This window comes from Scyliorhinus torazame, chromosome 5, assembly GCF_047496885.1.
Source record: "Scyliorhinus torazame isolate Kashiwa2021f chromosome 5, sScyTor2.1, whole genome shotgun sequence".
NCBI lineage: Eukaryota > Metazoa > Chordata > Chondrichthyes > Carcharhiniformes > Scyliorhinidae > Scyliorhinus > Scyliorhinus torazame.
Window position 1 is genome coordinate 99,621,624 of NC_092711.1, and position 552,839 is coordinate 100,174,462.

The window sequence follows — 552,839 nt, forward strand, 5'->3', positions numbered from 1 at the left end:
AAATAGGTTAAGTGAGTGGGCAAATGACAAATGGAGCATAACTTTGGAAAATGTGAATTGTCCACCTTGTCAGGAAGTGTTAAATAAAACTATTATTTAAATGGAGGGAGATTGCAGAACTCTGAGGTACAGAGGGATCCCGGTGCCCGATCCCAAGTTAGTCTGCAGGTACAGCAAGTGATTCGGAAGGTCAGTGGAATATTGTTTATTGCAAAGAAAATCTAATATAAATGTAGGGATGTTTTGCTGCAGTTGTATAGAGTCAGAGAGGTTTACAGCATGAAAACTGGCCCTTCGGCCCAACTTGTACATGCCGCCCAGTTTTTACCACTGAGCTCGTCCAAATTGCCCGCATTTGGCCCATAACCCTCTATACCGAGCTTTCCCATAGAACTGTCTGATACTCGCAAGCCTCTGTGTGAAAAGAATTCCCCTCTGTACTCTTTTGTATCTCTCCCCTCTCACCTTAAACCTATGCCCTCTAGTTCTAGACGCCTCTACCTTTGGGAAAAGATGTTGACTATCTACCTTATCTATGCCCCTCATTATTTTACAGACCTCTGTAAGATCACCCTTAAGCCTTCTATTCTCCAGGGAAAAAATTCCTAGTCTATCCAGCCTCTCCTAACTCAAACCATCAAGTCCTGGTCGCATCCGAGTAAATCTTTTCCACGCTCTTTCTAGTTTAATAATATCCTTTCTATAATAGGACCAGAAATGTACACAGTGCTCTAAATGTGGCCATACCAATGTCTTGTACAAGTTCAGCCAGACATCCCAACTCCTATATTCAATGTTCTCACCAATGAAACCAAGTATGCCGAATGCCTTCTTCATCACCCTGTCCACGTCTGACTCCACTTTCAAGGAGCTATGAACCTGTACTCCTCGATCTCTTTGTTCTTTCACACTCTCCAACTCCCTCCCATTAACTGAGTAGGTCCTGCCCCGATTCGATCAACCAAAATGTATCACCTCACATTTATCTAAATTTAATTCCCATCTGCCATTCATCGGCCCACTGGCCCAATTGATCAAGTTCTGATGCAATCCTAAATAACATTCTTCACTGAATCTTGGTGTCATTTGCAAACTTACTAACCATGCCTCCTACATTCTCCTCCAAATCATTAATTTCAATAACAAATAACAGTGGACCCAGCACTGATCCCTGAGGCACACCGCTGGTCACAGGCCTCCAGTTGGAAAAACAACCTTCTACAACTACCCTTTGGCTTCTGTCGCCAAGCCAATTTTGTATCCAATTGGCTACCTCATCCTGGATCCCGTGAGATTTAACCTTGTGCAACAACCTACCAAGCAGTACCTTGTCAAAGGCCTTGCTAAGGTCCATGTAGACAAGGTCAACTGCACTGCTCTCATCTACCTTGTTGTATACCCCTTTAAAAAACTCAACCAAATTTGTGAGGCATGATTTTCCACTCACAAAGCCATGCTGGCTGTCCCTAATCAGTCCTTGCCTCTCTAAATGCCGGTTGATCCTGTCTCTCAGAATACCTTCCAACAACTTACCCACCACAGACGTGAGGCTCACCAGTCTGTAGTTCCCAGGCTTTTCCCTCTGGCCTTTCTTAAACAAAGGCACAACATTTGCTACCCTCCAATCTTCAGGCACCTCACCTGTGGCTGTCGACGATTCAAATATCTCTGCTAGGGGACCCGCAATTCCCCCCCCCCCCCCCCCTAGCCTTCCACAACGTCCTGGGATACATTTCATCAGTTTCCAGGGATTTACCTACCTGGATGTGCTTTAAGCTTGATCTAACCCCATTCCCCCACTCCACTTTGTGGGTAATCTGCGATCCCAAAACCAAATTTTAACAGTCCCAGCTCGCCATACCTTCCATACTGTCTCTCCTATACTTGGCATCCAGGAATGGTTTTGAAAATGAAATGAAAATGAAAATCGCTTATTGTCACGAGTAGGCTTCAATGAAGTTACTGTGAAAAGCCCCGAGTCGCCACATTCCGGCGCCTGTTCGGGGAGGCTGGTACGGTAATTGAGCCTTGCTGCTGGCCCGCCTTGGTCTGCTTTAAAAGCCAGCGATTTAGCCCAGCGTGCTAAACCAGCCCCTTGGTTTTGCTAACCTGCCTGTGTATCTGCACCTGGCAGTGTTTGAGGATAGAGGGGAACTGGAGCTTTACTCCGTATCTAACCCCGTGTTGTACCTGTCCTGGGAGTGGTTGATGGGGGTCAGTGGAGAGGCAGCTTTACTCTGTATCTAACTCTTGTGTTGTACCTATGCTGGGAGTGTTTGATGGGGTCAGTCTATAAGGAGATTTTTTCTGAATCTAACCTCGTGCTGCACCTGGCCTGGGAGTGTTTGATGATAGAGTGTAACTGGAGCTTGACTCTGTATCAAACTCTGTGTTGTACCTGTCCTGGAAGTGTTTGGTGGGGACAGTGCAGAGGAGGATATACATTGTATCTAACCTTGTGTTATACCTATTGTGGGAGTGTTTGATGGGCACAGCATCGAGGGAGATTTACTCTGTATCTAACACCATTTTGTGTCTGCCTTGGGAGTGTTTCATGGGGCAATGTAGAGGGAGCTGCGCTGTAACTGATTGGAGAATGGTTCAAGCTGGCACTTGGTACTCAGCTTTTCCAGTACAGACACCCTTCACTTTAAAAATAACATTTCATTCAGAGCTAAGAGAGACCATCACCGGTGCGTCCACTGTCGTCGTCCCCCCGCCCCGTCCGTCCGTCCCGTCCCCCGTCCCCCCCTTCCCACAAACACACACACCCCGCAGGCCCAGAGGGACAGTGAGGGTCTTGAACATTGTTGTACAGTCTGATTGATATTTCATATGAGACTTTTTCAGTTCCATAGAATCACTATGGTGCAGAAGGAGGCCATTTGGCCCATCAAGTCTGCACCAACCCTCCAATGCGGCACCCCACTCGGGACCACTCCTCCACCCTATCCCCAGAACCTCACCTAACCTTTGGCCACTCAGGGGAAATCTTTTAGAATGGCCAATCCACCTAACCTGTGCATCGTTGGACTGTGGGAGGAAACTGGAGCACCCGGAAAGAACCCACGCAGACAAGGGAGGAAGTGCAAACTTTACACAGTCACCCAAGGCTGGAATCGAACCCCCCACCCTCTGATCTACAGTCAGCCTTCGTTCGAATGAAAAGAGCCCCAGTTTCTCTAATCTCTCCTGGTAACTAAAGCCTCTCTTCCCTGGGATCTTAGAGTCTTAGAAAATACAGCACAGAACAGGCCCTTCGGCCCACGATGTTGTGCCGAACCTTTGTCCTAGATTAATCATAGATTATCATTGAATTTACAGTGCAGGAGGAGGCCATTCGGCCCTTTGAGTCTGCACCGGCTCCTGGAAAGAGCACCCTACCCAAACTCAACACCTCCACCCAACAACAAGGGCAATTTTGGACATTAAGGGCAATTTATCATTGGCCAATTCACCTAACCTGCACATCTTTGGACTGTGGAAGGAAACCGGAGCACCCGGAGGAAACCCACGCAGACACGGGGAGGACGTGCAGCCTCCGCACAGACAGTGACCCAAGCCGGAATCGAACCTGGGACCCTGGAGCTGTGAACCATTGTGCTATCCACAATGCTACCGTGCTGCCCTTGAGAACAAATAAATCTACACTATATCATTTTACTGTAATCCATGTACCTATCCAATAGCTGCTTGAAGGTCCCTAATGTTTCCGACTCAACTACTTCCGCAGGCAGTGCATTCCATGCCCCCACTACTCTCTGGGTAAAGAACCTACCTCTGATATCCCTCCTATATCTTCCACCTTTCACCTTAAATTTATGTCCCCTTGTAATGGTTTGTTCCACCCGGGGAAAAAGTCTCTGACTGTCTATCTGTTCCCCTGATCATCTTATAAACCTCTATCAAGTCGCCCCTCATCCTTCTCCGTTCTAATGAGAAAAGGCCTAGCACCCTCAACCTTTCCTCGTAAGACCTACTCTCCATTCCAGGCAACATCCTGGTAAATCTTCTTTGCACCTTTTCCAAAGCTTCCACATCCTTCCTAAAATGAGGCGACCAGAACTGTACACAGTACTCCAAATGTGGCCTTACCAAAGTTTTGTACAGCTGCATCATCACCTCACGGCTCTTAAATTCAATCCCTCTGTTAATGAACGCGAGCACACCATAGGCCTTCTTCACAGCTCTATCCACTTGAGTGGCAACTTTCAAAGATGTATGAACATAGACCCCAAGATCTCTCTGCTCCTCCACATTGCCAAGAACTCTACCGTTAACCCTGTATCCCGCATTCATATTTGTCCTTCCAAAATGGACAACCTCACACTTTTCAGGGTTAAACTCCATCTGCCACTTCTCAGCCCAGCTCTGCATCCTATCTATGTCTCTTTGCAGCCGACAACAGCCCTCCTCACCATCCACAACTCCACCAATCTTCGTATCGTCTGCAAATTTACTGACCCACCCTTCAACTCCCTCATCCAAGTCATTAATGAAACTCACAAACAGCAGAGGACCCAGAACTGATCCCTGCGGTACGCCACTGGTAACTGGGATCCAGGCTGAATATTTACCATCCACCACCACTCTCTGACTTCTATCGCTTAGCCAGTTCGTTATCCAACTGGCCAAACTTCCCACTATCCCATGCCTCCTTACTTTCTGCATAAGCCTACCATGGGGAACCTTATCAAATGCCTTACTAAAATCCATGTACACTACATCCACTGCTTTACCTTCATCCACATGCTTGGTCACCTCCTCAAAGAATTCAATAAGACTTGTAAGGCAAGACCTACCCCTCACAAATCCGTGCTGACTATCCCTAATCAAGCAGTGTCTTTCCAGATGCTCAGAAATCCTATCCTTCAGTACCCTTTCCATTACTTTGCCTACCACCGAAGTAAGACTAACTGGCCTGTAATTCCCAGGGTTATCCCTAGTCCCTTTTTTGAACAGGAGCACGACATTCGCCACTCTCCAATCCCCTGGTACCACCCCTGTTGACAGTGAGGACGAAAAGATCATTGCCAACGGCCCTGCAATTTCATCTCTTGCTTCCCATAGAATCCTTGGATATATCCCGTCAGGCCCGGGGGACTTGTCTATCCTCAAGTTTTTCAAAATGCCCAACACATCTTCCTTCCGAACAAGTATTTCCTAGAGCTTACCAATCTGTTTCACACTGTCCTCTCCAACAATATCGCCCCTCTCATTTGTAAATACAGAAGAAAAATACTCGTTCAAGACCTCTCCTATCTCTTCAGACTCAATACACAATCTCCCGCTACTGTCCTTGATCGGACCTACCCTCGCTCTAATCATGCTCATATTTCTCACATATGTGTAAAAGGCCTTGGGGTTTTACTTGATCCTACCCGCCAAAGATTGTTCATGCCATCTCTTAGCTCTCCTAATCCCTTTCTTCAGTTCCCTCCTGGCTATCTTGTATCCCTCCAATGCCCTGACTGAACCTTGTTTCCTCAGCCTTACATAAGTCTCCTTTTTCCTCTTAACAAGACATTCAACCTCTCTTGTCAACCATGGTTCCCTCACTCGACCATCTCTTCCCTGCCTGACAGGGACATACATATCAAGGACACGTAGCACCTGTTCCTTGAACAAGTTCCACATTTCACTTGTGTCCTTCCCTGACAGCCTATGTTCCCAACTTATGCACTTCAATTTTTGTCTGACAACATCGTATTTACCCTTCCCCCAATTGTAAACCTTGCCCTGTTGCACGTACCTATCCCTCTCCATTACTAAAGTGAAAGTCACAGAATTGTGGTCACTATCTCCAAAATGCTCCCCCACTACCAAATCTATCACTTGCCCTGGTTCATTACCCAGTACTAAATCCAATATTGCCTCTCCTCTGGTCGGACAATGTACATACTGTGTTTGAAAAGCTTCCTGGACAAACTGCACAAACACCACCCCATCCAAACTATTTGATCTAAAGAGTTTCCACTCAATATTTGGGAAGTTAAAGTCGCCCATGACTACTACCCTATGACTTCTGCACCTTTCCAAAATCTGTTTCCCAATCTGTTCCTCCACATCTCTGCTACTATTGGGGGGCCTATAGAAAACTCCTAACAAGGTGACTGCTCCTTTCCTATTTCTGACTTCAACCCATACTACCTCAATAGGGTGATACTCCTCGAACTGCCTTTCTGCAGCTGTTATACTATCTCTAATTAATAATGCCACCCCCCCCCCCCCCACCTCTTTTACCACCCTCCCTAATCTTATTGAAACATCTATAACCAGGGACCTCCAACAACTATTTCTGCCCCTCTTCTATCCAAGTTTCCGTGATGGCCACCACATCGTAGTCCCAAGTACCGATCCATGCCTTAGGTTCACCCACCTTATTCCTGATGTTTCTTGCGTTGAAGTATACACACTTCAACCCATCTGCGTGCCTGCAAGTACTCTCCTTTGTCAGTGTTCCCTTCCCCACTGCCTCATTACATGCTTTGGCGTCCTGAATATCGGCTATCTTAGTTGCTGGACTACAAATCCGGTTCCCATTCCCCTGCCAAATTAGTTTAAACCCTCCCGAAGAGTACTAGAAAACCTCCCTCCCAGGATATTGGTGCCCCTCTGGTTCAGGTGCAACCCGTCCTGCTTGTACAGGTCCCACCTTCCCCAGAATGCGCTCCAATTATCCAAATACCTGAAGCCCTCCCTCCTACACCATTCCTGCAGCCACGTGTTCAACAGCACTCTCTCCCTATTCCTAGCCTCGCTATCACGTGGCACCGGCAACAAACCAGAGATGACAACTCTGTCTGTCCTGGCTTTTAACTTCCAGCCTAACTCCCTAAACTTGTTTATTACCTCCACACCCCTTTTCCTACCTATGTCGTTGGTACCAATGTGCACCACGACTTCTGGCTGCTCACCCTCCCCCTTAAGGATCCTGAAGTCACGATCCGAGACATCCCTAGCCCTGGCACCCGGGAGGCAACATACCTTCCGGGAGTCTCGCTCGCGACCACAGAATCTCCTATCTATTCCCCTAACCATTGAATCTCCTACAACTATTGCTTTTCTATTCTCCCCCCCCCTTCCCTTCTGAGCCCCAGAGCCAGACTCAGTGCCAGAGACCTGGCCGCTAGGGCCTTCCCCCGGTAGGTCATCCCCCCCAACAGCATCCAAAACGGTATACTTGTTTTGAAGGGGAACGGCCACGAGGGATCCCTGCACTGTCTGCCTGTTTGTTTTTTTCCCCCTGACTGTAACCCAGCTATTCTTGTCCTGTACCTTGGGTGTGGTTACCTCCTTGTAACTCTTCTCAATCACCCCCTCTGCCTTCCGGATGATCCGAAGTTCATCCAGCTTCAGCTCCAGTTCCCTAACACGGTCTTTGAGGAGCTGAAGTTGGGTGCACTTCCCGCAGGTATAGACAGCGGGGACACCGGTGGTATCCCTCACCACCCACATCCTACAGGAGGAGCATGCAACTGGCCTAGCCTCCATCCCTTCTTACCTGACAGAATATAGCTGCCCTGTGGACTAACTAGATCTCCGCCCTCCGACTCTGCTCCCAGTCAGCTACACTTTCTGTAAACTCCTGGCTCTCTTCGCACTCTTGGCGGAAATGTCGGAAACAAAATGAAAGGAGCACCTTACTCCCTCCTCACCTAACTCCCTCGGTCACCAAACTCTTACTATAGCACTCAAAAAGCACCAAATTCAGCACTCAGTGCAAACCTATCATCTCAGTGAATCTCTTCTACACCCTCTCCATGGCCTTGACATCCTTCCTTGTGTAAGATCCCCAAAACCTGATCTAATATTCCAACTGCAGCCGAACCAATGATTTGTCCAGGTTTACATGACCTCTGTCCTTTTGAACCCCACACCCAGAATTATAAAACCTTGGATCCCATGTGTTTTTTAAACATTTTATCAACTTGTCCTCCCACATTTAAACGTTTGTGTATCTGAAACTCCTTTTAGGGTTTGGGAGATATTAACATAACATGGCTGAAATACATTGACATCCAGTTTCTGATATAATGTGTGTTCTGGGAGAGAGAAGTTTAGTCTGAATTATAAACTCAAGCAGGCGCTTCACTGCAGAAAGGTCACCGTGGAAACGCTGATGAGACATTCCATTCCACAGAATCGACTCATTGGAAACTAATTGGATCGGGGAGAGGACAGAGTTTGTCTGTTATCAAGTCAAAAGGTAACAGGGGCATGGATGAGGTTTCAGCAGCAGTTAGGGTGGGGATGGACACAGGTGACATTATGGAGATTGAAATATCTGGTATTAGTCATGGTGTGGATATGGGGTCAGAATCTCAACTTGGGGTCAGATCTGACCCGGAGATTGTGCAGAGTGTGGTTCAGCCTCAGACAGTTCCCAGGGAGAGGGATGGACTCGGGAGTTAGGAAACGGAATTTGTAATGGTGACTGAAGACAATGGCTTTGATCTTCCCAATTTGTAATTGGAGGAAATTTCTGCTCATCCAGTACTGGATGTGGGACAAGCAGTTTGATAATTGAGTGACAGTGGAGGAATGGATAGGGATGGGGGTGAGGTAGAGCTGGGTCTCGTCAGTGTACATGTGAAAACTAACACGGTGCTTTTGGATGATGTCACCTACTGGAAGCGTGTTGATGAGAAAATGGAGGGGCCGAGGATAGATCCTTGGGGGACACCGAGTACAAGGAGTTGGAGAGGAAAGGGAGGTTTTGATGTGGTAGTTGCAATGATGGTGGGGTTAAATATTGTTTTAGGATGGGTGATGATGGTGCATTTAAAGATGAGCGACAGGACGAAGAGAGAGAACTATGAACAATATCACACAACATGGAGAAGGTGAATGGTCAGCAGTTTTGTGAGAATGTGGTGAAATAGTAATAATCAAACACCTTTATTAGTGTCACAAGTAGGCTCACATTAACACTGCAATGAAGTTACTGTGAAAAGCCCATAGTCACCACACTCCGGTGCCTGTTCGGGTACACAGAGGGAGAATTCAGAATGTCCAATTCACCTAACAAACACGTCTTTCGGGACTTGTGGGAGGAAACAGGAACACCCTGGGAGCAGACACGGGGAGAACGTGCAGACTCCGTACCGACAATGACCCAAGCCGGGAATCGAACCCAGGACCCTGGCGCAGGAGGCAGGTCTAATGGAGAAGATGAGCTCTGATGAAGATAGGGGGTAGGAGAGAAACTGGAGAAAGAGGAGTTCAGAGCTCAGACAAGGTGGAATTTTTGAGACAATTTGGCCCATTGGTAGAGAGGAAAGCAGCAGAGGCAGCTCATCAGATTGTCTCAATCTCAGTGAGAAAGAAGCTTCATGAACTCCACACACTTGAGGTGAGGATGGAGGAGACAGGGGCGAGGGAGACCTTCAAACAGAACTAACTTGTGATGGGATGTTAAAAGATTCGACACACTTGTGTTAAATAATTGACTTTTATCCAGAATATTATCCCTTATAACTGGATTAGCGTTTATAAATATGAGTTCAACCCGAGTCCAATGAACATGCTTCAGTCCTGGATGTGATTAACAGCAAAATCCAATCACATCAGTTACTTGTGAACCCACTGGTGTCTCAGCAGGTTGCCTGAGTGAATGAATCCCTTTCCACGCTGGGAGCAGGTGAATGGCCTGTCCCCAGTGTGAATCCGCTGGTGTAGAGTGAGTTGAGATAATCGTCTGAACCCAGTCCCAGTCAGAGCACCTGAATAGTTTCTCGTCAGTGTGAACATGCTGATGGGACACCAGTTCCCGAGAACTTTTAAAGCACTTCCCGCATTTTCTGCATTTAAAAGGTCTCTCATCATTGTGAATCGGCTGGTGTGTCAGCAGTTGGGATGACTGAGTGAATCCATGCCCACACTCTGGACAAGTGAAAGGCCTTTCCCCAGTTTGAACTCACTGGTGCATCAACAGGCTGTATGACTGAGTGAATCCACGCCCACACTCGGGGCAGGTGAAAGGCTTCTCCCCAGTGTGAATGTGTCGATGGGTTGCCAGGTCAGATGGGTAATTGAACGCTTTGCCACAGTCCCCACATTTCCATGGTTTCTCCCTGCTGTGACTGCGCTTGTGTTTTGACAGACCAGATGATTGGCTGAAGCTTTGTCCACACACAAAACATGTGTACGGTTTCTCCCCACTGTGAACTGTGCTATTTCCTTCCATGTTCAAAATCTGATGATATTCAGGTTCCGATCAGTTATACAACAGTCAGATTTTGATGTGGTGTTTGGTTGGAGTTTCCCAATTGCACATCCTTCCCTGCTGATACCCTGTGAAATTGAGTTAAAACAAACAAAAGGGAGAGAGAGATCCCACAAAAACACAAAGGCAGGTTGTGAAATTGTGCTGAATCAATCTGGTAACTTGTGGGGCCGGCACTGGGAAAGTGACTATGAAAACTGTTGAACCTTTTGTGAAAAGTGAACTAGTTTGTTAATGTCCTTCAGGGAAGGGAACCTGCCACCCGGTCTGAGCCCACACAAGATTTGGGCCTCTGCAAGAACACAAGAAATAGGAGCAGAAGTAGACCATTTGGCCCTTCGAACCTGCTCTGCCATTGAACACATTTGTGGCTGATCTCAGTCTTCAATTCCACTTTCCCGTTAGCTCCCTTTGTCCTTTGACTTCCTGAGACTAAAAATCTCACCATCTCAGCCTTATATATATTCACTGATGGTCACAGTAACTTCATTGCAATGTTAATGTAAGCTTACTTGGGACAATAATGATTATTATTAACATCCACAACCCTCTGGGCTAGAGAATTTAATATGAGAAACAGAGTGAGAGAAAGAGAGCGAGTAGTGGGGGAGAGAGAAAATCAAAAAGATTGATGGAAAGGGAGAGAGTGAGAAAGGAGTGAGGGTAACAGCAAGCAATGGACCAACAACTGAATCACAATTTGACAGAATCTCCTGAACCCTTAACCACCACCACCTGGATGGAGCAGGACAGCAGATGTGTGTGAACATCACCACCTGCAAGTTCCTTTCCAAGACACACACTGTTGAACTTGTGTGACATCTAGTGCCGGATGAGCAGAACTTTCCTCCATTTAAATATTGACAAGGCTGAACCTATTCCCTTTCATCCCCGCTACAAACTCCAGTCCCTTGCCACCAATTTCATCCCTGTCCAATGTCTGAGGCTGAAGCGGACTGTTCACAACCATGGTGAAATATTTCACCCCTCGATGAGCTCTTGACCACATATCCACACTGTCACCAAGAGTGCCAATTTCCACCTCAGGAACACAGCTCGACTCCACCTTTGTCTCTGTTCATCTGCTGCAGAAACCATCATCCATTCTTCTGATACCTCTCAAACAAATTATCCCAACGCACTCGCAGCCGGACTGCAACATTAAACAACCCCCTCCATCCCATCCCAAACTCTGCTACCCATGTGCTTACTCACACCAGCCCCTGTGCCCACTGATCTGCAAATGCTTCCTTTTAAAAGGCACACAGAAGTTTAAATTTCTCATTCTTTTCCTCCATGATAATGATCATCCTGATCACTGTAATCTCCTCCACACACACCCCTTTGAGATCGCTGCACTCATTTAATTCCAGCCACTTCAGAATTCCTGATTTTAATCTCTCCACCATTACTGAGTTGCCAAGGCCTCAATTTCAGGAATTTCCTCCTTAAAACTCTCCGACTCTCTGACTCAATTTCCTCCATTAAGATTCTCCTTAAAATCTAATATCTCCTCATGTGGCTCAGTGTCAATTGTTATTTTGTAACGTTTCTCTGAGTCTTAAAAGTTATATTCTGTTCAAGTCACAATATAAATTCGAATTATTGTCACTGCCCTCGGCATATATTCTGCCCCATAAATAAGAATTTGTAACTCAGAGTGAAAGTCTGTCATGAAGACAAATTACAAAAATGTTGCCCCCAACAATGATGGCGATTGAGCCTGCGCTCTGCTGCTCGTGCCCCAATAAAGATGGTGGGTGCGGGTGCGCGTGCGCACTACTGCCAGTGAGCCAAATAACAAAGGCGCATGCGCACCGCTCCCAGTACCAAATAAAGATGGCGGGTGCACAGGCTCGTCTGTAACAAAGCTGCAGCCTCCGCTCAGATCCCCAGGTACCGGTGGTTTATTTTGTCAGATGTTCAGTTTATGTAACATGTTTACGAAGCGTGCCTAACAACCCGCATGATCCAGCTCTCCCTCCGTCCCGCTATTCCCACCTTCACGGATTCTGGATCCGAGAAAGAAACTTTTCTGCGTCGCCATTAATCACACTGCGCATGCTTCACTCGGCCCAGTCCCGCCCCTGATTCACTCCTATTGGCTGGAGGACCAGTCACTTCCAACCCCCCCCCCCCCCCCAAGCCGGACCCGTCCACCCTTCTCCTATTGGTCGCGTGATGCCGTCAATCATTGTCCGGGAATTATGAGGTGTCAGGTGAGAGGTCAGTGTTGGGGGGCGGGGTTTTCAAATCCCGAGTGCGGCCCCAGAGCTGAACAATGAACATTCTCCACTCTCACTGTCCACCGCTTCCGGCTTCTCTCCACAAACAACCTCACAGAGACCAGGGGGGGGAAGACACTGACCCAGTGACAATGTCACTGCATTAGTCACCCAGAGAGACAGGAGAATGTTCTGGGGACATTACATTAATAAAATCTGTAATTTAAAGTTCGTTTCAGTGATGGTGACTGAGGGTCACTGAGAAAATCTCCAATGTCACTGGATTAGGTCAAAAAGGCAGAAAGTAGGAAACTAGTTAGTTTAAAGTCTGTTGTTGGAAAACTGTTAGAATCTATTATTGAGGAAGCAGTATCTGGACATTTGGAAAGTCAAACTGCAATCCATCAGAGTCAGCGTGGTTTTGTGAAGGGTATATCGCGTTTGACTCATTTCTTGCAGTTCTTGGAAGATGTAACAAGTCAAGTGGATAATGGGGTCCTGTAGATGTATTTGGACTCCCAGAATTCATTTGATAAGGTGTCACACAAAGGGTAATAAGGTACAATCCCACGGGGTTGAGAGATAATATATTAGCTTGTATAGAGGATTGGCTAACCAACAGACAACAGAGAGTGGGGTTAGATTTATTGACACATGTACTGAAGAAAAATGTTTTTACGCAGAGGGTGGTGAGGGTCTGGAATGCACTGCCTCGGAGGGTGGTAGAGACGGTTGTCTCACATCCTCTAAAAAAGTACCTGGATGAAGACTGGCACGTCATAACATTGAAGGCTATGAGCCAAGTGCTGGTAAATGGGATTAGGTAGGTGGGTCAGGTATATCATGTGTTAGTGCAAACTCGATGGACCGAAGGGCCTCTTCTGCACTGTGAAATAAATGAAATGAAAATTGCTTGTCACAAGTAGGCTTCAAATGAAGTTATTGTGAAAAGCCCCTAGTCGCCACATTCTGGCTCTTGTTCGGGGAGGCTGGTACGGGAATTGAACCGTGCTGCTGGCCTGCCCAGTGTGCTAAACCAGCCCCTCTGTGTTGCTGATGATACAAAGTTCGGTGGCATCATAGAGTAACTCCCACTTAACTCTTGCATTAAATTGCAAGAAGATACTGACAGACAAGGTCAATGGGCAAGATTGTGGCAATGTAAACAAGTGTGAGGTTATCTGTTTGGAACCAAAAAAGGTTAGAACTGAGTACTTTCTAAATGGAAAGAGGTTAAGTACAGTGGGTGTCCAAAGAGATTTGGGGTTCATAGAATCTACAGCACGGAGACTGGCCCTTCAGCCCAAACTGGTCCATGCCAATCAAAAAGCTCATCTAAGCCAATCCCATTTGCCTGTATTTGGCCCACATCCCTCCGAACCTTGCCTATCCATGTATCTGTCCAAATGCCTTTTCAATGTTGTCAATGTCCCTGCCTCAACTACTTCCTCCGGCAGCTCATTCCGTACTATCCTCTGTGTAAAACCATTGCTCCTTAGGTTCCCATTAATTCTTTCCCCTCTGAACTTAAACCAAAGCCCTCTAGTTCTCGATTCCCCAACCCTGAGAAAAAGATTGAGTGTATTCACCCTGTCCATGCCTCTCATGATCTTATACATCTCGATAAGACCACCCCTCAGTCTCCTACGCTCCAAAGATAAAGGTCCTGGCCTGTCCCATCTCTCCCTTTCACTCAGTCTCTTGAGTCCTGGCAATATCCTTGTAAATCTCTTCTTCACTCTCTCCAGTTTAATAACATCTTTCCCACAGCAAGGCGACCAAAACTGAACACAATACTCCAGGTGCGACCTCACCCACGTCCTGTACAACTGCAACATAACTTCCCAACTTGTATACTCAGTGCCCTGACTGATGAAGGTCAGCACGCCAAAAGCCTTCTTCAGAGAATTTATAGTGCAGGAGGAGGCTATTCGGCCCATCGAGTCTGCACCGACCCTTACAAAAAGCACCCTACTCAAGCCCGCTTATCTACCCTATCCCCGTAACCCAGTAACTCCCACTTAACCTTTTTTTTGGACACTAAGGGCAATTTAGCAAGGCCAGTCCACCGAACCCGCACATCTTTAGACTGTGGGAGGAAACTAGAGAACACACGCAGACACGGGGAGAACGTGCATACTCTGCACAGACAGTGACCCAGCTGGGAATCGAACTGGGGATCCTGGAGCTGTGAAGCAACTGTGATAACCACTGTGCTACCGTGCTGCCCTATCTACCTGTGACTCCACCTTTAGAGAACCGTGCACCTGAACTCCAAGATCCTTCTGTTCCATGATACACCCTCAGGCCTTACCATTCACTGTGAAAGTCCTACCTTGATTTCTGAAATGTAATTCCTCACACTTATCTGTATTGAATTCCATTTGCCATTTCTCGGCCCACTTTCCCAGCTGATCAAGAGCCTGCTGCAATTTTTGATAACCTTCCTCACTGCCGACAATACCACCTATTTTAGTGTCATCTGCAAACTTACTGATCATGTCATAGATGTCATAGAATTTACCATGCAGAAGGAGGCCATTCGGCCCATCGAGTCTGCACCGGCTCTTGGAAAGAGCACCCCGCCCAAGGTCAACACCCCCACCCTATCCCCATAATCCAGTAACCCCACCCATCACGACGGGCAATTTTGGACACTAAGGGCAATTTATCATGGCCAATCCACCTAACCTAACATCTTTGGACTGTGGGAGGAAACCGGAGCACCCGGAGGAAACCCACGCACACACGGGGAGGATGTGCAGACTCCGCACAGACAGTGACCCAAGCCCCAACAGCACGGTAGCATTGTGGACAGCACAATTGCTTCACAGCTCCAGGGTCCCAGGTTCGATTCCGGCTTGGGTCACTGTCTGTGCGGAGTCTGCACATCCTCCCCGTGTGTGCGTGGGTTTCCTCCCACAGTCCAAAGATGTGCAGGTTAGGTGGATTGGCCATGATAAATTGCCCTTAGTGTTGGGTGGGGTTACTGGGTTATGGGGATAGGGTGGAGGTGTTGACCTTGGGTAGGGTGCTCTTTCCAAGAGCTGGTGCAGACTCGATGGGCCAAATGGCCTCCTTCTGCACTGTAAATTCTATGAATGTCTTGTACATTCTCATCCAAATCGTTGATTATAGACATAAACAGCAATCTCCTAGTTACTGATCTCCGAGTTACTCCCTACTTAGTTAATTACTCCAGTTTCTCAAATTTAGAACAGATTCCCAACAAGCCAATCAGCTTTACTCTGAGGTAAGTTATTTATATTTACCGTTCAAAGCTCCTCCTCCCCGGATTCGGGCCAAATCCGCTCCCTGCCGAATAGGCCGTGAATCCCTGAGGTAAGTTATTTATATTTACTGTTCCGAAGCTGCTCCAGCCTGAGTTTGCACCAACTCCACTCCCTGCGTTCGTGAGATTCATACCTGGGTGTCTGGAAAATCGTTAGGACAGTAACTGTCCTGTAAGGTAATGAGTCATTTTGCTTCCCAATTGGCCGAGGAAGGCAGTGTGTCACAAGGATGGATGTGTTGACCGATTAATGGCTGGGGGATGGGGGCAGATCATGTGATCAAACCTCCAGGAATACGTTTAATCAAAGTTGGCGAGGAGAGAATGTTGTGAATTTCTATCCTAAACTGACTGTGAGGTTTCTGTAAATTTACAAGATACTGGAAGTAGAGGTTTAACAGACGGGAAAAGCAAACCAAACATCACATCGCGATCTGACAGAGTCACTCGATTCATTAGAAACTGAATTTCAGCAGCATCTGGGTGTGGAAGGTAAAAGGTTTGACTGTTCTGTCTGTGAGGGAAGATTTCAGGTCTCAGTGTGACTGGAAAAGCCCCGAGATTCACAAACCCTGGTTTCACCAAACCTGGTGAACTGTGTTCAGTTCTGGGCAACAAACCTGAGGAAGGATAGAATGGCCTCGGAGGGAGTGTAGCACAGATTTACCTGAGTGATATCTGAACCCCCTGGGGTTAAATTACAAAACTAGATTACACAAAGGAGTCAGAGGCATGATGGCACAGAGAAGGGCATTCGGCCCATTGAGTCTGCACTGCTTCTCTGAAAGGGCACCCTGCCTCGGCCCACACTGCTACCCTGTCCCTGTAACCCCATAGCCCTACCTAACCTGCACATCCCTGGACACTAAGGGGCAATTTATCAAGGCCAATCCACCTAACTTTCCCTTCATTGGACTGTTAGAGGAAACCTGAGCACCGGGTGGAAACCCACGCAGACACTGGGAGGAAGTGCAGACCCCACACAGACAGTCACCAAGGCCGGAATTGAACCTGGGTCCCTGGTGCTGAGAGGCAGCAGTGCTAATCACCATGCCACCGGAAGCATAGTTTTGGTGTCAATATTACTGTTTATGAAGCTCAAGGTCGAATTTGCGTTGCCAACTATTCTCTTTAGTATGACTTGTAGATATACAAAATCCCTCTTCACCTCTTTCTCTCTCCTCCCAAAGAGGCCAGTTAGGTTTTTATGACAATCCAGCAGTTTTCATGGTCACTTTTTCCCAGTGCCGGCCCCACAAATGACCAGATTCATTCTGCTCAATTTCACAACCTGCCTTTGTGTTTTTGTGGGTTCTCTCACTCCCTATTTTCTGTTTTAAATCAGTTTCACAGGGTGTTCGAAGGGGAGGCTTCAAAGTCCGGAAACTCAAACCAAGCATCACATCAGGATCTGACAGAATCCTCAATTTATCATATTCTGAATATCATCGTACTTTGAACATGGAAGGAAAAAGCATCGTTCACAGTGCGGGGGAACCGTACACGTGTTATGTGTGTGGACGGGGATTCAGTCGATCATCAGACCTCACAAGCCACAAATGCAGTCACACAGAGGAGAAACCGTGGAAATGTGCGGACTGTGGGAAAGGATTCACTTACCCATCCCAGCTGGAAACTCATCGACGCAGTCACACTGGGGAGAGACCATTCACCTGCTCCAAGTGTGGGAAGGGATTCACTCGGTCATCCGCTCTGTCCAGACACCAGCAAATTCACACTGGGGAGAGACCATTCACCTGCCCCAAGTGTGGGAAGGGATTCACTCAGTCATCCGCTCTGTCCAGACACCAGCAAATTCACACTGGGGAGAGACCATTCACCTGCTCAGAGTGTGAGAAGGGATTCAGTGATTCATCCAACCTGCAGAATCACCAGCGAATTCACACTGGGAAGAGGCCGTTCACCTGCTCAGAGTGTGGGAAGGGATTTGCTATTTTAGCCCACTTGCTGAGACACCAGAAAGTTCACACTGATGAGAGACCGTTTAAATGTCCAGACTGCGGGACGTGCTATAAAAGTTCTGGGGATCTGATGAGCCATCAACGTGTTCACACTGACGAGAGACCGTTCAGGTGCTCTCACTGCGGGACTGGGTTCAGACGATCATATCACCTCACTGTACATCAGCGAATTCACACTGAGGAGAGGCCATTCACCTGCGCCGAGTGTGGGAAGGGATTCACTCAGTCATCCGCTCTGTCCACACACCAGCGAGTTCACACTGGGGAGAGACCATTCACCTGCTCAGAGTGTGGGAAGGGATTCACTACTTCACCCAACCTGCTGAGACACCAACGAGGCCACAAGTAACCACAGTGATTGGATTTTGCTGTTCCTCACATTCAGGACTGAACCATATTCATTTGGGTCTCTTTCTGCTGATAACAAACTCCAGCCCATTTATAGGGGCTAATATTCTGGCTGAAAGTCAAGTAAATTGACTGAAGACCATAAGTCATAGGAGCGGAAGTAAGGCCATTCGGCCCATCGAGTCCACTCCACCATCAATCATGGCTGATTTCAACTCCATTTACCTGCTCTCTCTCCATAGCCCTTAATTCCTTGAGAAATCAAGAATTTATCAACTTCTGTCTTAAAGACACTCAACGTCCCGGCCTCCACCGCCCTCTGTGGAAATGAATTCCACAGACCCACCACTCTCTGGCTGAAGAAATTTCTCCTCATCTCTGTTCTAAAGTGACTCCCTTTTATTCTAAGGCTGTGCCCCCGGGTCCTAGTCTCCCCTGCTAATGGAAACAACTTCCCTACGTCCACCCTATCTAAGCCATTCATTATCTTGTAAGTTTCTATTAGATCTCCCCTCAACCTCTTAAACTCCAATGAATATAATCCCAGGATCCTCAGACGTTCATCGTATGTTAGGCCTACCATTCCTGGGATCATCCGTGTGAATCTCCGCTGGACCCGCTCCAGTGCCAGTATGTCCTTCCTGAGGTGTGGGGCCCAAAATTGCTCACAGTATTCTAAATGGGGCCTAACTAATGCTTTATAAAGCTTCAGAAGTACATCCCTGCCTTTATATTCCAAGCCTCTTGAGATAAATGACAACATTCCTTGCCCAGTGAAGCAGTAGAGGCTCCTTCATTAAATGTTTTTAAGATAAAGATAGATAGTTTTTTGAAGAATAAAGGGATTAAGGGTTATGGTGTTCGGGCCGGAAAGTGGAGCTGAGTCCACAAAAGATCAGCCATGATCTCATTGAATGGTGGAGCAGGCTCGAGGGGCCAGATGGCCTACTCCTGCTCCTAGTTCTTATGTTCTTAAAACCCTGCTGATATTAGATCCGAGGGTGTCCAACAACCCAAATGGGTAAATTGGAACTCCGGGTAACTTGAAAGTGCCTTGGGAATGTATGCTGGCACAGTCTACAGCCGCGTAACTCTGTATTTAAACCCATGCTGTGCCTGCACCGTAAGCGTTTGACTGCGACAGTGTACAGGCAGTTTCAATTTTCCAATTTCCGTTCTGTATAGGGCTGCAATGGATCAGTGTGTTGCTCTTTACAAGAACCTGCCATGTGAATTTGACGAATAATCATATGAGAGAGTTCAGAGAGGTTCTTCTGGCTGTGTGGTCATTCTGCCTCTGCATTTTCTGATAAAATCATGTGAAAGTGATGGGCCGCCATGATCCAGCAGTGTGTGTGTGCGCGAGGGAGGGAGGCGGGGCGGGGGGGGGGGGGAACTAGAGAGCTGGGGAGGAACCGTAGGAAAAGAAATACAAAGAATTTGAAGTTAATTAATGTAACACTTTATTGCCAAATTCATACAGAGTATGTTCGGGAGAACGTCTGTTTCAAACTTTCACAAAGAGGATACAACAGCTTAGAAAGTAATTGAGAAATGAACACATGGGCTCTGAGCGGCCAGCACTATCTACACCTGTAACATACCAGGGAGCACATATAACTGCGACATAAAAGGAAGAAACATCTGAGCACAGGAGTGAGAACAGCTATTTATTAGCACATTAACTGAAACTAAAGTGAAAATCTAAGTTACGTTAACGGTATAACGATAACTCCCTCCCCAATACCAAAGTGGGTGAATCTGCTCCCCATGGACTGTTAACGGATCAAGAAGATGGTTCACCACCACCTTCTCAAGGGCAATTATGGTTGGGCAACAAATGGTGGCCTTGCCAGCAAAACCGACATGCCGTAAAAATGAACAACAAAACAAAATCACGCAAGATGTCCAATTCATGATTCTTTTCAACTACAGATTACGAATCCAAACAGTCGCTTGGTCACACCGGACTTGAATATTGCTGAAAACACAGGTATGATTCCGAAGATTCTGGATGTGCAAAATGGAAAACTTCAGCAGGATGTTTCTCTCTTCACAAAAAGACCTGGCATCATCAAATAAAAACCGCTTTCTTTAAGAGTGATCAAGAGAATATGTTTATTATTGTAATCCAGAGGTGCCTATAAACACTGAGGAAAATGAACGGCGGCCGAACATCAACTGATCACTCGATCTGTATGAAAAATAATAGAATGAAGCTGATATTTAGTGATCCGTTGCAGTTATCTAATTTCTTTTTAAATGAAACTTGTAGAATGTGGACAGATGGTAGAGTGAATGGATTGAATCTTCTCACCTTCACCAGAGTGACTGCTGTGCTATAGAATATGCTGAAGACAAACAGGGTGATGAATGTGGAAGCGGTTGTCCCAATATTACCATTATCATCCCCGTCGTCTTCAATCCAGATGTGGCCTGTAATGTCTACGGAGATGGGAAAGTGGAAATGTATTTCAGTCGGTTATAATCCAAATGTTGTTCTACTTCCTCTTTTAGTTTCCTTAAGATGCAATTTGTTCTATAATTAAACTTTCAAACGGTATCAACATGCTAAGTTAATCTCTCTTATCAATACATACCTAATACTTAATACCACCGCTGTATTCTATAAATATGTTCTGTTATGATCCTAGATCAGACCACCAGGGTTTTGGTATGATTCGGTTTAAAGTTTGCAAAGTTTCTTATCCCATGTACACCCCAAGCCATAAAAACCCACAGTCTTTGCACAAACAAATTAAGCATCACTCCACAAAGTCAAAGAAGTGTGGTTATTTGTAATACCTATCTTAATCAAAAACATTCAGAATCAACACATGGCACATTTGAATTAACAGGTAATCTGCAGTCGAACACATAAAATTGCACAATGCATGGTCGATGCGACGAACATAGATTCCACAGAACCCTGCACAACACAGCCAGGCGGCCTTATTAATTATGTGTTACACAATACTGGTTCACACTATCTCCCCTCAAGAGGGAAATCGAGCACTCTCTTCCAAATATCGAACCTCTGAATTGCCTTTAAAATTCGCTCCTTCTAATAATAGTAATCTTTATTATTGGCACAAGTAGGCTCGCATTAACACTGCAATGAAGTTACTGTGTAAATCCCTCGGACTGCTTCCACGACTTCTCGCCTGCCAAGTTTTCAATCGCACTTCTTGCGACAACGTTCCCCTGGATTCCTGAGGCTAAACTCCAGCACCAACTCTCAGCCAGATATAGAAGATCGCCATGTTTCCAAAGGGTAACCGTTGGCTTCTCGACGCGCATCAGGAAGCCACCACACATCTGCTGCCTTTTCAGCTCTCCAGGTCTTCTCCCGAGCTATGCATCCTGGGAACTGGCGGAGGTCCCTCAACCCCGACCACCTGCTCGGCCATTAAATGAGATCATGGTCGATCTGACTCTATCCTCACCCCCATATTCCTGCCTCATCCAATAAACGTATTACTCCTTGCTTCTCAAGAATCTATCTATCTTTGTAGCAAAGACATTCAAAGACTACGTTTCTATCGGCTTTTGAGGCAGTGAGTACCAAAGACTCACGACTTTCTGAGAGACAAAACAATCCCCCTCACCTCTACCTGAAATTGGCGACCTCTTATATCTGAACAGTGACCTTCATTCCCGATTGTCCCAGAAGAGTAAATATCCTTTCCACATCGACCATGTCAAGCCACCTTAGGATTATATGTGTTTCAATTAACTTGTTTCTTATGCTTTTAATCTCCAGTGCATATAACATTAGCGTATATAAACTTTCATCATAAAATAACCGGTGGTATTCATGGTAGTCTCTGGCAAACATTGCTTCTATAGAACTTACATCCTTTCTTCAGCAAGGAACGGGGGTGGCGTAGTCGTATTGTCACTGGGCTAGGAAACCAGGAATGTAATCTGCGGTCCCGGGTTCGAATCCCACCATGACAGGTGGTGAAATTTGAATTGAATAAAAATATGAAATTAAAAGTCTAGTTATGACCATGAACCGATTCTAGGGAAGGATAACTCCCGTCCTTATACAAAGGATTGTGCGCAATTGATCTCACAAATGCTCTGTAAAACTGATGCTTTACCTCGCTACTTTTCTATTCAATTACCCACATGATAACATTATATTCGTTTTTTTCCGATTCCTCGCTGTAACTGCATACTAACAGTTTGCATTTCATACTCGAAGAAAAACAGTTCTCTCTAAATCGCAGTGCTCTGCAATCTCTCACACTTTCGATAATATGCTTATTTTTAATTTGTTCCTCAAACATTTGACAATTTCCCAATTACCATTATATTCTCTGGTCGTAACGACAGTCACTTAACCTATCTATAGCCACCTGTTCCTCTGTATATCCTACTCAACTTATATTCCGACTTACAATCCAAAGATGTGGAGGTTCGGCGCGTGCTCTAACATATATTAAGTCCACTTGCCTGTGGTTCTGCCTTCCTAGTTTTGAGCCTGTCAACTCACCTTCTCGTGATTGACAGCAGCAGTTTATGTGCATGGAACCTATTATCCTGTTGCAGATTTTCTGGATTCGTTCGTGGGATGTAGGTGTCGCTGGCTGGGTCAGCATTTGTTGCCCATCCCAGAGGGAGTTTAAGAGTCAACCACATTTCGGTGGGTCTGGAGTCATATGTAGACCCACGTAAGGATGATAGATTTCCTTCCCTGAAGGACAATAGTGAACCAGGTGGGGTTTTTTCAACAATCAACAATTGTTTCATGGTCGTTATTAGTATTTTAATTTCAGATTATTATTCAATTCATTTTCCACCATGTGCTCTGGTGGCATTCCAACCCACGTCCCCAGAGCATTACCCTGGGTTTCTGGATTGCTAGTCCAGTGACAATACCGCTACGCCTCTGCCTCCCTTGCACGGATCTTCACTGACCCTTGAACTGATCTGGGTGACCCATCAAAACGCTGCAATGAGTCCCGCTCTTGTTGCTGCTGGATCAAATGTAGCACATATAGGAACATCCTGTAACCTTGCATCTTCCAATATCTACAGGCGCTGGCTCACAAAACAAGCAGTAACAGCAAACAATGATATATCTGTGTTCCAACATGTATTTTTTCTTCACCTTCAGGTGCAACTTCATTGTGAATCAATTGTTAAATGGTCTATCATCAGGGAATATTATGGTGAGATACAGAAGAAGGTTTACACATTGATAATGGTCACCGTAATGATAGTTTCGGATCACTACTTAAGACAAGACAGTGAATAGAGCTATTCGAACAGAGTTCACGCATGCTTTTTTGTGTGATGGAAATGGTTGGTATATCATTAAATAAAATCAGTTGTTATCTGTTATCTGGGTGTTGCGCATCAGTGTCATTTAACGACAATTGTTGTCGAATGTTGCTGTGAAAAATGTCCGTCAGAATTCTGATATTGCTCTTCGTCTTTCTCTCTTTCTTTCTCTCACTCTCGCTCTCTCTCTCTCTAATATGCATCAGTATCGTTTCATTTGCATTATTCTGCACTTGTGTTTGTATGAGTTCTAATGAGTGTCGGAAACATTCTAATGAGGATTGATGGATATATTCATGCATCTGTGTGTGCGCATTGTGGTAGCCTATCAATGAACATGTATGATCTGAATTATGTGTTTCTCGTTACTGTGTTTCTGTGCTGATATATGTTTACAAATTGATCTTTGCATTTACCTCTGTTTATGTGTCTGGATTTGCAATAATGACTTTTTGTACGCATTCGAGCTTCCATTTGTGTGTATGTTAATATTGTTGACCGTATGATCCTGTTAAATTGTTTATTCATAGAAGGCCGAAAGGGCTGAAGGAGGCCATTCGGTCCATAAGTCTGCGCCGAACATCCGAAAGACCACCCGACCTAAGCCGATTAACCTGTCCTATCCCTGTAACCCCACCTAACCTGCACATCTTTGGACACTAATGGGCAAAGTAAGCATAGTCAATCCACCCAATCGGCGCATCTATGGGCTGTGGGAGGAAACCGGAGAACACGGAGGAAACTCACACAGACAAGGAGAGAATGTGCAAATTCCCACAGACAGTCATGCAAGGCCATAGCCCTGGCGCTGTGAGGCAGCAATGCTAACCACTGTGGCAATTTGTGCCGCCCCTTGGACTTATGTGGTAACGTCTGTTTTTGCCATATATATTTGTGTGCTTCTGCATGTCTGTTAACATCTGCGCCTATGTGTGTCACTGTGAATTTGTTAATGTTAGTTTATCGATTAAATGCATGTCGCTGTGTGTGCCTCTTCGTGTCCATGCATATATGTGTTCATTTCCCAAGATAGTATTTGTCTTCATGTCTACATTATTGTGTTCGTTCGGGTTTGCAAGTGCATTTGTTAATGTTTACCTTTGTGGGTCCCTGCATGTGTGCATGCTTGTGATGGCATATTATCTGCGGTTGTGTTTGTGCGTGTGTTTGCATGTGCGTGTTTTTGATTTTTTGCTACAAGTTTCACCAATAGCAATGCCTGGTCCTGGTGGCGTGCATTGTAGGGAATAGTATTCACAGCTCTGTGCAAAAGTGCGTTATTTGAGAGATGCAATATGACATCTGCTGAAATATCCCAAAATAATCACAGGACTAGCTTTGGAAACATAAATCACAGAACTGTGAAAAGGCCCTGGAGGATAGACTATTGGAATTCAACCGGTTGGAATATGATTATCTGTGATAAGATTTTGCAAAATTTCTGGAATGTTTAAATATGAACATCTCCAACACAAGTGGAAAGGTTGGGATCGTCGGCCGCATAGTGAGCTAGAAGCCGATTATGTATCGAGGGAGTGTTTGTCTCCTTCAGTAATAATTGTCCTTTCCCCTCCCTCTGGTGCAGAATGCGAGTTAAATGATTAACTCCTTCGTAGGGAATTCGAAAAACATTGTGTAAACATTTGCCCTTCTTCGTTACTCTGATGGAGAAATGTGATTACAATGGGTTGATAATTGCTGTCAACGCCCCCGACCCCGATCAAGGAAGTGTTAATGCACTGGGTTAATTTTCATAGAATTTACAGTGCAGAAGGAGACCATTCGGCCCATCGAGTCTGCACCGGCTCTTAGAAAGAGCACCCCACCCAAGGTCCACACCTCCATCCTAACCCAGTAACTACACCCAACACTAAGGGCAATTTTGGACACTAAGGGCAATTTATCATGGCCAATCCACATAATCTGCACATCTTTGGACTGTGGAAGGAAACCAGAGCACCCGGAGGAAACCCACGCACACACGGGTAGGATGTGCAGACTCCGCACAGACAGTGACCCAAGCCGGAATCGAACCTGGGGACCCTGGAGCTGTGAAGCAATTGTACTATCCACAATGCTACCGTGCTGCCCATTTCCAGCCGGGATGAAGAATTGTATCCTTTATTGCGTTCCTCACATTTCCATGGTTTCTCCATGGTGCCAGTTTCCTTGTATTTCTCCAGTTTGGACAATGAGTTGAAGCTTTGTCCACACACACAGAACACAATTACACTTTTTGCCCTCTGCGAATCGTGTAATGTTTTTTTACAGGCTGTTTAACTGGTTAAAGCTCTTTGTACAGTCCATGTACTGGAAACTCTCACTCCAGTGTGTGTCTTGATGGTTTTCCAGTCACAGATGTTTTAGATGGTGTCGTACAGGCAGAATACACAAACATTTCTCCTTCCAAATTCAATTACTGATGATATTCAGGCTGTGGTGACTTCAGATAATGCTGTGATGTTCAGTTTGAGCTTCCTGTTCGTAAATCCACCATTCTAATGCCCTGGAAAAGGAGTTTACAAAACTTTAAAGAGAGGAGAGAAATTCTGAATGTCCAATTCTATTTTCCATTAAAAATATTTTCCTCATTTGTACCTGTAAAGCAGTAAATCCTAATCCCATACACTCTCTTACCTCCCTGTGCTGGATGCAAATCCCACAGTGACTAACAGTCCCGTATTTTATAGGAATGCATTTGTGTCCACTGTCCCAGGCTGCATGCTGCCTGGATGTTGTCTGTCACATAAATTGGACCTTTCTCAATGCACAGGATCATGTTGCTTACTGTTTCTGTGTTGCAACAGCTCTGGCAGACACTTACCCCAGGCGGCCTGGTCCCAGCTCTGGCAGAATGCCAGCCTTTCAGTGCAGGCTGTGCCATAATTTTCACCATGAGAGTTGGTCAGCCCGGCAAACCCTGCACACCACCTTCACAATTCCTTTCCTTACAGCTCACCCCCTCCCTCCCCTCTGGCTGGGTTCAGTTCTCAAGCCCCTCTGTGCAAAGTGAGAATAAAATCAATTAATCAATCATTTTTTCACCTGGTCACTGGGACCCTGAAGTCTCGCCCACTCTGTTCCTTCACCAAGATGGCCGCACCTGAAGCCAACAATCCCCCCTGAAGCCAACAATCCCCCAAGAGCTGGAAACCCGGGACCTGCAGGTGGGGGTTTGGGGCCTCCAGCGGGTGTTTGAGAATCCTCCCCGCCCACCTGCCAGGGTTTCCTTCCTTGCCAGAGATCAGAGTCCTCATTGATTTGAGAGCAAAGTGAATTCTCTTATTTATCACCCCCCCCGCCATCCTCTGATGTGAACCATCCTCCAATGTCTGAAGCAGGATGGTGCCCGTTAACCTGGGCCTGTTCCCAGGAGGGAGGGAGAAGCCCCGCAGCTGCAAACCAGGGAGCTGACAATGATTGTGAAGGGTTTGCGGATCCACAAAGTGTTTCCAAATCCTCCCACCCACCGCCTGGTGCTGACTCTGCTTCTCCCTGACAAAAGCCTCTCCCCAGGCCAACACTGGATTTGCGCATGCTCCAAACTCCGTCCGTGCGCCTGCGCAGTGGTGTCTAACTACAGTTGCCGCACTGCGCATGCTCTGCATCACGCCCGGCTGACTGACGGAAGGTCAGGACGAATAGGAAGAGGGGGCGGGTCTGGGTGACCGAGCAGGAGCGGCTGGTCCTCCGACCAATCTGAGTGCATGAGGGGCGGGGCTGAGCCCGGATCTCCCTCTTGGCTGAAACTCTGCATCATTTTCAAAACTGATTTGTCTCAAACTCCAGGAGAAAACTGGACCTTTGTGTTTGTGGCTTTAATCAGATGTGGGTGTGGGGCAAACATTTCAACATTTGTTACTGAAATGTAGAAATCTGAAACTATGTTCACACAATTCAGGGGCTGGTTTAGCACACTGGGCTAAATCGCTGGCTTTTAAAACAGACCATGGCAGGCCAGCTGCACGGTTCGATTCCCGTACCAGCCTCCCCAAACAGGCTCCAGAATGTGGCGACGAGGGGCTTTTCACAGTAACTTCATTTGAAGCCTACTTGTGACAATAAGCGATTTTCATTTCACTTTCATTTCAAAAAGGAACAGAGCAGAGAAGAAGTACAACAGTGTCTTGTTTTTGGGTTACTGTGCATCAGATGGCTCTCACTACCTGTTACTTGATTAAAAGTATGTTTTGAATCACTCCTTCCTTCCAATCACCTGAGGAAGGAGCAGTGCTCCGAAAGCTAGTGATTTGAAACAAACCTGTCGGACTTTAACCTGGTGTTGTAAGATTTCTTGCTGTGCTCACCCCAGTCCAACGCCTACATCTCCACATCTTGTTTAAAGGTGTAGAAGGAGCTCGGGAGCTTTTAAAGAATGAGACACAGTGGGCGGGATTGTCTGTTCCTGAGACTAAGTGTTCACTCCGGGGAAGAATTCGTGGACTCCCATGACAGCAAAGCTGGCGCTGAACCTGGACTGACTCAGTGACTTTGGAGGGGCTAGCACCGCCACCACATGAAACACAATCCATTCCAATGAAAAACGGTGTGGGATCCACCGGGTCTGTGATTGACTCTCAGGAGGCTGACAAGCTGCAGCCGCATATGCACATTACACTCCCCACACACATTCATCCCAGTCAACAAGATGGCACTGATTGTGCTGGAGCACTCCCATCCCACTGATGGGTCAGCTGAGGCCAGAGGTCACCTAGCGGAATGCCCGAGGGGACACACATATGATCTGTGGCCCTAATTTCACAGCGGGCAGTCTCCTCCGTGCGCAGCTGCATGGCTGCCTTGCAGTCTGCAGCAATAGTGCTCTGCCCATCCACGCTGACCCCACAGCCCACCTCCTGGCCATACCCCACTACTCCCCCGAACTTGGCAGGATTCCCCCCCGGTCAGCGGCACAACTGTCAGCAAACTATGGCGATGTTGGACACTTTCTGAACCCCTTCTCACTCATCAGCCATGATGCCTGTTTCAAGATTTTTAACAACACAAGCGAACCTCGCCATCAGGATTTTGGCCCATCGAAGGCGGAGAATTGCAGAGGCCCCGGAGAATACCGGGTCGGGCCCGCCAATGATATTCAAATGCCGTTTACTGTATGTGCATTCTAGAACGCCGCTGTCAAGGCAATGGAGAATTGTGATATGGCATGAAATTGGTGCCCATCGCGATTTCGGAGTTGGAACTGATTCGCCACCCAATCGCGTTTCGCGATTCCGGCGTCGGTCGATGGAGAATCCCACCCAGTAACTATCACCCTGTTCAAAATGAAATAAAACTAACTGGTTGTCTTTACCAAGGAGGTAGAACAATAGAACATTTCAGCGCAGTACAGGCCCTTTGGCCCTCGATGTTGCGCCGACCGCTGAAACCACTCTAAAGCCCATCCACATTATTCCCTTATCATCCATATGTTTATCCAATGACTATTTAAATGCCCTTAATGTTGGCGAGTCCACTACTGTTGCAGGCAGGGCATGCCACGCCCTTACTACTCTCTGAGTAAAGAACCTACCTCTGACATCTGTCCTATATCTATCTCCCCTCAATTTAAATGTATGTCCCCTCGTGCTAGACATTACCATCCGAGGAAAAAGGCTCTCACTGTCCACCCTATCTAATCCTCTGATCATCTTGTATGCCTCAATTAAGTCACCTCTTAACCTTCTCTCTAACAACAAAGAACAAAGAAATGTACAGCACAGGAACAGGCCCTTCGGCCCTCCAAGCCCGTGCCGACCATACTGCCCGACAAAACCACAATCTTCTACACTTCCTGGGTCCGTATCCCTCTATTCCCATCCTATTCATATATTTGTCAAGATGCCCCTTAAATGTCCCTATCGTCCCTGCTTCCACTACCTCCTCCGGTAGTGAGTTCCAGGCACCCACTACCCTCTGCGTAAAAAACTTGCCTCGTACATCTACTCTAAACCTTGCCCCTCTCACCTTAAACCTATGCCCCCTAGTAATTGACCCCTCTACCCTGGGGAAAAGCCTCTGACTATCCACTCTGTCTATGCCCCTCATAATTTTGTATACCTCTATCAGGTCGCCCCTCAACCTCCTTCGTTCCAGTGAGAACAAACCGAGTTTATTCAACCTCTCCTCATAGCTAATGCCCTCCATACCAGGCAACATTCTGGTAAATCTCTTCTGCACCCTCTCTAAAGCCTCCACATCCTTCTGGTAGTGTGGCGACCAGAATTGAACACTATACTCCAAGTGTGGCCTAACTAAGGTTCTATACAGCTGCAACATGACTTGCCAATTCTTATACTCAATGCCCCGGCCAATGAAGGCAAGCATGCCGTATGCCTTCTTGACTACCTTCTCCACCTGTGTTGCCCCTTTCAATGACCTGTGGACCTGTACTCCTAGATCTCTTTGACTTTCAATACTCTTGAGGGTTCTACCATTCACTGTATATTCCCTACCTGCATTAGGCCTTCCAAAATGCATTACCTCACATTTGTCCAGATTAAACTCCATCTGCCATCTCTCCGCCCAAGTCTCCAGACAATCTAAGTCCTGCTGTATCCTCAGACAGTCCTCATCGCTATCCACAATTCCACCAACCTTTGTGGCATCTGCAAACTTACTAATCAGACCAGTTACATTTTCCTCCAAATCATTTATATATACTACAAAGAGCAAAGGTCCCAGCACTGATCCCTGTGGAACACCACTGGTCACAGCCCTCCAATTAGAAAAGCATCCCTCCATTGCTACCCTCTGCCTTCTATGGCCTAGCCAGTTCTGTATCCACCTTGCCAGTTCACCCCTGATCCCGTGTGACTTCACCTTTTGTACTAGTCTACCATGAGGGACCTTGTCAAAGGCCTTACTGAAGTCCATATAGACAACATCTACTGCCCTACCTGCATCAATCATCTTAGTGACCTCCTCGAAAAACTCTATCAAGTTAGTGAGACATGACCTCCCCTTCACAAAACCGTGCTGCCTCTCACTAATACGTCCATTTGCTTCCAAATGGGAGTAGATCCTGTCTCGAAGAATTCTCTCCAGTAATTTCCCTACCACTGAAGTAAGGCTCACCGGCCTGTAGTTCCCGGGATTATCCTTGCTACCCTTCTTAAACAGAGGAACAACATTGGCTATTCTCCAGTCCTCCGGGACATCCCCTGAAGACAGCGAGGATCCAAATATTTGTGTCAAGGCCTCAGCAATTTCCTCTCCAGCCTCCTTCGGTATTCTGGGGTAGATCCCATCAGGCCCTGGGGACTTATCTACCTTAATATTTTTTAAGACACCCAACACCTCGTCTTTTTGGACCACAATGTGACCCAGGCTATCTACACCCCCTTCTCCAGACTCAACATCTACCAATTCCTTCTCTTTGGTGAATACTGATGCAAAGTATTCATTTAGTACCTCGCCCATTTCATCTGGCTCAACACATAGATTCCCTTGCCTATCCTTCAGTGGGCCAACCCTTTCCCTGGCTACCCTCTTGCTTTTTATGTACGTGTAAAAAGCCTTGGGATTTTCCTTAACCCTATTTGCCAATGACTTTTCATGACCCCTTCTAGCCCTCCTGACTCCTTGCTTAAGTTCCTTCCTACTTTCCTTATATGCCACACAGGCTTCGTCTGTTCCCAGCCTTTTAGCCCTGACAAATGCCTCCTTTTTCTTTTTGACGAGGCCTACAATATCACTCGTCATCCAAGGTTCCCGAAAATTGCCGTATTTATCTTTCTTCCTCACAGGAACATGCCTGTCCTGTATTCCTTTCAACTGACACTTGAAAGCCTCCCACATGTCAGATGTTGATTTGCCCTCAAACATCCGCCCCCAATCTATGTTCTTCAGTTCCCGCCTAATATTGTTATAATTAGCCTTCCCCCAATTTAGCACATTCATCCTCGGACCACTCTTATCCTTGTCCACCAGTACTTTAAAACTTACTGAATTGTGGTCACTGTTACCGAAATGCTCCCCTACTGAAACATCTACCACCTGGCCGGGCTCATTCCCCAATACCAGGTCCAGTACCGCCCCTTCCCTAGTTGGACTGTTTACATATTGTTTTAAGAAGCCCTCCTGGATGCTCCTTACAAACTCCGCCCCGTCTAAGCCCCTGGCACTAAGTGAGTCCCAGTCAATATTGGGGAAGTTGAAGTCTCCCATCACCACAACCCTGTTGTTTTTACTCTTTTCCAAAATCTGTCTACCTATCTGCTCCTCTATCTCCCGCTGGCTGTTGGGAGGCCTGTAGTATACCCCCAACATTGTGACTGCACCCTTCTTATTCCTGATCTCTACCCATATAGCCTCACTGCCCTCTGAGGTGTCCTCTCGCAGTATAGCTGTGATATTCTCCCGAACAAGTAGCGCAACTCCGCCTCCCCTTTTACATCCCCCTCTATCCCGCCTGAAACATCTAAATCCTGGAACGTTTAGCTGCCAATCCTGCCCTTCCCTCAACCAGGTCTCTGTAATGGCAACAACATCATAGTTCCAAGTAGTAATCCAAGCTCTAAGTTCATCTGCCTTACCCGTAATGCTCCTTGCATTAAAACATATGCACTTCAGGCCACCAGACCCGCTGTGTTCAGCAACTTCTCCCCGTCTGCTCTGCCTCAGAGCCACACTGTCCCTATTCCCTAGTTCTCCCTCAATGCTCTCACCTTCTGACCTAGTGCTCCCGTGCCCACCCCCCTGCCATACTAGTTTAAACCCTCCCGTGTGACACTAGCAAACCTCGCGGCCAGGATATTTATGCCTCTCCGGTTTAGATGCAACCCGTCCATCTTATACAGGTCACACCTGCCCCGGAAGAGCTCCCAGTGGTCCAGATAACGGAAACCCTCCCTCCTCCACCAGCTGTTTAGCCACTTGTTTGTCTGCTCTATCTTCCTATTTCTAGCCTCACTGGCACGTGGCACAGGGAGTAATCCCGAGATTACAACCCTTGAGGTCCTGTCTTTTAACTTTCTTCCTAGCTCCCTGAACTCCTGCTGCAGGACCTCATGCCCCTTCCTGCCTATGTCGTTAGTACCAATATGTACAACGACCTCTTCCTGTTTGCCCTCCCCCTTCAGGATTCCCTCTACCCGTTCGGAGACATCCTGGACCCTGGCACCAGGGAGGCAACATACCATCCTGGAGTCTCTTTCACGTCCACAGAAGCGCCTATCTGTGCCCCTGACTATAGAGTCCCCTATTACTATTACTCTACTGCGCTTTGACCCTCCCTTCTGAACATCAGAGCCAGCCGTGGTGCCACTGCTCTGGCTGCTGCTGTTTTCCCCTGATAGGCTATCCCCCCCGACAGTATCCAAAGGGGTATATCTGTTCGAGAGGGGGACAACCACAGGGGATTCCTGCACTGACTGCCTGCCCTTTCTGGTGGTCACCCATTTCTCTGCCTGCACCTTGGGTGTGATCACATTTACATAACTGCGATCGATGACGCTTTCTGCCACCTGCATGCTCCTAAGTGCATCCAATTGCTGCTCCAACCGAACCATGCGGTCTGTGAGGAGCTGCAGTTGGGTGCACTTTCTGCAGATGAAGCCATCCGGGACGCTGGAAGCCTCCCGGACCTGCCACATCTCACAGTCAGAGCACAGCACCCCTCTAACTGACATTGCGTCAATTAATTAAAATTTGTCTTTTTTTTTAATACATTTTTAAAATTGCAAAGTTACTGTCAACTATCTGTTTCCTAGCACTAGATTTCTAATAGAAATGCGATAGCTAACTATAATACTCTCCGATCTCTGGCTTAGATATCCCTCTAAATTATAATTAAGTTATTATGTTTAATTAGTTCCCAAATACTCAAATTTTTTTAAAATTTAGGTTAGAATCCCAACCAGCCACTCTGGCCACAGCTTTTCTGTGATGTCACTTCAGTTTCCCCCCCGACACACACAATTTGAAAAAAGGTATAAAAGTAAAAATCACTTACTTACCTTCTTACCTTCTGAGTGTCTGAGATGTTCTCAGCTTCTCTCGCTCACAGAGACTGCTCCTCCACCTCCGATCCTTGACCTGCACAATGCTAATAATATAATAATAATATAATATGGCACTTACCTTACACCAATGTGTCTTATTATTAGGTTAGAGGAGGAGGGCGGGTGGGAGACACTACACGTGTAGTGTCTCGGGTTTCCACTCCACCAGAATTTATTGGTTGGGGGGGGGGGGGGGGGGGACTTGCCAGAGGTCGAACTTCCGGTTCCCGCCTTATATAAAAACAAATAAAACAGAACGAAAACAGCCTCAAGTCCCTCAGCCTTCCCTCATAAGATCTTCCCCCCCATACCAGGCAACATTCTGGTAAATCTCCTCTGCACCCTTTCCATTGCTTCCACATCCTTCCTATAATGCGGCAACCAGAATTGCACGCAATACTCCAAATGAGGCCACACCAGAGTTTTGTACAGCTGCAACATGACCTCATGGCTCCGAAACTCAATCTCTCTACCAATAAAAACTAACACACCGTACGCCTTCTTAACAACCCTCTCAACCTGGGTGGCAACTTTCAGGGATCTATGTACATGGACACCGAGATCTCTCTGCTCATACACACTACCAAGAATCTTACCATTAGCCCAGTACTCTGTCTTCCTGTTATTCCTTCCAAAATGAATCACCTCACACTTTTCTGCATTAAACTCCATTTGCCACCTCTCAGCCCAGCTCTGCAGCTTATCCATGTCCCTCTGTAACTTGTAACATCCTTCCGCACTGTTCACAACTCCACCAACTTTAGTGTTATCTGCAAATTTACTCACCCATCCTTCTACGCCCTCCTCCAGGTGATTTATAAAAATGACAAACAGCAGTGGCCCCAAAACAGATCCTTGGGGTACACCACTAGTAACTGGACTCCAGGCTGAACATTTCTCATCAACCACCACCCTTTGTCTTCTTCCAGCTAGCCAATTTCTGATCCAAACTGCTAAATCACCCTGAATCATATGCCTCCGTATTTTCTGCAATAGCAACCGTGGGGAACCTTATCAAACGCTTTACTGAAATCTATGTACACCACATCAGCTGCTTTACCGTCTTCCACCTGTTTGGTCACCTTCTCAAAGAACTCAATAAAGTTTGTAAGGCACGACCTACCCTTCACAAAACCGTGTTGACTTTCTCTAATCAAATTATTCCTTTCCAGATGATTATACATCCTATCTCTTATAAACCTTTCCAAGATTTTGCCCACAACAGAAGTAAGGCTCACTGGTCTATAGTTACCGGGGTTGTCTCTACTCCCCTTTTTGAACAAGGGGACAACATTTGCTATCCTCCAGTCTTCTGGCACTATTCCTGTAGACAAAGATGACTTAAAGATCAAAGCCAAAGGCTCAGCAATCTCCTCCCTAGCTTCCCAGAGAATCCTAGGATAAATCCCATCTGGCCCAGGGGACTTATCTATTTTCACACTTTCCAGAATTGCTAACACCTCCTCCTTATGAACCTCCAGCCCTTCTAGTCTAGTAGCCTGTATCTCTGTAACAGAAAGGATTGATGAGGGTAATGCTGCTAATGCCATGTACATGGACTTTCAGTAGGCATTCAATACAATGCAACACAACAGACTAACAGTCAATGGATATTTTTCAGGCTGGAGGATGGTTTGTAATGGTGTTCCCCAGGGGTCGGTATTTGGACCCCTATTTTTCCTGGTGTATACTAATGATCTAGATCGTGGTCTGTGGGGGACAATTTCAAAGTTTGCAGATGACACAAAACTTGGGAGTATTACAAACTGTGAAGAATACAGTGTAGAGCTTGCAATTGGACATAGGTTGGTGGCGTGGGCAGATGGGTGACAGATTAAATTCAATGTGGAGAAGTGTGAGGTAATACATTTTGGGAGGAAGAGCATGGAGAAACAATATAAAATAATGGGTAAACTTCTTAAGGGAGTGCAGGAGCAGAGGAACCTGCGTGTATAGATGCAGAAGACATTAAAGGTGGCAGGATAGGTGAAGTGAGCAGTTAAAGCATATAATATGAGCTTCATTAATAAGGGCATAGACTACAGGAACAACTGGTTATGCCAAACTTGTACAAGAAAGGGCAGCATGGTGGTGCAGTGGTAGCACTGCAGTCTCCGAGGTCCCACGGTCGATCCCGGCTCTGGGTCACTGTCCGTGTGGAGTTTGCACATTCTCCCAGTGTTTGCGTGGGTTTCGCCCCCACAACCCAAAGATGTGCAGGGTAGGTGGATTGAACACCCTAAATTGCCCCTTAATTGGACAAAAATGAATTGGGTACTCTAAATTTATTTTTAAAAACTTGTACAAGACGCTAGTTAGACCGCAGCTTGGAATATTGTGTACAGTTCTGGGTGCATTACTTCTTCCAACTAACAACAGGAGACCCAGGGACAGGTAATAACAGTTTATTCATGATTCCAGCATGGCGAGAACTATCGCAGAGGAATGTCTTGAGCAGCACCTTCCCCTGATTCTGCTCTTTGTCTTTCCCACCTATATGTTTAATGTCACCTGGCTGGAGCTCAGAAGAGTGGGTGGTGTAGGGGAGGGTGATGGTCATATGAGAAGAACAGAATTTCAACCTGGACACAGTCCACGAGCACAGTGACCATCAAGCATGGTATTTATTCTCAATCTAGTTATCAGACTTATTTTTATTTTGCCCCTCACACACTTATCACCATGGTAACACAGATACTGTACTTCCTTCCCTCATTTGTGAATAGCCAACAAAAGACTTGTTCCTCCCAGTTTATCCAGATCATCATGTGGAACTTCCCAATTCGTCTTCCTGTCGCATGGCCGGATTAGTTTGGACACAGGTTCAAGTGGTGATGAACATCCTGGTGTTTCCTCAGCCACCAGTAGTAATTATGAACATATGGGGACAAGAAAGAGAAACACTCCCCCAATATGATCCCAAAACAAAATTAATTCTTTTGCAAGACAGCAAGATGTAATGCAAGACAAATTAGAGCCATTTTGTGATAGAAAACCTCATCATGTAGGATGGGTGAGACCTTACTTGCTGTGAAGGATGAGAGAAAGTCTTTGCAATGGTGCACCACCTCTTTGACCACACTCACTTCAGGGTCAGGGTCAGGGTCCTGACAAGTTTTTAAATGAGTTTAACTGGAGTCTGACACACCAGTGCCAATGATTGTGCTTTATCTTTTGGGTGGATCGCATGGAGTCTCCTCTAAAGCAGCTTTCCTGGTGAGTCAGCCTGCCTGGTTATTACCATCACCCTCTTCACTTAACTCCTGCTGCTGATGTACCTTCACCTTACAAATAACAATTTGTCCTGGATTTTACAAGCATGGAGAGAGCTATCACAGAGGAACCTCTTGAGTAGCACCTTCCCCTGATTCTGCTCTTTGTCTTTCCCACCTACATGTTTAATATCACCTGGCTGGAGCTCAGAAGAGTGGATGAGGTAGGGAAGGGTGGTGATCATATGAGATTCTAAATTCTCCCTCTGTGTACCTGAACAGGCGCTGGAATGTGGCGACTAGGGGATTTTCACATTAAATTCATTGCAATGTTAATGTAAGCCTACTTGTGGCAATAAAGATTATTATCATCCCAAATCATTCAGAGTTTGGAGTGGAGGGTGAATAGTTTCCTTCCTGCTGTGCAGAGGCTGTATGTGAAATGAAAATGAAAATCGCTTATTGTCACAAGTAGGTTTCAAATGAAGTTACTGTGAAAAGCCCCTAGTCGCCACATTCCGGCGCCTGTTCAGGGAGGCTGGTGCAGGAATTGAACCGTGCTGCTGGCCTGCCTTGGTCTGCTTTCAAAGCCAGCTATTTAGCCATGTGCTAAACCAGCCCTGTGTGTTTTTTTGCCAGAGAAGTATGTTTTCAGCGAGGGTGTTACAACTAATGGAGCTTTCAGAATAGTTGTAATGTTATCAGGAACAATTTCAAAGGCTGTGATTATTATGATGTCCTGAAGTTTCTGGGCTAAATACCATGGTGGGTGTTTAATAAGGACACTACAGCTGTTATTGGGAATCAAAGGCACAGCACCAGACTGATACGGACCTTTTTCATAAAACCCAGATTCATTCACAAATCACAGTACAGTCTAAGAGTGATGTGGGTCTATTAGAATTGGCTTGTTTCGACTTCTGGGTGCGGCGATGACCAGCTAAGTCGCACGTTTCGGCAGCTCCCGGTGGAAAGGACTTTTGGGCTCTTAATAGGAGCCCCAACGGCAATTTTAACGGCTAAAAACACTGTGCGGTAAACCAGAAGGGAATCCTCCCTGGACACGGATGGAAAAAGGAGAGGAAAGTGGCCAGATTGAGCTGGATCCTCTAGAGCAGCGGCCAGGAAGGCAGGCACAAAGCAAGATGGCGTCGGAAGGAGGCAGTTTAATATGGGGCCCTGACCAACAAGAGTTCCTGCGGCGTTGCATGGAAGAACTTAAAAAGGAGATGAAGAAGGAGCTGTTGGCCCCGATATTACAGGCGATTGAAGGGCTAATGGAGGAGCAAAAGACCCAGGAGCAGGAGCTTCGGGTCATGAAGGCAAAGGCTGCTGAGAATGAGGATGACATACAGGGCCTGGTGGTGAAGATAGAGATGCACGAGGCACAACACAAAAGGTGTGAGAAAGACTGGAGGTGCTGGAGAATAATGCGAGGAGGAAGAATTTAAGGATTCTTGGTCTTCCCGAAGGTGCAGAAGGGGCGGACGTCGGGGCACATGTGAGCACGTTGCTGCACTCGTTAATGGGATCGGAGGCCCCGACGGGCCCGCTGGAGGTGGAGGGAGCCTATCGAGTTATGGCGTGAAGACCAAGGGCTGGAGAAATTCCTCGAGCCACAGTGGTGAGACTTCTCCGATATAAGGACAGAGAGATGGTCCTCAGATGGGCAAAGAAAACTCGGAGCAGTAGGTGGGAGAACGCGGTGATCCGCGTATATCAAGATTGGAGTGCGGAGGTGGCGAGAAGGAGGGCAAGCTTTAATCGGGCCAGGGCCGTGCTGCACAAAAGGAAGGTTAAATTTGGAATGCTGCAGCCGGCAAGACTGTGGGTCACACATCAAGGGAAACACCACTACTTTGAAACGGCAGAAGAGGCGTGGACATTTATTGTCGAGGAGAAACTGGAATAAGCGGGCTAGAAAAAGAACGTTTGGGACAAAGTGGTGGGGTGAATATGTGGAGTGAAGGGGGGGAAAAGGGGGAAGAGATGATTTCCCAAGTTGTTAATCCTGCGACCCTGTAACTTTTCTCTCTTCCCCATGTCATGGGGGAGGAGTGGAGGGAGGATGAGGAGCTGGGGGCGCCGGCCATTGGGGGCGGGGCCAAATGGGAAGCGCTGGCTTTGTTCCCGTGCTATGGTAATCATGGCGGGAACAGGGAAGCAGGAAGGAGGGGGCCTCACACAGTGTGAGCCGAGGTCACGGGGAAAGCCGAGGTCGGCCAGAGTTTGCTGACTTCTGGGAGCAACATGGGGGGTGCAATTACGCTAGTGAGGGTTCTAGCGGGGGGGGGGGGGTAACAGGGTTGCTGCTGCTGGGGAGAAGGGGGAGCTGGTATGGGGTGGGGTGGTCGGGGCGGGAAGGCGCCGTTGGGGGGAGATACGGCTACGTGGGAACCGGGTGAGGAGCTGGATTGAAAAAGGAGATGGCTAGTCGACAAGGGGGGTGGCGTAAAGAGCCCCCCAACCCGGCTGATCACGTGGAATGTGAGAGGGCTGAAGGGGCCGATTAAGAGGGCACGGGTACTCGCACACCTAAAGAAACTTAAGGCAGATGTGGTTATGCTCCAGGAGACGCATCTGAAACTGATAGACCAGGTCAGACTACGCAAAGGATGGGTGGGGCAGGTGTTTCATTCGGGGCTAGACGCAAAAAGCAGGGGGGTGGCTATACTAGTGGGGAAGCGGGTAATGTTTGAGGCAAAGACCATAGTGGCGGATAGTGGAGGCAGATACATGATGGTGAGTGGCAAATTGCAAGGGGAGGCGGTGGTCTTAGTGAACGTATATGTCCCGAACTGGGATCATGCCAACTTTATGAGGCGTATGTTAGGACGTATCCCGGGCCTAGAGGTGGGGAGGTTGGTAATGGGTGGAGATTTTAATACGGTGCTGGACCCAGGGCTGGACAGATCGAGGTCCAGGACCGGAAGGAGGCCGGCTGCAGCTAGGGTGCTTAAGGACTTTATGGAGCAGATGAGAGGAGTAGACCCCTGGAGATTTAGTAGACCTGGGAGTAAGGAGTTTTCATTTTTCTCCTTTGTCCACAAAGTTTATTCACGAATAGACTTTTTTGTTTTGGGAAGGGCACTGATCCCGAAGGTGACGGGGAGGGAGTACACGGCTATAGCTATTTCGGATCACGCTCCACATTGGGTGGACCTGGAGATAGGGGAGGAAAAACAACAGCGTCCACACTGGAGAATGGACATGGGATTATTGGCAGATGAGGGGGTGTGTTTAAGGGTGAGGGGGTGTATTGAAAGGTACTTGGAACTCAATGATAATGGGGAGGTTCAGGTGGGAGTGGTCTGGGAGGCACTGAAGGCAGTGGTTAGAGGGGAGCTGATATCTATTAGGGCACATAAAGGAAAGCAGGAGGGTAGGGAAAGGGAGCGGTTGTTGAAAGAACGTCTGAGGGTGGGCAGACAATATGCGGAGGCACCGGAGGAGGGACTGTACAGGGAAGGCAAAGGCTACATGTAGAATTTGACTTCTTGACTACGGGTAATGCAGAGGCACAATGGGGGAAGGCACAGGGTGCACAGTACGAATATGGGGAGAAGGCGAGCAGGTTGCTGGCCCACCAACTGAGGAAAAGGGGAGCAGCGAGGGAGATAGGGGGGGTGAGAGACGAGGAGGGAGAGATGGAGCGGGGAGCGGAGAGAGCGAATGGAGTGTTCAAGGCATTTTATGAAAGATTATATGAAGCTCAGCCCCCGGATGGGAAGGAGAGAATGATGTGCTTTCTGGATCAGCTGGAATTTCCTAAGGTGGAGGAGCAGGAGAGGGCGGGACTGGGACCACAGATTGAGACGGAGGAAGTAGTGAAAGGGATTGGGAGCATGCAGGCGGGGAAGGCCCCGGGACCAGACGGATTCCCAGTTGAATTCTATAGGAAATATGTGGACTTGATGGCCCCGCTACTGATGAGAACCTTCAGTGAGGCGAGGGAAAGGGGGCAGCTGCCCCCGACTATGTCAGAGGCAACGATATCGCTCCTCCTAAAGAAGGAAAAAGACACGCTGCAATGCGGGTCCTACAGGCCCATTTCCCTCCTGAATGTGGACGCTAAGATTCTGGCCAAGGTAATGGCAACGAGGATAGAGAATTGTGTCCCGGGGGTGGTTCATGAGGACCAAACTGGGTTTGTGAAGGAGAGACAGCTGAATACAAATATACGGAGGCTGCTAGGGGTAATGATGATGCCCCCACCAGAGGGGGAAGCGGAGATAGTGGTGGCGATGGATGCCGAGAAAGCATTTGATAGAGTGGAGTGGGATTATTTGTTGGAGGTGCTGAGGAGATTTGGCTTTGGAGATGGGTATATCAGATGGGTACAGTTGCTGTATAGGGCCCCGATGGCGAGCGTGGTCACGAATGGACGGGGGTCTGATTATTTTCGGCTCCATAGAGGGAAGAGGCAGGGATGTCCTCTGTCCCCGTTATTGTTTGCACTGGCGATTGAACCCCTGGTCATAGCATTGAGGGGTTCCAGGAAGTGGAGAAGTGGAGGGGAGTACTCAGGGAAGGAGAAGAACACCGGGTATCTCTGTATGCGGATGATTTGTTGCTATATGTGGCAGACCCGGCGGAGGGGATGCCAGAGATAATGCGGATACTTGGGGAGTTTGGGGATTTTTCAGGGTATAAACTGAACATGGGGAAAAGTGAGTTGTTTGTGGTGCATCCAGGGGAGCAGAGCAGAGAAATAGAGGATTTACCATTGAGGAAGGTAACAAGGGACTTCCAGTACTTGGGGATCCAGATAGCCAAGAATTGGGGTACACCACATAGGCTTAATTTAACGCGGTTGGTGGAACAGATGGAGGAGGACTTTAAGAGATGGGACATGGTGTCCCTGTCACTGGCAGGTAGGGTGCAGGCGGTTAAAATGGTGGTCCTCCCGAGATTCCTTTTTGTGTTTCAGTGCCTCCCGGTGGTGGTCACAAAGGCTTTTTTCAAACGAATCGAGAAGAGTATTATGAGTTTTGTGTGGGCTGGGAAGACCCCGAGAGGAGGGGATTTTTGCAGCGTAGTAGGGACAGAGGGGGGCTGGCACTACCGAGCCTAAGTGAGTACTACTGGGCCGCCAATATTTCAATGGTGTGTAAGTGGATGGGAGAAGGGGAGGGAGCGGCGTGGAAGAGATTGGAGAGGGCGTCCTGCAGGGGGACTAGCCTACAAGCAATGGTGACGGCACTGTTGCCGTTCTCACCGAAGAAATACACCACAAGCCCGGTGGTGGTGGCTACATTGAATATTTGGGAGCAGTGGAGACGGCATAGGCGAAAGACAGGAGCCTCGGTGCGGTCCCCGATAGGAAATAACCATAGGTTTGTTCCGGGGAGAATGGATGGGGGATTTGGAGCATGGCAAAGAGCAGGGGTAGCACAATTGAGAGATCTGTTCATGGATGGGACGTTTGCGAGTCTGGGAGCGCTGACGGAAAAATATAGGTTGCCCCAAGGGAATGCATTTTGGTATATGCAACTGAGGGCTTTTGCGAGTCAACAAGTGAGGGAATTCCCGCAGCTCCCGACGCAGGAGGTGCAGGATAGAGTGATCTCAGAGACTTGGGTGGGGGATGGTAAGGTGTGAACATATATAGGGAAATGAGGGACGAGGGGGTGATCATGGTAGATGAGCTGAAAGGGAAATGGGAAGAAGAGCTGGGGGAGGAGATTGAGGAGGGGCTGTGGGCTGATGCCTTACGTAGGGTAAACTCATCGTCCTCGTGTGCCAGGCTGAGCCTGATACAATTTAAGGTGTTACACAGGGCGCATATGACTGGAGCACGGCTCAGTAAATTTTTTGGGGTAGAGGATAGGTGTGCGAGATGCTCGAGAAGCCCAGCGAATCACACCCACATGTTCTGGTCATGCCCGGCACTACAGGGGTTTTGGGTGGGGGTGGCAAAGGTGCTTTCGAAGGTGGTGGGGGTCCAGGTCGAACCAAGCTGGGGGTTGGCTATATTTGGGGTGGCAGAAGAGCCGGGAGTGCAGGAGGTGAGAGAGGCTGATGTTTTGGCCTTTGCGTTCCAAGTAGCCCGGCGCAGGATATTGTTAATGTGGAAGGAAGCCAAACCCCCGGGTGTGGAGACCTGGATAAACGACATGGCAGGGTTTATAAAGTTAGAACGGATTAAGTTCGTATTAAGGGGTTCGGCTCAAGGGTTCACCAGGCGGTGGCAACCGTTCGTCGACTACCTCACAGAAAGATAGACGGAATGGAAAAGAAGAAGACAATAGCTGCAACCCAGGGGGGAGGAGGGGGAAGTGGGGGGGGGGGGGGAAGGGGGGGGGGAAGGGGGGGGGGAAGGGGGGAAGGAATCGGACGGACTCTCAGGGTTGTTATTGTATATGTATAGGCATTTGTTATAGGTAATTGTATATTGAACTGTTGGATTGTATCTTTGGAGCGTATTTATTTTTGACAAGGCAGTTGCCATTTCGTTTTGTTTTTGTTTCTGTTCATATATTATTTATTTATTTGTTTAAAACTGGCCACTGTTATTTATATTGCTTTATTGTTGTGTAAAAGAAACACTACGTACTGTTATGTTTGGCCAAAAAATCTTGAATAAAATATATTTTAAAAAAAAGAATTGGCTTGTTTCCTCTGACAGGTTTGCGGTGCCCTTTCATACGGCAACATTCCAGCTGAGTGATAATGGGGGGCACGGTAGCACAGTGGTTAGCACTGTTTCTTCACAGCGTTCGGGACTCGGGTTCGATTCCCGGCTTGGGTCACTGTCTGTACGGAGTCTGCACATTCTTCCAGTGTCTGCATGGGTTTCCTCCAGGGTGCTCCGATTTCCTCCCACAAGTCCCAAAAGACATGCTTGTTAGGTGAATTGGACATTCCAAATTTTCCCTTTGTGTACCCGAACAGGCGCTGTGATGTGGTGACTAGGGGATTTTCACAGTAACTTCGATTTTTTTTTTGATTTGATTTGATTTATTGTCACATGTACTGAAGTACAGTGAAAAGTATTTTTCTGCGACCGTGGGAAGGTTCACAGTACATACATAATAGACAAAAAGAATAATCAACAGAGTACATTGACAAATGGTACATCGACAAACAGTGGTTGGTTACAGTGCGGATCAAAGGGCCAAACAGAGCAAATACATGAGCAGGAGCAGCATAGGGCGTTGTGAATAGTGTTCTTACAGGACATCAAACCTGTAAGAAAACATAGAAGAACATTATTAGTAATTATATAAGAAGTGGAAAATACTTTTAGTAGGTCAGAATGGTGATAGGAGATAAAAGAAAAAGGTGTGGGGCGAGAGCTCGCAGAGAGTCGCCATGCTCTGGCGCCATCTTGGATCTTTACAGTGTTCATAGAGTGTCATAGAATTTACAGTGCAGAAGGAGGCCATTCGGCCCATCGAATCTGCACCAGCCCTTGGAAAGAGCATACCTAAGCCCATACCCCCGCCCTAGCCCCATAACGCAGTAACCCCACCCAACACAACCTTTTTGGACACCAAGGGCAATTTAGCATGGCCTGCACCTGACCTGACATTTTTGGACTATGGGACAAAACCGGAGCACAGGGAGGAAAACCATGCAGCCACGGGGAGAACATGCAAACTCCACACAGACAGTGACCCAGCCAGGAATCGAACCTGGACCCTGGAGCTGTGAAGCAACTGTGCTAACCACTGTGCTACCGTGCCCCCCACTGTACTGGGGTTAATGTCAGCCTACTTGTGACATATGATTCTGATATTGATTTTGACATTGCAGGATATTAATGCCTTTAATTTGTAACCCCATAATTCATCTGCTCTATCACACCAGGATACTCCCTTAACTTGACCCTTTATTAATAATGTCATTGTGGTTTGTGCAATCTGTCAATTGTTGAATTAACTCAGTCAGGTGCTTTGTGTGCATAACTAATGGTGAGCACTTAATATCTGCTCAATAAATTGGACAATCAATTTTTCCACCGGGGTGAATGCAACTGTGAACTATCCAACTGAAAACCTTTTCCATTAAACTCTCGATTAAAGCAGATATACGTTGTTCTAACTCTGCCAGCTGGGCTGTGGGATTAATTGGAGAGATCTTCCAAAGAGCCAGGACAGGCATAATGAGCCGAATGACTTCTATTTCCCGTAACAGCCAACCCGAACAGGCGCCGGAATGTGGCGACTAGGGGCTTTTCACAGTAACTTCATTTGAAGCCTACTTGTGACATTAAGCGATTTTCATTTTTAAATTTAATTTGTGCAGTATTATTCTGTAAAATAGTGAATAGTCAGAATTAACGATGGAGAGGGAAACAGAGAGGCACCAGTGACTGTGATTGAACCCAACCAGAGTCAGAAACATCAGATGAGGGATGAGAGAGAGGAAATAGTACAAAACGCTTTAAAAACTCTGCATGGTTGCACAGGAGAACTGCGAAATGAGGCATAGCAGATCACCAATTCACAATTCATCACATTTTTAAATGAATTAATCTCAAATGTTAAGAAAGTTATTTTGTTTTAACAGTTTGATGTTTAAATGGTGCAGGTATTACCCAGCATGCCCCGCGGCAGTGAATGTGCCCTATTCGCTCCACAGGAAGCCAGTGCGCAGGCGCAGTACCACTTTGTTCGGAGCCCTGCGAGTACGGGAGAGGCTTTTTGGGCGGGTGAGTCGGTGGGGCGGAGGGAGGAATGGAGTCGGGATAGGGAGAGAACGGAGGCTTTATAAACACCCGGTGCAGGTCCCCCGATCGGAATAAGATTCTGCAGGACCCGAGTTTGTAGCTGCGGGGCTTTTATCGGGAATCAGGCCCAGTTCCACCGCCGCCACCTTCCAGCAGCGGAGAGCAGAGCGCATGCGCGGCCATTCTGGCTTCTTTGATCCCTGGAGTGTGGAATGAGGCCCATCGAGTCTGCACCAACCCTTTGAAAGAGCACCCTACCTAGGCCCACACTTCACCCTATCCCCACTTGACCTGTGGAAGGAAACCAGAGCAGCCGGAGGAAGCCCATGCAGAAACGGGGAGAATGTGCAAACTCCACAGTCACCCAAGGCCGGAATTCAACCCAGGTCCCTGGCGCTGTGAGACCGCGATGCTAACCACTCTGCCACCATGACGCCCAAGGGGCTTCAGGGTTCCAGTGACCAGGAGAGAAAATGTATGACTCATTGATTGAAAGGTCCAGTTTACTGTTTTGAGGGGGGACTTGCTTCATGGTAGCACAGCGATTAGCACAGTTGCTTCACAGCTTGAGGGTCCCAGGTTCGATTCCCTGTTTGAATCACTGACTGTGCGGAGTCTGCACGTTCTCCCTATGTCTGCGTGGGTTTCCTCTGGATGCTCACGTTCCTCCCACAGTCCAAAGATGTGTGGGTTAGGTGGATTGGCCATGATAAATTGCCCTTGATGTCCCAAAAAAAGGTTAGGTAGGGTTACTGGGTTACGTGGAAAGGGTGCAGGTGTGAGCTTGAGTAGGCTGCTCTTTCCAAAGGTCGATGCAGACTCGATGGGCTGAATGGCCTGCTTATGCACTGTAAATTCTATGCATGTATGTATGTATTGAAAATGAAAATCGCATATTGTCACGAGTAGGCTTCAATGAAGTTACTGTGAAAAGCCCCTAGTCGCCACATTCTGGCGCCTATTCGGGGAGGCTGGTACGGGAATCGAACCGTGCTGCTGGCCTGCCTTGGTCTGCATTAAAAGCCAGTGAATTAGCCCAGTGTGCTAAACCAGCTAAATCAGGGTGCATCTGATGCCATTTTAATAACAGAAGAATAAGATAATCAGAATTAGCAGCAGGAGAAGGCCATTCAAACCATTGAGGCTGCTCTGCCATTTAATAAACCCATGGTTCATCTGATCATTAACTCCATTTTCGTCCTGTCCCTAACAAGTAAAATGTTGTGTAACACAGCCTTGAATATACTCCATGGCCCAGCCTCCACTGTTTACTGGGGGAAAGAATTTCACCAGCTACTGGTTCTCTGAGAGAAGCCATTTATCCTGTTCTCCGTCTTAAGCTCTTATGTTTAAACTGTCCCTGCAGTTTTAGATTCCCTATTGAGGGCAAGCACCTTCCAGCACTTTCCCTGTAAACTGCCCTCAAATACTTATATGCTTCAGTAAGATCGCCTCTCGTTTATCTAAAATCCGTTTCACACTTGGTCAACATTTCCTTATGAAACCAACTCCTTCTAGCCAGGAATCAGCTCAGTGAATGTTGTCGGAACTGCTTCCAATTAAGTAAAACCCATCTTAAGTAATCCTACACCAGGAAACAGAAGGAGAGAATGTTATGAATTTGCATCCCTGACTGACGGACTTTGAAAACTCCTTAAACTCCTTTTACAAGAGGTTAAAATGGGAGTAGTTACACAGCAATCTCAAATCAAGAAAAAATGTTTCTCTCTCAATTTGTAACCACAATTGCCACATGACTCTTGTAATCTCCTTTTCCAGGGAGTTAGAAGATTTGAAGACTGTGATTTTGCTCTGATTCCAGAGAATTCTTTCGAGCTGCTGCTCCAGCAGCAGGGTTTAAATTTGAAACCAGTGAAATTGTTCCAGAGGTGAGTATTGTTGAGCATTAATCTTTAATTTAGAGTTTTTAGTGTTGTGCTTTGTTATCTATGCTCTGGTTCCATGGCTCTGGGGCAGGTTTGGCTCCTTTACTGTGGATCTGAATCCATATTTCACCCATTACTCTGTTATGCCTCTGCCCTCCCTGATCACCTCTCTGCCATTGTTTAACTTCTTCTGCCTCTAATAGTGGATTTATTTTATTTTATTAATTTTTCCATTAAGGGGCAATTTACGTGGCCAATCCACCTACCCTGCACATCTTTGGGTTCTTCGGGTAAGACCCACGCATACACGGGGAGCAGTGACCCAGGGCTGGGTTCGAACCCGGGTCCTTGGCGCTGTGAAGTAGATAGTAGATTTATTTTAACCACGTTTGGTATTTTACCTGTTATTTCTTTCAATTTGTCTGAATGAAGATTTCATTGCTGCCCATCCCTCGGCTATGTGCTGCTGATTTACCATCTTTATCTTCCCAGTTTTTCCTGAACTGGAGACCATTTCTCTTCTGTTCATCAGTTGATATTAACCATCAAATTCTGCACCACAGTCCGGTTGCGGCAATGACCAGCTAAGCCGCACGTTTCGGTGGCTCCAGCTCCAACGGACCTTCGGGCTCTTTTAAGAGCCCCAAGGGGAAATTTTCGCGCGACGAAACCCGGTGTGGGGTGAGTGAGTAGGGAGTCCCCCCCCCAACGAAAGAGGAAAATATCGGCGGCTGCAGCGCGAGGAATCCTCGACGATAGGGACAGAAAGGGAGAAGACACAAGATGGCAGCGGAGAAAGCCCAGGCGACATGGGGGCCCGAGCAAGACGAATTCTTGAGACGGTGTGTGGAGCTACTAAAGAGGGAGGTGCTGACCCCGATGGTACAGGCAATTGAGGGGCTCAAGGAGGCACAAAGGACCCAGGAGACAGAGCTCCGCGTGGTGGAGCAGAAGGTGACGGATAATGAGGACGAGATCCTGGGCCTGGCGGTCAAAACACAGACGCGCGAGGCGCTCCACAAAAAGTGCATTGAAAGGATTGAGGCCCTAGAAAACAGAGCGCGAAGGAAGAACCTTCGGATACTGGGTCTCCCTGAGGGAGTGGAAGGAGCGGATTGCGGGGCTTATGTAAGCGCGATGCTAAGCTCGTTGATGGGAGCTGAGGCCCCTGCGGGCCCCTTAGAGGTGGAGGGGGCCCATCGGATCCCGGCGAGAAGACCAAAAGCGGGAGAACCACCTCGGGCGACAATCGTGCGATTTCACCGCCTTAAAGATAGAGAAGAGGTCCTGAGATGGGCTAAAAAAGTACGGAGTAGCAGATGGGAAAATGCAGTGGTACGGGTGTACCAGGATTGGAGTGCGGAGGTGGCGAGAAGGAGGGCGAGTTTTAACCGAGCCAAGGAGGTGTTACACAAAAAGGTGAAGTTCAGGATGCTGCAGCCGGCACGACTATGGGTCACGTACCAGGAGAGACATCACTATTTCGAAACGGCAGAAGAAGCATGGTCCTTTATTAAAGAGGAGAAATTGGATCGGAACTGAGGGACTGATACTGTAGGGAATGTTATTGTCGATGTAAATAGAGAAGTAAATTGAGAAGGGGGGAGACACTAAGAAATGTGGGCGCCGGTGAGGGGGGAAAGATGGGACATAGGCGGAGAATGAGGAATGGGAGTGGGAGGGGAAAGGGAGCTGCGCCACAAGAGGCGGGTCAGATATAGGGATGTTCCCGCACCAGAAAGATAATGGTGGGAAGACATTCGCAAGGCAGATGGGAGTTCCACACACGATGGGGTCAGGGAGGGAGCAGGAGTAGCCGGGGTCAGTTGAAGTCAGCTGACTTGCGGAAGTAATATGGGGGGAGCAATCACGCTAGAAGGGGATCTAGCGAGGGGAGGGGGTTGGAGAGGGATAACTGGGTTGCTGCTGCGGAAATCAAAGAGGAAATGGCTAAAGAGTGGGTGGATGGGGATGGAATGCGACGCCTGGGAGCGAGTGGGAGCACGGAGGCGGGACACGGGACTGGCCTAGAGAAGGTGATGGCTAGTCGACACGGGAAGGGGGCAGGTAGCCCCCTAGTGAGGCTGATCAAGTGGAACGTGAGAGGCCTGAATGGACCGATTAAAAGGGCCCGAGTGCTCGCGCACTTGAAAGGACTAAGGGCAGACGTGGCTATGCTCCAGGAGACGCACCTGAAGGTGGCGGACCAAGTTAGGTTAAGGAAAGGATGGGTGGGACAGGTGTTCCACTCAGGGCTAGATGCAAAGAATAGAGGGGTGGCCATATTGGTGGGGAAACGGGTAGCATTTGAAGCAAGGAGCATTGTAGCAGATAGCGGAGGAAGATATGTAATGGTGAGTGGCAGGCTGGAGGGAATGGAGGTCGTGCTGGTTAACGTATATGCCCCGAATTGGGACGATGCGGGATTTTTGAGACGGATGTTGGGTCGTATACCGGGCCTGGAGGTAGGAAACTTGATATTGGGAGGGGACTTCAACACCGTGCTGGACCCAGGGTTAGATAGATCCAGATCTAAGACCGGAAGAAGGCCGGCAGCGGCCAAGGTGCTCAAGGGGTTTATGGACCAAATGGGGGGAGTGGATCCATGGCGATTTCTTAGACCGAGGGCCAGGGAGTTCTCCTTCTTCTCCCATGTCCATAAAGTGTACTCCTGGATAGATTTTTTTGTTCTGGGAAGGTCGTTGATCTCGAGGGTGGAAGAAGCTGAGTATTCAGCCATAGCGGTTTCGGACCATGCCCCACACTGGGTGGACCTGGAACTAGGAGAGGAAAGGGAGCAGCGAGCACTCTGGCGATTAGATGTGGGATTGATGGCGGATGAGGGAGTGTGTGGAAGAGTGCGGGGATGTATTGAGAGGTACCTGGAGGCCAATGACGACGGGGAGGTCCGAGTGGGAGTGGTATGGGAAGCACTAAAAGCGGTGGTCAGAGGAGAGCTGATCTCCATTAGGGCCCACAAAGGGAAAACAGAGGCCAAGGAAAGGGAAAGATTACTGGGGGAGATTTTAAGGGTGGACAGGGAATTTGCGGAGACCCCGGAGGAGGGACTGTACAGGGAGAGAAGACGACTCCAGACGGAGTTCGACCTTTTGACCACCAGAAGTGCGGAGGTGCTGTGGAGGAAGGCACAGGGGAGGAGGTATGAATATGGGGAAAAGGCTAGTCGCCTGCTGGCCCATCAGCTGCGAAAGAGGACAGCGGCGAGGGAGATAGGGGGAATTGGAGACGAAAAGGGAGCTACGGTGCGGAGAGCAGGGAAGGTAAACGAGGTGTTTAAGACCTTTTATGAAGGACTGTATAGGTCCCAGCCCCTGGAGGGAGAGGAGGGGATGCGGCAGTTCCTGGATCAATTGAGGTTCCCGAGGGTGGAGGAGCAGGAGGTGGAAGGCCTGGGGGCACCGATTGGGGTGGACGAGGTTGTTAAGGAGCTGGGGAATATGCAAGCAGGGAAAGGCTCCGGGACCAGACGGGTTCCCGGTGGAATTTTATAGAAAATACGTGGACTTGTTGGCCCCGCTGTTGGTGAGGACGTTTAATGAGGCCAGGGAAGGAGGGACTTTACCCCCGACAATGTCGGAGGCGACGATATCGCTAATTCTGAAGCGGGATAAAGATCCGTTGCAGTGCGGGTCCTATAGACCTATTTCATTATTGAATGTGGACGCCAAATTGCTGGCAAAGGTACTGGCATCGAGGATAGAGGACTGTGTCCCGGGGGTGGTGCACGAAGACCAGACAGGGTTCGTAAAGGGGAGACAACTGAATGTCAACGTGCGACGACTATTAGGGGTGATAATGATGCCCCCAGTGGAGGGGGAGGCAGAGATAGTGGCGGCAATGGATGCAGAGAAGGCATTTGATAGGGTGGAGTGGGAGTACTTATGGGAGGTGTTAAGGAGGTTTGGGTTCGGGAACGGGTTTATTAGCCATGTCAAACTCCTTTATGGGGCCCCAACGGCAAGTGTGGTCACGGGTCGGCAAAGATCGGAGTATTTCCGACTATATAGGGGAACAAGACAGGGATGCCCGCTATCTCCATTGTTGTTCGCGTTGGCAATTGCACCTCTGGCCATGGCGTTGAGAGACTCCAGGAAATGGAGAGGGGTGATTAGAGGGGGAGAAGAACACCGAGTGTCGCTATACGCAGATGACCTACTGTTGTATGTGACGGACCCAGTGGGGGGGGATGACAGAGGTCATGCAGATATTGAGGGAGTTCGGAGATTTCTCGGGATATAGGCTTAACATGGGGAAGAGTGAACTATTCGTGATTCACCCTGGGGACCAGAGTAGAGAGATAGAAGGCCTGCCTCTAAGGAAAGTGGAAAGAAACTTCCGATACCTGGGGATTCAGATCGCTAGGAGCTGGGGAACCCTACACAGACTTAATCTGACACGATTGGTAGAACAAATGGAGGAGGACTTCAAGAGGTGGGACATGCAACCTCTGTCGTTGGCGGGCAGAGTGCAGGCAATTAAGATGATGGTCCTCCCGAGGTTCTTATTTGTATTTCAATGTCTCCCTATACTAATCACTAAGACCTTTTTTTTAAAAATAGACAGGAGCATCACGAGCTTCGTGTGGGCAGGGAAAGTCCCGAGGGTAAGGAGGGGGTTCCTACAACATAGCAGAGACAGAGGAGGATTGGCGCTACCGAATTTGGGCGACGACTATTGGGCCGCCAATGTGGCGATGATTCGTAAATGGATGATGGAGGGAGAGGGAGCGGCGTGGAAAAGACAACAGATGAGGGAATTTCCGCTGCTCCCGGCACAGGGGATCCAGGACAGAGTGCTTTCGGGGGTGTGGGTCGGGGAGGGCAAGGCGTCAGAATATACCGAGAGATGAGGGAAGAGGGGGAGGAGCTGGTGGGCGAATTAAAAGGAAAGTGGGAAGAAGAGCTAAGGGAGGAGATAGAGGAGGGTATGCGGGCTGATGCCCTAAGCAGGGTAAATTCCTCTTCCTCGTGCGCCAGGCTTAGCCTGATTCAATTCAAGGTGCTACATAGAGCACACATAACGGGAGCAAGGTTGAGCAGGTTCTTCGGAGTGGAGGACAAGTGTGGGAGGTGTGGCGGAAGCCCGGCAAACCACGCACATATATTTTGGTCGTGCCCGGCACTGGAAGGGTATTGGAAGGGAGTGACGGGAGTGATTTCGAAGGTGGTGAAGGTCCGGGTCAAACCAGGCTGGGGGCTAGCTTTATTTGGAGTTGCGGATGAGCCGGGAGTGCAGGAGGTGAAAGAGGCCGACGTTGTGGCCTTTGCGTCCCTAGTAGCCCGGCGTAGGATTTTACTCATGTGGAAGGAAGCGAAACCCCCTGGACTGGAGGCCTGGATAAATGATATGGCGGGGTTCATAAAACTGGAGCAGATGAAGTTTGCCCTGAGAGGATCGGCTCAAGGGTTCACCAGGCGGTGGCAGCCATTTCTCGACTACCTAGGGGAACGTTAGAGGGAAGACAGATGACCAGCAGCAGCAACCCAGGGGGGAGGGGGGGGGGTGGAAAGTTTTAGTTTATGTTAAATGATTAGTTTACCATGTTGATTAGCCATTTGTTCACTGTTAAATTTTCTTTTTTATGAGTTTGATGTGTAAGGGGAAAAAATTGTGATCGAAATATTTTCAATAAAATATATTTTTTTAAAAAATAAAAAAATTCTGCACCATATTTATTCCCTATAATTGAAGATTTGAGATTACTATCAGACCAGCCATGATCTTATTAAATGGTGGAGCAGGCTTGAGGGGCTGAATGGCTCCTGCTCCTTGTTCGTATTGATGCTGCACACTCTGAGATATTATCTGTTTCTCCTGCCACAATTACTTGCTGACATATTGAGTATTTTCAGCAACAACAGTATTTTGCTATTATTTTGTTGGAGGTGTTTCTCACAGAACCCAAGTTTAGAAGCAGAGATTAAGAACGGATTTGTATTGCGGAGGGTGTTGGTTGTGGAGGTTAGTCTCTGGCCTCCAGTTACAGTCCTTTTTCACAGAATGATTGAATGATTACAATACAGATGGAGGCCATTCAGCTCATCATACCCATGCTGGCTCATCCCATTCCCCTGCCCTTTCTTCTCTTCCTTGCGGCATTTCTTCTTTCCAAGGTCTTATCCAATTCCCTTTGGTTTGTTGTAGCAATTTGGCTGGAGTGGCGATGCAGGAGAAGCTGCTGGGTTTAACCCCAAGGACTTTGTAACCCAGTATTGAGCAATATTTTCAGGCGCAAAGTTGTCAAGGGAGGTACGGGGAATGACACTAAGTCATCATCCTTGTTTGGAGAGTCGGTGCAGACACGATGGGCCTTCTGCACCCGAACAATTCAGTGATTGGGGTGATCTCCGATAGTTTGCTCTCTGGTCAGCTCTAGCATGTGCTGCTCTAAGAAACTGTCCCAAAAAGACTCTGCGAGCTCATCTGCCTGGCTACCTTTACCAATCTGATTCGCCCAATCTATGTGTAGATTTAAATCACCCATGATTATTGCTGTACTTTTCTCACAAGCCATTGTCCCTCCCTGTATTCTCCGTCCGTCCTACAGTGTGGTTACTGTTCAGGGGCCTAGAAACTACTCCCACAAGTGACTTCCTACCTTTATCTTTTCTTATCGATACCCAACCTGATTGTGCATCTTGCTCTCCATAACTAAGGTCATCTCTCTCTATTGTACTAATGCCGTCCTTAATTAACAGAGCTGTCCCTCCGCATATTCCCAGCTTCCTGTCCTTCTGAAAAGTCACGCAGCCTTGAGTATTCAGGTCCCAGCTCTTGTCATCTTGCAGCCATGTCTCTGTCATGACTGTCAGATCACAGTACCTGGAGTACGGTGCACACTTTTAGTCTCCTTAACTGAGGAGGGTGATTCTTGCATTGGGAGCAATTCAGAGAAGGATCACCGGGCTGATTCCTGGGATGAAGGTGTTGTGTTGTGAGGAAATGTTGGGTCTGTACTCATTGGAGTTTAGAGGTGACCATATTGAAACAGATAAGATTCTGAGGGAACATGATAGGGGAGATGAAGAGAGGATGTTTCCCTCCTGGGGGATTCTGGAACAAGTGGGTCCCCATTTCTGATGGAGATGAGGGGAAATGTCTTCCCTCAGAGGGTGGTTAGTCTTTGCAATTCTCTTCCCCAGAGAGCAGTGGAGGCTGCACCATTAAATATATTCAAGGCTCAGTTAGAGTTTTGATCAGAAATGGAGTCGAGGGTTACGGGTGACAGGGAGGAAACAAAGTTAAGGTCACAATCCGATCAGCTGTGATCTTATTAAACAGAAAAACAGGTTTGATGGGCCGAATGGCCAACTGCTGCTCTTATTTCTGAGGATATATGATCTCTTGGTCGAGAACAGGAAACGCTGTGTGTCGATCTGTCGATCAGCATGAATTACCACCTTCTGGAGAATAAGGAGTGTGTATCTTAGATACAGCAGAGTGAGAATGGAGGGAGAGAGAGGGAGAGAGTGTGTGACCGCAACTAGAATTGTCTGTCCTGAATTTGTGAGCTGTATTGACAGTGATGATATTTGTAAACTCCTTTAACAGGATATTCAAAGGGGAGGATTTGCAGCAAGAAATCTCAAACCCAACTTCACATCCCAAGATCTGACGGAGTCGGCCATCAGTCATTTTACCATTAGTGTGACTGGAAAAGCACCGAGACTCCCGCACCAGGGGGGGATCCGTGGAAACGTGGCAATTGTGGGAAGGGAATCACTTCCCCATCTCATTGACACACTCACACCGGGGAGAGACCGTTCACCTGCTCTCAGTGTGGGAAAGGACTTACTGCTTCATCCAACCTGCTGACACACCAGTGAGGTCACAGTGGGGTCACACTGTTCACCTGCTTCGTGGGGGAAGGGAGTTACTACTTCTTCCAGTCTACGCAAACACCAGCAAGTGCACACTGGGGAGAGACCATTTACCTGCTCGCTGTGTGGGAAGGGATTCGTCCATTCATTCAGTCTGCTTACACACTGGCGACTTCACACTGAGATGCCGTTCATCTGCTCCGTGTGTGGGAAGGGATTCGGAGATTCATTCAAACTGCTCACACACTTTCGAATTCACACTGGGGAGAGGCCTTTTATCTGTTCTGTGTGTGGGAAGGGATTTGCTCAGTTATGCAGCCAACTGAGACACCAGCGAATTCACACTGGGGAGATGCCGTTTATCTGCTCCGTGTGTGGGAAGGGATTCGGAGATTCATCCAACCTGCGCGCACACTCCCGAGTTCACACGGGAGAGAGGCCATACACCTGTTCTGACTGTGGGAAGGGATTCACTCAGTTGTCCAGCCTGCTAACACACCAGCAACTTCACTCTGGGGAGAGACCATTCACCTGCTCCGTGTGTCGGAAGGAATTTGGAGATCCATCTAGCCGGAGCAGACACCAGCGAATTCATACTGGGGAGAAGCCGTTTACTTGTTCAGTTTGTGGAAACAGATTTATTGATTCAATCCACCTGCAGAGACACCAGCGAGTTCACACTGGGGAGAAGCCATTCACCTGCTCAGTGTGTGGGAAGGGATTCACTCAGTTATCCAACCTGCAGACACACCAGCGAGTTCACACTGGGGAGAGACCGTTCACCTGCTCAGTGTGTAGGAAGAGATTTGTTAATTCATCCAACTTGCTAACACACCAGCGACTTCACACTGATGAGAAGCCGTTTATCTGTTCCGTGTGTGGGAAAGGATTCAGAAGTACAGCCCACTTGCAGAAACACCAGCGAGTTCACAAGTCATTGCAGGGGTTGGATTCTGCTGTTATTGCTACTATTCGTCACATCCAGGACTGAACCCTGTTCATTTTGACAGTTGATGACGTGGGAGCTTCTGCACTGGCCGGTGTCCCAATTTTCATTTCTGTCGGCTGAATCTCTGAGCAAGGGCACATTTCCACTGAAATGATCCACAGAAGCAGATGTAATACATTAATTTTATCCTGAACAGTTGATGAATGTAGGAATTTATTATATATATTGTATCATATATATCTGTTGCAGTGATATTTTTAAAAATCCATGTTTAACATCTAGGCAGGTGGTGTGTCTGCAAGATATGCAATTAAGATGTTGTAAAAGTTGGATAATCATTGATTAAAAAAAAAATAAATTCAGAGTACCCAATTATTTTTTTTCCCCAACTAAGGGGAAATCCACCTAGCCTGCACAGCTTTTGGGTTGTGGGGGTGAAACCCACGCAGACACGGGGAGAATATGCAAACTCCAGACCGACAGTGACCTAGAGCTGCGATTCGAATCCCTGTCCTCAGCGCCGTAGTCCCAGTGTTAACCACTGCCCCACCTTGCTGCCCAGGGGATAATTATTGATGCTAACCATTTAATTGTTTAAACTATATTGTGCTAATGGAAATTTCTTCATAGAAAAACGGTTCCCTGGGGTTCAGTTAATTGAGGGATTGTGTTTAGTCTTATTAAGATGGACATGAGACTGTTCGTGGAAAGAGATGTATTTAATGGGTGGAGCCAGGTCTGCAGCAAGCAGTTTAACTTTTAGTCTGCCAAAGACAGAACGACTTGCAGGTTGTGCCTGAATGGATGTCTCACATTTGCTGAGAACAACTCTCTACATAGGATAGTAAGTAACGCTGGGTTTGCTAACTTTATTTACAAGTGGCTTTTGACCTATAATAGGCTTTGCTTAATTGGAGATAGAGAAGGTATAAGTTAGTAGTTAAATTGTTTAATTTTATTGTAAAGAATTGTTTAACTGTTAATTGTAAGCTATTTTCTGTGATAACAATGTAGTTGGAACTGTGTTAATAATAAAGTTTGTTTCAAAATAAAAGATCCCTATTGGCCAGTGGAATAATTCCGTGGGTTGGCAGCGCTCCAAAGACTTGGAGACTTGGGCGGAGAGATGGCAGATGGAGTTTAATCTGGACAAATGTGAGGTAATGCATTTTGGAAGGTCTAATGCAGGTAGGGAATATACAGTGAATGATAGAACCCTCAAGAGTATTGAAAGTCAGAGAGATCTAGGTGTACAGGTCCACAGGTCACTGCAAGGGGCAACACCGGTGAAGAAGGTAGTCAAGAAGGCATACGGCATGCCGGGGCATTAAGTATAAGAATTGACAAGTCATGTTGCAGCTGTATAGAACATTAGTGAAATGAAAAAGAAATTGCTTATTGTCACAAGTAGGCTTCAAATGAAGTTACTGTGAAAAGCCCCTAGTCGCCACATTCCGGCGCCTGTTCGGGGAGGCTGGTACAGGAATTGAACCGTGCTGCTGGCCTGTCTTGGCCTGCTTTCAAAACCAGTGATTTAGCCCTGTGCTAAACCAGCCTAAGTAGTTAGGCCACACTTGGAGAAGGTGTTCGATTCTGGTCGCCACACTAGCAGAAGGATGTGGAGGCTTTAGAGAGGGTGCAGAAGAGATTTACCAGGATGTTGCCTGATATGGAGGGCATTAGCTATGAGGAGCGGTTGAATGAACTTGGTTTGTTCTCTCTGGAACAACGGAGGTTGAGGGGCGACCTGATAGAGGTCTACAAAATTATGAGGGGCATAGACAGAGTGGATAGTCAGAGCTTTTCCCCAGCGTAGAGGGATCAATTACTAGGGGGCATAGGTTTAAGGGGCAAGGTTTAGAGGAGATGTACGAGGCAAGTTTTTTACACGGAGGGTAGTGGGTGCCTGGAACTCGCTGCCGGAGGAGGTGGTGGAAGCAGGGACGATAGTGACATTTAAGGGGCATCTTGACAAATACATGAATAGGATGGGAATAGAGGGATACAGACCCAGGCGGTGTAGAAGATTTTAGTTTAGTCGGGCAGCATGGTCGGCACGGGCGTGGAGGGCCGAAGGGCCTGTTCCTGTGCTGTACCTTTCTTTGTTCTTTGAACCTCCACTGATTTAGAATTAATACATTTAATTAAATTAACATATATTTGATTTTGGTGGGTTAGGTTTATGCACGTTAGGGAAAGTTGCGTTGAGGGGTTGACAGGCTCTTTAACAGAAAGTGGGTCCCTCTGAGGTCATTGGCAGAGCTGGAAATGTGATTTTAGTGAGTTTTTCTGATCTGTCTGAAAGCAGATTCAATAGTATTTTCCAAAGGTTAAAATACTTAAAAGGGAAGAATTTGCAGGGCTGTTAAAAAGAGCAGAGCAGTTGGATGAATCAGGGTCTTTCAAACAAATAGCAGAGGAATGTTGGGCTGAATGGACTCCAGCAGTCTGTGAAATTGTGCCTCCTACTTTGTGCAGATTAAAAAGGACAGATTTCATTGCAGCCTCTTCCATGTATATGTATTTAAAGAGAAGGGTTTCCATTCACTCCGAGTGATGACATAACAATGTCTTCGCTCTTCTGTGTATTTTAACCATTGAAGTCTTGCACGGCCGAATATAGTCAACAGCCTTCCTGTAGCTCTCTCTGGACACAGCAAGAAAGCGTTTGACTGCTTAACAAGAGCAGGGTCCACTGAATATGATCTAACCACAACAACAAAAACAACATCCATTTGTATAGCACCTTTAAACTTCCTAGAGATCTTCACAGATGTGAATACCAAACAGAATTTGACACTGAGCCACATAAAGAGATATTGGTTCAGATGACCAGTCCCTCGGTCAAAGAGGAAGGTTTTAAGGACTATCCTAAAGAAACAAAAAGATTGAGGAGCAGAGAGGTTTATGGAGGGAATTCCAAAACCTAGGGCGCAGGCAGCTGAAGACAAGATCCCCAGTGGTTGTACAATTGAAACTGGGGGTATTGAAGAGGGCAGTATTAGTGAAGTACAGATATCTCGGAGGGAGGGCAGCACGATAGCGCAGTGGATAGCACTGCTGCCTCACAGCGTCGAGGTCCCAGGTTTGGCTCTGGGTCACTGTCCGTGTGGAGTTTGCACATTCTCCCCGTGTTTGCGTGAGTTTCGCACCCAGAACCCAAAGATGTGCAGGCTAGGTGGATTGGCCACACTAAATTGCTCCTTAATTGAAAAAAATGAATTGGATACTCTTTTTTTAAAAATAAAATTTAAAAAAAAAAAGATAGCTCCGAGGGTTGTCGAATTGGAGAAGACTACAGGGATGGGAGTGGGGAATTTGTGACCATATGGTGATTTGAAAATAAAAGACGCTGTGGAGGTTTTGAAAAGAATGGACCTGATTTTAACTGACCCAAATTCGCTTCACTTGTACAGAGGTAAAATCAGGCCGAAGGAGAATTTTAAAACTGAGGTGTTAATTGAACGGACAGGCACGGTAGCACAGTTGCTTCACAGCACCAGGGTCCCAGGTTCGATTCCCAGCTTGGGTCACTGTCTGTGCAGAGTCTGCACATTCTCCCCGTGTCTGCGTGGGTTTCCTCCGAGTGCTCCGGTTTCCTCCCACAGTCCAAAGATGTGCAGGTTTGGTGCTATTCTAAATTGCCCCTGGTGTCCAAAAAAGGTTGGGTGGTGTTACGGGTGGGCTTGTGTGGGGTGCTCTTTCCGGGGGCCGGTGAGGACTCGATGGGGCGAGTGGCCTCCTTCTGCACTGTAAATTCTATGATGTAGATCAGGGAGTACAGGGGGTGATCGGTGAATGGGACTCGGTGTGAGTTGGGACAGTGGCAGAAAAGTTTCTCTCTTGAAGAAAACAACTGGGACAGTTCTGTACATTTCCCATCACACTGCTTATGTCTAAAGTCAAGCTGACATCACCGTGTTCCTTTGGGAGTGTGGAATCCACTGATGTCATCACATTCTATTGCGGTGATGTCATAAGATGACAGGGGAGAAAGAGAGAGACCTTCAAAGGGAACTAACTTGTTTGTGAAATGTTAGAAAAGATTTAACTGTGTTCAACACAAAGCTGTTTTATTTAAATTTTATCCAGAATATTAGCCCATGCAACTGGGTTGAAATTTATTAACATCAGCAGAAACATACCCCAATGAAGATGGATCGGTCTTGGATGTGCTTCAAAGAAGAATCCACTCACTGTAACTACTTTTACATTTTTAATATTTAGAATCATAGAATTTACAGTGCAGAAGGAGGCCATTTGGCCCATCAAGTCTGCACCAGCCCTTGGAACGAGCACCCCACCCTAGCCCACACCTCCACCCTATCCCCGTAACCCAGTAACCCAACCTAACTGGACATTAAGGGCAATTTAGCATGGCAAACCCACCTAACCTGCGCATCATTTATTTCCAAAGATGGCATCTGGAGCATGGCGACTCTCTGTGAGCTCTCTCCCCCGTCCCTTTCTTTTATCTCCTATCAGCGTTCTGACCTACTAAAACTATTTTCCTCTTGTATAATTCCGCACTGTAACCAATCACTGTTTTGTCGATGTACCATTTGTCATTGTTCCCTGTTGATTATTCTTGTGTCTACTATGTACGTGCTGTGTACTTTCCTCGGCCGCAGAAAAATACTTTTCACTGTACTTCGGTACAAGTGACAATAAATCATATCAAATCCAAATCATATATCTACGATGGAAATTTCAGGAGGGTCAATAATATGGAATAGATATTCCAGCCATTAAATTGTTTTCCCCACTATCCAGTGTTGCCATTTTGGATGCAGATGGAAAACCAGTTACATAGATGTTTGTCAGCCAAAATTGTAAATGGATAAAGTCTATATCCGGACTAGTTGAGCAAAAATCTGCACTGTACAAGATCAGTATTAGCTGCCTTATATTAGTATGGTATTCAAACATTTGATTAAGTTGTCAACATAACTGCTACTTTGCGACGGTTTCTTTAGTTAATTCTCCGAATGGTTCAAACCACTACTTTATTAACGCTGAAATTATGGCACAAAAGAAAGAGGGTGCAATAGGTCCACATCTACCTTATTTAGAGGCTTGAGATTTTACATATTTAAACAGTAATGGGAATACTTAGATTCTGCTGGCCTGTAAGTTTTAACTAGCGCGGTATCAGTGTCTATCCTATACCCAAACTTCCTCCAGTAACAATATAAAAAGCTGACAAAAACCATCTATGGATGGCACCAAATCAATTAAAGGAGCATTTACGCATCCTGTGTTTGTAAAATTAAAAGAACATTCAGCATGGAATAGTTTTATTTCCATCTACTTGACTTCAATTTTACAAAACCAGAGAAGAACAACAGCTCCAAATGCATCACTTTCATCTTTTATTTAGAAATTGTATGAGCAAATTGTTCATCATGATCAAGGTGAGAAATGGTGGTTTAATTGCTGGCTGTGCACACTTCCATCTTTGGTTTTTGGCATAAACAATCGGCAAACATTCCCAGTCAGGTCGAGCAGATTTGATTCCGAGCACAGTTCCCTGCAATGGCCCATACTTCTCACACCGAGCAACAATCTGTACCTTATAAATAAATGTTTAAGCACATGGTTGCTGCATCACTTGCTGAACCAGGAATGAAGCATAATTTTGGCTTCAAGTTCTGACTTGCTGTTGGGTACATTAAAGTAAACTTTAAAGTCTCCCGGCCAGCCAGCAAATGCTATAATCAAATTCATGACGCATCTATTTATGTTCCAATCACATCCTGTTAAATCACCTAACAAAAACAGCACTGTAATGTAATCGCTGAAAGCTGCATCCTGTTGTGCTATTGACATTACTTTCACTATTTCTGATATCACTCAACCTTATTGCATGCATTAGACAGGTTATTATCAACAATTCGCTTGACTGTCAGCAGACTGGATAACGTGTGAATCTCTTCCCACTCATGGGGCAGGTAAATGGCCTCTCCCCAGTGTGAATTTGCTTGTGTGTCAGCAAGCTGGATGACTGTGTGAATCTCTTCCCACACTGGCAGCAGCTGAACGGCCTCTCCCCAGTATGAACTTGCTTGTGTGTCAGCAGGCTGGATGACTGAGTGAATGTCTTCCCACATTGGGAGCATGTGAACAGCCTCTTCCCAATGTGAGTTCGCTGGTGTACAGTGAGGTCAGATGATGTCTTGAACCCAGTCCCACAGTAAGAGCACCTGCTCATAAAACCATCCCTTGCAGGTTCCACTCCAAGGGACGCACTGTCTGAACTTGTCCGACATCCAGTACTGGAGGAGCAGAAATTTCCTCTTTAAATATTAAGATTCCGTCCCCTCTGCAAATTCCACTCCCTCGCCACTAACTCCATCCTTGTCCCTGCCAAATGTCTGAGGCAGAAGCAGCCTGTTCACAACCCTCATGAAATATTTCACCCCTGTTGAGCTTCCAAACACATATCCACATCATCACCAAGATCACCTATTTCCACCTCAGCAACACTGCCTGACTCCGCCTTAGTGTCTTTTTATCTGCTACAGAAACCATCATTCATTCTTTTACCTCTCGACCAAATTTTTCTAACACACTCCCAGTCAGCCTCCAATGTTAAACAACCCCCTCCATCCCATCCAAAACTCTGCTGCCCATGTGTTAACTCATAAGTCTTGTTTCCCCATCCCCTGTGCTCACTGATCTACAAATGATTCCCTTTCAGAAGCACCGAAAGTTGAAATTTCTCATTCTTCTATTGTAATAGTTGTGATCATCCTGATCTCTGTAATCTCCCCCCCCCCCCCCCCCATTACCACCTCTTGGAGATCTCTGCCCTCATTAATTCCGGCCAGTACAGCATTCCTTATTTTTCTGACGCTGCACCATTTGTCTTTTATCATTTGGCTGGGCCGCATTCTCTGAAATTTCCTCTTTAAAACTCTGCGACTCCGACTCACTTTCCTCTATTAAGATTCTCCTCAAAGCTAATATCTCCTGTGGCTCAGTGTCAATTGTTATTTTGTACCGTTTCTCTGAAAAGTCTGAAAGTTTTATTCTGGTCAAGGCACAATACAAATACGAATTATTGTCATTATATCATTGTTCTGCCTTATAAATACTCAGAGTGAAACAGTTTGATGATCATTCTGACACGAAGAAACATTTTTAAAGATTTGCCCCCATCAATGATGGCGACTGCGCCTGCGCTCTGCTGCTACTGCCCCAATAAAGATGGCGGGTGCGCATGTGCACTGCTGCGAGTACCCACTTTAAAAGGCGAGTGCGCATGCGCATTGCTGCCAGTGCGCAACTAAGATGGCGGCCGCTGAGTCCTGTCAGAAAGCTGCAGCCCCCGCTCAGGTCACCGGGTCCCGGTAGGTTATTTCTCCGGGTTTCGTGATGAATTATAGTTGTGTGGTGCCAGAACCTGCAGAAAAGCAGCTGCTTCCGTGTCACGTGATCTCTCTCCCTTCCCCTCCCCCCCCCCCCCCCCCCGGCCCAATCGATCTCTGATTAATGAGGATGTCCAGGGTTATGGGGAACTGGCAGATAAATGGAGCGAAAGCTGAGATGAGGCGTTTCTGTCCTGTACTGACTGTGATAACATTTGTTCAATGTAATTACAGACAGAAATCTCAAACGTCACGTCTCGCTCTGACAGTCACTGGTTTCCTTGGAACCTGAATATCATCGGCCTTTGAATCGAGAAGGAGAAATATTTGCCTGAACTCTCAGCTTCAAAAGATTTCAAACATCAGAGTGACTGGAGAAGCACCGAGATACACACAACACGCACACCCGAGTGAGAGTGTTCCAGTGAACTGACTGTGGAAACATCAGTGTGACTGGAGAAGCACCGAGATACACACAACACGCACACCCGAGTGAGAATGTTCCAGTGAACTGACTGTGGAAACATCAGTGTGACTGGAAAAACACTGAGACCCACACAACACACCCGAGTGAGAGTGTTCTAGAGTGACTGGAAAGTTCTTTAACCAGTTACACAGCCTGAATAAACACAACATTCACAGCGGGGAGAGACCATACCTGTGTTGTGTCTGTGGACGAGGCTTCAACTGATTGTCCAGCCTGCAGAAACACTGGGAGACCCAAAACATGGAGAAACCGTGGAAATGTGGGGACTGTGGGAAGGGATTCCGAGCCCCATCAGAGCTGGAAACCCATCGACGCAGTCACACTGGGGAGAGGCCGTTCTCCTGCTCCCAGTGTGGGAAAGGATTTACTGAAGGATACAGCCTGCAGTCACACCAGCGAGTTCACACTGGGGAGAGGCCATTCATCTGCTCTCAGTGTGGGAAAGGATTTTGTGATTCATCTAGCCTTTTGAGACACCAGCGAATTCACACTGGGGAGAGGCCATTCACCTGCTCTCAGTGTGGGAAAGGATTCAATCAATTATCCACTCTACAGAAACACCAGCGAGTTCACACCGGGGAGAGGCCGTTCTCCTGCTCCCAGTGTGGGAAAGGATTTACTGAAGTATACAGCTTGCAGTCACACCAGCGAGTTCACACCGGGGAGAGGCCATTCACCTGCTCTCAGTGTGGGAAAGGATTTTGTGACTCATCCCGCCTATTGAGACACCAGCGAATTCACACCGGGGAGAGGCCATTTGCCTGCTATCAGTGTGGGAAAGGATTTACTCAATTATCCCACCTGCAGAAACACCAGCGAGTTCATACCGGGGAGAGGCCATTCACCTGCTCTCAGTGTGGGAAGGGATTCACTCAGTTATCTCACCTGCAGTCACACCAGCGAGTTCACACCGGAGAGAGGCCATTCACCTGCTCCCAGTGTGGAAAAGGATTTTGTGATTCATCTCGTCTATTGAGACACCAGCTAATTCACACCGGGGAGAGGCCGTTCATCTGCTCTCAGTGTGAGAAAGGATTTACTGAACTATGCAGTTTGCAGAAACACCAGCGAGTTCACACTGGCGAGAGGCCATTCACCTGCTCTCAGTGTGGGACGGGATTCACTCAATTATCTCACCTTCAGAGACACCAGCGGGTTCACACTGGGGAGAGGCCATTCCCCTGCTCTCAGTGTGGGAAGGGATTTACTCGGTTATCTCACCTGCGGAGACACCAGCGAGTTCACACTGGGGAGAGGCTGCTCTCAGTGTGGGAAGGGATTCACTCAGTTATCCACCCTGCGGAGACACCAGCGAGTTCACACTGGGGAGATGCCATCCACCTCTCAATGTGAGACGGGATTGCATGATTCATCGCACCTGCTGTGACACCAATAATTTCACAATTGATTACAGGAGTTGGATTCTGCTGTTATTGTTTCTGCTCTACACCCACAACTGCATTTTGTTCATTCTGACAAGTGGTCAGTGGGGATGGTCGGAGAGTTTCTTTCTGCTGGACTGACCGGTCTCACCACTTTGCCTCCAGTGGGCTGATGCACTTTGAGCCTTGTTGCTAATACTTGGCTTCAAATTGCACAAGGATCACAGAGTGAAAGGGTGTTTGGAAGTTTGAAGATATTTAGTTTCCATTTCTGTTTCAAACCCCTCAAAGCATGCCACGTTGCCATGGAGATGGGCCCTGATGGTTACAAAGTTCTTTTGTTTAATTTATCTGGGTGTTCCTCACAGAAGAAACCTATCAGGATATGAGGGGCAAGTTGTCTGAGGTGGACTGGGAAACTGATTGGTCCAGGGAACACCTAATATTTAAGGAATTATTACATATTTACGAGAGGGTCGGTTAGCTCAGTTGGCTGTACGACTGGTTCTTGATGCAGAGCAAGGCCAACAGTGAGGATTCAACTCCCGTACTGGCTGAGGTGATTCATGAAGGCCCCACCTTCTCAAACAGGCCCCTTGCCTGAGGTGTGATGACCCTCGGGTTAAATCGCCTCCAGTCAGCTCTCTCTCTGTCAAAGGGGAGAGCAGCCTATGGTCCTCTGGGATTTTTGCGACTTTTATTTCACATTATTATGGGCCAGGGTTTCGAGAATACCAAAGTTTGTTTTTCCTCTGGAAGGTAACTCAACAATTTATCCCAATTTTTAAGAACATCCTCATTTTACAATTTAATTTGAGGGATGTCAAATTCAAAGTCATCTGGATTTGGTTTGTCACTTTGAGTTTGAATCATTAAAACCTCCTCCAGTTTCTCTCCTTCCGTTTCAAAGTACCTGTTAAGCATATTCACATGACACACTCGGTGAGTTTTCCTTTCTGGCATTTTTACCACATAATTCACCTCACTTAATTTCCTTGCAATCTCATAAGGTCCACAAAACTTTGCTTTTAAAGGTTCACCGACCATTGGTAACAATACTAAAACTTTGTCTCCACTGGCAAAACTACAAACCTTTGCTTTCTTGTCCGCTACCGTTTCATCACATTTTGTGCAACTTTTAAATGTTGGCTCGCCAATTCCCCTGCTCTATTTAATCATTCCCTAAAGTTTGACACGTAATCCAATAATGTAAGTTCCGACTGCTCAATCACCAATTTTTCCTCAATCACTTGAAGTGGTCCTTTTACCTCATGACCAAAAATTAGTTCAAAAGGACTGAATTTGGTTGACTCATTAGGTGCATCCTTAATTGGAAACAGTACGAATGGAATTCCTTTATCCTAATCCTCTGGATAATCGTGACAATAAGGCCTCAACATTGTCTTTAATGTCTGATGCCACCTTTCTAACGCTCCCGTGATTCTGGATGGTATGCAGTTGATTTAAATTGTTTTATTCCTAAGCTATCCATAACTTCTTTGAACAACCTTTAGGTAAAATTTGGTCCTTGATTCGATTGTATTTCTGTGGGTAGTCCATATCTAGTAAAGAATTTAAGTAACTCCTCCACAATCTTTCTAGCTGTAATATTTCTGTTGTAACTCCACCAATTTTCCTGAAATAAAAATATCCGCCTCAACCTCCACCTGTTCTTGTTCTTTTCCAACCATCTGATCAAAAGTCGTTTCTGATAATTGAACTTTGACTTTATCTTCACTCTTTGATGTCTCCCCTTGTCTTAACCTGTGACTTTGCGACCTCGTTACTACACAATCCTGAAAAATTCCAGGATATTCGTCCTTCAATACTTCAGTTGTCTGATTTTCCACTGGCTTATTAACCACAGTGGGCATCACTTCCACATGCGATCCAGCTATATCATTACCCAAGATAAACTGTATTCCTGGACAAGATAGTTTCTCTGTTGCTCTTACTACCACTTCACCACTCTTCACTGGACTTTCCAACCTTACCTTATATAATGGAACACTACTCCTCTCACCCTGAATTCCACATATTACCACCTTTTCTGGCAGTATTCTTCCCAAACTACATAACTCCTCATCTCTTACCATTAAAGATTGACTAGCTCCCGTATCTCTCAAAATTGTGACTTCTTTACCTGCTCCTCCTGATGCACATGAGCAAACTTTACCCATACAAGTAAATTCTTTAAAGAGATCTGGCACCTTCTTATCAATCAACTCTTGATCAGCCTGTACAATCTTTTGCACCTCCTTCGCTTCACTTGGGCTTTCCTTTACCACTTTAAGAAACCCCACTGTCTTATCCTGTTTTACCACATCAGCTTTTCTTCAACCACCAACACTGTGACTTTACATGACCTAGTTTATTACAGTGAAAACATTTGAAACTTTTCATTTCTCTTCCACCCTCTTGGATTTCTTTTTTATTCTGAGGTACACTCTCATTATCTCCAATCAGATCTCCTTTCCCTCTACCACTTGAGTATTTCTTTCCCCCCCAGTTTCTGTCCCTCACAGGCTGAAACTGATGTTGGAAACCAAGCTTTGATTTATGAACTAATTCATAATCATCTGCCATTTCTGCTGCTAACCTCACAGTTTTAACCCTCTGCTCTTCCACATGAGTTCTCACTACATCAGGAATTGGATTTTTAAACTCTTCCAAAACTATAATTTCTCTGAAGCTTCATACGTTTGGTCTATTTTCATCCACCTATCAAAATTACTCTGTTTGATCCTTTCAAACTCCACGTACGTTTGACCAGGTTCTTTCCTTAAATTTCTAATCCTATGTCTGTAGGCTTTAGGCACTAGTTCATATGGACCTAAGATGGATGTTTTCACCTACTCATACGTCCCAGATATCTCCTCTGATAGTGATGCAAACACTTCACTAGCCCAACCTACCAGCTTTGTTTGAATCAGTAATAACCACATCTCCTGAGGCCATTTCATTTGTTTAGCCATGTTCTCAGATGAAATAGGCTTCTACCTCCTTCTCATCAAATATTGGCAATGCTTGGACATATCTAAATAGTTCCCCACCAAGCCTTTGACTACGATGCTCTTTCTCTTTATCCTCATCACTATCCTCCAACTGTATGTTTCCCTTTATATCCGTCAATTTTAACTGACTGTCATGTTTCATGGCCATTTTCTGAAGTCCAAAGTCCCTCTCTTTTTCCCTTTCCTCTCTCTCTTTTTCTTTTTGTTTTTGTTCTGCTGGGGCTATTCTTTCTCTTTTTTTTCTTCTCCTTTTCTTTTTCCTTGATCTGTGTCTCCCTTTCTCTATCTTTTTCTCTCATTTTGTATTCAAGCTGCTTTAATTCTTTTTCATGTTCAAGTTGCTTGATTTGTAACTGAATTTTTTGCCATTTCTACTGAGACTGGATCTCAGGCAATTGTAAATGCTCACCTAGCACCGTAAGTACCTCTTCTTTCCGTGTGCTGTCAGGTAACGCTAACCAATGTTTTTGCCAAATCTAAAAATCTTTTTTTTATTCTCTGTTCGAAACGTATTGTGTGTGACCTTCTCCAGCCCCAACAATGTCCGATCCTCTGAAAGAGTTATTGTCCGCAACACACTCCCTACTTAAACTGGAGTTCCACACCAGAAAAGCAAGCACAAATATGTTCACCCCTCACTATCTTTGAGTTCACTAAGCCAACCCAATCACGAAAGATAGACTTTTATCCCGGACTAACCTCCAATTTATTATGGGCCAGGGTTTAGAGAACACCAAAGTATACCATGGAGTTCACCTGACCCACAACTTTAAATAGATTTTGGTTATGGGGAGCACAAGGGCCCACTTTACAGGTGTGATGCAACAGAGAGCTAAAGTATGTTTGAAACAAAACAATGTTTATTCTATGAATCCAGTTAACATTTTATAAACACACAGTAAACAGTTTATCAACTACCAATCCTGATCCCCCCCAAAAAAAGATACAGTATTCTATAGATAACCCTTGATAACTTTTCAAACAACATCCACAAGTTAAACCCTTTTTAAAATAAAGACAGCAGGTTTAAATTCTCTACAAAAACAGGTATTACTTTGAAATGAGCAAGTGATCTTTAGTTTGCAGAGAGAGATCATAACATCTTGGTGTGAATGCAGCTCTTCACCTCTGAAAACGAAACCAAAAACACACTGCAGCTGCCAGCTCAAAAACAAAAGTGAAAGACAGACAGCCCAGCTCCACCCACTCACTGACATCACTGCAGCTATTTGATAAACACCCATTTCTTAAAGGTACATCTACCTGACAACATGTATACAACAAATATAGATTCCTTTAAGGAACAAAAATCCAACAGGAAAAGTAATGTCACTGTGGAGAACAAGAAAAGTTAATGATTCCATGAGATCCATTAGAATTCAGCAAAGAAGGACCAAGAAACTGATGAGAGCAAACTGGCGAGAGACATAAAAAAACGACTGGGAAAGCTTCTCCAGGAATGTGAAAAGGAAAAGATTAGCAAAGACCAATGTGGGTCCATTCCAGGCAGAGACAGGAGAATTTATAATGGGGAGTAAGGAAATGGCAGAGAAACTAAACAATGTGTGTCTGTCTTCACAGAGGAAGATACAGAAATTGTCCCCAAAACACCAGAGAACCAAGGGACTGGCAGAGATTAGTATTGGTGAAAAAGTCGTACTGGAGAAATTAATGGGGTTGAAAGTTAATAAAACCTCAAAAGCTGATGATCTGCATCCCAGAGTGTTGAACGAGGTGGCTGTAGAGATCTCTATTCCTCATTCTAAATTCTCCTGACTCTATCGGGAATGGACAAACCTTTGTCTGAGCCAAATGTTTACAATCCATTTTTATGTATTTTGCCAGTTCACATTCTACTCTGTGGCCACCTAAAATGGTGTCCAGAAAGGCATGCTGGGAAAGGTTTTATGGACAAGCAGGCTGCAGAACAGATCAAAAACGTTGCAACAATAGGTTTTGCAGACTTCAAAAGATTTTACAGGTTGATGCAAATAACATAAGCAAATGGCCATCTCCAGGCCATCCCAGGAACAATAGAATCGTCCTGTCATTCACGCTTCTTTACCAGACACAGCGGCACCTAAATTCCTTATTTGGAAAGCCTACATGCCCCGAACACTTCCAGGCATGGTCACTGAGTACCCACCCCAAAATTGACACGGCAGCCCCTGATTGGATTTGATCGATCAGGCTGATTGATCCCTGATCAATTGATTGACAAAAGACCAAGGGGTCCACCAACGGGGACGAAATTCAAGCAGCTTTAAAAGGTTCTGCACAACTTTAGAATCTCTCTGCAGCAGTGACCAACAACTGTGATTTCCACTGGTCGACGGAGTAGACCATCACCCGACCATCTGAAGGAAGACCAGAGCCAGGGACAGACCAGACCAAGGACTGAACATTGAGGACTACAAGATTCGAGATACAGATAAAGGTCAATATCTGTCTGAGACTTGCCAGTCACTCTGAATTAAGTTCAGGTCTTGTGCATAATAGCTTTGCAGTTTGAATTAAGTGTGTGTGTGATCGAATAACAATAACAAATATGTGATAGTGAATAAATATTGAATCATTGTATGAAACATAGTCACAGGGGTGCTGGAGGGGAGGCTAGTGGCGCTGGTAAGTGTATATGGTCACATTGGGACGATGTAGGATTCGCAAAGAAGGTGTGTAGAGCCATCCCCAACTTGGATGCACACAAACGGATGGTGGGGGGCGGGGGGGGGAATGTGGACTGGAACCTGTAGCAGGAGCCAAGGTTGGACAGGTCACGCTGCGCTCGCAGGTTCCGTCAGTGGGGGGGGGGGGGGGGAGGTGCTGGCTGGGCTAATGGTGGAAATGGGAGGGGTGGACCCATGGAGGTTTCTGCACCGAGGGAGCGGGAGTACCCGTTTTTCTCAGCAGTTCATAATGTGTACTCGCGGATTACTTTTTCATGGTGGGGAAGGTGCTGCTGGCTGGGGTTAAGGGGTCGGAGTACTCCGCAATTGCAACATCAGATCATGCTCTGCATTGAGTGGATATGGTACTGGAGAAGGGGGTGGTACAGGAACCAGGGTGGAAGTTAGATGTGGGACTGTTGGGGGACCAAGGGGTCTGAAAAATTGAAAAAGTAATTGAGGAATATGTAGGTTTCAGTTGCTTGGGTGAGGTGTCAAAGGTGGTTGTTTGGGAGGCTCTAAAGACGGTGGGAGGGGTGAGGTGATCTCGTTCAAGGCTAGGCAAGACAAAGATGAGAGGTTGGAGCATCAGAGGGTAATAGATATGCTGGAGGTAGATAGGAGGTATGCAAAAGATAGGGACCCAGCGAAGTTGGAAAAGAGAAAGGAACTTCAGTCGAGCTTTGACCAACTAGCTACCAGCAAGGCGGTATGCCAATTGGGGCGAGCAAGGGATGCAGTTTACGAGCATGGAGAGAAGGTGGGGCATGTTGGTGGGTCAGCTCCGGAGGGAGGCTGCAGCAAGGGAAATTGTCCAGGTGTGGGACAGGGCAGGGAAGTTGGTGGTAGCTCCAAATCAGATTAACAAGGTCTCAGGAATTTTCTGAGAGGTTGTACAGGTCTTAGTCACCTGGGGGAGGCCAGGAGATGTAGAAATTTCTAGATGAGCTGGAGTACCCAAGGTTAGGGGAGGGGGAGAGGACGACATTAGAAGGGGTGATAGTGGAGCAGGAGATAAAAGATGCGATTGGGAGGATGCAGTCGGGGAGGTGACAGGGTCGAATTGGTTTCCGGTGGAATATTATTAAAAAATTCAAAGATAAGCTGGTACTACTGATGGTGCGGATGTTTGAGGAGGCGATGGGGAAGGGGGTGTTACCACAAACTTTTGGGCAGGCACTGACTTCCCTGTTGCTTAAAAGAGATAAGGATCCGACGGAGTGTGGGTCGTATAGGCCCATATCACTTTTAAATGTGGCGCAAAGATATTGGCGAAGGTACTGGCAGGTAGGCTGTAGGAGTGCCTCCCGAAGGTGACAGGTGAAGATCAGATGGGGTTTGTGAGAGGGAGGCAGCTCTTTTCGAACATTAGGAGGGTATTGAACGTGGTTATGGCATCAAGGAATCAAAGGTGGTTGTGGCAGTGGATGCCGAGAAAGCGTTTGACCGGGTAGAATGGGTGTACTTGATGCCAGTTCTGGAGTGGTTTGGGTTTGGACCAAGATTTGTGGACTGGGTAAAGCTACTGTATAAGGAGCCAAGGGCGAGTGTCCGCATAAATAACATCAGCTCAGAATACTTTTCTCTCCATCGTGGGACGAGGCAGGGATGTCTATGTCCCCCCTGCTTCTTGCATTCGCGATTGAGTCACTGGCCATCGCGTTAAGAGGTTTGAGGGTATTGACAGGGATAGTGTGGGGGGGGGATATAGCATAGGGTGTTCTTATATGCCGATGACTTATATGTGTCAGAACCGAGTGTGCCAACAGGGGGAATATTGGAGCTGCTTCGGGTGTTTGGGTCTTTCTCGGGATACAAATTAAATCTAGACAGAGTGAGTATTTTGTGGTGTCTCGGCCAGTCGTGGGGGGGGGGGGGGGGGGGCGGGAGGCTGCCATTCCATAAGGCAGGGACTCACTTTAGATACCTGGGGGTGCAGGTTGCTTAGGATTGGGGGGGGGGGGGCGGGGGCACCATAGCTACAACATTTATAGTTTAGTGGGGAGGGTGAAAGCCGATCTGGCAAGGTGGGATGGTCTCCCTTTGTCACTGGCGGGTTGGGTACAGGTGGTTAAAATGAACGTGTTGCCACGATTTTTGTTTGTTTTCCAATGCCTGCCGATTTTACTCCCAAATGCATTTTTTAGAGAGGTTGAAGGGTAGTTTACCTCGTTCATATGGGGACGAAAGGTGGCCAGAATTAGAAAGGTGCTATGACAGAGAGGAAGACAGGCAGGGGGTTTGGGTCTTCCGAACCTGATGAATTATGGAGAATATGGAGAAGGTACAGAGCTGGGTCAGAGGGGTTGACTCCCAGTGGGTCAGAATGGAGGAAAGTTTGTGTCAGGGGTCGAGATTGAAGGCGCTAGCAACATCACCGCTCCCGACGGCCCCGGGGAAATACTCAGGGAGTCCGGTAGTAATAGCTTTGTTGAGAATTTGGAGGCAGTTTCGCCAGCACTTCGGGTTGGGGACAGGGTCAAGTGAAATGCCGATTCGGGGAACCATAGATTTGACCCAGGGAAGTGGGATGTAAATTTTCAGATATCGGAGGTGAAAGGAATGAGGAGACTAAAAGATTTGTTTCTTGGGAATCGGTTTGCAGGATTGAAGGAGTCTGTCTCTGCAAAGATCTGTAGAGGGGGTAGTATTGAGGAAGCAAGGGGGCTGCAGAAGGATTTGGACAAGCTGGGAGAGTGGGCAATGAAGTGGCAAACAAAATACAATGTGGAAAAGTGTGAGGTTATGCACTTTGAAAGGAGGAATTTAGGCATAGACTATTTTCTAAATGGGGAAATGCTTAGGAAATCAGAAGCACAAAGGGACTTGGGACTCCTTGTTCACGATTCTCTTAAGGTTAACATGCAGGTTCAGTCAGCAGTAAAGAAGGCAAATGGAATTTTTATTTTTAACAAACAATTTTATTGAGGTATTTTAGGCATATAGAAAAAGTGACATTGTACAGTACAAAAAAAAAGTCAAGACACAAATTAAACATAGTGCAAACCACGGCTCTGTTCACGCAAGGACCTGCCTCAATATCCCTCTACTCTACTCTATCCTAGCCCCACCCTGCTCCACTGCTGACGCTTACTCCTCTGCGAAGAAGTCAATAAATGGCTGCCACCTTCGGATGAACCCTAATAGCGAACCTCTCACGGCGAACTTGACTTTCTCTAGGCCAAGAAAGCTCGCCATGTCCGATAGCCATACCTCAGCCCTCGGGGGCTTTGAGTCCCTCCATGCTAACAGTATTCGTCGCTGGGCTACCAGGGAAGCAAAGGCCAGAACTTCAGCCTCTCTTTCTTCCTGGACTCCCGGGTCCTCCGAAACCCCAAAGATTGTCACCTTAGGGCTCATTACCACCCCAGTTTTCAATACCCGGGACATGACATCTGCGAATCCCTGCCTATACCCCGAGTTTAGGGCACAACCAGAACATGTGTACATGGTTAGTTGGCCCTCCGGCGCATCTAGCACACTTGCCTCCAGCCCAAAGAATTTGCTCATACGGGCCACTGTCATGTGGGCCCGGTGCATGACCTTAAACTGGATCAGGCTGAGCCTGGCGCATGTTGCGGTCGTGTTTACTCTGCTCAGGGCTTCTGCCCAGATACCGTCCTCCATCTCCTCCCCCCCGAACTCCTCTTCCCACTTAAGCTTCAGGTCCTCGGTCTGCGTATCCTCAGCTCCCATTAGTTCCTTGTAGACGTCTGAGACTCTACCCTCTCCCACCTCTCCCCTAGAAACTACCCTGTCCTGCCTCCCCTTCGGCGAGAGACATGGGAAGCATGACACCAATCTGCGTACAAAATCCCACAACTGTAAGTATCTAAATTCGTTCCCCCTCGCCAGCCGAAACCTCTCCAGCGCCCTCATGCTCGGAAACTGCAGGTCTACCCAGTGCAGAGCATGGTCCGATATGGCAATTATTGAATATTATGCCCTCACCATTCCGGCCAGCAGGTCCCTACTCACAACAAAGTAGTCAATTCTGAAATACACCTTGTGGACGTGGGAGTAGTATGAGAACTCCCTCGCCATCGGCCCGCTAAATCTCCATGGATCTGCTCCCTCCGTTTGCTCCATGAACCCTCTCAGTTCCTTCAGAATATCCAATTCACCTAACAGCACGTCTTTCGGGACATGTGGGAGGAAACCGGAGGAAACCCACGCAGACACGGGGAGAACGTGCAGACTCCACACAGACAGTGACTCAGGCCGGGAATCGAACCTGGGACCCTGGCGCTATGGAGCAACTGTGCTAACCACTGTGCTACCATGAACGTGTCCAGGGAATGATGAAAAAATGAGCTTCACATCGGTAAATAGTCGAATCCTGAGTAAAGGAGAGAATTTTTAAAATCTGGAAACGATAAACATAACAATGAATAGTCAGTATGAATTTAAAATGGTAAAATCTTGTCTGACCAAAGTTATGTGTTTTGCTGCTTGTGCGAGTGCTGCTTATCATTAGGTGTCAGCAACCTTCCTCTTCAAGCAATGTGGTTCCTGACAATTCCATTGAGTGATATGAATGGTACGATTAGAGTCAGACAGTTTTTTCAGGAGTGAAAAATGCGCTTTAACCCATTATAATATAATAATAATCGCTTATTGTCATGAGTAGGCTTCAAAGAAGTTACTGTGAAAAGCCCCTGGTTGCCACATTCCGGTGCCTGTTCGGGAGGCCGGTATGGGCCTCCATGTGTGTCCACATCAAGCACCTATTTACTCTAATCCCATTTTCCAGCACTTAGTCCATAGCCTTCCATGCTACAGCATTTCAAGTGCTCATCTAAATACTTCTTAAAATGTTGTGAAGTTGACATTCTCTACCACACTTTCAGGCAGTGAATTCCAGATTCCCACCGACCTCTGTGTGAAAATGTTTTTCTTTGCATCTCCTGTAAACTTCCTGCCATTACCTGAAATCTATGCCCCTGCTTATTGACCCCTCCGGTAAGGGGAAAGTTTATTTTCCCGGCCCACTGGTTATTGACCCCTCCGCTAAGCTAAGGGGAAAGTTTCCTTTCTAGGCCCACTGGTTATTTACCCCTCCGCTAAGGGGAAAGGTTCCATCCTGTCCACCACATCTATTCACCACTAATTCACTCGATAATTTTATACACATCAATCAGGTCCCTCTCAGCCTTCTCTGCTCCTAGGAAAACTCCAGACTATCCAGTTTCTTTTGTTAGCTGGAATACTCCAGCCCAGGCCATCCTGGTAAATCTCCTCTGCATCCTCTCGAGTGCAATCACTTCCTTCCAGAACTGCACACACTACTCCAACTGTGGTCTAACCAGCATTTTATTCAGCTCCATCAGGGCGGCAAGGTAGCACAGTGATTAGCAGTCGCTTCACAGCTCCAGGGTCCCAGGTTCGATTCCCGCCTTGGGTCACTGTCGGTGTGGAGTCTGCACGTTCTCCCCATGTCTGCGTGGGTTTCCCCCGGGTGCTCTGGTTTCGTCCCACAGTCCAAAGACGTGCAGGTTAGATGGATATTTAAAGATTTAATCACCTGCTAATGCTCGCATTCCAAGCATTGTCTGGCATCTTTGAATTTGTCTATATATATGTTTCTGGAATATACCTCTTCATTCACCTATGGATATGCCCACCAAGGTCCCTCTGATCCTCTGTAGTTCTTCGGGTCCTACCATTAATTGTTTATTCCCTTGCCTTGTTTGCAGATTCTTTATCCAGCGTGAAACCACAGGCTGACCGTGTGCTCTGTAAAACCTGACATTCCACAGGCCCCACTTTCCTGGAACAACATGAAGAATCCCTTCATTTCCTCTCATCTGTTTAAAACCACAGAAAGGTCCAGTTTTCTCCTGGAGTTTGAGACAAATCAGCTTTCAAAAAGATGCAGAGTTTCAGCCAATGAGGGAGATCCGGGCTCAGCCCCGCCCCTCATTCACTCTGATTGGTTGAAGGACCAGCCCTTTCCATTCAGTCCTCCAGCTCCGCCCCTTCTTCCTATTGGTCCGAACCTGCCGTCAATCAGTCCCCGGGCATTGTGAGCTGGAGCAAACCCTTCACAATCATTGTCAGCTCTCTAGTTTGCAGCTGCAGAGCTTCTCCCTCCCTCCCGGGAACAGGCCCAGGTTAACGGGCACCATCCTGCATCAGACACTGGAGGATGGTTCACATCAGAGGATGGGGAGGGGGGGATAATAAATAAGAGCTTACACTTTGCACTCAAATCAATGAGGACTCTTATCTCTGGCAAGGAAGGAAACCCTGGCAGGTGGGTGGGGAGGATTCACAAACACCCGCTGGGGCCCCAAACCCCCAATAAGACCCATTGATTTTATTGTCAGTCTGCAGACAGGAGCTGGAGCACTGAACCCAGGCAGAGGAGAGGGAGGGAGAAAACTGGGAGTGGAGGAAAGAAATGGTGCAGATGGTGAGATGGGTTTGGATTTCAGCCCAGGGAGGGGGGAGAGTGTGTGGGACGGGGATTTACAGCTTTGGGGGAATAAGAGAAGAAAAAATGTTGCAGAGAAACTAGAATTGAGTTTCCTGAATTTCTATCCTGGACTGACAGTGGTGACTTTTGTAAATCCTTTTACAGGGTATTAAAAGGGGAGATTTCAAAGACTGGAAACTCAAACAGTTTTGCATAGATAGAGTGGATATTCAGAGATTTCTTTCCCAGGGTAGAGGGGTCAATTACTAGGGGGCATAGGTTTAAGGTGCGGGGGGCAAGGCTTAGAGGAGATGTACGAGGTACGTTTTTTACACCGGGTCGTGGGTGCCTGGAACTCGCTGCTGGAGGAGGTGGTGGAAGCAGGGACGATAGTGACGTTTGAGGGGCATCTTGACAAATACATGAATAGGATGGGAATAGAGGAATATGGACCCCGGAAGTGTAGAAGATTTTAGTTTAGACAGGCAGCAAGGTCAGCGCAGGCTTGGAGGGCCGAAGGGCTTGTTCCTGTGCTGTACTTTTCTTTGTTCAAACCAAATATTACAACAGCATTTGGCTAAGTTAATGGCTTCATCATTGCCTGGATATTACCAGCCTTTGAATGTGGAAGGAGAAATGTTTGCCTGTTCTACCTGTGGGAGAACATTACAAATAGCAGTGTGATTGGAAAAGGACAGAGGCACAGACACATCTGAGTGACAGTGTTCCAGTTCACTGACTGTGCAAAGTGCTTCAACCAATTACTCAGCCTGCACCATTCACATAGAGGAGGAAACATCCATATATTCTGTGTGGCCAAGGCTTCAACTGGTTGTCCGAACTGGAGAGATACAAGGACACCTGGATCATGGAGACATGGAAATGTGGAGACTGTGGAAAGGAATTCCATTGTCAATACCTGCTGGAAACCCACCGCGTATTCACAGAGGAGAGAGACCATTCACCTGCTCTGAATGTGGGAAAGGATTTACTCAATCAGCTGGCCTCATGTTACACCAGCGATATCATGCAGAAGACAAACCATTCAGCTGCACGTCCTGTGAAAAAAGGTTCAGGCATTCCTCTTCCCTCACTGCACACCAATACACTCACACTGGGGAGCGACCGCTCACCTGCTGCACTTGTGGGAAGGGATTCACTTGTTCTTCCGTCTTTACTGCACACCAGCGGATTCACACTGGGGAGAGGCCATTCACCTGCTACAAGTGTGGGAAGGGATTCACTCAGTTATCCAACCTGCTTACACACCAGCGGATTCACACTGGAGAAAGGCCATTCACCTGCTAAAAGTGTGGAAAGGTATTCGCTCAGTCATCCAATCTGTTTAGACACCAGCAGGTTCATGCTGAGAAGAGGCTGTTCACCTGTTCTGTGTGTGGGAAGGGATTCACTCAGTCAGCTAGACTCATGTTACACCAACGAATTCACTCCGGGGGCAGAGCATTCAGCTGCATGTCCTGTGCAAAGAGGTTCACGTCTTCATCTAATCTCACTATACACAATTGTGTTCACACCGGGGAGAGACCATTTACCTGCTCAGTTGCGGGAAGGGATTCACTCAATCATCCAGTCTGCTCAGACACCAGTGAAGTTACACCATGGAGAAGCTATTCAGCTGTAGTTTCATTGGAAAGACGCTCATAAAGTCATCCACCTTCAGTGCACACCAACAAATTCACAAAGGGCCGAGACCGACCATCGACGCTGTGGGAAGGGATTCACTCAGTCACGATATGAGCTGAGACATCAGCAAGTTGACAAGTGACTGCAGGGATTGGATTTTGCTGTTTATGCTGCTGTTATTCACATCCAGCATTGATGGTCTGACAATATCTGGTTTGATTCTGCTGATGTTAACAAACCCTAGAACTGGCTGCAGTTTAATATTTTCAGATGTCATTGATTCTCGGGGCTGCGATGTCCCATTTTCAAAGCAGCATCTGTGATATTCCCCTTCATTCACGAACTCTTAACAGGATCGTCCTAAATTGATGTTTGATCCAAAATCTACAATTCAGAGTTTAAAAGGTTCCACTGATTAACATCTTCAATTAGAAAGTGCTGATTAATCCTTGCTGACAATTGTTACTCACACATTCCTCACAGTAACATGTCCATTGTGAAATTACATTATCAAGGAGCATTAAACTAAACTGTGAAATATTTCAGAGGCACATCAATAAAAACTTCATCAATCAACATTGATATTGATTAAACTTGGAAGTCACTGTGTTCAATCATTTCTCACACAGCAAGATTGCACGAAACTGCAGAGTGTGGTGAACTCAGCCCAACGCATCACACAAGCTTGCCACCCTCCCATTGATTCTGTCTACACCTCCCGCTGCCTCAGAAAGGCAGACAGCATTGTCAGAGACCCCTCACACCCAGGGTTAGCCCTCTTCCAGACCCTTCCATCAGGCAGAAGGTACAGAAGTCTGAAGACCTGCACATCCAGATATAGGAGAAGCTTCTTCCCCACAGCTACTGACTCCTCAACGACTCTCCCTTGGACTGATCTGTTCCCTGTAAGAACACTATTCACGACGCCCTATGCTGCTCTTGTTTGGCCTTGTTCCGCACTGTAACCAATCACTATTTTGTTGATGCACCACAATGTACTCTGTCGATTATTCTTTTGTCTGCTATGTACGTACTGTGTACGTTCCCTTGGCCGCGGAAAAATACTTTTCACTGTACTTCGGTACATGTGACAATAAATATCAATCAATCAGCGGCAGCAGCCAGGGTTAGGGGATCGGGCGGGGAGTGGGCCGAGATAGAGTGCTCTTTCAGAGGGTCTGTGCAGACTCAATGGGTCAAATGGCCTCCTTCTACACTGTAAAGATCCGACAGGATTCAATGGTAAAAGTGGAACCTACAGCACAGACTGGTTTGAGACACACTCAGCAGAGATGATATCTGTCATTGAAGCAAAAAGCAAAGGCGACTTGATGTACAACATAAACCCAACACCGAGAACACGGCATCATGTGAAAATAACCAAGACACTTGTGTAAAACACGGAGAGATTGTGCAAATAAACACTGAATCAGCCAACGTCAGTAATTCCAAACTGCCTGCGATAACAGAAATCTGTGTGCTGTGTGTGATGGGAAGAGGGCGCTGGGTCTGACCATCACCAAAGACGTTCCCCTGAAATCCCAGATGGTGACATCCTGGCAGATGTAAACAGATGTCCCGCTGGGTTGAACATGACTGTGAGCTGTGGACATCTCCCAGTCTCTGCAATCTCCTGCAGCTTCCTGTCATGGTTCAGTTGGACAAGGAACCCTCATCATTTGAGCTGGAAAAGGCTATTGATTGCTGAGCAAGCAGAAAGGTGCCCGGCAAGGATGGAATTCCAGCTGAACTGCTCACACACAGAAAGTCCCATCGACTGTCACACCTTCACCACCTCCTCCTCTGTTGGGAGGTCGGAACAATTCCATGTGCATGATGCTAAAATCATCATAACCTATAAATGCAGTAGTGGCAGAGGAGATTGCAACAACAACAGGGACATCTCACTCCTTCGCATCACTGGGAAGACCTTCGCTAGGGAGATGTTTAAAAGATCCATCTACTTGCAGACTGAGTGTATCCAGAATCACAGTGCGGTTTCTGTGCTGACAGATCTACAGTGAACATGATCTTCTCCACACACCAGCTACAAGACAAGTGAACAATTGAGATTTGATCTGGAGTCTCTGCTGAGAAAAGTGACATGTTCTAATTACTGAGTAAAAGTAAATCTTTAAGTATGAATTGCAATTTATTTGTACAATTGTAAAAGACAGTGAAAAGTTGGATTCTCTGAAGTTAAACTCCAGCCTTAACGTTGTGAATTGGATTTCAAAAGCTTTTGAAGCTCCACCCTCTTTAACTTCTTTTGGTCTAAGAAGGTTGAAGCTTTCGGTTGCCTGTGAAAGCTGATTGTTTTCCCTTTATTTTTCTTTAGTTTTATTTGAATCAATTGGAAAGGTGCCTGAAGAAAGAGGAAAAAACACATTTGGGCAAAGCTGAGAAAAATGCCTAAAGAATTGAGGAAACAAAGTTTAAAATGGTATTTGGTTCTTTTATCTGAAAATAAAGTTACACAAAGTCAACACAGTTGTGCACATTTGAGAATGTTTGCTCCAATACCTTTGGGAGCAGAGAAGTTGAAGTTAACCCTTTCCACTGACAGCACGGTGACGATTTGAAATAAAGACTTTTAAAGATTTGGCTTCATCCCATTTGTTAACTTTCCAGACAAAGAAAGTGTTTGAGAACAGGAGATATTGGAGTTATTTCCAAACTGATTGCAAGTTCCTGTCCTTCTGTCCCTGATCTACAAATATATTATGTGAACATTAAAATGGACAGTAATGTTACTCCAGCACTCCAGTGGGTAAGACTGCTGCCTCACAGCGACACGGACCTGGGTACGATTCCAGCCTTGGGTGATTGTCTGCGTGGATTTCCTCCGGGTGATTTTGTTTCCTGTCACAGTCCAAAGATGTGTAGACTAGCAGGATTGGCCAAGTTAAATTGCCCCATAGTGTCCAAAGATGTGGTTAGTTGGGGTTGCGGGTTGGGGGAATGGGCTTAGGGATGGTGTTCTTAGGGCAGCACAGTAGCGCAGTGGTTAGCACTGCTGCCTCAGGGCACCGAGGACCCAGGTTCGATCCTGGCCCGGGTCACAGTCTGTGTGCAGTTTGCACATTCTCCCCGTGTCTGCGTGGGTCTCAACCCCACAACCCAAAACGATGTGCAGGGTAGGTGGATTGGCCACGCTAAATTGCCCCTTAATTGGAAAAATTGTTTCAAAAAGGGAGGATGTTCTTTCGGAGGGCCAGAGCAGACTCGATGGGCTGAATGGCCTCCTCCTCTACTGTAGGGATTCTATGGATTCTATATTTCACAATATCCATGATTTCATAATCCTCCAAAATATCTGTGGTCTCCATTTTAAATACTTTCCCCAGTCTCACCAATGCATAGCATGTATATCTTAACAACAGATGTGAACTTATTGAATGGTGGAGCAGGCTCGAAGGGCCAAATGGCCTACTCCTCTTTCTAAGTCCTATGTTTCCCTATGTTTAACTGACTTTGAACCTGAAATACACATAATATCCCTCCAATGTCCATCTCAGGTTCACAAGTCCATCTTGATAACAGCTGAATTCCATGTCCAGGAAACACAGTCCACTGAAGAAGGAATGTTACTGCTGCTGTGTTTTCTGAAAGTTTTCTTCTTCCAATAATTATTGTCCAAAGTTCTTTCTGCGAGAGGCGAGTCCTCACTGCTGCTCAGATGTGAATTTTCAAGTTCAGTTTTTAGAACAGTTCACAGTTCACCTTTTGGTCTTTACTTTCTCCCATGTTTGTAGCTTCTCCATTGTTCCAATCCACAGAGAAGATTCCAGTCATTTCCACAGTTAAACTCGCTTCTTCTTGCTCAGTTGTTGGTGGATCTTCATTTTTTAGTTCATTTCTCAGACTCAAACATTCTGGATTCTCTTTTCGAGACAAAAATGGCTTCTTTTGTGCCACCCTGTTCCTTCATTGGTCAAAATCTTCTTCCACACTTTAGGAAGGATGTGAGGCTCCTTGAGAGGGTGTAGAAGAGATTTGGAGAATGCTTCCAGGAAGGAGGAATTTTATCCACAAGGTTAGGGTGGAGACACTGGGGTTGTTCACCTTGGAACACAGGAGGGTAAGGGGAGATGTGATCGAGGTGGACAAGTTTATGGCAGCTTTAGATGAGGTGAAAAAGGAAAAGCTGTTCCGATTAGCTGATGGTACAAGGATGAGGGTGCACAGATTTGTGTGTTCTGGACTGATGCAGGGGGATGTGAGGGAGAAGTTTAATGCAGTGAGTGGTAATGAGCTGGAACTCGCTGCCTATGAGGGTGGTGGGAGCAGAGACAATGAAAGATTTAACAAGGAAAATGGATGGACACTTGAGGGAAATAAACCTGAAAGGACAAAGGGACAGAACAGGGGAATGGGACACTGGTTTACCCAATGCGAGTAATACCAGAACTGAGAGGAAAGACCAGGGTTGCGTTTTTCTAAAAAGAGAAGACTGAAGGGTGACCTGATGGAAATCTTTAAGATTATGCAGAGGTTCAATAATCCAATAGGAATTTCAGTAGAAACCTCTTTAACCAGCGAGTGGTGAGAATGTGGAACTCACTACCACAGCGAGTGGTTGAGGTGAACAGTATGAATACATTGAAGGGGAAGCTGTATACATACATGAGGGAAAAAGGAATATGATGGAGGAAGGTTGTTGATGAAGCTGTTAAAGACGGTTGGGCCTTGGACAACAACCTGAAGATCTCCTGCAGTGATGTCCTGGAGCTGAGATGACTGACCTCAACAATGACAACCATCTTCCTCTGTGCTCGACATTATTCCATCTTTATCTTCATTGCACATTCTTTACATAAACAGTAACTAACATTTTACAGCAAGTAAAATTCAGTCTTGGTATATAACTACTCATTGATTATTGATTCATTAATTGCATTAGAATTAAGGATCACTACTTATTCAATCTTCTGTTACTGACAGGTAAGTAGTGAATACAGTAATCTTTAATGAATACAGGCATCAGCCCACACTTTTCAGGCTTAAATTCCATTTGCCACAGATCTGACCAGCCCGTCTACATCATCCTGTATCAGAAAAACAGAGAGCATTTAGCCCTTTAAAAAAAGAGAAGACTAAAGTGTGACCTGATGCAAGTATTTAAGATTATGCAGGCAATCAATAATCCAATAGGGATTTCATGAGAAACCTCTTTACCCAGCGAGTGGTGAGAATGTGGAACTCACTCCCACAGCGAGTGGTTGAGGTGAACAGCATGAATTCATTGAAGGGGAAGCTAGATACATACATGAGGGAGAAAGGAATAGAAGGAGATGCTGATGGGGGAGATGAAGAGGGGCGGGTGGAGAATCATGTGGAGCATAAATTCTGACACAGACCAATTGATCCGACCGGCCTGGCCCTGTGCTGTAGACTCAATGCAACAGAGACAAATGTATGTATTTTAGATCTACCTGGAGAGGCAGGAATAACACTATTTGCTGTCCAGGATAAAATAAATGTCCTTCATCAGCTTTTGTGGGTCATTTCCATGGAAATGTGCTCTCCCAGGCTCAATGAACATCAACCCACTGGAAGCAGAGTCGTGAGACCGGCCAGTTCAGCTGAAAGAAACCCTCCGACCCGACCACTCAACTGTCAGAATGAACATGGACTCAACTGTCAGAATGAACATGGTTCAGTTCTGGATGTGATTAACAGCAGCAATAATAGCAGAATCCAACCCCTGCAATTACTGGTGAATTCGCTGATGTGTCTTCAGGATGGATGACCGAGTGAATCCCTTCCCACACACAGAGCAGGTGAATGGTCTCTCCCCAGTGTGAACTCGCTGGTGTGTCAGCAGGGTGGATGAATCAATGAATCCCTTCCCACACTCAGAGCAGGTGAATGGCCTTTCACCGGTGTGAATCCGCTGGTGTGTCTTCAGGATGGATAACCGAGTGAATCCCTTCCCACACTCGGAGCAGGGGAATGGTCTCTCCCCAGTGTGAACGAGCTGGTGGGTCTGCAGGTGGGCTGACCGACTGAAGCCCCTCCAACACTGAGAGCAGGTGAATGGCCTCACCCCAGTGTGAATTCGCTGGTGTATCCGCAGGGAGGCAGAGCGATAAAATTCCTTCCCACAATCCGAACAGACGAACATCTTTTCCCCTGTGTGAACTCGCTGGTGTATCCGCAGGCTGGATGAATGACGGAATCTCTTCTCACACTCTGAGCATTTGAATGGCCTCTCCCCAGTGTGAACTCGCTGGTGTGTCCGCAGATTTGATAAATCAGTGAATCGCTTCTCACACTCAAAGCAGGTGAACGGCCACTCTCCAGTGTGAACTCTCTGGTGTATCCGCAGTTTGGATGAATTAATGAATCCCTTCTCACATTCAAAGCAGGTGAACGGCCTTTCCCCGGTGTGAACTCGCTTGTGTACCAGGAGATGGGAAGACCGAGAGAATCCCTTCCCACACTCAGAGCAGGTGAATGGCTTCTCCCCGGTGTGAACTCGCTGATGTTCCAGCAGGGTGGAGGAACGACAGAATCCCTTCCCACACTCAGAGCAGGTGAATGGCCTCTCTCCTGTGTGAACTCGCTGGTGTGTCAGCAGGTCAGATGAATTAGTAAATCCCCTTCCACACTCGGAGCAGGTAAATGGTTTCTCCCCAGTGTGCCTGCGTCGATGGATCTCCAGCTGAGACGGGGAACTGAATCCATTCCCACAGTCCCCACATTTCCACGGTTTCTCCATGGTGTTGGTGTCCTTGTCTCTTTCGAGGTTCACTGATCAGCAGACACGTCCTCACACACAGCACGCATACGGTCTTTCTCGGCTGTGAATGGTGTGATGGTTCTTCAGGCTGTGGAACTGGTTAAATATCTTTACCACACCGGAACACTCTAATTCACATAGATGTCTTGGTGCTTTTTCAGTCGCACTGATGTTTAAAATCTTCTGAAGTTTACAGAACAGACAAACATTTCTCCTTCTAGATTCAAAAGCCAATGATATTCAGGTCCAGACAATCGAGCGACTGTCAGTTCTCCACTTGACATTTGATTTGAGATTTATGTCTGCAAATCCTCCCCTTCTGATATTCTGGAAAAGGATTTGACAAAAGTCATCAGGATAAACATTTAGTACAGGCAATTCTAGTTTATGACAGTGGGTAGGGGATGTGAGGAAGAAGTTTCTTTAGACAGTGAGTGGGTCATAATCTGGAACTCACTGTCTGAGGATGATAGAAAAGGAGACAAATGGTTTCAAAATGAAACTAGATGGGCACTTGGACGGAAATTAACATTTGGGGCTAAGGGGATATAGAGGGGGAAATGGGACTGAGTGGATTGGAATGCAGAGATTTGATGTCTCAAATTTCCAAATGGATTCCTTTTGAACTATAATGTCAAGAACTGGAAATTATAACATAGCGACAATACTAGATTACAAAAATAGAAATAAATAAATTCTATAACTGAAACATAAATATTATACCTAATATGTTCTATAAAACAACACTGGATATATCTCTGTTGCTGAGTCCCCTGGGAAACCATAACCGTAAAATAAAAAATTCCAAAATTACTCAAAGGAAAAGATGGACGAGGTTTCATGTGTTTAAATTTTTTACAGTAACAATCAAACTAAAATCAACATCACTGAATTATGCATTCAGAGACAAATAGTGTTTGAATAGACAGGATAAATTTGACTTTAAATAGCTGCACAAAATCACAAGCACTTTCCCTCTCAACATACTAGGCACTAGATGTCTTGTGGCGCAGTGACTAGTGCCCTGCCTCTGAGCAGGAAGCTTCGGGTTTGTGTCCCACCCTGAAAATTGATGGTCGAGGGAAGTGGGTACAGGGAGCAGTCAAGCGGATTGAGTGGATCAACATGGAAATCCTTCCAGACTCACCAATGGCTGGCGGTAAGAATGGGAGAGACTCCTGGTCAGCAATGTTGACATACCCTGTGACAGACTCGCAACCTGTTTCAGGAATTACTAGCTTTAGAAAAAGATGGAAATCTGCCTTAATGCATCACTCGGTGTGGGAAGAGAATAAGCAGTAAATGCAATTACAGAGTTTCACAACTCCCTGTATTTCTCAGGGAGAAAGAAAAGGCAGGAGACAGGTACTAAGTCATGATGCTCATTTGGAGAGCCTAGACAGACATAATGGATTGAATGACCCAAATGTATATTTGCATGGGGATTATAGAAGTGTGTAATATGCAGTGCTCTATTACGTGATTAGAGAGATAGGGGTCAGTGAGAAAGAGCTTTATTTTGGCAGTGAGTGGTCAATACCTGGAATTCACTGTCAATGAGGGTGAAGCAGAGATGATCAGTGATTTCAAAATGAAATTGGACAGATGCTTGAAGGAAATAACCTTTCAGCTGGCACAGTGCTTAGCACTGCTGCCTCACAGCACCAGGGACCCAGGTTCAATTCTTCTGATTGTGTGGATTTTGCACTTTCTCCCTTTGTCTGTGTGGGTTTCCTCCGGTGCTTTGGTTTCCTCCCACAGTCCAAAGATGTGCAGTTAGGTAGATTGGCTATGCTAAATTGCTCCTAAATGTCCAAAAGTGTTGGTGCAGATTGATGGGCCGAATGGCCTGTTTCTGCACTGTCGGGATTCTATTCTGTTCTATTCAGCTGGACACGGATATAAAGGGGGAATGGGACTGACTGGATTGCTGTACAGAGTTAGCAGGACTCGAGTTCCTTCTGTACTGTCATGTCTCTAAAACTGGAAATATATAATGCAGCTACACTGCGATATATTACAATAGAAAAAATTATTATAATGAACTTTAGAAATCATAAATAATACATTATGTACCATATAATCATCTGTACTGTATTAATTTACTATTCATTTTAAACTCATTCATCTACTTGGAAAACGATCCCTTTCATTGTGAACATTAGGTAGGACACCATCCTGTCAGCCAGACAAATAATGTGTCAAACTGAGGGAGTTAAAGGACGTTAATGTATTTACGAGATACCTGGGCCTACTCCGCTCGCGCGCACACGCGCGCCCTTTTCTCTCTACGGCGGCTGGCTGGTCCAAAAAGAGATCGGGAGCGACCGCTGGCGGCAGCCGCACTCAGCTTGCTGACACAGCTCGGTTCAGCAGCGCTTTCTGCGCTTGCGCGCTGGGCCTACAGCTGAGGGAGTGGGGGAGGGGGCTTTGCAAAATGTCTTCCCATCATTTTCTTCCCAGTCCTGCAGTTTGATTTGAAACAACCGAGCATTGGATTTTAGCTTCACACACAGACTTCAAAACTTCCTCTTCTATCCAACATCTGTAAGTCAAACACTTTCTTACTCTCCCTGGGAAATACAGTTGTGGGACTCTGGAACTGGAATTAGAGATAAATCTGCTGAGGGGGGAAATGCTGAGATTTTGTGGAACCTGTTTTTATTATGTGAGATATTTAAAGTCAAATTTATCCTGGCTATTCAAATACTATTTGTTAATAAATGATTCATTTATGTTTTTAGTTTGATTGTTACAGTAATTAAAAACCTTCTCCTTTGATTTATTACATTGTCTGGCCATTTAGAATGTTTCTATTCTGTAATATAATACTGGATGAATTGATACATTCAGGAGGGTAATTGGGAGGGTGTATGTTAGGTACAGCAGAGTGAGAGTGGAGGGATGGAGGTTTACAGATTTTGTGGAAGGAGAGGGGAAAGAATGTCCCATAGCAACTACTAAAATTGTCTGTTTTGAATTTCTCTCCCATACTGACAGTGATGACTTGTAAACTCCCTTTAAAGGATATCAGAAGTGGAGGATTTGCAGTCAGAAATCTCCAATGAAACAGCATGTCCAGATCTGACAGAGTCACTCGATTCATCGGGACCTGAATTTCATCAGCTTTTGAATCTAGAAGGAAAATGATTGTTCTGTCTGCTTCAAAGCATTTTAACCATCAATGTGACTGGAAAAGCACCGAGACACACACCCGGGTGAGAGTGTTCCAGTGCACTAACTGTTACACAGCTTGCAAAAACATCACACCATTCACAGCGGATTGAAACCCAACAATTGGGCCCGTCCAACTAACTTGGAGAGACACAAGAAAATCGACACCATGGAGAAACCGTGGAAATGTGGGAAATGTGGGAAGGGATTCCATTTACCATCTGGGCTGGAAGCTCATTTACATATTCACACTGGGGAGAGGCCTTTCACCTGCTCTAAGTGTGGGAAGGGATTCACTCAGTCATCCCATCTGCAAACACACAAACGAGTTCACACTGGGGAGAGACCATTCACCTGCTCTGAGTGTGGAAAGGGATTTGCTCAGTCATCCAACCTGGTAACCCACCAGAAAGTTCACACTGGGGCGAGGCCATTCATCTGCTCCATGTGTGGGAAGGGATACATTGATTCATCTGCCTTGCTGGTACACCAGCGAGTTCACACTGGGGAGAGGCCATTTACCTGCTCTAAGTGTGGCAAGGGATTCAATCAGTCATCCAGCCTTAAGACGCACCAGCGTCTTCACACCAGTGAGAAGCCATTCACATGCTCCACGTGTGAGAAGAGATTCAGTGATTCATCCAGTCTGCTGACTCACCGGCGCATTTACACTGGGGAGAGGCCATTCACCTGCTCCGACTGTGGGAAAAAATTTACTACTTCATCCAACCTGCAGAGACACCGGCGCATTCAGACTGGGGAGAGGCCGTTCACCTACTGGCAGTGTGGGAAAGGATTCACTCAGTTATCCAGCCTCCTGAAACACCAGCATGTTCACAGTGGGGAGAGGCCATTCACCTGCTCCGACTGTGAGAAAGGATTTATTGATTCATCCCACCTGCTGAGACACCAGCATGTTCACAAATGATGACAGGGGTTGGATTCTGATGTTAATGCTGCTGTTACTCACATCCAGGACTGAGCCATGTTCATTCTGACAGTGGGTGAAGTGGGAGGTCAGAGGGTTTCTTTCTGCTGGACTGGCCGGTCCCATGTCTCTGCAGTGGGCTGGTGCTCTTTGAGCCAGAAGGTTCACCTTTCCACTGAAATGATCCACAAAAGCTGATGAAGTCCATTTATTTTATCCTGGATAGTAAATAGTGTTTTCCTTCCACTGCAGTTAAATCTAAAATAAATACTCAGTTCCATTGAGTCTACAGCACAGGGCCAGGCCAGTTAGCTCATGAAATCCCTATTGGATTATTGGACCTTTCATAATTTTCAAGACTTGTCAGTCTCTTCTTATCCAGAGAAAAGCACCCCAGCCTTTATTGAGCAATCAATTATTTCAATTCTGATCTGATCATTTTGAATACGTTTGACAATTGTTCCAGTGCCACCATTTCCTTTTTCGAAATGAAGATCACTAATGTTGACAGTACATCCTGTGTAGTCTGACCATGGTACTAAACAAGTTGAACATAACCTCCCTGCTTTTCAATTCTCTCCCCCCAGAATAGAATCCTACCTATGGGCCCCACACTTTTGGAAAGATGTGACATTCCCCGAGAAGGTGCAGAGAGGATTTCTGAGAATGGTGCCAGGGATGAAGGAGTTCAGTGAGTTGGAGAGACTGGAGCAGCAGAAGCTGTTCTCTTTGGATCAGCCACTAAATCAGAGCTGGAGGCCATTTGGCCCATCATTTCCATGCCTGCTCACTGAGCAAATCAGTCAGTATCATTGCCCTGTTATATTCCCGTGTTTATTTCCCTCACGCCTTCATCCAGTTTCTCTTTGAATTCATTCATCTTCACACCTGCCTCCCTGATTGGTTGGAGGCTCATTTCCCAGTCAGTCCTCTCACACCATACTGTTTCTCTGTCATTGTGAGGCCAATGACAGTTTCCTGAGAGAAAGGCCCCGTTATTCACATCTAAATCCAGCCCTCAGCTCCGTTAGTCCAGCCCTCAGCTCCGTTAGCTGGCTGTCTTTGACACAGATACATGGAAAATAGAAGGTCGAGGCCATTCGGCCCTTCGAGCCTGCGCCACCATTTATCATGATCATGGCTGATCATCCACCTCAGTTGGCTAATCCTACCCCCCCCCCCCCCCATCCCCCCTCATGTCCTTTGATTCCCTTCGCCCTAAGTGCTATATCTAACTGCTTCTTGAAAACATACAATGTTTTAGCCTCAACTGCTTCCTGTGGTAACAAATTCCACTCTCTGGGGAAAAGAGATTTATCTTCATCTCTGTCCTCAATGGTCTACCCTGTATCCTCAGACTATGACTCCTGGTTCTGGACACCCTCACCATCGGGAACATTCTTCTTGCATCTACCCTGTCTAGTCCTGTTAGGTTTTTGTAGGTTTTTATGAGATCCCTCCTCATTCTTCCGAACTCCAGCGAATACAATCCTAACTGACTAACCTCTCCTCATACAGCAGTCCCTCCATCCCAGGAATCAGTATGATAAACCTTTACTGCACTCCCTCCATAGCAAGAACATCCTTCCTCAGATAGGGAGACCAAAACTGCATATAATATTCCATGTATGGCCTCATTCCTGTAATCAAATCCCCTCACAATAAAGGAAATGAATTGGAGCTGCTCTGCTGTCTGTCTTTTGGATGAGATGCTGACTCAACCGCCCCATCAGGCCACAATTTCAAAGAGCAGGGGAGTTCTCCCCAGTGTCCTGGGCAATATTTATCAATCAACATCACTGACAACAGGGAAGGTAAAGTTGCCATAGTCCCAAAAGACCATAGGCTGCTTTCCCCTTTGAGGGGGAGAGCTGACTGGTGGTGATTTAACCTGAGGATCACCACATCCCAGACGAGGGGCAAGGTTGAGAAGGCAGGGCCTTCATGAATAACCTCAGCCAGTACGGGGATTGAACCTGCGCTGCTGGCCTTGTCTCTGCATCGTAAAGCTAGCTAGCCACGTGAGCTAAACCAGCCAGACCGACAAAAAACCATCTGCTCATTATCACATTGCTGTTTGTGGGATCTTGCTGTGTTAAATTGGCTGCTGCATCTCCTCCATTACAACAGTGACTACTCTTCAAAAGTACTTCATTGGCTGTAACACTTTGGGACAACCCGTGGTCATGAAAGGTGCTACAGAAATGCAAGTTTTAAAATTTAAGATTTGTATTTGAACTTATTATCTGTAATTTAATTGGCTAAAGAACTGATTCAACCATTTGATAATTCGCTTTGGTTCGGGCGATACTTTAATTAAAGCAATGTCAGAATTCTCTGTATAGTAAAATTAAAAAGACATTTATTGAAAGAAAAACGTTTACTTAACTTTAAAACATTGACATTTACAACTTCATGCGGGTGATCAGTCTGTCGAAGCATAACCATCTCTGGCTCCTTCTTTGACAGTAATTTCCTTGGAACACGGTCTCGGGAATCTTCAGTACTTGGCCAGCAAAGAAGACCTTTTATCTGCCAAATTGACCATTCCCTCACGTCAGATTGGGGCTTGTTGACAATTGGTCAGTTTGGTTACTGGATTCTCCATTACTTACACCACCATCTGATTATCTTAGACAGAAATGCAATGGAACCGCTTCATACTGTCCCTTTATTGGATTCTATACAATCCCTCATTCACTATTCCGTTATCTGATTCTATACAATCCCTCCTTCACTATTCCTTTATCTGATTCTATACAATCCCTCCTTCACTATTCCTTTATCTGATTCTAAACAATTCCACATTCACTATTCCTTTATCTGATTCTATACAATCCCACATTCACTATTCCGTTATCTGATTCTATACAATCCCTCATTCACTATTCCGTTATCTGATTCTGTACAATCCCTCCTTCACTATTCCTTTATCTGATTCTATACAATCCCTCCTTCACTATTCCTTTATCTGATTCTAAACAATTCCACATTCACTATTCCTTTATCGGATTCTATACAATCCCTCATTCACTATTCCTTTATCTGATTCTATACAATCCTTCATTCACTATTCCGTTATCTGATTCTATACAATCCCACATTCACTATTCCGTTATCTGATTCTATACAATCCCTCATTCATTATTCCGTTATCTGATTCTATACAATCCCTCATTCACTATTCCTTTATCTGATTCTATACAATCCCTCATTCATTATTCCGTTATCTGATTCTATACAATCCCTCATTCACTATTCCTTTATCTGATTCTATACAATCCCTCATTCACTATTCCGTTATCTGAATCTATACAATCCCTTGTACAGTTTCAAACTGAGGCTAATGAGAGGTTAAAGGTAGGTGGCACGTGACACAGTGGTGAGCACTGCTTCCTACGGGGCCGAGGATACGGGTTCATATCCCGGCTCCGGGTCACTTCCGTGTGGAGTTTGCCCATTCTCCCCGTGACTGCGTGGGTTTCACCCCCACAACACAATGATGTGCAAGTTAGGTGGATTTGCTTCGCTAAATTGTCCCTTAATTGGAAAATATAAATAAATAAATAAATAATTGGGTACTCAATGTTTATTTACATAAGAACATAAGAACTAGGAACAGGAGTAGGCCATCTGGCCCCTCGAGCCTGCTCCGCCATTTAATGAGATCATGGCTGATCTTTGTGGACTCAGCTCCACTGTCCGGCCCGTACACCATATCCCCGACTCCCTTTATTCTTTAGAAAGGCATCTATCTTTTTCTTAAAAACGTTTAAAGAAGGAGCCTCAACTGCTTCACTGGGCAAGGAATTCCAGAGATTCACGACCCTTTGGGTGAAGAAGTTCCTCCTACACTCCGTCCTAAATCTACCTCCCCTTATTTTGAGGCTATGCCCCCTAGTTCTGCTTTCCCTGACCACTGGAAACAACCTGCCCGCATCTATCCTATCTATTCCCTTCGTAATTTTATATGTCTCAATAAGATCCCCCCCGCATCCTTCTAAACTCCAATGAGTACAGTCCCAGTCTACTCAACCTCTCGTCATAATCTAATCCCCTCAACTCTGGGATCAACCTAGTGAATCTCCTCTGCACTCCTACTCCTTAAGTCCGAGGTTAAAGGTTTCTCTCGCTATTAATTTTATTTATTTTTCATTCAAGGGATGTGGATTTTGCTGACTGGGCCAACATTTATTGTCCATCCCCAATTGCCCTTGAGAATATGGTGGTGAGCTGCCTTCTTGAACCGCTGCAGTTCCTGTGGTGTAGGTAAGCCCACAGTGCTGATAGGGAGGGAATTTCAGGAGTTTGACCCAGCAATAGTAAAGAATTTGTGATATATTTCCAAGTCTGGATCGTGAGTGACTTGGAGAGAAACTTTCAGATGGTGGCGATCCCTTGTATCTGTTGTCCTTCTAGACGGTAGAGTTTGTGGGTTCAGAAGGTGCTGTCCGAAAAGCTGTGGTTAGTTCCTGCAGTCCATCTTGTGGATGGTACAATCTGCTGCTATTGTGCATCATTGGTGGAGACATTGAATGTTTGTGGCTAGCTTGTTAATAAAGGTGGCTGCTTTATCTTGGATGGCGTTGAACTTCTTGAATGGTGTTGGAGCTACACTCATCCAGGTTGGTGGAGAATATTCCATCAGACTCCTGACTTGTGCCTTGTAGATGGTGGATGGGCTTTGGAGAGTCAGGAGGTGAGTTATTAGCCACAGGATTCCCAGCCTCTGAACTACTCTTGTAGCCACAGTATTCATATGGTTAGTCCAGCTGAGTTTCTGACCAATGGTAAATGCCAGGATGTGGATAGTGGGGGATTCAACAATGCTGTCATTGAAAGTCAAGAAGCGATGATTAGATTCTATTTGGAGAAGGTCTGGCACTTGTGTGGCACGAATGTCAGTTGTCACTTCCCAGCCCTGGCAAGATATTGTCCAGGTCTGACTGCATTTGAACATGGACTGCTTCAGTATCTGAGGAGTGATGAATGTTGCTGAACATCAGTAATCCTGACCTTATAATGGAGGTTGTTGAGGAAGCTGTTAAAGACGGTTGGGCCTAGGACAATAACCTGAAGATTTCCTGCAGTGATGACCTGGAGCTGAGATGACTGACCTCCAACAATGACAACCATCTTCCTCTGTGCTCGATATGATTCCACCTTTATCTTCATTGCACATTCTTTACATAAACAGTAACTAAAGTTTGACATTTTACCGCAAGTAAAATTCAACCTTGTTGTATAACTACTCATTGATTATTGATTCATTAATTTAATTAGAATTAAGGATCACTACTTATTCAATCTTCTATTACTGACAGGTAAGTAGTGAATACAGTAATCTTTAATGAATACAGGCATCAGCCCACACTTTTCAGGCTTAAATTCCATTTGCCACAGATCTGCCCATCTGACCAGCCCGTCTACATCATCCTGTATCAGAAAAACTGAGAGCATTTAGCCCTCAGGAAAGGCGGGGGCTGCTTTTCTTTAAGAAAAGAGAAGACTGAAGTGTGACTTGATGCAAGTCTTTATTATGCAGGTGTTCAATAATCCAATAGGAATTGCATGGGAAAACTCTTTATCCAGCGAGTGGTGAGAATGTGGAACTCACTCCCACAGCGGGTGGTTGAGGCGAACAGCATGAATACATTGAGGGGGAAGCTGGATCCATACATGAGGGAGAAAGGAATAGAAGGCGATACTGATGGGGGGATATGAAGAGGGGTGATGGAGACTCATGTGGAGCATAAATACTTTTTTTTTAAATTAAAAAATTTAGAGTACCCAATTCATTTTTTCCAATTAAGGGGCAATTTAGTGTGTTCAATCCACCTACCTTGCACATCTTTGGGTTGTGGGGGCGAAACCCACACAAACACGGCGAGAATGTGCAAACTCCACACGGACAGTGACCCAGAGCCGGGATTGAACCTGGGACCTCGGCGCCATGAGGCAGCAGTGCTACCACTGCGCCACCGTGCTGCCCGTGGAGCATAAATACTGACACAGACCAATTGACCTGACCGGCCTGGCCCTGGTTTGTAGACTCAATGCAACAGACAAATGTATTTATTTTCTAGCTACCTGCAATGGTTGTTAAAATAAAAACTAAAAATTAATATTACTATCCAGGATAAAATAAATGTCCTTCATTAACATTTGTGGATACTTTCCATGGAAACGTGCTCTATCAGGCTCCACAAACATCAGCCCACTGGAAGCAGAGTAGTGAGACCGGCCAGTCCAGCTGAAAGAAACCCTCTGACCTCACACTCAACTGTCAGAATGAACATGGTTCAGTCCTGGATTAACAGCAGCAAAAATAGTAGAACCCAACCCCTGTAATTACTTGTGAACTCGCTGATGTGTCTTCAGGTGAGATGACTGAATGAATCCCTTCTCACACACAGAGCAGGTGAATGGTCTCTGCCCAGTGTGGACTCGCTGGTGTGTTCGCAAGTTGAATGAATTACTGAATCCCTTCCCACACTGAGAGCAGGTGAACAGCCTCTCCCCAGTGTGAATCTGCTGGTGTGTCAGCAGGTGGGATGATCGAGTGAATCCCTTCCCACACTGAGAGCAGGTGAATGGCCTCTCCCCGGTGTGAACTCGCTGGTGAGTCAACAGGGCGGATGAATCATTAAATCTTTTCCCACACAGAGAGCAGTTGTACGGCCTCTCCCCGGTGTGAATTCGTTGGTGTTTTCGAAGACTGGATGACGTTCTAAATGTTTTTATGCAGTGAGAGCAGCTGAATGGTCTCTCCTCGGTGTGAATGCGCTGGTGGACCCTCAGATCAGCAGCTATTTTGAAGCAACTCTCGCAGTTCGAGCATTTGAAAGGTCTCTCATTGGTGTGAGTGACATGGTGTGCCAGCAGGCTGGCTGACTGAGTGAATCGTTTCCCACACAGAGTGCAAGTGAATGGCCTCTCCCCAGTGTGAACTCGCTGATGCGTCCGTACAGAGGAAGAATGAGTGAATTTCTTCCCACAGACGGTGCAAGTAAACGGCCTCTCCCCAGTGTGAACTCGCTGGTGTATCAGCAAGTTGAATGAATTACTAAATCCCTTCCCACACTCTGAGCAAGTGAACAGACTCTCCCCATTGTGAACTTGCTGGTGAGCCACCAGGTTGGATGATCGAGTGAATCCCTTCCCACATTCAGAGCAGGTGAATGGCCTCTCCCCAGTGTGAACTCGGTGGTGTTTCCGCAGGGTGGATGAATCGCTGAATCCCTTCCCACACACAGAGCAGGAGAATGGCTTCTCCCCAGTGTGAACACGCTTGTGCGTCAGGAGATTGGATGAATGAGCGAATCCCTTACCACACTCGGAGCAGGTAAATGGCCTCTCTCCAGTATGACTGCGTTGATGAATCTCTAGCTCTGATCGAGATTTGAATCCCTTCCCACAGTCAGAACAGGTGAACGGTCTCTCACTGGTGTGAACTCGTTTGTGTTTCAATAAGTTGGATGAATTAGTGAAGCTCTTCCCACACTCGGAGCAGGTGAATGGCCTCTCCCCAGTGTGGCTGCGTCGATGAATCTCTAACTCTGATGGGGATCTGAATCCCTTCTCACAGTCACGGCATTTCCACAGTTTCCCCATGGTGCGGGTGTCCTTGTCTCTCGAGGTTGATCAGTTGAAGCCTCGCCCACACACAAAGCAAATGTATGGTTTCCCCGAGCAAGGCTTATGCAAGCTGTGTTACTGGTTAAAGCTCATTCCACTGTCAGTTCACTGGAACACTCTCACTCAGGCCTGTGTGTGTCTCGTGCTTTTCCGGTCACACTGATGTTTAAAATCCTTTTGAGATTTCTGTCTGCAAATTCTCCCCTTCTAAATCCTGTAAACGGAGAACACAAAAGTCATTGCTACCAGTACAAGATAGAAATAGAAAATCAAAAATTTAGGGCAGCACGGTAGCATAGTGGTTAGCACAAATGCTTTACAGCTCCAGGGTCCCAGTTTCGATTCCCGGCTGGGTCACTGTCTGTGTGGAGTCTGCACGTTCTCCCCGTGTGTGCGTGGGTTTTGTCCGGGTGCACCGGTTTCCTCCCACAGTCCAAAGATGTGCTGGTTAGGTGGATTGGCCATGCTAAATTCCCCTTAATGTCCAAAATTGCCCTTAGTGCTAGTTGAATGAGGTGACTGTGTTATGGGGATAGGGTGGTGTGGGCTTGGGTAGGGTGCTCTTTCCAAGAGCTGGTGCAGACTCGATGGGACGAATGGCCTCCTTCTGCACTGTAAATTCTGTGAAAAATTCTAGTTTCTGCGAATCCTTCTTTCATATATCATTCCTCAAAGATCAACCCAGACACATTCTCTCCATTATCACTGTGCTGTACCTAATATTCACCCAAACAATTCTCATGAACGATTGATTCATACTGCTCAACAGTTTCTACTCTACGCAGTCTCCTGGAATATATGTATTATGTGTTCATGTAACTGTTTAAAAATGTGTAATATGCTAGACTCAATTTCTTAATTATGCTGCGGTGTCAGAGGATATACGAAAGAACACTATTTATACAGTGAGTGGTTTTAATCATCTGTTTCCACATGAAATTTGATGGATACTTGAAGGAAATAAACTTGCACGAGTACAGTAATATAGGGGGAATGCAAGTGACTGGGTGGCTCAGAGTGGAGTTGCTGTTTGATCTCCTCTGTATTGTGAGGATTGTAAAGATATACAGAACTATATTTGAAAAGTGGAAATAAATGATTTTATGACAGAACCATAAATAATATATCAAATATGTACCACATAACAACACCAGGTATATCTCTGTCCAATATTAATTCATTGTCCCCTTAAATGTCAGCCATCTCAAGGGGAAACCACTCTTAATTGTGAACATTAGGAAAGAGACCACATTTTTGGCCAGACAAATAAATATGCCAATGTGAGGGAGAAAATGGAGTTAGTGTTTTGAAAATGAAAATCGCTTATTGTCACAAGTAGGCTTAAAATGAAGTTACTGTGAAAAGCCCCTAGTCGCCACATTCCGGCACCTGTTCGGGGAGACTGGTACGGGAATTGAACCGTGCTGCTGGCCTGCCTTGGTCTGCTTTCAAAGCCAGCGATTTAGCCCTGTGCTAAACAAGCCCCTTAAGAGAGGAAGATACCTGGGCCAACCTTTCTGGAGTCTGCACCCTCCCTGGATTCACTTCCTTTCCCTCCAGTTCCTGCAAGTCAACAATTGAAGCCTAGAATTGGAAAATAAATAAAAATGGGAAGAGAAAGTGTTTTACTCACAAATGTTACATTTGGAGGTTTTAGTCTGTGTGAATCTCAATCTTCATTCAGAGATGGAGCAGCAGCAGCTTTGCTGGGCTGCAATGAGCAGCTTCACAAGCCCCATATTCACACAATCGAGGAAGCTGCTTGCAGTCATTGGCACAAAGCCCGCGGTCTGATTGGCTGGGTGTTCAGAGTGCTTCCGTTCACTCAGCTCCTCCCATTGGTCAATTCCTTGCATGAAGACAATGGGGAAGCAATTCCCGAGCTCACGTGGGGGTGGGGGACACTTTGACCTCCAGACGGGGGTTGAGCTGTTGTCCAATCCGCAGTATTCTGTTTCTGGAACCAATGGATCACGATGTGCTGGGATAACGTCACAAAGGACTCTGCCGGAATCGTCCAATAGGAATCACTCTGCTCCGCGGTGACGTCCACAGGCGCGCGGCCACAGGCTCCCCGTCCCCACCCTTTGTTTCCCCCATTTCCCCAACACCTCCTGGTTTCCGGCCAGAGCGAGCAGCTGCTCACTGACCTCCCCCACCCCCCTTCCCATCTCCACAGCGGCTGGCTGGTCCAATACGACATCGGGAGCACTGCGCCTGCTCCGGACAGCAGCGCGTTCTGCGCTTGCGCGCTGGCCTACAGCTGGGGGAGGGGACTTTGCAAAATGTCTTCCCATCATTTTCTTTGCAGTCCTGCATCTTGATTTGAAACAGCACAGCATTGTTTTTTTAGCTTCACACACAGGCTAAAGCGTCCGCCTCTGTTCAACATCTGTGAGTAAAATACTTTCATTCTCCCTCTGGGAAATACAGAGTTGTGGGACTCTGGAACTGGAATTAGAGACAAATCTGCTGAGGGGAAAATGCTGTGATTTTGTGGAACCTGTTTTTATTGTCTGAGATATTTAAAGTCAAATTTATCCTGTCCATTCATCAGACCATTAGATATAGGAGCAGTATTAGACCATTTGGTCCATCAAGTTGCTCCATCATTCAATAATGGCTGATAAATTTCTCATTCCCATTCTCCTGGCCTCTCCCCATAAGCCCTGATCCCTTTGTATTCAAATATTGTTTGGATTGGATTGGATTGGATTTGTTTGTCACGTGTACCGAGGTACAGTGAAAAGTATTTTTCTGCGAGCAGCTCAACAGATCATTAAGTACATGAGAAGAAAAGGGAATAAAAGAAAATACATAATAGGGCAACACAACATATACAATGTAACTACAAAAGCAATGGCATCGGATGAAGCATACAGGGTGTAGTGTTAATGAAATAAGTCCATAAGAGGGTCATTTAGGAGTCTGGTGACAGTGGGGAAGAAGCTGTTTTTGAGTCTGTTCGTGCGTGTTCTCAGACTTCTGTATCTCCTGCCCGATGGAAGAAGTTGGAAGAGTGGGTAAGCCGGATGGGAGGGATCTTTGATTATACTGCCCGCTTTCTCCAGGCAGCGGGAGGTGTAGATGGAGTCAATGGATGGGAGGCAGGTTCATGTGATGGACTGGGCGGTGTTCACGACTCTCTGAAGTTTCTTGCGGTCCTGGGCTGAGCAGTTGCCATACCAGGCTGTGATGCAGCCTGATAGGATGCTTTCTATGGTGCATCTGTAAAAGTTGGTAAGAGTCAATGTGGACATGCCGAATTTCCTTAGTTTCCTGAGGAAGTATAGGTGCTGTTGTGCTTTCTTGGTGGTAGCGTCGACGTGGGTGGACCAGGACAGATTTTTGGAGATGTGCACCCCTAAGAATTTGAAACTGCTAACCATCTCCACCTCCACCTCCATCTAACCATCTCTGCTAACTTGAAACTGCTAACCATCTCCATCTCCACCTGTTGATGCTGACAGGGGTGTGCAGTACTTTGCTTCCTGAAGTCAATTACCAGCTCTTTAGTTTTGCTGGCATTGAGGGGGAGATTGTTGTCGCTACACCACTCCACTAGGTTCTCTATCTCCTTCCTGTATTCGGACTCATCGTTATTCGAGATCCGGCCCACTATGGTCGTATCGTCAGCAAACTTGTAGATGGAGTTGGAACCAAGTTTTGCCACGCAGTTGTGTGTGTACAGGGAGTAGAGTAGGGGGCTAAGTACGCAGCCATGCGGGGCGCCAGTGTTGAGGACTATTGTGGAGGAGGTGTTGTTGTTCATTCTTACTGATTGTGGTCTGTTGGTCAGAAAATCGAGGATCCAGTTGCAGAGTGGGGAGCCAAGTCCTAGGTTTTGGAGCTTTGATATGAGCTTGGCTGGGATTATGGTGTTGAAGGCGGAGCTGTAGTCAATAAATAGGAGTCTAATGTAAGAGTCCTTGTTTTCGAGATGCTCTAGGGATGAGTGTAGGGCCAGGGAAATGGTTTCTGATGTGGACCGGTTGCAGCGGTATGCGAATTGCAGTGGATCAAGGCGTTCTGGGAGTATGGAAGTGATGCGCTTCATAATCAACCTCTCGAAGCACTTCATTACGACTGAAGTCAGGGCCACTGGTCGGTCGTCATTGAGGCACATTGCCTGGTTCTTCTTTGGTACCGGTATGATTAATACATGATTCATTTATGTTGATTCACATGGGCAGCACGTTAACACTGCTGCTTCACAGCGCCAGGGATCTGGATTCGATTCCCGGCTTGGGTCACTGTCTGTGCAGAGTCAGCACTTTCTCCCCATGTCGGCATAGGTTTCCTCCAGGTCCTCCGGTTTCCTCCCACAAGTCCCAAAAATGTGCTTGTTAGGTGAATTGGACATCCTGAGTTCTCCCTCTGTACCCGAACAGACACTGGAGTGTGGTGACTGGGGAGATTTTCACAGCAACTTCATTGCAGTGTCAGTGTAAGTCTACTTGTGACATTGATAAAGTTTAATAGAATTTATCATAGAATTTACAGCGCAGAAGGAAGCCATTCAGCCCATCGAGTCTGCACTGGCTCTTGGAAAGAGCACCCTACCCAAGGTTAACACCTCCACCCTATCCCCATAACCCAGTAACCCCACCCAACACTAAGGGCAATTTTGGTCACTAAGGGCAATTTATCATGGCCAATCCACCTAACCTGCACATCTTTGGACTGTGGGAGGAAACCGGAGCCCCGGAGGAAACCCACGCACACACGGGGAGGATGTACAGACTCCGCACAGACAGTGACCCAAGCCGGAATCGAACCTGGGACCCTGGAACTGTGAAGCAATTGTGCTATTGTGCTGCCCTTTGCTTATTGTCACAAGTAGGCTTCACTGAAGTTACTGTGAAAAGCCCCTGGTTGCCACATTCCAGCGGCTGTTCGGGGAGGCCAGTTTTATTTATTTGGTTTATTATTTGTTCGATTTTTTTTAAAAAGTGAAACCTTATCCTGCAATTTAATCCATGGAAGTCCAACAGTGGAGATGGAGGCCATTCGACCTATCGAGTCTGCACTCACCCTCTGAAAGAGTACCCTACTTGGGCCTTATCCCTGTAACCTCAGTTAGCCTGCATTAGCACAGTGGGCTAAGTAGCTGGCTTGTAATGCAAAACAATGCCAGCAGCGCAGGTTCAATTCCTGTACTGGCCCCCCCCCGAACAGGTGCAGGAATGTGGCGACTACGGGCTTTTCACAATAACTTCATTGAAGCCTACTTGTGACAAGCTATTATTATTATATCCTTGGACACCAAGGGGTAATTGTAACATGGCCAATCCACCTAACATGCACGTTTTTTCACACCAAGAGGCAATTATAGCATGGCCAATCCACCTAACCTGCAAATCTTTGGACACTGAAGGAGTATTTTTCACACAGCCAATCTACCTAACCTGTGAATCTTTGGACAGTTGGGGTTCTCTGGAAATGTGTTTATTTTCAGGTTATTGGTCCCTATGGAGATTGTAGCAACATTAATATGTCTAGTTCTTGTATGGTACATATTAAATTTATTATTTATGGCTATGCAGTAAAGTTAATTTATAATTATTTCTATTCTGTAAGATAGTACCAAAGCTACATTACATATTTCCAGCCAGTTAGTACAGTAGAGAAGGAGTCCATTCAGCCCCTCAAGTCCATGCTGACTCTGTGCAGAAAATCTCATCAGTCCCATTCCCCCTCTATATCCCCATTCATCTGTAGGTTTATTTCCTTGAATATCCATTTTGGAATTTTTGATCAACTCCTCTTCCACCATCCTTGGAGATGGTGAGTTCCATATAATGATCACTCACTGCCAAAATAAATGATACCTTCAAACCACCTCTGTGTATCTAATGAAGTAATATCTCACACATTCTTGAGCCCACTAAAATGCACTTATAAATTTAGACCAACTACTTGCATGAAGATTTTCAGATCTCTGTGTGCTGAAAAGGAAGTAGTGAGCATGAATCTAGATAAATGGCACCTTGAGAATTGGAAGTGTGTATATCAGGCACAGCAGAGTGAGAATGAACAGAGAGTGTGTGAGACGGTGATTTACAACTTTTGGGGGGAAAGAAAGGAAATAATTTTCCATAGAAACTAAAATTATCTGTTCTGAATTTTTATCCTGGATTTACAGTGATGACTTTTGGAAAAACTATTTTTACAGGATATCAGAAGGGAAGGATTTTCAGACACAAATCTAAAAACAAATGTCATGCTGCGATCTGACACAGCCAATCGATTCATTGAGAGCTGAATATCATCAGATTTTGAATCTAGAGTGCAAAATGTTTCTGTGTCAAAAGATTTTAATCATCAGTGACTGGAAAAGCACCGAGACACACACACGCTCGAACGAGAGTGTTCCAGTGAACTGACTGTGGAAAGAACTTTAACCAGTTACACAGCCTGAAGAAACATCACACCATTCACAGCGAGGAGAAACCATACACATGTTCCATGTGTGGACAATGCTGTAACTGACTGTCAAACCTGGAGAGACACAAGGACACCCACATGATGGAGAAACTGTGGAAATGTAAGGACTGTGGGAAGGGATTTCTGTTCCCGTCTGCTCTTGAAACCCATCGACGCATTCACACTGGAGAGAGACCGTTTACCTGCTCTGCCTGTGGAAAGAGATTCAGTGATTCATCCACCCTGCGAAAACATCAGCATGTGCACACCAAGAAGAGGCCGTTCACCTGCTCTGAGTGTGGGAAGGGATTCAGGGATTCATCACACTTGCTGACACACCAGCCGGTTCACACTGGGGAGAGGCCATTCACCTGCTCTGACTGTGGGAAGGCATTCAGGAATTCAGCACACCTGCAGACACACCAGCGAGTTCACACCGGAGAGAGGCCATTCACCTGCTCTGCATGTGGGAAGGGATTCAGTCAGTCTTGCAACCTGATTGTTCACCAACGCGTTCACACCGGGGAGAGGCCATTCACCTGCCCCGAATGTGGGAAGGGATTCAGCGATCCATCTGCTCTACAGAGACACCAACTTGTTCACACTGGGGAGAAGCCATTCACCTGCTCAGTGTGTGGGAAGGGATTCACTCAATTATCCAACCTGCTGAGACACCGGCGAGTTCACAAGTGATTCCATTGGCTGGATTCTGCTGTTAATCACATTCAGGACTGAACCGTGTTCTTTCTGACAGTTGGTGAAGAGAGAGGATCAGAGAGTTTATTTCTGCTGGACTGGCCGGTTTCATGACTTTGCTTCCAGGGGGCTGATACTATTTGAGCCTGGGAATGCACATTTCCACTCATTCAGCCCATCACGTTCCTGCTGGTTCCGCGAGAACAATTCAGTGAGTCCCATTTCCCTGTATTTTCCACAAGTGTCCTTTCTAAATTATTCCATCATCTCTGTTTCTCCCACACTCATGGGGAGTGTATTCCAGGTCATTACCACTCACTTGAGTGGCAGACAAAACGAAGAGGTTAGGAGGTGGCCACTCTGCCAATCTTGATCATGCTGTCTGTTTGAAAGAGCTACCCAGTTAATCCCTTTTCCCTGCAATTTTCATTTCCTTTCTTTTGGAAAACAGTCTCGCAATGCAGGCAGCGGATTCCAAATCACAAAACTTCACTGTGTTTTCAAACAAATAATTCAGGAGAAAGTGTGTTTGGATTTTCAGAGTATTTAACATGGTGTCAAAGACATGGTCATTTTATAAAATTGAAACATGAATCTTTATTTTTATTTTTTTAAATATATTTTATTGAAATCTTTCGATGACAATTTTTTCCCTTTACAAATCAAACATAAAAAGAAAAAGAAAAATTTAACAGTACATGTAGCATGTTAACCACAGTCTAATAAAAGGTAACTAACCAACATGATAAACTAATCAATTAACATAAACTGAAACTTTCTCATCTTTAATAAAGGTCCATGCTTCTTCCGCCGTTTCGAAGTAGTGATGTCTCTCCTGGTACGTAACCCATAGTCGCGCCGGCTGCAGCATCCCGAACTTCACCTTCTTCTTGTGTAACACCTCCTTGGCTCGATTAAAACTCGCCCTCCTTCTCGCCACCTCCGCACTCCAATCATGGTACACCCGTACCACTGCATTCTCCCATCTACTACACCGTACCTTTTTGGCCCATCTCAGAACTACTTCTCTATCATTGAAGCGGTGAAATCGCACGATTGTCGCCCTAGGTGGTTCTCCCGCCTTTGGTGTCCTCGCCGGGACCCGATGAGCCCCCTCCACTTCTAAGGGGCCCGCAGGGGCCTCAGCTCCCATCAGCGAGCTTAGCATCGTGCTCACGTAAGCCCCGCAGTCCGCTCCTTTCACTCCCTCAGGGAGACCCAGGATCCGAAGGTTCTTCCTTCGTGCTCTGTTTTCTAGGGCCTCAATCCTTTCAATGCACTTTTTGTGGAGCACCTCGTGCGTCTGTGTTTTGATCGCCAGGCCCAGGATCTCGTCCTCATTATCCGTCACCTTCTGCTCCGCCACGCGGAGCTCTGTCTCCTGGGTCCTTTGTGCCTCCTTAAGCCCCTCAATTACCTGTAGCATCGGGGTCAGCACCTCCTTCTTTAGTAGCTCCACACACCGTCTTAAAAATTTGTCTTGATCGGGCCCCCATGTCGCCTGGGCTTTCTCCGCCGCCATCTTGCTTCTTTTTCCTTTCTGTCCCTCTCGTCGAGGATTCCTCGCGATGTAGCCGCCGCCGCCGATATTTTCTTCTTTCGTTGGGGGGGACTCCCTATTAACTCACCCCACACCGGGTTTCGTTGTGCGAAAACTTCCCGTTGGGGCTCTTAAAAGAGCCCAAAGGTCCGTTGGAGCTGGAGCCGCCTAAACGTGCGGCTTAGCTAGTCATCGCCGCAACCGGAAGTCAAAACGTGAATCTTTATTAATGACGAAATGTACCATATACAAATTTGTGGCCAATTGAAAAAAATGCATTTCTTATTACACCTCTCACGACCGCAGGACTTCCCAAAGCATTTTGCAGCCCATGGAGTACTTTTGAAGTGGAGTCACTGTTGCAATGTGGGAAAATGTAGGGAGGCCTGGGGAGTCATTTTTAGTTTTAAAAATCAATCTTGTTCATACTGTATTCATACTGTAATCATTGTTATAAGTAACAAGGTCAAGGAAGCCATTTTATCTCCAATTTCTTTCAGCTGTTTCACATTTAGTAACTCTTCTTTATTTATTTTTTAATAAATATTTTATTGAAAATTTTTGGTCAACCAACACAGTACATTGTGCATCCTTTACACAATATTATAACAACACAAATAACAATGACCTATTTTATAAACAAAAAATGAATAAATAATAAATAACAAAAATGAAAACTAACCCTAATTGGCAACTGCCTTATCGCAAGTAACACTCTCCAAAGATATAATTTAACAGTACAATATATAATTATCTGTCGCAACGACATATACATATTATACAGTATATATTAACAACCCAGAGAGTCCTTCTGGTTCCTCCTCCTCTCTTCCCCCCCCCGGATCCTGGGCTGCTGCTGCTGCCTTCTTTTTTCCATTCCATCTATCTTTCTGCGAGGTATTCGACGAACGGTTGCCACCGCCTGGTGAACCCTTGAGCCGACCCCCTTAGAACGAACTTAATCCGCTCTAGCTTTATAAACCCTACCATACCATTTATCCAGGTCTCCACCCCTGGGGGCTTGGCTTCTTTCCACATTAACAATATCCTGTGCCGGGCTACTAGGGACGCAAATGCCAAAACATCGGCCTCTCTCGCCTCCTGCACTCCCGGCTCTTGTGCAACCCCAAATATAGCCAACCCCCAGCTTGGTTCGACCCGGACCTCCACTACTTTTGAAAGCACCTTTGTCACCCCCATCCAAAACCCCTGTAGTGCCGGGCATGACCAAAACATATGGGTATGATTCGCTGGGCTTCTCGAGCACCTCGCACACCTATCCTCCACCCCAAAAAATTTACTGAGCCGTGCTCCAGTCATATGCGCCCTGTGTAATACCTTAAACTAAATCAGGCTTAGCCTGGCACACGAGGACGACGAGTTTACCCTGCTTAGGGCATCTGCCCACAGCCCCTCCTCGGTCTCCTCCCCCAGCTCTTCTTCCCATTTCCCTTTTAGTTCATCTACCATAGTCTCCCCTTCGTCCCTCATTTCCCTATTTATATCTGACACCTTACCATCCCCCACCCATGTCTTTGAGATCACTCTGTCCTGCACCTCTTGTGTCGGGAGCTGCGGGAATTCCCTCACCTGTTGCCTCGCAAAAGCCCTCAGTTGCATATACCTGAATGCATTCCCTTGGGGCAACCCATATTTCTCGGTCAGCGCTCCCAGACTCGCAAACTTCCCATCCACAAACAGATCTTTCAGTTGCGTTATTCCTGCTCTTTGCCACATTCCATATCCCCATCCATTCCCCCCGGGGCAAACCTATGGTTATTTCTTATCGGGGACCCCCCCAAGGCTCCAGTCTTTCCCCTATGCCGTCTCCACTGTCCCCAAATCTTCAGTGTAGCCACCACCACCGGGCTTGTGGTGTAGTTCCTCGGTGAGAACGGCAATGGGGCTGTCACCATAGCCTGCAGGCTAGTCCCCCTACAGGACGCCCTCTCTAATCTCTTCCACACCGCTCCCTCCTCCTCTCCCATCCACTTACTCACCATTGAAATATTAGCGGCCCAATAATACTCACTTAGGCTCGGTAGTGCCAGCCCCCCCCCTATCCCTGCTACGCTGTAAGAATCCCTTCCTCACTCTCGGGGTCTTCCCGGCCCACACAAAACCCATGATGCTCTTTTCAATCCCTTTAAAAAAAGCCTTCGTGATCACCACCGGGAGGCACTGAAACACAAAGAGGAATCTCGGGAGGACCACCATCTTAACCGCCTGCACCCTCCCTGCCATTGACAGGGATACCATATCCCATCTTTTGAAATCCTGCTCCATTTGTTCCACCAACCGCGTTAAATTTAACCTATGCAATGTGCCCCAATTCTTGGCTATCTGGATCCCCAGGTAACGAAAGTCCCTTGTTACCGTCCTCAACGGTAGGTCCTCTATTTCTCTACTCTGCTCCCCTGGATGCACCACAAACAACTCACTTTTTCCCATGTTCAATTTATACCCTGAAAAATCCCCAAACTCCCCAAGTATCCGCATTATTTCTGGCATCCCCTCCGCCGGGTCGGCCACGTATAGTAGCAAATCGTCCGCATACAAAGATACCCGGTGCTCTTCTCCTCCTCTAAGTACTCCCCTCCACTTCTTGGAACCCCTCAACGCTAGCGCCAGGGGCTCAATCGCCAGTGCAAACAATAATGGGGACAGAGGGCATCCCTGCCTTGTCCCTCTATGGAGCCGAAAATATGCAGATCCCCGTCCATTCGTGACCACGCTCGCCATCGGGGCCCTATACAACAGCTGCACCCATCTAACATACCCCTCTCCAAAACCAAATCTCCTCAACACCTCCCACAAATAATCCCACTCCACTCTATCAAATGCTTTCTCGGCATCCATCGCCACTACTATCTCCGTTTCCCCCTCTGGTGGGGCCATCATCATTACCCCTAACAGCCTCCGTATATTCGTGTTCAGCTGTCTCCCCTTCACAAACCCAGTTTGGTCCTCGTGGACCAATAGAGTGAACACATTCCTCTATTCTCATTGCCATTACCTTGGCCAGGATCTTGGCATCTACATTTAGGAGGGAAATAGGTCTATAGGACCCGCGTTGTAGCGGGTCCTTTTCCTTCTTTAAGAGAAGCGATATCGTTGCTTCAGACATAGTCGGGGGCAGTTGTCCCCTTTCCTTTGCCTCATTAAAGGTCCTCGTCAATACCGGGGCGAGCAAGTCCACATATTTTCTATAGAATTCGACTGGGAATCCATCCGGTCCCGGGGCCTTTCCCGCCTGCATGCTCCTAATTCCTTTCACCACTTCTTCTACCTCGATCTGTGCTCCCAGTCCCACCCTTTCCTGCTCTTCCACCTTGGGAAATTCCAGCCGATCCAAGAAGCCCATCATTCTCTCCCTCCCATCCGGGGGTTGAGCTTCATATATTTTTTTATAAAATGTCTTGAACACTCCATTCACTCTCTCCGCTCCCCGCTCCATCTCTCCTTCCTCATCCCTCACTCCCCCTATTTCCCTCGCTGCTCCCCTTTTCCTCAATTGGTGTGCCAGCAACCTGCTCGCCTTCTCCCCATATTTGTACTGTCCACTCTGTGCCTTCCTCCATTGTGCCTCTGCAGTGCCCGTAGTCAGCAAGTCAAATTCTACATGTAGTCTTTGCCTTTCCCTGTACAGTCCCTCCTCCGGTGCTTCCGCATATTGTCTGTCCACCCTCAAAAGTTCTTGCAGCAACCGCTCCCGTTCCTTACTCTCCTGCTTCCCTTTATGTGCCCTTATTGATATCAGCTCCCCTCTAACCACCGCCTTCAACGCCTCCCAGACCACTCCCACCTGGACCTCCCCATTATCATTGAGTTCCAAGTACTTTTCAATGCACCCCCTCACCCTTAGACACACCCCCTCATCTGCCATTAGTCCCATGTCCATTCTCCAGGGTGGGCGCCCTCCTGTTTCCTCCCCTATCTCCAAGTCTACCCAGTGTGGAGCGTGATCCAAAATGGCTATAGCCGTATACTCCGGTCCCCTCACCTTCGGGATCAACGCCCTTCCCAGCACAAAAAAGTCTATTCGCGAGTAGACTTTATGGACATAGGAGAAAAACGAGAACTCCTTACTCCTAGGTCTGCTAAATCTCCACGGGTCTACACCTCCCATCTGTCCATAAAACCTTTACGTACCTTGGCTGCTGCCGGCCTCCTTCCAGTCCTGGACTTTGACCTATCCAGCCCTGGTTCCAACACCGTATTAAAATCTCCCCCCATCATCAGCTTTCCCATCTCTAGGTCCTGAATGCGTCCTAGCATCCAAAACAAAGAACAAAGAAATGTACAGCACAGGAACAGGCCCTTCGGCCCTCCACGCCCGTGCCGACCATACTGCCCGACTAAACTACAATCTTCTACACTTCCTGGGTCCGTATCCTTCTATTCCCATCCTATTCATATATTTGTCAAGATGCCCCTTAAATGTCCCTATCGTCCCTGCTTCCACTACCTTCTCCGGTAGCGAGTTCCAGGCACCCACTACCCTCTGCGTAAAAAACTTGCCTCATACATCTACTCTAAACCTTGCCCCTCTCACCTTAAACCTATGCCCCCTAGTAATTGACCCCTCTACCCTGGGGAAAAGCCTCTGACTATCCACTCTGTCTATACCCCTCATAATTTTGTATACCTCTATCAGGTCGCCCCTCAACCTCCTTCGTTCCAGTGAGAACAAACCGAGTTTATTCAATCGCTCCTCATAGCTTATGCCCTCCATACCAGGCAACATTCTGGTAAATCTCTTCTGCACCCTCTCTAAAGCCTCCACATCCTTCTGGTAGTGTGGCGACCAGAATTGAACACTATACTCCAAGTGTGGCCTAACTAAGGTTCTATACAGCTGCAACATGACTTGCCAATTCTTATACTCAATGCCCCGGCCAATGAAGGCAAGCATGCCGTATGCCTTCTTGACTACCTTCTCCACCTGTTTTGCCCCTTTCAATGACCTGTGGACCTGTACTCCTAGATCTCTTTGACTTTCAATACTCTTGAGGGTTCTACCATTCACTGTATATTCCCTAACTGCATTAGACCTTCCAAAATGCATTACCTCACATATGTCCGGATTAAACTCCATCTGCCATCTCTCCGCCCAAGTCGCCAGATAATCTAAATCCTGCTGTATCCTCAGACAGTCCTCATCGCTATCCGCAATTCCACCAACCTTTGTGTCGTCTGCAAACTTACGAATCAGACCAGTTACATTTTCCTCCAAATCATTTATATATACTACAAACAGCAAAGGTCCCAACACTGATCCCTGTGGAACACCACTGGTCACAGCCCTCCAATTAGAAAAGCATCCCTCCATTACTACCCTCTGCCTTCTATGGCCTAGCCAGTTCTGTATCCACCTTGCCAGTTCACCCCTGATCCCGTGTGACTTCACCTTTTGTACTAGTCTACCATGAGGGACCTTGTCAAAGGCCTTACTGAAGTCCATATAGACAACATCTACTGCCCTACCTGCATCAATCATCTTAGTGACCTCCTCGAAAAACTCTATCAAGTTAGTGAGACACGACCTCCCCTTCACAAAACCGTGCTGCCTCTCACTAATACGTCCATTTGCTTCCAAATGGGAGTAGATCCTGTCTCGAAGAATTCTCTCCAGTAATTTCCCTACCACTGAAGTAAGGCTCACCGGCCTGTAGTTCCCAGGATTATCCTTGCTACCCTTCTTAAACAGAGGAACAACATTGGCTATTCTCCAGTCCTCCGGGACATCCCCTGAAGACAGCGAGGATCCAAAGATTTCTGTGAAGGCCACAGCAATTTCCTCTCCAGCCTCCTTCAGTATTCTGGGGTAGATCCCATCAGGCCCTGGGGACTTATCTACCTTAATATTTTTTAAGACACCCAACACCTCGTCTTTTTGGATCACAATGTGACCCAGGCTATCTACACCCCCTTCTCCAGACTCAACATCTACCAATTCCTTCTCTTTGGTGAATCCGCCTCATAAAATTGGCATCATCCCAGTTCGGGGCATATACGTTTACCAAAACCACCGTCTCCCCCTGTAGTTTGCCACTCACCATCACGTATCGGCCCCCGTTATCCGCCATTATAGTCTTTGCCTCGAACATTACCCGCTTCCCCACTAATATAGCCACCCCCCTGTTTTAGCCCCGAATGGAACACCTGCCCCACCCATCCTTTGTGTAGCCTAACCTGGTCTATCAGTTTCAGGTGCGTTTCCTGTAACATAACCACATCCGCCTTAAGTTTCTTAAGGTGTGCGAGTACCCGTGCCCTCTTTATCGGCCCGTTCAGCCCTCTCACGTTCCACGTGATCAGCCGGGTTGGGGGGCTTCCTACCCCCCCCATCCTTGTCGATTAGCCATCCCCTTTTTCCAGCTCCTCACCCAGTTCCCACGCAGCTGTATCTTCCCCCAGGCGGTGCCCCCCCCGCCCATCCCCTCCCATACCAGCTTCCCCCTCTCCCCAGCAGCAGCAACCCAGTAATTCCCCCCTCCCCGCTAGATCCCCCGCTAGCGTAATTACTCCCCCCATGTTGCTCCCAGAAGTCAGCGAACTCTGGCCGACCTCGGCTTCCCCCCATGACCTCGGCTCGCACCGTGCGACGCCCCCTCCTTCCTGCTTCTCTATTCCCGCCATGATTATCATAGCGCGGGAACCAAGCCCGTGCTTCTCCCTGGGCCCCGCCCCCAATGGCCAACGCCCCATCTCCTCCACCTCCCCTCCTCCCCCCATCACCACCTGTGGAAGAGAGAAAAGTTACCACATCGCAGGATTAGTACATAAAACTCCTCTTTCCCCCCTTTTTAACCCCCCTCTTTGCCCCCCACATTCGCCCCACCACTTTGTTCAAACGTTCTTTTTAATAACCCGCTCATTCCAGTTTTTCTTCCACAACAAAAGTCCACACTTCATCCGCCGTCTCAAAGTAGTGGTGCCTCCCTCGATATGTGACCCACAGTCTTGCCGGTTGCAGCATTCCAAATTTTATCTTCTTTTTATGAAGCACCGCCTTGGCCCGATTAAAGCTCGCCCTCCTTCTCGCCACCTCCGCACTCCAGTCTTGATAAACGCGGATCACCGCGTTCTCCCATTTACTGCTCCGAGTTTTCTTTGCCCATCTAAGGACCATTTCTCTATCCTTAAAACGGAGGAATCTCACCACTATGGCTCTGGGAATTTCTCCTGGTCTCGGTCCTCGCGCCATCACTCGGTATGCTCCCTCCACCTCCAACGGACCCGCCGGGGCCTCCGCTCCCATTAACGAGTGCAGCATTGTGCTCACATATGCCCCGACGTCCGCTCCCTCCGCACCTTCAGGAAGACCAAGAATCCTCAGGTTGTTCCTCCTTGCGTTGTTCTCCAGTGCCTCCAACCTTTCCACACATCGTTTCTGATGTGCCTCATGCGTCTCCGTCTTCACCACCAGGCCCTGTATGTCGTCCTCATTCTCGGCTGCCTTTGCCTTCACGACCCGAAGCTCCCGCTCCTGGGTCTTTTGTTCCTCCTTTAGCCCTTCGATCGCCTGTAGTATCGGGGCCAACAGCTCTTTCTTCATTTCCTTTTTGAGCTCTTCCACACAGCATTTCAAGAACTCTTGTTGTTCAGGGCCCCATGTTAAACTGCCACCTTCCGACACCATCTTGGTTTTTGCTTGCCTTCCTTGCCGCTGTTCTAAAGGATCCACTGCAATCCGGCCACTTTCTCCTTTTTTCATCCGTATCCAGGGGGGATTCCCTTCTGGTTTACCGCACAGTGTTTTTAGCCGTCAAAATTGCCGTTGGGGCTCCTATCAAGAGCCCAAAAGTCCGTTTCACCGGGAGCTGCCGAAACGTGCGACTCAGCTGGTCATCGCCGCACCCGGAAGTCCCTAACTCTTCTTTATTAACTATAGATTGAACTACATAAAGTCACTGATGATGAAGGTGATAATTACGTTTTCACAGTAACTTCATTGCAGTGTTAAACAGAAATTGAACTGGACCAGCCACATTAATACTGTGGCTACCAGGGCAGGTCAAAGGCGAGGAAAACTATGGCAAGTAACTCACCGCCTGACCCCTCAAAGGCTGTCTACCATCTACAAGGCACAAGTAAGTGTAATGGAATACTCTCCACTTGCCTGGATGAGTGCAGCTCCAACAGCACTCAATAAGCTTGACTCCATCCAGGACAAAGCATTCCGCTTGATTGCTCCATCTTCCTCAAAAATTCAAACCCTGCACCACCGACAGAAAGTAGCAACCTTGTGTACCTTGACAAGATCACTGCAGTAACTCACCAAGGTTCCTTTGGCAGCACCTTCCAAACCCACAACCCCTACCATCTAGAAGTACAAGAGCAGCAGATACCTGGGAACCCCACCACCTGGAGGTTCCCTCCAAGTCACTCACCATCCTAAATTGGAAATATGTCCCCGTTCTTTCACTGTCGCTGAGCAAAATCCTGAAACTCCCTCCCTCACAGCACAGTGGGTGTACCTACACCTGAAGGACTGCAGCGGTTCAAGATGGCAGCTCATTACCACTCTCTGAAGGGCAACTAGGGATGGGTAATAAATGCTGACCTAACCAACGATGCCCACATCCCATAAAAATGAATTTTAAAAATATAAGCCTATTTGTGACAATAAGAAAGATTACTAGATTATTATTAGTAATGAACCTTGATTCGGCGATGCTGAGTGCTGCAAAACCCAAAACCCATTGTGCTACATTAGATGTGATCCGCAATTGGATAATATTTGTTAAGCAATTCTGACTGTTGTAAGAATTACGCTGGCACCCAATTTAAGATTATCATTTGGGCTTTCAGAGTGGTTCTAGAAGCTACATCTGTGTTCCAGAAGCTACATCTGTGACTACACAGAGCCCTGATCAATGCAGACCGAAGAAGCTGGAAACTCATATGCTTGCTTGAACTGAACAAAATAATGACAGGTGTGTTCCATTGGCTGGATTGCGGGTTTGGGATGTGGAGCAAGGCCAGCAGCGCGGGTTCAATCCTGATACCGGCTGAGGTTATTCAGGAAGGCCCCTCCTTCTCAACCTTGCCCCTCGTCTGGGATGTGGTGATCCTCAGGTTAAATCACCACCAGTCATCTCTCCCCCTCAAAGGGGAAAGCAGCCTATGGTCATCTGGGTTGATGGCAATTTTACATGGCTCGTTCCACAGGAAATGCCCTGATACAATCAGAGTCAACCTGCCTGGTTTGAATTTAAACAAAGCTTGTCTCATCAGTTAACTGGTGCACTCTCCATAGCAATGCCTCTCCATGGCAATGTCTCTCCACGGCAATGCCTCCCCATGGCAACACCTCTACCAATCAGAGTCCACTTATCAACAAATCAACACTCTCTTCTCATGAAGTTTAAATTGTTGTTCCCTTTACATTTTCTATTCTTGCGAATGTCCTAATGAGTGGAAGATGAAAAGCTTCAACTCTTTTCTCGATTACTGTTTTCATTACCTACCAGTCTGTAATGCTTGAGTAAGAAGTGAGCCTTCATTGAGTTACAATTAACTAATCAGTAGTTATAGTGAAAGGCTCACTTTTATTTGTTGTAAAAATGTAAAAGCCTAATTGTTGTGTATGTAAAGAATGTGCAATGAGGATAAATGTACTGGCAAGAGAGACCTTCCAACTCTGATTAACCTCAACATTTGAAACGGTATGAATAAGGAATTGTACAGAATCAGATAAAGGGATATTATGAAACAGTTCAATTGTATTCCTGTCCAAGATAATGAGAGATGGTGATTCAAGTAATTACCATCCAGTCATAAATTAATCTAGTGATCAAATTGAACAATTTTCATGTTGCAACAAGCCCAACTCTTGCCTTTGCCAATGTGTCGCATAGGAGACTGTTAAATAAGTTTAAGAGCCCATGGTGTTAAGGGTAAGATCCTGGCATAGATAGGGGATTGGCTGACTGGCAGAAGGCAGAGAGTGGTGATAAAGGGGTCTTTTTCAGGATGGCCACCGGTGACTAGTGGTTAGCCTAGGGTCTGTGCTGGGACCACAAATTTTCACAATGTACATTAATAATCTGGAAGAAGGAACTGAAGGCACTGTTTGCAGATGATAAGATCTGTAGAGGGACAGATTGTATTGAGGGGGGCTGCAGAAGGATTTGGATAGGCTAGGAGAGTGAGCGAAAAGTGGCAGCTGGAATACAATGTGGAAAAGTGTGAGGTTATGCACTTTGGAAGGAGGAATTTAGGAATAGACTATTTTTTAAATGGGAAAATGCTTATGAAATCAGAAGCACAAAGGGACTTGGGAGTCCTTATTCAGGATTCTCTTAAGGTTAATGCGCAGGTTCAGTCGGCAGTTAGAAGGCAAATGCAATGTTAGCATTCATGTCAAGAGGAAAGAATACAAGACCAGGGATGTACTTCTGAGTCTGTATAAAATCTGATCAGACCCCATTTTGAGTATTGTGAGCAGTTTTGGGCCCATGTCTAAGGACGGATGTGCTGGCCTTGGAAAGTGTCCAGAAAAGGTTCACAAGAATGATCCCTGGAATGAAGAGCTTCTTGTATGAGGAATGGTTGAGGACTCTGGGTCTGTACTCGTTGGAGTTTAGAAGGATGAGAGGGGATCTTATTGAAACTTCTAGGGTACTGCGAGGCCTGGATAGAATGGACGTGGTGAGGATGTTTCCACTTGTAGGAAAAACTAGAACCAGTGGACACCATCTCAGACTAAAGGGACGATCCTTTAAAACAAAGATGAAGAGGAATTTCTTCAGCCCGAGGGTGGTGAATCTGTGGAACTCAATGCCGCAGAAAGCTATGGAGGTCAAATCACTGAGTGCATTTAAGACAGCGATAGATAGATTCTTGATTAACAAGGGGATCAGGGGTATGGAGAGAAGGCAGGAGAATGGGGATGAGAAAAATATCAGACATAATTGAATGGTGGAGCAGACTCGATGGGCTGAGTTGCCTAATTCTGCTCCTATGTCTTATGGTGAGCTCATGGTCACTTTGGAGGATAAAATAGAGGTTCCAAAGGTCTTGTTAGCCAAGTGCTAAAGACTACCGAGGCTACGTTCCACAGAAATTGCTGTCAGAGAAGGAGCCTGAGAGGGTTAGGTTTCTACAGATTGGTCACCTGCATGACGTTGTGAAGGTCAATATCTCAAAGTTGTTCAGTAAACCTTTATCTTTGAATAAACTTATTTATCTTGGGGATCACTGCACAATGTTCAGTGCCATTCACACCTCCTCAGATACTCAAGCAGTTCATTTCCAAATGCAACAAGACCTGGACAATATCCAGACTTGGGTTGATAAGTGGAAAGTAACATTCAAGCCAGTCAAGTGCCAGGCAATGGCCATTTCCAACAAGAGAGAATCTAACCAATGCCCCTTGACATTCAATGGCATTACCACCTCTGAACAGTGCTAACCACCATGCTACCCATAAGTGTAATGCAATACTCTGCCTTTGCCTGAGTGGAGCTCCCAACAACAGGCAAGAAGCTTGACACCATCCAGGACAAAGCAGCCCACTTGATTGGTACCCCATCCACAACATTCACTCCTTCCACTACTAACAAACAGTGGCAATGGTGTGTAACATCTACAATATGCACTGGTGAAACTCACCAAAGCTCCTTACACAACACCTTCCAAACCCCCAACCACGACCATCCAGTAGGACAAAGACAACAGATATATGAAAACACCATCACCTGGAAGTTCACCTCCAAATCACTCACCATCCTAACTTGGAAATATATTACCATTCCTTCACTGTCACTGGAACTCCCTCCCTAAGAGTACTGTGTGTGTACCAACACTTCAGGTACTTCAGGGGTTCAAGAAGGAAGCTCACCACCAACTTCTTGAGGTCACGTAGGGATGAGCGATAAATGTTGGCCAAGCCCGTTAATGCACATCCCTTGAATAAATAAAAATTAAATAATAATGAACTTTATTAGTGTCATAAGTAGGCTTACATTACACTGGAATGAAGTTACTGTGAAAATCCCCTAGTTGCCACACTCCGGTGCCAGTTCGGGTACACTGAGGGAGAATTCACCTAACAAGCATCTTTGGGACTTGTGGGAGAAAGCTGGAGCGCCCGGAGGAAATCCACGCAGACACTGGGATAACGTGTAGACTCCGCACAGACAATGACCCAAGCCAGGAATCTAACCTGGGACCCTGGTGCTGTGAAGCAGCAGTGCTAACCACTGTGTTACCATGCCACCACCTTTCACTTAAACTGTCCTGGGTATAGACAAGGCAGCCATCTTGAATCCTACCCCTGCCATTTCACATTATCCAATTCATATCCAGGTGATAAATACCTACGATTACCTTTCTCACAAGTCCCTATTATTTCTGCAGCAATTATAAATCGACCAGGCTGCTTCTGTTAGGTGACATTTAAACTACTAAGTACAACCGTGACTTACTACGCTTATTTTGCTTATCTCCAGACAAGCTAATTCTACATCTGAGACGTAATTCTACATCTAATCAAGGGCTGGTTAGCACAGGGCTAAATCGCTGGCTTTGAAAGCAGACCAATGCAGGCCAGCAGCATGGTTCAGTTCCCGTACCAGCCTCCCCAAACAGGTGCCGGAATGTGGCGACTAGGGGATTTTCACAGTAACTACATTGAAGCCCACTTGTGACAATAAGTGATTTTCATTTCATTTCATTTTCACATCTTCATCTTCTGAGCCAGGATAATTTCTCACGACTGTGTTGATCTCAAATGTGATCAACAGAACATACCCTTTCATCTCGTCCTATCCTCTGTGAAGTCAACTACCCCGCAATATTCAGTTTCCAGCCTCAGCAACTTTGCAAACACATCCCTGTATTGGCTGCGATACCATGCACATTTATTTCTATCTCTGCCATCAGTTCATCTATATTATTACAAATACTGGTGTATTCAGATGGAGAGCATTTAAATCTCTTTCTATCCTGTTTCCCTACTTTGACCCTCTGTTGCATCATTATATTTGTACATATCTGATAACTCTGGTTATCATTGCCTGTATTGCTACTTTGACTATTGCCTTGTCTTTGTTCGTTAAATTTGGAGGGTATTACTTTTTTGTTCGCTATTTAATTCCAATCTAAGATGCTCATGCTCCCAGAGGAGAACCTCTTGCTGTATGCTACCGATGTTGCTGGCAACAACATCTACCACAATAACTACGCCAACCCTCTCCTTCTCTGTATTCTATGGAGCAGATCCCCCACCATTCATAATGCGGACTTAAGCGTTTTACATCTGTGGTTCAAATTATAATCGGACCACGAAAGATGAATTTGTATTCAACAATATCTCGTCGTAATGGCGATTTGATTACCCAGCATGCACTGAGACGGTGAATATGCCCTAACTTCACTACGGGCGTTAATTGCGCAGGCGCACTACCGCTCATGCTGGAGCGTGCGCAGTGCGGGTGTTGGCAGTGGGCGGATGGGGTGATGTTGGAGTCGCAGGAAGAGCAGAAAGTGATTGGAGACAGCAGGTGAGTGAGGTTAAATGGAGGCGGTGGGCGAGAGGGGAGGCTTCATAAACACCTGGGGCAGGAAGGGAAGCTTTAATAAAACCGGATGGAGGCCTTATACCACAAATGAAAAGCTCGAGGTCCCGTGTTTGGACCGATTATGCAGCCGCCATCTTGTTCAATAGACGAAGTTGGGGCCATCTTTATAGGGGGCACTGGGCAGCAGAGCGCATGCACGGCCGCCATCTTTATTGGGGCCAATAGGATCCGCCCATGAGACCAGGGTGGAGTCGGTCAATCTTACTATCGTGGGAATAGGCGGCCCTGTTGGTGATGTGAATGTGTGCTCAGAATCTCGGTTTGGGAATTAGTAAATAGTTTACTTCAGCCTCAGACAATCCCCAGGGAGAGGGCTGGAGTCAGTGGCTAAGGAGTTTGTACTGGGGACTGAAGGCAAAGATCTCGCTCTGCCCCATATTCAAATAGAGGAAATCCAATACAGTCAGGCAAGTCACGAAGATGACCTGGTCCATCTAGAAGGTGCAGTTTTAGGGTTTGGGAAATTGTACTTCAGTTGTAGGTTTATAAAATACTTCTCCATCGCTCTGTGTCTCCCACACCTTTTCCTGTCCCTCTGTTCCCATTCTCGCTCTGTGTCTCTCACTTCCCCTCGCTGCTTCTCTTATCACAAAATTCTCTACCCCATAGGGTTGTGGGTGTACCATCATTGAATATATTTAAGGCTGAGATGGAGGGAATTGAGGGCGGCATGGTAGCACAGTGGTTAGCACTGTTGCTTCACAGCGCCATGGTCCCACGTTCGATTCACGCTTGTTCTCCCTGTGTCGGCGTGGGTTTCCTCCCACAAGTTCCAAATACGTGCTATTCGGGGAACATTGTGAATTCTCCCTCTCTGTACTCCAACAGGCACCGGGCTTTTCACAGTAACTTCATTTGAAGCCTACTTGTGACAATAAGCGATTTTCATTTTCATTCATTTCATGTGGCGACGAGGGACTTTTCACAGTAACGTCATTGCAGTGTTATAATGCGGATTAGCCTACTTGTGACAATAGTACAGATTATTATTGTTTTGGTCTCTTGGGAAGTCAAAAGGATCTGGGGAACTGATGGGAAAGTGGAGTTGAAGATTAAGATCAGCCATGATTGTGCTGGATGGTGGAACAGGCTCGACGGGCCAAATGTTCTACTTCTCCTATTATGTTGTTACAGAGGGCAGAGTCTTGTCTCGGTCCACAACGGTGGCAAGTTCCCTTCACTGAAAGACATGAATGAACCAGTTGGTTTTCTGCAAAAATCCAGCAGCTTTCCTGGTCATTGTTTTCCTAGTGCCGGCCCCACAAATGACCAGATTCATTCAGCTCAATTTCAGAACCTGCCTTTGTGTTTTAGTGGGTTTTTTCTCACTCCCTATTTTCTGTTTCAAATCAATTTCACAGAATACTCGAAAGGGAGGATTTGCAATCAAGAAACACAAAGCAAACCACGTCATAATCGGACGCAGTTCCCCATTTAGTTGTAAACTGAATATCGATGAATTTTTAACATGGAAGAAAACGGCAACATTCACACTGAGGAGAAACCCTGGAAATGTGGAGACAGTGAGGAGGGATTTGGATCCCCATCTGAGTTGGAATCTCATCGACGCAGTCACACTGGGGATAGGCCGTTCACCTGTTTTGCGTGTGGGAAGGGATTCGCTCGATCATCCAACCTGCTGCAACACCAGCGGGTTCACACTGTGGAGAGAACATTCACCTGTCCACAGTGTGGGAAGGGATTCACTCAATCCTCCCAGCTGCTGAGACACCAGCGAGTTCATAGTGGGGAGAAACCATTCATCTGCCCCGAGTGTGGGAAGGGATTCACTCGCACATCAGGGCTGCTGACGCACCAGCGAGTTCACACTGGGGAGAGGCCATTCACCTGCTCCAAGTGTGGAAAGGGATTCACTCAGTCATCCAACCTGCTGAAACACCAGCGAATTCACACCGAGGAGAGACCTTTCAAATGCCCAGACTGTGGGCAGTACTATAAAAGTTCCCTGGACCTAATGCGTCATCAAATTGTTCACACTGATGAGAGACCGTTCAAGTGCTCTCACTGTGGGTCTGGGTTCAGGCGATCAGAAGAACTCACTGTGCACCTACGAATTCACACGGGGGAAAGACCATTCACCTGCTCAGAGTGTTTGAAGCGATTCACTCAGTCATCTGCACTGCTGACGCACCAGCGAGTCCACACTGGGGAGAGACCATTCCCTTGCTCAGAGTGTGGGAAGAGATTCACTGATTTATCCACCCTGCTGAAACACCAGAGTGTTCACACTGATGAGAGACCTTTTAAATGCTCGGACTGTGTAAAGTGCTATAAAAGTCATCGGCAACTGATGTATCATCAACGTGTTCACACCACTGAGAGATCATTTAAATGTCTAGACTGCGAGAAGTGCTACAAAAGTTCTGGGGAACTGATCCGCCATCAACGCGTTCACACTGACGAGAGACCATTCAAGTGCTCTTACTGCGAGACAGGTTTCAGGGGACCAGAACAACTCACTGCGCACCAGAGAATTCACACTGGGGAGAGGCCATTCACCTGCTCCAAATGTGGGAGGGGATTCACTCAGTCATCCACACTGCTGCGACACCAGCGAGTTCACACTGGGGAGAGACCATTCGCCTGCCCAGAGTGTGGGAAGGGATTTACTACCTCATCCACCCTCTGCAAACACCAGCATGTTCACAATGAACAACAGTGATTGGATTTTGTGATTAATCATATCCACACTGAACCATGTTTATTAGGGTCTGTTTCTGCTGATGTTAGTAAACTCCAGCCCATATATCTTCACTAATATTGTAGATAATGGTCAAATAAATCAGTTTTGTGCTAAACACAGTGTGTTGAGTCTCAAACACAACTTAGTTCTTTTTGGAGTGTTCTCCCTCTCCCCCGTCTCCTCCATCCTCACCTCCAACAACAAGTGTGAGGAGCTCATGGAGTTTCTTTGTCACCAAGGTTGAGACAATCTGATCAGCTGCCTCTGCTGCTTCCCTCCCACTAACCCACCAGGCCAAACTATTTCTACATTTCCTCAAAGTCTGAGCCCTGAACTACATCTTTCTCCAGTTTCTCTATCTCCTTCCCTCTCAGAGCTCACCTTGTCCATGAGACCCACCTTCTGCTCCTTTGACCCTATCCTCAGAAAAATGCTGACTATCCAACTTCTCCATGTGACTGATATCCTTAGTGATTCTCTCTTAAATTCACTATCATCAATCATCCTTTTTTTAAAAAAGTGTTCATCCCACCACCTTTGCAAACTAGCACCCCATCTCCAACCTGCCTTTCCAAAATTCTTTTCATCTGTGTCCCCCGAGGATCTGTCCTCGGCCACTCCTATTTCCCATCTCCACGCTGCCACAAGGTGACATCATCCAAAAGCACATTGTTAGTTTTCACATGGACACTGACAACACCCAGCTCTACCTCACTCCCATCCCTCTCCATTCCTCCACTGTTACTAAATTATCAAACTGCTTATCCCACATCCAGTACTGAATGAGCAGAAAATTCTTCCAATTAAATATCGGGAAGATCAAAGCCATTGTCTTCAGTCCCCATTAGAAATGCCGTTCCCTAACTCCCGAGTCCATCCCTCTCCCTGCGAACTGTCTGAGACTGAAGCACACTCTGCGCAATCTCCGTGTCAGATTTGACCCCAAGATGAGTTTCTGACCCCATATCCACACCATCACTAATATCAGATATTTCAATCTCCATAATGTCACCTGTGTCCATCCCCACCCCCAGCTCATCTGCTGCTGAAACCCTCATCCATGCCCCTGTTACCTTTGACTTGATGATTCCAATACATTCCTGTCCAGCCTCTCACATTCACCCCACACGGAAACGTGAGATCATCCAAAACTCTGCTGCCTGAGTGCTTTCTCACACCAAGTCCTGTTCACCATCAGCCCTGTGCTCACTGACTTTGCTCCTGGTCTGGTAATGCCTCAATTTAAAAATTCACATCCTTGTTTCAAATTCCTCCCTGGCCTCGCCCCTCCCTATGTCTGTAATCTCCAGTTGTGCTCTCTCTCGGAGATGTTTGCACTCTTCTCATTCTGGCCTCTTCACATCTCCGATTTTTAAAAAAATGTTTTTTATTGGATTTTTGTACAGAGTATATTTCACCGTTATGTACACAGGATATTTGTATATACATGTAAGTAGGCATCCGTTTGTGCCGGCGAGGCACTTCCGGAGGGCAATCCTCAAGTGGGCCTGGTGCCGGTGATGGCCCTCGCTTCTCCCGGTCGGATTTTGCCGCCGTTGTCTTTCGTGCACGCTGCCGCTGCAGCCGGCCCTCCCGTCCTCCGCCTGTATTCTCCTTTTTCTCTGTTCCTGTGGATGTCAGGTTGGTTAACGTCCCCCCCCCCCCCCCCATACCTCCCTGGCTCGCCTCTATTGTTCCCTATCCCTTCCGTCCTCTCACCCCACCCCCGCGGTTCGCCTTTCGTGCCTCTTAGAATGAGTTGTTCTCCCACCCACCCCCCCAATCTCTCGTTCTATCTCACCCTCTCATGCTTTGGCTGCTTTCCCCTGGTTCCTGGCTATTCTTCTCCTTGTTTGTTGGCCACAAACGAGTCCCGGAACAATCGGGTGAATGGCTCCCACGTTCTGTGGAAGAGGTCGTCTGACACTCGGATGGCGTATTAAATTTTCTCCATTAGGAGAGATTCCGAGAGGTTGGACAGCCAGTCTGCTGCTTGCGGTGGTGCTGCTGACCGCCAGCCGAACAGGATTCTACGGCAGGTGATCAGGGAGGCAAAGGCAAGGGCATCCGCCCTCCTCCCCAGGAATAGATCTGGCCGGTCTAAAACCCTGAAGACCGCCACTTTCGGGCATGGCTCCACCCTCACCCCCACCACTTTGGACATTTCCTCGCAGAAAGCTGTCCAGTACTCCACAAGTCTGGGGCAAGACCAGAACATGTGGGCATGGTTGGCCGGGCCTCCTTGGCACCGTTCACATCTATCGTCCACTTCCGGGAAGAACCTACTCATAAGAATTCTTGTTAAGTGGGCTCCATATACCATTTTTAGTTGCGTCAGGCTGAGCCTTGCGCAGGTGGAGGTGGAGTTGACCCTATGCAGTGCTTCGCTCCAGAGTCCCCATCCTATCTCGATCCCCAGGTCCTCCTCCCATTTCCTTCTTGTTGCGTCCAGTATGGTGTCGGCCCCTTCTACCAGTCGGTTGTACATGTCGCTGCAGTTTCCTCTCTCTAATATGCTTGTGTCCAGTAACTCTTCCAGTAATGTCTGCCGTGGCGGTTGTGGGTAAGTCCTTGTCTCCTTTCGTAGCAAGTTTCTCAGCTGCAGATACCTTAAGCTCGTTCCCCCTGGTCATCTGGAATTTCTCCGTCAGTTCATCCAGTGTCGCAACCCTGCTGTTGGTGTATAGGTCCCTGAGTGTCAGTGTCCCCTCGTCCTGTCTCCACATTTTGAAAGTGGTGTCGGTCAGTGCTGGTGTGAACCTATGGTTGTTACAGATGGGAGCTTTGTCTGGCATTTTGGTCAGGCCAAATTGCTGCCGTAGCTGGTTCCAGGACTGGAGGGTGGCTATCACCACCGGGCTGCTGGAGTGTTTTTTGGGTGGGGATTGGAGTGCCACCGTGGCGAGGGCCCAGAAGGAGGTCCCCTTACAGGAGGCTTCCTCTGCGCGCACCCACTCGGCTGCTGGCTCCTTGATCCATCCCCTTACTCGCTCGGCCGTCGCCGCCCAGTGGTAAAATTGTAGGTTTGGGAGGGCTAGCCCTCCCCTTGATTTTGTTTTTCGTAAGACCTTCTTTGTGATCCTAGCATTCTTTCCCCCCCCCCTCCCCCCCATACGAACGCCATGATTACTTTGTCTACTGCTTGGAAAAAGGCCTTGGGGGTGTAGATCGGGATGGCCCTGAGTAGGAAGAGGTACCTCACATCTCTGATTTTAATAACTCCACCATTCATGGCAAGACTTGGGTATGAAACTCTGAAATTCACTCCCTAGAAGCTCCATCTCTCTCCTGATTAAAGGTGGTTGTTAAATCTGCCTCTCCAATCATGTGTTTGTCCATCTGTTCAAATATCTCCCGATGTGACTCAGTGCCAATGTTTTACTTCATGAGTTTCCCCTGAAACACATTGGGATGTTTTATTACATTAATCATGTTGTATAAATACAAGTTGTTGCTGTTTCATGACAGCCAGTTAAAGCAGAGTAAGATTCCACAAACAGCAGTCAGATGAGTAACTGATGTTTTTTCGTGCTGTCAGTTAAAACAGGAATGTAGGTCCCACTGCAGCAGGAGAACTCCCCGGTGAACAGGATGTGTTGTTGAGCTCTCCTGAGCTGAGAGTGGAGCTGATTGAGCTGTCAGGCATGTTGTGTATCCGGTGTACACAAGTTACAAACCTTATCTCATACTTTTAATGTTCTCAGTAAGTACACAGTCCATGCAAACCAATGGGTGAAATGTGGTCAGACAACCCACACTCTCAAACCAAGTGACCGACACCATCCAATACAACGTCTATGGATTTCTCTTCAATTCCCCAGACCTTTGTCACACTGTGAGCCACTTCAAAGCTCTTGCTCTCCCAATATAACTCTGGTTGCTAAGCAATAGTCTAGATTTTCTAAACCCGTAAATTTGCTTTACTTTCTGTATACTGTCAATGGCAGAACCCTGAGGAACATTAACATACAGAGGGATCTGGGTGTGCAGGTCCACAGTTCCCTAAAAGTGGTAACACAGGTGGCCAAGGTGATTAAGAAGGCTTATGGTCTGCTTGCCTTCATCGGCCGGGGCATTGATGTTTGAAACCTTTTGGAACAGGGAGCAAGGATTCCTATCTTGACTTTGGAATCGCTCATGCTAGTTGTGTCCGAATGAATCGAGATATTTCCGACTGCAAATCCTTCCATTCCAATCCATTGTAAACACATCAATCAAAGCCATCACTGCCAGGACAGGATAGTAATTTGAAACTGATATTCTAGTTATCACACAACATTCTCTCCTTCAATAATCTCTCCCTCAATGTTAACAAAACGAAGGAGATTGTCATCAACTTCAGGAAGCGTAGTGGAGAACATGCCCCTGTCTACATCAATGGGAATGAAGTAGAAAGGGTCGCGAGCTTCAAGTTTTTAGATGTCCAGATTACCAACAACCTGTCCTGCTCTCCCCACCCTCAATGCCGACACTCTAGTTAAGAAAGCCCACCAACGACTACTTTCTCAGAAGACTGAGGAAACTTGGTATGTCAGCTTACGGCTCTCACCAACTTTTAAAAATACACCATAGGAAAGCACTCTTTCGGGTTGTATCTTAGCTTGGTATGGTGTATGGTTCCTGCTCTGCTCAAGACTGCAGGAAAGTACAAACGGTTGTGAATGTAGCCCAATCCATCATGCAAACCAGCCTCCCATCCATTGACTCTGTCTACAATTCACGCTGCCTCGGAAAGGCAGCCAGCATAATTAAGGACCCCACACATCCGGGACATACTCTCTTCCACCATCTTCCATCAGGAAAAAGGATACAAAAGTTTGAGGTCAAGTATCAACCGACTCAAGAACAGCTTCTTCCCTGCTGCCATCAATCAGACTTTTGAATGGACCTACAACGTATTAAGTTGATCTTTTCTCTGCACCCTAGCTATGATTTGACATTACATTTTGTAGTCTCTCCTTCCTTCCCTATGTATGGTATGCATTGTCTGTATAGCAAGAAACAATACTTTTCACTGTATACTAATACATGACAATAATAACCCACATCTAATTCTCCTCTCTCTAAACTATCCACAGACTTCCTCCTATCAATTGTAGCCCTAATTCTTTTGGCCATCCTCCAAATTTTGCCCCGTTCTCCTCCCCAATGCTGCTGACTCTCGGATTCTATTTCACACTCAGCTATTACCTCCCTAATATGTCACTCTGATGTCTAAATCTTAACACCTGAATTTAACAATTTTTGCTGAACGGGAGTCATAATTAATTCCAGTGACGACCCACATGAATTTTCTGTCCGGGTGGGTTCACTGCGCCATCTCCCGACCACCTATCCCCCAGTGCCAGGAGTTCAGACACTGGCTTCCAAACGAGCAATGGCGGCTCCAGCTCCCACAAGCCTGGGAAATCGCCCCATTCACCGCGCGGATGTGCGCATGTTCACCGTAAGAAGGGCTGCGCATGTGCGGAGATTTGTGCTTTCTATTGGTCAACAGTTGGGTGTGATTTGGAGTCAAAGTGGCTCCAAGCGACATAACGTCCGCTTTCCCATTGTCTTTGTGCGGGGCATTGACCAATGGCAATTGTCGGGAGACCGGAAGAACTTTATTCCTCCAGCCAATCAGAGCACGGCTTTGGGTCAATATAGGACACATATGTCCAGTTTTGTAATATGGTACATATTAGATAGAGTATTTATGGTTAAGTAATAAAGTGCTAATTATTTCTAGTCTTGCGATATAATGCTGTAACTAAATTATACATTTCCAATCCTAGTGAGAATGCGGGAAGAATTTGTGGGATGGAGATAACCCGATTCAGGGGAAAGGGAGAGGAATATTTTACAGAAACTAGCATTGTCTGTTCTGAATTTCTGTCCTGTACTTAGTGAAGACTTTTGTAAACTCCTTTTACAGGATGTCAGAAGGGGAGGATTTGCAGCCAGAAATCTCAAAATGCAGCAAGACTTAACAGAGCCACTCGAATGACCAGAACCTGAATGCCATCAATCTTTGAATCTCGAAGGATAAATTGTCTGTTTTGGCCGTCACATCAGTATGACTGGAAAGGCACCAAGAAACACAGATCTGAGTGAGAGTGTCGAGTGCACTGACTGTGGAAAGGGCTTTCACCAATTATACAGACTGCAGAAATATCACACCATTTACAGCAGGGAAGAGACCGTGCACATGCTGTGTGTGTGGACCAGGCTTTAACTGATTGTCAAACTTGGAAAGACACAAGAACACCCGCAGCATGGAGAAACCACAGGAAGGTGAGGACTGTGGGAAGGATAGCCGTATCCCGTCTGCACTGGAAACTCATAAACCTGCTCACACTGGGGAGAGACCATTCGCCTGCTCCAAGTGTGGGGAAGGAGACTGCTCCCCATCTGCCCTCAAGATTCATCACTGCAGTCACACTGTGGAAAGGCCGTTCATCTGCTCAGAGTGTGAGAAGGGATTTCTCCAGTCATCTGACCTGTGGAATCACCAGCAAGTTCACACTAGGGAGAGGCCGTACACCTGCTTTGAGTGTGGGAAGGGATTCACTCAGTCATCCCACCTGCTGATACACCAGCAAGTTCACACCGGGGAGAAGCCGTTCACCTGCTCGAAGTGTGGGAAACAATTCAATCATTCATCTGACCTTCTGAATCACCAACAGGCTCACACAGGGGAGCGACCGTTCACCTGCCCCAAGTGTGGAAAGGGTTTCACTCAGTCATCCCACCTGCTGATACACCAGCGAGTCCACACTCTGGAGAGGCCGTTCCACTGCCCCGAGTGTGGGAAGTGTTTTATTCAATCTTCACACCTAGTGACACATCAGGGCATCCACACCAGGGAGAGGCCATTCACCTGCTCAGAGTGTGGGAAGCGTTTTATTCAATTATCGCACCTAGTGACACACCAGCGAGTCCACACAAGGGAGAGGCCATTCAACTGCCCCGAGTGTGGGAAACGTTTTATTCAATCATCCCACCTAACATCACATCAGGGGGTTCACAGCAGGGAGAGGCCTTTCACCTGCTCCGAGTGTGGGAAGCGTTTTATTCAATCATCTCACCTAGTGTCACACCAGGAGGTTCACATCAGGGAGAGGACATTCACCTGCCCTGAGTGTGGGAGGGGATTCATTCTGTTATCGGACCTGCAGAATCACCAGCAAGTTCACACTGGGGAGAGGCCATTCTCCTGCTCTGAATGTGGGAAGGGATTCACTCGTTCAGCCAACCTGCAGGCACACCAACGCATTCACACCAGGGAGAGACCATTCACCTGCTCTGAGTGTGGGAAGGGATTCGCTCTTTCATCTGATCTGCAGAGTCACCAGCAAGTTCACACTGAGGCAAGGCCATTCACCTGCTCTGAGTGTGGGAAAGGATTCATTCAGTCATCCCATCTGCAAACACACCAGCAAGTTCACAAGGATTCGCAAAGGGATTTACTCAGTCATTCCACTTGCTGAGACACCAGCAAGTCGCTAAGTGGTGACTGGGACTGGATTCTGCTGTTTTTGCTGCTGTGAATCACATCCAGGACTGAACCATGTTCATTCTGACACTTGGTGAAGTAGGAGAGTTGGAGGGTTTCTTTCTGCTGGACTGACTGGTGTCAGACTTTGCTTCCAGTGGGCTGATGCTGAGCCTGGGAGAGCACATTTCCACTGAAATGATCCACAAAAGCTGCTGAAGGACATTTATTTTATCCTGGACAGTAAATAGTGTTTTTAATAACACTACAGGTAGTCCTAAAATAAATACATTTGTCGCTGTTGCATTGAGTCTACAGCACAGGGCCAGGCCAGTCGGCTCACTTGGTCTGTGTCAGTATTTATGTGACACATGAGCCTCCATCCTCCCTCTTCACCTCCACCATCAGCATCTCCTTCTATTCCTTTCTCCCTCATGTATGTATCTAGCTTTACGTTCAATGTATTCATGCTGTTCATCTCAACCTCGTTTAAAAAATGTTTAGAGTAACCAATTCATTTTTCCCAATTAAGGGGTAATATGTGGCCAATCCTCCTACCCTGCACATCTTTGGGTTCTGGGGGTGAAACCCACGTAAACAAGGGGAGAATATGCAAACTCCACATGGATAGTGACCCAGAGCCAGGATCAAACCTGGGACCTCGGTGCCGTGAGGCAACAGTGCTAACCACTGCATCACCGTGCTGCCCGAGGCTAAAGAGGTTTCTACTGAAATTATTGAACGCCTGCATAATCTTAAAGACTCTCATCAGATCACCCGTCAGTCATCTCCTTTCTAGTGAAAGGCAGCCGCAACCTTTCCTGAGGGTTAAATATTATTCTTGTGAACACTTGTTGCACCTTCTCCAGTGTCTATTTCCTTTTTCTAAATAGTGATCACCAATGTTGACAGAGCTCCCAGTGTAGTCTAACCCTGGTTCTAAACCAGTTAAACAAAACCTCCCTGCTTTTCAATTCTATCCCTCTGTAATGGGACCCGATATATGGGCCCCACACTTTCGGAAAGATGTGACTTTCTCAGAGAGATTGCAGAGGAGATTTATGAGGACACCAGGAATGAGCAACTTCAGTTAGTTGGAGTGACTGGAGCAGCTGAAATTCCTCTCTTTCTATCACAGTCAGCAGAGATGGAGGGCACTCAGCCCATCCTGGCACAAAGGAAGATGGTTGTAGTTGTTGAGGTCAATTATCTCACCTCCTGAACATCACTGAAGGAGTTCCTCAGGGTAGTGTCCTTGGTCCCACCATCTTCAGCTACTTGATCAATTACCTTCCTTCCATCATAATGTCAGAAGTGGGGATGTTTGCAGATCACTGCACAATATTCAGCACCATTCACAGCTCCTCAGATACTGGCACAGTCCATGTCCAAATGCAGCAAGACCTGGACAATGTCCAGGCTTGGGCTGATGAGTGGGAAGGAACATGTGGGCCACACAATTGCCAGACAGACAATGACCAGACAAGGCCCAATACCATAAGAAACTACAGAGAATCATGAACACAACCCAGTCCATCTGGCGAAACCTCCTCCCATCCATTGACTCCATCTGCACCCCTGCTGGGAAAGTGGGAAGCATAATCAAAGACCCCTCCCACCCGGGTTATTCTCTCTTCCAACCTCTTCCATCGGCCAGGAGATATGATCGTCTGAGAACACGCACCAACAGGTTCAAAAAAAGCTTCTTCCCTGCTGTTACCAGACTCCTCAATAGCCCTCTTGTGGACTGAACTGATCGCTCCACACATCTTCTCTACTGAGTAGTACTCACTCCATATGCTTCACCTGGTGCCTGTGTCGATGTATTTACATTGTGTATTTATGTATGTCCTATGTTTTTTCCATCTTTTGAACATTCTGTCTGGACTGTACGCAGAACAATACTTTTCACTGTACCTCAGTACACGTGACAATAAATCCAATCCAATCTCCAACAAAAGAGTATCTGACCATTACCCCATGACATTCAATGGCTGAATCCCCACCACACCTTGGAGGTTATCATTGACCACAAGCTGAATTGGACTAGCCACATACATATTATGGCTGCAAGAGCAGGTCACAGGCGAGCAATCCTGTGGTGACTATCTCACCTCCTGACTCCCCATCTCCAAGGACGAAGTCAGGAGTGTGATGGAATACTCTCCCCTTGCCTGGATGAGTGCAGCTCCAACTACACTCAAGAAGCTTGGCACAACGCAGAACAAATCAGCCCACTTGATTGGCATCTTTTCCTCATTCACTGCCCCCACCACTGATGTACAATATTGGCTGCGTGTACCATCTACAAGATGTGCTGCAGAAACCCACCAAGGCTCCTTCAGCAGCAATTTCCAAACTCACAACATCTGCCAATTAATGATAAAAATCTTGAATAGTGTCACAAGTAGGCTTACATTAACACTGCAATGAAGTTACTGTGAAAATCCCCTAGTTGCCACATTCCAGTGCCTGTTTGGGTACACTGAGGGAGAATTCAGAATGTCCAATTCATCTAACAGCACATCTTTCGGGACTTGTGGGAGGAAACCGGAGCACCCGGAGGAAACCCACGCAAACACGGGGAGAACGTGCAGACTCCGCACAGCCAGTGACCCAAACCGGGAATTCAAACAGGGAATTGAACCCGGGTCCCTGGCGCTGTGAAACAATAGTGCTAACCATTGTGCGACAGTATCACCCAATTAGAAGGTAGAAAGACGAGGACAGCAGATACATGAGAACACCTCCACCTAGGAATTCACCTCCAAGTCACTCATGTCAGGAAAACAGAGATAGTTTTAAGTGATCTGTATTTGTGTTGTTAAATATTAAAATCGAGTATAGATTTCAGTAGGTTTGATTCAGTATTTCTGTGCAGGAACAGAACAAAGAAAAATACAGCACAGGAACAGGCCCTTCGGCCCTCCAAGCCTGTGCCGACCATGCTGCCTGTCTAAACTAAAATCTTCAACACTTCCTGGGTCCGTATCCCTCTATTCCCATCCTATTCATGTATTTGTAAAGATGCCCCTTAAATGTCACAATCGTCCCTGCTTCCACCACCTCCTTCGGCAACGAGTTCCAGGCACCCACTACCCTCTTGTGTAAAAAAACTTGCCTCGTACATCCCCTCTAAACCTTGTCCTCGCACCTTAACCCTATGCCCCCTAGTAATTGATCTCTCTACCCTGGGGAAAAGCCTCTGACTATCCACTCTGTCTATGCCTCTCATAATTTTATACACCTCGATCAGGTCGCCCCTCAACCTCCGTCGTTCCAGTGAGAACAACCCGAGTTTATTCAACCGCTCCTCATAGCTAATGCCCTCCATACCAGGCAACATCCTGGTAAATCTCTTCTGCACCCTCTCTAAAGCCTCCACATCCTTCTGGTAGTGTGGCGACCAGAATTGAACACTATACTCCAAGTGTGGCCTAACTAAGGTCCTCTCCAGCTGCAACATGACTTACCAATTCCTATACTCAATGCCCCGGCCAATGAAAGCAAGCATGCCGTATGCCTTCTTGACTACCTTCACCACCTGTGTTGCCCCTTTCAGTGACCTGTGGACCTGTACATCTAGATCTCTCTGACTTTCAATACTCTTGAGGGTTCTACCATTCACTGTATATTTCCTACCTGCATTAGACCTTGCAAAATGCATTACCTCACATTTGTCCGGATTAAACTCCATCTGCCATCTCTCCGCCCAAGTCTCCAAACAATCTAAATCCTGTTGTATCCTCTGAGTCCTCATCACTATCCACAATTTCACCAATCTTTGTGTCATCTGCAAACTTACTAATCAGACCAGTTATATTTTCCTCCAAATCATTTATATAAACTACGAACAGCAAAGGTCCCAGCACTGATCCCTGCGGAACACCACTAGTCACAGCCCTCCAATTAGAAAAGCATCCTTCCATTGCTACTCTTTGCCTTCTATGACCTAGCCAGTTCTGTATCCATCTTGCCAGCTCACCCCTGATCCTGTGTGACATCACCATTGGTATCAGTCTACCATGAGGGACCTTGTCAAAGGCCTTACTGAAGTCCATATAGACAACATCCACTGTCCTACCTGTATCAATCATCTTTGTGACCTCTTCGAAAAACTCTATCAAGTTAGTGAGAACCGGGGCAGCACGGTGGCGCAGTGGTAGCACTGCAGTCTCACAGCGCCGAGGTCCCAGGTTCGATCCCGGCTCTGGGTCACACTCCCTGTGTTTGCATGGGTTCCGCCGCCACAACCCAAAGATGTGCAGGATAGGTGGATTGAACATGCTAAATTTTCCCTTAGTTGGAAAAAATGAATTGGGTACTCTCAAGTTATTTTTTAAAAGTTAGTGAGATCCAACCTCCCCTTCACAAAACCATGCTGTCTCTCGCTAATACGTCCATTTGCTTCCAAATGGGAGTAGATCCTGTCTCGAAGAATTCTCTCCAGTAATTTCCCTACCACTGACATAAGGCTCACCGGTCTGTAGTTCCCTGGATTATCCTTCTTAAACAAAGGAACAACATTGGCTATTCTCCAGTCCTCCGGGACATGACCTGAAGACAGTGAGGATCCAAAGATTTCTGTCAAGGCCTCAGCATTTTCCTCTCTAGACTCCTTCAGTATTCTGGGGTAGATCCCATCAGGCCCTGGGGACTTATCTACCTTACTATCATTCAAGAAGCCTAACACCTCGTCTTTTTGGATCTCAATGTGATCTAGGCTATCTACACACCTTTCTCCAGACTCAACATCCACCAATTCCATCTCTTTGGTGAATACTGATGCAAAGTATTAATTTAATACCTCACCCTTTCCTCTGGCTCCACACATAGATTCCCTTGCCTATCCTTCAGTGGGCCAACCCTTTACCTGGCTACACTCTTGCTTTTTATGTACATGTAGAAAGCCTTGGGATTTTCCTTAACCCTATTTGCCAATTACTTTTCGTGACCCCTTCTAGCCGACCTGACTCCTTGCTTAAGTTCCTTCCTACTTTCCTTATATTCCACACAGGCTTAGTCTTTCCCAGCCTTCTAGCCCTGACAAATGCCTCATTTTTCTATTTGATGAGGCCTACAATATCTCTCATTATCCAAGGTTCCCGAAATTTACCGTATTTATCCTTCCAGACAGGAGCATGCCGGTCCTGAATTCCTTTCAACTGACATTTGAAAGCCTCCCACATGTCAGATGTTGATTTACCCTCAAACATCCGCCCCCAATCTAGGTTCTTCAGTTCCTGCCTAATATTGTTATAATTAGCCTTCCCCCAATTTAGCATATTCACCCTAGGACCACTTTTATCCTTGCCCATCAGCACTTTAGAACTTACTGAATTGTGGTCACTGTTCCCGAAATGCTCTCCTACTGAAACTTCTACCACCTGGCCGGGCTCATTCTCGAATACCAGGTCCAGTATAGCCCCTTCTGTAGTTGGACTATCTACATATTGTTTTAAGAAGCCCTCCTGGATGCTCCTTACAAACTCTGCCCCGTCTAAGCCCCTGGCACTAAGTGAGTCCCAGTCAATATTGGGGAAGTTGAAGTCTCCCATCACACCGACCCTGTTGTTTTTACTTCTTTTTGTTTCCAAAATCTGTCTACCTATCTGCTCCTCTATCTCCTGCTGGCTGTTGGGAGGCCTGCAGTAAACCACCAACATTGTGATTGCATCTCTACCCATATAGCCTCGCTGCCCTCTGAGGTGTCCTCCCGTAGTACAGCTGTGATATTCTCCCTAACCAGTAGCGCAACTCCGCCACCCCTTTTACATCCCCCTCTATCCCGCCTGAAACATCTAAATCCTGGAACGTTTAGCTGCCAATCCTGTCCTTCCCTCAACCGGGTCTCTGTAATGGCAAGAACATTATAGTTCCAAGTACTAATCCAAGCTCTAAGTTCATCTGCCTTACCTGGTATACTTCTTGCATTAAAACATATGCATTTCAGGCCACCAGACCAGCTGTTTTCAGCAACATCTTCCTGTCTGCTCTTCCTCAGAGCCATACTGGCCCTATTCCCTAGTACTCCCTCAATGCTTTCACCTTCTGACCTATTGCTCCCATGCCCACCCCCCTGCCATACTAGTTTAAACCCTCCCGTGTGACACTAGCACAGCGTGGGGGAGCGGTGGTTGTCTGTTCACGGATAACCTGTGCGTTCAAAGGCATGGTGTGTCCACTGAGAACATTATAGTAAAAGATATGTTGTAACCTGTGTTGTCCTTGAAAACTGTGCACGTTTGTGAAGAAAAGGAGGAGTGAAGGAGTATTGTATCATAGTGAGACCTTTCATGTTTAATGAATGTTTTTGTTGGTGAAAGCTATTTGGCAATCCGGTGCTCTGTTTATCCACATTTTCTAAACAAAGTTACAGTCTTTTTAGCCAGGGTTCCATTCTGGGATCTTCCCATCCAGTTATTACATCACTGGGATTGTAACACTCACCATCTTGCAGTGGAAATATATCACTGTTTCTTCACTGCCCCGGGTCAGAATCCTGGTACTTCCTCCCTAACCACACTGTGGATGACACCATAGGGACTGCAGCAGTTCAAGACGTCAGCTCACCACCACCTTCTCAAGGGCAATTAGGGATGGGCAATAAATGGTGACTTAGACAGAGGCACACACCTTTGTTTTATTCATTCAAGGGAATAAATGGGCTTTGCCCTCCATAAAGGAATAGAAAATATTAGGTAAGACCTGTTTTTAGCCCATTTCATTGGTTTTCAATGCCATCATTGCCTTCTCCCTTGTTCTCATGTCCTGCGCCTCTTACAAGGTGATGCCTGATGGAATCGAGTCAGCATGACTCCACTTTGTTACTTCTGACACTGTTATCAATCCCCAGATTGGCACAGAGACCTTTATCACCTCAAAACAAACACATCTTTCTCACAGTTTGGGGCGAGTTCTCCTGCACAATTCAACTCATTTTGCAGCCATTGCTAATTCTGGCAAGGCTGTGACTTGACTAAATTGTCCATCATGCTTTGCATTTTGAGCGCACAATGCAGTGTGGTCTAGTTTTTCAGATATCCGCGGTCTGGGTTTTTCTATCACCTCGATGTTCCATGTTACCACCATGAGACAAACTCCACACACAGGATTACACCACAGCCGGCCTACACTGATTAATATTAAAGAAATAAAGAGAGTTAAAAATTGAGTGCACATTAAAAAGGTGGATATTAATAATAATCTTTAGTGTCACAAGTCGACTTACATTAACACTGCAATGAAGTTACTGTGAAAATCCCCTCGTCGCCACACACCGGTGCCTGTTCGGGTACACTGAGGAAGAATTCAGAATGTCTAATTCACCTAAGAAGCACATCTTTCGGGACTTTGGAAAGAAATCTGAACACGTGGAGGAAATCCACGCAGACACGGATAACATGTAGCCTTCCAATAGAGCCATTGAGTTAAAAGCAGGTAAGGTGGGCAGCACGGTGGCACAGTGGTTAGCACTTCTGCCTCATGGCACCGAGGTCCCAGGTTCGATCCCGGCTCTGGGTCACTGTCCGTGTGGAGTTTGCACATTCTCCCCGTGTCTGCGTGGGTTCGCTCCCACAACTCAAAGATGTGCAGGATAGATGGATTGGCCACCCTAAATTGCCCCATAATTCGAAAAAATGAATTGGGTACTCTAAATTTATTTTTAAAAAGCAGATAAGTTATGCTGAACCTTTATCAATCACTATTAAATCACAATGGTACGCCGCGCCACGTATCGATGGCCTCAGAACTTTGCCTGAGGTCCGCCTCCTGATGCTCCGCCCCCGACCAGCCAAGTTCCTGATGGTGTGGGTCGCGTGTGGTCCCATCCTGTTGAGTACTCGGCATGGCGGCTGCGGACTCAGTCCAGCGCTGGCACAGTCAGGGGAGGGCTGATCCTTGGGCAGGGGGTTCTTTATTTGGGGCTGGGGGCACTATGGGGATGGTCCGGAGCGTGCGGGCCAGCCAAAGGGGGGGCATTATTTCGCAGGCCAGGTCCGCGAGTGGCCTCTGCCATGTAGCACGGCGCGGCCGCCGCTGTGCGCCTATGCGGCCACAGACCTGGCAAATCTCCAGGGCATATTGGCAGCTAGAGCCGGGTGCTCTACGCAGCCGACATGCTAGCCCCCAGCAAAACGGGGAATCGGTAGCCGTTTTACACCACCGTTCCCACGCCGGCGTGGGGATATAACCCCAGAATGGGAGAATCCAGCCCCATATGTTTCAATCAGATCCCCTCTCATTCTTCCAAACTCAAGTGGATACAGGCACAGCGTGTCCAAGTTGTCCTCCTATGATAACCCCCTCATCCAGTCAAGTGAACCTTCTCTGGCCAGTTTCGAATGAAATTATGTCCTTTCTTAAATAAGGAGACCAAAATCGTACAGAGGACTTTGCATGTGGTCTCACCAATACCCTGTACAACTGCAGTACTTTCCCCTTGCAATAAACAGCAACACTCCCTTTACCTTCCCAATCGTGTACTCTATCTGCAGAGTAACTGGTCCTGATTCATGCACCAATACACCTCGATCCCTCTGTACCTCGGAGCTGCAATCTCTGTGCATTTAAACAAGCAATGCAAGATGGTGCCGGAACGGGGCGACTCTCTGCGAGCTCTCTCACACAGATCCTCTTCTTACATCTCCGATAATCAGACTAATCTCTTAAAACTTAATTCTAACACTAACCTTTCTCTTTTACATTCCCTTCACACAGCTTTCTGAATGAGTAGTACTACACTCTGCATGCTTCACCCGATGTCTGTGTGATGATGTATTTACATTGTGTATTTTATGGTTGCCCTATGTATTTTCTTTTCATGTACAGAATGATCTGCCTGAGCTGTGCGCAGAACAATATTTTTCGCTGTATCTCGGTACACATGACAATAAACAAATTCAATCCAATATGTTGCTTTTTTATTCTTCCTGACAAAGTGGACAAGTTCACATTTCCCCACATTATGCTCAATCTGCCAAATTGTTGCTCACTTAATTAGCCTATCTGCACCCTTTACAGACTCCTTATGGTCACTCACAACTTACCTTCCTCCATACCTTTGTAGCAACAGCAAATTCTGCAACCATACTTTTGATCCTGTCAACCAAGTCCTGAAAATAGTTGAGGCCCAGTCCTGACCCCTGTGGCACTCCACAGGTTACATCTTACCAGTCCAAAAATGACAATTTTTAAACTTCTCAATGTTTCCTGTTCGCTAACCAAGCCTCTGTTGATGCTGTTACCAACTACAGAATGAGCTTTTATTTTGTGGAGTGAACTTTTATGTGGCACCTTGTCAAGTGCCTGCTGGAAATCTAAATACACACATCCACAGGTCCCCCTTTATCCACATCGCTTGTTACTTCCTCAAATAACTTTACTAAATTGGTCAAACATGATTTCCCTTGCACAAAATCATGTTGATTCTGCCTGATTGCACTGAGATTATCTAAGTGCCCAATCTAGCCTCTCAATAACAGAATTAACATGGTTCAGTCCTGCATTGTATTAGCAGCAGCAGCAACAGCAGAATCTAACCTCTGCAGTGACTTGTGAACTCGCTGGTGTCTCAGCAGATTGGATGACCGAGCAAATCTCTTCCCACATATGGAGCAGGTGAATGACCTCTCTCCTGTGTGAACCTGCTGGTGTCTAAGCAGGTGGGATGACTGAACAAATCTCTTCCCACACATGGAACAGGTGAATGACCTCTCCCCAGTGTGACCTTGTTGGTGTCTCAGAAGGTCCTTAGTGCTCTTAAAGCTCTTCTCACAGTCAGAACATTTAAAAGGTCTCTGCTCAGTGTGAACAAGTTGATGTACAGTGAGCTGGGATGGCTGAGTGAATCCCTTTCCACACATGGAGCAAGTGAAAGGTCTTTCTCCAGTGTGAATTCGCTCATGTAGCAGAAGGTGGGGTGAATCAGCAAATCCCTTACCACACACAGAGCAAATGAACGGCCTCTCTCCAGTGTGAACGCGCTGGTGTCTCAGACGGTGGGATGAATGGGTGAATCCCTTCCCACACACAGAGCAGGTGAATGGCCTCTCTCCAGTGTGAACTCGCTGGTGCGTCACCAGATCCTGTTTGCTTTTAAAGCTCTTCTCACAATCAGAACATTGAAATGGTCTCTGATCAGAGTGAACTCGCTGGTGTGTCTGTAGCTGGGATAAACGTCCAAATCTCCTCTGACAGAGAGAGCAGGTGAATGGCTTCTCCCCAGTGTGAGTGCGTTGATGGGCTTGTAAATCATTTTTACTTTTAAAACACTTCTCACAGTGCGAGCATTGAAAAGGTCTCTTATCAGAGTGAACAAGTTGGTGTGTTAGAAGATGGGATGACTGAGTGAATCCCTTCCCGCACACTGAGCAGGCGAAAGGCCTCACCTCCATGTGAGTGCGCTGGTGTCTCAGCAGGTCCTTTGTGCTTTTAAAGCTTTTGTCACAATCAGAACATTGAAATGGTCTCTGATCAGAGTGAACTTGCTGGTGAATCAGGAGGCTTGATAAAGCATTACACCCCTTCCCACATTCAAGGCAATTGAATGGCCTCTCGCCAGTATGAACACGCTGATGTGTATACAGGCTGGATGAGTAAGCAAATCCTTTCCCACACACAGTGCAGGTGTAAGGCCTCTCTCCAGTGTGAATGCGTCGATGAATATCCAATCCAGATGGGTAATTATATCCCTTCCCACAGTCCCCACATTTCAATAATTTCTCCATGATGTGAGTGTCCTCGTGCGTCTCCAGGTTGTATAATGTTGAAGCCTCGTTTACACAGAATATGTACAGGGTGACTACTCACTGTGAATGCGGTGGTTTTTCTTTCAGGCTGGTGAAAGCTCTTTCCGTATCCAGCACATTGGAAACTCTCGGGTATTTGCGTATCTCGGTGCTTTCTCAGTCACACTGATGGCTCACATCTTTTTCCACAGACAGAATGGAACAAACGTTTCTCCTTCTGTATACAAAGGCTGATGATATTCTGATGAATCAAATCGCTGAAGCATCTTGATGTGAAGTTTGGTTTGAGTTTCATGTCTGCAAATTCTGCTAATATCCTGTAAAAATAATTTTACAAAATCCATCACTGACAGTCCAGGGGGTTTGGGGCCTCCAGCGGGTGTTTGTGAATCCTCCCCACCCACCTGCCAGTGTTTCCTTCCTTGTCAGAGATCAGAGTCCTCATTGATTTGAGTGCGAAGTGTAAGCTCTTATTTATTATCCCCCCCTCGCCCATACTCTGATGTGAACCAGTGGGCAGCACGGTAGCATTGTGGATAGCACAATTGCTTCACAGCTCCAGGGTACCATGTTCGATTCCGGCTTGGGTCACTGTCTGTGCGGAGTCTGCACGTCCTCCCCATGTGTGCATGGGTTTCCTCCGGGTGCTCCGGTTTCCTCCCACAGTCCAAAGATGTGCGGGTTAGGTGGATTGGCCATGATAAATTGCCTTTAGTGTCCAAAATTGCCCTTAGTGTTGGGTGGGGTTACTGGGTTATGGGGATAGGGTAGAGGTGTTGACCTTGGGTAGGGTGCTCTTTCCAAGAGCCGGTGCAGACTCGATGGGCCGAATGGCCTCCTTCTGCACTGTAAATTCTATGATCTATGAACCATCCTCCAGTGTCTGAAGCAGGATGGTGCCCGTTAACCTGGGCCTGTTCCCGGGAGAGAGAAGCCCCGCAGCTGCAAATTGTGAAGGGTTTGCGGATCCACAAAGTGTTTCCAAATCCTCCCACCCACCGCCTGACGCTGACTCCGCTTCTCCGGGACAAACAAGGGCCGAGGCATCAATCATAATGCGCATGCTCCAAACTCTTTGACACTACGCCTGCGCATTGGTGTCCAGCTCTGTGCATGCTCCGGATCCAATGCCCGGCTGATTGACAACAGTTCAGGACCAATTGGAAGATGTTGTGGGACTGGAGAACTGAGCACGAGCTACTCATTCTCCAACCAATCAGAATGAATGAGGGGCGGGGCTGAGCCCGGATCTCCCTCATTGGCTGAAACTGCATCATTTTGAAAGCTGATTTGTCTCAAACTCCAGGAGAAAACTGGACCTTTCTGTTTGTGGCTTTAAACAGATGAAACTCTGTGGGTGTGGAGCAAACATTTTAAATTTTTTTTTCTGAAATGTGAAACTCTGTTTACATAATTGAAGAGCTGACTTCACAGAAGAACAGGGAAGAGAGGGAATGTCCACAATTTGTATTTGGGTTACTGGGCATCAGTTTGCTCTCACTTACCGTTACTTGTTTAAAGGTGTAGAAGGAGCTTTTAATGAAATGAAATGAAAATTGCTTATTGTCACAATAGGCTTCAAATGAAGTTACTGTGAAAAGCCCTGAGTCGCCACATTCCGGCGCCTGTTCGGGGAGGCTGGTATGGGAATTGAACCGTGCTGCTGGCCTGCCTTGGTCTGCTTTAAAAGCCAGCGATTTAGCCCTGTGCTAAACCCACCCCATTGAGACACAGTGGGTGGGATGCTCCATTCCTGAGACGAAGTATTGATGTAGGGGCAGGATTCATGGACTTCCACGACAGCAAAACTGGCGCCGAGCGTGGACGGATTCAGTGACTTTAGAGGGGCTAGAACCGGCACCACATGGAACATGCAAGCGATGCCATTGAGAAACAGTGTGGGATTTGCCGGGTCCGTGATTGACACTCGGGAGGCTGACAAGCTGCAACCGCATATACACATTACACTCCCCACACACATTCATCCCAGCCAACAAGATGGCACTGGTTGCGCTGGAGCACGCCCATCCTGCTGAGGAGTCAGCTGAGGCCAGAGGGCTCCTCTGGTGGTGCCCCGGGGGGGGGGGTCTCATGTGACCTGTGGCCCTAAGTTCACAATGGACAGTCACCGGTATACACAGCTGTATGGTTACCTTGCAGATTGCGGTAATGACGCTTTCTGCCGGTCCACCCCACAGCTCAAATCCAGGTTATCCCGAGCTACTCCCCCGACCCTGGCAGAAGCCCCGACCCAGCGGCACAACTGTCAGCGAACTATGGCGATGTTGCACACGTTCCGTAACCCCTCTCCCTCATCAGCGACGGGACCTGTTTAATAATTTTTAAAAGCACAAGTGAACCTCGCCATCAGGAATTTGGCCCATCCTAGGCAGAGAATCACAGAGGCCCCGGAGAATACTCGGTCAGGCCCACTAATCATAGAATCCTAGAATTTACAGTGCATAAGGAGGCCATTTGGGCCATCGAGTCTGCAGCAGCCCTTGGAAAGAGCACGCTACCCAAGCCCATACCTCCACCTTATCTCTGTAACCCCAACCAAGATTTTGGATACTAAGGGCAATTTAGCATGGCCAATCCACCTAACCTGCACATTGTTTGACTGTGGGAGGAAACCGGAGCACTCGGAGGAAACAAACGCAGACAAGGGGAGAACATGCAGACTCCGCACAGGCAGTGACCCTCACCAGCAATTGAACCTGGGACACTGGAGCTGTGAAGCAACAACGCTAACCACTGTGCTACGGTGCCACCCTAATGATATGCAAATGGTATCTAACTGTATGTGCATTCTGAAATGCATTGACGCCACTGTCGAGGTCATGGATAATTGTGATTTGGCATGAAATCTGTGCCCCCCATGATTTTAAAGTCAGAATCGATTCTCCACCCAATCGCGTTTGGCGATTCCGGGGTCAGTCGATGGAGAATCTCACACAGGAACTGTCACGTTGCTCATAGTGAAATAAAACTAACTGTTTGTCTTTACAAAGGAGATAAATGCTACCCAAGCCATGCAGACAGACTAGGAAGCCCTGTCCCCAGATAGAATATAGAACATAGAACATTACAGCGCAGTACAGGCCCTTCAGCCCTCGATGTTGCGCCGACCTGTGAAACCACTCTAAAGCCCATCTACACGATTCCCTTATCATCCATATGTCTATCCAATGACCATTTGAATGCCCTTAGTGTTGGCGAGTCCACTACTGTTGCAGGCAGGGCATTGCACGCCCTTACTACTCTCTGAGGCAAGAACCTACCTCTGACATCTGTCTTATATCTATCTCCCCTCAATTTAAAGCTATGTCCCCTCGTGCTAGAAATCACCATCCGAGGAAAAAGGCTTTTACTGTCCACCCTATCCAATCCTCTGATCATCTTGTAACCTAGGTTCAAAATTGATAAGGAGTGAAGTGAAAATGTAAATTTCAGGGGTGCTGATCGCCCAGTCTTTCCTGGAGGTGCCAGACTTGAGAATTACAAATACAAAGAACAAAGAACAAAGAAAAGTACAGCACAGGAACAGGCCCTTCGGCCCTCCAAGCCCGTGCCGACCATGCTGCCCGACTAAACTACAATCTTCTACACTTCCTGGGTCCGTATCCCTCTATTCCCATCCTATTCATGCATTTGTCAAGATGCCCCTTAAATGTCACTATCGTCCCTGCTTCCACCACCTCCTTCGGCAGCGAGCTCCAGGCACCCACTACTCTCTGTGTAAAAAACTTGCCTCATACATCTACTCTAAACCTTGCCCCTCGCACCTTAAACCTATGCCCCCTAGTAATTGACCCCTCTACCCTGGGGAAAAGCCTCTGACTATCCACTCTGTCTATGCCTCTCATAATTTTGTAGCCCTCTATCAGGTCGCCCCTCAACCTCCGTCATTCCAATGAGAACAAACCGAGTTTATTCAACCGCTCCTCATAGCTAATGCCCTCCATTCCAGGCAACATTCTGGTAAATTTCTTCTGCACCCTCTCTAAAGCCTCCACATCCTTCTGGTAGTGTGGCGTCCAGAATTGAACACTATACTCCAAGTGTGGCCTAACTAAGGTTCTATACAGCTGCAACATGACTTGCCAATTCTTATACTTAATGCCCCGACCAATGAAAGCAAGCATGCAGTATGAGTTCTTGACTACCTTCTCCACCTGTGTTGCCTCTTTCAGTGACCTGTGGACCTGTACACCTAGATCTCTCTGACTTTCAATACTCTTGAGGGTTCTACCATTCACTGTATATTCCCTACCTGCATTCGACCTTCCAAAATGCATTACCTCACATTTGTCTAGATTAAACTCCATCTGCCATCTCTCCGCCCAAGTCCCCAAACAATCTAAATCCTGCTGTATCCTCTGACAGTCCTCATCACTATCCGCAATTCCACCAACCTTTGTGTCATCTGCAAACTTACTAATCAGACCAGTTACATTTTCCTCCAAATCATTTATATAAACTACAAACAGCAAAGGTCCCAGCAGTGATCCCTGCAGAACATCACTAGTCACAGCCCTCCAATTAGAAAAGCATCCTTCCATTGCTACTCCCTGCCTTCTATGACCGAGCCAGTTCTGTATCCACCTTGCCAGCTTCCCCCTGATCCCGTGTGAGTTCACCTTTTGTACTAGTCTACTGTGAGGGACCTTGTCAAAGGCCTTAGTGAAGTCACTATAGACAACATCCACTGCCCTACCTACATCAATCATCTTTGTGACCTCTTCGGAAAACTCTATCAAGTTAGTGAGACACGACCTCCCCTTCACAAAACCATGCTGTCTCTCACGAATACGTCCATTTGCTTCCAAATGGGAGTAGATTCTGTCTCGAAGAATTCTCTCCAGTAATTTCACTACCACCGATGTAAGGCTCACCGGCCTGTAGTTCCTGGGTTATCCTTGCTACCCTTCTTAAACAGAGGAACAACATTGGCTATTCTCCAGTCCTCCGGGACATCACCTGAAGACAGTGAGGATCCAAATCTTATGCCTTTATTCAAAAAGTGTTGTAAGGATAGCCCCAGCAATTACAGACCAGATAGTTCAACACCAGTTGTTCGGCATGCTTCAAGAAAGTCATCTTTATTGTCACAAGTAGGCTTACATTCTCACTGCAATGAAGTTACTGTGAAAAGATCCTGTGAAGTTACTGTGAAAAGATAGAATTAATAGCCACATGGAAAAATGTTGGCTTATTTGTAAGGAGCAGCATGGATTTCTAAAGTGGAAATCATGTTTAATTAATTTGCTGCAGTTTTTTTATAGGATCGGTAAAGAGAGCATTTAAAGCATATAATATGAGCTAGCTTAATAAGGGCATAAACTACAGGAACAAGCTGGTTATACTAAACTTGTACAAGGCACTAGTTAGACCTCAGTTGGAATATTGTGTACAGTTCTGAGCGCATGCCTTCTTCCAACTAACCACAGGATACCCAGGAAAGGTAATAACAGTGTATTCATGATTCAGGCATGGAAGGAACTACCCAAGAGAAACCTCTGGCTCTGGGGTAGCACTTTCCCCCGATACAGCTCTTTGTCTTTCCCCCTTAATGTTTAATATCACCTGGCTGGAGCTCAGGAAGGATAATTAGAGGAGTGGGTGGGGCAGGGAGGGTGGTGATCATATGACAAGAACAGAATTTCAGCCTGGATACAGTCCACGAGCACGGTGACCATCCACTTCTTGTCCCTGTTGTTAAAATAAATCAAGCACAGTATTTATTTGCATTCTAGTTATCGGACTTTTTTCATTTGTTACCTGACACACTTATCTCCATGGTAACACAGCTACTATGTTTCCTTCTCTCATTTGTGAATAGCCAATAAAAGACGTGTTCATCATGTGCAACTTCACAATTAGTCTTCCTGTTGCACGGCCTGTTTAGTTTGGACACAGTTTCAGGTGTTGACGAACATCCTGGTGTTTCCTCAGCCACCAGTAGTAATTATGAACATATGGGGACATGAAAGAGAAACGCTCCCTAAATCTGATCCCGAAATAAAATTAATTATTTTGTAAGACATCAAGGTGTGATGCAAGTCAAATTAGAGCCACTTTGTGATAGAAACCCGCATCATGTAGGATGGGTGAGACCTTACTTGCTGAGGGAACACCTTTGCGATGGTGTACCACTGCTTTCCCATACTCACTCCAGGGTCCCGGTCCTGACAAGTTTTAAAATTCAGGTTTAACTGGAGTCTGTCATACCAGTGCCAATGATTGAGTTTTCTATTTTGGGTGGATCCCCTGAATCTCCTCTAGAGCAGCTTTCCGGGTGAGTCAGTCTGCCTGGTTATTACCATTACCCTCTTCACTAACTCCTGCTGCTAATGTACCTTCACCTTATAAATAGCAATTCTCTCTTATCAGCAACATCCCAAATTATTCAGAGTTTGGAGTGGAGGGTGAGTGGTTTCCTTTCTGCTATGGATAAGCTGTGTGTTTTATTTTTTGCCAGAGATGTATGTTTTCAGTAAGGGTCTAACAGTGAATGAAGCTTTCAGAATCGTTGGTAATTTTATCAGGAACGATTTCAAGGGCTGCGATTATGATGATGTCCTGAGATTTATGGGCTAAATACTGTGGTGGGTATTTATTGAGGATACTACAGTTGTTATTGGGAATCAAAGACACAGCAGCAGACTGACACGGACCCAGATTCATTCACAAACCTCAGTACAGTCGAACAGTGATGTGGCTTGAACAGGTCTATTGGACTTGGCCTGTTTCCTCTGACAGCAATGTGGGGCCCTTTCATACTGCAACATTCCAGCCAAGTGAGAGTTGTGAAATTGCAGGATATTAATGCCTTTACTTTGTAACCCCATAATTCATCCACTCTATCATATCAAGATACTCCCTTGACTTGACCATTTATGAATAATGTCACTGTGGTTTGTGCGGACTGTCAATTGTTGAATTAACTCCATTAGATGCTCTGTGTGCATAACTGACAGTGAGGACCTGATATCTGCTCAACAAAATAGGCAATCAATTTTTCCACAGGGGTGAATGTGACTGTGAACTATCCAACTGCAAATTAAGCACTGGATTACATCAGCAGATATACATTGTTCTGACTCTGCCAGCAAGGCAGGGTTTAATTGGACAGATCTTCCAAAGAGCGAGTACAGATAAGGCCAAATAACTTTTATTTGTGCAGTAATATTATGTAAAACAGTGAATATTCAGAATGAACGATGGAGAGGGGAAAACAGAGGAACCAGTGACTGTGATTGAACCCAGCCAGAGTCAGAAACATCAGAGGAGGGATGAGAGAGAGGAAATAACATAAACTCTTTAAAAACTCTGCATGGTCGCACAGGAGAATTTTGAGATATAGAGCTTAGCAGATCACCAATTCACAATTTGAGATTTTAAAAATTAATTTATCTCCAAGGGTAACAAAGTTATTTTGTATGAACTGATTGAGCTTTCAATGGTGTGGTTGTTACCCAACATTCCAAGCGGCTGTGAATGTGCCCTATTCCCGCCACAGGAGCCAGTGCACCGGCGCAGTGTCACTTTGCCCGCAGCCTGACGAATGTGGGAGCCGCTTTTTGGGCGGGTGAGTCGCTGGAGCGGAGAGAGGAATGGAGCCGGGAGTAAAGGTGGGGAGGGAGCAGAGTCTTTATAAACACCCGGTGAAGGCCACAGGGTCTGAATAAGAGCCTGCAGTTCCCGTGTTGGCAGCTGCGGGACTTTTATCCGGGGTCAGGCCCAGTTCCACCGCCGCCATCTTCGTTCAGCGGGCAGACTAGCGCATGCGCGGCCATCACCTTTGTGAGGTGGTGTCTCTGTGGGGGCGGTGTCTGCCTGCGGGGGCGGTAGTGGCACTGCCTGTTTGAGATTCTGGGAAGGTTTGGCCCGAAGTTTGTGCGTTTGTTGTATGTGGCCCCGGTGGCGAGTGGAGAGACAAATGAGATGAGTTCTCAGAGTTTTGGTTTGTACAGGGGAACAAGACGGGTATCCGCTATCACCATATTGGTTGTGCTGGTGATAGAGCCCTTCACGATGGCCCTTAAGGGGTCAGTGCAGTGGCAGAGCATTGTGGGTGGGGGTGTGTGTGGGGGTGGGGAGCAGGGAACACTGGGTGTCACTATATGCGGACAACCTTCTGCTGTTGGTGTCGGACTCATTGGAGAGTATGGGAAGAATTATGGACATATTAGTGAGGTCAGGGCCTTCTCGGGATATAAGTTGAATGTCGGGAGGAGCGAGGTCTTTCCAGTGAATGCGGCGGATCGGGGGCCAATCTGGGGGTGTTGCTATTTAAGGTAGCCAGAGAGAGGTTTGGGTATTTGGGAGTTCAGGTGACAAGGGAGTGGTCAATGATGTACAAGAGGAACCTGACAACGTTGGTGGAGGAGCTTAGGGGATTTTAGGAGATGGGATACACTACACCTGACATTGGTAGGAAGGGTCTAGGCTGTTAAAATGAATATTCTAGCAAGGTTCCTGTTTGTATTCCAGACCCTCCTGACCTTCATCCCGAAGGCCTTTTTTCGGAATTAGATGCAGCAATCTCAAGAGTGTATATGGGCGGGGAAGGTACCGAGGGTGAAGAGGGCCCTGTTGCAGAGGCAGAAAGGGGGGTTGGCACTACCAAACCTGCTGTATTGTGACTGGGTGGTGTATGCGGAAAAGGTGAGATGGTGCTGGGAAGGAGAGGGGTTAGAGTGGGTTAGGATGGAGGAGGAGTCCTGTAGAGGGTCCAGCCTGAAGGCCATGGTGACGGCGTCGCTTCTGCTGGCGCCGGGGTGGTACGTGGTGGGCCTGGTGGTGCAGTCCACGATTAGGGTGTGAAACCAGTTGAGGAGACACTTTAGGATGGAAAGGATGTAGGTGCTGACACCGCTGTGTGAGAACTGTGGGTTTAAGCCAGGTGAGGGCGACGGCCTGTATAGGAAGTGGAGGGAGGTGGGGCTGGTGAGGGATCTATACCTGGAGCAGAGGTTTGCAGGTCTGGCAGAGCTGTGGGAGAGGGTGGAGCCGCCGAAGGGAAGCAAGTTCAGGTATATGCAAGTGATCGGTTTTGCGCGGAACGAATGGAGAAGGTTTCCCAGGCTGCCGGAGAAGTCCCTGTTGGAGCAGCTGCTGCTCCCGGACGTAGAAGGAGATGGCAGAATTGGGAATATATATGCTTGGCTTGGGGAGCACGGGGGAGTGCAGGTGATGAGGATTAACAATAAATGAGAGGAGGAACTGGGAGGATGATAGGATGTGGAGTGAGGTGATGCGCGGAGTAAATTCAACCTCGTGTGGGAGGATAAGTTTGATTCAGTTTAAGGTGGTGCACAGGATGCATGTGACTCGGGCGAGGATGAGTGGGTTCTTCCAGGGGGTGGCAGACAAATGTGAGAGTGTGGGTGAGGACCGGCAAATCCCGCACATATGTTCTGGAGCTGTGAGAGGTTAGTGAGGGGGTATTCGCATGGGTAGAGGTCAGGCCGAACCCAATGGTGGCTATTTTTGAGGTATGGGAAATGCCGGAGCTGATGGAGGGGAGGACGGCCGATGTTGTGGGTCGCCTCTATGATTGCTCGGCAAAGGAACTCTGTTGGATTGCCGATCGGCAACGCCACCAGTGGTAGCGGCCTAGCTGGGGGATCCTGTACCATTTCCTCCGACTGGAAACAATCAAGTTGAAGTTGACAGGATCAGCGGAGGGCTTTGAGACACGGTGGACACTGTTCATGACGATGTTTGAGGAATTATTTGTTGCGGTGGGGAAGGGGGTGAATAGGGGAAAAACCTGCATGAACTGTGGGGTGTTGACAATGGTTTTTTGATTCATGCCGTTGTACTTTTTGAATAAAATACATTAAATATATATACATCCAAGGCTCAGTTAGATTTTTGATCTTCAAGGGAGTTGAGGGTTATGGGTGACAGGAAGAAAATAATCAGCCATGATATTAACTAGAAGAGCAGGCTTGATGGGCCGAATGGCCTGCTCTTATTTCTTATGATCTTATGATCTCTCGGTCGAGAACTGGAAATGCTGTGTGTTGATCTGTCGATCGGGAGAGTAGGGACGGTGTATATTAGATAATGGAGTGAGATTGGAGAGTGTGTGTTTGTACAGATGCGTGCGGTGAAATTTACAGCTTTTGGGGAACTAGGGAGGAAAGCATGTTCCACAGCGATTAGAATTGTCTGTTCTGAATTTCTGAGCTGTACTGACAGTGATGACATTTGTAAACCCCTTTAAACAGGATATTCAAAAGGGAGGATTTGCAGCAAGAAATCTCAAACCAAACTTCACATCCAAGATCTGACAGAGTCACTCGATGCATTAGGACGGGGAAAACCATCGGCTATTTTACCATCAGTGTGACTGGAAAAGCACCGAGTCACGGACACTGGCACCATGGGGAAACCGTGGCAATGTGGGGATTGTGGGAAAGGATTCACTTCCCCATCTGAGCTGGAAACTCATCGACGTACTCACACCGGGGAGAGACTGTTCATTTGCTCTCAGTGTGGAAAAGGATTTACCGCTTCATCCAACCTGCTGACACACCAGCGAGTTGGCACCGGGGAGACGCCATTCACCTGCTCAGTGTGTAGGCAAGGATTCATAAATTCATCCAGCCGACTGACACACCAGCGAATTCACACTGAGGAGAAACTGTTCACCTGCTCAGTGTGTGAGAAGGGTTTTACTAATTCATCCAACCTGCTGACACACCAGCGAGTTCACACCGCAGAGAGGCCATTCACCTGCAATGTGTGTGAGAAAGGATTTATTAATTCATCCAACTTGGTAACACACCAGCGAATTCACACTGGGGAAAGACCATTCACCTGCTCTGTGTGTGGGAAGGGATTTGTTAATTCATCCAACCTGCTGACACACCAGCGAGTTCACACCGCATTGAGGCCATTCACCTGTAAAGTGTGTGGGAAAGGATTCATTAATTCATCCAACTTGGTAACACACCAGCGACTTCACACTGGGGAGAGGCCATTCACCTGCTCTGTGTGTAGGAAGGGATTTATTAATTCATCTAACCTGCTGAGACACCAGCGAGTTCACACTAAGGAGAAGCCGTTTACCTGCTCCACGTGTGGGAAAGGATTCAGCAGTACATCCTACCTGCAGAAACACCAGCGAGTTCACAAGTAATTACAGGGGTTGGATCCTGCTGATATTTGCTGCTCTTGATCACATTCGGGACTGAACCACGGTCATTCTAACAGTGGGTGAAGTGGGCGATCAGAAGGTTTCTCTATGGGCTGGCCAGTCTTCCAATGTTCACTCCAGTGGGCTGATACTCTTTCAGCGAGAGCACTTTTCCACTGAAATGATCCACAGAAGCAGATGTGATACATTAATTTTATCCTGGATAGTACACAGGAACATAAGAATTAGGAGCAGAAGTGGACAATTCGGCCCTTCGAAAAAGATCAATTCTTCAACTGTCTTGAAGAGGCAAATGAATTCATTCAGAATCTCAATTTGAACTCTGTTTGATTCTCTTTCTTATTGGAGTTATTCTGCGTTGTGACGTTCGGGAGTTCTTACTGTGTTTGTCTGGATATATCAGAGTTACTCTGTGTTTGTCTGGATATATCAGAGTTACTCTGTCTGGATATATCAGAGTTATTGTGTTTTGAGGTTCATGAGTTTTATATCGTATAAAATTTAGGATATGAAGCTATTGTTGGGTTTTACACATGTTGTACTTTTTCTTCTTCGCACTCTGGTTGCATTGTGAATTATATCAGTGTAAGAGTTTTTTCTTTGAGCACCGGAAAAAACCCACGCAGACACTGGGAGAACGTGCAGACTCCGCACAGACAGTGACCCAGTGGGGAATCCAACCTAGGACCCTGGAGCTGTGAAGCTACAGTGCTAGCCACTGTGCTGCCCACAATGTATGGGGAACGTCACGTCTCACCAATTTGATTGAGATTTTTTAAAAGGGTGACAAAGAATATTGATGGAATGGCTGTGGATGTAGTTTATATGGACTTTAGTAAGGCGTTTGGCAAGGCCACGTGGCAGACTGGTGCAAAAACTAAAATCACATGGGATTCGGGGTGGGCTAGTTAGATGGACTCAGAACTGGCTTGGTTATAGAAGACAGAGTAGCTGTGGAAGTGTGTTTTACAGAATGGAGCTCTGTAGCTAGTGGTGTTCCGCAGGGATCAGTGCTGGGACCTCTGTTGTTTGTAGTACATATAAATGATCTGGAAGAAAATGTGAGTGGTCTGATTAGTAAGTTTGTGGATGACATGAAGATTGGCGGAGTTGCTGATAGTGCAGAGGATTATCAGAGGATACAACAGGATACAGATAGATTGGAGACTTGGGCACCGAAATGGCAGATGGAGTTTAATCCAGACAAAAGCGAGGTGATGCGTTTTGGAAGATCAAATCTAGGTATGAATTATACTGTAAATGGCAGAACCCTCCGGAACATTAACATACAGAGGGATCTGGGTGTGCAGGTCCACAGTTACCTAAAAGTGGCAACACTAGTGGCCAAGGTGATTAAGAAGGCATTTGGCATTCTTGCCCTCATCAGCCGGGGCATTGAGTACGAGAGTTGGGAAATCATGTTGCAGCTATATAAAACCTTGGTTAGGCTGCATTTGGAGTATTATTATTTTTTCAAAAAATAATTTTTATTCACATTTTCACAAAATATCAACAACAAAATACAGAAAGAAAAGAACAACCGCTCCCGTATACATAAATAATAAATTAACAGCCATCATCAACACAAAAGCAAATATACACGGCCTCTTTCGCCTCCTGCACTCCCGGCTCCTCTGCCACCCCAAATATTGCGAGCCCCCAGCCCGGCTTGACCCTGGATCCTACCACCCTCGACACCGTCCTCGCTACACCCTTCCAAAAGTCCTCCAGCACTGGGCATGCCCAGAACATGTGGGTGTGGTTTGCTGGGCCCCCTGAGCACCTAACACACCTGTCCTCACCCCCCGAAAACCGGCTAATCCTTGCCCCGGTCATGTGAGCCCTATGCAGCACCTTAAATTGTATGAAGCTGAGCCTCGCGCAAGAGGAGGAAGAGTTCACTCTCCCCAGGGCATCCGCCCACATCCCCTCGTCAATCTCCTCACCCAACTCCTCCTCCCACTTACCCTTTAGCTCCTCCACTGAGGCCTCCTCTTCCTCCTGCATCACCTGATACGTTGCCGCGATCCTCCCCTCTACAACGCACCCCCCCCGACAGCACCCTGTCCTGGACCCTGCGTGGCGGCAACAGTGGGAACTCCACCACCTGCCGCCTAACAGACGCCCTAACCTGCATATATCTGACGGTGTTCCCCGGGGGGAGCCCAAAGGTCTCCTCCAGCTCACCCAGGCTCGCGAACTTCCCGTCCACAAACAGGTTCCCCATCCTTCTAATACCTGCCCTGTGCCAACTCAGGAACCCTATGTCCATCCTCCCCGGGACAAACCGGTCGTTCCCCCGTATCGGGGACCACACCGAGCCCCCCACCTCCCCACTCTAGAACATAGAACGATACAGCTCAGTACAGGCCCTTCGGCCCACGATGTTGCACCGAAACAAAAAGCCATCTAATCTACACTATGCCATTATCATCCATATGCTTATCCAATAAACTTTTAAATGCCCTCAATGTTGGCGAGTTCACTACTGTTGCAGGTAGGGCATTCCACGGTCTCACCACTCTTTGCGTAAAGAACCTACCTCTGACCTCTGTCCTATATCTATTACCCCTCAGTTTAAAGCTATGTCCCCTCATGCTAGCCATTTCCATCCGCAGGAGAAGACTCTCACTGTCCACCCGATCTAACCCCCTGATCATTTTGTATGCCTCTATTAAGTCTCCTCTTAACCTTCTTCTCTCCAACGAAAACAACCTCAAGTCCATCAGCCTTTCCTCATAAGATTTTCCCTCCATACCAGGCAACATCCTGGTAAATCTCTGCACCCGCTCCAAAGCTTCCACGTCCTTCCTATAATGCGGTGACCAGAACTGTACACAATACTCCAAATGCAGCCGTACCAGAGCTTTGTACAGCTGCAACATGACCTCATGACTCCGGAACTCAATCCCTCTACCAACAAAGGCCAACACTCCATAGGCCTTCTTCACAACCCTATCAACCTGGGTGGCAACTTTCAGGGATCTAGGTACATGGACACCTAGATCCCTCTGCTCATCCACACTTCCAAGAATTTACCATTAGCCAAATATTCCGCATTCCTGTTATCCCTTCCAAAGTGAATCACCTCACACTTCTCTACATTAAACTCCATTTGCCACCTCTCAGCCCAGCTCTGCAGATGATCTATGTCCCTCTGTAACCTGCTACATCCTTCCGCACTGTCGACAACACCACCGACTTTAGTGTCGTCTGCAAATTTACTCATCCACCCTTCTGCGCCCTCCTCTAGGTCATTGATAAAAATGACAAACAGACGTCTGACGTCTCCATTGCCCCCAAATTTTGAGGGTAGCCGCCACCACTGGGCTCGTGGTATACCTCGTTGGAGGAAGCAGCAGCGGTGCCGTTACTAGCGCCTCCAGGCTCGTGCCCACACAGGACGCCATCTCTAGTCTCTTCCATGCCGCCTCATCCCCCTCCATCACCCACTTACGCACCATCGCCACGTTGGCGGCAAAATAATACCCACAGAGGTTAGGCAGCACCAACCCCCCCCCCCCCCCTTCCCAATCCCTGCACCGCTCCAGGATCACCCTTCTCACCCTCGAGGTCTTCTGCGCCCACACAAACCCCATAATGCTCCTGTTAACCCACCTGAAGAAGGCCCTAGGGATCAGGATGGGCAGGCATTGGAACAGGAACAAAAACCTCGGGAGCACCGTCATTTTAACTGACTGCACCCTACCTGCCAGGGAGAGTGGCAGCACGTCCCACCTCGTTTTTATTTAAAATATATTTATTAAAGTTTTTAACACAATTTTTCTCCCTTACAAACAATAACCCCGCCCCCCCGTAACAAAAAAAAGAAACGAGAAATTGCATGGAGCAAGATATATACATGGCAAAATAGTATATTTACATAACTTTGTACACTGGCTCTCTCCCATACGTGCCAGTTTCCCCGACTCTTCATGTTGTCTCTTGCTCATCCCCCCCCCCAGGTTGCTGCTGACCGACCATCCTCTAACGCCCCGCGAGATAGTCTAGGAACGGTTGCCACCGCCTGTAGAACCCCTGCGCAGACCCTCTCAAGGCGAACTTAATCCTCTCCAACTTTATGAACCCAGCCATATCGTTTCTCCAGGCCTCCACGCTGGGGGGCTTCGCATCCTTCCACATTAGCAAGATCCTTCGCCGGGCTACTAGGGACGCAAAGGCCAGAATGCCGGCCTCTTTCGCCTCCTGCACTCCCGGTTCATCCACTACTCCAAATATTGCTAGCCCCCAGCTTGGCTTGACCCGGACTTTCACCACCTGAGATATTGCTCCCGCCACTCCTCTCCAGAACCCCTCCAGTGCCGGGCATGACCAAAACATATGGACATGGTTCGCCGGGCGCACGTCCCACCTCTTAAACACCTCCTCCATCTGCTCCACAAGCCTCGTGAAGTTAAGCTTATGTAGAGCCCCCCAGCTCCTAGCCACCTGGACCCCCAGGTACCTGAAACTCCTCTCCGCCCTTTTTAGCAGGAGCTCACCAATCCCCCTCTCCTGGTCCCCTGGGTGCACTACAAACAACTCGCTCTTCCCCATGTTGAGCTTGTACCTGGAGAAATCACCAAACTCCCTAAGGATCCTCATCACCTCCGGCATTCCCCCCACCGGGTCCACCACATATAGCAGCAAATCATCCGCATAGAGTGACACCCGATGCTCTTCCCCACCCCGCACCAGCCACCTCCAGTTCCTCGACTCCCTCAACGCCATGGCCAGGGGTTCAATCACCAGTGCAAAGAGCAGGGGGACAGGGGACACCCCTGCCTCGTCCCCCGGTGTAGTCGGAAATACTCTGACCTCCTTCTGTTCGTGGCCACACTCGCCACCGGGGCCTCATATAGCAGCCTCACATACCTGAAGAACCCCTCCCCGAACCTTTTCAACACCTCCCACAGGTACCCCCATTCCACCCTATCAAAGGCCTTCTCCGCATCCATCGCCGCCACTATCTCTGCCTCCCCTTCCATCGCCAGCATCATTATAACATTCAAGAGCCTCCGTACATTAGTATTCAACTGCCTCCCTTTCACGAACCCCATCTGATCCTCGTGTATGACCTGCGGCACACAGTCCTCTATCTTTATGGCCAAAATCTTTGCCAGCAACTTTGCATCCACATTTAAGAGTGAGATCGGCCTATATGGCCCACACTGTAGGGGATTCTTGTCCCGCTTCAGGATCAGGGAAATCAGCGCCCTAGACATCGTCGGGGGCAGAGCCCCCCCTTCCCTTGCCTATTTGAAGGTCCTTACCAACAGCAGGCCCAGCAGGTCTGAATACTTCTTGTAAAATTCAACCGGGAACCCATCCGGCCCCGGTGCCTTTGCCGCCTGCATGTTCCCTACCCCTTTGACCAACTCCTCCAACCCAACCGGCGCCTCCAACCCCGCCACCTGCCCCGCCTCCACCCTCGGAAACCTCAGCCGGTCCAGGAAGCGACCCATCCATCCCTCTTCCAGTGGGAGCTCAGACCGGTACAGTTCCCCGTAGAAGTCCCTGAAGACCCCATTGCTACCCACCGCACTTCGCACCGTGTTCCCCCCTCCATCCCTAACTCCCCCGATCTCCCTAGCTGCCTCTCACTTCCAAAGTTGGTGCGCCAGATTCCAGCTCCCCTTTTCTCCGTATTCATATATCGCCCCCTACGCCTTTCTCCACTGCGCCTCCACCTTCCTGGTGGTCAACAATTCAAACTCAGCCTGGAGGCTGCGCTGCTCCCTAAGCAATCCCTCCTCCGGGGCTTCCGCGTACCTCCTGTCCACCCTCACCATCTCCCCCACCAACCTCTCCCTCTCTCTCCTCTTCCCCCCTCTCCTTATGTGCCCTAATGGAGACCAGCTCTCTGACCACTGCCTTCAGCGTCTCCCAGACCCGACTTGCACCTCCCCATTGTCATTAGCCTCCAGGTATCTCTCTATACACCCCCAGACCTGCCCGCTGGCCTCCTCGTCCACCAGCAACCCAACCTCTAGGCGCCACAGTGGGCGCTGGTCCCTCTCCTCCCTCAACTCGAGGTCCACCCAGTGTGGAGCATGATCAGAAATGGCTATCGCCGAGTACTCCGTATCCTCCACCCTCGGAATCAGCACCCTGCTCATAACAAAAAAGTCAGTCCGGGAGTAGGTCTTGTGGACATGGGAGAAGAATAAGAATTCCCTGGCCCCCGGCCTCGCAAACCGCCATGGGTTCACCCCTCCCATCTGGTCCACGAACCCCCTCAGCACCTTGGCCGCCGCCGGCCTCCTGCCCATCCTCGACCTAGAGCGATCCAGTGCCGGGTCCAGCACCGTGTTCCCACAGCAGCAGACCACCGCCCCAACCTCTTCTACCAACTGAAGCTCCCCCTTGGCCATTCCAGCAGCACCCCCCCCCCCCCCAAACCAGCTAGGTCCCCCCCTAAGCTGCATTGCACTCCTGTAAGTCAGCTGACTCCTGCTGACCCCGGCCACTCTCGCCGCTCCATCGACCCCCCCCCCCGTCCACCAGCAGGCTCTCCTCCTCCCCCTTCCACTCCCAGCATGGGAAAAAGCCCACGCTTCCCAGCTCTGGCCCCGCCCCTTGAACCCTAAGCGCGGGAAAAAGCCCGCGCTTGCCACTCACCCGGCCTCGCCTCCTCTGGCGCAGCTCCCTTTCCAGGCCCAGTCCCACTACCCCCAACTCAGGTGCCTCACCCCCCCCCCCCCCTTGCGGGGACCCATTTCCCCTACCGGCCATCAAACCACCAAGCAGTTTACCTACACCCCCCCCCCCCCCCCCCCCCCCCGCCACGAGCCCACCCAGCGGACCTAATCAAAACAACGCCCAATTAACCCCCGAAAAATAAAGAAGCCCCCCTCGAAACACAACAATCCCCGACCCTTAGTCCGAGTCTAGTTTTTCGGCCTGAACAAAGGCCCACGCCTCCTCCGGGGACTCAAAATAATGGTGTCGGTCCTCATAGGTGACCCACAGACGCGCCGGCTGCAGCATACCGAACTTCACCCCCTTCCTGTGCAGCACTGCCCTCGCTCGGTTGTAACCGGCCCTCTTCTTCGCCACCTCCGCGCTCTAATCCTGGTAGATCCGGACCTCCACGTTCTCCCACCTGCTGCTCCACTCCTTCTTGGCCCACCTTAACACACACTCTCGATCAGCAAACCGGTGGAACCGCATCAGCACCGCGGCGGCTCGCTGGGCCCTCGGTGGCCCCCTCCAGCTCCAAGGGCCCCTGAAAGGCCCCTGCTTCCATCAGCGAATTCAGCATGGTGACCATGTAGGCCCCCACGTCCGATCCCTCCAGCATCTCCGGGAGACCCAGGATCCGCAGGTTCTTCCGCCTCGACCGGTTCTCCATCTCCTTGAACCTCGCCTGCCATTTCTTGTGAAGCACCTCGTGCGCCTCCACCTTCACCGCCAGGCCCAGGATCTCGTCCTCGTTCTCAGAGACCTTCTGCCGGACCTCCCAGATCGCCGCCCCTTGGGCCAGAAGAAGTACGTTTTAAGGAGCATCTTAATAAGGAAAGTGATGTGGAGAGGTTGTTCAGAGGAAATTCCACAGTTTAAGACCAACCTCGACTCTCCCTCACCCCCACCCCCTCCCTCTCTTCACCCATAGAAACCAGTTTCCTGTGTCGGCACAGACCGGGTGGTAGGTTCCCTTTCCTGAAGAACATTAACAAACCAGTTGGGTTTTTATGACAATCCAGCTGTTTTCACGGTCGCTTTTTCCCAGAGCCGGCCCCACAAATGACCAGATTCATTCAGCTCAATTTCACAACCTGCCTTTGTGTTTTTGTGGGTTCTCTCTCACCCCATATTTTCTGTTTTCAATCAGTTTCACAGGGTGTTTGAAGGATCGGATTTTCAGTCAGGAAATTAAAACTTCACATCAGGTACGGACAGAATTTCTCAACCTGCTGTAATGTGAATATCGGATTTTGAAGATGAAAGAGAACAGCCTCCATTCACAGTGGGGAGAAACCGTACACGTGTTCTGTGTGTGGATGAGGCTTCAGCCAATCATCTGGCCTGGCAAGACACAAGTGCAGCCACACCGGGGAGAATCCATGGAAATGAGGGTGGGACAGGATGCAGAACCCCATCGGCACAGTCACACTGGGGACAAACCATTCACCTGCCCAGAGTGTGGGAAAGGGTTCATTAACTCTTCAAACCTGCTGACACACCAGCGAGTTCACACAGGGGAGAGACTGTTTAACTGCTCCGAGTGTGGGAAGCACTTCATTTCTTCATCCTCATCCACATTGCTGACAATCCGGCGGCTTCACAATGGGGAAAGACCTTTTAAATGCTTGGAGTGTGGGAGGTGCTATAAATGTTCCTGGGAACACAGTGACAAGAGACCATTCAGATGCTCTCACTGTGGGTCTGGGTTCAAGACGTTATCTGACCTCACTGTCCACCAGCGAACTCGCACTGCAGACAGACTGTTTGCCTGACCTGACTGTGGGAAGATATTCACCCGTTCATCCAACTTGCTGGAGCACCAACGGGTTCACGCTGGGGAGCGACTGTTCACCTGCTCCGAATGTGGGAAGGGATTCACTCAGTCATCTAGCCTTCTGAAGCACAAGCAAGTTCACACTGGGGAGAAGCCATTCATCTGCTCTAAGTGTGGGAAGGGATTCACTCAATTATGTACCTTGCTGAAACACCAGCAAGTTCACACTAGGGAGAGACCGTTCACTTATTCTGAGCAAGGGGAGGGATTCACTCAGTCCTCCAGCCTAATGATACACCAACAATTCCACACTGGGGAGAAGCCATTTATCTGCTCTGAGTATGGGAAGGGATTTACGCGGTCCTTCCATCTGCAGACACACCAGCGAGTTCACACTGGGGAGAGGCCGTTCAACTGCTCTCAGTGTGGGAAAGGGTTTACTCAGTTATCCAGCTTGCTGAGACACCAGCGAGTTCATCAAGATGAACGACCTTTCAAGTGCCCAGAAACCAATGTCTCATCAGCAAGCTCAAACTGACGAGACCATTCGGGTTGAGAAAACCATCTGAAATCATTGCAGATTTGAACTGGGGAAACGTTATACTGAGTGTGGAAATGGATTTACCCATTCATCTGCCATGCCCTCGCACCAGTGAATATGCACTGGTGAGAGAGGCTTCCATCTACTCTGAATAAGGGGAGGGATTTGCTTAATTATCCAACCTGCTGAGTCACCAGAGAGTTCGCAAGTAACAAATTTGATTAGGATTTTGCTGTTCCTCGCATCCAGCACTGAAGCATATTTATTGGCTGATATTAATCATTCAGCTCCCTTAAAGGTACTAATATTAAAGATAAATGTCAAATAAATCATCCTTGTGTTAAATGCAATGTGATGAGTGTTTTCAAAATCTCTAACACAAATGAGCTCCTGTTGCCAATTTCCTCATCCCTTGTTTCCTTGAGAGCTTCCGTCCAGCTGCCTCTGCTGTTTCCCTAACACTGGCCTACTGTGCCACACTGCTTCTAAAGATCCCCCTTAACAGACATCTGACCCCTCTAGATCTCTCCTATATCCCCGCATGCCATCTCACGTCTCATTATGACCATGAGACCCACCTCCTGTTCTAATCCCAGTAAACCCCTGATCTCCCAACTTCCCCATGTTTGCTGATATTGTTGATGGTTCGATCTCTCTCCCTCTTCATTTATTGTCCCTCTTGACTTTAAATCATCATTATCACCCGTCCTCAAAACGAATTCCTGATTACTACTGCCCTATTTCTAACCGACCTTTCCTCTCCAAAGTTTTGTCATCTCTGAAATCCATGCCCAGGAATTCTATATTTTGAATTCCCCAGTAAAATATCTGCCTATGCCACAGCATTGCAACAGCTCTTTATCAAAGTAACATATTGAATCCAGTGTGAGTTTGACAAGGATTATCTGTTCTTTATTGTTCTTTTTGGCCTGTCTGCACCTTTGACACCATTGACCAAACCATCCTCCTGTAATCTCCTGCTGTCACGCTGGCTGCAATGTTCCTCTCCAATTTCTTTCTTCTCAATACAGTTGTAGCCAGAGACTCACCTGCAGTAGCTATGATTGAGTTACTGTCACAAACTCACTTAGTTTGTGAGGAAACACACATATTCCCGTACCAGCCTCCCCGAACAGGCGCCGGAATGTGGCAACTAGGGGCTTTTCACAGTAACTTCATTGAAGCCTACTTGTGACAATAAGCGATTTTCATTTCATTTCATATTCCATAATCACTCTCACTGTCACCGAATCTCGCAAAGTTCTCTTCACCAAGCAGCCCTGCTTGAGAAGATCAACATGAACAGAGTAGAGTGAAGAAGTTAAAATCCACAACCCAAGCTCACAGTGGTAAAAATATCTGATAATTCCCATTCAGGTACAAAGCATAGCTGAATGGCTAGCTGGGCCAGTTTAGCTCAGTTGGCTGGACAGCTGGTTCATGATGCACAGCAAGGTCAACAGTGTGGATGGTAGCATGGTGGTTAGCACAGTTGCTTCACAGCTCCAGGTTCGATTCCCGGCTTAGGTCACTGTCTGTGTAGAATCTGCAAGTTCTCCTCGTGTCTGGGTGGGTTTCCTCCAGTTTCCTCCCACAGTCCAATGATGTGTAGTAGGTTAGGTGGATTGACCATGCGAAATTGCCCTTGGTGCCCAAAATGGTTGGGTGGGGTTACTGGGTTACAGGGAGAGGGTTGAGGTGTCGGCTTGGGGAGAGTGCTCTTTCCAAGGGTCGTGTTGACTCGATGGGCCGAATGGCCTCCTTCTGCACAGTAAATTCTATGATCTATAATTCGCGTACAGAAGGCCAGCCCTCTCAACCTTGCCCCTCGCCTGAGTTGTGGTGTTGCTCAGGTTACACCAGTCAGCTCGTCCCCTCAAAGTGGAGAGCAGCCGATGGTCATCTGGCACTCTGCTGACTTTATTTATAGCAGAACAACAGTGTATTACTACAGCAGCATTATAAAGTCTGCACTGACACTCTGAAAGAGCAGGTAGGAGATGGATCTTGATGATGCTTATTTTACAATCTCGGTCAGCCAAATCTCATCCTTACTTCTCCAGATTCAAAGATTATTGAGAATTGGGTCTGAATTGGCAGCCAGATTACCCACTGTCCCACATGCCTCAGAAACCGCTGGTTAGCTCTGTTGCTTCACAGTACCAGGGTCCCAGGTTTGATACCCGGCTTGGGTCACTGTCTGCGCGGAGTCTGCACGTTCTCCCCATGACTGCGTGGGTTTCCTCCGGGTGCTCCGGTTTCCTCCCACAAGTTGAAAGACACGTTGTTAGGTAATTTGGAAATTCTGAAATCTCCCTCTGTGTACCCGAACAGGTGCCGGAATGTGGCGACTAGGGGCTTTTCACAGGAACTTCATTGCAGTGTTAATGTAAGCCTACTTGTGACAGGGCCCTGCACAAACTCAATTTGACGCGGTTGGTGGAGCAGATGGATGAAGATTTCAAAAGATGGGATGTGCTGCCACTCTTGCTAGCGGGCAGGGTGCAGTCGGTTAAAATGATGGTCCTCCCGAGGTTTCTCTTTGTGTTCCAGTGCCTTCCCATTATGATTCCCAAGGCCTTTTTCAAACAGGTAGGTAGGAGTATCATGGGTTTCTTGTGGGCAAATAAGACCCCGAGGGTAAAGGGTGTTTCTGGAGCGTAGTAGGGACAGGGAGGGCTGGCTCTGCCGAATTTGTGCGACTATTATTGGGCTGCCAATGTAGCGATGATCCGTAAGTGGGTAATGGAGGGAGAGGGGGCGGCGTGGAAGAGGTTGGAGATGGCGTCCTGCAGGGGCACGAGCCTGAGGGCGCTGGTGACGGCACTGCTGCCGCTCTCGCCGACAAGGTACACCACAAGTCCGGTGGTGGCGGCGACGTTGAAGATCTGGGGGCAGTGGACACGACACAGGGGCAAGGTGGGAGCCTCAGTTTGGACCCTGATTCGGGAGAACCATCGGTTCGTCCCGGGAAGGATGGATGGGGGATTTCGGAGCTGGCATCGGGCAGGGATTAGAAGAATAGGGGACCTGTTTATAGATGGGACGTTTGCGAGCCTAGGGGCGCTGGAGGAGGAGTTTGGGTTACCCCCGGGAAATGTTTTCAGGTATATGCAAGTGAGGGCGTTTGTGAGGTGGCAGGTGAGGGAATTCCAGCTGCTCCCGGCACAGGGGACTCAGGACAGGGTGATTTTGGGTGTACGGGTTATTAAGATGCTCTCTTTCCGGGGGTGAATTCGGGTGGGTGGGGGGGCTTCCCTACGGGTATCTTTGAATGTCATATGGGGGTGTTACTGTATATGGGGAAACCCAATGTAAAAGTTTTGTATAATTTTTGACTGTTGTGTTTGCGTTTCTTTCTTTTTGTTATGGGGGGGGGGGGGGGGGGGGTTGTTAAAAATTTTGTTGGAAAATTTGAATAAACACATTTTTTAAAAAAAGAAATTGAGAGAAAGGAACCTTTCTTTCAGTTGGCACGTGCGCCTGCGCGGTTGCTTCTTCTGTGAAGATCCGGCACCCCGAGAGCCCCGCCCTTCAGTCACTGATTGGTTGGAGGACCACCCACTCCCTTTCGGTCCTCAAACCAATCCCCTCCTTCTATTGTTCGGAGCTGCCGTCAATCATTGCCCGGGCATTGTGAGGTGAGAGGTCAGTGCCGGGGGGGCGGGGTTTACAAATCCCGAGTGCGCTGCGGAGCCCAATGTGAAACAATGTTATTATTGATCAATCAGCCGCTCTCGCCGTCTCCAACTGTCACAATGCCCGGATAATTGGCGGCAGCCCTGGTCCAATAGCAGGGGCGGGGCTGAAGTACCGAATGGGAGCGGCTGGTCTTCCAACCAATCGGAGTGAATGAGGGGCGGGTCCGCTGCGATTGAAGCATGCGCAGTGTGGGTAATGGCGGTGCAGAAGGGCGGCTTTTTCATTTTCGAAATCGGTAATAGGCATTTAAAACGATGGAGGAAGCAAGAAATCGCGGGAGTGGGCGGAAACGTTGTGTAAAGCTGTTGCAATCGTAAACCTCGGAATAGTTTACGGGACCGAGTTTGTACCGAGCGGGGTTGCAGCTCCTCATCTTCGGCTCGAGTTAACGGCCGCCATCTTTATTGGATGTACATCAGGGCGCATGCGCGTGTGTCATCTTTGTCGGGGGCGATGTTTGAATGAGTGGGAGGAGCTTGTTCCCCATTGTTCAGAATGTGGAGATGGCGCGTTGGACGGGGCTGGGCTCCGGAAGTCTGACAACAACAGGTTTATTTGGTATCACGAGTTTTCAGAGGGCAGTTTCTTAATCAGGTGAATGAAGAGGAAGGTTACACACTTCCATCAGAGGTTTTTAGTCTTTGGATTTCTCTTCCACAGGGATCAGTTGTATCTGGGGGTCATTGAATATATTGAAGCACAAGTTTGACAGATATTTTATTGGCAATGGAGTGAAGGGTTATGGGGAAAATAGAGTGAAAGCTGAGATGAGGAGGGATTTCTTCACTCGAGGATGTGGTGAAGCTTTGGAATTCTCTACCCCAGAGGAATGTGCAGCCTCAGTCCCCAAGTATGTTCAAGACAAATATTGATAGGTTTCTAGATATTGAAGATATCGAGGGATAGATAGGCCAAGGATCGCATTGAATGGTTGAGCAGACGCAGTGGGCTGAATAGCCTACTTGTTCCTATTATAATCTCTGTGTCCTGGTCAGGAAGCATTGAGCTGAGCTTGGATCTGTCAGTCAACATGAATCAGCCCTTCAGGAGAATTGGGAGGGTAAATATTAGGTGCAACAGAGTGAGAATGGAGGGTGATTGTGTGGGATGGAAATTTACAGCTTTTGGAGAATGAGAGAGGAAATAATGTTTCATCGGAACTAGAATTGTCTGTTCTGAATTTCTATCCTGTACTAACCGATGACTTTTGTAAATTGTTTTTAAAGGATATCGGAAGAGGAGGAATTATAGACAGAAATCTCAAACATCACGTCTCGATGTGACAAACTCACTCGATTCCTTCTGAACTAGATATCGTCGGGTTCTGAATATCATTGGCGAGAAGGAGAAATGTCCAATCTGTCGGCTTCAAAAGATTATAAACATGATTGTGACTAGAAAAGCACCGAGACCCACACACCACACTCCCGCGTGAGAGTGTTCCAGTGAATGGACTGTGGAAACAACAGTGTGACTGGAAAAGCACCAAGACCCACGCAACACACACCTGCGTGAGAGTGTTCCATTGAACTGACTGTGGAAAGAGCTTTAACCAGTTACACAGCCTGAAAAAACATCATACCACAGTGGGGAGAGACAGTGCACATGTTCTGTGTCTCGACAAGGCTTCCACTGATTGTCCAATCTGGAGGAGACCAACAACATGGAGAAACCGTGGAAATGTGCGGACTGTGGGAAGGGATACAGATGCCCATCTGAGCTGGAGATTCATCGACGCAGTCACACTGGGGAGAGGCCGTTCACCTGCTCTCAGTGTGGGCAGGGATTCACTCGATTAGGCAACCTGCAGAGACACGAGCGAGTTCACACTGGGGAGATGCCTTTCACCTGCTCTCAGTGTGGGAAGGGATTAACTGATTTATCCAGCCTGCAGTCACACCAGCGAGTTCATACTGGGGAGAAGCGATTCACCTGCTCTCAGTGTGGGGAGGGATTCATTGATTCATCCAACCTGCGGAAACATCAGCAAATTCACACTGGGGAGAGGCCGTTCACCTGTTCTCAGTGTGGGAAGGGATTTATTAATTCATCCACTCTGCGGAAACATCAGCGAATTCACACTGGGGAGAGGCCATTCACCTGCTCTCAATGTGGGAAGGGATTCATTGATTCATCTGCCCTGCGGCAACATCAGCGAATTCACACTGGGGAGAGGCCGTTCACCTGCCCTCAGTGTGGGAAGGGATTCATTGATTCATCCGCCGTGCGGCAACACCAGCAAATTCACACTGGGGAGAGGCCGTTCACCTGCCCTCAGTGTGGGAAAGGATTCATTGATTCATCCGTCCTGCGGAAACATCAGCGAGTTCACACTGGGGAGAGGCCATTCACCTGCTCTCAGTGTGGGAAGGGATTCATTGATTCATCCGCCCTGCTGAAGCATCAGAAAATTCACACTGGGGAGAGGCCATTCACCTGCTCTCAGTGTGGGAAGGGATTCACACAGTTATCCCACCTGCAGAGACACCAGCGCGTTCACACTGGGGAGAGGCCATTCACCTGCTCCGTCTGTGGGAAAGGAATCACACAGTTATCTAGTCTGCAGACACACCAGCGAATTCACACTGGGGAGAGGCCATTCATCTGCTCTCAGTGTGGGCAGAGATTCCGTGCTTTATCCAACCTGCGGAAACATCAGCAGGTTCACACTCGGGAGAGGCCATTCACCTGCTCTCAGTGTGGGGAGAGATTCAGTGATTTATCCAGTCTGCAAACACACCAGCGAGTTCACACCGGGGAGACGTCATTCACCTGCTCTCAATGTGGGGAGAGATTCAGTGATTTATCCAGTCTGCAGACACACCAGCGAGTTCACACTGGGCCATTCACCTGCTCTTAGTGTGGGAAGGGATTACATAGAAACATAGAAAATAGGAGCAGGAGGAGACCATTTGGCCCTTCGCACCTGCTCTGCCATTCATTATGATCATGGCTCATCATCCAACTCAATAGCCTAATCCCGCTTTCCCCTCCTTATCCTTTGATTCCCTTCGCTCTAAGTGCTATATCTAACTGCTTCTTGAAAACATACAATGTATTGGCCTCAACTATTTCCTGTGGAACAAATTCCACAGGCTCACCACTCTCTGGTTGAAGAAATTGCTCATCATCTCTGTCTAAATGATCTACCCCATATACTCAGACTGCGACCTCTGGTTCTGTTTACTCCCACCATCGGGGAAATCGATCCTGCATCTCCCCGGTCAAGTCCTTTTAGAATATTACAGGTTTCTCTGAGATCCCTCATTCTTCTGAACTCCAGTGAATACAATCCTAACTGATTCAATCTCTTGTACGTCAATTCCACCATCCCAGGAATCAGTCTGGTAAACCTTCGCTGCGCGGGTCTCACCCCCCAGAACCCAAAGGTGTGCAGGGTAGGTGAATTGGCCACACTAAATTGCCCCTTAATTAGAAAAAAAAATTGGGTACTATAAATTTAAAAAGAAAAATCATTAATATATCTTGTGAATATCTGAGGTCCTAGCACCGACCCCTGCGGTTACCCCAATAGTCACTGCCTGCCAATTTGAAAAAGACCCATTAATTCCTGCTGTTTGTTTCCTGTCTGCCAACCAGTTTTTTATCCATCTCAATACACTACCCCTAATCCCATGTTCTTTAATTTTACACACTAATCTCTTATGCAGGACTTTGTCAAAAGCCACCTGAAAGTCCAAATATACCACATCCACTTGCTCCCCCTCGTCAACTCTACCCCTCGAAGAATTCCAGTCGATTTGTCAAGCATGATTTCCCCTTCATAAATCCATGAATGTTCCCTACTGCCAATGTCAGGCTTACTGGTCTATTATTCCCTGTTTTCTTTCTATCTCCCTTTTTAAATAGTGGGGTTACATAAGCCACCCTCCAATCTGCAGGAACTTCAGAGTCAAAGCCCCCATTTGTGAAGACAGAACCAAATTATGTATTTATTTGCTTACCCATTTCTTTGTTCCCCATTATACATTCCCCTGTTTCTGACTGTAAGGAATGTACATTAGTCTTCACCTATCTTTTCTCTTCACATACCTACAGATACTTTTCCAATCAGCCTAATGTCCTGTTTTGTGCCATTCCCAACATCACCACTGCAGTTTGGGGATCTATATACGATGCCCACTTATTTTTTTATGCCCCTTGGTGTTTCTCAGCTCTACCCATACAGATTGCACGTTGTCAGAGCTAATATCCTTCCTCACTATTGCATTAATTTCCTCTTTAACCAGCACTGCCACTCCACTGCCTTTTCCTTTTTGTCTGTCCTTCCTAAATACTGAATATATTAAATTCCCATCCCTGGTCATCCTGCAGCCATGTCTCCATAATCCCGATTATCTCACACCGGCTTACGTTTATTTGCGCTATCGACTCGGCTGTGCCGTCTGCAGTCACACCAGGGAGTTCATACTGGGGAGAGGCCATTCACCTGCTCTCAACGTGCGATGGGATTTTGTAATTCATCGCACTTTCTGAAACACCAACAGGTTCACAAGTGATTACAGGGATTGGATTCTGCTGTTATTGTTTCTGTTCTCAATTACATCCAGGACTGCATTTTGTTTATTCTGTTGGTAAATGGGGATGGTCAGAGGGTTTCTTTCTGCTGGACTGGCCGGTCTCACGACTTCGCCTCCAGTGGGCTGATTCTCTCTGAGCCTTCAAGCTAATATTTGGTTGCACATTCCATAAGGATCAGAGCGAAAGAGTGTTTGGAGGTTAGAAGATGTTTCATTACCATTTCTGTTTGGAAACCCCCAAAATCATGCCACATTGCCATGAAGATGGGCTGTGGTGGTTACATTGTTCTTTTGTTTAATTTATCTGGGTGCTTCTCACAGAAGCAAACTATCAGGTTATGAGGGGCAAGTTGTCTGAGGTGCACTGGGAAACTACATTAAATAGTATGGTGGGAGACAGGCAATCACTAATATTTATGGAATTATTACAGATTTACATTGGGATCGGTTAGCTCAGTTGGCTGGATGGCTGGTTTGTGCTGAGTGACATCAACAGCACAGGTTAAATTCCCATAACGGCTGAGGGTAGCCATGGTCTGTCAGTGTTTATGCTCCACATGATCCTCCGCCCACCCCTTTACATCTCCCCCATCAGCATCTCCCTCTATTCCTTTCTCCCTCGTGTATGTATCTAGCTTTCTGTTCAATGTATTCATGCTGTTCACCTCAACCACTCGCTGTGGTAGCAAGTTGCACATTCTCACCACTCCTGGGTATAATCTTAAAGATTTCCATCAATCTTCTCTTTCCCAGAAAAAAAGTCTCAGCCTTTCCTGAGTGTTAAATGCTCTCAGTTCTGTATATTATGAATCTTTTTTGCACCTTCTCCAGTGCCTCTTATTTCCTTTATCTAAATGGAGATCGCCAATGTGGACAGTGCTCCCGGTATAGCCTCACCCTGGTTCTAAACAAGTTGAACATTTCCTCCATGCTTTTCAATTCTATCCCTCTAGAATGGAATCCTAGATGGGCCCCACACTAAAGGAAGATGTGAAGTTCTGAGAGGGTGGAGAGGACATTTACAAGAATGGGACCAGGGATAAGGGACTCCAGTTAGTTGGAGAGACTGGAGCAGCTGAATTTCTCTCCTGAGATCACAGCATCTGGAGGGTGGGGAATGGGGCCATTCAGCCCTTTGGGACGGTGTCGGCTCCCTGTGGAGGAAGCCAGTCTGTCCATTGCCCCATTCTATCCCCGAATCCCTGTAGGTTTATTTCTCTCAGTGCCTGTCCAATTGAAATCCTTCCGTCATCTCTGCATCTCCTACCCACATAGGCAGTAGGTTCCAGGTCGTTACCACTCGTTTTACATGTACACAAGGCTCCTGGAGCATAGAGGAGTCTATTTGGCCCACTTTTCCCATGCCAGCTCTTTGTACAGCGACCCATTTAATCACAAAGTTCGACTATTTTGTTTTCTTTTTCAGAATATACCAAATTCCCTTTTGGAAGTTACAGTCCAATGAGATTCCAGCACCATTTATAGACAGTGCATTCCAAATCACAACAACCCGCTGTGTTTTACAACAAATAATTGTGCATATGTGTGTCTGGAGTTTCACAGAGTATTCAAAATGGTGTCAATACCATGATTATTACACAAAATTAAGACTCACTCTTTATCAGTGATTCGGATGAGGACACCGAGTGTAATATATCCCTAGTTTGCGAACAATTAGAACAAGTGTACATTTCTATAAAACCTCACTCCCACTGGACCTCCAAAAGTGTTTTAAAGCCAATGGAGTACTTTTGAATCATAATCACTGTTGTAATGTAGGAAGTTGTAAGTACGCATGTGTAATCACATTTAGTTTTTAAAATGTTATTTTCATAGTATATTCACTGCCATTAGTAACAAGGTCAAGGAAGCCCTTTTATACCTCAAACATGTGACTTCCTGCAACCATTTCACCTTCTGTACCTTTTCTATATCAACTATATATTGATTTCATAGCAAAAAATAATAATTAAATTAATGATTATTCAGTCATGAACATTGATTATCATTGGTGAATTGGTGTATTAGGTAATGATATTATAAAGACTAGATCTTTATTTTTTTTAAAATAACATTATCAACCAAAATGTTTCCAGAAACTGCAGAGCTATCAGAATTTGTTTGAAAAAATAAATTGCTTCATATTTTTGAGAAGTTACAAGACATCATATTCTGCCAAGAATATTTGGGCTAGTAATCCAGAGACCCAGGTTAATGCTCTGGGGATCTGGGATCGAATATGGCTACGACAGATATTGAAATTGAATAAAAGTCTCAAATTAAAAGTCTAATGATGACATTGTGGATTGTTGTAAAAACCCGTCTGGTTCACTAATGTCCTTCAGGAAATCTGCTCTCCTTACGAGGCCTGGCCTACACGTGACTCCAGATCCACAGCAATGTTGTGGTTGATTTGTAAGTGCCCCCTGAAATAGCCTCACAAGACACGCAGTTCAAGGGCAATTGGAATGAGCAGTCAATGCTGGTCCAGCCACTGACCCCCATCTCCCATTTTTAATTTTTTAGAAGGCTCATTGTTCAATCTGAAGACGAGTAAGAAACTGTCTCTTTGATTGGATTTGATTTATTGTCTCGTGTACCGAATACAGTTAAAAGTATTGTTCTGCGTACAGTCTAGACAGATCGTTCCATACACGAAAAAACAAAGTGCAGATCTTGGCAGTTTGCTCAGTTCACAAAAGAAGTTAATGACTTTGTAGACGCAGATTAACATTTTAATCAGCACTCAAAACATATCGAATGGTGATGTGTGCTCATATAGACAGAACTGAATTGAAGGAAATAGCAGAGATTTAACTGAAACACCTTTTTGAAAGATTCGGCCTTAATGATGGAGAAACAGGAAAAGCCACTCAGGGAGATGAGGAAATCCAGGCTCAGTGTGGATTTGCTGTCACCCCTCCTTTCTTATACATGAACGGTATTTAGGCTGCAGAATGTTTCACACCAAAACACAGAGGGGTCAAATATATGCAACAGACAATTCTCAAGTCACTACCATTTAATTATGTTTGACTTTGTTCAAAAGCTGTCTGAGGTCAAACTGAACAAAGATTCATGGGATTTTAATTACCCAGTGACAAGCTTTCTTTTCTTGATCAGTCATGTTTGCAATTCAATGGTGCATATTTCAGAGTTATTCAGAGTGAAGACTTGAGAGCTATTCAATTGAAAATGAAGTCATATATAACAAATAAATATACTGATGTTCAACATTGAATAATGAAACAAATATTGAGTAAAATCGGGGGAAATTTTCTGTAGGAAGATAAGAATGAGGCATTAATGATTGAACAGAGAGCATTATTCCGTTAGATATTTACTGAACAAATGCTGAAGTTCAATGTAAGTTCTATATCTTATGGTCTTACAAGTTGAGTCATCTGTTTTAAAGGAACAGGTGTCTTCATGTAATAAGTGACCTGGCCTCCCAGCCGAACCATTGAAATCTGCAGCAAGACTGTGCAGTTGAACGTTGCACAGGGCCACTGGGTACTGTGCTGCCAGCTGTTTCTGTAGTGTAGCAGTCATCACATTCGCCTAACGTGCAAAATGTTTGAAACTGGCAGAAGCATTAAATGCTTCTCATTTATTTATTTATTTTTAATTTGGGGGGGGGGGGGCAATTTAGCGTGGCCAATCCACCTAACTTGCACATCTTTGGGTTGTGGGGGTGAAACGCACGCAGACACAGGGAGAATGTGCAAACTCCACACGGACAGTGGGCACGGTAAGAAGTCGTACAACGGCAGGTTAAAGTCCAACAGGTTTGTTTCGAATCACTAGCTTTCGGAGCGCAGCTCCTTTCACAGGTGACTGAAGAGGTGGGTTCCACAAACACATATAGAAAAATTCAATGATGCGAGATGGAACTTTGAATGCGAGTCTTTGCAGGTAATTAAGTCTTTACAGGTCCAGGCGGTGCGACTGGAGAGAGGGATAATCACAGGTTAAAGAGGTGTGAATTGTATCAAGCCAGGACAGTTGGTAGGATTTCGTAAGCCCAGGCCAGATGGTGGGGGGTGAATGGAATGTGACATGAATCCAAGGTCCCGGTTGAGGCCGTAGTCGTGTGCGGAACTTGGCTATCAGTTTCTGTTCAGCGATTCTGCATTGACGTGTGTCCTGAAGGCTGCCTTGAAGAATGCTTACCTGAAGATCAGAGGCTGATTGCCTTTGGCTGCAGAAGTGTTCCCCGACTGGAAGGGAACATTCCTACTTGGCGAATGTCACGTAATGGTTTTGCTCAGTGCGCTAGATAGCTAGTTTGTGATGCAGAACAAGGCCAGCAGCGCGGGTTCAATTCCTGTACCCGCTTACACAAACAGGTGCCAGAATGTGGCGACTAGGGGCTTTTCACAGTAATTTCATCCAGTGTCTGCATGGTCTCGCCAATCTGCCACGCCTCGGGACATCCTTACCTGAAGTGTATGAGGTAGACAACGTTCCGAGTCGCACGAGTATGTACCGCGTACCTGATGGGTGGTGTTCCTGTGAGTAATGGTGGTACCCATGTTGATGATCTGGCACATCTTGCAGAGGTTGTTTGCTGCAAACAATGGTCTGTTTGAGGTTGCGCGGTTGTTTGAAAGCAAGTAGTGGGGGGGGGGGGGGGGGGGGGGCCTTGGCAAGATGTTCGTCTTCATTGATAACGTGTTGAAGGCTGCAAAGATGATGTCGCAGTTTTTCCGCTCCAGAGAATTCATCAGACGAATGAGGTTCCGGGAGTTCTTTCACAGACCCCAAGAGGCGTACAGCGAACCCAATGAGACAATCAGTGAACCGGAACAGCAGACTGAGAGATCTGTGGGACTGGAAGATCCAGCCAGCAGGAAGGACTGGAAAACCCCAGCCATTGAAACAATCCGATCAGCTGATTCTGCTGCTCGTCTTCCACGAAACCACTCAGTAAAATTGCCTCGAAAGTCCTTTTTGTCCAAATTTTGAACTCACATCTTTTCCCTCTTTTCCTGCTATCTCCCATCATGCTCTCTCAGAGCTCAACTTGTCTCTGATACTTACCCTTTGCTCCTTTGGCTCGATTCTCATTGAACTGTTGAACATCCAATGTCCACAATCTCTGTTTCCACGGTATCTCCATGGAGTCAGTGTCTTTGTGCATTTCCTCTTTAGACAATCAAATGAAGCTTGGTCCTCACACAGAACACATGTATGGTTTCTCCCCTTAGTGAATGGTGTGTTTTTTCAGGCTGTAACTGGTTAAAACTCTTTCCACAGTCAGTTCACCGGAACACTCACTCAAGTGCGTGTGTGTCTCGGTGCTTTTCCAGTCACACTGATGTTTGAAATATTTTCCCACAAACCGAACAAACATTTTTCATTTCACATTCATAGTCTGAGGATATTCAGGTCCTGATCAATTAAGTGACACTGTTGGATCTTAATGTGATATTTGGTTTGTTTCATGTCTGAAAATCCTCTCCTAATGCCCTGGAAAGGGAGTTTACAAAGGTCACACTATCAGTACAGGATAGAAATTCAGAACAGACAATTCCAGTTTCTGGGGAACATTTTTTTCTCACTTCTTTCCCCAAAGCTGTAAATCCCCGTCCCACACACTCCCTCCTCCCTGGGGCTGAAATCCAAATAAAGTATTAGATCATTATTTCTGCATCCTTTTACCAAAGTTATATAATTAGAGATAAGAATATGCTTCATAAGTCACTTCATTTATGACTTGTGACAGACATTAATCTGAATCACCCTGACTGAGCAGACAGAATAACAGTTGTGAACCTTGTGTCCAGAACTGACTGTGTGGAGATTTGATGAGTAATTGCGAAGCGCGTTTCTCCAAATCTTCCAGGGTTTCCTTCGTTCTTCCTCTCGAACTAAGTTGTACCGGATATCAGACTCAGGGCCCATTCTGGTTCTCTTCCTGTTTACTAAATAACTTCAATCATATATGGAGAAGACTGAATCCACTGTTCGGTCCCTGCTCCAATCTCCATTCCTGACATACCGGCTCTATCCCTCTCCCTGGCAACAGTCTGCGACTTAGCCAGTCTCTTTGTAAACTTGGTTTCACATTTGATCCCAATATGAGCTTCTGACCTCATTGAATTTACAGTACAGAAGGAGGCCATTCGGCCCATTGAGCTGCACCAGCCCTCGGAAAGAGCACCCCACCTAAGCCCACACCTCCACCCTATCCCCGTAACCCCATCTAACCTTTTTGGACACTAAGGCAATTTAGCATGGCCAATCCACCTAACTTGCACATCTCTGGACTCATGTCTGTGCTGTCACTAAGACTGCCTGTTTACAAGACTTCCGGTTGCGGCTATGCCTAGGTAGGTTGCACGGTCGGCAGCTCCCGCCGATAACGGAAGTCTGGGCCCTTTTAAGAAGCTCCAGCGGCATTTGGACGACGATTCCCGGTGTGGGTAGGAAACAGTGAGGGTCCCCCAGCACTGTATGGAGTGGACCAGGAGTGGAGCGGTCAAAAAAGTGGCTTTAGAGAAGAGAGAACGGGCGTGAAAAAACAAGATGGCGGCAGGCGGTGATCAGGCAGTGTGGGCCCAGTGGTCTCGGGAGCAGCCGGAGTTTTTAAGAAGTAGATTTGCTGACTTGAAGGCGGAGATGTTGGCCCCTATGAAGGCGTTGATTGAAAGGCTGGTGGAGACCCAGAAGATGCAGGGGATGGCGATAAAGGAGGTGAAGCAGGAGGCCTCTGATAATGAGGACGAGATTCTGGGCCTGGTGGTCAGAGTGGAAGCTCACGAGGCGCTGCACAAAAAATGCCAGGAGAAGTTCGAGGACCTGGAGAATAGGTCGAGGAGGCAGAACCTGCGGATTCTGGATCTCCCTGAGGACATGGAGGGGTCGGTAGCTGAGGCGTATGTGGCTACGATGCTGAGTACGCTGTTGGGCACGGGAGCCTTACTGAGGCCCCTGGAGCTGGATGGGGCGCACAGGATCCTGGCGAGGAGGCCGAAGGCGGTGGTGGTGAGGTTCCACTGCTTCACCGACAGGGAGTGTGGCCTGCGATGGGCGAAGAAGGAGCGGAGCAACAGGTGGGAGAACACCGAGATCCGGATTTATCAGGACTGGAGTGCAGAGCTGGCCAAGAAGCGTGCAGGATTCAATCGGGCCAAGGCGGTCCTCGACGAGAAGCGGGTGAAGTTCGGGCTGCTACAGCCGGCGAGGCTGTGGGTCACATACCAGGACCGACACCATTATTTTGATGCGCCGGATGAGGCGTGGACTTTCATCAAGAATGAGAAGTTGGACTCGAGTTAATGGATTGCAGTATGTTATGGGGGTTGTTGGTGAGGGGGATGGGGCGGTATTTGGGTGGGGTTTTCCTCACGTTTTCTTGTGTCTTTGTGGCCCCGTGCCCTCGGGGATTTGGGTGAGGTCGCAGTTGAGAGGAGCTGCGTCACAGGGGGTGGGGTCGGCCCAGGCAGGGAGCGCGGTTTTACCCGCAAAATGGTGGGGATGGTACCTGACGCGTGGGACGGTTCTGTGTTCGATGTCCGCATTGGTTCATGCGGGGTGTAGGGACTTTCTCTACCCCACTTAGGTGGAGGGGGCTGGAGATTTGGATGGGGAATCCACTGGAGGATTGGAGGTAGAGGCGGGAGCGGCCGGGGTCAGCATGATTCAGCTGACTTACAGGAGTGTAATGGTGGGGCAGGGGGGTTAAGCTGTTGCTTGGCTGGGGGAGGGGGATTTGGGGGGGCCGGGACTGGGTTGCTGCTGTGCTGACTGAGAGGGAATTGATGGTAATAGGGAGAGTCGGGCGGGGAGCCTCCGCCTAGGGGGCTGGAGGGTGCGGTTGGCGTGGGCATGTGGCTGGCCTAAAAAAGGAGATGGCTAGATGGCGGGGGGGGGGGGGGGGGGGGGGAGGGGGATGGGGGTTGGGTAGCCCCCCGATCCAGCTGATCACGTGGAACATGAGAGGCCTGAATGGGCCTTCAAGAGGTCCCGGGTGTTTTCGCACTTAAAGGGGCTAACGGCAGATGTAGCCATGCTACAGGAAATGCACCTGAAGGTCGCGGATCAAACCAGGCTGAGGAAGGGATGGGTGGGACAGGTTTTTCACGCAGGACTGGATGAAAAAAGAAATGAAATGAAAATCGCTTATTGTCACAAGTAGGCTTCAAATGAAGTTACTGTGAAAAGCCCCTAGTCGCCACATTCCGGCGCCTGTTCGGGGATGTGAAGAACAGGGGGGTCGCAATCTTGGTGAGTGAGCGAGTGGCATTTGAGGCGGTGGGTATTGTGTCAGATAAGGGGGGTTGTTATGTTATGGTGAGTGGCAGGCTGCAGGGGGCCCGGGTGGTGCTAGTGAATGTGTATGCTCCGAACTGGGACGATGCAGGGTTCATGAAGCGGATGCTGAGCCGGATTACGGATCTGGAGTCATGTAGTTTGGTAATGTGGTGGGGGAACTTTAATACGGTCCTGGACACGACGCTGGACCGGTCTAGATTGAGGTTGGGTAAGAGGCCGGCAGCGGCCAATGTCCTGAGGGGGTTCATGGACCAGATGGGGGAAGTGGATCCGTGGAGATTTGCCAGGCCAAGGGCAAAGTAGTTTTCCTTCTTCTCCCATGTACACAACGCTTACTCGCGGGAAGATTTGTTCGTGGTAAGCAGGGCGCTAATTCCGAGAGTGGAGGGGGCGGAGTACTCGGCCATTGCGATCTCGGAACATGCCCTGCCCTGGGTGGAGTTGGGGATGGGGGAGGAGAGAGGCCACCGCCCGCTGTGGAGAATGGATGTGGGACTACTGGGGACGAGGAAGTCTGTGGGCGGGTCCGGAGGTGCATCCAAAGATATGTGGAGGCCAATGATAATGGGGAGGTCTGGGAGGCGCTGAAGGCAGTGGTCAGGGTGGAGCTAATTTCAATCAGGACCCACAGGGAGAAAAGGGAGAGGATGGAGAGGGAGAGGTTGGTGGGGGAGATACTGAGGGTGGATAGGATGTATGCGGAATCCCCCGAGGAGGGGTTGTTGAAGGCGCCGGAGCCTTCAAACGGAGTCTGACTTGTTAACCATGGGGAAGGCTGAGACCCAGTTGAGGAAGGTACAGGGAGTAGTGTATGAGTAGTGTATGAGTATGGGGAGAAGGCAAGTCGGATGCTGGCGCATCAGCTGCGGAAGAGGGAGGCGGCTAGGGAGATTGGGGGAATTAGAGATGGGGGGTGGGCGACATGGTGCTGAGCTCAGCTAAGATAAATGAGGTCTTTAAGGACTTTTATGGTAAATTATACGAGTCAGAACCCCAGGAGGGAGGGGAGGGGATGAGGCAGTTCCTGGACCAACTGAGGTTTCCAAAGGTGGAGGAGGAAGGGCGGGTAGAGGGATTGGGGGCCCTGATTGAGATGGAGGAACTAATTAAGGGGTTGGGGAGTATGCAGGCGGGCAAGGCCCCGGGGCCGGATGGGTTTCCCGTAGAGTTCTATAGGAAATTCTCAGAGCTTTTGGGCCCATTGCTGTTGAGAACTTTTAACGAGGCTAAGGAAAAGGGAATCCTTCCCCCGACGATGTTGCAGGCTCTGATCTCGCTTATCCTCAAGCGTGATAAGGACCTGCTGCAATGTGGCTCCTATAGGCCGATTTCGCTCCTTAATGTGGATGCCAAGCTGTTGGCCAAGATCTTGGCCACTAGGATTGAGGACTGTATCCCGGGAGTGATTCATGAGGATCAGACGGGGTTTGTGAACGGCAGGCAGCTGAATACGAATGTGCGGAGGCTTCCGAATGTGACCATGATGCCCTTGGAGGGTGGGGACGCAGGAGTGGTAGCGGCAATGGACGCGGAGAAAGCTTTTGATAGGGTGGAGTGAGAAGTGTCAGGCAGATTTGGGTTTGGGGAGGAATTCATAGGGTGGGTCAAATTGTTGTATCAGGCCCCGGTGGCGAGTGTTTCGACGAACCGGCGGCGGTCGGGGTACTTTAGACTATATCGTGAACGAGGCCCTTGTCCCCCCTGCTGTTTGCCCTAGCGATTGAGCCGCTGGCTATGGCATTGAGAGAGTCCAGAAACTGGAGGGGTTGGTTCAGGGGTGAGGGAGGAGCACCGTGTTTCACTGTATGCGGATGACCTGCTCCTGTACATTGCAGATCCGGTGGAGGGGATGAGGGAGGTCATGCGGATACTTGGGGATTTTGGAGACTTCTCGGGATACAAGCAAAATGTGGGAAAAAGCGAGCTTTTTGTGGTGCATGCGAGGGACCAGGAGAAGAGGTTGGGAGAGCTACCGCTCAAGATGGTGGAGAGGAGCTTTCGGTACTTGGGCATCCAGGTTGCCAAGAGTTTGGGGGTCCTGCATAAGCTCAACTTAGCGCGGCTGGTGGATCAGATGGAGGAGGACTTTAGGAGGTGGGACATGCTGCCACTCTCCCTGGCGGGCAAGGTGCAGTCCGTAAAGATGATGGCCCTCCCAAGGTTCTTGTTCGTCTTCCAGTGCCTGCCCATTCTCATCCCCAAGTCCTTTTTCAAACGGGTAAATAGGAGTATTAGAGATTTGTGTGGGCAAATAAGACCCCGCGGGTTGAGACTGTTTTTGGAGTGCAGTCGGGTGGGAGGGGATTGGTGCTGCCAAACGTGTGCAGCTATTACCGGGCAGCAAATGTGTCTATGATTCGGGAATAGGTAATGGAGGGAGAGGGGGCGGCGTGGAAGCACCGTCCTGTACAGATACTAGCCTGGGGGCACTGGTGACGGCACCGTTGCCACTTCCGCCGAAACAGTATACCACGAGCCCGGTGGTGGCAGCGACACTGAGGATTTGGGGGCAGTGGAGACGGCATAGGGGGGAGGTAGGGGCCTCAGCCTGGACTCCGATATGGAGCAACCATGTCTAGGATAGACGGAGGGTTCCTAAGCTGGCACAGGGCGGGAATCAAAAGGATGGGTGATTTGTTTATCGATGGGACTTTTGCCAGTCTGAGGGCGCTGGAGGAGAAATTTGGGTTACCCCTGGGGAACACTTTTAGGTACATGCGGGTTCGGGTGTTTGTGAAAAAGCAGGTGGGGGAATTCCCGCTGCTACCTGCCCGGAGGATGCAGGACAGGGTGGTCTCGGGCATGTGGGTGGGGGATGGCAAAGTATCGACATATACCAGGAGCTGCAGGAGGCGGAGGAGGCCTCAGTGGAAGAGCTGAAGGGCAAATGGGAGGAGGAGCTGGATTGGGGCCTGTGGGCTGACGCCCAGGGCAGGGTCAATTCCTCCTCATCTTGCGCCAGGCTAAGCCTGATTCAGTTTAAATTAGTGCACCGGGCGCATATGACAGGGGCGAGAATGAGTAAGTTCTTTGGGGTAGAGGACAAGTGTGTGAGATGTTCAGGGAGCCCAGCGAACCACGCCCATTTGTTTTGGACATGCCCGGCACTTGTGGAATTTTGGAAAGGCTTTGCAAAGGCTATGTCCAAGGTCTTGGACACTCGGGTTAAACCGAGCTGGGGGAATAGTGATATTTGGGGTATCGGATGATCCGGGAGTGCAGGAGTCGAAAGAGGCTGGAGTTCTAGCCTTTGCCTCCTTGGTAGCCCGGAGAAGGCTCCTGTTAATGTGGAGGGACGCGAAGGCCCCAAGCATAGAGGCTTGTGTCAGTGACATGGCGCGGTTTCTCAGGTTGGAGAAGATGAAGTTTGCCTTGCGAGGGTCCTTGCAGGGGTTCTCCAGGCGGTGACGAATGTGATATAAAATAGTTACTTTAAATATTAATGTAGATGTAGGCCGGTCTAATTCATGTTAGTTCACAGACAAAGGATTTCAGAGAGCATGGCAAGGGGAGGGGTTTGGGGTGTTTAGAGTATGAGGAGAAAAGGATGCTGGGTAATAAGAGGCCAGAGGAAGGAATGAGAAGTGAGCCAATTAGGATGTATGGCCAGGTCAGGAGGTGTATAGGATGACCTATGGGAACCGTGTATGTGAAACTTGATGCCATTTGAATGTGTTGGTAGAGGTTTCTTTGTTCTCGAGAAGCACTCGATTCTGGAGACCTAGGAGACTGCTTGTGTTCTGGGTTTTTGTGAAACGAGTCAGACTTGCAAGTCGAATAAAAATAACTAATGCTATGCCTACAAATCCATCTCGAGTTCATTTGAGGCCAGACTGACGGGTAAAGAAAAATATGTTTTATCAGCGGTGGCAACTGTTCCTTGACTTTCTCGCGGAACGTTAGATGGAGGTCAGCAGCAGCAGCAATCCAGGGGGGGGGGGGGGTTGATTTCATTTTATTTGTTTCATTCACCTTGTTTTGTTTGTTAAACTGTTAATTTGTTAGAGGGTTAAATTGTTTTTGTTGGCTTATTGTTTTGTTCTCTTTGCATTATATTTTCTTTTGTAGTGGTTTGTAAAAATTATTGAAAAATTTTGAATAAAAACATTTTTTAAAACAAACTGCCTGTTTCCACATACATTAAATTATCCGGCCTCTCTCCTGTGTCTGTGTGCCTGGGGCTGAAACCTCGGTCATGCCATTGTCACCTCCCGATTGGACAATTCCATCACACACCTGGCTGCTCTCCCACATTCTACCTCTGGAAGCTTAAAGCCATCCAAAAGTCTGCTACCCATGTCTTAATTCACAGCAAGTTCCTTTCCCCTATGATCCCTGTGCTCCGAGACTTGCATTCACTCCCAGTCAATTGAAAATGAAAATCGCTTATTGTCACAAGTAGGCTTCAAATGAAGTTACTGTGAAAAGCCCCTAGTCGCCACATTCCGGCGCCTGTTCGGGGAGGCTGGTACGGGAATTCTCACCCTTGTTTTCAAATCCCTCCATGGCCTCGTCTCTCCCTATCTCTGTCATCTCCTCCAGCCCCACAACCCCCGAGATATCTGCACAGCTCTGATCCTGGACTCTTGCACACGCTTGATTCCAATTACTTCGCCATGGTTTTCAGTTCCCTCGGCCCCAAGCACTGAATTCCCTCCCTAAACCTCCCCGTCTCCACCTCACTCACCTCCTTTCAGACCCTTTAAAACTCACCTCTTGGACCAAGTTTTTGGTCACCTGTCCTAATATCTCCTTTTGTGTCTGGGTGTCTCACTTTGTTTTATAATGTTGCTGTGAAGTTGACTGGGATGATTTCTGATGTTAAAGGTGTTATATAAATAGAAGTTGTTGTTGTTGACTGTAACCCTGACCTCCTGTTTTACAAAATCCCATTGGTTTCACAACAAACTCTATCTCTGATGTTTTGCCCCGTGTGGGTTTGCAGCCTCTATAAAGACGGCGGCCGTTAACTCAGGCCTGTCACCGGGAGCAGGCCGCAGCTGTCCCCCGCTCGATGCAAACACGGGCCCGGAAACTTCTTATTGGGGTTTGGGGTCCACACCGCGTTTCAGTGAAACCGCCCGGCCGAGACCAGCATCGACACTGCGCATGCTCCAGCTCACAATGATCGGGTAATTGACGGCAGCTCGGGACCAATAGAAAGAGAGGGGCGGGGCTGGAGTACCGAGGGAAGCAGCTGATCCTCCAACCAATCGGAGTGAATGGGGGCGGGGCAGAGCCACGATCACCAACGTGACTAAGAGCATGCGCAGTGCCGATGACAGGTTAGGATTCAGGCCGTCGGGTGAAAATCGTTCGCCGGTCAGATCCGCGCGGTGAGTCATGAGGGAGGGATGGAGGCGGCGGATAGGTCGGGAGGCTTTACAAACACTTCGTGTTGGCCACAGGTCTGGATACGAAGCTCGGATACAGCAATTGAACCGGCGAAAGCTGCTCGGGCTTTTCCCTGAGACAGGCCCGAGTGGCCGGGCGCACGCGAAGAGAGCGAGAGCCCCGGGTTTGCTCCACCTCTCGTTCATTCTGATTGGTTGGAGGACCAGCTGCTCTCGTTCCTCCAGATCCGCCCCTTCTTCCTATTGGTCCGAACCCGCCGTCAATCAGTCCCCGGGCATTGTGAGCTGGAGCAAACCCTTCACAATCATTGTCAGCTCCCTGGTTTGCAGCTGCGGAGCTTCTCCCTCCCTCCCGGGAACAGGCCCAGGTTAACGGGCACCATCCTGCTTCAGACACTGGAAGATGGGGGATAATAAATAAGAGCTTACACTTTGCACTCAAATCAATGAGGACTCTGATCTCTGGCAAGAAAGGAAACCCTGGCAGGTGGGCGGGGAGGGTTCACAAACACCCACTGGAGGCCCCAAACTCCCAATAAGACCCATTGATATTATTGTCAGTGCAGACAGGAGCTGTAGAACTGAACCCAGGCAGAGGAGAGGGAGAAAACTGGGAGTGGAGGAAAGAAACGGTGAGATGGGTTTGGATTTCAGCCCAGGGAGGAGCGAGAGTGTGTGGGACGGGGATTTACAGCTTTGGGGGAACAAGAGAGGAAAAAATGTTCCAGAGAAATTAGAATTGCCTGTTCAGAATTTCTATCCTGGACTGACAGTGATGGCTTTTGTAAACTCCTTTTACAGGGGGTTAGAATTGGAGAATTTGCACACAACAAACTGAACCCAACAGAAAGGTTTGTCTCATTGCGAATTCTATCCTGCATTGAAAGTGATGACTTTTGTAACATGAGAGATTACAGCTCTCAGGAAAGATTAAATGGAGAGGGGTGATGTGAGAGAGTGACCATCAATAAACAACAAGTCATAAATACAAGATAGTTATGGATAAATCCAAGGGGACAATACAGACAAATTTATTTCCTCACAGGTTCTGAATGTGCAACCCATTACCATGGAAAGGAGTTGAGGAAAGTGCTGAGATGTTTTCAAAAGGAAACGGGACAAGGACATGAGAGAAAATGGAATCGAAAATCAGCTGAAAGGCTGAGATTTGATAGGTGGGACAGTCGGGAGATGTGTGCCGAGTATGGACAGCAGCAGAATCTGTGACAGAATGGCCTGTTTGTGTTTTATATATTCACAATATTACAATGTAATCTCCTTTCACAGAATATTTGCAGATGCAAACAACATGTTGAGATCTGACCGAGTCACTTGATTCATCAGGACTGGCCTTTCAACGTGGAAGGAGAAATGTTTGTCTGTTTCTTCTTTTGGAAAAAATTTCAAAAATCAGTGATTGGAAAAGCACCGAGACACGGACATCTAAGTAATTTTCCACAGTGAGCTGGAACTGAGCTTTAACCAATCACACAGCATGAAATTAAATTGCAGCATTTACATCAGGGAGACAACGTACTCAGGCTTCAACTGATGATCCAAGCTGGAGAGACATAAGGACATTCGCACCGAAGGAATCAAGAAGCAGAAATTGGACATTCAGCCCCGTGAGCCTGTTCCACCATTTAATAACATCACGGCTGATCTGATAGTGACCTCAAATCTGCATCCCACCTACACCTGATAACTTGTCGATAACCATGGAGAAACCGTGGCAATGTGGGGACTGTGGGATGGGATTCAATTACCCATCTGAATTGGAAACTCATCAACGTATTCACACTGGGGAAAGGCCGTTCACCTGCTCCGTGTGTGGAAAGGGATTCACTCGGTCATCATACCTCCTGACACACCAACTTGTTCATACTGATCAGAGACCATTTAAATGTGCTGACTGTGGAAAGAGCTTTAAGCGCAGAAAGGATTTACTGACACATCAACGCACTCACACTGGGGAGAGGCCATTCACCTGCTCCGTGTGTGGGAAGGGATTCACTCTGTCATCCCACCTCCTGACACACCAACTTGTTCATACTGATCAGAGACCTTTTAAATGTGCTGATTGTGAGAAGAGCTTTAAAAGCAGAAATAGTTTACTGTTACATCAACGCACTCACACTGGGGAGAGGCCATTCACCTGTTTGGAATGTGGGAAGGGATTTACTGATTTGTCAAACCTCCGGGCTCACCGTCAGGTTCACTCTGACCAGAGACCTTTTAAATGTGCTGACTGTGGAAAGAGCTTTAAATCCAGAAAAGATCTACTGACACATCAACGCCATCACACTGGAGAGAAGCCATTCACCTGCTCCGTGTGTGGGAAGGGATTCACTCAGTCATCATTCCTCCTGAGACACCAACTTGTTCATACTGATCAGAGACCTTTTAAATGTGCTGACTGTGAGAAGAGCTTTAAAAGTAAAAAGGATTTACTGAGACACCAAAGCGCTCACACTGGGGAGAGGCCATTCACCTGCTCTGTGTGTGGGAAGGGATTCACTCGGTCATCCCACCTCCTGGAGCACCAACTTGTTCATTCTGATCAGAGACCTTTTAAATGTGCTGACTGTGAGAAGAGCTTTAAAAGTAAAAAGGAATTACTGAGACACCAACGCACTCACACTGGGGAGAGGCCATTCACCTGCTCCTTGTGTGGGACGGGATTCACTCAGTCATCAATCCTACTGAGACACCAACTTGTTCATACTGATCAGAGACGTTTTAAATGTGCTGATTGTGAGAAGAGCTTTAAAAGTAAAATGAATTTACTGAGACACCAACGCAATCACACTGCGGAGAGGCCGTTCTCCTGCTCCGTGTGTGGGAAGAGATTCACATGTTCATCCCAGCTTCTGCAACACCAGCGAGTTCATACTGGGCAGAGACCGTACTCTTGCCCCGTGTGTGACAAGAAATTTACTCAGTCATCCCACCTGATGACACACCAACTTGTTCACATTGATCAGAATCCTTTTAAGTGTTCTGACTGTGAAAAGAGATTTAAAAGTAAACCAAATCTGCGGAAACACCAGCGAGTTCACACAAACAGAATCATAGTATATACAGTGCAAAAGGAGGGCATTTAGCTCATTGAGTGCACCAGCGCTTAGAAAGAGCACCCGACTTAAGCCCGTACCTCTGACCCAACCCGTAACCCCACCTACCCTTTTTGGACACTAAGGGCAATTTAGCATGGCCAGTCCACCTAATCTGCACATTTTTGGGCTGTGGAAACCGGAGTAGCCGGAGGAAACCCACACAGACACTGGGAAAACGCGCAGACTCCGCACAGACAGTGACCCAAGCCGGGAATCAAACCTGGGCCCCTGGAGCTGTGAAGCAACGGTGCTAACCACTGTGTTACCATGTGGCCCACACGTGGGAGCGGTACTGGGAGAGGCTGTTTAACTGCTCCGTGTGTGGGAGGAGATTCACTCAGTCAAACAACCTGCACAGGCATCAGCAAGTTCGCAGGCAACAGCAGGGCTTGGATTCAGCTGTTGTTGCTGCTGTGAGTCACATCCAGGACTGAATGATGCCTGGACGTCCGTTCCAGTGGGGCTCCACAGTTTCCGGTATATATCAATGATTTAGACTGAAATGTATGTACCACGATTATATAAATGTTGCTCATGTGTTTTAGACAATGAGGGAGAAAGCCATGGACTGGGCCAGGTGGACAGAAAAGTGGTGAATGGAAATTTAGATAATGAGAGGTTAGGAAAACACTTCAGTTAACTCCCGATAAAAATAAGGTCACTTCAGGATAATGGAAAAAACTGATTGGTGAATATCTGATGAATCTTTATTTGTTTCATTCTTTTTTTATATAAATTTAGAGTTCCCAATTCATTTTTTCCAATTCAGGGACAATTTAGTGTGGCCAATACACCTAGCCTGCGCATCTTTGGGTTGTGGGGGCGAAACCCACGCAAACACGGGGAGAATGTGCAAACTCCACACGGAGAGTGACCCAGAGCCAGCATCGAACCTGGGACTTCAACGCCGTGAGGCCGTAGTGCTAACTACTGCACCACCATACGGCCCTATTTGTTTTAATCTTAAGTTTATTTACTTAAGTCAGTGAATAATGAAATAAATAATGCACATCCAGTTCCATGTGGGAAAACCAGGGCACTTCCATTACGCTGGAAATGTCATCAGCTGGAGCAGCAGAAAGCAAAGGGGAATGGTCCAGAGGTATTTTTGTGACTGGAAGACTGTTTCCAGCGGAGTTCTGGATTGTTCAGGACACGGTTCCATGTTTTGTGTGGTATATATGAATGATTTAGATTTTTCTTTTATAAAATATTTTATTGAAAATTTTTGGTCAACCAACACAGTACATTGTGCATCCTTTACACAATATTATAACAACACAAATAACAATGACCTATTTTATAAACAGAAAATGAATAAATAATAAATAACAAAATTGAAAACTAACCCTAATTGGCAACTGCCTTATCACAAGTAACACTCTCCAAAAATATAATTTAACAGTCCAATATATAATTATCTGTAGCAACGACCTATACATATTATACAGTATATATTAACAACCCTGAGAGTCCTTCTGGTTCCTCCTCCCCCCCCCCCCCCACCCCTGCCATCCTGGGCTGCTGCTGCTGCCTTCTTTTTTCCATTCCATCTATCTTGCTGCGAGGTATTCGACGAACGGTTGCCACCGCCTGGTGAACCCTTGAGCCGACCCCCTTAGAACGAACTTAATCCGCTCTAACTTTATAAACCCTGCCATGTCATTTATCCAGGTCTCCACCCCCGGGGGCTTGGCTTCTTTCCACATTAGCAATATCCTGCGCCGGGCTACTAGGGATGCAAAGGCCAAAACATCGGCCTCTCTCGCCTCCTGCACTCCCGGCTCTTGTGCAACCCCAAATATAGCCAACCCCCAGCTTGGTTCGACCCGGACCCCCACTACTTTTGAAAGCACCTTTGTCACCCCCATCCAAAACCCCTGTAGTGCCGGGCATGACCAAAACATATGGGTATGATTTGCTGGGCTTCTCGAGCCCCTCGCACACCTATCTTCCACCCCAAAAAATTTACTGAGCCGTGCTCCAGTCATATGCGCCCTGTGTAATACCTTAAACTGAATCAGGCTTAGCCTGGCACACGAGGACAAAGAACAAAGAACAAAGAAATGTACAGCACAGGAACAGGCCCTTCGGCCCTCCAAGCCCGTGCCGACCATACTGCCCGACTAAACTACAATCTTCTACACTTCCTGGGTCCGTATCCTTCTATTCCCATCCTACTCATATATTTGTCAAGATGCCCCTTAAATGTCCCGATCGTCCCTGCTTCCACTACCTCCTCCGGTAGTGAGTTCCAGGCACCCACTACCCTCTGCGTAAAAAACTTGCCTCGTACATCTACTCTAAACCTTGCCCCTCTCACCTTAAACCTATGCCCCCTAGTAATTGACCCCTCTACCCTGGGGAAAAGCCTCTGACTATCCACTCTGTCTATGCCCCTCATAATTTTGTATACCTCTATCAGGTCGCCTCTCAACCTCCTTCGTTCCAGTGAGAACAAACCGAGTTTATTCAATCGCTCCTCATAGCTTATGCCCTCCATACCAGGCAACATTCTGGTAAATCTCTTCTGCACCCTCTCTAAAGCCTCCACATCCTTCTGGTAGTGTGGTGACCAGAATTGAACACTATACTCCAAGTGTGGCCTAACTAAGGTTCTATACAGCTGCAACATGACTTGCCAATTCTTATACTCAATGCCCCGGCCAATGAAGGCAAGCATGCCGTATGCCTTCTTGACTACCTTCTCCACCTGTGTTGCCCCTTTCAATGACCTGTGGACCTGTACTCCTAGATCTCTTTGACTTTCAATACTCTTGAGGGTTCTACCATTCACTGTATATTCCCTACCTGCATTAGCCCTTCCAAAATGCATTACCTCACATTTGTCCGGATTAAACTCCATCTGCCATCTCTCCGCCCAAGTCTCCAGACAATCTAAATCCTGCTGTATCCTCAGACAGTCCTCATCGCTATCCGCAATTCCACCAACCTTTGTGTCGTCTGCAAACTTACTAATCAGACCAGTTACATTTTCCTCCAAATCATTTATATATACTACAAAGAGCAAAGGTCCCAGCACTGATCCCTGTGGAACACCACTGGTCACAGCCCTCCAATTAGAAAAGCATCCCTCCATTGCTACCCTCTGCCTTCTATGGCCTAGCCAGTTCTGTATCCACCTTGCCAGTTCACCCCTGATCCCGTGTGACTTCACCTTTTGTACTAGTCTACCATGAGGGACCTTGTCAAAGGCCTTACTGAAGTCCATATAGACAACATCTACTGCCCTACCTGCATCAATCATCTTAGTGACCTCCTCGAAAAACTCTATCAAGTTAGTGAGACACGACCTCCCCTTCACAAAACCGTGCTGCCTCTCACTAATACGTCCATTTGCTTCCAAATGGGTGTAGATCCTGTCTCGAAGAATTCTCTCCAGTAATTTCCCTACCACTGAAGTAAGGCTCACCGGCCTGTAGTTCCCGGGATTATCCTTGCTACCCTTCTTAAACAGAGGAACAACATTGGCTATTCTCCAGTCCTCCGGGACATCCCCTGAAGACAGCGAGGATCCAAAGATTTCTGTCAAGGCCTCAGCAATTTCCTCTCCAGCCTCCTTCAGTATTCTGGGGTAGATCCCATCAGGCCCTGGGGACTTATCTACCTTAATATTTTTTAAGACACCCAACACCTCGTCTTTTTGGATCACAATGTGACCCAGGCTATCTACACCCCCTTCTCCAGACTCAACATCTACCAATTCCTTCTCTTTGGTGAATACTGATGCAAAGTATTCATTTAGTACCTCGCCCATTTCCTCTGGCTCCACACATAGATTCCCTTGCCTATCCTTCAGTGGGCCAACCCTTTCCCTGGCTACCCTCTTGCTTTTTATGTACGTGTAAAAAGCCTTGGGATTTTACTTAACCCTATTTGCCAATGACTTTTCATGACCCCTTCTAGCCCTCCTGACTCCTTGCTTAAGTTCCTTCCTACTTTCCTTATATGCCACACAGGCTTCGTCTGTTCCCAGCCTTTTAGCCCTGACAAATGCCTCCTTTTTCTTTTTGACGAGGCCTACAATATCACTCGTCATCCAAGGTTCCCGAAAATTGCCATATTTATCTTTCTTCCTCACAGGAACATGCCTGTCCTGTATTCCTTTCAACTGACACTTGAAAGCCTCCCACATGTCAGATGTTGATTTGCCCTCAAACATCCGCCCCCAATCTATGTTCTTCAGTTCCCGCCTAATATTGTTATAATTATCCTTCCCCCAATTTAGCACATTCATCCTCGGACCACTCTTATCCTTGTCCACCAGTACTTTAAAACTTACTGAATTGTGGTCACTGTTACCGAAATGCTCCCCTACTGAAACATCTACCACCTGGCCGGGCTCATTGCCCAATACCAGGTCCAGTACCGCCCCTTCCCTAGTTGGACTGTTTACATATTGTTTTAAGAAGCCCTCCTGGATGCTCCTTACAAACTCCGCCCCGTCTAAGCCCCTGGCACTAAGTGAGTCCCAGTCAATATTGGGGAAGTTGAAGTCTCCCATCACCACAACCCTGTTGTTTTTACTCTTTTCCAAAATCTGTCTACCTATCTGCTCCTCTATCTCCCGCTGGCTGTTGGGAGGCCTGTAGTATACCCCCAACATTGTGACTGCACCCTTCTTATTCCTGATCTCTACCCATATAGCCTCACTGCCCTCTGAGGTGTCCTCTCGCAGTATAGCTGTGATATTCTCCCGAACAAGTAGCGCAACTCCGCCTCCCTTTTTACATCCCCCTCTATCCCGCCTGAAACATCTAAATCCTGGAACGTTTAGCTGCCAATCCTGCCCTTCCCTCAACCAGGTCTCTGTAATGGCAACAACATCATAGTTCCAAGTAGTAATCCAAGCTGTAAGTTCATCTGCCTTACCCGTAATGCTCCTTACATTAAAACATATGCACTTCAGGCCACCAGACCCGCTGTGTTCAGCAACTTCTCCCCGTCTGCTCTGCCTCAGAGCCACACTGTCCCTATTCCCTAGTTCTCCCTCAATGCTCTCACCTTCTGACCTATTGCTCCCGTGCCCACCCCCCTGCCATACTAGTTTAAACCCTCCCGTGTGACACTAGCAAACCTCGCGGCCAGGATATTTATGCCTCTCCGGTTTAGATGCAACCCGTCCATCTTATACAGGTCACACCTGCCCCGGAAGAGCTCCCAGTGGTCCAGATAACGGAAACCCTCCCTCCTACAGCAGCTGTTTAGCCACGTGTTTGTCTGCTCTATCTTCCTATTTCTAGCCTCACTGGCACGTGGCACAGGGAGTAATCCCGAGATTACAACCCTCGAGGTCCTGTCTTTTAACTTTCTGCCTAGCTCCCTGAACTCCTGCTGCAGGACCTCATGCCCCTTCCTGCCTATGTCGTTAGTACCAATATGTACAACGACCTCTGCCTGTTTGCCCTCCCCCTTCAGGATTCCCTCTACCCGTTCGGAGACATCCTGGACCCTGGCACCAGGGAGGCAACATACCATCCTGGAGTCTCTTTCACGTCCACAGAAGCGCCTATCTGTGCCCCTGACTACAGAGTCCCCTATTACTATTACTCTTCTGCGCTTTGACCCTCCCTTCTGAACATCAGAGCCAGCCGTGGTGCCACTGCTCTGGCTGCTGCTGTTTTCCCCTGATAGCCTATCCCCCCCGACAGTATCCAAAGGGGTATATCTGTTCGAGAGGGGGACAACCACAGGGGATTCCTGCACTGACTGCCTGCCCTTTCTGGTGGTCACCCATTTCTCTGCCTGCACCTTGGGTGTGACCACATTTACATAACTGCGATCTATGACGCTTTCCGCCACCTGCATGCTCCTAAGTGCATCCAATTGCTGCTCCAACCGAACCATGCGGTCTGTGAGGAGCTGCAGTTGGGTGCACTTTCTGCAGATGAAGCCATCTGGGACGCTGGAAGCCTCCCGGATCTGCCACATCTCACAGTCAGAGGACGACGAGTTTACCCTGCTTAGGGCATCTGCCCACAGCCCCTCCTCGATCTCCTCCCCCAGCTCTTCTTCCCATTTCCCTTTTAGTTCATCTACCATAGTCTCCCCTTCGTCCGTCATTTCCCTATATATATCTGACACCTTACCATCCCCCACCCATGTCTTTGAGATCACTCTGTCCTGCACCTCTTGTGTCGGGAGCTGCGGGAATTCCCTCACCTGTTGCCTCGCAAAAGCCCTCAGTTGCATATACCTGAATGCATTCCCTTGGGGCAACCCATATTTCTCGGTCAGCGCTCCCAGACTCGCGAACTTCCCATCCACAAACAGATCTTTCAGTTGCGTTATTCCTGCTCTTTGCCACATTCCATATCCCCCATCCATTCCCCCCGGGGCAAACCTATGGTTGTTTCTTATCGGGGACCCCCCCAAGGCTCCAGTCTTTCCCCTATGCCGTCTCCACTGTCCCCAAATCTTCAGTGTAGCCACCACCACCGGGCTTGTGGTGTAGTTCCTCGGTGAGAACGGCAATGGGGCTGTCACCATAGCCTGTAGGCTAGTCCCCCCACAAGACGCCCTCTCTAATCTCTTCCACGCCGCTCCCTCCTCCTCTCCCATCCACTTACTCACCATTGAAATATTAGCGGCCCATAGTACTCACTTAGGCTCGGTAGTGCCAGCCCCCCCCTATCCCTGCTACGCTGTAAGAATCCCTTCCTCACTCTCGGGGTCTTCCCGGCCCACACAAAACCCATGATGCTCTTTTCAATCCTTTTTTAAAAAGCCTTCGTGATCACCACCGGGAGGCACTGAAACACAAAGAGGAATCTCGGGAGGACCACCATCTTAACCGCCTGCACCCTCCCTGCCAGTGACAGGGATACCATATCCCATCTCTTGAAATCCTCCTCCATTTGTTCCACCAACCGCGTTAAATTTAATCTATGCAATGTGCCCCAATTCTTGGCTATCTGGATCCCCAGGTAACGAAAGTCCCTTGTTACCTTCCTCAACGGTAGGTCCTCTATTTCTCTACTCTGCTCCCCTGGATGCACCACAAACAACTCACTTTTCCCCATGTTCAATTTATACCCTGAAAAATCCCCAAACTCCACAAGTATCCGCATTATTTCTGGCATCCCCTCCGCCGGGTCTGCCACATATAGTAACAAATCGTCCGCATACAAAGATACCCGGTGTTCTTCTCCTCCTCTAAGTACTCCCCTCCACTTCTTGGAACCCCTCAACGCTATCGCCAGGGGCTCAATCGCCAGTGCAAACAATAATGGGGACAGAGGGCATCCCTGCCTTGTCCCTCTATGGAGCCGAAAATATGCAGATCCCCGTCCATTCGTGACCACGCTCGCCATCGGGGCCCTATACAACAGCTGCACCCATCTAACATACCCCTCTCCAAAACCAAATCTCCTCAACACCTCCCACAAATAATCCCACTCCACTCTATCAAATGCTTTCTCGGCATCCATCGCCACTACTATCTCCGTTTCCCCCTCTGGTGGGGGCATCATCATTACCCCTAACAGCCTCCGTATATTCGTGTTCAGCTGTCTCCCCTTCACAAACCCAGTTTGGTCCTCGTGGACCACCCCCGGGACACATTCCTCTATTCTCATTGCCATTACCTTGGCCAGGATCTTGGCATCTACATTTAGGAGGGAAATAGGTCTACAGGACCCGCATTGTAGCGGGTCCTTTTCCTTTAAGAGAAGCGATATCGTTGCTTCAGACATAGTCGGGGGCAGTTGTCCCCTTTCCTTTGCCTCATTAAAGGTCCTCGTCAATACCGGGGCGAGCAAGTCCACATATTTTCGATAAAATTCGACTGGGAATCCATCCGGTCCCGGGGCCTTTCCCACCTGCATGCTCCTAATTTCTTTCACCACTTCTTCTACCTCGATCTGTGCTCCCAGTCCCACCCTTTCCTGCTCTTCCACCTTGGGAAATTCCAGCCGATCCAAAAAGCCCATCATTCTCTCCCTCCCATCCGGGGGTTGAGCTTCATATAATTTTTTATAAAATGTCTTGAACACTCCATTCACTCTCTCCGCTCCCCGCTCCATCTCTCCTTCCTCATCCCTCACTCCCCCTATTTCCCTCACTGCTCCCCTTTTCCTCAATTGGTGTGCCAGCAACCTGCTCGCCTTCTCCCCATATTCGTACTGTACACCCTGTGCCTTCCTCCATTGTGCCTCTGCAGTGCCCGTAGTCAGCAAGTCAAATTCTACATGTAGCCTTTGCCTTTCCCTGTACAGTCCCTCCTCCGGTGCTTCCGCATATTGTCTGTCCACCCTCAAAAGTTCTTGCAGCAACCGCTCCCGTTCCTTACTCTCCTGCTTCCCTTTATGTGCCCTTATTGATATCAGCTCCCCTCCAACCACCGCCTTCAGCGCCTCCCAGACCACTCCCACCTGGACCTCCCCATTATCATTGAGTTCCAAGTACTTTTCAATGCACCCCCTCACCCTTAAACACCCCCCCCCTCATCAGCCATTAGTCCCATGTCCATTCTCCAGGGTGGGCGCCCTCCTGTTTCCTCCCCTATCTCCAAGTCTACCCAGTGTGGAGCGTGATCCGAAATGGCTATAGCCGTATACTCCGTTCCCCTCACCTTCGGGATCAACGCCCTTAACAGCACAAAAAAGTCTATTCGCGAGTAGACTTTATGGACATAGGAGAAAAACGAGAACTCCTTACTCCTAGGTCTGCTAAATCTCCACGGGTCTACACCTCCCATCTGCTCCATAAAATCTTTAAGTACCTTGGCTGCTGCCGGCCTCCTTCCAGTCCTGGACTTCGACCTATCCAGCCCTGGTTCCAACACCGTATTAAAATCTCCCCCATTATCAGCTTTCCCATCTCTAGGTCCGGAATGCGTCCTGGCATCCGCCTCATAAAATTGGCATCATCCCAGTTCGGGGCATATACATTTAGCAAAACCACCGTCTCCCCCTGTAGTTTGCCACTCACCATCACGTATCTGCCCCCGTTATCCGCCACTATAGTCTTTGCCTCGAACATGACCCGCTTCCCCACTAATATAGCCACCCCCCTGTTTTTCGCATCTAGCCCCGAATGGAACAGCTGCCCCACCCATCCTTTGCGTAGCCTAACCTGGTCTATCAGTTTCAGGTGCGTTTCCTGTAACATAACCACATCTGCCTTAAGTTTCTTAAGGTGTGCGAGTACCCGTGCCCTCTTTATCGGCCCGTCCAGCCCTCTCACGTTCCACGTGATCAGCCGGGTTGGGGGGCTTCCTACCCCCCCCCCCCCCCCCCCCCCTTGTCGATTAGCCATCCCCTTTTTCCAGCTCCTCACCCGGCTCCCACGCAGCTGTATCTCCCCCCGGGCGGTGCCCCCCCCGCCCATCCCCTCCCATACCAGCTCCCCCCTCTCCCCAGCAGCAGCAACCCAGTAATTCCCCCCTCCCACCCCCCCGCTAGATCCCCCGCTAGCGTAATTACTCCCCCCATGTTGCTCCCAGAAGTCAGCAAACTCTGGCCGACCTCGGCTTCCCCCCGTGACCTCGGCTCGCACCGTGCGACGCCCCCTCCTTCCTGCTTCTCTATTCCCGCCATGATTATCATAGCGCGGGAACCAAGCCCACGCTTCTCCCTTGGCCCCGCCCCCAATGGCCAACGCCCCATCTCCTCCACCTCACCTCCTCCCCCCATCACCACCTGTGGAAGAGAGAAAAGTTACCACATCGCAGGATTAGTACATAAAACTCCTCTTTCCCCCCTTTTTAACCCCCCTCTTCGCCCCCCACATTCGCCCCACCACTTTGTTCAAACGTTCTTTTTAATAACCCGCTCATTCCAGTTTTTCTTCCACAATATAAGTCCACGCTTCATCCGCTGTCTCAAAGTAGTGGTGCCTCCCTCGATATGTGACCCACAGTCTTGCCGGTTGCAGCATTCCAAATTTTATCTTCTTTTTATGAAGCACCGCCTTGGCCCGATTAAAGCTCGTCCTCCTTCTCGCCACCTCCGCACTCCAGTCTTGGTAAACGCGGATCACCGCGTTCTCCCATTTACTGCTCCAAGTTTTCTTTGCCCATCTAAGGACCATTTCTCTATCCTTAAAACGGAGGAATCTCACCACTATGGCTCTGGGAATGTCTCCTGCTCTCGGTCCTCGCGCCATCACTCGGTATGCTCCCTCCACCTCCAACGGACCCGCCGGGACCTCCGCTCCCATTAACGAGTGCAGCATCATGCTCACATATGCCCCGACATCCGCTCCCTCCGCACCTTCAGGAAGACCAAGAATCCTCAAGTTGTTCCTCCTTGCGTTGTTCTCCAGTGCCTCCAACCTTTCCACACATCGTTTCTGATGTGCCTCATGCATCTGCGTCTTCACCACCAGGTCCTGTATGTCGTCCTCATTCTCGGCTGCCTTTGCCTTCACGACCCGAAGCTCCCGCTCCTGGGTCTTTTGTTCCTCCTTTAGCCCTTCGATCGCCTGTAGTATCGGGGCCAACAGCTCTTTCTTCATTTCCTTTTTGAGCTCTTCCACACAGCATTTCAAGAACTCTTGTTGTTCAGGGCCCCATGTTAAACTGCCACCTTCCGACGCCATTTTGGTTTTTGCTTGCCTTCCTTGCCGCTGTTCTAAAGGATCCACTGCAATCCGGCCACTTTCTCCTCCTTTTTTCATCCGTATCCAGGGGGGATTCCCTTCTGGTTTACCGCACAGTGTTTTTAGCCGTCAAAATTGCCGTTGGGGCACCTATCAAGAGCCCAAAAGTCCGTTTCACCGGGAGCTGCCGAAACGTGCGACTCAGCTGGTCATCGCCGCACCCGGAAGTCATGATTTAGATTTTAACACAGGGACATTGTTAAGACATTTGCAGTCTTGTGGTTTACAGTGAGGAATAAAGTTGTAGACTACAGGAAGATATCGGTAGACTGATCAGCTGGGCAGCAACGAAGCAAATGGAGATCAATCTGGAGGAGTGTGAGGTAATAAATACATTTGTGGTTCGTGTACAAGGACACACAGATCTTTCTCTACTCTGGTATTCTGCATTCTCTCTATTTAAATTATTATTCTTCCCAACACAGGACAACTTCACTTTTTTCCCAAATTATACTTTAGCTGCCATATATTTCCCACTGACTTACCCTATGTGTGATCTTTCTGCTGGCTGTGTAACTGGGTGAAGCTCTTTTCACGGTTCATTGGAACTCGCTCACTTGGGGCGGGGGGGGGGGGGCGCTGTTGAGAATCGGCACGTTTCCAGTCACAATAATATTTGAAATCTTTTCCCACGGGCAGAATAGACTCAACATTGCTCCTTCCACATTCAATGGCCTGTGATATTCCAGTCCCAATGAATCGAATAACTGTTACCCTTCAATGTGATGTTTGGTTTGAGTTTCTAATCTGCAAATTTTCCTCTTTAATACCTTGTACAAAATTTGGGACAGACAATTCCACTTTCAATGTTTTCTTTCACTTACCCAAAGCTGTAAATTCTCATCTCACACACTCTCCCTTCATTTCTGTGATAAGAACCAAACCCATCTCACCATCTGCACCATTTCTTTCCTCCACTCCCAGTTTTCTTCCTCTCTCCTCTGTCTGGGTTCAGTTCTCCAGCTCCTGTCTGCAGACTGACAATAAAATCAATGGGTCTTATTGGCAGTTTGGGGCCTCCAGCGGGTGTTTGTGAATCCTGCCGCCCACCTGCCAGGGTTTCCTTCCTTGCCAGAGATCAGAGTCCTCGTTGATTTGAATGCAAAGTGTAAGCTCTTATTTCTTGTCCCCCCTCCCCCATCCTCTGATGTGAACCATCCTCCAGTGTCTCAAGCAGGATGGTGCCCGTTAACCTGGGCCTGTTCCCGGGAGGGAGAAGCTCCGCAGCTGCAAACCAGGGAGCTGTGAACCCTTGTGAAGGGTTTGCTCCAGCTCACAGTGCTTGGGGACTGATTGATGGCAGGTATGGACCAATAGGCAGAGTTGCAGGCTGGAGGACCGAACAAGAACGGCTGGTCCTCCAACCAATCAGTGTGAATGGGAAGCGGGGCTGAGCCGGATGTCCCACATTGGCTGAAAGTCTGCATCATTTTGAAAGCTGATTTTTATAATAATCTTTATTGTCACAAGTAGGCTTACAGAAACACTGCGATGAAGTTACTGTGAAAAGCCCCTAGTCACCACATTCCGGCACCTGTTCGGGTACACAGAGGGAGAATTTAGCATGTCCAATTCACCTCACAAGCATGCCTTTCAGGACTTGTGGGAGAGAACCAGAGTGCCCGGAGGAAACCCACGCAGACACAGGGAGAACGTGCAGACTCCGCACAGACAGTGACCCAATCTGGGAATTGAACCTGGGACCCTGGCACGCAACAGTGCTAACCACTGTGCTACCATGCCACCTTTTGTCTCAAATCACTGCTACCGTGATTTGTCTCAGACCCCAGGAGAAAACGGGACCTTTCTGTGGCTTTAGACAGATGAAACCCTGTGGGTGTGGAGCAAACATTTCAACATTTGTTGCTGAAATGTGGCAACAAGATAGTTCAATCTACAAACAATTCAAAGACTGACTTAAAGGGCTTGTTCAGCTCAGTGGGCTAGACAGCTGATTTGTAATGCAGAATAAGGCCAGCAGTGCGGGTTCAATTTCCATACCAGCTTACCCGAACAGGCGCCGGAATGTGGCGATTAGGAGCTTTTCGCAGTAACTTCATACTTGTGACAATAAAAGATTATTATTATCAAGGAATAACTGGCAGACAGGAAATGTCACCAATAGAACAAGTACTGTTTCTCATTCTAACAACTAGGACAGGATAGGGAGAAGGTTAATACTGTTACCATTCAAAGATGGCACCGTGATGCAGTGGTTAGCACTGCTGCCTCACGGCGTCGAGATCCCAGGTTCGATCCAACTGCAATTATGTAGTTTTCAGGTTTCCCACCACACTTATACACATAAGCACCCACACACACTCACAGACACACAGAAGCACCCACACACTCACAGACACACACGGGGACACTTCCAGTCCAATCAGATGGAAATTTTTCCTCACACTAACCAACTTGACTATTACTGTGGTTATGTCCACAGTTTTGTCGAAATTCAAGTAAACCTATCCCTGTGGGACTGTGAGCAGTTTTAACCATCCAGTGTTTAACCGTCCATTGATCAATGTGAGATTGTTTACAATACAGGGCACCATCCTTGAATAATTGCAACCTGCTATTACAGATGATGCTAATTCCCCTGAGCTTGATGGGGAGATGAAGAGGAATCTAAGACAGGTTACAAAGAGAAAAATGCAATGGGAATGTTTGCACTGAGCAAGAGAAAAGCTTTGAAGCAGCAAAAGGATTAAATATTTTGCGCCCCGAGGTGGTGTGTGTGTGGGGGGAGGGGGTGGGGGGTGTAAATACAGGGAAGCCAGGTGGGGACGGTACAAATGATTATTTATTTGAAAATATTTTATTCCGGCATATATAATTTTAAAGAGGAAAAACAACAAAGTAAATACTCAGCCAAACCCAGCCAACGTGGCTCACATACATAGTGCGGGATTCTCCACTCCCGCGCCGAAGTGCCCACACCGTGGTGAACGCCGTCGAGGTTCACGACGGCGCGAAACGGCCCCTATCCCGACCGATTCAGGGCCCGATAATGGGCTAGGATTGGGGCCGCGTCATCTACATGCGCCAGGCCTTGTCGCCGCGTAAAGGCGGCGCCGCATACATGATGCGGCCGGCGCCGCATAACTGGCGTCACCCGCGCATGCGTGGTTGCCGTCCTCTCCGAGTCCGCCCCGCAAGAAGATGGTGGACGGATCTTGCGGGGCCGCGGAAGGAAGGAAGTCCTCCTTCAGAGAGGACGGCCCAATGGTGGGCACCGACCGCGGGCCATCCCACATTTGAGGTACCCCCTGGTGCAGGATCCCCCCTCCCCACCCCCGCAGGCCGCCCCCCCCCCCCAGCGTTCCTGCACTGTTCCCGATGGCAGCGACCAGGTGTGGACGGCGCCGGGGGGAACCCGCCGTTTTGGCCTGGCCGCTCGGCCCATCCGGGCCTGAGAATAGCGGGGGTGCCGGAGAATCGCCATTTTGGGTGTCTCCGGCGATTCTCCGGCCTGCGGCCCGCGGAACCCGACGGGGCCGTTCCCGCCGCTTGGGAGAATCGCAGGAGGGCGTCGGACCGGCATCCCGGGAAATTTTGGCGGCCCAGGCGATTCTCCCAACCGGCGCAGGAGTGGAGAATCTCGCCCATAATTCCCCACTCCCCCTTTCCTACTAACTATTTCCCACCTCAACCAGCCCCCCACCCTCTTCTAAAAGCTTAATTATCCCCCAAAAAGTCGTTAACCGTTGGCACCTCTGGGCAAACCCTAACATCGATCCCCTCAGGGCGAATTTGATCATTTCAAGCCTGAGAAACTCGATCATGTCACTAAATCATAGCCCCCATTTCAGAGACTCCGAGTCCCTCCACGCCAATAAGATCCATCTCCCAGCTCCCAGGGAGGCAAAGGCCGAAACATCGGCCTCTCTCGCCCCCTGAACTCCCGGGTCTTCCGACACACCAAACATCGCAACCTCTGGTCTCGGAATCACCTGTACCATCAATATCTTCGACATGACATCGGCAAATCCCTGCCAAAATCCCCTAAACCTTGGACATGCCCAAAACATATGGACATGATTTGTGGGCTCACCTGCACCATCCACACCTGAACTCCACCCCTTCAAACTGCAACTAATTCTCAAAACATTATTGAACAGTTCTCAAATGGAAAGGCACTTGACCACATTAAAACTAAGGATCTGCAATAGTCGTTTGTTCTAGCAAGTTATATTTAGGCAAGATTATAAACAGAGGGCATTGATTTAAGATGATTATAAAAAGAAGCAATGCTGATGAGAAGAAAACATTCTGTGCTGCATGTGATAACATGAATGCACTGCTCGGAAATGTGGTGGAGGCAGATTCAATTGACGTTTTGAAAGAGAATTGGACAACTATCTTACTATCAGATCAGCCATGACCTTATTAAATGGTGGAGCAGACTGGGCTGAATAGCTAACTCCAGCTCCTTGCTCATCTGTTCGTATCTTTTGAGGAAAAAAATATCTAGAGTTCAGGGCCAATGACAGGGGATTGTGACTGTTGCAGAAAGTTGGCACAGATACAATTTGTCGAGTGCCTTCATTTTGTGCTGTCACCTTTCTATGACATTGTGAGATTAGAGAAATGCAGTGCACCAATGCAAGAGAGGCAGATTGCTCCCTCCCAATATAATGGAAACCCTGTGCCCCAGTGCAGGAGAGGTTGGTTGTTGGGCAGCGTGAGCTGAACATACATGGCTGGATAAAAACTAAGGCAGATGTCAAGATCCTTGGAGGGAAAACATATCTGGAGGGAGTGGGTCAAAAAACCTGGGGAGTTGCATTTTGCATGAATCGTGAGTGTGACCCAGTCACAATTATGAACAGTAAACAAACCTATCACTGGTAAATACTGTGCATACTGTAGATCAGCCTGCTGGCTGCCCATGTCCAAGTGATATCTTAGCAGAATAATGTGCTGGTCTTAAATAAAGTATCCGAACCTCTCATTTTGTTTCATGCCCAGCAGGTTGCTTATCTGTGGTCTTTTGTTTTGCTAACTGGGAAAAATAATCTTTCTGTTTACTAATTGCTCTCTATGGCGGCTGCTGTACCCGGAATCCCCCGCGCTGCAGAAAGTCCCCGATCAGTGAGTGTAGGAGGCCAGTGCACAGGTGCAGTGTGGGTGTGAGCTCTGAGCATGCTCAGTGTCAGTCATGGTGAGAGACTGAGGAGGAGCGGATGGTTTGGGAGGAGATTGTGAGCACAGGGCAGGAATGGAAGCCGCGGCTGCACTGGAAACGTTATCAACTTCTGGGGTCGGCCTGAGGCCCCAAATAAAAGGCCGCAGGCACCATGTTTACCTCGGCTGGCTGCCTGCGGTGACAGGCCCTGGGGGAGCGGGCTCACTGGCCGCCATCTTGCGAGTGGGAGGCGGGGCTTCCTCCCTGGTGACAGGCCCAGGTTACCCAGGCAACCGGCCACCGCCATCTTGGACAGGGCTCAGGTCTTTCCCCATGAGAGACAGAGTCTGGGATTGACAGATTTGGGGAAAGGATATTCCAGAGAAATTAGAATTGTCTGTTCTGAATTTCTATTGTGTACTCATAGTGAGCACTCTTTTCAAATCACTTTGCAGGAGGTCAGGAGAGGATTTACAGACAGAAAATCGAATCAAAAATCATGTCAAAGTCTTTACAGAGATCCATCAGGAGCTAAATATCATTGCTCTCTGAATGTGGAAGGAGAAATTATTGTCTGCTCTGTCTGGTGGAGAAGATTTAAAACATTAGTGTGACTGGACACACACACGCCTGAGTGAGTGAGTTCCAGTGAACTGACTGTGGAAAGAGCTTTAACCAGTTACACAGTCTGAAAAAACATCACATCATTCACAGTGGGGAGAAACCATACACGTGTTCTGTGGACGAGGCTTCAACTGATTGTCCAACCTGGAGAATCACAAGGACACCAACTCCATGGGGAAACCATGGAAATGTGAGGATTGTGGGAAGAGATTCAATTATCCATCCCGGCTGGAAATTCATCGACGCATTCACACTGGGACCAACACCACAAAACGATTGTGGAAATGTGAGGATTGTGGTAAAGGATTCTATTATCCATGCCTGCTGGAAATCCATCAACGCAGTCACACTGGGGAGAAGCCATTCATCTGCTCCATATGTGGGAAAGGATTCACTCAGTCGTCTGGCCTTTCGTTACATCAGCGAGATCACACTGGGGAGAGGCCATTCAGCTGCTCTGTGGGAAGGGTTTTACTCAGTTGGCCCTGCTGACACACCAGAGAAATCACACTGGGGAGAGTCCATTCAGCTGCACTTCCTGTGGAAAGAGATTCAGGTCTTCATCCAACCTCAACGCCCACAAGCGTGTTCACACTGGGGAGAAAGCATTCACCTGCTCCGAGTGTGGGATGGGATTCACTCAGTCAACCAACCTGGTGGTACACAGGAGAATTCACACTGAGGAGAAACCACTCAGCTGCACTTCCTGTGGAAAGAGCTTCAGGCAGTTATCCACACTCACTGCACACCAACGCACTCACACTGGAGAGAGACCATTAACCTGTTCCTTATGTGGGAAGGGATTCACGCAATCAGCCAGCCTCATGTTACACCAGCGAATTCACACTGAGTAGAGGCCGTTTGCCTGCACTCACTGTGGAAAGAGATTCAGGCAGTCTTCCGACCTCACTGCACTCCATGTTCACACCGGGCAGAGACCGTTCATCTGCTCCGTCTGTGGAAAGGGATTCACTCAGTCATCCGGCCTTTGGTCACACCAGCGAGTTCACACTGAGGTGAAGCCGTTCAGCTGCACAGCCTGTGGAAAGAGTTTCAGATCTTCATCTAATCTCAACGTACACAAGCGCGTTCACACTGGGGAGAGGCCGTTCATCCACTCTGTGTGTGGGAAGGGATTCAGTCGGTCACACAATCTGTGGACACACCAGAGAGTTCACAAGTGACTGCAGGGATTGGATTATGTTGTTATTGTTGCTGTTACACACATCCAGGATTGTTAGTCTGATAATATTTGGTTTGTTTCTGGTGAAATTAACAACCCAATAACAGACGGAACTGTAATGTTCTGGATATCTCCCTGATTTTCGGGGCTGCAATGTCCCTGTTGAAAACACCATCTGGGATCTTTCCCCTTCAGTCAAGAACTCTCAACAGAAGCTACTTTACAATAAAATTATTAACTTCTACTTGAATCCTAAATTGCTCTTTGATGTAAAATCTACAATTCAGTGTCTGAAAGGTTCCACTGATGAACATCTCCAATTGTAACGTGCTGATTAATCCTTGCTGACAATTCTCTCTGACATATACGTTCTTCACATTGGGAGCTCCATTATATTATCACGGCACATTGAACAAAACAGTAAAGTATTTCACAGACACAAATAAAATTTACATTGACATTGATGAACAGTCAACATTGATATTGATGAAGTTTGGAAGTCGCTGAGTTGAATCATTTCTGACACAGTAGCAGCAACATTTGGTAAAGGTGGAACCCACAACAAAGACTGGTTTGAGAGCCACTCAGCAGAGATGACATCTGTCGTTGAAGCAAAAAGAAAAGCCAACCTGATGTACAACATAAATCCAACACCGAGAACACTGCATCATGTGAAAGTAACCCAGAAAGTAGCAAAGGACAGTAGCAAATAAACACGGGATGAGCCGACATCAAGAATTCCAAACTGCCTATGACAATGGAAATCTATCTGTTATGTATTTGATGGGATTAAGAGGACAATTAGTACTGCTTTCATCAAAGTAGGTGTCCTGAAATCATCAGACTCTAAAGTCCTCACTGACAGAAGTAAACAGATGTCCCGTTGGGTTGAACACAACCGTGAGCTGCACTCCTGTGAGACGGACAGCTCCTCGTCTCTGTTTGACTCTCCTGCAGCTTCCTGTCATGGTTGAATTGGACAAGAACACTCATCATTTGAGCTGGAAAAGGCCATTGATTGCTGAGCAAACAGAAAGGTGCCCGGCGAGGATGGAATTCCAGCTGAACTGCTCACACACAGAAAGTCCCATCAACTGTCCCACCTTCATAACCTCCTCTTTTGGGGTGTGAGACTGGTCCACGGAACATGTGAGATGCAATAAAAACAGCAGTGACAGAGGAGATTGCATCAACCACAGGAACATTCCACTCCTTAGAGTCAGGGGGAAGACCTTCACTTGGGTCATGTTTAAAGATTAATCTACTTGCAGACTGAGTGTGTCCAGAAGCACAGTGCGGTTTCTGTGCTGACAGATCTACAGTGAACATGATCTTCTCCACACACCAGCTACAAGAGAAGTGACCAATTGGGATTTAATCTAAAGTGTCAGTGCTGAGAAAGTGAAATGTTCTAATTACTGAGTGAAAGTAAACCTTTCAGTGTGAATCACAATTTACTGGTACAATTGGAAAAGGCACCAAAACGTTTCAAACTCTGAAGATAAACTTCAGCCTTGAAGTTATGTTTCGGAGCTCACAAGCTGTGGAAATCTTTGTGAATGTTTCTTCTTCCCTTTTGTAAACAAGCAGAGAAGTTAACCCTTTCCCCTGACAGCACGGCAATGATTTGAAATAAAGATTTGTCTTTTAAAGATTTGGTTTCATCCAATTTGTTGGGGTCATATTTCCGGTCGTGGGAATCATAGCGGGCGGAATGGAAAATTTAAAGGTCCATTGACCTTGGGAGGGAATTTCAGGGCTCCAGAATAAGATAGAATGATCATGAATGGGAATAAAAGAGAAAGGCCACACCATCAAATGGGAATTGGAATTATTCAGCCTGGGGCAGGCAAATGGTTTCTCCCCAGTGTGAACTCGCTGGTGTAACAGAAAGCTGGATAACTGAGTGAATTCCCACACTCAGAGCAGGGGTACGGCCTCTCCCCGGTGTGAACCCGTTGGTGTGTCAGCAGATTTGCTTTTCTTTTGAAGCTCTTCTCACAGTCGGAACATTTCAAAGGTCTGGTATCAGAGTGAACAAGTTGATGCGTAGTGAGGTGGGTTAGTCGAGTGAACCTCTTCCCACACTTGGAGCAAGTGAATGGTCTTTCGCCGGTGTGACTGCGCCGATGAATATCCAGCACAGACAGAGATATGAATCCCTTACCATGGTCCTCACATTTCCACGGTTTGTCCATGGTGCCAATGTCCTTGTGTCTCTCCAGGTTGGACAATCGGTTGAAAACTGTGAATGGTGTGATTTATTTTCAGGCAGTGTCAAAGCTCTTTCCACAGTCAGTTCACTGGAACACTCTCACTCGGGTGTGTGTGTGTCTCGGTGCTTTCCCAGGCACACCGGTGTTTTGATATATTTTTCCACAGCACAGCCAAGCATGTCTCCATCCACATTTAAAAGCTAATGATATTCAGGTCCTGATGAATTGAATGACTGTCAGATCTTGATCTGATGTGAGTTTCCTTTCTGTCAATCCACTCCTTGTAACCCATTAAAACCAATTTGCACAGGTTAGTCCAGGACAGAAAGGTGGAACAGATAATTCTAGTTCCCGGGGTTTAATTATTGCTCTCTTCTCCCCAAAGCTGCAAATCCCAGTCCCACACACTCTCCCCTTCTCACAAACTCACCACAATGATTTCACGGTCACCAATACCGAGATGAACATTAAATTCCAGATTAATTGAATTTACACTCCACCAATTGCCATGATGGGATTTGAATCCTTGTGCCCAGAACACTAGCCTGTGTCTGTGGATCGCTGGTAGAGTGAACCCCCATGGAGAGTGGTACTGACCTGGAACTCAATGCTTACACTCAAAGACCAATAATATCTCGGTTCTGATTAATAAAGTGACTCTTTCAGGTCTTAATGTCTTGTTTGATTTCACTTTGCTGTGTTTAAATCCTCCCCTTGTAACCCCCTGTAAAAGGAGTTTCCATAATCGATCACTGTCAGTCCTGCTGAGTGCACAGGGCTCACCCTGCTGCACACTGCCCGCTATGAGAATGGTGGTGGTTAACTGGAGAAAGGCATTGCAGGAAAACCTTCTCGCTCGGTGAAAACTCGGGAGCGGTAATTTCTTGTTTCAGCTTTGACGCCTGCACTGGGTGTTTGTGAAGCCTCCCCATCCATCCACCCACCCACTGCCCCTAACGCTGCCTCTGCTTATCCGCCTCCTTCCCGCCTGAAGATGAAACAAACAAGCATCTGTCCCTGGGCACGAGCCGCACTGCGCATGCTCCATATCACAATGCCCGGGGAGTGATTGACGGCAGGTGCAGACCAATAGGAAGAGGGGGCAGGGCTGGAGGACCAAGCGGATGCTGCTGGTCGTCCAAGCAATCGGTTAAATGAGGGGCGGGACTGATCACGGATCTCCCTCATTGGCTGAGACTCTGCATTATTTTGAGTTCTTCCCATTGGCCACGTGGGTGCGGGTATCAAACCTCATTTCTTGCCTTTGACATGTTGACCAATGGGAAGATTTGGAGGACCGGATGAACTCTGGTCCTCCAGGCAATCAGGCTACTGGCTTTGTGTGAATGAAGATTGAGCGTCACACAGACTGAAACGTCTTCCTGTGTCAAACCTGAGTGAAACACTTTATTTCCACTTCTTTTCAAAGCGTTTAATCCATCGATCCTTCTACAGAACTGTTGCAACAAGGAACAACAAAGTTTAACTCTGTTTCTCTCGTCACAGATGTGGCAAGGTGGCACAGTGGTTAGCACTGCTGCATCACAGCGCCAGAAACCCAGGTCAATTCCGGCCTTGGGTGACTGTGGAGTTTGCACATTCTCCCCGTGTCTGTGTAAGTTCGCCCCGGGTGCTCCAGTTTTCTCCCACTGTCCAAAGATGTGCCGGTTTGATGGATTGGCTATGCTAAATTGCCCCTTAGTGTCCAAAGGGGAAGTGGGGTTATGGGGAGAGGGGAGGGGAAGTGCACTTGGGTGGGGTGCTCCTTTGTAGGATTGGTGCAAACACGATGGGTCGAATGCCCTCCTTCTGCAGTATAGGGATTCAATGATGCTGCCAGACCTGTTGGGTTAATCTAGGATTTTCTGTTTTACTCTATATTACAGATATTTTTAATCCACTAATATTTATTGAGCCAACAACTACCAGAAGCATTGTGTTGATGTTTCAGCTATTCCTGCCTTGGGTGACTGTGTGAAGTTTGCACATTCTCCCCGTGTCTGTGTGGGTTCCCTCCGGGTGCACTCGTTTTCTCCCACCATCCAAAGATGGGCAGGTTAGGTGGATTGACTATTCTAAGTGTCCAAACAAAGGTTAGGTGAGGTTACTGGGTTACGGGGATAGGGTGGAGACATGGGCATAAGTGGGGTGCTCTTTCAGAGAGCCAGTGCAGGCTCGATGGACCAAATGGCCTCCTTCTACACTGTAAATTGTTGTATTTTCTCTCCCACAGTCTGACCCGGTGGGCCTGTCTGGTGTTATTTCCCTGGTACTATCCATGTGTTTGGATGTTTGGGTATTTTGGGGAGCAGGTAGAACTTCCTTGGTTCTACCTGTTGTCCACTGTTGTTTTTGGTTAATGTGTCTGGAGTCTTTTGCATTAGACCATAAGATCATAAGACATAGGAGCGGAAGTAATGCCATTCGGCCCATCGAGTCCACTCCATCATTCAATCATGGCTGATTTCAACTCCATTTACCCACTCTCTCTCCGTAGCCCTTAATTCCTCGAGAAATCCAGTCCTTCCAGTCCGTCTCCAATTCTCCTTACTGTCTCAGGATATGGGTCTAGGTAGCTTGGTGTTGTGATTCGTGTTGTTTAGTTGTCTGTCTGTCTGTCTCCAGCAGGTATTGTTGTCTCTCACGAATGACTGTGCTGCGATCCTTGTGTTCTGGTCTTATGAACATATACGTGTTGGATTCAAGCTCCCGGAGTGTCTATCTTTCTCTCCTGGTAAGATTTGGTTTGTCTCTTCTATTTCACTACTGTGACTGGGCAGAGACCTGATTGAAGGATCAAAACATGACAATTCTGGGAAAGATGGTCAAAGATTTGGGAGGTGACAACATGTTCAAAGAGTTTGGAGAGGAGAGGGAGGTTGAAGACGGGGCAGTAATTTGTATGGATGGTAGGGTCAAGGGTTTGTTTTATTTTTTTATAAATTTTGAGTACCCAATTCATTTTTTTCAATTAAGGGGCAATTTAGCATGGCCAATCCACCAACCCTGCACAGCTTTGTGTTGTGGGGGTGAAACCCACACAAACACGGGGACAATGTGCAAACTCCGCACGGCAGTGACCCAGAGCCGGGATCGAACCTGGGACCTCGGCGCCGTGAGACAGCAGTGCTAACCGCTGTTTGTGGTGATTGTTTAACATAAACTGCCTGGAGCTCAGAAAGGACAATCTGGGGGAGGATCATACGGCAGGAATAGAGCTTCAAACAAAGAACAAAGAAATGTACAGCACAGGAACAGGCCCTTCGGCCCTCCAAGCCCATGCCGACCATGCTGCCCGACACAACTACACTCTTCTACACTTCCTGGGTCCGTATCCTTCTATTCCCATCCTATTCATGTATTTGTCAAGATGCCCCTTAAATGTCACTGTCGTCCCTGCTTCCACCACCTCCTCCGGTAGCGAGTTCCAGGCACCCACTATCCTCTGTGTAAAAAAACTTGCCTCGTACATCTACTCTAAACCATGCCCCTCTCACCTTAAACCTATGCCCCCTAGTAATTGACCCCTCTACCCTGGGGAAAAGCCTCTGACTATCCACTCTGTCTATGCCCCTCATAATTTTGTAGACCTCTATCAGGTCTCCCCTCAACCTCCGTCGTTCCAGTGAGAACAAACCGAGTTTATTCAACTGCTCCTCATAGCTAATGCCCTCCATACCAGGCAACATTCTGGTAAATCTCTTCTGCACCCTCTCTAAAGCCTCTACATCCTTCTGGTAGTGTGGCGACCAGAATTGAACATTATACTCCAAGTGCGGCCTAACTAAGGTTCTACACAGCTGCAACATGACTTGCCAATTCTTATACTCAATGCCCCGGCCAATGAAGGGAAGCATGCCGTATGCCTTCTTGACTACCTCCTCCACCTGTGTTGCCCCTTTCAGTGACCTGTAGACCTGTACACCTAGATCTCTCTGACTTTCAATACTCTTGAGGGTTCTACCATTCACTGTATATTCCCTACCTGCATTAGACCTTCCAAAATGCATTACCTCACATTTGTCCGGATTAAACTCCATCTGCCATCTCTCCGCCCATGTCTCCAAACAATCTAAATCCTGCTGTATCCTCTGACAGTCCTCATCGCTATCCGCAATTCCACTAACATTTGTGTCGTCTGCAAACTTACTAATCAGACCAGTTACATTTTCCTCCAAATCATTTATATATACTACAAACAGCAAGGGTCCCAGTACTGATCCCTGCGGAACACCACTGGTCACACCCCTCCAATTAGAAAAGCATCCTTCCATTGTGACTCTCTGCCTTCTATGACCTAGCCAGTTCTGTATCCACCTTGCCAGCTCACCCCTGATCCCGTGTGACTTCACCTTTTGTACTAGTCTACCATGAGGGACCTTGTCAAAGGCCTTACTGAAGTCCATGTAGACAACATCTACTGCCCTACCTGCATCAATCATCTTTGTGACCACCTCGAAAAACTCTATCAAGTTAGTGAGACACGACCTCCCCTTCACAAAACCATGCTGCCTCTCACTAATACGTCCATTTGCTTCCAAATGGGAGTAGATCCTGTCTCGAAGAATTCTCTCCAGTAATTTCCCTACCACTGAAGTAAGGCTCACCGGCCTGTAGTTCCCTGGATTATCCTTGCTACCCTTCTTAAACAGTCGAACAACATTGGCTATTCTCCAGTCCTCCGGATCATCACCTGAAGACAGTGAGGATCCAAAGATTTCTGTCAAGGCCTCAGCAATTTCCTCTCCAGCCTCCTTCAGTATTCTGGGGTAGATCCCATCAGGCCCTGGGGACTTATCTACCTTAATATTTGTTAAGCCGCCCAACACCTCGTCTCTTTGGATCTCAATGTGACCCAGGCTATCTACACCCTTCTCCAGACTCAACATCTACCAATTCCTTCTCTTTGGTGAATACTGATGCAAAGTATTCATTTAGTACCTCACCCATTTCGTCTGGCTCCACACATAGATTCCCTTGCCTATCCTTCCCCTGGGCCAACCCTTTCCCTGGCTACCCTCTTGCTTTTTATGTACGTGTGAAAAGCCTTGGGATTTTCCTTAACCCGATTTGCCAATGACTTTTCGTGACCCCTTCTAGCCCTCCTGACTCCTTGCTTAAGTTCCTTCCTACTTTCCTTATATTCCACACAGGCTTTGTCTGTTCCCAGCCTTTTAGCCCTGACAAATGCCTCCTTTTTCTTTTTGACGAGGCCTACAATATCTCTCGTTATCCAAGGTTCCCGAAAATTGCCTTATTTATCCTTCTTCCTCACAGGAACATGCCGGTCCTGAATTCCTTTCAACTGACACTTGAAAGCCTCTCACATGTGAGATGTTGATTTGCCCTCAAACATCCGCCCCCAATCTAGGTTCTTCAGTTCCCGCCTAATATTGTTATAATTAGCCTTCCCCCAATTTAGCACATTCACCCTAGGACCACTCTTATCCTTGTCCACCAGCACTTTAAAACTGACTGAATTGTTGTCACTGTTCCCGAAATGCTCCCCTACTGAAACTTCTACCACCTGGCCAGGCTCATTCCCCAACACCAGGTCCAGTACCGCCCCTTCCCTAGTTGGACTGTCTACATATTGTTTTAAGAAGCCCTCCTGGATGCTCCTTACAAACTCTGCCCCGTCTAAGCCCCTTGCACTAAGTGAGTCCCAGTCAATATTGGGGAAGTTGAAGTCTCCCATCACCACAACCCTGTTGTTTTTACTCTTTTCCAAAATCTGTCTACCTATCTGCTCCTCTATCTCCCGCTGGCTGTTGGGAGGCCTGTAGTAAACCCTCAACATTGTGACTGCACCCTTCTTATTCCTGATCTCTACTCATATAACCTCACTGCCCTCTGAGCTGTCCTCCCGTAGTACAGCTGTGATATCCTCCCTAACCAGGAGCGCAACTCCGCCACCCCTTTTACATCCCCCTCTATCCCGCCTGAAACATCTAAATCCTGGAACGTTTAGCTGCCAATCCTGCCCTTCCCTCAACCAGGTCTCTGTAATGGCAACAACATCATAGTTCCAAGTACTAATCCAAGCTCTAAGTTCATCTGCCTTACCCGTAATACTTCTTGCATTAAAACATATGCACTTCAGGCCACCAGACCCACTGTGTTCAGCAACCTCTTCCTGTCTGCTCTGCCTCAGAGCCACACTGTCCCTATTCCCTAGTTCTCCCTCAATGCTGTCACCTTCTGACCTATTGCTCCCGTGCCCACCCCCCTGCCATACTAGTTTAAACCCTCCCGTGTGACACTAGCAAACCTCATGGCCAGGATATTTATGCCTCTCCAGTTTAGATGCAACCCGTCCTTCTTATATAGGTCACACCTGCACCGGAAGAGCTCCCAGTGGTCCAGATAACGGAAACCCTCCCTCCTACACCAGCTGTTTAGCCACGTGTTTAGCTGCTCTATCTTCCTATTTCTAGCCTCACTGGCACGTGGCACAGGGAGTAATCCCGAGATGACAACCCTAGAGGTCTTGTCTTTTAACTTTCTGCCTAGCTCCCTGAACTCCTGCTGCAGGACCTCATGCCCCTTCCTGCCTATGTCATTAGTACCAATTTGTACAACAACCTCTGCCTGTTTGCCCTCCACTTTCAGGATGCCCTCTACCCGTTCGGAGACATCCTGGACCCTGGCACCAGGGAGGCAACATTCCATCCTAGAGTCTCTTTCACGTCCACAGAAGCGCCTATCTGTGCCCCTGACTATATTGCTATTGCTCTTCTGCGCTTTGACCCTCCCTTCTGAACATCAGAGCCAGCCGTGGTGCCACTGCTCTGGCTGCTGCTGTTTTCCCCTGATAGGCTATCCCACACAACAGTATCCAAAGGGGTATACCTGTTCGAGAGGGGGACAACCACAGGGGTTTCTGCACTGACTGCCTGCCCTTTCTGGTGGTCACCCATTTCTCTGCCTGCACCTTGGGTATAACCACATTTATATAACTGCTATCTATGACGCTTTCCGCCACCTGCATGCTCCTAAGTGCATCCAATTGCCTCTCCAACCGAACCATGCGGTCTGTGAGGAGCTCCAGTTCGGTGCACTTTCTGCAGATGAAGCCATCCGGGACGCTGGAACCCTCCAGCCTGGACAGTCCTTCAGGGACACACTGAGGGAGTCAAACGGGCACTTTGGTCTTTCTCATCTCCCTTCACTGACACTGTGGGTTAATGTATAAGAAATGTGTCCCAGTTTCTCTCTCTTCCAGGCCTCAGAGTTCCTAATAATAATAATCGCTTATTGTCACAAGTAGGCTTCAATGAAGTTACTGTGAAAAGCCCCTCATCCCCACATTCCACCGCCTGTTCGGGGAGACTGGTACGGGAATTGAACCCGCGCTGCTGGCCCCTAGACATGGAACTGAAGACTCCTTTACATCTGTGCTCAGAGCTAGGAAGAAGAATAGTAAATGCCAGAGACATGCTGTCAAATCAGAGATTGGTGGAAAATGATTTGTTCCAGACTGAAAATAAACAGCAGGTTTAAGTTTGAAAGTTAGATTGATAACCAGGGTTTCACAATGCTTCAACAGATGCCAATCCACCTAACCTGCACATCTTTGGACTGTGGGAGGAAACCGGAGCACCTGGAGTAAACCCACGCAGACACGGGGAGAACGTGCAGACTCTGCACAGACAATGACCCAAGCGGGATTCGAACCCGATCTACAATAATTTGCTTTTATACAGAACTTGCTCCCTTAATTCTCTGACCTCTGAGTTCTCTTCCTGTTGGCTTCCAGGACAATCAATCACCACACGCCAACATTTTTAAAAATACATTTAGAATACCCAATTAGTATATTTCCAATTAAGGGGCAATTTAGCGTGTCCAATCCACCTACCCTGCACATCTTTGGGTTGTGGGGGTGAAACCCACACAGGCACGGGGAGAATGTGCAAATTCCACACGGACAGTGACCCAGGGCCGGGATTCTAACCCGGGTGCTCAGTGTTGCAGTGCTAACCACTGTGCCACCGTGCCCTCTCATACGCCAACATTACACTGTCAGATAAAATTGAAGGTTTGGAGGAAGAAACAAAATGAGGCCATGAATCGAAATTGGGAAATGAATCAGATTAGCATGATTATATTTTGAAACAATGTCATTTAAAATTATGAGATTTAATAAATTAATTTTGCGCTTGATAGGTAAGGAGTGGGACTAGATAATGTTCACTACTTTACAACATTTTATTTTTCAATGACACATGGTGTTTTCCACATGGATGGGATGAATGAGTGAATCCAGCTCATCTTCAATGCGCAGGAAAGCTCAGCCCCCAGAGCCCGCTTCCCGGAGCATGCGCTGCAGAAGCTCAGACGGGGATTAGCGCAACCTCAGCAACAGCGAATGCAAACGAACGGGCGGTAGCGGGGGGGCGGGGGCTCTAATGGCGGAGACGTTACCCAGCCTTCCCCGCGGTGGGGAACACCCTCTGTCCTCAGCTGGAAATCGGAACGCATGCGCAGTTCCCCCAGTATTCCGAGCATGCGCAGGCTGGGTGATGGAGAGACGTCTGTTTGTCGCTCGGCAGCCGGTCAGAGCCCGCAGAGCGGCGGGAGGGGATCCGGCGATTACGTGGGTGGGAAGAAGGTTTATTAATGGCCCGTGTAGGCCCCAAACTCCCAATAACAAACTGCAGCTCCCGTGTTTGCAGCGTCGGTGCTTTCCCCGGGAACAGGCCCAGATTAACGGCCGCCATCTTTTTCCAGCGGGGAGCAGAGCGCAGGTGCGGGTATCGTGGTGACCTCACAATGAAGGGCAGGACGCTGGGAAGTGGAGGGTCAGAGGGAGCTTGTCCACAGTCCCTGAGGCAGCAGCACAGGGACATCATTGGTTTTGATATGTCATTGTTAAGTTATATTGAAGCTTTGTGCCCTGTGGGTCATATTTGTCTGAAACGGCCGTATTGTATCGGGGCCTTGTGTCCCTTCGACTGCTTGTGTTCTGTGTTTAGAGGTTGTTACCTCCAACTGTAATTCTGTTTTGTGTTTTTTTTTCTCCTTGGAACGGTCGTGTTGTATCGAGACCTTGTGCGTCGCGACTGTTTGTATTATGTGGTTGTTAGATCGTTACTTCGAACTGTGTCTAGGCCCCGTGCCTGCTGTTGTTTGTGTTAAGTGACTGTCACAGTGTTACTTTGAAATGTATTAAGGCCTTGTGCCTTGCAGCTGTTTGTGTAAAGTGACTGTTTGATTGTTTATTTGGTTGTTGTAATTGTGACCACAATAAAATATGAGCACAGGGACATCAGCTGCTTCAGAAGGCAGATGGGACATTTGTCTTTATGAGCCGAAGCATAGAATATAAGAGCAGGGATGATCTGCTGGAGCTGTATAAAACACTTGTCAGCTGGATCACTGTGTGCAATTGTGGTCGCCACACTATAGGAAGGGTATTATTGCACCCCAGAGAGTGTGGAGGAGATTCACCAGGATGTTGCCTGAGCTAAACTGTTTCAGTTATGAAGAGAGGCTGGCTAAACGGGTTATTTTCCCCAGAGCAGGGAAAGCCCAGAGGCACATAATCGAGGTGTACAATATTATGAGGGACATAGATAGGGAGGTACTTGTCCCTTTCGTAGAGAGATCAATAGCCAGGGGACATAGATTTAGGGTAGGGGATTTGAGGGAAAGCTTTTTCACACACAGGCTAGTGGGAAGTCACTACCTGAAAGGGTGGTAGAGGCAGGAACGCTCACAACATTTAAGGATCATTTAGATGAGTGCTTGAAATGGAATAGCATGCAAGGCTTTTGACCAAGTTCAGTAAAATGGGTGTAGAATAGATGGGTATCTGATGGCTGGGCCTCTTTTTGTGCTGTAAAACTCCATGATTTTGGCCCAGGAAGGAGCAAAAATGTGCAGGATGGTGATTTACAGCTTTTGTGCAACAAGTGAGGGAGAAATGTTCCATAGAAACTAGAATTGTCCGTTCTGAATTTCTGTCTGTACTGACTGATGACTTTTGTGAAATCCTGATTTGTCTCAGAAATAAAAGGATTTATAACTTCTGTGTGACTGCTTGCTTCTGTGCAGTGACTTTGTCTCGTTCTATTATTTTATAACAGGATCTGGAAGCACTCACTCCGGAGTGATAGAGTCCAGTATACTGACTGGAAAGAGGTTTCTCTGGTTGCAAAGCCTGACAGCGGGGAGAAACCATACATGTGTTGTGTGTGTGAATGAGGCTTCAACTGATCATCCAACCTGGAGAGTCACAAGGACACCGGCACCATGGAGAAACCGTGGAAATGTGAGGACTGTGGGAAAGAATTTAATTATCCAGCCCGACTAGAAATCCATCGACGCAGTCACACTGGGGCTGGCATAATGGAGAAACCATGCAAATGTGAGGACTGTGGGAAGGGATTCAATTATCCATCCTTGCTGGAACTTCACCGATGCAGTCACACGGGAGAGAGACCATGGAAATGTGAGGAATGTGGGAACGGATTCAATTATCCATCCTTGTTGGAAAACCATCGATGCAGTCATACTGGGGAGACAATATGGAAATGTGGGAAAGGATTCAATTATCCATCCCTGCTGGAATACCATCGACGCAGTCACACTGGGGCAGGGACCATGGAGAAACCATGGAAATGTGAGGACTGTGGCAAAGGATTTAATTTCCCATGCCTGTTGGAAATCCATCGACGCAGCCACACTGGGGAGAAGCCGTTCACCTGTTCTGAGTGTGGGAAGGGATTTACTAAGTCAACCAACCTGCTGAGACGCCAGCGAAATCACACCGAAGAAAAGCCCTTCAGCTGTACTGACTGTGGAAAGAATTTCGGGCTGTTATCCAATCTCACTGCACACCAGCGGGTTCACACTGGGGAGGCCATTCAACTGCCTTGTGTGTGGGAAGGGATTCACTCAGTCAGCCAGCCTCATGTTACACCAAAGAATTCACACTGATGAGAGGCCGTTCAGCTGCACTTACTGTGGAAAGAGGTTCAGACAGTCCTCTGACCTCACTGCACACCAACGCACTCACACTGGGGAGAAACCGTTCATCTGCTCTGTGTGTGGGAATGGATTCACTCATTCATCTGGCCTTTGGTCACACCGGCAAATTCACACCGAGGAGAAACCATTCAGTTGCATTGCCTGTGAAAAGAGGTTTAGACATTCTTCTGCCCTCACTGCACACCAACGCAGTCACACTGGGGAGAGACCATTCACCTGCTCCCAGTGTGGGAAGGGATTCACTCAATGCTCTCACCTGCTGACACACCAGAGAGTTCATACTGGGGAACCTGCTCTATGAGTGGGAAGGGATTCACTCAGTCACAACACCCACTGTCACATCAGCAAGTTCACAAGCGACAGCAGTTGTTGAATTCTGCTGTAACTGCTGCTGTTAATTATGTGAAGAATCGATATCTGAATATATTTGTTTTTTTTCTCCTGATATTAAGAATAACTGGCTGAGAGCAGCACGGTGGCGCAGTGGTTATGACAGTCAGGCAGTGACTGTCTGAACCTCTTTCCACAGTAAGTGCAGCTGAGCACCCTCTCATCAGTGTGAATTCTTTGGTGTAACATGAGGCTGGCTGACTGAGTGAATCATGGCACTGAGGTCCCAGGATCGATCCCGGCTCTGGATCACTGTCCGTGTGGAGTTTGCACATTCTCCCCATGTTTGCGTGGGTTTCACCCCCACAACCCAATAATGTGCAGGGTAGGTGGATTGGCCATACTAAATTGCCCCTTAATTGAAAAAATGAATTGGGCACTCTAAATTTATTTTTAATAAAATACATTTGCAGTACCCAATTCTTTAAAACAAACATTTAAAAAAAAAAAATAACTGGCTGGAGTTTAATATTCTGGAGAAATCACTGATTTTGAGGACCACAGTCTCCCTTTTTAAAAGCACCATCTGTGAACTTTCTGCTTATTTCATGAACCCATGATAGTCCAATAAAATTATGAACTTTTACTGCAATCCAAAATTGCTCTTTGGTGCAAAATGCACAATTCTGTATCTGAAAGGTTCCACTGATAACATCTCCAGTTAGAAAGTGCTGATTAATCCTTGCTGACAATTCCCACTGACTTGCACATTCTTCACAGTGACCCCTCCATTATGAATATAAATTATCCAGACGCATCAGCCAAAACAATAAAAAAAAGTGATGTGAATTGGACCATTAAGGGATAGACAGCACAATACCTTAGTTAATGAGGGAGAGATGATTGAAATATTCAAACATTCTTTTGCCTCGCTTTTTCCAAGGGATAGAGAACAGGTAAACATAACGTCATATTATTCAATGTTATGAGATAAATTAATTTAAAAATCAGGAAAGGATGTGTTGACTAAACTCGTATAACTTAGACGATGGACTAAATTCACATATTTTAAAAGAATGTAGAGAAGTGGTAGCACAGGCAGTACGGCTCATAATTCATTCACTAAAGGTGTAGTGTCAGAGGTCTGGTGGATCACTAATGTGATTCCTGTATTTAAGAAGGGGACAGATCATGCCCAGGGATGGTACACCAGTCAGCTTTACATCAGCAAATAATACAATCCTGACTAAAGTAGAGAATATAAGAACATCTAGAAAAAATAAATGTAACAATGAACAGTCACTGTGGATTTCAAAAGGAAAAATGTTGCCTGACTAACCTTATCGACTGTTTTGATGTGATAACAGAGAGCATAGACAATGGTAATGCAGTCAATGTCATTTATCTGGATTTTCAAAAGGCCATTGATAAGATTCCCTGAGGGAGAATAATGGACACGGTCGGAGAATGTGGAGTTGGGACAAATGATAGACTGGATTGTCAGCTGGTTTCAAGACAGAAAGTAGAGAGTGGGAGTTAAGGGGAGTTATTCAGAGTGACAGAAGTTGGGAAGTGATGTTCCACAAGGATCAGTACTGGGACCCCGATTGTTCACAATTTCCATTCACGACGTGGACTTTGGAATCCAATACACAATCTCTAAACTGGGGAGATAGAATTGAGAATTACAACAAATTACAGGAGGACATTTCTAAACTTGCTGAATAGACAAATAATTGACGAATGATGTACAACGGATAACTGTAAAGTAGTACATTTTGATGCAAAGAATGGGGGGGCGGGGGGGGGGTGTCACTTCTTACTTGGAAGTTGTGAGTGTAGATGGTGGAGAGAAATAGAGGTCTCAGAGCAATAGAGAAAATAAACAAAACATGGGGCCAGAGGGGTACAAGTGAGAAGAAGAAAGTCATGATAATCCTTTGGGACTTTGGTTGCACCATACGTAGAGTACAGTATATGGTTCTGTTCAGCTTACATCTTTGACTACCTTCCATCTTGTGAGATGATAGTGTGCACCTTAAGGTTTCAGCTCTGATTTAAACATTGCCTGGGATAGTTCAGCGGCCTTTCTGTGGCAAGACATATCTGACACATTTTCTGCAAATGAAGACATTGGGCTGAGAAGGTGCTGGATTCGCTGTTTTCTCTGGATCCTCTCCTCAGCAAACTGAACTTTCCATTTCTCTGGTCCCCACATTATAAAATGGAGGTGGAGCCACTGGAGAGGGAGCAGAGAAGATTCATAAGGATCAGACCAAAAATGTGCGAGTTTAGGATTGAGAGGCTCTTTACTCTTGGTAAATGAAGGGGGTGACCAAATGGAGATGTTCAAAATGAAGAAAGGTTTTGATAGGGAGGATTCAGAGAGAATGTTTCCTCTTATGCGGAAGAGCAAAACTAGATATAACAATATAAGATAGTCACCAAGAAACCCAATGGGGAATTCAGAAAACACTTTCACCCAGAGAATGGTGAAACTGAGCTCTAACTGGAGGCCTGTGACCAGCGGTGTATCTAGGGATCAGTGCTGGGACCTCTGCTTATTGTAGTATATATAAATGATCTGGAAGAAAATGTGGGTGGTCTGATTAGTAAGTTTGTGGATGACACGAAGATTGGTGGAGTTGCTGATAATGCTGAGGATTGTCAGAGGATACAACAAGATATAGAGAGATTGGAGACTTGAGCACAGGAATGGCAGATAAAGTTTAATCTGGACAAATGCGAGGTGATGCATTGTGGAGGATCAAATCTAGGTGTGAATTATACTGTAAATGACAGACCCACAGAACATTAACATGCACGGGGTCTGGGCGTGCAGGTCCACAGTTTCCTAAAAGTGGCAACACAGGCGTCCAAAGTGATTAAGAAGGCAAATGGCATGCTTGCTTTCATCAGCCGGGGCATTGAGTACAGGAGTTGGGAAATCATGTTGCAGCTATATAAAATCTTGGTTAGCCTACGTATGGAGTATTGCATGCAGTTCTGGTCACCACATTATCAGAAGGACGTGGAACCTTTGGAGAGAGTGCAAAAAAGGTTCACCAGGATGTTGCCTAGTCTCGAAGGTGTTGGCTATGAGGAGAGGTTGAATAAACTAGCATTGTTTTCACTTGAAAAACGGAGGCTGAGGGGAGATCTGATAGAGGTCTACAAAATTATAAGAGGCATTGACAGGGTGGATAGTCAGAGGTTTTTCCAAGGGTGGAAATGTCAATTACAAGTTCAAGGGAGATGTGCGGGATAAGTTTTTCACACAGAGAGTGGTAGGTGCCTGGTACGCACTGCCAGAGGGTGTGGTAGAAGCAGTCACATTAGCAACATTTAAGAGGCATCTGGATGGATACATGAATAGGGAGGAAATAGAGGATACGGACCGAGTAAGGGCAGAAGGTTTATTTTAAGTTTGGGCATCATGATTGGCACAGGCTTAAAGGGCCTGTTCCTGTGCTGCACCTTTCTTTGTTCTTAATGATTTGGATGAGAATTTAGGAGGCATGGTTAGTAAGTTTGCAGATGACACCAAGATCGGCGGCATAGTGGACAGTGAAGAAGGTTATCTAGGATTGCAACGGAATTTTGATCAGTGGGCCGATGAATGGCAGATGGAGTTTAATTTAGATAAATGTGAGGTGATGCATTTTGGTAGATCGAATCGGGGCAGGACCTACTCGAGTGGTAGGGGGTTGGGGAGAGTTATAGAACAAAGAGATCCAAGAGTACAGGTTCATAGCTCCTTGAAAGTGGAGTCATTGGTCGACAGGCTGGCCAAGAATGCTTTTGCCATGCTTGGTTTCATTGGTCAGAACATTGAATATAGGAGTTAGGATGTCTTGTTGAAGTTGTACAAGACATAGGAAGGCCACATTTGGAATACTATGTACAGTTCTGGTCACCCTATTCTAGAAGCAGAAGGATTTATTAGGATGCTACCGGGTATTGATAGTTTGAGTTATAAGGAGAGGCTGGATAGACTGGGCCTTTTTTTCTGGAGCGTCGGAGGCTTAAGGGTGATCTTAGAGAACCATAGATAGGTAGATAGTCAACATCTTTCCCCAAAGGTAAGGGAGTCTAAAACTAGAGGACATAGGTTTACAATGAGAGGGAAGAGATACAAAAGGGTCCAGAGGATGGTGAGTGAGCTGCCAGAGGCAGTAGTAGAGGCAGGTACAATTTTGTCTTTTAAAAAGCATTTAGGCAGTTATATGGGTATAAATGGATATGGGCCAAATGCCGGCGGCATGGACAAGTTGGGCTGAAGGGCCTGTTTCCTTGTTATAACACTCTATGACTCTATCAAAGGCAGTGGGTGAAGTGAATAGTATCAACGTATTTATAGGGAGGCTGAACAAACATATATATGAGAAGCAAAGATGGGAGGAGGCTCAAATAGTACAAACTGGTTGGCCGAATGGCCTGTCTCTGTGCTGTATATCCTGTGTATACCATTCAAGGTTTAAACTGATCATCCATTCTGGAAAGACACAAGGACAGCCACAACAGGGAGAAACATGGAAATGTGGGGACTGTAGGAAGGGAATCAGTTCTCCAACCCAGCTGGGAACTAATTGACACCAGAACACCGGGGCGACCATTCACCAACCCAGTGTGTGTGGGAAGGGATTCACTATATTGTCCAGCTTCCAGGCACACTGGCACATTCACAGTGAGGAAAACCAAAAAACTGACTCCATGTCTGGGAAAAGATTCAATCAGTTATCCAGTCTCCGGATACACCCATGGGTTCACATCAGGGAGATGCTGTTCATCTGTTCTTTCTGTGGGAAAGGATTCACTTGTATTTCCAGCCTTATTGCCCATCAAGTTATTCATTGATAAGAAACCTTTTAAGTGTTTGTACTGTGTGAAAAGTTTTAAAAGTGATAAATATCTGATGAAAAAACAACACACTGACACTGGAGAGAAACCATTCATTGCACTGTGTGGGAAGGGATTCACTCAGACACACCAGTGAGTTCCCATCTGACTGTATTGGGTGGCCACCAGCATCGCTGGTCATCAGCACATTGCTGATGTGGGAGTTCCCATGCCTTCCGCATTGCATCAGTGACTCACCTTCAACAGCATTTCATTTCTAAAGGCTTTGGGACTTCCTGGGGTTGCTATATATATATATATATATATATATAATATATTTTTCAATGTTACCTGACTTACTTCAAGAAAATCACACTGTTCCAGATCTAAAATGTTCAGAGACAGGGAAAGGAGTGTGAGTAGACGCCACTTCCTCCAATAGCAGCAATTAGGCTTTGTTCTTTGTACTGATGCTGAACACTGGAACATTTGTTTTGTGTGTATTTTTGTGGGGTGCGGGGAACCAGGAACTGTCGCCACCTGGGGTAGCAATCGCTATTCCACAATCCCAACACAAGTTGGCCGCAAAAAAATACTTTTCACTGTACTTTGGTACATGTGACAATAAATCAAATCAAATCATTCAGCCCGTTCCATCTTCCAGAACCAACTGTTCCATAGCTCTCTGATTTTCTCTTCATTAACCAGCCGCAATCAATCTGGAACATTGGTGCCTTTTGTTTAATTCTTCCACAGGATGTCAGTGTCACTGGCAAGGCCAGCAATTGTTGCCCATCCTGATTGGAGTGTACAAACATTTCAGGGCAGTTAAGAGTCCCTATGTCTGGAGTCACGTGTAGGCCAGACTAGGGTTTTTACGACAATCAATGTTGTTTTCATGGTCACCATTATTGAGACGAGTTTTCAATTCCAGATTATATTAATGGAATTTAAATTCCACCTTTACATATTGGGATTTGAACCCTTGTCCCAGAATATTTATCTGGGCCTCTGGTTTACTAGTACAGTGACATTATCACGACCCATCTTTCTGTATCCTAACTCACAGTTATTCCCATTCATTGATTACTCCTTACTCACTGATCTACATTGGTTCAGCAGAGTGGGTAGCACTGTTGCTTCACAGCTCCAGGCTCTCCGGTTCGATTCCTGGCTTGGCATCACTGTCTGTTCTCCCTATGTCTGCATGGGTTTCCTCCGGGTGCTCCGGTTTCCTCCCACAAGTCCCGAAAGACGTGCTGTTAGGTAATTTGGATATTCTGAATTCTTCCTCAGTGTACCCGAACATGCGTTGGAGTGTGGCGATTAGGGGATTTTCACAGTAACTTCATTGCAGTGTTAATGTAAGCCGACTTGTGGCAATAAAGGTTATTATTCTTATGTTCCCGGTCTAACAATGCATCGAATTTTTACAATTCTGACTTTATTTCAAATCCCTGCCTGATCCATCCCTTCCCTCTCTCTGTAACCACCTCCAGCCCATCATGCCACCCAGATATTTCTGCTCCTCCAACACTGGACCTCGCACATCCCCGATGTTCATCGCTCTCAAGGTTGAGAAGGTGGGTCTTCATGAATAACCTCAGCAGGCACGGGAATTGAACTCACGCTGTTGACGACGCTCCACAGCACGAACCAGCCAACTGAGCCGTCTGATCCCCAACCCTCAAGTAATCCCAACTGTTTGTTCTGAAGGAATCCATTTCAGTAACAAATGTTGAAATGTTTGCTCCACACCCACAGGGTTTCATCTGTTTAAAGCCACAAACAGAAAGGTCCAGTTTTCTCCTTGGGTCTGACTCAAATCAGCTTTCAAAATGATGGTTCAGCCAATGAGGGAGATCTGGGGGATCAGCCCCGCCCCTCATTCACTCCGATTGGTTGGAGGACCAATCGTCACACTCGGTCCTCCAACCCCCCTATTGGTCTGGAGTCGCCGTCAATCATTCCCCGGGCATTGTGAGCTGTCAGTGGATCAGAGTCCAAGATCACACCGGCCTCTGTCTTTACCCAACTCAGAAATAGTTCAACAATCTATTGTTTCAAGAAACCAACTTGATGGGGTGGAGACACAGGTTAACATTGGTGAGTAAATGTTGCATTTCAAACATTGAAGGAAAAGTGGGAGTGAGAGCAGTTCTTAAAGGGACATATTTCACACATTGAAGGAAACGTGGGCGAGCAGTTCTTAAAGGTACAGACACAATTTCAAATCGTCATGGTTAAAAGGATCTAGTTAGTTTTCTTTACATGGTGTGTTGCATCAGGTGAGGTCAACTTCAGATTCCGATATCAGAGCCCGGGGTCAAGTGGCTGGAGAATTGAGCTTCTGTAATAGTGAGCACTTGGATAAGAGGCTGGAGTAGAACTAGTGACCAGCGAATGTAGAAATGAACGCTGGCAGAGTCGACATTTGATTTATCTGGAAAGAGGTCAGAGGACATTCACCAGGATGTTGCCTGGGCTGGAGTGGTTCAGCTATGAAGAGTGGCTGGATAGGCTGGGATTGTTTTCCGTGGAGCAGAGAAAGCTGAAGGGGAACATGATAGAGGTGTCCACATTTATAAGAGACGTAGATAGGAAGAAATATTTCCCGTTCGTGGATGGATCAATAACCAGGAGGCATAGATTTAAGTATAGGGAGAGGAGATTTAGAAAGGATCTGAGGAAAATTCGAACAAAGTTCTGGAACTCACTGCCTGGAAGTGTGTTAAAGGCAGGAGCCCTCACTAGTTAAGAAGCATTTAGACGATCACTAGAAATGCCACAGCATACAAGACTATGACCAAATGCTGGAAAATGGGACAAGAATAAATTGGTGCTGATGACCGACACAGACAAGATGGGGCAAAGGGCCTCTTCGTTCTGTAAAACTCAATGACAATGACACCGTCAAGAAGGAGAGAAAGGATCCTGGTGAAACAGTTTATGCAGTTTGATTCAGGATAAAAACAGGAACAGTGTTCAAAAACAACTGATAAGGAGGAAATAAGTCAAATCCCACAGGACGGATAAATATAGAACAATGTGTTGTTCAAAAACAAAACTGCATTGATTGAAGCCATTGGAAAAAGAAACAGGACATGTCTGAACAGACAGGAAATTGGTTGAGGGGCTGCAGCTAGTTGAACAATCTCAGGAAGTGGATTGATACACAGAGAAGCCTCTCTGATTGGAAAGAAACTCAGCCTCGGAGTTTGCTCTATTCAGCAAGACCCAAATAAAAAGACAATATTGCAGAATTGTAAGAATCATAGTACAGTACAAAAGTGGTCATTCAGCCCATCGATTCTGTACTATCTATTTTGAAAAACCAATCCAGTTTGTCCAATTTCCCCATTTCCCTACAGTTTGTTGCTGCTTTTAATTTTTTTAATCTCATTCCCTTTTGCGGGTTATTATTGAATCTGTATCCACCACCCGATCCGGCTCTGCATTCGAAATTCTAAAAAAATTCTGCCCTTCTTTGGATTACTTCTCCTCATTCTTCCACCCAGAGTAGATCACCTCCCAATCTGCTGCGTTGAATTTAATCTGTGGTGAGCTCACCCATTCCACCATTCTGCTTCTGTCCTACTCAAATCTCTCACTCTCTTCCTCACTGTTTCCGACACTTTCAACTTTTATGTCAGCATTGTGGATAGCACAATTGCTTCACAGCTCCAGGGTCCCAGGTTCGATTCCGACTTGGGTCATTGTCTGTGCGGAGTCTGCACATCCTCCCCGTGTGTGCGTGGGTTTCCTCCGGGTGCTCCGGTTTCCTCCCACAGTCCAAAGATGTGCAGGTTAGGTGGATTGGCCATGATAAATTGCCCTTAGTGTCCAAAATTGCCCTTAGTGTTGGGTGGGGTTACTGGGTTATGGGGATAGGGTGGAGCTGTTAGCCTTGGGTAGGGTGCTCTTTCCAAGAGCCGGTGCAGACTCGATGGGCCGAATGGCCTCCTTCTGCACTGTAAATTCTATGACAGCGCCAGAGACCCGGCTTCAATTCCGGCTTTGAGTGACTGTCTATGTTTGCACTTTCTCACTGTATCTAAGTTGGTTTCCTCTGGATGCTCCATTTTCAGCCCACGGTCCAAAAATGTGCAGGTTAGGTGGATTGACCATGTTAAATTGCTCCTTAGTGTCCAAAGATGTACAGGTTAGGTGGGGTTCGAGGGATAAGGTGGGGAAGAAGGCTTAGGTAGGGTACTCCTTCAGAGGATCAGTGCAGACTCAATGGGCTGTACCTGCATACTAGTTTTCGGTGATTCATGCACGAGGACACGCAGATCTCTCTGTAATGAAGCACTCTGAAGTTTCTGTCTCAACTTATTCTCTCCAATAAGTTGCCTTTCTATTTTTCACACAAAATGGATAACCTCACACTTACCCATGTTAAACACCATCTGCCACATTTTGGCCCACTCTTCCAATCTATCTATATTAGGGCAGCACAAGTGGATAGCACTGTGACTTCACAGCGCCAGGGTCCCAGGTTCGATTCCCCGCTGCGTCACTGTCTGTGCGGAGTTTGCACGTTCTCCCCGTGTCTGCGCGGGTTTCCTACGGGTGTTCCGGTTTCCTCCCACAGTCCAAAGACGTGCAGGTTAGGTGGATTGGCCATGATAAATTGCCCTTAGTGACCAAAAAGGTTAGGCAGGGTTATTGGGTTACGCGGAAAAGGGTGGAATTGAGGGCTTAAGTGGGTTGGTGCAGACTCGATGGGCCGAATGGCCTCCTTCTGCACTGTATGTTCTATGTTCAATATTCATTTGTAAATGTCCTATTTCTAGAATGCAATTTACTATCCCCCTATTTTAGCGCCATCTGCAAATTTGGCTCTTGTACCTCCTATCCCGCCATCCAAGTCATTGATGTATATTGAAAATAGTTGGGGCCTGAGAACTGAACCCTGTGGCACCCTGCTAGTTACATCTTGCCAACTAGAAAATGACCTATTTAACCCAACTGTCTGCCTTCTGCTGGTTAGCCAGAACACTATACAAGCTAATAAATTACCCCTAATCCCTAGTGATCCTACCTTGTGTATTAACCTTTTATGCTGCACCTTATTAAATGCACTCTGGAAGTCCAGATATACATCTACAGGAACATTATTACCCACATAACTTGTAACACCTTCAAAGAACTCTAACAAATTAGTCAAACACGATTACTCTTCATAAAACCATGCTGACTCACATGGTCCATCTCTGACACTTCACTTCTCTTCCTTGACTTCTCTGAATTCGTTTCCACTCTGACCACCAATAATCATTACAAGCCCACTGACTCCCACAGCTACCTCGGCTACAGCTCCTCATTCCTTTCCTACTGTAAGGACTCTTTCCCATTCTCCCAGAATTTCCACCTCTACTGCATCTGTTCTGATGATGCCTCCTTTGAAAATGGTGCTGCCGACATGTCTGCATTGTCCCTTCGCTAAGGTGTTCCCCCAAACCCATCTAATGTGGTTGACAGGGTACTCAACTGTGTCCGACCCATCTCCCAGATCTGTGCCCTCACCCCTTCCCTTCCCTCCCATAAACATGAGGGTCCCTCTTGTCCTCAATTTCCACCCCACCAGCCTCCCCATTTAAAGGATCATCCTGCACCATTTTCACCATTGCAGCACCAGGCTAACACTAAACACATCTTCCCCTCCCCTCCCCTGTCAGCATTCCACAGGCACCACTCCCTCTGTGACATCAGGCCCGCTCCTCCCATCAGCCCAACTTCCCATCTCCTTCCCATGTCACTTTCCTTTCCAATCCTTCCTCACCTTTCAAGACCCCAAACACTTGCACTTCCTTCACTTTGGTTTATTGTATATGCTGCTCCACATACAGCCTCCTCTACACTGGGGAGACTAAATCCAGAATGGGTGACCATTTTACAGAACATCTTCGCTCAATCTGCAAGCATGACCCCAACCTGCCTCATGCCTGCCATTTGAACTCAGCACCTTGCTCCCGTGCCCACATGTAAGTCCTTGGCCTGCTGCAGTGCTCCATTGAAGGCTAGCACGAGCTTGAGGAGCAGCATCTCATCTTCTGATTAGACGCAGGACTCAACATTAAGTTCAACGACTTTAGACGGTAGCGTTTCTCCTCCATCTGAACCTTTTTTACATCCCATACATTTTGCCTCAATGCAAAAACTCTCCCTCCCCTCACCTGGTCATTTTTCTCTTGGTCTTAAGTTTGCTGTACTTTCATCACAATCTCTTCCAGTTATAATAATAATAATCTTTATTGTCACAAGTTGGTCATTTTTGGAATGAAAAAAAACAATCACAGTAACAGGCGCCCTTCATTAATAATATCCAAACGTTTCTGTGAACTAGCCCCTCTTTTCGTAAAACAGTCGGACAATTGCGAGCTACTGTCGAACCATTTAATTTTTGCTATCTCCCGTCTGTCCAACATCTGCTTCAAACTTGCTATGTCTATTCTTAACCTTTTCTCATTCACACATTTTGTAGAGTGCACATTTTTCCTCAGGGATTTGAAATGAAATGAAAACGCTTATTGACACAAGTAGGCTTCAAATGAACTTACTGTGAAAAGCCCCTAGTCGCCACATTCCAGCGCCTGTTCGGGGAGGCTGGTACGGGAATCGAACCGTGTTGCTGGCCTGCCTAGGTCTGCTTTCAAAGACAGCAATTTAGCCCTGTGCTAAACAGCCCCTCAATGTGATAATGTGGCAATGTTGTCAATGTGAGAGTCAATGGGTATGTTACCCAAATCCCTAATCCCAAAATGTCTGTCAATATCTGGCATATATAGGGAGGCATGTGGCGCAGTGGTTAGCACTGGGACTGCGACGCTGAGAACCTGGGTTTGAATCCCGGATGTGGGTCACTGTCTGTGTGAAGTTTGTACATTCTCCCCATGTCTGCCTGGGTTTCTAAATTTTTTTTTTTAATATCTGGGACACATAAAAGGCCATATCCACCGCCTCTACAAGGCTTAACGTCTCACTGGCCAAAATGCTTTTGACCACTCTCCTTATTTTCTTTGTTTCCCACACAAGAGGGCAACATTTACCATTGTTCCCCAAAAGGAAAATTATAAAACCGCCTGCACTTGAAACCCCATCACATAAATTTGCATAGGACGCATAACTATAAACTATGAGTTTCAACTGCCTAAGATAATCTAAAACCGGGAACCTCAAAACACACTCCTGAATTTTTAATTTGACCAACACTTTATTTGCTCTCATTATGTCTTCCACTTTAGGATCATTCATTTTTGTACTCAATTCAAAGACATCAAAACTAACGTTCGGTCTCGTCTGATACCTAACCAATTCAGTTACCCAATTAAACTTCTCAGCCGGCCCCTCGAGCCTGCTCCTTAAACACAAACTAGAAGTCGGCCCCTCGAGCCTGCTCCTTACACACAAACTAGCAGTCGGCCCCTCGAGCCTGCTCCTTACACACAAACTAGGAGTCGGCCCCTCGAGCCTGCTCCTTACACACAAACTAGGAGTCGGCCCCTCACGTCTGCTCCTTACACACAAACTAGGAGTCGGCTGCTCGAGTCTGCTCCTTACAAACTAAGAGTTGGCCCCTCGAGCCTGCTCCTTACACACCAACTAGGAGTCGGCGTCTCGAGCCTGCTCCTTACACACAAACTAGGAGTCGGCTGCTCGAGTCTGCTCCTTACAAACTAAGAGTTGGCCCCTTGAGCCTGCTCCTAACACACAAACTAGGAGTCAGCCCCTCGAACCTGCTCCTTACACACAAATTAGGAGTCGGCCCCTCGAGCCTGCTCCTTACACACAAACTGGGAGTCGGCCCCTCGAGCCTGCTCCTTACACACAAACTGGGAGTCGGCCCCTCGAGCCTGCTCCTTACACACAAACTAGGAGTCGGCCCCTCGAGCCTGCTCCTTACACACAAACTAGGAGTCAGCCTCTCGAGCCTGCTCCACTATTCAATAAGATTGCGGCTGATCTAATTTTTAAAAAAAAATTTGGAGTACCTAATTATTTTATTTTTCAATTTTGTTCCCTTAAATTTAGAGTACCCAATTCTTTTCTTTTACTAAATAAAAGGCAATTTATTATGGCCAATCCACCTAATCTGTACATCTTTGGGTTGTAAGGGTGAGACCCACGAAGACATGGGGAGAATGTGCAAACTCCACCTGGACAGTGACTGGGGCCGGGATCGAACCCGGGTCCTCGGCGCTGTGAGACAGCAGTGCTAACCACTCTGCCGCCTTGCTGCCCCTTCGGCTGATCTAATTATAACCTCCACTCCACATTCCGGCCAACACCGATAACCTTTCACCCCCTTGCTCATCAAGAATCTATCCAGCTCGGCCTTAAAAAATATCCAAGGACTCTGCTTCCACTGCCTTTTAAGGACGTGAGTTCCAAATTCATTGAATCCCTACAGTGCAGAAGGAGCCCATTCGGCCCATCGGGTCCGCAATGACCCTCCGATAGAGCACCGTACCCAGGCCCACCCCACCCCATCCTCATAACCCCACTCAACATGCACATCCTTGGAGACAAAGGGCAATTTAGCATGGCCAATCCACCTAAACTTCTTGAATGTGGTGTTGAGGTTAAACATTATGAATGTGGAGGAAACTGGAGCACCCGGAGGAAACCCACACAGAAACGGGGAGAATGTGCAAACGCCACACAGTTAGTAAAGTTGGAATTGAACCAAAAGAGAAAATTCTGGAAAATCTCAGCAGGTCTGGCCGGAACTGTGAGGAGAGAAAGGAGCTCACTTTTCGAATCCAGATGACCCTTTGTCAAAGCTAAAAGACAAAAATAGTGGGAGATATTTATACTGTGGGTGAGGGAATGAAAGATGAATCATTGTCTGGGACCCTGATAATGTGATGCAGCAGTGCTAACCACTGTGCCACACCCTGTCCTACAGCCCTCAAGAGAAAAAAATCCTTATCTCCATCTTAAATGGGTGATCCCTTATTTTGCAACAGTGACCCCCTTGTTCCAGATTCTCCCACAAGAGGAAACATCCTCTCCACATCCACCCTGTCAAGACCCCACAGGATCTTATATCGTTCAATCCAGGTTTTACCCAAAACTTTAAATCGTGTCCCGACCGCTTGTACGATCAGTGAATGGAAACAGGGTTTCTTTGTCCACCCGATGGAAATCTGGCATAATCCTGTGTCCCTGAATCAAATCTTCCCTCAACCTCCTTTGCTAGAACCATTCTGGTAAATCTCCTCTGCACCTTCTCCAAGAACCTTCAGATCCTTCCTGAAGAGTGGTGACCAGAGCTTTATAAAGATTCATAGAATAGAATTAGAACCATAGAATTCCTACAGTGCAGAAGAGGGCCACTCGGCCCATCAAGTCTGCACCATCTCTCTGAATGGGCACCATGCCTAGGCCCACACCCATACCCTGTTCCTGTAACCCCATTGCCCCACCTAACCTGCACATCCCTGGACACTAAGTGGCAAGTTATCAAGGCCAATCCACCGAAGTTGTCCTTTTTAGACTATGGGAGGAAACCTGAGGACCGAGTGGAAACCCACGCAGACACAGGGAGAAAGTGCAAGCTCCACACAGACAGACATCAAGGTCGGAATTGAACCCAGGTCCCTGGCGCTGTGAGGTAGCAGTGCTAACCACCGTGCCACCAGAAGCATAGTTTTGGTATCAATATTACTGTTGATGAACACCAAGATCGAATTGGCTTTGCCAACTACTCTCTTAATACGTCTTGTACATATACAAAATCCGTCTTCACCTCTTTCTCTCTCCTCCCAAAGAGGTCAGTTTGGCTTTAATGACAATCCAGCAGTTTTCATGGTCCCGTTTTCCTAGTACTGGTCCCACAAATGACCAGATTCATTCAGCTCAATTTCACAACCTGCCTTTGTGTTTTTGTGGATTCTCTCTCACTTCCTATTTTCTGTTTTAAATCAGTTTCACAGTATGTTCGAAGGGGAGGCTTCAAAGTCCGGAAAATCAAACCAAACATCACATCAGGATCTGACAGAGTCCTCAATTTATCATATCCTGAATATCATCGTACTTTGAACATGGAAGGAAAAAGCATCACTCACAGTGGGGAGAAACCGTACACGTGTTGTGTGTGTGGACGAGGATTCACTCGATCATCCGGCCTCACGAGACACAAATGCAGTCACACTGAGGAGAAACCGTGGAAATGTATGGACTGTGGGAAAGGATTCACTTCCCCATCCAAGCTGGAAACTCATCGACGCAGTCACACTGGGGAAAGACCATTCACCTGTTGCAAGTGTGGGAAGGGATTTACTGAGTCATCGGCCCTGCGGAAACACCAGCAAATTCACACTGGGGAGAGACCATTCACCTGCTCAGAGTGTGGGAAGGGATTCACTCAGTCATCCGACCTGCGGAATCACCAGCGAATTCACACTGGGGAGAGACCATTCACCTGCTCAGAGTGTGGGAAGGGATTTACTATGTCAGCCCACCTGCTGAGACACCAGCGAGTTCACACTGGGGAGAGACCGTATCAATGTCCAGACTGCGGGAAGTGCTATAAAAGTTCTGGGGAATTGATGCGCCATCAACGTGTTCACACTGACGAGAGACCGTTTAGGTGCTCTCAGTGTGGGACTGGGTTCAGACTATCAGCTCAGCTCATTGTACATCAGCGAATTCACACTGGGGAGAGGCCATTCACCTGCGCCAGGTGTGGGAAGGGATTCACTAAGTCATTCAACCTGCAGACACACAAGCGAGTCCACACTGGGGAGAGACCGTTCACCTGCTCCAAGTGTGGGAAGGGATTCACTCAGTCATTCAACTTGCAGACACACCAGCGAGTCCACACTGGGGAGAGGCCATTCACCTGTGCCAAGTGTGGGAAGGGATTCAGTAAGTCATTCAACTTGCAGACACACCAGCGAATTCACACTGGGGAGAGACCGTTCACCTGCTCCGAGTGTGGGAAGGGATTCACCACTTCATCCGCCCTGCTGAGACACCAACGAGGCCACAAGTAACGACAGTGATTGCACTTTGCTGTTTCTCACATTCAGGACTGAACCATGTTCATTTGGGTCTCTTTCTGCTGATAACAAACTCCAGCCCATTTACAGAGGCTAATATTCTGATAAAAGTCAAATACATTAGATTTGTGTTAAATACGCAGTGTGTTGAAACTTTTTAATATCTCTGACACAAGTTAGTTCCTTTTGAAGTACTCTCGCTCTCCCCTGTCTCTTCCATCCTCACCTCCAACAAGAAGTGTGAGGAGTTTGTGGAGCTTCTTTGTGACTGAGATTGAGTAAATCCGATCAGCTCCCTCTGCTGCTTCCTTCCCTTCCACGAGCCCACCGGACCAAACTGTCTCTAAATTTCATCCTTTCCCGAGCCCTGAACCCACATCTTTCTCTAGTTTCTCTCCCATCTCCCCTCATGCCCACTCAGAGCTCATCTTGTCCATGAGACCCAGCTCCTGCTCCTATTCCCACTAAGATACTGATCAGCCAGCTACCCTGTGTCCATGGATATTGCCAACATTTCTCTCTCTTGAGGTACTGCCCGTCTGTCCTTCAAATCTGCCATCATCACCCCTCATTAAAACAAACCCTTGGTCCTGCCATCCTTACAAATTACTGCCCCGTCTTCAATCTCCCTCTCCTCTCCAAACTCTTTGAACATGTTGTCACCTCCCAAATCCTTGCCCATCTTTCCCAGAACTCCCATGTTTTAATCCCTTCAATCAGGTCTCTGCCCTGTCACAGTGAAATACAAGAGACAAACAGAATCTTACCCGGAAAGATAGACAATCCGGGAGCTTGGATCCAACACGGATACGTGCATAAGACCAGAAGACAAGGGTAGCAGCACAGTCATTATCGAGAGACAACAATACCTGCTGGTGACCGACAGACAATACAAATAACAACACCAAGCTACCTAGACCCATATACCCGAGACAGGAAGGAGAATTGGAGACAGACTGGAAGAATTCTAAGACTCCAGACACATTAAACAAAAACAGATGGAATATCTGAGGGGACAACAGATAGAACCAAGGAAGTCCTAGTAGTTGATGGTACAGTGGTTCAATAAATATAATTAAGGGATTAAAAATCTGTGTAATGTAAAACAGAAAATGCTAGATGAACTCAACAGGTCTGGCAGCTTCATCGAATCCCTGCAGTGCAGATGGAGGCCTTCAGCCCATTGGGTTTGCACCAACCCTACAAAAGAGCACCCCACCCAGATGCACTTCCCCTGCCCTCTCCCCGTAACTCCATTTCACCTTTGGACGCTAAGGGCCAATTTAGCATAGTCAATCCACCAAACCTGCACATTGCATTTGGGGCTGGTTTAGCACAGGGCTAAATTGCTGGCTTTGAAAGCAGACCAAGGCAGGCCAGCAGCACGGTTCAATTCCCGTACCAGCCTCCCTGAACAGGAGCCGGAATGGGGCGATTAGGGGCTTTTCACAGTAACTTCTTTTGAAGCCTACTTGTGACAATAAGCGATTTTCATTTTCATCTTTGGACGGTGGGAAAAAACTGGAGCACCCGGAGGGAACCCACACAGGCAGGTCAGAATGTGCAAACTCCACACAGTCACCCAAGGCCGGAATTGAACCCGGGTCACTGACACTGTGAGGCAGCAATGCTAGCCACTGTGCCATCATGCCACATCTGTGGCGAGAGAGTTAACGTTTCTTGTTCCTTGTTATAACAGTTCTGTAGAAGGGTCAATGGACTCTAAAAACGTCCATGGAAGTGGAAAGAAAGTGTTTTACTCAGAGGTTTGACACAGGAAGAAGTTTCAGTCTGTGTGAAGCTCAATCTTCATTCGTACAAAGCCTGCAGACTGATTGGCTGGAGGACCAGAGTCCATCTGGTCCTCCAAATCCTCCCATTGGTCAACACCTCACACGCAGGCAATGAGGTTGTGGAACCTGCGCCCACGTGGCCAATGGGAAGAACTCAAAATGATGCAGAGTCTCAGCCAATGAGGGAGATCCGGGTTCAGACCCTCCCCTCATTTGCTTGATTAGGTGGAGGACCATCCACTCCTGCTCGGTCCTCCATAAGAACTAGGTCATCTGGCCCCTCGAGCCTGCTCCGCCATTCAATGAGATCATGGCTGATCTTTTGTGGACTCAGCTCCACTTTCCGGCCCGAACACCATAACCCTTAATCCCTCTATTCTTCAAAATAGAATGCTGTCACCTATCAAATCCGCCCCCTCTTCCTATTGGTCCGGAGCCTCCATCAATCACTCCCCGGTCATTGTGATCCGAAGCATGCGCAGTGTGGCTCCGGGACATGGATTTCAGGGCTCGTTTGTCTCGGAGAAGCGGAGTCAGCGTCAGGCGGGAGGATTTGGAAACACTTTGTGGATCCGCGAACCCATCAAAATCATTGTCAGCTCCCTGGTTTGCAGCTGCGGGGCTTCTCCCTCCCTCCGGGAACAGGCCCAGGTTAACGGGCACCATCCTGCTTCAGACACTGGAGGATGGTTCACATCAGAGGATGGGGGAGGGGGGATAATAAATAAGAGCTTACACTTTGCACTCAAATCAATGAGGACTCTGATCTGTGGCAAGGAAGGAAACCATGGCAGGTGGGCGGGGAGGATTCACAAACACCCGCTGGAGGTCCCAAATCCCCAATAAGACCCATTGATTTTATTGTCAGTCTGCAGACAGGAGCTGGAGAGCTGAACCCAGGCAGAGGAGAGGGAGGGAGAAAACTGGGAGTGGAGGAAAGAAATGGTGCAGATGGTGAGATGGGTTTGGATTTCAGCCCAGGGAGGAGGGAGAGTGTGTGGAATGGGGATTTACAGCTTTGGGGGAATGGAGAGGAAAAATGGTACAATTAAACTAGAATTGTCTATTCTAAATTTTTATCCTCCACTGACTGTGATGGTTTTTGTAAATTCCTTTTACAGGATATTAGAAAGGAGGATTTACAGATGTGAGACTGAAACCAAACATCATCTGACAGTCACTCAATTCATCAGGACCTGAAAATCCTCAGACTTTGAATGTTGAAGGAGAAATGTTTGTCTCTTCTGTCTGTGAGAAACAATTTTAAACATCAGTGTGACTGGAAAGATATCGAGACAAACACACCCGAGCGAAAGTGTTCCAGTGAATTGACTGAGGAAAGCTCTAACCAGTTACACAGCCTGAAGAAACATCACAACCATTCACAGCGAGGAGAAACTGTACACGTGTCCTGTATGTGGAGAAGACTTCAACCGATCATCCAACTTGGAGAGACACAAGGACACTGGCACCATGGCGAAACCATGCAAATGTGAGGACTGTGGGAAGGGATTCAGTTATCCTTCCCTGCCGGAAAACCATCGGCGCAGTAGAACATAGACCATAGAACATTACAGCGCAGTACAGGCCCTTGGGCCCTCGATGTTGCGCTGACCTGTGAAACCACTCTAAAGCCCATCTACACTATTCCCTTATCGCCCATATGTCTATCCAATGACCATTTGAATGCCCTTGATGTTGGCAAGTCCACTACTGTTTCAGGCAGGGCACTCCACGCCCTTACTACTCTCTGAGTAAAGAACCTACCTCTGACATCTGTCTTATATCTATCACCCCTCAATTTAAAGGTATGCCCCCTCGTGCTAGACATCACCATCTGAGGAAAAAGGCTCTCACTGTCCACCCTATCCAATCCTCTGATCATCTTTTATGCCTCAATTAAGTCACCTCTTAACCTCTTTAATGAAAACAGCCTCAAGTCCATCAACCTTTCCTCATGAGATCTTCCCACCATACCAGGCAACACCCTGGTAAATCTCCTTTAAGGGCAGCACGGTAGCATTGTGGATAGCACAATTGCTTCACAGCTCCAGGGTCCCAGGTTCGATTCCTGTTTGGGTCACTGTCTGTGCGGAGTCTGCACATCCTCCCCGTGTGTGCGTGGGTTTCCTCCGGGTGCTCCGGTTTCCTCCCACAGTCCAAAGATGTGCAGGTTAGGTGGATTGGCCATGATAAATTGCCCTTAGTGTTAGGTGGGGTTACTGGGTTATGGGGATAGGGTGGAGGTGTTGACCTTGGGTAGGGTGCTCTTTCCAAGAGCCGGTGCAGACTTGATGGGCCGAATGGCCTCCTTCTGCACTGTAAATTCTATAATAAATTCTATGATAATCCTCTGCACCCTTTCCAATGCTTCCACATCCTTCCTATAATGCGGCGCCCAGAATTGCACGCAATACTCCAAAATGCGGCTGCACCAGAGTTTTGTGCAGCTGCAACATGACCTCATGGCTCCGAAACTCAATCCCTCTACCAATAAAAGCTAACACACCGTACGCCTTCTTTTTTTTTAAATTTTAAAAATTACTTTAATCAGACAGCACTTTACATGCATCACTGCAAAATATCTCAAATTGGTGAGATTCACAGATATCTGGTAGTCAGAGCTATACGAGAGTTTCAGAAACAGGTCAACAGCCTGGGAGGGGGACACCTACAATTTACACAAGGCTTAGCTTGAACCAGGTCAATTTTAAAGTGACAGGAATCACCGCTGTCCAATTCATGGAGCTCACCTCTGTTGGACAGGACTAAGCAGTCTTTGGATTGTGGGGACAAAACCCACGCAGACACAGGGAGAATGTGCAAACTCCACATGGACAGTGACCCAGAGCTGGGATGGAACCCGGGACCTCAGTGCCGTGAGGCAGCAGTGTTAACCATTGCGCCACCGTGCTGCCCTGGGCAACTCTTATTACCCCTCACCGTACTGAAGTGATGTCACGGGGGGGGGGGGGGGGGGCGGGGGGGGGGGGGGGGAGCTGAGCTCACTTCTGTTTTTGAAGTTTCAGTTTGAAAAAGAGCTTGAGTGTGTGTCTGTGTTTTTCAGTGAGCTGGATCTGCTGTGATCTCTGCCATGAAAGGATCATCTCTGGATCATTTGGGTGATTTAAACTCCTAATAGTAAAGCCTTTAACCTGATGTGTTTCTGTTTAAAGGTGTTGAGTCTCATGGATGTTGAAAGGGATAACTGAAGGATTATTTAATGTTGGAATATTTTCAGGGTTATCCTTGAAGTAAGGGGTGTTAAGAGATCCAATGTTTATTTAAGAGGTTAAGTTGAGTTCATGGAATAAACATTGTTTTGTGTTTAAAAACCCACGTGTCCATAATTGTGATATCACACCTGGAGAACAGGCCGCGTGCTTCAAAAGCAATAATCCATTAAAGGGAGAGGTTGGTTGAACTCCATGATACATTTTGGGGTTTTGAAAACGCTTTGCGTTGGTGGTAGGTAGGTAGCCTGGAATCTTCCACTCCACATGCCATTACAATACATGCAGCACGTGTCAGTGTAGAGGCCTCAAAGAAAACTTGAATTTAAGACATTATGCAACTTTCATCCCCCCCCCCCCCCCCCCCCCCGCCCCCCCACCCCCACACTGCCCAAGAAGCGCACATCCAGTATAGGTAGCATTGATCCGCTTCCATCTGGGAGAACAGGCTCTGCTCAGGTATTCAGGGTTGAAGTCACACAGTTAGTGATTTCCACAGACCCAATATGTGTTTTTCCAACCCCGACGGATAAAGCTGATGTTCCAGAAGATTCAAACACTTTGTGGCCAACTTCCCCTCCCAAACTAAAAGGTGTTTAGGACCCACCCATCCCTAAAAAGGAGAACCCTCACAATGTGGTCCCTTGCTCCCGACCACGTTTCACTCGCTCTAAACAGAGGGGAGCACCTCATGGTTCTCAGTCATCCTCAGCTCTCCCCCCCCTCCCCCTTTATTAGAGGGGGCGACCAATTCACTTCAATTTTAAGTTACCATCCCGGAGCGAGCGGTGCCTTTAAGAGGCCACATTCTAAAATGGAACGTTGCGACACCACCGCCCCATTGTTGCACTTTCAGCCGCCGTGTGTATGGAGCGGCTTCCCCCGGGGAGGGGATTCCTAATCCCCAGACCTCGCTGCAGCCTCCGGACTCCCCCTATTCCCCTCCCCCTATTCCCCTCCCTCTATTACCCACACCTCCATCCTCACCACCTCCCAGGCCGCCAAGAGCACCGTACGCCTTCTGAACAACCCTCTCAAACTGGGTGGCAACTTTCAGGGATCTATGTACATGGACACCAAGATCTCTCTGCTCATCCACACTGCCAAGAATCTTACCATTAGCCCAGTACTCTGTCTTCCTGTTATTCCTTCCAAAAGGAATCACCTCGCACATTTTTGCATTAAACTCCATTTGCCACCTCTCAGCCCAGCTCTGCAGCTTATCTATATCCCTCTGTAACTTGTAACATCCTTCTGCACTGTCCACAACTCCACCGACTTTAGTGTCATCTGCAAATTTACTCACCCATCCATCTACGCACTCCTCCAGGTCATTTATAAAAATGACAAACAGCAGTGGCCCCAAAACAGATCCTTGTGGTACACCACTAGTAACTGGACTCCAGTCTGAACATTTCTCATCAACCACCACCCTTTGTCTTCTTCCAGCTAGCCAATTTCTGATCCAAACTGCTAAATGACCCTGAATCCAATGCCTCCATGTAGCAGTACCCTACCGTGGGGAACCTTATCAAATGCTTTACTGAAATCCATATACACCACATCAACTGCTTTACCCTCATCCACCTGTTTGGTCACCTTCTCAAAGAACTCAATAAGGTTTGTGAGGCATGACCTTCCCTTCACAAAACCGTGTTGACTATTTCTAATCAAATATTCCTTTCCAGATGATTATACATCCTATCTCTTATAAACCTTTCCAAGATTTTGCCCACAACAGAAGTAAGGCTCACTGGTCTGTAGTTACCGGGGTTGTCTCTACTCCCCTTCTTGAACAAGGGGACAACATTTGCTATCCTCCAGTCTTTTGGTACTACTCCTGTAGACAAAGATGACTTAAAGATCAAAGCCAAAGGCTCAGCAATTTCCCTAGGATAAATCCCATCCAGCCCAGGGGACTTATCTATTTTCACACTTTCCAGAATTGCTAACACCTCCTCCTTATGAACCTCAAGCCCTTCTAGTCTGGTAGCCTGAATCTCCGTATTCTCCTCGACAACATTATCCTTTTCCTGTGTGAAAACTGACAAAAAATATTCATTTAGCACCTCTCCTATCTCCTCGGACTCCAAGCACAACTTCCCGCTACTGTCCTTGACTGGCCCTACTCTTACCCTCGTCATTCGTTTATTCCTGACATATCTATAAAAAGTTTTAGGGTTATCCTTGATCCTACCTGCCAAAGACTTCTCATGTCCCCTTCTGGCTCTTCTTAGCTCTCTCTTTAGGTCCTTCCTAGCTAACTTGTAACTCTCGAGCGCCCTAACTGAACCATCATGTCTCATCTTTACATAAGCCTCCTTCTTCCTCTTGACAAGTGTTTTGACTGCTTTATTAAACCACGGTTCCCTTGCTCGACCACTTCCTCCCTGCCTGACAGGTACATACTTATCAAGGACACACAGTCGCTGTTCCTTCAACAAGCTCCACATTTCCATTGTGCCCATTCCCTGCAGTTTTCCTCTCCATCCGATGCCTCATCGCATCATAATTGCCTTTTCCCCAGATATAACTCTTGCCCTGCGGTATATACCTATCCCTTTCCATCACTAAAGTAAACACAATGGAATTGTGGTCACTATCACCAAAGTGCTCACCTACCTCCAAATCTAACACCTGTCCTGGTTCATTTCCCAGTACCAAATCCAATATGGCCGCGCCTCTCGTTGGCCTATCTACAAACTGTGTCAGGAAACCCTCCTCCACACATTGGACAAAAACAGACCCATCTAACGTACTCAATCTATAGCGTTTCCAGTCAATATTTGGAAAGTTAAAGTCCCCCATAACAACTACCTTGTTGCTTTCGCTCCTATCCAGAATCATCTTTGCAATCCTTTCCTCTACATCTCTGGAACTTTTCGGAGGCCCATTGAAAACCCTGAACAGGGTGACCTCTCCTTTCCTGTTTCTAACCTCAGCCCATACTACCTCAGTAGACGAGTTCTCATCAAACGTCCTTTCTGTCACCGTAATACTGTCCTTGACTAACAATGCCACCCCTCCCCCTCTTTTACCACCTTCCCTGAGCTTACTGAAATATCGAAACCACGGCACCTGCAACAACTATTCCTGTCCCTGCTCTATCCATGTCTCCAGAATGGCCACAACATCGAAGTCCCAGGTACCAACCCATGCCGCAAGTTCACCCACCTTATTGCAGATGCTCCTGGCATTGAAGAAGACACACTTTAAACCACCTACAAGCCTGCCAGTGCACTCCAGCAACTTTGAAACCTTACTCATGACCTCACTACTCTCAACCTCCTGTATACTGGAGCTACAATTCCGTTCACACTGGGGAGAGGCCATTCACGTGCTCTGTGTGTGGGGAGGGATTCATTCAGTCATCTGGCATTTGGTCTCACCAGCAGTTTTCACAGCTATTCATCTGCACCTCCTGTGGAAAGAGGTTCAGGCATTCTTCAGCACTCACTGTACATCAACGCACTCACACTGGGGAGAGGCCGTTCGCCTGCTCCGACTGTGGGAAGGGATTCACTCAGTCATTCCACCTGCTGTCACACCAGCGTGTTCATGGAGGTGAGCGGCCGTTCACCTGCTCTGTGTGTGGGAAGGGATTCACCGGATCATCCCACTTGCTGTCACACCAGCGAGTTCACATTAAGGAGAAACCATTCAGCTGCACTTCCTGTGGAAAGAGTTTCAGACAGGCATCCTCCCTCATTGTACACCAGCGGCTCCATACTGGGGAAAGACCGTTTACTTGCTTTGTGTGTGGGAAGGGATTCACAGTTTTACCCACCCTTCTGAGACACCAGCGAATTCACACTGAAGAGAAACCATTCGGCTGCACCTCCTGTGGAAAGAGTTTCAGGCAGTCATCCAACCTCACTGCTCACCAACACACTCACACTGCGGAGAGACCATTCACATGCTCTGTGTGTGGGAAGGGATTCAATCGGTCGTCCAACCTCACTGCTCAGCAACACACTCACACTGGGGAGAGACCATTCACATGCTCCGTGTGTGGGAAGGGATTCAATCGGTCGTCCAACCTCACTGCTCAGCAACACACTCACACTGGGGAGAGACCATTCACATGCTCCGTGTGTGGGAAGGGATTCAATCGGTCGTCCAACCTCACTGCTCAGCAACACACTCACACTGCGGAGAGACCATTCACATGCTCCGTGTGTGGGAAGGGATTCAATCCGTCGTCCAACCTCACTGCTCACCAGCGCACTCACACTGGGGAGAAACCGTTTACCTGCTCAGTGTGTGCGAAGGGATTCGCAAAGTCTTTCAACTTGCTGACACGCCAACGCACTCACACTAAGAAACCATTCAACTGCTGTGTGTGTGGGAAGGGATTCACTCAGTCACGATGCCTCCAGAGACATCAGCAAGTTCATAAATGACTGCAGAGGTTGGATTCTGCTGTTGTTGCTGTTGTTTAGTATTGACAGTCTGACAATATTTGGTTCCTGCTGATGTTAATCCCTATAACTGCTGGAACTCAATATGCTGAAAATGGCATTTATTGTGGGGGCCACAGTGTCTATTTTTAAAAGCACCATCTGTGATCTTTCCCCTTAATCCAGGAACTCTCAGCAGAAACCTGTTTAGAATAAATTTCTGAACTTTTGCTTCAATTCTAAATCAATCTTTGGTGCATAATCAACAATTGAGTGTCTGAAAGATCCAACTGCAGGGCTTAATATATATGTTTTTCAATGGGTCTTCTTGAGATTTTCTCGAGAGATGCTCTTTGATTTTCAGGAGTTAATTTTTGGTTTCCAGGGTCTCCTTTTCCACTCTCACTAACTCCTTTATTAAGTGATGTAGTCACATAATCACATCATCGTCAGTATTTGTGTTGAGTATTTTTTTAGTTTACTTCTTTTCGTAGAGAAGATAGCACAAATACCAAAGACTGCGTACATATTACATGTTTTAAATTGAAATCAATAAATAAGATGTTTTGGTTAATTTATTTAAAAAGCTCCTTACTCCATTTCCAAAATGAGAATTCAAACTATCTGACGCAAGGTAACTGAATAGGTGCCGAGTGTTTATTGGATCAGACGGTGAAGCAGGAAAAAACTCACCCAATTCTGATCTTTATTGTGTGGATTTACATTCAAAACCCATCGATAACCTCACTGCACCCACTGAGATCAGCTCAGACCGGGGGTTTTGTATGTTGTCTGTGAGCGTTCTATTGCAAATAACAGCAGTGAAGAATGAAACCTGGATCTCAACTCCTAATTTGACAGATGTGATTAGTGAGTAAGTTCATAGTGGAGATTACTCCAATTCCTGAGCTGTGCACCCCACCTCCTGGGATGTATAAAAATAATGAAATATTGCTCAGCAGAAGGGAAAGCTCTACGTGTCTGCGTCTCCTTCCAAAGCTCACACTGCTGTGAAACCCTCTAGTTGTGTCCCAGGGAGACACGGTTCCTCCACACAGCACTGACTCAGGCAGTACGTCAGCCAGCTTCTTTCCTCAAAATGGACGACAAAGCTGTTCCTCCAATCACAGATTCTGTCTCTGCAGAAGCAACAACATTGGGAGAGACAGAATCTGTGATTGGAGGAGCTGTTCCTCACAGATTCTATTGCTCCCATATACAGGGGCAGCTATTCTTCCAGTGGATTCTCCCGTGATAGAACTTTTGTGGTCCTTTTGAGGATGAATTCATGCTTCACAACTGGTTCTGAAATACTGTCACTCTGGGTGTAAGGCATCGAGGGATAAAACATGGATCTACATCTTGTCACCTAACACAAATTCATATCGTCACCTGAGCCCCAGATTTAAATGTGATTGTCCAATACAGAAAATATATATAAATTCACCCCGTTAAATCTGATTCACAAGGTACAGGAGATTGGATTGGATTTGTTTATTATCACGTGTACCGAGGTACAGTGAAAAGTATTTTTCTGCGAGCAGCTCAACAGATCATTAAGTACATGAGAAGAAAAGGGAATAAAAGAAAATACATAATAGGACAACACAACATATACAATGTAACTACATAAGCACTGGCATCGGATGAAGCATACAGGGTGTAGTGTTAATGAAGTCAGTCCATAAGAGGGTCATTTAGGAGCCTGGTAACAGTGGGGAAGAAGCTGTTTTTGAGTCTGTTCGTGCGTGGTTGTCAGACTTCTGTATCTCCTTCCCGATGGAAGAAGTTGGAAGAGTGAGTAAGCCGGGTGGGAGGGATCTTTGATTATACTGCCCACTTTCCCCAGGCAGCGGGAGGTGTAGATGGAGTCAATGGATGGGAGGCAGGTTCGTGTGATGGACTGAAATGAAATGAAATGAAAATCGCTTATTGTCACAAGTAGGCTTCAATGAAGTTACTGTGAAAAGCCCCTAGTCGCCACATTCCGGTGCCTGTTCGGGGAGGCTGTTACGGGAAGGCTGTTGTGGGGAGACTGGGCGGTGTTCACGACTCTCTGAAGCTTCTTGCGGTCCTAGGCTGAGCAGTTGCCATACCAGGCTGTGATGCAGCCTGATAGGATGCTTTCTATGGTGCATCTGTAAAAGTTAGTAAGAGTCAATGTGGACATACCGAATTTCCTTAGTTTCCTGAGGAAGTATAGGCGCTGTTGTGCTTTCTTGGTGGTAGCGTCGACGTGGGTGGACCAGGACAGATTTTTGGAGATGTGCACCCCTAGGAATTTGAAACTGCTAACCATCTCCACCTCGGCCCTGTTGATGCTGACAGGGGTGTGTACAGTACTTTGCTTCCTGAAGTCAATTACCAGCTCTTTAGTTTTGCTGGCATTGAAGGAGAGATTGTTGTCGCTACACCACTCCACTAGGTTCTCTATCCTTTGTGTTATTTACAATATATAACACAATACTTTGTGTTGTTCACAATGATGGCAGTATCAACCTTCTCCCTAACCTGGCCTAACACTTCTGCTGACCAGGAAGACTCCTTATTCTAATGGGGACATTTCCCGTCTGCTCAGTTATTCCTTTAGCCCTTGAATTGTTTTAAAAAAATATATATATATTTTATTAAAGTTTTTCGATCAAACAAAAACAAAAATTTCCCATTTTACAACTTTGTAATAATATATACATTGATCGTTTTTTAAATAAATAATATGCTAACTAACGGCAACTGCCAACAACAAAATAAGAAACAACAGAAATAGTAACTAAAACAGTAACTTAGTAAAATCTAATATAAATAACTAATATATAAACACACACATAAAACCCCTGAGGACCCAAATGAGTCCCCCCCCCCCCCCCCCCCGCCCCCCCGCCCTCCCCCCTGGGTTGCTGCTGCTACCTTTCCTATTTTCCCTTATCGCTCTGCGAGATAGTCGAGGAACGGTTGCCACCGCCTGGTGAACCCTTGAGCCAAACCTCTCAGTGCGTACTTTATACGCTCCAATTTTATGAACTCTGCCATGTCGTTTATCCAGGCCTCCACACCCGGGGGTTTAGCTTCTTTCCACATATGTAGAATCCTTCGCCGGGCTACTAGGGATGCAAAGGCCAAAACATCGGCCTCTCTCGCCTCCTGCACTTCCGGCTCATCTGCAACCCCAAATATAGCCAACCCCCAGCCTGGTTCGACCCGGACCCCCACCACCTTTGAATTCACTTTTGCCACACCCACCCAGAACCCATGCAATACCTGACATGACCAGAACATGTGGGTGTGGTTCGCCGGGCTTCCCGCGCATCTCACGCACCTATCCTCCACCCCAAAAAATCTACTCAGCCTTGCTCCAGTCATATGCGCCCTGTGTAGAACCTTGAATTGTATCAGGCTGAGCCTGGCACACGAGGACGAAGAGTTTACCCTACTTAGGGCATCTGCCCACAGCCCCTCCTCTATCTCTTCCCCCAGCTCCTCCTCCCATTTTCCCTTCAGCTCCTCCACCATCGTCTCCCCTTCGTCTCTTATTTCCCTATATATATCTGACACCCTACCATCACCCACCCATGCCCCCGAAATCACTCTGTCCTGGATCTCTTGCGCCGGGAGCTGTGGAAATTCCCTCACCTGTTGCCTCACAAATGTCCTCACTTGCATAAAGCGAAATGCATTCCCAGGTGGCAGCCCATATTTTTCTGTCAGTGCTCCCAGACTCGCGAACGTCCCGTCTAAGAACAAGTCCTCCAATTTCGCAATTCCTGCTCGCTGCCAAGATTTAAATCCCCCATCTATCCTTCCCGGGACAAACCTATGATTGTTCCTTATCGGGGACCACACTGAGGCACCCGTTACTCCCTTATGTCATCTCCACTGCCCCCAAAATTTCAGAGTTGCCCCCACCACTGGGTTTGTGGTGTATTTTTTCGGGCAGAACGGCAACGGCGCCGTCGCCAGTGCTTTTAGGCTAGTTCCCCTACAGGATGCCATCTCCAGTCTTTTCCACGCCACTCCTTCCCCTTCCCTCATCCACTTACATATCATTGACACGTTGGCGGCCCAATAATAATCACTTAGACTTGGCAGTGCCAGTCCCCCTCTGTCCCTACTGCGCTGCAGGAACCCCCTCTTTACTCTTGGGGTCTTTCCAGCCCACACAAAGCTCATAATACTCTTGTCCACCTTTTTAAAAAAGGCCTTTGTAATCAGTACAGGGAGGCACTGGAACACAAAAAGAAACCTTGGAAGAACCACCATTTTAACCGCCTGCACCCTGCCCGCCAATGACAGGGGCACCATGTCCCACCTCCTAAAGTCCTCTTCCATCTGCTCTACCAGTCGTGCCAAGTTAAGCTTATGCAAGGTTCCCCAGTTCCTGGCCACCTGGATCCCCAAATACCGGAAATCCCTTGTTACCCTCCTCAACGGTAAATCGTCTATTCCCCTGCCCTGTTCCCCGGGGTGCATCACAAACAGTTCACTCTTCCCCATATTCAATTTATATCCTGAAAATTCTCCAAACTCCCTGAGTGTCTGCATTATCTCAGGCATCCCCTCCACTGGGTCCGCGACATACAACAACAAATCATCCGCGTATAATGACACCCGATGCTCTTCTCCTCCTCTAAGTACCCCCCTCCACTTCCTGGAGCCCCTCAGCGCTATGGCCAGTGGCTCAATTGCCAATTCAAACAGTAATGGGGACAGGGGACATCCCTGTCTTGTACCCCTATATAGTCGGAAGTGGTCAGATCGTTGCTTATTTGTAATCACACTTGCCACCGGGGCCCTGTACAGGAGCTGAACCCATCTAATGAACCCCTCTCCAAATCCAAATCTCCTCAGTACTTCCCACAGGTAGTCCCACTCCACTCTATCAAATGCTTTCTCTGCATCCATCGCCACCACTATCTCCGCCTCCCCCTCCGGTGGGGGCATCATCATCACCCCCAGCAGCCTCCGTATATTAGCATTCAATTGCCTCCCTTTAACAAACCCCGTTTGATCATCATGCACCACCCTAGGGACACAGTCCTCTATCCTCGTCGCCATCACCTTGGCCAAAAGCTTGGCATCTACGTTCAAGAGGGAAATAGGCCAGTATGACCCGCACTGCAGCGGGTCTTTGTCTCTTTTCAGGATCAGCGATATCGTCGCCTCCGACATCGTCGGGGGTAGTGTCCCCCTTTCCCTAGCCTCATTAAAGGTTCTCGTCAGAAGTGGGGCCAGCAGGTCCACGTATTTCCTATAGAGCTCCACCGGGAACCCATCCGGTCCCGGGGCCTTCCCTGCCTGGATGTTCCCAATTCCTTTTACCACCTCCTCCACCTCAATCTGCGCTCCCAGTCCTGTCATCTCCTGTTCCTCAACCTTCGGGAACTCCAGCTGGTCTAGGAAACGCATCATTCCCTCTTTCCCTTCCGGGGGTTGAGCCTTATATAGCCTCTCGTAAAATACCTTAAACACCCCGTTCACCCTCTCCGCTCCCCGTTCCATCTTTCCCTCCTCGTCTCTAACCCCTCCGATCTCTCTCGCCGCCCCCCTCTTCCTAAGTTGTTGGGCCAGCAGCCGGCTCGCCTTCTCTCCATATTCATACTGCACTCCCTGTGCCTTCCTCCATTGTGCCTCCGCCTTACCCGTGGCCAACAAGTCAAAGTCCGTGTGCAATCTCCGTCTTTCCCTGTATAGCCCTTCATCTGGAGCCTCCGCATATTGCCTATCCACCCTCAAAATCTCCCTCAACAATCTCTCCCTTTCTTTACCCTCTTGTTTCCCCTTATGGGCCCTTATGGAGGTCAGCTCCCCTCTAACCACCGCCTTCAGCGCCTCCCAGACCACTCCCACCTGGACCTCTCCGTCATCATTAATCTCTAGGTACCTTTCAATACATCCCCTCACCCTTACACATACCCCCTCGTCCGCCAACAGTCCCATATCTAATCTCCAGAGTGGGCGCTGTTCCTTTTCCTCTCCTACTTCCAGATCTACCCAATGTGGGGCATGATCTGAAATGGCTATAGCCGAATACTCCGTTCCTGCCACCTTCGGGATCAGCAACCTTCCCAGGACAAAGAAGTCTCTCCGGGAGTACACTTTGTGGACATGGGAGAAGAAGGAAAACTCTTTACTCCTAGGCCTAGTAAATCTCCAGGGATCCACTCCTCCCATCTGCTCCATACAGCCCTTAAGCACCTAGATCTGGACCGGTCCAGCCCTGGGTCCATCACCGTGTTGAAGTCCCCCCCCCCCCCCCCCCCCATTACCAACTTTCCCATCTCCAGGTCCGGGATGCGCCCCAACATACGCTTCATAAAGTTTGCGTCATCCCAGTTCGGGGCATATACATTCACCAGCACCACTGCCTCACCTTGCAGTCTGCCACTCACCATCATGTATCTACCCCCACTGTCCGCCACTATGTTCTTCGCCTCAAACAATACCCGTTTCCCCACCAGTATTGCCACCCCTCTATTTTTCGCATCCAAGCCCGAGTGGAATACCTGTCCCACCCATCCTTTCCTTAATCTGACCTGATCCGCCAGTTTCAGATGCGTCTCCTGCAGCATGACCACGTCTGCCTTTAGCTTCGTTAGGTGCGCAAGTACCCTTGCCCTCTTAATCAGCCCGTTCAACCCTCTCACGTTACACGTGATCAACGGGGTTGGGGGGCTCTTTACCCCCCCCCCCTCGTCGACTAGCCATCCCCTTTTTTAGACCAGCTCCTCACCCGGTTCCCACGCACCCGCTTTTCCCCCCGACGGCGCCCTCCCATCCCGACCATCCCATCCCGTAACAGCTCCCCCTTCCCCTTAGCAGCAGCAACCCAGTTAACCACCCCCTCCCCCCCGCTAGATCCCTCTCTAGCTTAGTTGCTCCCCCCATATTGCTTCCGGATGTCAGCAAACTCTGGCTGACCTCGCCTTCCCCCGTTTATCCTTAGCCTCCCATCATGTGAGGCCCCCTCCTTCCTACGCCCCCTTTTCCCGCCACAATTTCCATAGCGCAGGGACAAAGCCCGCGCTTCCCTCTCGGCCCCGCCCCTGATGGAGCAGCTCCCTCTCTCCTTCCCCACCGGCGCCCACATTTCTTCGTGCCGCCCCCCCTTCGAGGGGAAAGAATTTTTTTCCCCCCCTTCTTCTCCCCCCCCCCCATCTGATTCACAGTTCCTTGCCACCACCTCACTACTTCATTTCAAACACTCTTTCTCCAATCTAGTCCAACTTCTCCTCTTCGATAAATGTCCACACCTCTTCTGCCGTCTCGAAGTAGTGGTGTTTACCCTGGTGTGTAACCCACAGTCTTGCCGGCTGCAACATTCCGAACTTCACTTTCCTCTTGTGGACCACCGCCTTGGCCCGATTGAAACTCGCCCTCCTTCCCGCCACCTCCGCACTCCAATCCTGATACACGCGGATCACCGCGTTCTCCCACCTGCTGCTCCGTGTCTTTTTCGCCCATCTTAGGACCATCTCCCTGTCCTTGTAGTGGTGGAACCTCACCACTATTGCTCGAGGTATTTCTCCTGCCTTTGGTCTTCTCACGAGGACTCAATATGCTCCCTCCACTTCCAGGGGGCCCGTCGGGGCCTCAGCTCCCATTAAGGTATGGAGCATCGTGCTCACATACGCCCCAACGTCCACTCCCTCTGCCCCTTCGGGAAGACCCAAGATTCTTAAGTTCTTCCTCCTCGAGCTATTTTCCAAGGCTTCCAGTCTCTCCATACACCTCTTATGCAGTGCCTCGTGCGTCTCCGTCTTCACCACCAAGCCCTGTATCTCGTCCTCATTTTCGGCAGCCTTTGCCTTCACTCCACGGAGCTCCATCTCTTGGGTCTTCTGTACCTCCTTTAACCCCTCAATCGCCTGCAGCATCGGCGCCAGCACCTCCTTCTTGAGCTCCTCCACACATCGCCGGAGGAACTCCTGCTGTTCCAGGCCCCATACCAACTGGCCTCCCTCCGCCGCCATCTTGCTTCTCACTTCCCTTCTTTGTCGCTGCTCCAGAGGATCCTCCGTAATCTGGCCACTATTATCTCTTCTGTCCATTCACATCCGGGGGGACTCCCTTCTATTTCATAGAATTTACAGTGCAGAAGGAGCACCCTACCCAAGGTCAACACCTCCACCCTATCCCCATAACCCAGTAACCCCACCCAACACTAAGGGCAATTTTGGACACTAAGGGCAATTTAGCATGGCCAATCCACCTAACCTGCACATCTTTGGACTGTGGGAGGAAACCGGAGCACCCGGAGGAAACCCACGCACACACGGGGAGGATGTGCAGACTCCGCACAGACAGTGACCCAAGCCGGAATCGAACCTGGGACCCTGGAGCTGTGAAGCAATTGTGCTATCCACAAGGCTACCGTGCTGCCCTAAATGTCGCCTCACAGTGGGTTTAGCCTTCGAAAATTGCCGTTGGGGCTCCCGATAAGAGCCCAAAAGTCCGTTAAAACGGGAGGTGCCGAAACGTGCGACTTAGCTGGTCATCGCCGCACCCGGAAGTCCCGCCCTTGAATTGTTTATGAATCGTGTCACATGTAGACCTGATTGGGTAAGGATGGCTGATTTCCTTCCCAAAAGGGCATTAAGAGAACCAGATGAGTTTTTATGACAATTGATCCACGCTCACAATATTTTTATTGAATTCAAATTCAGCCGTGGTAGGATTTAAACTCAGGTACCATTATAATAAAAACAGCTGATTTGTGGCATTAACTCAGCGGGTCTGGCAGTATCTGTGGAGAGAGAAAAATAATGAACATTTTGAGTCTCCTTCGGTAATTTCTGATTTTATTAGATTTCCAGCATCTGCAGTATCTTGCTTTTATTATCACAAAATCATTACCCTGGCTGTCTGGATTGCTTGTCCATTGCCTCCCTGGGAAGTCTGCTCCTTAAGAGTCTGCTGCCCTTGTCCTTCCAGGCGAGGGTGACCAGGGTTTGGAAGCTCCTATCTGGTGAGTTCCCACATTTCAGTAACAAATGTTGAAATGTTTGCTCCACACCCACAGGGTTTCCTCTGTTTAAAGCCACAAACAGAAAGGTCCAGTTTTCTCCTGGAGTTTGAGACAAATCAGCTTCCAAAATGATGCAGAGTATCAGCCAATGAGGAAGATCCGGGCTCAGCCCCGCCCCTCGTTCACTTTGATTGGTTGCAGGAGCAGTCGCTCCCGCTCGGACCTCCACCCCGCCCCTCTTCCTATTGGTCGAGAGGTGCCGTCAATCACTCCCCGGTCATTGTGAGCTGGTACGAAGTCTTACAACACCAGGTTAAAGTCCAACAGGTTTGTTTCGATGTCACTAGCTTTAGGAGCGCTGCTCCTTCCTCAGGTGAAATGGTCTGGCGCATGGGCGATGCAGTTGCTGGATTTTGGTGCACAGGTGCAGTTTGGAGCAAGGGTGACCTCGGCCCTTGTTTGTCCCGGGGAAGCGGAGTCAGCGTCAGGCGGTGGGTGGGATGATTTGTAAACACTTTGTGGATTGACGGCAGCTGCGGACCAATAAGAGTAGAGGCTGGTCTGGAGGACCGATCGAGAGCGGCTGATCCTCCAACCAATCGGAGTGAATGAGGGGCGGGATCGGGCTGTGATTGAAGCATGTGCAGTGTGGGTAATGGCGATGGATTGCGGCTCTGTTCAGATCTGAAATCGGTAAGAGGCGATTGACGGTGCGGAGGGAGCAAAGAAGCACGTGGTGGGCGGAAACGCTCCGTAAACATGTTGTGTGAGTCGCAAATCTGGGAAAAGAGCTTACCGGACCTAATTTGTACTGAGCGGGGCTGCAGCTCCTCATGTTCGGCCCAGGTGAATGGCCGCCGTCTTTACCGGGGTAGCGCACCAGGGCGCATGCGGAGTCGCCATCTTTGTCGGGGGCAATAATTTTTAAAAATCTTTCTTGTCACAAGTAAGTTTACATTAACCCTGCAATGAAGCATTGTGAAAATCCCCTTGGCGCCACACTCCGGCGCCTGTTTGGGTACAACAGAGGGAGAATTCAGAATGTCCAATTCACCTAACAAGCACATCTTTTGGGATGTTTTGAAGGGGGAGAATTTTTTGGGAGGAACCAAAAAGAAAATGCTGGAAAATCTCAGCAGGTCTGGCACCATCTGTCGGGAGAGAAAAGAGCTAACGTTTCGAGTGGTCATCTGGACTCAAAACGTTAGCTATTTTGTCTCCCTACAGATGCTGCCAGGCCTGAGATTTACCTGCATTTTCTTTTTGGTTTGAGATTCCAGCATTCACAGTAATTTGCTTTTATTCAATGTTTTGGGAGGAGTTTGTTACCCATTGTTCAGAATGAAGACAACCATCAAACTACATTAGCCTTTGAGTCCCAATGTCTTATTGTTGAGGCAGAGAAGAAAAGGAAGAGAAAGACATTCTGCTTTTTAGTTCTCACTACCTCTTGGAACATCCTCTTCCATGTGTCTAAAGATCTACGACTGTGTCCAGTCATATCAAGAACCATGTCAGAAACTCACAACCTTGAGTAAAGGTCATCCTGAAATTGAGCAATGGCTGATGACGAGGGTAAAGTGTAGCAGGGAGTATGAGCTGTCATCCTGGTCCAGGGAGCAGGAGGGAAGAATGTAGTAAATTTCTATCCTGGGCTGACAGAAATGAATTGTGGAAACTCCTTTTACAGGGCGTTAGAAAGGGAGGATTTACACAAAGTAAACTCAAACCAAGAATAGGTTTATTTTTTTCCTGTATTTTGATTTTGGACTGACAAAGATGGCTTTTGTTACTTTCATTTTCAGGGTATTAGAAAAGGAATTGCAGGCAGGAAACATAAACAAAACCTGACATCAAACTCTGACAGCATCACTCGATTCATCAGTACGGTAGCATTGTGGATAGCACAATTGCTTCACAGCTCCAGGGTCCCAGGTTCAATTCCGGCTTGGGTCACTGTCTGTGCGGAGTCTGCACGTCCTCCCCGTGTCTGCGTGGGTTTCCTCCGGGTGCTCCCGTTTCCTCCCACAGTCCAAAGATGTGCAGGTTAGATGGATTGGCCATGATAAATTGCCTTTCGTGTCCAAAATTGCCCTTAGTGTTGAGTGGGGTTGCTGGGTTATGGGGATAGGGTGGAGGTGTTGACCTTGGATGGGGTGCTCTTTCCAAGAGCCGGTGCAGACTTGATGGGCCGAATGGTCTCCTTCTGCACTGTAAATTCAATGACATCAGGACCTGGATATTATCGCACTTTCAGCGTAAGCATTGAGTTCCAAGTCATTACCACTCACTGTAAAATTTCTTCCTCATTTTGCCCTGTAGTTCTTGCTCCAAATCTTAAATCTGTGTCCTGAAATCCTTTTACAATCAGCTGGTAGGAGCAACGTTTCTTTAGCTACTTTACTGAGACCAACCAGAAACTTGAACACCTATGAATCTCCTTTGCTCCAAGGAGAACAACCGCAGTTTCTCCAACCTAACATTGCAACTAAAATCCCTCATTCCTGGAACTATTCTGGTAAGTCTCCTCTACTCTCTCAAGGACCATCACATCTTCCATAATGTGTGGCGATCACTGGTTCGCACAGATCCAGATGTTCAGTCTTCCTGTCTGTGATGTCATCACGCACCTCCAATTGCGTGGTGACATCATCCCCGTTCTCCTCAACTGGGGGATTTTCCTCCGACTCCAGAGCTTCTGATATCTTTCCAGCTGCAGGCTACAGTGGGAGATGTTAACATGAAAAACTGTGAAACTGCTTCACAGCTAAGTATGTCTGAGCATTTATCAACACCTTTGAGCTTTTAGTGCTCTGCTCTCTTACCTGTGAGGGGTTCCATGTCTCTGGGGCTGGTGTGACCCTTGGAAAACAATGCAAAACGTCCGTGGGGAGAGGGACAACCGCCTGTCAACATATAAAATCCCTTCTCTCGCTTTCTCCCCCTCCCCCACCTCCCTCTGGAATACTAAGATTCACGTTAAAATCTGGCAGTCACTCAGTTCATCAGGACCTGAATGTAAGTATTTGTGTTTGATCTGTGGTTCAAGAATTAAACATCTGTGTAGCTGGAAATAGCAAAGAGCAAAATTTGCAAACAAGGGTGTGAATGTTGCATTGAGATGTTGCTTAGCCGAGTGCCAATGTAGGTCAGTGAGCACAGGGGTGATAAGTGAGTGAGTGGGACTCCAGTTTGGCAGCTTCCCTTCCCTGAAGGACATCAGTGAATCAGTTGGGTTTTTACAACAATCCAGCAGTTTTCATGGTGACTTTTTCCCAGTGCCGGCCCCACAAATGACAAGATTCATTCAGCTCAATTTCACAACCTGCCTTTGTGTTTTTGTGGTTCTCTCTCACTCCCTATTTTCTGTTTTCAATCAATTTCACAGGAGATTCAAAGGATTTGCATATGGGAAACACAAACCAACTTCACATCAAGATCACACGAGCCTCCCAATTTACCATCGTCCGTATATGATCGGAACATCAACAAAGTTTAAAAATGAAAGGAAAAAATATTGTTCACAGTGGGGGAAAACCGTACACGTGTTCTGTATGTGGACGAGGATTCAGCCGATCATCTGACCTGTCAGAACACAAGTGTAGTCAGACTGGGGAGAAACCGTGGAAATGTGGGGACTGTGGGAAGGGATTCAGTTACCCATCTCGCCTGAAACTTCATCGGCGCCATCATACAGGAGAGGCCATTCACCTTCACTGTGTACACAAAGGGATTTGCTGATTCATCCAACTGACGGCAACACAAGCGGGTTCACAATGGGGAGAGACCGTTCACCTGCTCCAAGTGTGGGAAGGAAGTCACACAGTCATCCACCCTGCAGACTCACCAGTGAGTTCACACTGGGGAGATACCATTCACCTGCTCTGTGTGTGGGAGTGGATTTACTAATTCATCAAACCTACAACAACACCAGTGAGTTCACACTGGGGAGAGACCATTCACCTGATCTGTGTGTCGGAGTGGATTTACTAATTCATCAAACCTACAGCAACACCAGCGGGTTCACACTGGGGAGAGACCATTCACCTGCTCGGTGCGTGGGAATGGATTTACTAATTCATCAAACCTACAGCAACACCAGCGGGTTCGAGACCATTCACCTGCACTGTGTGCAAAAAGGGATTTACTAATTCATCAAACCTACACCAGCGAGTTCACACTGGGGCGAGACCATTCACCTGCTCTCAGTGTGGGAAGGGATTCACTCAATCATGCACCCTGCTGACACACCAGCGAGTTCACACTGGGGAGAGACCATTCACCTGCACTGTGTGTAAAAAGGGATTTGTGAATTCATCAAACCTACAGAAACACCAGCGAATTCACACTGGGAAGAAACCGTTCACCTGCACGGTGAGTAAAAAGGGATTTGCTGATCCATCCACCTTGCGGAGACACCAGCGGGTTCACAGGGGGAAGAGACCGTTCACCTACACTGGGTCTAAATAGGGATTTGCTGATTCATTCACACTCCGGAAACAACAGCGGAGTCACACCAGGGCGTCACCGTTTACCTGCTCCAAGTGTGGGAAGGGATTCACTCAGTCATTAAACCTACAGAAACACCAGCAGGTTCACACTGAGAAGAGACCGTTCACCTGCTCTGTGTGTAAAATGGGATTTGCCAATTCATAAACTCCGGAAACACCGGCGTGTTCACACAGGGAAAAAAACGTTTAAATGTCGGGACTGTGGGCAAGGATTCGGTTGACCAACCGAGTTGGAAATTCATCAGCGCATTCAAACAGGGGGAGGCCATTTTTATGTTCTGTGTGTGGGAAGGGATTCCCTAGTTATCCACTCTGCTGACAGACTGGCGAGTTCACTCTTGGGAGAGCCCATTTACCTGCTCCGAATGTGGCCAGGGATTCACTCAATAATCAAACTTGCGGAAACACCAGCGAGTTCACATATAACAATGATTGGTTATGTTAGGAATGACATTCATGTCTAAATCATGTTCATTGGAGTGTGTTTCCGCTGATGTTAATAAACTCCAGCCTACTTATATATTCTGGATAAAAATCAAACATCTGTTTTTGTGTTAAATGCAGTCTGTTGAGTGTTTTTTTATATCTTTGACACGTAAGTTTCTTTGAAGGCCTCCCTCAAGCTCCCTGCAGTCTCCACTTCTCAGCACTGATTAAAGATACTTGTTTAAATCTCCCTCTCCAATCAAGGTTTGTCCATTTACCCTAATATCAGCCGATGTGACTCAATGTCATATTCTTCTTTCTGAAACACCTTGGGATGTTTTATTACATTAACACCATAAGATACAGGAGCAGAATTAGGCCATTCAGCCCATCGAGTCTGCTCTGCCATTTAGTCATCCCCATTCTCCTGCCTTCTCCCCATAACCCCTGATCCCCTTATTAATCAGGAACCTATCCATATCTGTCTTAAACACACTCAGTAACTTGACCTCCACAGCCTTCTGTGGCAATGCGTCCCACGATTCACCACCCTCTGGCTGAAGAGATTCCTCCTCATCTCTGTTTTAAAGGATCGTCCCTTCAGTTTGAAGCTTTGCCATCGGGTTCTATTTTCTCCTAGTCGTGGAAACATCTTCTCCACGTCCACTCTTTCTAGGCCGCACGGTATTATGTAAGACTCAGGAGATCCGTCCTCATCCTTCTAAACCCCATCGAGTACAGACCCAGAATCCTCAACTACTCCTCATATGAGAAGCTCTTCATTCCAGGGATCATTCTTGTGAACCTCCTCTGGATCCTTTCCAAAGCTAGCACATCCTTCCTTAGACACGGGGACCAGAACTGCTCACAATACTTCAAATGGGGTCTGACCAGACTTACACAGCCTCAGAAGTACATCCCTGCTCTTGTATTTGAGCCCTCTCGACATGAATGGTAACATTGCATTTGCCTTCGCAACTGCCAACTGAACCTGCATGTTAACCTAGAGAATCGTGAACAAGGACTCCTAAGTCCCTTTGTGCTTCTGATTTTGAAGCCTTTTCCCATGTAGAAAGTAGTCTCTGCCTCTATTCCTCCTTCCAAAGTGCAGAACCTCTCACTTTTCCATATTGTATTCCATCTGCCACTTACTTGCCCACTCTCCTAGCCTGTCCAAGTTCTTCTGCAGCATCCCTCCTTCCTCAGCACTACCTACCCCTCTCCATGGGTTATGGGGAGAAGACAGGAGAATTGGGATGAGAAACATATCAGACATGATTCAATGGCTGGGTAGACTTGATGGGCCAAATGGGCTAATTCTGCTCCTATATCATATGGTCTTACGATGATCTGGATGGTTTATCTCCCCCAATGTTAGCTTCAGAAACTGCATCTTTGCTTATTTTCAGCTTCTGGATCCAGACTCCTCAACCTGCCTGTACTGCACCACTGAATCCATCATCTGCGACTGAGCTCTGACGGTTCTCTTTGTCCTTTGATACGATTCGACTCAATTTCGGTCTTAGATTCTTTGACAGCTGAGAGTCAGTTTCCTTTCTCAGTTTCCCTTTTCAATGAGCATCTGTCCCTAAAAATACAAGCTTGAACCACAGATTCCATAAGACACCTCTTGGCTTGAACCATCACATCAACACTTGGGAGTAAATGACTGGGCCGTGACCAGTCTTGGATGAAAACACAAGAACCACTTGTCATCACGGAATCCTAAAAGTTAACAGAGGAGGCCATTCAGCACACCATGTTTCTACTGGCTGAGACTGAGCTAGTCCCTATTCTCTGTAATGCAGTGACCAGAACTGTACTTAGTACTCTAGCTGTGATCTAACTGGTGTTTTTTAGTTCCAGAATAACCACTCTCCCACCTCTCACTGACTTCAATGTGATGGAATTCGACAGTTGGAACCTGCCAACATTTGACAGTTATTTACAAATGATTTGCGGGTTCTTACAATCGGGATTTTTCTCTGTTCAATTCCCTCAATGTGTTGGATAACAGACTGACTTTCTCCTGTGAATATCCAGCTGGAGAATTGGGCCCTGATGAACACATCCTTGTTCATCTTGTTGACTCTAAATATTGAACCCTGTGGTTTCAGACACCAGATAATATAGAGCTTGGGGCTAAAGGGATCAAAGGATATGAGGGAAAAGCAGGAATAGGTTACTGACTTGGGAGATCAGCCATGATCATGATGAATGGGGCAACAGGCTCGAAGGGCCAAATGGCCACTCCTTCAATTTTCTACATTTCTATAATCAAGCGCCCAACAACAGACTGTCTTTTACTGACTTCATTAACAGCTCTGCAATAATCAGACAGAGTACAGTGATCCCATCCGGAGAACAGGGATAATGTTGAGGTCAACTCCACATTGTTCAAGTATGTCCAAGCTGTCATTAATTACATTGTTTTCTGTGGGTCCTCTCGTGACTGAGGGTCTGATGTGGGATCGACATGGACGTCCACAGAACTGGCAGTTTATGTTGCTGTTGGTGCTTAGGGGGAACCTCTGTAGCTGCTCCATCTCTGGTCTTTCTCTGGGAATGTCGGGTGTTATGAGCTTGCGGTTGATGGTCCTTGAAACAAACTGAACCAATTTCAGTCTTGCTTCCACATGGACCGGTCGATTGCAGTCTTTTCCCAGAGAGGTGGTCTGCAGTGCAGAGGTTTGTGAGGATCCTATTTTGGATGTCCTTGTATCATTTGTACTGACCACCTTGATGTTGTTTGCCCTGAGACAATCCCCATTGAAGGTCTGCTTGTGGATTGTATAGTCATCCATGTGAGAGATATGGCCTGGCCGCTCAGTTGAATGTTCTGGAGGATGGTCTCCATGCTGTTGAGCCCAGCACGATGGGGAACCAGGTTGTTTTGAGATTTTTGTCCTGCTATTGAATTTTCATGATGGTCCTCAGGTGTCTTTGCCGGAAGAGTTCCAGAGCTTTGATGTCGCTCCTACAGCATCCCCAGGATTCTGCTCCACACAGCAGGGTGGGAAGGACAATAGCCTGGGAGATTTTGATTTTAGTCCTCAGTTTAACGTCATGCTGCTTCCCGACACAAACAGAAATAACACCGTGGATTCAGAGCTCGATTACATAGGATATACAGCACAGCAACAGACCATTCAGCCCAACCAGTCCCTGCTGGGGTTTCTGCTCCACTCAAGCTCCTCCCATCTTTCCACATCTAAATCTCTCATTGTAATCCTCTATTCCCATCTCCCTCTTGTGTTTGTCTAGTTTCCCCTTCAACACATCTGTACTCTTCACTTCACCCACTCCCTGTGGTAGTGAGCTGATTCTCACCATTAGTAGAATTAATCCTGAGAGATAGGATTAACTGTCACATAGAAAGGCATCGACTAGTCTGGGATGGACAGCATGGATTTGTTAAAGGGAGTTCTTGCATCACAAATTCGATCAAATTATTTGAGGAAGTGACAAGAAGTGTTGAAAAAGGTAGTGCAGTAGATGTTGTGCACATAGATTTTAGCAAGGCGTTTGACAAATTCCCACGTGGCAAAAAGTGAAAGCCCATGGAATACAGGGTAATGTGGCAAACTGGATAAAACATTGGCTCAGTAATAGGGTCATTGGCTGCCCTTGCAATTGGAAAAGTTGTTTCAAGTGGTGTGCCACAGGGCTCGGTGTTCGGAACTATGTGGGCTATATAGTAACAATTTGGACGTGAACATAGGGAGCATGATTAGGAAATTTGCAGACGACACAAAGATTGACCAAATTCTGGACATTGTAGCGGATAGCTATCATCTCCAAAACAATAGAGATGGATTGGTGGAGTGGGCAATACAGGGGCAATAGGGAATTTAACACAGAGAAGTGTGAGGTCATGCATTTGGGGAGATCAACCAGTTCTGGGAGTGCACAAAATAATTGGACAGATCTAGATCAAAACTGGGCATCCATGAGGTGCTGTGAGCCACCAGCAGCACAATACTTAAACACAATCTGTAAGCTCATAGGCCAGCATATCCCTCACTCTACCATTACCATCAAGCCAAGGGACCAACCCTGGTTCAACATGGAGTGGAGGGAACATGTCAGGAGCAGCACCAGCTATCCATAAAACAGATTCCATCTGGTGACCCTATAACAGGAGACTATAAACGTGTTAAACAGCGGAAGCAGCATGCTGTAGGCAGGGCTAAGCGATCTCACTCATAGTAGTTCAGATCAAAGCTGCAGTCCTGCAACATCGACATGGTGGTGAACAATTAAACAAATCACAGGAGGAGGAGGCTCCAGAAACATCTCCATCCTCGGTGATTGGGGAGACAAGCACATCAGTACAAACTGAACCAATTTCTGCTGCCTCCACACGGCTGGTCGACTGCAGTATTTTCCCAGAGATATGATATGATTCTAGGTGGTCCACAGTGCAGAAGTTTGTAAGGATCCTTTTTCGGATGTCGTTGTAACATTTGTACTGACCACCTTCATGTTACTCATCCCAGTGTGAGTGCGTTCATGTTCAATGAGATTCTGTGATCGTTTAAACAGCTTCCCACAGTGAGAACAACTGAACTGTCTCTCAGTGCGAACAACCTGGTGCTTGACCAGATCCACAGTACAAATCACTGGCTTTTGTGTTTAGTGATCCTGGGTTTGTTACCAATACCTCCCCTGGATGCCAAAGCTAAGACAGACACACTGGAAGTGATGTGGAGCTGGGACGTGGTTGTGAGAGTAACTGAAGGTGTGAGAACTGAAATAATCTCGAGTTAGAAAGGAGGAAAGGTCACAAAAATGCAGCAGTGAGTAACAGGACATCAATTAATCTCCTCTTATCCTGGAGAAATGAAGGTCTCGATGGTGTCTGAAACAATATTAGTTCACTTGACATATATTCAGAGGATTAAACTCCAGCCCAGTTATAGGGATTATTAACATCAGCAAAAACAAACTCCAACAGTCAGAATGAACATGGTTCAGTGCTGGATGTGATTAACAGCAGCAATAACAGCAGAATCCAAACTCTGCAGACATTTATCAACCTGTTGCTGTGTCAGATGAGCTGTCCGAGTAAATCCCTTCTCACACTCAGAGAAGGTGAACGGTCTCTCCCCGGTGTGCGTGTGCTGATGTGTCAGCAGATGGGATGAGCGCGTGAATCCCTTCCCACAGTCAGAGCAGGTGAACGGCCTCTCCCCAGTGTGAACTCGCTGATGGCTCAGCAGAACACTTGTGGTTTTAAAACACTTCTCACATTCAGAACATTTGAAAGGTTTCTTATCCGAGTGAACAAGTTGGTGTGATCTGAGGCTGATTAAATAAATGAATCCCTTTCCACATAATGAGCAGGTGAATGACCTCTCCCCAGTGTGAACTCGCTGGTGTTTCTGGAGGCCAGATAACTGAGTAAATCCCTTCCCACACACTGTACATCTGAACGGCCTCTCCTCGTTGTGAACCCGCTGGTGTATCAGCAGATCACTTGTGGTTTTATAACTCTTCTCGCATTCAGTACATTTGAAAGGTCTGTTATCACTGTGAACCAGTCTGTGAGTAGCGAGGTGGGATGATCGTGTGAATCCTTTCCCACACACAGAGCAGGTGAATGGTCTCTCCCCAGTATGAGTGCGTTCGTGTTCAATGAGATTCTGTGATCGTTTGAATAGCTTCCCACAGTGAGAGCAGCTGAACTGTCTCTCAGTGCGAACAACCTGGTGCTTCACCAGGTCCTCGGAGCTTTTAGAGTTATCACAGTCTGACTGGTTAAACAGCCTCTCACCAATGTGAACTTGCTGATGTGTCAGCAGGTGGGATGACTGAATGAATCCCTTACCACACACAGAGCAGGTGAATGGCCTCTCTCCAGTGTGACTGCGTCGATGCATTTCCAGCAGGGATGGGTAATTGAATCCCTTCCCACAATCCCCACATTTCCACGGTTTCTCCATTGTGTACGAGTCCTGGTGTCTCTCCAGACTGGATGATCAATTGAAGCCTCGTCCACACACAGAACACGTGTACAGTTTCTCCCCGTTATGAATGATGTGCTGTTTTTTCAGGCTGTGTAACTGGTTAAAGTCTTTCCACAGTCAGTTCACTGGAACACTCTCACTCGGGTGTGTGTTGTGTGGGTCTCGGTGCTTTTCCAGTCACACTGATGTTTGAAATTTTTTCCCACTGACAGAACCAACAAACATTTCTCCTTCCACATTCAAGGACCGATGATATTCAGGTCCTGATGAATTAAGTGACTCTGTCAGATCTTGATGTGATGTTTGGTCTGAGTTCCCCATCTGCAAATCAACGTCCTCTTGTACCTTGTAAAATACATTGACAGTGTCAGTATTACCATTAGTACAGGATAGAAATTCAGAACAGACAATTCCAGTTTCTATGGGGTTTTTCTCTTGTTTCCCCAAACTTGTGGTCCAATCAAAGCTCTTTCTCAACTACACCAGAATGTTGTTTCCAGTGTCTATGGGACATTCTGCACCCTGAGGTGGCCACCAGTGTGGAAGGTCTCAAGTGTTCCGGTAGACACCGCACGCTCCCTCTCCAGGACAACCCAGGGACCGACAAGACCACAGAAGAGGGGCCGACAGCCGGAGTTACCCCCTGCCGATCTACAGGCTGCTGCTTTAACCAGGTCCAGGAGCAGATCCTCTGACTTACCCAGCCCCCTCCACACTGGGCAGTGATTGGGAGTGTGGGGTTAAAGTGCAAACCAAATGGCTAAGCAGTTCCTTCAGGTAACGAGACGGAGACTGCGACCTCTCACTGAATATAAATATATGGCCCAAAGACTCCTCTGGGCGGCGAATAACAGGCGCAGCCCGAGAGCGGGGCATGGATTTTAAAACGTGTTGTCCCGGTCTGGGGGAAACAAAGACGCGGAGCTGGAATCGCAGGACTTGCAGAGTCTGATTCTGGATTTGAGGCCCTCACCAGGTGTTTAGAAACCCTCCCTCTCCAGATCCAGCTCCATCGTTCCGTCAGAGTTTCCGCATCCTTCCCCCTGCAGAGACAAATGAGCGACTCTCCTCGTCGCCATTACTCGCACTGCGCATGCTCCAATACGGGTCACTACTGCGCCTGCGCAGCATATTCCTCTGCTGTGAATGGGGGATATTCACTACTGCGGGAATGCTGGGTAAATACAGCCCCATCGAAAATCTTAATTAGTGACTCGTGATCTTTTTTGCTGTGATGTGGATATTGGGGGAGAATGTGCACAGAACCTTCATTATCCATCAGAAAGATGGATTCTCCACTCAATATCAGGAAAATTAAAGGCTCGTGGGAGAGAGGGAAGCAGCAGAGGCAGCTGATCGGATTTACTCAATCTCAGTCACAAAGAAGCTCCACAAACTCCTTGTTGGAGGTGAGGATGGAAGAGACAGGGAGAGCGAGAGTACTTCAAAAGGAACTAACTTGTGTCAGAGATATTAAAAAGTTTCAACACACTGCATATTTAACACAAATCTAATTTATTTGACTTTTAGCCAGAATATTAGCCCCTGTAAATGGGCTGGAGTTTGTTATCAGCAGAAAGAGACCCAAATGAACATGGTTCAGTCCTGATGTGAGTAACAGCAAAATCCAATAACTGTGGTTACTTGTGGCCTCGTTGGTGTCTCAGCAGGTGGGATGAAGTGGTGAATCCCTTCCCACACTCGGAGCAGGTGAATGGTCTCTCCCCAGTGTGAATTCGCTGATGTACAGTGAGTTGAGATGATCGCACAAACCCAGTCCCACAGTGAGAGCACCGGAATGGTCTCTCCTCAGTGTGAACACGTTGGTGACGGGTCAGTTCCCCAGAACTTTTAAAGCACTTCCCACAGTCTGGACATTTAAAAGGTCTCTCATCAGTATGAACTCGCTGGTGTGCAGTAAGTTGAGATGTTCGCCTGAACCCAGTCCCACAGTGATAGCACCTGAATGGTCTCTCGTCAGTGTGAACACACTGTATCAGTTTCTCAGAAGTTTTGTAGCATTTCCCACAGAGTGGACATTTAAAAGTTTTCCTGTTTGTGTGAACTCGCTGGTGTGCCAGCAAGATGGATGATGTCGTAAATCCCTTCCCACAGATGGAGCAGGTAAACACCCTCTCCCCAGTGTGAATTCGCTGGTGCTTCTGCAGATCGGATGACTGAGTGAATCCCTTCCCACACTTGGCGCAGGTGAATGGCCTCTCCCCTGTGTGAATTCGCTGATGTACAGTGAGGTCAGATGATCGCCTGAACCCAGTCCCGCAGTGAGAGCACCTGAATGGTCTCTCGTCAGTGTGAATACGTTGATGGCGCATCAGTTCCCCAGAACTTTTATAGCACTTCCCGCAGTCTGGACATTGAAACGGTCTCTCATCAGTGTGAACTCGCTGGTGACTCAGCAAGTGGCCTGAAATAGTAAATCCCTTCCCACACTCTGAGCAGGTGAATGGTCTCTCCCTGGAGTGAACTCGCTGGTGTGTGGACAGTGAGGATGACTGAGTGAATCCCTTCCCACACTCTGAGCAGGTGAATGGTCTCTCTCCAGTGTGACTGCGTCGATGAGTTTCCAGCTTAGATGGGGAAATGAATCCTTTCCCACAGTCCGCACATTTCCACGGTTTCTCCTCAGTGTGACTGTATTTGTGGCTTGTGAGGCCTGATGATCGAGTGAATCCTCTGCCACTCACACAACACGTGTACGGTTTCTCCCCACTGTGAACAATGCTTTTGCCTTCCATGTTCAAAATCCCACGATATTCAAGATATGATAAATTGAGGACTCTGTCAGATCCTGATGTGATGCTTGGTTTGGGTTTCCGGACTTTGAAGCCTCCCCTTCGAACACCCTGTGAAACTGATTGAAAACAGAAAATAAGGAGTGAGAGAGAACCCACAAAAACAGGTTGCGAAATTGAGCTGAATCAATCTGATCATTTGTGGGGCCGGAACAAGGGAAAGGGGCCATGAAAACTGCTGAATTATCATAAAAACCTAACTGGCCTCTTTGGTAGGAGAAAGGGGTGAAGAGGGATTTTGTATATCTACAAGACATATTAAGAGAGTAGTTGGCAAAGCAAATGCGATCTTGAGTTTCATAAACAGTAATATTGAGACTAAAAATATGCTCACGCTGGCATAGTGGCTAGCACTGCTGCCTCACAGTGCCAGGGACCCGGATTCAATTCCGGCCTTGGTGACTGTCTATGTGGAGTTTGCACTTTCTCCCCATGTCATAGATTATCATAGAATCATAGATTATCATAGAATTTACAGTGCAGAAGGAGGCCATTTGGCCAATCGAGTCTGCACCTGCTGTTAGAAAGAGCACCGTACCCAAGGTCAAACCTCCACACTATCCCCATAACCCAGTAACCACACTCAACACTAAGGGCAATTTTGGACACCAAGGGCAATTTAGCATGGCCAATCCACCTAACCTGCACATCTTTGAACTGTGGGAGGAAACCGGAGCATCCAAAGGAAACCCACGCACACACGGGGAGGATGTGCAGACTCCGCACAGACAGTGACCCAAGCCGGAATCGAACCTGGGACCCTGGAGCTGTGAAGCAATTGTGCTATCCACAATGCTACCGTGTCTGCGTGGGGTTCCACCCGGTGCTCAGGTTTCCTCCAACAGTCCAAAGAAGAACAAGTTAAGTGAATTGGCCTTGATAAATTGTCATTTAATTGGGAAAAGAAAATGGAAAATAAAAGAAACAGGTAATCAAAATTTTTTTTTTGAAAATTAGATGAGCCGCAATCTTATTGAATCGTGGAGCAGGCCTGAGGGGCTCGATGGGCCGACTCCTAGTTTATATGCAAGGAGCAGGCTCAAGGGGGCGACTCCTAGTTTATCTGCAAGGAGCAGGCTCGATGGGCCGACTCCTAGTTTATATGCAAGGAGCAGGCTCAAGGGGGCGACTCCTAGTTTATCTGCAAGGAGCAGGCTCGATGGGCCGACTCCTAGTTTATCTGCAAGGAGCAGGCTCGAGGGGCCAACTATTTTTTTTCAGCGTCGTAAAAATCGCTTTTACTGTCCAAATCACTTTCCATACACCCAGGCCTCAATCTCACCAAGGCAGAAGGTAAAATTTGAATTCATTGAAAGTTTACTGATGACCATGAAACCATTGTCGATTGTTGCAAAGACCCATCTGGTTCACTCATGTCCTTCAGTGAAGGAAATCTTCTATCCTTACCTGGTCTGGCCTACATGTGATTCCAGATTCACAGTTCACTGGTTGACCCTTAAAATGCTCTCTGAGATGCACTCAGTTCAAGGGCAATTAGGGATGGGCAGTGAATGCTGGCCCAGCCAGCGACACCCACATCCCGTGAATGAACAGAAAAGTAAATCTGCCATCCTTACCTGGCCTGGCCGACACGATTCCAACCCACAGCAATGTGGTTGACTCTTTAAATGCCCTCCGAGATGGCCGAGCAAGTCACTCAGTTCAAGGGAAATTAGGGATGGGCAATAAATGTTGGCCCAGCCAGTGACTCCGAATAAAATAAAATCTTGGAGACTCCAGTCAATCCGGGAGAGTTGGCATCCGGTCCAGTCTGGCAGCGCATGCGCCCTGCGGCACCTTGTCTTCTGTAAAGATGGCGGCCGGTAACCCGGGCCTGTCACCGCTCAGCTCTCACTCTGTTCGGTGCTGTTTAAGTCGGGACCGTTAACATTTTACTCGGGAGTTGAAGCCTCCACGGGGTATTTATGAAGCCTCCCGGCTCACTCTGCAGCTTCTATCGCTCCCCGGGCGCCCACCTGCTCCATTCCTGAAAGGCGCTCGATTGCTTCTTCTCCGCTCCTCGCACCGTCAGCGACAACCTGAACAGCGCATGCTCCAGTCATAGCTTCTTGTGGATAGAGCACATTCTCCGCCGCAATGCATGACGGGTAATAATCCCGCCATTGAAATCGATATTCCTGATAGTAATTATGCTTTGCGAACCTGTTCCGATTGGTACCATTGTGCCAAGGTAACACATGTATTAAATAAATTAATAGGGCACCTAAATAGTACAGGCCCTCCACCATAGTTCTGTCCTGGGTGTGATTGACAACAGACCAAACACGGACAGTGAGATGTTAACGTGTTGGGGTCTGAGCAGGTTCAGGTGAACAGTGAATTTTGTCCTCCTGGACAGAACAGTTAAACTGCCCCTCGCCATTAACAATGTGCAGAAATTGGATCAAATGGTTTGGGGCTTTTAAAGTTGGAGTGTTAACCAGTGGGAAAACTGCAGAAATCCTTTTGGATACATGAAGTGTGTGAGTGATCTCCCTCTGAACTGCTCCTGAACTGCACATTAGATTAATTAATGACTAACTCATATTTATTCTAATCCAGTGGAAACATCCTCCACTTGTCTATCATATCAAACCTTTTCATAATCTTACAGGATCAGGTCATCCTTCATTCCCTTTTCCAGAGAAAAGGTTTACATCCTGTCCAATCTTTCTTGCTGGGTGTAACCTGCCAGTTCAGGCATAATTCAAATATCTTTTCCTGCATCTTCTCCAGTCCTTCTAGATCCATTTTACAATATGGAGACTTTAACTAATCTGAGCAGCAAACTCACCGTTGCACCCAAATGCCTGTTTGTTGCAGTATTTTAGTCATTTTACTGTTAGCTGAATGTAAGATGGGACAGAATAAGATCCAACAAGCAAGTCTGTAACACTGTAGAACATCTACAAACTTACCTCTTCCCCGTACTGCTAAACAGTTATTTTTCACTCTTAACCTGTCAGCTATGTCATTAAGAATAATGTGTCAGAGAAAGACTGGATTTCAGCTTGGTGACACCAGGCCAGACTAAATTTTAGTTCATAAGATAGTTGAGCTAATTTTTCCATATAATAAGAAGCCACTGACGATTCCTGAACTGTCAAACAAACGGAAGGAATTTATATGTACGCTCTGTTCATCTTAAAAGTGTTGATTCTGCTGTTACTGTCACTGTTAATCACACCCAGAACTGAACCATCTTCATTCTGACAATTGGGGTTTATTTTGAATCTCTGTCACTGAGCTGGACTAGAGTTTAATATCTTGTTGTTTGTGAAATAAATCAGCTTTGTCTCAAACACACTGTCCTTGATTTCTCTCGGTAAAAAAGGAAATTAATTGATGGCCACGTGCCACCAGGCCATGCCAGTCAGAGTCTTTTTAAGACAGAGATATAGAGGTTCTTGATTAATAAGGGGCTCAGGTGTTATAGGAGAAGGCAGGAGAATGGGGATGAGAAACATATCAGCCATTATCGAATGGCAGAGCAAACTCGATGGGCTGAATGGCCTAATTCTGCTTCTCTATTTTTTTTTAAATGAGAGGAGCTCATAGAAACGTATAAAATTCTAACAGGACTGGACAGAGTAGACTCATAAAGAATGTTCCCAATGGTGGGAGAGTCCAGAACTAGGGGGTCATAGCTTGAGGATAAGGGGTAAAACTTTTAAGATTGAGGTGACAGTTATGAGCCTGTGGAATTCATTACCATAGAAAGTTGTTGAGGACAAAACATTGTGCAATTTGAAGAAGGAGTTAGATTAAAGCTCTTGGGGCTAAAGGGATTAAAGGATATGTACGGCTCTGTGGTGCAAAGGATAATGTGTTGGACTTCTACTTAATGGGAAGTAAGGAAGTCAAAGGTTGTGGAATCAAATCCCACCAGAGTCGACTGTTAGTGTAGCACAGTGGTTATCACTGCTGTCTCACAGTGCCAGGGACTCAGGTTCAATTTCAACCTTGGGTGGCTGTGGGCGTGGAGTTTGCACCTTCTCCCCGTGTCTGCATGGGTTTCCGCCGGGTGCTCTGGTTTCCTTCCACAGTCCAAAGGTTGGATCAGGGTATTGAACTTGATGATCAGCCATGATCATAATGAATGGCGGAGCAGGCTCGAATGGCCTACTCCTGCTTCTATTTTCTATGTAAGTCACATGTAGGCCAGATAAGGTAAGAGGGCAGATTTCCTTCTCTAAAGGACATTAGTGACCCAGATGGATTTTTACAACAATTGACAACGTTTTCATGGTCACCATTAGACTTCTTTTTTTTTTTTTTTTTTTTTTTATAAATGTTTTATTGAAAATTTTTTCCCAAACAACAATTTTTCCCCTCTTACAAAGCAAACGCAACAATAACAATACAGAAATTTTAAACAATACACAAGTAACAAAACCCCTTTATCTTTGACCTAAACTAAACCCCCCCCCCTCCCCCTGGGTTGCTGCTGCTGGTCATCTGTCTTCCCTCTAACGTTCCCCTAGGTAGTCGAGAAATGGCTGCCACCGCCTGGTGAACCCTTGAGCCGATCCTCTCAGGGCAAACTTTATCTGCTCCAGTTTAATGAACCCCGCCATATCATTTACCCAGGCCTCCAGTCCGGGGGGTTTCGCCTCCTTCCACATGAGTAGGATCCTGCGCCGGGCTACTAGGGACGCAAAGGCCACAACGTCGGCCTCTTTCGCCTCCTGCACTCCCGGCTCTTCCGCAACTCCAAATAGAGCTAACCCCCAGCCTGGTTTGACCCGGGCCTTCACCACCCGCGAAATCACTCCCGTCACTCCCTTCCAATACCCTTCTAGTGCCGGGCATGCCCAAAACATATGTGCGTGGTTTGCCGGGCTCCCGCCACACCTCCCACATTTGTCCTCCACTCCAAAGAACCTGCTCAATCTTGCTCCCGTTATGTGTGCTCTATGTAGCACCTTAAATTGAATCAGGCTAAGCCTGGCGCATGAGGAAGAGGAATTTACCCTGCTTAGGGCATCAGCCCACATACCCTCCTCTATCTCCTCCCCTAGTTCTTCTTCCCACTTTCCTTTTAGTTCGCCCACCGACTCCTCCCCCTCTTCCCTCATCTCTCGGTAAATCTCTGACACCTTGCCCTCTCCGACCCACACCCCTGAAAGCACCCTGTCCTGTATCCCCTGTGTCGGGAGCAATGGAAATTCCCTCACCTGTTGTCTAGTAAATGCCCTCACCTGCATATATCTCAAGAAATTTCCCCGGGGCAACTTATACTTTTCCTCCAATGCTCCCAAGCTCGCAAAAGTCCCATCTATAAATAAATCTCCCACCCTCCTAATTCCCAACTGGAACCAGCTCTGAAATCCTCCATCCATTCTTCCTGGGGCGAACCTATGGTTGTTCCTGATTGGGGACCCCACCAGGGCTCCCCGCACCCCTCTCTGTCGCCTCCACTGTCCCCAGATATTCAATGTTGCCGCCACCACCGGGTTCGTGGTAAACTTTTTAGGTGAGATCGGTAGCGGCGCCGTCACCAGCGCCTCTAAACTCGTCCCTTTACAGGACTTTCTCTCCAGTCTTTCCCACGCCGCTCCCTCACCCTCCATCATCCATTTACGTATCATTGCCACATTGGCGGCCCAATAGTAATCGCCCAAGTTCGGTAGTGCCAATCCTCCTCTGTCCCTACTACGCTGAAGGAACCCCCTCCTTACTCTCGGAACTTTCCCTGCCCACACGAAGCTCGTGATGCTCCTGTCTATTTTATTAAAAAAGGTCTTAGTGATTAGTATAGGGAGACATTGAAATACAAATAAGAACCTCGGGAGGACCATCATCTTAATTGCTTGCACCCTGCCCGCCAGCGATAGAGGCTGCATGTCCCAGCTCTTGAAGTCCTCCTCCATTTGTTCTACCAACCGTGTCAGATTAAGTCTGTGCAAGGTTCCCCAGCTCCTAGCGATCTGAATCCCCAGGTATCGGAAGTTTCTTTCCACTTTCCTTAGAGGCAAGCCTTCTATCTCTCTACTCTGGTCCCCTGGATGTATCACAAATAATTCACTCTTTCCCATGTTTAGCCTATACCCCGAGAAATCCCCGAACCCCCTCAAAATTCGCATAACCTCTATCATTCCCCCCGCTGGGTCCGACACGTATAACAATAGGTCATCCGCATATAACGAGACTCGGTGTTCTTCTCCCCCTCTAATCACCCCTCTCCATTTCCTGGAGTCTCTCAACGCCATGGCCAGAGGTTCAATTGCCAACGCGAACAACAATGGAGACAGCGGGCATCCCTGTCTTGTTCCCCTATATAGTCGGAAATACTCCGATCTATGTCGACCTGTAACTACGCTTGCCGTTGGAGCCCCATAAAGAAGTCTAACCCAGCTAATAAACCCGTTCCCAAACCCAAACCTCCTTAACACTTCCCATAAATACTCCCACTCCACCCTATCAAATGCCTTCTCTGCGTCCATTGCCGCCACTATCTCTGCCTCCCCCTCCACTGGGGGCATCATTATCACCCCTAATAGTCGTCGCACGTTAACATTCAGTTGTCTCCCTTTTACGAACCCTGTCTGATCTTCGTGCACCACCCCCGGGACACAGTCCTCTATCCTCGATGCCAGTACCTTTGCCAACAATTTGGCGTCCACGTTCAACAATGAAATGGGTCTATAGGACCCGCACTGCAACGGATCTTTATCCCTCTTCAAAATTAACGATATCGTCGCCTCCGACATCGTCGGGGGTAGAGTCCCCCCTTTCCTGGCCTCATTGAACGTCCTCACCATCAACGGGGCCAACAAGTCCACATATTTTCTGTAATACTCCACCGGGAACCCGTCTGGTCCTGGGGCCTTCCCTGCTTGCATGCTTCCCAGTCCCTTAATAACCTCGTCCACCCCAATCGGTGCCCCCAGGCCTACCACCCCCCGCTCCTCCACTTTCGGGAACCTCAATTGGTCCAGGAACTGCCGCATCCCCTCCTCTCCCTCTGGGGGTTGAGACCTATACAGTTCCTCATAGAAGGTCTTGAACACCTCATTTATCTTTCCTGCCCTTCGCACCGTGTCTCCCCTTTCGTCTCTAATTCCTCCTATTTCCCTCGCTGCTGCCCTCTTTCGCAATTGATGAGCCAACAGGCGACTCGCCTTTTCCCCATATTCATACCTCCTCCCCTGTGCCTTCCTCCACAGTACCTCCGCCTTTCTGGTGGTCAGAAGGTCAAATTCCGTCTGGAGTCGTCTCCTCTCCCTGTACAATTCCTCCTCCGGGGTCTCTGCAAATTCCCTATCCACCCTTAAAATCTCCCCCAGTAATCTTTCCCTTTCCTTGGCCTCTGTTTTCCTTTTGTGGGCCCCAATGGAGATCAGCTCTCCTCTGACCACCGCTTTTAGTGCTTCCCATACCACTCCCACAGGGACCTCGCCGTCGTCATTGACCTCCAGGTATCTCTCAATACACCCCCGCACTCTTGCACACACTCCCTCATCCGCCATCAGTCCCACATCTAATCGCCAGAGTGTTCTCTGCTCCCTTTCCTCCACTAATTCCAGGTCCACCCAATGTGGGGCATGATCCGAAACCGCTATGGCTGAGTACTCAGCTTCTTCCACCCTAGAGATCAACGACCTTCCCAAAACAAAAAAATCTATCCGGGAGTACACTTTATGGACATGGGAGAAGAAGGAATACTCCCTAGCCCTAGGTCTAAGAAATCGCCATGGATCCACTCCCCCCATTTGGTCCATAAACCCCTTAAGTACCTTGGCCGCTGCCGGCCTTCTTCCGGTCCTTGAGCTGGATCTATCTAGCCCCGGGTCCAGCACCGTATTAAAGTCCCCTCCTAAAATCAAGTTTCCTACCTCCAGGTCCGGTATACGCCCCAGCATCCGTCTCATAAATCCCGCATCGTCCCAGTTTGGGGCATACACGTTAACCAACACGACCTCCATTCCCTCCAGCCTGCCACTCACCATTACATATCTACCTCCGCTATCTGCTACGATGTTCTTTGCTTCAAATGCGACCTGTTTCCCCACCAAAATGGCCACCCCTCTATTCTTTGCGTCCAGTCCTGAGTGGAACACCTGTCCCACCCATCCTTTCCTTAGCCTAACTTGGTCCGCCACCTTTAGGTGCGTCTCTTGGAGCATAACCACGTCTGCCCTTAGTCCTTTCAAATGCGCGAGCACTCGGGCCCTTTTTATCGGTCCGTTCAGGCCTCTCACGTTCCACGTGATCAGCCTCACTAGGGGGCTACCTGCCCCCCTCCCGTGTCGACTAGCCATTACCTTCTCTAGGCCAGTCCCATATCCCGCCTCCGCGCTCCCGCTCGCTCCCCCAGCGTCGCACACCATCCCCGCCCACCCACTCTTTAGCCATTTCCTTTTGGATTTCCGCAGCAGCAACCCAGTTGTCCCCCCCCCCCTTCTCCCTCCCTCCTCCCCTCCCCGCTAGATCTCTTTCTAGCTTGATTGCTCCCCCCATATTACTTCCGTAAGTCAGCTGACTTCAACTGACCCCGGCTACTCCTGCTCACTCCTCGACCTCCCCATGTGGGGAACTCCCATCCGCCTTGCGCCTGTCTTCCCGCCTTATTCTTTCTGGTGCGGGAACATCCCTTTACCTGACCCGCCTCTTATGGCGCAGCTCCCTTTCCCCTCCCCCTCCCCTTCCCCATTCTCCAACTATGTCCCGTCTTTCCCCCCTCACCGGCGCCCACATTTCCCCAATGTCTCCCCCTTCCCTGTTTACTTCTCAATTAACTTCCACCGTAACATTAACAATAACATTTCCTGCAGCATCAGTCCCTCAGTTCCGATCCAATTTCTCTTGTTTGATGAAGGTCCATGCTTCCTCCGCCGTCTCGAAATAATGGTGTCTCTCCTGATACGTGACCCATAGTCTTGCCGGCTGCAGCATCCCGAACTTCACCTTCCTTTTATGCAACACCTCTTTGGCTCGGTTGAAGCTCGCCCTCCTTCTCGCCACCTCCGCACTCCAATCCTGGTATACCCGTACCACTGCATTCTCCCATCTGCTACTCCGCACCTTTTTAGCCCATCTCAGGACCTCTTCTCTATCCTTAAGGCGGTAAAATCGCACGATTATCGCCCTGGGTGGTTCTCCCGCTTTTGGTCTTCTCGCCGGAATCCGATTTGCCCACTCCACCTCCAAGGGGCCCGTAGGGGCCTCAGCACCCATCAGTGAGCTCAGCATCGTACTTGCGTACGCTCCACAGTCCACTCCTTCCACACCCTCAGGGAGACCCAGTATCCGAAGGTTCTTCCTTCGCGCTCCATTTTCTAGGGCTTCGATCCTTTCAGTACACTTTTTATGAAGTGCCTCGTGCGCCTGTGTCTTAACCGCCAGGCCCAGGATCTCGTCCTCAATATCTGTCACCTTCTGCTCCACCACACGGAGCTCTGTCTCCTGGGTCTTTAATGTCTCCTTGAGCCCCTCAATTGCCTGTAGCAACGGGGTCAGCACCTCCCTCTTCAGCAGCTCCACGCACCGTCTCACAATTTCATGCTCAGGCCCCCATGTCGCCTGCGCTTTCTCCGCCGCCATCTTGTACTTCTCTTTCTGACCCTTTGGTCGACGGTTCCTCGCGCTGCAGCCGCCGCCGCCGGTTTTTTCCTCCTTCGTTTGGGGGGGACTCCCTTCTCACACGCCCCACACCGGGTTGCGTCGTCGAAAAATTCCCCGTTGAGGCTCTTAAAAGAGCCCGAAGGTCCGTCGGAGCTGGAGCCGCCGAAGCGTGCGGCTAGCTAGGCATCACCGCAACCGGAAGTGACCATTAGACTTCTAATTCCAGATTTTTATTTAATTCAAATGTCACCATCTGCCATCGTGGGATTCCTCACTAATTCTCACTGTCTTCAGGTGATGTCCCGGAGGACTGGAGAGTAGCCAATGTTGTTCCTCTGTTTAAGAAGCGTAGCAAGGATAATCCAGGGAACTACAGGCTGGTGAGCCTTACTTCAGTGGAAGGGAAATTACTGGAGAGAATTCTTCGAGACAGGATCTACTCCCATTTGGAAGCAAATGGACGTATTAGTGAGAGGCAGCATGGTTTTGTGAAGGGGAGGTCGTGTCTCACTAACTTGATAGAGTTTTTCGAGGAGGTCACAAAGATGATTGATGCAGGTAGGGCAGTGGATGTTGTCTGTATGGACTTCAGTAAGGCCTTTGACAAGGTCCCTCATGGTAGACTAGAACAAAAGGTGAAGTCACACGGGATCAGGGGTGAGCTGGCAAGGTGGATACAGAACTGGCTAGGTCATAGAAGGCAGAGAGTAGCAATGGAAGGATGCTTTTCTAATTGGAGGGCTGTGACCAGTGGTGTTCCGCAGGGATCAGTGCTGGGACCTTTGCTGTTTGTAGTATATATAAATGATTTGGAGGAAAATGTAACTGGTCTGATTAGTAAGTTTGCTGACGACACAAAGGTTGGTGGAATTGCGGATAGCGATGAGGACTGTCAGAGGATACAGCAGGATTTAGATTGTTTGGAGACTTGGGCGGAGAGATGGCAGATGGAGTTTAATCCGGACAAATGTGAGGTAATGCATTTTGGAAGGTCTAATGCAGGTAGGGAATACACAGTGAATGGTAGAACCCTCAAGAGTATTGAAAGTCAGAGAGATCTAGGAGTACAGGTCCACAGGTCACTGAAAGGGGCAACACAGGTGAAGAAGGTAGCCAAGAAGGCATACGGCATGCTTGCCTTTATTGGCCGGGGCTTTGAGTATAAGAATTGGCAAGTCATGTTGCAGCTGTATAGAACCTTAGTTAGGCCACACTTGGAGTATAGTGTTCAATTCTGGTCGCCACACTACCAGAAGGATGTGGAGGCTTTAGAGAGGGTGCAGAAGAGATTTACCAGAATGTTGCCTGGTATGGAGGGCATTAGCTATGAGGAGCGGTTGAATAAACTCGGTTTGTTCTCACTGGAACAACGGAGGTTGAGGGGTGACCTGATAGAGATCTACAAAATTATGAGGGGCATAGACAGAGTGGATAGTCAGAGGCTTTTTCCCAAGGTAGAGGGGTCAATTACTAGGGGGCATAGGTTTAAGGTGAGAGGGGCAAGGTTTAGAGTAGATGTACGAGGCAAGTTTTTTACACAGAGGGTAGTGGGTGCCTGGAACTCGCTACCGGAGGAGGTGGTGGAAGCAGGGACGATAGTGACATTTAAGGGGCATCTTGACAAATAGATGAATATGATGGGAATACAGGGATACGGACCCAGGAAGTGTAGAAGATTGTAGTTTAGTCGGGCAGCATGTTCGGCGCAGGCTTGGAGGGCCGAAGGGCCTGTTCCTGTGCTGTACATTTCTTTGTTCTTTGATTCAAACCCCAGTTCCCAGAGATTTACTCGGGGTTTGGATTACTAGTCATGTGACATTACCAATATGCCATCACCTCACCGAGTGATGCAGTGTATATTACTCACATTTTTAATCCAGTAATATATACGTGTACATGGCTCGCAGCCTATCTGATCCTTTTCAGGTCTCTTTGCCCTGCACAGGAATTAGTGAACATGGATATGTTCATCAGCATGAATTGTCATTCAGAAGAATTGGGAAGGTATGTATTAGGCAAAGCAGAGAGAATGGAGGGAGAGTGTGAGATGCAGATATACAAGTTTTGGGGATGGGAGAGGAAGGAATATTCCATAGAAACGAGCACTATGCGTTGTGAATATCTATCCTATCCTGACAGTGATGATTTTGTAATCTCCCTTTACAGGACAATAGAAGATTTGTATTCGGGAAATTCAGACTAAATATTGCATCAAGATCGGACAGAAATCAGTTGATTCATCAGGACCTGAATATCATCCTTCGAATGTGGAAGGAGAAATGTTTGTCTGCTCTGTCTGTGAGAAAAGATTTCAAACATCAGTGTAACTGGAAAAGCACCGAGACCCACACAACACACACCCGAGTGAGAGTGTTCCAGTGAACTGACTGTGGAAAGAGCTTTAACCAGTTACACAGTGGGGAGGCGGTGATGCAGTGGTATCGTCGCTGGACTCATAACCCAGAGAACCAGGATAATGATCTGGGGACTCGGATTTTAATCCCACCATCTCAGGTGATGGAATAAAATATCTGGAATTAAAAGTCTACGAAACCATCTGGTGCACTAATGTCTTTCAGGGAGGGAAATCTGCCGTCCTTACCCAGTCTGGCCTACACGTGACTCCAGACCCACAGCAATGTGGTTGACTCTTACTAGCCCTCAAGGGCAATTAGATCATAGAATTTACAGTGCAGAAGGCCATTCGGCCCATCGAGTCTGCACTGGCCCTGGGAAAGAGCACCCTACCCAAGCCCACACCTTCACCCTCTCCCTGGAACCCCACCTAACCTTTTTGGACACTAAGGGCAATTTATCATTGCCAATCCACCAAACCTGCACATCTTTGGACCGTGGGAGGAAACCGGAGCACCTGGAGGAAACCCACGCAGACACGGGGAGAACATGCAGGCTCCACACAGGCAGTGACCCAGTGGGGAAGCGAACCTGAGACCCTGGCACTGTGAAGCCACAACGCTATCCACTTGTGCTACCGTGCTGCCTGTTCCTGTAGAATAAAGGAGGCAACAGCTCTGCTTCTCCACAAACACCTTTGTTTCTTTGATCCACGTCACACACAAATCTCCATGGACAAATAGTGCCACCTGTAACCACTTTATGTATCAGTGGCTTCTATTGGATAATTGACATCAAATTAGTATTTAATTGGAAAGTCCATTCCGAACATCTTGTTCTCCAAAGTCTGTAAATCTCCATCCCACACACTCTCCCTCCATTCTCACTCTGCTGTATCTAATATTTACCCTCCCAATTCTCCTGAAGGTGCTGATTCATGTTGATCGACAGATCCAAGCTCAGCTCACTGCTTCCTGACCAGGACACAGAGATTATAATAGGAGCAAGAGTAGGCCATTCGGCCCACCGAGTCTGCTCCACCATTCAACCTTGGCCGATCTACCTCAACACCATTTCCCACACGATCCCCATATCCCTCGATATCTTCAATATCTAGAAACGTATCAATATTTGTCTTAGACATACCTGATGACTGAGGCTCCACATTCCTCTGGGGTAGAGAATTCCAAAGCTTCACCACATCCTCGAATGAAGAGATCCCTCCTCATCTCAGCTTTCTCTCTATTTTCCTACCTGTTCCCCATAACCCTTAACTCCATTGTCAATAAAATATTTGTCCAACTTGTGCTTCAATATATTCAATGACCCCCAGATACAACTGGTCCCTGTGGAAGAGAAATCCAAAGACTAACAACCCTCTGAGGGAAGAGATGACTGGAAATCTATAATGTAGCTACAGTCTTATATTACAAGGCGAGAAATAATAATACATTATTTCCAAAGATGTGCAGGTTAGGTGGATTGGCCATGATAAATTGCCCTTAGTGTCCAAAATTGCCCTTAGTGTTGGGTGGGGTTTCTGGGTTATGGGGATAGGGTGGAGGTGTTGACTTTGGGTAGGGTGCTCTTTCCAAGAGCCGGTGCAGACTCGATGGGCCGAATGGCCTCCTTCTGCACTGTAAATTGTATGATAATCTATGATAATTTACTTTATTACAGAACGGTAAATAATATATCTAATCTGTACCATATAACAACACTAGCCATATCGCTGTCTATTATTAATTTAATTGCCTTGAAATGTCAGCCATCTCCTGGGGAACCCACCCCTTTAATTGTGAACATTAGGAAAGAGACAATCTTTTTTTGAAATAAATTTCGAGTGACCAATTATTTTTTTCCAATTAATGTGCAATTTAGCGTGGCCAATCCACCTACCCTGCACATTTTTGGGTTGTGGATGTGAGACGCACGCAGACACGGGGAGAATGTGAAAACTCCACACGGACAGTGACTCAGGGCCGGGATCGAACACGGGTCCTTGGCGCCGTGAGGCAGCAGTGCCAACCATGGTGCGATCAGAGACCATTCTTTTTGTCAGACAAATAAATGCGTCAACCTGTTAAGGAGATGGGTGGGAGGAGTTGGAAACACTTTGTGGAGCTGCAAACCTACATGAACATATTTTTTCCCCAATTAATGTGGTTCCAGTTTGGGCTCAAATCATCAAGAGGATTCTGATCTCAGGGAAGATAGCCTGGGAGTTGTGCAGGGAGGATTCACAAACACCCACTGGAGGCCCCAAACCCCCAATAAGACCCATTGATTTTACTGTCAGCCTGCAGACAGGAGCTGGAGAACTGAACCCAGGCAGAGGAGAGGGAGGGAGAAAACTGGGAGTGGAGGAAAGAAATGGTGAGATGGGTTTGGATTTCAGCCCAGGGAGGAGGGAGAGTGTGTGGGACGGGGAAAAATGTTCCAGAGAAACTAGAATTGTCTGTTCAGAATCTCTATCCTGGATTGACAGTGATGGCATTTGTTTATTTTTAATTTAAAAAATTTAAGATTACCCAATTTTCTTTCTCCCAATTGAGGCGTAATTTTAGCGAGGCCAATTCACCTACCCTGCACATCTTTTGGATTGTGGGGGTGAGTCCCACACAGACACGGGGAGAATGTGCAAACTCCATTCGGACAGTGACCCGGGGCCGGGATCAAACCCGGATCCTCGGCTAATGACTGAGCCACTGTGCCTGCCCCTAGTGATGACTTTTATAAACTTCTTTGACAGGATATTACAAGGGGAGGATTTACAGATGGAAACACTAATCAAACTTCACATCAAGATTTTAACAGAGTCACTTCATTCATCAGGACCTGAATATCGTTGGCCTGTGAATGTGGAAGAAGAAATGTTTGTCTGTTCTGTCTGTAGGAAAAGATTTTCTTTAGAAAAAAATAAATTTAGAGTACCCAATTATTTTTTTCCAATTAAAGGGCAATTTAGCGTGACCAATCCACCTACCCTGCACATCTTTGGGTTGTGGAGGTGAGACTCATGCACACACGGGAAGAATGTGCAAACTCCACACAGACAGTGACCCGGAGCCGGCATCGATACCACATCCTCAGCGCCATAGGCAACAGTGCTAACTACTGCACCACCCTCCCACCCCTAGTGTTGTGAGTTTCTGACATGGGTCTCCGTGTGACTGAACAGAGCCGCACATGAAGTCAGACATCTGTTGAGTTAGTGGGATCCATGAAGCAGAATTTGCTTGTTTCTTTACTTCTCTGTTGCTACTCTGATCAGCAATTAGATATCAGGGTCTGTGAAAACCGGGGTAGTGGGAGGTCAAGTACCCATTACTTGTAATGGGAGGACAAAGAGTAATGCAGTTTGCTGGCCAAGTTGTCTCCATTCTGAGCAATGTGGAATGAGCTTCTCCCAGTAACTGAAAATGTTGCCCTCAACAAACATGGCGGCCGCACATGTGCTCTACTGCACACTGTCCCGAGTAAAGATGGCGGTCGTTATCCCAAATCGATCACGGGGCCCTCACACCATTCACAGCGAGGAGAAACCGTACACGTGTTGTGTGTGTGGAAGAAGCTTCAACTGATCACCCAAAATGGAGACACAAGGACGCCAGCACCATTGAGAAACGGTGGAAATGTGGGGATTGTGGGAAGGGATTCAGTTACCCTTCTGAGCTGGAAACTCATCACCGCAGTCACACCGGGGAGAGACCATTCACCTGTTCCGAGTGTGTAAAGGGATTCAATCGACTAACACATCTGACTGCACACCAACTTGTTCACTCTGACAAGAGACCTTTTAAATGTTCCGATTGTGAGAAGAGCTTTAAAAACAAATTTAATCTTCTGACACACCAGTGAGTTCACACTGGGGAGAGACCGTTCACTTGCTCCAAGTGTGGGAAGGGATTCACTCAGTTATCCAGCCTTTTGACACACCAGCGAATGCACAGCGGGGAGAAACCATTCACGTGCACTGAGTGCAGGAAGGGATTTGCTCAAGTTATCCAAACTTCTGATGCACCAGCGAGTTCACACTGGAGAGAAACCATTCACCTATCCTGAGTGTGGGGTAACATTCGCTCAGTTATGTAAACTGTTGGATCACAAGCGAGTTCACACTGGGGAGAGACCATTCGCCTGCTGTGTGTGTGGGAAGGGATTCGCTCAGTCATCCACCCTGCTGAGACACCAACGTATTCACATTGGGGTGAGACAGTACACCTGCTCTGAGTGTGGGAAGGGATTCACTCAGTCTGCCCAACTGACCTCACACCAACGTGTTCACTCTGACGCGAGGCCTTTTAAATGTTCCGACTGTTCCGATTGTGAGAAGAACTTCAAAAGCAAAATGGATCTGCTGATTCACCAGCGCAGTCACACTGGAGAGAGCCCGTTCACCTGCTCCGTGTGTGGGAAGGGATTCACTCAGCATTCCCTGCGGCTGAAACATTCGCGCATTCACAGCAGGGAGACATCATTTATCTGCTCTGTGTGTGGGAAAGGATTCACTCATTCATTCACCCTGCAGAAACACCGAGTTCACAAGCGATTACAGGGATTGGAATCTGTTATTGCTGCTGTTAATCACATCCAGGACTGAACCATGTTCATTCTGACAGTTGGAGTTTGTTTCAGTTGTTGTTAATTATTCCTGTGACTCGGCCGGAGTTTAATATTCTGTATATAGATTAAATTAGCTTTGGTGTTAATGACAGTGTTCCAGTCCTTGATTTCTCTAAAATAGGAGGAGGCTGTTGATGTCCTGCTACCGACTGTTCCATTGTTGGGTCTTTTCTGATTTATTTTGGAAGATGTGGTAAAGCAAAGCGTAAGACCAGAGAGAAAGATAAGAATATAGGAAATGATAAACGGAGATTATGTCAGATAAACGCTACAAAAATAATAAAAGGCTCTGTATCAAAACACAAGTAGCATTTGAAACAAAACTGATGAATTTACATCACATATAGAAATAAGTAAGTACGATCTGATGGCCATTGCAGAGACATAGATTGGGACCTGAATTTTTTAATATTCATTCATGGCATGTCGGTGTCGCTGGCCAGTCCAGCATTTATTGCCCATCCCTCATTTCCCTTCAAAAGGTGATGGTGAGCTGAATATTGTAGTGTACGTGAAATTTAGGAAGGTCAGAAATCTTGGAAAAGGTGGAATTGTTGATGGTGTTAGCACATTAGACAGGGATGACCTAATTTCAGGAAACCAGGATGTAGGAGTGGTTTGGTTTGAGATGAAAAATGCTAAAGGAAAGAATTTACTTCTGGGAGTGGTGTGCAGGCCTCTTAATTATAACTACACAGTAGGACAGAGTGTAAAGGAAGAGATAATGGGAGTTCGTCAGAAAAGGTACAGCGATAATCAAAGGGGATTTTAGTCTATATATAAACTGGAAAAATCAGGTGGTTAAAGATAGCATAGGTGAGGAGTTCACAGAATGTTTTTGCGATAGTTTCTACAATCAACACGTTTTGGAGCCAACCAGAGGGCAGGTTATACCAGACTGGGTGTTGTGCAACAAGGATTAATTGATAACCTCATTGTGAAGGCATCCCAGGTAACAGTGATCATAATATTATTGAATTTGACATGCAGTTTGAGAGGAAGAAGATTGAGCACAAAGGCAGATTTCAGGTCAGATTATAAAGAATAGAATATAAACACAAAAATATCAATAAGGAGGGAATAATTGGGCTGAACAGCTGGCTTGTAATGCAGAACAAGAACAGCAGCGCGGGAGCAATTCCAGTACCGGCCTCCCCGAACAGGCGCCGGAATGTGGCGACTGGGGCTTTTCACAGTAACTTTATTGAAGCCTACTTGTGACAATAAGCGATTATTATTATTAGAGTACCAGAGAAAGCTGGCTAGGAATATAAAGACAGAGTTTCTGTAGACATTTGTGTTAGTAAATAATTCAAGTGAGTGTTGATTCTCCAGAAAGCTCGTCTGGGAAATTAACAATGAAAAGTAAGGTTTTGGCAAATGAACTGATCAGGTATGGAGGAATCAAATGACATCCCAGAAATATCCGTAAATCAGGAAGGAATGGAAAGAAAATTACAACCACCAGGGAAGTGGTAATGAGCAATGTTTTGAGTCTGCAGGCTGACAAAATCCCGGGTCCGGGCGGACTTCACCACAAGGTCTTGAAAGAAGCAGCTAAAGAGGGAGTTGATGCACTCGTTTCATTGTCCAAAATTCACTAGATACGAGGAGGATTCCATTACATTGAAAAATAAAAATGTAACTCCTTTATTCACAAAGGGAGGGGGACAGATGGCTGGAAACTACAGGCCAGTTAGCCTAATATTAGTCACAGGGAACATGTTAGAAGCTATTATTAAAAATGCGATGTCAGATCTCTTAGAAAAATTCAAGGCAATCAGGCAGAGTCAACATGGTTTTGTGAAAGGAAAATCACGTTTAACCAAAATCACGTTTAACCAATTTATCAGAGTTATTTGATGGAGTCACATGACTGTGGATAAAGGGTAACGGGTGAATGTACTGTCCTTAGATTTCCAGAAAGCATTTGATAAGTTATATCAAAGGTTATTATAGAAAACAAAAACTCAGGATATAAGGGGTAACATACTGGCTTGGACTGAAGATTGGCTAACCAGTGGGAAACAAAAAGTAGGCATAAATGGGTATTTTTGTGATTGGTAGGATGTGATGAGTGGTGTGCCACAGGGATCAGTACTGGAGACTCAACTTATTATAATTTATATAAATGACTTGGATGAAGTTACTAAAGGTTCTGTTGCTAAATTTGCTGATAACACAAAGAAAGGTGGGAGACTAAATTGTGAGGAATGCAAGACAGCCACATAGGGACATAGATAGGTTAAGTGAGTCAGAAAAGTCCTGGCAAATGGAGTATAATGTGGGAAAATGTGAAAATGCCCATTTTGCCAGGAAGAATAAAACAGGCAGATTATTCAAATGGTGAGAGACTTTTAGAGTTCTGAGACACAGAGGGACTGAGGTGTTATTGTGCATTAATCACAAAAGGCTAGCATGCAGGTACAGCAAGTAGTTAGGAAAGCTAATAGAATGTTAATTGAATATTTATTGTGAGGGGAATTGAATACAAACTGGGGAGGTTATGCTTCAGTTATACAGGGCATTGGTGAGACTGCACGTGGAGCACATGTTGGTCTTATTTTTTTTTAAAATCCAATTGAGGGGCAATTTAGCGTGGCCAATCCATAAATAACATTCTAAAGCTCCTGGAATGATCAGAATCAGCAACACAAATCCTTGAGCTGCCACCGAGAATAAATGTAAAATCTTTTCCAGCAAATTGTGATCATCATTGACTAGATTCATCCTCCCCACCTGCACTCCATCTCTCACAATTCTAAATTTTTGGCATCGTAAACACATCTGGTTCAAACAAAGGTTCAGGCACAAACTTCAAAGATTCTCCAGCTCCCTGTTCACCTGCATCCACCTTGTGGATATTTTCTAAATCCAGATTTGAGATACCTGTTCACTTTAATTTCACTCCCTCTGATAGATTCCTGTGTTTAATTCTGTCCTGATTGTTTTAAAGTCAGATTCTCTATGTCAATGTCTTGATAACTTAAAATGTTCTCACATTCTTTAAAAAAAAAAATTTTGAGTCCCTAATTCTTTTTTCCCAATTAAGGGGCAATTTAGCGTGGCCAATCCACTTTCCCTGCACATCTTTGGGCTGTGGGGGTGAGACCCACGCAGAAAAAGAGGAGAATGTGCAAACTCCACATGGACAGTGACCCAGGGCCGGGATTGAACCCAAGTCCTTGGCGCCATGAGGCAGTGGTGCTAACCACTGTGCCACCATGCCTCTTCTGCTCTCTCATTCTGCGTTAATCTCTCAATGTTAGTCTGTATTTGTATAGCTGAACATGTCTGGGACCTGTTCTCCAGTGCATGGTCACGTGTTTCCACAAATTACTGACACGACATGTAACATATCACATCTGCACACTCACATCTGTATCCCAAAAGGATGTTCCATCCAAGGCGGCACAGTGGCGCAATGGTTAGCACTGCTGCCTACGGCGCAGAGGTCCCAAGTTCGATCCCGGCTGTGGGTCACTGTCCATGTGGAGTTTGCACATTCTCCGTGTTTGCGTGGGTTTCGCCCCCACAACCCAAAGATGTGCAGGCTAGGTGGATTGGCCACGCTAAATTGCCCCTTAATTGGAAAAAATGAATTGGGACTCTAAATTTTTTTTTTTTAAAAGATGTTTCATCTACCATCTGTTACAGCCCATTGATGGATTTTAATGTTAAAAAGATGACGATAGCGTCTCCATGAAGATGTTTGCCTGTCTCTCTATGGCTCCAATGCCTTCAGGTAGTGACCAGACTGTCAGATTCCGTTATTTTTCAGTTCAGAAGGAAGGACACAAAGATCAAGAGAAAACCAACAATTATTGTCTCATCTACACTTTCCTGATTTCCACTAGAATGTCCATGGATATCCAATTTGTCTGTTCCATTGAACTAGGTCCAGAGTGAATTATTCCTATTCCCAATCGCTGGTGTGATTCTTTTCTTTGAAAATGGGGCTTCCCACAAGAGACTGCGGAATCTACTGTCCATTAAACACTCGCATCATCCGGTACTTTTAGATCAGAGACAGAGGTACAGATTAGTTTGAGGGAATCTCTCATATCTCCCGTTTTCAGGCAATTTGTCTTGAACGATATCAAATGGGATGAAGCCAAATCTTTAAAAAACAGAATCTTTAGTTTAAATTCTCACCGCGCTGCTTGATTGTAAAAGGGTGAAGCAAACATTCACAAATGGGCACAATTGTGTCACTTTACATAACTTTATTTCCAGATTAAAAATGAACAAGACACCATTTTGATCTTTGTTTTTCCAATTATTTTGGTGTTTTTCCCAATTGTAAACAAACTTTTCAACCTTTTTAGACCAAAAAGAGTTAAAGAGGGTGGAGCTTCCCACAGCTTGTGAACGCCGAAACATAACTTAAAGGCTGAAATATATCTTCAGGTAATCAAACATTTTGGTGCCTTTTCCAATTGTACCAGTAAATTGAACTTTCACACTGAAAGGTTTACTTTCGCTCAGTAACTGCAGCATTTCATTTATCACAACACAGGAGCTGGCAGCATTTTAGATTAAACGCCAATTGTTCTCTTGTAGCTGGTGTGTGGAGAAGATCATGTTCACTGTAGATCTGTCAGCACAGAAACCGCACTGTGCTTCTGGATACACTCAGTCTGCAAGTAGATGAATCTTTTAAACATGACCCAAGTGAAGGTATTCCCCTGACTCTAAGGTGTCCCTGTAGTTGATGCTGTCTTCTCTGTCACTGCTATTTTTATTGCATCAACACATGTTCCATGGACCAGTCTCACAACCCAAAAGGGGAGGGCAGGAAGGTGTGACAGTCGATGGGACTTTCCGTGTGTGAGCAGTTCAGCTGGAATTCCATCCTTGCCGGGCACCTTTCTGCTTGCTCAGCAATCAATGGCCTTTTCCAGCTCAAATGATGAGGGTTCCTTGTCCAACTCAACCATGACAGGAAGCTGCAGGAGAGTCAAACAGAGACTGGGAGATGCCCTTCTCACAGGGAGACAGCTCACAATCGGGTTCAACCCAGCAGGACTTTTGGTTACTTCTGTCGGTAAGAACGTCACCAGCTCCAATTTCAGCCAGGGAACTTTGGTGCTGGTGGGATGAAGCGCCCTCTTGATCTCATCATACAGAGATTTCCATTGTCAGTCAGTCTGGAATCATTGACACAGGCTGATCCAATGTTTATCTGCAGAGTGTCATCCTGATTTTTACACAACTGTCTTGGCTACTTTCATATGATGCAGCGTTCTAGTTGTTGGGTTTATGTTGTACATCAGGTCACCGTTGCTTTTTGCTTCCATGACAGATGTCATCTCTGCTGAGTGGGTCTCAAACCAGTCTGTGTTGTGGGTTCCACCTTTACCAAATGTTGCTGCTGCTGTGTCAGAAATGATTCAACTCAGCGACTTCCAAACTTCATCAATAACAATGTTGATGTTCAGTGTTTATGTCCGTTTTCACAGGGCCTGTATGATACTTAACTGTTTTGTTTTGCTTCCTTCACAATTTAATTTCCTAATGGACATAACACTGAAGAAGTCAGTAAGAATTGTCAGGAAGGATTAATCTGCACTTTCTAATTGCAGATGTTAATCAGTGGAACCTTTCAGACACTGATTTGCATCAAAGATCAATTTAGGATTGAAGTACAAGTTCAGAATTTTACTGTAAAGGTGTTCCTGTTGACAGTTCTTGTTTAAGTAGTAAGATCACAGCTGGTGCTTTTAAAAAGAGACATTGCAGCCCCGAAAACTAGTGAAATCTCCAGAATATTAAACTGCAGTCAGTTATTGGAATTGTTAACATCAGCAGAATCAAACCAGATATTGTCAGACTATCAATCCTGGATGTGATTGGCAGCAGCAAAACAGCAGATTCCAGTCCCTGCACTCACTTGCGAACTCGCTGGTGTCTCAGCAGGTGTTGTGACTGAGTGAATCCCGCTCCACACAAGGAGGTGAACCGTCTCCCCCCGGTGTGATCCCACTGATGTGTCAGCAGTTGGGATGACCAAGGGAATCCCTTCCCACACACGGAGCAGGTGAACGGCTTCTCCCCAGTGTGAGTGCGTTGGTGCTCACTGAGGTCAGCTGACTGACTGAAACCCTCTCCACAGGTGGTGCACCTGAATGGATCCCCATTTGTGTGCATTTGGTGGTGTGATTGGAGGGTGAATATCTGAGTCAATCCCTACCCACACACAAAGCAAATGAATGGTTTCTGACCTGTGTGAATTCGCTGGTGTTCAGTGAGCATGGATAAGGACTTGAATTTCTCTTCACAGGTTGTGTAGCTGAATGGCTTCTTCTCAGTGTGAACTCGCTGGTGTAACCGAAGGGCAGATAACTGAGTGAATCGCCTCTCACACACACAACAGATGAACGGCCTTTCCCCAGTGTGAACGCCAGGTGGATTTCCAGCCTGGATGAAGAATTGAATCCTTTACCACAGTCCTCACATTTCCACGGTTTCTCCATGATTCTAGTTTCCCTGCGTCTTTCCAGTTTGGACAATCAGTTGAAGCTTTGTCCACACACAGCACGAGTACACTTTTTCCCCACTGTGAATCGTGTGATGATTATAATTGGCTGTTTAACTGGTTAAAGCTCTTTGTACATTGAGTGTACTGGAACCTCTCACTCCAGTGTGAGTCTTGATGCTTTTCCAGTCACACTGATGTTTTAAATGGTGTCGCACAGACAGAACACAAACATTTCTCCTTCCAAGTTCAATGACTGATGATATTCAGGCTGTGGCGACTCAGTGACTGTCAGACCATGCAGTTGGAGTTCCTGTTTGTAAATCCAAGTCTAATGCCCTGGAAAAGGAGTTTACAAAACTTTAGAGAAGAGAAATTCTGAACGTACAGTTCTATTTTCCATGAAGGATATTTTCCTCATCTGTACCTGCAAAGCAGTAAATCCTCATCCCATGCACTCTCTCACCTCCCTGTGCTCGATGCAAATCCCAGGGTGACTAACAGTCCCATATTTTACTGGAATGTATTGGAGTCCACTGTCCCAGGCTGCATGCTGCCTAGATGTTTTCTGTCACATAAATTGGACCTTTCTCAATGCACAGAACCATGTTCCTTATTGTTTCTGTGTTCCAGAAACAGACACTTACCCCAGGCGGCCTGGTCCCAGCTCTGGCAGAACACCAGTCTTTCAGTGCAGGCTGGACCTTAATTTTCACCATGGGAGTTTGTCAGCTTGGCAAACCCTGCACACCACCTTCACAATTCCTTTCCTTACAGCTCACCCCCTCCCTCCCCTCTGGCTGGGTTCAGTTCTCAAACCCCTTTGTGAAAAGTGAGAATAAAATCAATTAACCAATAATTTTTCCTCCTGGTCACTGGGACCCTGAAGCCCCGCCCACTCTTATGTTCCTGCACCAAGATGGCCGCACCTGAAGCCAACAATCCCCCAGAGCTGGAAACCCGGGATCTGCAGGTTCTGATTGGGGGTTTGGGGTCTCCAGCGGATGTTTGTGAATCCTCCCCGCCCACGTGCCAGGGTTTCCTTCCTTGCCAGAGATCAGAGTCCTCATTGATTTGAGTGCAAAGTGGAAGCTCTTATTTATTATCCCACCTCACCCATCCTCTGATGTGAACCATCCTCCAGTGTCTGAAGCAGGATGGTGCCCGTTAACCTGGGCCTGTTCCCGGGAGGGAGGAACTGCAAACCAGGGAGCTGACAATGATTGTGAAGGGTTTGCGGATCCACAAAGTGTTTCCAAATTCTCCCACCCACTGCCTGACGCTGACTCCGCTTCTCCAGGACAAACAAGCACTGAAATCCATGTCCAGCAGTCACACTGCGCGTGCTCCGGAGCACAATGCCGGGGAGTGATTGACGGCAGCTCCGGGCTGGAGGACCGAGCGGGAGCATCTGGTCCTCCAACCAATCGGAGTGAACGAGGGGCGGGGCTTATCCCAGATCTCCTTCATTGGCTGTGATTCTGCATCATTTTGAGTTCTTCCCATTGGCCACGGGTGCGCGGTTTCCACAACCTCATTTTCTACCTGAGAGGTGTTGACCATTGAGAAGGTTTGAAGGACTGGAGCGACTCTTGGCAGCATTTTGTATTTGGCACCTGCGTTCAATTCAATGTGTAGTTTGCACATTCTCCCTGTGTCTGCGTGGGTTCCCTCCATTGTGTTCCAGTTTTCTCCCACCATCCAAAGATGTACAGGTTTGGTGGATTGGCTATGCTAAATGGCCTCTCAGTGCCCAAAAAAAGGTTAGGTGGGGTCCCTGGGTTACAGGGATAGCGTGGAGGCACGGACTTAAGTAGGGTGCTCTTTCCAAGGACGGTGTAGGCTTAATGGGCCTGTAAATTCTATGATTCTGTCGGACTTTCGCTCTCACAGTCTGATCTGATGGGTCTGTCTGGCGGTATTTCCTGGTACAGTCTATGTGTTTGGGTATTTTAGGGAGCAGGTAGAACTTCCTTGGTTCTATCTGTTGTGCCTTGTTGTTTTGGGATAATGTGTCTGCAGTTTTTGAGTTCTTCCAGTCTGTCTCCAATTCTCCTTCCTGTCTCGGGCATATGGGTCTAGGTAGCTTGGTGTTGTGATTCGTGTTGTTTAGTTGTCTGTCTGTCTCCAGCAGGTATTGTTGTCTCTCGATAATAACTGTGCTGCTATCCTTGTCTTCTGGTTATGAACATATCCATGTTGGAGCCAAGCTCCTGGATTGTCTGTCTTTCTGTTTGTCTCTGGTATTTCACTGTGACATTTCAGAGACCTGATTGAAGGGATTCAAACATGGGAGTTCTGGGAAAGATGGGCAAGGATTTGGGAGGTGGCAACATGTTCAAAGAGTTTGGAGAGGAGGGAGGTTGAAGATGGGGCAGTAATTTGTAAGGATGGCAGGGTCAAGGGTTTGTTTTATTGAGGGGGTGATGATGGCAGATTTGAAGGACAGAGGGACAGTACCTGAAGAGTGAGAAATGTTGACAACATCCATGGACACAGGGTAGTTGGCTGATCAGTAGCTCAGTGGGAATTGGGTCGATGGAGCAGGAGCTGGGTCTCATGGACACGATGAGCTCTGAGAGGGCATGAGGGGAGATGGGAGAGAAACTAGAGAAAGATGTGGGCTCAGGGCTCAGGAAAGGATGACATTTAGAGACAGTTTGGTCCGGTGGGCTCGTGGAAGGGAGGGAAGCAGCAGAGGCAGCTGATCGGATTTTCTCAATCTCAGTCACAAAGAAACTCCACAAGCTCCTCACACTTCTTGTTGGAGGTGAGGGTGGAAGAGACAGGGGAGAGCGAGAGTACTTCAAAAGGAAGTAACTTGTGTCAGAGATATTAAAAAGTTTCAACACACTGCGTATTTCACACAAATCTAATTTATTTGACTTTTTAAAAAAATATTTTTTATTCTCCTTTTTCACATTTTCTCCCAAATTTACACCCACCAACAATAAACAATAATCAGTAACAAATATGTCAATCCCCATATCAATAACAACGATCCCATCCTCTCGCCAAACCCCAAACATTAGCCCGCATGTTCACATAAACAAATGACAAAAAGGAATCAGGAATCACCCAAAGTCGCCATTAACACACACAGCCCCCTCTCCCCCCCAAAACTAATGTTCGATGTTATCCAATTCTTGAAAGTGCATAATGAATAATGCCCATGAATTGTAGAAGCCCTCGTCCCTCCCCTCAGTTCAAACATAACCTTCTCAAGAGTCAAGAATTCCAGCAGGTCCCCCCCGCCACGCCAGGGCACTGGGTGGAGAGGCTGCTCTCCATTCCATTATATCCACCTTCGGGCGATCAACGAGGCGAAGGCTACAACATCTGCCTCCACACCTGTTTCCAACCCTGGGTGGTCCGACACCCCAAATATGACCTCCCGGGAGCCCGGGTCCAGTTTCACGTGCACCACTTTAGAAATCACCCTAAAAACCTGCTTACAGTACTCCCCTAGCTTTGGACAGGACCAAAACATATGAATGTGAATAGCCCCCCCCCCCCCCCCCCGCAACGCTCACACACATCTTCCACTCCGTCAAAGACTCGGCTCATCCTCGCTCTCGTGAGGTGTGCTCTGTATACCACGTTCAGCTGTATCAGCCCCACCCTCGCACACAAGGTGGAGGCATTCAATCTCCGGAGCACCTCACACCAGAATCCCTCCTCCATATCCTCTCCCAACTCTTCCTCCCACTTTGCTTTGATCCCATCCAGTGGTGCCTTCCCCTCCTCCAAAATAGCGCCGTAAACCACCAACACTACTCCCTTCTCCAGTCCCCCTGTCGTCAGCACCTCCTCCAGCAATGTGGAGGCCGGTTCCCCCGGGAAGCTCTGTATCTCCATTCTGGCAAAATCTCGAACCTGCATGTTTCTAAACATTTCCCCCTGCTCCAGCCCATACTTCGCTTCCAGCTCCTTCAATCCTGCAAACCGACCCCTAAGAAACAAATCTTTTAGTGTCTCAATCCCCTTTGCCTCCCCTTTCCGAATATTTCTATCCCACTTCCCTGGCTCAAATCTCTGGTCCTCCGAATCGGCATTTCCCTTGACCCTGCCCCCAACCCGAAGTGTTGGCAAAACTGCCTCCAAATTCTCAATGAACCTATTATTACCGGACTCCCGGAGTATTTTCCCGGGGCTATCGGGAGTAGCGCTGTTGCTAGTGCTTTCAATCCCGACCCCCTGCACAAACTCTCCTCCATTCTGACCCACTGGGAATCAACCCCTCGGACTCAGCTCCGCACCTTCTCTACATTCGCAGCCCAGTAGAAGTACATCAGGTTCGGAAGACCCAAACCCCCTGCCTGCCTTCCCCTCTGTAGCAGCATCTTTCTAACTCTGGCCACCTTCCCTCCCCATATGAACAACGTAATCCTTCCCTCAATCTCTCTGAAAAAAGCCTTTGTCAGAAAATCAGCAGGCATTGAAAAATAAACAGAAATCGCTGCAATATGTTCATTTTAACCGCCTGTACCCGACCCGCCAGCGACAGAGGGAGACATCCCCAACTTGCCAGATCAGCTTTCATTCTCCCCACCAAACAGAAATGTTGTACCTGCGGAGGCCCCCCCACTCCCGGGCAACCTGCACCCCCAGGTACCTGAAGCGAGTCACTGCCCTACGGAATGGCAGCCCCGCCACCCCTGCCCCCACCCCCGGTCAAGACACCACAAAATACTCACTCTTGTCCAGGTTCAGCTTGTACCCCGAGAAAGACCCAAACACCGGAAGCAGCTCCACTATTCTCCCTATCGACACACTCAGTTCCGATACATATAACAGCAAGTCATCAGCATATAAGGACACCCTATGCTCTATTCCCCCCTGCACTATTCCTTTCCATACTCCTGAACCTTTTAATGGGATGGCCAATGGCTCAATCACGAGTGCAAACAGCAGGGGGGACATAGGACATCCCTGCCTCGTCCCACGGTGGAGAGAAAAGTATCTCGAGCTGATGTTGGTTGTGCGGACACACGCCCTCGGCTCCTTATATAGTAGCTTTACTCAGTTCACAAATCTTGGTCCAATCCCAAACCGCTCCAGAACTGCCATCAAGTGCCCCCATTCTACCCGGTCCAACGCCTTCTCGGCGTCCAATGCCACAACCACCTCTGTTTCCTTCCCCTCTGCCGGTACCATAATGACGTTCAATACCCTTCTAACGTTTGAAAAGAGCTGCCTCCTTCTCACGAACCTCGTCTGATTTTCACCTATCACCTTCGGGAGGCACTCCTACAGCCTACCCGCCAGTACCTTCACCAGTACTTTTGCGTCTACATTCAGAAGTGATATGGGCCTATATGACCCACATTCCATCAGATCCTTAGCTTTTTTTAGCAACAGGGAAATCGACGCCTGCCCAAATGTTTGTGGCAACACCCCCTTCCCTATCGCCTCTTAAAACATCCCCACCATCAGGGGTACCAGCTTATCCTTGAAGTTTTTATAATATTCCACCGGAAACCCATCCGGCCCTGCCACCTTCCCCGACTGCATCCTCCCAATCGCATCTTTTATCTCCTGCTCCACTATCGCTCCTTCTAATGTAGCCCTGTCCCCCTCCCCTAACCTCGGGTACTCCAACCCATCTAGGAATTCCTGCATCTCACGGTCTCCCCCAGGTGGCTGACCTGTAAAACCTCTCATAAAATTCCTCAAAAACCTTGTTAATCAGATCCGGAGCCACCACCAACTTCCTTGCCCTATCCCACAGCTGAACAATTTTCCTTGTCGCTGCTTCCCTCTGGAGCTGCAGCGCCACTAACCTCCCCTCCAGCGCCCCTGTCAGAATCACATATCTACCCCCCTGATCTGCCAGCACCTTCTCCATCTGGGAGCGTACTCTTTTGCTGACCATTACGCTATCCCTCAAGCCCTTCCGTCAAATCCAGAGTGAAACACCGGACTAATCCAGCCCTTTTTAAGTTTCAACTGATCCTTCATACTCAAGTGAGTCTCCTGCAGCATTGCTCCACCAGTTTTCAAACTTTTAAGATGCGCAAGCACCCTTGACCTCTTGAACGGATCTCTTAATCCCCTCACATTCCACGTGACTATCCTAACTGGAGGTCTCTCACCCCCCAGCCCCCCCTTCTTATCCACCATCATCATCCCTACCCCATGAGCCTGACCCGCCCCTATCCATTAACATCGAACCCCTTCCCCCCCCCCCCCACTACACTTCCTCTTGAAAAAACATCTCCCAGCATCAATCCCTCCCCCCACCCCCCCTCGCTTGCTTCGTAGGCCCATCGAAACCTGCTAATCAGGCTCCAATATCCACAGCCCTCCTCCGTTCACTAGCCGACTTTAGTTAGCGAGCACGGGTGGCTCTCCCGCCAAGAAATACCATCCCCTCCCACCCAGTCGCAGAAAAAACAAAAACAAAAACAACAATCCAACCCATACAATTCACTAAACTAAGATATAACCGTCGCAACACAGAATGCCAATCAACCCAACCAATAACCTGAACTCTGGAACAATGTGAAGAGAAGTAAATTACAATACACGTCAGTAAAAAGAAAGTTACAGCATTTATACATTTTCCAGCTCCCCAATCACAGCCCAGTCCCTCTTCCAGCTCTGCTCCTCACGTCTGCCCCAAGCCTTCTGCCCTCGCGAACGACTCAGCCACCTCCGCCGTCTCGAAATAAAAGTCTTTGGCTTCATACGTCACCCTCAGCTTCGCCGGGTATACCATACCAAATCGAACCCCCTTTTTGTACAGTGCCACCTTCACTCGCCAGAACGAACCTCGTCTTTTTGCCAACTCCACCGTCAAGTCCTGGTAGATCCGAACTCCAGCAGCATCCCACTGCACCTTGCGCTTCTCCTTCGCCCAGCTTACCACCTTCTCCTTCATGCAGTACTTATGGAAGCAGATAATTACTGCTCTTGGCGGCTCATTCACTTTGGGCTTCAGCCTTAATGACTGATGAGCTCGGTCCAGCTCGTACCGGGAGGGGTTCTCACTCTCCCCCATCAACTCCGCCAGCTTCTTAGTGAAGTACTCTGCTGGCCTTGCACCCTCTGTCCCTTCGGGCAAGCACACAATTCTCAGATTGTGCCGCCTCGAGCGGTTCTCCAAGTCCTCGAGCTTTGCTCGGAGTCCTCCGTTGACCTCCACCACCCTCCGCAGCTCGTCCCCCATCGAGGTGAGCTGGTCGATGTGCTGCGACACGCCCTCCTCCACTTCCTTCATCTTCTCGCCCTGCTCTCTCACCTCGGCCGGTGTCTTTGCCACAGCTATCCTCACCGGGGCGATTGCCTCCTCCACCAATGACTTCAATGCGATCGCCGTCTCCTTCCTCAACGCCTCCATGTGCCTCACAAACTGCTTTTCCAGCTCCACCACCATCACCTCGGTCATCTTCTCCACCGTAAGTAGTGCTGACCCACCACGCGGTCCGGCATCCGCCATCTTGTCAGCACTTTTGCTCGTCTTCTGATTCAACGGCGAGCCCGTGTTTCCAACCTTTCTCAACGCTGCTTTTCGCATCCTTTAACGGCTTATTATTTTTCCTTTTTTTTCCCACCATCTTTCCTTCTTCAATCCTTTTTTTTTTAAATCGAAAAAACAAAAAACATTTCTTCCTTCATAAAAAAAGGGAGAACATTTTTTTTTCCACCAAATTTCTTTAAAACATCTTTCGCTTCTTTTTTGTATTCCTCCAGAATTTCCCTGGGACCGGGCTTCAGTCCTCTTATTACATTCTAGGCGGGACATCCGATGTGGGACATCTCACCTACATCACGCCCTGGCTTTGGGCCTGCTGCCTCGGCCTGTTTGGCTCCGCCCCCGCTGCTCCTTTCAAATTTTCAGGTCCGGCTTTCAGGTTGTCCCGCTCCTCCTCCACGTGCAGCCGCTCCACCGAACCCACCGGGACCAGTTCCCCCCCCCCCCCCCCCCCCTCCCCCTTCTAACCCTCCGGCTCCCTGAAATGGAGCTTTGACACTTGGGCGAGGGAGGCAAGGCCGACCCCGGAGAAGTTTAATTTTATTTTAAACAGCGGGGAGCCCCCCGAAAAAGACCGCGATATTGTGGACCAGCAGGAGCTTCTCCTCATCGCGGCCGCTCCGCTCGCGAACGCCACCGTCTCTCCCAGTGTGAATTCGCTGGTGTTTCCGCAGGTTGGATGAATCACTGAATCCCTTCTCACACTCTGAGCAGGTGAATGGTCTCTCCCCAGTGTGAATTCGCTGGTGTATGGACAGAGCCGATGACTGAGTGAATCTCTTCCCACACTTGGGGCAGGTGAATGGTCTCTCCCCTGTGTGAACTCGCTGGTGTGTGGGCAGAGTAGATAACCGAGTGAATCCTTCCCCCACTTGGAGCAGGTGAATGGTCTCTGCCCAGGGTGACTGCGTCGATGAGTTTCCAGCTGGGATGGAGAAATGGCTGATGAAATTCAACGTGGGCAAGTGTGAGGTCTTGCACTTTGGAAAAAAGAATAGAGGCATGGACTATTTTCTAAACGGTGACAAAATTCATAATGCTGAAGTGCAAAGGGACTTGGGAGTCCTAGTCCAGGATTCTCTAAAGGTAAACTTGCAGGTTGAGTCCGTAATTAAGAAAGCAAATGCAATGTTGTCATTTATCTCAAGAGGCTTGGAATATAAAAGCAGGGATGTACTTCTGAAGCTTTATAAAGCATTAGTTAGGCCCCATTTAGAATACTGTGAGCAATTTTGGGCCCCTCACCTCAGAAGGACATACTGGCACTGGAGCGGGTACAGCAGAGATTCACACGGATGATCCCAGGAATGGTAGGCCTAACATACGATGAACGTCTGAGGATCCTGGGATTATATTCATTGGAGTTTAGGAGGTTGAGGGGAATCTAATAGAAACTTACAAGATAATGAATGGCTTAGATAGGGTGGACGTAGGGAAGTTGTTTCCATTAGCAGGGGAGACTAGGACCCGGGGGCACAGCCTTAGAATAAAAGGGAGTCACTTTAGAACAGAAATGAGGAGAAATTTCTTCAGCCAGAGAGTGGTGGGTCTGTGGAATTCATTGCCACAGAGGGCGGTGGAGGCCGGGACATTGAGTGTCTTTAAGACGGAAGTTGATAAATTCTTGATTTCTCGAGGAATTAAGGGCTATGGAGAGAGCGGGTAAATGGAGTTGAAATCAGCCATGATTGAATGGTGGAGTGGACTCGATGGGCCGAATGGCCTTCCTTCCACTCCTATGTCTTATGGTCTTCAGTCAATTTATTTGACTTTATAAGCCAGAATATTAGCCCCTGTAAATGGGCTGGAGTTTGTTATCAGCAGAAAGAGACCCAAATGAACATGGTTCAGTCCTGAATGTGAGGAACAGCAAAATCCAATCACTGTGGTTACTTGTGGCCTCGTTTGTGTTTCAGCAGGTTGGGTGAAGTAGTGAATCCCTTCCCACACTCGGAGCAGGTGAATGGTCTCTCCCCTGTGTGAACTCGCTGGTGTGTGGACAGAGCGGATGACCGAATGAATCCCTTCCCACACTCGGCGCAGGTGAATGGCCTCTCCTCAGTGTGAATTCGCTGATGTACAGTTAGGTCACATGATCGTCTGAACCCAGTCCCGCAGTGAGAGCACCTGAACGGTCTCTCATCAGTGTGAACACGTTGATGGTACATCAGATCCCCTGAACTTTTACAGCGCTTCCCGCAGTCTGGACATTTAAACGGTCTCTCATCAGTGTGAACTCGCTGGTGTCTCAGCAAGTGGGCTGAAATAGCAAATCCCTTCCCACACTCTGAGCAGGTGAACGGCCTCTCTCCAGTGTGAACTCGCTGGTGATTCTGCAGGTTGGATGAATCACTGAATCCCTTCTCACACTCTGAGCAGGTGAATGGTCTCTCCCCAGTGTGAATTTGCTGGTGTCTGGACAGAGCGGATGACCGAGTGAATCCCTTCCCACACTTGGAGCAGGTGAATGGTCTCTCCCCAGTGTGAACTTGCTGGTGTGTGGACAGAGCGGATGACTGAGTGAATCTCTTCCCACATTTGGAGCAGGGGAATGGTCTCTCCCCAGTGTGACTGCGTCGATGAGTTTCCAGCTGGGATGGGGAAGTGAATCCTTTCCCACAGTCCGCACATTTCCACGGTTTCTCCTCAGTGTGACTGCATTTGTGGCTTGTGAGGCCTGATGATTGACTGAATCCTCGACAACACACACAACACGTGTACGGTTTCCCTGCAGTGTGAATGATGCTTTTTCCTTCCATGTTCAAAATCTGCTGATATTCAGGATATGATAAGTTGAGGATTCTGTCAGATCCTGATGTGATGCTTGGTTTGAGTTTCCGGACTTTGAAGCCTCCCCTTCGAACACCCTGTGAAACTGATTTAAAACAGAAAATAGGGAGTGAGAGAACCCACAAAAACACAAAGGCAGGTTGTGAAATTGAGCTGAATGAATCTGGTCATTTGTGGGGCCGGCACTGGGAAAAAGTGACCATGAAAACTGCTGGATTGTCATAAAAACCCAACTGGCCTCTTTGGGAGGAGAGAGAAAGAGGTGAAGAGGGATTTAGTATATCTACAAGTCATACTAAAGAGAATAGTTGGCAACGCAAATTCGACCTTGAGCTTCATAAACAGAACTATGCTTCTGGTGGCATGGTGATTAGCACTGCTGCCTCTCAGTGCCAGGGACCCGGGTTCAATTCCGGCCTTGGTGACTGTCTGTGTGGGGTCTGCACTTCCTCCCAGTGTCTGCGTGGGTTTCCACCTGGTGCTCAGGTTTCCTCTAACAGTCCAATGAAGGGAAAGTTAGGTGGATTGGCCTTGATAAATTGCCCCTTAGTGTCCAGGGATGTGCAGGTTAGTTGGGGCTATGGGGTTACAGGGACAGGGTAGGAGTGTGGGCCGAGGCAGGGTGCCCTTTCAGGGAATCAGTACAGACTCGATGGGCCTAGTGGCCTCCTGCACTGTAGGAATTCTATGATTCCAATTCTATTCAATGAATCTTTATAAAGCTCTGGTCACCACTTTTCAGGAAGGATCTGAAGGTTCTTGGAGAAGGTGCAGAGGAGATTTACCAGAATAGTTCCAGCAAAGGAGGTTGAGGGGAGATTTGATTCAGGAACTCAAGATTATGCCAGATTTCTATCAGGTGTACAAAGAAACTCTGTTTCCATTCACTGATCGTCCAAGAACTAGGGACAAAGATGTAAAGTTTTGGGTAAAACCTGGATTGATCTATATAAGATCCTGAGGGGTTTTGACAGGGTGGATGTGGAGAGGATGTTTCCTCTTGTGGGGGAATCGAGAACGAGGGCATCACTGTTGCAAAATAAGGGGTCACCCATTTCAGATGGAGATGAGGATTTTGTATTCTCTTGAGGGCTGTAAGACTTTGGAACTCACGTCCTTAAAAGGCAGTGGAAGCAGAGACCTTGAATATTGTTAAGGCAGAGCTGGATAGATTCTTGATGAGCAAGGAGGTGAAAGGTCATCAGGGGTAGACAGGAATGTGGAGTTAACGTTAGAATGAGATCAGCCGCAATCTTATTGAATGCTGAGCAGGCTCGAGGGGCCGAGTGGCCTGTTCCGAGTTTGTATGTCAAAGGTACAGGAGATATGAGCTGATATGAGATTTATGTTTTTACACAGCGAGCGGCAATGACCTGAAACTTGCTGCCTATGAGGGAGTTTGAAAATAGAAACAATGAATGATTTGATTTCAAAAGGAAATTGGATAGACATCTGAGGGAAATAAAACTGCAAGGATACAGGGATAGAGCAGGAGAATGGCACTGACTGGATTGCCCCAGTGAGCTAGCATGGTCTCAATGGGCCGAATGCCCTTTGTGCCATCATGTCTCTGACTCCTTTGTGTAATCTAGTTTTGTAATTTAACCCCAGGGGGTTCAGATATCACTCAGGTAAATCTGTGCTACACTCCCCCCGAGGCCATTCTATCCTTCCTCAGGTTTATTGCCCAGAACTGAACACAGTTCTCCAGGTTTGGTCGAACCAGAGTTTCTGAATCTCGGGGCTTTTCCAGTCACACTGAGACCTGAAATCTTCCCTCACAGACAGAACAGACAAACCTTTTACCTTCCACACCCAGATGCTGCTGAAATTCAGTTTCTAATGATCAAGTGACTCTGTCAGATCGCGATGTGACGTTTGGTTTGCAGTTCCCGTCTGTTAAACCTCTACTTCCAGTATCCTGTAAATTTACAGAAACCTCACTGTCAGTTTAGGATAGAAATTCACAACATTCTCTCCTCGCCAACTTTGATTAAATGTATTCCTGGAGGTTTGATCACATGACCTGCCCCCATCCTCCAGCCATTAATCGGTCAACACATCCATCCTTGTGACACACTGCCTTCCTCGGCCAATTGGGAAGCAAAATGACTCATTACCTTACAGGACAGTTACTGTCCTAACGATTTTCCAGACACCCAGGTATGAATCTCACCAACGCAGGGAGTGGAGTTGGTGCGAACTCAGGCAGGAGCAGCTTCGGAACAGTAAATATAAATAACTTACCTCAGGGATTCACGGCCTATTCGGCAGGGAGCGGATTTGGCCCGAATCCGGGGAGGAGAAGCTTTGAACAGTAAATATAAATAACTTACCTCAGAGTAAAGCTGATTGGCTGATTGGGAATCTGTTCTAAATTTGACAAACTTGAGTAATTAACTAAATAGGGAGTAACTCGGAGATCAGTAACTAGGAGATTGCTGTTTATATCTATAATCAACGATTTGGATGAGAATGTACAAGACATGATCAGTAAGTTTGCAGATGACACTAAAATAGGTGGTCTTGGCGGCAGTGAGGAAGGTTATCAAAAATTGCAGCAGGCACTTGATCAGCTGGGGAAGTGGGCCGAGAAATGGCAAATGGAATTCAATACAGATCAGTGTGAGGAGTTGCATTTCAGAAATCAAGGTCGGACTTTCACAGTGAATGGTAAGGCCTGAGGGTGTATCATGGAACAGAAGGATCTTGGAGTTCAGTTGCACGGTTCTCTAAAGGTGGAGTCACAGGTAGATAGGGCAGCACGGTAGCACAGTGGTTAGCACAGTTGCTTCACAGCTCCAGGGACCCCCGTTCGATTCCCAGCTGGTTCACTGTCTGTGCGGAGTACGCACGTTCTCCCTGTGTCTGCGTGTGTTCCCTGGTTTCCTCCCACAGTCTAAAGATGTGCGGGTTCGGTGGACTGGCCTTGCTAAATTGCCCTTAGTGTCCAAAAAAAAAGGTTAAGTGGGAGTTACTGGGTTACGGGGATAGGGTAGATAAGTGGGCTTGAGTAGGGTGCTTTTTGTAAGGGCCGGTGCAGGCTCGATGGGCCGAATAGCCTCCTTCTGCACTATAAATTCTCTGAAGAAGGCTTTTGGCGTGCTGACCTTCATCAGTCAGGGCACTGAGTATAAAAGTTGGGAAGTTATGTTGCAGTTGTACAGGACGTTGGTGAGGTCGCACCTGGAGTATTGTGTTCAGTTTTGGCTGCTTTGCTATGGGAAAGATGTTATTAAACTGGAGAGAGTGAAGAAGAGATTTACAAGGATGTTGCCAGGACTCAAGGGACTGAGTTATAGGGAGAGATTGGACAGGCCAGGACCTTTATCTTTGGAGCGTAGGAAACTGAGGGGTGATCTTATCGAGATGTATAAGATCATGAGAGGCGTGGACAGGGTGAATACACTCAGTCTTTTTCTCAGGGTTGGGGAATCGAGAACTAGAGGGCTTTGGTTTAAGTTCAGAGGGGAAAGAATTAATGGGAACCTAAGGAGCAATGGTTTTACACAGAGGATGGTACGGAATGAGCTGCCGGAGGAAGTAGTTGAGGCAGGGACATTGACAAGATTGTAAAGGCATTTGGACAGATAGATGGATAGGAAAGGTTCAGAGGGATATGGGCCAAATGCAGGCAAATGGGATTGACCTAGATGAGCTTTTTGGTTGGCATGGACCGGTTTGGGCTGAAGGGCCGGGCTCCGTGCCATAGATTCTATGAACCCCAAATCTCTTTGGACATCCACTATACTTAACATCTTTCCATTTAGAAAGTACTCAGTTCTATCCTTTTTTGGTTCCAAACAGATAACCTCACACATGTTTACATTACCACAATCTTGCCCATTGACCTTGTCTGTCAATATCTTCTTGCAATATAATGCAATCATCTATGCTGTCTGTGATGCCACCGAACTTTGTATCATCAGCAACACAGAGGGGCCGGTTTAGCACACTGAGCAGGCCAGCAGCACGGTTCAATTTCCGTACCAGCCTCCCCGAACAAGCGCCAGAATGTGGCGACTAGGGTCTTTTCACAGTAACTTCATTTGAAGCCTACTTGTGACAATAAGCAATTTTCATTTCATTTATTTCACAGTGCAGGAGAGGCCCTTCGGTCCATCAAGTTTGCACTAACACATGATAAACTTGACCCACCTACCTAATCCCATTTGCCAGCACTTGGCTCATAGCCTTTAATGTTATGATGTGCCAGTCTTCATCCAGGTGCTTTTTTAGAGGATGTGAGACAACCGTCTCTACCACCCTCCTAGGTAGTGCATTCCAGACCCTCACCACCCTCTGGGTAAAAACATTTTTCTTCAGTACATGTGTCAATAAATCTAACCCCACTCTCTGTTGTCTGTTGGTTAGCCAATCCTCTATCCAAGCTAATATCTCTCAACCCCGTGGGATTTTACCTTTATTATTACCTTCTATGTGACACTTTATCAAATGTATTCTGGGAGTCAAAATACATTGACAGGACCCCATTATCCACTTGGCTTGTTACATCTTCCAAGAACTGCAAGAAATGAGTCAAACACGATATACCCTTCACAAAACCACGCTGACTCTGATGGATTGCAGTTTGACTCTCCAAATGTCCAGTTATTACTTCCTCAATAATGGATTCCAACAGTTTCCCAACAACAGGCTTTAAACTAACTAGTTTCCTACTTTCTGCCTTTTTGACCTAATCCAATGACATTGGAGATTTTCTCAGGGACCCTCAGTCACCATCACTGAGACTAACTTTAAATTCCAGATTTTATTAATGTAATGTCCCCAGAACATTCTCCTGTCTCTCTGGGTGACTAATGAAGTGACATTGTCACTGGGTCAGTATCTCCCCCCTGGTCTCTGTGAGGTTGTTTGTGGAGAAGCCGGAAGTGGCGGACAGTGAGAGTGGAGAATGTTCATTGTTCAGCTCTGGGGCCGCACTCGGGATTTGTAAACCCCGCCCCCAACACTGACCTCTCACCTGACCCCTCATAATGCCCGGACAATGGTTGACAGCATCGCGCGATCTATAAAAGAGTGGACGGGTCCTGGAGGGGGGGGGGGGGGGGGCGGAACTGACTAGTCCTCCAGCCAATCGGAGTGAATCAGGGGCGGGACTGGGCCGAGTGAAGCATGCGCACTGTGATTAATGGCGACGCAGAAAAAGTTCTTTCTCGGATCCACAATCCGTGAATGTGGGAATGGCGGGACGGAGGGAGAGCTGGATCATGCGGGTTGTTAGGCACGCTTCGTAAAGATGTTATATAAACTGAACATCTGACAAAATAAACCACCGGTACCTGGGGATCTAAGCGGAGGCTGCAGCTTTGTTACAGACGAGCCTGTGCACCCGCCATCTTTATTTGGGACTGGCAGCGGTGCGCATGCGCCCTCGTTATTTGGTTCACTGGCAGTAGTGCGCACGCGCACCCACCATATTTATTGGGGCACGAGCAGCAGAGCGCAGGCTCAGTCGCCATCATTGTTGGGGGCAACATTTTTGAAATGTGTCTTCATGACAGACTTTCCCTCTGAGTTACAAATTCTTATTTATGGGGCAGAATATATGCCGAGGGCAGTGACAATAATTCGAATTTATATTGTGACTTGAACAGAATATAACTTAAGACTTTCAGAGAAACGTTACAAAATAACAATTGACACTGAGCCGCATGAGGAGATATTAGATTTTAAGGAGAATCTTAATGGAGGAAATTGAGTCAGAGAGTCGGAGAGTTTTAAGGAGGAAATTCCTGAAATTGAGGCCTTGGCAACTCAGTAATGGTGAAGAGATTAAAATCAGGAATTCTCAAGTGGCTGGAATTAAATGAGTGCAGCGATCTCAAAGGGGTGTGTGTGGAGGAGATTACAGTGATCAGGGTGATCATTACCATGGAGTAAAAGAATGAGAAATTTAAACTTCTGTGTGCCTTTTAAAAGGAAGCATTTGCAGATCAGTGGGCACAGGGGCTGGTGTGAGCAAGCACATGGGTAGCAGAGTTTGGGATGGGATGGAGGGGGTTGTTTAATGTTGCAGTCCGGCTGCGAGTGCGTTAGAATAATTTGGTTAAGTGGTAACAGAAGAATGGATGATGGTTTCTGCAGCAGATGAACAGAGACAAAGGTGGAGTCGAGCTTATGTTCCTGAGGTGAAAATTGGCAATCTTGGTGACAGTGTGGATATGTGGTCAAGAGCTCATCGAGGGGTGAAATATTTCACCAGGGTTGTGAACAGTCAGCTTCAGCCTCAGACACTGGACAGGGATGGAATTGGTGACAAGGGACTGGAGTTTGTAGCGGGGATGAAAGGGAATGGATTCAGTCTTGTCAATATTTAAATGGAGGAAAGTTCTGCTCATCCAGCACTGGATGTCAGACAAGTTCAACAGTGTGTGTCTTGGAAAGGAACTTGCAGGTGGTGATGTTCACATACATCTGCTGTCCTGCTCCATCCAGGTGGTGGAGGGTAAGGGTTCAGGAGATTCTGTCAAATTGTGATTCAGTTGTTGGGCCATTGCTTGCTGTTACCCTCACTCCTTTCTCACTCTCTCCCTTTCCATCAATCTTTTTGATTTTCTCTCTCCCCCACTACTCGCTCTCTTTCTCTCACTCTGTTTCTCATATTAAATTCTCTAGCCCAGAGGGTTGTGGATGTTAATAATAATAATTATTGTCACAAGTAAGCTTACATTAACATTGCAATGAAGTTACTGTGACCATCACTGAACATATTGAAGGCTGAGATGGTGAGATTTTTGGTCTCTCAGGAAGTCAAAGGACATGGAGAGCTAACGGGAAAGTGGAATTGAAGACTGAGATCAGCCACAAATGTGTTCAATGGCAGAGCAGGTTCGAAGGGCCGAATGGTCTACTTCTGCTCCTATTTCTTGTGTTCTTGCAGAGGCCCAAATCTTGTGTGGGCTCAGACCGGGTGGCAGGTTCCCTTCCCTGAAGGACAATAACAAACTAGTTCACTTTTCACAAAAGGTTCAACAGTTTTCGTAGTCACTTTCCCAGTGCCGGCCCCACAAGTTACCAGATTCATTCAGCTCCATTTCACAACCTGCCTTTGTGTTTTTGTGGGATCTCTCTCTCCCTTTTGTTTGTTTTAACTCAATTTCACAGGGTATCAGCAGGGAAGGATGTGCAATTGGGAAACTCCAACCAAACACCACATCAAAATCTGACAGTCGTGTAACTGATCGTAACCTAAATATCATCAGATTTTGAAAATGGAAGGAAAAAGCACAGTTCACAGTCGGGAGAAACCGTACACGTGTTTTGTGTGTGGACGAAGCTTCAGCCGATCATCTGGTCTGTCAAAACACAAGTGCAGTCAAAGCAGGGAGAAACCATGGTAATATGGGGACTGGGGCAAGGCGTTCAATTACCCATCTGACCTGGCAATCCATCGACACATTCACACTGGGGAGAAGCCTGTCACCTGCCCCGAGTGTGGGTGTGGATTCATTCAGTCATACAGCCTGTTGATGCACCAGTGAGTTCACACTGGGGAGAAGCCTTTCACTTGTCCAGAGTGTGGGCATGGATTCACTCAGTCATCCCAACTGCTGACACAACAGCCGATTCACAATGATGAGAGACCTTTTAAATGCAGAAAATGCGGGAAGTGCTTTAAAAGTTTTCGGGAACTGGTGTCCCGTCAACATGTCCACACTGACGAGAAACTATTCTGGTGCTCCGACTGTGGGACTTGGTTCAGACGATTATCTCAACTCACTCTACACCAGCGGATTCACACTGGGGAGAGGCCATTCACCTGCTCCCAGTGTGGAAAGGGATTCATTCACTCAGGCAACCTGCTGAGACACCAGTGGGTTCACAAGTAACTGATGTGATTGGATTTTGCTGTTAATCACATCCAGGACTGAAGCATGTTCATTGGACTCGGGTTGGACTCATATTTATAAACGCTAACCCAGTTATAAGGGATAATATCCTGGATAAAAGTCAATTATTTAACACAAGTGTGTTGAATCTTTTAACATCCCATCACAAGTTAGTTCTGTTTGAAGGTCTCTCCCTCTCCCCTGTCTCCTCCATCCTCACCTCAAGTGTGTGGAGTTCATGAAGCTTCTTTCTCACTGAGATTGAGACAATCTGATGAGCTGCCTCTGCTGCTTTCCTCTCTACCAATGGGCCAAACTGTCTCGAAAGTTCCACCTGGTCTGAGCTCTGAACTCCTCTTTCTCCAGTTTCTCTCCTACCATCTATCTTCATCAGAGCTCATCTTCATCAGAGCTCATCTTCTCCGTTAGACCTGCCTCCTGCGCCAGGGTCCTGGGTTCAATTCCCGGCTTGGGTCACTGTCTGTGCAGAGTCTGCACGTTCTCCCCGTGTCTGCTCCCAGGCTGTTCCTGTTTCCTCCCTCAAGTCCCGAAAGACGTGTTTGTTAGGTGAATTGGACATTCTGAATTCTCCCTCTGTGTACCCGAACAGGCGCCGGAGTGTGGTGACTAGGGGCTTTTCACAGTAACTTCATTGCCGTGTTAATGTGAGCCTACTTGTGACACTAATAAAGATTGTTTGATTATTACTATTTAACCACATTCTCACAAAACTGCTGACCATTCACCTTCTGCATGTTGTGTGATATTGTTCATAGTTCTCCCTCTTCGTCCTGTCGCTCATCTTTAAATGCACCATCATCACCCATCCTAAAACAATATTTAACCCCACCATCATTGCAACTACCACATCAAAACCTCCCTTTCCTCTCCAACTCCTTGTACTCGGTGTCCCCCAAGGATCTATCCTCGGCCCCTCCATTTTCTCATCAACACGCTTCCAGTAGGTGACATCATCCAAAAGCACCGTGTTAGTTTTCACATGTACACGGACAACACCCAGCTCTCCCTCACCCCCATCCCTCTCCATTCCTCCACTGTCACTCAAATATCAAACTGCTTATCCCACATCCAGTACTGGATGAGCAGAAATTTCCTCCAATTAAAAATTGGGAAGATCAAAGCCATTGTCTTCAGTCACCATTACAAATTCCGTTTCCTAACTCCCGAGTCCATCACTCTCCCTGGGAACTGTCTGAGGCTGAACCACACTCTGCACTATCTCCGTGTCAGATCTGACCCCAAGTTGAGATTCTGACCCCATATCCACACCATCACTAATACCAGATATTTCAGTCTCCATAATGTCACCTGTGTCCACTCCCACCCCAACTGCTGCTGAAACCTCATCCATGCCCCTGTTACCTTTAGACTTGATAACAGACAAACTCTGTCCTCTCCCCGATCCGATTAGTTTCCAATGAGTCGATTCTGTGGAATGGAATGTCTCATCAGCGTTTCCACGGTGACCTGTCTGCAGTGAAGGAATGTCTCATCAGCGTTTCCACGGTGACCTTTCTGCAGTGAAGGAATGTCTTATCAGCGTTTCCACGGTGACCTGTCTGCAGTGAAGGAATGTCTTATCAGCGTTTCCACGGTGACCTGTCTGCAGTGAAGCGCCTGCTTGAGTTTATAATTCAGACTAAACTTCTCTCTCCCATAACACACATTATATCAGACATTGGATGTCAATGTATTTCAGCCATGTTATGTTAATGTCTCCAAAACCCTAAAAGGAGTTTCAGATACACAAACTTTTAAATGTGGGAGGACAAGTTGATAAAGTGTGTAAAAAACACATGGGATCCAAGGTTTTATAATTCTGGGTGTGGGGTTCAAAAGGACAGAGGTCATGTAAACCTGGACAAATCATTGGTGAGGCTGCAGTTGGAATATTAGATCAGGTTTTGGGGATCTTACACCAGGAAGGATGTCAAGGCCATGGAGAGGGTGTAGAAGAGATTCACTGAGATGATCCCAGGGAAGAGAGGCTTTAGTTACCAGGAGAGATTAGAGAAACTGGGGCTCTTTTCATTTGAACAGAGGCCGACTGGAGATCAGAGGGAGGGGGGTTTGATTCCGGCCTTGGGTGACTGTGTAGAGTTTGCATTTCCTCCCCGTGTCTGCGTGGGTTCCTTCCGGGTGCTCCGGTTTCCTTCCACAGTCCAACGATGCACAGGTTAGGTGGATTGGCCATTCTAAAAGATTTCCCCTGAGTGGCCAAAGGTTAGGTGAGGTTCTGGGGATAGGGTGGAGGAGTGGTCCCGAGTGGGGTGCCGCATTGGAGGGTTGGTGCAGACTTGATGGGCCAAATGGCCTCCTTCTGCACCATAGTGATTCTATGGAACTGAAAAAGGCTCATATGAAATATCAATCAGACTGTACAACAATGTTCAAGACCCTCACTGTCCCTCTGGGCCTGCGGGGTGTGTGTGTTTGTGGGACGGGTGGGACGGGACGGAGGGGACGACGACAGTGGACGTACCGGTGATGGTTTCTCTTATCTCTGAATGAAATGTTATTTTTAAAGTGAAGGGTGTCTGTACTGGAAAACCTGAGTACCAAGTGCCAGCTTGAACCATTCTCCAATCAGTTACAGCACAGCTCCCTCTACATTGCCCCATGAAACACTCCCAAGGCAGACACAAAATGTTGTTAGATACAGAGTAAATCTCCCTCAATGCTGTCCCCATCAAACACTCCCGCAATAGGTATAACACAAGGTTAGATACAATGTATATCCTCCTCTGCACTGTCCCCACCAAACACTCCCAGGACAGGTACAACACAGAGTTAGATACAGAGTAATGCTCCAGTTACACTCTATCATCAAACACTCCCAGGCCAGGTGCAGCACGAGGTTAGATTCAGAAAAAAATCTCCTTATAGACTGACCCCATCAAAAACTCCCAGCACAGGTACAACACAGAGTTAGATACAGAGGAAAGCTGCCTCTCCACTGACCCCATCAACCACTCCCAGGACAGGTACAACACGAGGTTAGATACGGAGTAAAGATCCAGTTCCCCTCAGGTGTAGATACACAGGCAGGTTAGCAAAACCAAGGGGCTGGTTTAGCACGCTGGGCTAAATCGCTGGCTTTTAAAGCAGACCAAGGCGGGCCAGCAGCAATGCTCAATTACCGTACCAGCCTCCCCGAACAGGTGCCGGAATGTGGCGACTAGGGGCTTTTCACAGTAACTTCATTGAAGCCTACTCATGACAATAAGCGATTTTCATTTCATTTTCAAAACCATTCCTGGATGCCAAGGCTAGGAGTGACAGTATGGAAGGTATGGCGAGCTGGGACTGTTAAAATTTGGTTTTGGGATCGCAGATTACCCACAAAGTGGAGTGGGGGAATGGGGTTAGATCAAGCTTAAAGCACATCCAGGTAGGTAAATCCCTGGAAACTGATTAAATGTATCCCAGGACGTTGTGGGAGGCTAGGGGGGGAATTGCGGGTTCCCTAGCAGAGATATTTGAATTGTCGACAGCCACAGGTGAGGCGCCTGAAGATTGGAGGGTAGCAAATGTTGTGCCTTTGTTTAAGAAAGGCCAGAGGGAAAAGCCTGGGAACTACAGACTGGTGAGCCTCACGTCTGTGGTGGGTAAGTTGTTGGAAGGTATTCTGAGAGACAGGATCAACCGGCATTTAGAGAGGCAAGGACTGATTAGGGACAGCCAGCATGGCTTTGTGAGTGGAAAATCATGCCTCACAAATTTGGTTGAGTTTTTTAAAGGGGTATCCAACAAGGTAGATGAGAGCAGTGCAGTCGACCTTGTCCACACGGACCTTATCAAGGCCTTTGACAAGGTACTGCATGGTAGGTTGTTGCACAAGGTTAAATCTCACGGGATCCAGGATGAGGTAGCCAATTGGATACAAAATTGGCTTGGCGACAGAAGCCAAAGGGTAGTTGTAGAAGGTTGTTTTTCCAACTGGAGGCCTGTGACCAGCGATGTGCCTCAGGGATCAGTGCTGGGTCCACTGTTATTTGTTATTTATATTAATGATTTGGAGGAGAATGTAGGAGGCATGGTTAGTAAGTTTGCAAATGACACCAAGATTCAGTGAAGAATGTTATTTAGGATTGCATCAGAACTTGATCAATTGGGCCGATGAATGGCAGATGGGAATTAAATTTAGATAAATGTGAGGTGATACATTTTGGTTGATCGAATCGGGGCAGGAACTACTCTGTTCTTTCACTCTCCCCAACTCCCTCCCATTAACTAAGAGATCGAGGAGTACAGGTTCATAACTCCTTGAAAGTGGAGTCAGAGGTGGACAGGGTGATGAAGAAGGCATTCGGCATACTTGGTTTCATTGGTGAGAACATTGAATACAGGAGTTGGGACATCTGGCTGAACTTGTACAAGACATTGGTACGGCCACATTTGGAGTACTGTGTACAGTTCTGGTCCTATTATAGAAAGGATATTATTAAACTGGAAAGAGCGCAGAAAAGATTTACTCGGATGCGACCAGGACTTGATGGTCTGAGTTATGAGAGGCTGGATAGACTAGGACCTTTTTCCCTGGAGAATAGAAGGCTTAAGGGTGATCTTACAGAGGTCTGTAAAATAATGAGGGGCATAGATAAGGTAGATAGTCAACATCTTTTCCCAAAGGTAGAGGAGTCTAGAACTAGAGGGCATAGGTTTAAGGTGAGAGGGGAGAGATATAAAAGGGTACAGAGGGGAATTTTTTTCACACAGAGGCTTGCGAGTATCAGACAGTTCTATGGGAAAGCTGGGTATAGAGGGTTATGGGCCAAATGCGGGCAATTTGGACTAGCTCAGTTGTAAAAACTGGGCGGCATGGACAAGTTGGCCCGAAGGGCCAGTTTTCATGCTGTAAACCTCTCTGACTCTATACAACTGCAGCAAAACATCCCTACATTTATATTAGATTTCCTTTGCAATAAATATTCCACTGACCTTCCGAATCACTTGCTGCACCTGCAGACTAACTTGGGATCGGGCACCGGGATCCCTCTGTACCTCAGAGTTCTGCAATCTCCCTCCATTTAAATAATAGTTTTACTTAACACTTCCTGACAAGGTGGACAATTCACATTTTCCAAAGTGATGCTCCATTTGTCATTTGCCCACTCACTTAGCCTATTTGTAGTCCTTTGCAGACTCATTAAATCCACTTCACAAATTACTTTCCTACCCGTCTATAAGGATCAGAAAATTTAGCCACCAGACATTCAATCCCGTCATCCAACACATTCATACAGATTGTAAATGGGTGAGAGCCCAGCACTGATCCTGGTGACATTCCGCTTGTCACATCTTACCAAACCAGAACTGACCCATTTATACCTACTGGCTGCTTCCTGTTCGCTAACCAATCCTCTATCCATGCTGATATGTTGCCCCCAAACCACGAGCTCTTATTTTGTGTAATAATCTTTGATGTGGCACCTTGGGAAATACCTTCTGCAAATCCAGACAAAGCACATCTACAGGTTCTCCTTTAATGACATCCCTTGTTACTTCCTCAGAGAACATTGATAAATTAGTCAGTCACGATTGATTCCCTGAACCCATTTTCAAACACTGTGTCAAAAGAAAATTCAAATCCCCTCTACCCCTCTGGCTCCTTTGCCAATTACCTTAGAGGGACTCATTTTCTGTTAAAGAGCCTGTCAACCTCTCACCCACTTTCCTGAAAGTGAACAGATTTAATCAGGAAACGTCCAACAAATTCAAATATTTTCCTGTTAAAAGATTATTGACGAAACAGAACATGGTTAAAAAAACTAACAGAAAATTACTTGAGGATCAAAGATAACCAGAGTAACAGAATGTTCACAATGTTCTGGTCCCAAATGGTTTCCCTTCGGCTCCTCTGTACCCTGTTCCCATGACTCCCCGCTTTGGACAAGGGGGCACTGAACCCTGGGGGTAACATCACCATCAGCACCGGTCACTCTCGCCCCTGAACCCCGATTGGTTGGTGGTGCAGTTCCCAGCCAGTCCTCCAGCACCTTCCTGTCTCTATTAGCGACGCCCATGGCAGTTTCCCAACTGGGCCACAGGCCCCATTATTCTCAGCTAAATTCAGCCCTCAGCTCCATCAACTGGCTGTCATTGACACGAGCAATAGAGACTGAAAGGTGCCCAAGGCTCAAATAGGAAGACAAAACTTGTGGATTTGGACCCCCATAAAGTTCAGCAACTTCTTATAAAAAATTCAAATCCCCAGTCAACAAATTAAAGGATCACACGACGGGACTTCAAGTTTTATGAGTTTTAATACAACAAACAAACAAACTAGAAGCTACTTTAACTTGGAAACCTACACATAAACTATAAAATAGAACTTTCCCCTTTTACATAACCGACAATCACACTCCACAATTATAGTTACTCTGTCCTGGAAGTCGAAATTTAATTGTCTCTGAACCTGTCCAAAGTGATAATCCATTCCCGAGGATTTACTTCAGTTCTTCAACCAAGACACTGAGAAACAAAGGGAGAATAGAATAGAATGTGAATTGGCAAAATACATAGAGATTGACTGTTAAAGCTTCTGTGGGTACATAAAAAGGAAACGTTTGGCTCAGACAAAGGTTTGTCTGTTCCAGATAGAGTCAGGAGAATTTAGAATGAGAAATAGAGATCTCTCCAGCCACCTCGTTGAACACGCTGGGATGTAGATCATCAGCTTTTGGGGATTTATTCACTTTCAATCCCATTAATTTCTCCAGTACGACTTCTTCACCAATACTAATCTCTGCCAGTCCCTTGGTTCTCTGGTGTTTTGGGGACAATTTCTGTGTCTTCCTCTGTGAAGACAGACACACATTGTTCAGTTTCTCTGCCATTTCCTCATTCCCCATTCTAAACTCTCCTGTCTCTGCCTGGAATGGACCCACATTGGTCTTTGCTAATCTTTTCCTTTTCACATTCCTGCAGAAGCTTTTCCAGTTGGTTTTTATGTTTCTCGCCAGTTTGCTCTCATCAGTTTCTTGGTCCTCCTTTGCTGAATTCTAATGGATCTCATGGAATCTTTAACTTTTCTTGTTAGTCACGGTTGCATCACTTTTCCTGTTGGATTTTTGTTCCTGAAAGGAATCTATATTTGTTGTGTATATGTGAAATAAAAGTTGCAAAAATCCCAGAGGACCATAGGCTGCTCTCCCCTTTGACAGAGAGAGAGCTGACTGGGGGTGATTTAACCGGAGGGTCAGCACACCTCAGGTGAGGGGCCTGGTTGAGAAGGCGGGGCCTTCATGAATAAACTCTTCCTATGTGACAGGAAGTATTCCTGTATTAGTGTGTGTGTCTGTGGTTCTCGGTGTATGAAAGTGTGGCTGTGTGTGTCTGCAGAATATCTGCGCTGCTTCTAATCAGCTGCAACACAAACTTCCTCTCTCTGAGCAAATGATGTTGGTTCACTGAGAATCCCATCCAGTGATTTGAAAAGTGCCGCTCAGAGATTCCTCATAAAATCAAAGAAGGATGCCTTCAAGTCACCACCGACTCTTCGAAAGACCATCTTACCTATGCCCAATCCCCTGCCCTTTTCCTGCTACCCCACCCCAAGGGGCAATTTAGCATGGCCAATCCACCTCACCTGCACATCATTGGACTATGGACAGAAACCAGGCACCATGCTGGAGGAAACGCATGCAGCCACGGGGGAGGGGGGGGGGGGGGCGGTAGGGAGATATGCCAAGATCTATAGACAGACACCATTGCCCCTCCGCCCCGATCTTTTTAAAGTTTACCTAACAGTTAATAGTGCCTTGTATCAGTGTGACATGATATTGGGATACCGGTGTGAGTGAAAAGATGTAATTTCTTACATATGGAGTAACTGACATGTGAAATGCAGAGTGAGCCTGCACTGTAGAACGGGTCCCAGATACACTCAGCTACTAGAAACAGAACAACACTGAGTGATCAGGAGAATGGGCCATTTTAAATCGTCCATAGAGAAACTGACTTTAAAACAATCAGGATAGGATTAAACAGGCTGGTTTAGCACAGGGCTAAATCGCTGGCTTTGAAAGCAGACCAAGGCAGGCCAGCAGCACAGTTCAATTCCTGTACCAGCCTCCCCGAACAGGTGCCGGAATGTGGCGACTAGGGGCTTTTCACAGTAACTTCATTTGAAGCCTACTTGTGACAATAAGTGATTTTCATTTTCATCCATCAGAGGGAGTAAAATTTAAGTGAAGAGGGATGTAGAATCTGGATTTAGAAAATAAGTAAGTAAAGTAGCCACAGTCCCAGATGTCCATAGACCGTTTTCCCCTTCGAGGGGGAGAGCTGACTGGTGGTGATTTAACCGGAGGATCACCACACCTCGGGCGAGGAGCAGGGTTGGGAATGCAGGGCCTTCATGAATAACCTCAGCCGGTACGGGAATTGAACTCACACTGCTGGCCTTGCTCTGCATCACATAAAAATTGTAAATACATCTGGTTCAAAACAGAAGTTCATGCACGGACTTTAAAAATTCTCCAGCTCTCTGTTCACCTGCATCCACCTTGTGGATCAGGAGGTTGTGGGTTCAAATCCACCTCCAGAAACATGAGCATCAAATCCAGGTTGATATTCTGATGCAGTCCTGAGGGAGCACTGCACTGTCAGAGGTCCCGTGTTCCAGATCAGACCTTCAACTCTGGGCCCATCTGCCCTCAGTTGGGTGTAAAGTTCCCATGATGTTATTCCAAAGAGCAGGGGAGTTCGCCCTGGTTTACTGCTTAATATTCATCCCTCAACAAACATCACTGAACAGATTCTCTGGTCACAGTCACATTTCTGTTTGTGGGATCTTGGTGGATTGGCTGTGCTAAATTGCCCCTTAGTGTCCAACGGTGAAGTGGGGTTACAGTGAGAGGGCGGGGGAAGTGCACCTGGGTGGGGTGCTCTTTTGTAGGGTTGGTGCAAACTCGATGGCCAAATAGCCTCCTTCTGCACTGTAAGATTCTATGATGCTGCCAGACCTGTTGCGTTAATTTGCATTTTCTGCTTTTATTCTATATTACACACCATTTTAATCCACTGATTATATTTATTGAACCACTGTACCATCAACTACCAGGAACAGTGTGTTCATGTTTCAGCTATTCTGGCCTTGGGTGACTGTGTGGAGTTTGCACGTTCTCCCCGTGTCTGTGTGGGTTCCCTCCGGGTGCTCCAGTTTTCTCCCACCGTCCAAAGATGTGCAGGTTAGGTGGATTGGTCATGCTAAATTGCCCCTTCGTGTCCAAAAAAAAGTTAGCTGGAGTTACTGGGTTACGGTGATTGGGTGGAGGCATGGGCTTAAGTAGGGTGCTCTTTCCAAGGGCCAGTGCAGGATCGATGGGCCGAATGGCCTCCTTCTCCACTGTAAATTCTATGATTCTGTATGATTTTCTCTCTCAGGCTTATCCAATGGGTCTGTCTTGTAGTATTTCCCTGATGGTAGCACAGTGGTTAGCACTATTGCTTCACAACACCAGGGTCCTGAGTTCAAATCCCGCTTGGATCACTGTCTGTGCGGATTCTGCACGTTCTCCCCGTGCCTGCATGGGTTTCCTCCGGGTGCTCCGGTTTTCTCCCACAAGTCCTCAAAGACTTGTTAGGTGAATTGGACAGTCTGAATTCTCCCTGTGTACCTGAACATGCACCGGAGTGTGGCGACTAGGGGCTTTTCACAGTAACTTCATTGCAGAGTTAATGTCAGCCTATTTGTGACAATAATAATAATAATCTTTATGTGTTTGGTATATTATGGAGCAGGTAGAACTTCCTTGATTCGGCCTTTTGTCCCCTCAGATATTCCATCTGTTTTTGGTTAATGTGTCTGGAGTCTTTCAGTTCTTCCAGTCCGTCTCCAATTCTCCTTCCTGTCTCGGGTATATGAGTCAAGGGATCTTAGCACTGTGTTTCATGTTGTTTATCTGTCTGTCTCCAGCAGGTATTGTTGTCTCTCGATAATGACTGTGCTGCTACCCTTGCTTCTGGTCTTATGAACATATCCGTGTTGGATCCAAGCTCCCGGATTGTCTGTCTTTCTCTCCGGGTAAGATTCTGTTTGTCTCTTGTATTTCACTGTGACAGGGCAGAGACCTGATTGAAGGGATTCAAACATGGGAGTTCTGGGAAAGATGGGCAAGGATTTGGGAGGTGACAACATGTTCAAAGGGTTTGGAGAGGAGAGGGAGGTTGAAGATGGGGCAGTAATTTGTAAGGATGGCAGGGTCAAGGACCTGTTTTATTGAGGAGGGGGTGATGATGGCAGATTTGAAGGACAGAGGGACAGTACCTGAAGAGAGATAAATGTTGACAATATCCGTGGACACAGGGTAGTTGGCTGATCAGTAGCTCAGTGGGAATAGGGTCGATGGAGCAGCAGCTGGGTCTCATGGAAAGATGAGCTATGAGAGGGCATGAGGGGAGATGGGAGAGAAACTAGAGAAAGATGTGGGTTCAGTGCTCAGGAAAGGATGAAATTTAGAGACAGTTTGGTCGGGTGAGCTCGTGGAAGGGAGGGAAGCAGCAGAGGCAGCTGATCGGATTTACTCAATCTTAGTCACAAAGAAGCTCCACAAGCTCCTCACACTTCTTGTTGGAGGTGAGGATGGAAGAGACAGGGGAGAGCGAGAGAACTTCAAAAGGAACTAACTTGTGTCAGAGATATTAAAAAGTTTCAACACACTGCGTATTTAACACAAATCTAATTTATTTGACTTTTAGCCAGAATATTAGCCCCTGAAAATGGGCTGGAGTTTGTTATCAGCAGAAAGAGACCCAAATGAACATGGTTCAGTCCTGAATGTGAGTCACAGCAAAGTTCAATTACTGCACAGAGATCAAAGAACAATACAGCACAGGAACAGGCCCTTCGGCCCTCCAAGCTTGTACCGGTCATGATACCAACCTTGGCCAAAACCCTTGTGCCGTATCCCTCTGTATCCATGTGTTTGTCAAGATGATTTTTGAACGCCGTTAATCTGGCCTCGTTGGTGTGTCAGCAGGTGGGATGAAGCGGTAAATCCCTTCCCACAATTGGAGCAGGTGAACGGTCACTCTCCAGTGTGAACTCGCTGGTGCCTCTGCAGGACGGATGACTGAGTGAATTCCTTCCCACACGTGGAGCAGGTGAATGGCCTCTCTCCAGTGTGAACTGACTGGTGCCTCTGCAGGTCGGATGACTGAGTGAATCTCTTCCCACACCAGGAGCAGGCAAATGGTTTCTCCCCAGTGTGAATTCGCTGGTGTTTCCGCAGGTCAGATGACCGAGTGAATCCCTTCCCACACCAGGAGCAGGCAAATGTTTTTTCCCCAGTGTGAATTCGCTGGTGTTTCCGCAGGTCGGATGACCGAGTGAATCCCTTCCCACACGTGGAGCACGTGAGTGGCCTCCCCCCAGTGTGAATTTGCTGGTGCTTCTGTAGATCAGATGACTGAGTGAATCTCATCCTACACCAGGAACAGATGAATGGCCCCCCCCCAGTGTGAATTTGCTGGTGTTTCCGCAGAGCTGATGACTGAGTGAATCCCTTCCCACACTGAGAGCAGGCGAATGGTCTCTCCCCAGTGTGAATTCGCCGGTGGTTCTGCAGGGTGGCTGACTCAGTGAATCCCTTCCCACACCAGAAGCAGGTGAATGGTCTCTCCCCAGTGTGAATTCGCTGGTGTGTCAGCAGGTTGGATGACTGAGTGAATTCCTTCCCACACTGGGAGCAGATAAACGGCCTCTCCCCAGTGTGACTTCGCTGATGTACAGTGAGGTGAGATGATCGTCTGAACCCAGTCCCACAGTGAGAGCACCTGAACGGTTTCTCGTCAGTGTGAACACGTTGATGGAGCATCAGTTCCCCAGAACTTTTATAGCTCTTCCTGCAGTCAGGACATTGAAAAGGTTTCTGATCAGTGTGAACTCGCTGGTGCTTCTGCAGGGCCGATGACTGAGTGAATCCCTTCCCACACTCAGAGCAGGTGAATGGTCTCTCCCCAGTGTGAATTCGCTTATGTTTGCGCAGGGCGGATGGCTGAGTGAATCTCTTCCCACACTTGGAGCAGGGGAATGGTCTCTCCCCAGTGTGAATTTGTTGGTGTTTCCGCAGGGCAGATAACTGAGTGAATCCTCTCCCACACTTGGAGCAGGTGAATGGTCTCTCCCCAGTGTGACTGCGGCGATGAGTTTCCAGCCTGGATGGGTAATTGAATTCTTTCCCACAGTCCTCACATTTCCACGGTTTCTCCTCAGTGTGACTGCATTTGTGGCTTGTGAGGCCTGATGATCGAGTGAATCCTCGTCCACACACACAACACGTATACGGTTTCTCTCCACTGTGAACGATGCTTTTTCCTTCCATGTTCAAAGTACGATGATATTCAGGATATGATAAATTGAGGACTCTGTCAGATCCTGATGTGATGCTTGGTTTGAGTTTCTGGACTTTGAAGCTTCCCCTTCGAACACCCGGTGAAACTGATTTAAAACAGAAAATAGGGAGTGAGAGAGAACCCACAAAAACACAAAGACAGGTTGTGAAATTGAGCTGAATGAATCTGGTCATTTGTGGGGTCGGCACTGGGAAAAAGTGACCATGAAAACTGCTGGATTGTCATAAAAACCCAACTGGCCTCTTTGGGAGGAGAGAGAAAGAGGTGAAGAGGGATCTTGTATATCTACACGACATATTAACATTTGCTTTGCCACATATTAGTTAGCAAAGCAAATTCTACCTTGAGCTTCATAAACAGTAATATTGATACTGAAAATATGCTTCTGGTGGCACAGTGATTAGCACTGCTGCCTCACAGCGCCAGGGACCCGGGTTCAATTCCGGCCTTGGTGACTGTGTGTCTGTGTGGAGTTTGCACTTTCTCCCCGTGTCTGCGTGGGTTTCCACACGGTTCTCCGGATTCCCCCCGCAGTCCAAAGACGGGCAAATTAGGTGGATTGGCCTTGATAAATTGTCCCTTCGTGTCTAGGGATGTGCAGGTTAGGTGCGGCTATGGGGTGGCACAGTGGTTAGCACTGCTGCCTCACAGCTCCACAATCCCAGATTCAATTCCAGTCTCGGGTGACTGCCTCTGTGAAGTTTGCATTTTCTCCCCGTGTCTGCATAGATTTCCTCCGGGGGCTCCGGATTCCTCACACAGTCCAAAGATGTGCAGGTTAGGTGGATTGGCCACGCTAAATTGCCTCAAAGGTTAGTTGGGGTGACTGGGTTACGGGGACAAGGTGGAGGCATGGGCTTAAACCTAAGTCGGGTGCTCTTTCCAAGGGCCGGTGCAGACCCCTGGGGCCGAATGGCCTCCCGCTGCATTGTAAAGTCTATGATTCTGCACTGTAGGAATTCTTATGAATCTTTATAAAACTCTGGTCACCACATTTCAGGAAGGATGTGAAGGTTCTTGGAGAAGGTGCAGAGGAGATTTACCAGAATGGTTCCAGTAAAGGAGGTTGAGGGGAGATTTGATTCAGGGACACAAGATTATGCCAGGTTTCCATCAGGTGGACAAAGAAACTCTGTTTCCATTCACTGATCGTACACGCAGTCGGGACACAGATTTAAAGTTTTGGGTAAAACCTGGAATGAACCATACAAGATCCTGAGGGGTCTTGACAGGGTGGATGTGGAGAGGATGTTTCCTCTTGTGGGAGAATCTAGAACGAGGGCATCACTGTTGCAAAATAAGGAGTCACCCATTTCAGATGGAGATGAGGAATTTTTTATTCTCTTGAGGGTTGTAAGACTTTGGAACTCACGTCCTTAAAAGGCAGTGGAAGTAGAGACCTTGAATATTTTTAAGGCAGAGCTGGATAGATTCTTGATGAGCAAGGGGGGTGAAAGGTTATCAGGGGTAGGCAGGAATGTGGAGTTGAGGTTAGAATGAGATCAGCCGCAATCTTATTGAATGCTGAACAGGCTCGAGGGGCCGAGTGGCCTGTTCCGAGTTTGTATGTAAAAGGTACAGGAGATATGAGGTGATATGAGATATATGTTTTTACACAGCGAGCGACAATGACCTGAAACATGCTGCCTATGAGGGAGTTTGAAAATAGACACAATGAATGATTTGATTTCAAAAGGAAATTGGATATCTGAGGGAAATAAACCTGTGAGGATACAGGGATAGAGCAGGAGAATGGCACTGACTGGATTGCTCCAGAGAGCTAGCATGGACTCAATGGACTGAATGCCGTTCTTTGTGCCATCATGTCTCTGACTCTTTTGTGTAATCTAGTTTCGTAATTTAACCCCGGGGGGTTCAGATATCACTCAGGTAAATCTGAGCTACACTCCCTCCGAGGCCATTCTATCCTTCCTCAGGTTTGTTGCCCAGAACTGAACACAGTTCTCCAGGTTTGGTCTAACCAGGGTTTGTGAATCTCGGGGCTTTTCCAGTCACACTGAGACCTGAAATCTTCCCTCACAGACAGAACAGACAAACCTTTTACCTTCCACACCGAAATGCTGCTGAAATTCAGGTTCTCATGAATCGAGTGACTCTGTCAGATCGTGATGTGACGTTTGGTTTGCTTTTCCCGTCTGTTAAACCTCCACTTCCATTATCCTGTAAATTTACAGAAACCGCACTGTCAGTTTAGGACAGAAATTCACAACATTCTCTCCTCATCAACTTTGATTAAATGTATTCCTGGAGGTTTGATCACATGACCTCCCCCATCCTCCAGTCCGGCCAACACATCCATCCTTGTGACACACTGCCTTCCTCGGCCAATTGGGAAGAAAAATGACTCGTTACCTTACAGGATAGTTACTGTCCCAACGATTTTCAAGACACCCATGTATGAATCTCACCAACGCAGGGAGCTGAGTTGGTGCGAATCCGGGGAGGAGCAGCTTTGGAACAGTAAATATAAATAACTTACCTCGGGACTATACGGCCTAGTCGGCAGGGAGCGGATTTGGCCCGAATCCGGGGAGGAGGAGCTTCGGAAGAGTAAATATAAATAACTTACCTCAGAGTAAAGCTGATTCGCTGGTTGGGAATCTGTTCTAAATTTGAGAAACTGGAGTAATTAACTAAGTAGGGAGTAACTCGGAGATTAGTAACTAGGAGAGTGCTGTTTGTATCTATATCAACCATTTGGATGAGAACGTACAAGGCATGATCAGTAAGTTTGCAGATGATACTAAAATAGGTGGTATTGTCGGCAGTGAGGAAGGTTATCAAAAATTGCAGCAGGCTCTCGATCAGCTGGGAAAGTGGGCTGAGAAATGGCAAACGGAGTTCAATACAGATAAGTGTGAGGAGTTGCATTTCAGAAAGTCAAATCAAGGTAGGACTTTCACAGTGAATGGTAGGGCCTGAGGGAATATCGTGGAACAGAGGGACCTTGGAGTTCGGGTGCACGGTTCTCTAAAGGTGGAGTCACAGGTAGATAGGGAAGTGAAGAAGGCTTTTGGCCTTCATCAGTCAGGGCATTGAGTGTAGAAGTTGGGAAGTTATATTGCAGTTGTACAGGACGTTGGTGAGGTCGCACCTGGAGTATTGTGTTCAGTTTTGGTTGCTTTGCTATGGGAAAGATGTTATTAAACTGGAGAGAGTGCAGAAGAGATTTACAAGGATGTTGCCAGGACTCAAGAGACTGAGTTATAGGGAGAGATTGGACGCAGGTTCAATTCCTGCAGCGGCCTCCCCGAACAGCCGCCGGAATGCGGTGACTAGGGACTTTTCACAGTAACTTCATTGAAGCTTACTTGTGACAATAAGTGATTATTATTATTGTTATTATCTTCTTACAGTTTTATGCTGTCATCAATGCTGTCTACGATGCCACCGAACTTTGTATTATCAGCAAAAGTGCAGAAGAGGCACGTCGATCCATCGAGTTTGCACCAACACATCAAATCCTGACCCACCTACCTAATCCCATTTGCCAGCACTTGGCCCATAGCCCTGAATGTTATGATGTGTCAGTCTTCATCCAGGAACTTTTAAGAGGATGTGAGGCAAGTCGTCTCTACCACCCTCCTCAGCGGTGCATTCCAGACCCTCACCACCCTCTGGGTAAAAATGTTTTTCCTCAAGATATGTGTCAATAAATCTAATGATGTGGAGATGCCGGCGTTGGACTGGGGTGAGCACAGTACGAAGTCTTACAACACCAGGTTAAAGTCCAACAGGTTTGTTTCGATGTCACTAGCTTTCGGAGCGCTGCTCCTTCCTCAGGTGAATGAAGAGGTCTGTTCCAGAAACACATATATAGACAAATTCAAAGATGCCAAACAATGCTAGGAATGCGAGCATTAGCAGGTGATTAAATCTTTACAGATCCAGAGATGGGGTAACCCCAGGTTAAAGAGGTGTGAATTGTCTCAAGCCAGGACAGTTGGTAGGATTTCGCAGGCCAGATGGTGGGGGATGAATGTAATGTGACATGAATCCCAGGTCCCGGTTGAGGCCGCACTCATGTGTGCGGAACTTGGCTATAAGTTTCTGCTCGGCGATTCTGCGTTGTCGCGGGTCCTGAAGGCCGGCTTGGAGAATGCTTACCCGGAGATCAGAGGCTGAATGCCCTTGAATGCTGAAGTGTTCCCCGACTGGAAGGGAACATTCCTGCCTGGTGATTGTTGCGCAATGTCCGTTCATTCGTTGTCGCAGCGTCTGCATGGTCTCGCCAATGTACCACGCTTCGGGACATCCTTTCCTGCAGCGTATGAGGTAGACAACGTTGGCCGAGTCGCACGAGTATGTACCACGTACCTGGTGGGTGGTGTTCTCACGTGTAATAGTGGTATCCATGTCGATGATCTGGCACGTCTTGCAGAGATTACCATGACAGGGTTTTGTGGTGTCGTGGTCACTGTTCTGAAGACTGGGTAGTTTGCTGCAAACAATGGTTCGTTTGAGGTTGCGCGGTTGTTTGAAGGCAAGTAGTGGGGGTGTGGGGATGACCTTGGCAAGATGTTCATCGTCATCAATGACGTGTTGAAGGCTGTGAAGAAAATGACGTAGTTTCTCCGCTCCGGGGAAGTACTGGACGACGAAGGGTATTCTGTCGGTTGTGTCCCATGTTTGTCTTCTGAGGAGGTCGGTCCGGTTTATCTAATAATAAATCTAATATAATCTAACCCCACTCTCTGCTGTCTGTTGGTTAGCCAATCCTCAATCCAAGCTAATATATTACCTCTCAACCCTGTGGGATCTTCCCTTGTTTATTACCTTTCGTGTGACACCTTATCAACTGTATTCTGGAAGTCCAAATACATCCACAGGACCCCCATTATCCACCTGGCCTGTTACATCTTCCAAGAACTCCAACAAGTGAGTCAAACACTTCACAAAACCACGCTGACTGATGGATTGCGGTTTGACTTTCCAAATGTCCAGTTACTATTTCCTCAATAATGGATTCCAACAGTTTCCCAACAACAGGCTTTAAACTAACTAGTTTCCGACTTTCTGCCTTTTTGAACAGGAGGGGTGCCATTAGACTTTTCCTCTAATGCAGTGACATTGTCACTGGGTCAGTGTCTCCCCCCTTGGTCTCTGTGACGTTGTTTGTGGAGAGAAGCCGGAAGCGGCGGATAGTGAGAGTGGAGACTGTTCACTGTTTCACATTCGGCGCTGGGACCGCACTGGGGGTTTGGAAAACCCGACACTGACCTTTCACCTGAACCTCACAATACACAATATTGACGGCAGCATCGAACCAATAGCCGAAGAGTGGGCGGGTCCAGAGGACCAATCCAGTCTGACTGGTCCTCCAATCAATCAGCGTGAATAAGGAGGCGGGACTGGGCTGAGTGAAGCATGCGCAGTGTGATTAATGGTGACACAGCAAAAGCTTCTTTCTCGTATCCACAATCCGTAAAGGTGGGAATGGCGGGACGGAGGGAGAGATAAATCAGGAGGGTCGTTAGGCACGCTTCGTGTACATGTTAGATAGACCAAAAATCCGGAAAAATAACCTGCCGGGACCTGAGGATCTCAGCGGGAGCTGCAGTTTTCTCACAGACAAGGTTTTGCGGCCGCCATCTTTATTTGGTACTGGCAGTGGCGCGCATGCGCCATCGGGATCCTTATTTGGATCACTAGCGGCAGTGCCCCCGCCATCTTTATCGGGGCACGAGCAGCAGAGGGCAGGCTCAGTGGCCATCATTGTTGGGGGCAACATTTTTTTGAAACGTTCCTTCATGACAGAATGTCCAGCAAACTGCTTCACTCTGAGTTACAAATTCCTATTTTGGGGCAGAATATATGTCCAGGGCTGTGACAATAATTCGAATTTATATGGTGACTTGAACAGAATAAAACTTTGAAGACTTTCAGAGAAACGTTACAAAGTAACAATTGACACTGAGCCACAAGAGGAGATATTAGATTTTAAGGACAATCTTAATGGAGGAAAGTGAACCGGAGAGTTTGAAGGAGGAAATTCCAGAAATGGAGTCCCTGGCAACTAAGTAATGGTGGAGAGATTAAAATCAGGAATTCTCAAGTGGCTGGAATTAAATGAGTGCAGCGATCTCAAAGGGGTGTGTGTGGAGGAAATTACAGTGATCAGGATGATCATTACCATGGAGTAAAACAATGAGAAATTTAAACTTTTTGTGCCTTTTAAAAGGAAGCCTTTGCAGATCAGTGGGCACAGGGGCTGGTGTGAGTAAGTAAATAGGTAGCAGAGTTTTGGATGGGATGGAGGGGGTTGTTTAATGTTAGAGTTCGGCTGCGAGTGCGTTGGAATAATTTGTTTGAGAGCTAACAGAAGAATGGATGATGGTTTCTGCAGCAGATGAACAGAGACTAAGGTGGAGTCGAGCTGCGTTCCTGAGGTGGAAGTCGGCAATCTTGGTGATGATGTAGATCTGTGGTCACGAGCTCATCTGGTGGTGAAATATTTCACCATGGTTGTGAACAGTCAGCTTCAGCCTCAGACATTTGACAGGGATGGAATTGGTAACAAGGGAGTGGAGTTTGTAGCGGTGATGAAAGGCAATGTGTTCACTCATCCAGTTCTGGATTTCAGACAAGTTCAACAGTGTGTGTCTTAAGACCATAAGACCATAAGACATAGGAGTGGAAGTAAGGCCATTCGGCCCATCGAGTCCACTCCACCATTCAATCATGGCTGATTTCAACTCCATTTACCCGCTCTCTCTCCATAGCCCTTAACTCCTCGAGAAATCAAGAATTTATCAACTTCTGTCTTAAAGACACTCAACGTCCCGGCCTCCACCGCCCAATGAATTCCACATACCCACCACTCTCTGGCTGAAGAAATTTCTCCTCATCTCTGTTCTAAAGTGACTCCCTTTTATTCTAAGGCTGTGCCCCCGGGTCCTAGTCTCCCCTGTTAATGGAAACAACTTCCCTACATCCACCCTATCTAAGCCATTCATTATCTTGTAAGTTTCTATTAGATCTCCCCTCAACCTCCTAAACTCCAATGAATATAATCCCAGGATCCTCAGACGTTCATCGTATGTTAGGCCTACCATTCCTGGGATCATCCGTGTGAATCTCCGCTGGACCCGCTCCAGTGCCAGTATGTCCTTCCCGAGGTGTGGGGCCCAAAATTGCTCACAGTATTCTAAATGGGGCCTAACTAATGCTTTATAAAGCTTCAGAAGTACATCCCTGCTTTTATATTCCAAGCCTCTTGGGATGAATGACAACATTGCATTTGCTTTCTTAATTACGGACTCAACCTGCAAGTTTACCTTTAGAGAATCCTGGACTAGGACTGCCAAGTCCCTTCGCGCTTCATCATTATGAATTTTGTCACCGTTTAGAAAATAGTCCACGCCTCTATTCTTTTTTCCAAAGTGCAAGACCTCGCACTTGCCCACGTTGAATTTCATCTACCATTTCTTGGACCACTCTCCTAAACTGTCTAAATCTTTCTGAAGCCTCCCCACCTCCTCCATACTACCTGCCCCTCCACCTATCTTCGTAACATCGGCAAACTTAGCCAGAATGCCCTCAGTCCCGTTATCTAGATCGTTAATATATGAAGAGAACAGCTGTGGCCCCAACACTGAACCCTGCGGGACACCACTCGTCACCGGTTGCCATTCTGAAAAAGAACCTTTTATCCCAACTCTCTGCCTTCTGCCTGACAGCCAATCGTCAATCCATGTTAGTACCTTGCCTCGAATACCATGGGCCCTTACTTTACTCAGCAGTCTCCCGTGAGGCACCTTATCAAAGGCCTTTTGGAAGTCAAGATAGATAACATCCATTGGCTCTCCTTGGTCTAACATATTTGTTATCTCTTCAAAGAACTCTAACAGGTTTGTCAGGCACGACCTCCCCTTACTAAATCCATGCTGACTTGTCCTAATCCGACCCTGCACTTCCAAGAATTTAGAAATCTCATTCTTAACAATGGATTCTAGAATCTTGCCAACAACCGAGGTCAGGCTAATTGGCCTATAATTTTCCATCTTTTTCCTTGTTCCCTTCTTGAACAGTGGGGTTACAACAGCGATTTTCCAATCCTCTGGTACTTTCCCTGACTCCAGTGACTGTTGAAACATCACCAACGCTTCCACTATCTCCTTTAGAACTCTAGGATGTAGCCCATCTGGACCCGGAGATTTGTCAATTTTTAGACCTCTTAGTTTCTCTAGCACTTTCTCCTTTGTGATGGCTACCACATTCAACTCTGTCCCCTGACTCTCCGGAATTGTTGGGATATTACTCATGTCTTCTACTGTGAAGACTGACGCAAAGTACTTATTCAGTTCCTCGGCTATTTCCATGTCTCCCATCACAAAATTTCCAGCGTCATTTTGGAGCGGCCCAATGTCAACTTTTGCCTCCCGTTTGTTTTTAATGTATTGAAAGAAACTTTTACTATCATTTCTAATGTTACTGGCTAGCCTACCTTCAAACTTGATCCTCTCTTTCCTTATCTCTCTCTTTGTTATCCTCTGTTTGTTTTTGTAGCCTTCCCAATCTTCTGACTTCCCACTACTCTTTGCCACATTATAGGCTTTCTCTTTTGCTTTGATGCATTCCCTCACTTCCTTTGTCAGCCATGGCTGCCTAATCTCCCCTCTGATAACCTTTATTTTCTTTGGGATGAACCTCTGTACTGTGTCCTCAATTACTCCCAGAAACTCCTGCCATTGCTGTTCTACTGTCTTTCCCACTAGGGTCTGCTCCCAGTCGATTTTCGTCAGTTCCTCCCTCATGCCCCTGTAGTTACCTTTATTTAACATCCCTGGATGTTTAAATGCCAGTCCTGAACCCCCTGCAACCACGTCTCTGTGATGCCTACCACATCATACCTGCAAGTCACAATCTGGGCCACAAGCTCGTCTACCTTGTTCCGTACACTGCGCGCATTTAAATATAGCACCTTTAATTCTCTATTGACCGTCCCTTTTTGTTTTCTTAGTGTGGTGGACCTTGGTTTACTGAGCCTTTCCATACACTGTGTCATATTTTGTGGGATGGGGACTATTGTAACCTCTCCTGAGTTCTGTCTTTTTGTGCTTTTTTGTATTCCTAAGCAGCTACGCTTCCCACTGATTACTTCACCTCTTGGTTCCCTGACTTTCCCTTTCTTGGAAAGGAACTTGCAGGTGGTGATGTTCACATACATCTGCTGTCCTGTCCATCCAGATGGTGGAGGTTAAGTGTTTAGGAGATTCTGTCAAATTGTGATTCAGTTGCTGGTCCATTGTTTGCTGTTACCCTCACTCCTTTCTCACTCTCTCCCTTTCCATCATCTTTTTGATTCTCTCTCTCCCCCACTACTCACTCTCTTTCTCTCTCACTCGGTTTCTCACATAAAATTCGAGTCGAGAGGGTTGTGGATGATAATAAGAATCATTATTGTCACAATTAGATTTAAATGAACACTGCAATGAAGTTACTGTGACCATCGTTGAATATATTTAAGGCTGAGATGGTGAGATTTTTGGTCTCTCAGGAAGTCAAAGGACACAGAGAGCTAACGGGAAAGTGGAATTGAAGACCAAGATCAGCCACAATCGTGTTCAATGGCAGAGCAGGTTTGACGGGCCGAATGGTCTACTTCTGCTCCTATTTCTTGTGTTCTTGCAGAGGCCCGAATCTTGTGTGGGCTCAGACCGGGTGGCAGGTTCCCTTCCCTGAAGGACAATAACAAACTAGTTCACTTTCAACAGTTTTCATAGTCACTTTTTCCCAGTGCCGGCCCCACAAGTTACCAGATACATTCAGCTCAATTTCCCAACCTGCCTTTGTGTTTTTGTGGGTTCTCTCTCACTCCCTATTTTCTGTTTTAAATCAGTTTCACAGGGTATCAGCAGGGAAGGATGTGGGAATTGGGAATCAGCAATTGGGAAACTCCAACCAAACACCACATCAAAATCTGACAGTCGTGTAACTGATCGTAACCTGAATATCATCAGATTTTGAACATGGAAGGAAAAATCACAGTTCACAGTGGCAAGAAACCGTACACGTGTTCTGTGAGTTGTCAAAACACAAGTGCAGTCACAGCAGGGAGAAACCATGGAAATGTGGGGACTGTGCAAGGCGTTCAATTACCCATCTGACCTGGTAACCCATCGACACATTCCCGTAACAGCCTCCCCGAACAGGCGCCGGAATGTGGCGACTAGGGGCTTTTCACAGTACCTTCATTTGAAGCCTACTTGTGACAATAAGCGATTTTCATTCATTTCATTTCACTGGGGAGAAGCCTGTCACCTGCCCCGAGTGTGGGCGTGGATTCACTCAGTCATACAGCCTGTTGATGCACCAGCGAGTTAACACTGGGGAAAGGCCTTTCACCTGCCCCGAGTGTGGGAAGGGATTCACTCATTCATCCCAACTGCTGACACACCAGCAGATTCACAATGATGAGACCTTTTAAATGCAGAAAATGCGGGAAGTGCTTTGAAGGTTCTTGGGATCAGGTGTCCCATCAAAGAGTTCACACTGACGAGAGACCGTTTAAATGCTGCCACGAGGTGACATCATCCAAAAGTGTAGTTTTCACATGTCCACTGACAACATCCAGCTCTACCTCACCCGCATCCCTCCCCATTCCTCCACTGTTACTAAATTATCAAACTGCTTGTCCCACATCCGGTCCTGGATGAACAGAAATTTCCTCCAATTAAAAATTGGAAGACCAAAGCCATTGTCTTCAGTCAGCATTAGAAATTCCATTACCCCGACTTCCGGTTACGGTGATGCACTGCTAAGTCGCACGTTACGGCACCTCACGTTCCAACGCACTTTTGGGCTCTTATCGGGAGCCCCAACGGAATTTCTTTCCCACCCAACCCAGTGTGAGGTGACGAAGGAAGGAGTCCCCCCGGGTGTGTATGGAAAGGAGTGGCGGTAGTGGCCAGATTGCGGAGGATCCTTTGTAGCAGTGGCAGAGAAGAGAAGGGAGAAGCAAGATGGCGGCCGATGGAGCCCAGATGGTATGGGGCCCGGACCAGCAGGAGTTTCTCCGACGATGTGTGGAGGAGCTCAAGAAAGAGGTGCTGGCGCCGATGTTACTGGCAATCGAGGGACTGAAGGAAACACAAAAGGTCCAGGCGATGGAGCTTCGTGGAGTGAATACAAAGGCAGCCGAGAATGAAGATGAGATACAGGGCCTAGTGGTAAAAACGGAGACACACGAGGCACTACACAAGAGGTGCATAGAAAGGCTGGAAGCCCTGGAGAACAGCTCGAGGAGGAAAAACCTACGGATTCTAGGTCTCCCCGAAGGAACAGAGGGAGCTGATGCGAGCACGATGCTCCACGCGCTAATGGGAGCTGAGGCCCCAACGGGCCCCCTGGAAGTGGAGGGAGTGTACCGGGTCCTCGTGAGAAGACCAAAGGCAGGGGAACCACCAAGAGCAATAGTGGTGAAGTTCCATCGCTGCAGGGACAGAGAGATGGTCCTGAGCTGGGCCAAGAAGGCACGGAGTAGCAAATGGGAGAATGCGGTGATACGTGTGTATCAGGACTGGAGTGCGGAGGTGGCGAGAAGGAGGGCGAGCTTTAACCAGGCCAAGACGGTGCTCCATAGGAAGAAAATTAAATTTGGGATGCTGTAGCCGGCGCGACTGTGGGTCACGCATCAGGGCAAGCACCATTACTTCGAGACGGCGGAGGAGGCATGGACATTCATCCAAGAAGAGAAACTGGATTGGATTTGAAAGTTTGATGTTTGGAGAGAAGCAGCGAGGTGGTGGTACAGTAATGTAAAGTGGGGAAAGGGGAGGGCTACTGTATAGCAATGTTGGACGGGGAATTTTTCTCCCCCCGATGGGGGGGACACGAAGAAATGTGGGCGCCGGTGGGAAAAGGGACAGGGAAGGGGAATGAGGGAACTGCGCCATAGGGGGCGGCGCCGAGAGGAAAGCATGGGTATTTTCCCGCGCTATGGAAATTATAGCGGGAAAACGGGTGCAGGAAGGATGGGAGCCTCACACGCAGGGAGGTGAAAGAGTGAACGGGGGAAGCCGAGGTCAGCCAGAGTTAGCTGACTTCCGGAAGCAATATGGGGGGAGTAATCAAGCTAGAGGGGGATCTAGCGGGGAGGGGGATTAACTGGGTTGCTGCTGCTGAGTGCAAGGGGGAGCTGGTAAGAGATGAGGTGGTCGGGGCGGGAGGGCGCTGCCAGGGGGACAGACGGGTGCATGGGACCTGGATGAGGAGATGGCCTAAAAAAGGGGATGGCTAGTCGACGAGGGTGGTGGGTGGTGAATGGCCCCCCAATCCGGCTGATCACGTGGAATGTGAGAGGTTTAAATGGGCCGATTAAGTGGGCACGGGTGTTTGCGCACTTCAAGAGACTGAAGGCGGACGTAGTCATGCTCCAGGAGACGCACCTGAAGTTGGCGGATCAGGTTAGACTAAGAAAAGGATGGGTGGAACAGGGATCCCACTCAGGGTTGGACGCAATAAACAGAGGGGTGGCAATATTGATGGGGAAACGTGTATCATTCGAGGCTAAGAACATAGTGGTGGACAGTGGGGGCAGATATGTGATGGCGAGTGGCAGACTGCAGGGCGAGGCAGTTGTGCTGGTGAATGTATATGCCCCGAATTGGGATGACGCGGGATTCATGAAGCGAATGCTGGGACCTATCCCGGACCTGGAGGTGGGAAATTTGATAATGGGGGGGGGGGGGGGGGGGGACTTTAACACAGTGCTGGATCCAGGGCTAGACCGGTCCAGATCCAGGACCGGGAGAAGGCCGGCAGCGGCCAAGGTGCTTAAGGGATTTATGGAACAAATGGGGGGAGTGGATCCGTGGAGATTCGCCAGACCGATGGGTAAAGAGTTCTCTTTTTTCTCCCACGTCCACAAGGTATACTCCCGGATAGACTTTTTCACTTTGGGAAGGGCACTGATCCCGAAGGTGGCAGGAATGGAGTACTCGGCCATAGCCATTTCAGATCACGCCCCGCACTGGGTGGATCTGGAACTAGGAGAGGAAAGGGAGCAGCGCCCACTCTGGTGACTAGATATGGGACTACTGGCGGACGAGGGGGTCTGCGGAAGGGTGAGGGGGTGTATTGAGCGATACTTGGAGGTCAACGACGATGGGGAGGTTCAGGTGGGGGTAGTAGAGGAAGCGCTGAAGGCGGAGGTTATAGGAGAGCTGATCTCCAACAGAGCCCACAAGGGGAAACAAGAGGGCAAAGAAAGAGAGATTAGTGGGGGAAATTCTGAGGGTGGATAAAAAATATGCGGAGGCCCCAGACGAAGGGCTATACAGAGAAAGGCTAAGATTACAGACGGAGTTTGACCTGCTGACCACGGGAAAGGCAGAGGCACAGTGGAGGAAGGCACAGGGGATACAATATGAGTATAGGGAAAAGGCGAGCCGGCTGCTAGCCCAACAACTTCGGAAGCGGGTGGCGGCGAGAGAGATCGGGGGAGTTAGGGACGAAACGGGAAATATGGAGCAGAGAGCAGGGAATGTGAATGAGGTGTTCAAGACCTTCTATGAGAGGCTATACAAGTCCCAACCCCCGGGGGGAAAAGAAGGAATGCTACACTTTCTGGACCAGCTAAGGTTCCCGAAGGTGAAGGGGCAGGAGGTGGCAGGTCCGGGGGCATTAATCGAGGTGGATGAGGTGATTAAAGGACTGGGGAACATGCAGGCAGGGAAGGCCCCGGGACCAGATGGGTTTCCGGTGGAATTCTACAGGAAGTATATGGACCTGTTGGCCCCGTTTTTGGCGAGAACCTTTAATGAGGCTAAGGAAAGGGGGATGCTACCCCCGACAATGTTGGAGGCGACGATATCGCTAATCCTGAAACGAGATAAAGACCCGCTGCAGTGCGGGCCATACAGGCCCATCTCACTCCTAAATGTAGACGCCAAACTGCTGGCCAAAGTGATGGCGACAAGGATAGAGGATTGTGTCCCAGGGGTGGTGCATGACGATCAGACAGGGTTTGTAAAGGGGAGACAACTGAATGCTAATGTACGAAGGATGCTGGGTGTGATGATGACACCCCCACCAGAAGGGGAGGCAGAGATAGTGGCGGCATTGGATGCAGAGAAGGCATTCGATAGGGTGGAGTGGGACTATCTGTGGGAGGTGCTGAAGAGGTTTGGGTTCGGTGAGGGGTTTATTAGATGGGTCAGACTCTTATATGGGGCCCCGATGGCAAGCGTCCTTACAAACAGGCAAAGATCGGGATACTTTCGACTTCATAGGGGTACAAGACAAGGGTGTCCCCTGTCCCCGTTACTGTTCGCGTTGGCAATTGAACCACTGGCCATAGCGCTGAGGGATTCTAAGAAGTGGAGGGGGGTGCTTAGAGTGGGAGAGGAACACCGAGTGTCGCTCTACGCAGATGATCTACTGTTATATGTCGCGGACCCGGTAGAGGGGATGCCAGAGGTAATGCAGATACTTAGGGAGTTTGGAGAGTTCTCGGGATACAAACTAAATATGGGGAAGAGTGTGCTTTTTGTGATGCATCCCAGGGAACCGGGCAGGGGGATAGATGTTCTGCCGCTGAGGAGGGTGGTAAGGAATTTTTGATACCTGGGGATTCAGGTGGCCAGGAACTGGGGAACCCTGCATAGACTTAACCTGACACGACTGGTGGAGCAGATGGAGGAGGACTTTAAGAGGTGGGATATGGTGCCGCTGTCACTGGCGGGCAGAGTGCAGGCAGTTAAAATGGTGGTCCTCCCGAGGTTTATTTTTGTGTTTCGGTGCCTCCCCACCCTGGTCACAAAGGCCTTTAAAAAAAAAATAAACAGGAGCATTATGAGCTTTGTGTGGGAGGGAAAGACCCCGAGAGTAAAGAGGGGGTTCCTGCAGCGCAGTAGGGACAGAGGGGGACTGGCACTGCCAAGCCTGAGCGACTACTATTGGGTCGCCAATGTGTCGATGGTCTGTAAGTGGATGAGGGAGGAAGTGGGAGCAGCGTGGAAGAAGCTGGAAATGGCGTCCTGTAAGGGAACAAGCCTAAAAGCGCTGGTGCCGGCGCCGCTGCCGTTCTCCCCAAAAAGGTACACCAAAAACCCAGTGGTGGTGGCAACCTTGAAGATCTGGGGGCAGTGGAGAGGACACAGGGGAGTGACGGGTGCCTCGTGTGGTCCCCGATAAGGAATAACCACATGTTCATCCCGGGGAGGATAGATGGGGGATTCCAGTGTTGGCAGCGAGCAGGAATTAGGAAGCTGAGGGACCTGTTTATAGACGGGGTGTTTGCAAGTCTGGGAGCGGTAGAAGAAAAATATAAGTTGCCACCAGGGAATGCCTTCAGATACATGCAAGTGAGGGCATTTACGAGGCAACAGGTGAGGAAATTTCCGCAGCTCCCGACGCAAGGGATCCAAGATAGAGTGATTTCGGGGGCATGGGTTGGAGAAGGCAAAGTGTCCGAAATATACCGGGAGATGAGGGGGAGGCGATGATAGAGGAGCTGAAGTGGAAATGGGAAGAAGAGCTGGGGGAAGAGATCGAGGAGGGGCTATGGGCGGATGCCCTAAGTAGGGTAAATTCCTCGTCCTCATGTGCCAGGCTTAGCCTGATTCAATTTAAGGTTCAACACAGAGCACATATGACGGGAGCAAGACTGAACAGGTTTTTCGGGGTGGAGGACAGGCGTGGGAGGTGCTCGGGAAGCTTGGCGAACCACATACACATGTTCTGGTCGTGTCCAGCACTGCACGAGTTCTGGGGGTGTGTGGCAAGTGTGATTTCAAAGGTGGTGGGGGTCCGGGTCAAACCAGGCTGGGGGTTAGCTATTTTTGGGGTTGCAGAAGAACCGGGAGTGCAGGAGGCGAAAGAGGCCGACATTTTGGCCTTTGCGTCCCTGGTAGCCCGGCGAAGGATCTTATTCATGTGGAAGGAAGCGAAGCCCCCGGGCGTGGAGGCCTGGATAAACGACATGGCAGGGTTCATAAGATTGGAACAAATAAAATTTGCGTTGAGAGGATCGACTCAGGGGTTCATCAGGCGGTGGCAACCGTTCCTTGACTATCCGCGGAACGATAATGAAAAGACAGAAAGGACAGCAGCAGCAACCCAGGGGGGGGGGTGGGGAGGGAGCACTATTTTGTGTTTTTGCTATTTGTTTTTTCTTTTCTAGTTTGTTGTAAGCTCACTATATTATTTAAATAATGTTTAATGTATAATCCTTTGTTGAGTTGTAAAAACGGAAAAATTTTTGCTTGAAAAATTTCAATAAAATATATATTTTTAAAGAAACAGGCCTTGCTCTGTTTTCTCTTAGTGCCCAGTTTAACAGCGGCTGCTAACTGAGCCATTTTTACATTTGCAAGTAATTGTTCAACGGCTTTCTCGTGGGTGAGGGCCGTATCTTCAGGGCTGGTCAGGTCTGAACACAACAAGTACTCTGTCCCTTTCATGGGGTGTCCGGTCATGATGGTGTGTGGGGTATAACCTGTGGAGGTGGAAACAGTGTTACGCAAAAACATCAGCGCAATGGGGAGGACAGAATCCCAAGTGGTGTTGTTCTGCTGGACTATTTTTCTACGGGTGGTTTTTAGGGTCCGATTCATGCACTCCACTATACCACTCGACTGTGGGTGGTATGCAATGTGAAATTTTTGGGTTATGCCAAATATCGTGAGGACGTTCTGCATGACCTGTCCCGTAAAGTGAGAACCTTGGTCCGACACAATACTGCGGGGGAGTCCCCATCTTGTAAAAATATGGTGGATTAGGATTTTGGCTGTGGTTTTTGCGGTGTTGGTGTGGGCTGGAAATGCTTCCACCCACTTTGTGAAAGTATCTATGACCACCAGAATGTATTGATAGCCATTCCTGCAAGGGGGCAATGCACCTATAAAATCGATCTGGAGGTTAGTCCAGGGGCCGTTAATGGGCCGGGTGTGGCTGAGGTGTGCCTTTTTGGCATATCTATCTGGGTTGTTCTGTGCGCAGATGAGGCAATTCTCAATGTAATGGGATACATCCTCTTTGAGATTAGGCCACCAACAAAGCTGTTTGAGGTGGGCTGCGGTGGGATCGATTCCCTGGTGTCCATGACCATCATGGAATAAACAGATTAATTGGTTCCTATCCTGCTTCGGAACTACATAAAGGGTGTCTTTCAACACCACACCGCCATGTGTGGTTATCATATTTCTGAACCTCTCGTATGGGGCTGGAAACTTCCCTTTCACGATCTCAGTGAGAGCGCTATCCTGCTTCTGGGCCTCTACTAGATCTTCGATCCTAGTCTGCGTGACCTGAACTGCACTCACTGGCGCACTCACTGGGGCACTTTCGGGGGGGCTTCCAAAAGTACCCATGCCTGGATCCTGCTTTAGCCAGTGCGTCGGTTTTTACATTTCCAGGGGGGGAGGAACGATGGTGGCTGCGGACTTTTATAATGCCAAAAGTCCTGTCCTTGGCTTTTTTCAGAATATGGCGGAGTAATGGCGCTGAGGGGAGGGGTTTCCCATCCGCGGAAACAAATCCTCTTGTTTCCCAGAGGGGTAGAAATTCGGTGAGGCTGTTGCAAACGTATAGACTGTCTGAATATATGTCTGCTGGGCTGGGGAAGGAATCGGGGTGCTCTATAATGTAAGCGATGGCCGCAAGCTTTGCTGCCTGCGCGCCTAAGTGTCCGGGTAATTTTAATGCGATTTCCTCGAGGGCGCATCCCTGCGCGTCCTCCACATAAATCCCACAACCTGTTATGCGTTGCCCATCCAGGACTGTGGAAGATCCATCCACATAGATCATAATGGGATCACATGTGTCCGGGTGAGGGGGGCTTTAAGATGGAGTGGCTAGTTTTCTGGGGGGGTGTTTTTGCGATAAAGGGGCCTGTATTATGGTGGGGCGAGATGATTTCACACTCGTGGGGGGTTCCGGGGTACTGTAGATTGTCCACTAAGTATGTGTGTGTTTTGGTCCGTTTGACTGTGCTGTCCCGTCTTTGTAAGAGAAGGGTCCACCTAGCAGCGCGGATTTGGCTGACGGTACCGTCTTTAAGTCGTCCGTCTAGTAAAAGTTGGGTGGGGGTGTGCTCGGTCAAAATGGTGATGGGGTTCAGTCCGGTAATGTATGAAAAGTACTGGACTGCCCAGAAAACTGCGAGCAGGTGTCTCTCACAGGCTGAGAATCCCTGCTCCACAGCATCTAAAATTCGGGAGGCATAAGCCACGGGTCTTAGCTGGTCGTGCCGTTCCTGCAGGAGCACGGCTGAAAGGGTGCGGTCTGTGGTCGCTACCTCTATGGCATAAGGGGAAAGCGGGTCGGGAACTTGTAGTGCGGGGCCGGCTATGAGCGCCTGTTTTAATGATTCCACAGCATCCGTATGCTGCGGAAGCCACTCCCAGGGGGCTCCTTTCTTTAAGAGATCTGAGAGGGGCGCTGCCTTGCTGGCGAAACCGTCAATGTGGTTTCGGCAGTAGCCAACCAGTCCTAAAAATGACCGGAGGGCTGCAACGTTTTGGGGAAGGGGCAATTTAGCGATCGAGTCAATTCTTTTGTGCTCGATCTCGCGTTTGCCGTGTGTGATGATAGTACCCAAATATACCACCTTTTCTTCCAATATCTGGGCCTTTTGGGGGTTGACTTTACAGCCAATGGAATGTAGTAATTCCAGGAGTTCGGACAGAAGCTCAATGTGCTCTTCCTTTGTGTCTGTCTGCAGTAAGTCGATCTTTAATTGCTGGAGCGTAGTTGTTGCTGGATGAACTCTTGTACCGAACCAGCCACTCCAGCCCCTGTCCCGGAACCTGGCGGATCCAGTACATGGTGTCGCTGCCAAGATCGAAGCCGCTGGTTCTACAGGTCAGTCTCAGGGAGCCTCCGGGACGCCCGCTCTCTGCCTCTGGCTGAGTCAACACAACCTCCGACTGGACGCCTGTAAAAATATATCAAAAAGCCCGAGGATTAATGCTGGTGAAATGATTGGTGACTCTGGAACATTCCAGAGAGAGACTAACACTGAGACAGTAACAGTGAGAGACTTGGACAATAAAAACTACTCACGGGATAAGAAAGTCAGCAACAAACTGAGAGAAATGGCCCACCTCATCCTTCTGGTCATTTGGGGGAAATGGTTGTGTCAGGAACTCAGTGAACAAACCAGCTCCCGGACTGTTGGATTCGGGTCCCAGTGAGCGGCATTTAAATACCCGGCAGAAGGGGCGGGTTTCCAGGCGCCGCCTGTTGATTCCCTGGTGGAGGCGGCGACTGGATCCACGTCCCACCTTGCACACCCCCAACAGAATGGACTCAGAGATTTACTATAAGATATTATTTAAAGTGGACATTTTCTCTGTATCGGGACAGTAGTTTGTCTGAATTGATTCTTTATAATGTCCCCAATGGTTCTAATGGCGAAATTACATTTGCGCATCTGGTAATAAAAACCTATTCCATTGTAAATTCACTCCCTTTATTTCTACACACCAACAAAAGAGGATGAACATAGACAGATTAATGGTATTGTCAGGAAATAAGTCGATTGTCAGTCTGATTTGCAATACTCTGAGTATCTATCCCATTACAGTAACAAAAAATATAATTTATCAAAGGAATTGTTATTGCGTTAGCTGGCTAAATGCGGGATGAACAACGTGATTCCATTTCCAGTGCGGATGTCTATAACTGTACAATGTGGGTCTGTAGACAAGAAGAAACTCTAACATTACACAATGACTCTCCTTACATTTCTCGAACTGCCCCGAGCCTAAGACAGTCCTGTGAACATTAGCGGTAAAAGAAACCCGCTTGCCTGATAATTGAGCAGTGAGTTAACAGTGAAACATAAAATTGACATCAACATTTGACAGAAGTTAATGATTCGGAACGGACACAGCGATCAGCAAAGTTACCCTTCAGCATCCAAATCGTTGCCGCTAATTTTACTGGCCAACTATGTCTAACATTCACTGGTGTTGGGAACACTATTAGGACTTTGCGGCATATTACACAATATCACAGGAATAAATGTTTTATCTTCTACTCAAACAGGTCATGAACTGGTAATTTCTCCACTCATTGGCAGCAATGAAAGAGACCTATAAAAAATGGAAATAAGCACAAATTAAACTGTACAGAACACGGCGCTGATCAGGCATAAGAGACGCCTCCGTTTAGATCAGGTCAACAACTCGGAGAATATTCCAGGAATTCTGGCGGTGTCACTGCAATTTAATGATTTTCTTTTGCAATTATTTTTGCAATTCCCCTCATCCTATTGGGCTTGTGGACTGGGCCCATCAACACCACTCACTCTCACTTCATTAGGTTCTTAACAAACGGACTTTAATAACTAGAGTGACCTTTACTGGGAAATAATATAAATTAAATAGCATCTGGTCAGTTTACTATTTTCCGATTGGGTTTAATCTCAAAGTGAACAGAACATTCACTGAATATATTTATTTAGATGGAACACCATTTACTTCATGTACGGCTGAAACATTTATTGTTTGAATGGATAAATCCCACTTTATCCATTCATATTCAGGATAATCTGCCCCACACAGTATTGACAGCAATCCAGCCGCCTGCAGTCAGGGAGGCTCGAATGTTCAAAGTTGTTTACAGGAAGCACCTGCATTTATTTTTTCATTGATCTGTTTCCTCAGTACTGGCCGCTTGGCTGCAAGCCAACTTCAAACTCACAACATTGTCAATGAGGACTATTTATAAACAAATCTACCCAGCAACAGTACTGGAGATCATTTGATGTTTATTTGTGAACCTATTTGAACTGCTCCCATCTCGAAAGAAAGTAGAGTTATTCAGCTTCTCTAACCCCTCTTAGCAGCAATAGACGGCTGGGGGATCTGTCCCACATCTCATAACATTGTGATAATGGTTAGAAATACAAGCAGACTATCAGACAGAGGGTACATTTTGTAAAAGATAAACATGTACATTTATGTGCTTTTAACTTTATTCGCCCAGGAAATGTGGGACTCACTGGCAAGACCACCACGTGATCCCTGTCCCTAATTGCTCTTGAACTGAGTGGTTTGCTGGACCAGCTCAGAAGGAACTGAAGAATCAGACATGTTGCTGTCCGACTGGAGCCACATGTATGTGAGACCAGGGAGGGATGTCAGATTTCCTTCATTGGTGAAGCAGAAGGGATTGCATGATTTCCGTTAGTATGTTTCCAGATTTATTAATTGAATTCAAATTTCACCACCGGCCATGGTGGGATTTGTACCCGAGTCCCCACAGGATTAGCCTGGGCCTTTGGATTACTGGTCCAATGACATGAATTATGCACCACCATCTCATGCAGAGCTGAATAATAGTTGAATATTTTGATTGAGGAATTAATGAGTGTGATTGATGGATGGAGCTATACATGGGCTTGAAAGATACTGTTCTACATTTTCATTTTTGTCCATGACTACTTCGTAAATTGAAGCAGGTCCTTTAAAATGTGTGTCAGATTGATACAGTCAGTCCTTCGAGCTCTTCTGGATGAATTTCATCCCCAGGTGATCGGGAACTAACGAGCGGGACGTCACAAAGAGGAGGCTGACGATCTTCCTCCGGTGCTGGTGATTCTTCCATGCTCATGATGAATCTTCATGTCAAAGATAGAAAGCGGGAACATGATTACATTGAGGAGGGACGGTTGTAATATTTAAGTCGTGCAGTTATTTCATGTACTGGCAGGACAAAATTAGATTGCAACGGTATTCTCAAAGGCTGAGCTTCAAAGACTCTCAGAATCAAACAAAACAGAGGAGGTATGCACGGCTCTGGTATGATCAAAGGATAGAAGATGTTTACATTCCCAAGGCATTTCCGTACGGTGAAGTAGCCAGAGCCACACATCCAGTGGAAAGGTCAATATTCCGCTTCAAGGATTCTACAAAGTCTGAAATGAAGGCCCTCAGCCCAAACATTGATGACTGCACTTGGGCGACACCAGCTGACATCTGAGAAAAATGGCGACACCTCTAATTTCATAGAATTTCATAGAATTTACAGAGCAGAAGGAGGCCATTTGGCCCATCGAGTCTGCACCGGCTCTTGGAAAGAGCACCCTACCCAAGGTCAACACCTCCACCCTATCCCCATAACCCAGTAACCCCACCCAACACTTAGGGCAATTTTGGACACTAAGGGCAATTTAGCATGGCCAATCCACCTAACCTGCACATCTTTGGACTGTGGGAGGAAACCGGAGCACCCGGAGGAAACCCACGCAGACACGGGGACGATGTGCAGACTCCGCACAGACAGTGACCCAAGCCGGAATCGAACCTGGGACCCTGGAGCTGTGAAGCAATTGTGCTATCCACAATGCTGGTGCACGAAATAATGGGCTGGTGTGAACGACCACGACCAGTGGATTTAGCGGCTTTGCAATAGACACAGACATAGAAAGTAATAAACCAGAATGACAATTAGTAGCTTCACTTGCAGCACTTGTGTGAAAATCCAATTGTCAAAAACTGACGTCCTCCGCTATCAATAAAGGTGCCATATGATAAAAAAACAGTCTGAAGTGGATGTGTTTACTGTGAACCTATTGGACATAGAAGGTTGCTTGTATTTTTGTGAAATTCAGTTGTACACAACATGATATATTTCAAATAAACACACACACATAAATGCTCTCTCACATACACACAGGCACAGAAACATACAGAGACACACAAACACACACATATACATAGACAATCTTTCAGACAAATATTCTCTCTCTCTCCCCCTCCCTCGCACAAACACACACACACACACGCACAAATGTACCCCTACAAATGAAGATCCCATCTTAGTTTCCTGGGAGGCCTCAGAGACAATAACCCCAATCATCTTTCAGCTGGTATCATGGACCAATAAACTCTCTCCCACACCATGTTTGTTAATGTGAATATTAAATTTCCCATGGACTCCAAACAGGTAAACATTCCTCCATTTCACAATGATGAACAAAAATGTGTTACCAGGAATTGAGGCACTTTGGTCTGGTTCTGACATTACATTTAGATTTAGATTTATTGTCACCTGTATCGAGGTACAGTGAAAAGTATTGTTCTGTGTACAGTCCAGGCTCATCGGTCCTTACACGAAAAACATAGGAAATTACGATAAATACACAATGTAAATACATAGACATAGACATCGGGTGAAAAATACTGAGTGCAGCGCTACAACAGTAGAAGATCTGTCGCGGGATCAGTTCAATCCATAACAGGGCCGATCAGAGGTCTGGTAATAGCGGGAAAGGAGCTGCTTTTTAATCTGTTAGTGCATGTTCTCAGACTTTTGCATCATCGACCCGATGGAAGAGGTAATAATAATAGCTTATTGTCACAAGTAGGCTTCAGTGAAGTTACTGTGAAAAGCCCCTAGACGCCACATTCCGGCGCCTGTTCGGGGAAGCGGGTTCGGGAATTGGACCGTGCTGCTGGCTTGCCTTGGTCTGCTTTCAAAGCCAGCGATTTAGCCCTCTGCTAAACAGCCCCTTCTGGTCACCACTTTTCAGGAAGAATGGGAAGGTTCTTGAAGAGGTGCAGAGGCATTGTTCTGCATTACAAGCTAGCTGTTCAGCCCACTTTGCTAAACCAGACCCTAATAACTCGAGTGGGAAGGGTCTTTGATTATTCTGCCCGTTTCCCGAGTCTGTATTCACGAGTCTGTAGTTTCTTACGATCTTGGGCCGAGCAGTTGCCGTATCAAACTGTGATGCATACAGATGTGCAAGAAACAGCCACCAATACCTGAAATTTGTTGCACCTTGAATTTTGGCACCTCATGTAGAAGCCGCCGTGATATTACATTTGTGGAAATGGATTATGGATACATGAACATTATGGATCATACCTGACCGCGAGATTTACACAGGAGATGCAGTTGCACAGACTGGCCAGCAGATGGAATAAAATCGGGATGCCTTACAAGCAGGAATTGCCTCAATAATTACTGCAATGATCAGTCTCCGATACTTTTAAATTGGATTCCATCTGTATTTTTGTTGGACTAGATTCCGTCTCTGATTACATTACACTCTGTTTCAAATAATACGGCACCAGTAGATGTCAATTTTCATGTCACACAATCACTGTGATCCCATTTTCAATGTATTGATTCTACCTTTGCCGTTCTCGCACACCCAGTCCTGATTAGCGATGGGCAAGTAAACAAATATCCTGAGCAGGAAACTCAACAAAATCCCCCATCTTAAATGATGGGGAAGCCCAACACGTCAGCGCAAAAAACAAGACTGAATCTTTGTACCATCTTCAGCCAGAAGTGCCGGGAGGATGCGACCATATCCTAAAATAGAGATTCTAATCATTTCCCCTGGCATTCAAATGACGCTGGCATGTTTAATGCCCCGCCATCAATACCCTAGCGATCACGTTTGGTGTTAAACTGAACTGGAAAAAACACTTAAATAATGTGCTACAAGAGTCGATCAGAGGCTGCGAATTTTGCGATGAGTAACTCACCTCCTGACTTCCCAAACTCTATCCATCATCTGAAAGCCAGAAGTCAGAAGTGTAACTGAATATTTATCGTTTTTCTGATGTGTGGACTTCCAGTGGCGGCCATGAGCTGAGTGGTCGCAGGAAACGGGGCTCTCGTCTGAGAACTTTTGACGACAGCCTTTTAACTTCCCAAAACGGAACCAAAAACGCTCATAATCAAAAATGGTCCAGGAAGGCAGAAGATCATTGGGTGAGTTTGAACAACAAAGGAATCCAACGATAGAAAATAAAAAGGAGGTTTGGGCAGTGGCCATGGGATATAATTCATTATCATGAGTAGAGCAAACAAAACAGGCCAGTTGAGGGCTCCAATAAGATCCTAGCAGTATGAAATAATAGTTACTATAGGAACAGAAAATGAGGGACAGGAATGACAGCTCAATATTCCACCTGACAGGGTTTTCAGATAGAGATAGACAGTGGGATAAAAAGGATAGGTGGCTATATTGGTTAGATAATCAATTACAGACACCAGAAGGGATGATATGTTGGAAGGTATCCTAACGTCGGTAGTGGGGAAAATTCTTGAATCCATTATCAAGGACTTTATAACGGATGTTTGGAAAGCAGTGGCAGGATCAGTCGGAGTCAGAATGAATTTCTGAAGGGAAAATCTGTTGGAATTCTTTGAAGATGTAACCAGTACAGTTTGCAAGGGGGAGCTAATCGATGTGGTATATTTGGATTTTCAGAAGGCGTTTGACAAAGTCCCGCATAAGAGATTATTGTGCAGAATTAAAGCGCATGGGATTGGGGCAAATGCATAGAGCTGGATATAGAAATGTTTGACAGAGAGGAAAAAAAGAGTAGGAATTAATGGGTCATTTTCAAATTGGCAGGCAATAACTAGTGGGGTGCAAGAGGGATCGGTGCTGGGACCCCAGCTATTCACAATATATATAATTGATTTAGATGAGAGAACAAAATGTAACATCTCAAAGTTAGGTGGGAGGGTGAACTGTGACAAGGATTCAGGGATCCTACAACATGATCTAGATAAGTTGGGCGAATGGGCAAATCAATGGCAGATGCAGTATAATTTGGATAAGTGTGAGGTTATTCACTTTGGAAGCAAAAACAGGGAGGCAGATTACTACCTGAACGGTTGTAAATTGGGAGAGGGGAGTGTGCAGCGGGACCTGGGTGTCCTTGTGCACCAGTCGTTGAAGGTAAGCATGCAGGTGCAGCAGGCGGTAAAGAAGGCTAATGGTATGTTGGAATTCATTACGAGAGGGTTCGAGTATAAGGCTGGTTTAGCACACTGGGCTAAATCGCTGGCTTTTAAAGCAGATCAAGGCATGATGTCTTGCTGCAATTATACAGGGCCTTGGTGAGGCCACACCTGGAGAAACCTGTGCAGTTTTGGTCTCCTTCTCTGAGGAAGGGTGTCCTTGCTCTCGAAGGATTGCAGCGAAGGTTCACCAGACTGATTCCAGGGATGGCGGGACTGTGATATGAAGAGAGATTGACTAGGTTTGAATTGTTCTTGCTGGAGTTCAGACGAATGAGGGCGGATCTCATAGAGACTTATACAATTCTAACTGGACTCCACAGGGTAGATGCACGGAAGATGTTGCCAATGATGGTGTGTCCAGAGGTCACAGTCTGCGTATTCAGGGTAAACCATTTCGGACAGAGAAAAGGAGACATTTCCTCACACAAAGAGTGGTGAGCCTGCGGAATTCGTTACCACAGGAAGTAGTTGAAGCTAAAACATTGAATATATTTAAGAGGTGGTTAGATATAGCACTTGGGGAGAATGGTATCAAAGGGTATGGGAAGAAAGCAGGATTAGGCTATGGAGTTGGATGATCAACCATGATCGTGATGAATGGCGGAGCAGGCTCGAAGGGCCAAAAGGCCTCCTCTTCCTCCTGTCTTCTATGTATGTATCTGTGGAGGGCTTCCGGGTGCGGCGATGACCAGCTAAGTCGCACGTTTCGGCAGCTCCCGGTGGAATGGACTTTTGGGCTCTTAATAGGAGCCCCATCGGCAATTTTAACGGCAAATAACACTGTGCTGTAATCCAGAAGGGAATCCCCCCTGGACACGGATGGAAAAAAGAGAGGAAGGTGGCCGGATTGCGGTGGATCCTCAAGAGCAGCGGCCAGGAAGGCAGGCACAAAGCAAGATGGCGTCGGAAGGAGGCAGTTTAATATGGGGCCCTGACCAACAAGAGTTCCTGCGGCGTTGTGTAGATGAACTCAAAAAGGAGATGAAGAAGGAGCTGTTGGCCCCGATATTACAAGCGATTGAGGGGCTAAAGGAGGAGCAAAAGACCCAGGAACAGAAGCTTCGGGTCGTGAAGGCAAAGGCTGCTGAGAATGAGGACGACATACAGGGCCTGGTGGTGAAAACGGAGATCCACGAGGCACAACACAAAAGATGTGTGGAAAGGCTGGAGGTGCTGGAGAACAATGCGAGGAGGAAGAACTTAAGGATTCTTGGTCTTCCCGAAGGTGCAGAGGGGGCGGACGTCGGGGCATATGTGAGCATGATGCTGCATTCGTTAATGGGATCGGAGGCCCCGACGGGTCCGCTGGAGGCGGAGGGAGCCTATCGAGTTATGGCGCGAAGACCGAGGGCTGGAGAAAATCCTCGAGCAATAGTTGTGAGATTTCTCCGATACAAGGACAGAGAGATGGTCCTCAGATGGGCCAAGAAAACTCGGAGCAGTAGGTGGGAGAATGCGGTGATCCGCGTTTATCAAGATTGGAGTGCGGAGGTGGCGAGAAGGAGGGCAAGCTTTAATCGGGCCAAGGCGGTGTTGCATAAAAGGAAGGTCAAATTCGGAATGTTGCAGCCGGCGAGACTGTGGGTCACACATCTAGGGAAACACCACTACTTTGAAACGGCAGACGAGGCGTGGACATTTATTGCCGAGGAGAAGCTGGAGTGAGCGGGCCAGAAGAAAAAGAACGTTTGGGACAAAAGTGGGGGGGGGCGGGGGTGAATTTGTGGGATGAAGGGGGGAAAAGGGGGAAGAGAAGACTTCACAGATTGTTAAACCTGCGACCCTGTAACTTCTCTCTCTTCCCTATGTCGTGGGGGAGGGGGGGAGGGAGGATGAGGAGCTTTGGGGGCGGGGCCAAAAGGGGAAGCTCGGGCTTTGTTCCCGCGCTATGGTAATCATGGCGGGAACAGGGAAGCAGGAAGGAGGGGGCCTCGCACAGTGTGAGCCGAGGTCATGGAGGGAAGCCGAGGTCGGCCAGAGTTTGCTGACTTCTGGGAGCAACATGGGGGATGCAATTATGCTAGCTTGGGATCTAGCGGGGGAGGGGGTTAACTGGGTTGCTGCTGCTGGGGAGAAGGGGGAGCTGGTATGGGAGGGGGGGGGGGTCGGGGCGGGGGGGCGCCACCTGGGGGGGATACAGCTACGTGGGAACCAGGTGAGGAGCTGGATTGAAAAAGGAAATGGCTAGTCATCAAGGGGGGGGGGGGGTAAAGAGCCCCCCAACTCAGTTGATCACGTGGAATGTGAGAGGGCTGAACGGGCCGATTAAGAGGGCACGGGTACTCGCACACCTAAAGAAACTTAAGGCAGATGTGGTTATGCTTCAGGAGACACGTCTGAAGCTGACAGACCAGGTTAGACTTCGCAAAGGATGGGTGGGGCATGTGTTTCATTCGGGGCTGGATGCAAAACACAAGGGGGTGGCCATACGAGTGGGGAAGCGGGTAATGTTTGAGGCAAAGACTATAGTGGCAGATAGTGGGGGCAGATACGTGATGGTGAGTGGCAAACTGCAAGGGGAGGTGGTGGTATTGGTGAACGTGTATGCCCCGAACTGGGATGATGCCAATTTTATGAGGTGTATGTTAGGACGCATCCCGGACCTAGAGGCGGGAAAGTTGGTAATGGGTGGAGACTTTAATACGGTGCTGGACCCAGGGCTGGACAGATCGAGGTCCAGGACCGGAAGGAGGCCGGCTGCAGCTAGGGTGCTTAAGGATTTTATGGTGCAGATGGGAGGAGTAGATCCCTGGAGATTTAGTAGACCTAGGAGTAAGGAGTTTTCGTTTTTCTCCTATGTACATAAAGTATTTTCACGAATAGATTTTTTTGTTTTGGGAAGGGCGCTGATCCCAAAGGTGACGGGGACGGAGTACACGGCTATAGCCATCTCGGATCATACTCCACACTGGGTGGACCTGGAGATAGGGGAAGAAAAACAACAGCTTCCACCCTGGAGAATGGACATGGGATTATTGGCAGATGAGGGGGTGTGTTTAAGGGTGAGGGGGTGTATTGAAAGGTACTTGGAAATTAATGATAATGGGGAGGTACAGGTGGGAGTGGTCTGGGAGGCACTGAAGGCAGTGGTTAGAGGGGAGCTGATATCTATTAGGGCACATAAAGGAAAGCAGGAGGGTAGGGAAAGGGAGCGGTTGTTGAAAGAACTGCTGAGGGTGGACAGACAATACGCGGAGGCACCGGAGGAGGGACTATACAGGGAAAGGCAAAGGCTACATATAGAGTTTGACTTGTTGACTACGGGTAAGGCAGAGGCACAATGGAGGAAGGCACAGGGTGTACGGTACGAATATGGGGAGAAGGCGAGTAGGTTGTTGGCCCACCAACTGAGGAAAAGGGGAGCAGCGAGGGAGATAGGGGGGGGGGGGGTGAGAGGTGAGGAGGGGGAGATGGAGCGGAGAGAGTGAATGGAGTGTTCAAGGCATTTTATGAAAGATTATATGAAGCGCAGCCCCCGGACGGGAAGGAGAGAATGATGTGCTTTCTGGATCAGCTGGAATTTCCTAAGGTGGAGGAACAGGAGAGAGTGGGGCTGGGAGCACAGATTGAGACGGAGGAAGTAGTGAAAGGGATTGGAAGCATGCAGGCGGGGAAGGCCCCGGGACCAGACGGATTCCCAGTTGAATTCTATAAGAAATATTTGGACTTGCTGGCCCCGCTACTGATGAGAACCTTTAATGAGGCGAGGGAAAGGGGGCAGCTGCCCCCGACTATGTCAGAGGCAACGATATCGCTCCTCCTAAAGAAGGAAAAAGACCCGCTGCAATGCGGGTCATACAGGCCCATTTCCCTCCTGAATGTGGATGCTAAGATCCTGGCCAAGGTAATGGCAATGAGGATAGAGGATTGTGTCCCGGGGGTGGTCCATGAGGACCAAACTGGGTTTGTGAAGGGGAGACAGCTAAATACAAATATACGGAGGCTGCTAGGGGTAATGATGATGCCCCCACCAGAGGGGGAAGCGGAGATAGTGGTGGCGATGGATGCCGAGAAAGCATTTGATAGAGTGGAGTGGGATTATTTGTGGGAGGTGTTGAGGAGATTTGGCTTTGGGGACGGGTATATCAGGTGGGTACAGTTGCTGTATAGGGCCCCGATGGCGAGCGTGGTCACGAATGGACGGGGGTCTGACTATTTTCGGCTCCATAGAGGGACGAGGCAGGGATGTCCTCTGTCCCCGTTATTGTTTGCACTGGCGATTGAACCCCTGGCCATGGCACTGAGGGGTTCCAGGAGGTGGAGGGGAGTACTTAGGGGGAGAGAAGGACACCGAATATTTCTATATGCGGACGATTTGTTGCTATATGTGGCGGACCCGGCGGAGGGTATGCCAGAGATAATGCGGATACTTGGGGAGTTTGGGGATTTTTCAGGGTATAAACTGAACATGGGGAAAAGTGAGTTATTTGTGGTGCACCCGGGGGAGCAGAGCAGAGAGATAGAGGATTTACCATTGAGGAAGGTAACAAGGGACTTCCGGTACCTGGGGATCCAGATAGCCAAGAATTGGGGTACATTACATAGGCTTAATTTAACGCGGTTGGTGGAACAGATGGAGGAGGATTTCAAGAGATGGGACATGGTGTCCTTGTCATTGGCAGGTAGGGTGCAGGCGGTTAAAATGGTGGTCCTCCCGAGATTCCTTTTTGTGTTCCAGTGCCTCCCGGTGGTGATCACGAAGGCTTTTTTCAAAAGAATTGAGAAGAGCATTATGAGTTTTGTGTGGGCTGGGAAGACCCCGAGAGTGAGGCGGGGATTCTTGCAGCATAGTAGGGACAGGGGGGGGGGGGCTGGCACTACCGAGCCTAAGTGAGTACTACTGGGCCGCCAATGTTTCAATGGTGTGTAAGTGGATGGGAGAAGGGGAGGGAGCGGAGTGGAAGAGAATGGAGAGGGCGTCCTGCAAGGGGACTAGCCTGCAAGCAATGGTGATGGCGCCATTGCCGATCTCACCAAAGAAATACACCACAAGCCCGGTGGTGGTGGCTACATTGAGAATTTGGGGGCAGTGGAGATGGCATAGGGGAGGGACGGGAGCTTCGGTGCGGTCCCCGATAAGAAACAATCATAGGTTTGTTCCGGGGAGAATGGATGGGGGTTTTGGAGCATGGCAAATAGCTGGGGTAGTACAATTAAGAGATCTATTTGTAGATGGGACGTTTGCGAGTTTGGGAGCACTGACGGAAAAATATGGGTTGCCCCAAGGAAATGCATTTCGGTATATGCAATTGAGGGCTTTTGTGAGGCAACAGGTGAGGGAATTCCCGCAGCTCCCGACGCAGGAAGTGCAGGATAGAGTGATCTCAGAGACATGGGTGGGGGACGGTAAGGTAGCGGACATATACAGGGAGATGAGGGACGAGGGGGAGATCATGGTAGATGAGCTGAAAGGGAAATGAGAAGAAGAACTGGGGGAGGAGATTGAGGAGGGGCTGTGGGCGGATGCCCTACGTAGGGTAAACTCATCGTCCTCGTGTGCCAGGCTAAGCCTGATACAATTTAAGGTGCTACACAGGGCGCATATGACTGGAGCACGGCTTAGTAAATTTTTGGGGGTAGAGGATAGGTGTACGAAATGCTCGAGAGGCCCAGCGAATCACACCCACATATTCTGGTCATGCCCGGTACTACAGGAGTTCTGGGTGGGGGTGGCAAAGGTGCTTTCGAAGGTGGTGGGGGTCCGGGTCGAACCAAGCTGGGGGTTGGCTATATTTGGGGTTGCAGAAGAGCCGGGAGTGCAGGAGGCGAGAGAGGCTGACGTGTTGGCCTTTGCATCCCTTGTAGCCCGGCGCAGGATATTGTTAATGTGGAAGGAAGCTAAGCCCCCGGGGGTGGAGACCTGGATAAACGATATGGCAGGGTTCATAAAGTTAGAACGGATTAAGTTCGTGTTAAGGGGTTCGGCTCAGGGGTTCACCAGGCGGTGGCAACCGTTCGTCGAATACCTCACAGGAAGATAGAGGGAATGGAAAAGAAGTAGATAACAGCAGCAACCCAGGGGGGAGCGGGGGGGGGGGGGGGGGGAATCGGACGGACTCTCAGGGATGTTATTGTACATGTATAGGTATTTGGTATATGTAATTGTATATTGGACTGTTGGACTGTAATTTTGGAGAGTATTTATTTTGGACAAGGCAGTTGCCATTTAGTTTTGTTTTTCTTTTGTTTTTGTTTATATATATTATTTATTTATTTGTTTAAAACTGGCCACGGCTATTTATATTGCTTTATTGTTGTGTAAAAGAAACACTACGTATTGTTATGTTTGGCCAAAAAACTCGAATAAAATATATTTTAAAAAAAAATAATGTATGTATCTGTGTATGTATCTATGGCCAATTGCCGACATAGTGATTGAATTTTGAGTCAGAGGGAGATAGAATGGCAACTATTCAGGTAAATCTTTGAGAAATGTGAAAGCAATAAGGAAAGGATGATTTCGGAGAGCCATTTGATGCCCTGGATCACGAGAGCAATAACACAACCGCCATTTTGTCATTCCTGTACCCACTGCAGTTAGCAGGAAAACACAGTGAGCGAGCTGCTTCTGGTGGAGCTGTGAGGTATATGGCCCTTTCCTGGAAAATCATCGCATTCTCAAATTACTGGAGGATGTTGTTGCGTGGTGAGGTAGCATTCTTTTTGGTTCATATTGTTATTATTACAATTTATTTCAATGAAATTAAACTTATACACGGAGCTAATTCCAATTTCATTTTAAATCCTGGCGATTCCCGTTGTTTCGTGCAATAGATCTGTCACAATGGTTAAAGAAGCTGGTTTTAAACAATCTGAAACCACGGAGATCGCGATGAGATCCCGACTCTAAAATGCCATAGCATACCAAATATGTTAATATGACCCTGGTTCACACACATATCAATGTTATTTTGGGATCTAAATGTAAATGTTTCCATTTTAATCCTACCCTTGAGTTGTGGGTGTTATATTTTACCTGTTATAGCTGCTCCTATTAATTCAACACTTTGGTGATCTCCTTACAATGAGAAAGGTGACCAAATTGGATATTCTACAGTCTGAATTCAAGGAAAACGAGAGAACGAGGCAGAGGAAGTGTGAGAGAGAGTGTCAGAAACAGTGAAAGGCAAGACATGGACATAGAGGCCGAGCGACCGAGCGGGGCAAAATTTGAGACAAACTCAGAGCTGGAGGGACGGAGAAAGTGTGGGGAAAAGGAAGTCAGAAGATAGCATTAGTCCAGAACGAACACTAATTGGTGCACAACTGTCATCAGTTTCGAAGGCCAGCCAATCATGTCGCGAGGAACCGCCCCTCACTTTCCCAGTAAGTGAAGTTTCCACTGATCTGAATTTCCGTGTTAATACCAGAACAGATTTCAAATAGGATTTATTTCTGTCGAACTCTAACCCAGACGCCATGTGTTCCCCATGTTGGTTACTGATAATAATGGCCATGCTTCCCGGTGAGTTGATGTTTAAATGTTCACCGTGTGTTCCGTGTGTTATCTTCACTCCCAGATATTGAATACGTTTTGTGTTTTGTGACAGGAACAAATGGTGAAGATTCAGTCTCCCAGGATAGATCTGTATTAACGGTTCTGGAAGGACAGACCATTAAACTGGACTGTAGATACTCGGCAGCTGGTTTTAACATTCTGTTGTGGTACATTCAGTATCCCGGGGAATCTCCGAGGAATTTAATAAAAATCTATAGCACGGGCACTTCAGATAAGTCTCCAGATTTGCCAACAAGGTTCTCGGCTGTTTTACACAAAGAAAACCAAACGGTTCCTTTAAATATCGCCGGAGTTGATCTCTCCGACAGTGCCGTGTATTTCTGCGCCATGGAGCCCACACTGCTGCAGAGTTATAGCGGGCCTCTTACAAAAACTCACACTGGGAGTTCAAGTTATTGCTCAGCAGAGGACGCTCTCACACTGATAGACAGACACAATTACTCAGCCTGTGAGGGTCACAGGGTCTTTAATAAAACATCAAAAACAAACACAGCACTCACTAAGAACAAGCGAGCAGGAACTGAATAATTATATTCGTTAGTTTATAACTTGCATTTGTACTAATATGAATTTCACAAATTAATTTACGGGCCATTAACTCACATTTAGTCTTTTGATGATCTTTCCATTTCTGTCTGAATTATTGTGCGAACCTTTCTCCATCTCCGTTCTCCCCTTCCAGGTCCCCTTGATCAAAGCCGGGACATAGAGTCTATATTACTGGAGTATTTTACTGGTTCACATACAGTTTATAGGACATGACCATCTTTCACAAGGCAGTGATTGCACACTTTATAACAACCCCCAAGGAAAGAGTCCCCCTTAATGGTCATTCTCCTTTCGAGTGTCTGTTTAATGTTTTCTGACACAATTCACAAACCTGTTTCCGTCCTAGAATAACCAGACCAGCAAACCCATTCCTACCCCTGTCTGGAAATATGCAGCGATTCTTCTTCTAAGGCACTGACTGTTCCCAGCTCGGATTGTTTCCATTCACTAACGGGCAGTTCCCCACCTACAGGTGTTAACCCATCATTGGAGACGCAAGAAAGTGAAGTGAGAAAATCTTGAGAAAGACAGCCGATTCTTGATGGTGCGGAATAGAAGGTGTTGTTTCGAATTTCAACTTTTACAGATAAACAGCGACAATGCGGTCACCCAGTGTCTGGATTGTATGGGGTTGGTTCGGGCGGGGCTTTTCGGAAGGTAATTGTGGAACAAACACATTTAATCTCATTTGCAAATCATGGCTTCAATGGGAATGTTAAACACCTGATTATTTCCTGTTTGAACATGTATTTATGATCTGAGTGATGGAAATTCTGTTTCTCTGCCACTGTCCTCAGATGTTAAGGCAGAAGAAGAAGTTGCTGTTTTTACTTTCACCTTTGATGCTGCCTTCTTGAACCGCTGCAGTCCATATGGTGTTAGGAGGGAGTTCCAGGATTTCGCCTGCGCTGTGTTACTCATGTCAGCAGACAAGCAGTGAGGCTAAAATAACAAAACTGCAACAGCACCGCTCAGGCAGCTAAATTCCTCTCTCTATCTCTGGGTGGAGAAAGTGGCTCTGAAGAGTTGATCAGAAGCAAGACTCACAGACTGAGTATACCATGGACAAGAGTCCCACTCCCGTACATTGCACTGTGTCTTAGAGCTCCAGTCTGTTGAGGTTTCGATAGAAACTCGAGAAGATTCAGCCACATCGACCAGTGGCGATGTCAGTCGCTCAACTCCACACCGGGAGGAAGCAACCTTAACCTCGAATCAAACTGTCACCCACCTGTTTCCAACAGCGGCAGTAAAAATACACTGCAGAATCCGATCCGACCACCAGATCCGTCATCAAACCAGTCTCCAGGGTAACCCGTCCTTGCTGTTTCTAATCAGCTGCTAATTCTCTGAAACTGAGGGTTGGATGTTCAAATCAGCTCAGGGAAAGATGTTTCTGATCCTTCAACCAGTCCCACTGACGTCACTCTGTTTACAGACTAACGTCACTAAAACTACAGGGAAACGTCATACGTGTCCCCAGTCTGACACCACAGGGGCGGTGCTCTGCCGCATGCGCATTCTCCTACCCACACCCCACAAATGCTGAACCTCCTTCACAGCTTCACTTTCTGATCACAGTTCCCAGAGACCCGGATCTGGCGCGCACGGTGCAGTTGGTGTTCGCCTCAGTTTGATGTACAACAGCGCTGCCTTCGCAGCATTGTCTCTCGTCCTGAAAACCATCAAGAGAGACTGAACACAGATCGATAGGATCCAACATGAAGCTCAGCTTCACTTTAGTTATTATCTCCCTGAATTTCTTACTCTTCTCTCCGTGTGAGTGTGATCACTGTATCTGGCAGGAATATGTCACACATCAAATATGTCATGTTGTAGTAACATACAGTTTGCTTTATTGTACATCTTGTTATGCCATGTTGTATTTGATTGTGCTATATCATATTCTCGCGGTCTGTGTGATATTAAATTTATCACGTTATTTTACATCTCAGATGCCGCTGACAGTGAAGAGGTATCACAGTCTCCTGAGTCCATCGTTGTTACCGAGGGAGATATTGCATCCTTGGCCTGTTCCACCACAGTAGCAGGAGGGATCCTCCAATGGTACAGACAATACCCGGATGGAACCGTGCAGCACCTGGCGAGCGGTACCAGCGATCAGGACAGGATCACAGCTCGGTTCATTTCAGCAGAGAAACACAGCTCTCTGAATGTTAGTGACGCTCGAGTGACAGACGCCGCCACCTATCTCTGTGCAGTGAGGCACAGTGAACTGAAAAGCATTCAGCGCCGTACAAAAACCTGCCGGGTGATTCTGAAAGTGTGTAGCCTTGCAGTTATCCGAGAGCAGGGATGTAAGTAACACTCGTCCGTGGATATGCCGTAATGCGTGAGGCCTGGTCATGATTTGCGTTTACTCTTTCATATCCGAAAAGAAGGGCCAGAATCCATTTAAATTCATTTTATTTCTTCAGCAGTCACAACCAGAGAGCACGGGTCCCGTGGTGCTTTAAAATAATAATCATTGCGCCGTTCGATTAGTTAATATTCAGAGGCCGTTGTCTTTCTTGGTTTAAATCAAATTCCAGACTGAGACCCACTCTACGGTGTGTTACAGGGATGGTTGATGCACAATGAGTCTCCCAGGATCCGGCCGAGTTGAAGGCTCTGGAAACAAAGTTCAGTTGTAATCACTCCATGTGCAAGAGCTTTCTCTGCCTATGTAGGCAGGTCAATATTACGGGGAAACTGCGAGATATTTACTGAGGAGGTATCGGCTGAGACATTGAGCTGCGTCGCAAGATTTCTCAGATCGGTTGATTTGAAGAAGGATAAATACAACAACGCAACTGTTTGATAAACAAACCTGCCAATGTTTGTTCTCCGTGGGCCTGGGATGAAATTAACCCGGCTGATCGAGGGGCTAAAGGAGAGACACAAATACTCGCAGAGGAGTTTTGTGCGGGTTCTTGGTTTTTATCTGATGCTGCGTTTCACTGCACAGGAAAAGACCACCACACTTAGGCCGCTTATATTATGAGCAACAGGCGACATTGTCTTCAGATTCCATCTTTTTACAGTTTTTACATTCTTACTACTTCATTAATAATCCAGTTTGGACTCTGTGTCCGTTTCTGTCCATATCAGTGGATGTTTCTTATTACCTGTGTTGTATATTCCCAATCCAACCCTTCAAACACAGCTACTGTCACCGGAAACTGGGTCTGCAAATAGTCCGCCTGTGAAAGTAGAGAATCTAAAGAGCGAAGGTGAAACAGGATCGAGGTATCAACCTCTATCTAACTGTATGAGTCTGTGTAAATTCTCATCAATCTGTTAAAATGTCCTGAGAGCATAATCCAGTACTTAATGTGCAAGAGCCCCGCCAGTATTATTAGAAACATGTCTGACTGGATCTCGCAGTGAATGGGCATGGAATGAGGCAGAGATTGAGAGACGAGCGGGAACCCGGGCTCTGTTCAGCTCAGTGTCCCACCCAGACACAGCAAGGGAGCCAGGCCCACTGTGACATCACTGAGGATACCTCTGGGTTTGGTCTCATGTAACTTTCTAATCACCATGCTTGGGCTTTGCGCCCTCTGCTGGTGGATTCTGTTCAATCGGTTGAGAATGGGGGTGACTGAATGGATTTAAGGTTTATTGATTTGTATGTCAAAACGTCAATGTCAGGAATGAAAACTGAGTATCCAAATCTGGATTCTTCTCATTTTTTCTTTCTCTGGCGCTTTCTGTCGGAAGGCAGGTCCAATCCATTGCAACGTCACTGGGAGACAGGTCGCAACCACCCCAGAGCTGGAACAGGAATCCAGATCGTTCTGGCTTTCCAATGTCCTGAGCTATCCCCAACCGTCGTTCGCAGACAACATGAAAATCGGCGGTGTGCTAAATAGCGAGGAGGAATGGTTTAGATTGCAGGATGATATAGACGGATGGGCCAGATGGGCAGAATAGTGGCAAATGGAATTTAACCCTGATGCTTTTTGGGAGGACGAACATTGCAAGAATATACACAATGAATGACTTGACGCCAAGAAGTACAGAGGCAAGAGGGACCTTGGTGTTCATGCCCACAGATCCCCGCAGGCAACTGGACAAGTAGATACGGTGGTGAAGAAGACATACGGGATACTTGCCTTTATTAGCTGAGGCATGGAATATAAGAGCAGGGAGGTAATTATGGAGCTGCATTAAACGCTGTTTAGTCCTCAGCTGGAGTATTTTGTGCACATCTGGTTGCCAGCTTACGGGAAGGATGTGATTATACCAGAGAGGGTGCAGCGGAGATTAATCAGGAGGTTTTCTGGGCAGGAATGTTTCAGTTATGAAGAGAGGCTGGATAGGCTGGGATATTGTCCTTAAAGCAGAGAATACTGAGGAGGATCTGATCGAGGTGTTCAAAACTGTGCATAGCATTGATGGAAGAAACCTTTCCATTAGTAGAGGGGTCAACAACGAGGGGGCATAGATTTAAGGTAAGGGGCAGAAGATTTAGAGGGCCTTTGAGCGCGGTGAGATCCTGGAACTCACTGCCTGTAAGGCTGGTCGAGGAGGGAACACTCACAACAATAAAGAAGCGTTTAGATGAGGACTTGACACGCCATTGCACGCAAGGCTACGTAAGGACCAAGTGCTAGAAATTGGTTTAGACTAGATAGGTACTTGATGGTCGGGGCAAACACGATGGGTCAAACGGCGTCTTCTTTGCCGTAAAGCTCCACGACTAAGGAGCCAGAGGCACGGAAGCTGCCGATGACGCCACAAGGCCACCTCTCCTTAGGTCAAAGAAAGTAAAGGAGAGACTGTACTGAGTTGCTGAAATGTAAGTGGGTCTGTCAATGAAGCTGACACGGAGCTGTTTCCACGAGCAGATCCTTGGATGATACAAGGATCGAGGAGAAATAAAGCCCAGGAAAATTCCATTCGTTATGAATACTGCGATTTGCTAAACTACAGAGGAGGTGTCTAAATAAAGGAATAAATTTCAACAATAACTTAAGAAGGAAATGTAAAGGGAATTACCACGGTATGTAGAAAATGCTATTTTTGAAAGAAGAATAAGATAACGATTTCAATGTGTCTCGGGTAATAAAGATTGTGTGGCCTCATCCCTGACTCGAAGATTCTGGATTCTAGTCCGTCATGCCCTTCCCGATATATTTCTTCTCAGTGACTTGCACAGTGAGCAGGTGCAGGGTGGTGACGGTGTAGGGAAGGTTCAACCGTCACTATTTCCGCTCCATCAGTTCCGAGTGCAGCTGAGAGTCACCGCACACTTCACTCAATATTGAGACTATGGAATCCCCGCCTACAGCTTCCGGTTGCTGCTCTCGCTCTGGCACGATAGTGTTACTGGAGAGATTGCTGCTGCTGGTTCATTCCTCTCATTGGCCGGATCAGCAGTGCAGTGAGACGGGGATCTGTATTCCTATATCTGACAGAGAGTTTCTCTCATTGTAGAGATACAAACTCAAGAAGGATCATGAGGAACCATCTCGCTTCGCTCCTCATCATTATCTCACTTCTCAGTAAGTATTTCTTTCCCTATAACACTCCATTCTCCTCCTGACTGCTGTAACCCAGATGTTATTGTTGGTAAAATGACAGTGATTATTTTGCTGATGATCGTATTGCTCAATGTGATGCTGACTCTGTTTTGTCATTACTGCTGTTATTTCTGTTAGAATGGAGCCACCAAGACACAGTGGAACAAAAGGAACCTGAAATAATGGCTAAAGAGGAAAGTAATGTCACATTAACCTGCACCCTGAAAACAAGCGATTCTAACCCTTATGTGTACTGGTACAGTCAGCAGCTCGGGAAAGCTCCAAAGTACATGTTTCTTCTTATTGGACAGAATGTGCAAAGGAACACCGACCTCAATGATCGGTTTTCTTCTACGTTTAATAAAAGGAACAAGACTACGGAGCTAACAATCAGTAACACAATGATGTCCGACAGCGCCGTGTATTTCTGTGCCATGGAGCCCACACTGCTGCAGAGATATGGTGGGTCCGTACAAAAACCCCACACTGGCAGTCCCAGCTGCTGCTCAGCAGGGGGGCGCCCTCATCGGCAGTTCAGTTTCCACACTGAGTGACGAACATTGTAACGCAACATCTCAAAAATAGCAAGAGGTGAGGTCCACTTGCACAGTTATACCAGTTGACGATTGCAGCTCGCTTCATAACAGAAACAAGATTGACGAATCGATCTGTGATTCCTTAACTCCTGTTTCTTGTTCATACCTTGGTGTACAGACTCGTTCACTCAGTAAACTATCAGGTCTCACTGAACGACAACAAATGCAACTATTTAAATTCATGTTGAGCCTTTCACATCATTACATGTCCAAAGGAGTTTCAGAGGAGCATTTAGGTCATATGATCAAAAGCCTGCTCAAAGAGTTTGGTTCTTTTGGGTGGCACACTGGCTCGTGCTGCTGCCTCACAGCGCCAGGGACCCGGATTCTACTCTGGGCTTGAGCGAGCTTGTGGCGTTTGCCCCGTGTCTGTGATAGTTTCCTCCGGGTGCTCCGGTTTCCTCCCACAACCCACAAATATGCAAAATAGGTGGATTAGATAAATTTAATAAACCTCAATCAGGTCCCCCTTCAGTCTTCTCTGTTCTCAGGAAAACAACCCTAAGCTAGTCAGCCTGTCTTCATAGCTGAAACACTCCAGCCCTTGCAACATCCTGGTGACTCTCCACTGCACCCTCTCTACTGCATCAAATCATTGCTATAGTGTGGCGACCAGAACTGCACACAGTGATCCAGCCATTGCCTAACAAGCATTTCTGCATAATAACCTCCCTGCTCTTATGTTCAACGGAAAATAAGCGCAAATATTTCATAAGCCTTTCCTAACCACCTTATTTTCCTCTCCTGCTACGTTCATGTCCCTCTGGTTACTGTAATTCCGAGCGTCGTACCGTTCATTGTATATTTCCTTGCCTTTCTAGTCCTCCCAAAATGCATCACCTCACACTTTTCAGAGTCCATTTGCCACTATTCTAAGGTTTTCCTCCTCACTATTAACCACATTAACGACTTTCTCGGAATCTGCGAACTTACTGATCATACCTCTTGCCAGCGTCCTTGGGTTACACGGAATGTGGAGTTGAAGGCCATGGTCACCTTAGCTCATTGAATTATGGAGTAACTCGAGCGGCCGATTGACCAACTCCCTGCTCCTGAGTCGCATGTTCATATGGCAAGGAAAAGGCACTGCATTTTCCCGAGTGAGTGTTTGTTACTGCGGGAGACAGAGTATTGTTGAGCTGACCTACTACACCAGCAGACCCGACACTTCCATGGTGCGGCGATCCCAATGCCGCAGCCGGCTCACGGTACTTGCGGTCAGAAGATTATCACATCGTGCTTTATTGCAACAGAGACTCCGATTGCCAGCGACACTCCAGTGAAAGGCAAGGCCAGTAGTATTGGGCAGCCAATATCTAGACATAAATATGTTTGCGGCATTCCTGGAAGTGTGTAACTCATGGAATTAATAATAGCGCCAGGAATGTTACAGCACTCAGAATCGCCGATACACAAAACCACACAGTTCAGACGAGGCCCTCCGGCCACCGAGTCTGCACCAACACGCGAAAAACACCGGACCGACCTACCTAACCCCATTTGCCAGCACTTCGCCCATAGCCTTGCATGTTAAGACGTGCCATGTGTAAGGTTTTCGGGCAATTCGGCCCTTTTTGGACTGCCCAAGGATAAAACCCAGAGACTGTAAACTGGACACTTTTCAGCCAAGGGAACATAACCAAATTTCCCAGCAGGCTTGGTCCGCTGAGCTGAGTAGGGGCATAGGTATTTACAAACCCCCCCAGGAGCTACAAGGAAGAAGGAGCCAGACAACTAGATGAGATTAAAACACAGACAAAGGGCCATGGTAATGCTGTAAGGGGCCTGCCTGCAAGCAGGACAATGGGATGGTCATAGCCCCATGCAGATGTAAATGACTTGGCCTCCACCAGAGCAGAATCCAATTAACACCCCATCAACATAGCAAGGTGAGAATAGCAGCCATCTCCGGAGCAGCTGGAAGACTTTGAAAATCTTCACAAGAGAGCTTAACCTTGTTATCCCAAAAAGCAGACTGTCTGGGCTCAGTATATTGCGCTGGAAAAGCCCCTTGAAGATAAACGGTAGAAAAAACCAAGTTGGAGGCGGACCTGGGGGAGGTACTCCAATCCTGACAGAAGCCACCGGCAGGAACTCACTGGGTGGAGGGGGCGGAGTCGGCGCCAAATTCAAATCGCGGCAGGTCTGCCTGGCTGGAAGGAGCGGACCTGCGAGGAGAACCCGGAAGCGAACAGCTCTGACCGGCTCAAAGGGGGCGGGACCAGCGGGAACTTTAAACTTGGACCGATACAACGCAAAGGGGGAGGAAAACCCGGAAGTCGACAGCTCTGACCGGCTCAAAGGGGGCGGGACCAGCGGGAACTTTAAACCTTAGCAATTCAATGCAAAAGGGGCTGGCCGAACACAGGAAAAGGCCAGGTAAAACGGATATAAAAGGGGCTGTGTTTCGATTGAGGGTCTCTTGGCTTGACCTCTCCACCTTTGACTTGACCTCCTGCAGCCTGTGACTGTAAGTACCCTGCAGCAGCTTGCGAAACTCCCTTCACCTTGATAGTGGTTGAGGCTTTGGGGAAGGGGACTTGATTTGTGTTCTGTGTCATTGCTAAAACTGTGTAACAATAAGATTTTACGTTGTGTCCGTTATAGTACTTTCTGAATAGACTTAGTTTGTGTTAGAGTTTAAGATTTTATTATAATTTCTTCTGTCTGATGATTTTGACCTGGGTTTTGCAATAAACCTTGATTTGCTGATAATTGGAGTCGTTTAAATTCTTCAATCTCTCACCAGCGATCTCTGACCAAGTCATTGTTAAGATATTCCTCACCTTAATTCCGGGTTCGAGAATCTAGGGTCATCTTGAACGATTCACTCAGGACAGGCTGCTGGTTAGGTAATAAACAGCAGTGTCCTATTCTCTCTCTTGGGAAAGCTACTTCAGCGAAGTAGGAACCGGGTGGGTGTTGCACCACCGGCAAGAGAGAGAATCACCTGGGCATTGGTGGGGGTCTGGATATCTGTGTGATATAAGCCTCAGGCTTCCGGTTAGGGATAAACGGCAGGCTTGATTCAGTGCTCTCTTCCGTGGAGGTGTCCCAGTGCGGCATCCCCTGGCCTCTGAAGTTTCAGTGCCAGCTGGAGAGAGACACACACAGATACTCAAACCCCAGATATCGGCCCAGTAGTGGAGTAGCAGAGATGGCACCCTCTACACATGTGCTCATCTAGGTACTATTTAAAGGATGTGAAGCAGACTGCCTCTACCACCCTCCCAGGTAGTGTATTCCAGACCGTCACCATCCTCTGGGTAAATACGATTTTCCTCAAATCCCCCATAACCTCCTGCTCCTCACCTTGAACTTGTGTCCCTTCGTAACTGACAGCTTCAACTAAGGGGAACAGCGGCCCCTCTCCACCCTGCCCATGTCCCTCATAATCTTGTACACCCAAGCCTCTCCAACCTCTCTTCATAACATAAATGTTCCATCCCAGGCAACATCCTGGTGAATCTCCTCTGCACCCCCTCCAGTGCCATCACATCCTTCCTATAATGTGGTGACCAGAACTGCACACAGTAATCCAGCTGAAATGATTTTTAAAAAGCTGTGGTCTCACGACAGTTTTGTACAATTCCAACATGATCTCCCTGCTTTTATCATCTATACCTCTATTGTCCCTGCAAGCAGGGGCGGCGCGGTGGCACAGGAGCGGTACAGTGGTTAGCACTGCTGCCTCACAGCCAGGGACCCGGGTTCACTGTTCCTGATCTGTTGCAGTTTGCACTTTCTCCCCGTGTCTGCGAGGGTTTCCTCCGGCTGCTCAATTTTTTTTAATGACTTTATCAGAGTTACAAAACTGAAGCTCAGAGTGTGGACAGGGGAAACCCACTAATGCAGCTCCTTGCCTGCTCCGAAAACAATTCAAATTGAATCCAATTCATGGCCCCCAGAGGAGAGACATACCAGATCCAGGCATTACACCTGGCCTCACACTCATCTTACACAAAAGGCCGAGAAGCGATTTCCTCCCACAGTTCAAAGATGTGTAGGAAATCTGGATTGACCATGCTAAATTGCCCCTTAGCGCCCTTCAATTGGGCGAATTCTGTCCTGATCTGCGTGAGAATCCAACATAAGACAGGTCGTGTGAACGGAAACTTCAGGTATATTCGATCGACAACTTGATTTTTATTAAAGTCTAAACCCGGCACCATGTGCTTCCCATGTCTCGGACTGATATTAATTCTCGTGTTGCTTGGCGAGTCTCTGTGGCGGTTATTGTACATTAAACGTACATTGTAAAAATAATAATCTTTATTAGTGTCACAAGTAGGCTTACACTAACACTGCAATGAAGTTACTGTGAAAAGCCCAATGTCGCCACACTCCGGCGCCTGTCCGGGTACACAGAGCGAGAATTCAAAATGTCCAAATCACCTAACAAACACGTCTTTCGGGACTTGTGGGAGGAAACCGGAGCGCCCGGAGGAAACCCACGCAGACACGGGGAGAACGTGCAGACTCCGCACAGACAGTGACCCAAGCCGGGAATCGAATCCGGGTCCCTGGAGCTGTGAGGCAGCAATGCAAACCACTATGCCACCGTGCCGCCCATTAAGTGCCCTCTACATTAAGTACCACAGCAGATAATGATCCATTGTGCATTTCGTTACAGGAACGGGTAACGTTGGACGAATCTGGAAGAGCAAACCATGATTTTCTTCTATTTTCTTTTTATAAATTTAGAGTACCCAATTATTTTTTTTCCAATTAAGGGGTAATTTAGCGTGGCCAATCCACCTACCATGCACATCTTTGCCAATCCACCTACCATGCACATCTTTGGGTTGTGGGGGAGAAAACCACGCAAATCCATGCAAACTCCACACGGACAGTGACCTCGGCGCAGTGAGTCTGCAGTGCTACCACTGCGTCACCGTGCTGCCCGTTTCGTCTATCTTAACTCCTCATTTGAGTGCTTCCCTCTGCTGCTAGGTAGATATTGCGGTTTTAAAGTTAATATGAAATTCGCGGTATATTGGCTCTCAAGATTGCCCAAACTCTTCCTCGGTTGATCTACAGGACAGAAAAATGTTCGGTAAATAGATCCTACTGCTTGCGTGAGCACAGGATCACCTCATTCGCGAATGAGGTTTATGGCACTTTAGATTTTCTCTAACTCTGTGCCACACCTCGCAGTAATTGACCTCCCTGTCCTCCACACCGAGAGCGCTTATACTGAGCTAACCGTTCTGTTTCGATTTGTCAGCAGCCGCCAGATATCGTCCTGAAACTTCACCTTTCTTCATTGGTAAGGTGTTGGTGATGATCCATCTCGGTGGCTGTGCCGGTTTCTCCTGATACCATTGCATTTGGTACATGTTGGGGTCTTTATATTGTCAATCTAACTTCACCAATTCCCATTCTGACACTGTTATTGTCACCGGCAACTGGGTTACTGAATCCGCGCATAGCCCATCTGCGAAAGTAAAGGAAGGAAATGAACAGATGTATTTTCCTTTATAAATTGAGAGAACCAAATTTCTTTGTTTTCCTCAATTAAGGGGTACTTTTTAAAGTGGCCAAGCCACCTAGCCTGTACATCTTTGAATTCTGGGGTTGAGAATGTGCAAGCCCCGCACGCACAGTGTCCCGGGGCCAGGGTCGAACTCGGGTCCTCAGCGCAATGAGGCAGCAGTGCTAACCATTGAGCCACCGTGCCCTCAGTTTATCAGAGTTGCCCTCAGACAGAGATGATACAAATGTGCTTGCATCTACGACATTTTTTGGAACCTCTGATGCAGGCACCATATTATACATTATCGATTGTTAATTATACTCCAGCCCATGTGTATTAATATGCTAATCTGGTTTAATTAACAGTAACTACTTACTGTGCCATAGCGCCGCCAGTATTACCAGAGACATGTCTGATTAAATCTCTCTCAATGAACTGGACTGGCCTGAGTCAGGGTTTGTGATGGAGAGAGTGAACCGGGGCTCTATTCCGCTCCGTGCAGTGCGGGGGGGGGGGGGGGGGGGCGGGCGGGCGGGGGGGGGGGGGGGGGCCTCTATTGTGACCTCACTCACCTCCCATCCTCCAGGCTTCGCCGATATATTCCGGTGAGTTTGTGACGCCCCTGCTTGAATGTGGCCCCATCTGCTGGTGGATTCGGTTTACTCTGTGTTCGAGTTCAGCTATTGCGTGGATTCAAAGTTTACTGCAACACATACCAGGACCCGAAAGCTATCCAGAAATCGAAATTGCAGCTGTTTAGACACTGTCTTTGTTACTAATGGTAATCAGAAAACGATGCTTAATCTGTGCAAATCATCACTGAAGTTCTCTGTTTAAGCCCTGGGCCGACGAAGTCGAAGATTTCCAAGACTTGCGGTGGTTATAAATCAGAATAATAGCAGGGCTGAACTCACTGGTTTTGTTTATTTTGATTATAACGAAGAAGGTATAAAGGGGTACAAAACCTGATGCGCTCAGAATTATTTTTTCGAGATTGTCCGAAAATATATCCATCAGCTGAAGGTTCAAAGTTTTATAAAGAGGATAGGGGCAGGTGGATGATACTGCCTGCTGTGGGAAAGCATGAAACAAAGCCTTTGATTAGCTCAGCACAAGGAGCGGAGGGGAGCCTACAGCGACACTGAGGCACGGACGGGATTCGAACCCGCGATTTTTGGTTTACGAGACCAACGCCTTTCCCCTGGGCCACCGCGCCGTGTGTAGGTGAACGGTATTAATTGCTCTGTGAGTTGTTACCATTTGGAAACTGGCGCCAAAATTGTTGAGAGAAGACGAATCAATAGAACATTTCAAAAGGTATTGTCAGAACGTGAGGACGCCAACTAGCGCGGGATTTAAATGCAGGACGAAAAGGGCAAGATAAATACCTCTTACAAACAGGTGCAGGTAGCGTCAGTTGAATCCCCCCTCCCCCTGACACGATATTGTTCTCAGTGAGTTGAGCAGTGAGCGGGTGCAGGATGGTCACCGGCTGCTGGATGTTCAAATGTCGCTATTTCCGCTCCATCACTTGCGACTGCAGCTGATAACCGCCGCACACTTTTTTCAGCTTTGAGTCTGCGCTGTCCCCGGTCACAGTTTCCGTTTGTTGTTCTCGTTCTAACATCATTGTGTTATTCTAGACATTGCTACCGCTGGTTGATTCTAGTCTTTGGTTGGATCTGCAGTGCAGTGGGACCTGAATCTGGTTTGCTGCTCTGACAGATAATTGCCTGCCCTGAAGAGCAACTGATTCAGGAACTATCGCGGGGAACCGCCTCGTCCATCTCCTCGTTACGATCTCGCTACTCAGTATTTCCTTCACTGCAAACCCCCATTCTCCCCTCACTGTGTAACCAGATATTATTGTTCAATAAATAATACTGAGGATGCTGTGGGTGACCGTTATATTGGTCGATGTGAGGCTGATTCTGAATTTTGAAATTGTTATTGTTTTCTGTTCGTTTCTATCAGGCTGGAGCCACCAAGACCCAGTGGAACAGTTGGACGTGACATGAGGGTTGAAGAGGATATTAGATTAACGCCACACATCAATACAATCTATCCGGACGATCCTGATATACAGTCAGCTTTCGGGCATCTTGCAAGGTCCGTCTGATTGGAGAGAATCTGCGTAGCAGCAAATGTAGAAGTGTTATCAATATGACACACATACAGATAAATACTAGTACACCACTATAAATATCCCTATACATGTCTCTGCCGGCAGTCCATTATAGCAGAAATACAGTGGATCCCAGAAACAAACCAACACCGAGAGGGGGGGGGGGGGAGGTAGGTTGTGTGTGGGGGTGGGGGGTGGGGGGGGGGTGATATTCAACTCTCAAGGTGGATGCGAGAGGACGGTCAGAAAGGCCACAGTCATTTATAATGATCACGTGAAATGGAGCAAGACTCCATATGTAGATCTTTGGTTTTTTTTTCTGACCGAGCTTCATTAATCTATGGAACTCTTCCGCAGAGACCGCTGAGGGGGGTTCGTTGAATATTTCAAGGCAGATGTGCTTGGATTCTCGAATAAAAGGGGATTTAAAGTTTATCCGGGGTAGGTGAAATGTGAATCTGAGGTCATAATCACATGAGCCACGAACTTATTGAACGATGGAGGAGGCTCGAGAGGATGGATAAACAACTCCTGCTCAAAATTCGTCTGTTCGCAGGTCCGTGAAGAAGTATCACAATCTCCTGGGTCGGTATTTGTTATCGATGGAGACACAGCATCGTTGAGCTTGTCCCAGCACAGCGTCTCGAAGGATGCTCCAATGGTAGCGGTAAGTCCATGCCGCAGTGGGCGCAACTTACTTGTTCTCAGTACAAGATCACAACTCTATGCATTTTAATAGTGACGGCCAATCCTCTGATTGCCAGCGATAGAAAGAGAACGCTGGTAATATTGGTCCCCTGAGGCAGTGATGAAAAGATCTGGAAGGACCGAACAAATACATGGCCTCCGCGGTCGCTCACCCCCTAGCTGATACACGTCCGTTATCTGGGCGACTCCATAACAGAAAACAGGAAGTGTCAACATGGATTTGATGTATTTTCGATCGGAAAGTCGATGTTCTACTGAAGACTACAAGGGGCTCAGATTCAGCGGCCTTAGGTCGATCTAAGTTAATGGTCTTGGAAGATTTTATTATCCCCACATCTGAGAACTTGCATTACTTCTGCTCTGAAGTGGATATTCCAAGTTTAAACTTACTGTGCATGGCGAAATGCGGATTAATCTCACGAATCGCAAACGGCTCCACTATTGACCTATACAAGGACTGAGACAGCAATGTAATTGGTGGATACATGGACTTGAGTGTTTTTCTGAATCGAGATCAAACCATCCCCCGGGACAAGGGCAGGAACGCAAAATTAGTGGAATTGAAAATACTCTCTGAGGTTTTTGTACGCGGTTGTAGCTGCTTTGTGACACTGTGCTCAATGCACAGTAATAGACCGCCCCGTCCTCCACACTGAGCGCGTTTATATTGAGATGACCATTCTTTTTACACTTGTTGGCAGCCGCCAGATATTGTCCTGAGATCTCCTCTTTCTTCATCGCCAATAAGTTGATGATGGTCAATCTCGGCGGCTGTGCCGGTTTTTGCTGATACCAGAGCATGTGGTACATAGTCGGGTCTGTATATTCGCAATCTAACTGCACTGAACCCCCTTCTGATGCGGATATTGTCAGCGGTGACTGAGTTACTGGATCTGCGCACAGTCCGCCTGCGAAAGTATAAAATATCAAAAGTTAATCACAATTTGCGGGAATCTGAGAGTGAGTTGTCCATCCGAGAAACACGCGGCTGGGGACCGGAGAATCCAGTCCAGAACCCAGTACTTTCTATGCAAGAGCGCCGCCAATATTAACAGAAACATGTCTAAATAAATCTCTCTTAGTGAATGGGAATGAAATGAGTTCGAGATTGAGAAGCCGAGAGGGAACCCGGGCTCTATCAGGTCATTGTTCCACCCACACACTGCAGAGGGCCAGGCCCATTGTGACATCACTCCGGATACCATCCCCATTAGCTGCGTCAGTGCTGTCACGTGACATAATCAGGCCCATGCCTGATATTGGGGCCCTCTACTGGCGGGTCCTAAGTAATCCATTTTAGGATGAGGTCATTGAGTGGATTGGGAGAGTATTTTATCCGCAAACATGAGCGTTTGCCAGAAAGCTAAATTTTGGCACAGCGACCACAGTGGTTAGCACTGCTGCCTCACAGCGCCAGACTCAGGTTCCATGCCGGCCTTGGGTGACTTGTGGAGTTTTCACTTTCTCCCCGTGTTTGCGTAGGTTTCCTCCAGATGCTCCAGTTTCCTCCCATAGTCCAAATATAGAACATAGAACATAAAGTAGGAGGCCATTCGGCCCATCACGTCTGCACCGACCCATTCGGCCCATCAGGTCTGCACCGACCCACGTATGCCCTTGCTTCCACCCTATCCCCGTAACCCAATAACCCCTCCTAACCGTTTTGGACACTAAAGACAATTTATCATGGCCAATCCACCTAACCTGCACGCCTTTGGACTGTGGCAAGAAACCGGAGCACCCAGAGAAAACCTACACAGATACGGGAGAACGTACAGACTCAGCACAGACACTGACCCAGCGGGGAATCGAACTTGGGACCCTGGCGCTGTGAAGCCACAGTGCTAGCCACTTATGCTACCGTTCTGCCCTCGGGTGTGCAGGTTAGGTGGATTGGCCACGCTAAATTGTCCCGCAATGTCCAGAGATCTGTAGGTTAGGTTAAAGGTTTATAGGAATAGGGCGGGGAATTGGCCTTGGTGGAGTATTCTTTCAGAGGGTTGGAGCAGACTCGATGGCCGAATGGCCTCCTTCTGCACTGTAGGAATTCTATGATTTATTCTATAAATTGGAGCCATTCTGACACAGGTTTTGTCACTGTTGTTGTTTGTATCGAAATGTGACCCTAATTCTGGAGTAATTATTGCTGGACCTCTCTGTCCAAATCCAGTGAAAGACAAAGTATAAAGAATGTTAACAAGTTGGAGATAGCGCGGATATTATATATCAGAAGAGTACCAGGAATGAATGGCAGTTTATGAAAACTGACAAGGCAATCTTGGATTCTTTTGCTTGTGATAAAAAAGGTAGAATGGAGAATCAATTTATCTCCTCAGAATTTTGCTCTTGTGCTGGAGGGGATCGCATGTAATGACTTTAATTGGTAGAAGATTCAATGACAAAATCACTTCAATTTCAGGCGAAAATGTATAGTGAAAGACACATTTTATTTCTTCCATTGTGATTTTTTACTATCAGGAATACCGCATCAAAATGAAAAAGGGCGAAGATACACAGGAACTTGTCAAAGGGATATTACCATTAATTGAAAATGGAAGGCAACGTGAAAAATGCGTGTGTGAAAGCCGCCAGGTGTCGCACTTTCAAATAGGCCTCATTCCGTTCCCTAAATATTTGTGATTCTGGGTCTTTCCTGCCCACATGTTTTTGTTTCCTCAGTCACTTGAGCAATAAAAAGGCGCAGAATGGGCACAGACGTCTGGTGACTCAGTCGTTGATATTTCCACTCCATCAACTGCGATGGCAGCTGATAGTTTGATCAGCTTTGAGTCTGTGATATTGCTGGACATTGCATTATTGCATTTGCTTCTGTCGGTTTAATCCGATTGTGCTATTGCAGACATTGCTTTCCAGGGCCCAGTTCCGTCGTTGGTTAGGTCAGCAGTTCAGTTCGACTGGATTTTATATTTCTACTTGAGTCCAAAGATATGCATGTTAGGCAGATTTCTGGCTCGGAGATTTGGAACGTTCCACATGTGGAATTAGCCTCTCTACACGTCCATCGCATTAATGTAAAGACATCAAGGTTGACTTCACGTCAGTACAGAAAGAACCACAGCATATACATTCTGCTAGATATAATCTAATTCCGGTATCGTCACTCTAACTAGCGTTTGCATTGTGTTTTGCGAATATAAACCCCTGTAAAAAAGAGACGAGGACAAAGATTCATGTGTGCTCTAAGGCTGGTCTGATGCTTGTTAACACGGGTGTCCTGCTTTCCAAATTTATTCCTGCTAGATATTAACATTTTAAAAATGTTTTAAACGTCTTTCCAACATTGAATGTCACCCAGATCACAGCGAGAACGGGGATCCGCATTGCTGCTGGTCCTGGATTCCAGGGACAATTTTGTCTCAGAAACCCGCAGAACATCCAACAACATCAAGCTCAGAGCATTGCTGAGGCTGCTCTGACGTCACAACCTATGAAACGAATGATCGGAAGAGCAGGGTTTGCTGGGTTTGATATCACCTATTTAAACATGTTTGTCAACGAAAACTGAGGCAGTTGCCGTGCATTCTGCTGATCAGCGCATGCCGAGAAAACGCAGACAGCTTGATCCTTAATCCTATTCTGCTCAAACCTGCCAAGCCGACGCCATTTATTCCATATAATAGCTGGAATTGGCGGAACTGAAAGCCTTCAGAGCTCACTTGTCCTCTCGATGGGCCTTTATACTAGCTGTAGTAGCTCTAATGGCCAGTGAGCAGTTCGGTTAATGGGAGCCACCGCATTGTTAGTAGCACATTAAGAGCTATTTCCCTTCACTTCACCCATCTCACAGAGTGAAACTGTTGAAGGGACTGTATTTAATTCCTGTTCCCTGTTCGATTCACTGCTGCCCGCCCTGATGTCATGAATTGGAGCAGAAAGGAGCTCTCAGTTGATTGGATCAATACTGGAACAAAGACCCCATGACCTAATTGGGTGAAAACTGATGACTGTCAGGAATGAACGAATCGGCAAAGATACCAGGTGTTACTCAACACGTACCCAACTCGTCACAGATACAATTTCAGATTCAAATCCGCTGACAGCCCTCTGCAAACATGTGAGATGTTGTTTTGTATTCATTCATCACAACTGCTGCTCTCTTAACCTGGAAGTTTACAAACTACAAAATCTCCTTCGTGCAGGCAATGTGTTCTGTGTTAACCCTGTTTTCTCTTTATTTCTGCCAGCCGTTAGTGATTTAGACTCAGTCTCACACGCACCGGTTTCCACATCACATTTTGAAGGAGGCTTTGCCAGGGACTGGAGAATGTAGCCACGAGACAGATCCCAGCAGCTCTGAACAGAGGTGTTAGATGTCAGATTGGATTCACTCAATAATGAGAAATTGAGTGGAAATGTTTAAGGCCTATTTGACAAACTGACTTTTTAACATTTGTTAAATTGAAAATTTCTCCTGTTGATTGTCATTGTATTTTTTCACCTCTGTTTGATACGACACGAATACAAAACAAATCTGAGAACACACTTTCTTTCATCCCCGCCTCAACTTCAGTCGTTTTCGTGATTGAAATCCTCGGAACACCTTCATCACATTCAGCACTTGTATTTCCTTTCTTCAAGGCTGTTTCTTTCAGGTGAACCGAAGGTAAAAATGCCTCTCAGATCAATTAGGGATCAAGCTGTCTGTGTTTTCTGGTCTCGCTCTGATCAGCAGAATGCACTGCAACCTCCTCAGTTCCCTCTAATAAACATATGTGGTTAAATAGGTGACATCAGACCAATCAGATCCAGCGAACCGAGCTCTTCCGATCATTCGTTCCATAGGAAGTGACATCAGAGCAGCCTCAGCCAATGCTCTCAGCTTTATCTGGTTGTATATTCTGCAGGTTTCTGAGACAGAATTAGTCCCCGGAATCCAGGACCAGAGGCGATGCGGATCCCCGTTCTCGCTTTGATCTGGGTAACATTCATTGTTAGTAAGACGTTTAGAACGTTAAAAAACGTTAATTTCCATCGGAATAAATTTGGAAAGCAGTACCCTTGTGTTAATCAAGTATCCAATCTGCCTTAGAAAAGATGAGTCTATCCCCTAGCCTCTTCCTTCCAGGAGTTTATGTTGGCAAAACACAAAGCATACGCGAGTTAGAGTGACGGTACCGGAATTGGATGATGATATCTATCAGAAAGGAATGTAAATGTTCTGGTTCTTTTCTGTACTAACGGAACGGCAACCTTGATGCCTTTACAATGATCTGATCGGAGTGTGGAGAGGATAATTCCACAGGTTCCAAATCTCGCTGCCAGAAATCTAAGCACCACCTAATTCTCTAACTGGGAAATCAGGAATAACCAGTTGAGAAAGAGAATCGGTAGAATGTGGCTCAAATTAACACAAGGAAGAGCTGAGGAGCGGAGTAAAGACACGTTTCAAGGGAAACTAGATAAACAGATAAGGGAGAAAGGGGCGGAGGGATTTGCTGATAGAATTATATGAGGAGAGATGGAGGATTCTCCTGGGATTGTAAACACTGACATGAAGCAATTAGGCCGAATGAGCTTTCTCGTGCTCTAAATTCTATCTATTTTTATGTTACACCGACGGAATTTTCACCCTCAGTTCAGTTCAGTTGAATTTTTAAGCAATGTTTTCCGCTTTCTATAACCGTGTGTTGCAGGTCTGAGCGATGGAGATTGTGTTACTCAGCGGGAATCCTCACTCACACAGACAGAAAGAGAAGATGTCACTCGAACCTGTACCTATACGGACGATGCTTTATACTTATTCTGGTACCGTCAGTGCCCAGGCAGACAGTCTAAGTTTGTGGTCCGGAAGGACACGGGCGGCGGTGCTGAATTGAAGGCGGATTTCGCTCAGGCCCGGTTTTCATAGATCATCATAGAATTTACAGTGCAGAAGGAGGCCATTCAGCCCATCGAGTCTGCACCGGCTCTTGGAAAGAGCACCCTACCCAAGGTCAACACCGCCACCCTATCCCCATAACCCAGTAACCTCACTCAACACTAAGGACAATTTTGGACACTAAGGGCAATTTATCATGGCCAATCCACCTAACCTGCACATCTTTGGACTGTGGGAGGAAACCGGAGCACCCGGAGGAAACCCACGCACACACGAGGAGGATGTACAGACTCCGCACAGACAGTGACCCAAGCCGGAATCGAACCTGGGACCCTGGAGCTGTGAAGCAATTGTGCTATCCACAAGGCTACCGTGCTGCAGTTCAGCAGTCAGACAAGCTGTACCGATTGACCATCTCGGAGCTGCGGCTGTCTGACACCGCGGTCTATTACTGTGCACAGAGTCTCACAGTGATGGCAACGAGGGAAAGTTTCAAACAAAAACTGCCGCAAGTTTCTGGGTCACAGCTGCTGTCTGGTGAGAGCTTGTTTTCACAGCGGCTCAGACACTGAACGTGAATGGTTTCCTGTGAGCACAGGCCCTGAACACAGTCCACATAAACACCATCTAAAATCGTTCACATCGAAGACAGATTCAGTCCAATTATTGTATTTACTGAGAGCAGAATGAGTTGATGCTGATATGAGGATATCTGAGAACTCGTCGCAACCATTGAGGAAACAAACTCTGCATGTGGTCGGCACTATTTATATCCCAGACCGCTGTTCAGGAAATCGCTGAAGGACAAGTAATTTTAGGTTTGTAATATCAGTCTGTAGAGCAAACCAATGCCCATCGGATGAGGAAAATCTTAATAATCATAATAACCCGACTAAACACCACTGAATGTTAATGTCACTGACATATATTAAAACTGAGAATGCTAAATATGGCTGAAAAAATACATTATGTTGTTCCCCCTGGCATTGCTGTTATCATTGTCCTGATGAGTTCAGGATGAAAAGCTTCGACAATTATTTTCGGCAATGCTCACGTCTGTGCTACCAAACAACCAATCCTCAATACAGAAAAAGTACAGAAGTTATTTTCCGGACATGATTAGAAGTTGATGACTCATGGTAAATAAGTAAATTATCCTTAAGGTCAGATTTGGTGTTCCAGGCACCTGGACTAATGGTAACAAAGCCAACTAAATACAAAATCCAAATGGAAAAGAACACCAGAAAGCGCCAGGAGCGCCCTGGCGAACCTGAACGCACCGGACCAGGCTTTATGCACAAACAAAGTTTTTGTACTTTTGTCCTGAGCACCCCTCAGTGTTATATGCCCGCTACTGCATTTATGCGGTGTGTGTCACTCCTTTAAAGACTGTAACACAATATCAAATATCCGCTCAGCACTTTTGTCGCAATATATTTGATTTGGAAACTGGAATAAATGCTCTAAACATATCATAACGTAATGCTCAGAATGTATTCGATGTAAAATGGAGCAGAGGAAACCTCCCCAGTGCTGCCGGAACAGGCGCCAGAGTGTGACGACTAGGGGATTTTCAACGTAACTTCATTGCAGTGTTAATGTAAGTCTGCTTGTGACAATAAAGATGATTATTATCCCTTGCTTGTCAATCATTTGGATTTATTTCAAATCAGAAAAATCTGCTAATCGGTTCATAAAGTCCAGCTTTTCCGCCTCAGTCCGCTATTCTTTTTGTCACATTGCGGCAGTGTTTTTGTACGAGGCTCCCTCTGGTTGCTGTCACTGTGTCTCTCAGTCCACAGTAATACACCGCGCTGTCAGACAGCCGCAGCTCCCGGATGGTGAAATTCCCCTCACTTTTCGAAGTGTTTATTGATGCAGAAAATCGAGACTCCACGCCCACTGTTCTGGAAATAGCTCCATAGTTATGAACGTAGATCAGTAATGTGGGAGCTTTATTCAGGTCCTGACGGTACAGCTGTAAATAATATGAAGCAGCTGTGGTCGAATAGCTGTAATTAATGGTCACTGAGTCTCCTTCATATTGTGTCACTGCAAGCGGCTCCTGAGAGACCGAGTCTTCACCTCTAACCCCTGAAAACATTTAGAAATAGAGACATTGTTTTTTCATTATCACGATTGTTTCAAGTTAAGGAAATAGATTGCAAACGGAGGGGAGATACATTTAAATGACGATTTCTATGTCGATATCACGAGCAAAGTGAAAATTGTGCAACTTCGGAACTTACCAGTTAAGAGGACTGCAGCGGCGAGGGATGTGTAAAAGGTAACAGTCGACATGTTCACAGAGCTGGTGGTGGATTTAAACAGAGTGAGTTAAAGCTGAATTGTTTCAGATAAGACTTGACAAGATGTTGAATCATATCCCACCTCGCTACTGATTGGTTCATTACTGACAGAGTCTAAAGGCGACACCCAATCAGCCCTGAGCTCCTGTGTCCTACATTTCATCAGAACAAAGAGCATGGCATCAGATGAAACTGTTCTCAGAACAATGAATTGAACGGAATAGCTTCAGACAATAAGAAATAGGAGCCGGAGTGGACCATTGGCTCCTTCACTCGGGCCTGGTCTGTCATTCAGTTAGATCATGGCTGATCTACCTCACATCCACCCTCCTGCACTATCCACAACTATCTTCTTTGCCTTAATATCCGCAGATCTTTGGAACCCTTCTTGAAGAAACTCAGCGACTGAACAACTACGTTCTCTGTGCTGCAGACTAATAATACAACGAGCATTAAATCAAATGTTGGTTCTTTATCGGGGTTAATATTTGAGATGGGGCACGGATTGGTAACAGTTCATGTTGTTCTGATAACAGAACCAGAGCCTCCCATTTACAGAGCTGTTCGGAGGCCAGTAAATCGGAAAAACAAACATTCAGCACCACAGAAAGAGATCATTCGGGCACGCTTTCAGTTATAATATTGCTTTATTAATATTAGCAGTTCACAATCCTACTGACAGATCCGATTCAGTGAAGAGGAGGTGAGAGTGCCTTGCCGGTTTTTGTACGGGTTGACTGTGCCTCTGTAACAGTGTGGGGCTCAGTGCACAGAGATACACGGCGGAGTCAGAGACATGGACGCCGGTGATATTTAATGGAACGGTTTTCTTGTCTTTGTCCAAATCAGCAGAAAATCGGTCAGAAAACTCTGGTGACTTATCGCCCTGTTCCTTGCTGAACATTTTCAGTAAATATCTCGGAGCTTTCCCGGGATACTGGATGTACCAGAAGAGAGTTAGCGAGGAGTATTGAGTTTCGTAACTGCAGTTCAATATTGCTGTTTGTTCTTCCTGAACCGTTAATTCAGGCGGCTCCTGGGAAACTGAATCTTGGCCACTGGTTCCTGTAACAAGATATAGAATGTGTCAGAAATCTGTGAGTAAATATAACGCATGAAACACACACTGAGGATTTGAGCTCAGACTCACCGGGCAGCAAGACCATTATTATCAGTAAAGCACACGGGGAGCACATGGTTCCTGATTGGACAGTAAACAGCGACAGTGTTTCAAATACGTTGCTGCTTCTTGTCTCATATCACAGAGTAAACTCTGATCAGTGGCCGGCTTCACTTGTTGGGAAGTTGAGGGGCGTTCCTCCGTGCTACGATTGGCCCGTCTCGCAACTTTTACGTCAGCTGTGGACCAGCCTCTGTTAGTTGAGGACGAAACACAGCTAAGTCTGTCCAATCAGATTCCACCCCTGGTTGTGTTTTTCAGTTTTGTTCCCTTTTTCTGTCTCATATTATCCGTCATTTTGGCTTTTTCTGGGTGTAACTCGCTTTTCTTCGAATTAATGTTTGTCTATTTGTTTCGATAGATCTTTATCTCGAATCAAGGCGAAAGGTGAAAGGAATCATTTTAATTCAGCCTAATGCACAAGAATTAACGAGTGCCACCCAGAGCATTAGCATCGTTAATAGTTACTGTTTTGAGGGGGCCAGGGATAAATAGTCAACCAACTCTACACCGAGATGCGGTTCCACTAGGGTTAGCTTTGTAAAGTACTGATTTCAGTCATTATTTTTAAGACAGGATCTTTACAATGTGATAACTCTGACTGTGCCATTAGCTCACATTTCAAAGATGTCCACTGACAAATAGGCACCAGCCCCAGAACTTTTGAAAGTACAGCTTTACGACGTCGTTCGCCAATTCACCAACCCTGCACATCTTTGGGTTGTGGGAGTGAGACCCACGCAAACACGGGGAGAATGTACAAACTACACACAGCCAGCGACCTGGGGCCGGATTGAACCGATGTCCTCAATGCCATGCGACAGCAGTGCTAACTACTGCGCTACCGCGCCACTCTGTGTTTATACTGAGTTGATACAATTTGCTATTTTCTGCAAGATTATGTGGAATCTCCCATCTAGGCACCACATAGATATTACCGATCGTGAATTATATTTTGACCCATGAGTCCTAATATGTTAATCCGGTTTGATGAGCATTATAACTACTCACTGTGTCACAGCGCCGCCAGTATTACCAGAAACATTTCTAATTGAGTCTCTCTCAGTGAATTGGACTGGACTGAGTCAGAGATTGGAAGGAGAGAGCGAACCCGGCTCTGTTCAGCTTAGTGCAGTGCGGGGGTGGTGGAGGGGGAGGTCTACTGTGATCTCACTCGCCTCCCATCCCACCTGCTTGGCCGAGACCATCAAGTGAGTTTGTGACGCCCGTGCCTGAATTTGGCGCCCTCTGCTGCCGGATTCTGTTTACTTCTCGTCAGAATTCGGCTGTTGAATGCATTCAGAGTTTACTGCAATGCGTATCAGGGCGGCAAACCGAGCCAGAAATTTAAATTTCGTCTGTTACTGTTGTTGTTACTGTTGGTGTTTTTAATCAGAAAATGATGCTAAATTTGTGCAAATGACCGCTGGAGTTCTCTGTTTAGCCCTGGGACGACGAAGTCGAAAGAATGCTAAGAATTTGGAGGACAGGCGGAGGTTATAAATCAGAATGATAACAGGGCTGAACAGACTAGTTTTGATAATTTTGATCACAACGAAGCTACAAAAGCGAGTAAACGGATGCTCTCAGGGTTTTATTTTTAGCAGTGACCAGATTGCACAGAATTGTTTGAATTAGCTGAAAGTTCAACGTCCGAGAAAGAAGATAGAGGTAGGTGAATGATATTTCATGTTGCGGTTGTTTGTGGGAGATAATGAAGTGTTATAGACGACTTTGAATGGATCAGTACAATGGCAGTTCAGAATTAACGCGGGCGGTGCTCGAACAACGATTTTTGATTTACAAGACAAACGCTTTTCCTCTTGGCCACCGCACCGAGTGCAAGCGAACAGTATTAATTGTACTGTGATTTGATACCATTTGGCGTTTGGCGCCGAAATTGACGAGGGAAGATGAATCAATAGAACATGTCATCAGGGAGGAACTTGAGAACGGAAAACAACACGGGGTAAAATGCAGGGTAAAAAGGGCAATAGAAAAACCTCTTTCAAATAGGCGTATATAGTGTCAGTTGAATCTGGCCCCTTACCGCCCCTCCTACACAATATTGTTCTCAGTGAGGTGAGCAGTGAGCAGGTGCAGGATGGTCAAAGGCGGCTGGATGCTCAACTGTCGCTATTTCCGCTCCATCACATGTGACTGCAGCTGATAATCGCCGCACACATTTTCAGTATTCAGTCTGCGGTGTCCCCGGTCATAGCTTCCGTTTGTTAGTCTCACTCCAACATCATTGTGATGCTATAGACTCTTGTGTTTGGTTGGATCAGCGGTGCAGTGGGACCTGAATCTGGATTTCTGCTCTGACAGATTGCCTGAAGAGCGATTGATTCGGAACTATCGCGGGGAACCGCTTCGCCGCTCATCTCGTTATGATCTCGAGACTCAGTATTTTCTTCACGGCAAAACCCCCATTCGCCACTCACTGTGTACCCAGATTTTATTGTTCATTAACTTATAATGATAATTCTGCGGATGACCGTTTTTGGTGGTCGACATGAGGCTGATTCTGAATTTTGAAATTATTGTAATTTTCTGTTCGTAAATTATTATAATTTTCTGAACTTTTGTGAGTCGAGGAGTTATCAGAGTCCCATGAATTTTACAGCACTCACCATGGACAGCACCACTCGCTCACCCTCTCGCTTATCTCGGCGACTGCATAACAGAAAGCAAAACGAGTCAACACATATTTGATGTATTTTCGATCGGAAATCGATGTTCCACTGAAGTCTAAAAAAGCATGCTGGTAATTTAGTGGTGTTGCTTCCTGAGACTCTCATTGAATAGTAAATGTGCAGTCTATGTATTCATAACTACAGCAGATCAGTCCATTCTGTCTTCAGTTACAGGAACTATTGGCTCAGATGCAATAGTCTTAGGCCCACCTAAGTTAATGGTCCTGGAAGATTTGATTATCCCCACATCTGAGAGCTTTCATTACTTCTGCTCGGAAGTGATATTCCAATATTAAATTTATTGTGCATGGCGACATGCAGATTAATCTCACGAATCCCAAATGTCCCCTTAATTGACCTGGACAAGACAGAGACCGCAATATAATCGGTGGATATATAGACTTAAGTGTTTTTCTGAATCGAGATCAAATCATCCCCCAGAGCAAAGGCAGGAACGCAACATTAGTAGAATTGAAAATATTCTTTGAGGTTTTTGTACATGGTTGTAGCTGCTTTGTGACACTGTTCTCAATGCACAGTAATAGACCGCCCCGTCCTCCACACTGAGCGCGTTTATATTGGTATAACCATTCTTTTTACACTTGTTGGCAGCCGCCAGATATCGTCCTGAGATCTCCTCTTTCTTCATCGCCAATAAGTTAATGATGATCAATCTCGGCGGCTGTGCCAGTTTTTGCTGATACCAGAGCATGCGGTACATAGTTGGGTCTGTATATCCGCAATCTAAACGCACGGAACCCCTTTCTGATGCGATATTGTCACCGGTGACTGAGTTACTGGATCTGCGCATAGTCCGCCTGCGAAAGTAGAGGAATGAAACATAAGAACATAAGAACTAGAAGCAGGAGTAGGCCATCTGGCCCCTCGAGCCTCCTCCACCATTCAATGAGATAATATCTGATCTTTTCTGGACTCAGCTCCACTTTCCGGCCCGAACACCATAACCCTTAATCCCTCTATTCTTCAAAAAACTATCTATCTTTATCTTAAATACATTTAATGAAGGAGCCTCTACTGCTCCACTGGGTAAGGAATTCCATAGATTCACAACCCTTTGGGTGAAGACGTTCCTCCTAAACTCAGTCCTAAATCTACTTCCCCTTATTTTGAGGCTATGCCCCCTCGTTCTGCTTTCACCCGCCAGTGGAAACAACCTTCCCGCATCTATCCTATCTATTCCCTTCATAATTTTATATGTTTCTATAAGATCCCCCCTCATCCTTCTAAATTCTAATCTGTCAAGGGTTAATCAAAATTCCCGAGACTCTGAGAGTGAGTTGTCCATCTGAGAAACACGCGGCTGGGGGACCGGCGAATCCAGCCCACAATCCAGAACTTACTATGCAAGAGCGCCGCCAGTATTAACAGAGGCATGCCTGACTGAATCTCTCTGTGTGAATGGGAATGGGATGAGGCAGAGATTGAGAAGCAGAGAGGGAACCCGGGCTCTGTTCAGCTCATTGTTCCACCCACACACTGCAGGGTGTCAGTGCTATTGTTACATCACTCAGGATACCATCTCCATTGGCTTTGTCAGTGCCATCACGTGACTTCATCAGGCCCCTGCTTGACAATGGCACCCTCTACTGGCGGGTGCGTTGTAAAACATTTTAGGATGAGGTCAATTAGTCGATTCGGTGAGTATTTTATCTGCAGGCATGAGCGGTTTCCAGATAGCAAAATTTCAGCGAGGTGGCAGAGTGGTTAGAACTGCTGCCTCACAGCGCCAGGGACCAACGTTCACTTCCGGCCTTGGGTTGCTGAACAAATGCTTCAGCTCAAGAGAAGTTCTATGTCTTCTGGTCTTGTAAATTGAGACATCAGTTTTAAAGAAACAGACGTGTTCTTGTAAGAAGTGACAGGGCCCCTCAGCCGAACAATGAGAAGCTGCAGCCAGGCAGTTTAGTTGAACGTGGCACAGGTCCGTTGGCTCTTGCATGGGCAGCTGTTTCTGTAGTGTAGTGGTTATCACATTCGCCTTACACGCGAACAGGCCCCGGTTCGAAACCGGGCAGAAACATCCCGTGCGTCTAGTTTAGCCTGTTGCTGACTATTACCTTAATCTCGTAACTGATCTTCGTCATCGAGGAATAGCAAAAGCCGTGCACGGCTATGGGCCAGTGGCGCAATGGATAACGCTACTGACTACCAATTAGGCAATTCCCGGTTCGACTCCTGGCTGGCTCGGAGTTCAAACTTTTGGAGTCCCATTTAGTTCAGTGGGTGGGGCAGCTGCTTCTTGATGCAGAGCAAAGTGAGCAGGGCATCATCAATTCTCGTATCGGCTGTGGTTATTTATGAAAGACCTGCCCTCTCAATTTAACTTCAACTTCAAACAAGAACAGAAAATACTGGCCAATATCAGCAGGTCTGACAGCCTCTGTGGAGAGTGATGGCAGCAGTCGTTTCGAGTCTGGGTGACTCTTTGTCGAAGCTGGACAACAGGATCTTTGGTGAGATTTCGACTGGCGGTGTGTGTGTGGGGGAAGGGAGGGAGCATTAAGCATTGGGCCTCGATAGACGGCCAGCGATAGGTGGAGAATAACAAAAATGTGTTGGACAGAAAGAAGAAAAAGGGAATGTAAATGGTTCTAATCAAAGTTAAGAACGGTGCTGATAGAGGCGAAAAGGAGATTAGAATGTGTTAATTGCAGAGGACAATAAGGTACACGGGACCGATTTCCCAAGAGGGATGGCATGGGCTAGGGGGATGGGATGGTGGGGGACAATGGTGGGGGAAAACATACCAATGGAAGCAATGAAAATAAGTTGATGGAAATAAACATGTGGTGAACGGGGAGGAGGGATTTCACAGTCCGAAGTTGTTGAGCAGACTGTTAAATCCACAAGGCTGTTACAGCACGCTGCTATTGCCATGGAAGGTCGATCTAACATCTGCGGAAAATACTGGAACAGCTCAGCGAGTCAGGCTGGATTTGTCGACAGGACAACAAAGCTCGTCTTTCACCATCACCTTTCATTAAAACCGGGACGGGTTAGAAATGTCGGACGTTTTAACCAAGTGAAATCCCGGAGGGAGCAAACAGAACAACAGGAAAGGGCTCTGACAGGGTGCAAGTCAGGAGAGATTAAATGAGAAAAGGCCTAGGATTCCCTGGCCACAGAGTGAAGTTACATCGAATGAGAGAATAATTACACCACAGTATGAGGCCATTCCAGCCGCTGTGTCTGTGCCAGCTCTCAACAACTACCGCCCGGATACAAAGAACAAGTGGAAACAAGATTCAAACCCAAATCTGCGATGGAAGTACACACAGAATGGGGGCAGCATTTACAGCGTGAAACTGTTGACCACACTCTGAGTGTGAAAGCTGTATTGAGCCCAGTGGAAAGATGCGCTGCTGTTCCTCGAGTGTTTGTTGAGCTACTTTGGAACATTTCAGGAGGCCGAGGTCCGGGAGGTCAGCGTTAAGATCCAGCTCTCCAGTCAGTTCAATTCTCCACTTTGGCTCTGTGGATTAGATGGGTCACGTCCCTGTGAAGTTAACGCAGATCTGGAACATCAATTCTATCCAAACGCACTCCAACTCAGACACTGTCGTCCTCGAGCATCATCTGTGGGGAGAGAAACGACACTAACATCCCGAGTCCTGAGGAATCTTTTTCAGAGTGAGCCAATGCAAATCAACCGTCAGCATCGTAAACAATTCATAATGTCTGACCTGGAGTGAAGGGCTTGTCCAGGATTTAAACCCACGACCGCTCGCATTGATTAAAAATATTTAAACGAGAACCATACCTCGAGACCAAAGAGCACAAATTTAAAACCGAGCTTAAGCAAAATATAACATATGTTAAGTTCGATATAATTTCTACATCTCATGGTTTTATATGTTGAAACATAAGTTTGGTTTAAAGAAACAGCTGTCGTCTTGTAATAAGTGGCCTGGCCCCTTAGCCTCACCATGCGAATCTGCAGCAACACAGTGACGTTGGACAGTGTACACATCCGATGGTTGCCAGCTGTTTCTGTAGTGTATTGGTTGTCACATTTGCCTAATACGCGAAATGTCCCCGGTTCGGAACCGGGCAGAAACATCTCATACTTCTAGTTTAGTCTGTTGCAGACTATTACCTCAATCTCGTAATTGGTCTTTATCAACGAGGAACAGCCAAATGCATGCACCCGTATGGGCCAGTGGCGCAATGGATAACGCGTCTGACTGCGAATTACGCGATTCCAGGTTCGACTCCTCGCTGGCTCGGATTTCAGAATTTTGGCGTGCGCTTTAACTCAGTGGGCGGGACAGCTGATTCTTGATGCAGAGCAAAGTGAGCAGGGCATCTTCAATTCTCGTATCGGTTGTGGTTATTTTCGAAAGCCCTGCCTTCTCAATTTAACTTCCACGTCACGCAAAACAAAACTTATCTTCAGGTCAGTAAAGTTCGATTCCTGATTGTTTTATAAGTTGAGACATCGGTTTTAACGAAACGGCTGTCTTCTTGTAGTAAGTGACATGGCCTCTCAGCCGAACCATGACAAGAGGCGGCAACACAGTGAGGTTGAACATTGCACAAGTCCATTGATTACTGCACCGCCAGCGGTTCCTGTAGTGTAGTGGTTAGCACATTCCCCTAACATGCGAAAGGTCCCCGGGTCCATACAGGGTAGAAACATCAAGTGCTTCTCATGTTGTGTGAGGAGTGTTTGCACAAAGTACTTTTGTTCCCCGATCTCGTATGTTCGAGGATTATGAGGTTTAATCTCTCATGAGCCACTAAAATAAATTCCACATTAAGTCATAAGTACTGAATTTTCGACAGGCGGAGGTGGGGTGCCCTATTGGGCCTCGATAGAGTGGTCAGCAATAGGTGGAAAATGACGACAATGTCTCGGACAGAAAGAAAAAGGGAATGTAAATGTGGCTAATGAAGGCTAACAAAGGTGCTGATAGTGGCGCCTCAAGAGATCAGAATGTGTTAATAGCAGAACAAAGTAAGCAGGATGTCAGAGAACAATTGGCGACAGGGATCAGATTGCTCAAGTAGGATGGTATGGGCTGGGGGAGGGGGGCAATGCTGAGGGTAAAACATATCAATGGAAGGAATGAAAATAATTTGATGGAAACAGATGGTGGAGGGGGAAGAGAGATTACACAGTCTGATGTTGTTGAACTGAATAAAATGAAACAGACAGAGAGCTGCTTGAATCTTCTGGAATTAGTCAATAGAGGTAAGTGAATGTCCACTCATAGACAAGCTTTTAGAAAATGTCTCGATTGTCTCGGGAACGTGTTGGTTCCCTGCTGTGTGAGCTCAGATTCTCAAAGGAAACCCAATGTCAATGAATCCCGCCGAATGCGCCGCAAAGAAATGAAGAAAACATCGCTTGACCAACAGAAAACCTTATCAAAGGGCTCGTCCGGGATTTGAACCCGGGACCTTAAGCATGCTGTTATTGCCATGGAAAATCGATCGGACATCTGCGGAAAATACTGGAACAACTCAGCGAGCCAGGCGGGATTTGTCGACAGGACAACAAAGCTCGTCTTTCACCGTCACCTTTCATTAAAACCGCGACCGGTTAGAAATGTCGGACGTTTTAACCAAGTGAAATCCCGGAGGGAGCAAACAGAACAACAGGAAAGGGCTCTGATAGGGGGCAAGTCAGGAGAGATTAAATGAGAAAAGGCCTAGGATTCCCTGGCCACAGAGTGAAGTTACATCGAATGAGAGAATAATTACACCACAGTATGAGGCCATTCCAGCCGCTGTGTCTGTGCCAGCTCTCAACAACTACCGCCCGGATACAAAGAACAAGTGGAAACAAGATTCAAACCCAAATCTGCGATGGAAGTACACACAGAATGGGGGCCGCATTTACAGTGTGAGACTGTTGCACACAGAGTGTGAAAGCTGTATTGAGCCCAGTGGAAAGATGCGCTGCTGTTCCTCGAGTGTTTGTTGAGCTTCTTTGGAACATTTCAGGAGGCCGAGGTCCGGGAGGTCAGCGTTAAGATGCAGCTCTCCAGTCAGTTCAATTCTCCACTTTGGCTCTGTGGATTAGATGGGTCACGTCCCTGTGAAGTTAACGCAGATCATGTTAAGTTCGATCTAATTTCTACATCTCGTGGTTTTATATGTTGAAACATCTGTTTTTGAAAGAAACAGCAGTCGTCTTGTAATAAGTGGCCTGGCCTCTCAGCCTCACCATGCGAATCTGCAGCAACACAGTGAGGTTGCACATTGTACACGTCCGGTGGTCGTCAGCTGTTTCTGTAGTGTAGTGGTTATCACATTCGCCTAACACGCGAAAGGTCCCCGGGTCGAAACCGGGCAGAAACATCTCGTACTTCCAGGTGAGTCTGTTGCTGACTATTGCCTCAATCTCATAACTGGTCTTCATCAACGAGAAATAGCAAAATGCGTCACCCATATGGGCCAGTGGCGCAATGGATAACGCGTCTGACGACGAATCAGGAGATTCCGGGTTCGACTCCTGGCTGGCTCGGAATTCAAACCTTTGGCGTGCGCTTCAACTCAGTGGGTGGGACAGCTGGTTCTTGATGCAGAGCAAAGTGAGCAGGGCATCATCAATTCCCGTATCGGCTGTGGTTATTTACGAAACCGCTGCCTTCTCAATTTAACTTCCATAACTTAACTTATCTTCAGGTCTGTAAAGTTCGATTCCTGATTGTTTTATAAGTCGAGACATCGGTTTTAAAGAAACGGCTGTCTTCTTGTAATAAGTGACATGGCCTCTCAGCCGAACCATGAGAAGCTGCAGCAACACAGTGAGGTTGAACATTGCACAAGTCCATTGATTCCTGCACCGCCAGCGGTTTCTGTAGTGTAGTGGTTAGCACATTCCCCTAACATGCGAAAGGTCCCCGGGGCCATACCGGGTAGAAACATCAAGTGCTTCTCATGTTGTGTGAGGAATGTTTGCACAAAGTACTTTTGTTCCCCGATCTCGTATGTTCGAGGATTATGAGGTTTAGTCTCTCATGAGCCACTAAAATAAATTCCACATTCAGTCACAAGTACTGAATTTTCGACAGGCAATGAGAAGAAAAGCATCTTCCTATTTTGGATATTCGGAGCTAGTTCATCCTCAACAGAATTTCATGCATTTACAAATGCAGATGAACATACTTATTCACCATCTCAAACATGTCTAAATGAACGACAAATGCAACTTACTGCGGTTGCTTCATTCTGAAACAAAAACAGAAAATACTGGACAATCTCAGCAGGTCTGACAGCCTCTGTGGAGAGAGATGGCAGCGGTCGTTCCGGGTCTGGGTGACTCTTTGTCAAAGCTGGAGAACTGGAAATGGGGTCAGATTCAGACTATTGCGGATGGGCGGGGGTGGGGTGCCCTATTGGGCCTCGATAGGGTGGTCAGCAATAGGTGGAAAATGACGAAAATGTCTCGGACAGAAAGAAAAAGGGAATGTAAATGAGGCTAATCAAGGCTAACAAAGGTGCTGATAGTGGCGCCTCAAGAGATCAGAATGTGTTAATGGCAGAACAAAGTAAGCAGTGTGTCAGAGAACAATTCGTGACAAGAATCAGATTGCTCATATAGGATGGTATTGGCTGGGGGTGGGGGGCACTGCTGAGGGCAAAACATATCAATGGAAGGAATTAAAATAAATTGATGGAAACAAACAGATGGTGGAGGGGGAAGAGAGATTACACAGTCTGATGTTGTTGAACTGAATAAAATGAAACAGACAGAGAGCTGCCTGAATCCACTGGAATTAGTCAATAGAGGTAAGTGAATGTCCACTCATAGACAAGCTTTTCGAAAATGTCTCGATTGTCTCGGGAACGTATTGGTTCCCTGCTGTGTGAGCTGAGCTTCTCAAAGCAAACCCAATGTGAATGAATCCCGCCGAATGCGCCGCAAAGAAATGAAAAAAACATATCGCCTGACCAACAGAAAACCTTATCAAAGGGCTCGTCCGAGATTTGGGCCCAGGACCTATCGCAAGTTTCGAAACCGAGACACCCAAAGCGAGAATCATACCCCTAGAGCAACGAGCCCCGGGAAAGTAACAGAAGCACGCTGTTATTGCCATCGAAAGTCGATCTAACATCTGCGGAAAATACTGGAACAACTCAGCAAGCCAGGCGGGATTTGTCGACAGGACAACAAAGCTCGTCTTTCACCATCACCTTTCATTAAAACCGGGACCGGTTAGAAATGTCGGAAGTTTTAACCAAGTGAAATCCCGGAGGGAGCAAACAGAACAACAGGAAAGCGCTCTGACAGGGTGCAAGTCGGGAGAGATTAAATGAGAAAATGGTTCCCTGGCCACAGAGTGAGGTTAGCATCGAATGAGAGAATAATTACACCACAGTATGAGGCCATTCCAGCCGCTGTGTCTGTGCCAGCTCTCAACAACTACCGCCCGGATACAAAGAACAAGTGGAAACAAGATTCAAACCCAAATCTGCGATGGAAGTACACACAGAATGGGGGAAGCATTTACAGCGTGAAACTGTTGCACACACTATGAGTGTGAAAGCTGTATTGAGCCGAGTGGAAAGATGCGCTGCTGCTCCTCGAGTGTTTGTTGAGCTTCTTTGGAACATTTCAGGAGGCCGAGGTCCGGGAGGTCAGCGTTAAGATGCAGCTCTCCAGTCAGTTCAATTCTCCACTTTGGCTCTGTGGATTAGATGGGTCACGTCCCCAGATCTGGAGCATCGATTCTATCCAAACGCACTCCAGCTCAGACATTGTCTCCCTCGAGCATCATCTGTGGGGACAGAAACGACGTAAACATCCCGAGTCCTGAGGAATCTTTTTCAGAGTGAGCCAATGTAAATCAACCCCGCCGTCAGCATCGCAAACAATTCATAATGTCTGATCTGGAGTAAAGGGCTTTTCCTGGATTTAAACACACGACCGCTCGCTTTGATTGAAAATCCCTAAACGAGAACCGTACCCCGAGACCAAGGAGCACAAATTTCAGACCCAGATTAAGCAAAATATAACTTACGTTAAGTTCGATATAATTTCTACATCTGTTGGTTTTATATGTTGAAACATCTGTTTTATTTAAGAAACAGCTGTCGTCTTGTAATAAGTGACGTGGCCTCTCAGCCTCACCATGCGAATCTGCAGCAACACAGTGAGGTTGCACATTGTACACGTCCGTTAGTCGCCAGCTGTTTCTGTAGTGTAGTGGTTATCACATTCGCCTAACACGCGAAATGTCCCCTGTTCGAAACCGGGCAGAAACATCTCGTACTTCTAGTTCAGTCTGTTGCTGAATATTACCTCAATCTCGGAGCTGGTCTTCATCGACGAGGAATAGCAAAAGCCATGCACCGCTGTGGGTTTGTGGCGCAATTGATAATTCGTGTGACTGCGGATCAGGCGATTCCAAGTTCGACTCCTGGCCGGTTCGGAGTTCAAGTTTTTGGCGTGCGCTTTAACTCAGTGTGTGGGACAGCTGGTTCTTGATGCAGAGCAAAGTGAGCAGGGCATCATCAATTCTCGTATCGGCTGTGGTGATTTACGAAACCCCTGCCGTCTCAATTTAACTTCCACTTCAAGCAAAACATAATTTATCTTCAGGTCTGTAAAGTTCGATTCCTGATTTTTTATAAGTTGAGACATCAGTTTTAAAGAAACGGCTGTCTTCTTGTAATAAGTGACATGGCCTCTCAGCCGAACCATGAGAAGCTGCAGCAACACAGTGAGGTTGAACATTGCACAAGTCCATTGATTACTGCACCGCCAGCGGTTTCTGTAGTGTAGTGGTTAGCACATTCCCCTAACATGCGAAAGGTCCCCGGGTCCATACCGGGTAGAAACATCAAGTGAAATGAAATGAAAATCGCTTATTGTCATAAATAGGCTTCAAATGAAGTTACTGTGAAAAGCCCCTAGTCGCCACATTCCGGCGCCTGTTCGGGGAGGCTGGTACGGGAATTTAAATCGTGGTGCTTGCCTGCCATGGTCTGCTTTAAAAGCCAGCTACTTAGCCCTGTGCTAAAGCAGCCCCACTGGCGGCATAAAGCTGGATTAAATTAATTCCAGACTAGAGTACGCAAACAGGTATTGAGCAAAACTGATCTACATATTGTGATTTCTTATATGATAGCACAGGGCGATTTGGCCCTGTGCTAAACAGCCTCTCGTTTTGCGTAAGGATTTTTTGCACAAAGTACGTTTGATCCTCGATCTCGTATGTTCGAGGATTATGAGGCTTAGTCTCTCATGAACCACTGAAATAAATTCCACATTTAGTCACAAGTACTGAATTTTCGACAGGCAATGAGAAGAAAAGGATCTTCCTATTTTGGATATTCGGAGCTAGTACAACAGAATTTCATGCATTTACAAATGCAGATGAACATACTTATTCACCATCTCAAACATGTCTAAGTGAACGACAAATGCAATTTACTGCGGATGCTTCATTCTGAAACAAAAACAGAAAATACTGCACAATCTCAGCAGGTCTGACAGCCTCTGTGGGACGAGATGGCAGCTGACGTTTTGAGTCTGAATGATTTGGGCTGGGGGGAGGAGGGACAATGCTGAGGGTAAAAAATGTCAATGGAAGCAATGAAAATAAATTGGTGGAAATAAACATGTGGTGGAAGAAAGAGAGACTTCACAGTGTGAAGTTGCTGATCTGAATAAAATGAAAGGGACAGAGAGCTGCCTGAATCCACCAGAGTTAGTGTATAGAGATAAGTGAATGTCCACTCATAGACAACCTTTTCGAAAATGTCTCGAGTTTCTCGGTAACGAGAACTGGTTCCCGGCAGCGTGAGCTCAGTTTCTCAAAGCAACCCCAATGTGAATTAATCCGGCGGTCTGCGCCGTAAATAAATGAAGAAAACATGTTGTTTGACCAACATCATCAAAGGGCTCGTCCGGGATTTGAACCCGGGACCTCTCGCAAATTCCGAAACCCAAATACCCGAAGCGAGAATCATACCCCTAGACCAACGAGCCCCTCAATCACACATGACTGAAGCAGACTGTCATTGCCACCGAAAGTCGATCTAACATCTACGGAGAAAGCGGAAAATACTGCAACAACTCAGGGAGTCAGGCGGCATTTGTCGACAGGACAACAAAGCTCGTCTTTCACCATCACCTTTCATTAAAACCGGGACCGGTTAGAAATGTCGGACGTTGTAACCAAGTGAAATCCCGGAGGGAGCAAACAGAACAACAGGAAAGGGCTCTGACCGGGTTCAAGTCAGGAGAGATTAAATGAGAAAAGGCCTTGGGTTCCCTGGCCACAGAGTGAGGTTAGCATCGAATCAGAGAATAATTACACCACAGAATGAGGCCATTCGGGCTGCCGTGTCTGTGCCAGCTCTCTGTCAGAGCAAAGGAACAAACAAAGAATGAAAAGATGTGTCTGGAGGAGCTGTCAGGGCAGATTGATCAACAGCTGCGAGAATGCAGCAAGTGTGAGAATGTGAGGATCTGTAGGGACCGCACAAATTCACATCAGCGGCTCTGCTGGGTTTTTCTAACTGGTGGAGTCGCATAGCCCCTGGGATGTTGTTGCACTCACCCTGGGACCTGCCTCTCCCTCTTTGCCCCTGACCTGGATGACGCATTCTCGTTGGGCAGAAATGGCCAACATCGATCAAGATCGAACGAAAATTTTAAATTTCTGTTGAAGGCTAAACCATACACCAAAACTTCACATGGCCCTGCACGATAATAATAATCGTGTTGCTCGATGATGCTCTGTTGAAATGGTTATCGTGCATTGCAGACTGTCGCACATTTTTAGGTTCATTACAGGATGGGATAGCGGAGACTCAGTGGCCTTGGGCCCACCTGAGTTAAGTTTTGGAAAAAATATCCATAATTTTAGGTATAATTAGCGCCACATCAGATAGTTTTCACTACCGCTGCTAGTGGGTTTTCCAAGTTTAAATTTACTGTAGAAATCGCCGCATGGAGATGAGCCTTATGATTTACCAAACTGTCTCTGTGTTGACTTGTACAAGAACAGAGAAAGCAATATAACTGCAATAGATCGACCTGACTGCTTTCGTGAAATTATTCCCGCAAGCAATGACACTAAATAAAGCTTAGCTGTCCAGTAAATACTCGCTGAGGTTTTTCTACGGGGCGTTATGTTATATCCAATGCTGTGCCTCACTGCACAGCAACAGACCGACGCGTCCTCCAGACTGAGGGCGCTTATATTGAGGTTACAGTTCTGTTCGGACTTGTCAGCAGCCGCCAGATATCGTCTGAAGCTGCGTCTTTCTTCAGAGTTAATAAGAACATAAGAACTAGGAACAGGAGTAGGCCATCTGGCCCCTCGAGCCTGCTCCGCCATTTAATGAGATCTTGGCTGATCTTTGTGGACTCAGCTCCACTCTCCGGCCCGTACACCATATCCCGAATCCCTTTATTCTTTAGAAAGGCATCTATCTTTTTCTTAAAAACGTTTCAAGAAGGAGCCTCAACTGCTTCACTGGGCAAGGAATTCCAGAGATTCACAACTCTTTCGGTGAAGATGTTCCTCCTACACTCCGTCCTAAATCTACCTCCCCTTATTTTGAGGCTATGCCCCCTAGTTCTGCTTTCCCCGACCAGTGGAAACAACCTGCCCGCATCTATCCTATCTATTCCCTTCATAATTTTATATGTCTCAATAAGATCCCCCCGCATCCTTCTAAACTCCAATGAGTACAGTCCCAGTCTACTCAACCTCTCGTCATTATCTAATCACCTCAATTCTGGGATCAACCTAGTGAATCTCCTCTGCACTCCCTCCAGTGCCAATATGTCCTTTCTCAGGGAAGGAGACTAAAACTGAACACAATACTCCAGATGCGGCCTCACCAACACCCTATACAATTGCAGCATAACTTCACTAGTCTTGAACTCCATCCCTCTAGCAATGAAAGACAAACTCGATTAGCCTTCTTAATCACCTGTTGCACCTGCACACCATCTTTTTGCGTCTCGTGCACCAGCACACCCAGGTCCCTCTGCACAGCAGCATGTTTTAACATCTTACCGTTTAAATAATAATCCATTCTGCTGTTATTCCTCCCAAAATGGATAGCCTCATTCTTGGCAACATTGAATTCCATCTGCCAGACCCTAGCCCATTCACCTAACCTATCCAAATCCTTCTGCAGACTTCCGGTATCCTCTGCCCTTTTTGCTTTACCACTCATCTTAGTGTCGTCTGCAAACTTTGACACATTGCACTTGGTCCCCAACTCCAAATCGTCTGTGTAAATTGTGAACAACTGCGGGCCCAACACTGATCCTTGAGGGACCCCACTTGTTATAGGTTGCCAACCAGAGAAACACCCATTTATCCCCACTCTCTGCTTTCTGTTAGTTAACCAATCCTCTACCCATGCTACCATTTTACCCTCAATGCCATGCATCTTTAGTTTATGCAGCAACCTTTTGTGTGGCACCTTGCCAAAAGCTTTCTGGAAATCCAGATATACCACATCCATTGGCTCCCCGTTATCTACTGCACTGGTAACAGCCTCAAAAAATTCTACCAAATTAGTCAGACACGACCTACCCTTTGTGAACCCATGCTGCGTCTGCCCAATGGGACAATTTCCCTCCAGGTGCCCTGCTATTTCCTCCTTAATGATAGATTCCAGCATTTTCCCTACAACCGAGGTTAAGCTTACAGGCCTATAATTACCCGCTTTCTGCCGACCTCCTTTTTTAAACAGTGGTGTCACGTTTGCTACATTCCAATCCTCTGGGACCACACCAGAGTCTAGTGAATATTGATAAATTATCACTAGTGCGTTTACAATTTCCCTAGCCATCTCTTTTAACACTCTGGGATGCATCCCATCAGGGCCAGGAGACTTGTCTACCTTTAGCCCCATTAGCTTGTCCAATACTGCCTCCTTAGTGATTACAATCATCTCAAGGTCCTCACCTATCATATCCTTATTTCCATCAGTCCCAGGCATGTTATTTGTGTCCTCCACTGTGAAGACTGACCCAAAAAACCTGTTCAGCTCCTCAGCCATTTCCCCGTCTCCTATTATTAAATCTCCCTTCTCATCTTCGAAAGGACCAATATTTACCTTAGCCAGTCTTTTTTGTCTTATATATTTGTAGAAGCTTTTACTATCTGCTTTTATGATCTGAGCCAGTTTACTTTCATAGTCTACCTTACTCTTCTTTATGGCTTTTTCAGTAGCTTTCTGTTGTCCCCTAAAGACTTCCCAGTCCTCTAGTCTCCCACTAATTTTTTGCCACTTTGTATGTTTTTTCCTTCAATTTGATACTCTCTCTCACCTCCTTAGATATCCACGGTCGATTTTTCCCCTTTCTACCGTCTTTCTTTTTTGTCGGTATGAACCTTTTCTGAACACTGTGAAAGATCGCTCGGAAGGTTCTCCACTGTTCCTCAACTGCTTCACCATGACATCTTTGCTCCCAGTCTACCTTAGCTAGTTCTTCTCTCATCCCATTGTAATCACCTTTGTTTTCGCACAAAACACTAGTGTTTGATTTTACCTTGTCATCCTCCAACTGCATTTTAAATTCCACCATATTGTGGTCGCTCCTTCCAAGAGGATCCCGAACTATGAGATCATTAATCAATCCTGCCTCATTACATAGGACCAGATCTAGGACCGCTTGTTCCCTTGTAGGTTCCATTACATACTGTTACAGGAAATTATCCCGGTCACATTCTATAAACTCCGCCTCAAGGCTGCCTTTACCAACCTGGTTAAACCAATCGATATGCAGATTAAAATCACCCATGATAACCGCTGTACCATTTCTACATGCATCCGTTATTTATTTGCTTATTACCTGCCCTACCATCCTGTTACTATTTGATGGCCTATAGACAACTCCTATCAGTGACCTTTTCGCCTTACTATTCCTGATTTCCACCCAAATTGATTCAACCTTGTCCTCCATAGCACCAATATCATCCCTTACTATTGCCCGGATGCCATTCTTAAACAACAAAGCTACACCACCGCCCTTACCATCCATTCTATCCTTTCGTATAGTCTGATACCCTTGGATATTTAACTCCCAGTCGTGACCATCTTTTAACCATGTTTCAGTAATGGCCACTAAATCATAGTCATTCACGATGATTTGCGCCATCAACTCATTTACCTTATTTCGTATACTACGAGCATTCAGGTAAAGTACATTTATGCTGTTTTTTATGTCTTTGTTATGAATCCTAACACCTTGATCAGTAACTTTTCGAAATTTATTTTTCCTCTTACCCTTTCTCCTAATTTTCCTTGTCTTTGAAGCCATATCTCTACATAATAACCTGTCACGTAACCTGCTGCCTTGATCTCCATTAACCATTATACTGTCCATAGCTTTACACTTCCCTTCCCCCCAACTTGCTAGTTTAAAGTCCTTGTGACCAACCTATTTATCCTATTCGCTAAAACACTGGTCCCAGAATGGTTCAGGTGAAGACCGTCCCAACGGTACAGGTCCCTCCTGCCCCAGTACTGATGCCAATGCCCCATGAAATGGAATCCCTCTTTCTCGCAGCACTCCTTTAGCCTCGTGTTAACTTCTCTAATTTTCTCAACCCTATGCGAATTGGCACATGGCTCGGGTAGTAATCCAGAGATTATAATACATTGCTAATAATCCAGATTGGTGGCTGCGTCTCTTTCTGCTGATACCATTGGATGTAGCGAGTGTCCGACTCTGAATACTGACAATGTAATTGCACCAAATCTCCTTCTGACACGGTGACTGAGATACTGGATCTGCGCATTGTCCGCCTGCAATAGTGGAGGAATTAAATATCAAGAGTTTAAACATAATTGACCTAGATTTGTTTGTAAATGTGTGAGTTTGTGGAACCTCCACTCTACCCACCAGATAGACATGTCTGATCATTAATTATTACAACCTATTTTCAGCCCATCTGGCATGGTGAACATTATCCAGTACTTACCGCCCAACAGCGCCACCAGTATTAGCAGAAACATGTCTGGCTGAATCTCTCTGAGTGAATGGGATGAGGCAGAGATTGAGAGGAGAGAGGGAACCCGGGTTCTGTTCAGTTCATTGTTCCACTCACACACTGCAGGGGACCAGGCTCATTGTGACATCACCCAGGCTACCAACACAATTATGACATCACCTAGTCTCCTAAATATGTCGGCATTGATAGTGCTATCACACGACATCATCACGCCCCTGCTTGGACATGGCACCCTCTGCTGCCGGATTTAGAACATAGAACATAGAACGATACAGCGCAGTACAGGCCCTTCGGCCCACGATGTTGCACCGACATGGGTAGTAAAAAAACAAACCGCCATCTAACCTGCACTATGCCATTATCATCCATATGCTTATCCAATAAACTTTTAAATGCCCTCAATGTTAGATAGATAGATAGAATTTACAGTGCAGAAGGACGCCATTCGGCCCATCGAGTCTGCACCGGCTCTTGGAAAGAGCACCCCACCCAAGCCCACACCACCCTATCCCCATAACCCAGTAACCCCACCCAACACTAAGGGCAATTTTTGGACACTAAGGGCAATTTTGGACACTAAGGGCAATTTAGCATGGCCAATCCACCTAACCCGCACATCTTTGGACTGTGGGAGGAAACCAGAGTACCCGGAGGAAACCCACGCACACACGGGGAGAACGTGCAGACTCCACACAGACAGTGACCCAGCCGGGAATCGAACCTAGGACCCTGGAGCTGTGAAGCAATTGCGCTAACCACTATGCTACCGTGCTGCCATGTTGGCGAGTTTACTACTGTTGCAGGTAGGGCATTCCACGGCCTCACCACTCTTTGCGTAAAGAACCTACCTCTGACATCTGTCCTATATCTATTACCCCTCAGTTTAAGGCTATGTCCCCTCGTGCTAGCCATTTCCATCCGCGGGAGAAGGCTCTCACTGTCCACCCTATCTTACCCCCTGATCATTTTGTATGCCTCTATTAAGTCTCCTCTTAACCTTCTTCTCTCTAACGAAAAGAACCTCAAGTCCATCAGCCTTTCCTCATAAGATTTTCCCTCCATACCAGGCAACATCCTGGTAAATCTCCTCTGCACCCGCTCCAACGCTTCCACGTCCTTCCTATAAAGCGGTGACCAGAACTGTATGCAATACTCCAAATGCGGCCGGACAAGAGTTTTGTACAGCTGCAACATGACCTCATGACTCCGGAACTCAATCCCTCTACCAATAAAGGCCAACACTCCATAGGCCTTCTTCACAACCCTATCAACCTGGGTGGCAACTTTCAGGGATCTATGTACATGGACACCTAGATCCCTCTGCTCATCCACACTTCCAAGAACTTTACCATTCGCCAAATATTCCGCATTCCTGTTATTCCTTCCAAAGTGAATCACCTCACACTTCTCTACATTAAGCTCCATTTGCCACCACTCAGCCCAGCTCTGCAGCTTATCTATGTCCCTCTGTAACCTGCTACATCCTTCCGCACTGTCGACAACACGACCGACTTTAGTGTCGTCTGCAAATTTACTCACCCACCCTTCTGCGCCCTCCTCTAGGTCATTGATAAAAATGACAAACAGCAACGGCCCCAGAACAGATCCTTGTGGTACGCCACTTGTAACTGAACTCCATTCTGAACATTTCCCATTAACCACCACCCTCTGTCTTCTTTCAGCTAGCCAATTTCTGATCCACATCTCTAAATCTCCCTCAATCCCCCAGCCTCCGTATTTTCTGCAATAGGTTACCGTGGGGAACCTTACGGTATTTATCTCACTGCTGTTCGAATGCGGCCATTGAAAGAATTTCGCGTGCAGTGAAACACACAAGAAGATACAAATGTTTCCCAGAAATGCAAATTGGAGGTTTTTAGATTCAGCTTTTAGTGCTGTTGATGTTTATGTCAAATGATACAAAAGGTCAAGTGACACGAAATCTATAGAATTCTTTGTTGGCCGGCTCTGGCCAAATCGTGCGCAGGACAATGTATGAACATTGTTAAGAAGTCTGAGCAAGTGCGGACGTTATATATCAGAATAACAGGCATAATGCAAATCTTTGCACAAGGCTAGCGAAACTTGCCTTCATTTGCTTTTAACAAAGAAAGTAGAAGCGCCCTCAATTGATGTGCTAAAATGATGTATTTTGGTAGTATAGATCACAAGTGATTGTTTCCAAAATCAGCAGCAAAATCCCCCCGATTTCATGGAAAATTGGAGAGTGATAGGTGAATTTTATCTATTTTGTTGCCATATGTTAACATCCGTAGTTCGACGCATGAAAGGACGAAGGAAGAAGATTCAACGGCAACTTTCAAAAGAGAATTGTGAAGGGAAAGCAGCATGGGTAATGTGGGGTGGGAAATGCAAGTGGGACAGCGTTTCCAAATGGACACAGGTAAACTGAACCCTCGCTCCGTTCCCTAAATCTCTAAGATTCTGGGCCGTTAATGTCACTCCCACACTGTTTGTTCTCAGTCACTTGAGCAGTGAGCAGGTGCAGGATGGTCGCATATTCTGCAGGTTCGACCGTCGCTATTTCCGCTCCAGCACTTGTGACGGCAGCTGGTAATAGCCGCACAGTTTGATCAGTTTACAGTCTGTGGTGACCCCGGCCACAGATTCCGCTGGCTGCTCTCTATCTGAACCGATTGTGCTGGTGGAGACATCGATGCCTCTGGCCCCTTCCTATCACTGGTTCTGTAAACAATGCAGTTGTGCAGGAATCTGTATGTCTGCGTCAGCAGATCATTTCCTGCATTGAATAACCACGGAGCAAAAAAGCTGCTGATCTAAAGTACAACAAAAAATGTTGTGTCCTTTTTAAAAAAATCACATAAGCACATAAAGTGGATGGAATGAGGAAGGTGCTAAGAAGTAAATATAATTTGAATGAGTCAAAGAGGAGAAAGTATTCAGGGTTCAGATGCAAAAATTTGGCAACACGTTGCTGATGACGTTAAAGAGTTAAAGGATCCAGGTTCTATCAAAAGCGATGCAGATATTAGAACAGATACAGACAGTATAAGTATGTACAGATCAATGTTGGGAATGCTGTTCCAACACATGGATCGGTTCCGTGGCTCTTATTTCATTTGGTATTAACTTCACAGACAGAGTGTGGGAGGAATTGGGAAAGATGAAGCAGGGATGAGAGAAATCCATCAGTCAGCTTAAGGAAGAAGTGGACAAACATATGAACAGTAAATAGACATTTTAAAATAGTGAAATGTATGGAAACAAACAGTGGATATTTTTTTCAGCGAGACAGTATGTAAGTAATGGACCCATTCCCTCTCTTTGGGCTGTAAAACACTATGATTTTTAGATAATCAATGGCTCTGTTCAGTTAGACAGACAATAGAGCACTGACTATATGAATCATGCTAACCTGCTGTTACACACAGGAAGCACAGAGGTTCGGAATCAGTGACGGTTCAAGTGGTCTATGAATTGAGAAACAACCAATCGCTCAATGGCACCGTGTGTAACGTCAAATAAAGACATTCCATAATAGTCCAATCGGTGAGGAGCAGTTTAACATTCAGGGGGAGAATGTAAAGCTCTCCCTCTCCTCACCCGCACAGCATTGAGTCCCGGACTCGGCAGCAAGTCCCAGTCTGGAAATCAGACCCGGATTGATCCGCCTTTTGTCCACCTTCATCATCATGACCAGAAACCCCAGGAAAGAGCTGTTTCCAGCTGGAACTCTGATGCTGCTGATATTGGGTGAGTTTATTTTCTTATCTGAAGCATCTTTTTTAACACTCTCATAATACCGTGTGGTTATGATAATTTTCTTTTGTTCCCAGCTGTTCGGTGTGAGGATCAGAGCTCCCGCCCTGAGCAGGTGGTGTCTCGGGAAGGGGATCGAGCTGAACTGAACTGTCGGATCTCCATTGGTTCAGGCGATACCGTAGCCTGGTACAGACAGACACTGACAGGAGCTCCCACATTTATCGCCTCCATTTACCAGGGGACTGAGACCAAAGGACGCTACACACTCTCCTTTGACAGAACAACGAAGTCCAATACCATCTGTATAGATGAGAGCGCGATCCAGGACTCCGGAATGTATCTCTGTGCGAAGCAGACACAGTGAGACACAGAGCGGATCCGGCTGTACAATATCTTGTTCACGGCCGGGTCTCCGCTGCCGCGTTTACATTTCCACAAATCAGAATCTTTAGAAATGCCGGTGATGATCAGAATGATTAATTTCCCATATTAAACTCCATCTGGATAGAGTTACAATATCCAATAGCTGTTATTACAGTTGCAGAATGTCTAAACATGTTCTTTGGTTGTTCGACAGAGGCAGGCGGAAAAATGAATTTTCTCAGATCCCAGGTAGACAGATATGCGAGAGAAAGTTAGACAAACAATATGTAGCTAGACAGATTGATAGTAGTTGGATAGATGGTCAGACAGACGGGGAGACGGATAGATATATAGATACACAGATAGATTAGTTTATTTTGCCTATGTACTCAAGCATATCTAGTTAATTATCCCTGTATGTATCATAACGTTAATTTTATTCTTGTTTTAACAGCTGTTCCTTGTCACACGGGGACATTTCAGATATGGATGTATCGGGTAACACAAGGACAGACCATCTCGCTCCATCACAATGTTACTCTCACAACAAACGACATTGTATTCTGGTACCGGCAGTTTTCCAATCAGGCTGCAGAGTATCTGGCCTCCACATTGAGAGATGAAAGAGTTGAGGGAAGGTTTAAAGTGTCTGTGGACAGTGAGAAAGGTTCCATCACTCTCAGTGTTAACACGGTTGAGCTGTCAGACGCTGCGGGTATTACAGTGCAGTGAGACACTGTGGAACAAAGAGATGAGGAGACTGTACAAGAACTCACTCAACATGAGGACTGTGGAGACAACCAGCCCGTGTGCAATGGAAATGAGAGTGATCCAAACAAAATGAATAAACAAATGTTTTTCATCCGTGTGATTTATTGGACTGAAAAACATGTGTTTTTCCAGTGATATGACTTGCAGATTAGCCCACAGAACAATATCAATCACTTTTTGATACAGCGGTTTATTTACATTTTTTTGGCATCTTTGTTTGATGATTAGGAAGCTTTCAAGACTTCCATTCTTTCCAAATAAACATCCAATCTTAACAGTTTTATGATTTTTTTCAGTCCATTTATTTATGTAAATGAACACGGACTTTGCCAATAACGAAGGCACGTCAGAAAGCTGAGACAAGTGGTCTCGGATCAATATTAAATAGAAAATGTAGCAAAAGAAAAACAACGAACAAGGCATCAGATACAGCAACCAAAGCAATAATAACACTTTGATGATAATAATCCACCAATATCCTGCAGCAATATTCGGGAATACATTGATAATCGCTGTTTCACAGACAGAATTGCACTAGCTAACGTTCCGAGATCTTCTCTTTGGTTAGAACTTGCAGAGCTGTCAGTTAGTTCACCGCTGTTACAAGTGACGGCTGGCATTACAGGAAATATCTGTGACGCTTCACCACAACCACATTTCGGGCAAGAATAAAGATGTGAATTACGGATTCTCAGGCACGCCTTCTGGGCCGGAGGTTCTGCGTTTCAGTACCACTCCGGGGCTTTATAGCTACTGAAGGTGTGTTCGTAGCCTGGTCACAGCTCAGGGGCTGTAATGGGAAGGGTTTATCGATCAATGAGATCAAAGTTTATTTCTTGAACATTCGGCACCTTCTATGGAGATCAGTTCCGCTTCTTCATCTCTTGTAATTTGAAGGGGAAACTGGAAACGGTCGATAGGTTTCGTTCGAACTCTTGTGTCTATCAAAGTGCCTCATGGGCACCAGTGGAGTCCCAGCGTAACTCCGGGAATCCCGCCTACTCCCAGCGTAGAGTGTTGGGATACGATGAATAACAATGATATTTCTAATTGTGAATCCATTTATTTCCCAGCTGCGTTGAGCGAACGTCTCGATTAACTGTAATGCCCGCAGAAGATGTGAAAAACAGAGCTTTGTAATTTAAGAACTGACCTGTTAAAAGAGCTGCAGCTGTGAGGAATAAAGACAAAGTAACAGGCGGCATGTTTGCAGGGAGCTGGCGGTGGATCTGAGCAGAGTGGGTGAAGCTGAAATTGTTTTCGTCAAGAATTGACGCGGGGTTGAGTAACATCCGGGTCTCTGCTGATTGAGTCATTGTTGACAGCATCATCAGATGACATCCAATCAGCTAAAACCGTCTTTGTTTTCAATTCAACCAGGGCTCCGGAGCATGGCGACTCTCTGCGAGCTCTCTCCCTCTGTCCCTTTTCTTTTGTCTCCTGTCAGCGTTCTGACCTACTAAAACGACTTTCCTCATCTGAGATGATTACTATGTTCTTCTATGTTTTCTTTCTGCTGTTGCTCATATATTTGCTTTGTTTGGCTTCTTGTTCCGCACTGTAACCAATCACTGTTTTATCGATGTACCATTTGTCAATGTTCTCTGTTGATTATTCTTGTGTCTACTATGTACGTACTGTGTACGTTCCTCGGCCGCAGGAAACTACTTTTCACTGGACTTCGGTCCATGTGACAATAAATCAAACCAAAAATCAAAAAACCAGTCAGCTCACTGTTCTTTTTATATCTAATTAATGCAGATAGGGAATTGGCCAGTGGCTCCCGCGGAAATTGAATACAAAAATGTGATGAAAAGACGATTGCCGCATTTTAAATAAACTGTTCGGTTTGAAGGTCTTCGATCAGAAAGGTTAAATCTGTTCATCTCTCCACAGATGCTGCCTGCCATTTATTTTATAATCCATCCTATCACTGCCGCCTGCTGGCGGCACGACGACACAGCATTGCTGCCTCATAACGCCAGAGGCCCGAGTTCAATTGCAGCATTGGGTGACTGTGTGGAGTTTACATTTTTTCCCTGTGTCTGCGTGGGTTTGATCCCACAGTCCAAAGATGTGGAGGTTAGGTGGATTGGCCATTCCAAATAGCCCCTTTGTGTCCAATGATGTGCAGATTTTGTGGGATTGCGGGGGACTGGGCCGTGGTACGTTGCTCTTTCAGAGGCTCAGTGCAGACTTGATGGTCCCAATAGCATCCTTCTGCACTGCAGGAATTCTGCACTGTTGGAATTATATGTTCTAAAAACTTTTCAAACTCAGTTCAGAGGAAGAGCTTGCTTCAGGGTAATGTGCTGCTCTTCAATACACACACAGAGCTGATATTGTCATTGGACGTAGGAATCTCACCGATACTTTACGTCATTGTATTGTGATGGTCTTCGCATCTAACTTCCGTTGTAGTTGACTTCAGGTGGCAAAATGTCTGATCTGCAAAGTGGCTGGAGTACCTGCTTAACTGTTTCAACAGCTTGGTTCGCACGGCGTAGGAATCAACTGCAGTGTGGATCACTTGAGGTTCAGCGGTGGTTACAATGCTGAAACCTATCAAAGTAAGTGTGCACAAAATAAAAAGATTTTACCAAAATCCGCGTTTTGTTCACAATCGTTTGGGAAGGGAAATATCTGAATGATTACTGCTGGGTTTCTGCATGTTGCTTGAATTAGTTGCCGCTCTATGTAGGTTATTAGATACAGTTTAAAGTAAACACTTCTCTTTCTGCCTTAACTCCTTAAGGACAGAGGCTGAGTGTCAGAACCTCCCTGACTCAGATCTGATGAAGACCCTTCAAAAGGGAAAGTCGGAATGTCTTTGACTGAAGGTGGTGTATTTATACACATCTAATTCTTCACTAATATGTACAGTCTACTTTTAAAAGACATAAAAATTCTCGATTTCATTATCGGAAATTGTTGAATGCAGCCTTGGTCCCTGAAGACTCTGACGCGCTTGAAAGCTGTACCTTGTAGTTCCATGTCGCCACCACCAGAGGATAGTGGGATAACCTATTGGCTTCAATGACGGGACAAATACCAGACCCGCAGTGCCCAATAAATATTGAGAACATACAAGTAAGGACAAATGACGAGACAGAAACAGCACTTTGGCATTGATAGCAAAAAGTATATTATTAGGAGTTGTCAAAGTTGTTATTACTGTTGCTATGCTTCAAATATTCAACAACAACGTTTGCAGTGCAGCCATGAAGGTGAGAACACGTGTTCAACATGCAAATTGAGATTTTTGGACGAGTATTAAGAGATCCCTGTTTTACGCTCAGAGTGATCAGAATGTGGAGTATAGCTTGAGCTGCAATGTGGGAGGAAATGCAATGGAATAAGTGGCTGCTACAATTGAAGGCGAGATGTCGGGTATCTCCGGATAAGAGAAAAAAGCGAAATAAGTTTTTATTTGACGCCATCTTATCAAGTGCACATTGGCAGGGATTGACATGAAGATTGCAGTCTGCAATTACCAACACATGCCATCAGCCAGCAATGTGAATCACTGAGAATAATTGAAAGTAAGCGGCCTACTTTAAACCCAGAGAGCCTGAGCCGGAATCAATGTGAAATATTGAGTATGAGCGGTTAAACCAAGAGACTCAGCTTTATTTGTTAGTTCAACAGGAATGACACTCTGAATTAGGCTTGACGCGTGTGTTTGGATCCTTGTTAATACTTCTGAATATAATATCCATCTCTTTCTTCTGATCCGGACCTCGCTGGACACTTTCTTCAACTGGCATTTCGTGTAATCTGTGAATGCTCTGGATTCACAGTGTAATTTTACTCTGATCTGCACGGGGCTGACTGGAGAAGCTGAGGAGCTGAAGCTCCTTCGGGAGGTGGCTGTTACTGATGCGGGAATCGTGTTGATGAACTGCACCCACTCCATTATGTTTCACATTGTGCACAGATACAGACAGCTTGCGAATCAGCCACCTCAGCATCTGGTGATGGCCACAAGAGGAAACAACCAACATGGGAGGATTACTCAATGAGTACGGAATGTCGGCAATCTACTTATTAAAAGAGACCGTCCCTATTTTACCCCCAATAGAAGTGAGTGCCGCTGGCTGGGTCTTCATTTATTGGCCATCCCGAACTACCTTTGAGAAGATGTCTTTCACCCGCATTTGTGAACTTCTCCAGTCATGTTAATGTTAGGTTCCGTGAATTGGCCATTCTAAATTCCCCCCTGTGTCCAAAGATGTACAGGTTAGGTTATGGGGTTACGGGGATGGGGCGGTGGTTTGGGCAGAGTGTGTGTGTTTATATGTGTGTGCATCTCTTTTTCTCTGTGTGTGTGTTTGTGCATGTGTGTCTGTGTGTGGCTTTGTGTGTGTTTGTGTCTAGCCTGCGTGCAAGTACGTGTCCACACCCGACTATGTGCACACAGAGAAAATGTCAGAAGAGCGATAGCCTCAGGCGGATTCGGGCGGCAAGAGTTTAGAGTGGATGAGTTAATATCACAACTGTAATACTGACTGGTTGACAGTTGGTATCTGTTCAGCACCTGCAGCGGCGCAGTCAGTCCGTCCAAAAATCGGCAAATCACCGTCACATCCGCTCATTGATTGTGAGCTGATATCATATAAGAAATCACAATACGTAGATCAGTTTTGCTCAATACCTGTTTGTGTACTCTAGTCTGGAATTAATTCAATCCAGCTCTATGCCGCCAGTGAGCAGATTCTTTAAACGAAATCTCGGGCACTGACAAAATAATGGCACAAAATGGCACTCCCCTATCATACCTCAAAGACTGATCCTGTTCAGTGACCAACATTGGCTTCACTGGAGTCGTTGTTCCTGCTGTGTGGAGAACAATTTCACTCAGTACCCTTCCCCTGCGCTGCCGCCGTTAGTCAGAAAACAAATGAGCTTTGCGTGGATTGGCTGAATCGTGGAACCTGTACGTTGATAGGTTGTCATCTGATATCTGTATCAAGTCCTAACCAATCGGGACAGAGGGTGGATATCACTCAGCATCCTCTGACCTGATTACGAAGAATAATTTAAGATTGAGAGAGTCCTCTTCTAATCCGCCATCATCTCTCTGTGACTGCTTTGAAACTGATTTTCTAATTAATTCTCGCTGCTAAATCACTCTTAATCGCTAATTATAAAAGTTATATAAGTATTTTTCATGATTTTGTTTAGTCCGTTAGTACAGTGAACACGGGAACATCAATAAATTGAACCGAATTGAAGGTCAGCACTCGGATTCCTCCTCGATTCAACACTGAACATAGTTCGGAAAACATGGCAATATTCTGTCAGTGAAGGAAAAGGGAAAGACTGAGGTGACATTTCGGACTAATCGCGGTGGCTTGATCCTAAGTTGACTTTGTCATATCCACGAACCACATCACAGGAGATGAAGGTGAAAATGAAGTCGTACTGGGTGTTGTTGTAAGTTCCCTTAAAGAAGATTCACTCCTTGCATTCAAGCATTCAAGCCAGTGGGCTGAGGAGAATCTTTAGCTGTCTAGATTTAATGAATTGTGTTGGTGTTGGAGTGATTCAGGTGGATAGGCCCAGAGAAGTGTCATTCCATCGAATCCCTACAGAGCAGGGGAGGCCATTTGGTCTAACGAGTGTGCACCGACCCTCCGAAAGAGTACCCGACCTAGGCACACTCACCTGCCCTAGCTCGGTGACAGCGCACATTGATCGTGGCCAATGAACATATCCTTCACATCTTTGTGGGAGGAAACCGGAATGCCTGAGGAAACCCACTCAGACAAGGGGAGAATGTGCTAAATCGACACGGTCACCCAAGGAATCGAACCCGGGTCCCTGGTACTGTGAGGTCCCTGGTACTGTGAGTTGGCACTGTACCAACTTGCCGACCCTTTCCTGTGCCCGCCCGCCCGCCCGCTCTCCCGCCCTTCCTCCTCAGCCCTGGCCTGGAGGCTGAGAGTCGCCCCGCTACTCCCATCGACGGCCTTTGGCCAGCGTCTCTTCGTCATCTCGCTGGCCATTATTTAATTTAGTATCACTGTGAACTGGTTCATGACATTATCGGGTGATTCCATTTCACAGACGAAAACTTCAATAACATGTCTTTTGTCCAGCAATAGCCACGATTTAATTCTAATTGTGATTCATTTCAGCAGAGCAGAATTGGGCTACTTGTTAGAGTTAGACTGGCAGTAATCTAACTGATTGCGCAGATGGTGAAGGAACACACGCCCTTCCTGGATTGGCAGAGGATGGGCAGCTCGACTTCACAAACTAACACAATATGAGGTTGGCCTACAGAATATATTACTTTTGATGCAGTATTCCATAGAGTAAGATCAGAAGGAAAATTGAAGCGGATTACTGGAGGCATCGACCCGGAAACAAAATCTGACATATTCACTCTCTGGTCAATTGTAGCCTTTATTTGTGATTGCACATTATTTCTGTCCGCCAGGAAGGTTAAAGGCAGCAAAGTATTCTGGACGGAAGAATGCCAATGCTACATACCCGGTTCCTAATTTCCTACTCTACTGAGTGCACTAAATCATCAATTAATCGACGATGATATTTTTCCAGATCCCTTCCAAAATAACCTTAAATACGTTCTTTGCTACTAGACTGCTCCGAAATTGGAGGACGTTACATTTCCCGTGAATCAAGGAGCGTAGGAGTCTTCATTAGAGCAGTGTAGATGTTGCGGCACCGACAATAACCAGAGCAATTTCTCACGTCCGCTGATGATGAGTGCCAGAACCGGATATGACGTTGGCGATATCACTTCCTTTTCTCTATCCGTTCAAAGCTGAGACATTTCAGTCTGCTGTGGTGCTCCTCACAGCTTCTGCCACAGTGGAGGAGAGGCTGATGCTCACATGGTGACCTGCTGACAGTGATGTCTATCCCGGGAACACTCTGTCTGCTTCTGTCCCTCTCTGTGATCTGTAAGTATCCATGGAATCCGATAACAAAACCGGACTTTCATAGTTCCCTGTAGTGACCTGGAAATATTTAAATATTCAATTTTTCTTCCAGGCGACAGCGTTGGCGGTGATTCTGTGCACCAGGACAATCCGATCATGACGGTGAGGGAAGGGGGATTGGTAACACTGAATTGCAGTTTTACAACAGGTGATCAAAACCCTTACCTTTATTGGTATCGGCAACTTCCCGGTCAAACCCCAATAAACGTGTTGCTTATCACCCAATACGGTACCTCCGCAGCCGACTTCGCACAGGAACGATTCACGGCAGAGCTGAACACAGAGGAGAGCGCCGTTTGGCTGAGAATTTCTAACGCGGAGTTGTCAGATGGAGCCATGTATCACTGCGCTCTGAGACCCACAGCTGCACAGCTCCGTATGTGGCCCGTACAAAAACTGCAACACAGTGTGTGGTGAGAATAATATGTGACTGAACACCCGCCTCGTGATAGTCTGTATAGCGTTGTTATTATCCAGCGAGAATAGCCCCACAGGTAATCTACCATTAGCTGAGATCAGGGGACTAGGACTTTAGGGTTCTATAATGAAGAAATGTCAGTAGATTACCTGGGTTTTTTACTGGGTCAATTATTCGTACATTATGTTTTAACTTTCACGTTTTCGCTTTTCACTGCACGCCAGTTTTGTATTTTCTCATCAGTTCTTTCATTCCGCTGAAAAGTGATGCAATTCCTGGAGCTGATGCGACTCCTTAATCAATTCAAACTTAATAATATGAGATACTGGACTTGCACATTCAGACGTTACACAAGAATATTGATGCTATTCACGGAAGTCAACGATATTTGGAGAGAATATTTTTTTAAAAGCAATGATCAAGATGGGTCCTGCTGTGCCCAGTAGAATCTGCCCGCGTAGCTTTGCAAAACCAATATAACTGCATATTCTCACATATAGGTAAACACCGAGAGATCTCCACAGCCACTTCCAGATGCACACAGGGGCATGGAAACTTAAATATGTACCTTCGAGTGCACGCTCTCAAACGCAGACTCAAAGGTACACAGACAGATGCATATCTGCACAGAGACCAACTGATAAAACTGTCTCTCTGGTCAATAAGAGATAAAACTGTCTGTCAGATCAATTGGAGATCAAATTGTCTCTTAGGTTAAATAAAGCTCAAACTGTCCCTCATGTCAATTAAGCATCGAATTTTCCCTCAATCCACTGAAATGTAAAACGTCTCTCAGATTAATCAGCGTCCAGTTGAGTATCTTGAATAGCTTTTGCTCAGTCTGGTCAGTCGGATATGGCATTAAAGCTTCTAGTTTCGAAATAAGCACTAGCTCTGGCCATGTTCTCAGCTCTGCACATTTGGTGTTCTACAGGAAATGACATGAGACCATTCGCTGGCCTTCCCATTTCTGCCACGCAGCAAGTGACATCAATGCTTTCTGATTGGATGTTGTGAGGCCCAGAAATTCCCTCGCATTCCAGATTGGCATCAATGTGTCCGTGTCTTCCACATTTCACCCCTCCCCCACCCCTCACCCCCTTTTCACTATGGTCTGGGTGACATTCATTGTCGATTAAATGATTAGAATTTTAATTGGTAATAATTTCTGGTAATTGCTAATAATATCTCCACGAATTCGTGAGAAAATGAGATAATTGATGTTTACCTAAAATCGAACTGTTCCTGCAACACGTTTGCAGTATTACCAAAAGAAGATCAGAAATAAGGAACCATTGGGAAATATATATTTACAAGAACGATATCGAAATTGATAATCAATATCTATGAGGAATCGTGATAGAGGGGTGGGTTGATTCTCCAGTAAAGTGATGACTGTGAGACAACTTGATGCGCATGAATCAAGAGTTTTACAGGTTTGTCATGGGGAACAGGGCTTCCCTTGTGGCGGACATAAATCTATGGGTCACACATTCAAGCATCACAAAAATACTAAATGGGGAAATCAAGAAAACTTTGTATCAGAGAATGGCTGGAATGTAGTGAAAAGTATTTTTTTGCTTACAGTTCAGACAGACCGTTCCGTACATGAAAAGAAAGTATATAATAGGGCAAACATAAAATACACAATGTAAATACATAGACACAGGCATCGGGCGAAGCATACAGGAGTGTAGTACTACTCAGTAGAGACGACACCACGAGGCGGGGTTTGGTGAATTGTGCAGCTTCACTCAAGGGGAAGTTGGTTGAAAGGATGATGGAAAAATGAACAGGAGGATACGTTGATGGAGTAAGATTATGAGTAAGGAGTCATGGATAAAACACCAGGCAACGATAAACCCCCACGTCAACTAGTTATGCCGAATGAAATATTCAATTTCCCTAAATAATGTCGAAGTTTCTGCAACATTTACTGGGATTTATTTTACGATCAGTTCACTTCAGTTTAACAATTGATGTTATTTTAACCGTGTGTTCCAGATCTGGGCGATGGGGATTTTGTTACCCAGCGGGATCCCGCCCTCACACAGACAGAGAGAAATGTCAATTTAACCTGCAACTCTTCCGGCGATGCTTATTCTGGTACCGACACTCTCCAGGCAGACAGGCCGAGTTTGCAGTTCGGGGGCACACGGACGGCAGTGGGGAATTTAAGGCGGATTTAGCACTGAACCTAATGTCTGATGCAGTCCAGCAGGCAGACACATTGTACCGATTGACCATCTCGGGACTCCGGCTGTTTGACGCCGCGGGCTGTTACAGTGGATTGAGCCTGATGGGAACGGGTGAAAGCCTCGAACAATAACCGCTGCTGGTTTCTGGGTCACAGCTGTTGTGAGGTGTTTATAAAAGCGGCTCATACCCTGTGCACATAAACTTCAAGCAGGGTCCAAATAAACACTATGGAAGAGCAGTCAGATCAACTATTTATTCCCTCTGTATTTGGCATTGACGATGGCAGATCAAAATGGACTGTTCTCCATTGCCAATAAAAATAAACTTCAGCCGGTTTCCTGAGACTAGTTATGTCGTTTAACCGCCACTTCAGACATCGTTCCTGGGAATGGGGCCAATAATATTGAAACCCAATTCCAGCCATTCCCTGCTACAAACATTTTCTTGACTTTCACATCGAGTATTTTTGTGATTCTTGAAACAGACTATTTCATTCGGCACAACTTGTTTATGTGGGGTTTTAATCATCGCCTGGTGTTTTTTCCACCACTTCTTACTCCTCAACTTACTCCACCAACGTTAAAATATAAGCCTGAATTTAAACAGAAGTATCTAAAGTGGAGACTATCGCAATAATTATATGAACTTGGTTTGAATATTTACCACTTGGACACACCATACTAAGACTGTAGAATATAAGCACCTTTGGACGGTTTGCTGCCATCTTGCGGAAGGCACCAGATTTTCCACCGGCACGTTTTCCGTCAATTCCGAGAACTGTTGAAGAATTTGTTTCTCAAGTCATCCAAAAGGCAATGCAGACCGGCTCAATATCGTTTACTTTAGTGTAATTGGGCCGCCCTGTCTATATTTATATTCCAACTATCTCTGTTTATACTGCACTAACACGATTCTCAGCAACACGAGAACCTTGACCATGTTGATATTTCACCAGAATCTGCGCCTGTGAATATTACAGAGTGCACCATGCTCTCACTGCTCTCTCAAGACTCAATCATGTATACTTCCTGCTCTGTGGAAAATCACCAACGTTACAAATCTCTTTATATTTGTAATTGTGAATTTCACGCAAATCCTTAGATCACCACCAATTCCTGGTTCCGGCTAATATTCGTCGAGAAATTCTCTCTCTATGATTATTTTAATACATAGGAAAGTACAGCAGTTGCCTCTTATATTCCCTCTGAAATAGTTGGGCATCATTGTGCCAGACCGATCAGCATTGTGGATGAATCTACACCACATTGGCTGCAGCAATTACAGAAGGCAGTTTACCACCACCTTCTCAATGGCAATTACAGATAGGCAATGAAAGCTGGGCTAGCCAGCGATGCCCACTTATTATGAATGAATGGAATGCACAGTTCAATATATTTCGTCTTGTAAATGATAACTTCATGTCTCTCATTACTTTTACAATTGCAACTTAAATTTTAGGTTTGATGTCAAACATTATCTGGTTCAGGACGCCTATTTTCTTTAACCGTGACTCTAGGTCTCTTCGAAGGTTGTTGTAAGGATCTTTGGGAGTTGGACTCAGAGAGAAACCCAACACAGTCATCTCCTCTTTCAGACAACAGGTCCCGACCCCAGAAGCCAAAAGCAGTACGGTTTTCCCCAAAAAGCAGAGGGAGAGATCTCCAAAGTAATACAGAGTTTGCTTGATCAAGGCGTACTCCAATCAGTCGACTCCACGAATAACACACCAATTTTGTCCGTCAGGAAACCCGATGGATCATGGTGACTGACCATTTATTACCGGGAACTGAACAAAGTAACTCCAGTAGCAGCCCCCACCGTAGCCACGAGTCCCGAAACCATGCTCAAACAGGGACTCCAGTCAAAATTTCTTTCGGTTTTGGACATTAGCAATGGCTTTTGGTCCATTCCATTGGATAAAGCGTGCCAGTACAAATTCGCATTTACATTCCAGGGACAACAATACACGTGAATGTGCATTCCACAAGGCATCCACAACTCCCCCTCCATTTTCCACCGACAGCTGGCAAATTTTTCCTGACTCGATTGTCTGGTCCAGTATGTAGATGACTTGCTACTACAGACAGACACAAAGGGAGAACGCCATGACCAAGCACGCCTCGTGGCATACGCCTTACGCATGTTAGATCCTGTCGAGCAAGGATTTTCTGCCTGCGAAAGGCTGCTCACAGTTTTTTGGGCAGTACAGTACTTCGCCTACATTACAGGACTCAACCCCATCACCATGCTCACTGAACACACCCCAACACAACTATTATTAGGCGGTCGACTTAAAGGTGGCACAGTCAGCCAAATCCGCGCAGCCCATTGGACCCTTCTTTTACAGGGACGGGACATTACAGTTAAAAGAACCAAGACTCACACTTTCCCAGCCGATAATTTGCAATATGCAGGTACCCCACATGAGTGTGAGATCATCAGCACACAACACAACACTGGCCCATTTATACCTAAGTCAGTTCCCAGAAAAGCAGGTAATACACCCCAGAGACCCCAGCCCACAGACATGTGCCCACCCCTGAAAATTTATGTGAATGGCTCCTCCACAGTTTTGAATGGAAAGAGAATCACCGGTTGTGGCATTTATCTAGAGGACGCGCAGGGACGCGCCCGAGATGAGATTTCATTAAAGTTGCCAGGACATCTAGGCTCGCAGGCAGCAGAGCTGGCAGCCACAGCGTATATTGTTGATCACCCTGACTCGTTTCCGACCCCAGCAGACATATATTCAGACAGTTTATATGTCTGTAATAGTTCAACAGAATTCCTACCCCTGTGGGAAACTAGAGGATTTGTTTCCGCAGACGGAAAGCCCCTACCCTCAGCCCCATTACTCGAGCATATCCTAGAGACAGCTAAAGATAGGAAATATGACATAATTAAGGTTCGCAGTCATCACCGCTATTTCCCCCCTTGTAACGTTAAAGCAGACGCCCTAGCGAAGGCAGGGTCCAGGCATGGTTACTTTTGGAATCCCCCCCCACCGAGAGCACCCCAGTACACGCGGTTCAGGTCTCACAGACTAACATTCAGGATCTAGCAAAAGCCCAAAAAGACGAACAAAAGCTCAGGGTGGTTTTAAAAGGGACCTTCCCAGCCCCGTACGATAAGTTTAAGAGCACAATCACCACACATCACGGTGTGATTTTGAAAGGAGGCATTTATGTAGTTCTCTGCCAGGACAGGAACCAGATTATTTGTCAGTTCCATGACAATCATGGACACCAAGGCATTGAACCCACCCTAACCCATCTCAAACCTCTCTGCTGGTGGCCTGATTTAAAAGCCGATTTTACACAGTTTCGTGTGATCAGTTTCGGGAGCGGCCACAGGGAGCAAGTGATGCTGGGAGAGGTAAGTACTGTGTAAAAACTTCCTTACCTTGCAGGTCAGCTGTTAGTTTCGTGTGATCAAATTCGGGAGCGGCCACAGGGAGCAAGTGGTGCTGGGAGACGTAAGTACTGTGTAAAAACTTCCTTACCTTCAAGGTCAGCTGTTAGTTTCGTGTGATCATTTTCGGGAGCGGCCACAGGGAGCAAGTAGTGCTGGGAGAGGTAAATACTGTGTAAAAACTTCCTTACCTTGCAGGTCAGCTGTTAGTTTCGTGTGATCAGTTTCGGGAGCAGGCCTATTGGCTGACTGTAAATCAGGAAGGATACAAAAGGTGTGGCTGAAGTGCCTTTTAGAAACAGAGTGCTGGAAGCAAACAGAGTGTATCTGAGTTTGGGTAAGGCTGAGTTCGGGTAAGAGGTGAGTGAGGGCTGTGTTTTTTTTTTGGAGTTTGGTGTTTGGGGTTGAGTTTCCTCCCCCCCCCCCCCCCCCCCAAAAAAAAAAACAATTGATTAAGTAAATTAATTAACTGGTTAAGGGAATTTGGTGCTCGCCTCAAGGAGGTGCAGAGAAGCAGACCTGTGAGGGAGTCTCGGGAGCAATTACATCACAGCCAGCAGGTAAGTGATTGGCTTGTGACTGGTAAGTGATTTCTTTTATCTTTTCTCTCTTTGACTTTCTCTTAGCTGTGTAGAGTAGTTCAAATTTAACTTCCGGTTTAAGTCATGGCAGGAGAGCTCAGACCCGTGTCATGCTCCTCTTGTGAGATGTGGCAATTCAGGGACCCTTCTGGTGTCCCTGACTCCTTCATCTGCAAGAAGTGTGTCCAACTGCAGCTCCTGTTAGACCGCTTGACGGCTCTGGAGCTGCGGATGGACTCACTTTGGAGCATCCGCGATGCTGAGGAAGTTGTGGATAGCACATTCAGTGAGTTGGTCACACCGCAGATTAAAATTACTAAGGCAGATAGGGAATGGGTGACCAACAGACAGAGGAAGAGTAGTAAGGCAGTGCAGGGATCCCCGGCGGTCATCTCCCTCCAAAACAGATTTACCGTTTTGGAAACTGTTGGGGGAGATGGCTCACCAGGGGAAGGTGGCAGCAGCCAGGTTCATGGCACCGTGGCTGGGTCTGCTGCACAGAAGGGCGGGAAAAAGAGTGGCAGAGCTATAGTGATAGGGGATTCAATTGTAATGGGAATAGCAGGCGTTTCTGCGGACGCAAACGAGAATCCAGGTTGGTATGTTGCCTCCCTGGTGCAAGGATCAAGGATGTCTCGGAGCGGCTGCAGGGCATTCTGGAGGGAGAGGGTGAACAGCCAGCTGTCGTGGTGCATATAGGCACCAACGATATATGTAAAAAACGGGAAGAGGTCCTACAAGCTGAATGTAGGGAGTTAGGAGTTAAACTAAAAAGAAGGACCTCAAAGGTAGTAATCTCAGGATTGCTACCAGTGCCACGTGATAGTCAGAGTAAGAATGACAGGATAGCTAGGATGAATACGTGGCTTGAGAGATGGTGCAAGAGGGAGGGTTTCAAATTCCTGGGACATTGGGACCGGTTCTGGGGGAGGTGGGACCTGTACAAATCGGACAGTCTGCATCTGAGTGGGACCGGAACCAATGTTCTCGGGGGTATGTTTGCTAGTGCAGTTGGGGAGGGTTTAAACTAATCTGGCAGAGGGATGGGAACCAATGTAGGAAGTCAGTGGGGACGGAAAAAAAAGGCAGGAAGGGAGAGTGTGTAAAGCATGACCAGAGAAAGCAGGGCAGAGAGCAAGGAAAGTCTACATTAAACTGCATTTATTTCAATGCAAGAGGCCTGACGGGCAAAGCGGATTAACTCAGGGCATGGATGGGCACATGGAACTGGGATATTATAGCTATGACTGAAACATGGCTAAGGGAGGGGCAGGACTGGCAGCTCAATGTTCCGGAGTACAGATGCTATAGAAAGGATAGAACAGGAGGTAAGAGAGGAGGGGGAGTGGTGTTTATGATTAGGGAGAACATCACAGCAGTACTTAGAGGGGATATATCCGAGGGTTCGCCCACTGAGTCTATATGGGTGGAACTGAAAAATAAGAAGGGAGAGATTACCTTGATTGGACTGTACTACAGGCCCCCAAATAGTCAGCGGGAAATTGAGGAGCAAATATGTCAGGAGATTACAGATAGCTGCAAGAAAAATAGGGTGGTAATAGGGGCCTTTAACTTTCCCAACATTGACTGGGACAGCCACAGCATTAGGGGCTTGGATGGAGGGAAATTTGTTGAGTGTATTCAGGAGGAATTTCTCATTCAGTATGTGGATGGACCGACTAGAGAGGGGGCAAAACTTGACCTCGTCTTGGGAAATAAGGAAGGGCAAGTGACAGAAGTGTTAGTGAGGGATCACTTTGGGACAAGTGACCGTAACTCCATTAGTTTTATGATAGCTATGGAGAATGATAGGTCTGGCCCAAGAGTTAAAATTCTTAATTGGGGCAAGGCCAATTTTGATGGTATCAGACAGGAACTTTCAGAGGTAGATTGGGGGAGACTGTTGACAGGCAAAGGGACGGCAGGTAAATGATAGGCTTTTTAAAATGTGTTAACCAGGGTTCAGGGTAAGCACATCCCCTTTAGAGTGAAGGGCAAGGCTGGTAGAAGTAGGGAACCCTGGATGACTCGAGATAATGAGACTCTGGTCAAAAAGAAGAAGGAGGCATATGACGTACATAAACAACTGGGATCAAGTGGATCCCATAAAGAGTATAGAGATTGTCGAAATAGAGTTAAGAGAGAAATCAGGAGGGCAAAAAGGGGACATGAAATTGTTTTGGCAAATAATGCAAAGGAGAATCCAAAGAGCTTCTACAGATACATAAGGGAAAAAGAGTAACTAGGGACAGAGTAGGGCCTATTAAGGATCAACAAGGACATCTATGTGCAGAGCCACAAGAGTTGGGTGAGATACTGAATGAATATTTCTCATCGGTATTCACGGTGGAGAAAGGCATGGATGTTAGGAAACTAAGGGAAATAAATAGTGATGTCTTGAGAAGTGTGCATATTACAGAGGAGGAGGTGCTGGAAGTCTTAAAGCGCATCAAGGTAGATAAATCCCCGGGACCTGATGAAATGTATCCCAGGATGTTGTGGGAGGCTAGGGAAGAAATTGCGGGTCCCCTAACAGAGATATTTGAATCATTGGCAGCCACAGGTGAGGTGCCTGAAGATTGGAGAGTAGCGAATGTTGTGCCCTTGTTTAAAAAGGGCAGCAGGGAAAAGCCTTGGAACTACAGACCGGTGAGCCTAACGTCTGTAGTAGGTAAGTTGCTAGAAGGTATTCTGAGAGACAGGATCTACAAGCATTTAGAGAGGCAAGGACTGATTCGGGGCAGTCAGCATGGCTTTGTGCGTGGAAAACCATGTCTCACAAATTTGATTGAGTTTTTTGAGGGGGTGACCAAGAAGGTAGATGAGGGCAGTGCAGTAGACGTTGTCTACATGGACTTTAGCAAAGCCTTTGACAAGGTACCGCATGGTAGGTTGTTGCAGAAGGTTAAAGCTCATGGGATCCAGGGTGAGGTTGCCAATTGGATTCAAAATTGGCTGGACGACAGAAGTGGTTGTAGAGGATTGTTTTTCAAACTGGAGGCCTGTGACCAGTGGTGTGCCTCAGGAATCGGTGCTGGGTCCACTGTTATTTGTGATTTATATTAATGATTTGGATGAGATTTTAGGAGGCATGGTTAGTAAGTTTGCAGATGACACCAAGATTGGTGGCACAGTGGATAGTAAAGAAGGTTATCTAGGATTCCAACGGGATCTTGATCAATTATGCCAGTGGGCCGACGAATGGCAGATGGAGTTTAATTTAGATAAATGTGAGGTGATGCATTTTGGCAGATCGAATCAGGCCAGGACCTACTCAGTTAATGGTATGGCGTTGGGGAGAGTTATAGAACAAAGAGATCTAGGCGTACAGGTTCATAGCTCCTTGAAGGTGGAGTCGCAGGTGGACAGGGTGGTGAAGAAGGCATTCGGCATGCTTGGTTTCATTGGTCAGAACATTGAATACAGGAGTTGGGACGTCTTGTTGAAGTTGTACAAGACATTGGTACAGCCACACTTGGAATACTGTGTGCAGTTCTGGTCACCCTATTATAGAAAGGATATTATTAAACTAGAAAGAGTGCAGAAAAGATTTACTAGGATGTTACCGGGACTTGATGGTTTGAGTTATAAGGAGAGGCTGGATAGACTGGGACTTTTTTCCCTGGAGCGTAGGAGGCTTAGGGGTGATCTTTTCGAGGTCTATAAAATAATGAGGGGCATAGATAAGGTAGATAGTCAACATCTTTTCCCAAAGGTAGGGGAGTCTAAAACTAGAGGGCATAGGTTTAACGTGAGAGGGGAGAGATTCAGAAGGGCCCAGAGGGGCAATTTCTTCACTCAGAGGGTAGTGAGTGTCTGGAATGTGCTGCCAGAGGTAGTAGTAGAGGCGGGTACAATTGTGTCTTTTAAAAAGCATTTAGATAGTTACATGGGTAAGATGGGTATAGAGGGTTATGGGCCAAGTGCGGGCAACTGGGACTAGCTTAATGGTAAAAACTGGGCGGCACGGACTGGTTGGGCCGAAGGGCCTGTTTCCATGCTGTAAACTTCTATGGTTCTATGATTCTACTCACTACATTGAAAATTGCTTGATCTGTGCCCAGAACAATCTGGTCAGATATGCACGAGAGGCTCAGCTTAGTCACACCCGCCCCGTTAACTGGACGAATTTGCAGATAGATTATATAGGACCCCTACCCCCCTGCAGAAATGGTTTTAAGTATGTGTTGGTGGTCATCGACACCTTCACAAAATGCGTGGAAGCTTGTCCATCTAGGAAGAATATGGCCAAAACAACAACTAACATCCTAACACAGCACATCTTTACAAGATGGGGCCTCCCACGCAGTATAGAGTCCAATCAAGGCTCCCATTTTACAGGACGAGTAAAGAAAAACATCCTCACAATTTTCGGAATTAGGCAGAAATTTCACATTGCATACCACCCCCAGTCAAGCGGCATTGTAGAGAGGATGAACAGAACTCTAAAAGCCACTCTCAGGAAAATGGTGCATCAAAACAACAGCACCTGGGACTCAGTTCTCCCCTTTGCACTGATGTTCATAAGAAACAGTAAGAAGTTTTACAACACCAGGTTAAAGCCCAACAGGTTTGTTTCGATGTCACTAGCTTTCGGAGCGCTGCTCCTTCCTCAGGCTCCTTCCTGAGGAAGGAGCAGCGCTCCGAAAGCTAGTGACATCGAAACAAACCTGTTGGACTTTAACCTGGTGTTGTAAAACTTCTTACTGTGCTCACCCCAGTCCAACGCTGGCATCTCCACATCATGTTCAGAAGAAACATGGTATCCACGTCCACAGGATACACCCCCCACAATCTCATGACCGGACGCCCCATGAAAGGGACAGAGTATTTATTAGGACTGGATTTGGCCAGCCCCGCAATCACCGCCCTCACGAATGAAAATGCTGTACAGCAGCTTATTGAGAACATAAAGGCAGCCCAGCACGCAGCAGCTGTGAGACTTGGGACCAGGAGGAAACAAAGCAAGGCTTGTTTCGATAAAACGGTACACGCCACCGAGTTTGTAGTAGGACAGCAAGAGATGCTTTCCCTATACAACCCCAGTTCATTCCTTTCCCCCAAATTTTCTGGACCGTACTCCATTTCGGACAAAGTCAGCCCTTCGGTATACAAGATCACATATCCCAATGGCAAGTTTGCATGGTTTCACATAAACCAGCTTAAGGCTTATGGCTCGCAGAACAACCATGCACACCACATCTCGCTTGCAGCAGCAGATGAGCACACCCGCCCACAGATGACGCATTCCTACCCTCCCGCAGACAGTCCAGCACGTCCTCAGACACAACTTCAACTCCACCCCCAGAAGCACGACTCCGCCTCTCCCTGCCTTCAACCAGCAGCGACAGCGACAGTGATAGCGATAGCAATGATGACAGCCACAGCACACCACGTTATGAATACACCCCTCCACAAAGCCCCACTCCCAGCATGATTCCAGTGATCCCTTCAAAATCACATACATCAAAGCCCCTGACCCAGACCCACCGCCCGACGCTTACAGATTAAAACCTAGTAGCTCCAACCTCGACACACGATTCTGGCACCGAGACAGTTCGTTCAGGCTCATCCAGAATGATGAGATGGACCCCAATTCGCCCCAAGCAGCTTTAGCCAAAGTACTCCAGTCAAGAGTATGGCAGCCGGGAGAAGATGATGACATAGAGTTTGACTCCCACCAAACGAATCCCTTTGCGACCCTATTCGCAACTGAGCAATGAGGTGTCCACATGATGGTAAAAAGGAACCGATGGAGAGATACGGTGTCCTTTCGGTTGGAACCTGCACCATGTTTGTAATGTATATTTGTTCGTTTAATGTACATGTTAAATGTTGCTTGTGAATTTAAATGTTTCATGACCCCATGCCACGTCTTGATGCAGGCAGGACTACCCAATGGCTGTTAATGGAACACGTTTGTCAACAGACAACGGTTCAGAGGAACTAGTTTGGCAACAGACACCACTCATAGCAACTCTTCTGATTCAATTACGAGAGGCAGCCCCCACGACGACCACATTCTTACCCATTCCTGCCGGTTGCTCAGGCAGTGGAGAAACGACACTGGTTTCCGCCCAGCCTGAGGACCCCCCTCTGGACAGCTACGCTCGGGTAGACCACAAACGGCACTGATCATCGTCCTACCCGGGGATTCCCCCCATTTCTTACCGGCACCTCATTTTGGCTTGTTACGTTCAAAATTCTTTTGTTTGTTTCTGGCGACCCTTAGTTTGCTTCCGTATGCTATTTACATTCTCAAACACTAGGATGGTAGATCGCACAGGCTGCGAGGCGGCTCGCACTGTGTCAGTCTTTTTCTCGGATGTCTTGTCCAAAGATTCGGTTTAAAAAAAAGAAAATGAGGGAGTCACAGATGGTGACCAATTATAATGGGTAATTGCCAACAAAGGACAGACAGACAGACATACGAGCTCTTAAGCAAGATAATAACAGATATTATGCTTGTGTCCATAGATCTCCAGAACCTCAGGAACCCCAGAGGAAGAAAAAGAAGAAGACAGAAAAAAGGAAAGATGAAGACAACTTTCGCGTTTTTCACCTGGATCTTCCCGGGACCCCTTCAGTTGCACATGGACGTTACCCCCCTAACCCCTACCACACAGACCGTGAATGATTCTCATCCCTGCCATACACGGTACCCTGAGATAGTTAACCCCGAGATAGTTACCCCCGAGACAGTTACTGATACCCCGACCTGGTGTGACAAGTTTATCACCTGGTATTCACTATCTTACATAGTAGAAGCACTCTTAGTACTGGAAATACTCTGCAGTGTCGTGCAGACACATCGACTCAGGAAAAGCCGAAGGAGAGCCTCCCGCTCTCGCACCCCGGTATACACGTTTAGGTCCCCTATTTTCGGACTTCACCAAACCCCCCAACCCCTCGAGTGAATTAAAGTGCATCCGTTTATATTTATGTGTGTTTTGTTCGTTCAATAAAGAAATGTAAACCTCTGTGCTTGACTGCCAAGCCAGAGGAACTTGTGTTGCTGCTATTTGTACAGTTTAAAGTGTTCTCGATTTTTTATTTATTGTTTGAGTGAGGATAGTTTATTGAGGATAGTTAGGGTTCCAGTTTTTTATTTTGTAATGCATGCCTGAATGTCATAGCACCCCGTAGAGTTTTATAATGATGTGTACATGTAAAATGATTTTAGGTTAAAAATTGTGATTCATAGGATAGGGCAGTGTAGAGCCAGTGAAGTGCTTATGGGTGCCCCGCTTGGTCAGAGAACGAAGGCGCCATGGTAATGTGATCCTTCGCGCTTCGCATTGAGGATCACAAGGAGGGTGTGTAGCCATCTGGGATGGCCACTTCTCGATTACAAAATGGACACTTTGCAAAGGTTGCAGGGAAAATGGACAATACGGAGAAAACAAACAGGTGAAATGAAAATCGCTTATTGTCACAAGTAGGTTTCAAATGAAGTTATGGTGAAAAGCCCCTAGTCGCCACATTCTGGCTCCTCTTCGGGGAGGCTGGTACGGGAATTGAATCGTGCTGCTGGCCTGCCTTGGTCTGCTTTAAAAGCCAGCTATTTAGCCCTGTGCTAAACCATCCCCTAGGTTCAGGTTCAGGGTTTGTTTGTTTATTGGAGCCGCAGCTCCCAGAGAAGACCAAAACTGTAGGCCCATTAGCATACTAATGGCCCATCTCCAGGAACAAAAGAGTAACATTTGAGTAACCGATACTAAGGCAGACACCCCGGCGCCAGAGGAGACCTGAACAAAGCAGGCCAACGGCCACCTAGGACACGCCCAGACATCAGGGCACCCATTCCTTTATTGGATGAAATCCATAGGAACGATCCAGAAACGGCCCAATTGATTGGGGCCAAGTTCAAGGCCCGCTAGTTCAAGGCCCGCTCAAAAGAGAACTCTTTTGTAAGAAGAAACTCCTAAGAGAGAATCGTTCTCTTGGATCCGGCTCTCACTGAGGAGAGACCTGTCCAACGGCTGCAACAGAAACAAGTAAGTCCAAGGTCAACACACGCTACCAGACAGACGACCTTAGCTGTTATCCCGTACCAGTTCCACCCCAGCAGCCTCAGAACCAAACAACGGCCATTGGTCCTCTGACTGAGTGGGCGCCCGAAGCTGCTTTAGCAGTAGTGATAGTTTAGTTATATTTGGGCATGAGTATATTTAACTGTGTGTGTAAATAAATAAGCATTTGACTTTGAAGTAACTAACTGGTGTATCGAGTCTTTCGGTTTCTGTCTTGGTCTGCAGTCTCTGTGAATATAAAAACCTAACGGTAACTTCCTGTTTTTCAGTTTTTCAAAAAAAAAAGTGACGTCAGAGGGAAGCTGTGATCTGATTGGTTGATAGCAAATCTGCCCCAAATTTTAAAACAAATCACTGCTAAACTCGTAAACTTAAATTAAACTAATTAATTAATTAGTGATGGCTGGTCAGGTGATGTGCTTGAGCTGCTTGATGTGGGAGCTGGCAGATCCCATTGAGAGCTGCAGCGACTACATCTGCAGTAAGTGTTGGCTGCTCGAAGAGCTCCGGCTCAGAGTTGATGAGCTGGAGTCTGAGCTTCAAACACTGAGGCACATCCGGGAGGGGGAGACTTACCTGGACACTGTGTTTCAGGATGCAGTCACACCTGTCAGAGTAAGTAGTTTAAATCCTGCCAGGGACAGCAGGGTGTGACTGCAAGTCAGGCAGGTAAAGGGAACCAGCAGTCAGGAACCCAGGAGCCTCAGCCCTTGACCCTGTCCAACAGGTATGAGGCACTTGCTCCCTGTGTGGATGGCGAACAGGGCTGCAGGAAGGATGAGTCAGCTGACCAAGGCACCATGGTTCAGCAGGCCATTCAAGGGGAGTGAGTAAATAGGCAAGTTGTAGTTGTAGGGGATTCTATTATCAGGGGGATAGATAGTGTCCTTTGTGAGCAGGATAAAGAGTCCCGCATGGTATGTTTTCTGCCCGGTGCTAGGGTGTGGGACATCTCTGACCGGCTTGAAAGGAACTGGAGAGGGAGGGGGAGGATCCAGTTGTTGTGGTCCATGTCGGTACCAACAACATAGGCAAGTCTAGGAAAGAGGACCTGTTTAGAGATTATAAAGAGCTAGGATTCAAATTTTAAAACAGGTCCTCAAGGGTCATAATCTCCGGATTACTGCCCGAGCCATGTGCAAATTGGCATAGGGAGGCAAGAATAAGGGAAGTTAACACGTGGCTGAAAGAGTGGTGTGGGAAAGAGGGGTTCCTTTTCATGGGACACTGGCATCAGTTGTGGGACACGGGGGACCTATACCGTTGGGATGGTCTCCACCTGAACTGAGCTGGGACCAGTGTTCTGGCGAAAAGAGTAAATAGGGTGGTCAATAGGACTTTAAACTAGAGATTGGGGGGGGGGGGGGGGAGGGGAAGTCAGGGAACCAAGAGGTGAAGTAATCAGTGGGAAGCGTAGCTGCTTAGGAATACAAAAAAGCACGAAAAGACAAAACTCAGGTGAGGTTACGATAGTCCCCATCCCACAAAATATGACACAGTGTATGGAAAGGCTCAGTAAACCAAGGTCCACCACACTAAGAAAACAAAAAGGGACGGTCAATAGAGAATTAAAGATGCTGTATTTAAATGCGCGCAGTGTACGGAACAAGGTAGACGAGCTTGTGGCCCAGATTCTGACTTGCAGGTATGATGTGGTAGGCATCACAGAGACGTGGTTGCAGGGGGTTCAGGACTGGCATTTAAACATCCAGGGATTCACAATCTATCGAAAAGACAGAGAGGTGGGCAGAGGGGGCGGGGTTGCCTTGTTAATTAGGAATGAAATTAAATCAATAGCACTAAACGACATTGGGTCAGATGGTGTGGAGTCTGTGTGGGTAGAGCTGAGGAACGACAAAGGCAAAAAAACCATAATGGGAGTTATGTACAGGCCTCCGAACAGTGGTCAGGACCGCAGGCACAAAATGCACCACGAAATAGAAAGTGCATGTCAGAAAGGCAAGGTCACGGTGATCATGGGGGACTTCAATATGCAGGTGGACTGGGTAAATAATGCTGCCAGTGGACCCAAGGAAAGGGAATTCATTGAATGTTTACAGGAGGGCTTTTTGGAACAGCTTGTGATGGAGCCCAGGAGGGACCAGGCCATTCTGGACTTCGTGTTATGTAATGAGCCAGACTTGATTAAAGGTCTTAAAGTAAGGGAACCCTTAGGAGGCAGTGATCATAATATGGTAGAATTCAATCTCCAATTTGAAAGAAAGAAGGTAGAATCAGATGTAAAGGTGTTACAGTTAAATAAAGGTAACTACAGGGGCATGAGGGAGGAACTGACGAAAATCGACTGGGAGCAGAGCCTAGTGGGAAAGACAGTAAACAGCAATGGCAGGAGTTTCTGGGAGTAACTGAGGACACAGTACAGAGGCTCATCCCAAAGAAAAGAAAGGTTATCAGAGGGGGGATTAGGCAGCCATGGCTGACAAAGGAAGTTAGGGAATGCATCAAAGCAAAAGAGAAAGCCTATAATGTGGCAAAGAGTAATGGGAAGTCAGAAGATTGGGAAGGCTACAAAAACAAACAGATGATAACAGAGAGAGAAATAAGGAAAGAGAGGATCAATTATGAAGGTAGGCTAGCCAGTAACATTAGGAATGATAGTAAAAGTTTCTTTAAATACATTAAAAACAAACAGGAGGCAAAGGTTGACATTGGGCCGCTCCAAAATGACGCTGGTAATCTAGTGATGGGAGACAAGGAAATAGCTGAGGAACTAAATAAGTACTTTGCGTCAGTCTTCACAGTAGAAGACATGAGTAATATCCCAACAATTCCGGAGAGTCAGGGGGCAGAGTTGAATATGGTAGCCATCACAAAGGAGAAAGTGCTAGAGAAACTAAGAGGTCTATAAATTGATAAATCTCCAGGCCCAGATGGGCTACATCCTAGAGTTCCAAAGGAGATAACTGAAGAAATAATGGATGCGTTAGTTATGATCTTTCAAAAGTCACTGGAGTCAGGGAAAGTCCCAGAGGAGTGGAAAATCGCTGTTGTAACCCCCCTGTTCAAGAAGGGAACAAGGAAAAAGATGGAAAATTATAGGCCAATTAGCCTAACCTCGGTTGTTGGCAAGATTCTAGAATCCATTGTTACGATGAGATTTCTAAATTCTTGGACGTGCAGGGTCGGATTAGGACAAGTCAGCATGGATTTAGTAAGGGGAGGTCATGCCTGACAAACCTGTTAGAGTTCTTTGAAGGGATAACAAATAGGTTAGACCAAGGAGAGCCAATGGATGTTATCTATCTTGACTTCCAAAAGGCCTTTGATAAGGTGTCTCACGGGAACCTGCTGAGTAAAATAAGGGCCCATGGTATTCGAGGCAAGGTGCTAATATGGATTGACGATTGGCTGTCAGGCAGAAGGCAGAGAGTTGGAATAAAAGGTTCTTTCTCGGAATGGCAACCGGTGGCGAGTGGTGTCCCACAGGGTTCAGTGTTGGGGCCACAGCTGTTCTCTTTATATATTAACGATCTAGATGATGGGACTGGGGCATTCTGGCTAAGTTTGCCGATGATACAAAGATAGGTGGAGGGGCAGGTAGTATGGAGGAGGTGGGGAGGCTGCAGAAAGATTTAGACGGTTTAGGAGAGTGGTCCAAGAAATGGCTGATGAAATTCAACGTGGGCAAGTGCGAGGTCTTGCACTTTGGAAAAAAGAATAGAGGCATGGACGATTTTCTAAACGGTGACAAAATTCATAATCCTGAAGTGCAAAGGGACTTGGGAGTCCTAGTCCAGGATTCTCTAAAGGTAAACTTGCAGGTTGAGTCCGTAATTAAGAAAGCAAATGCAATGTTGTCATTCATCTCAAGAGGCTTGGAATATAAAAGCAGAGATGTACTTCTGAAACTTTATAAAGCATTAGTTAGGCCCCATTTAGAATACTGTGAGCAATTTTGGGCCCCACACCTCAGGAAGGACATACTGGCACTGGAGCGGGTCCAGCGGAGATTCACACGGATGATCCCAGGAATGGTAGGCCTAACATACGATGAACGTCTGAGGATCATGGGATTATATTCATTGGAGCTTAGGAGGTTGAGGGGAGATCTAATAGAAACTTACAAGATAATGAATGACTTAGATAGGGTGGATGTAGGGAAGTTGTTTCCATTAGCAGGGCCTTCCACAGCCTTAGAATAAAAGGGAGTCACTTTAGAACAGAGATGAGGAGAAATTTCTCCTGTGAAATTCATTGCCACAGAGGGCGGTGGAGGCCGGGACGTTGAGTGTCTTTAAGACAAAAGTTGATAAATTCTTGATTTCTCGAGGAATTAAGGGCTATGGAGAGAGCGGGTAAATGAGGTTGAAATCAGCCATGATTGAATGGTGGAGTGGACTCGATGGGCCGAATGGCCTTACTTCCACTCCTATGTCTTATGGTTTGCACCTTGTGGCGGTCTCGAAAGACACCTGGCAACTCGAGAGCAAACGTAATTAGAATTAAAGAAGGCGACCATATTGACCGCTATATTCAGAGCCAACGAAAGAAATAAACATTTAGCAACAGGATCGAGGGTGAATTAGCACAAAGAGCGCAAGGGAGCCTAGCAACTGCACCGAGGCACGGACGGGATTCGAACCGGCGATCTTCGGTTTACGAGACCAACGCCTTTCCTCTTGGCCACCGCACCGCGTGCAACGGAGGAGTGTTAATTGCACTGTGAGTTGTTACCATTTGGAGTCTGGGGCCAAAATTGACGAGAGAAGAAGAATCAGTAGAACATTTAAAAAGATATTGTCAGAACTTGAGAACGGGAAACAACCGTGATTTAAATGCAAGGTGAAAAATGCAATAGAAATACCTCTTACAAATAGGTGCAGGTAGCGTCAGTTGAATCTTGTCCCTTCCCGCCCCTCCGACACGATATTGTTCTCAGTGAGTTGAGCAGTGAGCGGGCGCAGGATGGTCACAGGCTGCTGGATGTTCAAATGTCGCTATTTCCGCTCCATCACTTGCGAATGCAGCTGATAACCGCCGCACACTTTTTCAGCTTTACGTCTGTGGTGTCCCCAGTCACAGTTTCCGTTTGGTGCTCTTATACCATTGTGATATCCTCGACATTGCTGCCGCTGCTCGATTCTTGTGTCTTGTTGGATCTCAGTGCAGTGGGACCTGAATCTGGATTTCTGCTATGACAGATAATTGCCTGCGCCGAAGAGCGATTGATTCAGGAACTATAGCGGGAACCGCCTCTCGCTCTCCTCGTTATGATCTCTCTACTCAGTATTTCCTTCACTGCAAAACCCCCATTCTCCACTCACTGTGTAACCAGATATTATTGTTAATTAAATAATAATGATTATGGTGCGGGTGACCGTTACGTTGGTCAAAATTAGGCTGATTCTGAATTTTGAAATTATTATTGATTTCAGTCCGTTTCTGTCAGACTGGAGCCACCAAGACCCAGTGGAACACTTGGACGCTGAAATGAGGGTTGAAGAAGATATTGACGTCACACATCATTATGATCTATCCTGACGATCCTGATACACAGTCAACATCCGGGCAGCTTGCAATGTTCATGTTCCGTCTGATTGGAGAGAATCTGAGTAGCAGCAAAGGTAGAAGTGATCTCAATATGACACACATATAGAGAAATACCAGTACACAAATATAAATATCCCTATATATGCCTGTGCCGTCAATCACATTACAGCAGAAAGGCAGTGGATCCCAGAAATAAACCAACACCGAGAGGGGGAGAGGATAGGATGGGGGTGGAGGGGGGCTAGGGGGAGATATTCATTTGGGTGCCCTGGACCCAAAATGGCGGCGCCCGCGGGTCGCACATGGGGCGCTGGGTTGGGGGGGGCGGTGTTTGGGATGTGCTGTCCTCGTTCTTCTCCGGGGATTGCGGTGACCCCCCGGGACCGGCACACTGCCGCGAAATGGCCCTTTTTGCCGCAGCTCTTACAAGTAGCTGCGCGGGCCGGGCAGCGCTGCCAGGGGTGTTCCATCCCCCCCCCGGGGATGGTCTGGCACTTTAACCGCACAAGCTTGTGTGTGTGGGGGGGGGGGGGGGGGGCGGTGGTGGGGGTGCTGGGGAGTTGATCGCGACGGGGGTCCACGGAGCCCAAGGGGCTGCCGCGCGGTCGGGGCCATAGGCGTGGGCGTTTTGGGAGGCCACATCAAGGGAGGCTGCAAGGGCCCGTGCCTCTGAGAGTCCTAGCGAATCTCTTTCTAAAAGTCTTTGACGAATTTGGGGAGACTGCATGCCTGCCACGAATGCATCACGAATTAGCAGGTCCGTGTGTTCGATCGCGTTCACTGGCAGGCAGTTGCAGCCTCGTCCCAAAATTATCAGCGCGCCGTAGAATTCCTCGAGCGATTCTCCAGGACTTTTCTGTCTCGTCGCGGGTTGGTGGCGCGCGTCGACCTGGTTTATGGGCCGAACGTAGATGCCCTTCACCAATGCGAGCGCTGTCGGGAAATCCTCTGCGTCTTCTATTAGTGAGTAAATTTCCGGGCTCACCCTCGAGTGCAGGACCTGCATTTTCTGCTCTTCCGTGATCCGGCCGGGGGCCGTTCGAAGGTAGCGTTCAAAGCATGCTTGCTAGTTCGTTGCGTGGGGGCTAATCCGCAGGCACTCCGGGGCGATCTGGAGCTCCATAGTCTTTTAAGCTCACTTAATAAATTGTAGCGCACAATGACATACGCGAGACGAGAAGCGATGAAGCCGATCTAGGCTTTATTAAGCGAGACTTGTCCCCAGCAGCTCAGCAACAGAATGAGGCTGCGGGGAGAAGCTCGAGCTCTTATACTCCACCTTCAGGGCGAAGCCAGAAGTCGGCAGATCCAACCAGGACCCGGGTAGCCTCTCGGCTTCACAGGTACCACATGACCCCTATTACATACCACCACACTCATTCACCCGCACTCACTCTCCTACCCTACTCACTCTTCTCTCTTATGCAAGGTCCCTAAATCAGCGAGGGAATGTCTGCAATGAGAGAGAAAGGGAGAACTGGAGCGAGACATGAGCACGACTGGCGCCGGAATGTGACTGTGTGGCCCGGGATTTTTTCATCATAGAATTTACAGTGCAGAAGGAGGCCATTCGGCCCATCGAGTCTGCACCGGCTCTTGGAAAGAGCACCCTACCCAAGGTCAACATCTCCACCCTATCCCCATAACCCAGTAACTCCACCCAACACTAAGGACAATTTGGACACTAAGGGCAATTTATCATGGCCAATCCACCTAACCTGCACATCTTTGGACTGTGGGAGGAAACCGGAGCACCCGGAGGAAACCCACGCACACACGGGGAGGATGTGCAGACTCCGCACAGACAGTGACCCAAGCCAGAATCGAACCAGGGACCCTGGAGCTGTGAAGCAATTATGCTATCCACAAGGCTACCGTGCTGCCCATTGGCGAGCGACGGAGGATAGTTCAGACAGCCGGGAGAAAGCGCCGGAGGCGGGCAAACTGCCAGGGCCGGGGAAAGAGCAAGGAGGTGAGGGATAGGGCAGGGATGGGAGGAAAACATAGAGACGTGGGGGACAGGGCAGAAATAGGGGGGAAGCACAGGGATGTGGGGACAGTGTAGAGATGGGGGGACAGGGCAGAGATGTGGGGAAAGGACAGAAATGTGAGGAAAGGACAGAGGTGTGGGCACAAGGCAGAGATGTGGGGGACAGGGCAGGAGTGGGGGGAAGCACAGCGATGTGGGGGACGGGGCAGAGATGTGGGGATCGGGCAGAAATGTGACGACAAGTCAGAGATGTGGGGGACAGGGCAGGAATGGGGGGAAGCACAGAGATGTGGGGACAGGGCAGAGATGTGGGGACAGGGCAGAGATGTGGGGACAGGGCAGAGATGTGGGGACAGGGCGGAGATGTGGGGACAGGGCAGAGATGTGGGGACAGGGCAGAGATGTGGGGACCGGGCAGAGATGTGGGGACCGGGCAGAGATGTGGGGACAGGGCAGAGATGTGGGGACCGGGCAGAGATGTGGGGATAGGGCAGAGATGTGGGGACCGGGCAGAGATGTGGGGACAGGGCAGAGATGTGGGGACCGGGCAGAGATGTGGGGACCGGGCAGAGATGTGGGGACAGGGCAGAGATGTGGGGGACAGGGCAGAGATGTGGGGACAGGGCAGAGATGTGGGGACAGGGCAGAGATGTGGGGACCGGGCAGAGATGTGGGGACCGGGCAGAGATGTGGGGACAGGGCAGAGATGTGGGGACCGGGCAGAGATGTGGAGACAGGGCAGAGATGTGGGGACCGGGCAGAGATGTGGGGACCGGGCAGAGATGTGGGGACAGGGCAGAGATGTGGGGACTGGGCAGAGATGTGGGTCTCAGGGCAGAGATGTGGGTCTCAGGGCAGAGATGTGGGGGACAGGGCGGAGATGTGGGGGACAGGGCAGAGATGCTGGGGAAAGCACAGGGAGCTGTAGCAAAGGGCAGAGAGCTGGTAGACAGCGGAGTGAGCGAGGGGAAGATGCAGAGAGCTGGTGGAAGGCGCAGAGAGCTGAGGGAATAGCAGTGTTCCGAAGAAAGTCCATTGAATGGAAGATAAGAATCGGGGTAAAGTGCAAAATACTGGCGAAAAGCTCAAAGAGGCCGCGGAAAGCGTCAGGAACCGGGAAAACTTCCAACGAACCGGGAAAAGTGAAGAGCATATGGGCAAAGCACAAGGAGATGGAGGAAAGCGCAGAGAGCTGTGGTCAAATGCAGAGAGCTTAAATAAAGCGAAGGGAGCAGGAGAAAGGTGCAGTGATCCAGCGGGAATCGCAGAGAGATGGGGAACGCTCAGAGAGCGCGGGGCGGGGTGCGGGGGGATTGCAGGCAGTCCGGTCTCAATGACAGGCGGAATGCCGAGTTAACACCATAATCAGCACAGCCAGGAGCTTATTGAATGGGGGAGGAGGCTCGACGGACCGAATGGCCGACTCCTGCTGTCACTGTGCATGATCCTAAAATTAGAGAATGTTGCAATTACTCAAATTAAGAGTTTTATTGTAATTACATAAGTACATTTCTTGAAGCAAAGTCGAATTCTTTGTTTTGGGGATTGGGGAATAATGAGGGAGAGAAATGAAGGAGCAGCAGTCAGCTTGAATCAGGCAATTTCCAAAGTTGTAATGATAGAAATGAAGAGACAACTTCTTCATCACAAGTGCTGTTGATTGTGACGTACAAACTTCGCAGATGGAACAGAATCTTGGAAAATGTGAGATTAGACACTTTGGTAGGAGGAAGAACATAACGGAATATTATTTATGACACAACTCAGTTAGCTGGATTGTGACGTACACAGCTCAGTTAGCTGGATTGTGACGTACACAGCTCGGTTAGCTGGATTGTGACGTACACAGCTCAGTTAGCTGGATTGTGACGTACACAGCTCAGTTAGCTGGATAGTGACGCACACAGCTCAGTTAGCTGGATTGTGACGTACACAGCTCTGTGAGCTGGATTGTGACGTACACTGCTCAGTTCGCTGGATTGTGACGTACACAGCTCAGTTAGCTGGATTGTGACGTACACTGCTCAGTTCGCTGGATTGTGACGTACACAGCTCAGTTAGCTGATTTGTGACGTACACAGCTCAGTTAGCTGGATTGTGACATACACAGCTCAGTTAGCTGGATTGTGACGTACACTGCTCAGTTAGCTGGATTGTGATGTACACAGCTCCGTTAGCTGATTTGTGACGTACACAGCTCAGTCAGCTGGATTGTGACGTACACAGCTCAGTTAGCTGGATTGTGACGTACACAGCTCAGTTAGCTACATTGTGACGTACACAGCTCAGTCAGCTGGATTGTGACGAACACAGCTCAGTCAGCTGGATTTTGACGTACCCAGATCAGTTAGCTGGAATGTGACGTACGCAGCTCAGTTAGCTGGATTGTGACGTACACATATGGATTGTGACGTACACAGTTCAGCTAGCTGGACGGCTGGTTCGCGATGAAGAGCGATCCCGATAGCGTGGGTTCAATTTCTGGACCGGCTGAAGTTATTCATCAAGACCCACATTCTCAATCTTGCCTCTCGCCTGAGGTATGGTGGCCCTCAGGTTAAATCACCACCAGTCAGCTTTCAAAAGGACAGAGCAGTCTCCGGGACTATGGGCCATTTGAATTTTATTTTACATGGTGGCTGAAATAATGGGGAAACACCATTCAGATGGATGGCATCAAAATGACAGTTTTGTCATGTGACTGAGATGGAGAAAGAGATGTGTGTTTCTAAAGAGGGGACAAAACAGTGGTGATCCACAAGCAGTAGAACTAATCGGAGCTTAAATGTGGATGTAGGATTTATTGCGAAAATGCTGGGATCAGTTCATAGTTCCAGACAAATTTGAAATATATGTTTACTTAAAAATTACAAATACCAGAGTCTAACTTGTCCAATGGACCATTCTCCCCCAGCGACACCGTCTCCACCCACTCTCTACAGCCTGGTCTCCTCCTGACAGCAACACAACACCGACGGCTCCGTGACCTACGGCTGTTTAGCGATGGACTATTCCCCAGAAACCACCAGCCTTACCTGGAAGAAAGATGGGCAGCTGATCACCATTGGAGTTAAGAAATACCCGTCAGTGAGAAACAAGAAGGGAACCTACACCCTGAGCAGCCAGTTAACCATCACCGAGTCAGAGGGGGGATGCAGCAAAATCAGCTGTGAGGTTCGACACAGCGGCTCAGACAAGAGCATTGGAATGAAATGTAAGTGTTGTGGAAACTGTGAGAAACAGACGCTTTGATTGCTTTATTTACATCTTTGGTCATAACACATTTATGGTTCTCTGCATTGTTCTGATTCCTGCGAGAAATAGTGACCACAGAGAAACTGTTCAAATATAATTAGTCATTTTATTCGTTCCAACATCTTCTTCAAGAAATGTCTAACTTGTGTTTCTTGAAGGTCCTCTACCTGACATCCATCCAAATGTTCTCACCGTGAGTTCTAATGAAGAAATCTCAAGACAGAAATTTGCACACCATGGTCTGTTCAATCAACGATTTCCGTCCAAAGTCAATAACGGTGGCTGAAGAATGGACAAGCCATGGGTTCAGGAATTGTCACCTCTCCCGCCTGTGAAGTGAACGGGAACTTCTCGGCGAGCAGTCGGCTGACAGTCTCCGCTCGGGAATGGTTCAGCAAAGCGGTCTATACCTGCCAGGTCACTCATCAAGAGGGCACCCAAAGTCAAAACATCACCGCGTCTGGTAAGTGACACAAACAGAGGAAGCAATAAATCTGCACTCTGATGTTAATCCAAATCAGGAATTTACTGAAGTTAGTACAAAGCACAGAACAACTTCTAATTTACTGCCACGTAGTTTGTGTTTCATTCTGATGTAAGAGCTGCATGAGGGTTGCTTATCATTCACGATTTTATGAATATAGAAATAAATGTATCCGTATAATTTGAAGTAATTGAATGAGTGAGGTGGATGAATGAAATGAAATAAATCGCTTATTGTCACAAGTAGGCTTCAAATGAAGTTACTGTGAAAAGCCCCTAGTCGCCACATTCCGGCGCCTGTTCGGGGAGGCTGGTATGGGAATTGGACCCGCGCTGGTGGCCTGCCTTGGTCTGCTCTAAAAGCCAGCGATTTAGCCCTGTGCTAAACCAGCCCCTGGTGGACTTGATACCAGCTTTATCCTGAGACAGCTGATTATATTGGAGAGTCAGTGGGTGTCTCAAACACTTAACTGATAACAGCTCCGGGGGAAAGTGTTGGAAGGTTCATCCAACCTATTTATGGATCAGCCGCCAGTACTTCGTTCCTGAGATCAGGAATGGAATATTTGTATTGGGAATGCTGAAATGCTGATTCGTTAGAATGATATCGGGGCTGACTGTATTTCACAATGAGAATAGTTTTCACAAACCAACCTGATTTTCCATTGTCTATAGAAGATTAAAGGCGGTCTTTAGAGGTTGATGTTTCGAAGTTGATTATTTAGAGGTTGATGTTTCGAAGTTGATTCATTCCCATTTAGAGTTCAGGCTGAATACTGCTGCCCTGATTCTGAAGATCAAACTTGGGTTGATTTCCACTTTTTTCATTCACAGATTCTCCCCTTTGCACTGATGCGTCAGTAACAATACTGCCGCCACCAATAGAACAGGTCTTACTGGAGGCGACTGTAACCTTAACCTGCGTCATTTCGAATGCTCCTTATGGAGTCAACGTGTCCTGGAGTGAAGCAAAGAAGCCGCTGAAATCAGAGATTGCCGACCAGCCTGGGGCAGATGCTGAGAGCGTGGTCAACAAATTAAACATCTCGACACAAGCCTGGCTGAGTGGGGCTGTGTTTGACTGTGTGGCGAGCCACCAGGACCTGCCAACTCCTTTAAGAATTTCAATCCACAAAAAAATAGGTGAGCGGTGAGACTGAAGCAGTAAGTGAGTCATTGTGTCTATTTCCAGTGTCAGTGCAGCGGTCAGTCTTTAGCATTCAGTGTATTTATGGTCCATTCTGATTGGTAATTCCACTAACTAAATACTCTGGGCGTTTAGAGTTTAAGGGGGAAATTGATATGCAGATGAATGAACAATGAAACCCAACAGTGATATTGGGTTTAGATGGAGCGCGACCGTAGACCACAAGACTTAGGAACAGACGTTGGCCATTGGGCCCATCAACACCGGTCCAGCCTGCAGTGAGGTCATGACTGATCTGATGTGATCATCTTAAACTCCTCTTTCCCGCCTTATCCCCATATCTCTTGACGCATTCACAGATTTAAAGTATGTCTCCCTCAGCCTTGAACATACTGAACAACCCAGAATCTACAGCCCCCCGGCTTAAATAATTCCACAGCTTCACTACTCTCGGAGAGAGGAAATTCCACCTCATCTCTGTCTGAAATGGGCGAACCCTCACTTTGTGATCATGCACGCTGGTCCTAGACGCTCCCACAGGGGAAAACAACCCCTCAGCATCTATCCTAAGGAGCTCCCTGAGAATCTTTCATATCTCAATTAGGTCGCCTTCATTCCTCTAAACTCCAATAAGTACAGCCCAGCCTACTTAACCTCAGCTCATAAGAAAATCCCTCCATACTCGGGATCAACCTCGTGATCCTTCTCTGGACTGCCTTCAAAACCAATCTGTCTTCCTTAGATAAGGGCGCCGAGACTGTTCAAAGTATACCAGGTGCAGTCTAACTAATGCCTTGTATAGTTTTAGCCAGACTTCCCCATGTTTATATTCTATTCCTTTTGAAATGAATGTCAACATTCAATTTGTCTCCATATTACCGGCAGAACTTGCTTTGTGTGGTTTTTGCTCGAGGACCCCCAATTCCCCCGTTACTTCAGCTTTCTCCAGTCTTTCTCCATCTGAATAATATTCCGTTATGTTCTTCCTCCTACCAAAGTGTCTAACCTCACATTCTCTGTCCCTCTGTGTATTTTCTGTGATCCTCACCACTTGCCTTTCTACCTATTTTTTGTCATCTGCAAACGTGGGAATAGAACATTCATTTATTAAACACAGTTTTGAAATTCATGTATATTACATCTACTGGCCCCCCTCTCTCTCGCCTTCTCGTTATCACCTCAAATAAGGGCAATACATTTGTCAGGCATGATTTACCCTTCACGAAGCCGTGCTGTCTCTGTTTGATTATATTGTGTATTTCTAAATGCTCAGCTATTGGATCCGTTATAATGGACTCGAACCGTTTTCCACTGACAGATGTTAAGGTCACTGGCCTATAGTTACCTGTTTTTGACACCCTCCCCTTTTCAATAAGGGTGTTACATTGGCAGTTTTCCAATCCTTTGGGAGTAAGGTGGGCGGAGCCTGGAGTGGAGTTTATACACCAGCACAGAACAGGCGGGCCGAATGGTCCGTTCCCCTGCTATCCACATTCTGAAACTTTCGAATCCAATATCCGTAAATTCTCAGGGTAAAGGCTTGTGTCCACCTCAGCTCCGAGCTGGGAAACCAGACAGATCCCAAACTGGGAAATGGAAACCTTTAAAATCCAACACAAAACACATTTCTCTCACATCTAACCCGCGGTTCCATTGTCTCCGGAATTCCCCATTTTACTGACATTTTTGTACATTTTCTGCAGATCCCAATCCGCGGGAACCGTCCGTCTCTGTCCTCCTGCCCTCGGCTGAAGACGTCTCCGCTCAGAGATTCGTCTCCCTCAGCTGCTTAGTGAGAGGTTTCTCCCCCCGAGAGATCTTCGTCAAGTAGACCGTCAATGACAAGCCGGTGAATCCCGGGAACTACAAGAACACCGAGGTGATGGCGGAGAACGGCAATAACTCCTTCTTCATGTACAGCCTGTTATCCATTGCAGCGGAGGAGTGGGCCAGCGGCGCTTCTTACTCCTGTGTGGTGGGACATGAAGCCATCCCCTTGAAGATCATCAACAGAACGGTTGATAAATCCAGCGGTAAACCCAGTTTTGTGAACATTTCCCTCGCTCTGATGGATACCGTTAATTCATGTCAATGAGAATCTATCAATTGCATTTCGAAATAAAATAAAAATAATAAATGTGATTTCCTCCAATTGTGATTTAAATGTACAGCCGCTTAATTAATGGAGCTTCCACTTTGCTGATATTAGATCTGTTCAATGAGACCCGGATTTCTACAGGTCTCAGCCCCAAGTCTGATACAACCAGTGCTCCCAGCTCAGATACACCCTGGGTCAGAGACAGAGCTCATTCATTCCAGGATTCAGCAAAATATCTTCACGGAATTTCCCCCCCCCGCTGAGGAGAAATCGGACAATTTCCCATTACAGACAAACAAACACATCACATTTAGATCTCGGTGTTCCTGCTTCTCCCATTGTCCATCCCTTTAAAATCAATGTCAGCTTTAAGTTGGTGTATCACACCCACTGGGAACTGAATTGAGGGTCACACAGAAACATGGACCAACAATCCCCAGTCAAAGAGAGGGGAAAGGAAAATTGTTAATCCACTGTACCCCCACTTCCCTAGCAAAGAGAGGGGGAGGGGCATTAGTTAATCCATTTACTCCACTTCCCCGACAAAGAAAGGGCAGGGGCATTAGTTAATCCACTGTAACCCAATTCCACAGCAAAGAGAGGGGAGGGGCCTGAGTTAATCCACTGTACACCCGCTTCCAACAATGAGAGGGGGGTGGGCATTAGTTAATCCACTGTACCCACACTTCCCCAACAAAGAGAGGGGAGGGGTATTAGTTAATCCACTTACTCCACTTCCCCGACAAAGAAAGGGCAGGGGCATTAGTTAATCCACTGTAACCCAATTCCACAGCAAAGAGAGGAAGGGGGCATTACTTAATGCACTGTACCCACACTTCCCCAACAAAGAGAGGGGAGGGGTATTAGTTAACACACTGTACCCCTACTTCCCCCAACAAAGAGACGGCGGGGGCCTGAGTTAATCCACTGTACACATGCTTCCAACAATGAGTGGAGCGGCATTATTTAATCCACTGTACCCACACTTCCCCAACAAAGAGAGCAAAGGGGCAATATTAACACATTTTACCTCCACTTTCCCGACCAAACGAGGAGGAAGATGATGAGTGAACTCTCTGTCTCTCCACCTCCAGCAGGGAGAACCCAAAGGCAATTTGCTGAGCTGACCAGAGAGAGGGAGATTATTAACTCAATATCATCCCAGTCTCCAAGCAGGGAGTTTGGAAGTAAACGGTTCTCCAGACTAAGAACTCAGTTACTGGCATTACAAGACGTCATGTAGCTTACTGGCTGAAGGGTTTAAAAGATCATCATGATAACGATGTATTTTTTTAGCACCCTTGTTCCTCTTATCCGTCTGCTGAGACCGATTCCCCATAATCCAAATCCAGACTGGTGATTGAATTCTCCCTGGGTTTTCACTGTTCTCTCCTGAGGCACCTCCTTGTATTTTTGCATTCGGTCACCTGATGTCACCTTGCATCTCACAGAAAACACATTTATAGCAGAAAGTTCAACATATTCTACCTCGGTATCAATAATACCGACAACTGGCAACGCTACAGGCAGCTGATACAAATACACAGACAAAGACACAGACACTACACACACATGCACACAGACCCACAAACATACACACGCTCACACGTAGACACAAACACACACACAGAAACACATGCATAAACATACACCCAGGCACAGCGAACCACACATATTTTGACACAAAAACACACGCAAACGTGCGCAAAAATTCACAAACATGCACATAAACACAAAAAGCACCCGTTTATACACACAGGCACACGTGCACATCCACACACAAATCCACACACACAAGCGGCTACACAAATGTACACAGACATATACGACCACATGTCCACACAGATACACAAACATATAAAACCAGACAAGCAGGCTGACAGAAGAATATGAAACACAAATGTAACCAATAACATGTACATTAGCACAATTTCACGATGACAGAAATATTTCCATTCAAACAGAGACAATAATCCACATGAACACACTAATGGGCTCACGTAGACACATATTAGCAGACTCGTTCACACATCAACACGAACACATATGAATACACATAGTGGCATCAGTACACACCAATAGATAGTTATAAACAATCATCAACGCATAAATAGCACTGCCGCCTCACAGCGCCATAACCCCGGGTTCAATTCCAGCCTTGGGTGATTGTCGGTGTGGAGTTTCCACGTTCTCCCGTGTCCGTGTTTCCTCAGCGTGCTCCAGTTTCCTGCCACAGTCCAATGCTGTGCAGGTTAGGTGGATTGGCCATGCTCTGTTACCTCTTAGTGCCCACAACGTTAGGTGGGGTTACGAGGTTCTGGGAATAGGGCAGGGGCATGCGTCCAGGTAGAGTGCTCTTTCGGAGGGTCGGTGCAGACTGAATGGGCCGAATGGCCTCGTTCGGCACAGTAGATTATATGATGATGATTCTATGATGAAATACACGCATCAACACAGACACACACACACAAACGCACTTATCCAGACACAAATATTAAGACACTGACATACATGTTGAACGTATAAAGACACATTAACACTTTTATTACTGAGCAGTGAAGTATAAACTTATATTAACACAGGCATTAATATATCAACAGAGACTTCAACACACAAACACACACAATAAACACTCATATATACACATTAACAGAAGATAAACAAAGTTCACAGACAGGCGCTGACACACAAATACACAGATCAATACTCATTGACACATGAACACACACAATGACACTTATAAAGACATCGGGACACAAAAGAAGAGTAAAGAAACACGAATTTCGCATCTACACAGACGCAAAAGATAAAGAACAAAGACAAATGTCAGGCAATGGCGGCACGGTGTAAAAGTGGTTTCTCACCAGCACGGTAGCACAAGTGGATAGGATTGTGGTTTCACAGCGCTAGGGTCCCAGGTTCAATTCCCCGCTGGGTCGCTGTTTGTGCGGAGTCTGCACGTTCTCCCCGTGTCTGTGTGGGTTCCTCCGGGTGCTCCGGTTTCCTCCCACAGTCCAAAGACGTGCAGGTTAGGTGGATTGGCCATGATAAATTGCCCATAGTGACCAAAAAGGTTAGGAGGGGTTATTGGGTTACGGGGAATGGGTGGACGTGGGTCGGTGCAGACTCGATGGGCCTGTATGTTCTATGTACCACTTGCCTTTCAATCTTTGGGCAGCATGGTCGACACGGGCTTGGAGGGCCGAAGGGCCTGTTCCTGTGCTGTTTTGTTCTTTGATTAACACTGCTGCCTCACGCCACCATGGACCTGGGGTTGATCCCGCTCCTGGGTCTCAGTCCCAGTTGAGTCTCTCCGTGACCCGTGGGTCTCACCCCCACAACCCAAAGATGTGCAGGGTAGGTGGATTGGCCAATCTATCTTGCCCCTTAATTGGAAGAAAAAGGTTACAGAGATCGATTTCTGAGTGTCATGAACTCAACAGTAGATATGCAATGACAAATATATTAAAGAATGAATTAGCAGCGGGATAAAATGAAATGAGAATATTAAAAACATATCCTGGATGAATAAACAATCTGATTATATTTATTCGGCTCTATCCTCATAGATACCACAGACCACACCTGGACTGAAGACGATGAGGATGATAACGGGAACATCTGGACAACCGCTTCCACATTCATCACCCTGTTCTTCCTGAGCATTTCCTACAGCGCTGCAGTCACTCTGGTGAAGGTGAGAAGATTCAATCCACTCACACTTCAAACTGACAGAAGCCGTTTCAAAAATCTCTAAATGTTTGATTGATTAAAAACTCTGACATCAATGTCCCAGATCATAAACATCTGCTTCATTATTTTCTCTCTCTTTTACAGATCAAGTGATCGGTTAACTTTCGGACGCTGTAGATTTTCCTCAGCTGTTTATTATGATCTGTGTGTGACACAAATACAATATCGCCTTTTGGTGACTCGAACAGTAAAATTCTCTCAGTTTATTATTCTGCATCTGTAACTGAGACAATCTTGGACAGTATTTCTGTTTTCAGTTTGAAATGTACGAGATAATTTTGGCTGTAATGTAATTGTAGCCAGTAATTTCTCTCAATGTTATGTCTAAATAAGTAACTTCACTCGTTCCTTATTTACAATTGTTGCCTTCCCTTTATGCTGAGCTCCTGTCCTCTCTTTCTGGTGTCTGTTACAGTTGTACATACATTTGGCAGTTCAGAGGGCATGTGTTCTGTTCTCACTGTGACCCTCAATCGTTATGTTCCCTTTTGTTAACTTCAAAATAAACTTTTGTGTAATATTTTCTCTAAAATGTTAATAATCATTGAATGAAAAATGAAGAAAATAAGACTTGTCTGAACTCCTTTCTCTCAGGTCCATCGGCACCGCTCCATTTCCCCGATTACACAGTTGTCTCCCCTTTCCCAGACAGATATTTCTCACCAGTCCTGTTTGGGGTGTGTCTGAACTCAAGGCCCCTCATTGAAAGAGCCACTGCGCCACCAAGCGGCCCATCCGGGTAAAGCCATCTTCACCTTTGCCTTTTTATGGTAAACTCCAGAGACATATTTCACAGCTGAAGAATTCCACAGATTCACTGCCCTCTGATGGAAGAATGTCTCCTCACCTCTGTCCTAAATTTGAGACCCCTTCCTCTTAGATTATGCCCTGTCGTGCTAGACTCTCCCACAAGAGGAAACAAGATGATTTTTCAGGCTGTGTAACTGGTTAAAGCTCTTTCCACAGTCAGTTCACTGGAACACTCTCACTCGGGTGTGTGTGTGTCTCGGGGCTTTTCCAGTCACACTGATGTTTGAAATCTCTTCCCACAGTCAGAACAGACAAGCACATTGACAGTTTGTGATATTTAGATCCTAATGAATTGAGTGACTGTCAGATCTTGATGTTATATTTGGCTCGAGTTGCCCAGCTGCCAATCCTCCCGTTCTAATGTCTGAAAAAGAAGTTTACAAAAATGATCACTGTAAGAATAGGATAGAAATTCACAACAGATCATTTTAGTTTCTATCGAACCTTCTTTCCTCTCTTGCTTTCCCCAAGCATGGGTCCAGTCAAAATAAAATACCAAAATCATCTAGAAGCCCCAACAAAAGTGTCGGGAACCTTCCTAACTGAACCAGAATATTGTTCCCAGTGTCTCTGAAACACTCTGTCCGCTGAGGTATCCACTGGGTGTGGAAGGTGTCAAGCATTCCGGCGGGTACCGCATGCTCCCTCTGCAGGGCCACTGGGAACAGACAAGACCACGGAACAGAAGTCGGCAGCCAGAGTAACCACCCACCCCCTCCATAATAATAATAATTTTTATTCTCACAAGTAGGCTTACATTAACACTGCAATTAAGTCACTATGAAAAGCCCCTAGTTAGCACATTCCGGCGCATGTTTGGGTACATAGAGGGAGAATTCAGAATGCCCAATTCACCAAACAGCACGTCTTTCGGGACTTGTGGGAGGAAACCGGAGCACCCGGAGGAAACCCAAAAGGAGAACATGCAGAATCCGCACAGACAGTGACCCTAGCTGGGCATCGAATCTGGAACCCTCGAACTGTGAAGCAACGGTGCTAACCACGAAGAACAAAGAACAAAGAAAAGTACAGCACAGGAACAGGCCCTTCGGCCCTCAAAGCCTGTGCCGACCATGCTGCCTGTCTGAACTGAAATCTTCTAAACTTTCTGGGTCCGTATCCCTCTATTCCCACCCTATTCATGTATTTGTCAAGATGCCCCTTAAATGTCACTATTGTCCCTGCTTCCACTACCTCCTCCGGCAGCGAATTCCAGGCACCCACTACCCTCTGGGTAAAAAACTTGCCTCGTACATCTCCTCCAAACCTTGCCCCTCGCACCTTAAACCTATGCCCCCTAGTAATTGACCCCTCTACCCCGGGGAAAAGCCTCTGACTATCCACTCTGTCTATGCCCCTCATAATTTTGTAGACCTCTATCAGGTCGCCCCTCAACCTCTGTCGTTCCAGTGAGAACAAACCGAGTTTATTCAACCGCTCCTCATAGCTAATGCCCTCCATACCAGCCAACATCCTGGTAAATCTCTTCTGCACCCTCTCTAAAGCCTCAACATCCTTCTGGTAGTGTGGCAATCAGAATTGAACACTATACTCCAAGTGTAGCCTAAATAAGGTTCTATACAGCTGCAACATCACTTGTCAATTCTTGTACTCAATGCCCCGGCCAATGAATGCAAGCATGCCGTATGCCTTCTTGACTACCTTCTCCACCTCTGTTGCCCCTTTCAGTGACCTGTGGATCTGTACATCTAGATCTCTCTGACTTTCATTACTCTGAGGGTTCTACCATTCACTGTATATTTCCTATCTGCATCAGATCTTCCAAAATACATTACCTCACATTTGTCCGGATTAAACTCCATCTAGTATCTCTCTGCCCAAGTCTCCAAACAATCTAAATCCTGCTGTATCCTCTGAGAGTCCTCATCACTATCCGCAATTCCACCAACCTTTGTGTTGTCTGCAAACTTACTAATCAGACCAGTTACATTTCCTCCAAATCATTTATATATATGCTACCGTGCTACCGTGCCATACACCCCACCCAGCTACAATGCACTGTTTTAATAAGACCCAAGAGTAGATTCAGGATGTCACTCTCAGCACAAGCATACTAGATATTATAGACTGTAAGATCCACAAACTCTGCCAAGTTGACTGCAATTTAACAGGTTATTATGGACATTAAACTGTGGGCGATATTCGACTCTGCAACAAATATTTAGTTAAACACGGACCTGAATAAGGAAACTTTGCAGCCACCTGTGAAGTTTAAATGTCTCGTTGTGTCAGGATGAACCAGCATTTGAGGAATATGAAATCTCTGGATTGTTGGTCTCCAAGTGCCGTATTGAACACAGGAGAATGAGCTCGAATTGGGACAGAGATAAGCGTGAGTGAGTATCGTAAACTGCTATTGTAGTGGGGTGTTCTGGGTCTAAGAGTTTTAACTCTGCAGTTAATTGTCAGGGATGCAGCATAATAAACCCTGAACAAAGCAAATATGTGTGTGAGAAGCATCTGAAGCACCAGGAACCAGCTGAACCAGCAGAGCTGAATGTCTCCCAGTGCAGCCACAGTACTGAACTTATTCCAGCTTCCAAGTCCACCTGAGAACCAACCTCCAGGCTATTCATCTACAAGAAGTTTCAGAGCCTCATGAGAATTACTTGCTTCTAAAAGCGCTTCACTCCAACGAAAGTTGCCCAGTGAAGCAGTTGAGGCTCCTTCATTAAATGTTTTTAAGATAAGGATAGATAGTTTTTTGAAGAATAAAGGGATTAAGGGTTATGGTGTTTGGGCCGGAAAGTGGAGCTGAGTCCACAAAAGATCAGCCATGATCTCATTGAATGATGGAGCAGGCTCGAGGGGCCATATGGCCTACTCCTGCTCCTAGTTCTTATGTTCTTGAAGGATCAGTTAAACAAGAAGACAGTGATATAAAGATTGCAATCTACATCTTCAACTTGATCTGTACCTAATTCCTGTGTACGTGTCAGTGAGTGTGAAAGAGACGAGAGACTGAGAAGTTCAAACATCCAGGGAAATAGTGTGACAATAAATAAACTCCTTTCCTTTAAAAAATCACCAGTACGCCTGCTGCTGAAATGTATTTAAAATAAAGAAAAATCACTCTGAAGGTAAGAAAATATCACACAATCATCGTGAAAATGGATTGGAAAGGACCACGAAATGTAATCAACCTTTGGAAAAACCCCTTCAGGTCGCTATACAGAGGCTGCAGACTCTCACACTGAATGTCTACGTGATCCAGAGGCGCCTCCAGGCTACAAACATCAGCTTCAGCCTGGGCGTGGGTGAAACTCTTTAAAAACCTGATATTATGTTTTCCAACGGGCACTAGGACCTGGCTGGGAATAGAAACCTTCAGGCCCCGCCCACTAGCTGTTGCGTCACCAAGACGCCAGCGCATGCGCTCTGCTTCCCCGGTGAAGCACGATGGCGGCTGTGAACCAGGGCCTGGTCCCGGGAGAGAGAGTTGACCGGCGGTGATGTGACCTGAGGATCACCGCACCTCAGGCAAGGGGCCAGGTTGGGAAGGCGGTGCCTTCAGGAATAACTGGGAAGGTGATGTTTGGTCAGTTGCTGCAGTCTGTGTAGTGAAGGTGCTGTCACAGTGGTGTGAGGTGAGGAAGTACAGGATTATCACCCAGCAATGATCAATTAAGGGGAATGTAAATCCAGCTCAGGCTGCTTTCAGATTGGAAAGGGAGTTAAGGTGTGTCCTTCGAGCTGGTGAATGTTGTGGCTTTGGCACTTTCTCTATAAAGTCCTTCTCATTCATTCCCCCTCTTTACAGCACGGATAGAGGCCATTTGGCCCATTCATAATAATCTTTAATATTATTGTCACAAGTAGGCTTACATTATCACTACAATTAAGTTACTGTGAAAAGCCCCTAGTCGCCACATTCCGGCGCCTGTTCGGGTACACTGAGGAAGAATTCAGAATGTCCGATTCACCTAACAAGCATGTCTTTCGGGAATTATGGGAAGAAACCGGTGCACCTGGAGGAAACCCACGCAGGCACGGGAGAATGTGCAGACTCCCCACAGACAGTGACCCAAGCTGGAAATCAAACCCTGATCCCTGGTGCTGTGAAGCAACAGTGCTAACCACTGTGCTACTGTGCCGCCCATAAGATTATTAGATTACTAGCTCTGGACGAATTGTGTCCCAGGATGCTGTGGGAGGTGAGGGAGGGATTGCAGCGGCTCTGGCCCAAAGTTTTAGTTCCTCCCTGGCCACGGGAAGAGTTGCTAGGGGACGTGAGAATAGCTAATGTGATCCTACTATTTAAGAAAGATGGTAGAAGGGGCGGCATGTGGTGCAGTCGATAGCATTGGGACTGCAGCGCTGAGGACCCAGGTTCGAATCCCGGCCCTGGGTCACTGTCTGTGTCAAGTTTGCACATTCTCCCCACAAAACAAAGATGTGCACGTTAGCTGGATTGGCCATGCTAAATTGCCCCTTAATTGAAAAAAATAAATAATTGGGTACTCTCAATTTAAAAAAAAAAAGAAGAAAGGTTGCAGAGATACGCCAGGGAACTGCAGACTAGTGAGTCTCATGTCAGTGGCAGGGAAACTATTGGAGAAAATTCTGATGCACTCTTCTCTCCATTTGGAGAGGTTTGATCAGGAATAGTCAGCATGACACTGTCAGAGGGAGGTCATGCCTAACAAATTTGATTGACTTTTTTGAGCACGTGACCAGGTGTGTACATGGGGGTGGTGCAGTTGATGTAGTTTACATGTATTTCAATAAAGCCTTTGACAAGATCCCACATGGGAGACTTGCGAATGACTCAAAGATTGGCCGTGTGGTTTACAGTAAAGTTGAGTGTCTTGGGTAACAGGAAGATAGAGACGGGATGGTCAAATGGGCAGAAAAGTGGCAAAATAGAATTGAACCCTAAAAAGTGAGGTGACACACTTTGGAAGGGGTAATGTGACCAGGAAGTATTCAATAAACAGCATGGCACTGGGAAGTTCTGAGCAACAAAGGGACCTTGGCGTGTTCGTCCAGAGATCTCTGAACGTGGAAGGACAGGTTAATAGGGTGGTGAAAAAGGCATATGGGACATTACTGTGAGCATTATTGCTCCCCACATTATAGGAAGGATGTGATTGCAGACAGTGCAGAGGAGGTTGCATGGGATGGAACATTTAAGTTATGAAGAGAGTTTGGATAGAACAAACAAAGAACAGCACAGGAACAGGCCCTTCGGCCTTCCCAAGCCTGCACCTACCATGCTGCCCACCTAACCTAAAACCTTCTAATCTTCGAGGGTCCACATCCCTCTATTCCCAACCTATTCACGTTTTGTCAACATGTCCCTTAAATGTCACGATTGTACCTGCCTCCACCAGCACCTCTGGCAGTGAGATCCAGGCACTCACTACCCTCTGTGTAAAACGGTAGCATAGTGCTTAGCACAATTGCTTCACAGCTCCAAGGTCCCAGGTTCGATTTCCGGCTTGGATCACTGTCTGTGCAGAGTCTGCACGTTCTCCCCGTGTGTGCGTGGGTTTTGTCCGGGTGTTCCGGTTCCGTCCCGCAGTCCAAAGATGTGCAGGTTAGGTGGATTGGCCATGCTAAATTGCTCTTAATGTCCAAAATTGCCCTTAGTGTTGGGTAGGGTTACTGGGTTATGGGGATAGGGTGGAGGTGTGGGCTTGGGTAGGGTGCTCTTTCCAAGAGCTGGTGCAGCCTCTATGGGCTGAATGGCCTCCTTCTGCACTGTAAGTTCTATGCAATACTCTATGAAAAAAAACTTCCCTCATACATCTCCTCCAAACTTTGCCCCCCACACCTTAAACCTCGTGTGGTCTCGGTGGTGTTGTCGATAGTGTGGAAGGATGTAGCAGATTACAGAGGGATATAGATAAGCTGCAGAGCTGGGCCGAGAGGTGGCAAATGGAGTTTAATGTAGAGAAGTGTGAGGTGATTCACTTTGGAAGGAATAACAGGAATGCGGAATATTTGGCTAATGGTAAAGTTCTTGAAAGTGTGGATGAGCAGAGGGATCTAGGTGTCCATGTACATAGATCCCTGAAAGTTGCCACCCAGGTTGATAGGGTTGTGAAGAAGGCCTATGGAGTGTTGGCCTTTATTGGTAGAGGGATTGAGTTCCGGAGTCGGGAGGTCATGTTGCAGCTGTACAGAACTCTGGTACGGCCGCATTTGGAGTATTGCGTACAGTTCTGGTCACCGCATTATAGGAAGGACGTGGAGGCTTTGGAGCGGGTGCAGAGGAGATTTACCAGGATGTTGCCTGGTATGGAGGGAAAATCTTATGAGGAAAGGCTGATGGACTTGAGGTTGTTTTCGTTGGAGAGAAGAAGGTTAAGAGGAGACTTAATAGAGGCATACAAAATGATCAGGGGGTTGGTTAGGGTGGACAGTGAGAGCCTTCTCCCGCGGATGGATATGGCTGGCACGAGGGGACATAACTTTAAACTGAGGGGTAATAGATATAGGACAGAGGTCAGAGGTAGGTTCTTTACGCAAAGAGTAGTGAGGCCGTGGAATGCCCTACCTGCTACAGTGGTGAACTCGCCAACATTGAGGGCATTTAAAAGTTTATTGGATAAACATATGGATGATAATGGCATAGTGTAGGTTGGATGGCTTTTGTTTCGGTGCAACATCGTGGGCCGAAGGGCCTGTACTGCGCTGTATTGTTCTATGTTCTATGTTCTATGTACCTGTGTCTCCCAGTAATTGACTCTTCCACCCTGGAAAAACGTTTCTGACTATCTTCTCTGTCCATGCCCCTGATAATTTTGTAGACTTCTATCAGGTCGCCCCTCAACCTCCGTCGTTCCAGTGAGAACAAACCAAGTGTCTCCAACCTATCCTTATAGCTAATGCCCTCCATACAAGGCAACATCCTGGTAAATCTTTTCTGTATCCTCTCCAAAGTCTCCACATCTTTCTGGTTGTGTGGCGACCAGAATTGAACACTATATTCCAAGTGTGGCCCAGTAAAAGTTCTATAAAGCTGCAAAATGACTTGCCAATTTTGAAACTCAATTCCCCGGCCAATGAAGGCAAGCATGCCGTATGTCTTCTTGACTACCTTCTCCACCTGCGATGCCACTTTCAGTGACCTGTGGACCTGTACACCTAGATCCCTCAGCCTGTCAATACTCTTAAGGGTTCTGTCATTTACTGTATATTTCCCATCTGTATTCGATCTTCCAAATGCATTACCTCACATTTGTCCAGATTGAGCTCCATCTGCCATCTCTCTGCCCAAGTCTCCAACCGATCTATATCCTTCAGAATCCTCTGACAGTCCACATCACAATCCGCAATTCCACCAACTTTGTGTCGTCTGCAAACTTACTAATCAAACCAATTATGTTTTCCTCCAAATCATTTATATATACTGCAAACTACACAGGTCGCAGCACTGATCCCTACGGAACACCACTAGTCATAGCCATCCATTCAGAAAAGCACCCTTCTACTGCTAACCTCAGTCTTCTATGACCGAGCCAGTTCTGTATCTATCTTATCAGCTCACCTCGGATCCTGTGTGACTTCACCTTCTGTACCAGTCTGCCAAGGGGCTTACTACCTTCATCAATCATCTCCGTCACTTTCTCGAAAAACCCAATCAAGTTAGTGATTGTGATCTCTTTCACAAACCGTGCTGCCTCTCGCTAATATGTCCACTTGCTTTGAAATGGGAGAAAATCCTGTCTCGAAGAATCCTCTCCAATAATTTCCCTACTACTGACGTAAAGGTCATCGCTTGTAGTTTCCTGGATTATCCTGTATTTTCCTTTCAATTTTCTGGGCTATCCCATAGGCTTGGAGCCAGGAATACTGTGGTGGGGGGGCTGATTGAGGTGTACAAGATTATTAGGGGTTTGAATAGGGTGGATCGGGAGCAGCTGTTCCCCTCAGTTGAAGGTCAGTCACGGGGGGACACAAGCTCATGGTGAGGAGCAGGGGGTTTAGGGGGGTTTTGAGGAAAAACCTTTTTACCCAGAGGGTGGTGACGGTTTGGAACGCACTGCCTGGGAGGGTGGTAGAGGCGGGTTAAAAAGTACCTGGGTGAACACTTGGCAGGTCATAACATTCAAGGCTATGGGCCAAGTGCTGGCAAATGGAATCAGGTCGGTCAGGTGTTTTGCGAGTGTCGGTGCAGACTCAATGGGCGGAAGGGCCTCTTCACTGTTGTTGATGATACAAAGTTAGATGGCATGATGGACAGCCTAGATGATGGCATAAAATTGCAAGGAGATATTGACAGACTAGCTGAATGGGCAAATTTGTGGCAAATGGAACTCAATGTAATTGAGTGTGAGGTTATCTGTTTTGAACCAAAAAAGAATAGAACAGAGGACTTTCTGAATGGAAAGAGGTTAAGTTCAGTGGATGGCAAAGAGACCTGGAGGGTTCAGGTTCATAGACCCCGAAACTGCCAGGAACAAGTGCAGAAAATAATCAAAAAGGTGAATGGAATGCTGGCATTTACATAGAATCAGAGAACATACAGAGCAGGAGGAGGCCATTCGGACCATCGAGTCTGCACCGGCCCTTGGAAAGAGCACCCTGCCTAAGCCCACACCTCCATCCTATCCCCACCTAACCTTTTGGATACTAAGGGGCAATTTAGCATGGCCAATCCAGCTAACCTGCCCATCTTTGGACAGTGGGAGGAAACCGGAGCACCCAGAGGAAACCCACGCAGACACAGGGAGAAAGTAAAATCTCGACACAAGACAGTCACCCAAGGCCGGAATTGAACCTGGGACCTTGGAGCTGTGAGGCAGCAGTGCTAACCACTGCGCACCCATGCTGCCCATCTGGAGAATTGGAGTATAAAGACTCGGAGGTTATGCTGCAGCTGTACAAGACCCCACTTGGAGAACTGAGAGCAGGTCTGGGCACCACACCTTCGGGAGGATAATTTGGCCTTGGAGGGAGTGCAACACAGGTTTACTAAGACGATACCCCACAATACCTGGTCTAAGGGGGTTAGGTTACGAGGGGAGATTATACAATTTAGACCTGTTTTTGCTAGAATTTAGAAGGTTAAGGTGTGATCTGATTGAAGTATTTAAAATATTAACAGGGAAAGACAGGGTAGATAAAGATAAACTATTTCCACTGGTTGGAGATGCTAAAACCAGTGATCATTGTCTAACAATCAGGGCTAGACCGTTCAGGAGAGATGTTAGGAAGAACTTCTTCACACACAAGGTTGGAGAGGTTTGGAACTCTCTCCCACAAACAGCAGGTGAAGCTGGATCAATTGTTAAGATTAAATCTGAGGTAGAGTTTTGTTCAGCAAAGATATTAATGGATAGTTAGGTCACAGATCAGCCTGATCTCACTAAATGGCAGGACAGACTCGAGGGGCTGAATGGCCTACTCCTGTCCCTATGTGTATTTCTGTGATTCTGAAATTCAGGGAACACCGTGACAGGGAAAGAGTCCGGATTAGAACCTGAGTTCGTCCGAGCTGCAAACCATCCCTCCAGATCCTTGCCCTTCATGGATTTAATGAAGGCCAAGGCAATAGTTGGATTATTGAAAGACTTGGCGGAGTTGTTGGATACCATTTTTCGGGTTGCAGGATAAAGCCTGACATAATTCACTCCCCACATGTTTGACCTGCCATTGAACTTCATTGAAGCCTCGATGCTTCGTTTGTGTTGCTGCCGAAAAGTCCTGGAAGAAGTAACTCCTCACTCCTTCCTGGAGCCAGGTGCCACCTCGCCATTCCCTCTCCAGGACATTCTCTCAAGTTGTGGAAGTGAATGATTACAGGCCTGGGATGAAAACTATCCCTCGGCCTCAAAGACCGATGCACCCTTTCTAATTTGAAACGCCCAGGCTTCACATCCAGCTTGAGAAAACGTGGCAGTCGGTCCTCGAAGAACCTCACGGGAGCCTTACCCTCCACACTAAATGGACAGAAAAAAATGTAATTTATGGGCGGTAAGGCAGCACAGTGGTTAGCACAGTTGCTTCACAGCTCCAGGGTTTCAGGTTCGATTCCCAGCTTGGGTCTATGCGGAGTCTGCACGTTCTCCCCGTGTCTGCGTGGGTTTCCTCCGGGTGTTCCGGTTTCCTCCCACAGTCCAAAGATGTGCAGGTTAAGTGGATTGGCCACGATAAATTGCCCTTAGTGCCCAAATAAAAGGTTAGGTGGGCTTATTGGGTTACGGGGATGGGGTGGAGGTATGGGCTTGGGTGGGGTGCTGTTTCCAAGGCACAGACTCGATGGGCCGAGTGGCCTCTTTCTGCACTGTAAATTCTATGATGACCATCTGACAGGCCGACAACTCGGATGTCCTTTCTCCGACCCTCAGTCCTCCAGGACCTCCGCCTTGCCACTCGGCTGGTTGTCAAAGGATTGAATTCTTGCCTCCATCGAGGAGGCATCTTGCTGAATGTTCAAAATTCTCTCCTCCGGATCATCGAACCTCTTCATGGCGTTTTGCAGCTGGGCCTCATGAGGACACAGATATTGAGCCAGCACACTCAGCCTCTGGTCAATAACACGGATAATGTCGGCAGTCATCATTTTCACTGCCTCCCAGAGCCCCGGAAACCGCGGGGTCGAGAGATCTCCTGAGGGTCAGGCCGCCATGTTGAAAAGGCGGCTCCATTCCCGCTGAATCCACCTGCGCTGTTTTATCAAGGCATTTCTTCACTTTTACTGGCATAATCTTACCAATCCGAACCCTGAAGTCTTCCAGGGACACGATAACAAATAATGAATTCAAGAATTAGATAGATGAGTGGCGGGCTATCAGGATAAGTGTCAGATTATAAGTTAGTGGCACCAGAACCTGCGGAAAAGCAACTACTCCCGCACCCTTATCACATGCCTGATACCCACCCCCCCCAACCACAGACAGATTTCTGATTGAGGGTGTCGAGCGTTATGGGGTACAGGCAGGTAAATGGAGAGAAAGCGGAGTTGAGAAGGGATTTCTTTACTCGAGGATGTGGTGAAGCTTTGGTATTCCCGAGGATTCTGGAGATTCAAATAGTCATCAAATATTTTCAAGACACAGAATAATAGGTTTCTAGGTATTGAAGAGGTCAAGGGATATGGGGATAGTGTGGGAAAATGCTGCTGAGGTAGATCAGCCAATGATCCCATTGAATGGTTCAGGTTTGATGGACCGAATGGCCGACTGCAGCTCATATTTGTTGTGATCTCCTGGACAGGAAGCTGTGAGCTTGGATCTGTCAATCAGCCTGAATCAGCACCTTCAGGAGAATAGGGAGGGTGAATATTAGATAGAGCAGAGTGAGAATGGAGGGAAAGTATCTGGGATGGAGATTTACAGCTTTTGGGGAATAAGAGAGAGGAAAAAATGTGACATAGAAACTAGAATTGTTTATTTTGAGTTTCTATCCTGTACTGACAGTGCTGAATTTTGTAAATTGTTTTTACAGGATATTAGACAAAGAGGAATTACAGACAGAAATCTCAAACGTCACGTCTCGATCTGACAATCACTTCTTTCCTTGGAACCTCAATATCATCGGGCTTTGAATCTAGAAGGAAAAATGTTTACCCAAACTGTCAGCTAGAGATTTCAGACATCAGTGTGACTGGAAAAAGCACCGAGACCCACACAACACATACCCGAGTGAGAGTGTTTCAGTGAACTGACTGTGGAAAGAGCTTCAACCAGTTACACAGCCTGAAAAACCATCACGCCATTCACAGTGCAGAGAGACCCTACCCGTATTCTGAACTGATTGTCAAACCTGGAGAGACAGGAGGAGACCCAAAACATGGAGAAACCGTGGAAATGTGGGGACTGTGGAAAGGGATTCAGAGTCCCATCGCAGCTGGAGATTCATCGACGCAGTCACACTGGGGAGAGGCCGTTCACCTGCTCTGTGTGTGGGAAGGGATTTACTCAGTTATCTCACCTGCGGACACACCAGCGAGTTCACACAGGGGAGAGGCCGTTCACCTGCTCTCAGTGTGGGAAAGGATTTACTCAGTTATCCACCCTGCAGAGACACCAGCGAGCTCACACTGGGGAGAGGCCATTCACCTGCTCTCAGTGTGGGAAAGGATTTGCACATTTATCCACCCTGCGGAGACACCAGCGAGTTCACACTGGGGAGAGGCCGTTCACCTGCTCTCAGTGTGGGAAAGGATTTGCTCAAGGATCCCAGCTGCAGACACACCAGCGATTTCACACCGGAGAGAGGCCGTTCACCTGCTCTCTGTGTGGGAAAGGATTTGCTGAAGTATCTACCCTGCGGAGGCACCAGCGAGTTCACACTGGGGAGAGACCGTTCACCTGCTCTCAGTGTGGGAAAGGATTTACTCAGTTATCTCACCTGCAGACACACCAGCGAGTTCACACTGGGGAGAGGCCGTTCACCTGCTCTCAGTGTGAGACGGGATTGCATGTTTCATCGGACCTGCTGTGACACCAACAATTTCACAATCGATTCCAGGGGTTGGATTCTACTGTTATTGTTTCTGCTCTGCATCCAGGACTGCATTTTGTTCATTCTGACAGGTGGTCAGTGGGGATGGTCACAGGGTGATAGAATCTGGGGCTGGTTTAGCACACTGGGCTAAATCGCTGGCTTTTAAAGACGACCAAGGCAGGCCAGCAACATGGTTCAATTCCCGTACCAGCCTTCCCGAACAGGTGCCGGAATGTGGTGACTCAGGGCTTTTCACAGTAACTTCATTGAAGCCTACTTGTGACAATAAGCGATTTTCATTTCATTCATTTTCACCTATTTTCTAATATACCAGATAGGTAAAATAAGGCTATTTAGTATAAATATTAAGCCCCAGTTTTAATACCCATTTTAAATTAAGGATTTCAGCACTCATAACCTCAGGTCATCTCAAAACACATAGCTACAACAGAGACACAAAACAGCCTGACTTATGCATAATTTCATTGTCGATTAAAACAGCACTTTTACTGAGCTGAGATGAGAAAGCCATTGTTCTAACAAATACATGTTCAAGACAGTGTGATATTAAAACACAAGCTGTACCAGTTATCACTCCAAGGACAGGGCAGGCACCATTAAGGCTCTATTGTCCACCATGTGGATATTAACGAAGTCAGCAGTTTGAACTGGACTGGATAATAAAACAGAATCACATTCCATAACATACGCAAATATTCAGACATGAAACATTTAGAACTAATGTTGCACATTGAGGATTGACAGCTAACCGTCGAATCAAATACATTTGATTTTAATCCAAACCAATTAGAATGACATAGAGGTGTAGATAGATGGCTAAAGACTGATATGATTTCCTATAACCATGATGGTCCGTGCGGCCATCTTTATTCATGAATCACCTATACTTTGATCTAAACTATTCGCTGTCTCTATTTTTAATACTTTCACCTTTCCACTCTAACTCTTAAAGTAAATGCAAGCTGTTTTGCCGTAAGCAAGAAACCATTTCTGTATTATTTTGAAAGTTAAATTGTGTACAAGTTGCTCCTCTTTAAGTCCTTTTGCTAGCCGGACTTATCAGAGAATAAGATTTAAGTGACTCCTAATTATAATCAAATAGAGGCAATAAAAGATTCTTGTTTGCGTCCGAGAAGTTTTGACTCAAATTTCTACTGAGTTTTAGTGTCGCAAGCTCCTCACTAAATCGCATAGGAGATCTCTACAGAGGGTTTCTTTCTGCTGGACTGGCCAGTCTCGCCACTTCGCCTCCAGTGGGGCTGATGCTCTTTGAGCCTTGTTGCTAATACCTGGCTTCAAATTGCACAAGGATCAAACAGTGAAAGGATGTTTGGAAGTTTGAAGCTATTTAGTTTCCATTTCTGTTTCAAACCCCCCAAAGCGTGCCACGTGGCCATGGAGATGGGTCCTGGTGGTTACATGGTTCCTTTGTTTAAGTTATCTGGATGTCCCTCACAAAAGGAAAGTATCAGGTTATGAGGGGCAAGTTGTCTGAGGTGGACTGGGAAACTGATTTGTACAGGGAATACCTAATATTTAAGGAATTATTACATGTTTATCAGGGGGTCGGTTAGCTCAGTTGGCTGGATGGCTGGTTCGTGATGCAGAGCAAGGCCAACAGTGAGGATTCGACTCCCGTACTGGCTGAGTTTATACATGAAGGCCCCGCCTTCTCAACTTGGTCCCTTGCCTGAGGTGTGCTGACCCTTGGGTTAAATCACCCCCAGTCAGCTCTCTCTCTGTCAAAGGGGAGAGCAGCCTATGGTCCACTGGGATTTTTGTGACTTTTATTTTGCATATATACAACAAATATAGATTCCTTTAAGGAACAAAAATCCAACAGGAAAAGTGATGCAACCTCAGCTAACAAGAAAAGTTAAAAGATTCCATTAAATGCATTCGAATTCAGCAAAGGAGGACCAAGAAACTGATGAGAGCAAACTGGTGAGAAACATAAAAACTGACTGGAAAAGCTTCTAGAGGAATGTGAAAAGGAAAAGATCAGCAAAGACCAATATGGGTCCATTCCAGGCAGAGACATGTGAGTTTATAATGGAGAGTAAAGAAATGCAGAGAAACTAAACAATGTGTGTCTGTCTTCACAGGAAGATACAGAAATTGTCCCCAAAACACCAGAGAACCAAGGGACTGGCAGAGATTAGTATTGGTGAAAAGTCATACTAGAATTATTAATGGGTTGAAAGTGAATAAAACTCCAAAAGCTGATGATCTACATCTCATTCTAAATTCTCCTGACTCTATCTGTAATGGACAAACCTTTGTCTGAGCCAAACGTTTCCTTTTTACGTAGCCACAGAAGCTTTAACAGTCCATTTTTATGTATTTTGCGAGTTCACATTCTATTCTATTCTCCCTTTTTTCCCTCAATGTCTTGGTCGAAGAACGGAAGTAAATCCTCGGGAATTAATCATCACTTTGGACAGGTTCTGAGACAATTAAGTTTCGACTTCCAGGACAGAATAACTATAATCGTGGAGTGTGATTTTAGATTGTGTAAAAGGGCAAAGTCCTAGTTTATAGTTAACTGTGTAGGTTTCCAAGTTACAGTAGCTTCTAGTTTGTTGTATTAAAAGTCATAAAACTTGAAGTCCCGTCGTGTGATCCTTTAATTTGTTGACTGGGAATTTTATAAGAAGTTGCTGACCTTTATGGGGGTCCTTATCCACAAGTTTTGATTTCCTATTTGAACCTCGGGTACCTTTCTGTCTCTATTGCTCATGTCACTGACAGCCAGGTGATGGAGCTGAGGGCTGAATTTAGCTGAGAATAACGGGGACTGTTTCCCAGTTGGGAAACTGCCATGGGTGTCGCTAATAGAGACAGGAAGGTGCTGGAGGACTGACTGGGAACTGGACCTCCAACCAGTCAGGGTTCGGGGGGTGGGGAGGTGACCGGGGCTGATGGTGATGTGACCCCCAGGGTTCAGTGGCCCCGTGTCCAAAGCGGGGAGTCATGGGAACAGGGTACAGAGGAGCCGAATGGAAACTATTTGGGATCAGAACATTGTGAACATCCTATTACTCAGGTTGTCTTTGATCCACAAGTAATTTACTGTTAGTTTTTTTTAACCATGTTCTCTTTCATCAATAAACTTTTAACAGGAAAATATTTGACTTAGTTGGACTTTTCCTGATTAAATTTGTTCACTTTCAGGAGAGTGGGTGAGAGGGGTTGACAGGCTCTTTAACAGAAACTGAGTCCCTCTGAGGCAATTGGCAAAGGAGCCAGAGGGGTAGAGAAGATTTGAATTTTCTTTGACACTGTTTCAAAATGGGTTCAGAGAATCAGTCTGACTGACTAATTTATCAAGGTTCTCTGAGGAAGTAACACGGGATGTCAATAAAGGGGAACCTGTAGATGTGCTTTATCTGGATTTCCAGAAGGTATTTCCCAAGGTGCCACATCAAAGGTTATTACACAAAATAAGAGCTCGTGGTTTGGGGTCAACATATCAGCATGGATAGAGGATTGGTTAGCGAACAGGAAGCAGCCACTAGGTATAAATGGGTCATTTCTGGGTGGGTAAGATGTGACAAGTGGAAGTCACCAGGATCAGTGCTGGGCCCGCAACCATTTACAATCTATATGAATGTGATGGATGATGGGATAGAATGTATGGCGGCTACATTTGCTGATGGCTCAAGGACAGGCAGGAAAGTAATTTGTGAAGTGGATACAAGGACTCTGCAAACAGGTTAAGTGCGTGGGCAAAAACCTTGACAGATGGAGCAAACTTGGGAAAATGTGAATTGTCCACTTTTGTCTATTATTTAAATGGAGAGAAATTGCAGAACTCTGAGGAATAGAGGGATCTGGTGCCCTGGAATCGCAAGTTAGTCTGCAGGTACAGCAAGTTATCAGGAAGATCAATGGAATATTATTGTTTATTGCAAAGGTACTGGAATATAAAAGTCGGGATGTTTTGCTGCAGTTTTCCAGGGCCTTAGTGAGACCATGGGCGGGATTCTCTGATCCGGAGGCTACATGTTGACACCGTTGTAAACACCGTCGCGTTTCACGATGGCGTCAACAGGCCCTCAGGAGCAGTGATACCGAGTCCCTCAGTAGGCCAGCACAGCACTGGAGCGACTCATGCTGCTCCAGCTGCCAATGCCGGCGTCAAATGGGAGCCGCGGGTCTGCGCATGCGCAGTGCGACCGGCGCGAATGTGTGCATGTGCAGTGCAACCGGCGCGAATGTGTGCATGCGCAGTGCGACCAACACGAATGCGTGCATTCACACGGCTTCCTTCTCCGCACCGGCCCCAACGCAACATGGCGTAGGGCTACAGGGGCCGGCACGGAGCAAAGGAGGCCCCCAGCCCAAGAGGCCGGCCCGCCGATCAGTAGGCCCCAGAGGAGGCCCCGCCCGGTTTTGGAATCCCCTTCCCCCCCCCCTCCCACACCAGGCCGGCCCCAGATGGATGCACAATGAGGTCCCACTGGACAAGGCCACACATGTTGCCGGTGGGATTTGAATTTTTTTTTTTTTTTTTTTTAACGGCCCCTCGGCCCATCCTGGGCAGAAAATCTCTTCGGAGAATCGGCAGACCGGCGACGCACGATTTGAGCCCTGCCTGACGATTCTCCAGCCCAGCATAGGCTGAGAGTACCCCCCACCCCCACCCATATCTAAAGCACGGTGTAAGTTTGGGTCTCCGTATTTCAGAAATGAGATAAGTGCATTAGAAGCAGTAGTGAGAAGGTTGACTCACCAGAATCCTGGAATGAAGGGGTTATCCTCTGAGGAAAGGTTTGACAGGTTGGGCCTGTATCCATTGCAGTTTAGAAGAATGAGAGATGATCTTATTTGAACACGAGACACTGAGCGAATTGACAGAGAGAATGCTGAGAGGATGTTTCCCCTTGTGGCAGAGACAAGGGGATACCGTTTGCAAATCAGGGGTCTCCCATTTAAAATGCTGATGATAATTTTGCCCCCTGATGACTGTGGGTCTGTTCCCCAGAGGGTGGTGGAGGCAGGGTCACTGAATCCTTCAAGTCTGAATTTGTTTGATTCTTGACTGACAAGGGAGTGAAAGGGTGGAGAAGGAAAGTGGAGTTGAGACCACAATCAGATTAGCCCTGATTTCATTGAATGGTGGAGCAGGCTCGAGGGGCCGAATGGCTGACTCATGCTCCTAATTTGTATTGATCCTCAACACCCCCGCTTTCCCAAACTCTGAAACGATTCACAGTGATAACCCTTATTGGTGGCAGTGGTTAGATTTTATTCAGTATAAATAAGAGCTGACACAGTCTAATGTCTGAGCAGTAGTATCAAAGTGCAGCAGCATTACCATTACACTCTGGGTAGAAGCACCATCTCCATTGATTGTATTAAAGTCAGTTTCTCTCTGGAGTGTGTGTCAATGCCTTGATGATGTCACAATGTTGTCTCAATCCCTTGGACACATTAACCATTTCATATCATAGAATTTACAGAGCAGAAGGAGGCCATTCGGCCCATCGAGTCTGCAAGGTTCTTGGAAAGAGCATCCTACCCAAGGTCAACACCTCCACTCTATCCCCATAACCCAGTAACCCCGCCCAACACTTAGGGCAATTTTGGACACTAAGGGCAATTTATCACGGCCAATCCACCTAACCTGCACATCTTTGGACTGTGGGAGGAAACCGGAGCACCCGGAGGAAACCCACGCACACACGGGGAGAATGTGCAGACTCCGCACAGACAGTGACCCAAGCCGGAATCGAACCTGAGACTCTGGAGCTGTGATGCAATTGTGCTATCCACAATGCTACCGTGCTACCCACCATTTCAGCTGCCATGAAATGAAATGAATTAAATTCATTTCACCATGAATTTAAACTTGCTGTTTTTCACAAGTAACAAATCACATCTGCACACTCACACCGCTATCCCAAAATCATGTCACACATTCTGAACTCTCAGATGTGCTGATGAAAAGACCAAAGTGAGTCTGTCTTTCTTATCTCCCCCTGTTACGGTGCTGATATTTTATGTTGCGCCTGGATTTCTTTATAACAAAGTTCATGGACAAGGATGTAAACATTTCCAAGAGAAAGTGATCAACTCATTCATCCCATCTACACGTTCCAGACATTCACTGGAATTTAGGTGAATACCAGATTGATATATCTCATTCAGACACACCCGAGGGAAAGTATTCCAATTCATTTATTGTCCAGGACAATATATTCACAATATCTTTAAAACAGAAATTGAACGTTCCTATGTGATTTCAGACATTAACTTATTCTCTTTGTTCTTTATGGTCGATGTCAGGCTGGGGATGTTCACAATGGAGCAAAGGAGGTTGAGGGGAGAGTTGATAGAGGTGGACAAGATTATGACAGGTTCAGATAAGGTGGATAAAGAAAAGCTGTTCCCATTCGCTGAAGGGCCAAAAATGAGGGGGATACAGATTTCATAGAATTTACAGTGCAGAAGGAAGCCATTCGGCCCATCGAGTCTGCACCGGCTCTTGGAAAGAGCAACAGGTTTTGGGTAAAAGATGCAGAGGGAATGTGAGGGAGAATATTTTAATGCAGCGAATGGTAATGACCTGGAACTGCCTGTGAGGAGGGTGGACATGAAGACAATAGAAGATTTCAAATGGAAACCAAATGGGCATCTGGGGATCTAAACCTGCAGGGCTACAGGGATAGATGGAACTGACTAGTTTGCTCCAGGGAGCCAACAGGGAATCAATAGGCTGAATGACCTCCTCTGATCTCATGACTGATCTCAAAATAACAATTGCAGCTGCTCCAGTCTCCCCAGCTCACTGAAGTCCCTCATCCCTGGTCCCATTCTCATAAATCTCCTCTGCACCCTCTCCGAGAACTTCACATCTTTCCTAAAGTGTGGGGCCCATATATAGGGTTCCATTCTAGAGGGATCGAATTGAAAAGTAGGGAGTTATATTCAACTTGTTTAGATCCAGGGCTAGACAACACTGGGAACACTATTGTCAATATTGATGATCTCCATTTAGGAAAGGAAATAGAGGCTCTGGAAAAGGAGCAACAAAGATTCCAAGAATATACCAGAACAGAGCATTTTAATCCTCAGGAAAGACTGGGACTGCTTTTCTCTAGAAAGGAGAAGACTGAAGGGTGACTTGATGTAACACGATTATGCAGGGGTTCAACAATCCAATCAAAATTTCAGGAGAAACCTCTTTCCCCAGTGAATGGTGATAATGTGGAGCTCACCACCACAGCGAGTGGTTGAGGTGAACAGCATTAATACATTGAGGGAGAAGCTGGAGACATACATGAGGGAGAAAGGACTAAAAGGAGATGCTGATGGGGAGAGATGAAGAGGGGTGGGTGGAGGCTCATGTGGAGCATAAATACTGACACAGACTAATTGAGCCAACTGGCTGCAGACTCAATGGAACAGAGACAAATGTATTTATTTTAGAACTACCTGTACTGGTGGGAAACATCTCTATTCCTCCCACTGTGAAGGCCAACATACCGTTCTATTGACATAGAAAATAGAAGCAGCAGGAGGCCCTACACAATTGCAGTAAAACAGGCCCTTTGAGCCAGCTCCATCATTCATTCTGATCATGGCTGATCATCAAGTTCAATACCCTGATCCCATTTTCCCCCTATATGCCTTGATCCACTTAGCCCCAAGAGCTATATCGAATTCCTTCTTGAAATTACACAATGTTTTGGCCTCAACAACTTTTGTGACAGCGAATTCCAGATTCACAACTCTGGGTGAAGGAATCTTTCCTCGCCTCAGTCCGAAAACGTTTACCCCTTATCCTCAAACTATGACCCCTAGGTCTGGACTCCACCACCATCGGGACCATTCTTTCTGAATCTACCCTGTCTAATCCTTTTAGAATTTTGTAAGTTTCGATGAGATCCCCTCTCACTCTTCTAAACCCCAATAAATATAATCCTAACCGACTTAGTCTCTCCTCATATGAGTCCCACCATCCCAGGAATCAGCCTGGTGAAACTTCACTGCACTCCCTCCAAAGCAAGAACATGCTTCCTCAGATAAGGATACCAAAACTGAACAAAATACTCCAGGTGTGGCCTCACCAATGCCCTATAAAACTGCAGTAAAACACCTCTATTCCTCCCGTTATGAAGGCCAACATACCATTTGCCTTCTTTCCTGCCTGCTGTACCTGTGTGCCTACTTTCAGCGACTGATGCACAAGGACACCAAGGGTTCGCTGAGGATCCACCTCTCTCAAATTACACCCATTCAAATAATAATCTGCCTTCCTATTTTTGCTACTGAAGCGGCCATCCACATTATACTGCATCTGCCATGAATGCATCACACACTCAGCTTGTCAAAATCCTGCTGAAGCATCTCTGCATGCTCCTCACAGCTCACCCTCAGAAGCCATTTGGCCCATCAAGTCTGCACCGACCCTCTGAAAGAGCACTCCACCCGAATCGACTCACCCACCCTATCCCAATAACCAAACCTACACATCTTTAGACACAAATGGGCAATTTAGCATGGCCAATCACCCAACCTGCACATCCTTGGACACTTAAGAGGCAATTTAGCATGGTTGGTGGACCTCAAAAGAGTGGCCAATCCACCTAACCTGCACATGTGGACTATGGGAAGGAACTGGATCACTTGGAGAAAACCCATAAAGTGCAAACTCCACTCAGGCAATCACCCAAGGCCAGAATTGAACCCTACACGGGATGAAATAAGTGTCCTTCACCAGCTTTTGTGGATATTTCAGTGGGAATGTGCTCTTAAGACTCAACATCAGCCCACTGGAAGCAAAGTCGGGAGACCGACCAGCAGAAAGAAACCCTCCCGCTTCACCAACTGTGAGCATGTCAGTCCTGGATGTGATTAACAGCAGCAATAACAGCAGAATCCAACCCCTGTAATCGCATGTGAACTCGCTGATGTGTCTGCAGGTTGGCTGACTGTGTGAATCCCTTCCCACAAACAGAACAGGTGAATGGCCTCTCCCCGGTGTGAACTCTCTGATGTGTCAGCAGGCTAGATGACTGAGTGAATCCCTTCCCACACTGAGAGCAGAGGAATGGCCTCTCCCCAGTGTGAACTCGCTGGTGTTTCAACAGGGTGGATGAATCTCTGAATCCATTTCCACATGCAGGGCAGGTGAATGGTCTCTCCCCAGTGTGAATTCGCTGGTGAGAGAGCAGGGTGGAGGACTGAGTGAATCCCTTCCCACATTCGGAGCAAGTGAATGGCCTCTCCCCATTGTGAACTCGTTGGTATATTAGCAGCTTGGACAACTGAATGAACCCCTTCCCACATTCTGAGCAGGTGAACGGCCTCTCTCCAGTGTGAACCGGCTGGTGTGTCAGTAAGTGGGTTAACTGAGTGAATCCCTTCCCACACTGAGAGCAGATAAATGGCCTCTCCCCCGTGTGAACCCGTTGATGTTTCTGTAGATTGGATGAATTAGTAAATCCTTTGTCACACTGGGAGCAGGTGAATGGCTTCTCCCCGTGTGAACTCTCTGGTGTGTCTGCAAATGGGATAACAGAGTGAACGTCTTCCCACATTCAGAGCAGGTGAACGGCCTCTCACCAGTGTGGACTCGCTAGTGTGACTGCAAGTTGGATGATCGACTGAATCTCTTCCCACAATCACAGCAGGTGTATGGCCTCACCCCGGTGTAAACTCGCTGGTGCATCAGCAGGTTGGATGAATCACTGAACCCCTTCCCACAGTCAGAGCAGGTGAACGGCCTCTCTCCAGTGTGACTGCGCCTATGTATTTCCACCTCAGACGGAGCTTTGAATCCCTTCCCACAGTCCCCACATTTCCACGGTTTCTCCATAGTGCTGGTCAACTTGTATCTCTCCAGGTTCGATGATCAGTTGAAGCCTCGTCCACACACAGAGCACGGGTGCAGTCTCTCCCCGCTGTGAATGGTGTGATGTTTTGTCAGGATGTGTAACTGGTGAAAGATCTTTCCACAGTCAGGCACACTCTCTCTCAGGTGTGTGCTGTGTGTATCTCATTGCTTTTCCAGCCACACTGATCCTTCCACAGTCAGTTCACTGGAACACTCTCACTCGGGTGTGTGTTGTGTGGGTCTCGGTGCTTTTCCAGTCGCACTGATGTTTCCACAGTCAGTTTACTGGAACACTCTCACTCGGGTGTGTGTTGTGTGGGTCTCGGTGCTTTTCCAGTCACACTGATGTTTCCACAGTCAGTTTACTGGAACGCTCTCACTCGGGTGTATGTTGCACGTATCTCGTTGCTTTTCCAGTCGCACTGATGTTTGAAACCTTTAGAAGCTGACAGTTCGGACGAATATTTCTCCTTCTAGACTCAAAGGCCGATGATATTCAGGTTCCAGGGAATCGAGTGACTGTCAGATCGAGCCGTGACGTTTGAGACTTCTGTTTGTAATTCTTCCTCATCTAATATCCTGTAAAAACAATTTAGAAAATTCATCGCTGTCAGTACAGGGTAGAAACTCAGAACAGATAATTCTAGTTCCTATGGAACATTCTTTCCTCTCTTATTCCCCAAAAGCTGCAAATCTCCATCCCACACATGCTCCCTCCATTCTTACTCTGCTGGATCCCGGTGGTGTGCCACTCGACACTGGCTTCCAGTCACTAAAGCAGCCATCTGTCATCACCCTCTGGCTGCGACAGCTAAGTCAATTTTGAATCCACCTTATCATGTTACCTCTATCCCATGAGCTTTTGCCTTCTTTATAAAGTCTCTTGTTTGGGATCTTGTCAAAGGCTTTGCTGAAATCCAGCAAACTGCATCAACACAGCCGGTCACATAAAAAATCAATTCAAAATTTGTTAGGCATAACTTCTCTCTGACAATGCCACGCTGACTATTCCTGATCAAATCTTGCCCTCCAAGTGAAGATAAGTCTCTCTCCTTCTGAATTTTCTCCAATATTTTCCCTACCACTGACGTAAGACTAACTGGTCTGTAGTTCCCTGGCTTATCTCGACAACCTTTCTTAAATAGCTTTTCTCCAGTCCTCTGGCCCCTCTCCGTGGCCAGAGAGGAATTAAAAATTTGGGTCAGAACTCCTGCAATCTCCTCCCTCATCTCTCACAGCATCCTGGGACACAGTTCATCCAGACTTGGAGATTCGTCCACTTTTAAGCCTGCCAACACTATGTCATTCCCCACGTCAATTTGCTCAGGAACCTCAGTCTCGCTGTCCGAGTTCCATATCTGCCTCCTCATTCTCTTGGGTGAAGACAGATGTGAAGTACTTGTTCAACACCCAACCAATGTCCTCTGGCTCCACCCACAGATTGCCCCTTTGTCCCTAATGGGAACACTATTCTTGATCTAATGAAAGATCATGCTGACCTGAAACATTAACTCTGTTTCTCTCCACAGACGCTGCCCGATATGCTGAAGATTTCCAGCATTTTTTAAAATTTAAATGATAGCAGTCCAGGTGGTGTCTAACCAGGATTTTATATATCTCAGTGCTTCTCCAGTCACACAGATACTGTAAATCTTTACCGACAAACAGAATAGACCAGAAGAAATAGGGACAGGAGTTAGCCATTCAGCCTTTGAGCTGCTCCACAATTTAATGAGATCAGAGCTTTTCTAACACTCACTAAGTCCACTTTCCTACCTTCTCTCTATTCCCCTTAATTCCCCAACCGATTAAAAACATCTCAATCTCAGCCTTGCAACTGATCAAGGACTCTGCCTCCACGTTACCTGGGGTAAATAATTCCAAGATTCAGCAGTTTGAGAGAATTCTTTCCTCATTTGGCAGTCCCTCATCTTTCCTTAAAGAAGGTGATCAAGACTGTAGAGTGTTCTAAACGTGGCCTCACTGGCTGCTTGTGCAGTTGCAGCAACACCACTTTGCTATTAGACTCCATCTTCCTTGAAATAAACATAATAATAATCTTTATTAGTGGGACAAGTAGGCTTAACACTTCACTGAAGTTAGTGAAAATCCCCTAGTTGCCACACTCCGGCACCTGTTCGGTTACACTGAGGGAGAATTCAGAATGTTCAATTCACCTAACGAGCACGTCTTTCGGAGCTTGTGGGAGGAAAACCGGAGCACCCGAAGGAAACCCACGCAGACACGGGGAGAACGTGCAGACTCCACACAGTGACCCAAGCTGGGAATCGAACCCAGGTCCCTGGCGCCGTGAAACAACAGTGCTAACCATTGTGTTACTGTGCCACCTGATAACTCGGGTGGGAGGGGGCTTTGATTATTCTGCCCTCTTTCCCAAGGTAGCAGGAGGTGTCAACAGAGTCAGTGGATGGAAGAGGGTTGGGAAGTGGGTGAGAAGAATGGATGGGAGGACACCAAGATCCCGCTGTACAAAAGCATTTTGAAGTTTCTCTTCATTTAGATAATATGTTGCCTTTTTATTCAATTTTGGCCCACTCACCCAACCTATGCATATCCATTAGTTTATTTCATATTTCCTCCTGCAACTTGTTTTCCCACCCATTTCAGTGTTATCTACAAATTTGGATACTGTCTATTCTATCTGTCCCGTAATCATTAATATAGGTTGTAAATAACTGGGGCCTGAGAACCAAACCCTGAGGCACACCACTGGTTACAGCTTGCCTACCAGAAAAAGACAGATTAATCCTCACTCTACTGTCGGTTGGTTAGCCAATCCTCTATCCAAGCGATATCATTATTGGTTAAAGCGCCTGACTAGTAAACAGGAAATCCTGGGTTCGAAATCCAGAGGTGCCTTTTCTTTATTTTAAGGACGGCACAGTAGCACAGTGGTTAGCATTGACCCGGGTTTGTTTCCCGGCTTGGGTCACTGTCTGTGCGGAGTCCGTACGTTCTCACCTTGTCTGCGTGGGTTTCCTCCGGCTGCTCCGGTTTCCTCCCACAAATCCTAAAAGACGTGCTGTGAGGTTATTTGGACATTCTGAATTCTCTCTCGGTGTACCCGAACAGACGCCAGAATGTGGCGACTAGGGGATTTTCACAGTAACTTGATTGCAGTGTTAATGTCAGCCCACTTATGACACTAAAAAAGATAATATATTACATTACCTGTCAACCCCCTTGTTTATAACCTTTTGTGTGGCACCTTATCAAATGTATTATGGAAGTCCAAATACATCTACATTACCCCCAATATCCATTTGGCTTGTTACATCTTCGAAGAACTTCAACAAATGATTCAAACACGATTTACCCTTCACAAAACCATGGTGACTCTGATGGACCCCTCACCTGATACCTCACAATGCCCGGGGAATGATTGACGGCATGTCCGGACCAATGGAAGCAGCAGGCCCGAACTGGAGCAGCTGGTCCTCCAACCAATCACAGTGAATGGGGGGGGCGGGACTGGGCTGAGTGAAGCATGCGCAGTTTGATTAATGGCGACGTGAAGAAGGTTCTTTCTCCGATACACAATCCGTAAAGGTGGGAATGGCAGGTCAGTGGGATCAGCCCGGTCGTTAGGCACACTTCGTAAACATATTATAGAAACAGGAAACCCGGAAAAATAACCTACCACTACCAGGTGACCTGAGCGGAGCATATAACACTGAAATGGGTGGGAAAACGAAGCGGCCGCCATCTTTGTTCCGCACTGGCAGCAATGCGCATGCGCACACCTTTTTAATTGCGTACACGCGCGCCCAACATATCTTTATTGGAGCAGACTGCAGGCTCAGTCGCCATCATTGTTGGGGGCAACATTTTAAAAAATGGTTCTTCATGTCAGAATGTCATCAAACTGTTTCACTCTGAGTTACAAATTGTTATTTATGGGGAAGAACAATGATACGTATCCAGAGCTGTGACAATAATTCGTATTTATATTGTGCCTTGAACAGAATAAAATATTAAGACTTTTCAGAGAAACATTACAAAATAGGTGATCTTGATGATAATGTGGATATGTGTTTGGGAGCTCATCTGGGGTGCAATATTTCACCATTGTTGTGAACAGTTTGCTTCAGCCTCAGACATTTGGCAGGGACAGACAGGGATGGGGTTTGTCGAGGGGACGGAAGTGAATGGGTTTAAACTTCTCAATATTTAAATGGAGGAAATTTCTGCTCCTCCAGTACTGGATGTCAGACAAGTTCAGACATGTCTTGGAAGGGAACTTGCAGGTCGTGATGTTCACACACATCTGCTGTCCTGGTCCATCCAGGTGGCGGAGGTTCAGGGTTTAGGAGATTCTGTCAAATTGTGATTCTGTTGTAAGTTGAGAAAATACCTCTCCATTGCCCCTGTCACTCCCACTCCCTTCTCTCTCTCCCTTTCCCTCATCATTTCTGTCTCTGCACCACGATTCACTCTTTTTCTCTCCCTCTCTGTCTTTCTTGTCACATGTATTCCCTAGCACAGAGGATTGTGGATACTCCATCACTGAATATATTTAAGGTTAAGATGGTGAGATTTTTGGTCTCTCAGGAAGTCAAGGAGATGGGGAGCTGGCGGGAAAGGGGAATGGAAGACCAAGATCAGCCACAATCGTGTTCAATGGCAGAACAGGTTCAACGGGCCGAATGGTCTACTGCTGCTCCTGTTTCTTGTGTTCTTGCAAAGGTGGGTGAAGGTCATGTGGCAGGTTGCCTTTCCTGAAGGACAATTGTGAGCCAGTTCGGTTTTTATGACAATCCAGCAAGTTTTCATGGTCACTTTTTCCCAGTGCCGGCCCCACAAATGACCAGATTAATTGAGGTCAATTTTACAATCTGCCTTTGTGTTTTTGTGGGTTCACTCTCACTCCCTTTTTTTTGTTTTAAATCAGTTTGACAGAGTGTTACAAGGGGAAGATTTGCAGTCAGGAAACTCAAACCAAACATTGCATCAGGATCTGAGGATCGCCCAATTTGTTGCAACCTGAACATCGGTGAATTTTGAACATAGAAGGAAAAAGCACGGTTCTCAGTGAGGAGAAACCATGGGAATGTGAGGAGGGATTCAGATCCACATCTCAACTGGAAATTTATCATCACAGACACTCTGGGGAGAGGTCATTCACTTGCTTTGATTGTGCGAAGAGATTCTCTCGATCATCCAGCCTGCTGCAACACCAGCGAGTGCACACCGGGGAGAAACCATTCAACTGCTCCCTCTGTGGGAAGGGATTTGCTCAGTCGTCCAACCTGCTGAGACACCAGCTAGTTCACACTGGGAAGAGACCATTTATTTGCTGAGGGTGTGGGAAGGGATTCACTTGGTCATCTGACTTAATGCCGCACGAGGGAGTTCATACGGACAAGAGACCATTTAAATGTCCAGATTGTGGGAAGTGCTATAAATGTTCCCGGGACCTGATACTCCATCAACGAGCTCACACCAACGAGCGACCGTTTAGGTGCACTCACCGTGGGACTGGGTTCAAGCAGTCATCTCAACTCCGTGAACACCAACGCACTCACACTGAGGAGAGGCCTTTCACCTGCTCCCTGTGTGGCAGTGGGTTCAGTAGGTCATCAAACCTGCGGACACACCAGCGCAGTCACACTGGGGAGAGACCTTTCACCTGCTCTGAGTGTGGGAAGGGATTCACTCAGTTATCCACTCTGCTGAATCATCAGAGTGTTCACAATGACAAGAGACCATTTAAATGCACAGACTGCAGGAAGTGCTGCAAAAGTTCCCGGGAACTGCTCCACCATAAACGTGTTCACATTGATGAGAAACCTTTTAAATGCCCAGACTGTGAGAAGTGCTTTAAAAGTTCCGGGGAACTGATGCGTCATCAGCGTATTCAGACTGATGAGAAACCGTTCCAGTGCTCTTACTGCGGAACTGGGTTCAAGACATCATCTGACCTCACTGTACACCAGCGAACTCACACTGGGGAGAGACCGTTCACCTGCTCCCAGTGTGGGAAGACATTCACTCAGTCATCCAGCCTGCTGGCACATCAGCGAGTTCACACTAGGGAGAGGCCGTACACCTGCCCCAAGTGTGGGAAGAGATTCACACAGTCATCCAACCTGATGAGACACCAGCGAATTCACAAGTAATTACAGTGAGTGGACATGCTGATCAGCTGCTCCCCTCCCTTCCACTAGCTCCACCGGGCCAAACTGTCTATAAAAATCCCCCTTGTGTGAGTGTGAACTCGGATCTATCTCCGGTTGCTCTCCGATCTCCTGTCATGTCCTGTTCAATCTCATCTTGATTACAAGACCTGCCTTCTGCTCCCTTGACCCAATTCTCACTAAACCGCTGACCATCCAACTTCCCCACATTAATTGATATCGTTAACAGTTCTCTCTCGCTTCTGGCTTTGCCCCTCTCACTTTTAAATACACGATCTTCACCTTTCCTGAGAAAACAACCTTTGACCCCAACTTCCTGCAAAGTACCACCCCATCTCCAAACTCCCTTTCCTCACCAACATGGTGTCCCCCAAGGATCTATCCTTGGCCCCTCCTATTTCCCATCGACATGATGGCACTAGAATCCATAGAATCCCTAAAGTGCAGAAGGAGGCCATTCGGTCGCTCAGGATTACACTATATGCCTGAAAAAGTGCGCTAGCTAGGCCCATAACCTCACCCTATCCCCATAACACCACCTAACCTGTACATCTTTGGACTGTGGCAGCACCCGCAGGAAACCCACACAGATTTGGGGAGAACGCACAAACTCCATACTGACAGTCATCCAAGGCCAAATTCAAACCCGGTCCCGGTTTCTTCGGGTGCTAAAGTTTCCTCCCATAAGTCCCGAAAGACGTGCTTGTTAGGTGAATTGGATGGGAATAGAGGGATATGGACCCAGGAAGTGTAGAAGATTTTAGTTTAGACAGGTAGCATGGTCAGCACGAACTTGGAGGGCCGAAGGGCCTGTTCCTGTGCTTTCCTTTGTTCTATTCTGAATTCTCCCTCTGTGTACCTGAACAGGCGCCGGAATGTGGGGACTAGGGGCTTTTCATAGTAACTTTATTGCAGTTTTAATATACGCCTACTTGTGACAGTAAAGATTATTTTTTATTAAAATTTAAATTAAATTAAATTTTCCTACTGGAGCTGATGAATGATGGCCATAGTTCCCACAATCCCCCGCGGCCCAGAGACCGCTCGATGCAACTGGCTCATTCCGCATGCTCCAGGCCCAGCCAGCCGCGGGGCATTCTGGATGGCTCCTCTGTTCCGAGTCGGAGAGGACCGGGAAGCGGTGATGTAGATGGGCTGCAGTAAACTGGTCAGGATATGGAATCCCAGGGGGAGCGATGGAGCCAGCTCTGGACGGGGAGAGTTTCTCAACTCCTCAGTGAACGCCGCAAACCCTAAATAAGACGCTGCCGGAGCGAGTTTGTTGGTCCGGTTCCTGACCCTAGGATCAGGGCCAGGTGAACAGCCGCCATGATGGTTCAGAGAAAGGAAGAGCGCATGCGATGGCGTCTGGGTGACGTAAGAGAGAATGGGCAGAACTTTCAGGGTCTCTTTTTCAACTGGGTCCTAGTACCCGGAACGAATACACCTCAGAATAGTTTAAAATTGTTAATTGGAACTGCCTCACAGCGACTGAGACCCAGATTCGAATCCGAACTTGGGTGGCTGTCGTTGTGAAGTTTGCACATTCTCCGTGTCTGCCTGGGTTTCTTCCGGTGCTCTGATGTCCTCCCACAACCCAAAGATCTGCAGGTTAGGTGGGATAATGGGGATAGGGTAGGGGAGTGGGCTTAGGCAGGATGTTCTTTGAGAAGATCATCTTTGCTGCACAGAGGGGTCTGGGCTAGTCGGAGCGGCTGGTCTGCTCCTGATCTGTTTAAAACACCAATTTGTAGATCCCTATGGGGGGAGAATGTAGGGCTTCCTCTGGCTGCTCGCCTCTCTTCTGTGGTCTTGTCCATGTTCAGGGGGCCCTGGAATGGAAACATGAGGTGTCCTCCAGTACACTTGACACCTTCCACAACTGTTGGTACCTCAGGGTGCAGAGTGCTTCTGAGACACTGAAAACAACATTCTGGTTTAGTTAAAAAGTTTTCCTTGTTTTTGTTGTGATTTTGCCTTCTTTTACTTTGATTGGGCAACATATTTGGGGAAATAAGAGAGAGAAGAATATTCCATAGAAATTCCATAGTCAACTCCTTTTACAGGGGATTGGAAGGAGAGGATTTCACACATTCACGATAAGTTGAAAATCACCAGCCTTTGATGTAGGAAAGGATCTGAATTATCAGTGTGACTGGAAAAGCACCGAGAGCCACACTGACACACACCCAAGTGAGAGAGTTCCAGTGAACTGACTATGGAAAGGGCTTCAACTATTACACAACCTGAAAAAAAATCATATCATTCACAGCGGGGAGACACCGTACAATTATTCCTTGTGTCAACGAGGCTTTAACTGATTATCCAATCCAGTGACACCATGGTGAAACCGTGGAAATGTGGGAAGGGTTTCAGCTTCCCATCTGCACTAGAAACTCATAAACGCAGTCACACTAGAGAGAAGTTGTTCACTTGCTCCACCTGTGGAAAGGAATTCACTCAGTCATCCAGCCTAATGACACACCACCGAGTTCACACTGGAGAGAAACCCTACGATTGCTCTCAGTATGGGAAGAGCTTCCGGTGTTCATCCCACCTCACTGAACATCTACAGGTTCACACTGGAGAGCGACCATTCTACTGCTCTGAGTGCGGGCAGAGATTCACTTGTTCTTCCCACCTCATTCTACACAAGCGTGTCCACACTGGTGAGAGGCCGTATGTCTGCTGTGTGTGTGGGAAGGGATTTATTAGATCATCACATCTTCTTAGACACCAGTGTGTTCACACTGAAGAGAAAGCCTTCACCTGCAAGGAGTGTGAGAAGAGTTTCACTAATTTACCTAATTTTCTGAATCTCCAGCGAATTCACAATGGAGAGAAACCCTTTACCTGTGCTGCGTGTGGGAAGGGATTCGCTGCAAAATCGCAGCTTGGGACACATACACTTGTTCACACTGATGAGAGAGCATTTCATTGTTCTGACTGTGAGAAGAGCTTTAAAAGCAGAAGGGAGTTGATGAACCACCAGCGAATCCATTCGGGGGAGAAGCCGTTCACCTGCCCCATGTGTAGCAGAGGATTCACTCAGCCATCCGCTCGTCTGAGTCACCAGAGAGTTCACATGTGATTACAGGGATTGGATTCCTACACCCAGGAATGAACCATGTTCATTCTGACAGTACAGATTTATTTCCCTTGATGTTAAACTCCAGCCCAGTTAATGGGATGATCAGAATGGACATGAATTGCATTAAACACAGTGTTGGAGTCCTTGATTTCTGTAAGATAAGAGGGGACTGATTGATATCCTGTTACCGACTGTTCCATTGTTGGGTCTTTTTTCCTTTGTTAATGGAACACTTGGATTTATGTAGCACCTCTCAAAACTTCCAGGATGTCCCAAAGTGCTTTCCAGACAATGAGGTTCTTTTGAAGTGTAGTCACTGTTGTAATGTAGGAAATGCAGCAGCCAGATTGTGTACAACAGGCTCCTACAATCACAAATAAGATGCTGGAAATACTCAGCAGGTCAGGCAGCATCTGTGAAGCAAGAAAGTGAGTTCAAAACAGAACTATGATTATGACCAGATTATCTGTTCAGTGCTCATCACCGAGGGCTTTATATTGAGCAGTTCACCCGAGAGAACTTCCTTCGAAATATCATCAAGGGAACTTTTACGTCTAGCTGCAAGAGCAGATGGGGTTATATTGGAAGGTTTTCTCAGAAAGACAGTGCTGTATTCCCTCAGTACAGTGCTGTATTCCCTCTGTACAGTGCTGTATTCCCTCTGTACAGTGCTGTATTCCCTCAGTACAGTGCTGTATTCCCTCTGTACAGTGCTGTATTCCCTCAGTACAGTGCTGTATTCCCTCTGTACAGTGCTGTATTCCCTCTGTACAGTGCTGTATTCCCTCTGTACAGTGCTGTATTCCCTCAGTACAGTGCTGTATTCCCTCAGTACAGTGCTGTATTCCCTCAGTACAGTGCTGTATTCCCTCTGTACAGTGCTGTATTCCCTCTGTACAGTGCTGTATTCCCTCTGTACAGTGCTGTATTCCCTCAGTACAGTGCTGTATTCCCTCAGTACAGTGCTGTATTCCCTCTGTACAGTGCTGTATTCCCTCAGTACAGTGCTGTATTCCCTCTGTACAGTGCTGTATTCCCTCAGTACAGTGCTGTATTCCCTCTGTACAGTGCTGTATTCCCTCAGTACTGTGCTGTATTCCCTCTGTACAGTGCTGTATTCCCTCTGTACAGTGCTGTATTCCCTCAGTACAGTGCTGTATTCCCTCAGTACAGCATCGGAATACCAGCCGGATTTTATGGTCAGGTTTCTGGAGTTGAAGTTGAACCCACATCATCCTGACTCAGATGGGAACGTAACCACTGAACAATAACACCTCATCGTTAACTCGAGATTATTTCCGCTCTCTCATCCTTGGTTGCTCTCCTGAACACATTAATCCATTGGGCTGTCAGACAATTCCAAGTGGATTCAACAGGTTTCCAGGGTTCGTGCTGATGCTACAGCAAGAGATCGAGAAGGCTTTTATTTCTGAATTCAAGAACTGGCATCAAGTATCACAACATGGTGACAATTTGAACTCAAGGCTTTGCCTTTCAAAGACTTTGGCCTTAACCATTCAGGCCATTTGTTACTTTCTGAGAGAAAGAGCTTGAGATGGAACTTGCCTCCAAACCTATTGCCAAGACTCCTGATTCTGATGTAAAAATACCATTTAAAACCAGCAAGTCGGCATAATTGTTGCCAAAATTGCTAAAGTAAAATTATAGCTTTTCTATTTCAAACTTCGAAAGGGAGATATACCTGAAGCTGAGAGGGATTATTAAATATTCAGAACAAAACCTGATGACAAACAGTCTGGGTGGTTCCCGGGAATCGGAAAAGAAAGTTTCCTATAGGGAAATAAATTGAAGATTAAGAAAACCCGCCAGCCCCACAATACTGCAAATTGAATTTGAACTCATTTTGAAAATAAAAAACATCTAAACTGTTGATACCTGGAATCAAATTACAATGTCTGATTCCTGTTTTAAAGATAGTAGGAATACTGGAGAGTAACATTTCTCTAAGCCTCATGAATGAGCTATCTAATGGGATGTGTAAAATTATATAAGAGCAAGTGATTGAGCGCAGGAATAAAGTTAAGGAAAAATAACCTTACTGAATGGGAATTGGAATACCTCACTGTGGGTGTAGTTCAGTGGAATATATCAATGTGGGATTGATGTACATTTTAATGAAAGGAAAGTGTAGATGAGACTAATAAATTGATGGCTCTCTTGGAGATGTTTGTATCGTTGTGGATGAACTTTCAAAGAGAATTGCATTTGATAAAATGGCCAATGCCAAAGACATTGAAGCATTCAGGGGGAGATGAGCAAAAATATTTACAGACACATATAAGTGGGACGAGGCAGTAAATGATTCATTTTCAGGTGAGCTACATTTTATATTTACTGAAGTAAGCTAATAAGATCAAGGAAGCCATTTTGAAACTAACATTTAAATGAAAAGGGCATTTTGTATTCGGCAATTGATCGGTTATATTAATCAATGTGTGTATTAATTATTCACTAGTCAGAAACAAATTATTAATTAAGTAGTGTGCCTCAGTTGATTTTAATTGACGATTTAATAATCTGTTAGTGGTTGTTTTAAAAGACTTGATTGTACCTAAAGCTGTGTAAGCCTGTTTTAAATTCTATTACAGCTTCTGTGAGAAGGAATGTATGATCTGATCTGATGGTTAGCAACAAGTCTTCATACACTTGGTAACCTTATTTGTAACTGGAAGGTCACACAATGATGGGAGGGATACATTAAACATTCCCACTGTATCCCGATCTGCGACATTTACCAAAATGGTTGAAACCCAATCAAACCGATTCAGGTATGAAATTGACCAACCATTGAGTTCTAATCAGTTTATTCAAACTGAGGGAGGATCTACTTAGGTACTTCAAACCCGAGGAGAAGGTCTGTTGCCAGCCAAGTACTGGAATCCCCAAAGCAAGGTTCCCATCAGAATTGTCAAAGAAGGGGTACCAGAGGGATTATGTTTTTACAGCCTGATCAACCAAGAGAAATGGTAAGTCTGTTTTGTGTTAATAAGTTTCCCCTTTTCCTTCTGTATCGATCAGTTTACCCTTTTCCTTCTGTATCGATCAGTTTACCCTTTTCCTTCTGTATCGATCAGTTGACCTTTTTCCTTCTGTTTCGATCAGTTTCCCCTTTTCCTTCTGTGTCGATCAGTTTACCCTTTTCCTTCTGTATCGATCAGTTTACCCTTTTCCTTCTGTATCGATCAGTTTACCCTTTTCCTTCTGTATCGATCAGTTTACCCTTTTCCTTCTGTGTCGATCAGTTTACCCTTTCCCTTCTGTATCAATCAGTTTACCCTTTTCCTTCTGTATCGATCAGTTTACCCTTTTCCTTCTGTATCGATCAGTTTACCCTTTTCCTTCTGTATCGATCAGTTTACCCTTTTCCTTCTGTGTCGATCAGTTTACCCTTTTCCTTCTGTATCGATCAGTTTACCCTTTTCCTTCTGTATCGATCAGTTTATCCTTTTCCTTCTGTGTCGATCAGTTTACCCTTTTCCTTCTGTATCGATCAGTTGACCCTTTTCCTTCTGTATCGATCAGTTTCCCCTTTTCCTTCTGTATCGATCAGTTTACCCTTTTCCTTCTGTGTCGATCAGTTTACCCTTTTCCTTCTGTGTCGATCAGTTTACCCTTTTCCTTCTGTATCGATCAGTTTACCCTTTTCCTTCTGTATCGATCAGTTTACCCTTTTCCTTCTGCATCGATCAGTTTACCCTTTTCCTTCTGTATCGATCAGTTTCCCCTTTTCCTTCTGTATCGATCAGTTTCCCCTTTTCCTTCTGTGTCGATCAGTTTCCCCTTTTCCTTCTGTATCGATCAGTTTACCCTTTTCCTTCTGTGTCGATCAGTTTACCCTTTTCCTTCTGTGTCGATCAGTTTGCCCTTTTCCTTCTGTGTCGATCAGTTTATCCTTTTCCTTCTGTGTCGATCAGTTTACCCTTTTCCTTCTGTATCGATCAGTTTCCCCTTTTCCTTCTGTATCGATCAGTTTACCCTTTTCCTTCTATATCAATCAGTTTACCCTTTTCCTTCTGTATCGATCAGTTTACCCTTTTCCTTCTGTATCGATCAGTTTACTCTTTTCCTTCTGTATCACTATGTATCTTTTTTTTAAATAAATTAGTTTCAATTTTCCATCTGAAATTCCTGATTTCCTAACGTTAAGTCTTGTTCAAACTGAAACAATCGAGTGAACTGTTTACAAACACTGGTGGATTGGTTGATTGCAATTAGACTTAAATAATTCTATGTTTTAATATGAGATCACCTGAAAGTCTATGAATTGTCTGCATTGGATGGAACCCTTGTAGCCTCATGTGAGGATATCGGTGTGAGTGTGCAGCTGTGATTTGTCAAATTTAAAATAACTAATTCAGAAATGCTTTGTGAAATTCACTGAAGAATGAATCCCAGACATGTTCAAACTGTGTCCTAGGCCAAACTAGTTTCAGCTGATGCTTCATCAATGACCGGAGTCCCATGATAAGGTCAAAAGGTGGGATGCTCGCTGATGACTGCACAATGTTCACCATTTGCGACTCCTCAGTTACTGAAGCGTCCATGGCCAAATGCAGCGAGATAATATCTAGGTTTATACAGACAAGTGGTAAGTTGCATTTGTGCCACACAAGTGCCAGACTATGACCACCTCCAACAAGAGAGGATCTAACTATTGCCCCTTGACATTAAATAGCATTACCATCATTGAATCCCTCGCTGTCAACATCCTAGTAGTTACCATTGACCAGAAACCAAACTGGACTAGCCATAAATATTGTGGCTGCAAGAGCAGATCAAAGGCTAGGATCCTACGGCGAGTAACTCACTTCCTGACTCCCTAAAGCCTGTGCACCATCTACAAGACACAAATCAGGAATATAATGGAATACTCCCCACTTGTCTGGATGGGTGCAGAACCAACAACACTCAAGACAAGGACAAAGTAACCCACTTGATTGGCACCCTATCCACAAACATTCACTCCCTTCACCACGTATGAAAAATGGCAGCTGTGTGTACCGTCTCCAAGATGCACTGCAGTAACTCACCAAGGCTCCTTAGGCAGCACCTTCCAAACTCAGCATCTCTACCATCTAGAAGCAGAATGGCAGCAGGTACCTGGGAACCACCACCTGGAAGTTCCCCTCCAAATCACTAACCATTCCTATTTGGAAATATATATATTTAAAAATATATATTACTGGCAACATCGAGGGCCAGGGCCTGTACTGCGCTGTAATGTTCCATGTTCGATGTCACTGGGTCAAAATCCTTGAACTCCCTCCATAACAGCACAGTGGGTGTACCCACACCTAAGGGACTGCAGCAGATGAAGACGGCAGCTCACCACCACCTTCTCAAGGTCTTCTAGAGATGAGCAATAAATGGTGGCCGAGCCAATGACACCCACATTCCGTAAAAAAAATGTAAACTGTGACCGTAAAAGGAGAAAACATTTTTAAATCATCAAGGCATTGACTCATACTCCAATCAGGACAGAACGAAAAACACTGGTTATGGTCAACAGGAGTAAAATTAAAGTAAAAGGGAATTGAGTTTGGACAATTGGAGGCTTGGAAGAAATACTACTGAATTAGAACGATCCACAGGATGGATGCAGGCAAAGGGAGAGCTGGAGAATCTTCAAATCCAAGCGCGATCTGTCACATTAATGATTTGTACATAGTCTTATTTGCTGGTAAATTAAAGTCGCCATAGCCCCAGATGACCAGAGCCTGCTTTCCTCTTTGAGGGGGAGAGCTGACTGGTGGTGATTTAACCTGAGGATCACCACACCTCAGGCGAGGAGTAAGATTGAGAAGGCGGGGCCTTCATGAATAACCTCAGCTGGTTCAGGAATTGAACCTGCGCTGTTGACTTTATTCTGCATCACAAACCAGCTGTCTAGCCAACTGACCTCAACCAGCCCCCAGTTATATCCTAGTATTTTAGAATTAGCAGCTCTGCTAAGGATAAGGAATATCATTGAGTGACGTGTGGCGTGCTTATTCAAGTAAATATAATTAGCTAATTTTACCAGTCTCAGTGTGTCTTCTCAGGTATGTAATCAAGAAATCAGGGAAACAAGCTCATATCTTATAAAAAGCTGGATTGGCCAAAATTAATTGTGAGAACTGAGAGGGAGGAACTGAGGGAGATCAATATTAGTAGAGAAATGGTGTTGGGGAAATTGAGGGATTGAAGGCATAAATCCCCAGGGCCTGATAATCTGCATCCCAAAGTACTTAAACGAGTGGCTCTAGAAATAGTGGATGCATTGGTGGTCATCTTCCAGGATTCTATAGACTCTGGAACAGTTCCTGCAGATTGGAGGGTGGATTATGTAATTCCACTATTTAAAAAAGGGAGGTAGAGAGGAAACAGGGAATTATAGACCAATAAGCCTGATGCAGGAAGTGGGGAAATTTCTTGAATCCATGATCAAGGTTTTGTAGCTGAGCTCTTGGGAAAAAAGTGGCAGGATCGGACAGAGTCCGAGGGCAGCACGGTAGCAGTGTGGTTAGCACAATTGCTTCACAGCTCCAGGGTCCCAGGTTCGATTCTCGGCTTGGGTCACTGTGCGGAGTCTGCACGTTCTCCCCGTGTGTGCGTGGGTTTCCTCCGGGTGCTCCGGTTTCCTCCCACAGTCCAAAGATGTGCAGGTTAGGTGGATTGGCCATGATAAATTGCCCATAGTGTCCAAAATTGCCCTTAGTGTTGGGTGGGGTTACTGGGTGATGGGGATAGGGTGGAGATGTGGGCTTGGGTAGGGTGCTCTTTCCAAGAGCCGGTTCAGACTCGATGGGCCGAATCGCCTCCTTCTGGACTGTAAATTCTATGAGTCAGCATGGATTTATGAAGGGAAAATTTAATTTTGAGGATGTAACTAGTAGAATTGATTTTTTTTTAAATTTAGAGTACCCCATTCAATTTAGTGTGGCCAATCCACCTACCCTGTACATCTTTAGGTTGTGGGGGAGAAACCCATGCAAACACGGGGAGAATGTGCAAACTCTCCACGGACAGTGACCCAGAGCTGGGATCGAACCTGGGACCTCGGCGCCGTGAGACAGCAGTGCTAACCACTGATACATTTACATTGTATCCAACCTTGTGCAAAACCTATCATGGGAGCGTTTGATGGGCCAATGTAGAGGACCACTCCTCCACCCTCTCCCCGTAACCCCACCTAACCATTGGACATTCGGGGGAAATCTTTTAGAATGGGCAATCCACCTAACCTGTGCATCTTTGGACTGTGGGAGGAAACCGGAGCACCCGGAAGGAACCCACACAGCTACGGGAAGAAATTGCAAACTCTACACAGTCACCCAAGGCTGGAATCGAATCCCCTCCCTCTGATCTCCAGTCAGCCTCTGTTCGAATGAAAAGAGCCCCAGTTTCTCTAATCCCTCCTGCTAACTAAAGCCTCTCTTCCCTGGGATCATCTCAGTGAATCTCTTCTACACCCTCTCCATGGCCTTGACATCCTTCCTGGTGTAAGATCCCCAAAACCTGAAATTATATTCTAACTGCAGCCTCACCAATGATTTGTACAGATTTACATGACCTCTGTCCTTTTGTACTTCACACCCAGAATTATAAAACCTTGGATCCCATGTGTTTTTTAAACACTTTATCAACTTGTCCGCCCACATTTAAACATTTGTGTATCTGAACTCCTTTTAGGGTTTGGGAGATATTAACATGGCTGAAATACATTGACATCCAATGTCTGATATAATGTGTGTTATGGGAGAGAGAAGTTTAGTCTCAGTTAGAAACTCAAGCAGGCGCTTCACTGCAGACAGGTCACCTTGGAAACGCTGATAAGACATTCCTTCACTGCAGACAGGTCACCGTGGAAACGCTGATAAGACATTCCACAGAATCGACTCATTGGAAACTCTAATCGGATTGGGGAGAGGACAGAGTTTGTCTGTTATTAACCTCAACGTAAACTAAAACCAGAGTGAATAATGGAACAGATTAAATTCTAATGTGTGATGTTTGTAGCTACAGTAATGGAATTATCAGAAATAACAGAATTAACAGGCAGGGTAGTTTAGGGAAAATGAGGAAATTACTGAAGAAACGTAACTGCTGGGAACCAGGAATGTGTCCTTGTAAATCAGATTAGAGAAATTCCTGCTGTCTTTTCTTCACTTGCTGCATGAACTGTATTCTGGACTGGCCACCAAACCTCAGGAAAGATACATTGCACTTGGTAACTGTCCAGTACAGATTGACCATGATGAAGTGAGGCTGGTGAACTGAGTGAGTCCCTTCCCACACACAGAGAACATTAACGGTCGCTCCTCAGTGTGAACAGGTCGATGAATCTCCAGGTCTGATTAAATCTGTTCCACAGTCCCCAGATTTCCAAGGTTTCTTCCAGCATGACTACATATCGTTGGAAAGGTCAGACCATCGGCTAAAACGTCATCCACATTCCGAGCACGGAAACTGTTTCTCCCACATTGTACAGGGTCTTTGAACAAAGAACAATACAGCACAGAAACAGGCCCTTCGGCCCTCCAAGCCTGTACCGGTCATAATACCAACCTTTTCCAAACCCTCAGTACATCCTTGTGCCGTATCCCTCTATACCCATCCTATCCATGTCTTTGTCAAGATGCCTTTTGAACACCGTTAATGTATCTGCTTCCACAACCTCCCCTGGCAATGCGTTCCAGGCACTCACCACCCTCTGCGTAAAAAAACCTGCTCGCACATCTCCTCTAAACTTTGCACCACGGATCTTAAACCTATGTCCCCTGGTGACTGACCCCTCCACACGAGGAAAGAGTGCGTGCCCATCCACTCTATCTATGCCCCTCATAATCTTGTCGACCTCTATCAGGTTAACCCTCAACCTCTGTCTTTCCAATGAAAACAATCCAAGTCTATTCAGCCTCTCCACATCGCTAACACCCTCCAGACTCGGCAACATCCTGGTAAACCTCCTCTGCACCCTCTCCAAAGCCTCCACATCCTTCTGGAACTGTGGCGACCAGAATTGTGGACAATATTCCAAGTGTGGCCTTAACAAGGTTTTATACAACTGTAGCACGACTTGCCAGTTTTTATACTTGATGCCCCGTCCAATGAAGGCAAGCATTCCATATGTTTTCTTGAGTACCTTGTCCATTTGTGCTGCCAACTTCAAAGGTCTGTGCACATGCACACACAGATCTCTCTGTCTTTCTATATTCCAAGGAGTTTTGCCATTTACGGTATATTTCCCCTCATAATATAACAATATTCTCCAGTAATGCTACTCCCCCACCCCTTTTACATCCCTCTCTATCACTCCTGAAGCATCTATATCCTCCAACGTTCAGCTGCCAATACTGCTCTTCCTTTAAACATGTTTCTGTGATAGCCACAACATCGTAATTCCAAGTGCTAATAAGTGCTCTAAGTTCATCTGCCTCCCCACTATACTTCTGGCATTGAAACAAATACACTTCAAACCACTATGTTTGAGCAGACAGGGTGATGTTGTTCTCTTATTTTTGTTCTCCAATTCCCCTTCAATTATCACACCTTCTACGCTAGCGCTCTGGTTCCCATCCCCCTGCCGTACTAGTTTAAATCCTCCCGAGTGACTCTAGCAAACCTCCCAGCCAGGATATTGGTGTCCCTCCAGTTTAGATGCAATACATCCTTCCTGTACAGATCACACCTGCCTTGGAAAAGATCCCAGTGGCTGTTCACCCTCCCCCTTCAGGATGTCCTGTGTTCATTCAGAGACATCCTGGACCCTGGCAGCAGGGAGGCAACATGCCATCCTGGAGTCTCTTTCCCGTCCACATAAGCACCTATCTGTGCCCCTTCCTGTAGAGTCCCCTATAACTATTGTTCTCCCGCACTTTGCCCTCCCCTGCTGAGCAACAGAGCCAGTTGTGGTGCCACTGTTCAGGCTGCTGTTGTTGTTTTCCCCATTGGACTATTCCCCCCCCCCCCACCCCAACAGTATCCAAAACGGTATACCTGTTAGAGAGGGGAATAGCCATAGGGGATTCCTGCACTGCCTGCCTTCCCTTTCTAGCGGTCACCCACCTGTCTGATCCAGTGAACAGACCGTGCAAATAACTTTAACCAGTGACACAGCCTGAAAAAACCATCACACCATTCACAGCAGGGAGACACCGTGCACGTGTCCTGTGTGGACGAGGCTTCAACTGATCATCCAACCTGGAGAGACACAAGGACACCGCATCATGGAGAAAATGTGGAAATGTGGGGACTGTGGTAAACGGTTCAAATGTTCAGCTCAGCTGGAAAAGCATCGACGCAGTCACACTGGGGAGAAGCCAATCATCTGTTCTGTGTGTGGGATGGGATTCAGTCGGTCAGCCAGCCTCATGTCACACCAACAAATTCACACTGAGGAGAGGCCGTTCAGCTGCACTCACTGTGAAAAGAGGTTCAGGTGGTTATCTAACCTCAATGTACACCAACATGTTCATACTGGGGAAAGACTGTTCACTTGCTCCGTGTGTGGGAAGAGATTCGTTCATTCATCCAGCCTTCTGATACACAAGCAAATACACACCGAGGAGAATCCACTTATTTGTACTCAGTGTGGGAAGAATTTCAGGCAGTCATCCACTCTCATTGCACACCAACATATTCACACTGGGGAAACTTCATCTGCTCTGTATGTGGGAAGAGATACTCTCAAGGCAGCAGCCTGCTGTTTGTTACACACACGTACACACACAGGGGAGAAGCCATTCATCTGCTCTGTGTGTGGAAAAGGATTCACTCAGTCATTTAACCTCTTGACACATCAACAGCTACATGAGTGACTGAAAAGACTGGATTTTGCTGTTATTGCTGCTGTCAATCACATACAAGATTGATAGTCTTACAATATTTGGTTTATTTCTGCTGATGTCAACAACCCCTATAACTGGCTGCAGTTTAATATTCTGGATTTGTCACTGAACTTGGGGCTGCAGGGACTCTTTTTAAAATCATGTTTCCTCTTTATTCAAGGTCTCTCTCAGGAACACACTTGCTATAGTGTTATGAACTTTTTTTTAATTTTTTTTAAATAATATTTTATTGAAAATTTTTGGTCAACCAACACAGTACATTGTGCATCCTTTACACAACATTGTAACAGTACAGATAATAATGACCTTTTTAAAATTTAAACAAAAACAACAACAAATAAATAAATATTAAATATCAAAAAAATAAAAACTAGCCTTAATTGGCAACTGCCTTGTCTCAGGCCACACACACCCCCCCCCATCCCTCCCCCCCCCCCCCCCCCCCAAGTCCTGGGCCGCTGCTGCTGCCTTCTTTGTTCTCCCCTATCTATCTTTCCGCAAGATATTCGACGAACGGTTGCCACCGCCTAGTAAACCCTTGAGCCGACCCCCTTAGGACGAACTTAATCCGCTCTAACTTTATGAACCCCGCCATATCATTTATCCAGGTCTCCACCCCCGGGGGCTTGGCTTCTTTCCACATTAGCAATATTCTGCGCCGGGCTACTAGGGATGCAAAGGCCAAAACATCGGCCTCTTTCGCCTCCTGCACTCCCGGCTCTTGTGCAACCCCAAATATAGCCAACCCCCAGCTTGGTTCGACCCGGACTCCTACTACTTTCGAAAGCACCTTTGTCACCCCCATCCAAAACCCCTGTAGTGCCGGGCATGACCAAAACATATGGGTATAATTCGCTGGGCTTCTCGAGCACCTCGCACACCTATCCTCCACCCCAAAAAATTTACTGAGCCGTGTTCCAGTCATATGTGCCCTGTGTAATACCTTAAACTGAATCAGGCTTAGCCTGGCGCACGAGGACGACGAGTTTACCCTGTTTAGGGCATCTGCCCACATCCCCTCCTCAATCTCCTCCCCTAGCTCTTCTTCCCATTTCCCTTTTAGTTCGTCCATCATAGTCTCCCCTTCGTCTCTCATTTCCCTATATATATCCGACACCTTACCGTCCCCCACCCATTTCTTTGAGATGACTCTGTCCTGCACCTCTTGTGTGGGAGCTGCGGGAATTCCCTCACCTGCTGCCTCGCAAAAGCCCTCAATTGCATGTACCTGAATGCATTCCCTTGGGGCAACCCATATTTCTCGGTCAGCGCTCCCAGACTCGCAAACTTCCCATCCACAAATAGATCTTTCAATTGCGTTATACCTGCTCTTTGCCACATTCCATATCCCCCATCCATTCCCCCCGGGGCAAACCTATGGTTGTTTCTTATCGGGGACCCCCCCAGTGCTCCGGTCTTTCCCCTATGTCGTCTCCACTGTCCCCAAATCTTCAGTGTAGCTACCACCACCGGACTCGTGGTATAGTTCCTTGGTGAGAACGGCAATGGGGCTGTCACCATAGCCTGCAGGCTGGTCCCCCTACAGGACGCCCTCTCTAATCTCTTCCACGCCGCTCCTTCCTCCTCTCCCATCCACTTACTCACCATTGAAATATTAGCGGCCCAATAATACTCACTTAGGCTCGGTAGTGCCAGCCCCCCCCTATCCCTACTACGCTGTAAGAATCCCTTCCTCACTCTCGGAGTCTTCCCGGCCCAAACAAAACCCATGATACACTTTTCTATCCTTTTGAAAAAAGCCTTCGTGATCACCACCGGGAGACACTGAAACACAAAAAGGAATCTCGGGAGGACCACCATCTTAACTGCCTGCACCCTCCCTGCCATTGACAATGCTACCATATCCCATCTCTTGAAATCTTCCTCCATCTGTTCCACCAACCGCGTCAAATTTAGCCTGTGCAATGTGCCCCAATTCTTAGCTATCTGGATCCCCAGGTAACGAAAGTCTCTTGTTACCTTCCTCAACGGTAGGTCTTCTATTTCTCTACTCTGCTCCCCTGGATGCACCACAAACAGCTCACTCTTTCCCATGTTCAATTTATACCCTGAAAAATCCCCAAACTCCCCAAGTATCCGCATTATTTCTGGCATCCCCTCCGCTGGATCCGCCACATATAGTAGCAGATCATCCGCATATAAAGATACCCGGTGTTCTTCTCCTCCCCTAAGTATTCCCCTCCATCCCTTGGAACCTCTCAGCGCTATCGCCAGGGGCTCAATCGCCAGTGCAAACAGTAATGGGGACAGAGGACATCCCTGCCTTGTCCCTCTATGGAGCCGAAAATATGCCGATCCCCGTCCATTTGTGACCACACTCGCCACTGGGGCCCTATACAACAGCTGCACCCATCTAACATACCCCTCTCCAAACCCAAATCTCCTCAACACCTCCCACAGATAATCCCACTCCACTCTATCAAATGCTTTCTCGGCATCCATCGCCACTACTATCTCCGTTTCACCCTCTGGTGGGGCCATCATCATTACCCCTAACAACCTCCGTATGTTCGTGTTCAGCTGTCTCCCCTTCACAAACCCAGTTTGGTCCTCATGAACCACCCCCGGGACACATTCCTCTATTCTCATTGCCATTACCTTGGCCAAGACCTTGGCATCTACATTGAGGAGGGAGATTGGTCTGTAGGACCCGCATTGTAGCGGATCCTTTTCCTTCTTTAAAAGAAGCGATATCGTTGCTTCTGACATAGTCGGGGGCAGTTGACCCCTTTCCTTTGCCTCGTTGAAGGTCCTCGTCAGTAGCAGGGCGAGCAAGTCCAAATATTTTCTGTAAAATTCAACTGGGAATCCGTCCGGTCCCGGGGCCTTTCCCGTCTGCATGTTCCTAATTCCTTTCACCACTTCTTCTACCGTGATCTGTGCTCCCAATCCCAACCTTTCCTGCTCTTCCACCTTGGGAATTTCCAGCCGATCCAAAAACTCCATCATTCTCTCCCTCCCATCCGGGGGTTGAGCTTCATACAATTTTTTATAAAATGTCTCAAACACTTCATTCACTCTCTCCGCTCCCCGCTCCGTCTCTCCATCTTCGTCTCTCACCCCCCCTATTTCCCTCGCTGCTCCCCTTTTCCTCAATTGGTGTGCCAGCAATCTGCTCGCCTTCTCTCCATATTCATACTGTACACCCTGCGCCTTCCTCCATTGTGCCTCTGCAGTGCCTGTGGTCAGCAAGTCAAATTCCACATGCAGCCTTTGCCTTTCCCTATACAGTCCCTCCTCCGGTGCTTCCGCATACTGTCTGTCCACCCTCAAAAGTTCTTGCAACAACCGCTCCCGTTCCTTACTCTCCTGCTTCCCTTTATGTGTCCTTATTGATATCAGCTCCCCCCTAACCACCGCCTTCAACGCCTCCCAGACCACTCCCACCTGAACCTCCCCATTGTCATTGAGTTCCAAGTACTTTTCAATGCATCCCCTCACCCTTAAGCACACCCCCTCATCCGCCATTAGTCCCATATCCATTCTCCAGGGTGGACGCCCTCTTGTTTCCTCCCCTATCTCCAAGTCTACCCAGTGTGGGGCATGATCCGAAATGGCTATAGCCGTATATTCCGTTCCCCTCACCCTCGGGATCAATGCCCTACCCAACACAAAAAAGTCTATGCGTGAATAGACTTTATGGACATAGGAGAAAAACGAGAACTCCTTACTCCTAGGTCTACTGAATCTCCACGGGTCCACCCCTCCCATCTGCTCCATAAAATCCTTAAGCACCTTGGCTGCTGCCGGCCTCCTACCAGTCCTGGACTTCGACCTATCCAGCCTTGGTTCCAACACCGTGTTAAAGTCTCCCCCCATTATCAGCTTTCCGGTCTCTAGGTCTGGGATGCGTCCTAGCATTCGCCTCATAAAATTGGCATCGTCCCAATTCGGGGCATACACGTTTACCAACACCACCATCTCTCCCTGTAATTTGCCACTCACCATCACGTATCTGCCCCCGTTATCCGCCACTATAGTCTTTGCCTCGAACATTACCCGCTTCCCCACTAATATAGCCACCCCCCTGTTTTTCGCATCCAGCCCCGAATGGAACACCTGCCCTACCCATCCTTTGCGCAACCTAACCTGATCTATCAGTTTCAGGTGCGTTTCCTGTAACATGACCACATCTGCTTTAAGTTTCTCAAGGTGTGTGAGTACTCGTGCCCTCTTTATCGGCCCGTTAAGCCCCCTCACGTTCCACGTGATCAGCCGAGTTGGGGGGCTTCCCACCCCCCCCCTTGCCGGTTAGCCATCATCTTTTTCCAGCTTCTCGCCCAGTTCCCACGCGGCTGTATTTCTCCCAGACGGTGCCCCCCCCGCCCATCCTTTCCCGCACCCACTCCCCCCTTTCCCCAGCAGCAGCAACCCAGTAATTCACCCCTCCCCCCCCCCCCCCGCTAGACCCCCCCGCTAGCGTAATTACTCCCCCCATGTTGCTCCCAGAAGTCAGCAAACTCTGGCTGACCTCGGCTTCCCCCCGTGATCACGGCTCGCCCCGTGCGGCGCCCCCTCCTTCCTGCTTCTCTATTCCCGCCATAATTATCATAGCGCGGGAACCAAGCCCGCGCCTCTCCCTCGGCCCCGCCTCCCATGGCCAACGCCCCATCTCCTCTCCCTCCCCACCTCCCCCCATCACCATCTGTGGGAGAAAGAAAAGTTACCATACCGCAGGATTAATCATACAATCCCTCTTCGCCCCCCCCCCCCCACTCGTCCCACCACTTTGTCCAAACGTTCATTTTCGTAGTCCAATCATTCCAATTTTTCTTCTACAATAAAAGTCCACGCTTCATCCGCCGTCTCAAAGTAGTGGTGCCTCCCTTGATATGTGACCCACAGTCTTGCCGGTTGCAGCATTCCAAACTTTATCTTTTTTTTGTGAAGTACCGCTTTGGCCCGATTAAAGCTCGCCCTCCTTCTCGCCACCTCCGCACTCCAATCTTGATAGACGCGGATCACCGCGTTCTCCCATTTACTACACCGAGTTTTCTTCGCCCATCTAAGGACCATTTCTCTATCCTTAAAACGAAGAAATCTCACCACTATGGCTCTGGGAGCTTCTCCTGCTCTCGGTCCTCGCACCATAACTCGGTATGCTCCCTCCACCTCCAACGGACCCGTCGGGGCCTCCACTCCCATTAACGAGTGCAGCATCGTGCTCACATATGCCCCGACGTCCGCCCCCTCCACACCTTCGGGAAGGCCAAGAATCCTCAAGTTGTTCCTCCTTGCGTTATTTTCCAGTGCCTCCAACCTCTCCACAGATCGTTTCTGGTGTGCCTCCTGTATCTCCGACTTCACCACCAGGCCCTGTATGTCGTTTTCATTCTCTGCTGCTTTCGCCTTCACGACCCGAAGCTCCTGCTCCTGGGTCTTTTGTTCCTCTTTCAGCCCTTCAATCGCCTGTAATATCGGGGCCAACAACTCTTTCTTCATTTCCTTTTTTATCTCCTCCACGCAGCGTTTCAAGAACTCTTGTTGTTCAGGGCCCCATATGAAACTGCCACCTTCCGACGCCATCTTGGTTTCTGCTTGCCTTCCTTGCCGTTGTTCCAAAGGATCCGCTGCAATCCGGCCACTTTCCTCTCCTTTTTCCATCCGTGTCCAGGGGGAACACCCTTCTGGTTTACCGCACGGTGTTTTCAGCCGTTAAAATTGCCGTTGGGGCTCCTATCAAGAGCCCAAAAGTCCGTTTCACAGGGAGCTGCCGAAACGTGCGACTCAGCTGGTCATCGCCGCACCCGGAAGTCCCGTGTTATGAACTTTTACTTTAATCCTAAATAGTTTTTGGTTTCTGAAACATTCCACTTGATCTCCCAAGTGGAAAATGCTGATTAATCCTTGCTGACAATTCTTTCTGACTTACACATTCTTCACTCTGACACCACCATTATGAAATTAAATTATCAACATGAAATAAAACCATAAAATATTTCACAGGTTCATCAATAGAAACTTAATCAATCAACATTATTATTGATGAAGTTTGGAAGTCACTGAGTTGAATCATTTCTGACACAGCAGCAGCAACATTTGGTAAAGGTGGAACCCACAACACAGACTGGTTTGAGACCCACTCAGCAGAGATGACATCTGTCATTGAAGCAAAAGGCAAAGCCGACCTGATGCCCAACATAAACCCAAGAGCTAGAACAGTGCATCACTTGGGACTTGAACATTGTCAAGACTATTGCGTAAAAGGTGGAGATGCTGTGCAAATAAACACTGGAGCAGCCTCTGTCAAGAAATCTGAAACCAAAGATAGTTTCATATTTCTTTCGGTTTCAGATTCATCAGCAGTGATTTGCTTTTATCAAGGAATCTGAAATGCCTTTGATTATGGATTATTTAAAAAAAATTTTTTTAGAGTACCCAAGTCATTTTATCCAATTAAGGGGCAATTTACCACAGCCAATCCACCTACCCTGCACGTTTTTGGGTTGTGGGAGCGAAACCCACGCAAACACGGGGAGAATGTGCAAACTCCACACGGAGATTGACCCGGGGCCAGGATCGAACCAGGGACCGGCGCCGTGAGGCAGCAGTGCAAACCACTGCGCCACCGTGCTGCCCTGATTATGGATTAGGGTGAAGTTCTCACCAACAGATGTAAACATGTCCCACTGGGTTGAACAAGACTGTGAGCTGTACCCCTGTGAGACGGACACCTCCCGGTCTCTTTGACTCTCCTGCAGCTTCCTGTCATGTTTGAGTTAGACAAGCAATCCTCGTCACTTGAACTGGAAAAGGCCATTGATTGTTGAGAAAGCAGAAAGGCACCCAGTAAGGATGGCATTCCAGCTGAACTGTTCAAACACAAAGTCCCATCGACTGTCACACCTTCATGACCTGCTCCTCCTCTGTTGTTGGCTATTCCTCATTTTGAGGATGACATCTACTCAGAGTCATGTGTTTTCTCTTGTGGTCTTTTTGCGATGGGAGAAGGTGTTTCTCGACCCGCAGATCTTTGGCAGAGATCCCTCTCTGCTACTCTCTGCCTCTTCATTGAGGCGTTGGAATTCAAAAGTAATAATAATAATCTTTATTATTGTCACACGTAGGCTTGCATTATCAGTGTAATGAAGTTACTGTGACAATCCCCCAGTCGCCACACTCTGGCGCCTGTTCGGGTGACTAATTCACCTAACAAGCACGTCTTTCGGGGAGAATATGCAGACTCCGCACAGACAGTGACCCAAGTGGGAATCGAACATGGGACCCTGGGACTCTGAAGCAATGGTGCTAGCCACTGTGCTACCATGCTGCCCTAATGATGCAGTTTGGTGGGCATGTTGTCACGATAGTGACTGATTGGCAGGTATTAGACAGGAGCTGAGGAGCATAAAGTGGGAACAATTGTTCGTGGGGAAATGCACAACAGTAATGTGGTGGTTATTTAAGGAGCACTTGCTGCGAGTGCTGGATAGTTTTGTCCCACTGAGACGAGGAAGGAATGGTAAGCTGAATGAATCTTGGATGACAAGAGAAATGGAGCTGCTAGTCAAGAGGAAGAACGAAGCTTACGTAAGGTTGAGGAAGCAAGGATCTTGCACGGCTCTAGAGGGTTACAAGGTAGCCAGGAAGCAACTCAAAAATGGACTGAGGAGAGCTAGAAGGGGGCATGAAAAAGCCGTGGTGGGAAGGATTAGGGAAAACCCCAAGGCGTTCTAAACTTATGTGAGAAATAAGAGGATGATCAGAGTGAGAATAGGGCCGATCAGGGATAGTGGAGGGAACTTGTGCCTAGAGTCTGAGGAGATGGAGGAGGCCCCAAATGAATACTTTGCCTCAGTATTCACAAGAGAGAGGGACCTTGTTGCTCATGAGAGCAGTGTGAACTAGGTTAATAGACTCAAACAGGTTGACATTAAGAAGGAGGATGTGCTGGAAATTTTGAAAAGCATCAAGATAGATAAGTCCCCTGTGCCTGATGGGATTTACCCAAGGTTACTACGGGAAGCGAGGGAGGAGATTGCTGCACCGTTGGCGATGATCATTGCGTCCTCGCTCTCCACTGGAGTAGTATCAGATGATTGGAGGGAGGCAAATGTTGTTCCCCTGTTCAAGAAAGGGAATAAGGAAATCCCAGGGAATTACAGACCCACCAGTCTTACGTCTGTGGTGAGCAAAGTACTGCAACGGACTCTGAGAGATAGGATTTATGATTATTTAGAAAACCATAGTTTGATTAAAGATAGTCAGCATGGCTTTGTGAGGGGCAGGTCATGCCTCACAAGCCTCATTAAATTCTTTGAGGATGTGACGAGACACATTGATGAAGGTCGGGCAGTGGATATGGTGTATATGGATTTCAGTAAGACATTTGCTAAGTTTCCCCATGGTAGGCTCATTCAGAAAGTTAGGGGGCATGGGATACAGGGAAATTTGGCTGTCTGGATACAGAATTCGCTGGCCAATAGAAGACAGTGGGTAGTAGTGGATTGGAAGTATTCCGCCTGGTGGTCAGTGACCAGTGTCCTGCAGGGATCTGTTCTTGGACCTCTGCTCTTTGTAGTTTTTAAAAATGACTTGGATGAGGAAGTGGAAGGGTGGATTAGTACGTTTGCCGATGACACGAAGATTGGGGGAGTTGTAGATAGTGTTGAGGGCTGATGCAGGTTACAACAGGACATTGACAGAATGCAGAGCTGGGCTGTGAAGCGGCAGATGGAGTTCAACCTAGATAAATGTGAAGTGATTCATTTTGGAAGGTCGAATTTGAATGCTGAATACAGGATTAAAAGGCAGGATTCTTGGAAGTGTGGAAGAACAGAGAGATCTTGGGGTCCACATACAGAGATCCCTCAAAGTTGCCACCCAGGTTGATAGGATTGTTAAGAAGGCGTATGGTGTGTTAGCTTTCATTAACAGGGGGGTTGAGTTTAAGAGCCGCGAGGTTTTGCTGCAGCTTTATAAAACTCTAGTTAGACCACACTTGGAATATTGTGTCCAGTTCTGGTCGCCTCATTATAGGAAGGATGTAGATGCTTTGGAGAGGGTACAGAGGAGATTTACCAAGAGGCTGCCTGGACTGGAGGGCATGTCTTATGAAGAAAGGTTGAGTGAGCGAGGGCTTTTCTCACTGAAGCGAAGAAGGAAGAGAGGTGACTTGATAGAGGTGTACAAGGTAATGGGAAGCATGGATAGAGTGGATAGCCAGAGACTTTTCCCCAGTGCGGAAATGGCTGTCACAAGGGGACATAATTTTAAGGTGATTGGAGGAAGGTATAGGGGAGATGTCAGAGGTAGGTTCTTTACACCGAAAGTGGTGGGTGCATGGAATGCACTGCCAGCAGAGGGCGAGGAGTCAGAAACATTAGGGAGTTTTAGCATATAGACAGCAGTAAATTGAAAGGGTGTAGGTTAGGTTGATCTGAGATTAGGATAAATGGTCGGCACAACATCATGGGCCGAAGAGCCTGAACTGTGCTGTACTGTTCTATGTTCTAATCTCTTTCCAGTCATTACAGTCAATGCATACTACATAAGTGGGGAGTGAACAGGAGTGGAGTAAATTCAGAGACAGGCAAGGAAGCACCCACATATTAGCCTTGACCAGAACACCAGCTTTTTCAGCATTGTTTCTCCAGAGCTATTAAAGCTCTCGAAGGAAGGAAGCACAGGTCCAGGTGCTGGTGGAGATCCTGTTGCATCCTCAGTCACCAAGAGTAATTATATATAAAATCGAGGTCTTGAAATATGTGAAGGTATGATTGATAAGTTTGCAGATGGAAAATTGTTGGTGTGGTAACTAGCAAAGAGAAAAGGCTTAAATTACAGCATGATACAGGTGGGCTGATCATATGGGCAGAACAGTGGCAAATGGAATTTAACCAGGAAAAGTGGCAGCTCTTGTACAGGGTCAGTATAGACATGGTGTGCCAAGTGACATCTGTGCTGGATCATTCTAGAAAACACTGAACATTCAGTATCACGAGCAAGAGGGAAGAAGATAGAGGAATTACTGATTCTGGGATTGAATCCAGCAAGAGTTTGCATCTTTTGGGGACGAGAGAGGAAGGACCCATTGGGGGAAAAAAACCTTAAGTTCTGCATTGTTCCACAGGAGAGCAGCATTTAATCATCTTGAGAAATGGAAAATAGATGACCTATTGACAATAATTTGTTTGATTATTTTTATCAATTGGTAACAAAGTTATTTTGTATTTACTGCTTGTGGTATCAATGGTGCGACTATTACCCAACATTCACTGCGCCCGTGAATGTGCCCTGTACACTCCACAGGAGCCCAGTGCGCAGACGCATTGCTCGGTGTATCGAGCATGCGCAGTGTCACTTTGCTCGGAGGTCTGGGCGTGTTGGAGCGGCTGTTTCCAGCAGTGGGGCTGAGGGAGGAATGGAGCCGGGAGTCGGGCAAAGAAAACTTAACTATATTACACTGATGTGGTGATGCCGGCGTTGGACTGGGGTGAGCACAGTACGAAGTCTTACAACACCAGGTTAAAGTCCAACAAGTTTGTTTCGATGTCACTAGCTTTCGGAGCGCTGCTCCTTCCTCAGGTGAATGAAGAGGTCTGTTCCAGAAACACATATATAGACAAATTCAAAGATGCCAAACAATGCTAGGAATGCGAGCATTAGCAGGTGATTAAATCTTTACAGATCCAGAGATGGGGTAACCCCAGGTTAAAGAGGTGTGAATTGTCTCAAGCCAGGACAGTTGGTAGGATTTCGCAGGCCAGATGGTGGGGGATGAATGTAATGTGACATGAATCCCAGGTCCTGGTTGAGGCCGTACTCATGTGTGCGGAACTTGGCTATAAGTTTCTGCTCGGCGATTCTGCGTTGTCGCGGGTCCTGAAGGCCGCCTTGGAGAACGCTTACCCGGAGATCAGAGGCTGAATGCCCTTGACTGCTGAAGTGTTCCCCGACTGGAAGGGAACATTCCTGCCTGGTGATTGTTGCGCTATGTCCGTTCATTCGTTGTCGCAGCGTCTGCATGGTCTCACCAATGTACCACGCTTCGGGACATCCTTTCCTGCAGCGTATGAGGTAGACAACGTTGGCCGAGTCGCACGAGTATGTACCGCGTACCTGGTGGGTGGTGTTCTCACATGTAATAGTGGTATCCATGTCGTTGATCTGGCACGTCTTGCAGAGATTACCATGACAGGGTTGTGTGGTGTCGTGGTCACTGTTCTGAAGACTGGGTTGTTTGCTGCAAACAATGGTTCGTTTGAGGTTGCGCGGTTGTTTGAAGGCAAGTAGTGGGGGTGTGGGGATGACCTTGGCAAGATGTTCATCGTCATCAATGATGTGTTGAAGGCTGTGAAGAAGATGACGTAGTTTCTCCGCTCCGGGGAAGTACTGGACGACGAAGGGTATTCTGTCGGTTGTGTCCCATGTCTGTCTTCTGAGGAGGTCGGTCCGGTTTTTCGCTGTGGCACGTTGGAACTGTCGATCGATGAGTCGAGTGCCATATCCCATTCATACGAGGGCATCTTTCAACGTCTGTAGATGCCTATGGACAAGTGCTCCGTATACACAGAATCTGCTCAGACGAGGAGGAGCGTAACAGACATCTGTTCGCATTCCTAGCATTGTTTGGCATCTTTGAATTTGTCTATATATGTCTATGTCTATATATGTCTATATTTGTCTATATTTCTGGAACAGACCTCTTCATTCACCTGAGGAAGGAGCAGCGCTCCGAAAGCTAGTGACATCGAAACAAACCTGTTGGACTTTAACCTGGTGTTGTAAGACTTCGTACTATATTACACTGGAGAAAGAAGGTTGGAAAGATCGCAATACAAACACAAAAATACAATTCAAATAATTTATTTTCTTTTACCCCAGCAATATCCTGACAGAAACAACGGCCGTAATTCTCCGTTCACATCGCTCCCGTGAATGGAGATTTGGATGAGTGCCAAATTCTCCGCTCTTCATAAATTCTGAAATTCTTGAGAGGCGTTGAACAATATGGAGGGAGCGAGAGATCGCGGGGGTGGGCGGAAATGTTGTGTAAAGCTGTTGTGAGCTGCAATCCTCGGAAAAGAGTTTCCGGGACCCAGTTTGTACCGAGCGGGGCTGCAGCTCCTCATGTTCGGCTCGGGTTAACGGCCGCCATCTTTATTGGATGTGCATCAGAGCGCATGCGCGTTTGTCGTCTTTGTCGGGGCGATGTTTCAATGAGTGGGAGGAGCTTGTTGCCCATTGGTCAGAATGGAGACAACTTGTCCATCAAACTGGATTAGTCTTTGAGTCCCAATGTCTTATTGATGATGCGAAGCGGTGGCAGAGATGGAAAGAAAAGGAAGCCAATCCTGCTCTCTGGATTTCACTGTCTTATTAGACATTCTTTCCCTGTGTCCAAAGCTCTGCGGCTCTGTTCAGTCACATGAAGACCCAGGGAAGAAATTCACAACCCTGAGTAGACGTCACCCTCAAATCAGGGGACTGCTGATGACAAGAGGGTCAGTGTGCAGCGGGGGGCATGAGGGGTCATCCTGGATCCATAAGCAGGAGGGGAGAATGTTGTGGATTTCTATCCTGGACTGATAGTGATTAATTTTGGAAACTTCTTTTCCAGGGAATTAGTCTGGGAGGATTTACACAACGCAAACTCAAACCAGTAGAAATATTTATCTTTCCTGAATTTCATTTCTGGACTGACAGTGATGCCTTTGTAAACTTCTTTCACAGGGGCTGAGAAAGGGATTCGCAGACAGGAAACTCACAACCAATCCTCACATCAAATTCTGACAGCACCATTCGGTGCTGCAATCCTCGGAAAAGAGTTTCCGGGACCCCATTTGTACCGAGCGGAGCTGCAGACTGACAACAAATCAATGGGTCTTATTGGGGGGTTTGGGGCCTCTACTCACCCGCATGAGTCCAGCTTCACACCCGCACGAGTCCAGCTTCACACCCGCACAGTGTCTGCTCCAACTCATAATGGCTGGGGAGTGATTGACGCCGATAGGAAAAAAGTAATCCGGGTCTGGATTTTCCCTGCAACCGGTCGCCATCTTGGGAAAGGACGTCGGGTCTTTTGTTCTTGGAGCGGAGCGCTGGGGCGGCCATCTTAGTATGGGAAGAGGGAGTGGGCAGGGCTTCCTCCACTGTGACAGGCGCGGGTCAACCGGCGACCACCACCATCTTGGGAATGGAAGTCGGGGTGGGCGGGACTTCCTCCCCGGTGACAGGCCCCGGATCAACCGGCGAACGCCGCCATCTTGGGAATGGAAGTCGGGTCTTTTGTTCTTGGAGCAGTGCGCTTGGGCGGCCATCTTAGTACGGGAAGAGGGATTGGGCGGGACTTCCTCCCCGTGACATCACCCAGCGGCCGCCGCCATCTTGTGGCGGGATTTTCTACCCGGGTCTTTAGTGAAGGACAATGAGCTGGAGCTGAGGTTGAAAAGTGTTCAGAGGAAGGTCTGAAATCAGATTTACAGCCAGATATCTGTAAGAACCACAAAGTTCACATTCATTCTGTTTGGCAAATGAAATCACAATGCTGCAAACACTCAGTTCTAAAGAAGAATCAGGTTGCATTGGAAATGTTAACTCTCTTTCTCTCTTCACAGAAGCTGCCAAACCTGCTGAGGATTTCCACAACTTTGTGTTTTCACTTCACATTTCCAGCTTCTGCAGTGTTTTACTCAAATTATTATTATGGTTTTGAAATTGTGTTACATTACCATTTCAGAGTAATATAATTGTCACCATTTAAATGTCCAAATCAATAATTATTTGTTTAACTGAGACTGGGCTGTTCAGCAGCAATGTCAGAAATCACTTCACAAAATATAGTGAAATCTGGAATTCTGTTCAGATTCAGTCAACAGAAACTATAAAAACTGAGATTGATAGAAGTTTGTGACATGAAAGTATTAATGGTTATAGAATCAAGGGAGATGGATGGATTTAACAAACAGATCAGGCATCTGCAAACTGGAGCTCAATGTTTGCGGTTGAACCGATTCTGTTTTTGTTTTGAAGGTGGTGTTCGTTTCCTGTCCTGTCGATTATCTCCACACCCATGGGTAATTTGCTGAAGGTGGGATAATAACCTTTATTGGTGTCACAAGTAGGCTTTCATTAAGTAACCTTGCAGACCAAGGCAGGCCAGCAGCACGGGTCAAATCCCGTAACAGGCGCCGGAATGTGGCGACTAGGGGCTTTTCACAGTAACTTCATTTGAAGCCTACTTGTGACAATAAACGATTTTCATCCATTTCATTTCAAGTAACTTTTAAGCTTGAAGGGCCAGAAGGCCTCCACCTGCTGCTATCTTCTATGTATCTTCTATGTAACACTGCAATCAAGTTACTGTGAAAATCCCCCAATTGCCACACTCCAGCGCCTGTTGGGGTAAATTGAGGGAAAATTCAGAATAATAATGAATGTCCAATTCAATTTACAATTCACCTCACGTCTTTTGGGACTTGTGGGAGACCCAGACAGACACTGGGAGAACGTGCAGACTCCGCACAGACAGTGACCCAAGGTCCCTGGTGCTATGAAGCAACAATGCTAACCACTGTGCTACCGTGAAGGGGGAGAGGGTTGCTGCAGTGACACAGTCTTGTCTGATCCCAGTCTTCACTGAGATAGTGTCTGGGGTGTTTCCATTGGTGAGAATCATGGCTTGTGTGTCATCATGGTGGACAAGTTCTGAGGACAGCCACATTTGAGGAACATACTGAATGAAAGATCACTTTGACAGTGTGAAGTGTTTTTGTGATGTCAGAAAAGACCTGTGAGGGGCAGCATGTGGCACAGCGGTTAGCACTGGGACTGCTGCGCTGAGGACCCAGGTTCGCATCCCGGCCCTGGGTCACTGTCCGTGTGGAGTTTGCACAGTCTCCCCACGTCTGCGTGGGTTTCACCCCCACAACCCAAAGATATGCAGGGTAGGTGGATTGGCCACGCTAAATTGCCCCTCAATTGGAAAAAAAAAAAAATTGGGTACTCTAAATTTATTTTTAAAAAGGAAAAGATCTGTGATTGGTGCTGTTCCTTGTATTTTGCTTGAGTTTGTCACAGTGTAGAATGTCTTTGGTGCCTCACGAAGTGAGAAAACCTAACTGTGACTCTTTGCCGCTAAGATGAGATCATTGAGGAGGATCCTGGCAATGATCTCTTTTTAAAAAAATAGATTTTGTGTACATAATTCATTTTTTCCAATTTAAGGGGCAATTTAGCGTGGCCAATCCACCTAACCGGCACTTCTTTGTGGTTGTGGGGGCGAAACCCACGCAAACACAGGGAGAATGTCCAAACTCTTCATGGACAGTGACCCAGAGCCTGGATCGATTCTGGGACCTCGGTGCCATGAGACAGCAATGCTAACCAATGCGCCACCGTGCTGCCCTGGCAATGATCTCTGGCAGACAGCAGCGAGTCCCCTGTGTAATTACCACAATCTGACTTAACTTGTCTGACTTCAATACAGTCACAGTGTCTCTGAGATCCCTGGCATGCATCCTTCTTCCCAGGTGAGGAATATGAGATTGTGTCGCTATGCCAGGAGTGTAACCCCGCCATGCTTCAGAATTTCAGCAGGGATTCATTCTGCTCCAGAGGCCATGGTGTTTTCCAGCTGTTGAATGGCTTTTTCACTCACGGGGTATCACGGGGACAGAATACTGAGGAATTGACTTGAGGACGTTGAAGTCAAAGACAGAGTCTCGGTCGAGGGGTTCTTCAGAATGTTCCCTCCAGTGAGCACTGACTGACTGTCTGTCCTTGATGAGTTCCCCTCCACACTTTGATCTCAGTGGGGTGGGCCATTGACTGCTTAGGTCATCAATTGTATTGGCAGCGCTGATAAAACCATGCATGCCATTGCTTTCCATGAGCTGTTGGCTATCCCTCACTCTACCCTCTAAAGGCTTTAGAATCATGAAAAACCTGGAGCAGGCACCTCAAAAGCACTGGAGCGGAACTTCTAGCAGTGCCTTCACAAGATGCTCCAAATCCAGGGGCAAGGAGGGCAGTTCAACAGAGGAAAGGGAAAACTGGGAGTGGGGGAAAGAAAGTTGGGGGCAGAGGTGAGTGTAGTGGCCATCACTAAGGAGAAGGTGCTGGGGAAGCTGAAAGGTCTGAAGGTGGATAAATCACCCAGACTGGATTGAGTACACTGCAGGGTACCGAAGGAGATAACTGCAGGGATTGTGGAGCCATTGGTGATGATCCTTCAGGGATCACTGTAGTGAAGGGCCTCACAGAGGACAAGGAAATGACTAATGTAACACCCCAATTTCAGAAGGGAAGGAGGTAGAAGATGAAAAATTATAGGGTTGCGGACAGATGAGGGATTCCCCTTTCCGTCTGCACCCAATGAGGGATACAGTGCCGGAGCGTCTGCCACTTTAACTGGCGCACGTTCAACTTTCTTTTCCGCATAGGATTTTACGTCATCTCTTTTCGCGAAACTAAACACGTATTTTGGAAATTTGAGACAAATAGAAAGTTGGAAAGTAGAAAGTTCGAAGCAAAGATTAGATTGTAGTTGTATTAAGGAGAAGGTTGGGAGGATGGTGCATTGAAAAAATGTAGAAGTTGTTGGGTTAGGGTTTTAAAATTTAAAAAATTTATTAACTAACATCCCAAGTGAAAAAACATATATAGTTTATTAAGTTAAAATATTTATTAAGTTATTTGAATTTTTGAACAGATTCAATGTCCGAACGTGTAGCTGGGAAGGTTTTGCAGCGAGGAGATCACCCTTTATGGGGTTAAGTAGCACCAAGTAAGCGTTCCTTGCACCAGTTCACTCCACACATTGCCGTTCATACAGATATATCTGTTAATTTATTCACTTCAGAGAATTTTTTTTCTAATATGGGATAGTAGTGAGATAGGGTTAAGTTGTAGTGTTGTGGGTTTCTGAGGGTTAGACAGTGGTTAATATTTAGGGGTATGGTCCGGGAAAATGTTTTTTTTTTTTTTTAAATAATATTTTATTGAAAATTTTTGGTCAACCAACACTGTACATTGTGCATCCTTTACACAACATTGTAACAATACAGATAATAATGACCTTTTTAAATTTAAACAAAAACAACAACAAATAAATAAATATTAAATAACAAAAAATAAAAACTAGCCCTAATTGGCAACTGCCTTGTCTCAGGCCACCCCCCCATCCCTCCCCCCCCCCCCCCCCCCCCAAGTCCTGGGCCGCTGCTGCTGCCTTCTTTGTTCTCCCCTATCTATCTTTCCGCAAGATATTCGACGAACGGTTGCCACCGCCTAGTAAACCCTTGAGCCGACCCCCTTAGGACGAACTTAATCCGCTCTAACTTTATGAACCCCGCCATATCATTTATCCAGGTCTCCACCCCCGGGGGCTTGGCTTCTTTCCACATTAGCAGTATTCTGCGCCGGGCTACTAGGGACGCAAAGGCCAAAACATCGGCCTCTTTCGCCTCCTGCACTCCCGGCTCTTGTGCAACCCCAAATATAGCCAACCCCCAGCTTGGTTCGACCCGGACTCCTACTACTTTCGAAAGCACCTTTGTCACCCCCATCCAAAACCCCTGTAGTGCCGGGCATGACCAAAACATATGGGTATGATTCGCTGGGCTTCTCGAGCACCTCGCACACCTATCCTCCACCCCAAAAAATTTACTGAGCCGTGTTCCAGTCATATGTGCCCTGTGTAATACCTTAAACTGAATCAGGCTTAGCCTGGCACACGAGGACGACGAGTTTACCCTGTTTAGGGCATCTGCCCACATCCCCTCCTCAATCTCCTCCCCTAGCTCTTCTTCCCATTTCTCTTTTAGTTCGTCCATCATAGTCTCCCCTTCATCTCTCATTTCCCTATATATATCCGACACCTTACCGTCCCCCACCCATTTCTTTGAGATGACTCTGTCCTGCACCTCTTGTGTCGGGAGCTGCGGGAATTCCCTCACCTGTTGCCTTGCAAAAGCCCTCAATTGCATGTACCTGAATGCATTCCCTTGGGGCAACCCATATTTCTCGGTCAGCGCTCCCAGACTCGCAAACTTCCCATCCACAAATAGATCTTTCAATTGCGTTATACCTGCTCTTTGCCACATTCCATATCCCCCATCCATTCCCCCCGGGGCAAACCTATGGTTGTTTCTTATCGGGGACCCCCCCAGTGCTCCGGTCTTTCCCCTATGTCGTCTCCACTGTCCCCAAATCTTCAGTGTAGCTACCACCACCGGACTCGTGGTATAGTTCCTTGGTGAGAACGGCAATGGGGCTGTCACCATAGCCTGCAGGCTGGTCCCCCTACAGGACGCCCTCTCTAATCTCTTCCATGCCGCTCCTTCCTCCTCTCCCATCCACTTACTCACCGTTGAAATATTAGCGGCCCAATAATACTCACTTAGGCTCGGTAGTGCCAGCCCCCCCCTATCCCTACTACGCTGTAAGAATCCCTTCCTCACTCTCGGAGTCTTCCCGGCCCAAACAAAACCCATGATACTCTTTTCTATCCTTTTGAAAAAAGCCTTCGTAATCACCACCGGGAGACACTGAAACACAAAAAGGAATCTCGGGAGGACCACCATCTTAACCGCCTGCACCCTCCCTGCCATTGACAATGCTACCATATCCCATCTCTTGAAATCTTCCTCCATCTGTTCCACCAACCGCGTCAAATTTAGCCTGTGCAATGTGCCCCAATTCTTAGCTATCTGGATCCCCAGGTAACGAAAGTCTCTTGTTACCTTCCTCAACGGTAGGTCTTCTATTTCTCTACTCTGCTCCCCTGGATGCACCACAAACAGCTCACTCTTCCCCATGTTCAATTTATACCCTGAAAAATCCCCAAACTCCCCAAGTATCCGCATTATTTCTGGCATCCCCTCCGCTGGATCCGCCACATATAGTAGCAGATCATCCGCATATAAAGATACCCGGTGTTCTTCTCCTCCCCTAAGTATTCCCCTCCATCCCTTGGAACCTCTCAGCGCTATCGCCAGGGGCTCAATCGCCAATGCAAACAGTAATGGGGACAGAGGACATCCCTGCCTTGTCCCTCTATGGAGCCGAAAATATGCCGATCCCCGTCCATTCGTGACCACACTCGCCACTGGGGCCCTATACAACAGCTGCACCCATCTAACATACCCCTCTCCGAACCCAAATCTCCTCAACACCTCCCACAGATAATCCCACTCCACTCTATCAAATGCTTTCTCGGCATCCATCGCCACTACTATCTCCGTTTCACCCTCTGGTGGGGCCATCATCATTACCCCTAACAACCTCCGTATGTTCGTGTTCAGCTGTCTCCCCTTCACAAACCCAGTTTGGTCCTCATGAACCACCCCCGGGACACATTCCTCTATTCTCATTGCCATTACCTTGGCCAAGACCTTGGCATCTACATTGAGGAGGGAGATTGGTCTGTAGGACCCGCATTGTAGCGGATCCTTTTCCTTCTTTAAAAGAAGCGATATCGTTGCTTCTGACATAGTCGGGGGCAGTTGTCCCCTTTCCTTTGCCTCATTGAAGGTCCTCGTCAGTAGCGGGGCGAGCAAGTCCAAATATTTTCTGTAAAATTCAACTGGGAATCCGTCCGGTCCCGGGGCCTTTCCCGTCTGCATGTTCCTAATTCCTTTCACCACTTCCTCTACCGTGATCTGTGCTCCCAATCCCATCCTATCCTGCTCTTCCACCTTGGGAATTTCCAGCCGATCCAAAAACTCCATCATTCTCTCCCTCCCATCCGGGGGTTGAGCTTCATACAATTTTTTATAAAATGTCTTAAACACTTCATTCACTCTCTCCGCTCCCCGCTCCGTCTCTCCATCTTCGTCTCTCACCCCCCCTATTTCCCTCGCTGCTCCCCTTTTCCTCAATTGGTGTGCCAGCAATCTGCTCGCCTTCTCTCCATATTCATACTGTACACCCTGCGCCTTCCTCCATTGTGCCTCTGCAGTGCCTGTGGTCAGCAAGTCAAATTCCACATGCAGCCTTTGCCTTTCCCTATACAGTCCCTCCTCCGGTGCTTCCGCATACTGTCTGTCCACCCTCAAAAGTTCTTGCAACAACCGCTCCCGTTCCTTACTCTCCTGCTTCCCTTTATGTGTCCTTATTGATATCAGCTCCCCCCTAACCACCGCCTTCAACGCCTCCCAGACCACTCCCACCTGAACCTCCCCATTGTCATTGAGTTCCAAGTACTTTTCAATGCATCCCCTCACCCTTAAGCACACCCCCTCATCCGCCATTAGTCCCATGTCCATTCTCCAGGGTGGACGCCCTCTTGTTTCCTCCCCTATCTCCAAGTCTACCCAGTGTGGGGCATGATCCGAAATGGCTATAGCCGTATATTCCGTTCCCCTCACCCTCGGGATCAATGCCCTACCCAACACAAAAAAGTCTATGCGTGAATAGACTTTATGGACATAGGAGAAAAACGAGAACTCCTTACTCCTAGGTCTACTGAATCTCCACGGGTCCACCCCTCCCATCTGCTCCATAAAATCCTTGAGCACCTTGGCTGCTGCCGGCCTCCTACCAGCCCTGGACTTCGATCTATCCAGCCTTGGTTCCAACACCGTGTTAAAGTCTCCCCCCATTATCAGCTTTCCGGTCTCTAGGTCTGGGATGTGTCCTAGCATTCGCCTCATAAAATTGGCATCGTCCCAATTCGGGGCATACACGTTTACCAACACCACCATCTCTCCCTGTAATTTGCCACTCACCATCACGTATCTGCCCCCGTTATCCGCCACTATAATCTTTGCCTCGAACATTACCCGCTTCCCCACTAATATAGCCACCCCCCTGTTTTTCGCATCCAGCCCCGAATGGAACACCTGCCCTACCCATCCTTTGCGCAACCTAACCTGATCTATCAGTTTCAGGTGCGTTTCCTGTAACATGACCACATCTGCTTTAAGTTTCTTAAGGTGTGCGAGTACTCGTGCCCTCTTTATCGGCCCGTTAAGCCCCTTCACGTTCCACGTGATCAGCCGAGTTGGGGGGCTTCCCCCCCCCCCCCCCCCTTGCCGGTTAGCCATCATCTTTTTCCAGCTTCTCGCCCAGTTCCCACGCGGCTGTATTTCTCCCAGACGGTGCCCCCCCGCCCATCCTTTCCCGTACCCACTCCCCCCTTTCCCCAGCAGCAGCAACCCAGTAATTCCCCCCTCCCCCCCCCCCCCCCCGCTAGACCCCCCTCTAGCGTAATTACTCCCCCCATGTTGCTCCCAGAAGTCAGCAAACTCTGGCTGACCTCGGCTTCCCCCCGTGATCACGGCTCGCCCCGTGCGGCGCCCCCTCCTTCCTGCTTCTCTATTCCCGCCATAATTATCATAGCGCGGGAACCAAGCCCGCGCCTCTCCCTCGGCCCCGCCTCCCATGGCCAACGCCCCATCTCCTCTCCCTCCCCACCTCCCCCCATCACCACCTGTGGGAGAAAGAAAAGTTACCATACCGCAGGATTAATCATACAATCCCTCTTCGCCCCCCCCCCCACTCGTCCCACCACTTTGTCCAAACGTTCATTTTCGTAGTCCAATCATTCCAATTTTTCTTCTACAATAAAAGTCCACGCTTCATCCGCCGTCTCAAAGTAGTGGTGCCTCCCTTGATATGTGACCCACAGTCTTGCCGGTTGCAGCATTCCAAACTTTATCTTTTTTTTGTGAAGTACCGCTTTGGCCCGATTAAAGCTCGCCCTCCTTCTCGCCACCTCCGCACTCCAATCTTGATAGACGCGGATCACCACGTTCTCCCATTTACTACACCGAGTTTTCTTCGCCCATCTAAGGACCATTTCTCTATCCTTAAAACGGAGAAATCTCACCACTATGGCTCTGGGAGCTTCTCCTGTTCTCGATCCTCGCACCATAACTCGGTATGCTCCCTCCACCTCCAACGGACCCGTCGGGGCCTCCACTCCCATTAACGAGTGCAGCATCGTGCTCACATATGCCCCGACGTCCGCCCCCTCCACACCTTCAGGAAGGCCAAGAATCCTCAAGTTGTTCCTCCTTGCGTTATTTTCCAGTGCCTCCAACCTCTCCACAGATCGTTTCTGGTGTGCCTCCTGTATCTCCGACTTCACCACCAGGCCCTGTATGTCGTTTTCATTCTCTGCTGCTTTCGCCTTCACGACCCGAAGCTCCTGCTCCTGGGTCTTTTGTTCCTCTTTCAGCCCTTCAATCGCCTGTAATATCGGAGCCAACAACTCTTTCTTCATTTCCTTTTTTATCTCCTCCACGCAGCGTTTCAAAAACTCTTGTTGTTCAGGGCCCCATATGAAACTGCCACCTTCCGACGCCATCTTGGTTTCTGCTTGCCTTCCTTGCCGTTGTTCCAAAGGATCCGCTGCAATCCGGCCACTTTCCTCTCCTTTTTCCATCCGTGTCCAGGGGGAACACCCTTCTGGTTTACCGCACGGTGTTTTCAGCCGTTAAAATTGCCGTTGGGGCTCCTATCAAGAGCCCAAAAGTCCGTTTCACAGGGAGCTGCCGAAACGTGCGACTCAGCTGGTCATCGCCGCACCCGGAACCTCCGGGAAAATGTTTTGATGCGCGATCAATTACACTCAAGACGAAGTGATTTCATAACCAAAGGCTTTAATCTACTAGAACTTGTTCCCCAGCAGCTTCGATACAGAAAGTGAAGGCTGCTGGGACGGCACCGTTTCTTATACTCCGCCTGTCAGGGCGGAGCTACGTACAACAGCCAATGGTAGACTCCTGGGTCTAACCAATGGTCATCAGCCTCTTGGGTACCGCAATACCTGGTACTACCACATTCACCCCCTGTTAAAAAAGAGTCCGGCGGGGGTGGTGGCCAGTGGTAACAGTCGCCTTTAGCATGGTATGACCAGGTATGGAGGTACCGTGGTGTCGAGGATATTTACAAAGTGTTCACAGTGAAGCAATCAGTCGATCGGGTGGCCTGGTCGTCCTTTTGGAGCGTCTGTGCTTCGGTGGTGATTCTGGTGGGGGTCCCGGTGGTTGCGACTCCGGGACCATGGTTTTGGCCTCCCTGGCAGCTTCGTCAACCCTAGGCGGCGCTGTTGGGGCAAACTGTTGACACGCGGAGGGGGGGGGGGGGGGTGCCTGTAGGGGGCATTGGTGGGTGGGCGGGCCTAGGCAGGAGTGGTGGGGGTAATGGTTCGGGTGCGCGTGGGGTTCCGGCGGGCGCCAGGTCCCGAAGGGAGACTGTATCTTGCCGGCCGTCAGGGAATGCCACGTAGGCGTACTGGGGGTTAGCGTGCAGCAGGTGGACCCTCTCGACCAACGGGTCCGACTTGTGCACCCGCACGTGCTTCTGAAGCAGGATGGGTCCGGGTGTCGCTAGCCAGGTTGGGAGCGAGGTCCCGGAGGAGGACATCCTGGGGAAAACAAGGAGACGTTCATGAGGTGTCTGATTTGTGGTTGTACAGAGCAGCGACCGGATGGCGTGGAGGGCCATCGGGAGGACATCTTGCCAGCGGGAGACTGGGAGATTCCTGGTCCGTAGGGCCAGTAGGACAGTCTTCCAGGCCGTTCCGTTCTCCCTCTCTACCTGTCCGTTTGCCCGGGGTTGTAACTGGTCGTCCTGCTCGAGGCGATGCCCTTGCTGAGCAGGAATTGACGCAGTTCGTCGCTCATAAAGGAGGACCCCCTATCACTGTGTATGTACGCGGGGAAACCGAACAGTGTAAAGATACCCTGGAGGGCCTTGATGACGGTGGTTGTGGTCATGTCTGGGCAGGGGATGGCGAATGGGTTTGCAATCCGGGGTGAGGTTCGCAAACAGGGAAGGCGGGTCGACCTTAAGGGTCGCGAGGCCGCAGACAGTAAGGGGAGGTATAGGGCCGCCGAATTTAAAGGTCAGGCTTTGCAAATGGCATTGGAAGTCCAGCCCCAGGAGGGTAGCCGCACAGAGGTGCGGCAGGACATACAGGCGGAAATTGTCGAATTTCCTGCCTTGGACAGTGAGGTTTGCGAGGCAAAACTCCTTTATCTTCACCGAGTGTGACCCGGAGGCCAGGGAGATCCTTTGGTTTACAGGGTGGGTTAGAAGTGAACAGCTCCGTGTCGGGGTGAACAAAGCTTTCCGTGTTCCCAGAGTCAATCAGGCAAGACGTCTCATGGCCGCTGATGAAGTCCGTCGTTGTAGCTGTTGCGAGTGTCCGGGGTCGACTTTGGTCCAGTGTCACCGAGGCCAGATGAAGCAGTTGCGAGTTCTGATCGGGCAGCCTGTAGTCGGCCGTGCTGGGGACCTGGGGCCCCATCCAAGATGGCGTCACCCATGGGTCGCACATGGTGTCCGTGGATGAACAAGATGGCGGCGGCAATGGACAAAATGGCGGCGCCCATCCGTGCAGCGTGGTGTCCGGGGGGCAAGATGGCCGCGCACGTGGCCCTAGGATAGGGGGGTGGCGGTGAGCGCTGGCCGGTCGGGGCCTGAAGGAGGGTTGCCGCGGCACTCTGGAGTAGCTGGAGACCGCGACCACGGCGCGGGCCAAGCAGACCCCCACAAAGTGGCCTTCTTGCCGCACCCTTTGCAGGTGGCGGTGTGGGCCGGGCAGCGCGGGCGGGGATGATTCGCCTGCCCGCAGAAGAAACCGGGGCCCGGCGGCGATAGCAGGCCGTCTCGTAGCGCAGGCCTGCGGGGTCAGGGAGAAGGTCTGCGGGGTGCTACGCAGCCCAGGGGGCCGTTGCACGGTCGGGCGCATAGGACTGCGTGTTTTTGTAGGCAATGTCCATGGACCCTGCCAGGGCCCGTGCCTCTCTAAGTCCCAGGGTGTCCCTTTCTCGAAGTCTTCGGCGGATATCTGAGGAGCTCATACCTGCTACGAAAGCATCTCTGATTTAAAGTTCCGTGTGCTCGCCCCCCAAAACGTGCGGGCAGCCACAGTTTCGGCCCAGCACCAGTAGCGCCCGGTAGAAATCTTCCAACGATTCCCTGGGGCATTGCCCTCTAGTTGCAAGCAGGTGACGTGCGTAGACCTGATTTACAGGGCGGATATAATGTCCTTCTAGCAGTTCGATCGCGGCATCATAGTTCTCCGCCTCCTCGATAAATGGGTAGATCCCAGGGCTGACCTTTGAGCGCAGGAGATGCATTTTCTGTCCAGTGGGGGTGCCTCCGGCCCTCTCGAGGTAGCCGTTAAAGCACGCCAGCCAGCGTTTAAATATTGCAGCCGAGTTCTCCGCGTGGGGGCTGAGTTGAAGGCACTCCGGTTTGATTCGGAGATCCATCCTGCCAGCTTAAGTCTAGTAGATTAAATTGATGCGCGATCAATTAAACTCAAGACGAAGTGATTTCATAACTGAAGGCTTTAATCTACTAGAACTTGTTCCCCAGCAGCTTTGATACAGAAAGTGAAGGCTGCTGGGACGGCACCGTTTGACAGGCGGAGCTACGTACAACGGCCAATGGTAGACTCCTGGGTCTAACCAATGGACATCAGCCTCTTAGGTACCGCAATACCTGGTACTACCACAGTTCCCATTAAGGGACTTGGGGTTAGGGTGTAGGGTGTGGATTGATGGTCTAAAAGTTGTAATTGAAGCACCAGGTTAGGATCCGAATAAATGTTCCCCTCAAGGGACTTGGGGTTAGGTTTTAGGGTGTGGATAGGTGATGTAAAAGTTGTAGTAATTTTAGGATGAGGGAAGAAATTACGGTTAGGGCTAGCCAAGAATTGGGGTTAGGTTAGGGTTATGGTTCGGGTGATTATGGTCAGGTTCGGGTGGGTTAGGGTCAGGTCTTAGGGTGTGGATAGGTAATGTAAAGGTTGTTGTAATCCAGGGTTAGGCTCAGTGTCTGGATAAATGTATCCCTCAAGGGGCTTCGGGTTAGATTTTAGGGTGTGGATAGGTGATGTAAAGGTTGTTGTAATTTAGGGTTTGAGTCTGGATAAATCTACCCCTCAAGGGACTTAGGGTTGTGTTTTAGGGTGTGGATAGATGATGTATAAATTGGTGTTGTATTAGGGTTAGGGTTAGCGTATGTCATATAACATACATATGAACATATATTTTGGTGTTATGAAAAGATCATAATTTATCTTGTTTTTGTTCCCTGTCCCCTACCTGGGGCTACAACTTCAAGCGACCAGGTTTTTTTGGGGGGGATGGGGGGGGGGGGGGGGGAGGTGGTTTAGGGATAGATTTGTGTTTACTATACCCTAGTTAGGGTTAAGATTAGGGATAGAGTTAGGGTTAAGATTAGGGTGAGGTCCAAGGTACAAAGCTCAAGGCCCAACGTGTTCGGGTGGGGATCAAGGGCGGGGTCAGGGGTTAAGGTCGAGACTCGGGGTCAGGGTATGATGAAAGACTGAATAAGCGTTGTTATCAAGGGAATATGTATTCATGTTTGAAAATTCTGTTCAATTTTCATTTAAACCGTTCGGGGACTTTGTTCTAAGATTTAGAATCCAATGTCTTTCACGTCTTTTTCTTTGTGGAGTTGACCATTTGCTATTTGCTTCTTAGCCTATAATTTGTAATGCATCAAGGCCAAGCTCTACAAAATGTATGTTAATTAATTGATGTATTTTCTAAGTACGGATCTCACTGCAATGTCCTGTCAGTCTGTTTCGCCGATGTACAAAATGTCACACCTTTGACACCGTATAGCATAGACCAAATTTTTATGTTGGCATGTTATTTTTTGTTTTATTGAGGTACTTTTCCTACTCTGGGATTGTGAATTATAGATGTGATTTTTAAATATTTACAGCTTGTGCAGTTGGTACGTCCACAATTGTAGGTCTTTTCCAAGGGTAGTTTGCTCTTGACATAAAGGTCTTTTAGGTTCTTGCTTCTCTTGTCGGCAGAGACTATATCCCAATGGGCTAATGGAACAATGTCCTGTTTAAATTTCTCAAAATATTTTTTGATGAGTTTATTTATTTGTGTGGTTTTACTGTTGTACTGTATTACAAAAGGTATTTTTGAGGACAAAGTTTTATTGCTGCAGGGGTTATGTAATTCTGCTAGAAAGTTTGATTTAATATATCTAAGAAATCTTTTTGTGTATCCTCTATGTTGTAAAGCTGTAAATAAAGTATGTACTGCAGTCTCAAAATCTGAGTTTTCTGAGCAAATGCGGTGGAACCTTGTCAATTGCGATTTAATGAGGCCCCTAAAAACGTGTTTCGGGTGATGGTTGTTCGTGTGCAGAAGTGCGTGAGTGTCTGTCGGTTTAAAGAAAACTTTGGGAGCTAATTTGTATTCACCATTTGCCTTTATATACAGTGGTGTCCAAAACATCGATTGTGTGTTCATGTGTAATGACTTTAATTTTAATAGATGGGTGATGATTGTTCAGGATATGTACAAATTGGTCAAATTCCAATTGTGTGTGTGTCCAAATGCCCCATATATCATCTAGATATCTGCAGCAGCATCATGGTGTCTTGGGGCACTTTTTGAAGACAGTTTCTTCCCATTCGGCCATGTAGATATTGGCATAAACCGGTGCAAATTTTTTGCCCATTGCTGTACCCTTAATCTGTAGATAATGTTTGTTATTAAATTGAAAGTCATTTGACTAGTTGAACAAGGATTGCATCCGGTCTATCAGGTTGCCAATATTTCTTGAAAATATTTCTCACCGCCTCAATTCCTCTATCCGTCTCAATGTTGGTGTAGAGGTTATCGACATCCATGGTGAATAGCATTGTGTTAGAAGTGATAGTTAGGGATCTAACAATTTCAATGAAATGATATGTGTCTTTAATGTAACTCGGATGTTTTGGGGCTAAGGGGTTTAAAAATGAGTCAATGTATTCCGCGATCCAATAGGACTCGCTCCCACTGTCTGAAACTGGGTCTACCTGGGGGAATTTTATGTGCAACAGTCCATGGGCGAAATTCTCCCCCAACGGCGAGATGTCCGCCGACTGGCGCCCAAATCGGCGCCAATCAGACGGGCATCGCACCGCCCCAAAGGTGCGGAATGCTCCGCATCTTTGGGGGCCGAGCCCCAACATTGAGGGGCTAGGCCGACGCCGGAGGGATTTCCGCCCCGCCAGCTGGCGGAAATGGCGTTTGTTGCCCCGCCAGCTGGCGCGGAAATGCGGCGCATGCGCGGGAGCGTCAGTGGCCGCTGACGGTTTCCCGCGCATGCGCAGTGGGGAGAGTCTCTTCCGCCTCTGCCATGGTGGAGGCCGTGGCGGAGGCGGAAGGGAAAGAGTGCCCCCACGGCACAGGCCCGCCCGCGGATCGGTGGGCCCCGATCGCGGGCCAGGCCACCGTGGGGGCACCCCCCGGGGTCAGATCGCCCCACGCCCCGCCAGGACCCCGGAGCCCGCCCACGCCGCCTGGTCCCGCCGGTAAATACCAGGTTTAATTTACGCCGGCGGGACAGGCAATTTCTGGGCGGGACTTCGCCCCATCCGGGCCGGAGAATTGAGCGGGGGGTCCCGCCAACCGGCGCGGCCCGATTCCCGCCCCCGCCCAATCTCCGGTACCGGAGACTTCGGCGGGGTTGGGGACGGGATTCACGGCGGCCAACGGCCATTCTCCGACCCGGCGGGGGGTCGGAGAATGACGGCCATAGTTTCCGGATTTTTATGTATTTTTGGGAGGAGGTAAAATATTCGTGGTAAAGGTTGAAATTGTTTAAAATAGTCCATTTGTTTCTCTGTAATACAGTGTAAATTGTATAATTGTACTAACAAATTTGTGATCTGCTCATATGTTTGGTGGTATATTGGTGCTGGTAATTTAGTATAATATTCAGTGTTGTTGAGTTGCCGATAAGCTTCAAAAAGGTATTGTTGCCGATTCATAATAACAATATTATTCCCTTTGTCTGCTAGTTTTATAATGATATCTTGAGTTAGATTTAAGCTGCGTGATTGCTTGCCTCTATTCTTGTTAAGTTTTGTTTATCGTTTACTTGTTTGATCTTTGTAATTAATGTCTGAGTTAATGTTTTGGATAAAACTTTGCATTTTTGGGTCTATTTTCTGTTCCGGTGGGTTCCAATCTGATTGGGGTAGGAAGGGTTGTTCATCCTCTGATGTTGACTATTCAAAGTAGCTCAGAATTTTAATTCTTCTGTAAAATCTTTCAAGATCTATTTGAATTTGTGTATTGTCTGGCTTTTGTACTGGGACGAAGGTTAAACCTTTATTTAAAATCTTTTCTTGTATGGTGGTGAGTTTGAATGTGTTTGATATGTTAACTATTGTATTGTCGAGATTAAGTGGTTCTTTTTGCAGGCTTGTTTTGTTATCGTGTCAATAGAACAAAGAACGAAGAAAAGTACAGCACAGGAACAGGCCCTTCGGCCCTACAAGCCCATGCCGACCATGCTGCCTGACTAAATTACAATCTTCTACACTTCCTGGGTCCATGTCCTTCTATTCCCAACCTATTCATGTGTTTGTCAAGATGCCCCTTAAATGTCACTATCGTCCCTGCTTCCACCACCTCCTCCGCCAGCGAGTTCCAGGCACCCACTACCCTCTGTGTAAAAAAAACTTGCCTCATACATCTCCTCTAAACCTTGCCCCTCGCACCTTAAACCTATGCCCCCTAGTAATGATCTATGAGGTGGTTAGTTTTACCGTGTCCTGTAGATCAATGGCCCCGTTTTCCAGCAGTCGCTGCCGAACGTAGTTAGACCGGACCCCAGCCACGTAGGTGTCCCGGATCATCAGCTTCATGTGCCCATCGGCCTTCACATCCCTGTAGTTGCAGTTGCAGGCGAGTAGTGTCAGGTTCTCTAGATACTCGTCCAGCGATTTCCCCGGCGCATTGACGGCGGGCAGTGAGGAGGTGCCGCGCGAACACTTCGTTCTCGGGCTTCACAAAATGTCTCTTTAGAATCGCAACCGCCGCTTCGTGTGTGACTGCGTCCTCAGTCATACCCGAGATTCGGTGGCTCACCCGGGCGTGGGGGAGGCGCAGCTTGAGGGCGTCGGACGGAGGCGTTTCAGAGGAGTCGAGGTAGGCCTCAAAACAGTGGAGCTAGTGGGTGAAGATTTCTTTAGCTTCTGCTGCTCGTGCGACGAGTTCATCAGGCTTCAGAGCGGCTTCCATCGTGATGTCTTTGGATAATAAATTGAGGTACCATCAATTCACTACAAGACGATGAGAACGAGTGAACATAGGCTTTATTAGCCAAGAACTTTCCTGCCTGTGACTGCTGTAACAATGAGCACCGCCCACAGGCGGCAGGTCTATATACCTCCTGGAGGGGGGGGGGGGGGGGGGGGGGGGGGGGAGGGGGCGGCGGCGGAGCCAGAGGCAGAGCCCACCAGGGTTCCATAACAATACGTGGAAGGAGATCATATTACCATTCCCTGGCCAGAGGCCACAGTACGATACAGACAATTTATATTATGGTGAATACATTCACCACATTTGATATACATGGGATAAAACATTTTTTTCTAATAAATTCATTTAGGGTGATAATTGTCTGTATTTGACTTTTTGGAAGACTCTGGCTATAATTAATTTCCGTGATCAAGATTTTAGTTTCGGGGAATTTTTGTGTGGCTACTTTTAAAAGAATTTGTAATTGTTTGAATGCAGTGGTATCTCTGCGTACGGTTAAAAATGCCAATTGAAAATATAATTGTGTTTAGTATGGGATGGAATTTAAATTTATTTAGAATGGAAGTAATGTGGATGAATTTAGCGCGGGGAAAACTGTCAAATTGAATGTTAGGGATTGGACAACTCTTAATTGTGGACAGATTGGAGTCTCCTATGATTAGAATGGATTTTTTTGGGACTAAGCCATTTTTTATTTTCGTAATATGTATGGGTGTTGCGATATATGTGTGGTTGTGTTATTTGTGGTAGTGGGTAAGTCCTTTTTTGGTGTTTGTATAGCATTGGTTTTCTTTTCAATTGGGCTATCAATTGTGTCGATCCATGATTGTGCCTGGACCGGAGCTGTTAATGGGTTGAGATAATCGGGGTTGAGATATGCGGTACAAGTTGGAACTACTGGTGAGGGTGAAATCCTGTTGTTGTGACGAGGCATTGTATGTTGCAAATCTGAATCCATGTCCTGTGTCTTAGGTGAATCAATGATGTCCTTGGGTGATACGTTTATTTTTGATTTGAATTTGGGTTTTTGGAATTATATCAAATTTAGCATTTTCCATAAAGTTTTTTTGTACCATCTTTTTGCTGTGCAGAATGCTTCTTGTGATCTATCCTTATTATCAATTTTTTCTAATTTATTAACTAGTATTTTTAAATTTGTTATATAATGGTCCATTAGATTTATTTGAGTATTTTGGGCCCAATTGTTTGCATTAGTAATCAATTTTGTACTTATTTCAGAGGTGACTCCTATGGGTCGGATTGAATTAATTAATGTTTTTGACAATTTTTTGATACTTTTGGGGATATCTCCTTCTATTATTGTCAGATGATGCATAGATTGTAGAATTTTATATATAATTTTGGTTGTTGAACCAATATTTTCTTCAGTAGGAAGAGTGGTGGTATTCATCCTTAGAAGAAAACAGAAAAAATTAAATTCTTATATAATTTTAAACGTTTTATATATGAGTAATAATTACCTATAAATTATTTTTGAAAAAACCGAGAATGAATGCAATCTAAAATCAGAACAATTTTTTAAAAAACATAAATGAAAAATGATTTGTTTTAAAAAATATATCAAAATATTAATGCAATTATTATTACACTTTAAACTATTTTAATGTGATAAAGATAGAGAGCCTGAGATCAATCAGATGTGAGACTGTAAAGGAACTTTAAGAAACAAATTAATAAATATAAGATGATCAAAGAGGAGTTTTTCTCTAACAAATTGTGACATACCTGGAAAGTGGTCCTGTTGAAATTTTGGATCAGATAGTAGTCAAACACTCGACTGTCTAGCGGAAGGAATAGTTTTTTGTTTTAGACTTTATTTTTATTTCTTTAAAAATATTTGAATTGAAAAATGCTACTGAAGAGTTGTCCTGTTGAAATTTCGAATCGGATGGTAGACTAACCCTCGATTGTTTAGCGATGGGAATCGTCCTTTGTAAATGTTCAAGTTTTTTTTATATTAAAAAAATTACAGAATTTAGAAATGTGCTATCTGCATCAAAGTAGAGAGTACAGTTCTTTATGTGGGCTACTAAAACCTGTTTTTTAGGCAAACATTGGTCCCTACATGTTTCATAGACAATACTGCTCCTCAGGGGACTGTTTTTCATCCACTAAGAGCCTTCCTCTCACTCAGTGCAGCACCAATTTCCAAATTCCCCCGCCCGGCCAAATAACACCCCCCCCCCCCCCCCCCAAAAGGGACACCCCCTCCCCTCCCTCCCTGGGTTGCTGCTGCTGCTAACCAACCTCATTCTAACGCTCCGCGAGATAGTCTAGGAACGGTTGCCACCGCCTGAAGAACCCCTGCGCAGACCCTCTCTAGGCAAACTTTATCCTCTCCAGCTTAATGAACCCTGCCATGTCATTTATCCAGGCTTCCACACTGGGGGGCTTCACGTCCTTCCACATGAGCAAGATCCTCCGCCGGGCTACCAGGGACGCAAAGGCCAGAATACCGGCCTCTTTCGCCTCCTGCGCTCCCGGCTCGTCCGCCACCCCAAATAATGCCCGCCCCCAACTTGGCTTGACCTGGACTTTCACCACCTTGGACATAGTCTTTGCGAAACTCCTCCAGAACCCATCCAATGCCGGGCACGACCAGAACATGTGGGCGTGATTCGCCGGGCTTCCTGAGCACCTCCCGCATCTGTCCTCCATCCCAAAGAACCTACTCAGCCTCGCCCCTGTCATATGCGCTCTGTGAATAACCTTAAACTGTGTCAGGCTGAGCCTGGCACATGACGACATCAGCCCACAGACCCTCTTCAATCTCCTCCCCCAACTCCTCCTCCCACTTGCCCTTCAGCTCCTCTAGCGAAGCCTCCTCCTTTTCTTTCATCTCCTGATATATCGCCGAAACCTTGCCTTCTCCGACCCATACACCCAAAATCACCCTGTCCTGAATCCCCTGTGCCGGGAACAGCGGGAATTCCCTCACCTGCCGCCTCACAAACGCCCTCGCTTGCATATACCTGAACACATTTCCCGGGGGTAACCCAAACTTCTCCTCCAGCGCCCCTATGCTCGCAAACGTCCCGTCTATAAACAGGTCCCCCATCCTGATCCCTGCCCGATGCCAGCTCCGAAACCCCCCATCCATCCTTCCTGGGACGAACCGATGGTTCTCCCGGATCGGGGACCACACCGAGGCTCCCATCTCACCCCTATGTCGTCTCCACTGCCCCCAGATCTTTAGCGTTGCTGCCACCACCGAACTCGTGGTGTACCTTGTCGGCGAGAGTGGCAGCAGTGCCGTCACCAGCGCCCTCAGGCTCGTTCCTTTGCAGGACGCCATCTCCAACCTCTTCCATGCCGCCACCTCTCCCTCTATTACCCACTTACGGATCATTGCTACGTTGGCTGCCAATAATAGCCACCCAGATTCGGCAACGCCAGCCCTCCTCTGTCCCAACTACGCTCCAGAAACCCCCTCCTTACCCTCGGGGTCTTGTTTGCCCACACAAAACCTATGATGCTCCTACCTACCCGCTTAATAAAGGCCTTGGTAATCATAATAGGAAGACACTGGAACACAAAAAGAAACCTCGGGAGGACCATCATTTTAATCGACTGTACCCTGCCCGCTAGTGAGAGTGGCAACACATCCCATCTTTTGAAGTCCTCCTCCATCTGCTCCACCAGCCGCGTCAAATTAAGTTTGTGCAGGGCCCCCCAGCTCCTAGCTACCTGGATCCCCAAGTACCGAAAGCTCCTTTCCGCCCTCCTCAATGGTAGATCGTCTATCCCTCTTCCCTGGTCCCCTGGATGCACCACAAAGAGCTCACGTTTCCCTACATTGAGCTTATAGCCCGAGAAGTCCCCAAACTCCCTTAGGATCCGCATGACCTCCACCATCCCCTCCACTGGATCTGCCACATACAGCAACAGGTCGTCCGCATACAGCGACACCCGATGCTTCTCTCCCCCTCGAACCACCCCCCTCCATTTCCTGGACTCCCTGAATGCCATGGCCAAAGGCTCAATTGCTAATGCAAACAACAGGGGGGACAGGGAGCACTCGTGCCTCGTCCCTCGATATAGCTGAAAATACTCCGACCTCCGCCGATTCGTAGCCACACTCGCCACCGGGGCTCTATAAAGGAGCTTAACCCAACTGATAAACTCCTCCCCAAACCCAAACCTCCGCGACACTTCCCAAAGATACTCCCACTCCACCCGGTCAAAGGCCTTCTCCGCATCCATAGCTGCCACTATCTCCGCCTCTCCCTCCGCCGATGGCATCATAATCACGTTTAGGAACCTCCGCACATTGGTGTTTAGCTGCCTGCCCTTTACAAATCCCGTCTGGTCCTCATGAATCACCCCCGGGACACAATCCTCAATTCTCGTAGCCAGCACTTTTGCCAGCAACTTAGCATCCACATTGAGGAGCGAAATCGGCCTATACGACCCACATTGCAGTGGGTCCTTGTCCCGCTTCAGGATCAGAGAAATCAGCGCCCCAGACATTGTCCGGGGCAGGGTCCCCCCCTCCCTTGCCTCATTGAAAGTCCTCACTAGCAACGGGGCTAACAGGTCCGCATACTTCCTGTAAATCTCAACCGGGAACCCATCTGGCCCCGGGGCCTTTCCCGCCTGCATGCTCCCCAATCATTTAACCAGCTCCTCCAACCCAATTGGCACCCCCAAACCAGCCACCTCCTGCTCCTCCACCCTCGGGAACCTCAGTTGATCTAGAAACTCCCGCATCCCCTCTTCCCCCGCTGGGGGCTGAGATCTGTACAGCTCCTCATAAAAGTCCTTAAATGCCTCATTTACTTTCACCGCACTCCGCACCGTAGTTCCCCTGCTATCCTTGACTCCACCTATCTCCCTGTCTGCCATCCTCTTATGGAGCTGATGTGCCAGCATCCGGCTCGCCTTCTCCCCATACTCGTACGTCGCCCCCTGTGCTTTCCTCCACTGTGCCTCTGCCTTCCCCGTGGTCAACAGGTCGAATTCCGTCTGGAGACTTCGCCGCTCCCTAAGTAGTCCCTCCTCGGGGGCCTCTGCATATCTCCTGTCCACCCTTAGGATCTCCCCCACTAACCTTTCCCTTTCCCTGCCCTCTCCTCCATGTGAGCCCTGATGGAGATTAACTCTCCCCTGACCGCGGTCTTCAGCGCCTCCCATACTACCCCCACCTGCACCTCCCCGTTGTCGTTGGCCTCCAAATACCTTTCAATGCACCCCCGCACCCTCCCACACACCTCCTCATCCGCCAGTAATCCCACATCCAGACGCCCCAGCGGGCGTTGGTCCCTCTCCTAACTCTAGCTCCACCCAGTGTGGGGCGTGGTCTGAGATGGCTATGGCCGAGTACTCCGTTCCCTCCACTTTCGGGATCAGCGCCCTACTCAAAACAAAAAAATCTATCTGGGAGTAGGCTCTGTGTACATGAGAAAAAAAAGAAAATTCCCTGGCCAAGGGCCTAGCAAATCTCCACGGATCTACTCCCCCCATCTGGTCCATGAACCCCCTAAGCACCTTGGCCGCAGCCGGCCTCTTCCCCATCTTGGATCTGGAGCGATCTAATGCTGGGTCCAAAACCGTGTTGAAATCCCCCCCCCCCCATTATCAAGCTTCCTGCCTCCAGATCCGGAATCCGCCCCAACATGCGCTTCATAAATCCAGCATCATCCCAGTTCGGGGCGTATACGTTTACCAATACCAACCACGCCCCCTGCAACCTACCGCTCACCATCACGTATTGACCTCCATTGTCCACTACAATCTTCTTGGCCTCAAACGACACCCGCTTCCCCACCAGTATTGCCACACCTCTGTTCTTTGCATCCAGCCCCGAATGGAATACCTGTCCTACCCATCCCTTTCTTAGCCTGACCTGGTCTGCCACCTTCAAATGTGTCTCCTGAAGCATGACAACATCTGCCTTCAGTCCCTTTAAGTGCGGGAACACTCGGGCTCTCTTAACCGGCCCATTCAGGCCCCTCACATTCCAAGTTATCAGCCGGATTGGGGGGCTTCCCACCCCCACACCCCCCTGCCGACTAGCCATCTCCTTTTCTAGGCCAGTCCCGTGTCCGCGCCTCCCGCACTCTCCAGTCCCCCAGACGGGGGACCCCCGTCCCGACCACCTCTTCTGTTTCCAGTTCCCCATCGGCCAATGCAGCAGCAACCCTATACCCCCCCCTCCCCCCGCTAGATCCGTATCAAGCTCTTTTGCTCTTCCCATAACACTCCCGTAAGACAGCTGACTCCTGCTGAGCCCGCCGTCCCATTGACCCCCCGCGTGTAGGAATCCCTCCTCCCCAGCAATCAGTGTACGCTCCTCCCCCCCCCCCCCCCCCCGTCCTTCTCTAGCGCGGAAAATAGCCCACGCTTTCCTGAGCCAGCCACCCCCCCCGCCCCTCTGGCGCCACTCGTGTTGCGGCCTTATCCCAATTCCCCCATCCCCGGGCCTCCCCTCCCTCCAGCACCGGCGCCCACACACTCTCACAGTCTCCCCATCAGATCTCTTCCCCCATCCCCATCCATCACCCAACCCGTGGAACATTCCCTCCGCATAGTTAAAACCCTGTGTACAACCGACATCCCCCCAACCACAAACCCTCAGTTTGAGTCCAACTTTTCAGTTTGTATAAAGGTCCAAGCCTCCTCAGGCGTTTCGAAGTAGCGGTGTCGATCCTTAAATGTGACCTACAATCGCGCTGGCTGCAGCATTCCGAACCTCAACCCCTTCCGATGGAGCACCGCCTTGGCCCGATTAAAACTAGCTCTCTTCTTTGCCACCTCGCACTCCAGTCCTGATAGATTTGAATCTCCGTGTTCTCCCACCTGCTGCTCCGCTCTTTCTTGGCCCATCTCAAGACACACTCTATCCACGAATCGGTGAAACCTCACCACTACCGCCCTTGGCGGCTCGTTGGCCTTGGGTCTCCTCGCCAGGACACGATGAGCCCCATCTAGCTCCAGGGGGCCCCGCCCCCATCAGCGAGTTGAGCATCGTGCTCACATATGCCCCGGTATCGGGCCCCTCCGCTCCTTCAGGGAGACCCAGAATCCAAAGATACTTCCTCCTCGACCTGTTCGCCAGGTCCTCAAATCTTTCCGTCCACCTCTTGTGCAGCGCCTCGTGTGCCTCCATCTTCACCGCCAGGCCCAAGATCTCATCCTCGTTCTCCGAGGCTTTTTCCCGCACCTCCTGGATCGCCGCCCCTTGGGTCTTCTGGGTCTCCACTAACCCCTCGATCGCCGTCAGCATTGGCGCCAGCACCTCTTTCTTCAGCTCCTCAAAGCAGCGCCTGAGAAACTCCAGCAGCTCCTGCACCCATGCCGCTTGATCTCCGCCCGCCGCCATCTTGTTTTTTCTCCCTCGCACTTTTCTCTGCTCCAAAAACGCTTTTTTGACCGCTCCAGTCCTGGTCCAATCCATATACTATGGAGGGGGGACCTTGCTCACCTTCCCACACTGGAAGTCGTCGAAAAAATTGCCGTTGGGGCTCCTCTGGAGAGCCCAAAAGTCAGTTTTAGCGGGAGCCGGCGAATGTGCGGCTTAGCTCCGCATAGCCGCAACCGGAAGTCTTTAACCAATTATTAAGGATAGTTGTGGCCGTGTCATCTGTCCAGGTTACCTTGTTATGTGATACATTAAAAACTTTGTTTGATATACATGGGATAAAACATTTTTTTCTAATAAATTCTTTGAGGGTGATAATTGTTTGTATTTGTTTTTTTGGAAGACTCTGGCTATAATTAATTTCCGTAATAAAGATTTTAGTTTTGGGGGAATTTTTGTGTGGCTACTTTTAAAAGAATTTGTAATTGTTTGAATGCAGTGGTATCTCTCTGCGTACGGTTAAAAATGCCAATTGAAAATATAATTGTGTTTAGTATGGGATGGAATTTTAATTTATTTAGAATGGAAGTAATGTGGATGAATTTAGATCGGGGAAAACTGTCAAATTGAATGTTAGGGATTGGACAACTCTTAATTGTGGACAGATTGGAGTCTCCTATGATTAGAATGGATTTTTTTGGGACTAAGCCATTTTTTATTTTTGTAATATGTATGGGGGTGTTGCGATATATGTGTGGTTGTGTTATTTTTGGTAGTGGGTAAGTCCTTTTTTGGTGTTTGTATAGCATTGATTTTCTTTTCAATTGGGCTATCAATTGTGTCGATCCATGATTGTGCCTGGACCGGAGCTGTTAATGGGTTGAGATAATCGGGGTTGAGATATGCGGTACAAGTTGGAACTACTGGTGAGGGTGAAATCCTGTTGTTGTGATGAGGCATTGTATGCTGCAAATCTGAATCCATGTCCTGTGTCTTAGGTGAATCAATGATGTCCTTGGGTGATACGTTTGAGTTGAAAATGAAGTTTTAGGTTTTTTGAATTATATCTAATGCATTTTCCTTGAAGTTTTTCTTGTACCATCTTTTTGCTGTGCAGAATGCTTCTTGTGATCTATCCTTATTATCAATTTTTTCTAATTTATTAAGTATTATTTTTAAATTTGTTATATAATGGTCCATTAGAATTATTTGAGTATTTTGGGCCCAATTGTTTGCATTAGTAATCAATTTTGTACTTATTTCAGAGGTGACTCCTCTGGGTCAAATTGAATTAATTAATGTTTTTGACAATTTTTTGATACTTTTGGGGATATCTCCTTCTATTATTAATAATTATCAAAATATTAATGCAATTATTATTACACTTTAACCTATTTTAATGTGATAAAGATAGAGAGCCTGAGATCAATCAGATGTGAGACTGTAAAGGAACTTTAAGAAACAAATTAATAAATATAAGATGATCAAAGAGGAGTTTTTCTCTAACAAATTGTGACCTACCTGGAAAGTGGTCCTGTTGAAATTTTGGATCAGATGGTAGTCAAACACTCGACTGTCTAGCGGAAGGAATAGTTTTTTGTTTTAGACTTTATTTTTATTTCTTTAAAAATATTTGAATTGAAAAATGCTACTGAAGAGTTGTCCTGTTGAAATTTCGAATCGGATGGTAGACTAACCCTCGATTGTTTAGCGATGGGAATCGTCCTTTGTAAATGTTCAATTTTTTTTATATTAAAAAAAAACGACAGAATTTAGTGGACTGTTTTTCGTCCACTAAGAGCCTTCCTCTCACTAAGTGTGTAGCACCAATTTCCAAATTAAAAAAATCCTTATAAAAAATCAAATTAGGTGGGTAAATCTTACAACTATGAAAAAATATTCAATTATTGAAATGGTTTTACCTCAAAAAAATCAAAAATAGCAAAGCTGTTCTGAGAAATGCCTCAAATTGTGGACAACTTGACAAAGCCAGTGGCTCCTGATTGTGTCTGGAACCTGCTGGCAAACTGCCAATCAGCAGCTGCAGAAAACCGCTTGTTACAACTGTCTTTGCCAATGGTTACCGTAAAAGCCTCCTATACCTTTGTGCTATATTGCCACCCTGGAAAACTATGTATATCCCATGGAAAGTAATAGGTTAAAAATTCAAAACTAAAAATTAAAATTCGAAGAAAAAAAAATTAGCATTAAGACAACTAAGCCACGCGCATTTATTAAGTAAGAGGTTAAACTAAATTAGGATAAAGGTTGGAGTCACTGAGGTTTGGGATAGGGTCGGAACCACTGAAACCATCGGGGGACTGAGGGCTAGTCCCTGGGTCAGGTTAGGGTTAAAAATAATTTAATTGTTGTTTGTTTTCGGGTTGTATGTTATTTTATCCAGTTGTTTAAGATTGCAATGGCAGTGTCACTTGTCCAATGTATGTTGTTATGTGACACTCTGAAAAGCTCATTTGGTATACTTGGGATGAACATTTTCCTCCTGATGAATTGATTTGGGCGACAATTGTCTCCATTTGTTTTTTGGGGAGACTCTGGCTGTAATTAAATTCAGTGATGAAGATTTTTGTTTTTGGGAATTTCTGTTTTGCTCCTTTTAATAGTATTTGGAGTTGTTTAATCGCAGTAGTAGCTCTCTGTGTCCGGTTAAAAATACCAATTGAAAATATTATCCTGTGTATTTTGGGATAATGTTTTAGTTTATGGCCAGTGTGGATTTTTTGGAACTAATAACAATTTTTTATTTTCAACTGGGTGTCAGCTGTGGAGAACATGTTTGTGCTTGGACCGGGGCTGCCAGTCGGGTCATATCTGTGGTACAGGTTGGGGTACCTGATGGTGGTGAAACTATGTGACTGTGACCAATAATTGAATTCGAAGAATTAAATGAGGCCATCACATCCGGAATTAAATGTATTGGTGTTTTGTTCGCCATTTTCAATGATGTTGATGAATTCTTAGGAATTAAGTTTTTTGAGGTCTTATATTGAGGAATTGTGGTGAAATCCTCAAAATCTGAACTACTGTGTTGTGTCAAAGGAGAAGTCATGGAGTTTGTGTTTGTCTGCTGAGGTGGCAGGCCCATATTTGAATTGAAAATGTATTTTCTGGTTTTTTCAATTATTTCGGATTTGGAATTCTCTTTAATGTTTATTTTATACCAGTTTTTTGCTCTGGAGAATGCTTCTTGTAATTTGTCCCTATTGTTAATTTTTTCTAATTTATCGAGCAATATTTTTAAATTTGTTGTGTCATGATCAATTAGAATCATTATCGTGTTTTGGGCCCAATTGTTTGCGTTAATAATTTTGTAATTATTTCAGTGGTCACCCCTATGGGTCGAATTGAATCAATTAATATCTTTGATAACTTTTTCATACTTTTGGGGGTATCCACTTCGAGTATTGTTAGGTGATGCATGGCTTGTATAATTTTATACATAATTTTGACTGTTGAGGAGAAAATGCTTTTTCAAATAGAAAGTGGATTAATGGTGATATTCATCCTGAGGAGAAAACAAAAAATTTAATTCTTATATACGGTTAAAAGCTTCATACATGAGTTTTTGTTGGTTTTTTTTTAAATGAAGAAACAAGGAATGAATACAACATAAAAATCAAAGAATTATTAAACATGAGAAAAAAAAGTTTGTAATAAAAAATTTACCCGATTACTGTTAAAATTTGAACTATTTTAATCAGACAAATATAGAGAGCCTGAGATCAATCAGATACGAGACTGCAAAGGAACCTTTAAAATCGAATGATTAAATATAAGACAATCGATTAGGATCGACATCAGGGGTCTTAGGGTTTGGTTTAGGGTCAGTGGTCTCAAGATTCTTTTTCAACTTCAGTTAGAATTAGGGTTTAAGTCATTAGGGTCGGGGTCAGTGTCGCCATCAGGGGACCAAAGCTTGGGTTTAGGGTCGGGGTCGGGGTTAACATAAAGTTATGTTAGGATTAGGGTTCGGGTCATTCGGGTCAGGATTAGGGTCAATGTTGCCATCAGGAGACTTGGGGTTAGGTTTAGGGTTGGGTGAGGGTCAGGGGTCTTAGAGTTTTTTTTAAGTTTAAGTTAGGATTAAGGTTGGGGTCACTCGGGTTAGATTCGGGTTCAGGGTCGCCATCAGGGTTAGGGTTATTTAGATTGGGGTCAGGGTTAGAGTTAGGATCAAGGTCATGATCAGGGGACTTAGGGTTAGGGTTGGGATTAGGGGTCCTAAGGTTAGGGTCAGGGTCATTAGGGTCAGGGTTATGGCTAGGATTTAGGGTTGCGGACAGATGAGGGATTCCCCTTTTCGTCTGCACCCAATGAGGGATACAGTGCCGGAGCGTCTGCCACTTTAACTGGCGCACGTTCAACTTTCTTTTCCGCATAGGATTTTACGTCATCTCTTTTCACGAAACTAAACACATATTTTGGAAATTAGAGACAAATAGAAAGTTGGAAAGTAGAAAGTTCGAAGCAAAGATTAGATTGTAGTTGTATTAAGGAGAAGGCTGGGAGGATGGTGTAATTTAAAAATGTAGAAGTTGTTGGGTTAAGGTTTTTTTTTTAAATTAACTAATATCCAAGTGAAAAAATATATATAGTAAATTCAATTAAAATATTTGTTAAGTTATATGATTTTTTGAACTGATTCAATATCCGAACGTGTAGCTGGGAAGGTTTTGCAGCGAGGAGATCACCCTTTATGGGGTTAAGTAGCACCAAGTAAGTATTCCTTGCACCAGTTCACGCCACACATTGCCATTCATACAGATATATCTGTTAATTTATTCACTTCAGAGAATGTTTTATTCTGATATGAGATAGGAGTGAGCTAGGGTTACGTTGCAGTGTTGTGGGTTTCTTTTAAAAAAAAATATGTTTATTAAGAATATTTAACAACATTTTCAACCATACAAAACAACCCCCCCCCCTCCCCCGTAACACAAGAAAGAAAGCTCGCATAGCAAGACATGAACATGGCAAGTCAAAATGATACAGGACTTTGTACATTGGATTCCTCCCGTACATATCAGTTTCCCGGATCATTCATGTATTTTGTAGCTCAAATGCCCCCCAGAAAGGCCCCCCTTCCCCCCCCCCCCCCCTCCCTCACCCCCCCAAGAAAGATGTCCCCCCCTTCCCCCCCCCCCCTGGGCTGCTGCTGCTGCTCTCCGACCTTCCTCTAACGCTCCGCGAGATAGTCTAGGAACGGTTGCCACCGCCTGTAGAACCACTGCGCAGACCCCCTCAAGGCAAACTTTATCCTCTCCAACTTGATAAACCCTGCCATATCATTTATCCAGGCCTCCACGCTGGGGGGCTTCGCCTCTTTCCACATTAACAAGATCCTTCGCCGGGCTACTAGGGACGCAAAGGCCAGAATGCCGGCCTCTTTCGCCTCCTGCACTCACGGCTCGTCCACTACTCCAAATAGTGCTAGCCCCCAGATTGGCTTGACCCGGACTTTCACCACCTTAGATACTATTCCCGCAACTCCCCTCCAGAACCCCTCCAGTGCAGGGCATGACCAAAACATATGGACATGGTTCGCCGGACTTCCTGAGCACCTCCCGCATCTGTCCTCCACCCCAAAGAACCTACTCAGCCTCGCCCCCGTCATATGCGCTCTGTGAACTACCTTAAACTGTATCAGGCTGAGCCTGGCACACGAGGAAGAGGAATTAACCCTCCTTGGGGCATCAGCCCACAGACCCTCCTCAATCTCCTCCCCTAGCTCCTCTTCCCATTTACCTTTCAGCTCCTCTACCAAAGCCTCCCCCTCTTTCATCTCCTGGTATATCGCCGACACCTTGCCCTCCCCGACCCATACGCCCGAAATCACCCTGTCTTGAATCCCCTGTGCCGGGAGCAGCGGGAATTCCCTCACCTGCCACCTCACAAATGCCCTCACTTGCATGTACCTGAAGGCATTTCCCGGGGGTAGTCCAAATTTCTCCTCCAGCTCTCCTAAGCTCGCAAACGTCCCGTCGATGAACAGGTCCCCCATTCTTCTAATCCCTGCCCGATGCCAGCTCTGAAACCCCCCGTCCATCCTTCCTGGGACAAACCGATGGTTATCCCTGATCGGGGACCACACCGAGGCTCCCATCGCTCCCCTATGTCGTCTCCACTGCCGCCAGATCTTTAACGTTGCCGCCACCACCAGGCTCGTGGTGTACCTTGTCGGCGAGAGCGGCAGCGGTCCCATCACCATCGCCCCCAGGCTCGTTCCTTTGCAGGACGCCATCTCCAACCTCTTCCATGCCGCCCCCTCTCCCTCCATCACTCACTTACGGATCATTGCCACGTTGGCTGCCCAGTAGTAGCAACCCAGATTCGGCAACGCCAACCCTCCTCTATCTCTGCTACGCTCCAGGAACCCCCTCCTTACCCTCGGGGTCTTGCTCGCCCACACAAATCCCATAATGCTCCTGCTTACCTTCTTAAAGAAGGCCTTGGTAATCACAATTGGGAGGCATTGGAATACAAAAAGAAACCTCGGGAGAACCACCATTTTAATCGACTGTACCCTGCCCGCCAGTGAGAGTGGCAACATGTCCCAGATTTTAAAGTCTTCCTCCATCTGTTCCACCAGCCGCGTCAAATTAAGTTTGTGCAGTGCCCCCCAGCTCCTAGCTACCTGAATCCCCAAGTATCGAAAGCTCCTTTCCGCCCTCCTCAACGGTAGATCATCTATTCCTCTTCCCTGATCCCCCAGCTGCACCACAAAGAGCTCACTCTTTCCCACATTGAGCTTATAGCCCGAGAAGTCTCCAAACTCCCTTAGGATCTGCATGACCTCAACCATCCCCTCCACTGGATCCGCCACATACAGCAACAGGTCGTCTGCGTACAGCGACACTCGATGTTCCTCTCCCCCTCGGACCACCCCCTTCCTTTTCCCCGACTCCCTTAACGCCATGGCCAAATGTTCAATTGCTAATGCAAACAGCAGAGGGGACAGGGGGCACCCCTGCCTCGTCCCTCGGTACAGCCGGAAATACTCCGACCTCCGCCGGTTCGTGACCACACTCGCCACCGGGGCTCTGTACAGGACCTTAACCCAACTAATAAACCCTCCCCCGAACCCAAACCTCCTCAACACTTCCCAGAGATACCGGTCAAAGGCCTTCTCCGCGTCCATGGCTGCCACGATCTCCGCCTCTCCCTCCACCGATGGCATCATTATCACATTTAGGAGCCTTCGCACATTGGTATTTAGCTGCCTACCCTTTACGAATCCCGTCTGGTCCTCGTGAATCACCCCTGGGACGCAGTCCTCAATCCTCGTAGCCAACATTTTTGCCAGCAACTTAGCATCTACGTTGAGGAGCGAGATCGGTCTATACGACCCGCATTGCAGTGGGGCTTTACCCCGCTTCAAGATCAAAGAGATCGTCGTCTCCGACATTGTCGGGGGCAGGGTCCCCCCCCCTCCCTTGCTTCATTGAAGGTCCTTACCAGCAACAGGGCTAACAGGTCTACATACTTCTATAAAACTCCACCGGGAACCCATCCGGCCCCGGGGCCTTCCCCGCCTGCATGCTCCCCAGTCCTTTAACCAGCTCCTCCACCCCAATGGGTGCCCCCAAACGAGCCACCTCCTGCTCCTCCACCCTCAGGAACCCCAGTTGGTCCAAGAATCGTCGCATCCCCTCTTTTTCCCCTGGGGGCTGGGACCTATACAGCTCCTCGTAAAAGGCCTTAAATGCCTCATTCACTTTCTCCGCATCATAGTTCCCCTGCCATTCTTGACTCCACCTATTTCCCTCGCTGCCATCCTCTTACGGAGCTGATGTGCCAGCATCCGACTCGCCGTCTCCCCATATTCGTATATCGCCCCCTGTGCCTTCCTCCACTGTGCCTCTGCCTTCCCTGTGGTCAACAGGACGAACTCCGTCTGGAGACTTCGTCTCTCCCTGAGTAGTCCCCCATCAGGAGCCTCTGCATATCTCCTGTCCATCCTTAAAATCTCCCCCACTGACCTCTCCCTTTCCCTGCCCTCTCTCTTTCCCTGCCCTCTCTCTTCACCCTATGAGCCCTGATGGAGATTTACTCTCCCCTGACCACCGCCTTCAGCGCCTCCCATACTATTCCCACCTGCACCTCCCCGTTGTCGTTGGCCTCCAGGTACCTTTCGATGCACCCCCGCACCCTCCCACACTCTTCCTTGTCTGCTAGCAGTCCCACATCCAACCGCCACAGCGGGCGTTGGTCCCTCCCCTCCCCCAGCTCTAACTCCACCCAATGCGGGGCGTGGTCTGAAATGGCTATGGCCTAATACTCCGTTCCCTCCACTTTCGGGATCAATGCCCTGCCCAAAACAAAAAAAATCTATCCGGGAGTAGGCCTTATGTACATGGGAGAAAAAAGAAAATTCTCTGGGCAAAGGCCTGGCAAATCTCCACGGATCTACTCCCCCATCTGATCCATACACCCCCTGAGCACCTTGGCCGCCGCCGGCCTCTTCCCTGTCCTAGATCTGGAACGATCTAATGCTGGGTCCAACACCGTGTTGAAATCCCCACCAATTATCATTGTCCGCTACTATGTTCTTGGCCTCAAACGACACCCGCTTCCCCACCAGTATTGCCACCCCTCTATTCTTTGCATCCAGCCCCGAATGGAACACCTGTCCTACACATCCCTTCCTTAACCTGACCTGATCAGCCACCTTCAGATGTGTCTCCTGAAGCATGACCACGTCTGCCTTCAGTCCCTTTAAGTGCGCGAACACTCGGGCCCTCTTAACCGGCCCATTTAGGCCTCTCACATTCCACGTGATCAGCCGGATTGGGGGGCTACCCCCTACCCCCCCCCCCCCCCCCCCGCCCCCCCCCCCCGACTAGCCATCTCCTATCTTAGGCCAGTCCCGTGCCCGCGCCTCCCGCAACCTCCAGTCCCCCAGACGGGGAACCCCCGCCCCGACCACCTCTTCCATTTTCAGTTCCCCCTCGGCCAGTGCAGCAGCAACCCTATTGTCCCCCCCTCTTCCCCCCCCTTCCCGCTAGATCCTCATTTAGCTCTTTTTGCTCCCCCCATACTACTTCCACGAGTCAGCTGACTTCTGCTGACCCCGGCTTTTCCCGCCTTCCCGTTGATCTCCCCCGTGTGGGAATCTCTCCTCCTCCTTACCGTCCTCCATACCCCCCCCCCAGCGCGGAAAAAAGCCCACGCTTTCCTGAGCCAGCCCCGCCCCCTGTGACGCAGCTCCTGTTGCGGCCTTATCCCAGTTCCCCCATCCCCGAGTCTCACCTCCCTCCAGCACCGACGCCCACATTTCCCACTATCTCGTCAACAGAAAAAAATTTTTTAACAAAAACTCTACCCACATCCCTATCCATCATCCCACCCATGAAACATTCTTTACCCATATTTACAACCCCGTATACAGTCAACATCCCCCCCCACAACCACTGCCCTTCAGTTCGAGTCCAATTTTTCCGTTTGGATAAAGGTCCAAGCCTCTTCTGGCGTTTCAAAATAGTGGTGTCGGTCCTGATAAGTGACCCACAGTCGCGCAGGCTGCAGCATTCCGAACCTGAGTCTTTTTTTGTGCAGCATCGCCTTGGCCCGGTTGAAGCCAGCTCTCCTCTTTGCCACCTCCGCACTCCAGTCCTGGTAGACTCGGATCACCGCATTCTCCCATCTGCTCCGCACCATCTTGGCCCATCTCAGGACACATTCTTAGTCCGCGAAGCGATGGAACCTCGCCACTATCGCCCTTGGCGGCTCATCAGCCTTGGGTCTCCTCGCCAGGACTCGGTGAGCCCCTTCTAGCTCCAGTGGGCTCGGAGAGACCTCCGCACGCATCAGCGAATGGAGCACCGTGCTCACGTACGCCCCGGCATCAGCTCCCTCCACTCCATCGGGGAGACCCAGAATCCGGAGATTCTTCCTCCTCGACCTGTTCTCCAGGACCTCGAGTCTCTCGGCCCACCTCCTGTGCACCGCCTCGTGCGCCTCCATCTTTACCGCCAGGCCCAGGATCTCGTCCTCGTTCTCATTAGTTTTATCCCTCACCTCACGGAGCTCCACCGCCTGGGCCTTCTGGGTCTCCTTCAGCCCCTCGATCGCCAACAGCATTGGTGCCAGCAACTCCTTTTTAAGCTCCTCCACACAGTGCCTGAGGAATTCCTGCTGGTCTGGCCCCCATGCTGCTCGATCTCCGCCCTCCACCATCTTGTTTTTTCCCCCTCGTTTTTGCCGCTGCTCCAAAGCCTCTTTCTCCGACGCTCCACCGCTAATCCCTGCCATACAACGTAAGGGGGACCTTACTTCACCTTCCGACACGGGATTCAATCAAAAAATTTCCGTTGGGGCTCCTCTGGAAAGCCCAAGAGTCTGTGATAGCGAGAGCTGCCGAAATGTGCGGCTTAGCTCCGCATCGCCGCAACCGGAAGTCTGTTGTGGGTTTCTGAGGGTTAGACTGTGATTAGAAATGTAATATAAATACATATACGTATTCTTGTTCCCCGTTTTTTACCTCGGGTTACTATGTCAAGTAGCTAGGTTTTCTTCCATCGGGGGATGATTTCTATTTACTGTTACTTAATTAAGATTGCAATATAAAGCGGTTGATGTTACCAATGGTTACTGTAGTATATTCCTATACTTGTGTATAATATTGTTACTTTAAAGAACACTATGTCCCATGGAAAGTAGAAGGGGATTGGGGGTTAGTTTAAGAGCCAGATTGGGGTTAAAGAATAAATTATTTGTTTTTGGGTTGTATGTTAATTGATTTAAATATATTTTAACCAATTATTAAGGATAGCTGTGGCAGTGGCATCTGTCCAGGTTACCTTGTTATGTGATACATTAAAAACTTTGTTTGATATACGTGGGATAAAACATTTTTTTCTAATAAATTCTTTGAGGGTGATAATTGTTTGTATTTGTTTTTTTGGAAGACTCTGGCTATAATTAATTTCCGTAATAAAGATTTTAGTTTTGGGGGAATTTTTGTGTGGCTACTTTTAAAAGAATTTGTAATTGTATGATTGCAGTGGTAGCGCTCTGCGTACGGTTAAAAATGCCAATTGAAAATATAATTGTGTTTACTATGGGATGGAATTTTAATTTATTTAGAATGGAAGTAATGTGGGTGAATTTAGCTCGGGGAAAACTGTCAAATTGAATGTTAGGGATTGGACAACTCTTAATTGTGGACAGATTGGAGTCTCCTATGATTAGAATGGATTTTTTTGGGACTAAGCCATTTTTTATTTTTGTAATATGTACGGGGGTGTTGTGATATATGTGTGGTTGTGTTATTTGTGGTAGTGGGTAAGTCCTTTTTTGGTGTTTGTATAGCATTGATTTTCTTTTCAATTGGGCTATCAATTGTGTCGATCCATGATTGTGCCTGGACCGGAGCTGTTAATGGGTTGTGATATGTGGGGTTGAGATATGCGGTACAAGTTGGAACTACTGGTGAGGGTGATATCCTGTTGTTGTGACGAGGCATTGTATGCTGGAAATCTGAATCAATGTCCTGTGTCTTAGGTGAATCAATGATGTCAGTATCCTTGGGTGATACGTTTATTTTTGAGTTGAAAATGAAGTTTTAGGTTTTTTGAATTATATCTAATATTGCATTTTCCTTAAAGTTTTTTTTTTGTACCATCTTTTTGCTGTGCAGAATGCTTCTTGTGATCTATCCTTATTATCAATTTTTTAAGTAGTATTTTTAAATTTGTTATCTCATGGTCCATTAGATTTATTTGAGTATTTTGGGCCCAATTGTTTGCATTAGTAATCAATTTTGTACTTATTTCAGGGGTGACTCCTATGGGTCGGATTGAATTAATTAATGTTTTTCACAATTTGTTGATACTTTTGGGGATATCTCCTATTATTGTAAGATGATGCATAGATTGTAGCATTTTATATATAATTTTGGTTGTTGAACCAATATTTTCTTCAGTTGGAAGAGTGGTGGTATTCATCCTTAGAAGAAAACAGAAAAAAATAATTTCTCATAATTTTCAACATTTTATATGTGAGTAATAATTACCTTTAATTTTTTTTTTAAACCGAGAATGAATGCAATCTAAAATCAGAACAATTAAAAAAAAACATAAATGAAAAATGATTAGTTTTTAAAAATATATCAAAATATTAATGCAATTATTATTACACTTTAAACTATTTTAATGTGATAAAGATAGAGAGCCTGAGATCAATCAGATGTGAGACTGTAAAGGAACTTTAAGAAACAAATTAATAAATATAAGATAATCAAAGAGGAGTTTTTCTCTAGCAAATTGCGACAGACCTGGAAAGTGGTCCTGTTGAAATTTTGGATCAGACGGTAGTCTAACACTCGATTGTCTAGCGATAGGAATCGTTTTTTGTTTTAGACTTTATTTTTATTTTTATTAAAAATATTTGAATTGAAAAATGCTACCTGAAGAGTTGTCCTGTTGAAATTTCGAATCGGATGGTAGACTAACCCTCGATTGTTTAGCGATGGGAATCGTCCTTTGTAAATGTTCAAGTTTTTTTTATATAAAAAAAACGACAGAATTTAAAAATGTGCTACCTGCATCAAAGTAGAGAGTACAGTTCTTTATGTGGGCTACTAAAACCTGTTTTTTAGGCAAACATTAGTCCCTACATGTTTCGCAGACAATACTGCTCCTCAGGGGACTGTTTTTCGTCCACTAAGAGCCTTCCTCTCACTAAGTGTGCAGCACCAATTTCCAAATTTAAAAAATCCTTATAAAAGAATCAAATTAAGTGAGTAAATCTTACAACTATGAAAAAATATTCAATTATTGAAATGGTTTTACCTCAAAAAAAGTCAAAAATAGCAAAGCTGTTCTGAGAAATGTCTCAAATTGTGGAGAACTTGACAAAGCCAGTGGCTCCTGATTGTGTCTGGAACCTGCTGGCAAACTGCCAATCAGCAGCTGCAGAAAACCGCTTGTTACAACTGTCTTTGCCAATGGTTACCGTAAAAGCCTCCTATACCTTTGTGCTGTATTGCCACCCTGGAAAACTATGTATATCCCATGGAAAGTAAAAGGTTAAAAGTTCAAAACAAAAAATTAAAATTTGAAAAAAATTTAGCATTAAGCCAACTAAACTGTAGAGATATATTAAATAAGGGGTTAAACTAAATTAGGACAAAGGTAGGAGTCATTGAGGTTTGGGATAGGGTCGGAACCACTGATACCATCAGGGGACTGAGGGCTAGTCCCAGGGTCAGGTTAGGGTTAAAAATAATTTAATTGTTGTTTGTTTTCGCGTTGTACGTTATTTTATCCAGTTGTTTAAGATTGCAATGGCAGTGTCACTTGTCCAATGTATGTTGTTATGTGACACTCTGAAAAGCTCATTTGGTATACTTGGGATGAACATTTTCCTCCTGATGAATTGATTTGGACGACAATTGTCTCCATTTGTTTTTTGGGGAGACTCTGGCTGTAATTTAGTTCAGTGATGACGAGTTTTGTTTTTGGGAATTTCTGTTTTGCTACTTTTAATAGTATTTGGAGTTGTTCAATCGCAGTAGTAGCTCTGTGTCCGGTTAAAATACCAATTGAAAATATTATCCTGTATATTTTGTTGTAATTATAGAATGTTTTAGTTTATTTAAAATGGATGTAATATGGATAAATTTGGCTCTAGGGAAACAGTCGAATTGGATGTTGGGGACTGGGCAACTGTTAATTGTGGAGAGATTGGAGTCCCCTATGGCCAGTGTGGGTTTCTTTGGAACCAATAACCATTTTTTATTTTTGTAGTATGTATGAGGGTGTTGAGACATCATCAATGTGGTTTTCTTCTGTGTGGTAGAAGATACGTCCATTCTGGGTGTTTGTACAGGACTGTTTTTAGTTTCAACTGGGCTGTCAGCTGTGTGGAACCATGGGCGGAATTCCGCCACACCGCCCCGACACCTGCACGCGATTCTCTCACCCAACTCCCCCACGCCGGGTGGGAGAATCGCCGGGGCGCCGCGCGGGTCCCGCCACACCGCCCCGACACCTGCACGGGATTCTCCCCCCCCCCCCCACCACCCCCAAACCAGCGCCGCGGGAATCACGCCTGGCCGCTCGGAGAATCGCCGCTCGCCTATTGCAAAAGGCGAGCGGTGATTCTCCGGGCCGGGTGGGCTGAGCGGCCGGCCCAACACGACAGGTTCCCGCTGGCGCTGGCCACACCTGGTCGCTGCCGGTGGGAACTGCGCGGGAACGCTGGGAGGGGGGTGGGGGCCTGTGGCGGGGGAGGAGGGTTCCTGCACCGGGGGAGGCCTCCGATGGCGCCGGCCTACCCGCGCATGCGCGGGTGATGTCGTTTGCACAGCGCCAAGGCCCAGCTCACGTAAAATACGCAACGCCTCTCCTAGCCCCCCGGGGGCGGGTGAATAGGGGGCTGGGAGCGGGCGCTGACGCCGGAGTGAAACACTCCGGTTTTCACTCCGGCGTCGGCACTTAGGCTCCCGTTGGGAGAATCGCGCCCCATGTTTGTGCCTGGACCGCGGCTGCCAGTCGGGTCATATCTGCGGTACAGGTTGGTGCACCTGATGGTGGTGAAACTATGTGACTGTGACCAGCAATTGAATTCAAAGAATTAAATGAGGCCATCACATTTGGTATTAAATGTATTGGTGTTTTGTTCGCCATTTTCAATGATGTTGCTGAATTCTTAGGAATTATGTTTTTTGAGGAATTGTTGTGAAATCCTCAAATTCTGAGCTACTGTAGAACACAGAACATTACAGCGCAGTACAGGCCCTTCGATCCTCGATATTGTGCCGACCTGTGAAACCACTCTAAAGCTCTTCTACACTATTCCCTTATCGTCCATATGTCTATCCAATGACCATTTGAATGCCCTTAGTGTTGGCGAGTCCACTACTGTTGCAGGCAGGGCATTCCTTACTACTCTCTGAGTAAAGAACCTACCTCTGACATCTGTCTTATATCTATCTCCCCTCAATTTAAAGCTATGCCCCCTCGTGCTAGACATCACGATCTGATGAAAAAGGCTCTCTCTGTCCACCCTATCCAATCCTCTGATCATCTTGTATGCCACAATGAAGTCATCTCTTAACCTTCTTCTCTCTAACGAAAACAGCCTCAAGTCCCTCAGCCTTTCCTCAGAAGATCTTCCCTCCATACCAGGCAACATTCTGGTAAATCTCCTCTGCACCCTTTCCAATACTTCCACATCCTTCCTATAATGCGGCGACCAGAATTGCACGCAATACTCCAAATGCGGCCGCACCAGAGTTTTGTACAGCTGCAACATGACCTCATGGCTCCGAAACTCAATCCCTCTACCAATAAAAGCTAACACACCGTACGCCTTCTTAACAACCCTCTCAACCTGGGTGGCAACTTTCAGGGATCTATGTACATGGACACCGAGATCTCTCTGCTCATCCATGCTGCCAAGAATCTTACCATTAGCCCAGTACTCTGTCTTCCTGTTATTCCTTCCAAAATGAATCACCTCACACTTTTCTGCATTAAACTCCATTTGCCACCTCTCAGCCCAGCGCTGCAGCTTATCTATGTCCCTCTGTACCTTGTAACATCCTTCCGCACTGTCCACAACTCCACCGACTTTAGTGTAATCCGCAAATTTACTCGCCCATCCTTCTACGCCCTCCTCCAGGTCATTTAAAAAAAATGCCAAACAGCAGTGGCCCCAAAACAGATCCTTGTGGTACACCACTAGTAACTGGACTCCAGTCTGAACACTTCCCATCAACCACCACCCTTTGTCTTCTTCCAGCTAGCCAATTTCTGATCCAAACTGCTAAATCACCCTGAATCCCATGCCTCTGTATTTTCTGCAGTAGCCTACCGTGAGGAACCTGTTGGAATCTTTAATTGAAGGATCTTAACCTGCCGAACTACGCCAAGTTGGGGGAAGCTTAGTTGATGAATTAAAGTCCTGGCGCACTACGACAAGTTGAAAGATCTGTGATATTTCTGGCCTACGCCAAGTTGATGGATTCCTAGTATTATTTGGCTGTGTAAAGTTGAAGGAATTTATAGTATTTCTACTATTCGGTTACCAGGAGCACTTTGCGATTACTGGGACTCAGCAGAAATTTGCAGTTAAAACTTCTCAGGTGCCAAAAGGAATTCTTTTATTTTGTCTTCTATTGATTACAATTTGAAAGTCATTTAAAAGGCAATTCGTAGACAATTTGAAGCTTTCAGAGAATCTTTTTGCTTAGGCAGACAGCTCGAAATTAACTTTTAAAAGGTCAAAGTCTGGCAATGAAACATGAAGAGAGAGAGAGAGCTAATCTTCAGCTAAACTCAAACTCAAAGTACTAAACAGACTAACAAGCTGACAGAATCAAAGACAGAACCCTCAAAATTAAAGAAAACTAAAGACAAACTATGAAGGATAGACTATTCAGGACAGACAGACAGACTAACACTCTGACAGACTACATCACTGACACAGACTAACACCCTGAAAAAAGACTAAAATGGCGGGGGGAAACTTTTCAGCTATACACTTTCATATCTGTCTTAAGTCATCTAATCACACCCCAATATAATCCTAATTGGTTTGGGTTAGACACAAACACATTTGATTTGATGGCAAGCCGTCCATCTTCAATGTGCAACATTAGCTTTTAATTGTTTCATGCCTGCATGTTATGGAATGTGATATTCTGCGAATCTTTACCAGCAGTAAACTGGTTTTAAGCTAGCTTGGCTAATGTAACAATGGAGACTTCATATCGAGAAAGATGGAGTAAAATATATATTTGATTCAATGCTCTACAAGCTGCACTGGACTCCTGCCACCTCGTTGCCATGGAACTCAGCCCTTGTCCTTGACAATTAGCACAAGCAGTGTCAAATTGTCTTGCAACTGTGCTGTTATAATCTATGATGGAATTTTATGCTGTTTCATGTATCTATTGAAGACCTGAATTTATGGGTGCTGAAATTCTCATTTTTAAATGAGTATTTAAAACTGGGGCTTAATATTTATGCTTAAACAGCTATCTTTTACCTATACGAGTTGTGTTGGAAATACCTGGCTTCTACAGTCGGCCCTTTGATAATCGAAAAATTAAGTGAGATATATCACCGTAAGATAAAATACATCATTAATGCGATAGGATAGGTAAAAGCGCAAAGAATAACTCATTAATATTGTCATTGCAGTTTTAAACAATAGAATGGACACTGAGCATTGCAACAGGCATTTTCAAAATAATTATTATAATTATTAAATTAATCAAATTTGATCCTACTGATTCAGTATTAATAAATTATACAATATGTTAATAATACAGTCAACAGGCATTTCAAAATAATTATTATAATTAATAAAGTAATCAAATTTGATCCTACTGATTCAGTATTAATAAATTATACAATGTTAATAATACAGTCAAATAGTTGATTGATCAATAACATTTCAATAATAATCAGCTCAAGTTCGTCAATTGGGGGTACAGTTGGGTTAGTTTGAATCATTCTGATAGTTGGTCCCCTGCGTTTAGCGAATAGTTTTTTTATGCACTTAGCACATTGGTATGTTATGTAAATGATGAATACAGCTACACAGGAGAATAAGATTATTCTTATTGTGGACATTCCAGTGTGTCCAAGCCACCCACAAATTTTATCCCAGAGAGAGATAAATTGGGGTGGATCAAGTTTTTTGATTTCTTTTTGGATATGTAATGCCAAATCTTTAACTTCTTTAAAGTTATTGGGAATGAAAGTGCAACACTCTGCACCAATCAGGGCGCAGGTGCCACCTTTTTCAGCTAGCACATAGTCAAGTGCCATTCGATTTTGTAATACTACGGTTAATCATTTTACAGATCTTAACATTGATATACTGATTGAAAATTGATATCATGATTACATAATTCAGCAATAAACAAGTAATAATAACTTCATGTATACAAATAAAATGATTATACAATAAAAAGTTGAACATATGATCTGGTAATAAATGGTAAAATGATTATCAAAATTGATGTCAAGTCTTTGACATCTTCTGGATTATACACAAAAGCTTGTTGAAAGGGTTAATTTTCTTGCAGAGACAAAAAGAGGCGTATAGCTTGGAATGATGCCACTCGCATCTCTAAACTTTAAAAAAAAAAAATATTTGTCACTCAAATGGACTGGGAATAAAAGTTGGATTGCTGCCAAATTCCCGTTATCAAATGTCAGTGAACGATCTGTTCTTTTGGAATATAGATTTGCTTTTAATCAAAGTTTTTTTTAAAAAAACCAGCTTCCACATTGTTTGAAGTTTTAATTTCCAGGCTAATTTTAAACATTTATTTTAAAATATCAAATACAATAACTTATTAAATATATAACTGAACCAATCTTGTGCTGTATCTTGATTTTCTGTAGATGAATTTGTCGATTCTGTTAAAGGAAACACAGCTAACAAGATATGTTAATTTCTTTAAATTAATAAAGCAACGTTCAGAATAATGACAGTTTTCTTAAGTTGACAGTTCTTGGCAATTTTTTAGCGATACTTTGAGGGTTCTTTAGCTGCTTTGATGGCAGCCATTCTGTTCTGAGTAAGTTCCCTTTTTTGTTTGGAAATTTTCTGTCCCAAGTAAACATCTTTCTGGGCAATTTGTGCTTTGTGAAAGCTAGCTTTGTGACTATTAGTACTGAGGTGGTTCAAGACCACCCGTAAGTCTTTGTCATGGTCATCTTTATTGATGGAGGATATCAGAACATCATCTTCATATTGGATAATGGTGGAAGGCCGAACAGGCAGTTGCCTGAGATGATTCTGTAAAGCCATGTGGTAAACAGTTGGGCTATTATGATACTGTTGCTGATTAACTGTAAAAGCAAACCATGGTCGTAGTTGCTTAGCCAGTGATGCTGACCAGAAGCCATACTGGATGTGTCTTGTTGGTACGTGTTACATGGTTGACCACGAAGTGGAAATTTATTGTAGTGAACATTGTCTACTTCATTATCATCTCTCGAATCCATCCGTTGTTTTTGATAGCATTTTGCCATCCAGTGTCCTACTCTACCACAGAAAAGACATTGTGGTATTTTCTTACATGATTTTAATGGAGCAAGGGTACATGTTTGCCCTGGCGCTGGTGGTGAAATTGTAGTTACTGCTGATATTCCTGCAGGTGCTGCAACAGCCCCCGCTGGAGCATCAGGTAACATGGGCTGGATTTGAGCAATAGGCTGCATTTGAGCAGCTGCAGTGTAAAAATTGCCTGATTGTGCAAACCACGATCAATCTGAATGCATCGGTCAACTATGTCTCGGTATGTGCCAGCTGTGGCCCAAGCTGGTAAAACCAAATTCAAGGCAGCAGAAACTTCAGGTTTAACACCGGCTATAAAAGCCGTTTTTAATGGACTTAAAGTGCTTGCATCCCATGTGTCATTTTCCTGGTCGAGTGTCATCCCTGAATATTCCATCCAAGTATGTAAAAATCTTTCTTCAAAATCCTGAATACCTTCATTATTATTTTGAATGCAAGATGTGATCTTAGACCAATTGGTCCTCGGGGCGAAATTTTAATAGCCAACTCTTGACTGCTAGCCAACCAGCTTTTAATTTTGCAAATCGTCTCCAAGGGCAACTTCTACTTCATTTCTAAGGGTTGAAATTACACGAGTACCTAGCATGATCATCAGAATTTGTACTCCATCAAATGGGTGGAGACTGTAAATGGATTGTAATCTGTGAATTCCATCCCATGTGGTCATACCACCCTTTTTAGGGTGTGGAAGATCTTTGGACCATTCGTCAATTTTTGAAGGATCAATTTGTTCATGAACCCATTGGTGGTCAAATATGTTTCTAGTGATAGCTTCACTGTCTTCTTCTATTTTTTTGCTTCCAACTCTAACCCGTTTGCGTTTTAAAGGGGCTAGTCGAATTACTTCAGTATTTTGCATTGTAGGAACACTATCTTCGTCTGATTCATCTGACAAAGGAACTGATTTATTCTTGACAATTGATTTTGGCTGTGTAATTGCTGATTGTGCCACTAGGTGGGGTGCTTGGGCTGCTTTCTGAGTTTGTTCAAATTTCTGCACAGAAAGCCTGTTTGTCAAAAAATTGCAGTGTTCAGTTTACGTTGTTTATATCTCTTTCTAAAACACATCTTTCTTCCATTAACTTGCAATTTTCAAGTTCAATTCGCTCAGTTTTTAATTGCAATTGTCGGCATTTTGACTCCACTTCAAAAACTTGATTTTTGGAATTCTGTTATTTGAAAAGATAACTGCTGGAGTTCAGAGGTTTTGTTTTGCAAATCTGTTTTAATTTCATCATAATGCTCAAGTTTGGATTTTGCAACTTGCAATTCTGTTTTAATTTCATCATAATACTCAAGTTTGGATTTTGCATCTCGCAAATCTTCAACAACTGCAATTAGTTGGTCTTTAGTGGACTGAAGCTGATGATCACTTTTATTTTTAATAATGATCTCTTGCTGACTGTATCTGTCCCGTAATTACCAGGGACCATTTTATACGTTCTGCACCATGTAATCGTGTGCATTTTCCCCATGCTCTGTTGATATTATTGAAGGACCACTGTCCTCTGGGGATATCATACTTTGATTCAATTTTTTTTGAGGCTTCACATAGGTCAAATTTTCTACGAGTGAAAGATCTACAATCCCCCAACATATCTTCAACAGAAACATCTGGTATTCCAGCACCCCCCTTGGATGTAGTGGGGAGTAATTTTCTGCCTGCTAAAGGCTCTGAATCTACACTTTGATTTGGATCAGCCATAAAGTTTCTTGATCACTGACTGCCGTGACTATTTTTTTTCAGTCCCGTTTTATTTTAGTTTCAACGACCGGCACCTGATTGATTTAACACAGTCTATAAAAATGTCCTTTTCAGGGGTCGAAGTACTGATTGATGCGGCTTTAAGACTTTTAATGGGTGAAAAAGATATTTCTTACCCTAGTCTAGCCGTGGGTTCCGGCTGTCTTCTGGGCCTCCTCCGATTATTTCCGAAGCTTCCCGGAGGTTCCGGACCTCCTCCGATTATCTTCGAATCTTTCCGTCGCCACCTGGGCCTCCGAAGGTCGTTCTCAGTACTCCCCCCAGCTGCCAACTACGCCAAGTGTTGGAATCTTTAATTTGAAAGGATCTTAACCTGCCAAACTACGCCAAGTTGAGGGAAGCTTAGTTGATGAATTAAAGTCCTGCCGCACTACGACAAGTTGAAAGATCTGTAATATTTCTGGACTACGCCAAGTTGATGGATTCCTAGTATTATTTGACTGTGTAAAGTTGAAGGAATTTATAGTATTCCTACTATTCGGTTACCAGGAGCACTTTACGATTACTGGGACTCAGCAGAAATTTGCAGTTAAAACTTCTCAGGTGCCAAAAGGAATTATTTTATTTGTCTTCTATTGATTACAATTTGAAAGTCATTTAAAAGGCAATTCGTAGACAATTTGAAGCTTTCAGAGAATTACAGACATTATCTTTTTGCTTAGGCAGACAGCTCAAAAGTAACTTTTAAAAGATCAAAGTCTGGAAATGAAACATGAAGAGAGAGAGAGAGAGCTAATCTTCAGCTAAACTCAAACTCAAAGTACTAAACAGACTAACAAACTGACAGAATCAAAGACAGAACCCCCAAAATTAACGAAAACTAAAGACAGACTGTGAAGGACAGACTGTGAAGGACAGACTGTGAAGGACAGACCGTGAAGGACAGACCGTGAAGGACAGACCGTGAAGGACAGACCGTGAAGGACAGACCGTGAAGGACAGACCGTGAAGGACAGACCGTGAAGGACAGACCGTGAAGGACAGACCGTGAAGGACAGACCGTGAAGGACAGACCGTGAAGGACAGACCGTGCAGGACAGACCGTGCAGGACAGACCGTGCAGGACAGACCGTGCAGGACAGACCGTGCAGGACAGACCGTGCAGGACAGACCGTGCAGGACAGACCGTGCAGGACAGACCGTGCAGGACAGACCGTGCAGGACAGACCGTGAAGGACAGACCGTGCAGGACAGACCGTGCAGGACAGACCGTGCAGGACAGACCGTGCAGGACAGACCGTGCAGGACAGACCGTGCAGGACAGACCGTGCAGGACAGACCGTGCAGGACAGACCGTGCAGGACAGACCGTGCAGGACAGACCGTGCAGGACAGACCATTAAAGACAGACAATTAAAGACAGACAGACTAACACTCTGACAGACTACATCACTGACACAGACTAACAACCGAAAAAAGACTAAAATGGCGGGGGGAAACTTTTCAGTTATACACTTTCATATCTGTCTTAAGTCATCTAATCACACCCCAATATAATCCTAATTGGTTTGGGTTAGACTCGAAACACATTTGATTTGATGGCAAGCCGTCCATCTTCAATGTGCAACATTAGCTTTTAATTGTTTCATGCCTGCATGTTATGGAATGTGATATTCTGCTAATCTTTACCAGCAATAAACTGGTTTTAAGCTAGCTTGGCTAATGTAACAATGGAGACTTCATATCGAGAAAGATTGAGTAAAATATACATTTGATTCAATGCTCTACAAGCTGCACTGGACTCCTGCCACCTCGTTGCCATGGAACTCAGCCCTTGTCCTTGACAATTAGCACAAGCAGTGTCAAATTGTCTTGCAACTGTGCTGCTTTAATCTATGATGGAATTTTATGCTGTTTCATGTATCTATTGACCTGAATTTATGTGTGCTGAAATTCTCATTTTTAAATGAGTATTTAAAACTGGGGCTTAATATTTATGCTTAAACAGCTATCTTTTACCTATACGAGTTGTATTCAAAATACCTGGCTTCTACAGAACCTTATCAAACGCTTTACTGAAATCCATTTTCACCACATCAACTGCTTTACCCTCATCCCCCTGTTTGGTCACCTTCTCAAAGAACTCAATAAGGTTTGTGAGGCACGACCTACCCTTCACAAAACCGTGTTGACTATCTCTAATCAAATTATTCCTTTCCAGATGATTATACACCCTATCTCTTATAAACCGTTCCAAGATTTTTCCCACAACAGAAGTAAGGCTCACTGGTCTAGTTACTGGGGTTGTCTCTACTCTCCTTCTTGAACAAGGGGACAACATTTGCTATCCTCCACTCTTCTGGCACTATTCCTGTAGACAAAGATGACTTAAAGATCAAAGCCAAAGGCTCAGCTATCTCCTCTCTAGCTTCCCAGAGACTCCTAGGATAAATTCCATCATAGATTAAAACAGCCCAGGTGACGTATCTATTTTCACACTATCCAGAATTGCTAACACCTCCTCCTTATGAACCTCAAGCCCTTCTAGTCTAGTAGCCTGAATCTCAGTATTCTCCTCGACAACATTGTCTTTTTCCTGTGTGAATACTGACAAAAAATATTCATTTAGCACCTCTCCTATCTCCTCAGACTCCAAGCACAACTTCCCACTACTGTCCTTGACTGGCCCTACTCTTACCCTAGTCACTCTTTTATTCCTGACATATCTATAGAAAGCTTTAGGGTTATCCTTGATCCTACCTGCCAAAGACTTCTCATGTCCCCTCCTGGCTCTTCTTAGCTCTCTTTTTAGGTCCTTCCTAGCTAACTTCCTAGCTACTGTGTTGTGTCATAGGAGAAGTCATGGTGTTTGTGTTTGTCTACTGAGGTGGTAGGTCCAATTTTGAATTGAAAATGTATTTTTCGGTTTTAAAAATTATTTTGAATTTGGAATTCTCTTTAATGTTTATTTTATACCAGTTTTTTGCTCTGCAGAATGCTTCTTCTAATTTGTCCCTATTGTCAATTTTTTCTAATTTATCGAGCAGTATTTTTAAATTTGTTGTGTCATGAACAATTAGAATCATTTTAGTGTTTTGGGCCCAATTGTTTACGTTAATAATTCGAACATAGAACATAGAACAGTCCAGGCCCTTCAGCCCACGATGTTGTGCCGACCATTTATCGTAATCTCAGATCAACCTAACCTACACCCCTTCAATTTACTGCTGTCCATGTGCCTGTCGAAGAGTCGCTTAAATGTCCCTAATGAGTCTGACTCCACCACCTCTGCTGGCAGTTGATTCCACACACCCATCACTCTCTGTGTAAAGAACTTACCTCTGACATCTCCCCTATACCTTCCTCCAATTGCCTTAAAATTATGTCCCCTCGTGATCGTCATTTCCACCCTGGGGAAAAGTCTCTGGCTATCCACTCTATCCATGCCTCTCATCACCTTATACACCTTTCCCAAGTAACCTCGCTGCCTTCTTCGCTCCAGTGAGAAAAGCCCTAGCTCTCTCAACCTTTCTTCATAAGACATGCCCTCCAGTCCAGGCAGCATGCTGGTAAATCTCCTCTGTACCCTCTCCAAAGCATCCACATCCTTCCAATAATGAGGCGACCAGAACTGGACACAATATTCCAAATGTGGTCTAACTAGAGTATTATAAAGCTGCAGCAAAACCTCGTGGCTCTTAAACTCAATCCCCCTGTTAATGAAAGCTAACACCCCATACGCCTTCTTAACAACCCTATCAACCTGGGTGGCAACTTTTGAGGGATCTATAGGTCCCCAAGATCCCTCTGTTCCTCCACACTTCCAAGAATCCTGCCTTTAATCCTGTATTCAGCATTCAAGTTCGACCTTCCAAAATGAATCACTTCACATTTATCAAGGTTGAACTCCATCTGCCACTTCTCAGCCCAGCTCTGCATCCTGTCAATGTCCTGTTGTAACCTGCAACAACCCTCAACACTATCTACAACTCCACCAACCTGCGTGTCTTCGGCAAACCTACTAACGCACCCTTCCACTTCCTCATCCAAGTCATTGAAAAAAACCACAAAGAGCAGAGGTCCCATAACAGATCCTTGCGGGACACCACTGGTCACAGACCTCCAGGCGGAATACTTTCCATCCACTACCACTCGCTGTCTTCTTTCGGCCAGCCAATTCTGTATCCAGACAGCCAAATTTCCCTGTATCCCATGCCCCCTAACTTTCTGAATGAGCCTACCATGGGGAACCTTATCAAATGCCTTTCTGAAAACCATAAACACCACATCCACTGCCCGACCTTCATCAATGTGTCTCGTCACATCCTCAAAGAATTCAATGAGGCTTGTGAGGCATGACCTACTCCTCACAAAGCCATACTGTCTATCTTTAATCAAACTATGTTTTTCTAAATAATCAGAAATCCTATCTCTCAGAATCCTTTCCAGTATTTTGCTCACCACAACCGTAAGACTGATGGGTCTGTAATTCCCAGCGATTTCCCTGTTCCCTTTCTTGAACAGGGGAACAACATTCGCCTCCCTACAATCATCCGGTACTACTCCAGTGGAGAGTGAGGAAGCAAAGATCATCGCCAACGGGCTGCAATCTTCTCCCTCGCTTCCCGTAGTAACCTTGGGTATATCCGGTCGGGCCCAGGGGACTTATTTATCCTGATGTTTTTCAAAATTTCCAGCACATCCTCCTTTTTAATATCAACCTGTTTGAGTCTATTAACCTGTTTCATGCTGTTCTCATGGGCAACAAGGTCCTTCTCTCTTGTGAATACTGAAGCAAAATATTCATTTGGGGCCTCCCCCATCTCCTCTGTCTCGAGGCCCAAGTTCCCGCCACTATCCCTGATTGGCCCTGCTCTCACTCTGATCATCCTCTTATTTCTCACGTAAGTGTAGAACGCCTTGGGGTTTTCCCTAATCCTTCCCGCCAGGGCTTTTTCATGCCCCCTTCTTGCTCTCCTCAGTCCATTTTCGAGTTGCTTCCTGGCTACCTTGTAACCCTCTAGAGCCGAGTCAGATCCTTGCTTCCTCAACCTTATGTAAGCTTCCTTCTTCCTCTTGATTAGAAGCTCCACTACTCTTGTCATCCAAGGCTCCTTCACCTAACCATTCCTTCCTCGCCTCAGTGGGACAAAACTATCCAGCACTCGCAGCAAGTGAACATAAACATAAGAACTAGGAGCAGGAGTAGGCCATCTGGCCCCTCGAGCCTGCTCCACCATTCAATGAGATCATGGCTGATCTTTTGTGGACTCAGCTCCACTTTCCGGTCCGAACACCATAACCCTTAATCCCTTTATTCTTCAAAAAACTAGCTATCTTTATCTTAAAGACATTTAATGAAGGAGCCTCTACTGCTTCACTGGGCAAGGAAGTCCATAGATTCACAACCCTTTGGGTGAAGAAGTTTCTCCTAAACTCAGTCCTAAATCTACTTCCCCTTATTTGGAGGCTATGCCCCCTAGTTCTGCTTTCACCCGCCAGTGGAAACAACCTGCCCGCATCTATCCTGTCTATTCCCTTCATAATCTTATATGTTTCTATAAGATCCCCCCTCATCCTTCTAAATTCCAACAAGTACAGTCCCAGTCTACTCAACCTCTCCTCGTAATCCAACCCCTTCAGCTCTGGGATTAACCTAGTGAATCTCCTGCACACCCTCCAGTGCCAGTACGTCCTTTCTCAAGTAAGGAGACAAAAACTGAACACAATACTCCAGGTGTGGCCTCACTAACACCTTATACAATTGCAGCAGAACCTCCCTAGTCTTAAACTCCATCCCTCTAGCAGTGAAGGACAAAATTCCATTTGCCTTCTTAATCACCTGTTGCACCTGTAAACCAACTTTTTGCGACTCATGCACTAGCACACCCAGATCTATCTGCACAGCAGCATGTTTTAATATTTTATCATTTAAATAATAATCCCTTTTGCTGTTATTCCTACCAAAATGGATAACCTCACATTTGTCAACATTGTATTCCATCTGCCAGACCCTAGCCCATTCACTTAGCCTATCCAAATCCCTCTGCAGACTTCCAGTATCCTCTGCACTTCTTGCTTTACCACTTATCTTAGTGTCGTCTGCAAACTTGGACACATTGCCCTTGGTCCCCAACTCCAAATCGTCTATGTAAATTGTGAACAGTTGTGGGCCCAACACTGATCCCTGAGGGACACCACTAGCTACTGATTGCCAACCAGAGAAACACCCATTAATCCCCACTCTTTGCATTCTATTAATTAACCAATCCTCTATCCATGCTACTACTTTCCCCTTAATGCCATGCATCTTTATCTTATGCAGCAACCTTTTGTGTGGCACCTTGTCAAAGGCTTTCTGGAAATCCAGATATACCACATCCATTGGCTCCCCGTTATCTACCGCACTGTTAATGTCCTCAAAAAATTCCACTAAATTAGTTAGGCATGACCTGCCCTTTATGAACCCATGCTGCGTCTGCCCAATGGGACAATTTCCATCCAGATGCCTCGCTATTTCTTCCTTGATGATAGATTCCAGCATCTTCCCTACTACCGAAGTTAAGCTCACTGGCCTATAATTTCCCGCTTTCTGCCGACCTTTTTTAAACAGTGGTGTCACGTTTGCTAATTTCCAATCCGCCGGGACCACCCCAGAGTCTTGTGAATTTTGGTAAATTATCACTGGTGCATTTGCAATTTCCCTAGCCATCTCTTTTAGCACTCTGGGATGCATTCCATCAGGTCCAGGAGACTTGTCTACCTTTAGCCCCATTAGCTTGCCCATCACTACCTCCTTGGTGATAACAATCCTCTCAAGGTCCTCACTTGTCATCGCCTCATTTCCATCCTGAAGTGCTCCTTAAACAATCCCCACATTACTGTTGTGCATTTCCCCAAGAACAAATGTTCACAATTTATGCTCCTCAGCTCCTGTCTAATAGCTGTATAATTTCCCCTCCCCCAATTAAATACCTTCCCATATTGTCTGTTCCTATCCCTCTCAATGACTCTGGTAAAGGTCAAGGTGTTGTGGTCACTGTCACCGAAATGCTCTCCTACCGAGACATCTAACACCTGGCCTGGTTCGTTGCCGAGCACCAAGTCCAATATGCCCCCCACCCTCCCTGCCCCTCCCTCCCGAGTCGGCCTATCTACATGTTGAGTCAGGAATCCTTCCTGTGCACACCTGACAAAATCTGCTCCGTCCAAACCATTTGCACTAAGAATGATTCCAGTCAATATTCGGGAAATTGAAGTCACCCATGACAACAACTCTGTTACTTCTGCACTTTCCCAAGATCTGACGCCCAATCTGTCCCTCTATCTCTCTGCTGCTTTTGGGGATCTATAGAAAACACCCAATACAGTGACTGCTCCTTTCTTGTTTCTGACTTCCAGCCATACTGACTCAGTAGACAACCCTCCTCAACTACCTCCTTTTCTGCAGCTGTGATGCACTCCCTAATTAACAGTTTTGTAATTATTTCAATGGTCACCCCTATGGGTCGAATTGAATCAATTGATATCTTTGATAATTTTTAAAATGCTTTTGGGTGTATCCACTTTGAGTGTTGTTCGGTGATGCATGGCTTATATCATTTCAGAGATAATTTTGACTGTTGAGGAGAAAATGTTTTTTCGATTAGAAAGTGGATTAATGGTGATATTCATCCTGATGAGAAAACAGAAAAAATTTAATTCTTATATACGTTTAAAAGCTTCATATATTGGGGGGGGCGATTCTCCGATATGGAGGCCAAGTGTTCGCGCCGTCATGAACGCCCGGGCACGACCTGGGCCAGCACGGCGCTGGAGCGGTTCACGTCACTCCAGGTTCCTTACGCGACGCCAAATGGGCGCCGCGCCAACCCGCGCATGCGCAGTTGGGGCAGCCCTATCCTGTGCATGCACAGTTGGGCCGCGCCATCCTGCGCATGCGCGGGGAACGTCTTACGCATGCCGGCCCCTCACCAAGTTGGTGCTGGTATTCTGGGGCTGCGCGCGGAAGGAGGTAGGCCTGGGGGGGGGGGGGGGAGGCCCGCCGGCCGATCTGTGGGCCCCGATCGCGGACCAGACCCCATCGGAGGCCACCCCGGTGAAGGAGCCCCCCTCCCTCCCCCACAGGCCGCCCCCCCCCAGCGTTCCCGCAGAGTTCCTGCCGGCCGCGACCAGGAGTGGAAGGTGCCGGCGGGAACCTGTCGTGTCGTAGCGGTGTGGGGGAGAAAAGCGCCCAAGTTGTTTGTTTTTTAAAATATGAAGAAACAAGGAATGAATACCACATAAAAAAATCAAAGAATTAATCAATATAAGAGAAAAAAAGTTTTTAAACAAAAAATTAACCCAATTACTGTTAAAATTTGAACTATTTTAATCAGACAAAAATAGAGAGCCCGAGATCAATCAGATAGGAGACTGTAAAGGAACTTTTAAAATCGAATGAATAAATATAAGATAATCGAATAGGATCGACATCAGGGGTCTTAGGGTTTGGTTTAGGGTCGGGAGTCTTAAGGTTCTTGTTAAAGTTAAGTTAGAATTAGGGTTGGAGTCATTAGGGTCAGGGTCGGGGTCAGCGTCGCCATCAGGGGACCGAGGCTTAGGTTTAGGGTCAGGGGTATTAGGGTTCTTTATAAAGTTATGTTAGGATTAGGGTCGGAGTCATTCGGGTCAGGTTTAGGGTCAGTGTTGCCATCAGGAGACTTGGGGTTAGGTTTAGGATTGGGTGAGTGTCAGGGGTCTGAGGGTTTTTTTAAAGTTTAAGTTAGGATTAGGGTTGGGGTCACTAGTGCTAGGGTCAGGGTTATGGTCAGGTTCAGGGTCGCCATCAGGCTGAGGGTTGTTCGGATTAGGGTCAGGGTTAGAGTTAGGATCAGGGTCCTCAGGGTTAGGGTCATGGCATGACCGGGGGACTTGGGATTAGGGACGGGGTTGGGGGTCCTAAGGTTAGGGTCAGGGTCATTAGGGCCGGAGTTAGGGTTGGGGAAGAACAAAAAATCCTATAGGGATCTCGAGGGATATGCGTGCATTAACATTTGTTTATATTCGTAATGTTCTTAAAGTTATTAACCAGTATTAGTCTCGTATTCATATTGAATGTTTTTGTAAATTTTAATTAAGACTGTTCGGGATCTTTGTCCTTAGATTTATAATCTAGTGCCTTTAGCATAGTGGTTAGCAGGGAGGCTTCACAGCAACAGGATCCCAGGTCTGATTCCTGGCTTGAGTCACTGTCTGTGTGGAGTCTGCACGTTCTCCCCATGTATGCGTGCGTTTCCTCCGGGTGTCCTAGATGTTTACAGCATGAAAACAGGCCCTTCGGCCCAGCTTGTCTGTGCCGCCCAGTTTCTATCACTAAGCTAGTCCCACTTGCCCGTATTTGGCCCATATCCCTCTGTACCCACCCTGCCATGTAACTGTCTAACTTTTTAAAAGAAAAACATTGTACCCGCCTCTACCACTGCCTCTCGCAGCCCATTCCAGATGCTCACCACCCTCTGTGTGAAAGAACTTCCCCTCTGGTCTCTTTTGTGGCTCTCCCCTCTCACCTTATACCTATGCCCTCTATTTCTAGACTGCTGTACCTTTGGGAAAAGATAGTGACTATCTACCTTATCTAGATTCCTCATTATTTTATAGACCTCTGTAACATCACCCCTAAGCCTCCTACACTCCAGGGAAAAAAGTCCCAGCCTTTCCAGCCTCTCGTTATAACTCAGACCATCAAGTCCAGGTAGCATCCGAGTAAATCTCTTCTTCACTCTTTCTAGTTTAACAATATCCTTCCTATAATAGGGTGACCAAAACTGAACACCGTGTTCCAAATGTGGTCTTACCAATGTCTTGTACAACTTCAACAAGACATCCCAACTTCTGTATTCAATATTCTGACCAATAAAACCTTGCATGCTGAATGCCTTCTTCACCACCCTGTCCACCTGCGACTCCACCTTCAAGGAGCTATGAACCTGTACCCCTAGATCTCTTTGTCCTCTAACTTTCCCCAACTCCCTACCATTAACTGAGTAGTCCTGCCATGATTTGATCTACCAAAATGTATCATCTCACATTTCTCCAAATTAAACTCCATCTGCCATTCATCGGCCCACTGGCCCAATTGATCAAGATCCTGTTGTAATCTTATAGAACCTTCTTCCCTATCCACCATGCCACCAATCTTGGTGTCACCTGCAAACTTACTAACCATGCCTCCTACATTCTCATCCAAATCATTAATAACAGATCAATAACAGTGGACCCAGCACCGATCCCTGAGGCACACCGCTGGTCACAGGCCTCCATTTTGAAAAACAACCCTCCACAACCACCCTTTGGCTTCTGTCGTCAAGCCAATTTTGTATCCAATTGGCAACCTCACCCTGGATCCCGTGAGATTTAACCTTTTGCAACTACCAACCATGAGGTACCGTGTCAATATTGGTGCTGGTCATTTATAATATTCAGTATTGTTGAGTTGCCGATAAGCTTCAAAAAGGTATGGTTGCCGATCCATAGTAACAATATTATTCCCTTTGCTGGTTTTGTAACAATATGTGAGTTTGATTTTAGCTGCGTGATTGCTTAGCTCTCTGTTCTTGTTAGGTTTTGTTTATCTCTTACTTGTTTGATCTTAGTAATAGGTCTGCCTGGGGGAATTTCATGTGGGACAGTCCATGTTTTGAGATTTTGATGTATTTTTGGGAGGGGGTAAAATTTTCTGGGTGAAGGTTGAAATTCAGTAAAATAGTTCATTTGTTTTTCATTAATGTAGTGTGAATTGTATAATTGTATTAATAACTCTGAGATTTGTTCATGTGTTTGTAGGAATATTGGTGCTGGTAATTTAATATAATATTCAGTATTGTTGCCGATCCATAATGACAATATTATTCCCTTTGTCTGATGGTTTTATGATGATATATGAATTTGATTTAACTGCGTGATTGCTTGTCTTCCTGTTCTTGTGAAGTTTGGCTTATCCTTTATTTGTTTGATTTGAAGAGTGTCTGAGTCAATTTGGATGAAATTTAGTATTTTTGGGTGTATTTTCTCTTCCGGTCGGGTCCAATCGGATTGGGGTAGGAATGGTTGTTTGCCTGATGTCGTATATTCAAAGAAACTCAAAATTTCAATTCTTCTATAAAATTGATCAAGATCTATTTGGATCTGTGTTGTTTGGTTTTTGTACTGGGACGAATGTTAAACCTTTATTTGAAATTGTTTAGCAGCTGTCTTGCGTTTAGAAGACTTTTCTTGTAGATGTCTTAGGTTTTAAATCTCTGCCGTTGTTTAATCGTCCTAGTCCCCGGCTTCTGAGTGCTTTGAAGCCAATTTACTGCGCTAACAGTTGACTGGAAAGAATCCACCAAAAAACCTCCAAATAATCCTTATTAAAAAATGATGAAGAAATCTTTTAACTATAACAAAAACTCTTTAACTGTGGGAAAAAAAAGAAACAGAAACCATCTCTGTTTCTTCGTAGAACAGGAAAACCCGCAAGAACTCGGAGACCAGGGGCTGAATTCGGAGTGAATCCCACCCCCGCCAGCCATCGAATTCTCCGGCGGGGGCGGGAATCGTACCGCGCTGGTCGACGCCCCCCCCCTCCCCCCGGCGATTCTCCGGCCCGCGATGGGCCGAAGTCCTGCTGCTGTAATGCCGGTTCCGCCGGCGTGAATTAAACCACCTCCCTTAATGGCGGGACCAGTCGGCGAGAGCGGGCTCCACGGTCCTGGGGGGTGCCCCCACGGTGGCCTGGCCCGCGATTGGGGCCCATCGATCCGTGGGCGAGCCTGTGCCGTGGGGGTACTCTTTTACTACGCGTCGGCCGTGTAGGTCTCCGCGATGGCCGACGTGTAGGTGACCCCCCCCCCCCCCCCCCCGCACATGCGCGGGGATGACGTCAGCAGCCGCTGATGCGCAGACTTCCGCCAGCCGGCGGAGTCCCTTCGGCCCCGGCTGGTGTGGCGCCAAAGGCCTTCCACGCCAGCCCGCGGGACGGCAACTATTCCGGCGTGGGCCTAGCCCCTAAAGGTGAGGGCTTGGCCCCTAAAGGTGCGGAGTCAATGGATGGGAGGCAGGGTTGTGTGATGGACTGGGCTGTGATTACGACTCTCTGAAGTTTCTTGCGGTCCTGGGCCGAGCAGTTGCCATACCAGGCTGTGATGCAGCCCGATAGGATGCTTTCTATGGAGCATCTGTAAATGTTGTTAAGAGTCAATGTGGACATGCCGAATTCCATAGTTT

General features: G+C 47.0%; 13 protein-coding genes, 10 long non-coding RNA genes and 5 other non-coding genes across 39 annotated transcripts; 19 read left to right on the forward strand and 9 right to left on the reverse strand.

The window, feature by feature from the left end:
- Positions 1-12,043: 12,043 nt before the first annotated feature.
- On the forward strand, positions 12,044-20,638 carry LOC140419165 (uncharacterized). The gene is made up of 3 exons (XM_072502933.1): positions 12,044-12,124; positions 17,091-18,072; positions 20,011-20,638. The coding sequence occupies exons 2-3, from the start codon at positions 17,207-17,209 to the stop codon at positions 20,048-20,050; spliced, it is 906 nt and encodes a 301-aa protein (XP_072359034.1). The 5' UTR covers positions 12,044-12,124; positions 17,091-17,206; the 3' UTR covers positions 20,051-20,638.
- On the forward strand, positions 16,119-432,038 carry LOC140419167 (uncharacterized). Of its 2 annotated transcripts, XR_011945572.1 has the most exons (3): positions 16,138-16,237; positions 431,474-431,773; positions 431,973-432,038. It is a non-coding gene; the product is annotated as an uncharacterized lncRNA (long non-coding RNA). The 2 variants fall into 2 exon arrangements; XR_011945573.1 differs by lacking the exons at positions 431,474-431,773; positions 431,973-432,038 and adding an exon at positions 23,201-23,427 and having other exon boundaries at positions 16,119-16,237.
- LOC140419150 (uncharacterized) lies at positions 45,176-55,166 on the forward strand. Its single transcript, XR_011945562.1, has 3 exons — positions 45,176-45,236; positions 47,034-47,143; positions 54,713-55,166. It is a non-coding gene; the product is annotated as an uncharacterized lncRNA (long non-coding RNA).
- On the forward strand, positions 63,539-66,835 carry LOC140419147 (uncharacterized). Its single transcript, XM_072502912.1, has one exon. It carries the CDS (start codon positions 64,028-64,030, stop codon positions 65,138-65,140), a length of 1,113 nt encoding a protein of 370 aa, XP_072359013.1. The 5' UTR covers positions 63,539-64,027; the 3' UTR covers positions 65,141-66,835.
- On the reverse strand, positions 81,045-99,377 carry LOC140419149 (uncharacterized). Its single transcript, XM_072502916.1, is given in 3 exon segments — positions 81,045-85,558; positions 96,114-97,610; positions 99,030-99,377. Coding segments are annotated over 2 exon segments (2,247 nt in total). The 5' UTR covers positions 97,373-97,610; positions 99,030-99,377; the 3' UTR covers positions 81,045-84,570.
- Positions 88,078-92,484, forward strand: LOC140419148 (uncharacterized). 2 transcript variants are annotated; one of them, XM_072502913.1, is made up of 2 exons: positions 88,078-88,203; positions 88,657-92,484. In XM_072502913.1, exon 2 carries the CDS (start codon positions 89,000-89,002, stop codon positions 89,756-89,758), a length of 759 nt encoding a protein of 252 aa, XP_072359014.1. In that variant the 5' UTR covers positions 88,078-88,203; positions 88,657-88,999; the 3' UTR covers positions 89,759-92,484. The 2 variants fall into 2 exon arrangements, with proteins under 2 accessions (XP_072359014.1, XP_072359016.1); XM_072502915.1 differs by having other exon boundaries at positions 88,683-92,484.
- On the forward strand, positions 113,862-122,469 carry LOC140419145 (uncharacterized). 2 transcript variants are annotated; one of them, XM_072502910.1, is made up of 2 exons: positions 113,862-115,000; positions 121,012-122,469. In XM_072502910.1, the coding sequence occupies exon 2, from the start codon at positions 121,119-121,121 to the stop codon at positions 122,331-122,333; it is 1,215 nt and encodes a 404-aa protein (XP_072359011.1). In that variant the 5' UTR covers positions 113,862-115,000; positions 121,012-121,118; the 3' UTR covers positions 122,334-122,469. The 2 variants fall into 2 exon arrangements, with proteins under 2 accessions (XP_072359011.1, XP_072359010.1); XM_072502909.1 differs by lacking the exon at positions 113,862-115,000 and adding an exon at positions 119,498-119,572.
- On the forward strand, positions 128,222-131,791 carry LOC140419146 (uncharacterized). Its single transcript, XM_072502911.1, has one exon. It carries the CDS (start codon positions 128,612-128,614, stop codon positions 129,824-129,826), a length of 1,215 nt encoding a protein of 404 aa, XP_072359012.1. The 5' UTR covers positions 128,222-128,611; the 3' UTR covers positions 129,827-131,791.
- Positions 136,446-141,622, reverse strand: LOC140419144 (uncharacterized). Of its 2 annotated transcripts, none has more exons than XM_072502907.1 (3): positions 140,987-141,622; positions 139,375-140,899; positions 136,446-136,966 (listed from the first exon to the last, which is right to left on the reverse strand). In XM_072502907.1, the coding sequence occupies exons 2-3, from the start codon at positions 140,559-140,561 to the stop codon at positions 136,768-136,770; spliced, it is 1,386 nt and encodes a 461-aa protein (XP_072359008.1). In that variant the 5' UTR covers positions 140,562-140,899; positions 140,987-141,622; the 3' UTR covers positions 136,446-136,767. The 2 variants fall into 2 exon arrangements, with proteins under 2 accessions (XP_072359008.1, XP_072359009.1); XM_072502908.1 differs by having other exon boundaries at positions 141,582-141,598.
- Positions 148,028-152,273, forward strand: LOC140419151 (uncharacterized). Its single transcript, XR_011945563.1, has 2 exons — positions 148,028-148,216; positions 150,824-152,273. It is a non-coding gene; the product is annotated as an uncharacterized lncRNA (long non-coding RNA).
- Positions 164,492-171,291, forward strand: LOC140419152 (uncharacterized). 2 transcript variants are annotated; one of them, XM_072502917.1, is made up of 2 exons: positions 164,492-165,053; positions 165,686-171,291. In XM_072502917.1, the coding sequence occupies exon 2, from the start codon at positions 166,123-166,125 to the stop codon at positions 167,317-167,319; it is 1,197 nt and encodes a 398-aa protein (XP_072359018.1). In that variant the 5' UTR covers positions 164,492-165,053; positions 165,686-166,122; the 3' UTR covers positions 167,320-171,291. The 2 variants fall into 2 exon arrangements, with proteins under 2 accessions (XP_072359018.1, XP_072359019.1); XM_072502918.1 differs by having other exon boundaries at positions 164,492-164,694.
- On the forward strand, positions 182,561-204,960 carry LOC140419153 (uncharacterized). 2 transcript variants are annotated; one of them, XM_072502919.1, is made up of 3 exons: positions 182,561-182,616; positions 183,922-186,227; positions 201,957-204,960. In XM_072502919.1, exon 2 carries the CDS (start codon positions 184,353-184,355, stop codon positions 185,736-185,738), a length of 1,386 nt encoding a protein of 461 aa, XP_072359020.1. In that variant the 5' UTR covers positions 182,561-182,616; positions 183,922-184,352; the 3' UTR covers positions 185,739-186,227; positions 201,957-204,960. The 2 variants fall into 2 exon arrangements, 1 of the variants encoding a protein (XP_072359020.1); XR_011945564.1 differs by lacking the exons at positions 182,561-182,616; positions 183,922-186,227 and adding an exon at positions 186,238-186,438.
- LOC140419154 (uncharacterized) lies at positions 223,690-237,442 on the forward strand. The gene is made up of 3 exons (XM_072502920.1): positions 223,690-223,794; positions 231,622-233,749; positions 235,612-237,442. The coding sequence occupies exon 2, from the start codon at positions 231,738-231,740 to the stop codon at positions 232,689-232,691; it is 954 nt and encodes a 317-aa protein (XP_072359021.1). The 5' UTR covers positions 223,690-223,794; positions 231,622-231,737; the 3' UTR covers positions 232,692-233,749; positions 235,612-237,442.
- On the reverse strand, positions 258,320-262,958 carry LOC140419156 (uncharacterized). Its single transcript, XM_072502922.1, has 2 exons — positions 262,692-262,958; positions 258,320-262,336 (listed from the first exon to the last, which is right to left on the reverse strand). The coding sequence occupies exon 2, from the start codon at positions 261,965-261,967 to the stop codon at positions 260,996-260,998; it is 972 nt and encodes a 323-aa protein (XP_072359023.1). The 5' UTR covers positions 261,968-262,336; positions 262,692-262,958; the 3' UTR covers positions 258,320-260,995.
- LOC140419155 (uncharacterized) lies at positions 263,490-266,628 on the reverse strand. Its single transcript, XM_072502921.1, has 2 exons — positions 266,382-266,628; positions 263,490-264,863 (listed from the first exon to the last, which is right to left on the reverse strand). Exon 2 carries the CDS (start codon positions 264,745-264,747, stop codon positions 263,632-263,634), a length of 1,116 nt encoding a protein of 371 aa, XP_072359022.1. The 5' UTR covers positions 264,748-264,863; positions 266,382-266,628; the 3' UTR covers positions 263,490-263,631.
- LOC140419157 (uncharacterized) lies at positions 266,775-276,928 on the forward strand. Its single transcript, XR_011945566.1, has 2 exons — positions 266,775-266,912; positions 276,538-276,928. It is a non-coding gene; the product is annotated as an uncharacterized lncRNA (long non-coding RNA).
- LOC140419159 (uncharacterized) lies at positions 285,559-303,470 on the reverse strand. 2 transcript variants are annotated; one of them, XR_011945567.1, is made up of 3 exons: positions 303,401-303,470; positions 299,904-300,018; positions 285,559-288,169 (listed from the first exon to the last, which is right to left on the reverse strand). It is a non-coding gene; the product is annotated as an uncharacterized lncRNA (long non-coding RNA). The 2 variants fall into 2 exon arrangements; XR_011945568.1 differs by lacking the exon at positions 285,559-288,169 and adding an exon at positions 295,781-298,182.
- Positions 315,889-322,023, forward strand: LOC140419162 (uncharacterized). The gene is made up of 2 exons (XR_011945570.1): positions 315,889-316,001; positions 321,709-322,023. It is a non-coding gene; the product is annotated as an uncharacterized lncRNA (long non-coding RNA).
- Positions 316,644-323,942, reverse strand: LOC140419160 (uncharacterized). Of its 5 annotated transcripts, none has more exons than XM_072502925.1 (3): positions 323,878-323,942; positions 320,397-320,512; positions 316,644-318,416 (listed from the first exon to the last, which is right to left on the reverse strand). In XM_072502925.1, exon 3 carries the CDS (start codon positions 318,298-318,300, stop codon positions 317,005-317,007), a length of 1,296 nt encoding a protein of 431 aa, XP_072359026.1. In that variant the 5' UTR covers positions 318,301-318,416; positions 320,397-320,512; positions 323,878-323,942; the 3' UTR covers positions 316,644-317,004. The 5 variants fall into 5 exon arrangements, with proteins under 5 accessions (XP_072359026.1, XP_072359028.1, XP_072359029.1 ...); XM_072502927.1 differs by having other exon boundaries at positions 323,888-323,930; XM_072502928.1 differs by lacking the exon at positions 323,878-323,942 and adding an exon at positions 323,129-323,871.
- On the forward strand, positions 323,943-337,759 carry LOC140419161 (uncharacterized). The gene is made up of 2 exons (XR_011945569.1): positions 323,943-324,572; positions 337,020-337,759. It is a non-coding gene; the product is annotated as an uncharacterized lncRNA (long non-coding RNA).
- On the reverse strand, positions 364,890-364,961 carry trnat-cgu (transfer RNA threonine (anticodon CGU)). The gene has a single exon. It is a non-coding gene; the product is annotated as a tRNA-Thr (tRNA).
- Positions 380,571-380,643, forward strand: trnav-uac (transfer RNA valine (anticodon UAC)). Its single transcript has one exon. It is a non-coding gene; the product is annotated as a tRNA-Val (tRNA).
- On the forward strand, positions 384,857-384,929 carry trnav-aac (transfer RNA valine (anticodon AAC)). Its single transcript has one exon. It is a non-coding gene; the product is annotated as a tRNA-Val (tRNA).
- On the forward strand, positions 387,767-387,839 carry trnav-aac (transfer RNA valine (anticodon AAC)). The gene has a single exon. It is a non-coding gene; the product is annotated as a tRNA-Val (tRNA).
- Positions 389,479-389,568, reverse strand: trnap-cgg (transfer RNA proline (anticodon CGG)). Its single transcript is given in 2 exon segments — positions 389,479-389,514; positions 389,533-389,568. It is a non-coding gene; the product is annotated as a tRNA-Pro (tRNA).
- Positions 432,039-443,512: 11,474 nt separating the features above from the next.
- On the forward strand, positions 443,513-453,675 carry LOC140419171 (uncharacterized). Its single transcript, XR_011945577.1, has 2 exons — positions 443,513-443,713; positions 451,524-453,675. It is a non-coding gene; the product is annotated as an uncharacterized lncRNA (long non-coding RNA).
- A 4,098-nt stretch (positions 453,676-457,773) lies between these two features.
- On the reverse strand, positions 457,774-495,594 carry LOC140419173 (uncharacterized). Its single transcript, XR_011945579.1, has 2 exons — positions 495,368-495,594; positions 457,774-462,969 (listed from the first exon to the last, which is right to left on the reverse strand). It is a non-coding gene; the product is annotated as an uncharacterized lncRNA (long non-coding RNA).
- A 39-nt stretch (positions 495,595-495,633) lies between these two features.
- On the forward strand, positions 495,634-496,357 carry LOC140419174 (uncharacterized). Its single transcript, XR_011945580.1, has 2 exons — positions 495,634-495,947; positions 496,070-496,357. It is a non-coding gene; the product is annotated as an uncharacterized lncRNA (long non-coding RNA).
- Positions 496,358-552,839: the final 56,482 nt, after the last annotated feature.

Coding starts and splice junctions, on each gene's coding strand:
- LOC140419144 (XM_072502907.1), bottom strand. CDS start 140,561: ATGGAGAAATTATTGAAATGTGGGGACTGTGGGAAGGGATATAATTAC. Junction 136,967..139,374: donor GTTCACAAGTCACTGCAGAG/GTTAGATTCTGC, acceptor AATATTAATCAG/TGTAGGCCGGCTGTGGTGTA.
- LOC140419152 (XM_072502917.1), top strand. CDS start 166,123: ATGGAGAAACCGTGGAAATGTGCGGACTGTGGGAAGGGATACAGATGC.
- LOC140419160 (XM_072502925.1), bottom strand. CDS start 318,300: ATGGAAGGAAAAAGCATCGTTCACAGTGGAGAGAAACCGTATACGTGT.
- LOC140419147 (XM_072502912.1), top strand. CDS start 64,028: ATGGAGAAACCGTGGAAATGTGGGGACTGTGGGAAGGGATTCCGAGCC.
- LOC140419148 (XM_072502913.1), top strand. CDS start 89,000: ATGGAGAAACCGTGGAAATGTGGGAAATGTGGGAAGGGATTCCATTTA.
- LOC140419146 (XM_072502911.1), top strand. CDS start 128,612: ATGGAGAAACCACAGGAAGGTGAGGACTGTGGGAAGGATAGCCGTATC.
- LOC140419155 (XM_072502921.1), bottom strand. CDS start 264,747: ATGGAAGGCAAAAGCATTGTTCACAGTGGGGAGAAACCGTACACGTGT.
- LOC140419154 (XM_072502920.1), top strand. CDS start 231,738: ATGGAAGGAAAAAGCATCACTCACAGTGGGGAGAAACCGTACACGTGT.
- LOC140419153 (XM_072502919.1), top strand. CDS start 184,353: ATGGAGAAACCGTGGCAATGTGGGGACTGTGGGATGGGATTCAATTAC.
- LOC140419145 (XM_072502910.1), top strand. CDS start 121,119: ATGGAAGAAAACGGCAACATTCACACTGAGGAGAAACCCTGGAAATGT.
- LOC140419165 (XM_072502933.1), top strand. CDS start 17,207: ATGGAAGGAAAAAGCATCGTTCACAGTGCGGGGGAACCGTACACGTGT. Junction 18,073..20,010: donor AGACACCAACGAGGCCACAA/GTAACCACAGTG, acceptor TTTCAACTACAG/ATTACGAATCCAAACAGTCG.
- LOC140419156 (XM_072502922.1), bottom strand. CDS start 261,967: ATGGAGAAACCGTGGAAATGTGGGGATTGTGGGAAGGGATTCAATTAC.